The 576716-nt window shown below is 27.3% G+C and overlaps 9 protein-coding genes and 1 long non-coding RNA gene across 12 annotated transcripts; 5 read left to right on the top strand and 5 right to left on the bottom strand.

Annotated features, from left to right (window-relative positions):
• The first annotated feature begins 887 nt into the window (after positions 1-887).
• LOC136985576 (asparagine--tRNA ligase, cytoplasmic-like) lies at positions 888-65564 on the top strand. The gene is made up of 11 exons (XM_067282893.1): positions 888-1047; positions 15414-15496; positions 26331-26396; positions 27052-27234; positions 33355-33433; positions 35884-35954; positions 38453-38539; positions 46011-46097; positions 51920-51976; positions 56681-56836; positions 65439-65564. The coding sequence occupies exons 1-11, from the start codon at positions 1005-1007 to the stop codon at positions 65562-65564; spliced, it is 1038 nt and encodes a 345-aa protein (XP_067138994.1). The 5' UTR covers positions 888-1004.
• A 3742-nt stretch (positions 65565-69306) lies between these two features.
• On the top strand, positions 69307-80147 carry LOC136985558 (asparagine--tRNA ligase, cytoplasmic-like). The gene is made up of 3 exons (XM_067282863.1): positions 69307-69489; positions 70292-70453; positions 80016-80147. The coding sequence occupies exons 1-3, from the start codon at positions 69307-69309 to the stop codon at positions 80145-80147; spliced, it is 477 nt and encodes a 158-aa protein (XP_067138964.1).
• Positions 80148-129245: 49098 nt separating this feature from the next.
• Positions 129246-454241, bottom strand: LOC136985578 (sodium channel protein para-like). The gene is given in 30 exon segments (XM_067282895.1): positions 129246-132560; positions 136707-136977; positions 137065-137168; positions 143193-143388; positions 149487-149750; positions 156832-156954; positions 167413-167586; positions 171775-172052; positions 177674-177878; positions 189420-189523; positions 221901-222090; positions 229259-229420; positions 229565-229739; positions 229813-229988; positions 236968-237141; positions 266658-266911; positions 267914-267979; positions 271547-271643; positions 284371-284714; positions 284717-284735; positions 341681-341881; positions 344312-344500; positions 347327-347471; positions 356579-356639; positions 362680-362877; positions 364772-364863; positions 369458-369586; positions 380955-381157; positions 402154-402515; positions 454001-454241. Coding segments are annotated over 29 exon segments (5937 nt in total). The 5' UTR covers positions 402439-402515; positions 454001-454241; the 3' UTR covers positions 129246-131502.
• On the top strand, positions 284633-294040 carry LOC136985579 (uncharacterized). The gene is made up of 4 exons (XR_010882361.1): positions 284633-284763; positions 286331-286445; positions 293163-293216; positions 293801-294040. It is a non-coding gene; the product is annotated as an uncharacterized lncRNA (long non-coding RNA).
• A 6888-nt stretch (positions 454242-461129) lies between the features above and the next one.
• On the bottom strand, positions 461130-469217 carry LOC136985566 (uncharacterized). The gene is made up of 7 exons (XM_067282877.1): positions 469209-469217; positions 469057-469140; positions 468674-468730; positions 468540-468602; positions 468439-468468; positions 468061-468369; positions 461130-461229 (listed from the first exon to the last, which is right to left on the bottom strand). The coding sequence occupies exons 1-7, from the start codon at positions 469215-469217 to the stop codon at positions 461203-461205; spliced, it is 579 nt and encodes a 192-aa protein (XP_067138978.1). The 3' UTR covers positions 461130-461202.
• Positions 469218-477310: 8093 nt separating this feature from the next.
• LOC136985596 (ADAMTS-like protein 5) lies at positions 477311-527319 on the bottom strand. Of its 2 annotated transcripts, none has more exons than XM_067282921.1 (12): positions 527155-527319; positions 498667-498740; positions 484824-484957; positions 484571-484646; positions 484396-484498; positions 481172-481296; positions 480104-480245; positions 479915-479989; positions 478797-478957; positions 478248-478731; positions 477796-477858; positions 477311-477717 (listed from the first exon to the last, which is right to left on the bottom strand). In XM_067282921.1, the coding sequence occupies exons 2-12, from the start codon at positions 498721-498723 to the stop codon at positions 477398-477400; spliced, it is 1740 nt and encodes a 579-aa protein (XP_067139022.1). In that variant the 5' UTR covers positions 498724-498740; positions 527155-527319; the 3' UTR covers positions 477311-477397. The 2 variants fall into 2 exon arrangements, with proteins under 2 accessions (XP_067139022.1, XP_067139021.1); XM_067282920.1 differs by having other exon boundaries at positions 481172-481299; positions 527155-527318.
• Positions 527320-535190: 7871 nt separating this feature from the next.
• On the bottom strand, positions 535191-535511 carry LOC136985557 (thioredoxin-2-like). Its single transcript, XM_067282862.1, has one exon. It carries the CDS (start codon positions 535509-535511, stop codon positions 535191-535193), a length of 321 nt encoding a protein of 106 aa, XP_067138963.1.
• A 10456-nt stretch (positions 535512-545967) lies between these two features.
• On the top strand, positions 545968-548091 carry LOC136985591 (enteropeptidase-like). Of its 2 annotated transcripts, XM_067282910.1 has the most exons (7): positions 545968-546127; positions 546190-546214; positions 546294-546355; positions 546426-546517; positions 546594-546904; positions 547415-547545; positions 547627-548091. In XM_067282910.1, exons 1-7 carry the CDS (start codon positions 546080-546082, stop codon positions 547795-547797), a joined length of 840 nt encoding a protein of 279 aa, XP_067139011.1. In that variant the 5' UTR covers positions 545968-546079; the 3' UTR covers positions 547798-548091. The 2 variants fall into 2 exon arrangements, with proteins under 2 accessions (XP_067139011.1, XP_067139012.1); XM_067282911.1 differs by lacking the exon at positions 546190-546214 and having other exon boundaries at positions 546009-546131; positions 546273-546355.
• Positions 548092-548383: 292 nt separating this feature from the next.
• LOC136985540 (5'-AMP-activated protein kinase subunit beta-1-like) lies at positions 548384-551243 on the top strand. Its single transcript, XM_067282835.1, has 8 exons — positions 548384-548401; positions 548482-548775; positions 548846-549000; positions 549074-549167; positions 549247-549361; positions 549440-549561; positions 549634-549702; positions 551085-551243. Exons 2-8 carry the CDS (start codon positions 548482-548484, stop codon positions 551166-551168), a joined length of 933 nt encoding a protein of 310 aa, XP_067138936.1. The 5' UTR covers positions 548384-548401; the 3' UTR covers positions 551169-551243.
• Positions 551244-552590: 1347 nt separating this feature from the next.
• On the bottom strand, positions 552591-571075 carry LOC136985556 (interaptin-like). Its single transcript, XM_067282861.1, has 5 exons — positions 570895-571075; positions 570682-570817; positions 560081-563144; positions 553174-553235; positions 552591-552956 (listed from the first exon to the last, which is right to left on the bottom strand). The coding sequence occupies exons 3-4, from the start codon at positions 563104-563106 to the stop codon at positions 553193-553195; spliced, it is 3069 nt and encodes a 1022-aa protein (XP_067138962.1). The 5' UTR covers positions 563107-563144; positions 570682-570817; positions 570895-571075; the 3' UTR covers positions 552591-552956; positions 553174-553192.
• Positions 571076-576716: the final 5641 nt, after the last annotated feature.

The following is a 576716-nucleotide window of genomic DNA, read 5'->3' as shown; positions in this document are numbered from 1 at the left end:
TACCATTTCGACCATCTAGCTATTAAAATTGTTTAATTATATCCAAAAACATTTTTTTAAAATGCAGGGTGGTCACGTGGAGTTTTCCGGGTTTTCTTTACGTCTCTAACGACATCTTGTTTTTTTTTTTTTTTTTTTTTTTTTAAACTCTTTTCGCCCTGTGGGCACTAAGAGGGCCTCTTTTAGAACGCCCATTATGAGTTCGGCCAGGCCCACAATGAGACGACCGGGTGGTGAGGGACGGGGCCCGACATATCCGAACGGACCACCCCCCGAAAAATTCCTGGGGGTTATTCGATCCCTTCGGATTCGATCCCTGGTCCCCCAGAGCGGCAGGCTGCCACCTTGACCGCTCGGCCATCCGGCCCTCTAATGATCATCATAAATGCATACAACTACTCACGATATTACGTCACACTTTACCACGGGGCGATATATCCTACAAGCTCATGCCCAACTATTTGATACGAAACGAGACTCTCTCTCATAAGGCTTTTTTTGAAACTCTTTCCGCCCTGGGGTACTAAGAGGGTCTCTTTTAGTAAGCCCATTATGGGCAGGCCCACAATGGGCAACCAGGTGGTGAAGGAAGGAGCCTAACATATACGGACGGACCACCTCGAAAAATTCCTGGGGATTTTTCGACCCGTCCGGATTCGATCTCGGATCTCCAGAGCGGCTGTCACCTTGACCGCTCGGCCATCCGGCCGTCCTCTCACAGGGCTTGGCAATAAGCACCTTTTTAATAACATTTAATATTAAAAGAAACAAATAAAAAAATTTAAAAATATTGTACAATGCTAGTTACTTTCAAAATTTGAGCAATTTTTAAATTTGTATTGTATTATTAAAACAAATTTTAAAATCTGGCAACATGTAATTTTTAGTTTATAGGATATCTGGCAACTTCATTCGTCTGCAACGTGTGTTACATCAGAAATCCAGTTTTGTTGATTGTTGTTTAAAATTCGATCTGCGAAACCTGCAGTTGATAGACTTGTAAAATGACAAGTGAAATTACGAACAATACCGATTTGTTAAGTTTACGTAAGTTAATTTTTAGGTAAATAATAGAAAGTATGTGATTTAAGACTTGCATCGTAATATTGCCGGCAAGTTGCATCATGCAGAAATTGAATTTAATACTGTTTATTCAATATCATATAACTTTTAATAGAAGTAAAATCCTATTCAGTAAAGTATTTATAAATTTGGATAGGAAATTTTCATTTTAATGAATGTGTTAGTTAAAACACAGTTATTAAAATTAATGCTTTTTTTTCTGGGAAAATCTTTCTCCAAAAATTCTCGAAAACGAAAGTGAAAGTAGCTTCTTGTATTAGAATCACACGTAATCCTTCTATTGACGTATGATTCAGAATATTGAAAACAGAATTCGTTAATTTTTTATGAATTTAAGTCATAGAAAACATGTAGAAAATAACGAATTCGATTTTCCAACATTCTGAACCATACATTAATAGAAGAATTATGTAGGATTCTAATGCAAAAAAATTGTTTGGTTCGGTTCTATCTACTTTCGTCGGTAGATATTCCACTAGGTAGCCCCAATGACGGTTTCGTGTTTAACAACTTAGCCCACACGACTGTGCCAGCTTCGAGTAGCCGACTTCACTGTTTGTGGAGTACTTGATGTTATATAGTTTTGGGGGGGCTCACCCCACCCGTGCACTAAAGTGTGAGCGATAGTGAGCACTGAGCGCACGCCTACATGCAAAGCATAAAGGATAGCCAGTAGACTGATGTGTTAAAAACTGATCTTCGGAGATGAATATCACACGAAGGATCAACAATTGTGGGGGTGGTGTGATTTATGTAAAAAATACCAAATAAAACATTGATTTTGCTAAAAAAGTAGTGAAAACGACCATCGCTTTGATAATGGAGGTGCCATCATTGGGACTACCTAGGTGAACATGTACCCTTTCATCTTAGAGAATTTTTGGAAAAAGACTTTTCCACATAGAAAAAGCATTAAATTTTTAATTTCATCTGCTGAAGATGGTGTGCATAACCAATGAGGTTACAGTCAGCCTTAAGACAATTTACACTCCCTTTGAAAAGCAGATGTTCCCAGAATGAAAATGCAGACTGAAATTATTATTTACTATTACAAATTTGGTCAGATCCATTGAAAGGGGAAACTGGGATTTTTCCTGGGCCTGCAGAAAAGTTACGGTTAATTGTAATTCCTACCCCTATAAAATTAACATTATTTTTACAAACAGGCTGAGAAAGTGGTAAGAGCCACACTCATTGGTATAGCCAGCTTAGGGAAAGGGGAACACATGACCAAAAATTATTAAAAATTAAAGAGACTATTGCAGAAGGAGGTCGAAGTACAGTAAGACACCACTTAATGCAGGGGATGCGTTCATAGACAACAAAGTGCTAAACAAAACAGCATTAAACAAGGTCCGCAAATAGGGAAAGGGGAACACACGACCAAAAATAAACTGATTTTATTTTAATTTTAATGATATAAGAAAAACATTCACATGAAGAGGCATTAAGGAACGTTAAAATAAATGTTTTATTTTCCTGCGAGTGCTTTTGACATATTTATAAACATTGTTTTCAGGCAGAAACATTCTATATATTTCATTTGTCCAAAAAAAAAAAAAATCAAATGGCAAAAGGGCTAATTGGCAAAGAAATCCATTCTACCCTGATCCTACTTGATACAAACTCTTAAAGATCCTGCATTTGGTAACAGTTAATATACAGAGCTATAGTTATTGATCATATATAAATTTTGTAGATAAAGCTTCCAATATATAATATACAAAATAATATAATTTGTTTATAATAAGTTATGAAATGATGCAATTACATTTATGTATTGCTTATGTTACATTTTCTAATGTAACTTGATTATGATTTTTGATATCAGCCATAATCGTAATATGTAAATATGTCAAACTGTTAGATAATCAATTTTAAAATCTGCTATGACTTAAGCTTTTTTCTGATATTTAGATTCCAATGGTTATTGTACTAATAAATTGATTCTGGAAATTTATTTATTTGGATAAAAACATTATAATTATAATTATTTAATTTTAATTATAAAATATAGTTATATTGAAATTAGAAAACATTTGGCATTAACATATTATTATATATCTTGTGACTTTAAAGATTCTATTTGTCCATTCTTTTCTTAGTTAAAAAATAGAAATTTAGAATATAATTCAGATACTTTTTAACAAATTTTTATTTATTTTCTTAATGATTAATGGTTATTGATCATGTCTTCTGTAGATTTTTTGCTTTCCCAGCCAGTTCCAGATTAAGCCTCTAGCAGGTCCTAGACAAAATTAAATTGGGACCCATTTAAATAAGTTGCCTCTAAAGAAATCTTAAATAATGTCACTTAAAATTTTTATTAATAATAGAGAATACAAACACTAATACAATAATATCTGTATAATAAGAGTTTCTAGTGTAACAAAAAATATATACAAAAAGATACATAATTACATCCTTTAAAAAATTTAAATTTTTCGTTTTCAGATTTTTATTTCAGAAAATTGAACAATAGTATCTTTTTCTATACCAAGCATTGCTAAAGACCTTAGCCTTTCTTGTCCTATCGAATTTCTTAAATAATTGTTAACTCATTTTAAAATAAAGATCACTCTCCTGTTACATTACTTACAAGCATAGTTAAGGTAAGTTCTTAACAATATTCTGACATTAGGAAGAGAAGATGCAATGTTGTTATTTTTTATGAACTGGTACATATTGTTTGGGCTTTGCAAATTTTGTTTTCTCTCCATTAAAATAAATTGTCAGCTCATCGTCTAATTCTTTAACATCAATATCATTGAAGTAAACTTTTTATTTCACTTGTATAATTTGATACATTCTTTAAATCTTTAAATTCTGTAAAAAAAATCATTTGAAATATTTTGTTAATTTTTTGATATTTTTGTATTTTATATCAGTTTTACTATAACTTTTGCCACAAATGGCATAGAATGTATTTATTTTAAAATCTGTTTGATCAGTTAAATTGATATCTTCATCTGTTTAGTTTTCATCAAAAAATTGTTTCTGTTTTCTTGAGTATTAGCATCAGATTTGATGTCAGATATTGCTAATGCCTTATTTTCAATTTTGTTATATTTATCCTTTAAATCATGTATGTATTGTGATAAACTTTGTAGCAAACTTATACAGGTCATTAAGTTATTACTAGGATTTTATATGGATTTGCTGGATGCATTCATCCTTGTCAGTATTTATTATTATTTATTTATTTTTTATTTTTTCTGTACTGAAGCTGGACACCTAAAAAGAATTTAATTAATTTGAAGCGTGGCACTGCATAGTGCTTACAATCTTTTTTATATTTGGCTCAAATTTACTTGTAGCAACACGTAAAACTGCTTCCAAACTTTCATTTGCAAGGCGGTTTCGATTTTTTGTTTTATTATTATTTAGTATTGAAAAAGTTTGTTCACATATATAGGTAGAACCAAATAAGCTGGCACATTTCAGAGCGTTTATGCGCAACTTTTCGTACATATTTTTATCAATGCAGCGGTAAAAGTTCAGCAAGTCTCCTTCGTTGAATTTGTTGCGTAAATCTTGATCGTTTTGAATGTCGATAATTTCTAACTGCATTGACTCTGGCGCATTTTCAACTGAAATCGTGAAAGGATTGCTGAATATGTCCAACAGAGGTTTCACTTTTTTAAAATCCGAAAATCTGTCTTGAAAAGATTGAATCAAAATATCTAGCTTTTCTACATAACTGAAATTAATCGCAGTTTTGTTGAATTTTTCAGCCATTTTCTTATAATTCGGAAAATGATTGTAATTTCCAGAATTCAATTGTGATCTGAAAAGTGTCAGCTTGCATTGAAAGGATGATACATGAGCGTAGAGCTGGGATATCAGTTGATTTTTGCCTTGAAGCCGTGTGTTCAAGACATTCAAATGATTTGTAATGTCAACTAAAAAAGCCAAATCACACAACCAATCAGGATTTTTAAGTTCCGGGACATCCCTTTGCTTTTCCGCCAGAAATATTCCAATTTCTTCTATTAAATTTAGAAATCGTTCCAGTGTCAATCCACGGCTTAGCCACCTTACTTCTGTATAATACAGTAAATCTCCGTATTCGCTTTCGATGTCATCAAGGAATTGTTTGAATTGTCTGTGATTGAGTCCTCGTGATTTTATGAAATTTACAGTCGAAACTACCACTTTCAATCGACATTTTGAAATTCAATTTTTTTAGAACAGAGGGTTTCTTGGTGTATAATGCAGTGAAACTGCATGAGATCTTCAGCGTTTATGTTTTTTCCTTGCAGATGCTTTTTCAGCAAAGTAACTAGCCCGGAATTGACACCAATCATCGAAGGAGCACCGTCAGTCGCAACTCCCGATAATTTTGATAAGTCCAAATCAGTTTTTGAACACTCATCCAAAAGTACATTGAGTATATCAACTCCTTTGGTTTGACCTTTCAATGAACACATTCCGAATAACTCTTCTAAGACTTCAAAATCTTGAGTAACACCTCGTATGAATATGAGAAGTTGAGCTGTGGAACTAATATCAGTGGATTCGTCGAGTGCTAATGAAAAAAATTCAATGATCTTAGTTTTTTCAATTAATTGTTCCGCAATATTACCTGACAAAGACATAATTCGTCTTTGGATAGTCATACGATTCAGTTGAATTTTCTCAAACTTTTTTGCTGCTTCTGGACACATTTTCTTAGCGGCAATTTCTATGCATTCTTTTACAAAATCGCCATCATTGAAGGGGCGACTTCGCTTTGCTATCATTCGAGAAATTTCATAACTAACTTCTGTAGCTGTTTCTGAATCTTGAATGGGTTTTGTAAACATAGCTTGCTGACCAATAATCTCCCGTTTTAAAGACAACATTTTTTGCTTTCTTAATTCGCCTGTAAACTTGGTAAAAGAAGGATGCTGCGTTTCATAATGCCTTTTTACATTATATTCCTTTGCAATCGCAACAGAATTCTTGCAAATTAAACAAACGACTTTGTTATGCGACCATACAAAAAAGTATTTCTCAGTCCAAATTTCTTGAAACTGCCGATTTTCATCTTTAACCTTACGTTTTTTACTAGGTCCTGGCTTCTCCATGTTGCGTTCTAATCCTGGCTAGGATTAACACAGCACCTAAAAACAATTACAGTACCTACTTAAATTACCCATTCTTTTTTAAATTATCAAAAATAATTGATTAAATTCCTCAGAAATTTTAAGATTTTTATACAGATTTTATATCTGAAATAATGACGTAATTATTACAGTTAGAGAAATTCTGATAAAAATAGTAATTTCTTTGTTTTATTTTAATATTTGGCCAACATTAAAGCTAAATTTGATTAAAATTGATTAAATAGGTAGGGAAACACTTATTAATAACAGAGTTTTACTTACGATTTCACAACACAATTATACACGGCACTTGACGGGTTAACAGGAAATCTACGTTGAATGTGGATCAAAATATATGACACCGGCTAGTCGAGTTAAAATCTACACTAGAACTATTGCCTCCCCAAAACACTATTAAACTGCACTTATTCTCCTACGCTTCGTGTATCTACTCGTACCTACGCGAGCAATCGGGAATTCGGGACTATTGCTATCTCGCTTGCTCACACCGCGCTAGAAAATTCTTGATTTCTCTACTATTTTGAACTTTATATAAAGTTTTTAGATTTTCTTGGTTTAGTATTTCATCAAAAAATTGTTTCTGTTTTCTTGAGTATTAGCATCAGATTTGATGTCAGATATTGCTAATGCCTTATTTTCAATTTTGTTATATTTATCCTTTAAATCATGTATGTATTGTGATAAACTTTGTAGCAAACTTATACAGGTCATTAAGTTATTACTAGGATTTTATATGGATTTGCTGGATGCATTCATCCTTGTCAGTATTTATTATTATTTATTTATTTTTTATTTTTTCTGTACTGAAGCTGGACACCTGGAAATTATGAACCCTAGACATTTATCTTATTTGTCTATTGGTTAATCCGGCACTGGTCCTGTTCTTATATATAGCAGAGGGAAAATATGGCAATTGGTCAAAAATGATCCCCCAAGATTTTTACATTTTTGGACTTGGGACTTTGAAATGTCAAGAAGTGCAAAACAATTTGGGGGGTAATTTCTGTATGTATAGATGTTTGTGGGTGTGAGGGGCACAATTTTGTTCACCTTCTTTGAAGCTTAATAGCTCCTGTGCTTTTTGTCAAAAGTTTCTGAAGTGTTGCAGGGCAGTTTGTGTATTAGGGGATTAATACTATTAAATTTTGGTAGTTAAAGGTCAAGGGGGTGGAAAGATAAAGGGGGTTGTGTATCATATCTTGGGTAGAGTTGGACTCAATGACAATTTTACTTGTTATTATTAGCCTTTACATTTTTTTTTAAATAAAATTTATTCCTACCCTTAAAATTAAGCTTTTTGCCATTTTATAATAATTAGAATATAAAAAGCTTTTAATAAAATATTATGACAGATGGCACCATATGCAGTTTTAAATGTTACCAGGAAAGTTAAACAACTCAGTGCTGGATTTTTTTTTTTGAACAAATGAAATATGAAGAATACTTCTTTGTTAATAAAAAGCAATCATAAAGATTTTGTTTAATGTTATTAAAAATAAAATTAATTTATTGGAGTAAGAATCACTACAGGTTCCTAAGTTTTTTGCATGTTCTGGAAAACAGTTTATCTACTAAGGCCCAAGAATTTTTGAGCCAGTCAAGCTCATCTTTAGGGGCCATCTTGCTTGCAATCTTCAGTTTTGAATAAATCAATAAGGAATTTGTTTAATAAATATAAAATATAAATACGACTTTACAAAGTTGGAACTTTGTCTTGTCTTTACTTCCGAAGTTCACACTATCACAGTCTCCGAGGGACTGTGAATCCTAAAGGACTGCTGATGGTGTGAATGACAGAAGTAAAGACAAGACAAAGTTCCAACTTTGTAAAGTCGTATTTATATTTTATATTTATTAAATATGAATAATGCCGGCCATGTTCCAGTATTTAATTTTTACTTAAAAGGAATTTGTTATTTACATAAATATCTAAAACCCAATAGTTATATATCTAATAGTTATAGCCAAATGATTGCTGGATTATATTGGGCTTATTACTACTACTATTATTAGTTATTAAAATATTAGTTTAATTATAATTATTAATTTTAGTAAGAGATGGTACTTAATGCTTATCTCTTAAAAAAAAAACTAAAGACCCAATTAGAAATCGGTTGTATATATAATATAAATAGAAGGAAAAGCATAAAAGCAAGCATTTAACAGCAATGAAGAGAACCCTGAACAACAAAATCAAGGAATATTTAGATGACTGTGTAAAAGGCAGAACAACAGACTTGAACAGAAATAGCATTAGATAAGAGACAAGGAATTAATTGGAAGGATGCAAGCTTATTAGAGGAAGTAGGGGAAGGGAAAAATATAGGGACAGCTAAAAATGTATGGATTTGAAAGAAAAGACAAGATTCAGAATTAATTAACATTAGCGATAGTGATAGTGTTGCATTATCAACAGCTTGAAATGGATAATCAGATGAAACAAAAATGAGGAGAAAAAGGAAAAGAAATACTTTGATTAAAAGAGTGGTAGCAAAAGAGGGAATTCTAGAATTTGTCTGCATAATAGTATAGAATAATTTAAACTTTAAGAAGTGAAAAATAGAGCAAAAGGTTATGGAAACAGAATATTGAATTCCTTGGTGACCTCTGTGGCCCCTAAGAGGAGCTTGACTGGCTTGAAAGTATTTGGGCCTGTTTTTCTCAGGTTAGTTCACCAAAAAGTAGTTTCTTAATATAACTTTTAAATATGGAGATAAAGATTATATTCAAATATCAAAGAATATAAAATAAAATGTAGATTCTCAGATCTTGGTTAATTAAAACCAAATATAGCTATAAAAATTGTTAAATTATTCTGACTGTTTTAAATGAGAAAGGAAATTAGGATAATGAAATTTTTAGCTATACACTATATTTTTTTTATCCTGACCAGATCAAACTTAAAAGTAAAACTAAGAATTGTTTCATTAGTGTTAAATATAACAACAGTAAAACAGTTTTTAGTTATAATTTCATAATTTAAATTCAATATAAATAAACTTATTTAATTTTAAACTTATGCTTTTATTTACAGTTATTTGATTTTATTAAAGTAATACAGAATAGTTTTAACAAATTTTAAATTTATAATTAAAATTTCAAATTAATAATTGTTTATATAAATAATCATTCAAACTTATTAATCTTGTATTTTCCTTGCCAATAAGATTGTGTAAAAAAATTATTTAAGCTATTACTATCATCTTAAAAATCTATAGCTTCTATAATACTTCTTTTTTAATCTAATATTTGTTTAATTTTTAATATTTCATTTTTATGTATTGTTAAATATATTATTTGAAATTACAAAATTGTGGAAACTCTGGAAAGAAATCAGAAGTTTCTTATTAATATAGTTCCTGAGAAAGTTTAGACAATGTTGAATATTCCAGAAAAAATATTGTATTTAATACTTTACATAGAAAATTTCTGGTATTGATATTAACATTGATATAATTTTATTCTAATTGAAAGGTTTAACAAAATTACTGAAAAACTATTACATATTACAAATATTTTTGAAGAAGTCAAATTAATAGGCTATACTCAAAAATATTTGTAATTGATGTAAAAATTTATCGAATTTCCTGTTAGGAGTTTAAATTATAAATATTTGTTAACTACTATTGATGAGTATTTCCTTATCAGAATATCCATACAATAAAGTTATAAAAAATAAAGTTTGTTAGATAGGAATTTTACTTCCTGCTATTTACTTGTTTTTGGAAGAGTCTAGTATAATTTTTACTTTGTAGTTAAGAAAAAGGAGTTCTGAATTAGATATATTGTAATAGAATAATAATCAAGTAGACAGTCATTTTCAAAATTATATGTAGATGAATTATTTGTAGATTATGTTAAAAAAATATATTTGTTGTCTGACATATATTACTCCTATACTTAGAAATGGATTTAGTTCCTAAAACATTATCATAATGTTGTATTTGACCTGTTAAATCAAATTTATAATGTAACCTGAACTATCAGTTATTCAGATTTTATCATAGATACATAAACATCTAGTTGATGATTTGTGTTTTACATTATTAGGTTGTTGTCTATTAGCAAAATAATAATCTTTAAAATATACTGGAATCTGTAAAGATTGATGATATATATAATCTTGATATATAATCACAGAATATATGATTTAAATATTTAAATAAATAAAGTTAATGAATTATTTCTATCTTATTTACATATATTTTATTAGCATTAAATCTACATGCAAATGAAAACAAAATAATTTTTGAAAAATTTAAAATGTTTCAGTTAATATTTATTAAAAAACTTTGGTAATTTTAAAATGATCATTATTAGCATTTTTATGATTTGATTTAAAATTTTTTCTCTAACCAAGAAGAAAAGTTCAAGAATCTAGTTTTCTGCTTTTATAAAGAGAGTTACATGTTAAGTAGCAATAATTATTGTAATAATTTTTATAATAATTAAAATCGTTACTTATAGACTCCTAGATACATGAACAACAAACTCTTTGCATTAAAAAGTTTCAATATTTTTTCATCTGTAATATTATCCAATGCAAAGTATGCCTTATTCATTAAACTGATTTTTCAGATTTTGTAAACTCCAAAACGTAGTCTAATAAATGTTTGTTTTTCATCTTAAATTCATAAAAATATTTAATATATTCAAAATTAATTAATTAAATTAATAATTAGCCCCTTCAGCTTCACATAACATTTTAATGTGTACCAGTATAATTATAATTGTTGTTGATTTAACCATTTAGTCGTCACCGACTCTTGGTCACTCCATGGATGAATGAACGCTACATTTTCCTATTTCTAAACATGTTTTTCAGTTGTTCCATGGTCTTGCCAGAGTCTTCTTTGATGTTATCAAGCTGTTAATATTTGTGTCTTGGATGACCTCTTTTTCTTGAACCAGTGACCAGTCCAAGCATGATTGATGTCACGAGTGCATTTGCTGTCATAATGTGGCCGAAATATGAGAGCCTTTGCCTAGTAATCTTTCCTTCTAGTGAGATCTTTGATGTTATGCGGTCCAATACATCCCTATTTGTGACCATGACAATCCATAGAACACGGAGCACTCTTCTCTAGCACCAAAGCTCAAGAGAGTCAATTTTCTGCCTATTTGCTTTTTTCAGGGTTCAAATTTTACAGCCATATGTCATTATAGGGAAAACAATGACATTGATGAAACAGCATTTGATCGGGATGGTGACATCCTTGCTTTTCTAGATCTTTGCCATGCTCATCATAGCACCGTGACCTAACTCTATTCTTTGTTTGATCTTAGGCCCAGACTCGCCCTCCGATTGATTTTGGATCCAAGGAAAATGAAATCTTGGACTGGCGCGATCTCTTTGTTATTGATCTTAATTTTTACTATACCATCACCAGCAGTGGTCATGATTTTTGTTTTCTTGATGTTGAAGTATAGTCCCATTGATTTGCTCTGTTCTTTGACCTACAAGAACAGAGCAAATCAATGGGACTATACCTCAGAGATCAAGTCTTTTCCATTTTCAGTCTTGAGGGTTGTGTCATTAGTGTAGTGGAGATTGTTGATAGTCCAACTGCCGATTTTGACACCAATCCTGACTCTTCCAGGTTGCATTTCCTCAAGACTGTTTTTGCATACAGATTGATCAGAGCAGGCGACAGGATACAACCCTGACGCATGTCTTTCCTGATCCACTTGAACCACTCTGCATTGGGTTCTGACAATGGCCTCCTGATTTTCATAAAGTGAGCGAATGAGCTGTTCTATTTCCATTTCACCTGCTATGCTAAAAGTTTTTGAAATTTATTTATACCATAGAATATACTCAATGCTTTCTTATAAATTAATACCAATTCAGCACTGAGCCCTTACATCATTCCACCACCACCATCAATTTTTTGGAAACTATATCAATAATCCTTCAGATTTTTGAAAAAAAGGCAGTTTGTCTTCATAATTTATATAGATATTAGCCAAGTTTTCGATCCTGTAAATCCCAATCTCCTTCTCTCAATTCTCAGAGATCACTTTGAAATTGATCCTGCTTATCAATCCTGGCTTAATTACTACCTCTGTTGTACCTGTAAAATTAAACTTGGCAATTTTGAATTTTTGGATTTCTCTCCCTTTTGAGGAATTCAGCAAGATTCCACTTTAAGCAGCCTCTATTTTTTCAGCTTATTTAAACAACATAGTTGGTCATATTGCTTTGCCTATATTATCCTATGCTGACGATTTTAAATTGATTAACCATGATTGTCAAGTCCTTCAGTCTAATCTACTCCATCTATCTTTCCTTTTAGAAAAAGTTAACCTAAAAATTAATATACAAAAAACTGTAATTATGTTTTTTTCACTTATTCATAATTCTATATTTACGATAATCTCATAACATGTTAATTCTTATAATGATGTTGGGATCATTTTTGATCTTAAACTTACTTTCAAAGGACATGTTGATAAGATTATTAAATCTCTAGCTATTCATCATGGAATACTTTGGTATTTTTGCAAAAACTATATCCTCAAAAACAGTCTTACAATCCATCTATTTTCCAATATTCAGTCTACTCGATTATTGTCTTCCAATATGGGCTATGGCTGCCTCATCCCATTTACAAAAAATTTTAAAAGAATTAGTTAAAATATTTCTTATTTTAAATAAACTCTCCAACCTTCATTTTACTCCTAATGCTAATGTGGCTAGGTCCAGATTGGGAATTCCCAGCTTTACTGAACATACCAAATACTTTGACCATTTACTTTTATACAAATACTTTCATGGTTCCATTCATTCCAATTGGCTGTACCTAAGAGTTCTTCCATGCATTACTTGTAACTAAACTTGTTTTTTTTTTACCCTATCTTTTAGGCTTTTCTTTCTTTCAGATCCTTTTTTTATTGGTCTATTCAGAATATGGACTTTGTAGAACAATCTCTACTTGAAGATTTTCTACATTTTAAACACATTTGTAAATGGTTACTTTATAATATATAATCTTTTGGTTTTTAGTATATTTTTTTAATCATGTGTATTGATTTTTATTCTTTATTTGTATTTTAATCTTTTGTTATGAGCATTATTTTTGGGGAGGGTATCAATTGTCTTTTGACATTTCCTTTTGTATATGCAATAAATAAATAAATAAATAAACCATATACCCCATTTTGTTTTTGGGAATGTCCACTTAAATTAATTCAAGATGAGAGTCCTTTTTGTGTTCAGAGTCCAATGTTATTGGATTACATATGCATTTGTTGGAAGATCTTTGTTACAGATATTTCACAAATCCATAAGACTGTGACACACTAGGCAATTTTTAAGGGAGACATGTTGCTAGGCGACAGAAAATCCTATCTCTTGAGCAATGGGAGAGCAGTTATTGGGGAGTCAAACCAATTTAACTTTAGGCAACAAAAAGTTTCCCTGTAGCTCACTGTAGTCAATGAGCACACACAGATTTATCACATGAGTACAGCTCTTGTTTAAAAAACACAAATAAAAATGAAGGATAGTTGCTTGTCCACAGTTGACGGGACATGGTGTTTAATTTAATACATGTAATGTGGTTAAGAATCAATTTACAGTATAACCACACTGTTAAAGAATATTATGACAAGGTACTCAAAGATACATGCTTTTGTGCTGTTAGCAGAAATTTATAATTAATGGGTAGAAATGCTGATTTTATGACTCCGGCAACTTGTCTCCTTGTGTGTCCGAATATTGGCAGATGTCAACAGGTTTTTGTCACTTGGAGACATGTCTCCTAGGGAGAAATCACCTGGTGTGTCACAGCCTACTGTGTCTGCAATAAACCAGTCTTACTCTGTAGACCTCTCATATAAAGCCACATTTTACAAAATTCAAACTTTCACTTTTATTTTCAACCAGGAAACAAGGTAAAGTATTTTCCTAGTGGAAGCAATCCACTAGTGCCATATGGTGGCAAGACAAAATATAAGATGAAGGTTTACAAGTAAATACAGTATAATCTCTGAATAGCAAGCGGACACCGTTGGGACTAAGAAGTTTGTCCACTATTCAGAGGTGCATTATGGCAGCTATACTGTATCTTAACCTAGTCATAATATAGTGAAGAATATGATGGATTATGAAAACATCAAATTTGTGTTAGGATTGTGAATATACTGAAAAGTATATGTAGCATATATAATTATTAAAATATATTTTTTCAGCTGTAAAAATCTTGTTTTAATTGAATCTCATTCGAATGTTGCCTAATCAAAATTGATACAGGGATTTGTCTTCTTTGTAGTTATTAAGTAGGTGTAACTTTTCGAACATTTTTGCTTTTTTTCAGTAATTGATTTATTAAAAATTACACTTTAGCCATCACAAAGCTTTAAAAATAGTTACGACAACAGCATTTGTTTTGGTGAAAGTTCAAAGGTCGTGTTATGAAGACAATTTGCCGACCATTTTAAAGTGTGAGAAGATATTCAGTTTTCTCACATTTATGACGTCATTTATGATCAAGTTTTTTTTCATTACTACTATACTATGGTTCTTCTCAAAGGAATGACTAACTTTGGAAAAGTTTATAATTTTTGGTATCATAAGCTTAATTCCAACAATAAGACAAAACTTTAATAACATTAATATGTACAGTATAATGATAAATGGTGATTGACAATTTAACCAGATTAAATTTCTCTAATAGATAAAGAATGTTATTCAACTTCTGATAACCAGCCCTCCTATTTTAAGCCAGTCTTTATTTGATACCTATGGTCAAAATTCATCATCTGAAAGAGTGTTTGAGTTGATTCATTGTTTTCATTTTAAAATATTTTGTACATAATTAATTCTTTCAGAATATTGAAGGGGGATATTGCGTTTTCATAAGGTTGATTATGGACAATGGCGTCTGTCCACTATTTAGAGATAAATATTATCAATGTCCTATTTGAAGGGTCTGGGGATTATAAAAATGTCTGTTAAGTAGAGGTGTCCACTATTTGGAAGTGTCCACTAATGGAGATTTCACTGTATTAAAAAAAATTTTGTTTTTGAGATTCTATTTTAAATACCTTAAATTGATTATGTCAAGATGATGTTTTGTACAATGTGATACTTCTATAAATTGAATGAAGTACCTTTATTTCCAATAGATTTAAAATGAAACTTAAATATGTCTAGATTGAAAGTTTAAATGTTAATTATATTCTTTTATGTTTTTACAAAATTGTATTTTTATCTTTTAGAAGAGCTATATACATCTGAAAAATTTGGCCATGATGAAAAAGGTGATGGATCAGAAAATAATCCGTTTAAAACTGTTCTTCAGGTGGGCATTTTAAGCTATTTGTTTAATAATTAAATTTAAAATTAATTTGTATTATCTAATTTGTAAGATATCATTTTCATGTACTAACTTGTATGTAATCTAATTTACAAATGATAAATGATTCAATAATTATTTTTCATTTGTAAATTATATTAATATGATTCATACAATAATAATTATTAAAATGTTTATTTAAAACTTTATAATTGTTTTACTATATTAATATTTGGTAAAACATCATTTGTATGATGATAATTTTCTTGATGTACATGCATCACAGAATAATCAGTAAAAATTCTGTAATTATGTTCAGATTTTAATTTTAGTAAGTTTAAATTATATAATATATAAAATTAGTTTTAAAAATAGTTACTGATGAATTACTTGATAAAAAAAAAAGTTAAATTATCTTAATAAAGTACATTTTTCCACTATTAAATTTATAATATGGATTATTTTTCCTTTAACATTTTACTGGTTAGTATGGCTAATCCTAGTCTGGATTACTGAAAAGAATATTTAATAAAGATACTTTAATTATGATTATTGAACTACAGTTTGAAAAAAATTGTAAACCTATAAATTCCCACTGTCGTTCATTTGCTAGGCTGTCTGTCCTTTAACCTTGAGAACAGAGAAGCTTAGATAGATGAAAGCTCAGACCTAATATGGAAAGGTTAGGGGCATGAGGTCCCAGTTAACTATATACAAACTTTTTTTCGTGAATACTCAGGATATATTATCTTCGTAATTGAAGTTTTAGAGCTATTTACAAAAAATATAATATTTTTGAGTCTATCTTAATCCTTTTACATCACCACAGAAGTAACAGTTAACATGGTTTTTTTTTTGAAGACAATACTTCTTAAAAACAAAGGTAAAAACAGGTAAAAAATCCACAATGTTAAAAATGATTGAGTGTCAGCCTTTTTCTGTAGGATCTAACACCTTTTACATTAAAACCACGAATTCTTCTCACCATGTTCTCCTTATCGATTCTTAAACTGCTTCTGGCTCTGTAGTGGTAGTGATGTAAAAGGATTAAGATAGACTCTAAAATATTATATTTTTTGTAAATAGTCTAAAACTTCAATTACGTATATACAAACTTCTGATGCAAATCGGAAGTTATGTTATTTCAATTCAAAAATTTCCTTTGAAAGGAGTTAGATATATGACCGGCATGACTTTCAAGGAATGCAAAATTTCTTTATGATGGTTGTGCAGTCTTTAAAAAATTATTTTTAAAAATGTGCCAATCTATTTCAAAAAGATAAACTTTTTAGAATTTTTGACTAACTTTTTCATTATTATTATTATTATGTTGGGTTAAGTGAGATATACTCGATTAACACCGGTGGCTGTGTACCATGCCGGACCAAAGTCAAGGTATAGTAACCAAGACAGAAATTAAAGAAGTGTATCAGTGTGTGTGTCTGTATTCAGGAATTTTCTCACAATATGACATGTATTCAATATAGTAGCCTTCTGTAGTGTGATGTATGTGTTTCTATTCAATTGTAATGTGCCCAGGCTTTTGTGTAGTGTGTGTGATATAACACCTGTCGAGAAGAGAACAACAGATACAATAAGCACCCTATCCATCCTCCACAGATGCCTTATTTCCTGGGCGAGTTCTGTGTACTTGCTGACTTTTTCAGTGCATGTTTTGTACATTGTGAGTGTTTGGAATGGATATGTCTATAATGTATGTGATTTTATTGTGTTTGTCAATGAGTGTGATGTCTGGTCTGTTGTGGTAAATTGTTTTATCTGTGATTATGGCTCTGTCGTAGTACATTTTGTGCATGTTGTTTTCCAATACTGTCTGCGGAATGTATTTGTAGTATGGTTCATGGATGTCTACTAATGTGTGTTTCTTTGCAAGCTCTTGGTGTATTATATTTGCTACTTGATTATGTCTGTGTAAATAATCTGTCTGTGCCAAGAGCTTGCAACCAGAAGTGATGTGTTGTATAGTTTCTGGCATGATGTGACGTTTTCTGCATGAGTCATTTGTGAGTGTTGTATCTTTGAGTATGTGTTATCTGTAGTTTTTAGTACTTATGACCTGACCTGTGTGACAATCATGAATCCTTCCATCTCCCCAAAGAGGCATCCCTGAGCTAACCAGCTGTTTGACGCAGTTTTGTCAACAAAATCCTGGGCCAGATCATAAGGATGCCTGCCATGGAGTGCCTTTCGAGCCCACGATTGCTTAATGGTGTCTATGCTTTTTATATGTTGTGATGTGTCCATATGATGTGAGTGTAAGTTTAATGGTGTGTTATTTGAGTCTGCTAGAGTTACTGCTTTATGTAATTGTGATGTTTCTTGTTTAATGTAGAAAAACTCTCGCAGTGACTGTATTTGTTTGTAGTGAAGGTTAACTATGTCAATCAGGCCACGTCTGCCATCTTTACGTGGAAGGGTTAATCTTTCTGTGGCAGATTTAGGATGATGTTGTGATGCTTAGTAAATGTTGTTCTTGTTTTCCTTTGGAGTTGCTCAAGATCTGTGTGAGTCCAATGTATAACTCCAAAAGAATATGTGAGTACTGGGATGACATATGTGTTTATTGCTTTAACTGTGTGTTTTGCATTTAACTGTGTTCTGAGAATAGCATTTAACCTACTTTGGTATTCTTTAATTAATCTTTGCTTTATTTGTGCATGTTCTGTTAGTTTGGCCTGTTGGAATCCTAAATACTTGTAGAACTCACCCTCTTTCCATGGATTCAATGACATCTCCATTTCCAAATGCAAAATCTTCTTTCTTCAGGATTCCTTTTTCTATGTGAAGTGTTTTGCATTTGTCTAGGCCAAATTCCATTTGTATGGTCCTTGGTGTATGAATGTATGGTTTGTAGGAGTTGATGAAGTTGTTTTTGTGTGGATGCATAAAGTTTTATGTCATCCATGTACATGAGATGTGACAGTGTAAACTGTGTTGTTTTTTCATGTCTGATAATGTAGCCATATTGTGTGTTGTTTAACATGTTGGATAATGGGTTCAGGGCTAGGCAGAACCAGAGAGGACTCAAGGAATCTCCTTGAAAAATTCCTCGCCTAATAAAAATTTGGTTTGTTTGTATGGAAGTGTTATGAACCCTGAGATGTAGTGTTGTTCTCCAGTGCTGCATAGTGTTTTGAAAGAATGCAATGAGTGATGGATGTATTTTGTACATGTGTAGAATATGTAGCAGCCAACTGCGTGGAACGCTGTCGAATGCTTTTCTGTAGTCTATATAAGCCATGTGTATGTTTCTGTGTTGTTTGTGTGCTTGCCGTAGAATGACTGAATCTATGAGTAACTGTTCTTTGCATCCCCTGTGATTTCTACGGCAACCTTTTTGTTGTTCTGTTAGAATGTTGTGTTTTTCAATATGTTTGTATATTTTGTTTGCGATACAGGATGTCAATAATTTGTAGAGTGTTGGAAGACATGTAATTGGTCTGTATTGTGTGGGGTCTGTGGTATTGTTGTTTTTAGGTTTCATGTAGGTGATGCCCTGAGTAAGAAAATTTGGCATGTCTTGTGGATTGATGATAATGTGTGTTAGGTGTTTAGCTAGTTCCTGGTGCAGTGATGTGAACTTTTTGTACCAGAAATTGTGAATGTTGTCTACACCAGGTGTCTTCCAGTTGTGTGTTCTGTTAACAGTGTATTGGAAATCATGTATGTCTATTTCAGCACAGGGCATAGTTGGTATGTTGTGCAAGTTTCTGTTCTCCTCCTCGATCCAGCCTGCATCAGCATTGTGCGTGACAGCACTGGACCAAAGAGAAGACCAATATGTTGTGAGTTCTTCTTCTGTTGGTGTGCCACTGTGCTGTGTATCAGTGTTTGCTTTGTTATTAATTTGTCTGTAAAGAGTTTTTCATTGTTTGTAAATAATTTATTTTGTTGTTTTCGTAGTGTACATGTTTTGTATCGTTTGAGTCTACGTGCTTTGGCAGCAAGTTTTTGTTTTAGTGTATCAATGTATTCTGTAATGCGTGTGTTGTGATGTTCATGTTTTGTATGTGTTTTTATTTTCTTGAAAATGTTTTTGAGCTGTTTCCTTAATTTGGGTGTTATGTTGTTTTTAGTGTATTGTGTCAGCCTGCCTAATTGCTGTCTAATGTCATTTATTTGTATTTCTATTCTTCTCTGCCAGGCAGGCTTGTGATAGTATTGTGTTTTCTGTGTATTTGTCTGTGACTGTACTTTCAGTCCATGGTGTGTCACTACTGTGACTGCCCCAGCATAAACTAATGTATGAATGTCTGCGAGTGTAGAAATTGAATTAATGTAGTGTGGTATTAAGTGAGTGTTTACCAGTGGCGTGCCGTCATTGGAAGCGATGGAAGCGCCGATTCCACCTTCCAATGACCTTCCCTTGAATTTTATAAAATATAAATTTTCATATTTTAAGGTACTTTGAATTAATTAAAATTAATATTTTATTATAACTGCATTATGTATCTTTTACAAATTTCTATACTACATGTGAAAAAAAAACGATAAGATTGCTATTGTATATTCGAATAATTCGGTGGCGGAAGGAATGTCGAAACCGGGTCAGTCTCCAATCAGCCAGATTATATAGGCATTAGCACATGCAGTTTACAGTGCACCAACCTCACCCGGTTTAGCTGGTAGAAGCGACACACTCGTAAAGAGTACAGCTTTATATCCCGGAGTGGTTGTGGGCTGTTATCCGCCTGCCTGTCTACTTCCAAGCAGCCAGATTATAGGCATTGGCGCATGCGCTTTACATAGCACAAACGTCACGGTTTAGCTGGTAGAAGCGACACACGCGTAAAGAGTACGCGACTTTATATCTCGGAGCGGTTGTGGGCTGTTAGCCGCCTGCTAGATATTCGGCCACCCTCGCCCGATTATGTGAATCACGAGCAGACTAGATCAACGGCGGGCAACCCCTGGCCCGCGGGCCAGCTACGGCTCGCGAAAAGTTTCTATCCGGCTCGCGAGATCTTTAATAGATTATTAAATTGGAAAAATAACTAATTAAAAATAACTAATTAATAGTTATTTTTCCAATTCTTTGTAATTTTCGAAAACGATAAGAGAAATAAATGTAGTAATTAACTTTTTATTTATTTATTTCATATTTGCAGACTAAAAAAATTACGAGTCACAAGAAGGCGTCAATTAACTACTACGGCGCGGAAAAAAAACGTAAAATTTATTCTGGCCCATGTTATAAAAAGGGTTGCCCACCCTAGACTAGATTTATAACAACCCAACCGATAGGAGTTTACTGGCACGTTTTTATGATAGTTCTGTATAGTTGACGGGAGTTTAAAAAAACTCCATTAAAATATTTGATATATTTATTCTGCGTTTATTCCGCTCTCCCATCTTATATTACTTACGGATTTCGATGTTAAACCGGTAATATTACGATTTAGTATGTCCCATCTGTAAGGGGATGCAGAAAAAACGTGTACAATTCTAGTACAGTGTTAAAAATTAACTGTTACTTTGGCAGCATCATTTACAACCAAATTTAATGAATGAGACGTACAGTACATACAATGGTACAAAAAAAAAAGCTCTAGAATTTATTTTCCTTAAATTTACGATTTATATATCCGTTGTCATAAAAATTTGTCTTTCCACTGTTTTCCCAAGACTACAGATATTCAGGTACAAAGTAACTGGTTTCGACTTATTTCTACTTAAGAAGTGAGTAAATAATTAAGAGATTAGGGAATGGGGACATAAATAAAACCCTGTTGAAAGAGCCAGAATTTTACTTCAACAAAAGCTTAACAGAACCAATCACTCGCTCAGTACAGTGGGAAACTGATTTCCGTGTACACCTGGTATTAAAACGAATTAGTTAGAAAACGAATGACTATTAAGTTTAACATAGATTTTTACAGCTACGGTGAGAAACGTTTAAAATTTACAACAGCCCTGTGGCGTCCTTTGAGATATACTAGTGATGCGACAAAAGAGGCATTTGACATTGACCGGTATCGGCACCCTCGGGATTTGGCACGCACACACTCACTACACACCTACCTGGACCGGCACTAGTTCCATCCATTAGCTACTCGTATCAAGATATTTGACTAAGTGGATTGTTTTAAGATTTAAAAAGTAAAGACTATTTTATGTTATTTTTATGTACGTTTCTTTACAAAGCTATATTTTAATTATAATTTTCTTTAAAAGTATATTAATACAATTGAACAATACATTGTACCAGGTATGTATATCCATCGCACATTTTATTTCACCGAGTAAGTTTTTATAATTTATTTTTAATTTTAGCCCTTATATCGTGGCTAGCGATTCAGAATGTAATTGTGATATTAAAAATACATTTAGAGAAGTCTACAGTTTTTACTGGCTTATCGAACAAATGAATACGAATGGACCCTAGACCAGTGATTCTTAACAGGGGGCCGCGGCCCCTGGGGGTCCATAAGAAGTTTGCCGGGGGCCGCCAAATTATGCAAAATTTCCTTCAGAATATAATAAAAAGAAAATTGATGTATAATCCGAATATCGTATTGAAAAGTGAAATAAGAAAGATAAAGTTTTCCTATTTAGTTTTTATTTATTTATTTTGTATTTCTTCCTACATACAACTTTGTTAGTACAGAAGAAATAAATGTAAATATGCTACTTACACCGCAGTATTTACTTCTTTTATTCCAAAGCAATTTTAAGAAACTATTAATGCTTGGAATTTTAAAAATAATTAGGAAAAATAGTAGGCTTTGAAAATTTAAATATTTTTGCAAAAGTTATGCAAAATCCTTACCACAAGTGGGCGTTTTAGTTTTAGTTTAGTTTTAGCATCGACATTGGATCGATTTATCGACATGTTTCTTATTTTATTTTCTGTTAAAAATTAATGAGTTTTCATGTTTAATTGTGAAGTTTGAATGTTATTTAAATAGATAATGAAATAATAAAGTTATGATTTACATTTATTATATAAAAAATAAAGCAATAATAAAAAAATCAATTTATTATAGATAAATTATCAAATTATCAAATATAAATTATTATTAAAAAATGGGGGTCACAAAAAATTATGAAATATTTGGTGGGCGGCGAGTATAAAAAGGTTAAGAACCACTGCCCTAGACCATCACTGACGCGCAATTAACTGATTGCCCCTGGAAGTCGGCTTCTTACAGAAACACAGCTTCCCTGTCATCAAATGTCACGGCACGCCACTGGTGTTTACATAATTTAGTGTTTTTCCTACTTCCTTTGACGTGTTGATTTTTGGTATTCGTGGTCGTTGTGTGGATCTGTACTTGTATATTTAGTGAGTGTTTCCTGAAATATAAGTGAGAGCGTATTAACTAAATTCATGTCTATGTTATCAGTGATGGATGAAAGAGTGTCTGTAGTATCATTAGTGGTAATTGTTGTATGTGTTATTATCAATGCTTGTTACTGGATTATCCTGACAGGTTACATGATCTTCATTAATGTTAGATGTTTCTGTCTGTTGATGTATTTGATCAGCAACCTGTTGTTTGATAAGTTCAAGTGTTGTTTGTGGAATAAGGTTGTTGTGTATAATTGTTCTTTTTTGATCAACAACCCTTGGTTTGGTGACAGTGAGGTGAGGATATTGTTGTGTGAATTTATGGTGTAGTTGTTGTCTGTATGCTGTCATGTTTGTTTCGAGTTTTGTGATGGTGTAATAAGTACGGATGATAAACTCGTTCATTTCTACTGTCCATTTCATCCGTTGGCGTGGTTTTCCAGCCTTTGTGGTCTGTGGATGCATTGCCACAGAAACACCAAGGCTGGGTTGGCTCCTCACATCTGTTGAGGGCATTGCAGTAGCCATGCTTGGGCCGGTGCTGCTTTTGCCACCGGTAATCAGGAGAGACTGTGGCCTATTTTTCGAACGTGAGCCTCTGCCTAACCCACGAACGTGGACCTTGTTAACCCGGGCGATGTCCGAGCCGGTATCACACTTTGATCTAGTTATCACCATAATAAATATCTCCACAGAATGTGGGTGTGGTCACTCTTAGCTTCATTTCTCCCCATAGACCTTACTGGCATGGGTGTCCCTACCAGGAGCTTATGCTCCAGCCTGCATTGCCCTATGGATCAGTAAAATTACTGGGCTCTCCCACCACGACCAGGTGGTGACCACGGGAGAGTTATTATTATTATTATTATTATTATTATTATTATATATATACCATATTTACTCAAATATAAGACAATCTCACATATAGGATGAAGTGTGATTTTAAAGATCAAAATAAAGAAAATTAGTTTTATTAATACAGTTCTAATTTTATTTCATTTAATCATAAGTAAAACATCAAATGAATGTAAATGCACACATTGTCCTGCAAAAATTACTAGCATTTTAAAGTTTAAGGAAAAATCTTGTAAAATCGACAACATAATTTGTTCATATAAAGCTGGACAATTGGAAACCTTTTTTGCCACTTGAATCCACTCTCCGTCAAATACACTTGAGTTTTTCTGAATAATCATCTGTTTTCATGTGGGAACAGATAAAACTTATATCCAGCTTCCATGTGATTTTGGAATTCAATTCAAAAGCTTTGCTATTCATCTTTATTCCTGACAATATACAAGAATGATTCAAACAACCCAGATAAAATACTTATGTTTTTAAATACAAGAGGGTAAGCATACAGTAAAAAATGTGAGTACATGGTTTACAAAAATTATTTGCAAAAATGCAAAGAATCTTTTTCTCGCACGTATAGGATGACCTAGGATTTTGAAGCTGCGATAAATGAATTAAAACCTTGTCTTATATGCGAGTAAATACGGTGTATATATATAATAAATATTAATGTTGAAATATATTATGAAAAATAAAGTAAAATAATGTGTATAAAATGATGATAAAACATCTGTTTAGCTATTTATTTAAGACAATTCAGAAAAAATTTTAAATGCAGTTTATTAATTTACAAGTTTTCCTTGTGGGAACAAATGAATATTTTGTTTAAATTTGAGCTGACATGAAGATTCATCCATTAAATAGTTTCAAAAAAATGTGTTTTAAAATAATACTGGATTTTATTTTTCTGTTCTTTTTAATGCTTGATTTTGGTTTTTTTAAAATCAAAACCACGATTCTCATATTCTATAAATATATGGTACAGGTACTCCTCACTTTACGACCTATCTGCTTAACAACCACTCACACTTACGATCAATTGAGTTTCAACCTGTAATTCGGGGAATCCCTTTCTCAGCTTGAGTTTTGGTCAGTGGCGAATGGTGACATGCGCACTAAGCGAACTGTAATAGGCTTGCACATACTATAATAGGCTAATAGCGTACTATAATAGTCTTTTTTATGAATAAATTTGAAGTTTGTTGCGTAATTTGTATAATTTTACAACGATCCTATATTCCCGGTGCAAGCTCCTCACTTATCGACCAATTCACTTAACGACATAGTTGTCGGAACGGAACTCGGTCATAAAGTGAGGAGTACCTGTACATAAAAACTTCTTTTTATTAAAAAAAGTAGTAGCAATCATTATTAAATAAAATTATTGTCAATAAAAATTTAAAGCATTATTCAATTCTTTGCTACTGTTTTGCATATCAAAATGAAGTTATGAAATTAAATGAAGAACATTACTTTCTTAAAATGGTATCTTCTTAAAATTACTATTTATCTGATATTTCTCTCTCTCTCTCTCTCTCTCTCTCTCTCTCTCAGTCTCTCTCTCTCTCTCTCTCTCTCAGTTGTAATTTGGTTAAAATCTTATTTGATTTGAACTAAAATGATTGAGAGCTTAGTTGCCATTTTATAAACATTCTTTAAACTCACTCTCAACAACAGTTAAACCAAATCTATTTCATTGAATTCAAAACTGGTTTTATGCACATGAAACAAATATGAATATACCTAAGGCAATTTTAAATCTTAAACTTGGTTTAAACCTTTAGCTTTAGTAGAACAGATTATTGCTGTTTAGGTTTCAAACTTAGAAATTTTTGCATTGTTTAAATTGCACTGAAAAATTTATTTCAAAATAATGTGATTGTTTTTTGTTTTATTTTCTGACATAAAATGTCTATTCTTATTTGAAGATGAATCATAAGGAATTTGAAAATATTTGTTATGGAAAATAAAACCTGTATTACCAAACAATCTTCCAGATTATTCATTGTGTTATAATACAGCCCAATAAATAATCTAGCAGATCATTTGGTAGTATAAGTGTATTGGGTGATGTTTATGTTCACTTAAAATAAACTTGTTAAAAAAAGCAAATTCTACTTTTTTATTTATTTGCGCTTTATGCTTTATTTACATTACCGTATTTTCCGGCGTATAAGATGACACCCGACGTATAAAACGACCACCAACTTTTGAGAAGATTTTCCTGGGTTAAAAAGTCGTCTTATACACCGGAAAATACGGTAATTAAAACTGTCTATATTGTTTTAACAGTAAAGCATGTGTTAAATTTTGCTGCATTCTAGTCTCTATTCATTTAATTCAGAAATGTTTAAATTATTTCAATATAAAGTTTTTTTTATTAATTTAAGTAGAATTTTAGATTAAGATAAAAAGTTTTTTTTTCATGAAGTTTATGTTAAATTTATAAAATATAGATTACTTTTAACAGAAACTGTATCTAATTCTTAAAAGTCCTTGATTAAAAAATGTAAAAAATAAACATTTTTTTTGGCATGTATTAGAGCAATTGAATAAAATTAAATCAAATATTTATCTTTGAAAAGTTTTCTTTTGTATTTAATAAAAAAATTTAAGATTATCAAGAAACTTTTAATATTGAAATTATTTAACAGAACTTTTTATACTTTATAGGCACTAAGGTATGCAGGAAAAGAACCATTTCCTACCATTTATGTTGATGGTAAAAGTGATGATAAGGTATATTATCTATAAATATAAATAAATTATTAAATTGAATACTTATCTTATAAAATTTGATATCTAAATATAATAATAAACATAAACAAAATCAAATTTGATTTTAATTTCTCAATTTAATTGTGTGTTTGAGAATAAAAATAATATCTTGTTTTATAGAAGTCATTGTGGTATTCAATATTTTGGGAATAAATTTAATTTACGTGCTTATTTATAAATTTAATTCACCTTCAGAAATTTACATCTTAATAACAGTTTTATTTTTATAATGCATTTTTGAAAATTAAATTGAATTAAACTGTAATCTAAGAGAAAGAAGTCTATTATTGTATTTTTATTTTAATAATTCAGTGTAAGGAAGTAAATAAATTGATATAAATATGATTATCCATAATTTATACAGATTTAGGTTTAAAGACTTTATTAAAATTTTAATCAAAAAAATATGACAATGTAATAAAATTTGGTCATAGCAAAAGATGATCATAAAAGCTTATTGAAAGGTTATTACAATTTATTATTGAATATAAATGCTGATGATAATCGATTGGATCTATAGATTTAATTTTTATTCAGAAATTTAAAGTTATAACTACACATATATGTAATAAAAATTTTTATTGCATCATTCTAAAACTAAAAATTTTTTTTAAAGCAGTGGGATGTTGTTTCTCAATCTCAGTTTAAAAAAGTCAGAAAGATATGGATTCGTGAACATCATAAAAATGCAGAAAAGGCAAAAAAAGATGCAGAAGATATTGAAAGAAGAGAAAAGAACTTAGAAGAAGCTAAACAAATAATTATTAAAGAAGATAAGAACCTACCAGAAGCAATTCAAGTAAATATATTTTATAAAAATTAAAAAAATTGTGTTTAAGAATGAATCTCAACAGTAATGCAAAGAAAAAAATCAAACAATAATTTGTTTTTGCCAGAAATGTAGTTGAATGACTAGGTTTAATAAATTACCAAATTCTAGATTTGAAAATTTAATCTTAAACGAATTACATAAATTAATTCATTATTTTTTTTCTTTTTGAAAAAATGTGATTTTATAGAATTAATAAAATTAATAATATAAATGAAAGTTAATAACAACAGTAGTAATTAATTTATTTTTGACTTCATTTTTTTTTCTAGTATTAATATTTTTTCATTTGTTATATAGAACTGTAATTTATTATTAATTATTTGTTAGTTTAATTAATTTCTTATTCAGAATTTGCTTATTGTAATCTCTTTGGAACTCATATATTGATAAGTTATTGTCATCACTGATAACAATAACTGAATGATAACATTAAGTGTCATAAGCAAATAAACCTATAAAATGTTTCTTTATCTGAAAAAAATGATAATTATGACTACATTCTGATTACAATAAACAACAAGGAACTTGCTAATTTTGGTAACATTATTTATGATTGCAGTAAGAAGATTCTACTGTCATTTGTTAGATTAACAAAAACCAAAAGTTTTGAAACTTATTATTATTTGAATTACAAAATTATATATTAATGTGCTCTGCTTAGTTACCAGATACTGTTATGTTTTGCATCTAGTCATAAGTTGTAATTAGATATATGCCTCAAGAAAGCATTGATCTAAATTAGTACAGGTTTACTCAGAGAGAATGCTTTGATTTTATGTGGCCATTGTAGCTAAGTCAGTGGTTGTGGAGAAGTCTAACCTATACCTGTGATAGAGTAACTCTTTAAGTTTTGTTTCAAATAATGTGATATAGTTATTATCATGGTAGTCTGGCAGATGTAGCTATGTGGAAGGTGGCAATTACTGCAGTGCAGAAAGCTCTCTGCTTGTACAATTTTCAAGTTTTGATCATGTATGACAATGTAGTGATATTTTCATTCAAATTTGGGAGTAACTCACTACCTATGTCTTCCATCAGGTAGTGATATTGGCAATATAAAATGAAGGGTTGTATTTACAAGGACAAAAGTCCAAGCTGGTTACTTGTTTCAGTATAGATTGTGGAGAATGTGAGGAAGACCTAAGAGTGCAGGCCTAGAAAACCATGTAGTGAACAAGCAGGAAGCTACAATTATCACAGAGAACCATTTGGAAGTTATGCTGCAGGTTAAGCATGAAACCATACAAACTGCAGTTGCCCCATGCCTTGAAATCTGGTAACCAAGTAATGCAGTTTAACTTTGCATCTGATATGTAACTGAACATGGAAGATCACAGTTTGCTGATCACTTAGTTTTTATCAGTAAGACAATGTTTTATCTTAGTGAAAAGGGGAACATATGCTTACTTATGGGAAACAATGTACTCTCATGAAAAAATTGAATAGTAGACACTGTGAAAAGGTAATGTTTTCTGTATAATAAGAAACAAGGTGCATGAACCTTTTTTTTTTTTTTTTTGAAGAACTATGATTATAAGTGGAACTTTTCTGGATATGTTACAAATTGACTGATTCTGACAACTACTACTCCAATTGCATGGCTGCAGCCAGTGATGTGTCTCTCAAATGACTGTTCATATTGCCAGGCCTTATGGCCTGTGACTGTCACTGGAGGGCTCCATCAAAGATAGTGTACAGTATATCCCTCATTTTCCAACAGGTATACCAGAGCTGAAGACTTGCTACATAAAGCAATTGCTTCTGTCACTATGGATTTTTGCAATGAATATGGGAGGAGTTGGATTATTGGTTAGAAGTGTTCCACATCACCAAAGAGAGAGACATATTGAGTTTGTGTAAAATATGTCTGAAACTTGGACTCTATCATCAAATAAATATTAGACTTCTTCATTGGTATTACTCTTCTTACAGTAGCTGTGTAAAATCAGAGCAATCCTTTTGAATTACTTTGTATTAGTTAGTTCATGAAGTTTGGTCCAAGAGGTCTTTCTTTCAATAAAAGCAATGAAATTAGGCCTAAAGTAATATTGTACGAATAGACTTTGAAACTGTAGTATGAGTTACTGAAACTGAAGAATGTTTTCAGTTATACAACACTTATTAACTTTCAACCCTTTTTTATTATATAATGATTAAGGTCCAGATTTTTGGGTGCAGTTTTAGAATGGATTGGGTGCTTTTAAATGCTGTATTATTAAGACAAAAACCAACAACATGTACTATATTTACAAACTACATAATTGTTTATTGCAATTTAGACATAAAGATGAGCATTGTAATTTACAACAGTAACCATTTCAATGTTCTTAAAAGTGAAGTTTTCTTGTTTGGAGGATAGAATGTCTTTATATAAGGAAAAAGATTTTTTACGTCGACCAAGACTACGGGGACATGTTTTGGTTTTACTCAGAATTCTAGTTCAGTGTAATCCAGAATATTTTTCAAATTGGGATTTTTTGATAAACTAGATTTGAGTTTGTCCAGAGCAAAACCATCCAGTATATCAAGTGCCTAACTTACAACATTCCACTGATCCCGCATTTCAGTTTCACATCTTTCCAGCTTGTTGATTTTATCCACCAAGAGCTTGTATGAATGCACGGAGTAGAGTTCTGTGGTCACTACTGGATCAGCAATCAGTTTCTCAACACTGTCGACGGCTGCAAAATCACCAGGAGGAAGTTCGTTGATAAATGCATTAATTTTCTTGAAGTTCTCTTAGTAGAATACCACATTGTTTATTTAAGACCCCCAACGGATGACCAGATATTAGAGTTCGTTGAGTTCATATTTTCAAGTTGGTAAATTTTGAACAACATTGGTTGTATGTAGTACCTGGTCAGTGGTGCAACAAGAATGTTCAGCACGTACCGTTTTGTGGAATCCGTTGTTTCTTCCAGTATAAACATTACAGGATTGTCTCCAACAACGTCCAGTTGCCCCTATAAATATATGCTCGAAATTCCTCCTTTTTTGTTTGCCTTCTCTATGCTTTTACAAACTTGTGTCGCCTGATTTTCGTTTCTTGGTGTTTCACATCAACCGAAATCACATAATCGCAAATGGAACAGCAAAGAACTTTTCCATCTGTGCATACGCCTTCATGTTTAAACTTATTTATTAAAATGTTCAGTTTAGATGCAGACAATTTTGCCATTTTCTAATATCGCTGACACTGAACAAAGGAAATTGGAACTGTTGTGCTCACAAGTCAGGGTAAGGTGACCTGAATACAGAATTTTCTAGATTATTCTTTTCATAGAAAAGAAAACATGTGTTGAGGATTTTCAGTGAATCTGTTTACATTCTTAAAACAACCCTAAGGCTTAGTTGTTTAGTCCAGAAAATTCCATTTTGCCCCCTTTTCTCTCAACAAAGGAAGAGAGTAAGCTAATTATTGTATTTCTTTTTCCCTCAGCATATGTGGTCTGGTTCAATGAATTTGTTTTTTCCCCCTCAAGTGAATGAATAAAAACCACCAAAAAAAGAGATAATTGGCAACATATTCTTAAAAAATGTAAAAAAGGGGAGAAGCTGAGTGCAAAATATATAGCTTGGGTGCTAGTCACTGTTTTGGGGGCAAGTTTGTGATTTGGGTGTTAAACAATTTGGCAATGAGTGGGCCTACTGCACTAAAACCAACTTAGTTTGTCTTTTTACACTCTGCCCCTTTCAAAACTCGAGTGGGTGTGGCACCCAAATATCCAGACCTTAATAATGATATAATTCCTATAATGTATATAGGAAAAGATTGCAGTACTGATACAAGTTATATATACATTCTTTCAAATAAATACTGGGAATTGTTAAATAAAATACAAAATATTGGTTTAATCATCCAAATTTATTTTGTTGCCTTCAAAATAGGCTCCGTTTGATGCAAAATACTTCTGTCAATGAATAATCCAGTCATAAAACACTTCTTATAAGCACTTTCTGGTATGACCTGCAGTTCTCTGCAAATTTTGTTTTATTTCTTCAATTGACTTAAAACCCCTTCCATGAAGTGGTAATTTGAGTTCAGGGAAGAGGAAGAAGCCACAAGGGGCCATATCTGGTGAATATGGTGTTTGGTCAATGACATTTGTTGAGTTTTTGGTTAAAAATTCAAGTACAAGGGTCGATGTGCGAGATGGTGTGTTATCGTGGTGCAACATCCAAGAACTGTTCTTCCACAAATTTGGCCTTTTACGGCAAACATTCTCTCTCAATTGCCTCATAACGCCCACATAATATTGTTTGTTGACTGTGTCGCTCTGGAAAAAATTCCGAATGGATAACATCATAACAGTCAGAGAAAACAGTCAACATGACTTTGATGTGGTCTTTTTAGTTTCAGCATATTCTCCAAGTGCCATTCTGAAGCTTGTTGGCTGGGTGGTTTGCATATCAAACTCATAAACCCACATCTCATCACCTGTTATGATGCATTTCATGAATGTAGGATCCAAATAGGCTTGTTCAATCATGTCTTCAGCAACCTTTTTCTGATGCTCTTTTTGAAGAAAATTCAGCTCCTTTGGAACAAGTCATGCTGCGACACATCTCATGCCCAAAACATCTACTAAAATGGGGCAGATGGATTCGTGAGACATGTTCAGATTCTGAGCCATCTCTCTGAAGCTTGAATGAAGATTTTCCATCATCATTTCCTTCACTTTGTCAATGTTTTCATCACTTGACGATGTTGAAAGTCAACCAGAATGAGGCAAGTCTTCCACCACTTCTTGGCCATTTTTAAATGCTTTGTACTGTTCATATGCACATCTTTCGGATAAAGCTGACTCATCAAAGGCCTTCTGCAGCGTTTTCAACAACTTAGCACAAGAAATTTTGTTGGCAACACAAAATTTTAGACAAACTTTTTGTTCAATATTTTTGTTCATTTTAAAAATTGCAAAGCACACTTCATGTTCAATGACAAAACCAACAGTTCTAAATAAATCAGTTGACAGATGGTGCTAAAAATTCACATGCTAATTGTGACAATTAAGTACACTAGTACCAACTTACAGCAAAAAGTTTATTTTCATATCTTTTACACAGGCTTTTGAAATGGACAATTTCTGGCATTTATTTGACAGAATGTACATATATTTCTTTTATTGTAGTGTAGATAATGTTTGCATGATACTCCATACAAAATATTTTAAAATTTGCGAGAGAACAGTTTGTTTTAATTTATCCAACTCATTACATACATATTAAATAGATAGCTATGTATAAGGTAAGTGAAGTACAGTAGAGACTCGTTAATCGGAACCCCGGTAATCGGAATCGCCAGTAATTGGCACGATTTTCAATCGGACTGTGTTGTGCTGAATCGAACGTTTTTGATACTAAATTTACTTCTAAAGTATAATTTTCATGTTTTTATATTCTTCAATATATTTATTTTGTTTGTACAAAATGCAGAAATAATTTTTAACGATATGATAGCCTCGATTATTATTATAAAAATTTTCGTTAGGCTTAAAATCGACGAAAAATTCAACACGAAGCGACACGCAACAGAGAAAAATTCAACACGAAGCGACGCGCACCAGAGAAAAATTTGAACATCGGACAGGTTAATATATTTTTTTGTACATAAACCGTAATCGGAACAAATCCCTAATCTGAACAACCCCAGTCCCCAATTGATTCCGATTTTCGGTTCACTACTTTATCAACTAGGGCCTGTAATTTTGCCTATTGTGAGTGGGCCAGGCTACCAATACTATGCAAAATTGTGACCAGTTGAATGGTCTGTGTTGATACCTTGTATAGTATTATCAAGGTATATATAATACTCATACATACATACATACATATACATACATACATACATACATACCTTGATAATACTGTACAAGGTATATGAAGCTATATAATAATACTCATATACATGATATACTGTACAAGGTAATGAACTTTATATATATATGAGCTTCATATACATGATAATAATATATATTACATAGTTAAATATATTTCATAATGTCATAATATGTTGCATATAGCAAATATGATATATATATATATATATATATATGTAGATATTTATTTAGTCAAAATGCATTTCAGGTGAAAATAAGAGATACTGCAAATTTTCGTAATAAAAGAATTAAAGTTTATGGATGGGTTCATCGTTTAAGAAGACAAGGTAATGCTAAAGATAATTATAATTTTTAAATTTCCTTTTTATTTTGTATTTAATGCAATGAAGTTTTCATTTTTTTTTTTAATATTTAATATAAAAAGATTGCTCATTTATAATGTTTAATATTACTTTGACAGTTACTTATCATAAATTTCAAACTATTCACGCAAATCTTATTCTTATAATTTAATAATTTTTGACTCTGGATCTAGAGATATGTGGTTTGTTTTGTTTGAAAGAAAATAGATTCCTCTACATTTATAAATGCTGCAAATTAATCGGATCTTTTTAATTTTTTAAAATAACGCTTTTACTTGATAATTTAACATTAAAAAATTATTTTAAATTTGTATTATGTATTAAATTTAACGATCATAAAGAGTGATATGTTTGTGATAAAAAACAAAAAAAAAAACCAGCTAGCCTGCTTTTAAGTGAGATATTGCAATTTATTAATTTATTAATATTTGTAATGACTAAAAAAAAAGGATTTTGAAAATTGATAGCCACAAGAAAAGGTTAAGGGATAAATATAGAAAATTATAAAAAGAACAAATTGAATGAAAGTGAATGGAGCATTCCAATATTGTTTATATCAATAATTTTTGACTTTGAAAAGTCATAAATATTTGATATAATAGTTTAATATATGAAGAATAACATTTGTTATTTAGTTTGTCAGTTTATTCTTTAAACATTTCAATATGGATTAAATGAATACAACAAAATTTTCCAGGGACTATTCTCTCATCCAGAAGGAGGTCAATAATTACTTTTGATTAAATCAATTTTAACTCCCTGCCTGCAGCAGGCTGTCCTTTCTATCTGACCAGCTGGATGAATAGGAAAATTACTTAATACAACATTATCAGCAAGCACAAAATATGTTTTTATTTTGTTTTTATGGGTTTTCAACCAAAAAAATTTGGTTGTTTTTGTGAAATTTGATTCATTGCCTGATTACCATTTCACATTTGGCTGTGAATTATACATTAGAGTTAACGTTAGGAAAATTTGGTTTTCTTGAATTATCTTTCTCTCTCTCTCTCTCTCTCTCTCTCTCTCTCTCTCTTTTTTTTTTTATCTTACATGAAATCTCATTTCAATTAAACTCATACAGAAAAATATGTTTGATTTAAGATGATATCTTAGTCTCATGCTAAAAATCTTGCAATTTACCTGATTTTGATTTGATTTGTGTGCTTAGTTTATTCAGTTCTATGTCACTGCAATATACAGTAAAACTCCACTTTGTGGCCATTCATGAAATTTACCTGTAAAACTTCATTATAAATCAAACTCCATCTTGGTGGCCACTGACCATCTAATTTTAACTGACCATTTCACTTAAGCTACAAAGATCGGAGTGTCCTAAAGTGACATTTATTCCCATTTATATGGTCACAGAAGTGAGGTTTATTGTAGTATGGAAAGTGCTGGTTGTTGTATTATGCTGTAGATGATCAAACTACATTATTTATTTAATAATGAATTTATCATATTGAATTAGATTGGCACAATTTGCAGTTTTATCATTAAATATATAATTTATTTTTTAAACAAAGACAAAATAAAACTTTATAAAAATTGCATGCATATATAATTAATATAGTAAACTTTTATAATAGATCAATAATTTAGAAAATGATTAGAATTTATTAAAGTTTTGTTTTTTAAATATATCAACAAAAATTTACTTAAATAAATATTTATATAACTTATTTTTTATGTTATAACAGGGTATTCACTCACCTGAAAATTTAGATATTAGCTTGAAATTTTGGGCAGTGGGGAAAAAATCATGTCACTCAGTATAAAAAATGTCCCATTTATTTAAAAAGAAGTATCAGTCATATATGAATTTTGTTTTTATTTTAAATAACTGACACAGCACAGTTGGTTGAATGATGCAAACAGTGCTTTATAAAACAAATAAAAATCACTTACATTATAATTTGTAATCATGTAATTTCCATTTTGAATTAAATATCATATAACAAAATACATTAGATATTTTTTGGCTTTGCACAATTCTACACATGGGTTTTTTGCATTTTGCACAACTTTTGGATGTCTTTATGTGCTTTAGTGCACTTTCAAACATGGTGCTATTTGACCTTAACAATGGAGAAATGGTATGACCATCCAGTACATACAGGATTCTTGCTTGGTTATTAAATTTTTTAGATTTTTTAGGGATTTTTTGGGATTTAACTTTCTGCACATAAAGTGAAAGTTTATTAGTATTTATTGTTCACTGTTTCAAACTTACATAATTCAGATTTAATTAAAACATGACATTTTATTTTAGATATAACATAAGCATTTTATTATTTTTGTTTCAGCCTAATGCTATATATATTTGTTATTTATGTATTTCTTTTAAAAAATAATATAATTTTTCTTTTTATTAAAAAACTTTAACTTTGTTAATTATAATTTATTTTAAACAGGAAAAGTTTTAATGTTTGTCACACTACGGGATGGCACAGGCTTCCTTCAATGTGTTTTGTCAGATCTTTTGGTAATGTTTTATTTATTATATATGATGATGTGATTAATCAATTCAAAACCAAAAATAATTTGGCTTTGAATATATTCTATAGTTTTGCTTTAATAATATTTTGAATTAGTTTTTATTATTAGATTATGAATAATTAATATTAGAATAAATTGTTTTTAGAAAATATTAGATATAAGGATTTTAGAATGCACTTTAATAAATACTATATGTAATGTTTGAAAAAATATCTTTCAAAGTTCTTAATAATTATTGTGATGGTCAGTAACCTCTAATATGGGTTCTAGGAGATTCTAGAAGGACACTGAAACACTGATCATAATTGGTGCACATGCATAATGATGATGAGTTTGGGCAAAGGGATGAGCAAATAGTCAATGTTCTATATGTGGGATGTTATTCTCAATTGGTGACAGGTTGTGCAAATTATGGTTGTTTCCTTACATGGCTATCATCATCTGGTTGTATATGTGATTGCTTTATGATGACAGAGGCTGAGAGAACAGTGAAAGAATTACAATGATCGGATAATATTATGTCTCCACTGCTGAACTAAGTTCTTTCAGAACATTTGAGAGCTGTTTTTCAGGTATATTGGTTTTATTGGAATACAGGTATACCTTGTCTTACGTTGGTAATTGGTTCTAGGAGAGGTAACGTAATCGAAAAATGACGTAAGTCGAATTTACTTGTGTAGTTACGACGTAAGTTGTAGTTTCGACTTACGTCGTAACTAAATGCCAATAATGGAGGAAACGCCAATAATGAGCACTTAAAGACTGCTAAATAAGACGACAACACAGAAACACAGATGTTTTCATGTTTCATTCTCTAGGATTTATGATGATTATATTAACATTTACTGTAAATATACATATTTTAATATGATTTTATGTGCTTTTAATGCTTTGCTAGTCATATTACAACTTCAATATTTGTGGCAGACAGATGTAAAGTCGAATAAAATGACTTAAACTTGACTTTTATTTTTCCATATACTTTTTTGACAAACGACGTAACTCGAGCTATACCTGTATGTTGGGATTTATGGAGAGTTTGGTAGGAAATTACTGTGTCATTGAAAACAGCTTGACCATAATGACACTAACAAGAATATCAGATAGGCTTGTTCAGTCCTTATCAATAACCATACAGAACTTACTGAAGGAAGCCAGTCCTTTGTTTGATGACTTGCTTGAGAACCTCAATGCATTTTGGGTGCTGGGTTTATGAAAATGCACATGAAAAAGATTGCACAAAAGTTTTGCACAGAAAAGCCCAGCTGTCACATATGTGGATAAGAAAAATGCACACATGGAAAATTTTTCACACTGAAACATGTCAGTGTGGAAAATTGCCCATGGAAAAATACACACACAATAATTTTCATATAAAAGTGACGATAAATGCACAATTTCACGTACCATAGATATTTATAATTGTAGATAACTATTTATCTCCCAATTATGAGACTGAATTGGTATTATCTAAATTTTAAATTGTTATTGATGTGATTAAAACATTTCATATGCAACAGTTTCCATTGTTATTCTATTTAGTATAATTAAATAATAGTTTTGCTATGTTATAAGTAGGGTGAGGATTTATATGCACTAAAAACATTGAAATACACATGCAAATATACAGTTAAAAGTGCTGAAATGTGCATTTAAACTGGAGAATTAATGCACTCACTTTTCTCAAAATCAGTCTTTTATTAAAGAAATAAATGTATAAAAGCATTAATTGTATTCTTAATACAAATTTGCATTTGGTTTATGGAATTATGATTGGCAGTATGCTACTAAATAACTGTTTGTTGTTGTTTTCAGACTATTTCCAAAGATTTGTTTGCAAGAGGAAAATGATATTTTAACATTGCTTGTAGTCAATGATACATATTTGTATGCAGCTATTAAATCAGGATTTATAAATTTTGGATTGTGATTTTTTTTCATAGTTATGTTCATTCAAAATTTTTGCAACTTCCATCAAGACATGGAAGTCGGGATTCTTGTTTAAGCAGTCAGTACGATTTTTGCATACTTCTTGCAGCCTCTGCTCCTGATGCATTTTGTAGGCAGGATTTTGCATTCGCTTTCATATTTACTGTTTATATATCTTTTCAAATTCAATTTTTTTTTATACAATTAATATTTTTGAATTATCTTCAACTTTCATATGGAAAGATGAACATGTGTATTTTGTCTGAAGACACACAAACATTTTATAATTTTTATCAAAAATTCTGTATATAAATATTTATAATTTAAATATATATATTTTATCTGTAAAGAAGTTTGTATGTGTGTATGTATATGTATACGTATACATACAAACTTTACAGATGTGAATAGAATAAGTATGACTGTGTAATGTAATGTTCTTTTATTTTTTATTATATTAAAAATGTTTAAAATATTAAATATCACTAATGAAAAATTAATTCTCTCACATATATCAACATATTTTAATTATTTAATATATTTTTTCAAATTTAGTGTCAAACGTATGATGCATTATTACTTTCAACAGAAAGTTCAGTTTGCATGTATGGTACTTTGAAAGAAGTTCCCCCTGGAAAAATGGTAAGTCTTTTTTACTTTTTATTAAGTCATATTTAATTAAACAAAACATATTACAAATATTGCAAATTCTTATTCTAATTATTCAATATAACACTTTTTAAATTGTAGTTGCAAATTTAAAATGCTATTTAGTAGTCTCATCTATTTAGTAGATCTTAGGAGCCATATCATGTATTCCTGAGACTCTTTGTTATAGACTGATATGCAAAATGATTTTTCTTTCAGTAGTTTGCTTATATTGGTATTGCTAACAAAGTAATATATGGGGTATTCCATATAAGGTGTTACAAGTTATTAGCTTGAAAATATGCTTCTAATAAAAAAATTGATAAGAATAAAAATTTAATATTTTTAAGGGCCTTTTAATGCTGTAAAAATAAAATTTCTCTTATCTCCCTTCAAGGTGAGGTGGGGTAACTTTAAAATTTCAAATAAATCCCCAATTTTTTTGTATTTTTGGATTCTCTATTAAAAATAATAATCTTTTATTAAGAATATTTTTAAAAAATTGTAGTTTCAATAGTTATAAGTCTAATAAAAATCAACTTTTTAATGAGCTAATTAATTAAAACAGATTTCAAAATTATTAATGTTTACTATTTGTAAGACTTGGCACTATAGTTAATACCTTTATTTTTCTTTATTCTTCTGGTTGAGGACAGCCAAACTTGTTGAGAATTATTGGCAATGTTTTCAATTCAATTGAGTTAAAATGTTTTTGATAATTCTCAACAAGTTTGACTTCTTAAACTAGTAGAATAAAGGAAAAGAAAAGTATTTGTTAATGGTTAAGTTTTAATCAATTTTTGTTATGGTTTAAAAGCAATACTCATTTTTGAATTAATGTTTAAAGTGAATTTAAATGACATGTTTAGAGAATGATGGATTGGACATGGAGGACCAATTTCATGGCTATCCAGGTTATCAGATCTGACATCAATTGATTATTTCCTGTGGGGTTTCATGAAGGATCAAGTTTTGTTTCAACAACCAACCATGATATGAAGCAAAGAATAAGCAATGCATGTGCTAAAATAACATCAGAAATGTTGCAGTTCATCTTTGGCAAGACTTTGTTACTGAAATGTTTTGATGAAAATGGACATTTCTGAACATTTGCCAAAAAACTGAAAAAGTAAAGAAATAGAAATTATTAGCATAGTTTTAATATGCTAATAATATTTATACTAATATGCTAGAAGTTTCATATTTATTATGCTGTTATCTTTCAAAATGTAAGAATACATATGTTTATAACTTTTGAAATGATCAGCTTTTTGAAAAAAAAACATGTTCTTGAAAAAGTTTACATTTTAATAGAGTATTCAAATATATATATATATATCGCAGGGATATGATAAAAGTGGGGATTTGGTCAAATCCCTAAGGGAGATGATCAATTTACTGAAGTATGTTAAAATTTCGATATTGACATTTCCCTAATTAAATGAAGTGATTTGATCAAATCTCTAAACTGGTTTCGTGAAATGACAAAAAAAATGAATCAACAAAGTAAGAAGTACTTATATGAAAAGATAGAGATAACGCCAAGTTTATTTTTATTGAAACACATTGTAGATTTGTGGCACCTGGAGTTACAGAGGACGTTATTTTTTTTACAGGTACATGTATTTATTTTGCATTGTGCCTTGGATTTTTCACAGGAACATTTCTTAAACCCTTGACCTCTGAATAAAGATAATTTTCCAGCAATTTCTCACAAACTTAGCTTTATTGGTGGGATGGTTTTAGTAAATGTGGTTGTAGCTATTTGAAGAGCGTTTCTAGGAAGCCAATCTTTTATAATGCCAGCTGAAGTACCAATTTGGTATAAACCATTTTTTTTATCTAATACTATCCCCGTAATATTATTTCCATCTAATGGACCTTTATCTACCTTAGGTACATAAACCAAAACTGTGGAATTCACTAACACATCTTTAAATTTCTTCAATGAAAAATATTTCATTTTTTCAGCTGATATTTTTAGGTATTTTGTGGCATGATTTTCTTTTCTTTTTGGCATAAGTATCATAAAATTTTTGATCCATATCCTTCTTCTCCTATGTTATTTCCACATATTGCGTGTACTGGATTTTTACAAATGTCACATGAATGGGCTCCAGTAGATTCTATTCCACAAACAACACAATGTAGTTCTACTTCGTTGTCAACTGCTTCTGTTTTTGATTCTGTTAACAGTACAGATGTTTTAACTGGCTGTACAGGTGTTATTGATTCAGTTGCTAGTAGATCTTCTAAATTTGAAGTTGAAGCATTGTAGTTAATTAATTCAGCTTCTGGATTGACTTCTGAAGTTGAAGCATTATCATTTTTCATTAATTGAGTTGCTGGTAAATTCTTTGATGTCAGAGTGTTGTCACTATGTTGCTGTTTAAGAAGCTGATCCAAGTCCTCTTCAGTAACAAGCTTCTCAAGCAACTCCTTTGAAATATGAGTAGATTGGAGTCCTGTTTTTGGTTCTGTTCCAAATAAGGCTTTGTAAGGTGATATTGAATGTACGATGAAAGGAGGAATTCTTCTGAAACTGAACAAAGTAACAACTTGTAGCCCAATTATTTGTGTCATTGTCAATAAGCCAAGCATGTAACATAGCTTTAACCTCTTGATTCGACCGTTCAACAGATCCTTAGCTTGCTGGATGTCTAGGCCTACCATTTACAATTTTACATGTTGGCCACAAGGATGTCAATTCTTGTATGACAGCAGCCGTAAACTCACAGCTGTTGTCACTTTGCAATATATGAGGACAATCTACTTCCAGAAAGATTTTTAATAGCGCCATTGCTACTTCAGCTGCTCTTTTAAAAGTCAACGGATGCAGAAAGCCAAATTTTGTCACATGATCCTGGTAATGTAATAGCCATTTGTAATTTCTGTCTGGGGTTGACTGCAAGTCAACTAAATCCACTTGGCCACAATGGTTGAAGTCGCAGAACGCAATTGGGCAAACGACGATTCCTTTTCTTGGAAATTTTTTTTTAGACTGACATACTGTGCACAGTTTCAAAAACTCCAGAACAACTGAAGTGGGTATAAAGTATCGCAATTTCAAACTTTTCAGCATTTTATCTCTGACTCCAGTGGCCAGTTGACTGATGAGTTTCCTGAAGTATGTGATAAAATTCTGCAGGCACTATTTTCACAACTGGATCAGAGTCACACTTTCTCTTCAAAATGAAAGATTTTTTAGTACCTACTTCCATTAGATTGTATTTTTTTCCATAGTAATACTGTTTAGTTGTCTGTTGAAACTTAAGTACTGTTGCTAATTTAAATTGGTCAATGGCTGTGATAGCTTCTTCTATTCTTTCGTGAGTCCACAATGGTTTTTCTTTATCATGCCGCTCGCTCAAACACATCCTGATAGTTTCATTGAACTGTTCTTCACACATAAATTCAGTTTGAGTCTGATTTTGTCCTGTATTCAAAGCCATTATTTTGAAAATCATACAAATTACAAGGAAAATAAAGTATAAATACCCATGACTATCGTGACATAATGATTTGTGCAATTGCGTGCACCAGAGTTCACTGGCAGCCTGTTGAAGGGACAAGGGGGGCAGGTAACTAGCGCAAGCAGTGCTATGCAAGTCCTGACTTGTTTATTTTATTTTTTCACTAAAATAGTACAGGGATTTGATCAAATCACTTATTTTTTCAGGGAAATGACTATAGAATTGCCATTTTAACATCTTCAGTAAATTGATTATCTCCCTTAGGGATTTGACCAAATCTCCAGTTTTATCATGTCCCTGCAACATATATATGTATATATATATAAGAATTTGTATTGTTTCCTAACTTGTACTGATATAGACTGTTGTGTACTTTATATAAAAATATTTCTTTTTTACCTCATCATTTCAAATCAAACCCAAGTTTTATATATATAACTTGTATAACTTGGGTTTGATTTGAAATGTTCATGTTTCACCCTGAAGGGAAGATATCAGAGGCTTTCTTTTTACTACAATAAAAAGGTTTCTTTAAAATATTAAACTTTTATTCTTATCCTTGAAATCCACACTGTTATGATAAGTCTTTCAACACTACTTGTTATAGTAAACAACAATTTCATTTACAAAAACGTTTTTTAGCTTCCTTTGAACCATCTGTAGTTTTACAACTTATTCTAATAAACAATTAAAGCAACATAATTTAAATTTTTTAAAAATAAATGCATCAAAAGAATCTAGTGAAAAAACTTTTTTAAAAGTTAGCCAAACTTTTACATTTAGATTGTAGATTATGTGAAAATTAAATTATTTAATGATAATTTAATGTGGTATTGCAAAGAATAATCTAGAGAAAAAATTTATCAGTTTACACTTCAAAAAAAATAAGGTACAAGGATAAAAGCAAGAAGAATTCTATAGTTAAAAGCAAAGAAGTAGCATTTCTAGGAAACCCTTATGTTGAAAAAATGGATTATCAGCTAGGAGTTAACTGTGATAAACATATTACATAATGATAATACCAAATGAGAAACTTCAATATCCGTCATCCATACTATGAAGTTAATCAAAGGTGAGAAAGAAATATTTTTATATAGGGTACACTACACATTACAAATCCATAGCTAAGAGTAGGAAGGTGTAGCACTTTATTAATGAAATGGATGTGAGAGCTTGACATCAAAGTTAACTGGAAAAACCAACTCTAATTAAAGAATATATGAAAGAATTTTTTATGTGTTATTGAAATACTTAAAAATGATCCTTATGTTTCTATATTCAACGGTTGACTCAACGGTGAATTTTTTGTTGAGTCCCTCCGTTGAACGATCTGATGTCATGTTTTGTAGAAAAAACAAGCGTTTCCGTTGAAAGGGCACTTTTTATGATTGCTGACTTAATTAAGGAGAAAGCAATGATTGTGACTGTTTTGCTAAATAATTAAAGTAACTTGCTTAACCATTATTCAAATAAATTCTTTTATTCAAATGAACCCTTATCTATATCATTTTCTTGTATACTGGGTCTTTCTTTAATAATTTGAATTTCTTGAATATTTATATCATTAGGAAGACTTAATGAGGGCCAAATATCGGTCGTAATCAATTTTGGACAAATTTGTGGAGATAGTTTGTTTATGGAAAAAAGCTTAATATTTCAATATTGACCAAATTATCCAACATAATCGTGCAATCACATGTTTTATCATATGCAGATCGTTCATTAATCTGTCCACTATTACAGCATCCACAGCAAGAGTGAATGGATAGTTTTAATAAGCAAAATTTACTTTTTAATGGAAGCTGCCATGTTAGTTTGTTGAATACTCAATGGTCTTTCAGGTCATTGAGATCATTGAGCTCAACAGTGAAACAGCGCTGATGTCACTACAGTAGAGCATCGTTTATCCAAATCAATTGGGGACTGGGGTTGTTTGGAGAACTGATTTTTTTGGATAACCGATTATGTGTGAAAAAAAATATTAACCTATCTGATGTTGAAATTTTTCTCTGTTGCGTGTCGCTTTGTGTTGAATTTTCGTCAATTTTAAGCCTAACAAAAACTTTTATAATAATAATCGAGGCTATTGTATCGTTAAAAATTATTTCTTTATTTTGTACAAACAAAATAAATATATTGAAAAATATAAAAACAAAAAAAATTATACTTTAGAAGTTAATCTAGTATCAAAAAAGTTCGATTCAGCATGACACAGTCTGACTGGAAAGCTTTCGGATAACCGGATTTCGGATAAACGACGCTCTACTGTAGTCTCAACGGAGAACTCAATGGTCCATTTAGAAATGGCGTTTTCTTACCGTTGAGTCAACTGTTGAATATAGAAACATATGGTATAAACATAAGTGATTCTAGGGATAACAATATAAGAACTAACGAACAATTATTTATTGTGACATCGTCACAATGCCGGGCTGCAATTTTTAATTTATTTAATTTAAAATGTATGGTTATCGTCCAACTAAAGCCGAATATTAATAGGGCTAGAAATGGCTATAATATTAATAATTTATAGTTGGACGATAGCTTTAAAATATATTGGGTTTGATGATGATGTTTATTTAAAATATATGCTCTCCACCTCAAATTAGTAGTGTCTTGCCCCTGTACATCATATGTTTCCTGTTAACAACAGAGTCATGCTGGTCATCTATCTAACTCCTTTCAGGGGAAAAATGTTTAAATTGTAATAACATGACTTCTGGAATGCACCAGAAGTTTGTATATAGTCAATCGGGTCCTCCTGCCCTAATATTTCTGTATCTGGTCTTGGCTTTCATCTGTCTAATTCCATTCTTGAGATTAAAGAAGGATAGATGACAATGGGATTTTCTAGATTACAATTTTTTCAAATTGCAGCCCAATAATAACAATTAATATCAATTTTGGAAAAAATCATTAATAAAATAATTAAAGTCACTAGTTAATTATATGTTGATAAAATTTCTCTATAGCTTATTCTTTGTATTATCACATTAAATTATTGACAAATAATTTAATGTTTCATCAATACTTTTGATGCATTTATTTTTAAATAATTTTAAATTCTATTGTTTTGAAGGTTTGTTACAATTATACAACTTATTCTAATAAGAACAGATTATAAAATTGAAGATAAATTAAAAGGAAGTCAAAAACATTTTTGTGAATAAAATAGTTGATTATTATAACAAGTCAGGCTGAAGGACTTTTCTTTTTATTCTTATCAATTTTTTTATTAGAATTACATTTTTCAAGTGGTTGATTTGTAACACCTTACTTGAATACCCTGTGTATTAGCATTTTCATACCTGCTTCATTTAGTGTTGGATACATTTATTGGAAACTGTAAGAATGTAAAAAAAAGAAGGAATGTACTTATTCATTTGCAATTTTTAATTTTCTAATAGTAGCTACTTCATGTATACATCAGGGGTTTCTGGCCTTTTCCTGAAGAAGGGTCATGTGAGGTGTCAAAGACAAATCTGGGGGCCAGGTATAGAAAGTCATTTTTTATTTTTTTATGTCAGCAAACTGCTGACAATAAAAAAAGAATTTAAAAAATTGCATGTGCTTACACTAGTGACTTTATATCTCAAATCAAGTCATGGACTCTTGACTTTTTATTACATTTTTAATTTCCTCGTCTCATATTATGTAAAATGACAAAGTTAAATCAAAATTGACTAATCAAATTTTTTAGAATGAACTCAATTCTGTAAGCCAGATAGAAGATGCTTTGCTAATGCTCCATCTCAAAAATAAATAAATGATAAAATCTGTTCAGGATAAAGAGGGTGCATGAGTGTTTTTCTTCTTTGATGTAATTATTCCAAATGAATATATACAGTAGAATTATTATTATAATGTAAAGTTGGCAGTTTTTAGAAAACGAATTATATAATTATAATCAGAGAATAAAAAATTTTAGTTATAAAATTAATAAATATTAAAAAGGTATAATTTAAAATATGAAAAAAATTTTCTTTTTATAGGCTCCTGGAGATCATGAACTTCAGTGTGATTACTGGGAATTAATTGGCTTGTCTCCAGCTGGAGGAATTGATAATATTTTGAATGAAGTATGGAATAAATAAATGCTTTTATAAAAATAAATAATGTATTAATATGAAAATCAATTTAATTAGATATAAATTTTAAGTTATAAGTATTTAACTTTCTTTTGTAATTTATGTTATATATAGTTAAGATCAGGGGTGAGCAACCTTTTTAATCAACGGGCCAATTTAAATTTTAAAATTTTTTTGCGGGCCGCACATAAAGTAACACTTATTAATAATTTACAAAACTTTATTTATAATAAACATTAGAATAAAAAAATATAAAATTTAAAAAAAGTAAAGATTTCATATACAAATTTTAATGCAAAATAAAAACAAACAAGAAAAGAACAGAAAAACGAATTTACTTGAAATTTTTAATGAGAAATTTGGCACTGTTGTTTTGATACAAGCTGATCAATATCAGCCGGAATTGATGAGGTAGCTACACGTACGCAGCTTTCTAATCGTGCATCACTCAGTCTTGATCGGTGGTCATTTTTGATTAATTTCATGGTTGAAAATAATTGTTCGCAAACATACGTAATTCCGAACAGAGACATCATTTGCTTTGCATTTTTCGTCAAAAGTGGAAATTTCTCAGGGCTCACATAAGATTTTAAAAATTTTTGATGTTTACTGAGAAAAATACATTTTTTAAATCGGTATTTTTCTGCATGTCAATCACTTCCATTTGAAAGTCTTCGGGAACTGTATCCACATCGATATTAAATGGCAAGGAAAACATTTTCATGGAAACCGCTGTCTTCTCAGCTTTGAACATTTGGAATCGTAATTGAAATTCGTTGATTAAAATGTCTATATATTGTGCGTATTTTTGAGTAGTAGTAACGTTTTCTTTTTCTAAATGTGGAAAGTGAGACACATTATTCTGCAAAAGATGTTGTTTCCACAATTTTAATTTGCACTCAAAGCCCTGAATTTTATCATACAAATTGTGAATAAACTGTCCTTTGCCTTGAAGTTCCACATTAAGATCATTGAGATGCTGAGTCATGTCGATAAGAAACCCAAAATCGCACATCCATTCTTTATTACCAAAATGAGGAAAGGCATATCCCTTCATATCCAAGAACAATTGTATTTCGCTTTTTAAGTTGTATACTCTTTTTAGCATTGCACCTCTACTAAGCCAACGTACTTCGGTATTAAAAACCACGTCGCCATATTCAGTTTCTAAATCTTTCAGGAATTCTTTAAATTCACGGTGATTTAACGCGCGCGACTTTATAAAATTGATTAGTTTAATTATTGGTACTGTGACATTTGGCAAACTCAATCTTTTCGCACACAAATTTTCCTGGTGAATGATGCAGTGGTTAACGAATATTTCCCTTCCTGTGACCTTCTTAATGTCTTGAAATAGCCTTCCCGATACTCCTACCTCCATGCTTGACATTGCTCGTGCTCCATCTGTCGATATACCAATAATCTTTTCTAATGAAATTGAAAAATTTTCCAACACAGACTTTAGTTCATCGTACAGGTCTTTGCCGGTTGTAGTCCCTTGCATTGGAATCAGTGAACACAATTCTTCGGTAATATTAAATTTGGTGTCAATACCACGTAAAAATATAGCCAGTTGTGCTGTATCGCTAATATCGCAACTCTCATCAAGTGCCAAAGAACAGTATTCGAATTTTGCAATGCGTTCACGAAGCGTTGTTGCTATGTTCTCGGACAAGTCTTCAATTCTCCTTGCAATGGTGAATCTTGATAAACTAATGTTTGAAATAATATTTATTTTATCAGGAAATGCTATTTCTGCAACAGCAGTCAGACATTCTTTTATCATCTCTCCATCCGCAAAGGGTTTCATTTTTTTTGCCAGTATTTGACTGACAACAAAACTAGCCTTTACTGCCGTATTTGATAAAATAGCTTGATTTTTAAAAATAGCCTGTTGCTTTTCTAAGTTTTTCTCCATTTGATTAAACTTATCTATCCGGAGTTGTCCTGTTTTTATATTGTTGTTCAAGTTTTGTATTGTAATGCCTTTTTATGTTATATTCTTTTAATGTCGACACAGTCTCTGAGCATATTAAGCATACAGCTTTATCTTTGACGAAAGTGAAAAAATAATCAAATTTCCACTTTTCTTGGAAATGAGTGTGCTCATCTGCAACCTTCCATTTTTTTGTTTGCTTTTCCGACATGCTATTATGGATTAAAAATTTAAAAGTTAAAAAAATTTGTAGGAAAACTTAATTTTGAATAAAAAAAAACTCTAATATTACCTTTTTGACAATAATATTGCACTCACGCCTTTCAAGAAACACAAGAATTGCTAAAATTGCTAGTTAACAGCTTACCAGTCTGACTGATTGTGTGACAGAAGCAAACACAAACAAGCACAGACGCGGCGCGTTCGTATTGCATGTTTGAACAAGTCGCCGACAAGTGAGTAACTCGTCACAAAAAATTGTTTCGGTTTAGTATGTACTACCATTTTATTATAATTAATTTTATAACAATATATTGATGGGAGAAAGTTGATAAATAAATTCAATTTTAGAAATGCTTGGCGGGCCGCATAAACATGTTTAACGGGCCGGCCGGTGTTGCTCATCCCCGGTTAAGATTAACATTTATTTCAGTTTTACATTTAGTTGTATTTCAGTTAAATGAATATGTTAGATTTAGCTTTTATATTTAAAATTAAATTTTGATGCTGACATTAAACTTTACACCACTCTAATGTGATACTTCTATTCATTTTATTTTAAATTCTGAGTAAAGTAGACTCATTAAGTAGTGACATGGTATAAGCATATATAAAATGTTCACACAAAATTGATTTATTTCTTGGCCATGTCAATCCTTTAAAAATTATTTAAATAGAAAGAACACTTGTGGAATCATTTTTTTCAAGAACTTTTTAGCTAGTAAATTTCATTCTTTTGTTTTGTGTGCAGTTACTCTTTGTTATGAATACTGTTCTGTAGAGAGACATCTGTTACTAACTATACATCAACAGTATAGTCAGGAGTAGAGTTCCATGTGTACCTTTATTTTTATCCTTTTGTACCTTTTGTAATTCATCCCTGATATTTTGCTCTTTGCATTTTTTAAAATTTATAATAATTGTGAACAATGTTAGATTAATATATTATTCACAATTATTAAATCTCTATATTAAGAATTTCAATAAAAAATAATTGATAGTAACACCAAAAAACATTATAATTTAAGATATAGAGAAAATTAATAATAATAATCATCATGTGAAATATTTTATTTTTCTGGTAACATACTTAAGGCTGGACCCCACGTTACCGGAATCTGCGATGTAATCGTAAAACTTTGGAATGTTCAGTTTTGGAACGTTCAGTTCCAAAACTGAAAGTTTTGTCAGTTTGGCTTTCAGTTTTTACGATTACGTCGCAGATTCCGATAACATTGGACAGAAACAAGACTGGAAGCATTAAAAATTATTTAACTTTTATGTTTTCATTCCACGCTTCTGTAGTACTGCAACCAATAAAAACACAAGGATTTGTGACACATAGTCACGTGCATTAGTCATGTGTAGTTTGATTGTCATAATGGCAGAAAGTGTAGCGAAAAGGTCAAGGAAACAAATAGATTTGGAATTATTCATCGAAGAAGTTAGAAAATACAGATGTCTGTACAACAAAAAATGTAAATAATTCAAAGATTATTAACAATTTCATTGTTAATGAATACAGAGAAAGCATGGCAAAATCTGTAGTATCGTCCATGTTTGTCTCTTTATGACAATTACAGAACTGATCAACAGATGATGCATTTCCACGTAACATTCATTTTGGTGCTAGTATAGTCAAGTTAAAACAAAAACAGAACTGAAACGAAAACTCTGTATGTTTCAGTTCTGTTTCTGAGTTTCTGTTTTCAGGTAATGTGGAGTCCAGGCTTTAATGTCTCGTTTTATTTGTATCATTTTATTTTGTTGGAAAAACTGCTTAAATGCAGACTTTTTATGTAGCAGTCAATATGTGTAAATGGGTGTAATTATATATATATATATATATATAAGTTGATAAAAGTTGAAAGTTGACAGTTATTCTCAAATTATTATAATATATATCTATATATATAAAAATGAATGTATGTCTGGCTGTGTGTTTGTCCTTCATGCATTACCACACCATTTATCCGATTGCCATGAAACTTTGGGAAGTTGTTTAATACACTCTCGCGAAGGTTTGTGGCATATGTGAAGACCACCATTTCCCCCCTTTCAAAAATATATTTATATATGGATTAAGGCTTTTATGTCCAACAGATGGCACTAACTTCTAACGACTTAAGTTTGCTTTTCTGTGAGAATGGACTAAAGCAGATCATTTTCTATCTATCTATATAAATAAAATATAACGTTCGTTTGTTCCTACCGATTCCTTTGAAATTTTGACACAACGTTGCATTCGAATACGCACGTGTTTTTATATAATATACATGTCGAAATTCCCCCACGGGGGGAGATGGACAGGATTAAGGCTTACTGTGAAGAACTCGGCTTCTATTATACTATTTTACGTGCGGTTTTTTGCGTTTTTAATTGCGTTTTAATAGGTTACGTCAACAGAATATACACTAAAAAGGGATTTTTCGATATTCTCCTGCGGGGAGAGGGACAGGATTAAGGCTTACTGTGAAGAACTCTGCTTTTATTATACTATTTTAAACGCGTTTTTGATTGCGTTTTAATAGGGTACGTCAAGAGAATGTACTGTACACTAAGAAGGGATTTTTTGAAATTCACCCCATGGGGGAAATGTTATACATTTATAATAGATACATTTTGAGCCACAACAACACGTGGCCGGGTCAGCTAGTATATTATAATAATTTGAGAATAACTGTCAACTTTTATAACTTTTATAAAGAAGTTAACTGAGTGATTTTTAACATAAACAGGAAATCTCATAATTTGAACTTGGATAGTTTGAAGTCCTCTTAATTTGTAACTGTACTTTTGTCCCAGTTGGGGATATAGAGAATTACACATTAAGGAATTTGGTTAGTTTGAAATATGGCTACTTCAAAATTTGAAGTGAAAATTTTGTACAAACTGTGATATGCATATGTTAACTCATTTGTTTAGATCAAAGTGCTCCACACTGTAAGAGAGCAATAGACTAAGAACAACTCTAAACTGGTTAATATGGCTTTGCTTTTATATTAACACATTTTTGGGTGCCACCCTTTTTTTCTCTTATCTCATAAAAGAGAGCTGGTTTTCGGAATTGCAAGATTGGGCTATGAGTAGTAGATTAAGATATTTGTAGGGCTCTAGGCTACTACATTTGGGTGACTTACTACTTTTTGGGTCTCTTAAAATATAATTTGGGCTTCATTTCAAGGAATTCTACTTTACTTTTTATAAAAACTATCTGGCAACCTGTGAGATTTTCATCGGACACATGCTGTTTATCTTCATATATATATATAAAATATTTATAACATCTAACATTTATATTATCATTATCAATTAACGAAAATAGCTTTCTGTGTACATAACCGCATTCCATTTGCTTAATAAATTACATCAGCTATGTCTCATTTGTCATATTGTACAGATATATGTAAATTTTAGATAATTCTAAGTCATGATTATTTTATCCTTTGAATTTTGAACTAACAAGGATTTCCTATAAAAATAAATCATTAATTGTAATAATAGTTAAAAGTTTAATTTTCTGGAAATTTCTGAAAATAAAACATTGGCATATTTTATCTAAAAATAATTTCATCAAATATTTATAATAATTTTTAAATATATAGAATGTTTTTTTTAAAAAGTCTTTTAATAAAAAAAATTATATTTATCATTTCAGGAATCCCATGTAGATGTACAGTTAGATAATCGCCACATGATGTTACGTGGAGAAACAGTAAAACAAATTTATATCTTTTATTTTTAGTTTACATTATTTTATATACTGCAAGTTTCAATTAATAGAATGAAGAATAAAATTTTAAATGTATTAAAATATGTTACTATAATATTTAGCTGTAATTATTTTAGTTGTAGAAATGTTTTTTAATTCTAATTTAAACATTTTATTTTGTACAAACAATTTATAGAAAATGCTACAAAATGTATAGAATAAAAATCTACACTACATACAAAATTTTTGAATAACTTTTCTTCTAGATGTGATTTTTTTTATTCACATTATATATAATATATATATATATATATATATAATGTATAATACATCTAAAATATGAATAAATCTTTGTCACATGGTGTTACATATTTACTTTCTATTGTTGAAAATAAATTTGTTCTGTTTTCCAATTATCTAGTGTAAATTGTTTTAAAAATGTTAATTTTAATTTATATAATTGATAAATTAAAGACAGGATTAGATTTTTTTCATTTTTGCAAAAAAAAAATTATTTCACGTTTAACTGAGAGCAAGTTATAAATTTTTGAAACTCTAAACTCTAAGCTAAATTTCCAATATTGGGTTGCATTTTGAAAAAAAATGTAGACCTATAAATTCCCACTGTCCTCCATCTGTCTGGCCTTCGTTAATCTCAAGAATGGCTTTAGATAGATGAAAGTTGAGACCAGTTGTGGAAAGCTTAGGGGCATGAGACCTTAATTAGTTATATATAAATATAGTTAATTCAAATATTTTCCCCTGAAAGGAGTTAGATAGCAATAGAGTCATGCCAGTCATCTATCAGGAAAAGTATGATGTACAGGGCAAAACACTACTAATTTGAGATGGTAAGCATTTTAAATTAAATAAATTAAAAATACGATTAAAAATTGCAGCCTGGCATTGTAATGATGTCACAATAATTTATTATATGTTTTTATGTAAAGAGAGAGAGATTGTCTGGCAGTAATTTACTGGCTGTATTGATATATCACTATATTCAAAACTTGACATTGGTTTTATGCTATAAAGGAAATCTCAACAGGCAACTTTAGGTCTTTTTTTAATGCAAGTACTAAATCAAAAACATTATTTTCTATATTCTATGACATGATTCTGTGGATGATCAGAAAAAATTTTACTTTGATCAGAATTAATATTCAGATTCAAATAAAAATTTAAAATTTAATAGAAAACATGATAATGTGAGAATATGGATGAGGGTTAGCCCTCAAGTTGTCAAGTTGCAAGACCTGCTCACTTAATCACTGGATGGCTTAATAGGAAGGTCTTAAAACAATCTAGTGGGGAGATCACAAGGACATCAATAGGGTGTCTGTTATTTCGAGAAAGACAAGTTGACAGGTTGACAAAACAAAAACTTTAATAAAACAATAAAGCAGATATACAAACTAGATACTGTAGAGATACTGTGGTTACAATGATAGGGGTAGTATAAGCGTACATCTAAGATTCGATATCTACTGACTCTATCTTAAATCCAGGTTGCCCAGAGAGTTTACAACAAGTAGTTAAGTATCATACCTCTGTCATATCCAATGATAGAATATCTATTGAGGCTCAGGACGATATTTGCACATAGCATAAAATTATAAGGATGATTCTTTGGGGACTATATGGCAGGACAACTCCCTACAGCCGTTTCCTGATTATGTCCGCTTGGAAGGTTGGATGTGCAACTGTTATATATTCATCTAGCGCGAAAATTTGGTCTCATGACTACCTGTTGGTAGTTGTGACACCTGCAAATGTGTTATCACTGGACAAGGTAGTTTAAACAAATTGATTCATAGGTCTCCTATTTCTTCCTTTTGGTTTTAGATTCTCCTGGTAGACATCGTTAACTAACAACTTTCTCATGATTAACAATAGATTGTTTAATATATTTCTGAACTGTTGTCTGGTCGATGTGAGGGGTAAGGGACTTGTTGTGAAAAACCCCTCTTTAACATGAATATCTTAGTCGATTGTTTACTGTTAAAACAAATACCTGCTCGTTTGTTTTCTAATTACTGTGGGAATGGATGGGTTTCTAAATTAATGCATTTTTTAAAATTTTACAAGAGAATAGCTCTCGGATCCTCATAATAAGATAAAAGAACAAATAATTTTCACTACTTCAAATGAAATATATTTTTAGTAAAAATTCAATAAACCTTTAACTTGAAAAGTTTGAAAAGAATATCTGAGTTTTAAAGTTTCTTTTTAACTAATTTTACAAAATTTGAAAATACAATACAAATTTTAGATTTTTTTTTTTTTAATATGACATTGTACTGTACTTCAACAAAAAATAAGTTTGTCTTATCTTTTTAAAAGTTGATTCAAATTGTATCACTTGTTACATCCAGGACGTTCTATCTCTTAGCAAAGGCATTTCAGGTGGACTGATCCGATTTGAGCCGTAATAGGGGTGAGGAAATCGAGCCGGAGGGACTTAAGCGTGCAGTCAAGCGCTCTGCAGGTTGACAAGACTAATCGCTCATCGCTTGCCTAAAACTGCGTGTGTAGCATCGGCCTTTTTTTCTTTTAAAATTGTAAATTTGCCGCCACTGATCATCAGAAATATGATTTTATCCGTTATCTTTATACTTTTCTTTCTGTATAATGTTTTATTTACGTTTATTTTCCTGTAATTTGAGACGATACAGCTTTAAAATAAACAGATCAGGTCTCACTTGCCAATAGATTATCTCAACTTTCACCGATTGTCGTCGGTTCCTTTGTAATCGGAGAGGAATAGGACCCTGTGTCAATTTTCACTGTTAAGTGTTAATTGTTTTTGCGGTAATCTGAGTAGAGGGGAGAAGTTACTTAATAAACCGCCAAGTGTTTTATTACTGTTTAAACAACTGCTCCCCAGTTGTTATTTTTAGTAATTGGAGAGGGGTAGATTGTGTGTCAAGGTCAGTGAAAGTTTATTACTTTCGCAACAGGGTGTCATCTGAGCTGCCACCCACTCCCCACTTAAATGACAACAACGTGCTAAGTGTTTTATTATTATGTAAACAAAAACTCCTCTCCCTGTCAGAAGTGGGTCAAATGTCAAGGTTACTATGAATAGTTATTGAAACAGAATGTTGTCCTTGATATTTAACTATTAAATAGTAACCTTGACATTTGACCCACTTCTGACAGGGCGAGGAGTTTTTGTTTACATAATAATAAAACACTTAGCACGTTGTTGTCATTTAAGTGGGGAGTGGGTGGCAGCTCAGATGACACCCTGTTGCGAAAGTAATAAACTTTAACTGACCTTGACACACAATCTACCCCTCTCCAATTACTAAAAATAACAACTGGGGAGCAGTTGTTTAAACAGTAATAAAACACTTGGCGGTTTATTAAGTAACTTCTCCCCTCTACTCAGATTACCGCAAAAACAATTAACACTTAACAGTGAAAATTGACACAGGGTCCTATTCCTCTCCGATTACAAAGGAACCGACGACAATCGGTGAAAGTTGAGATAATCTATTGGCAAGTGAGACCTGATCTGTTTATTTTAAAGCTGTATCGTCTCAAATTACAGGAAAATAAACGTAAATAAAACATTATACAGAAAGAAAAGTATAAAGATAACGGATAAAATCATATTTCTGATGATCAGTGGCGGCAAATTTACAATTTTAAAAGAAAAAAGGCCGATGCTACACACGCAGTTTTAGGCAAGCGATGAGCGATTAGTCTTGTCAACCTGCAGAGCGCTTGACTGCACGCTTAAGTCCCTCCGGCTCGATTTCCTCACCCCTATTACGGCTCAAATCGGATCAGTCCACCTGAAACGCCTTTGCTAAGAGATAGAACGTCCTGGTGTAACAAGTGATCAATTTCCAAAATTGCGCAAATACGATACGACTGATAGATATTCATTTTGGTACGATGACATTGTACTGTACTTCAACAAAAAATAAGTTTGTCTTATCTTTTTAAAAGTTGATTCAATTTATTTGTAGATTTTGTTTTGTATTCAGATGAAAAAATATTTCCATAAAAATCATTTTTATTAAGTCTCAATTACAATAAGTGTTGTAGTGACTATATATATACTTCAGCATATGCAATCGTACTTGTATCACAAAAACATTTCATTGAAAACGAATGAATTTCAACCAAAACACAGTAAATTTAAGTACATTTCTAGATTTATGTTATTAGATAATGAAAGTGATAGTTAAATCCATAGATATACAGTATACAATTGATTAGAACATTGGATTTTGAGCACAGATGATAGAAATCATTAATTTTATAATTATTAAATAAGTGTTGAATTTTTTGTATATATATGCTATTTCAGTAATAGATCATGCTATATTCTTTTATCAAATAATTATTAATGGTACAGTATGAAATTCTTGAAAGAACAATTGATTTTATAGCTGTACATGAACATTATTTGTATATAAAATTAGAATTGCTTTTTTGAACAATGACACTAAGTAAGTATTGCTGTTAGGTGAAGTGAATGGATGTGTTCAACTGTGTTTAGTTTTGTTAATTTAAAACTACTACTTTAATTTTAAATTCTAAAATAATTTATTCAGCCAGAAATATATTTTAAAATTTGTTTAGTCTGTTAAGAATTTTTAAAATAATTTTTAATTTTATAAATTTGATTTTTTTTAAATCTTATATGTTACCACAAAAATAATTATTTTCATTTTATATCTTTAATTTTAGCTTTCAAAAATTATGGCATTTCGTTCCACGGTGATTCAGTGTTTCCGTGATCACTACTTTAGTCGAGGCTATCGTGAAGTTACGCCACCTACGCTTGTTCAGGCTCAAGTTGAAGGTGGTTCAACTTTATTTAAATTGGATTATTTTGGACAAGAGGTAATTAAGAAGATTTTACACACACATTTATTATATGAGAATGATGATGAAATGACAATATAGCATTTTTGATCAATCATAAAATATTTTATTCTAGCATTAAGATAAAAATTCAAATATGTTTGACTGATTGTTAAAATATGGATGCATTTTTCATAGTTTTTTGAATTTGTAACTCTTGTCAACTTTATTTTTGTGTGTGAAGCTAAAGTTGTAAGATAGTTAATGGTAGGTAGAGCATTATATGTGATTTGAAATAGTTCTAATGGAACTAATGCAAAAGAAAGCAATAGAAACAGCAAACTTAAAAATTAACAAACAGTTATTTACGTAAATTGTTGATGTAGACAGAAATGATACAGAATTAATATCAGAAGTGCAGGAAAATAAGCAATAAAAAGATAAAAGTTAAATTAAAGTAGTTCATTAATTAAAAGTCAGAATGCAAATAGAAAGAGCATTTATTAATATAGTATTTTTATAAAATAGAATGAAGTACTATAAAACAAAATTATTTGAAGATCTTTAAACACAATTGTGATATTAGGTTTAGAATAAGTTACTGTGAATTATTTGATTTTTGAGTATGTTGTTATAACAATAGATTGTTCTGTTCTTTGAAATAGGGAATAAATAAAAATTTATATCACTGAGTATGTAATGTATATCAAAACATTTCAATTCAATTTTGAATTCTTTGAAGAAAGTTCAGAAAAGTTTGGTCTGACTGTTAATATTTGTATTAACAGTCAGACCAAACTTTTACAGGTATTTGCCAGCATTGAAATTTTATTATTATTTATTCTCATATTAAAGTTTTTTATAGTTATTAATATTGAAAATAATAATTTAATAAGAATCCAAAAGTTTTTATTTAATGCAGAAATTTGCTAATTTATCATTGGTTGCATAAATGAATTAGTGATGAACAACTTTTGTTTCAAATTAAACAATTAATCTTATTGAGCAGAATAAAAAGTTTAAATTCTTAGCCCTAGAACAATTTAATATTAAGAGTAAAACTGAGTTACATGGAGATAATAGCAAGAGAGTTAAATGGACAAATTATGTTGTTTTATCTTTTAGCATATGAAGTAATTAATATTTTTACATTGAGCTTGTAAGTTGGGTTATTTTCAGCTCATGTTTTGCGCGTAATTACTCTTTGGGTTTAACTGGTTTTGTGGGGTGAGTTGCATCTTTCGCTTCGGGTTGTCCTAAGGATCACTTTGGTGTCACTTTTGTGGGGTGGACCAATTCTTTCGGTGGCTACGGGCACTTGGAGACTTGGGCTTCGGGACCGGCAACCGGACCGTCAGACTTGATTATCTGAGGTTTCTACCGGTTCTAAGTCGGGCTTTGGCGGGCTCTATCGGGCCGCTGGTTTTCCATCCGCCAACTAAAGTGGTGTCGTTGGAAAGCAGACGGCTTCAGCAATCTTGGCTGCAAAATTGGCTACTGGAACCATAATACTTTTTAAATTAGGCCAAGTTGGAAACTTTGGCAAATTTGCTGCTTCTTTCCACTTAACGGACATTCGCTCGGCCGTTACAACGGTTCCAACGGTTTTCGTTTAATTAGTCATCGGATTTAAAATTGGTTTTATTATTTGCTCTGAATTATATTATTTACTGGTGGGGTCAAATGGAAGTCCCAGGAGGCATACAGCCTATGGTGGTCTCAACTCCACTGAAGGTAACACATAAGGAATCACACAAGGAAATGCCTAGGCCAAAAGAAATGGGTTCCTCAATCGAAAATCAGATTATCGTAGAAGCAGCATCTCTGCTTGATAGAATTATGAAGTTATGTCCTCCGCTCAAGTCGGGTCCGAACACCCTTCAAAGGGCTGAAATTAGGGAGAGGGTTACGCAGCTACACGGGTGTGTCCACCAGTTAGTTGGAGTCCTTAAAGAAATAAGGGGGAAGACCCAAGTCACTGACACTGGCATGCAGAAAAGCTTCGCCGATGTTGTAAAGGCTAACATAAACCACAGTGTTACCACAAAAAACAATAAGTAAGGCTATTACCGGGAAGATTAATAGGGAGGGCCCAGGAGGGGGAGTGGCACTACTCTTGTACCCCAAACCGGGCGAAGAAGGCGACGGACAAAATTCGCAAGAGATTTCTAAAACTCTGAGGACCAAGATAGAGCCTCAGAAACTGGGAGTGAACATTAAATCAATCAGAAATGTCAGGGGAAATGGAGTTTGTGTAAGGGTTGGCTCGGATAGAGATGGGGCCAAGCTTCTGAAAGCAGTCCAGGAAGTCCCGGAACTTTCAAATAAACTGAACACCAAACTCTCTCAGAGACGGCAACCTAAATTAATTATGCTAAATGTACCTGAATACATTGGAGACAATGAAGTCCTTCCTACTCTCTACAGCCAAAATAAAATATGGGGGAACTTGGCACAGGAAAACTTTCTAGAGCAGTGCAAAATAACATCCTTCCTAAAGAGAGGAAACGTTAAGGAGAAGTGCAGGCATATTATTGTAACGACCACACCAGAAATTAGGAAAATAATGATCAACGAAAAATATGTCGCGTTATCATGGAGCAACATAAGGGTAGATGATTTCGTGTATATATTGAGGTGCTTCAGATGCTGCGGCTACGGCCACTATGCCAGAGAGTGTGACCAGCTGGTGACTTGCAGTCACTGTGGGGAGGAACATAGGTTCCACGAATGCCCTCACAGGGAGGAGGCGCCCAGGTGTATAAACTGCAACGAAGCTAACGACATGGTTAATAAGGGGAAAAAGATTAACACAGCACACAATGCATTTGACCAGAAATGCCCAACACTGCAGAAAATGAAATCAAGGGCCATCATGCAAACCAACTATGGACAATAATATCATTACAACAGCAAGTACAGCTAGCAATCCTATAACTGCAAACACCTGTATCACCCCTCCCCAGCACAATCTTCACATCCTCCAGGCCAATTTACAGAAAAGTAAGGCCGCAACTTCCCAGCTTGCCTTGGATGTCACTACCCTAAATATTGATGTCGCCCTTCTCCAGGAACCCTACACTTTTAAAAACAGGGTTGCCCTCTTGGGTAAATGCAGGGTTTTCGAGGCCATTTCTCAAGGACCTACCTTGGCTGCGGTGGCTGTTTACAACCCCCACTTAATTGTTCAGTTCCATCCGCAATTAAGCGGTACTTACCATGCCACGATTAGTATTCAGCAAAGCAACCTCAACTGCTACATCATCTCAGCATACTTTCCTCCCTCTGTCCCCATCCTCGGACCCCTTCAGGAAGTCCGAGACACTATACGAGCCTTAGGGACTGACCAGATCCTTTTGGCAGGCGATCTCAACTCTAAATCCCCTCTGTGGTTCGCTAAAAAGGAAGACCCACGGGGGACAATCGTCAGGGAATTTCTGGAGGAGAACCACTTCCACTCTCTCAACACCTCCCCCCTTCCTACTTTCTCTTCGGCCCAGGGTGAGAGTTGGATAGATGTCTGCATAGGGAACAATAGGATACTGGGGTCTGTTCACTCCTGCAAGACTCTGGACTACATGGTCCCTAGTGACCACAACTACATCCTCACAATACTTGCCTGCACCATTCCTCCTGCCATCTGCACCATCAGTAAGCACACAAACTGGGACCTCTACGAAGACTTGGTCAAAACTCTCTGGAAGCCTGACCCTCTTATCAACATCCAAACCACTGGGGAGCTGGACCACGCTATTGAAGAATTAACCCATACCTTACACATGGCATATCGGCTAGCCACTAAGGAGAGACTTCATACCACAAAAACAGCCTGGTGGAACTCGCACCTCCAGGATCTGAGGAAGAAAACAAGAAAAGCAAAAAGAGGCTACAGGAAGGCTAACGGAAACAGTAAGGAGGACCTACGTCAGGAATACTTAAAAATCAAAAAAGTGTACAAACAGGCCATAAATGAGGCGAGAACACAATCTTGGAAACAGTTTTGCAACAGGGTGGGTGAGAAAGGGCCATGGACTATACCGTACTATATAGCCTTTAACAAAACAAAAGCTGCACACACTCCCTGCTCGGTCAAAAAGGAAGACGGGAATTATACCAAAAGCATCGAGGAAACTTACAGTTATGTTCTTAATGCTCTCTTTCCTGACGATAACCCCAGCGAAGACACTCAGTACCACGATCACATCAGGACGTGCAGCATGACAGAGGATAAACAAATCACTGACAAAAATTTTTCAATGACAGAAATTGCCACCCTTTTCAGGAAAATAAACAACAGGAAGGCGCCGGGTCCAGACGAAATTACCGGACAAATGGCGAAAGGGGCTCTTAGGGCAATCCCAGCCCACCTCCTGGTAATTTATAACAAATGCCTACAAATGAAACACTTCCCGGACAGGTGGAAGGTGGCAAAAATTAGGCTGATACCGAAATGCGACAAGCCAAACACCCCGAATGACTACCGACCCATTTCGCTTTTATCGATAATGGGGAAAATTTTGGATTCCCTTATGGCTAGGAGGCTCCAACATCATTCAGAACTCAACAACACCCTTCACCCTCTGCAGTATGGGTTTAGAAAAAAGAAAGGTACAAATTTGGCCCTCCAGGAACTAATCAACAGCATAAAGGAGGCTAAGAAGAAAGACCAACATACTCTGGCTGTAGCCATAGACTTTAAGGGGGCATTTAACCATGCCTGGTGGCCGGCCATCATTCTGGCCTTGAAAAACATAAATTGCCCTTCTAACATCCTTGGGCTTTATAGAAGCTTTCTCACGCACCGGCAAGCACAGTTGGGCCCAACTGGCAAGATGGTCATCAAGCAGATTACTAGGGGATGCCCCCAAGGGTCGAGTTCGGGCCCCCTACTTTGGATAATACTATACAATGGTCTTCTTCACATCCAGGATAAGGCTCACTCCAACTTGAAAGCCAAAATCATAGGGTTTGCAGATGATACCCTTATCCTGATGAACCACAGGAATCAAGAAGTTATTCAAAGCGGAATGAATTCCCTGCTGGACAACATCCAGGACTGGACTGTCAAAAACAAATTAATCATCAACACCAATAAGTGTGCTTGTATCGTATTCCCAAGGAAGAAACCGCTCAATAAAAAGCCATCAATAAAAATTCGGAATGAGAGAATCAGGTGTACAGACATAATCAAATATCTTGGAATACAAGTCGACAGCCAATTGACCTGGTCGCCCCACATGGACTATGTAAAGCAAAAAGCGGTGACCATGTCGCACGCTCTTAGGTCCATTAGCAGGAACCTTTGGGGCCTCAGCCACAAAAGTTCTTCTCTTATTTACCATTGTGCGATCGAGCCGGCTGTCTTGTATGGCGCCGAGGTTTGGGGATATGCTACCCGTAGGCAACAAATCAGTAAAAAACTCCAAACAATTCAACGCTGCTGTCTCATTACTGTGTGTCGGGCCTATCGGACGGCCCCGACCAGTGGGCTGCAAGTGATAGCCAACACCATCCCTCTCGACCTCAAGGCGGCTGGTAGATACTGGTTATTCCAACTCAAGCACTTCCCTTCTCACCTGGTCACCTGCAATACTACTCCGCCTCAGATTAAAACCATAGCTGAAAACATTCTCAAAAATGGTATCGATAAATATAATGATTACAGTCTAGTGCACCCCGCCACCGTGCCCCCAGTGGTGGACATTAACTCTGGGATTCGTGAGAAGACTTGCACCACTATCTACACGGATGGGTCGAAAGGCCCAATGGGTGTAGGGGCTGCCTTTGTGCACCTCAACAACAACAGTAGGGTGATCCATCAGGCGTATTTCAAATTAAGTCCATTCTGTACGATCAATCAAGCCGAGAGCCTGGCAATCTCCAACGCATTGAAATACGTCCAGAGGACAGTTAAACAAGGAGCCAAGGAAAAGATAGCCTTGGTTAGCGACAGTAAGGTGGCGCTCCATCAGATCCAGGCACTAAACACAAATCTAAAACTTATTAAGGACATCACGCTTATGACCAACTTGCTGGAAAAGAAAAACATTAACATCTCTTTCCATTGGACCAAGGGACATTCCGGAGTACTAGGAAACGACAAAGCGGACTTCTTAGCAAAGAAGGCCATCTGTAATATAGCGGAACCTACCTTCTCCTTCGTCCCACTCAGCTGGGTCAAAGCTCAGCTCCACGAATTCACTATCAGTAGGTGGCAAGAAAGGTGGGCCACTGGTTCTACGGGAAGGAGCACTTTTGACTTTTTCCCAACCATCGAAGAGAGGAACAAAGCGAACCACTACACTCCTGACTTCCATACAACGCAGTTCATCACTGGGCATGGCGGCTTTAAACACTACCTTAAACGTTTCTTGAACAAAGGCAACGGAATGTGTGATTGCAAGAAGGGGAAAGAAACACCAGAACATATACTGTTCCACTGCCCAGTGTACTCTACCCACCGTGTCCAGCTGAAAAGTGTCATGTACTCCCAAGGGTTCCATTGGCCCTGTCAGAATAAGGACTTTCTCTTCAACAAGAAAACAACAACTGCCTTCAAGACCTTCATCTACAACACAGGGATCACATCTCCGAACTTTCATCCTAGTACTAACCAGCGCTCCAGTAGGCGTCCCTCCTCTGATCCTGCCACATAGATCTACACGCGGCTTTTTGTAATCCTGTGCCGGTTGTAAGTCCGATATGGCACCCAGGACCTTCCCAAGATGGGAACTTGTCAGCAAAGGTTGTCGCGAATGCTTGCTTTTCGTGTATTGTCGTGGTATTGTTCTGTTATGTCGAGCCCTGGGGCTCTCACCGGGTGTTCGTCTTTGCACCCACGTTCGGCTTCTTAAAGGCTATCTCATTGTGTTCGGTTTATCGGGACCGAGTGTTCTGTCGGGCGCCTCTTCACTATCGGGCTCTGTTCTCCCACTTTGGGGATGTTATGTTCTCATCTGGGGAATGTTCATCACGCGACCTTTCTTGTACCCCTGAACCTGTAGTAAGTCCTACATGGTACTCAGGGTCCCCCAAGACAGTGGTTCGTCAGTTTATGTTCATCTGCCACCCGTGCTTTACTCGGAATTCCATGTAACGGCGTTTGCTTCGTGGTGTTTTTCGTCCACTCCGAGTTGGTGTTTGTGTGCTACCTCTCCTTCGAAGGAGCATTTTGTTCTTGTTTTAGTTAAGTGTACTGTAATTGTCGGGTTTCATCTGTCACCTCCAATTTGGAGCACCCACACTGTTCTCTGTGGGCCTAGGCCCACGTTTTGTAAAAGCTTATCTTGGCATTCTTATCTCTGCCCGGTACTTACCGCTCACGGCCCTCTCTTCACACTTTTCTATCATCCTTGCCCCATCTTCCCCCCCCTCTTCCTCTTCTCACTTCTCTTCCAAGGCTAAGCCATAGGTACGGCCTTCTAAACTTTTATAGTAGTAGTAGTAGTAGTAGTTTTAGCACATGAAGTAATTAATATTTTTACATTGTGTTGTAAAGACAGCATGATGATGATTGAACTTCTAATTCTTTGCTAGTTACTTGAAGAATTTGCTTTTCTAAGTGATGTAGTATAGTGTGAATCATATGGATTTTCTGCTTTTTCTGAAGTGAATACACAAATAAGCAAGTGTGTTTCTCTTGATAAAATTTTTTAATATAAGTATCATCTATTAAATTGTGTAAAAAGTTGAACTGATCTTTGTTTATTCTAATGAGTAAGTGAAATCTTTTGTTGTCATCATTCAGTTTTTTAATGCAACCATAGAATGTGTTAAATCATTCTATTAATATTATTTACTCAATATTTGTGTTTTCTTTGTAGTTATCAATAGTAATATATAATTACTATTTATGTTATTAGACAAAAAGTGTTTATCATGATAACTAATAAAAAAATTGCATTTTGTCTCATCTCATATATATTTTGACAATTCTCAAGTTGCTTTCATTAAAATTTTATAAATTATTTAATAAAATGACGTATATTTTCCGTGCCGTTTGGTGTATTCTAAAGATGACTTCTTAGATTATAATATAAATTCATTTCTGCATTTTGAATATAATGTTTCAATTTATATTATACTTTATTTCAAAAAATTGAAAATCAGTGCTTAGTATTTCTTTTCTATTATACTTAATAATATTATTGAAATATTAATATCGTGTATTGCATTAAGTATATCTGTGTTATTAATTTGTAATTTGGTAATTGATAATTCAAATCATATAAAATTTAAGTTTTACGTGCATCATTCGTTTTCATTAGATGTGTGTGGAATCTGTTGCATGTAAATTACCTTAAAAAATAAAATTTTTCTTGATTTTTAAAATAAATTTTCTCATTTTATAATGGTCAAAACTGTTGAAACTTCATTAATTCTAATACTTGATTTATAGTCCTGGAAGTAGTTAGTAGGTAGTGATTGTTAATCCAGTTTAAATTGATAAGTTTAATATAAATTCACATACCTATAAATTGTGTTTTATGAAAAGTGCTTTTAGAATTATATATATTCATATATTTCTTTCATCAAGTTTTAATAGTCTTAATTTAAATTTTTGGAAAATTTAAATTTTAAAAATTTAATATGAAATAATTGTGATTGTAATAATGTATAATTTTTGTTTTGAAATTTTTAGGCATATCTGACTCAGTCTTCCCAATTATATCTTGAAACTGTCATTCCTAGTTTAGGCGATGTCTTTTGCATTGCACAATCGTACAGAGCCGAACAGTCTCGCACTCGAAGACACGTAGCCGAGTAAGTAATGCAATTTGTTTTATTCAATAATTAATGAAGAAATAATTTTAATTTGGATAATTTTAGATTAATTTATAGCTAACTTTGATTATTTTTCTTTTCAATCAATTCTTGTTGGTTTGTCCTTTATATAAATTATTATTCTTAAATCGAACTACACCAAAGTTTGTATGAGTATTACTTAGACCATGAAATAGACACTAAGCTATATATTACCACAAATTATTGTAGTAATGTGTAGATTCTGCATCATTTGCATGTAGCACCATCTGTTGGCAAAAATAATAGATAAATGCTAATTGTTGTTGGTTTGCCTGACAATACTTGCTGAGTAGCTTAATGCCTACCTAAAGGCTAATGTTATTACTGTAGAATCACATTAAAAACTTGTTCCTTTAGATGCGGGTCTGTATAGATGATTAAGAATGATCTTTGTCCCGCAAGACCGAGCAATTTTTTGTTTTTTTACAGTTTCATTATTATAAATACTCAAGTCAATAAATAAATACATGTTTACTAGACCCATTGTTTTTATCACACACTCTCAATTCCACATCCCCTCAAAACCCAAGCAATGCTGGGCACATGTTGCTAGATTCTGATAAAAGAAAAATAACATTTTTGGAGGTCGTATTTAAAAAAAAATCAATCTAGATTTGAAAATAAATGTTTTTTACATTATTGTTTGATTATGTTGTTCTGAAAGATGATATTGTAAAAATTTTGTAAGTTTTAATTGTATTTTAACACTAAAAAGTCAATTTTTATTAGATACATATTAGTTTGTTTTAACATATAAGATGCCACAGATCACCCCTATCCCCTTTTACAATGAAGGGAAGTGTCATCTGAAATTCCAAAAAGTTTTGATATAAGTAAACTGGATAGACTATTGATCTCACTCAATCTATCAACTCTGACATTTGCCAGAAATGGGCTATCTAGGTTGAAAGTCAAGTTTTTTAAGTGGAATATGGCAATTGTTAATCCAGGTTCAGATTAAATGAAAAAAAAATTTTTTTTTTGTTTCAAACTTTTTCTGAGAATGTCTCCATTGACCTTAAAATGATCTTGAAAATATAATGAATTTTTGGTTAATGTGAGCCTAGGGTATACAAAATGGCGGCGTTTCCGGTAACCTCGATGGCAAGTGTTTTTAGAAAAGAAATGTAGATGGCGCTGATAGTAATGATGACTTCGTATGCAAATATCCATAAAAAAATTCCATTCAGGAAACACGAGGAATAATGTGAATTTCGAATTTTGGTTACGATGTAGACGGATTATGCACGTTGTTAATTTTTTAAAAAGTGTCTGTGTTTTTTTAAAGTTTGTACAATTTACTCGAAGTCTAAAGTTATCGAAGAGGAAAGTTTGCGAATGGTAATTAACATGTTAAACGTGTCCTTAATGCAGTGGTTTCCAACCTTTTTGTACCTGCGCCCCCCTTAAAAAAAAATTGTTGCGTTCCCTTAATTTTTCTAACAATCTAATTTCATAAATACTCAACTGATATTATAATTTATTTAATGGGCTACAAAATAATATACAATATTATGTAAAAATATACATAAAAAAATAATTATTTATTATAAGAAATAATAATTTTAAATGTACTAAAAATAATGTACTATTATAACAGTTATGAAATTTACCTCAATATTAATTTAGAAGTTACCAAAGCGAAGTGTTTCATTCTATATATCAACGTGGTTATCGCAAGCACTACTAACGAACTAATTCTGTTCATAGACAACAGAAAAAAAAACAGATGCTTCTGTTTACTGAAGTTTGGTGCGAGTAAGCACGAGAATACCCGGGATGTTCCGAGTGCTTGTCTTTTGTTTCCTCGCCCCGCCGGCGCTCGGCTCCAAACACGAAAGCGAGATGTTTTCGTTCCAGCAAGAGTATGGATGGATGTTTTAGCATTTGTACCCGAAAAATTCGCGGCGAAGATTGTGGATTACGTATACCTATTTTGCTGATTCATTTTTTTGACACCTATTCGACTTTTTTGGTTTGTATTCGAAAATGATATTTTGGAAACAGCTGCATGCCCCCCTTGCAACAGTCTCGCGCCCCCTAGGGGGGCGCCCCACAGGTTGGAAACCACTGCCTTAATGTGTTTAATGTGTGTTAAATGTCATAAAAGTGTATTAAAGGTGCGTTAACATTGTGTAAGTGAGGTAAAAATTTTGTAAAGGGTTTATATGTGGTTCAAATGTGCATTTAAAGTGTGTAAATGTGCTAAATATGTTTGAAAGTGTGCAAATGGGAGTTAAATGTGTTTAAACGTGGTTTAAATGGGCGTTTATAGTGTGTAAATGTGTGTTAAACGTGTTAAATTTGTCATAACCAAGGATATGTAATAGTGATTTCCGACTTGAAAGACAATGTGAACAACACATGGAAGGCTAGGTGGCCGTGGATTGCAGGTGCCACCCTCTATGGAGACGCTGCCTATCGTAGATGAAAAGGCGAGAGAGATGTGAATTGTAAGACTGCAGTTCTTAAAAGGAGTAAAATTTATGTACAATACAGGCAAATTTTGTTCGAACCACTGATGTATAGAATCTCGTAATTCACTTTGTCCATGCATTGATTGAATTTATAGGTAGTATGACGACTTTTTTATTTTTCGTTTCTGGTCCAAGAGTAGGAAAAGTAACCAAAAGCAGGGGAAAAAGTAAGTAGCAAATTTACGTTTTAAAAATGTTTTAGTTTTAAAAAAGTTTAAATATAGGCGCATTTAGGTTATTGTCGATGGTCGCCATTTTGTATACCTAGGCTCACATTAACCGAATTTTTCTAGGCAGGCCTTTTCATTGCAGAAAAAAAATTTTTTTAAACCTTATCACAGGCCATTTCATTGCAATATTTTTCAACTGGCAGAATATTCAGTATCATGAAATTAAAAATTATGCTTGTGTTTACATTTTCAGTTATGCACCTATCAAAGGTGTCAGCGATCTATGTAGCCATGTCCTACGAAATTCTTTGAGCAACAAATTTTTTCTCAAGCAGCGTATATGCTTAGTTTGAACAGCAGTTAAAATTGTTGCTAAATGGTTATGCCAGAGTTTACATAAATAAAAGTACCGTGTAGAAACACTAACAATTTTTGTCAGTTCAGCATCGATTGCATATTGTTGATCTTGGCACAATAATCATACATTAAGAAAAACATTTTGTAATAAGATATTTTCTTATTTTCACAGTATAATTTTTTTCCATGCATTACATTTTCAAGATCATTTTATGGTCAATGCAGGCATTTTCAGGAAAAATAAGTTGAAATTATCTGATGTTTTTTGTATTTAATCTAAATCCAAATTAAAAGGAAGTTAAAAATATCACCATTCAATAGAGTGTATCTAATTTACTTATAAAATTTTTTGGGATTTTTGGTGAAACTCCCTTTCATTTATTTCAAAAAGGATGTATGGTGTATGGTGATTGCTGTCATTCTGTATATCATATATACCTTGTCCATCTTATTATTTATTATTGTTTTTGCTATCTGAAATTTTAAAGTTGTTTAATATGGTACATTTCAAAAGTTAATTTACAATTTATAATTAAATATTTTCCTTTGGGTTTAGCAAAAGAATAAAATTTTCTATAATTAGAATTAAAGTTGTCATTAGAAATATCTTATAAAAAGAGTATAACAAACTGTATTACATCTAAAATTTGGATGTTTAACTTAAGATAAAGTAAAAATATATCTTTTCATTATTGTGATGATGATGTGGGATTGTATATTATGTACAGAGTTTACTTTTATTTCTAGATTCACACACATTGAAGCTGAATGTCCATTTATTACATTTGATGATCTATTAGATAAACTTGAAGATTTAATTGTTGATGTGGTTGAAAGAGTTTTGGCTTCACCAGTTGGACATTTGGTGTACGAATTTAATCCTGTAAGTATATTTAAAATATTCTGTTTTATTCAGATATTTTCAAAATGAGTAACTTAATGAAGAAAAATTATAATATTAGTTTAGTCAGAATAGTTTATTGTATATTTAAATCCATATAATCTATTTCTACCAGACTTTTTATAGTTGATTATTTAAGAGGCTAATTTTTTTTCTGTCCAATTTTATGTTGCATTTATTATGCTTGAGTCAATATAAATTGATAAATGTACAAAATATTTATTTTAAGAATATTAGATATCTTTACATGCTGTATTTTACAGCATATGTTATGCACCCCATTTCAGCACAGAATGAGGGAAGTATTTAGTGTATTTAAGTCATCCTGCATTTTTGGTACTTGATCCCAATTTTATTATTTTTTTTTTACGATATTCTGGTTTAAAAAATAAAATTAGAATGCACACTTTTTAAAAAAGCTCTTGTTTTTTTCCCCTGATAAATAAAAGGTCATTTACCATTAAAATATTCTACATGAATATGTGCAAAAGCACGTTATAATTTCAGTACAATTGAATTATGTTATAATTTTAATAATTTCAAGTCTTATAAAATGCCAAATAAAATATTATTTTTAAAATGAAACAAAATTCAAATTATATTTGGATAAGCAAAGGATTGATAGCAAGAAAAAGGAATTATGAATTATAAATTCGTTTCAACTACTACCACTACTAATAATGAAAATAAAGAACCATGTTTAGCAGAAAAATAGTTTGAAAATTTTTATTATTAAAGATGACAATTTATTTCATCACATATTAATATTTACTTATTTATACAGAACTTTAAAGCACCAAAACGACCCTTCCGAAGAATGAATTACAGTGCTGCGATAGAATACCTTCGTGAGCATAACATCACAAAAGAAGATGGTAGTTATTATGAATTTGGAGAAGACATTCCCGAGATGCCAGAACGCAAAATGACTGATGAAATTAATGAGGTATTTATTAAATTTTATTTTTGTAAAATGTTGTTAAACTTTTTAATATTTAAAAATTAAATGGGAAAACAATTTCCTTTAATATGTGTGTATATGTATTTAAATATAGTTAAGTCTGCCTGTAGTGAAAATGTATGTGATATCGATGCTTCATAACAAATGTTATACATTTATAGTATTTACTGATTTGGAAGTGTATTCTGTACTGAAATTTCTATACTGAAGAAAAATACCACAGTATATTCTATCAATGCTAGAAATTATTGGGAATACTGTACAAGAACAAGATCTATCTTTTTGGAATCATACATTAATTGCTTTTGCTATTTAAATAATACATGTGACATTAATTAATGTATGTGTATCTTATTTTGCATTTTCATTTGCATTAAGCAGTTAATTTCTTTTTAGTATTATACAAATGTTCTTTGACATTCATGTTAAATTTGGACATTTTCTTATCTTACTGTAAAGATTGAAAAATCATCTTTTGATAGCACTTTAAACACTTCCCCTGTCATCTAAGTTATTATCTTATATGTTGATGACATCACGGATTAATAAATTGTAGCTTCTGTTATGCTCAGTCATGACAGCATACAATATAATAATCAGCTGTAATATCAGTAGATACAAATCTCCTTTGTTACAAATGATTGCAGATTTCCTTCTGTTTCCATTCCAGAATCTTTGCTGAATCCTGTGTATTTTCAGACATTCCTTCTTGTCCATGGCTTAATCTCAAACTAGACACTAATGCTATGGGTTGTGCAGTCTTCAAACTTAGAATATGGCGCAAGACCCATTACCTGTCCATTTCTTTAATGAGTTGTTATGTTGGTATGCTGATTGCTGCAATTTAGAAATAAACATCTGGCAGAAACTTAACTTCAACAGATCATTAACTTAACTGTATGTACTATACATTCTATCAATGTCATCTGTCAGTAAAAATATTTTCCTTTCTTTTTGCATTATCTTACTGTCAAATTCTAGTTAGTAATTCTGCAAGACACTTCTGAATCAAGGATAAAACTTTTCATTTCTGTCTAGATACTGTTTTCACCAATGTTGCATCAAAATTCAATTTAGGCAAAGACACTTTTAGTGTCATTGCCTAAATTCTTTCTTCATGAAGAAACAATGTGATATTTAGCAAATACTATAAATAACAATTCAGGACACTTTTTTGTCACTCATTTCTGCTGTAGTAAAATATTTTCAGTAGTGCATCTCAGAAAAAATTGGAAAAAAATCAAAACTGAATTTTAGACTTTAAATCTGTAGTGTATTTTGATTTTGATAATAATTTTGTAAGATATTATTAACAAATAACATTTTTCATATCTTATAAAATTTTGGTAGAAAAGCACTGTAAAACAAAATGTAAATTAACTTCTTCCCAATAACTGGATTAATAACTATGTCAAACAAAACCTTGACAATCCAGTAAATAATTTAATGTAAAATTCAACAAATGTTTTTGATCTTACATAAGATCTACTTCAGGTCAACAACATTCAGTTCTGTGCATTCCAATTTAGAACATTGTTGTCCTGAAGCAGGTCTTGTGTAAGATTGTAAACGTTTGTCAAATTTTACATTAAATTATTTACTGGATTGTCAAGGTTTTGATTGGTATATTTAGAAATGTAAATTATAGTAATACAGTACATTTATACTGAAATCAAATTATGATTTTTGCTTCTTATAAGTAACTATCTTTAGATAGAATCTTTTACACATACCGAATATTCTAAGATGACACCATCAGTTTCCAGTTACCATGTTAATATTGTATTGATGTAACTTATGTATCAAAGGAAATTTTACTTTTGTAAGTAAAATAGTGTGGAAAACATAATGAAAAATTCTATAGATATTGAACATTGTACTCATTCACACGTGTACAATGTTACATCATCTACTCGCATTCATATCCCTTAGTGGTGTGTGTTCTTAAGAGCACTCACTACAGGGGCACGAATGGCAATTAGCTTTCCCTTGCTTTTTTTTTTTCCAACTGTCTGTATATAACTGCCTTTCAACTTTGTATTTTAATTTTTATTTTCTGTCTTCTTTTTAGTCTAAATTCGGTTAGTCCTAATTATAAGTTAGATTAAGGACTCAGCTTAGTTTCCGGTTAGGTTATGATAGGCTGGATTGGGTTAGGGTTTGTTAGCTTTAGTGTCTGGTTAGCTTCGTCCTAGGTTTTGTTAGGTTAGTTTAGTTAGTGAGTAAGTTAACATTTAAAAACAAATTAAATAAATACATAAAAAAAAATATAGAAAATTTGGGGTTTTGCTCATATGTCTCTGTCGGTCCGTTCATCTCATCTAGTTTGTCATTGTGTTTGTTTGGTTTTCATGCTGTCTGTCTAGTTGTTAAGTAGTATTAAAATTTGCGATCGCATTCAGTTTTATTAGTATTAAGTAGATATAAATCTTCTTACTAACAGCCACTTGGCACTAATGTCCACACTAAGCTATTCGTGGTGGCACTCAATTATTGGTGTTCACTACACTTGTGTTTTCTTTTAGACTCTTTGGGAGGCTACAGCCTTGCAGCCTAAAAACTGCATGCCAACATCAAACATAGAGGGCACCTGATATCAAGCCTGTATATCTAATGCCGATAGCTACCGAGACGAATGCACAAGCAGGATTACGAACCATTGCCTCTTTCCTACAATTGTTCATGTCTCGCCTCCTCACTGTCTTCGCCTACATTCCTATCGGCATTCTATTCAGGGCCGGATAAGACACTTGTCGATGTGAATTCTGCTGATACGGATTTGGTATGATATTGTTTTCAATCGTTATTTTATGTGATATTGTGATTATGTATCCAGTAAATTTTTCGCGAGAAATAAACACAGAATTATGTTATATATAAGAAGTTGAATTATTCAATACGAAACAGCAAACAATAATAAACCATACACAATTTATACTAGACTGACTTCGTTCATATTAAAACTATTATTATATTATTAACACAAAATGAAGAATTCATATTGGTTAAGAGCCCATTAGATGCGCACACGAATATTTATTTTACGTTTTGTAGTGCTCTTGTCTGCAATATATATTAAAGGTCACGAAATATCAAACGTCACTGGTACTATTCTTGGTCTGCGGAGAGAGCGGTGAGAGATATATAATTTAACGGAAATATGAACTCACATTTGAGTGATAACTTTATTACGATAACACAGATACGAGTGAGTTTAATCATACTCTATAGGTTAAACGGTAAAAAAAACACGACATCATAAAAACTATTGACATACCATAATTTCTAATAAATTACAAATTTTTATCATGGATTGATTTGAAGGAGACAGAAAGATACGGCGTTCGATTGGTATGTGGCCAGACGTAGCTGGCTACCCGTGCAACACAATATAATGTAGGCCACAGATATATGACAGCAACTTCTGATCCTACAATTATTAACCACAGACTACTCTCACTCAATTATGATAGAACGACAGCTCGTTGTCCGCAAAAGCGCATCGGCACACACAACTGAGAACTATCGTAATAATTGGCATGTTATAGTAGATAGCATCTCGGTAGACTCAGGATACAACGGGCAATTAATATCACACCATAGCATATCCATAATAATTCAATGCATATGATGGGCCAATACAGACAATAGAGGGCGTGATACTTAATTCTCTTAGGTAGCACGTAATGCCCTTATTTGCATTTCGGCGGAGAAGGTTCCTCTCCTCACCTTGGCCAGTAAGACAGATTGCATTACCGAGGGTACACTCAATAACTCCAAATAGAGTGTGCCGTATAGACCATGGGTGAGAGACCCATTAATGATTCTTGATCTGACGATTGCGTGTGGAGTGTAGTGGGTGATATCGGGAAGGATGTACGCATGCCTTTATATTTTTACACAGAAGTCTCAACGGCGAGGTTTCGTCTTATAGTGTGCCTCAGCATGCAGTGGTTGAAAACATCCACTGAAGGTCGAAAGGGCTATATGTGGCTGAATTTATGTTGAGCATACTTTGGTGTAGGAATATTCACAAAAATTTTGAACAAAGAGAACGGTTCGGATATTCATAATGGCGGTTTGTGCAAATAAAACTACGAATTTTCAGGATTTTTGGAATGAACATTTCTGGAGGTGAGATGAGGTGAAGGTGGCGTTTGGGCGGGGCTTTACGTACTCTAGATTTAAAGAAGGAATCATTACTTGGTAAATTATCCCATAGGAAATATGATGGAAAAATATATCATTTCTGATTTATATGGATATAAGATACCCTAATTATCTATCATCGGCTAGATAAGGTGTTCATACTCAAACAAGTAGTTTTGAATGCAATTTCTCCACAAGCACATTAAATTTCAATTTGGTAAAAACACATTGGTAGTGTCACAATGGTTTGGGGGAATTTTCATTTACCTTTTGTTATCAACTCGAGAGTGTTAATAATTCCTGAATTTACTATTGCCAGGATCTCGTGCGGAGGTCTAATAGCGCTCGTATTACATTTGTCGGTCAGTCTTGGTACAGTGTAGAGAGAGTTGAAAACAACGAGAGATGCGAGATTATGAGGAGATCGGAGCTTGAAGGAAGTTCAGTGCAGAGGAGACTGCTACTCACAGTCTAAATACGGACTCGTTTTTCGGCGGCATTTCGCACTTTCTTTTTCCATAGATTTACTGGCAAACTCTGGCCTTTCGCCGGTTTTCAAGAAATACATATTTTTCTTGATCTACTCGTGTTCACTGAGCTATTGACATAACTTATACAACCTAATTTGGCACTTTGAGAGTCAGTAGTACCACATCCGTTCTCGTGATCTTCCCCCTTATATACATCCCTTACTACGCTTCTCCATGCTTACCATATATCAACTTTACTTGCACATATTTCATACCACGCATATCTAGTTGGAGTTAGGATGGTGAGTTCGGGGCTCACGTGACTTGGGAAGGTCGGTTAAATATATCCTGAAGCAGGAGGGAAAGCTGTTATACTGTTGACAGAAGAGCAGTGAGAAGACCTGTATGTAGGCAAATCCTGCGAGGTCCATTAGTAGAGCTATGAGTTCGCGTCTCTGTGACGATGATTTTGGAACGATAAAATATGTCGAATAATTTGATCACACTTTCATTTTTCATATATAATATTGTGTTAACATGTCGGTGACTAACTCCAAGGCTTTACATCTCGTAAAGTAACTTTCCTCCCATAACAGTCTCATTTCATCTTGCCTAATACGCAATGATCTCCACACTATATTCTCAATTTTTGTATTGTTAAATTTTTATTATCTATAAGGTTCATCACTTGAGGTTTTTTTTAATGTAACTTCTTACCAACACATTTTGTGTAATCTAGAGCAAAAAATTTGCAAAGAAGACCACTCAGAATAGGGTTAAGTATTGATTAGATTATCTGATCTTCTCTCTTACACTGGTATATGTTTCAAGAAAATTAATAATCAGATAGAAATCTTTTCATTTAATATATTCTCTAATATGGTAAGTGCTTATTAAATGGCACCTCGTCAAAAAGGCTTGTATTGTAATATGTACATTAGATCTCGTAAAACATTAATCTCTCTCTGCTATATAAAATTTTAACTATATTTGAGTAGGGAATTTGATTTTCATCACACATACTGCAGATCGGTTAAATCATGATTATTTAGTTGAGAGTTATATCTCTCGAATTAGGTGGCTCCAGGGATTCTTGTTCTAATGGTTTTTTTAGCATAGTACAGTTCACTTTCGGGACATAGTTAGGTATAAATTTATTCAAACGCTTTGTTTAGATATAAGTTTATACTTAACTTATTTTTCCTAAACTTGGGGTCGTTCACTACAATTCATATCAATTTAACATTGAATAATTCTAACACCCAGTTTCTAGTTTCGTATATATAATAAACACGACCAAACGATATGCAGAGAATTTTTGGCCTATGTACAACGGCCTATAATTAAAGTATTTTAAAAATTAATTTTGTGAGATTATGACGTCACTCTTTTAGGGAGTTCGTGGGAACTGGGTCATGGCTGGACAAGTTCTGACATGATTTACTTATCTTACTTTCTTTCAAGTGATTAATTTTTTTTTATAGATTATTTGAATCATATTTCTCAACTTGATCAAATAATTTTATATTGGTTTAATACAATAGGTCCTTAGACAATGTGAGGTAATATTATTTTTATAATTAGTATCAGTTTATAAGTACAAATCTTTTGGCAGCATACTGCTCACAACGTCTAATAAAATGCCTCGGATTTATATATTATATTTTATTTAATATTATAATTATTTAAGTTGGCTTTACATAAGAACCGCCAGCAGATATATTCTGATTCACATACGCCGGTGGTATCAGCGCACGCTGGGTATATATAAATATGATTAATCTATAGCATTTGTTTGTCTCTCTAGTTACTGCAATATGGTATTCGAGTAATCGGGTTACATTACACTCTAAATTTAATGGAGAACAAATTTCACTAATTTGTGATATACTCATACACCAGTATCAGTTTTAGCTCTTCAAGATTTTCAGAATTCTACACGTAATGTCTGAGTTAGATTTCACTTGATATTCTCTATTGATTATTTTGATAAGGCTATACTTTTTTTTTTTTTCGATAAACTTATATACCAACTATGAGATATTGGTATTATTATGAGTTTGAGTCTCATATTTTTATTTTTTTTGTGACTTAGGTGAGGTACACAGTCATTATATCTAGTAATATCTGACATTATGGGGGTGTAATTTCAGTGAGTGAAACACATAGTTTTGTGTGTTCCTTTATTATCCTGGCGGAAAATAAAAGAGTTGTTACTATATCGCTAACTAAGTGTGTAAAGAAGATAAACGTCAGGTAACCTATTTCCTCGCAAAAATCTGATATCTGAGAGAATTATGCTCATTGACGATAATAGAATTATTGAATATTTATTCTTCATAGAGTTTTAACATAGAGACATATTATGTCTGTTGTGTAAGTTATATTTAAGCACATTTTAACAAGTATATTCTTAGAGAGAAAAGTAACAGTGTGTTTTCATACCATAACAGAGCGGTAGGATGAGGATAGGTGTAAGTTGTTGTAGGAAGATGGATTCTGATGAGAAATTGTGTAAAATACGGACTGAATTACATGGCTGTGATTACTAGAGAGGGAGCCAAGGGATAGGATCCCAAGAGGGTGTATTAATTAAATTTTGATCGACATTTCAAACAGTATCAGATATTAAATGTAAATATTAATCAAGCAGTCAAGAAGGTAAATAATCAGTTAATTATTAGTATCTCGACATGATAAAAAATGGACTAGGTTATTTTACACTTTTATCTTAGAGGATGATTTTTATAATACAGGGAAGCGTAACTTTGAATAAAATTGAGCTCATAGACCACAAATGGTCAATTATCTAACTTTATTTAAATAGTAATATTATTTTATGGGTAACATTATTTTCAGTAATCTTTAGAGAATCTTCATATTAGTATAATGGGACAACCGAGAAAATTGAAGTATAGTTATCTTTAATTTAGTGGTGTCTAAATATACATAATACATAATTTTGGCTTTCAAGTCTCTGTGATATAATTATCAATATCTGTTCATTTATTTGCTTAATTCTTGTTGTATTTAATTTTGAGTTTGTAGCAAAGAATCTCGTCTATGTATGTGTACTTCACATTATATTATATATACACGATTAAAATATATTATAGTATAAGTAGTAATGATGAATAATTATGTTTCTCACAATCTCTGCAAATATTTGAGTGATTTTGATCCATCATCATATGATAAACAAAACATTTATATTTATTTATTTAGTGTGTAGGCTGTCAATTGCAACTATGTCAATATATAGAAAAACAATCCTAAACTAATTATTGCCTTCAATTTAATCAAACTGTCAAAAAAATATATGAAAGTTTTAATCTAACTTTAATATGCTGATGTTGATTAAAAAGGGAGGGAATGACAGCCCTAATTAAGATACTAGTCTCTTATTAATATAAACAAGTAAAATGGCGAAGCCATTCTTGGGACAAGACTATGTCTTGGAGGCACGAGCAATGCATGCGCAAATCTCACACTAGCACCTGTTTGTAAAAATAATGTCAGCATTTCGTATTTTCTTTTGACCTGGTTCTGGTCCCAACTACCTACAAGCCTGGTTTATTTTATGTGCGCATGATTTGGGCACCAAATATTCTGTGCCAAATTGCAATTCCTGACATGTACTCCCATACCTCTAAGGTGTGCAGCCATTGACAGCACCATGATTTTAGAGATGAGACATAATCTCATCAAAAACATTTAAATATATAAATGAATGTTTTATATATAATGATGGTGATTTACTTGAATCTACTGTAAATAAAAGTTGCAGTAAAGAAAAATAGTAATTATCTGAGACTTGGGGGAAAAAAATTATAAGACTATTAATTTTATTAAGTAAAATACAACTTTAAAATATTCAGTGTGGCCAGAAATTTAAATCTTTTTTCAACTATTTTATTTTTAAAAAAATACAAGTATAATTTTCAATCTGTCCTGGCTCTAGTGGTGATAAACATATTCAAACAACACAGGAATTATTTCAATATAGTTGTATGTGTTTTGCTAAATCTGGAACAGATTTAGAATTAGCCTTGTATTTTTTAAAATCTTTTTAAAAATATTTTAATTTGTATTTTACATTTATGCTAAAAAAATTTTATTACTCTTACAAAATTTCTATAAACATTATTATTTTATTTATAAAAATAATAGGTCTGTATTTGGTCTATTTTTAGGGAATTATGCAAATTAAAAAACACCATTTTATACTCAAAGACCAGTAGAGTCTCTACATTAAACTTTTCTGAGATAATTATTCTTAAAACTTTGAAATTAATCAAACTAAAGGTTAAAAGCATAGAACCTACAAAGACTATTCAAATACTGGATAATCAGATATTTAGAAAAATCTGTTTTTAAAATTAATACATTTTCAAGCCATAGGACAGAGAAATTAGTAAAGTTTTTATTTTATTAATAAATGAAGTTAAAATTGAGATGACAACTTTGTCTCTAATAAATTCATTAATATCAATTTGTGACCAAACTCCTGGTTTTACTGTCTTTGTTTGTTTATACAATTAGTCAATAATAGTCATAATTATGAACCACTTACAATATTTATCTATATATTAGATAAACAACTACAGTTTCTAATGACATATTAATATTGTTCATTCTGTAATACTTAAAAATTTCAATCTAAATTTCCAATATATGACAAATATCAATACATTAAAAAAATGAGTTTTATAAGACTATTTGGCCATGATGAAAAACACAAAAATATGGATTCAATTAAAGCACAAATTCCTCATATTAACACTACTATATCATATTAAATTCCATTTCACATAAAAGTAATAAGATTATATGTATACTAATCATGTTTTATACAAATTATTTACATTTCTACTTTTTATTCTTTAATAAAATAAAATTAGAATAACAACAAACTATTTAAATTTCAGAGAAAATTTGGAAGTTGTCCACATGGTGGATACGGACTTGGACTTGAGCGTTTCATTACTTGGCTGTTGAACCGTTACCATATCAGAGATGCCTGTCTCTATCCTCGTTTTGTTGACCGTTGTGTACCATAATGGATGATCAGAAATATGATTAGCAATCTGAAATTTATTTTTGAGTTTATTTAATAAGGAAATCCCAAGATGAGACCAAAATACTTATTGTTTATTCAGAGTGTGGACCATGCACTTGTTTAGAAATAAATAATATATCTGACAGAAATACATTATGGAATATATTTAAGCATCAACATCTAAAAGCCAAATGATTGCCAGATTATATTGGGTTATATTATTTCTACTATTAACAATTAAATGATAAGAAATTGTTAATTGTAATGAGCCTGATATAATCTGGCAATTGTTTGGCTTTAGAATATATTTAAGGACAATTCAAGTACACAATAATAATTCTATTTTTTGCAGTCTAGGGAATACATGTATTTAATTGTTGAAGAATATCATGCAATGAATGAAGTAAATCTGCTGAAAATACTGTTTTTAATTTGATAATTGGACATTTACATTATTATCTATAAACAGGCACTTCTCAAGTGTTTACAATATTTACACATAAGGCCAGTTACATAGCATAGCACTGGTAGTTTTATAATTTCTCAATTAACAAATTCATTATTATTAAATGTTCAAACAAAAAAAAATATTTTACAGTAATCTATGAATGCTTTGTCATCACAGTTACTGTTGGTTTATTTCTGAAAGTATCTCTCGCCGTTAAATAAATCAAAACTTTCAAATAACATTTTAATTATTTTGTTTGTAAAATATGTTTTAAAAAACACTTCTTGAAATTATTATAGGATCCATGTTGTTTTTTATATTCCATTAAAAGTAAAAGATCAATAAAAATGCACTTTCACATCATAAAAAATATTCATTTCTTTTTTATAATTTTAAAATGCGATTAAATAACTATTGCCAAAAGATAGGGACAATTTTATAGTGGACTTTATAGGTGATTGTTGTTCCAAAGCATGAAAAAAGATGAATATTACGACTTTAGAAATGTGTGTTGTCTTCTGATATTCTAGACCCAGTGTTCTTCATCTTGGGTGTGGACTGATGCTTGAGTTTTGCGTCTGTGGACTGATGCTAGTCTGCAGAAATTTCCTGCCGGTCCATGAAAAATTTCATAGACCCAGCAGGAAATTTTGTAATAATAAAAAATACATAAAAACTGTTTATATTAATTACAACAGTCACATGCATCATCCATGTTTAAGCAGTTTAACTCGTAAGTCTAAGAAAATTTATCTTTAGCCTTCTGCCAATCTGTGAAATATTATTCCTATTTTTGCTCGTTCACAGGTCTGTAAAGGTTGAAGAATTTTGTTCTAGACTATATAACAAGTTAAAAACAAATACACAATTCACTGAAAAATTTTCTCAATTTAAAAAAAATTCATAAAGAACAAATTATCAAAATAGTAAGTTAATTTTGAAATAATTAGTTGTTCTTATTATGGATGAAGTTTTAGTTGCTTTGATGCTCTTACTAATTATAGTTAACAAAACGTAATGCTGAATTAAGATGTTTTTGTTAGTCATTTTTCATAAATGTTGAGAATGAATTCAACAGATAATGTCCAGCTTGCTAATATCATTTATAAAACACTTTTCTGTTTTTGCTCACATTATTTCTTTCACAGAAATTGGAATGAAAGCAAAGTGTAGAATCCAAAAGATTCATTATTTTCAGTTATATTTTTAGATAATGTGGAGCCCAGACCTACTCAGATATATAATATTTAAATTTTTTCCCATAGACAGTAATGCATGATGAAAATTTGAGAGTTCTAAAATTTGCAAAATGACTCAAAAAACAGTCCCTGTTTTTTCTTGTCTTTGAGTCATTTTGCTAACCAAAGGGAATATTAATCCATTCTGTCTTGTCGTTATGATTTTATATAATGAAAGTGAAGGCAACAGTCATATGTAAAACTTTGTACAAATACAGTAGAGCGTCATTTATCCAAATCAATTGGGGACTGGGGTTGTTCGGATAACTGATTTGTTTTGGATAACCGATTATGTACGAAAAAAGTATATTAACCTATCCGATGTTGAATTTTTCTCCATTGCATGTCGCTTCGTGTTGAATTTTTGTCGATTTTAAGCCTAACGAAATATTCTTATAATAATAATTGAGGCTATTCGTATCATTAAAAATTATTTCTTTATTTTGTACAAACAAAACAAATATATTGAAAAATATAAAAACAAAAAAATTATTCTTTAGAAGTTAATCTAGTATCAAAAAAGTTCAATTCAGCATGACACAGTCCGACTGGAAAGCTTTTGGATAAATGATGCTCTACTGTATTTAACTTTAAAATTTTTCATTCAATTCAAATGCCTGGTAGATACAATTCACAAGCAATAATAATGGGATTAAAATATAACTGATTAAACAGTAAATTTTCCATAATATTGTTATTTAATAGTAAACTACATTTATTATTCAGTTAGTATCTTGTGGTATCCCCCTGTTGCACTCATAAATAGTCTGTATCACAAGACAGTGTAAGTCATCTGTGTGACTGCATACCAATCTTTGAAAAAAACCTAACTTCTTTACAGATTAACTTCAGCCATCAATGAATTTGTGCACACATTCTAAAGAGTAAGCAAACCAAGAGAGGATGTCAACATTATGGAGGCACATCTGAGCTGTGTGCAGGTAGATATTATCCTATTCAAAAATACCCAATTGTAGATGTGCTACAAAAGACAACATACATTGAAGAGATCATGCTAACTATATATCCATTACTGCTCAATAATGGATACATTCACAATCAGTCAGTCATTGTAATCACTAGTAATGGAGATCAACTGTTGTAGATGGCTCCCAACATCACATTGCCATCAGCATTAACAGTATAACACTCAAAACAATTTTGATTTCATTCAAATAGTTTAGCACTTGTTTTTTTCAATTATCTTTTCGTTTTATCACCTGATCATCCATTTTTCAATCAGCTTCTTTACACTTATTTTAATTAAAGCATACTCATCTCATTTTTTAAAATAAAGTTACTCCAAGTGTAAACCTTTGGAATGCATAGACATTTTAAAACTTAAGTATGTTTACTACATGGCACGTGCAGTGGTGATATTCGGCGGTTCGCACAGGTTCGCCCGAACCCGTTGTTAAAGTTTTCTGAACGGGTTCGGGCGAACCCGTTGTTAAAATTTTCAGTTTCCCGAACCTTGTTAAACACACGGAACATTTCTCAGTGGGTTTGTTTTTTTTTAAAAAAAATATATTAAAATATGCGTATTATTACTCTGTAATACTACTAAACTAGGCCTTATACCCCGTTTGCACCGAGTATTTCAATCTAGATTGTGAGCAAGGTGAGGGAGTATGTCTTGGTGCGATCTCTCGCGATCGATTCAAGAGTGTTCTTGAAAGTAGATCCAGTCATAAGAGAGATCCCAGAATGCCCACGCGCGCGAGACAATACAAGATGGTGTGGAACACGTGTTGGGCTATGGACAGCAAAAGAGTAAGTATAATGTATCTTGAGAGATGATGACATGTGTGTAGTTTGTAGAAGCGCCATATTGCAGTAAAGAATTTCTCTGCCTTGAGAAAAAAAAAAGGTCGACAGCTGTAAAATACTATTGTTACACCTGGCCTTCTCCCATGGCTCGTTACGTTCTAAAATACGCCACTGATTGTTATATATATGGTTGCAAGAAAAGGTGTTGTATTTATTTCTAGCCAAAACTTCCATTTCGTTTGTCGGTGATTGTCAGGGAGAAATTTTCTGCTAGCGAACCCCTTGTTAAATATTTCGAATATCACCACTGGGCACGTGGACTCAAAATGGTTCACCATCCCCGATATATGATCTCAAAATCTATATTATATAAATTAAACTGTATGTTTAGACCTCTTGAATTGATAGATTCACAATATTAAGTTTGGTTAAAATAAGTTCAGGCATTTTCCCATGATGCAGCAACAAACTGACAAACTGATTGATTGTTAGTTTTATGTATAGAGACTAGACTTGAAAATTAATTGAAATAAACTAGAATTAGTTGTTGTTAATAAAATCTCTTTTGGTATTTTTAGTACATTACAACCTAAATCGTCTTACCCATGTAAATCTGACAATTTTGTACACACAGTCACACGGGCTAAATTCCTTATATCTGACAATGGTATATGAGTAACAAATGTTAATTTTATATGGCTCCAAATCCTCAGAAAAAAATTGGGTTCTTAATTAATATTGTCTTTTCTAAAATTTTTTGTAATTAATATTCATATAGATCAAGAATGGTCGACTAAGCATGCTTTGGATCATACTAATTCTGATTAATAACATCAAGATGTAGCATTGTCATAGCATTGATAGGATCCAGTGATATGAACAAACACTAAGTGTGCTGCTGGGACATCAACTTCTCTTCTGTAACAAAATCTTTATTATATTATTGTTTTTGAGCTCTTCAGAATCTCTAAATATGTTGTTTAAGCTGTATAGCTAATTTTCAAGCTAAATGTAACTCAACTATGCTTTGGTTATCTTTAATATAGATATTGCCATTCAGAATTATAAATGATATTTCAAAATTTTTTACATTAAATTTTTTTCTGATGAAGTAGTAGTAAAATAATTTTATTCACAACAAATTATTTTCTAAATATATATACACACATGGTTCCCTCACCACGAAGTTCAGAAAATATGGAATATTTCCTAGTGAGAACCCATGTATAAAATACAGTAAGACCCCGCTTAACATTGCCTCGATTAACACTGATTCAATATAATGCAGTCTGCTCGAAGTCTAAAGAACACTCAAAATTTACGCCGATTCAAATTAACGCGACATTTCATTGATTCATATATAACACAATTATTCCCAAACACGAACCAATCAGCAAAAGGTGTCAATTGTCGTAGCACTGTACTTTCCTTAAATCTATGTTTGTTTAGTACAATTTTGGAAAAAATATATCATCATAGAAGCCATAGGCAATATCAACTTCGCTTGGCATGAATTAACTGATAGCTGCAATGAACGGAGTTATGGCTGGAGATATCCAAGAATTCTCAACAAGAGCCTATTTCTGTATCATTAGGTTGACCAAATTGTCAACCTAATTGATACAGTGGGACAAGGAGATGTAGATGAGCAGGATATTGAAGAGTTACAGCAGGTTTCTGGTGAGAGCCTTACCAACGACAACTTTCAAGAACTGGCAGAACAAGGAATTTGTGTAGAACTGGAAAATAGAGATTCTGAAGACAAAGAACCCAGAGAATTTCTCTACAGATTTCCTTAGTAAAAAGTTTGGTAATGATAACTGAAATCGTTGATCAAATTGTAGGTAATGATTCAAATTTTAAAAGGAGGGCAAAAGTAACACAAGGTGTTTTGGATGTAATCTTCTGCTACCGACGTTTGCTTAAAGGAAGGAAAAAAAAGTGACAAATAAAACTACACAACTTTATCGCAAAAAACAAAAATTTCAGAAGAGCCAGGACCGTCATCACAAAAGACGAACTTTACATTTCTTTGTGCATATGTTTGTGTGTTATTTAACATATATTATTATGCAAATTAATATAAAAATAACTTAAAATTATAGTACAATTTGCTTATTTTGTTCGCTTGTTCCCCTTTCCCTATTTGTGTTAAAATGACCTTGTTTAACTGTTTCATTTAGCACTTTGTCATCTAGGAACACATCCCCCATGTTAAGCGGGGTCTTACTGTATCATGGATCCAGGATGACACTTCTGGAAATTGATAGAAAACAGATTTCCAAAAAAATGAAAGAAATTTTAAAGTTAAAAATGTGTCAGAATATCTCAACTCCATCTAAACATCATACAACACAAAAATGCTAATCTTTTCAAGGAGTGCTTAGTACAAGTAAGTTCTAATGTGATAAAACATTTTTGAGATTTTGATCACGTCATTTTTGGATCCAATTTAACTATTTCAAAATTTAAACATGTGTTCTAATTAGCATTTCATGACCATTTTCTTTGAAAACATTTGAGCCAGTAATAAAAGATTTTTTTTTAAAGGCACATGCATTGAAAAGAACCTTACGGTAAATATGGATACGGAGAAGTATGCTAATTTTTCTCTTCAAGCTAATTTTTTAAAACTTACTTTAATTTTACATTTATTGTAATTATTTTAAATAAATCTGGATTCAGCAATCTATGTCCATATTGACTGTATATGTTTCATCACCTCTGAAATTGATACTAAATTGAGTGCGGCACTAAGTCAAACAAGAATTAGAGGTTGTGTGTTTATAGACTCGATACAACATACAAGCTTGGGAATGTGATTTGGTGATAACAGTGTTTTCAGGGCAAAAGTATGAATTTAGTAATTCACAGCTATTGAAGGATTCTCCTCTTTATTGGGCCCAATCCAAATTGCAGACCTATAAATTCCTATTAAAAGAAAATGGGGACCCATGACTTTGTTTTTGAGCTATAAGAGCATAGCATGAGTGCGCCCAACAAAGCGATGTGTGATGTTCCACAGTTGTTAGCACGTCTTCTATGGGCTTTGCTATAGAATTGAATTTGTTCTCAAAATTTAATAGGCCAATTTTGATAAAACTTTGCCTTTTTCCATTAACTGAATCCAAAAATGTAATGAGGGTCCATGACTTCATTTTCGATATACAGAGGTATTAAAGTGACAATATGTCTGTGCTCTCTCTTACAACTGAGCACACCTAACAGAATTTAGGCCAAGGGGTCAAAAATAAAATGGAATGGAACAGAACATGTGCACCTAATGGAAGACAGGAGCAAAAAACAAACAAAGCAAGCTGTGGCAATTGCTTTGTTTTTATGTTATGATATGACAAAGTTGCACGATGTCCCAGTTTAAATTAAAAATTAAAAATTGACTAAAAATTGTAGCCCAGCATTATGGCAATGTCACAATAATTTTTGCTTGTTTATAGGGAAGATTTGTTCCAAGTATTCATTGGTGCTATATCCAAGTTTGACTGTGGTTTCATTTAGAAGTTATTCAATAGCACCAGCTCTTCAGTATTTTATTTCAAAGAAATGAACAAAAACTATATTTTATTATAAAATTTAATGAGAAAGAAGTGATCTGTTAAGTAAGGAAACATTTTTTTATTTAAAACTATATTTACATTCAGTTAAGATTCTATTTTTTTTTTTTTTAGAATACAATACAATTAGAGAAATTAAAATTCATAATAATAATAAAATTCAGAATTTTGATTGCTAGAACTTTTTGTTTTTTATTTATTTATTAATATGAACATTATCAGACACAGTTTAATTTATTAAAAAGATTTTTGTTTCGTATGGTATGAAACTTTTCTAAAGGGCTAACACGAAACATGGGTTAAGTTCCAGAAGTTAGTAATGAAAAACAATAGCATAATTTTGCTAAGAGAAATATGTCTATTAAAGCAATTGATAATTTATTTTCCAATTAATAATTAATTAACAATCACAATTAAAAGTACTGTATTACATGTTAATTTTAGCAAAACGAGGACATTTTCTTTTTACAAAGTACAAGGTAGCCCAATAGCTCAATCCTTATTAACTCATGTATAATTAAAATTTAAAAAATTTTTTTAAAGCAGGCAGATTAAAATAAAAGTTAATGAAGTTACTAAAAAATTAAAATCAATTTAAATATGATTATGTTTTGTGTGAAATGATGCTGAAACAATTTCAATAGTTATATTAGAAAAGAAAAAAGCTGCAATTAATTTAAAAAGTCGTAATTAAAGATTCAAAAAATGGCAAAATTAAATAAATAGTAATAAATTAATAACTATTAAAAATAATTATAAAACAAACTAAATTAATACTAAATAAATTAAACCTAAAAATTAATTAAAACTAAAAATAATAACACAATTAAAACTCTGGCCTTTACTCGAAAACCAAAACTGAATTAAAATCAAATCAGTTGAAAATTAAAACATTGTTTAAAAACTTGTTTTGAAATTTTCAAAATGTAAATCAAATTAATTTTTAAATTTACTTTATTTGTGTGTGGTGATGACAGAAAATTTTGCTTTTAATATACACTGTATACAGGTAAAAATTACTGAAAATAATAAAAAAATCTAAATCTGTATATCTGTATATAACTTAAAGGTTATTTCAAAAAACTTCAACAATCAAACTTAAAGAATAGTTACAGAAGCAAACGGATAGCCTTCTCTTCAACTCTGAGTCAAAAGTCTGTGTCTGATTCTGAAGTCTTTTTGTTTCCTATTCCTATACAAATCATAGTTTGAAACTTCTCAAGTAATGTATGTTGCCCCTTTTTTTTATAACTTGTGCTCTCCTTTTTTGTAGTCTTTGGGCACCACTGTCACATATCTATATCAATATTAATTTAGATCTATGTTTATGTTTGATAATAAAACAAAAAATAAAAATACTAATGTCCATATCAAGTACGTATTTTAACAGGCACATGTACATGTACAGGTACATGATAATTAAAAAAATATAAAACTATTAAAATATCGCTTACTTGTTTATTGTATTGACTGAACGTAATTATAAATTCAAACATTTTTAAATTAAAAGAATTTATTAATATGAAATTGTTAGTTCTTAATAAAACCATTAAAAATTGAATAGCGCTTTTATTTTATTTTGTTAAAAACAGTTATTTTCTTATATATGTTGTCATTATTTTTCCATGTATATATACATTTATTTATTTATTTTCAATTACAATAAAATAAGTCTTGCAGCAATACATTTCCTCTCCCTAATTAACAGTATTAAGATATTAATAGTATATTATATTAATAATTATGTAGTATAATTAATAGTTATGTAAACAGACTGCTATGACTTTAGGAAAGGAAGATTGTTTTAATATTGGCAAGCTTTAAACTGTTTTGTAAATTATATGTAAATGTTGTTACAAACTGAAAAATAAAATTTTAAAACGTCATTATTTATACAATGATTTAGAAACTAAATCACTATGACAGACTTTATATCATAAATTCAGAAAAACCTACAGGTGTTCCATTTGAGACAATCAAATGGTAAATCTGAGTTTGTCTTATAAGCAAGTCTGTTTTAATCAGGATTTCAGTTGACAAAAATTTTTATTTGCTATGCATTTCAGGATTAAAGCATCCCCTCTTCAGGCTACAAATACATAAAATATATCTGACACTAGTAGATTTAAAATGAAAAAAAATAAATAAAACAAAATAAAAATTAAAACTACCAACCTGGAAAAATTCCATTTTTTATACAAACACCTCTCAATAACATCACAATATTCAGCTCAAAGCATTTTTTGGAAAATTCAAGAACATAAAAAATAAAATAAAATAATTCAAGCAAATGCAAAAATAAATTAAGAAATAAAATTAAAAACTTTTAAAAAAGTAAATTGATACCTAAAACTGCAAGAAAATACAATTTTGACTACTCATAAATCTTATAATCCTCATGTTGACGATAATGCTAAAGATGTTAAAAAGAACTTCCTATGAGTACAATTAACATTTTTTCAATCACATTTTCTTATAGTCAGGGCCAGTGCTACCTGACATCCAAAATTTTCTACCCTGGGCATATGCCCAGGGTAGCAAATTTTGGATGTCAGGATGCCCAGGATGGCAAATTTCATAAATTTTTGAGTGAAAACTATCATAGTAACCTAAGTGAAATTAAACTATTTTAAATAAAAATAAAAACATTCAAAAATTTCTTCCCACTTCTAATAGGTATGGTATTTTAAAACAATTTTTTTTTTTGTTTTGTTTTATGTAGGGGGATAAGGATTGTCTTGCCCTTTGTGGCATAAACTCTAGCGCTAGCTCTGCTTATTGTTAAGCAGCAGACCTTGCCGAAAGCCATCTACCTCCATACCTTTATTCAAGTTAATCAACTTTGACAAATGTAATACTTCAATGTGTTTCTTAAAATGTCTTTTATGTAAGTCTTTCTCAAAATGTAATATCTTAACATTATTTTTACCTTATTCTTTGCAATGCAAAAACTAAGGAGAATGTCTATAACCTAATCTGATGTCACATGTTCTTTCAATCTCTTGTTTAACTTCTTCGTTCCACCAGTAACTTAGATTATACATCACTCCTGACATTTCTAAAACTTTCTTCTTATATAGTGATGGTTTACTTATTTAATTTTATTTCCCATTTCTGGTATTATTCAAACTTTACATTGTTTTTAACCACATTACAGAAAAACCTTGATTTAACAGACTAATTTGGGCAAGTGGGGGAAGTCCATTAAAGCTGAAAATCCATTATATAATAATAATAAACTTTATTGTACTTATTTTGTACAAGGGGAATGGGAGTATATGTATCTACTTTTGTGTAATTAAAATTATGTATGAAAAGTTTAATTTCATAGAAAAAATTCTCTCTATATATTATTGCTTGTGTAATTTCCAAAGTTCTGAGAGTACTAAACAAGTATATAATCTAAATTAAAATAAACAAACATTTTTTGAAAAGTACACTTTAATTATATTTAACTAAACAAATAATTTTCGTAAAAAGAAAACAAAATTTGAATTTGACAAGAAATTTTTTTGTGTTATTTATTTCTTCCTCTTCGAATGATGATAATATCAAGACTCCCATCGTGACATGGAAGTTAATGAGCAAAATAAATAATTAACAGGTTATTCTTCAAATCCAAGAGTCATCACTCTTATTTGTTTGATTGTCTACTAACTTTTTTTTAAACTAGCAGAATATATAATTAAAAACACTAAATCTATACACCTGGTTTATAGGTTTAGTGTTTTTATTTCTAATTTTACCAGTTTTAAGTGGCAGTTTTTTAAAATGTATAATTTTTGAAAAATAATCAAGCACTCAATTTTTAAGCACTTAAATATCATTTAATTTTTAACTTTATTCCAATTCATTCTGCTAAATTTTGTCTGCCAGCTTAATAGGGGTCATATTTGATGAAGTATTTAAATTTGACTTTGAAATATTTTATATTTATGTAAAATTTAAAAAATTGAAAATAGAATGTTGGTAATGTTATAAATGAAACTTATATTATTGAATTACAGGCAGTATTCATCTTAACAAATAAGAAAGATATTTTTTAATTTTAAAATAATTACATAAATGGAATAAAAACATTAAGATTTTTAAAATTTGATTTTTGGAAATAAATTATTACTGAATTATTTTCAAAAGACTCATGGAACCTGGTTAACTCAAAGAAGACTTTACTTGATGTCATTTTCTTTCCCTGATCATCTAGCATAGGGGTTCACATGTTAAATCAAATTGGTTAATTTAAATTCATTGAACTGTTTAATTCAAATGGGCTTTTGATACAGCATTTTCATAAACCCTCCAGAATTTTAATTTAATTAATAAATAAAATAATTAACATTCATCCATTAAATAAACTAATCAGAAACTTTCTATAAAGTGTGGGAACCACATATGACTAAAAATAATATTAGGTCATGTAATGGTAGGCAAGGAATGGTGTTTCAGTTGTTATGTTATGTATCGGCTATCAGTTCTCCCACAAGGTTTAGAAATTTTTTGTTTTATTTGATTGCTGATGGATGTCTCTGACTAGCTGACATAATAAATACATAAATTTTTGATAAATTACTTTAAAAAAAAAGATTATAATTCAATTCTACATAAAAAGTTTAACCCTTGCGGCAAAATATTAAAAATATAACAATTGTAAAGAGCATTACGCTTATGATAAATAAAAAGCAGATCAATTCTAGGCATGAAATATAATTTAAAAAATCCTTACTAAACACTTAGGAGAAAACAGATCAACAATTCAGGAAAGCATTTCTCAGTAACTTATTTAACCATTTGGTTAAGTGTTTTCGAGTTTCTGGGCAACACTGGACTTATTACTTACACTGACAATTCTAAGTAATAAGATCCAAGGAAATATCATATGGATAACTTATGATGATTCACTAATAAACCAATACATAAAATCTTGATTGTTAGCCGAACCCCATATGGAACTTGAAACTTTTTAACTCAAAGTCCGAATTTTTTTCCCAGACAGATTTGAGTTAACTAGGTTCCATTGCATATTGTAATGCTCTGTTATGCAGAAATATTTCAAAATAATTGAGCTTGCTGGCAATTTTCTAATCTAAAATACCCTAATTCAAATTTGATTCAGTTAAGATATATTAAATTTTTAATTATAAATTAATTAGTCAGACATTATTAAAAATAAATTTGAAAAGAATGAATTATATTGTTAATTATCGATAATTCTCAATGATTTGTATCAAGTATAGGGTAATAGAATAATTATATTTATCATTAGTAAGATTAATTGGTTAATTTTCTGTTTCATTGTAAGGAAAGAAAAGGAAAGAGAAACTGTAAATGGTATGATATAGAATTATCTAAAAAATATCTTTATTTTAAGTAACAAATTTTATTTAGTAATAATATATATGTATATATATTATGTAGACTAGAAAACATCAGATCAATTGTGAAATATTTATCCAGTATTTACAGAATGATCAAGAATATAAGAGAATAATGCAGAAAATTAAAAAAATGTTAAAATCTGTGTCAAATAGATCATATGGTAACAATGTAAAACAAAATGAATTTTATAGAATAAAATTCATAAACAGAATTCATACTTTGCTTTTTCATGGATTTGCATTGTTTCTTCCTTTTTTATCTTATCTACTTCTTTCATGTATGCATGTGCATGCATATATATACAGTAAAACCTGTTTAAACTAATTCACACTATACTGAATATTTTTCCCGTTTGGCAGGTTTCCATTTTGAATAGGTTTTACTCTATATATATATAATATAAATTACTAAATATTATGGCTGTAAAAATTATAGAAAATAATTTTATATAGAATAAAATTCTATTGATTCAATTCTGATAACTATTTTCAAAGAAAAAAAAGTTACATGCTTATCAAATACTTAATGTATAGAATATATATTTCTCAGATATTGTTTGGAAAATATTTTACTGTATTCATTTTTTTTAATTAATCTTCACTAAATACAATGATCATATTTATCTTCCTGTTTTAAGGATTTAAGGACTGAATTTCTATATCTTCTATATCAATTAGTAAAAATTCTTGGTAAAAATTTTATTATTTATAACAGATTTCTTTCTTGTTAATTTAGATTGAAATATTTATCAGAATTATAAAATTATTATTTCTTGACACAATGTCTCTAATATAGTTTTGCAATTTGAATTATTTTTTTATTCAATAGCATTATTTTGGTTTATACATAAGGCAAAACACACATCTCTTGATATGAAATCATTTAAATACATTTAAAGAGAGCATTTTTTTGTGTGCTAAAACAAATTTATTAGATCTAGAAAAACAGATAACTGAAAGTATTCTGAATAAAGAATTATTATTCTTTGAAAGATATTTTTTGTTTGGGTAAATGAACTATGATATAAATAACTTCAAAACCAATATGATAATATGTGCTTACAGCTTTTAAAAAGCTATGTTAAATATTAAATTATTACTTCAATATATATATATATATAATATGGCAATTGTTTTCTGATTACCATACATGTATTTTATATTTACATGTTTTGAAGTTTATAATCAGTTTCTTTAATACAGAAAGAATTTTAATTTTGTTTGTAAAAAATAATATTTACATCAAACCAAATATAAATCTATAGCAAATAAATTTAATAAATCTTTCTATTTTTTAGGATAATTCAATTTTTTCTTCTTTAAATTGAATGTTTTACACCATTTAATGATGATTAATAAAAAACTTTTATTGTCTTTATTGTAACCATACAAAAAGTCTTTATTGTATAAACTTTCTGTGAAATAAAGACTTAATGATTTAATATTTATTTTGGTTTACAATAATTCTGTATACAGTACAAAAATATTTATTCCTTGAAGTCAATAATCAAACTTAAATTGCATAATATATACATAGCAAAATAAATTTTGTTCTTTCCGGTTATGGAGTCAATAGGGTCAAGGAATAATGGGAATAAATTTTAAGTGCAAGAATCTATTGTAATTTTTTTTAATAGAAACTTTAATGTGAATTTATAGAAAATATTTCTGAGTGAATAAAAAACAATAATTTTTTACAACAGAAAAAATTACAGTTCCTTAAAACTGTAAAACCATGAGATAAGTAAGATGCTAACTTAAAAATAATAATAATAAAACTATTATAAAGATTAATTTTTCAAAATTACTTGGGCTCAGTTTCAGATATATAACTTTTATAGAAATCAATTATAGTAGTTACAACCTAAAATCGCTTTAAAAATGATGTTTCAAGATGAAATTCAATTTTAATTAAAATTGTCTTTCTGAAGATGAACCAGGATAGCTTGAAAATATTTAATACAGTTATTATAAATCTTTTATACTTAAAAATAGGAAGGAACAAATCTCTAAAACTGATATCAACTATTTGAATGTTACCATTTTCAAAGAATAAATAGATATCAAAAAAGTACTTCAATAAACTTGCTTTAGCAGACTTCTACAATCATTCGAAATCCTATGACAAAATGTCTTACAAGTTGGCTGCACTATACATTCCTTTAAAAGAAGAGCAATCACATATTCCATGAGAATAGAAGACAGGAACAAAGAATTATAAAACAGAAAAATTGCAAATAATCACGGTTTTCCTGAGAAACAAACTGACATTCTTATCAGGTCAAATTCTATCATTATAACAAAGATCTATGTCATAGGCCTGTGATATAGATCTTTGTTATTAAACTTTACACAAGGAATACAACTTATGAATTAGCAATAAAGAGACTACCATTGGTGATGAAAACATTTTAAGAAATGTCAAAGATGCACACAGAGTCAATAATGAAGCTGGAGTATATGCTATAAAACTTCTTAGGAATCTTGAAGATTTCTATCATGCCAGTCCCTGGCCAAGAGAATATATAAACACCATTCAACCATACACAAAAGTAACAACCTGGATTCATTATCACTTGTACAGTGGACTTTTGACTCCAAGGTTATGATATATTGAAAATTTCCATTATTAATTAAAGAATATAACACAAAATCAATTCTTTGGCTGCAAGAAAAAATCTACATACATGTGTTTTATAAACAAATGTGATCAACCTGCACAATGCTCAACATCTCTACAAACCTTGACTAATGGATTCTATATAGGTTTCGAACATTGTACCAGGATACTAGAACAATTCCTTTTTCTATAGTACAAGGTTTCTGATACCTACTTTAAAAATGTTTATTTTCAGATATAGGTGTTTAATAAAAAGTTTTGTTATTAATTATCATCATCACAAATGTTAAAAACTTTGTACAAAAATCTCATTTATTTATTCAGTTATTTTATTTATTTGTTTATTTTTATATTGTAACATTTTAAAATTCAATCTATCTCTAGAATGGCATGCGACTCTGACATTCAATTCCAAAGTATGTATGAATTAAAGCTGAACTGTAGAATAGTCTGCAATAGGTGAGACACATTTTCAAAGTTTTCGATTGCTTTAATTTTACTTAATATTTATTTCCTAGTAGTCATTATTCTTAACGGAATAAATGTTTGGACTTATAGTAATAAAATTTCAGGTCATTCATAACAAATTCCTTTTGAAACAAATTAATATGTTAACAAAATTTAGATTTTCTCAAGGTTTACATGGTAAACTTTCAGACCTATCCTGTGACACCGCTGTCTTTGGTGTCAAGTCTAGTATAATACAATAAGTCTCTTGATGCATCCTTGAAATTACAGAACACCTTTATCAGACGTGCAAGACTTTATCGAGATCTTTTAGCAAAATAAACTTTTTTCTTCAATTAAATTTTCAAAATTTTCTTCATTTCTTTCATTTGAGAACTGAGTTTTTTGTTTTAAAAAAATTGATATCAGATTTAACAATATAAATATGCATTCTTTCTGTTTTAAATGAATTTTCTTAATTACTTAATTCTGTTCCTAAAGTTAAAATACATATGAAAAAATAAATAATTCTACCTCCTTAAATATTTAACAAATTTTTCTAGTGGTATTAGAGCACATTTTAAAAATTCAAGTGGTGCCTGCAGTGGAAAAGGTTAAGAACCTCTGATCTATACCAGCATTTCTCAAACTATGCAATGAGACCCAATATTGGGTCACATTAAAATTTTAATGGATCAAGTACAAGTATTAAAGTATTTCAGCATAAATACTTGTATTAATGAAATATTCTACAAACTAGAAACAATAGATACATCTGTTAAATAATGAAAACTTTTTCTTAATTTTATTACTAAATGAAAATAATTATAAAATTATAGAATGTGTGTGTATGAAATTTGATTTTTCTTTTTTATTTTGAATACCATCAAAATAGATATTTTATGTAAGGATGTAGTCATAAAGTCATTTAATTTGCACTGGTTTTGAAAATATTTTCTTGGTTTATTCAAACTTTTAGGTTTAGTTCTTAGATAACAATAAATTATAAAAAATAAATGACCAGTGAATTTTGGCACAAATGGATCAATAAATAATTTCTAAAGATTTTTTCATATAGATACAGAATGAAACTGACAAAATCTTACAATCTGAAAAGTACATTTTCAAAAAGGGATCATTAAGTTTATAAAAAAAACTTGGTAATACTTTTCAAAGTAAAATAGACTCCTGAATAATTTTGAAACAGTCTGTTTTATTTACAATCCTGTCTTACATTTTTTTAATTGTTAAATTCTAGTAGTAAAAACTGAAATTGAAGTAAGTTATTTGTTACAAATCAAAATTGGCTTGAACCACTCTTAATAGAAATGTACATAATGTTACATTTCATACATAGAAGTTATTATCAATAATGCATCATTTTATTTCATTTTATAATATACTGTGACTCCAGTTTACCAGCTTTTTAAAAATTTTATTTTATAAAAATTTGGATAATGGAACCATTACAAATAAATATATTGGGTCACGTGAGCAAAAAGTTTGAGAAACGCTGCTATACCTAGGGTGACCAACTATCTCCTATTTCTGGGCACTGTCTTTGATTTTGTCTGTATTTAATATTTGACTGTAGAATCAATCTTTGAATAGAGCAATTTTGTTAATACATCAATACAAAATCACCAGTTTATAGAACAATAAATAAATAAATTTTAAAAATAACCAAAGTTCAATCAGTTTTAGATTCCATTTTCATTGATTCTGAAATGTGTCCATAGTTATATTGTAAATGATATGGTTCACTTATCTATACCATGTATGTTGCTATTAAATTAAAAAATTATATAAAAGAACACATGAAAGTTACACAGGGTGTCCCAGAATAACTTCTACAACTAAATGCAGACTTATGCAAACATTCATGGTCTGCTTAGAACATGTTTGCTAAGTGGGTAAACATAAATGTTATACTTGGGTGCAACAGTGCACTAAATTATGCAAAAACAAACTTGCTTCAAACCTTGTGGAGAATGTAATGTACCAACAACTACAGATGTTATTTTGGACACTTTGATTGTATTAATATATAATATTACAGTAGAATTCCTTTAATCTGGAATTCAGCAACATATATTATCACAAGTAATTTTCTCAGAAAAATAGTATTTATCAATTATTCCCATTTCATAATATAAAAAAAAGTATTTTTTAATTGGCATTAGCTCAACCAAACACTTTATTCTGAAATGGATTATTGTAAATCATTTACAAATTATTTTTTTCAAATGTTTCACTTATTTTGCCAATTGTTTCACATATTTTTTACTTACAATATACAACTAACATACAATTATGATGTAAAAAAATGAAATTTGAAACTGATATTGTTATGTTGTAATATTATATACAAAGTAACAAAATAACAAAGTATTATTATTTAAAATAACAATTTAACAAAATTATTATTTAAATATACTCCAAAACAGTACAAAAATATTTGAATAAATAATTTTAAATTATAAAAAAAGAATTCTATCCATATAAATAAAAAATATATATAAAAATAAGCTAACTGTATAAAAAATTCAAATTATAAAATCAATTACAGCATATCTATTAGCATATGATGTAAATACCCTCTCTGAATAATATACTTTGAATATATAATATGGAAAGTATATTGTTTATAGTTATGTCTAAATATAATACAAAATAATTAAATGAAAACTGAAAATCAGTATAAAGAAGAAATTATAAAATTTGGTAATAATCAATCTATAGTAAATATAAAAAAAATTTAAATCTTTGTATAAAAAAAATCAAAATAAAACAGATGAATGATACATTAAAGCAGTTTTTCTCCATTTTTGTTTAAAAACAGTGAGAATTTAAACAGAAAAATCTATAACAATCAATTATAAAAATAAATTATAATTAGTTATAGTAAACTTCTGTGTGGTTTTAATTTCAAGCAATTTTATATTAATCCATTAATTGAAAAGAACAGTCTTTCTTCAACCTGAAACATAAAAATAAACAAACTTTTCTCTGATTTTAGTAGTAGAAAATTTTACATTTCAATTGTTATTATTCACAAATATTTTATCCTTCCTTTATATACAGATATTTTAGGAAAGTCAGAGATACTGAATTCCTAAATGTGTGTGAAATAATTCTAAAATTTCTCCTTTCAGATTTTCATAAAATTTTCTTTTATTTTTTTCTAGGATCAAAAAATAACAAATTTTTCTCCCTAAATAAAATAATGCAATATTTTGTCAAATGTCTGTCTCAAACAATGTTAAATTCAGACTCATTTTATGAACATTTAGCAGTTTTTAAATAAAGTAAAAGTATACATAGTATTCTAGGGTGCATATATATATATATGCACCCTAGAATACTATGTATACAAATATAATTTTATCTTGTATACTTTCTGCCAACTAACATATAACAGAAGCACTCTGTACCATTTGACAAAGACTGATCTGATCTTACAGATTAATCCATCTGAAATGAAAAGTATGTGTACCCCTAGTACTAACACTGTTGGGACCTTAATAGAGCTGTAGAGCATGTCCATAGGAGAAAAAGTCAAAAGAACCATACCTCTGCATGTGACCCTTTGCAAGATGTAGCCCCCCAAAATCAGCCTACTTCCAATTGCTGTAGGGAGTCACACCACATGCTCCACTAAGTCTATTGCATGTTTAACAGACAGCCCAGAACAGTGGTCAGTCATTCTAATGATATTTATTGGTAAAGAATAAAGAAAAGTCAGACATGCAACCCTTTACCTACAAATATAGAACCCCAATGACATAGTTCTGGTTGCCATCTTGTTTGTGGACATCATGTTTGCAAGCAAATTATGTTTTAGGCATAGCAAACAGTACCTTTAACATAAATAATTAATGCATTAATTTCTACTGACTGAAAACAATTTTAACCTTGAACCTGTACTATTGCCTAGTGCCCATATGCAGTTGAGCCCCCATGCCACCTTAAAACTATATAACATCAAGTACTCCACGAACAGTCAAGCAGGCTACTCAAAGCCAACATAATCATCTGGGTTGAATAGTTACACATGATAGAAAACAATCCTCATATCGGTACATCTAAAATCCAATATAACTTCTTAAGCCTTCTATCTTTTGAATTTCAAAAACATTCTATTTTCATTGCATTCTATTTCAAAACCGTCAAAAAACCTGACGAAGATCTCGGAGGAGAATCGAAAACATTAGTTGGTTGTTAATTTTCGTCTTGGGTACTGGAAACTAAAAAGGCTTAAGAAGTTATATTGGATTAAACATGATAGTCTTAAGAGTTAATGGAATGTGCAGTGTGACTCTCAATTTTGCTCTGGAAGTAAGCTGATTTTGGGGTGGCTATGTCTTGCAAAGGGTCACATGTAGAGGTATGGTTCCTTTGACTTTTTTGCTCCTATGGACATGCTCTACTCTCTGTTAAGGTCCCAACAGTGTCATTCAAATCTGCAATTGTACTGACATTTGAAGTTGGAAAAAGATGTTTAGACAAATTTTTATATCTAATGCAACAAGCTGCAGGAATACAGAATATTTTTAGAACCAAAATTTTCCCCATACAATTTCACTTTTACAATACATGGTTTTCCTCTATTTTGAAATTTCTCAATTAATGTTTATAGAATTACAAGGAGAATATTGCTACATGCAAATCATGTAATAACTTAATATTAATATTTATTTGGTCATTAAACATGTGCTGTTTATCCACCTAAGAGGATATTTTTCTGTAGTCTATATTTCTATTTTTTCATAAGCAAGTAAAACATAGACTATTTGATGAGTGGAGTGAAGAAATAAAGCTGATTAGCAGTGACGTCATTGTATTATGACAAAATGTGATGATATCTTTGAGCCATAAAAGTGTTAGAGAGCATTACTTTTCTATTAAAGTAATGTCACATACAATAAAAGCAAATACAAGGAAAAAGTTAAGAATACAGTACAAAAAAATTAGTGCAGGAAAAATACTCTTAATAACTCATTAGTATCAATAATCACTTCTTTGCATACACCTATATATAAGATACACTGGACGACAAAAAAAATAACGCACAAGGAAGGACTTGTTGGATTTGAACAAAAATTGGTATGTGACATTGTCATAACTAGACAGGTATATGATTGCAACCATAAAGCAAAAACATACTTTATTGTGCAGTAATGTTCAATACAGTGCAGGCACTAATATCCCGTTGGGCTGCCTTTAGTGCGGATATAAGCTGTGATACGCCTCAGCATGGAGGCATAAAGGTTCCATATAATGTTCTATGGCATATCTGTCCTCACGTGATGCAACTGGGACTCAAGATGCATCAGATCCCGTGACTGTCACAGCTGGTGTCCAAGGTAGTCCCATACATGTTCGATTAATGATAAATCTGGAGACCGTGCAGGCCAAGTAAGTGTGGCAATGTTATGTAGGCATGCTTGGGAGACCGCTGCAGTGTGTGGCCAGGCATTATTCTGCTGGAATATGCCTGTCGGAAGCCCTGCCATGAGGGGCAACACATGTGGCTGGAGGTTGTATTGCACATATCATTGGGCTGTGAGGGGAGTACGCATGACAACTAGAGGTGTCCTACTGTTGTATGTTACGGCTCCCCACACCATAACACCAAGGGTTGGGCCCGTGTGCCGCTCCACAGTATAGGCTGGGTTGACACCTTGACCAGCGGGCCACCATACCCTCACACAGCCATCGTGAGCTCCCAAACAAAAGCGGGATTCGTCGCTGAAGACAATATGCTGCCAGTCGGTAGCTGTCCATGATTGTCGTGCAAGACAGCACTGCAGATGGAGGCGTTGGTGGGTGGCTGTTAATGGTAGAACACATACTGGCCGTCAGGAGACCAATCCGCCTTCTACTAAGCGCCTGGAAATGGTGCAGCTGGATACACGGTTTTGTAATGCAGGTGCCACTGCTGCATGAATGGTAGACGACGAAGCTGTAGGCGCTATCCGTGCTTGACGTACAATGAGATGATCCTCTTGCCTGGTAGTCTGTCGATAGCATCTGGAGCCTGTTTGCTATTCATGCGTTCCCCTACATCCCCACTGCTCATAACACATCCTAACAGTTCCATCAGAATGGTTCAGATGGCAGCCAATCCGGCGATACGACCATTCTCCTCCTCTCAATCCAACGATGCGATCTCTCTCAAACTCACTTAACTGAGTGTAAGGCCGTCGAATGTGTCATAGAGGCATGTCTGTCACTCAACAAAGTCACAACCATCAACACAAGCGCAGGACATATGCACAAGTCGTCACAGCATGCACCTTTATACCAGACAGAGGAAGCACTTTTCTACCCTCTGGTGGCGATACAACACAAGAACCTGATCCCAAAAGCTAATCATTTACATATCTAGCTATGATGATGCAACATACCAATTTCTATTCAAATCCAACAAGTCCTTCATGGTGCGTTATTTTTTTTGTCGTCCAGTGTAATTGTAGTAAACAATCCTTTAATTAATCCTTTTTCATAAATAGAAGTTATATATAAAACTTATAGTTGATTCACTGTTAAAAATAACTTCCATCAATTCAAAAATGGAAATAAAAGAAATAGTACATGTTGGAAAAGATACAAGTATGACTAAAAAATTGTGTGTAAATAAACAGGCTGCAATTAAAATAACTTCTGTTACATGTTGTTACTTGAAAAAATTAACTGTACTGTTTTAAAGTATATTAAATATGTCTGTATTTTAAACAATGATAATAATACAATTGTATTTCTTTTTCAATTACAACACACACACACACAAATGCTTATGTATATTTGAATGGATTTGAGTAACAAAAATTGAAATGAAATTCAAACCATACTGATAAATACAAGTACATTGCCTGCAATGAGCCCACTTCATAAAGTGTGATTTTTTAATGATAATGTGCTTTATTTGTGTTTAGAATAAAATTTTTTGTTTTATGCATAGAATATGTTCTATTTATTTTTTTCATGGGAGACAATTATTTTTTTTCACTATCTTTAATCACAAGTTGGTGGGAAAAAACTGAAATCAAGTATTAAAATTCTTGGCTATTAAAGAGGAAAGTTCATTTGTATAAGTAAACAGTACAGAATTTTAAAAATACACACAATTTTTAATTGAAATAAATTCATCTACAAAATTCAAGTTGGTAGAGTTTTATTTATGTGTATTTGTTACAGTATGTTACTAAAAGTTGTAATTGAAATGAATAAGGCAAAGTGATTTAGTGACACAAAGAAAAAACATAGTACTCACTGGCAATCATATGGCTCAATGATACCATTATGTTTTATTGTAATGCAATGATGTCTCTGAGCAGTGACATCATCGAATTATAATATCTTAACTTTGCTCATCAAATAGTTTGTGTTTTACTTTCTTACAAAAAAATAGAAATATTGACCATAGAGAAATATCCTCTTAGGTAGGTAAATGTGTTTACCTACCATATAAAGGTAGTAATAAGTATTACACAACTTGCATGGAGTGATGTTCTCCTTGTTAGCCATTTATTTGCTACTCCATTTTATTGTAATATTTTTTCTACATTAAATTTCTCTGGGACCGCTGTAATTTCCCCAGAATCTTGTTTGTGCAATAAGACCTACTCTACACCTCTGACATTACATTGCCTTACATTATGTTCCCATGGTTTTTATTTTTATCATCCCATCCGGGGTGATGAAATGGGTTGCCTCATAGGCTATTTCACACAAAGGGATTGAGTTCAGGTAGTCACTGGTTGGATAAAGGGATGGTCAGCTGAAGATTCTATGAAATAAAAATTTCTGATCATCTAAACAGCTAGTTTGGTGTAAAGTGGAGAGCATCTGAAAAAATTTTACTGTATTTGAATATTGACACACTTCTAACTCAATATGTTACAATATTTTCCCCCTTTAGAGGTAGGCAGTAAGAATTTAATATACAAAGTTTTCTTTCATGAAGTACATTAATACAATTATTTAATTTCAATACATTATACATATTTCAATAATCATAGGCATAATAAAGATATTAACATTTTTTTTTTTATAAAAGTATGCTAGGACTCAGGGATAATTTACCAACCCTAGTCTATTAGGTTATAGTGTTTCTGCTGGAAGTTGACCAATAATAAACTGGAATCTATTCCAGGTTATAAACTGATTGATAATTAGTTGTATAAACTTAGTATTTACATGTCAAATTAAAACTGGTATTTGCATGTTACTTTGTATAACATTGTATGCAGCTGCTCCATCAGATACCTTCTTTCTGTTTTCAGCAAAGACTAGCCATAAAAACCAAAAGTTCTAGATAAAAATTGGAGAATAACCATATAAGGTTATTTACTCTTTTACAAAAAAGACAGACATATTTCATACCTCTGACAATGTTCAGAAATTTGTGATTGAACATTTTTTTTTACAGTTAACTCTAAAATTATATTGTATGATAATCCATATTTTACTTCTATATCTATTTTTTTTTTGCCCTGAAATATGCTCTTCTACAGGAATCAATACAATTAATTTTGCTAATAGTTTGGTAGGATGGTTATATGTATCTGCAAAAAGCCTAACTTAAAAAACAAGTTGATCATATAGAAAATAACTGAAATAAAAAAATTCATTACTTAGGATGAAGTATTTATATTTATGTCACTTTTATCATATCATATCATGTTATATATATATTGATTGAGTATATATATACTCAATCAGTTTCAATTCAAATTAAAATCAAAAAAATGAAAAAGTAATTACTGTTTGAAAACAGTTACTTTATTGTAAGAAGTATTTATTGTAAAATGATATAAAAACATTTTTTTTTGAAAATAAAACTTATACAAACTAAAAACTTATTGAATATTTTATATAAAATAATGTAGCTAATTAAAAAGAAAAAAAAATGAAATTTTAAATTAAATGAAAAGCAACGATAATTCCAGAAGAGTGTTTTTTTATTTTTTTTAAATAATTTTAACCATTCAAATTTTCACATGTGGAAAGCAATAATTAGAAAAAGAAGTGACAAAGTCCTTTGGCTCATCTGGACATCAATCTCCTTCAACAACTTAATGTAATTAAGCTTTAAATACTTGTCTTGTCTATTACCAGTTATCAGCCCATTTGTGCAAAGAATTTTGCTGGTAGTCCTGGTACAAAGCAAAATGGATCAGACAGATTGCGAAGATTTATGTCTCCAATAGAATTTTGCTTTAAATTTGATACCACATATTGCCAAAAGTGCAGTCAGCAAGATAACATACACTCATTCATCTAATGTGCCGAAGTTGTGCTTCCATCACTTCTGGAATGACAATCACTTTGATTGCCTCAACCCTAGTTCCCCCTTAGGTTTTCACCAGTTTTCTCTAGAAATATACTACTCTTTGAGAGCAATACTTGATAGTACTTTAGTGGAGTTCTGTAAGTTAAAAGTTTCATATATCTCTTTGGGAGTCCATCCTAAGTAAGAGTTGAGTTAAATTGAAGTACAGACTTTTATAATAAGTTGGGCTATTTGGGTCTGGCTTGGAAAACCGATAAAATTTAAAAATCCTGTAACACTGGCTTTGTTTAGAGTTGTTATACATTTTTTTAAGTAATATTAAACTTTGTCTTAGAAATGTAAAAACAGCACCATATTTAAATAAATATTGAATCACTTGTTAAGGAAACCAAAATAAGTATTTATGAACATTTTCAGCTTATTATTTGACCTGTTTCAGCTAACTACATGTAATTAAAGTGAGAAGCACCACTACTGTGGTTGGATCAGATGTCAGTGCTGAGCCAACCTGGAAAATTCTCTGGCCTTTCTGTGAGTTTAAATAATTTTTATTTAAATCTTTTTGGGCTGCAATTTGAAAAAATTGCAGCCCAAAAAGATTCCTACTGTTGTCCATCTGTCTGTCTTTCCTTAATCTCGAGAAAAGAGTTAGGTAACTGAAAGCTGAGACCAGGTACGGAAAGATTAGTGGCAGGTGGCCCTGATTAACTGTATATGAACATCTGGTACAAACTGGAAGTCATGTTATTTCAATTCAAAAATTTTCTCCTGAAAGGAGTTAGATAGAAATTGGCACAACTCTATTGCTAACAAGAAAGTATGATGTACAGGGGCAAGACACTACTAATTTGTGGTGGACACTACTTTTAAATTAACTGTTGGAACAGTTTTTTAATTTGTACTATAGTTCTGGTTCTGAATAATTTAAAGTTGGCATTTAATATCTTGGATTTAAAAAAGAAATTCAATCTGTAGCCTTTGTTCATAAAATATGACATTTTAATGTGCAAAAGTTGTAATGTCTTCTATGAACTGTACATATAAACCAAAACTGGAATGAAGAATTCTATAAATAAACATACCTTTATATTATAGAAAAATTACTCAAATTACTTAGACAAATGTTTTTGACCCTCATTTAGTGGTCTTAAAAGAAATATACAAATCTTCAAGGAAGCATAAATGCATTAACACAAATGTTGCGGGAGGTCTTGCATGTGCATGGAAAATATAGTATTATGAGATACCCTGACCCCATTTCATGATGTTCTGTAATCAGAATGGCCATCTGTCCCAATTTAAAAACAGAAGTCTCTTTTCCTGCTTACTCAGAAATCCTGCCATCCCACAACTTCATATAATTGCCACAAATTACTTTAAAAAAAAAAAAAAAACTATTTAACAACTGATTAATTTATATCAATTTTATATTTTTCTATATTGAGTTCATAGTTTGTATGTTATAAACAATATTTTGTGGAACTACAAGAGGATAGACTGTTAGGGGCAACACTAGTATCTTATCTTGTTTTTGTCAATGGATGGCACTGCATTTTTTAACTAGGTTTAGCTGTTCAGTAACAGAACAGTTAAGAGTTTGACAACAATTATTATTGATATAAGTTTCAGTTCTTGATTTCACTGATTCATTTAACAGAGAATATCAATTAATAAAAATAAGTATGTATATGTATACTAGATGCATTAAATAAAATGGAATATATCATTATAATTTTTTAAAATGTTTTACTTAAAAAAAATTGTTTAATTTTTTATTTCCCCCTCCCTTTCATTCTCTTTTTGTCCCATTTCCCTATTTTCAAAAGATGGCCACCCTGTCTGTAACATATATTAGTGCAAACATCTTTTAAAAATTGTTTCAGAGTGATGGTTATATACTGTACTGTACATAAGTATATTTTTAATGTATTTGTCAGTATTATTATTTTTTATTTTTGTTTGTTTATTTGCATTTGAAATGCCATTTTAAAATTATAATTGTTCTATGTAGAATAAAGTTCTGTAATTTAAATTATGAATCAGTTTTGCCAAAAAACAGTTATATGATAATATCACCATTAAAATCCTCAAGATGCAGTAAACTTTTAATTATTTCTTAATGTTTTTGGTCATCAAAAAGTTGATAAAGATGACTGAAAACATTAGGAAATAGTTAAAATTTTAATGTTTTTTTATGGTTTTAGTGGTGATGTTATAAGTACTGTAAGTGCAATTTATAAAATAGTAATAACAGTTAAAACATGAAAACATTTAACTGTTATTACTATTTTATAAATTATTACTATATGTACTATTGTTGTGTTAGCTTATATATACTGGAGGAGGAGGTCGGACCGAAGGTCTGGGTAGCGTAACTGGTAACGTGTCTGCACAGATAGCAGAAGTTGCGGGTTCGAGTCCCGCTTCAGGCCAATTTCTTTTCCTCCAGTTCCAAATTATTAAAATTATTTAATTAAATTAAATTATAATTATTAAATTTAGTAAGAGATGGTGCCTAACACCAAACTCTAGTACCAAATTGTCTTATTAATTATTTATTTATTATAGCCGACTCTAGCCCAATAATTTGGCTTTGGTGGTTGTATACTATTGTACTATTATTACTAACTGTTATTACTGTTTTCAACCAATAAATGGTGGCTGAAAATGTTTGTCCGAGTTATTAAAGTAATTTTTCTGGAATAAAAAGGTATGTTTTTTACCCTACAGCATTTTTTTGTACTTATGTTCAAATACCTATTTAAAACTAATTAATAATTATTTTTCTGTATAATTTATCATCAAATTTTATTCAAACAATTATTTTTCATTCTGTTTTTATTAGAATAATAAAGAAAATTTATTAGCATAGTAAAGTATAAAGCTATTATATTTCAACTATCTGATAAACTATGATAGAAATTTAAATAATTTTACTTGATTATTCACTTGAACACTACCTATATCAAATTAATCACTCCAAAAATCTGATTTTCCAGAGTTTTTAACTCCAGAAATGCAATCTTTTTGGGTGAACAATTCTAGTTATATTCTAACTTTTCTAATCAGAAAAATCATTAGACCAGGAAACAATATATAAAGAAATTAGTTAAAGCACTCTAGAGCAAATATGTATCTTACCATCTAATATAAGATTTAAGTAACTTGTAATAAATAAATAAATAAACTTTAAAAGTTTATTTATTTATTTACGTATTACAAATTGTTACATGTATCCAACAAAACATGAAAGAGCTGTCCCAATAACAAATCCTAAAATAAAAGAAAGACTGACAATAGACAAACTGAATGCAGACAATAATAAAACATTGAAATAAAATAAGTCCTTAATGTCATTATTTGAGAACACTACATAGGTGAAAAAAGAATACTGCAGGTTAAGATTAGATAACAATTTTTGTAAAGAGGCATAATTTGTTGTGGATGTTTTGACATGGAACACAAAGATCCATCTGACAATAAAAACGTTATTAAAAAATTTGGATATAAAAATATGAGCAAAATATAACATACACAGTTATATAAACTAGATTTTTAAGCTGGGGCACAGCAGAAGTTTTATATATATACAATATGTAGCATCACATATATGGGGCTTCATATTGGCATATAGCAAAAAAGTATCAATAGTTAGTATATACATGGTACTATCCAAAAGTTCGAGGACTGCAGTAATCTATGACAACAAAAGCATGTATTTGAAGTTACAGCGTATGAAATGGATTCTACCAAACCACCTCTACGTGTTCAGGTTAATTTCACCCATGTCATGTGATTAAACTGCAAGCGCTGCTGTTTTTTTCCAGAGATACCTTTGTTCTGAGACATAATAAAAGTGGAGTTTCAAGAACAACCTCCAACATTAAATTTTGTCAGCGTTTAGGTAAAACACCTACGGAGACTTTAAAATTGCTAAGAAAGGTGTACAGTGATTCTACCATGGCGAAGTCGAAATGTTGGAGGTTGTTCTGAAACTCCACTTTTATTACGTCGCAGAACAAATCTCTGGAAAAAACAGCAGCATTCGTGGTTTAATCACATGACATGGATGAAATTAACCTGAACACGTAGAGGTGGTTTGGTAGAATCCATTTCATACACTAACTTCAAATACATGCTTTTGTTGTCATAGATTACTGCAGTCCCCAAACTTTTGGATCGTACCTCGTAGTACTAGTAATTGATCAGTAAGAAAAATTCTATATGTTTAGGCAAGAAGTTTGGTGACTGGCATGATAAAAATGAATGAAATAAACTGGGCTACTCTATTAGCTACAATGAACGCTGTGGGCTGATTGAAGTTGAGGTAAAAAGCAAATGCAGTGCAGCTCTTCCTTTTTGTCTCAGGCCATCTTTTGATGAATGGACATTAATCTCTACTAATTGTTTTTTTCCCATTACATTCTTATTAAGATACAAAGTTTAGAGAAGTGCTAATGATATTTTGAAAGGAAAAGGTAAAAACATGGTTATTAAAATAATACCATTTAGCAATTGACAATAAATCCAAAACAAGAAACAGATAAAAAAAAAAGTGTAGACAGATATACAAAAAATTTGGAAAGTATTACAAATGTTACAATATAAATGTAAATGTGTACATTTTAAAAGAAAAAATAAATAATTAATAGTGTTAAACATTGTTTATTGTTAGATTTTTCGTAAAATAGATCTTATCTTTAGTCACCATATATGTGTATTGGCAGTAACTTTTATATACTGTAAAACTTGTAATAATATAAAACTTTTTGTAATAAACTGATTATTAAGAGAATGCTTTCAACCCACTTAATAGGCCATCCTCAGGCATAGATAGTCCAAAATTGAATCCATTTTAGCATTATTTTAACTTCATCCACTATTAAAGGTATATTAATTAATTCAGCCTAATAATAGTCTGTACATAAACATAATTTTTTAACAAATGGCCTGTAACATTTTTATGTATCATTTACAATACATTTAGATAATTAGTTTTATACATAAAATAAGGAAGTTTACTTTAAAATATATTAATATTTAAATTTTAATACTTTTCATAGACTAGATATACAAAGTAATGAAAATACTAACTGCAGTAAAAATGAAATAGTTTAAAATAACAGAAAATAAATTTTGAAAGATATCAGAAAAAGTAATTAAAAATCAAAGTTGTCTCTGGTAATTGAGATTGAACTAAAAATTATACATCAAATAGGTCAACATGGAGATTTAAAACAGAAATATATATATAAAAGAAATTCAATTTCAATTAATATTTTAGTTTTTTTGGGTAATTATACATTGTGTTTTGAAATCTGATCTGAAGAAAAGTAAACAATCTTTCAAGTAAACTTTTTTATTTCTGAACTATTTCAAATTGCTATTAAACAGGGAATTTTTTGAAAAGTTATTAATCAATTCTGAGAATGTTTATATTTATTTTAATGTATGTAATGAAATTAATGCAAATGAATTTTAAATAGGTTTATAATATGTTAGTGTTGCAACTAGCTTTTCATTTCTCTTGTGCAATGTTTTATTTTTTGGTCCTTAATTTTTGGAGGAAAAATAATGATGAAATAAATGTTTATAAATAATTTTTGTGTATACATGAAGTATACAAGATCATTCACATGTATTTGCAAACAAAATTATTAACAACTAGGACATCACATGACTTTGTCATATGATAGAATTGAGGTGGAGATGGAAAGAAAGAAGTGTTCTTTGCACTTTTTAGGCATAGAAGAAATAATTCATGCATTTGCTAAAACAGAGAAGTGATCCAAGAAAAAGCAGTCAATGGTGATTGCTTTTTCTTGAATTGCCTCTCTGATTGTTTTGTTTGTTTTTTTTTAATGCCTTCTTTCCATTAGGTGCATACAATACTGATTTTTAATTTTTTTCTCCTAAATTCAATTAAGGCACACTTAACACATCAGGGAGTGTGAACACTGACACGTTGACTCCATTGTATATTAAAAATGAAGTCATGGACCCCCATTTTTTTTTTATATAACATTTTTGCATTCCTCATTGTAATTAATGGAAAATGGCATAGTTTTATCAAAATTGATTGATCAAATTTTGAGATCAAACGCAATATTGTAAGCATTATAGTATATATTGTAAGCACATAGATGACTTTGCTAATGTACCATCCCAAATATATTATTATTTGACAATTTTTTGTCAGTTCTGTTTCGAGGTTCCTTTGTCCTGGGCTCTGTGCCTATGCATCTGTGCACTTGCCTAGTTACAGCACTGAACATATGAGTATGCATTATGTTCTACTTATGTCTTTTCAAATTCTCATCATATTAATATGTATTAAATGAATAAGTTTACATTTATAAATGCTAGATTTTTATTGAGCTTCAACTTACAAATAATTTATTTCCTGTAGAGTGATAACTAGTAATTTGAGAATAAAATTTTCTATATAGTTATAATTTGTAACTGAATTTTGTTAAATGTAAGGTTTTTCAAGTTAAGTGAAAAACAGATTATTTTACAAATTATTTTTAGGCTAAATTCAATTATCATAAAATTCAATACTAAAAGTAGGTAGTATTACCATATGGTAAAGAATTTAATTATTAGAATATAATTTAATAGTTTGATTGTAATCACTAAATTCTTTACAAGATGGCAACACGTGTCTAATTATATCGTAATTTAATTGAATTTAATATAAAATAGCCTGTAAGATGAATATATGGCATAGAATATACCAAATCAATAATTTATAATTTATTTGACTTGATACAATAGCAAACATAAACAATATGCTCTTAGCTCCAGCTAAACAAAGAAATCACACTGACTCCTGGATCTTGTCCACTGACCATATGCACCCAGATGTCATCAGTCCAAAAATGCATATTTATTCAATTGAAACAATTTGTTTCTTAGGATTTTTCCCGTTAGGATATTTTCCATTCATAGTTCTGAAGATATTTAGTGGTTGAATGAATCTGTATTTTCTTCTCACCGAGGACTAGATGCTGAGTTGTTATTTGACATTTCTATATCACGCAAATCTGTCATCTCAAATTCAGGAGGATGTGGCTTCTGATTTTCATTTGCTCTTTTGACTTCATTTGAAATTGTCAAGGCTGAATAGAGAAGAAGGGTTGAAAATGTGAGGTTCCAGACACAGTCTGAACCCTTACAGAAAACCCATCCTCAAAACAAAGAATTTTAATTGTAACAATAATTCCTTTTAATAATTTGTCTTCTGTTGGAATTTCAAACCACTGACACTTTGGAATAATAGCTGTTAATGAGAGATAAACACACAACTTGATTTAAACAATGAAGATCTTAAGATTGACAAACATCTCCAGTAGTAGGGTCAGATTCAATTTCTGGTGCTGGCCTTTTCTCTTGGTCTGGTTCAAGCTTCAGTTTTTCCTGGAGACAAGTGTGAAGCCAATTGGATTGTGAGGATGAGGGCTTGAAACAAATCAGGATGATTGACTAAGAGACCTAATCTATAAAACCACATGTCCCAAGGATAAGCATTACCTCCTGTCCAATTTCCTTTATGCAGTGATGTGCTGCACAGGATTATGCCAACTGCTGCCTTTGAAATCATTAAAGTTTGGGACAGTGCATTGACCTAGATATGCATTTCTCTGTTGAAAAATTCCGGAAAGATCATGTCTATGTTCAGACTTGGACTAGCTTTCTACTCATCATGAAACTCTGCATACCCCAAGTGTCTGGACAACAACTTTGGCATTTCTACTTGACTTGCTAAGTGTTCTTGTATATGTTGACAAGGGAATGTAATGTCTTTCTCTCACTCAAATAAATGGGATTCAATAGGCAAATGAATCTTTCCTTTCTCCTGAGCTCTTCATCCACATTTATGACTTTCTTGACCATGTCATCTGGATCCAATTACAGATTTTGATCCTAGCTTAATGCCTCAAGAATAGATGTGATAGAGTCACATGGTCCTCACACAAATAAGTTTGACAAGAAGGCACTTAATTTCTTTTAGATGTTGGGAAGAAACTAGAATTAGGTTTGTAACTGCTTAAGGGTAACTCCTGATAATCTGAAGCCACCATGAAGAAAGATGATTAATCTTATGTTGAATCATTTGAACTTTTTAATATTTTCCATTTCATACATGGGGAAAATAAGTAATGCTGCATATATAATCCATGTTCCAGATTGTTAACCAACAGTATATGCCTCTCCTAGAAAATTTGACTAGAAATTTAACTTTGGTTTTAAAAGACTTACAAGGGGATGATGGCATGATGTTGAAGTCACCAATTTTGATCAAACCTGGTGAGGATATAGTACCTCTCCAATGATTGATATGCCTAGCAGTAAGGCAGCCTACTCAAAATTAAACAAGAAAATCGAAGTTGAAAATTGCACAATTATTAAAACCTTTAGAATTTCTATCATTTATAGAGTGGTTGGTGGCTGTGTCAGTTTCTTAATCAGGAGGTTGGTGTTTCAAATTGTGTTGGTATTAATGTGATTTTTTTAATGAAAACTATAATTTTCATTTTATGTTTGGTATTTTTTAATTTATAATATTTAAAAATTATTTTTGAATATTCATGTACTGTACATATGTGATTCATACTGTACTTAATATTTATTAATAATTTATTTTGGAAGAAGGTAAGGTATAAATGAAATTATTGTTATTCAAGACCAATTTTGTTGGTAAAAAAGACGTTTTTATTAACATTAATCAATCTGTTTGCTCTTTGGTAGCACAACTTTTGTGGATGATAATTGTCCTAGAAGCATGTGAAACAATGAAGTTTTCTGCAGTGTAAGCATTGAATAAATGCAATGTTTTTACAATAACAAGAAGATTTACATAGGTCACTGGAAAAACAAACTTGATTAGCATTTAAAAACACTTCTCTGTCATCAATTAATTTGGTGGAGAACCATGCATACCATATCATACTTGATAATATTAGAGTGCTTAATTGATGATGTATTATAGAATGTAATTTTATTGCATCAAATTATATATCAGTGTTGCTCTATTAATTGTGAACAATTCTGTAGTTGTTTTATAAAGTTTTTTAAAATTAATTTGCTGATAAAAATAAACATTGCATGGCTGACAGATAGGCATACATTTTGGTGGTATAATTTTCAATTACATAAGTGCTCTATGCTGAGATAATGGCAGAAAGTCTTGAATTCTTTGAAAATAAATAGAGGTCCATTATCATTGATTTACAGAGATCAAAGTGTGTGAAGCTAGAAATGTGTGCACCTCAGGAATGATAAAGACTAATCAAGCTCACAAAAGTAGTGACTACAAAATTCCAATCACTATATCACATTTTAAATTTACAGCAAGAACAGTTTTAATATTAAACTAACATTTTCAATAATTTTAACTGACCATCATTAGATGAACCAAATGTATGAGGATGAATGCACATTTACAAACTCAAAAATAAAAACGAACATTCTCTAAGATCATATGGAATAATATAAAATTATAAAGTTTTAAGATTACAAAAATTATTTTAATTTCAGAAAAATATAATGAAACTTTTTTTGACAAGAACTGAACCTAAACCTAATTAACATTAACAAGTATAGACTCTCTAAGTATTCTCCTTCCATTATACCACTTCATACAGTTACCTTCACACATTGAAAATATTCTCAGCATCATAAAAATTAATACACTTGTCTTGCCTAGCCATCTAAAATATTTCTAAAATCTTCAAAGCTTTTAAGTTCTTTACATTGCATACTGGATGTATTATTTCAGCCTGTTTCCACTCTACCATCACTTCCAGACATAATGCAAAAATCACCAAAGCCCAAGGCAGGGTGCTGATGATAAAAGATTCATATATTTGGAATTTGGATATCAGAAGCACTGAATGTGAAGTTGCACCAGTATAAAGTGATTAAGTTTTCTTTGTCTCCTCTAGCTAAAGCCTTAGGGCTTGGACACACAAGCCTACATTCACTGGCTGTTCCTAGGTTATTTGGATTTACTTAAACCCACAATGAAGGAATGCTATTGAGATCAATTTTGGAGAAAAGTTCCATGACTATTTTGTTAGGAGTGTAGACTGCTATGAATCATCTCAGGGAGCTTACCAGAATACCCTCATATGATTTCAGATACAACTCAGTTAGCACATAGAATTAAGCAACCTCATATTGGTGAATGAGGAATATATGACAGTATTGATTGAACTTTGAATGATTATACCACTCAATTATTATAAAATACAGCCATACTTTTGTCATTTGTGTGATTTCTTTCCAATTATGTTAACAACCCATGTATATTCCATATTGGAATTGGCTAATCTGGTGTGTTATGTGTTACTCATTGTTTTTGTTTTCAACAGGACATATCCAAAATTGAGTTGTCCTGATGAGAAGCCTATTTTCTAAGATTTTATGTGAATTAAGTTAGTTTTGAGAAACTTTATTTCGACAGTGCTTCTTCAATTCTAACAGCATATATCATATCATATATATTTGAGATATGTTGATGACATTTTTACAATGTGACACTAGAAACCTGATATTGACTTCACTAACATATTTTTTGAACTTATTAATCACTCTTAAGGAAGGAGGTGGCAACTACAATATACAGAAAGCACCTGTTTTATATACTAGCTATCTTGCATGATCCTTTTAAGTTCAAAATGTCTGCTTCACAGCATTCATTTGGTAAGCATTCAAACATTTCTCTAGCCACATCAATACTTTAAAAGAGCTAAAACACATTGTCATAGTTGTAAATATAACCAAGACCAACACCACATTGGCCAACATGGTGACTGTGGTATAGATGTGTATGTATGCATCTCTCTGTGCTAATAAAGATTTTTGGACTTAGTGTCTTGTCTCTGATGAATATAACATTGTGCAGCTGACAAAACAAGACTAAAGTGAAGAAAGAACTGTCAAAATGTTATGAAGCTAGGAAATAAACTAAAAGAAAAAAAAAGAAGTACAGTAACTTGGGAATGAACAAAAGGTGGTAAGGACAATAAAAACTTTAAGTAAAATTACTCTTCACTCCGACACCGGGGATGAAATACTAAATACCGAACCTGTTACCGGTGTAATTTGCGTGAAAAAATCTTCTTTCCACAAACGTTTTCGAGCTTTCCAAACAGCTCTTCTTCAGGTAGAGAAAAAAGGTTCCGACGAAATACTTTGAAAAAAGACGAAAAAAGAACGTAGACATTTAAATAAAAACGGAATCTAAAAATAGAATGCAGATGTTTAAACAAAAATTACGGAACTCGCATATCAAACGAACATTAAGGTGGACATGCGCATTCGTGCGCCGATGTTGCTATTTATAGATCGTTGTTTATGAGGGCCTGCCACGCTATAGAAAGATTAATCTCATCCTTCCGATTTATACATGTGGTCCGATGGTTAGCCTTACAGATGGATATAGCTTCCCGCCATTTTAGTTGGTCCAGGAGGGGCATAGTGTCGATGATGTCAGCTTTGTCGAACTCCGGTTCTATATCGGGATCAGATGCAAAGGTGGTTAGGGCCGTGGTGTACCGCCCGTGCCGAAGATCCACCTGATGCTCTTGCACTCTGGTATTTAAAGATCGCTTGGTTGAGCCGATATATACAAAGCTCTCGTTACATCTGTTATCTTTCAGCGGGATAGAGTACACGCCAGGAAGCCTGCCACGGACTGGACTGCCTTTTTCATTTCTGAGGATGTCGTAGATTGTCGGGCCTCTTCTATAGGCTATTTGTAGTTGTTGTTTTCCAGCAATCTCAGCGTATATCGCTTTAACATATGGGTTAAAGGTGACTGGGAGGCGTGTACGTTCATCCTGGTCAGTGTTGGTCCTCGTACGCGTAGTGGGTGCGTATTGTGAGCGTTGAAGTCGCTCAATTAGACGGTGTGTCAGACCATGGTAACCGTGCTTGGCTGCTATCCTCTTGATATAATTCAATTCGGTGTTGAGGGCTTGCGTGGTGGACGAGTGGGAAAAGGCCCTTTTAATCAAAGTATTAAATGCTGCAGCCTTGTAGGTGAATGGGTCAGATGAACCTACCGGTATGTATATAGGGTCGGCATAAGGTTTACGGTATACCGACGTGACGATGGCGGATCCTTCTACTTTAATGTTTATATCCAAAAAATGGACCTCAGTATTGCTAGATTGTTCCATTTCCAGCATTAGGCCGTAGGGATTATCGTTAACGGTTTGTACGAAGTTAGAGATGTCAGGTATTGTCCTCCACATGATGAGGATGTCGTCCACATACCTCCTATAGAGTAAGATGTTCGGGACCTTTTTTCAACATACCTTTCGTCCACATACCTTTTTTCTCTACCTGAAGAAGAGCTGTTTGGAAAGCTCGAAAACGTTTGTGGAAAGAAGATTTTTTCACACAAATTACACCGGTAACAGGTTCGGTATTTAGGAAACTTTAAAATTGCCAAAACTGATGTTGTTAGAAGGAGACATTTCCAAAAATTGGAAGGCATGGAAACAGCATTTTGAACTTTTCATGATTGCCACGGGAGTGAATGAGAAGAATGACAAAATGAAAATAACTTTGTTACATGTGCTAGGTGAGGAAGTGATTTTTCTATTGCTTCCTCACCTAGCATGTGTAACTTAACATATTTACCTTGTCTAAAGATGAACACAAAGTATATACTACTGTTTTAGCAGCTTTTGAAAATTATTGTGTACCTAAATCAAACAAAAGTATTGACATACATATTCTTTTCATGGATACAGAAAGGAGAAACATTTCATTTTCTCCTCACCAATCTCAAGAAACTGAATGGATCCTGTGGATTTGGTGAATTAAGAGATAGTTTGATTAAAGACCAAATAATTAGTGGTCCGTTAACTAAAAAGCTGAAAGATAGGCTCTCTTTGAATACTAGCTAAATGTGTCAATATGTGCAAGATTGCTGAGCTAGCAACTGAACAGTTAAAAAAAATTAGAAGACAATTGGCATTACCCAAAAGTCATCAAAAAACAAGGAGTCAGAGAAGATAGAAGACTGGAGAGAAAGTAAAAGAAAACAAGAACATCCTGTAGTGAAAACCAAGAGATGATTAAACAAGATAATTGGCCACATAGAGAATGCCCACGATGTGGAGGACAACATCCTCTATGAAGTTACCCAGCATTTAACGGGAACTGCAATATATGCAAGCATGAAGGACATTATGCTAGAAAGTGTAAGAACAAAATGAAAGTCAATGCGGTGGATCAAACAGATTTCCTAGTAGAGACACAACATTTGTAAGAAAAGTCAACACAACTAAAGTGGACAGAGACTGGTTTGCTGAAATACAGTGGGTGATTAGTTAATGAACATAATCCGTTCCAAGACTTTGTTTGCTATCTGAATTGTTCGTTAACCAATTATCAATTTACCATAGGTTTTTATGGGAATTTGATTAATTCATTCTAGAGACCCCAAAAAATAAAAAATATATACTTTTTTACTGCATTTATTTATATGTAATAATAAAAATACATATATACACAGATTTTAATTTACAGAAAAGTAAGATTGAGGTGAATGAAGTTCATCAGTCATCAATTCTCGGCACTAGGATTAAAACCAGATGAAGAAAAGATGAAAGCAATTATAGAGATAAAAAAGCCTGAAGATAAGAAAGTTTAGAATCTCTTTTAGCAATGATTACATATGTCTCACAATTTTATCCCTAATGTATCAAATGTGAATATTGCTGAGAAAAGAAATAGCCTGGAATTGGAACAACAACCATGACAAAGCCTTAAAACAGTTGAAGAGCATCTTGACAAACAAACCAATATTGCAGTATTTAGACCCATCCAAGGCCATACCCTTATCAGTAGATGCATCCAGAAATAGACTTGGTGCCATTATATTACAAGACAATTTGCCAGTAGCTTATGCTTCAAAAGCTTTAAATTATACCCAACAGGCTTATGCTCAAATTGAGGACAAGGCACTTGCAATATTATTTGGATGTAAAAGATTTCATCAATATATCTACAGGAAAAAATTTGTTGAGGAGAGTGATTATAGAACCTTAGAAGCAATTTTCAAAATCATTATATGAATTCCCAGCACGCCCACAATGTATTAGGACGAAGCTACTACAGTATGAATTAGAGATAAAGTACAAACCTGGAAAGAAACTATTCCTACCAAGTGCTTTATCAGGAGCCACAGCAGACACTGAATTCTTGAGTAAAATTTATAAAAGAAAACCTCTATCACTAGTTTTTTAAGGACTGAATTGGATCATTTTTATCTCTCTCAGGATCTGAAAATTTCTGGAAGTAACTGAGGGACAATAGATTCCCTAAGAAGATTATATTGGATAGAAATATAACAAATGCTTAAACTTGTTTTTTTTTTTTTTTTTGTTTTTGTTTCAGGAACTCCCATAATCTCTAAGTATATTGAAAAATGTTCAAAATGTTTCTCTATTGATTCTTCATCCTAAAACTGGAAGTGAAACTTATAAGGGATTGCAGATTACATATTTTGATTATAAATAAAAGCTATTGCAAAAATAATATTCTGTGAGGCATAAGAGCCATGCACACACTTGTAAGAATGTTGCAATTCTATGAAAGAATCAATTCTACAATTGAAACAAATACCACAAAAAAAGGAATCATTACTGGAATCAATTCCAGAGTAAAAAAGGAAAGAATACAGTCAATTCTATTTAGATTGTTTTTTTCTTTTTAGCAAAGAAAACTTGAGATTACAGTCAATCATAAATCTTACAATAATAATTAAAAAAATACAAACTGAAATATTGAAACAAATTGTAATAAAGTTAAGATCATTTCTTACACTATCACCGAGAAAAAGATTTTCAAATCATATTCCTAGTAATCTATTAATGTCTTTATCAAAGACATTAACTACTTTTGAAAACAGTCTTTCTAGGAATATAAAGGTTGTCATTATGGTTAAATATTTTTGCGCATCCTTGAACAATTCAGGGAAGACTATTTTTAAATCTCAAACCAAATTCCATTGGATTTGAAAACAACACTGCCACTGGATTAGTCATGTGTACACTCAATTCATTACCAGTTACTTTTTTTAATTTCTGTCATGAGCTTCTTCTTTGTAATAGCTCCAAAACTCAAAAGGCCAGCTCCTCAGGTTTACTTCTCATCTGAGTCACTGGATAAAGTATCAGTCTTTTTGGTCCTTCTTAGAATTAAGATGGCTTTGCCAAAACTTTAAGTATAAGTTTTGAATTTAGGATCCAAGTGTGGTGACAAAAACAATGGGGAGACAAGCATTCTACATTACTAAAGTTTAGTAAAACTGCTTATTCATATTATTGAAAAGAATGTCTTTTGGAGAATTATTGTTGTCTATTTTAAAGATGTAACTTTAATTTGTCTTACACAACAAATTCATCATTAGAATAATTTTAGAAATAGCCATATGTTTCACTATTTAGTACTTTGGTCATGTACTCTAAGGCTTTAAAAAGTCAATCATTTCTTTAATTATTTCTATGTCTTATGCTTTTGGGTCATTCAAAGTAATTGGGTACAATAGTTCTTTCATCTTAACTAATCTGTTATAAATAAATACCTTGAAACTTGACATTTACAATACAAATACTCAAAAGGCATCAATTCCAGAACAAACTGGGTGAATTGCAACAACACTATGCACATGTATCCCAGCCTGTGTTTGTGGCAACCACACTGTTTTGTTTTGCTATGTTATATGTCTATATCACTTGAAGCATGCAAAATATTTGAATAAAGTTTAAAATAAAACAACTTGGAGCCATTGTAAATGACATTGCTGAATCCACTGACAATTGTAATCAAGATAAAATACAAATAATATATTTTAACACCCTGAACTAAAGTTAATTATCTTGAACATGGAGCTTATTTCTCATTGCCAGTTGATAAGTTCAAAAAATATGGAGAAAAAAATGTACAGGATAATAATTTATAATTTATTTGACTCAATACAACATGGAAATCAATACATATATATATGTGATATATATTATATATATATGTGATAACACATATATATTATATATATATAGCATGTCCCATGTAAAAGTGGGACATCCAGTATATATGTATACACAAGCTAATAACTCAAAAACAACTTAATTGATGCAAACTATCTTTTTCTTTTTTATAGTTTCAAAAGAGCTTTGTAAAAATAATATTGTATCAGTTCTCACCCTCTTTCATAGCTCCCTATGAAAGGGAAATCGGGGGGGGGCAACTTTCAAATGGAATCCTAGATAAAAGTGTATATTTTTGGATTATATGAAAAAAGACAAGAAAATGCTAATTCCCAGATTATGTGCAAACTTCCCATGATCACACATGACCAAATGTTGTCACTCCTAAAATGCATATTCATTCAATAATTAAAACAAAAGAAATAAGATAAACTGGCTCTTAGCAAGATTATCTTAAGCCTTAGATTTAATATACAGGTATCCCTCATACAACACTACTTCTACAACACAGTTTTGCTCTAACACAGTTCAAAAATTTGGGGATATCCCCATACACAACTTCCTGTTTCACTCTAACACAGTTTTGGAAATCCTCCATACAGAATTTCACAATTTTTAAGTGTAAACTTCGTTATTTGATTTTTTTTTTATTCAAGTAAGCATGCTTTGTCTCAAATTTGCCCACAGATTTCAGAATATTGAAATTTTCAATTTGTTTTGAGCCTTTTGTCAGGTTTACTTTAATGAAAACTGATAGGTTAAGGAAGAAAAAAATTATACTAACTTTCCTATCAAGCAGATCTTTGCTTTCAAACTTTAGCCCTTAAGACTGTCACTGTGTTTTCTTTTTTTAGATTAATCTTTGTATTTATAGTAAAGTTTATTTAAACATTTTTAGATTAAGTGCTATTGAACAATTTTAACTGTAATCATTCATAAAATGATGAACTATGGTGGTGTCTTGGTACTCGACTGAACAAACATGACTTGTTAGAACCAATTTTTGATGATAAAAATAAAAAACATGAAAATCTTTTTTGTTGATCTTTGTAAAAAGAAAATTCTCTCATTTAGCTAAAATTAATATTAACATGTAACACAGTATTTTTAATTGTGATTGTTTGGAAATAATATATCAATTACTTTAATAAACATATTTCTCTTAGTAACAAAAGAGAATAGTATACTTTTGCTATCTTCTGGAATATAACCCTATGTTTTGCATTAGTTTTTTGTTTCAGATAGAATGGATTTGAATAACACAGCACTTTTTTGGAATGTAACTACCATGTTATATGAGGGATACCTATATATAATTTGAGTTCATTATATTGTATTTACATTAAACAGTGAACAGTCAACATTTATAGAATATGTTAGTAAATAATAAATGATAAGTCAGCCAACAAATTGCTTTGTTATTTGATTTTAATTTCTTTATTAAATACTGTATATCTTGATGACTTACAATATACACAGATATATATATAGCATGTCCCATGTAAAAGTGGGAAATCCAGTATATATGTATACACAAGCTAATAACTCAAAAACAACTTAATTGATGCAAACTATCTTTTTCTTTTTTATAGTTTCAAAAGAGGTTTGTAAAAATAATATTGTATCAGTTCTCACCCTCTTTCATAGCTCCCTATGAAAGGGAAATCGGGGGGGGGCAACTTTCAAATGGAATCCTAGATAAAAGTGTATATTTTTGGATTATATGAAAAAAGACAAGAAACTTTCATTTGAACATTAAATAGACACATGTTATAAAAACAAAGTTTCAGACAACTAAAGCTTTGAGTTGATTCAGTTGTTCTCTCTGGTTGTGCAACCAACTATAAAAGATGTACAGCTAAATGTGAAAAGAGAAATATGGTTTAAGCAAGATACATACATGCTATTAATCCAGGTAATTGGTAAAAGATGGATAAATCATGGAAAATCCATTTCATGGTCTCCTCATTCACCTGCTCTCACACATCTCAATTACTTTCTGTGGAGATATATCAAAGAAAAAATTGATACTCTTACCATCTACTATAAAAGGGACATGAAACAGAGAATATGTGAGGTTCGGTTACAGTGACAACCAAAATATTGCATAGAGTTAGACCAAGAGTACTATAGGTGGGAGCAGAGTGGGCAGTTGTCCCCACACTAATCATCATGGAACAAAGTATACATTTTGCTCTAACTCAGTTTGTGAAAATGTATATAGTATATTTTCAGTATACTGTATTATTAATACATAATGAATGTTTATTTACTATGTAATATTTATAAACATTATATATAATGAAACTTATATTTAAAGACTTGTTATTTTCACATTTTAGAAACACAATTAACTAACAGATAAAATTTCAAATTGATTTTATGTTAAACCATAAAGGGTCACATGGGTAAAACTTATAGAATAATAGCATTAAAAATTGGCACATAATTCTTGATCCAGAATTTAATTACACACATTCAAAATTTTGTTCTGAGACCTCCAAATTAGACAGAGTTTTGTAAAAAGAAAAAATATTTAGCAATGAGTAGTCAACAATTTGAAAACAATTAATAAAATAGACAGACAAAATAGTGTAATTATTGCATTCTCATCAGTTATATTTGGTAAAAAGTTTGAATCAACTTAAAGCTTCAACTGTACATACCTTTTAATAAACATGTTATAAAGTACCCAAATAAAAGTTTAGTGTTCCAATTGAAATTTGCCCCTATCACATTATGAAAGAGGGTGAAGGGAGAGACAATTTTATCATTGTTACAAAGCTCCTTTAAAACAAAAAAAAGTAGAAAAAATGATTTACATCAATCAAATTGTTTCAGCTTGTAATTAGCTTGTATTACACTTTACATGGTATATAGAAATATATATATATGTATAATACATACATACATATATAGAAAACCTTGATTATCTGATGTTAGCCCTGGGCACTTGATGAATGAACAAAACAATAGCTAATGGAAATTTCTGGAAAATAATATATATAAAATTATAGAAACACACATTATATATATATTCCAACATAGATACACAATGTAAAAAAAAACAAGTCATATAAAATGTACGTTCCAACACATTCAAGTTTAATTTTTAAAATAGTCAGTGATATATTGTTATTTCAGTGTATTCCTAGCCTTAACATAAGCAATGTTCAGAATTCTATGCAAAATTAGCATTTGTATTACTTTGATTCATCCTGTATGTCAAACCATTAAATACACTTTGATAGTATAATTTTAGTTTCACTGTGACTAATTATAGTTTTGCATCTGTTGTCAAATGTTTTGCCTTCCTCACTTGTGCACTTATTCATAGTTATTACATTTTGCAATAGTTCTTCACCTCTTAAAAGTGATGAAGAACTAGTACAAAATAAGTAGTGCACTAGTGAGAATAATAATATTGTGACCTAATGAGAAATACGCATGTGCTGTTGTTAATAATGTATCTGGTCTCAAGCACTTGATGCACTTCAGTGACATGGTGATTAACAAAGAATGAACATTAGTCAAGTGACAGATAAAATAAGTTGTGTTTGTACATATATATTTTGTTTTATAAGGTATTAAAATTATTGTATTCTAATATCTAACATTTAACAGTTTGTGTGCACACACATGTGCATGCATGCATGCATGCACACACAAACATACATGCATACATATGAATGCATTCACATGAAAAAACATACTGATAAACAAATTATTTGTATATATACATACCATACATGTAAGATAGTTTGATGTTTGAACTCTAGTAGTTTACATAAAATATTTTTCAGTTTTTATTTTAGGATTATTATTTCAACAATTCTTCTTTAATTAACTTCTTAACCCTATTATTAAATGAACATATTTGAAATCAGCACAAATATTTATCAAGGTCCATAGGTTTTAGAACATAGTGTGTATCAATCATTGTTGTGAGATTAGAATAATCTTAGAAATATATCAATAGAGAAAATCAATGAAGTATTATGGACTTGCATAAATGAAATATAAGAAAACAATATAAAGTATTATTTGAAAGAATGTAAATTTACAAATTACAAAAGAAGATACAAAAAATAAGATTGTAGAAGAAAATAGAAATTGATCATAAATTAATGATGGAAGAGGAGATGAACTTGTCATGGAATAAAGGAAAAGAAATAATCAAATAAAGGCAAATAGGAATAAATTTTTCTTTTGGTTGTAAATGTATATCTCATTTTTAATAGGAAAGGCCTAATCATAAAATCCAGATAAATAATTCATCCAAAGGCCAGACAACTGATTAAAAACTAAAGAGATCTTTAAAATTACTTTGTGAATTAATTTATGAATTAATATGTGAATTTAGTGTGGATTAAAATGATACAAAATTTTTAATTAATAAAGAAAAAATTGATAAATATTATTTTTTTATGTAATTTAGTAAATTAATGAAAATAATATAATTAAAATTTTTGATTATTTCCAATTATTGAAATTTTTGTTATTGCTATACAGTAATACCTCGACTTACATGAACCTGGAGTTACGCGATTTTCAAATCTCATCGATTTGTCTTTTGTTTGAGCGCCACACAACTCTTGATTACTCACTCCCCCCACACTATTGTTTAGCTTACATGTTCAGACATGTCACGCAGAATTGATGAATAGCTAAAACTTATTTTGTGTTATTTATTTCTGTTTGTTATATCTACAGAGACTTGAGAGACTCTACTATGTCATCCAAATGAAGTAGAACTGATTCCTCTGCATCAAACAAGAAAAGAAAAACTTTATCTTTGGAATGTAAAGTTAACATTATTAAAGACTTTGATACAAAAATGAAAATTTGTGAATTGGCAAAGAAGTATAAAGCTTTCCAGTCATCCCAGCCTATCAATGCAAAAGATGAAGTAACTTTTTGCAGTAGTGCCTGCCATGCTAGCGATAAAGAGGGGACAGGATAAAGGAAGGGAAACACAAAGAATATGAGGATAACGTAAAGCGTATGAGTAAGAGGAGTTCAGACGCAGTTGGGTATGAATGGTTTGGCACCCTACAGCAAGTTTTTGGGATCATTTTACATTGGCATGGAACTGCTCACGTGATTGTTTTTTAAAAGAATGGTGGAGAAATTTTTTAAAATTTCTAAAATTGGCATCGTATTACATTGGCATAGATCGGCTGACGTGATTGTTTTTTAAAGGAGTGGTGGAGCATTTTTAAGTGTTTCGGTTGAAGTTTTATTCGTTTGGAATTTCTACGGAAGCTATTCGAACGTTTTGAATTTTCGGTTGGCATGTGCATCACAGAAATAGGTGTTCGATAATTCAAAAATCGTTTTAAGAAGAGAAGATAGCTTGAGAAAGGGCACAGTGAGGTGTCCGAAAACATTTGCTGAGGGACTTTGAGCAAACTTTCACCGGTTAAAGGTTTTTGGAGGTGTTAGTGATTCAACCCGGTGCTTTAGGTGATTATTTATTGGCAAAGAAGTTTGATCTACCGGAATTGACGGTCAGAAAAATTATAAAAGGTAAAGAAAAAATTCTCAAAGCTGTGAAAACTTGACAGAAGGCCTCAGTTCAATTCAAAAGGGGTTACAAATTTTATAAAATATAGACTCCAATGAAGAGTGCATTCCTTCTACAAAACGAGAAATAAAAAAATTATTAGCATGCTATGAGGAAATTTTGTGGGAGAAAAAATCTTTGAGCTGTCAGACGAATTTGTTAGATTTTATGAAGCCTTCTACATCAAAATAACTTCGGTTTACGATTTTAATAATATAATTTGTTATACATATGTATTATCTAAAATTTTATTAAACATTTTTTTCTAAATTATTGTTTTCTTTAGTCTCTGGCCCCAATTAAAAATAATTTGTATTTATATGCGAAATTACACCCCAACTTATGTGGTTATTGCTCGGTCCCACCTATCGTGTAAGTTTGGGGTATTACTGTATTTCAAAATGTATATGTAATTTATTTTTAAGACATAACTGAATATTTTGTTTTGATAACTTGAAACCATGTCATGTTTCTATTGTTGTCTCTCACACACAATGCAGTGTAATTTAGCAATCACTTGGCTTCCTTTCATCTTTAGTTGATAATCATCCTTTCATATTTTAGTTGATAATCAACTAAAATAAAGATGAAAGGAAGCCAAGCGATCACTAAATTACACTGCATTGTGTGTGAGAGACATGAATATTTTGTTCATAAACCAAAATAAATTTTACAAAAGTAACTATAGTCCCTATATTTAAATTGATTTAAGATTTTCTTTAAAATAATTTTCATAAAATAAAGAATAGAAGAAAAGATAATTGGATCATGATCATTATTATAGATATTTCCAATAGCAAAATTGAATTGGGAAATACTATACAAAACAGATATTTGTTTTGTATGTCACATTATTACCTTATGAAATGTAAATTATATTGAAATATATTGAAAATATCTTAAAATTTGTTGTTAAATCAATTGTATTAAATTATTTTAAGTTTATGTCTAAAAAACCACAAATAAATTTTAATAAACTCCATTCTATAAATTTTTAAAATTAACTTGTCTGTAAATTCCACTCTAAATCTTTTATTAATTAAAAATTTGACAATGTCAAATTTTTGTAATAAAAATGATTCATTATTTTTAAAATCAAAATTAAATTCATTCAACTTAGATTCAATCCAGGAAGTGACTCTCTTAAAATTCTCAAATAAATTAATATATATAGCCTATTTATGTTATGATTTAACAGTATCACTTATTTATTAAAGTAGTATTTAACATGGAATCTTTTATAGATAAATGAACCATTATGAGCAATTTATTAATGAGCAAATAATACATGAAATAGAAATCTAATGATTAATTTGAATAATTAACTTGGTGGAGCATTTAGCATGAATTCAGAAGATAAAAATTTGATTTCAAGTTAAACTCAAATTTAAGTTTTTTGTTTTGTTTCTTTTTGTCAAGCAGGTATGTAGCATATGTATATCATATATTTATTTAGTGGTTATTATTTATATGATTCCATGTTATTTATGTCATCATTTAAATTATATTTTAATAAAAATATTATAATTTCTTAATAGAAAACTAATTATAATTATATTAAATGTAAAATATAAAAAGTGAAATTTTTATTACTTAGAATAAACAGCTTGAGTACCATTATTGCTGTTTTAATTACTATATTTTCTTTCATATCATTCAGTCATTCATATAGAATAACAGAAGAGGAATATTTAATAACTTAGATTGAAACAATATATACTTGAATAAATTAATATGTAATGGAATTTTGTCTGTCATTAATATTTACATGTATATGTATATATCCAAAATTAGTTTAGCAAAAAACTTGAAATATTATTTATTTACAGTTAAAAAAATAATAATGCATATAACAAATGAATACCAAATTAGCTCTAGAAAATTTACTTACTTTATATCCAATAAATAATGTGTTTTTTTTTTTTTACAAATTTATAAGTAGAATTTTTTGAATTATGTGTTTGTTTATAATCTTGTATTTCAAATTAACCATATAGCCTTTTTTGAATGAAGAACACAAATCTTTCTACATATAAAAGAAAATAATTTAAAATGAATAGTAATAACTAACATTTTAAAATTTATTTATATCAAAATTAAATATTTCCAAAAATAAATGTAATAATTTTTGATTAAAAATGATGAAAATTAAAATTTTTGTAATCTTATTTTGATGTGTGTGTTTTGTAAATTTACAAATTGAAATAATTATGCCAAAGACTGGAAAAAACTTATTCGCTGTTTTGTTGGACCCATAATATTTTTATTGTTTACCATTTTTTTGATATTCTCAAACAATAACATGGGAAAACAATTAGTAAACATGTTAAAGGAGATTATAAATACAAAAATTTCCCATTAAAATGTAGTTTTAGATGTATTTCAGAGAAAATTTGATTTAAAAACAAACTTAAATTTTTATGTTTATGAGATTCATATACAAATCTATTATTTTATGAGTTAGTTGATAAATTTTTAGAATAAAATGACATTTTTTTAAAAATTTTATACATAACTCAATCAAAATATTTTATCTTAAATCTATGATTTTTTGCAATTATAAAATTTTTTCTATATTATTTGGTTCAATATTTATAGCTTTAAACAACAATAAATGCTAATAGTAAACGTGTGATGATTAGTTGCTTCCGAGACGAATTTTCATACCGTCGTCGTGTAAGTTAGCTTTTGTTGAAGTGTAAAGATTAATTTAGTCAAGAAATCACAATGCAGCAGACTTTGGCTTGAGCATTGGTTCGTTGTGATAAATTATCAAAAATTTATTCAATGATGTATTTACAGGCAGTATGGTACAAACTGTGAAACATTTTACAAAGTAAGTACAAGCTGAAAAGGCATAATTGAGAAAATGATTGAAACTGGGTGGTAAGATGGAAATGGCGAGTCAAGGTCTTGAAGCAATCTTCAGCATAGCAGATTCTTCCATTATAAACTTGTCATTCTCAAAGCCATGCTTTGTAGTTAAGAGTTAGAGTTCAGGCTCTTTGAAACATAAGTTTTTCATATATTTTTTAAATTTTTTTTTCACTAGAACAGACAGGATGACAGGAATGTATCACATTCCTCTTCAGTGTTTTATCCTGTGATTGCATTGTTTTCAAAGCTAATAAAACTTTCATGAATGCTAGAGTGCCTATTTCAGTGGCAACTAAGTTACTAGGATTGGAGTTAGGTAATAATTCTATACTAGCTCCTGCTATGTATAACAGGCGATAATTTATGCTAGATTTTTCTGATTTTTTTTTTACATGGAGTGATGATTTTCCCAGAAGAGAAGAAACTAACAAAAACCTTTATATTCTTGACATTTAGAATTAATTATACAACCACCACTTTAGTTGTGTTCAAATAAAATCCAATGCATAGTGTGGTATAGGATATTATAAATTATTTGCAGTCTTGAGCTTTTATATATACTAGCAGTATAGACATCAAGCCAATGGTGAGATCTGCTTCATTTTTTTCTTTTTATGAAATAATGTTGTGCACTTTGAAAAGAAACCATAGTCTTATCTATATGGCTTGAAAAATGTTGGAAAGGATATAAGAAAGCAAGTATTGTTGCGTGGGAAGCTGATTTATGATGCAATGATTATGCTTTCTTGTGACAACAGTAACAACGCAGAAAGGCACATGATAAATAAAATCTCTTAAGATTTTGCAGAGTTTTGATAATCTCTGCTTTTCAAAGTCTGGTGGCCAAAAGTCCAACTTCTGAACTCAGCCAATAACTTTGTAGATTAGTTACTTTTATCACTCTTTCACTTTCTCTGCTCATTTAAAAGCGGCAGGAAAACTGAGCTTTGTAGAGTGTTATACATTTAAAGGTACAGTGCAGAGGTATTAGGACATGAGATAATTAAGCATTGATTTTCCCACCCCTATACCCTCAAAGCTGTATACTCCTTTTATAACAACACTCTTGTAACATAGCTGAAGTTGTTTGCCACCCAATTTCACAGCTTGATGCTGATAACATGAATCTATTCGTAAGTGCAAAATTTTTAATGCCATCAGCTTAGGAAGCAGAAAAACTGAGGAAGATTCTTATAGATACATTATCACTGATAAGGGGAATGATCCCCTTACATTTTTATATTTCTTCTTATAAGAAACCCTGTTCTTAAGCAGAATCTTTCGAATTTAGTTTTTGAAAACAGCTAACTTAACAAGAACCACCTCCAACCCACCTGTGAGTTGTTACTGATACAGAATCATATTTCTATTGGAATCACATTTACATCCTTCACATTCTGTGTAAATGGTGGGCACTGAAGTTTTCTAGTTAAAACATTCATTTCATTTGGCATTGATTAAATGTCCAAAGTGCTAAAAAATAAATAAATTATATTAGGTAACAAAAACTTAAATAATTTGCATCTCTTCCCTTTGAATAAATTTAACATGTTAGAGAAGCAGTACAAATTCTGCTTCCATTTATGTATTATATATAATATATATATATAATTTATATACACAAGTAAAAAACAAACTTTCAGAATAATGATAATAACAATTTAACAATCACTCTCTAGTAATTTCTGACATATTTTTCCTTTAAACTCTGGAAACTTTGTAAATAAAAGCACTTTGTTATGTCATAACATTATATGTAATAAAAAATACATTCTAAAATCCGTAAAATGTCTATAAATCATAATATATATAAAACAAAGTAAAACTTAGATGCCTCCACATTTATCCTATTGTAGCAACAAGAATGGGACCTTTATCCCTTTTTTTTTAGTTTGCATATTTACAAGTAGTGTAAATAGACCATAATTACAACTAATCAGTCATTAGAAAAATAACATGGAAAACATTGGTTTATGTCAACCAAGTACAGGTGTTGCAAGCAGACTGGTACTCAACCCGTGCATAAAGAATATAAAAATATACACTTCATGCAGATATTGTCAGCGATCATTCATCAACCAATTTCTGTGTAGATAATGTTGATGTAGAAAGCCCCCATTCCCTGTTTATAAATATCACACATCTGTGGAACGACTTGTAACACTTGGTGACCTAGAATGAATCACAACTTTGTGACCATTTCTAGTTACATGGCCATCACTTTCAATAACAATTGCAGTCTGTTGCTGACGAGGTTCAGTAGCACTACACCCTTTATAATGACGCCATGCTCTTTGAATAACACGAGCATTATATTCTTCCTGTTGACGGAAACGCGTACTGCTGATTGGTTCATAACCTTCTACATCTTTCCTAGGAGCAACTTCTCCAAGCTCTGCAGATTCTTCTATAGCAGTACCTTTTCTTGCAAAGAAATCCTTGGTCAGTGCATCTAGAATGTCGACACAATACATAAGATCATCTTTACATATTGTGATATCCATGTCAATGATTTTGTACTTATTAGGTTTCTCAATCTGCAGTGGTTCTTCTAGAGCATCAAGGAAGTCACTCAAATCTTCATATTTGATATATTGTGTACCTTCTGGATCATATTTCTGCCATATTTCATAATACATATCATAATCATCTGCTGTCAAGCCTTCCTGTACATCTTCTGTGGCTTGACTGTAGTTTTCAAGAATGACGGCAATATACATATTAATTATAATTAAAAAGCTGACAATTAAATAGGAGATCAAGTAGGCAACGGCCACACCTGGTTTACCACAATTTCCTTCAATACCTTCATCTTCAGAACCTTGTTCACAATCACTGTCGTCCATAATACCTAATAACACACTATCCCAACCTGCTGATGTTGACATTTGAAATAAAAGAATCATTGATTGGCCAAATGTTTCAAAATTAAAATTATCATCAATGCCTGCACGATGTTTTACAGTCATGAAAAAAGACATTCCAAATATGGCATAGATAAACATAACTAGAAAAAGCAGAAGGCAAATATTAAAGAGTGCTGGCAAAGACATGGCAAGAGCAAAAAGCAAGGTTCGAATCCCTTTGGCCCCTTTGACCAACCTGAGGACACGACCAACTTTTACAACACGAACCACACGAAGAAGAGTAGGTGACACAAAATAACTTGCTATCAGATCTTTGATTGCAATGCCTATAAAAAGAAAATAAGAATGTTATGCATCTTTTTACTAAATAAATTATAATGCAATTTAAATAAATTAATAAAATTTAATATATACTTGGTAAACTAAGTCAGCTAATTGAACTATATTTTAAAACTATTTAAGAATGGTTAAAATTAGTTTGGAACAGCTACTTGTTGTTATTCATGATTCCAATTTATTACTTTCTATGAAGTGACTAAATCACAAATAATAACACAAACTTCTGGATCACCTTGTATATAGAACTAAACTGATCTGTACAACATAAATCTGCTTTAGAGAGAAATATTGTATTTAGTCTAATAAACAGTGCACTGTCTATAACTTGTGCAGCTTGCAACTTATATTTAACAACATTCAATGTTATATACATTTTAGAATAATGGCAATTTTTGCAGAATAAATTTCTATTTTAACTTTATTAAATTATTATTAATATATAGTCATTATTTCTATTAAATTATATTTATGATGATGATACTTTTCTCTTTGCAAACAGAATATATATTTAACAATTGAGGGCATGAGTGAGGAATGACAAGATGTTATCATAGAAAATCAAAGTTTTGAGTAAATTGATGTTTAAATTTTTACTATGTAATTTTTTTTTGTAAATATATCAATGAAATAGTGTAATACAGACAGTATTACAATGTTGTTTAATTTCTGAAATCTTTACTGATAGTATGTGAGAGATGAATATATTGCACCTTCATCCATGCTGAACAATCAAGTTTTGAATGATTGTAACATAACACCTTTCATTACATAACACCATTCATGTATTCAATTGTAAATCTGATAGTGAACATAGTAAATAAAATTTGGATTACAATTCTTGACTTTGAACTAATACTGAAAATAAATATGTTAGAAACCATTCATAAAAATTAACATATAAGAAATTCATTAATATGAAAACTGAATGTTTGTACAGTAAAATCTGTTGAAAACATCTTTCACAATTCATATTTAGAATTGTTTCTCCTCCAATGTAAGTGTTTTATGTTTCAAAGACATGTTAAAAATACCAAAATATGCTTATAGTGTACAGAGGATGCAATATCCTTGGACTGTATTTTAATTAAATTTTAATTTAGCTAAGGTTATGCCAAGAAATTCCATTTTATTCATATTATGTTATGCAATTGGTACCCAAACAGTCTTCTGTTTCTACAACAGACATGTTCCCAGTTTGTATTACTATTTTATATAGAAAATCTTTCCATTCTGAGGTTTATGTTTTATTTAGACAGGTTCCTTTGTAGCAGATATGTTTTGAAGAGATTTTACTGTATTTTGTTAGTTTCTATTATGTTGAAATTTTAATTTTGGTTCTTTCATTAAATGAAAATATTCATTTAAATTAAAATTTTAATATTTATTAGGCAGTGTAATCAGTGACATTTTCTTCAGTATGATTCACATAAAGATTCAAATAATAATGGCTTTTAAATATTAATTTTAAAATATAAAAACACTTAAGATTAAAGGCTGTAAATTAAAAGTTTAATATCAGAACTCATTCTTGATATCAATTGCAAAATAAGATTAATTATTTCTATAATACAGTGCTACCTTATACTTTGATTGACTAACTTTGAATGTTTCAAAGTTTAAATACTAAATTTGGGAGAAATTTGATTTTGAACTGTTTGAAAAGTTTTGAACTGTGCATGCTGAGTAAATATTAACTGTTGTGTGCCCAGTTTCTTTTTCATTCTTAATCATAAGAAATAAATATGTTATTAATTATATATTTCAATAAACTTGTATCTTCTCACTTTTAACTTTTCAGAAATAAAATGATTTATATTTTTAATTTAATATTTGTTAATATAAAAAAAAAACTTGATCAATATAGGATTGCACCATTATCAATTGATTTTGTAAGACAAAATTATGTGATCATATCTTATTAATATCAATTTAGAAAATTATAATTCCTAAACTATCTTACAAGTATCTTGGTTTCATCATTCATATCTTTCTACTTTGAACAATATCTAAATAATTTATACATTGAAAACAAACATTGTGATTATCAGAATGTGATGGTTTCTTATAGATTGATCTGAACAGATCCTTGACTGCCCATAAAAATTCTAATATCCAAAAACATTTATTCCCCAACATAATATTTCCATAACATAAGCCATGTTATTCCCTTTTTATTCAATCTACATTACTGAAAATTATGATGCACACAGAGAATGCATCTGATGACTAGCTAAAACTATAATTTCTTAAATTACATAAACTCAAAACCCTGTTTTATGTAGTTTGAGAAATCATCAGAATTTGTTTTATATTAAAGCAGATTATTTTCTCATATAATATTGAATTCTACTTCTACCTACTTCAAAAGCAATAATTTTTGCTAAAATAGGATGGATGTAACAAAATCTCCCATTACCAGCAAATGTTTAAAGAAAATAAGTGCTTTTGAAATAAGATCCTTTAAAAAATGAAAATAAATTTATATATCCCAAATTAGAAAATTTTAGCTGTGATATTCAATTTAATAAAGAATGAAAATAAACAATTAAAATGATGAGGATAAAGCAGAAACATATAGTTCTAATAAAGAAAATGATAGAGCTCTATGAGGAATTTCACAGTTTGTTGATGTGATAGACGAAAATGATATCTTGATTATGATAAAAAAAATTCTGTCATAATCAAGATATATATATTATCCTCTTGACAGTTCATATTCTAAATCTTACATAACTAAGGATCTTATCAAAATATATTGAGCCAAAAACCAATTTAAGGTATATATTTCTAAAACCTGTCAATTTTAATTAAATTCTATTTTTGTTTGATTATAGATTATATCATGTCTCATTAGATAATGTTGATGTCACAATTCAGTTTTATAGATTCTGTATTAAACTGTACAGAACTGATATGTGTTCAATATAATTTGCATAATCCAATATGTCAAAAACTGCATAAAAACAAATCAGATCCCAAATAACAAAAAATTTAATTATAATGAAATTATATTTATATGTATAGTACAGTACACTTAAAGATACAGTTGGGTAAGATTAATGCTGTAATTTTAAACTTGTTTTTAACATACGTGATCCAAAAATGCTATTACAAATGATATAAATACAATCAAACCCTGTTATTATGTTATCAGTTTATGCAAAGTAGATTTGCAGTCCTGTGGATGAAGGAAGCTAAACATTTCAATGTTAATACAAATTTCATTAATACAAAGTGCCAATCAAGACCTTTCAACTTCATATTAATGAAGACTGATAGTAATTGAAAAATTTTTCTAAATCATATGATATATTTGTTTAAAGGTTTATTTCTCCAACAATATTCGAAATAATTATTCATTTAATCATAATTTTTTTATTTTTAAATCATATATAATTTTAACATTTAAATGATATGATATTAATATCTGGTTTTTTTCTATACATCATTACTGATTATAGAAAATTTTTTTTTCTTACTTTATTGTTTAAATTTAAAGTAAAAATAATTTTTGAATTAATATATTATAGATGTGTATATAATCTACAAATAAAATTTAAAAAATATAAAATTTTCAGAATGATTAAATTCTCAATGATTATAAAAATTGATATCATTGAAAAACTCAGGTATGTTCTTTTTTTTTTCAATCTGATAAATGATTGGCTCTTAAAAATTCTATTTATTTATATGATTAATTGTTAAAAAAACACAATATATTGATTTAATTTAATTTATTTCTACTGATTTATATGACTTATAATAAATTCTAAATTTTATACTTTATAATGAAAGTTATATTAAATTACAGATATATTTTACATGTAAAATTTTAAAAATTGCATAATAAAGTTCTTTTTTATCATAAAATAAAGTGCAATTAATATATATTTAAGAAAAGAATAAGAATTTTTGATTTAATTAGAAATGATTTATAATAAATAATATAATATAAAATAATTAATAATGAAAGAAAATGAAAACAACAAAATAAACTTAAAAAGTAATAAAAATAAGCTAAATTAATAATATGTTTAATTTGTAATAAATTAATGTATTTATTGTGTATATTTTGAATTGATTAACAGACAATATTAAAACATTTTAACCATTGCAAAGATAAAATGTCTTACCTAAAATGGACAAAGTTACAACCACACAATCAAATACATTCCATGGCTCTTTGAAATAATACCACCTAAGCGCAAACATTTTTAATACACACTCAGTAGTGAAAATGGCAATAAAGAATATATTTAATCTTTCTAAAATACTGTCAAACGTTTCAGTCTGATGATAATGTTCCATTGCCATCACCAACATATTAAGTCCAATAAATAACATGATTGCCATGTCAAATTTTGTGTTAGTAATTAGATCAAATACAACTGCTTGTAATTTAAACTGAAAAAGAAAATATTAATAAATATTTATTATTTTGATTAATAATATGTATATATAAAAATGTACTGTGGCATAAATTTAAATTACCCTTGGTCGAGGAATAGCTTTTGCAGGTTTCTTCTCTCCCATTTTTTTCATGGCATTATAATATTTCTTTTGGTCCTCTGTCATAAACATCTCCAGGGAACCCCCTAAATAAAAAAAAGTTATTTACAGTGTTAATAATAGTGTAATTCATCATCATCAACATTTTAAATCTATAAATATGAAATAATAACAGATATGTGAAGAAATAATAAAATCCAATATAAAAAATTTCTAAATAACTTTTATTAAAATAAAACTTAAAAATATAAATTTAAAATTTCTAAATGAATAATAAGGGTAATTATTTATTTATTTATTTATGTTAAATAAAATAAATAAATAATAATAATAACAATGTAAATATTTATTTTTGTATATTTTATATTTGAGAAATTTACTGTATAAAGTTATTGTATTTATTTGCCTAAAGATGATAAATTGAACTTGTTGAAATTATCATCATTAAATTATTTTTTGATTTAAATGTTTCATGGTTTCAACAAATTTTGGTAAAATTTAACTGATGTATGCATATTAAACTTGTTATTTTAAAAATCTGATTCTGGAGCATAAAATTTCATAGTAGTGCAGGTGCATTAAGTTAAAAGCAAGATGAAAAATACTGTTTAATGTATAATTGTTGTATATCAAGTTTGTTGAAAATGTAAGACTAAAAAACTGTTCAGAGAAAGCAATTTTTAACTCTAATATAGTGATTCCTTCGCTGTTGTTTATTATAATGTGTGTATTTAAGTTAAAATCAAGTTAAGTTTTTCCCACATTTTTTTATTTTTGTTTAAAATATCATTATTGGTTTGTATATTTTCAATTATACTTTTATATTTTTGAATCAAATCAATAAAAACATTCTTCTTGACATTTGTATAATCTGAAGTTCTTTTTGTTTTGATTTTGGTTCAGACACATACACACATTCAATACAAGATGTTTGACATCAAAGAGTAATGACAAAATTATTACGGAACCAATCATGTTTCCTGTCATGACTCAGAGAGTTATTAGGAAATGGTTCATTGAGTTAAGAACACTGATAAAATGGAACTTTATAATGAAATTAATTCTTTTAATTAACAACTTGTTAGAAATTGGTGGACTTAGGATTATAATGAAGGCTGATAAAACTGGTCCTTATTATATATCATTATTTTAACATCTCAAAATGATGAATATCATATTTATTCTTATAAAGTGAATTAGAATTTAATTTTGCTTAAATTTTCAATTTTTTTAAACAGAAAATTTTTCTATAAATGAATAGTAAAATATTTGCTACATTAAGAGTATTACTATAATGAATATCAATCATATAAAGATTAAGAGTAAAATAAACAAGTAATTTATTGTGACATCATCACAATGCTGGGCTGTAATTTTTAAATATATTTTTAATTTATTTAATTTAAAATATATGCTCTCCCATCCCAAATTAGTACTGTAGTGTCTTGCCCCTGTACCTCATACTTTTCCATTAGCACTGGTCATCCATCTAGCTCAGGGCTTCTTAAACTTTTTTTATTCATGACCCCATTTATGATTGTGATTTTTTTTGCAACCCCCAAAAATATAAAATAAAGATATATAAACATTTTGTGATGATTTATTGATTAGGTAACAATATATATACATTTGAAAAAATATAGTTTTAGAATTTGTTTAAAAACATACAAAAATATAAAATTAAAAACTGCACAAAAAGTTGTAAAATTGTATTTATTATAGTTACAAAAATTATTTTCAATATTTTGCATTAAAATCTTGCGACCCCAAGATTTTGCTAAGCGACCCCAAATGGGGTTGCGACCCATAGTTTAAGAAGTCCTGATCTAGCTCCTTTCGGAAATTTTTGAATTGAAATAATGTAACTTCTGGTTTGCGTCAGAAGTTCATATATAGTTAATCAGGGCCTCCTGCCCCTAAGCTTTCCATATCTGGTCTCAGCTTTCATCTATCTAACTGCTTTCTCGAGATTATGGAAAGACAAACAGACACATGACTGGAAATTTATGGGTCTATAATTTTTTTCAAATTGTAGCCCAACAAAATATATGATAAAAAAACTAATATAATTTTCATCTAGGATATAAAAGATATTATTGCTTTTATTTTATTATTAAAATATATTTCAAATTAGCACTTAAATATAGAATTGATTGTATCAACTAGAAAATGTCATATAAGAAATGTGTAAACTGTGACTTAAATTCTTTAAACATGTATTTAAATAAAAATTGAAAATATAAATGATAATAATCAACATTATTGTAATAAACTAAATGGACTTATTAATATTATGTACTATGAAAATATGAAAATGAGAGTTTATGTGAATATGTTGATCAATTTATAAATTATGTCAATTTCTAAGATGACTGACTTAATAATTTTATTATTTAATAGTTTCTTATTAAGTGAACTTACCTTAAAGGAAACAGCAAAACATGATAATATGTACGTCTTTCTTTAATAATAAAATAATAAACACATTAAATTAAATAAGGCATTACAAACAAATATATTTCATTTTAAATTATTTATTTAAAAATATAAATATAAATTAATAATAATAATATTATTAATATTAATGTATAATAATAATAATAATATTATTATTATACATTCAAAAGTTATATTAATAAATAAAAATACCTTATTCATTAATGAAACAAAGAATTAGTATGAAAAGAGGGGTTAGGTTCCAAAAATTAAAAAACATGCTATTATATTTTCATAATTAAGATAAATATCTTTATTAAAATTTTCTTAAGAAGCGAAACATATTAATATAAATTAAACAACACCAAAAGCAGAAGCGTCGAGATCTGGTAACACTGAAACAAGTTTCAAGAAGGACCATGTGTATCAACAGAAGGCAGAAAAAGAAAACTTACATACTATACTTAAGTACTAATAGTTCACAAAAATTATGCAGGAAATCTGATAGTATGTATGCACTTGAGTGAAAAATGTCAAATGAGGTATCTTTCATACTTAAAAGCTTTATCACATTTATTAAACTGTTGTACGGGGATTTCCCTAATTTCAAATTAGATGAAGTTCACTTTCAATACTTTTAATTACATTTCATGTTGTACGAGGGTTTTACCCAATTCTCAAACCGTGTTAGAGTAAATCCATGCTATAGAAGTGCCGCGTGTTATATGGGGGGGTTACCTGTATGTTGAAAACAATGAAAATTAACAATTTTCAATTATTGTTTGCTAACAAGGAGACCACCAGAGGTGACTTCTTCAATTTTGTTGAGTTTGATATATATCATAATACTGCCCCTCCAGTAAAGCCACTTGATAAAATTTTCAAGTATTTGTGAGAAAAATGAGTAAAATTTTATATCTTCCTTATGTACTGTATTATATGGATAATATGTTAGCAGCATATACAAGTGGATAAGATGTTCAACTACTATACTATATGTTGCAGGACTAAATTTTGCCTTTTTTTAAAAGTTTCTCTCTAATGTGTGTTAAAACAATATTAGTGCAATGTATTTTTTTTTATTTTTTTAAAAAAGAGAAGAAAGATCAAAGAAAAATCAGTATTTTGTAGTTATAACATTCATTCGCTATGCAATACAAAATTTCAAATTATTTTACAGTATTTTTTATGATTTTTACTTCTACAACATTGTATTATATCAGCAATGGATGTCAAGTATATAGAAAGTTTCTTTTTTTTTATCTAGTCTTTAATTATTGGTTTAGTAATATGAACAAGTGAATGTAAAAGTAGATGATGCTATAATCCTAAAAATATTTTAATAATTATAATTAATTGTTACTGGAGAGAAAATAAATATATTATGTGCAGAATATAAAGTGACAACACTATGTTAAACCCCAAGAACAAAGAGTTAAGGAGACAAAAGAAACCTGTTAGAACACCTTTTTCATGTGTGACCAATGTGTAGTTGTGTGTTCATCTCGTCCTGTAGTGTACTGAAGTGTATATAGTCAAGTTAGTCGTAATGTTATAGAATAAAAATATAGAACAAAAGATCAGAGAGTCTCATCATTATTCTCCCAACATTAAATAAATAAATTAATAATTTTCAAATGTTTAAGGGAAAAGACAGTACTGAAGCAGGATTTCATCCTATCATTTTTATCTGATATGCATAATTCTATAATTTTGCATATCAGAAAAAATGCAAAATTATGATTATTACTTCTACAACATTGTATCTGATAATGATAAAATTCTGATAAAATTCTATAATTTTGCATATCAGTTAATATAAAAATTATGTTCATGCTTAATTTGAATTTATTCAACATGCTACTTTTTGTATAGAAGCTTAAACTTATTAATTTTCTATTTTACTATGCAAATAAAACCAGAGTTTAAATATTAATATTAAAACAAATAAGTCATGCATAATTTGAAAAAATTTCCCAAATGTACACTCAAACCTGTTTTTGTGCAATTTTTTATATGTGCAATGTATTTTGTGCAATTATTTTTGTGCAGTATACCAATTTGATTGAAATTCATATACCCCACACAAAAAAATCACACAAAACAAATCGCACAAAAAAAGACTGCACAAAAACAGGTTTGAGTGTAATCATAAAACATATCAATTTCGTCATTTTTTCATTATAAACTGTTGTGTTTCCAGAAAACTAAAAATAAAATACATTTGAAGGTTATCAAAACCATTTATTAATAAATTGATTTTTTTTAAAAACTAATTAATATATTCACTGTGATATGTTTAATAGTAATTTTCAAAAAATTGTTTTTTCTTAAGTTTTTGTTTAAACCTAATTACATTTTTTATTTTAACCTATATGATTTCTTATAATTTTTAAAAGATGCACTTTTTGAGTCATGCAAACATACAATAACTTTATAAAGTTCAGAATTGCTAATGCAGAAGTGTTCTTGAAGTATGTTAATAAAAACCGCTAATGCAGAAGTGTTCTTGAAGTATGTTAATAAAAACCAGATAATTTATAAAATCAACTTAAATATCGTAATATAAAATTGATAGAAAATGACTGTACATATTCTTTTAATATTTAAATAAGATCTAGATAATAAATTAGAATTTTCAAAAGAAGTGAAATTATTGTGAGAATAATGAGTAGTACATTTATATATTTACAAAGTTTTGATATTATTTGAATTAATTATTTTTTCTTATTTAATATATTAATGTCAGACAGTCACGCAGTATAAATTTATAAAACTTTGGAAACACAAATGGTACAAAACACAAGATACTGTGATAAATTTATAGTAGTCTTTCACAAATGTTAATAATTAACAGATCATTTGAATTCATTAACACAACAGACACATGCTCAGCATTGGACTGGCAACAAATTTTGACCCAGGAATATATACTAAACATAGGACCATATAAACATGCACATATATACATTATATATAAATGGTCCACCACTGCATGTGCTTGACTGATATATAATCCTATTAACATGTTGAATTGCTATCAGATCTATCATAGCAAATGTGTTAATAGCAGTTAACTTTTAACTTTCATTTGAAATCAAAATATCGAATAATAAACATAACATACACTTCCATATGTAGGCATTATTAGAGTTTAATTTATATTTCTAAATAGAATATTTTTCAACATTTTCATCAATAAAGGTTCTATAATAGGGATTTTTAAATATCAAAAGAGTGGCTGATATTATTGCTTAGAATGTTATTTCTTATATATGATATTTCTTTTGTTTTTGTTTTCTATATCTTTTTTAGAAATATTATTTAAATTACAGTAAATCTAAAATATAATCTAATATATAAAAAGATACAAGTAAACTAATGTTTATAATTTTTAATAATAATCATAAATTTTAATTTATATCCAAGTAAATTATTGAAACTATAAAAAAAAACTTTATTAATTTAAATTTTGAACATATTTTATTTGGAAGTAATCTAACAATTATTAATGATAAACTAAAAGATAGAGCAATATCAGATACAACTGGCAATAATACATTTATATAATTCATTTTTCAATAAAAATAAGTAATGAAAATTTCATATTATTAATTATTATTTACTTATGAATAAATTTTTTAACTAAAAATATTATAACATATAAAATATACTTATCTTTTTTTTCTGTTCATTAAAATTATCAATGATGACACCAATGAATAAATTCAGAGTAAAGAATGAGCCAAAAATAATGAAAAATACAAAATACAAATACATATAAATATTATCTTCATCTTTAGGCTGTTGGCCAATTCCCCTAGAATCAATTGCATCGTTCATAATGTCTATCCAACCTTTAAATGTTGCCTTGAAAATAAAAATATTTTCTTATCATCTTTGAAAAAAAATGATGATGATGAAAAATTATATGTAACATTACAATTAACTTATATAAAAATTTTCAGTTAATAATAATAATGTTTTTCATAAAATAAAGTATTCTAAATTCTTGATAAGATATGAATAATGATTCCATACAAAATTATTAAATACTAGTTGCTCTGTTTCCAGTTACCTTTGAAGTTTATCTCTGATATTTTACTTTGTTTCAAGATACTCTCCACATTTTTTGTAATTCAAAATAATTTTTGAAAACATTATTAACTTTATATATTTTTTATTATTTAATCTATATTAAATATTTCAACAAAAAAATAATCAATATTAAAAAAGAGTGCAATTTAAAATAATGCAGAACAAATTAAAACCACATGTAACTTTGAAAATATGCAGTTGATACTTAAAAGCAACCTATACTAGAAACATCCAATACACCCTATTGCTGAGAACAACTATTTATTAACTAAAACTAATGTTTTCGGCCCAATTTATGGGCCATCTTCAGGTTACAGTTGTTCAACTCTAATACAAAATCGAACACGTTCAAAATTAAACCAAATTAGAACATACGTTTAAATTAAACGGTTAATGTTACCCTTGGTGCCAAGATGGCGGCTTGTCTCTGATTCCAGCAAGGAAACAGTGGGACGCACGTTCTAACCTAACCTAACCTATTCTAATAATTTGGTTGCTAATAATTATGGTAATTTATTAGAATAGGTTAGGTAAGGTTAGGTTAGGTTAGAATGTGCATCCCACTGTTTCCTTGCTGGAATCAGAGACAAGCCGCCATCTTGGCACCAAGGGTAACATTAACCAATTAAACTAATAGAACAAGCATATCACAAAATAATAATTAACAAAATCAAATAACATGAAAAATGAAAATGAAAATAAAAATAAAAATAAAATACTGTGACTGGTCGTAAATCTTAAGGAACAATTCTTTATGCATTAACTCAGATACCTACTGAGTCACGGCAGACGTATTTTTACGTGTGTTACGTCTTACTATGTATTTCCAGGATGACGGCAACCCCGTCGCATCCTTATAATTTAAACATCTGTCAGCCAAACTCGCTCTGTAGATTTCGCATTTCTCAGTTATGGATGACAGCGTTGGCGAGCGTACTTTTGCAAGAATTTTGGCATCTTCCCATTCAACCACTGAACCATCCACTTGCGCCATTTTGGATAATGCTGTTGCACACCTGTTTTTTGCGACATCGTACCGGTGCTCCTTTATCCTCACTCCAAGGTTTCTATTAGTGACACCTAAGTAGTCCTTATCGATTCCCAACTGGTCATTTTTGTAGGGAATTGCATATTCAGTGGTGCCTTTGTATAACGTACGCCTCGAATAACGGACGCTGCGAACAACGGACTTTCTGTTTGGCCGTTACGTGACTCGAGCAATGGACTGGCTGCGAACAACGGACTTTCCGGCATAATTGGTGACTGCTCCATGGGTGTGTTCTTTAATAGCGGTCGCTCTGCGTCTCCGCTACTATGGGAGTGCGCTGCTGTTTGTAGGCATTTAGGAACGACGGTGAAAGAAAGAAAGATGGCGGCGCCCGCACTATCGATAGTATCGTGATGGAGGAAATCTATAATTCTAAAATATGAGCTTTAAAAGGCAAAAGAAGGGTCCCAATTGTAAAATTTAACCATAAAATGGATTATTTGTTGAAAGAGCATTCAAAATAGCCTCGAAAAAAAAATTCGTAAAGACACTTACATCACTGCGTGCGCTAACTCGCGCTTTCACAATTTTTAATTTCTCATTCATAAAACCACATAATGGGCCCGAAAACGAAACTATCTGAGCCATGGAGGACGCCATGTTGCTTTCCACCGTAAACTACTGCTACAAGCGGCCGTTTTGCCGTTCGACCGCGTGCACTCCCACCGGAATTTAGGAATGCGTTCCGCAGGAATTTTTAAACGGATGTCGCTCGCGCAGAGTTACGCGGAGGAATAAAAGAACGCACCCCATGTTCATTTTTTTAATGCTGCGGAACGAATTAGATGTTTTAACATGTATTTCTATGGGAAAATGCGTTTCGTATAACGGACGTTTCACTTAACGGACGTGCACCTGGAACGGATTAAGTACGTTATATGAGGCACCACTGTACTCCTGCCTGCTCTTTATCATCAATTGTTTCTTTGTCGTTTCTAATCAACCTATACACTGTGGAGGCCCTTTTGCATATTATACTGGTGTTTTTATGTCTCGCTATTTGCTTCATAATCGGGAAGAGACATTATACGTAAACTTCGTGAATTTACCCCCAGCCTCCGGTTTCTTCTTAGAGCTGCTCCTAGTTTTTACGTACGCCGCTACTAAACGCTCTATAGTTCTTGTTCCAAACCCTAACTCCTTTGCTACCTTTTTGATTCTACTCAGCTCATTCGTCGTGTCCATTATATTCGAGCAATACAAAAACGCTCTTCTGATTAGGGCCCTAAATGCGGATAATTTATAAACCGTTGGGTCATTGGAATTTGCCGGAATATACATCGGATCATGTGTGGGCTTGATGTACACCTTCGTGCATAAAGCTCCACTCTTAAATTCAATGCCAACGTCCAAGAAGCGTAGCTCCTTGTTACTAACTTGCTCCAGGTTAAGTTTTAAGCCATGTTGGTTAGAGTTCACTTGGTCTAAGAATCGTTGTATCATTGCGTCATTCTTCCAAATAATTAGAACATCGTCTACATATCTTTTGTAGATAATTATGTATTCATTATAGTTGAAAAGTGTCATGCGTTCCATCTTTCCCACGACCAACTCACAGAGCAGGCCAGACATCGGGCTGCCCATTGGGACCCCTCTTAACTGCTTATAAACTTTACCTTGGAAACTGAAAAATGACTGAAAGCATATTAGATCAACCATTATCTCCAAATCTTTTCTGTGCTCGTATGCTTTTGGGTGCAACCCACATAACAGGTTCACCAACTCCTCAAAACATGAGGTAAGATTTATTGATGGAAACATACTCTCGAAATCCATAACTGTCCCAATCTCATTGTCCATTAACGATATATCATGCAGGTTATTAACCAAACTAAACGGGTCCTTTGCGACAAATTGGTAGTCTTCAATTAGTGGTGTTAAATGCCTATGCATACGTTTTTCCAGAATGTAGGTTGGTCCTTTACATTTCTCTACAACCGGTCTAATCTCTTTACTGCTTTTATGTATTTTTGCGAACCCAAACAACCTAGGTACGCCTGGGCAGGTAATGTGGGCCCCTTTTAGGAAAGGGAATAACGATGCTATGGGTGATTTTTCCAATTTTCTTAGTTTTCTGTCAATTCTCTCAACAATACCTCGGTCTACCTCTTCACACTCCGTTTTTCTTACATAGTCATCCATGGCTTCATTATACCTTTGTTTCTTCATTAAGACCAACTGCTTACTCTTATCCGCCCTAGTGACCACTATATCATTAGCATCCAACATCTTCTAGCCTGGTTAATGCACAATTCTTTACTCTGCTTCCTGAAGCATTTTTCAGTTTTGAACGCCGTTTTCCATCTGTAATAGTCCTTATCCACTTCACACATACCTACAATTCCTCTTTCTACTTCCGCTACTATGCCTCTCCAGTTTTTACTGTTGTCCGGAACATAATTAGGACCTTTCTCCAGAATCTGTTTAACACTTTGCGGGAGTTGAATCTGATCCCATAATATATACGAGGTTGGCTTTAAAATGCTCTTAACCTTGGACGGTTGCTTTTTCGAAATCCACAGCAGTTTTTTCTTGTATTTCCTCCTTAAACTAATGCTTATCTAGTCCGTTAACCCAACTACTCTTAAATTCATACTCGCTAATGTATCCGGGTTCTTTTCAAATAAATTCTCTTCGAGTTCCACTATTTCTTTAATGGTTCTGTACTTTATATTCTTTGCTCGTTTAATTGAATTATTTAAGCATAGCATTCTTACTCTTTCCCGTATCGACATACATTCATCAGGCAACTTAATTCTAAAAATGGACATTGGATAAATTCTTCTTGCCCGACACTCTTTCAAGAATTGTAATCTGGAGTCAAAGTTTACGTATAATAAATGTCTCTTCCTGATTATGAAGCAAATAGCGAGACACAAAAACACCAGTATAATATGCAAAAGGGCTCCCACAGTGTATAGGTTGATTAGAAACGACAAAGAAAGAATTGATGATAAAGAGCAGGCAGGAGTATATGCAATTCCCTACAAAAATGACCAGTTGGGAATCGATAAGGACTACTTAGGTGTCACTAATAGAAACCTTGGAGTGAGGATAAAGGAGCACCGGTACGATGTTGCAAAAAACAGGTGTGCAACAGCATTATCCAAAATGGCGCAAGCGGATGGTTCAGTGGTTGAATGGGAAGATGCCAAAATTCTTGCAAAAGTACGCTCGCCAACGCTGTCATCCATAACTGAGAAATGCGAAATCTACAGAGCGAGTTTGGCTGACAGATGTTTAAATTATAAGGATGCGACGGGGTTGCCGTCATCCTGGAAATACATAGTAAGACGTAACACACGTAAAAATACGTCTGCCGTGACTCAGTAGGTATCTGAGTTAATGCATAAAGAATTGTTCCTTAAGATTTACGACCAGTCACAGTATTTTATTTTTATTTTTATTTTCATTTTCATTTTTCATGTTATTTGATTTTGTTAATTATTATTTTGTGATATGCTTGTTCTATTAGTTTAATTTAAACGTATGTTCTAATTTGGTTTAATTTTGAACGTGTTCGATTTTGTATTAGAGTTGAACAACTGTAACCTGAAGATGGCCCATAAATTGGGCCGAAAACATTAGTTTTAGTTAATAAATAGTTGTTCTCAGCAATAAGGTGTATTGGATGTTTCTAGTATATTCATTAAGAAGCTGAGTCTGAGTAAGTGAGTAAAAGCAACCATTTGAAGGTCATTCTGTTGTTTAACCATTTAGTCCATTATTCATAATACCTGGTCATTATGACTAATAACAAACAAAATTGGGCATTGTAATAAATTTCAGGTGTTTTAACATAATTTATCAAATTGACTGGTCATTATGAATACTGCTATCACCTAGTTGGGTAAAGTGATAATAATACATTGAGGAGTGATCATCCAACATTATGTACAGTGTTGGCCATATAGAAGATGAAAATACTTTATAATGTGCACCTAGCTTCTCCTCAAGATCCTCTCCCAGTGTAATGTTATGAAGACAAGAAGAAGATCAAACCCCAAGTGAAGGTAGTATAATAGATTGATGTGAACTCTCTCTCGTATAGCATTTACACGAGGCATAGAATTAGGTATAGTTAGATATAAGCTTGTTTTAATTGTATCCATTGTATCTTCCAAATGTTATTTTATGTTATTTTTAGAGATACATGTATAGTTGTTTCATTTATTCATTAAATATTGTTTATGTTGTTTATTCGACTTTTCTCATTTGTTGAGCTCGAATTATCTACCATTCACACAATGCTCCATTCACTAAATTTTAGCTTCTCCTTTTAATAATAATTGTTTATGCATGTTAGTCCACGGAATTGACTAACTGGTGTCAGTCCTGACAAGATCTGGATTTCACAATCTTGATCTTCCATACCGCCATTCCTTCAACATAGTGAGCGGAGTGAAAGTTTCGATGGGGTGAATGTGCTCAATTGTTGCGTAAACAAGCCCTGTATTCTCATATTTACATATCTTTGTCAATTTTTATTTTTATCTTAATAAGAAATAATTAAAATAATTTTTTCATTGTTGATTATATCAAAAACAGATTCCATGTCAAATATGGTAAAATATGGTTTTTGAATGAAACTATACAAATATTAAGACATCCTGAAATAATTTATATTTATTTAATACTTAAAATCAATTTATATTATACATTATATTATATTCTGTCTATTAATTAGTTTCATTCTTTGTGCTATTCCTTCACAATTAACTTTTAATAATTAATAAAAAAATACATTTAATATTTCAATAATATATGTTTTTATATATGTTAAATATTATTAAATATAACAAATTAAGTAATTCATACTTACTACTTGAAAAAGTGCTAAGTAAGCATTTAATACATTATCAAAATTGATGAGTGGATTAAACCAAGTATAATTTCTTTGTTCACATGCTTCCCTATTTGGTATAAAGGTCCAATTGAGTTTTTCACCCTCCTCATCCACACATTTATGAAATTTTCCATTAAATAACTGTACACCCATAATTGCAAAAATTAACCAAAAGATGAGGCACACTAATAACACATTAAAGATGGCAGGGATAGCTTGTACAAGTGCATTTACAACAACCTATAAATTTATAGTAATTGAATTTGAATATTAGAATATAGTTATTTTAAAATTTTATTTTAATTAGTACAATTTATGTCATAAAATCAGTTATAAACTACATTTGAACAATTCAAATATATGAAATAATTCATTTGATATATACATATATGCAATAATGAAAAACAACTATTAAAATTCTTGTTAAGAAACATTATTTTGATCAGAAATGTTTTTGAAAATGTCTGATCATTTTCAGCTTACAGAATAAAAGAACAGAATTATTTTAAATTAAAAAGGAGAAATTCAAATTAAGAAAAATAAAAATAAGTGCATACATAAATAAATAAACTTTAAAAAAACACAAACGCATATATATAATAATAATATATAAAAACTTTGTACAGAAATATGACTCATGATACATACATACGTGTGTATATATATATATATCTAAAATAACAATTTCATAAATTTAAATTTGTAGATTTATATATCAACTTTTAATTATCCAGAATAATATGGGCAGATATTAAAATAAAGAGTGTATATTAACAATTAACATGCATAAAAAATTATATTTATCCTCAATAAAATAAATTCACTTTTTATAATACTTATAGTCTGCCATCAGAATTAAAAACATTAATTTTCTATTAAAAGTAATTAATAATTGACTCACTTTTTAAAATAAATTTTGATAGTTTATGTACACTGGATAATTATTATTACTAATTATTAATTAGTAGTAGTATTATATAAAAATCTGGTTAACGTTATCTATGGTAGCGAACATGGTGGCTCATCTCTGAAACAGTGGGGACGCACGTTCTAACCTATTCTAATAATTTGGTTGGCAATAATTATGGTAATTTATTAGAATCAGTTAGGTTAAGTTAGAACGTGCGTCTCCACTGTTTCAGAGACGAGCTGCCATGTTCGCTACCATAGGTAACATTAACCAAAAATCTTAAATGTTTTTATAGAAGTCTGAAAAATTTTGAACTGTTATGATTTAATAAATATTCTCAATAATAATAATAATAATAATAATAACAACAACAACAATATTAATAATAATAATTTAAATATTTTATATTATTAATTTCAAAAGTTAAATATAAAACTGTTGGATATTTTAGTATTTTAATCACATGCATTGAAATTCATTACAATTGAAAATAAATAAGAAGTAACAATATACATGCTTTAAAAATATATTATTTATTATATTTATCATCATTTAACAAACATAATATAAATATAGCAAAATAATTTAATCATCATTAAAGTAAAAAAAAAAAAATGAAATAGCTAAATACATGGTGCCATATCCATTTATAACTACAAGATACATGTTTGTATTAATCATTTTAAATGTATAATTTATCATGTAACTAATTAATTCATTAATTATGGTAATATATAAAAAAAAATAATATGAATCTTCCTCTAACTTTTAGTTTAATTATTGTAGAACTATCACAAATATGTAAAAAAATCACTTAACAATGTATATTTTAATTTTATATCAAAAAAATATAAAAACAGATAAATGTATTATATATAGTATATTTCTTTAACTATATTTTAATAATATGAACATTTTAATTTTTTATACTATTATTTTTATATGGAAAGCTATTGTTGAGAAAACAACAACCAATCTCTGGTTAATATTAATAACAAAAGTCCTACTGTCACTAAATCAATAAACTAACAATTTGGAAAGCAGACATTTTCCAAAGTGAGTGGTTCTTTTGCTGGTTTATTGGTTTAGTGACATAGTAGAACTTTTATTACTATTGTTGAGATTTTGGCTGAAATACATTTTGAAGTATTTTGAGAAATGAATTTCAATAATTCAAAAATGATATCTATATGTATTATTTATACAATTAGGTTTCACTTATCTACTTATTAAAAATATCTGCAACTTTTATATGCATTTGCAAAAGTCTTCATTTTGAGAAATTTATTTTTAAGTATTATATACAAATCCAATTAAATGTTCTCTTCAAATACAATGTTAAAATATTGGATTTGAAAACAACATGTATGATTGTTTTTCATCTATGTGAAATACACTTATCAGTTGTTTTAGTTTCTTTCATGATTTATTTGAAAGTCAAAATAAATAAGTTACTAAAAAAGTTACATCTTTATCTTCAAGAAAGCAGATAACTGTATGTTTAAAAAATAAATTTGAATAGGCTGATAGTGAATTTAGCATAGTGTATTGATGTCTGTGCTCCTCTTGTCTTTGGCTTAAGTTTATTGTAATTATGCATAAATATGTTTATGTTATTCTTTTGTAAGTTGTTTTTTCAAATTTAAAAAGTTTCTTTGTTTCAATTTTGATTCCATGTTTCATTCAACGTTACAGAGGGTTACAATCAATTTGTTGCTGCTGTTCATTCAAAAATATTTCCAAATAAAAAATTTCAAAAGTTGGGTTTCTTTAATGAACAGTAATACATAATACATAAAAATACACTTGGCTTATAAGTATAGAATTTAATTATTAATTGACAGTCCATATAATGTTTACAATGTAATTATGAAGACATATTTATTCAGACTTAAATAGCATGCTAGCTAATGTACTATATATATATCTATGTAAACATATACAATTCACATAGACATTGAAATCTATAAATATTTACAGTACCATATGCTTAAAACAACTAATTAAAAAATTCTAAAAATGTTGTTGCTATGAAAGTGTACACAGCAACCATGTAAATAGCCTTTTTATACACAAAATTTTCTTAAATTTATACTATTTTACAAAATATTTATAACTTTTCTAACATTGAATTTAATAATAAACAAAGTAGCACATGCACAAACAATAACACATCATAAACAATAATAATACTTACATTTTGTGGCCGATAATTGATAATTGACCTTACAAAATAAAATAAAATTACCTACCTTTTAAGTAAGAGAATTTTGCATTTTTCTTTTAGAAATGAATTTAAATTATGTTTAATCTAATACATGCATAATCACATTTCACTAAATTTATAACAGAAATTGTAAATTTACAATAAAGATTTATTGTAATGCATAATTGTATAGCAACTTATTAATGGTATTAAACACCAATGTATCTAATAAAGATTTCATACATTATTTTTAGAGAAAGGTTATTTTCACTAATAATCTCGTGATTTTCTTATTTTAAATCAAAGGGAAAACTTTCTTGATATGTAAAATTATTTTAAAAATTTGTTAATATATTTGAGAAATTATGATATACCATACTTATATCTTTTAATTAACCATAAAAGATATAAGTATGGTATATCATAATTTCTCAAATATATTAACAAATTTTTAGTTGTATGATTTTCCATTAAAAAAAAAAATTTATTTTGGAAATTATCTAATCCTTTATATCATTTCCGATGAAGTGACATTTTTGAACTGAAAATTATTAACCTGCTATCAAATTTTCTTTTAAGAACATTTATTTATCTATATAAGATGTTTTCAAAATCTTTAATAGGAGATTAAAAAAAATAATGGGTTTTGTCACAATCTCTGTTTGCACTCATAACTTATTGTAGTCAGGCATGCTGAAATCATTCCTATATCATCTTAAGGGTTGTATTTGTGACAATTGCTTATTCTTCAAAATCAACTAATATTTTTAGTAATTAATTTAGAAACACTTCTTTTTTTTTGGCATATGATCTCCACATATAAGAAAACTTCAAATTTTGCTAATACACTCAAACCTGTTTTTGTGCGGTCTATTTTTGTGCGATTTTTTATTTGTGCGATTTGTTTTGTGTGATTTTTTGTGTGCGGTATATGAATTTCAATCAAATTGGTATACTGCACAAAAATAATTGCACAAAACACATTGCACGTGTAAAAAATCGTAAAAAAAAGACCGCACAAAAACAGGTTTGAGTGTAATTTTGTTCTTCAGTATTTGATCTCAACTATATCTGGTTGATTTTTTCATCTTGTCAAAATCAAGCTGTTTAGTTTTCCTTTGTTATTAGATAAAAAAATTTTATTTGAATAACAGGAATGATTGATTTTCTATTTATATTATGCATTTCAATATCAAGTTCCTCAAAACAGCCATTATGTACTTAACATGAACTGAACACATATGGAAAAATGCTGTGTTATTTAATACACTTTTAAATATTGAATTAATCTGTCAAACAATAATCTGCATAAATTCTTCACTTAAATATAAATTTTGGAATAGTATGACATATATATGATACAGAAATTCATATAGACCAATTTTTCACAAGAATAAATGATGTGCACAATCAAAAATTTTTGAATAATTACTGTAATGAAATACAGCATTATAAAAATTCACATTGTTTCTCTTATGAATTTGCTTTATATATTTTAATAGCTATCTATTTTACAGACTTTTCATTTTATTCATCATTTCTTCTCATAATTTATTGCGAAATTAAACAATTTCTGATATCAAAATCTTTTCTCTGTTTTGATGTCAATGGTTACAAATTTTTCTTGCAGCACACTTATATTTAATGACGTTATTTATTCTTTATATTTGTATTTTAAAACATATTCTAATCCTATTGCCTATTATCTAATTATCTACATTTATGAATACTGCATAATTACTATTGCAGTTGAGTCCATTTAAGAGAACATCTTTGGAATCACTGCTTCATTCTCCCTTATCTGAAGTAACAAGATCACACAGTATTGTTCATGGTATTTGAATCTCTCCACTCTTCATATCTTAAGAGCTCTATATAACTTATAACACACTTGAAAATATTAAAATTCACTATCATGTAATTTTACTAACTTACATATTGGTTTTCATTTTTAATAGTCAATTTTATCATTTTATTGAATAATCAATAAAAACATAGTGTATTTACTAGACACATTATTTCCATTTCCTCTCAGAAACATAGAAGGAAGCCACTGTCAGATTAGCAACAAATTTTGGCCTGAAAATATATATCAAATATAGGCATACAAATGTATATGTATGTATTATTTGTATATATGTATATATTTATTTATTTAAGGCACTTGCCTATCCTTCTAGGGAATATGGGATAAAATCCAGGAAGTACTGAGCATTAATATAGGCTTCATCATGGTAGTCTACTGCCTATGTTTAGTAAAGAAATGATCACCAAGCAAATAACTAACTGGACAATTTTCAATTTTCTGATGAGCCAGTCTACCACTGTAGGAAGCCTAGTTGAAAAGTGTGAACACAGTTATGTCAAAATTTCTGAATGTTCACTAATGGAATGTACAGTATAAAAACAAACAGCTTCATTCTTGCAGCACTATACTTATTTGTTATCAAATTTTATTACAATAATTCACAGATATGGAATTAACTACATGAGTATCCTAACTACTCACGAAATAAACAACTAAAACAAATTTATTGAAAAAAGTCCATAATTTTCTTTTGAGTATAATTATTCATATTGTTCTTTTCAACCATATCAATCTTGCGAAATGTGTTGTAGTCAGAAAACTTTCTTCTAAATATTTTTTCACCATGCTTAAATGAAACAATTCATCTTTATGAGAAACAGATTTTATTGATTTGTGAACAACTTCCATTTCATCATAGTCTTGTTCAATCTCATCATCATTATTTGTTTTCTTTTAACCATATTGCAATATTTCAACAAATACTGTAGTGCAGAGAGCCCTATCACTATGTTCTGGGCAGTAATGTACTACAAGATTAAAGCTAAACCCATATAAATCTTCCTTATGAGGATTGCTGCTCTAAAAATCCACCAACATGCTGCACATTTAAATAAATTGATCTACTATCTGGTGCTCTGTTAACAGGAAATATGCTAAATGAAAAACATAATGGAGAAAATCTGGAACATAGAAGATTGCTTTCTTGAACAAAGTGCTCCCTAATCCAATGCTCTGTTAAGTGGGCTAAACTGTATATACATTACTTTTGATAAAGTAAATAAGTGACAGCAAAAAGTTTTTTTTACTTATATTTTTAGAAAAATTTGGCTGCATATAAACATAATGCTATAATTAAATAGTTAATTCATAATTATTTCATTTGTGTGGATTTCCTATTTGTTAATTTAAAGGTTTTAAAAAATGTTTGTATGGCAATTTAAAAATATGTTCAAAATTAGCTTACACACAATTCAAGTTGTTGACTTAATGTTTAAATGTCTGTATCCTGATTATGAATTTTAATAATGTGTAAAATATTTAGTTTATCTCAAATGAAAATATCATAGTTTTGGTATTTTTATTATGTTTTTTTCAATGAGAGTTAAATTGTAAGTTATAAAAGACAAATGAATTATTCATATTTATAAATTAAATGACAGATCAATTTTAATAACATGTGCAGATTAATTTCAGTATTTTTTGACTGTATTTCTGTATGTAGAAAACATAAAATTGTTTATTTGATATTAATATGAATTAATTATGTATCAAACATACTTAGATCTTACTTCATGCAAAATACTAAAATATAAATGCTAAGCTAACATGATGCAGATTATTTAATGCAAAAATAAAGAATTATAAATATTTACTATATTCATATATAATTTAGACACTTTTTCCAAAATATTTCAATATTTTTATATTATTATATAGAGAATATAAAACTGTTTTTCTTTTTATTATTAATGAGAATTTTTTTTCATAGAAATTTTCAAAGTAATACATAGAATCATTAAAATTTAATATTCTGATAATATAAAATACAATTTTTATATTAGTATTTTAAAATTTTATTCACGTGGATTTAAATTTTAAGATCATCTTTTGATATTTTATAACAAATTTACAGGAATATTAAATTCTGAATTTTACTAGTTAATGAAAAATCCTACTTAATCATTGATTGTTGAATACATATAAATATCAAGTAATGACATTTATGTATATTTCAAAGAATTTTTGATTTTATAAGGCATACTTCCATGCTTTTATTTAAGAAAAATTTCTTCAGATAATTTTTTCTAAATGTAGAATTGATATTTGTAGTATTTATAAATGATTAAAGGAGTCACAAACCTGATAGTTGACTAATATTTCGTAATTAGCAACTCACCCTCATTCCTTGGAAGCGTGATAGAGCTCTTAAAGGACGAAGAGCACGAAGAGTACGCATTGTCTTGAAGGCTTGAATGTTTCCACCCCCTACTAATGTAGCTGTGAGATTGACCACTGATACCTAGCAGAGTAAGAAGTTATGTTGAATTTTATTGTTTACTTACATATGGGCCATAGGGATGGAGAGGTAGGCATCATAATGGAGCAGGTCAGGTTAGGTTAGATGAGGGAAGGTTGCTGATATGATTCCCCCATTTTTGATTAAACAAATGAATTCTTAAACATCATTGTAAATTACCAAAAATGATTTTCAAATCAGATTAATAAGTAATGATAAAATTTTATATAAAAATTTATACCAAATATAATAAAATATAGGTTAATCTGATTATCCAATTTTGGCAAAATACATTTTCTATTTTCTTCAGTTTCCTTAACTGCTTTTCTTTTTTGCATTTGATGATGTATTTCTGTCTGTACTATACAAACATGAACATGTCACACACACACACATAAACAAACATGTCAACACCATACAAAACCACCTTTGATATTAGTGATATTATAGAAGTTAATGTGTATTTGGGAAGCTTACACTGCAAGCACAATTGCTGAACAACAAGCAACATATAAGCACAAAGCAAAACAGAAATGCTTTTGGCAGTTCTGTATTCCCAGATTACACATACCTCTAAAATAAATTCATCACTAATACCCTTTACTTACTCTCATTCCCTCCAGTCGAGATAATGCACGGAGGGGACGTAAGGCTCTCAGGGTTCGCATAGTTTTAAAGGCAGGTATGTTGCCAAATCCCATAAAACCAACAGCCAGGTTAAACAGGGAAACCTAAGGTAGTATCAGGTCATCAGGGTGAAAATGATGAGGTTGATGGGAGGGGCAAAGCCCAAACACAAGAAGATTGCATGAAGGAAAGAAAAAAATGTGGGTAATTAGTTTAAAACTAATATTATGAGGAATTATACTACAAGGTAGACAGGTAAAAATCAGGATTATATAAAATGGAATTTTATTTGAATATATATATATTTTAAAACTTTGAATATATATATATATATACTTTAAAATAATTTTCTTATATATATATAAGAAAATTATTTCCACCAGAATACAAAATAAGTTATATATTTAATCTAACATACTTAGCTATAATCCCATTATCTGAATAATGATATGAACAGAATATCAAACAAAACTAATAAGTAAATTTATTAGTTTTGTTATTTACTTAATAAATACTTATGAAAATCATATTCTAAATTTATATTTGCTAATCATATATCAGATAGTTCAAAAAATAAAAAATAAAACAAAATAATTATTCATTTATTATATTAAACCTGCTTATTAAATTTCAACAAAAAATTTTTTCCATTGAGAATATACCAGATAGTAACTGTAACATTACAGTTTATATAAACAGCTTAGCAAAAAAAAAAAAAAAAAAACAAAACCATACAGCTTTTGCTAAGCTGTTTCTATAAAAAGCTATCTCAAAGTTTAATAAAAGATATTAACTTTTCTATAATGAATAATATGCATCTAATAATTTTGTATCTGAATTTTAATTCTTAATTTAGCTGAATATTAATATTATGACATCAAACAAATTATGTTATAACAGATCAGTTATATAATTTGTTGGTGTGTCATCTATCCTATCCTAACTCAAGCACATTAATTTAAATTCTCTCTATCAAGAAATTTTGAAACTATTATACTATTATAAACTATTATTTCTATATATATATAAATAAACATACACCTTTTCTGTTGTAGAAACACTTTTACTGCAACTAATGTTTTTAACCTCAATTCTTACACTTTTTTCAGGTTCACAAACCAAAATGAAATATTCTTTTAACAAACATTCAAAGGTATGTATTATAGAATGAATGTACAAATTTTAAAAACTTTTGAATTTCATTTAAATTTATATTCCATGAAAAAAGTGAATAAAATAAAATTACAAATAGAAGTAGTAGATGTGAAGTTTTTTATTTATTTATATTTTTTGTTATTTGTATATTTTTCTTCTATTTGTAATTTTATTTTATTCACTTCCTTTCATGAAATAGAGATTAAATGTAATTTGAAATTTTAAAACTTTGTAGATTTGTTTTAGAATGTACCAGGTGGTTATAAAATAAGTATCTCTATTTGGAACTGTCGGTAGCTCAAAGGAATAACCCAAATGAAGCCAAAATTGGTACACTTACTATTTAAGAAGGGAGAAGAATGGAACAAGAATGAGCAATTATTTATTGTGACATTGTCACAATACCAAGGCTGCAATTTTAATCATATTTTTAATTTATTTAATTTAAAATATATAATCTCCACCTCAAATTACTAGTAGTGTTTTGCCCCTGTACATCATACATTAATAAATATGATTTTTCCTTTAAGATTAGAGATTCTTCCCCCTTAAACATAAGTGTACTTTGGTCTCATTTGGGTTATTCCTTTAATGTACTGACAGATGCAAATGGAGACAGATCCAATACTTATTTTATAAACACCCAATGCAGGTAGGCCTCCTACAACGTGGTACCTTTACAACACGTTTTCGCTCCAATGCGGTTGGAAAAATGTGGAAATTTTCTTACAACACAGCTTTGGGTATTTAGAAACAAATTATCTTTCACATAATAGAAAAATCACAACGGATCACATAAGTGCAGTGGAACTTGATGGAACAAGCTCAGATCTTGAAATAAGGCCAGTCAAACATTCTTGAACAACTATAATAAGTGACGATGAGGACTGAATTTGAGCATAACATTATGTTTCTTTTTGATTTTGACTTGAAATCATAATCTGTTTTAGTTTTTATATGAATTTTATTTAAGCTTTTTATGTACATAAATTTAAAAAATGATGAAAATGTTACACCATAAAAGGCAGTTTTTCTCTTTTTAGAACTGAATCCCAGTTTTTGTATTAAGTTGGTGTCTCCTTTAACGCGATTTCCCACAATGCGGTATTTTCAAGGAACGTATCTACCGCGTTGTAGGAGGCCTACCTGTACTTATATTCAAATGTGTTATAGAAATATTCTATTTTAGTTTGTGAACCTGAAAAGGCATATAAATGAGATCAAAATCATTAATTGCAGTAAAAAAGTGTTGCTGGAAGGAAAAAGATGTTTGTTTATATATACTAAACTTTATATGTGCAAAATCAAAATTCCATGATCCTAGTAAGGTATGCACACTACATATGGTTGTTTTTGATCCAATAGTTCATTTTAAACAGGGCTCTAAATATATGTTTAAATTAATTATAACAATCCTGTATATGTTGTAAATAAAAAAACTAAGTTTTCTTGAATATTTAATAAATATGATAATATATTTAAAAAGGACATTGCATTAATGCTATAAAGTGTGAAAAACACAAACATAAATGTGAATTGAATTGCAAATGAAAAAATCAAAACTTTGCTTGTAAAGTAAAAATGTTTTGATTGACATTGAGATAATCAAACTTCAAACACTTTCAGCCTTTTTAAAAAACCAAAAATACTTGCAGCTAATAAATTTTTAACTGGTTGGTAAAGATTTCATTATATGATTGTTATTTATTTTGTGATTTGATTCAGAATTCCCTCTATATCTTTGAAAAATTATTATCACTAAAATAAAATCTGTTAATAAAATATTTAATAATTGATAACTCTTCTAGACAATTTCTTTTATTGAGTGCTAATGCCTCTCCATTACCATATTTTCTGTAAAAATTTCATAAATTATTTCTGTTATAATGATATAAATATTTTAAATTACAGTTTTCGTATGGATTTAATTTAATCTTCGTATAAGTAATTTTTCTTACCAAATTACCATAATCATAGAAAACAACAAAGTTTATTTCTGTCAAGTAGATAAATATAAAAGCATTCTGAAAACAGGATTCTGATTTATTATTAACTTTTATTACCATATATTTATATTTTCATTATAATAATTTCATCATTTACCTGTTTTCAATATACTGACATTTTTTTATAAATATTTGATACTTAATTCCATTGAAATTCATCAAGCAGATTTGATGTAATGTATAATAAAAAATATTTATTTAATATAAATGAAAATTAAAAGAATTTTTCCACTAATTCACATGGAAATTTCCAATAAAACCAATGAATGAAAACTTAGTAGTCCTGTTAATTCCAAGTTAAAATTATTATATACATATAGAAGTGCAAATTCTGACAAATGCAGCCAATCTTAACCAATCAGAATTTCGATTAACTTATATGGACAAATATACAAACCAAAGCTGAAAATTCATAAATTAAATACATACACAAAATACTGTTGAATTTTTTTTTCAGAATAATAATCTAAAAAAAAAATTCTGTTAGCATTTGGTTTTCATTTTCATGACAAATAAAATTTTCTATTGCTTTTCCATTGTTTTGTTTATTCTAATAAATCTATAAAAACATGCTTTTTCACACTCATCAAGTAAATAATTCTTTAAGTAAACTTTTGTATTGTCAACTGTGTGCCTAAGTGCTTAAGTCATTTCTTAAAAAAATTATCATTCTAATAACACCAATCACAATCTATATTATGATAGTAGCATACAACCAATTTCTTACAGAGTACAATGACCAAACGAAATGAAGTTAATTGAATGTTTCTATGATAAATATTAGATGTATTTAAAAGAATGAAGAAAAATTTGAAAAAATAAATATCTACAGTATAATATAATATAATATAATGTAATCTATAATCTAAATATCTATATAATAATGTATTCAAATATTTTCATTATTATAGTAATAACTCTGAATGAAAGAATGAAATAGAATTGCATAAATAAATAAATGAAATAGAATAAATAACTTTTACATTAATTTATGAAATGCAATATCAGAAGTTTTTTTACAGTAAATTAATATAATTAAAAATAAAATGAATAGTTATATGGTAAATTTTGATTACTTAAATTATGTTTAAAAGAAAGAAACTAAAAATAATTAATGTATATCACATAAGAACATACTATACTATAAACCAGTGGTTCCCAACCGATGTTCCGCGGAACACTGGTGTTCCGTAAGCATCTCCCAAGTGTTCCACAGATTTAGTCGCAAATCGGAAAGTGTACAATCATATTCGAGCCACCGAATATCAAAAAATTAAAATCATAAAATTTTCATAAACTTAAATATATATGTACGACTCGTACTTATGGAGTGTACTACTGTTTCGAATAAGATAAAGGCAATGATAAAAACTGAATGAAATATGTAAAAAACATCAGGCACAAGTTTCCCATTAAAGTTATTTAGGTATATTTTTTCCTGTCTTAGAATTGGCGTTAAAATATGAGTAGAGATTTTGAATTATAACTGATCAATTCTAATAAAATAACTGATGACAAGCTTATGTATTTCATATTAACTTAAGTAAGTGTTCCGCTAAAGAAAATTGCTCACAAAAGTGTTCCGCATCATTGAAAAGGTTGGGAACCACTGCTATAAACTGATACAAAATTTTAAAAAAGTTTATTCAACTTATGGAAGAAATGTATTGATATTAGCATATTTCATAAACTTCTTAAATAAAATAAAATAACATATTAACAAATATAAAAACAAAATGAATTTTAGAGAATAATCCACTTCTTAAAATCTAATATATCGATAAATCTGATTTATACCTAAAAATGTTTTAAACTCATCCAAATTTTGACATGCAGTTAATGTATATAAATTATAGAAAATAAAATGCAATCTGATATTTGAATATTGATAGCCCTAGAAAGATGCCATATACAGAATCTTTAAAAGGATATGGCTTAAAAACAAACTATTTTTTCATAATATAATTTATTAATTTTTACAATATAGGTAGGTACTGTACATAGAGTGACAAAACACTGCAAACTAAAGAGAATGTGAACTGGTATGAAATAAATAAAGTTATATACAATATACTGTTTAATTTTAATTGGGCTGCAATTTAAAAAAAATTGTAGACCTATAAATTACCACTGTCATTTAGCCGTCTTTCCTTAATCTTGAGAACAGAGTTAGATAGATGAAAGCTGAGACCAGATATGGAAAGTAAAGGGGCAGGAGGCCCCCCGATTAATTTTATTTGATTTTTTTATTATTTCCAAACAGGAGGGGTTAAACTCTAAAAACCCTCCATGTGTGCATGTCCTTGTGCTGGTATATCTAATTCTCTGACATTGGTGTGAATAAAAAATATGAAATTGACCATTATGATTATCATGTTTTAAATTTAACTCAAACATTTTTGGAAAAATAAAAATATATTTATGGATCATAATTATGGATTATATTTATTATGAATTGTATTTATCAGTATTTTATTGGGCTGCAAGTTGAAAAAATTGTAGACTTATAAATCCCCACTGTTTCCGTCTGTCTGTTTCTCCTTTCTTAATCTCAAGAACAGAATTAGATCAATGAAAGCTGAGACCAGATATGGATAGATAGCTTAGAGACAGCAGGCTCTGATGAACTATTGATATATACAAACTTCTGATGCAAACTGGAAGTCATGTTATTTCAATTCAAAAATTTCCCTGAAAGGAGTTAGATAGATGAATGGCATGAGTGTATTGTTAATAGGAAATGTATGATGTACAAGGGCAAGGCTACTAATTTGAGGTGGAGAGCATATATTTTAAATAAAATAAATTAAAAATATGATTAAAAATTGCAGCCCAGCACTGAAATGATGTCACAATAAATATTTTGCTTATTACTATTATTTCACTCTACTTTTCTTATACTGAAATTCATAAAAGAAAGTTTAATTAAAACAATAATACATATTAGAAAGTGATTTGTTTCTGTTACCTTTTATCATTTAACCTCAATGTGAGATAAATCGTACATATTAAAATGTAACTATAATAATACACATTTTTATTTTTCTATTGTACATATATCAGCTGTATAATAAATGATGTAAAAATTGTTGTTCTTATATATGAGTAAATTCACTTATTATTCTCAAGAGCTTAAAATTGATATACCATATAAATATTTTATATTTATAATTTTTTAATTTAAAATAATTGTGGTTGTCCATATTATCTGAATTTCTTGTTATCTGAGACACTATCAGTCAACATTACCTTGAATAACTGGGATTCTATTGCATATTTAATTTAAATGTATTCATAATATAAATCTTGGTACTAAGGATTAAAATAAATTAATAAGCAAGCATTTATTCATCTAATCACATTAAGAATTAGGACACCTAATTAAGCGATACACAAAACATAAATAATAATTTAATATATAAACCTTGTTTTAGTAGTATCTGTACATTATACATTTCCTGTTAACAATAGTTATGCCAGTCATATATCTAACCCAGTTTAGGGAAAAATTTTTGAACTGAAATAATGAGACTTGTGGTGCAAACTGGATGTTTGTATATAGTTAATTGGGCCACTTGCCCCTAGTCTTTGGGTCTTCAGATTTTCAAAAGTTGAGTGTGAGAGAAATGAACATCCCCACTTTACATTTAATTATTGATAAATTTATAACATTTTATAGAATATGTGCATACAGTAAAACCTGTCTATGGTGACCACTCATGGTTCCTTCAAAAAGTGGTCTTTTAGACAGGTGGTGCTGTAATACGGTATTTCCATATGTATTTTGCACACTTTTTAGCCATTTCTACTAAGCAAAACTCGAAGTGAGCAAAAATAAGCAAATTTTTTCAACGATAGAGCTATATTGGTATTGTATTTTATTCTTATTGGATAACTTGATTTACAGGAGTCATCATGATTTTATAAGGCAGATTTAATACCAATATTAAGTAGATAAAACCCTTACTCGAAAACCTTTAAACGTGCAGCCAAATTTATTAACCTCAAACGTTTTCGGTCTTGAGAAAGGTCTTTTAACAAGACCGAAAACGTTTGAAGTTAATAAATTTGGCTGCACGTTTAAAGGTTTTCGAGTAAGGGTTTATCTATTAAGTTATATGCAGTCTCGAAAGAAATACCAATATTTTTAAAGATTAATACAATACTTGCATTTTCTCAATTATAATGCACACTTTCTTTTTTTGATTTAATAAATTCAACTTGGTTCTTTTCGTTTGCTCCTCAGTTACATGTATTACGTCATCGATATACAAATGCATTGTATCTCTCCAACACTTTGGTTAGTTTTCATTAGTTTAATCTTATTTTAACTTCAAAAATACTATATTGTTTTAATGTTTAATATTTTCTTAAGTACAATAAGAAAAATTATTAATTAATAATAAGACGATTTTATTATGTTTTCTCATAATACAATTTCATTACATTCTGCAATTGGACAATCACGGAATCAAAAAAAGAAGGTTGCCTGTAAAACTGATTTTGCATTAATGCATTTATTGTTTTTTGAATATTTTGCATGCAAAAATTACTTGGATATTATTTTTCTAAAAATATCGTGGAAATAAGGTAGGGTGATAAGGAACTATTTATTGCACATGTATTGTATATGAGCTTAAAAAAAACGAATAAATAAAATAAATTTTATCAAACGATGAGATCAGCCGATTAATTATATTGTGTACAATATTTTTATATTCCGAAGGAAAATACTGTAGGTCTACGGTAAAATAAATTTTGTTTTTCCACGGTTAAACTTCACTGCTAATTGCAATTGTGATAAACCATTTTCACTTTCTCTGATAACTTTAACACCATCTTCTAATGACAGCACTTTGCATTTTTTTCATTTTTCGGGCAATTTCAAACAATCTGAAATGAATTTCCTTTGTTACTAGACTAATTCATTAACACCTGCACCTAATTTCAAGGGTGGGAGAAGTGCCCGAAATGGGTTCGAACAATAGCTTAGACCAGATATATTCGTGGAAGTGGTCACTTATTACAGTTGTTGTATGTTGTTTCGGACCAAAAATCGATGCCCACAGTCGCATTACACAGGTGGTCGTTTAATATGGGTAACTTATACGAAGACTTATTATAAAATATGTATAAAGTATTCTGTGCCAGAAATTTTTGCCCGTTTTGACAGGTGTCTGTCGAATGCAGGTGGTCGCCTAATCAGTTTTCACTGTATTTACTTTAGGTTCAGTGGAAAAAGTAGCTAAAATGAAGTGTCTCTAAAATTACAGCTTTTGATATTTGTCTCCGCTATCATTTGCATTGATAAAGCATATGCATCAATTGACAAAAGATTTAAATATAATCTGTTAACATTCTAACTTTCTGCTAAAGTTCAAAGTTCTGAGTTCAAAATGAGATCACAAAATGTAATTTAAAATTAGATGTGTCCAACAGCTTTAACATTAAACTCTGGGGGTCTTGACCCAAGAATGCCCATGCATTTTATAATTCATTTTGAAATATCTACAAAAGGATAAATGAAAAAGAAAAGGAACAAATAGAAATTTTAACCTACATTTTAGTAATTGTTATTACTGAAATTATATACTTATTAAAATAACCAGTTATTTTATTCTTTGGTTATGCACAGAAATTCCAAGTCATGCTAACCATTTCAACATTTTTATAAATTTAACTATTATATTTTAAATTATTAAAATAATTAACTTACAGATAATGATACTTTTCAATCTATATTAGTAAAATATACATTTAATTTTATTTCATACAATTAGTGTTGTATGTAACAATTGAGAACAACAGCATACCAATACAGATTAATATTGGTTTCATTCTGATGATAAATCAATAAAAATTTTGGTTCATAGTCCATTGGAATACCATTGGACTATGAATAATACTATATGAAATGAAGTTAACTGCAGTTTTTACTAATAAAGATTAGATTTTATATTTTTATTTATATAAAAATTTTAACTTGTAGTTAAATTAATTGGACTACTAAATTCCCATTCAACAATCCTATTACAAACACTTATTAAGTTTAAATTTCTATACTAGACCAATAGAATATTTTTGAGATCTAACATTGATTTATTCTGCAAAAATAAAACCAGATATGATTGCTATAGAAACATTTATTTTATATGTTTATTTCAAGCTATTACTAAAATGATAATTTTAACATACTATATGTATAATGAATAACAATTGGCCTAGAATTTTATTTATTTTTTTACAAATTACACATTTTTGTTTACTTTATATTCTTTATACAAGTAAAAATCTTAAATAAAATTAATCATAGCAAAGACTTAAAATGAAACTGACAGAGGAATTTTAATATATTCAAATTTTTGATCATGCTAACAACTAAACCATGATTGTTTTAAAACTACAATTATGGTTTAATAGTCAATAAAATAAAAGGTTTAATTTTATTTTATAGATTATATTTAAATACTTTAAAACTATTTAACTAAAGAATAACTTTTTGAAATGAAATTAAAATATTTTTATTCAATGTTTTAACTTCATTATTACTTTTGTGAATTCAAAAGCAATTGTAAAAATAATAATGAGAATAATGAGAATTTGATATCCCAAAATATGTTTTTGAGAAATAAATCAAAAATAAATTTATTATAAATATTAAACTGATTCTTACCAGTACAATAACAAAATCCAGCCAACACCATGCATTAGTAAAATATTGTTTGAAGCCAAACGCTAACCACTTAATTAACATTTCAAAGAAAAATATTACAGTAAAAACTTTATCCATATAAGTCAGTATATCTTTTAGGATTGGTCTGTGTTTCAAATTAACATCTTCTAAAGCCTAAAAATAAAACATTTCACTGTGAATTATCACTTATTAAAAATTTACACTTGTTAAGTATAGAACATTATATTGAAAACTGAATATTTTTATTTAAAACAATATAAATTAACAATATAGATATATTTTATGATGTTAAAATATAAAAGCTTTTTATGAAATTTACCATAAAAAAGTTTTACAATTTTGTAGCTAAATGAATGATAATGCAATCATAAATTACATTTTTCATGAATGTTTTTCAAACTTTTGAAATTAATCTTGAAAAATTAACCTGTTAAATCAAACATACTAAATGAATATCTATTAAAGGAAATATCAAGACATTTTTTTATTCCAGCAAATTATATATTTATTAAACAAGATAATTTTTTTTTGTTAAGATATAAGTGTAAATAGACTTGTGAAATTAAAATATAGAAAAATGAAAAATATAAAAGAAATTGCTTTAAGGAACAACCAAAGAACGATCAATGATATCCTCCAAAGCCAGAAACAGTAGGAAATTGTTTATAAAAAGTTTATTCACTTGGTTGATAGAAAATGGAAGAATAAATAAATAAGGAAAGAGAAAATCTTGCCATTGTTGATAGAAAAATATATAACTCTATTGGAAAGAGAGGTACAAATATTCAGAGGAAAGAAAGTAATGAAAAAACTCATCTTTATGAAATTTCCAATTCCACTCTCCTAGCTATGAGACAAGCAAATGTGGTTTTGACATATGATACATAAAATTCTGTAACAAGAAAATGGATAAAAATGACACAATAAATTGAATGATACTTTGTGTGTTAATGACATTAACATAAAGAACCGTGGTTAACTGTGAACTGAAGAATTATTTATTCATTTATCAAAAACTGTATAAACATTAATTATAGATTACACAACAGTAAACCTTAATGTAACACCAGTAGAGAGTTTAATTTAATTCAAACATTTTCAATGTAATGTTAGATCTACTTCAATTCTGTATGGTTTTGTGACAATTGGCTACCATAAATTATATTTAAATATACCTAATTATATTTAAAGAATGTAAAAAATATACAATATTAGAGACATATATGAAAAAATTTTACAGTGTTCTTAAATATCCTTTCACAATCACTGGGGCACAATCAACATTGATGAAGTCAACCTTCTTTTATAAGCTCTTCCCAACCTATATTAGGTAAATTGGTGTTCCAGTAATTGTGAAAATATGTTTAAGAAGACTGCAAAATTTTTTGGATATGTCTTCAATATTGTATATTTTTTACATTTTTTAAATATATATTTTATCCTGAATTTATAGAATGTTTTATACTTAGTTATAATTAATTGTTTATATATATATATATATATATACAGACAGAATAATATGGGACACATTTATCTTTTTGTGTGTTGAAGTATGAAGGAGGTCATTTTCAACAAGGAGAAGAAAGAGGAAGATTGCCAGAGCCAGGTTGTAACAGTCCCAACAGTATAAAGCTCTAACAAGAAAGAAGAATTACCTGACATATGACTACTTTCATTTTTACAATACCACTGAATACTAAACTGACACGATTGACCATTTTGGGACTAGAAGTATCTCTCTCACATTAACCTCTCTTTATTTCTTCTATCTATTACATTCAATCTAATCTTCAATAATTTTTTAGGATAGCTGTGCACAATTGACATGTTTTCAATGCATTTTAATTCCTCCATTGTGTTTATGATGTTTGTGCAATGAGAGAAAACACCTATTTAGTAAGAGCTCTAAATGCTGCTATTTTGTACATTTATGAACTGTTGGAGGTCATTGGAATAAATATCTGATATCTCAATTTGTAGTATATATCTGTTTCAATGTGGCCATTTTTAAATCAGATGTTCAGTCTAAAAAGTGAGGGCACTTGTTGCTTTAACTGTTCAAACTTTAGGAAGAGCCTATAATGATTGTTGTTTGTGTTCTAAAAAATTGTTAATGTCTGGTTTTGACCTCTAAATGATAAGGATGCTGTTGATGTATCTTCAGCAAAATTTTATTACTGTTCCTTCCAGAGATAGTATCATCTCTAGAAGGAACAGTAGTAAAATTTTCTTCTCCAGAAAGTATAACACCATTTTGCACACCTGATAGAGGGCTGTCTACTGGTACTCCCACTTTTTATAGGTAAATGTTTTTATTGTATTGGAGGCATGAGAAATAGCTGTGAGAGATGATGTGTAATAGCTCTAAAATTGATAGTGATATAGCAGATCTTTAATTGTCTGTAACAATCAATTCCTCAAGGAACAGAAAAAAAGTTATAACGTAATGGATAGATATAAAGATACAAAGTTTAAAACTGTTAACATAGCAAAATAAATTAACTGTCATCATTAGTTAACATATTTTGCTATAGCTCTTCAACTAGCACTCAGGTGTTTTTAACAATAAATTTGTAGTTATTCAAATGTACTACTAGCAGGTAGTATATCCTATTTTCTAACTGGTGAGTGGGGAATCTGGCTTTGTCAACAATAGGCTTCAGCAAAATACCAGGTTTATGTGTTTTAGCAAATGCAGAGAGCTTTGGATTTTCAAATTTATTCTTAAATTTGAAATTTAATAACATTCTTTTGTTTATTACAAAACAGAATGTTAATCTATACAGATGTAAAGCACATGTACTGTACATTAGATCAAAAACGTTTATCTGAATTAAATTAAACTCTATACTTATGTCACATTAAGATTTATTGTTCTGTATGTTTGTTGATTCATCCAGTTTTTGAGTATATTTGAATTCTAAATTTTTTGTTTCATCGATATTGAACTCAACATTACTAACTTAAGTTTCCAGTATTATTCAAATTTTTATATAATAAAAAAATTGTGATGAAAAAACAGCAGCATAAAGTTAGACATACACATAATCCTCAATTTAAATGGCAAGTTAGTTCTATGAAAGTCTCATGTATCAAATCAAGTCAAAATCATATAATCAAAATCATAATCAAAATCAAATCAAATCAAAATCATATAATCATTTTGTAAATCAAGACTAAAAATTATATGGGAAATACAGAACCTATCGTCTTATTTGAGTTACTTTAAATTTATATAATTTCAATTTACACAAAATGTTATGGAACCATTCTATCATGTATAGAATATGAAGGTATTATCTATTGATCATGAAATCAACATAATTGCTATGAAAGGCAGTGATGTTCCTTGATATATGAATTGTTGTTTTTTCTATAAGAAATGAAATTAAAAAATCTTTGCATCAAGATATTTCTTTTCCAGTGGATCTGTTATTAGATGCAAATAATGGTAATACTAGTTTATTTGTTTTTTTAGTTATGGAATGAAAATTAGTCAATCTATCTTAATGATAATGTGAAGATTGCTCAGCTTAATCCTTGAGTATTTTGCATAATATAGTTATATGAAGGAAGCAAAGAGAAGAACTGATATCCATAAAGCAAAAAGGCTTCTGAGATGTTTCCAGTCAATTAAGTGTTATATTTTAATAAGCAATGCTGCTTAATTATACACACTCACTTCGTTTAACCTTAATACTCGGTACTGCTTGATCGTCAAAACAAACGTTTTCGTCCTCTCCGAGGACTGCCTCAGGTTATTCGAACAAAAGAATAAATTAGAGCAGGATTCCAATTTCTTTGAATTAATTTCTCGAGGAACTGGTATTTAAGTCAAGTAGATGTGGTAGCTGCTTAATTATCTTATGTCAAATGACTGATTATAAAACATTAATTTGCAAAAAAAAACAAGTAATATGTTTATTAATAACACAGTAAAGCCTTCAGATTTATTTTATTTTCTGATAAAAGAAAATAAAATAATAATTTTCTTCATGAAATCCATTAATTTTAATTTTAACCACTTTTTATTATATTCAATTAATAATTAAACAAATAAAACAGATAAAATTAAAATAAGAGGATCAAAAATATTTTATTAAAAAATAAATATAATTTGATAGCCTATTAAAAAAATTTTAAAATATTTCATAAAAAAAAGAAATAATTTTTCTTTAATGTAAAAATTACAATTAAATTAACTTTTTCAAATTTCTCATTTTTTGATTTTTTCTTGAAGGTTAATATTCTTTGATTTGATTATAATAAAATATTTATAGAAGAAAAAGATCTACTGTTTGCAATATTTTATGGAAATAATTATTTATATAGAAAACTTACCAAAGCTAAACTGCTGACAAGAATCATTGATATTACAATTGTTTCAAAATATTTGTTTTCAACTAAACGAAAACATTTCGTTCTCGATTCCTTCCAAATTACCCAATATTTATTTTCATCATTGCCTAAACATGCTGGATATCGAACATAACAACAATCAGGACAACAGTCTGGTGGGTATTCAGAAATAATGACATCTGCAGTTGTTGTTTCCATTTTATCCGTATCAATATCTTCAACATCAGGATTTTGTTCATCACTAAAGTTATTTGATAAATCTAAGTTTAAAATAAAGAAAAAAAAAAGCTATCACTCTTATATTTGAAAATGAGAATAAATAAATACCGCAATAAATGAGTTTTAATATAATACAGTAGACTTGTGATTATCTGGTCTAATGTGGCAAATGGCCAATCTGGATAAGGAAAAAGCCAGATAATGTAGAGATTGAAGAAAAAGCATTCCCTGCACAGTCAAGCAGGTCAAGTGCATCTCATACATGGTTTATTTTTAAGTTGTGATTTTTACAGTATATGATAATGTTTTAATACAAAATTTTCAGGAAAAATAATCCAGTAAGATGCTTGCATTTATCATGACACATTATCTGTGAAATAACTATGTTTTATGAAAATGTTTACTATCACATTTTTATACAATATTAATATTTAATAATACTGTACTCTAATAGAAAGTGCAAAATAATTATATTTTTATAATTATTTTGCATGTTTGTTTATGTAAAAAATCTTGACATGGCAGATTGGACTGGATAATTGCAAGGCTACTGTATTACATACACACACACACACGCACACACAGGGTGTCTCAAGAGAAATGGTCAATATTCTAGGAGGTGAAAGAGTAGGTTATTTTAAGCAAAAAAGTTCATATAAACATGTGCTCTATCCTGAAGTTTCTGAGATTAAAAACATTTGAATTTTTTTTTCAAGTAACAAATTTCCAATAATGTAAATTTTCAAAAATTTCACTGTCAGCTTCAATGGACTTTTTATTTTCACGAGAACAAGACATTTTGCTTGTCTGAATGTATTTTTGCATTCCTGTATGTGGGTTAGTGCCCATTAAGCAAGCTACCATTCATCTTGTATATACATCTTTCTTTGATACACTTCACTTTTCATCCAATCCCATAAACAAAAATCTGATGAGGTTGGATCTGGCAATCTTGGTAGCCAGTTAAAGACATTACCACCACCAATTAGGGAAAATGTGGTCATGATATTGTTTACATGTTTGGTAGACTGGTAGCCACAATCTCAAACCATTTGGGATGGAGCACATGTTTATATGAATTTTTTGCTTAAAATAACCTATCCTTTTACCTCTCAGAATATTTATCTTCTATCCTGGGACACCTATATGTGGTTAGATTATTTACTATAATAGTGAGTCTGATAATCAGTCCTACAAGACTAATTTAGATAGAAATAAGATTATTATTATAAAAATGTTTAATTAAACAATGTTTATAGTTTAAAAATTTATAAATTCAAATACATACATTCTTGTTTGAAAAAGAAGCATAATTATCCAATCCATAGATATAGCAAAAATTAAATAAAATGAACAGCTGTGAGATCCTAAAGGTGAAAATATTCAGACACTCACTCTAACACCCTCCCTTAATAATTTTGTAAAATAATGTATATTTTTAATTAAATGGTTCACAATTTATCATGATAACAGAAACATGTTTGTTTGTTCCTGTTGATTTATGAATAACTTCAAACTTAACATCCATAACTGTCAATGAAAAGTAAACACTGTCTGATCTAAAATAATGAGAGTCCTAAGATCAGCAAACATCTCTGATTTGTACTGACTTTTGGCAGCAAATTAATTGTTGGTATCAAACTTGCAATTCAAGAAGGCCTCTAATTTCACCCATAAACAGATGAGGGACCAATCAGGTTATAAGGAAGACCAAACTATAATAGTCTTGTGTGTTTTATCTGCTGCTGATTTCTTTCTACCTTGCTGATGACAATGGTGAGACTCATTAGAGACATATATATGTACTTTTCTGCAGCATGTCATCAATTTCCTTGTTGAACTTTGGTATTCATCACTTCTGATATCTAGAGACTTTCTTCTTTGGAGAAATGAGTGGACTTTCTCTGCTGGGATCAACACAAAACATCCTTGAACCTTTTGTGAATAACTATAATATTCAAATGGACCAAATATTGTAAAAATGACTCTCAAAATGAATGGTGTTTTAAAACAGATTAAACAAATATCAACCATGCTGATTTTTAAAGTTTATTTTATTTTAAAAACGTTTTAGCTTAAACAGTTTTAAACTTGAAAAATAGTTTATATAAAATGGAACAACCAGTTTGTTCTTTTAATTCAAAAGCTGTGTTATTCTATAAAAGCTTAAAGTAAGCTTAAAGTTTAAAACAGTCCTTAACTGAAGATTTTGTAAAATAAGTTGATAACCTTAAAAAGCAGTATGATCAATATTTGTTCTACTCTAAGTTCACCAAGTTTTGTGAATCTTAAAACAGATTAACAAGTCATCCTTCATCCCAAACACTCACCCACATACACAACCTTTTTCCTGATCAAAAAGAGCCATAACTAGACTGCCATCTAGTCATGGCCCCTTTTGATCCAAAAATTAAAATTTTCTAAAAATTATTTTTTCAATACTTAATTAACTGCTTCTTATGGAAACCAAAAGTATTATTTTGATGCAATAATGTTTTCAGCCTAAAAGAGTTGTCTCCAATGTCTATTGCAATTTTTACACAAACTTTTTTACATTCTATCAAAAATCTTCTGTAAAGTTCATTAGCAAATTTTGTTTTGAATTGCTTTTTACAACTCTTTATAGATATTTTCTGATTTAAAAAAATTAAGCTTTATGTAAGAATCTAGAACATGTCCTCAATAGTTAGAATATTTAAAAATTCTAAGAATTCCAAAAATTCTTTGCATTTTGAATCTTGAATTAATTTATTTTAATTAAATTAAATATATTTATTTTATGTATGCTATATACTTATAGTTTGTTATGTATAATAGTTGTTGTTACTCAGCACTTCTAGTCAAGTTGAAATCACATTAAAAGTTTTTTAAATACTCTAAATGACTTTTAAGTGGTTCAAAAGTCAATTACAGTACTTAAAAACTTTAATCTATTATAATAGAATGTTGAATGTGGATAATTTCTATATTTTTCAAAATTAAGCATTATTTAATATTAAGAAATTCAATCTTCATAGCTTTTAAATAACTTATAACAAATTGAATTCCATATACAGTAGATTCCTGATTATCCAAGATAATGTAGATCAATGCTATCTCAAGTAACTGAAAACTTGGATAAAAAGATATCCATGGCCATTTCAAATTAACAATTACAAATATAAAAGATTTACATGATATATCACTTTTAAGCCTGTTTTTAGTAAATTTAATCATACAAGGATCATTCAAAGTTAAACAAGACTTATTTCTACAGACCAAAAGGAATGTCCCAAACATGAATAAATTATGTCACTTTTTCAAAATACTCTCCGTCTGTATGTACACACTGTTTCCAGTGGCAGGGTAGGTCCCTGATACCTTTCTTGTAGAAAAAAGTGGGCTGATGTCATAGCCAGCACAGGACAACTTGCTGTATTTCATTACCTGTCTGCAATTTAATTTCTCCCAGGTGCTCTTTAAGGGGTCCAAACAAATGATAATCGCTGGGAGCTAAGTATGGACAGTAAAAGGGCATGAGGCAACACCTCACAGCCCATTTTGGCCAGAGTTGATATTGTCAAATTGGCACACATCTTGTGGAATAGTAAGTGCTCATGGATGATTTTCTCAACACTACCAACACTGATGGACACTTCGTCTGCAATATGTTTCATGGTTACTTGCCAGTTCTCCAGGATAACTTGCTCAACTCGTGCAATATTCACTGGAATTACTGCAGTCGAATGAACTTGTCCGTATGCTTCATTTGTCACCAGATCTCATCCTTCACCAAACTGTCAACACATTCATATACTCTTGCCCGCAATAGCGTTTGTTCCCCATACTGTGCTCTCAATTTTCTTAAAATTTCAGCAGGTTTAACATTTTTCTTTATGAGAAATTTGATTACAAGCCACTGTTCCATCATTGTGGACCTTCTGTTATGATTACTAAAACTGCTATTCATGTGCAAAATATGTCATGCTTGCTACCGAAATCTTGGGATGGATAATGCTGCTCCCTCTCCAGGTTTTATTGTGCTACAGTTACTCTTCAAAATTATAGGCCTAAAAGTCTTATTTAACCTTGAATGACCCTTGTATATACAAATAATATATTTTACATCATTTATTATACATCTGTTATATATAATAAGAATAAAATACATATTATTGTAGTTATATTTTTATATGAATGATTTGTCTCATATTAAAGTTAAATAATAAAATGTAACAGAAAAGAATTCTTTTGCAATAGATATTTTTGTGTAAAACTTTTTTTTATGAATTTCAGTATAAGAAAATCAGTGTATCCACTTACAAGTTTGCCTTGGGTAATGCAGAACCTTGGTTAATCTAGGCTCTAATCAGGATTCTACTGTACTTTTAATTTTTAAAATGATTAAAAACTAATTATCATCTTAGAACAAGAATTTTTAAACTCAACTTCTTAATAAATGAATGTTTTTGACTGTGTTAAACAGCCATCTTCAGGTTCTAAAAAGTAAAACTATTAATTAACTGCAAAGTTAAATAATAATAAACAAGCACAAGAATATTAAAATAAATGTTCAAAATTCAATCATCAAAGACTATATACTAGTAAGAGCAAATCTCCATTTAGTACAGAGACTCAAGATAATTGAAATGTTCATTCATGAAAAAGTTATTACTAGATTTAGAGGTTCCTTCTGAGTTAAATGAAATTTATCCACTTAATTAGTTCTTTGACTAATTAATAAAAAATATTTTAAAATATTTATCATCAAAATGAATATATTCCTGCTAATAAGCTTACTGTTATGCAGTTTAAGATACTATCTCAAACATTTAAATGTTATTTTTTATTTTACTTCATTATAGATTTAATTACAAAATAAGTGAAATGAAAAAACAAAACAGAGAAAACCTTCTAAACTCTGTTTAAAACTCTACCTAATAACAATTTTCTTAAATCATAGTTTCATTTCAGTTTTTATTTATCACAAAATATTAATAAAATATATAATGACAATAATACAATAAATATTACAGACCCTGAACAAAACATTGATGAATAAAATTAATGTTTTGAAATTTGGTGTTACAAAAGGATAGAAAGAATCAAATAGAGAGACAAAGTTAAAAGTGAACAAGTTCTGGAGAAATTTAAGTTAAAAAAAAATAGAAAAAGTTTTGATGCAAAAAAAAAAAAAAAAAAAAAAAAAACGTTTTGGAGGACACATTACAAGAGGATCTTTGAGAAGTTTAATTAAGACTATGCTTCAAGGCAAGTTGGAAGTAAAGAGGGAAACAAGAAGATTCAAACTTGAATGGGAAGATAACTGCAGCGACTGGACCAAAAGAAGATTGGTAGAGGCCCTCTTGAACAAACTACTGGAGAAAAACTGTCTATCACCTGCAATCCTCTGGATAGAGGTTGCCATGAAAAATGAACAAAATAAATATTAAAGTAAATAAAATTATTTTCAAGATAAACTGTATATCTATGATATATTCAATTTGGAAGCCCCAATTAATTAATGTAATATTAGATTAATTACTTAATTAATACTTAAAACACATATTTTATTAAAGGTTTTAATGTTTAAAAAGTTTTATATTTTGAAATTTTTAATGTCTTTTCTAAATTTATTTAATAAATATTTATTATGTATGATATCAATTTTTATAAAACTTACCACGTTTCATTTCTAAATCTTCTTTGCTGGCATCCTTTTTTTCTTCTTCCGAACTGGCATTAATAGAACCATAGCTATTTTCCTTGGACGGCTGTTCAATGATGGATCCTTTTTCTTTATTATTTTTAATACCATTAATAGACTTATTACTAATTGTGTCCTCTTCTTTTTGAGGATGGATTTTATTGCCAAATATTTCCTTCTCCTGTAATAATGTTTTTTGTAATATTAATAAATAATGAATTTTACATACATTTTATATCAGAAGTCATAACTAATAACATTGTTATTTCAAACACTGTTCTTTCAGAATATGTTATTATTATTCACTGTAAAGATTATGATAGATGATATTGTAACAAATTCTAGATTGCTGAATTTATGGCTGTAAAAATAACAATGTTGGTAATATACAAGAAATTTTTTCAGTAATCCTTAGTGCATTTTTAAAATTTTTTATTTTAAAATTTAAAATTATTATTATTATTTTTTTGTATTGTTATTTTGTATAAGGACAATAAGGAATAATAATGAACTACTTAGAATTCTAGAAGTGATAAAGTCAGAAACTGATTAGAAATGAGTCTAGCATTGAGCTTAACTAGACTTAGCAATAATTCTGCATTACTGAATACTATTAGATATTTGATTGAAATACTTGTGATGCAGATATGATGTTTTCAAACTCTCATTTGAGTCACATATTGTAATTTTATATTTAAATTTGGTTGTGTGTCAATATTTAAATTCACTCAAAAAAATCTATATTACTTGCACTCAGATTTTTAAGCATTGTGTAACAGTTTTATTATTTGTAAATGGAGAAGAAACTATTTCAAAATACAGTTGTGCTGATATTAAAGAAATAAAACAGGGAAAATACAAAAAAAAATAATAATAATTTTTATATACCTGTCCTCATTATACATTTAAACTAAACATGATCAGATTAAATTAGCATTACAGTTAATAAATGAGAAAATCTAAAAAGATGAAAGTAATGGTTTTGAAAATTTAAAATTCCAACATAAAAATTTCTGAATACCAAACTATAAAATATTTAGTATATAATAATATATAACAAAAGGGTAAGAAAATTATATGTTGAAATGAATAATCAAAAATATAAATACTATTTTTCTTTAGATAATAACTGTAGCTACTATTTTCAACTTCATATTTTTTCTGCAGTTACTATTCAAGGATAGTTATTATTTCCTTTGCACATATCCATTTAATGTCTGTTTTTAATAATATATTTAAATATTTATGAAAATTTTGATTTTTAAAACAAATTATACTTGAAATGGTAACTGATACCTTTCTTTATAACAAGATTTATTTTCTTTATACCATTAATACAAAAATAATTAATAAGTATACCTACTGTATATTGTATGTTCTATATACTTCATTTTCTATTAACGTTTGTTTGTTAAATAAATAAATATAGTATCTACCTACCATAGTTTATGATATTTATTAATTTCATATTGTTTCCCTAAGTTTTCAGAAATCCTTGAATATTAGATGCAGATACTATTTCAAGCTTTAAGAACAAGAAGTGGTTACTATTTGTGGGTGGTTATCATTCAAATAAAACCAGTAGATGATAAAAATATAAAATTTATGGACTTTTAAAAAAATTTAAATATTTTGTTTTCTGACATTTTTTTAATGTACTTGTCTAGGTTCATAGTTATATAATTTATGCAGGGATGCACAACCTGCATAAATAGTACAAAATCCAATGGTACAAAATCCCTTCTTTCAAAGTTTCTAAGTACAGTAAGACCCTGCTTAACACTGCCTCACTTAATGCTAATTCAATATAATGCGGTCTGCTTGATGCCTAAAAAATGCTCAAAATTTATACTGATTCAAATTAACATGGTATTTCATTGATTTATATATAATACAATTATTCCCAAACATGAACCAATCAGCAAAAAGTGGCAATTCGTCTGAGCACTGTACTTCCCTTAAATCTATGTTTGTTTTGTGCAATTTTGGAAAAAATATAACATTATGGATGCCATAAGAAATATATCGACTTCGCTTGGCAAGAATTAACTGATAAATGCATGAACGGAGTGTGGAAGAAGTTATGGCTGAAGGTATCCAAGAATTCTCATCGAGAAGAGCCTATCGCTGCACAGTGCCATAACTAGGGCAGTGCCAGCGGTGCCCAGGCACAGGGCATAGATCCTGGGGGGCGCAGAAATGACCTGGACCAAGTTTTGGGTCATAGTTTTGGGGCGTAGTTACAGATGCTTGCACCGGGCACATAAAAGCCTAGTTACGACGCTGTTGCTGCATATTAGGTTGACAAAGTCATCTATATTGGACCAAGAAAATTAATAGCTGGAATAGGTCATACAACTAAAAGGAAGCTGATTGCACTAAAAAGTTTTGGATTTAATAATTATTTCAAACCACGTCAAGTCATAAACTTTCTGTGATTATCAACACTGCCTGCAGTTAAATTAGACTCCTTGTGTCAACAAAGAGGGTTGTAAAATGGTCCGGCCACCTGGTCAGTAAACTTAATCCTAACTTGGCCCTTCTTCAAAAAAGGTTGTGCATCCCTGATTTATGCAACAAATATGAAAATAAATACAATAATATCTATCATATGAAATGAAAAGAATAAAAGAATTTATAAATTAGAGAAAAAGGAAAAGAAATTAATACAATCCTTAACAAAACTCAAACATAATCTATGTTGAAAATATCTGCAAAATATCTTTTCCTAATTAACTTTTTCAAGTTTATTTTAGCATTTGTTGTTATATATTTATAATCGTCAAACAAAAAATAAACTTTCCAAAATCATTTTGCATGAGCAGCTACTCAGCTTTTTTGATAATTAAGATTAGTAATTCAATAATTATAATGCTAGTATGCTGTAAACTCTTCTTCTTTTTATTACTGTTAAGAGATTTTAAAAACTAAAATAATTATATATGTTTAAAACAATATCTCTAGATTGACCATGTAATGTTTCAGTTTTGTTTACACACAACATTTCTTTCCTCCATCTTGCTAATCAAGTTGAAACTAAAATGACATTACTATTTTAATTCATGTTTCAATTTTTACATTGTACATTGTTAAAATGCTAAAGTAATATTCATACATATTTTAAATTATTATTAAAAATCTCTAAATTCAGTGAATTCTGGCACTTTTCTTCAACTATTAGAAATAAAATTGTTTTTTCTGAAAACTAAAATTTAGTTAGTTTACAAGGAACATTTTTTGCCTTTCTTGGACGACATCAGCTCATATATACAAATAGGATAAGCAATATAATTTGTGGTGCATGCCTTAACTTAAAAAGGAAGAAAACTCAGGTTTTTGGTGTTAGATAAGCAATATATTTAATAACTTTTAATAACTCAAGCATTTTTGATATTTCAAAATATCATCTTCAGGAACACTTCAAACAAATCAGAGTAGGTGAATTGAAACAAACATACTTAAAACTTGAAAATTTGTACAAAAATTTTACAATTAGAAAATGTTTTTATAAAAAAATATAAATAAATAAATAAAAAATATTAACATATGTAAAAATTAAAAAATGCACTTGTGTGAATGAAAACAAAACCAATACCATAGTGAGCAGCATGCTGAGAATGGACTAGAAGGTATAGATTAGTCCCCTAAAATCCTTGAAATGCCATCTAAATATTTTAAATACATTTGTATTTGAAACTTTTCAGTTGAAAAATATGTATTTTTTTTTTTTTTTTTTTTTGTGTATTTTTTCCCATCTGGCCTCCCCCTCCTCTATGTTGAGTTCAAGTCTTCCACAAGCCAATCTGAACCCCCTCAGAGCTCCTTTAGTTGACTCGTTGACAAGACCAGCTTGCATACACATGTTCCTATATATTGTTATGTTTTGTGCACATACAGGTGATTCTGTAATAAAAGATTTTTAGTTTCTGGCACTTACTGAAAACAACATTGCATTAGTAATTTTTGTATTTTTATTATCACAAAACATTTTAAAAGTTTTCATCTAAAGCAGTGATTCTCAAACTTTCTCGATCCACCACCCCCTTTGTTCCATAAAGTTATACTCAACGCCCCCTAACTCATTTTCTCTTGTGTGAGAAAGGATTGGAAATATTCTTAGGAAAACTTTTCTACGAATCTCATACTTTGTGCCCTTACCGTACATTGTTCTCAACAACTGGAAACCATTACACGCAATGTTTCCTCTTATCAGTTTAACAGAGGAAAGGGAACTGCTGTCAGTGACCTCAAGTTTTGCCTTTGGTCACCGTTCAGTACCCTGCCTCCAGCACCCCCCCTAGATTTACTCACCGCCCACAAGGGGGCGTTATCGCCCACTTTGAGAAACGCTGATCTAAAGTGTGAATCTACTTAAAAGATGATATATGTGATTAGAAAGCTTTGAATTCACATAGAAGGTGACTTGTTAAAAGAAACAGGTCCCTTGCAGCAAAACATAATGCAGTTTGAATCTGTGAATGATGTGGCTGATCTAGGTGAATCATCACAGCAAAGTGAAGACAATTCACAATATCCCCGTATTCTGAACTGCCTGCTTGAAACATCATCTAGAACCTTAAGTTTCTAAGAAAAAAAATCCAACTGCAGGTTGCTTAACTTTCCCAACAACATTTAAAACTGCATGTAGTGCCATCTGTTATGACATTTTATTTAAAAATTTTTTAATATTTTTAATTATTATAAAATGGCAAAAAGCTAAATTTTGAGTAGGGATGGGTTTTACAAAAAAATTGTAAATGCTAATAATGAGTAAAATTGTCATTAAGTCTGACCCTACTCAAGATATGACACATGATCCCCTTTATCTCCCCATCTTGTCAACCTTTAATCATCAAAATTTAATAGCATTCCTAATACACAAACCTCTCTGCAAATTTCAGAACTTTTTGACAAAAAGCACAGGAGTTATTAAGCTTCAATGAGGGTGAACAAAATCACCCCCATATACACTAATATCTATACACATCAAGAAAAAACCCAAAATTTTTGCATTTCTTGACATTTCAAGATCACTTGAATCCAAAACTGTAAAAATATTGAAGGTTCATTTTTTGACTGATCACCATACTTTCTCTCTATTATATATAACAGAGCTGGAAAAATAAAATTAATGTGCCAATAATGTGCAAATAAAATAAGTTTTTTCTGGGCATTTAAATAATAATTGTTATCAAAGTCCCTTAGTTTGCAAAAACAAGGTGGTAGTTCTATCGACGGAAACAACAATCTGAAGTCTAATTAGACTTCAGATCATTGTTTCCGTTGATAGAAATAATTGTTACAATGTATGAAAAATGGGTTTACTCACATCTGGTCCCTTTTGAAAATTGTCACCACATGCCACTAATCAGTAGCTTGGTGATTACAATATTCAGGTGCATTTACCAGTTTTTATTTTAAAATTAAAGGAGTTTTTCCAAATAAACAAAAGTTTTGGGTTAGTGAGTTTTCAAAAACTACTTTGTTCCACAATAATACATATATCTGTTATCTACAACTATGTTTTTGAGTTCTGTCTCTCCTCCAAAGGCTTCTGCTCTAAAATCCATGCTCATTCATGCTGCATCTCATAACTGTCTAGATGTTCTATTATACAAAAGAGTTACTATTATTAATCAAGATAGAGAAATAGTGTATATGTCTATTTAAGGACAACAGGTGTTTTTCACATTTTGAAGATTGGTATATTTAATAATTATTTATAATTATACCATAAAAATAGCAAGGAAAAAATCACACACTGAAAAATATTAGTATTGTTTTTATTACTATCAATAGAAAGGAGAGAAATGGAATGAAATGATATCAACTTCAGATCAATAAAGAAATGAGAGATTAATATTTAGTAAAATTCTTAGATTAAAATTTCAATTTTTACAATTCTGAAATTTATAAACATAATACATAACTTAAAAAAATGAAATAAATACAGACTTATTACTTACTACCTAGAAGTTTCTATTCAAGAATATCTAAAATCTTAACTTACTATTTATCAATGTTATATTATTTTTATTATTTCAGTACTTTAAAATTTAATTTATCAAATATTAATTATTATTTAAATATATTCAATAAATTATACATTATATTGTAATCATGTTTAGGTTGAAGTACTAATGTGTCCTAGTGGTACTAAGCTATTACTGTTGACAACCCTAAAACTGGTGTGCAGTTCAGGTTGATATGACATCAACCTGAACTGCACACCAGTTTTAGGGTTGAAACAGCTGAGTTCACTCTGATGAACATTGGGCAGGTAGAACATTCCAGGGCACACTAGTGTTCCAACTGAACATGACTTAAATATCTTATAAAAAATTAAATATAAATAAAATTTAAAAATTTGATTTTTATAACTGAATTTAATATTTAAGTTTTATGTCATATTTGTACTGTACATTAAATCCAAATATTCATTTGTTAAAATGAAATACAAATTTTTAATTTTCTAAACTATTTTGAATCTAAAAATCACATTTTATAACGAAAAAAAATTTTTCATCTTTAATTAATTACACTGCTGTATAAAAGATTTAATTTTGTTATTGAAATTAATTTCCAGTATCCATAAATTAAATTATAAAGAATTAAAATTATATGACTTACCTTTATAATTTAAAAGAAAAATTATGACAGTTTATATATAATAGTTTATGTATAATAAAATTATTTCAATTTTCAAAAAGTGCAGAAAATAAATAATGTTCTTAAATAGGAAAATAAAGTTCAAAATAGCCAGACATCAGATTTCAATATATCAACATGTAAGGAAAAAATAATCAGTACTAATATCTAATATGTATTATGCTATCTACAAGAATTTCTAACATTTCATCTATAAGACTATGATTTTATTTTGCAATATTTGCATATATTACAAAAAAGTTATCACAGAAAATTGACACAAAAATTAGAGAAATTGTAAATGTACAAATAAAATTTCTCTATCAAAATTTTACAATTTTGTTTATAGAAATCTCAATCAGCCTATTAATCTAATCTTTCTATAGTGTGAGTTTCCAAATACTCAATTAATGTTCAAGCTAAAAATAACAAAATATTATGTAATTAAATTAAAGATTAGCATCATCAAATAATTATGCATAAACTAAAATTTAGATGGTATTTTATTACTCCAAAACAAAACAGAACAAATCTCAAAAATATATACATTTATAATACTATATTATTTTTTTAATATATCAACCATAACAAGAAATTCATATTATTTTAATACAAATTTCTTATTCTTTATACTGAATATAATAAATATTCAATATAAAGATTAATTTAAAGTAAAACATTAAAAAATAGAAAAATTAATTTGACAATAAACAACAAAAAACTATTTATTCTATTTTGTATTTGTAACACTTTTGGCACTCTTGCATCAATTTTAGAGAAAATTAAATAATAAACATATGCTATTAAAAGCTTAGAATATTTTCATTGTTTTATAATTTCCTATATATGTAATTGTAAATTGCAAAAATAAAAATTAACGAAGTTTATATTTTATATAATGAAAAACTTAGTGATTTTTTTCCACTCATTTGAGAACAGTTATCTAGACAAAACCATGGAGAAAAGAAGGATGAAACCAGTTATGTTAAAAAATAGTGATTTATTGTTTATAAACCTAATTATTTACCTAATAAAGCTAATGGCATTAAGTTTAACACAAAACCAAAATAGAGATTACTAGTTTCATAGCTTTGTTTCACAGTTTGTTATTTTTCCTTTGTTTCACTTTTATTCTATTCTTTTAATTCATGCATCTTCTGGTTATTTCATGTCAATATACTTATTATAACATCCATTGTGCCTGTCAGTTTTTCCATTTGGTTTATAATAAAATAATGGAACTAGCCATAAGGACACACTTGTTTTATTCATTTATGTTTATCCTAATACATAGTAGAACACAATTAGTTACTATCAGTCTGGAATTTTCTTTCCTCCAATCATTATTTTTCTTTTGGATTCTCAATGCTAGCAATAAGTCCATCATCAGAAATCCAAAAATATTGGATGTTTCTAAAAATTTTTGCTTTCAGAAAAGCATTTTGAATTGCATATTCAAATGCAAATCATTTCAGCTATTAAAATATTAGCAATTTTCATCTTACTGTTATTTTAAAATTACAGGATTAAAAAGAAATTTTCTAAAACACAAGTAATATAAATAATTATAAAGAAAATTGTCTAATCAGTTAAATATAAGGGATTATCAAAAAGATTTTACTGACAACACTGCAGTCACATGTATGACATGTACTTTGTCCAGATAGAGTCCAATATGAAGCCAGTGATCTAGCCATGCAATTAGTAAGACATTTGTTGCACCCTGAATTACATGTGGAACATATATGATTTGGACATATATGTGGACACAAAATTATTGTAAATGTAGAATGATTTGATTTGGATGTATTTGGTAAAAATAATACCATCAATATTATAGTGTTAGTGTTGCTAACACAATCAAATGTGTCCAAATCAGATCAATATGCCATTGTCCTATTTTTAGCTGTGAAAGGACATAAATCAGTGGATATACTTTGCAGAATTATGAAGATATATGGAGTTGTATTGAAGAAGATGTATGCCTGCCTGTTCAAGGCCACCAGTGTAAAATGGTGTGTGAAGTTCTCTGAAGATCTTTATAGATGCAATTTTTGTTCATACAATGCACTCCCATGTTGATAATATTGTCAAACAGAAGTTGGACAGTCTTAAATGACAGACTCCTACAGCACCTTCATAAAGTCCAGATCTCTCATTTATGAACTATGAAATTAATTTTATTATGGCATTTTGGTGATTATAAAATTAATTTCATGTCTTTTTATTCTTTTTTTCTTACCTAATCCCAGGCCCATCTTTGGTACGTGCAAGGCCCTGGGCCAAAAAAAGCTTGGAAGCTCCAATTACACCAAATTACTTCAATTACTCCAAAAGCTCCATTACAAAATCCCTTAAGGAATTTGTAATGGAGGGTTAATGTTCATAAATTTTTTCAATTAGCTTTCTCTGTTAAACATATTGTTATATTTATGTTTAATAAAATTTATCAAACATATCTTTTGATTGTTTACTGTTTATAATAATTTTATTACTTGTTGCTCTATTCAATTTTGCATAATTTTGAGGTCTCGAATGTTAGGAGGCCCCTGGGCCTAGGCCTGGTAGGCCCACACCTAAAGACAGGCCTATCTAATCACTTGCTTCTGGACTTTGTTTCTCTACTAATTTACTTTATTGGTTGGCACCAAACCTTTTTTGAAGTACCTTCTAAACAATTCTCTAGTAGCTTATTATTTTGATAACAACTAATGTTTTCAATCCTCAGCTGGACCTTTTTCAGGTTGAACATAAATGTTTCATTTTAAAAAATGTTCCAGTTAAATTAACTGCACGACATCATTGTTATAAAGTGGGATACAAGATATTAAACCCATTTCAAACTGTTATTTCTTTAAACTTTTATGATTGAAAACATTAGTCGTTATCAAAGTAATAAGCTACTGGAGAATTGTTTAGAAGGTAGTTCAAAGAAGATTTAATGCTATATTTCCACTCCAGTATTAATTAGTGTGAATAGAACATTGTTGGTTGGAAACAAAAATGCAACAGATTTTGAGTGGTTGACCTGGTAATTGTCCCTGCATAGTGGACACAATCCAAGTATAAATAATGAGACAAAGAGGATCTTTCAAGCAATCTTGGTGGCTATTAAGGACATTTCTTATATATAGTAGTTATTCCATGTTTGTTTTGGGTTTGCATACTATCAAGAGCTAAGGGGACACATATCACATTATAATGCAATAAGGCTAAAAACAAAATAAGATGAAAAGTAAGATATAAAAAAGTAACAAAGGTTAATATATTCATAGTAATGATAATATTCTGCAAAATTATATTGGAAATTGAAGAAAAAAAGAGACATTAATTTCCTATTCTATTTAATTTTTCACGTTTTTTTTAGTCTTTTATCTTTTTAAAATAGTGCTTTCTAATCCTGTTCTAATTTAAGATGATATAAAATTTTAGCACCAAAATTAATTTGTTGCTAAAATTTAAAATAGCTTTAATGTAGAAAAAAATAAAAGCTGATGATATTTAATGAATTAATGTGAAAAAAAAATTATTAAAGTTTTCCAATACATAAATTTTAAGATTAAAATCATCATTAATTATTTCTTTATTGTTTAAATATATGTAGAACTTCTTTAGTAAAATATTTAAAAATATTATTTATCTTTTTAAGCATTATAATAATGTAATTTAATATTTTTCTTATTATATAATTTTTGCTGAAAACAAAATGACAAATTTTAAAAGTATTAATAACAGTATAAACATTTTATCTTTTGTAAATTTCCTAAATGCTGAATTTAGTTTTTGAAAATACTATCAATGCTAATTTCAACTGTTTGTTCAGGATTTTAAGATAAAAATAAAAATTTTATAGCAAAATTATGAAAATCCTCTAAGATAAAATTAACTGCTGTTGCTGATGTCAGTCTTTCAACTATAAAATGTAAGAAAATAACATTAAAGTTGAAAGAATAATATAAACAATGAGTATATGTTTAATTTCTTAAATTAATAACAAAAATCTACTTTTTGGAGCTCACTTACATTAAGATGAACTTTTATTTAATGTATGCAAGATCCAATAAAACAAATTTTGTTGTGAAAGAATAATGTCTTCAAAAAATTAATATGTTGTTATAGCATCACTATAAATAATATGTGAAGAATAGGAGAGTATACTAAAGAATTATTCTTGATACCAAGTTTAGTATCAGTATTGAAGATTACTTACTTTGCTTTACTTATTTATTCATTTCTTTTTATTTCCTTTTTACTTTAATTCATATTATTTAACTCTGCCAATTATATTTCAATCTTACAACATTCATGGTAACCAGTGCCTTTTTCTAAAAAAATTATAACAGATATATATGTACCATCTGCCAGTGCTTTCAGCCTGAAAAATAGCACTGATGCTAACAATATTTAAGATTGTTTCTAAGAAATTAACAAAAAAATGATATAGATTGTTAATTTTATTTGGAAAAGTTAATTTACCACTTACAAATATGCATTTTCTACATTGTATATTTAAACAGAACATTCTTCAGAACATTCTTTACATAAAACTTTCTTTTTGATAAAAATATGATGGTTTGGATAAATTAGTTTAAAATTATGTTTGAAAGAAACATTTTCTTTCAAATTTAGTCTGAAAAATATCCTACAATAATTACTTGAACCTAATTTAGGTAATGATAGTTTCTTTATATTGATTTTATAATATTTATGTAAAGATTATAAAATTATATATTAATCAGTTAATATCTGGTTAATATATTTATGATCCAACAGTAGTGTAAATATATTCTAAAGTTTTGTTACAGTATATGTAACAAATAAAACTTTCTTCTAAATGTAATGAAAGTGAATACAACACTAAGATCAATATTTTCCAAAATAAAAAAAATTTCTGTCACCAAAAATCATCATCATCAATCACATGATTTATACTTCGTTTAATAAAGGATCATTAAATTCTCTTTTGAGTTATCAAGAATGTAACAGAATTGAATAAACAATTCCTATTATCATTTTATACTTGATAACTGAATTAATATGCTATTTATAAATAAGAGTAATATCTTATTGTTACCTTTTCTTTATTGTCCTTTATTTCTATTTTGTTACTTAGATTCACTGAATTCATCACAGGTTTTGAGTTGTTTTTTAATTTCATCTTCAGTGCTTTACCATCTCCTGTACACAAAAAGTTTGTAACTGAGAAAAGAGAAACAAATGCAAATTTTGTCCAGGTCTATGCAAATTCCATACTGAACAAATATAATAATAAATAAAGAATTAAATATTAAATTGTTTAGTGTAGGATCAAGAATTCCTAACAATATAAAATAATTTTAATTTTCTTATAAGTAATTAACATTTATTTAATAATGTAAATTTTTACTTTAATGCAAAAACTTAAACATTTATACAGTTTATACAGAACATATGTTACAGTAGATAATTGCCACATTAGTTAATTATATAGTGAACTTTAATAAATCATATTTTTAAAAACTTTAGACTTATTAAGAATTTGAGTAACTGAAAACATAAATTTATGAAAAATCCGAATTTTTAAAATTGCATTATTATAACCAGCAACACATTTTATAATTCATCAAATGAATATTTTGATTGAATACAATAATAATCACTGCCAAAATAGGATAAAGATTAATTATAATTTTTTAAGAATGATGAAATCAAACATAAAAAGACATTATTAGCTTTAATTAAATGACATAAGTAATAATGAGTTGAGGAAAAAATACAGAAACATAAGTAAATAAAATGGGATTTATGATTAAATACTATATAAAGGTAAATATTAGAAATTATATTACTCATTAAACAGTAATTTGCTTAAAGAAAATTGAACAAACTCTATTCTCATAAAATTTAAATTAATGATATTTCTAGTATTTATTAATCATCAAGATATTCAAAAGTTGAGAAAATTCACACAATTTTATTACACAATCATGGATTGATACATATAAACTTAAGAATTGATATATATATATATAAACACTAATAGTAAAACTAATCTTAATCTTGTAGTTTTGAGATGATTATTGAAATTTTTTTTCTCTGTTCTCTATTTAAAACAGGAAAGGCACCATAAAAGTGCACAGCCAATACCCTAAGCCAAATTCCTATGAATTTTCAGTGATTTAAAAACAAAAAGGAACTTCTCCTCCTCTTGTAATCTTTACCAAAAGAAATTCAATTCCTTCTTGTCTGTTTCTCATCTATTCACTCCATGCATACCCACAGTCTTCAACATTCACAACTGCCCTATACTCTTTTTTCTTTCTCTTTTACTCCACATGCTAAGAGTCCCATTGCAGACCTCCAGCCATGCCAAACCAGTTGTCATAACCAGACCACATAACTAAGCCACATTGGAGCCAACACAGAATACGATAAAGTGCAGAAGAGGAATATAAAAGGAGGAGAAAGAAAATTTTAAAACTAAATAAAGCTACTTATAAATATAAAGTCACAGTACATCAGGATCAGACACAGGATTAAAACTCAGCCATAACTATAAAACAATGTAAGTAGGCATACACTTAATCTTCCACAGAAGTAATTAAAATATACTGACATAATTCAATGAAAACAATTTATTCAGTACATTTCTTAACATTATTATAATCATTACTTAATAAGTTAGCTCAGTTTTCCTTTATAATGTATCATTATTGATTTATTTGAATTTGTTTCAATTTTAACATCCTAAATACCTTAGCTTTTACTCTAACATGTTTTATCTTTATTAAAATGATTTTTGAAGCAAAGTGTTGTTATAGTGAATTTTATTTCATTTCTTAATTCTGTTCTATTTTAAAGCTTCATTCTATATCAGGAATTCACAATATGTACTTTGCTGAATGTTTCAATATGGCCTGCTGCCAGCATTTGGTAAAAATATTTTAAAGTTAATATGCCTACGTAAATATTCATAAATGCATTAGCATTTTAATTTAGATTCCTATAATTTATTTGAGTTTAATATAATTTCATATTGTTGGATTCGCAGACAAATATTTGTTAATGTCCATATAACTATCACATGTACTGTAGCCTATTTAAAAAGAATTTAACATAGTGTTGTGCAAGGCAACATTTAAGTTGTGCATTTCTATTCATTTTAATGGATTTATAATCATCATTATTTAATGTTTTGGAATTGATAGTGGAGTGATGATCTCTCAAATTAATTGTTAAAAATGATATGTAAAAAATTATTTAACATATAGAACAGATGTAATTAATTATGACTACATTGATTAATCAGTATCAATATTTGAAAAATAATCAATTTCATCTTATTATATGAGATAACAATTTTGATTTTCTCTAAACCAATTACAGTGTGTAGATAACAAAAACAAACATTTTTGAACTTCTTCCAAGTTCTTTGTCAGGTTTTTTAATGATTCCTTGATGTTTCTTTGTTTTGGAATAAAATTCAAACAAGAGTTCGAATATAAGTTTGAAAAATTATTAAAGCCACGTCGCTCCTGCACAAAAAGTCACCTTACCAAGACTCAAGGAACGGCTAAACCGTGCTGTCAATCAACTCTTGTCAGGGCATTGACAAAACCATTTCCTCTTTATAATTTATGCATATAGATGTAAAACTGGACTTAGAAATGTGCACATGGCCCTCTCTACATATGCAACGAATCAGGACATCGTAGCGGACTTTAACCAGGCCAAGATCATCCTCACTACGCCCTCCACGGAACACCTCAGATGGTTGGAGGCTGTGCACATTTTTAAATCCAGTTATACATCTATGTGCATAAATTATAAAGAGGAAATGGTTTTGTCAATGCCCTGACAAGAGTTGATTGACAGCACAGTTTAGCCATTCCTTGAGTCTCAGTAAAGCAACTCTGTGCAGGTGCAATGTGGCTTTAATAATTTTTCAAACTTATATTCAAACTTTTGTTCGAATTCTTTATTCCAAAACGAAAAAAAATCGAGGAATCGTTAAAAACCTGATGAAGAACTCAAAAACAAATGTTTTCAAACTCCTCCTGTTTGTTTTTGTTATCTACACACTGTAATTGGTTCAGAGTACATGATTAACTATATCTCGGTGTGGTGAATGGTTGTTTAATTTTTATTTTCATGTTATAAATGTGTTATATTAAGCTCTTCTCACCAATTTATCATAATTGACAAAAGGAAAATTTTATAGGAGAAAAATTTTTTAAATTTTTTTCTCTTACACATTAGCTGTGAAGTAAATTTTTTGTGTAAAATATGTTTTTAGGACATTTTACCTAATAAAAGCACTTTTACTTATATTTTTAAAGTTTAAAGACATGCTTTGGCAGTTACAATACTTTCACTATCATTACTACAGGCCCAGAAAGACTATAGTGGCACATGCTTTGCACTTATGGTAAAGTTAAGTTGTTTTAAATCGGTTGACTCTGTACATAAAGACTGCAAATGACAAGAACTTTCAGAATTTACATAACTGGAACTACAAAGAAAGGCATCTGTTTGATATGGAAAAGAGTCAGTTAATCTCCAGGACATACTTTGCTATAAATAATCTTCATTGACATTGCCTGTACTGGTTGAGGTGAGTTTACATTGAATTGCTGAAGATTGAAAATTGAAAGCCCTGGTTCTGAAACAGAATTTTCATGATTCTAATCTTCTATTTTATTTTCACATATGATGATTTGATTATCAAGATCCATCAAAGTATACAGTGTTGTTTGAATCACTATTGATGTATGCAACAAGCCTGGCAGATGTAATCTGACTTGGAACAGCTCTTGGTAAATATACATTTAATGAAAGATCTTCACTAATAACTTAGTAGGTTTAAATTTAATAATAAATTATATGATTTAAGTGAGCTAATTACCAAAAAACTCAATTTTGAAAACAAGAAAAGTTACTTATCTATTGGAATTTAAAATATGAATGAACTGAAATGCACAGCACCACCTGGCAAATATTTTTTGTAGGTGATGTTTACAAGAAATTGGGCTAAATTTATCTAGTTTTTTACGTCACTTACAATATGAAATAAATATAAACAAAACTTGTGATAAAATTTGATAAAATTCTCTTCTTCTTAACTTTTTAAGGTTTGTCGCAGTGTTACAAGAATTTTGTGACATGATTTGAAGTGCATAATAACTTGTTTGAAACAAAAACTTAATTTCAGCAAAGTTGTTGGTTACAATAAATTGGCAGGAAGGACTCAATATTTAGTAATAGTCTAAAAACAAAGCTATGTTAATTAAAAATGTTTAATTGAAAATTCTTTAATTAGAAAATATTTTTAAAAGCTTATCATTTCAACAATACACATTATATTGTTTCAACAGCAAAATGTGAATATTAATACCAGCTTACTCTCATTTAGGCATTTTCCTTGCTAGAAAGAATAACTATCAAAGAATACTTTAAATAAGTTATTTGCAGTTTTTAAATAATGTATTTACTCATATAATTCATGAACTTTTTCCAAAAAATTGTGACAAAAAGTCGGAGTGTTTGGCTTATTCAAAACAAATTTGGTGATGCAACCTGTGAAGTTCAGAGTGCTTCCAGATATTAAGCATTTTGCTTATCTGCTAGTGATAAATTTCATATATCAACTGAACGACTTGCTTAATATAATGATCATTTGTGCTCGATATTTATGAGCAATATTATTAAACATTTTGATGCACTAATTTTGTGGAAATAAGGAAAAATAAAGTATATTAAATATATAACTAAAAGTGATAGTAAATAATCTATATATACCTGTATCATATCTTAGTTTTTAAGCTATTAGTCAATTAACAGTTTTCACCTTTGATTTGAATTAAACAACATAAATAAGTCTTACTTTCATTTAATTAGTAAGTTAATTCATTATAAAATACATTACTACAAATTATAGATAATTTATGAACAAATAATTTATTTTTTTTCCATGGTATTTTCATCTTTTAATATCATGCCCACTGAGCACCTCCATATTGAATGCCATAAAACAGCAAAGATTGCTATTGTGTTACAATCATAATTAATAAAATTTGTTAAATATGTAATTAAATTAAATTCATCAATATTTTTTTTTTAAACCACCATCTTTAAAATGGTGGTTTAAAAATGAGTTGTGTGGATTGTTTGAGTAACTACAGTAAAATTCCACAGAAAAACTATTAAAAGATAACAAAGAAATTAAAGAAATGATGATAATACTTTGTTGATGGTATATTCTTATTTAATTACTACAAATACTATAAAGTTTTCATTCAATGCCTTTCTTTTCTATAAAATTCTATTTAAGAAAAAATGTAAATAACAAATATATTCTGTTATTTACATTTTACTAAAATCATTGACATTTTACCAAAAAGCAAATTATAAATTCCATTACATTTCACTCAAAAGCTAATTAAGTTATAAATGATAACCATATAATATACATACTTCTTAACTGAAGTAAAGATAAAAAATAATAAATCATTACATTTACAATGTAATGATTTATTATTTTGGTGGTAAATACATTAATGTTTTCATATAATCAGCCATCTTCAGGCATCCAAAAATTAGTATTCTTAGTTATTATTTTTTATCTTTATTTCATTTACAGGTCAGTTACAATATGGCAATAAAGTTCTCGTTTTTGCCATATTGTAATTTCTACTCTTTAACAGAGTTTGTCAATTGTATTTTCAATTTCTTCTTTTAATCTGTTTTTGATAACTATTAATAGTATCATTTTGTTCTGGAACATTACATAAATTTAAAAGTATTTCTAACAAACATAGATAGATTCAATACAGAAATAATCAAAATATACATGTTACAATGATTAACCCAATATTATTAATATAAGCTAAATGATCTGCTGAAATTTTTTTAGATTGGAATTAAGCTGATCAAAATATATTTATTAGTTATTAAAAAATGCCACTCAATCAATAAAAAAATCAATATTCTTTTTTATTTCAAATGTTCAATTCTAAAGAATTTAACTTTGAAATTAACAAAAACATTTTGCATTTTATAAAAATGATTTCTCTCTCTGTAAAAATTTTTACAGAGAAATTTGTAATACTTAAAAGCGAGACGTTGGAGCCAGAGCTGGAGCTAGTTGGAGTTGCTACTTTTTATGGAGCCATATATTTAAAAATCCAGCAGAGAGTTGTGTAACTTCCCCAGCAAAATACATTTATGTTTAAAAAACACTTAACTCAAAGTCACATTGGCACTGCACACAATTTTAAATTTGAGCTATCTGTTGTGAAATTTTATTAAAAACAACTTTTATATTATTAATTATTATAAAAAAACGACTTAATTTTGAGGTTAGAGATGTTTTAAAAAATTCTACATGACAATAACAAGTAAATTTTCATTAAGTCTGACTCTACTCAAAATATGACAAAATCCTTCTCTATCCCCTACCCTCTTAACCTTTAACCACAAAAATTTAATAGTATCAATGTCCCTTATGTACAAGTTACCAAGCCAAATTTTATTTCTTAATATTTACCCCATCCTGAGATATTAAATGAAACAGATGCAACACAAACACAAACACAAACACAAACACAAACACACACACACACACACACACACACACATTCCCTAACTTTTTTTTGACTTTTTTGGGTTCAGAAGGTCTCAAAAGGTCAAAACTTCAAAAATCTGGAGGATCAAAATGTAACAATTACAATATTATGTAATAACAGCTGGGAAAATAATCTGTGTTATGTTATAACAACCAGGAAAGTAAAAATTTGAAATGATGGTAATACTTTCCTGTGTTATAACAGCCAGGAAAGTAAAAGTTCTTGGCTCCAGCTCCATTTTTTTAGATTTAGGTGTTAATTTCCTCAGTTATTCTCTAAAGTTTTAAGCGTTTTGCTTTGCAAATAATTGAAAAATTTTGTAAATCTAATTAAAAATTTTATAAGAACTTATATTACTGGCATACTATCACAGATAACCTATATTCTTGACATATCCTTTTTATTATTCAAAATTAAACAAAATTTATATCAACTGTAAATAATAATACCATAATATGGTCAATTTTAGCAGCTTTTAAATAATTAAAATATTATAACACTAATTTTGTTTATATATTAAGTATTGTTATAACCCTTTTAATATAAACTGCAATTGTAGAAACAGACAATCACTTTTTGATCGAATGCAAGGGTAATGATTTTGTAAATAACTGGTGATTAATAGTTATTAGTTAATTGCTTATTGGTCTCTCTTCTTTTCTATGATTTTCTCCTTTAAGTGTTGAAAAATGGCTGTCTTCCTTACAACTACTAATTTAAGTTTGGATGACCAGATATGCTAATCTGTCAAAAATAAATTATTATTAGCCCCAATAAACATTTATAAGAGATCTAATATCAAAAAATAAAACTTTGGAGACTGGTTAAATAAAATAATCTTTTCTTCTTTTGTTAAGATAAGATACCATTTATATATTTTATTCTAACTTTTTTTTTTTGGAGTTTGCAATTTGGATTGTGAAGAATGTAGATTTAAATTATATAATAAAGCTTTTATATTGCTAAGGCAGAACTGACTTATATGGATCTATAAAATAAGTTAATGAAAACTATTATATGACTGTATTATTTTTATATAGTAAAATGCACATTTCAATTAACAATTAATTAATTATATGCAGGAATAACAACAAGAATTTCTGATAAAATTTCAATAATTTTATATATGTATCTTAAAAGTTCTCTGCCATCAAATATAGAATCCATTCAATTGGTTGGAATAGTGCACATTTTTACATCAATTTGACATCATTACATTTTTTTTAAATATAAAAAATTTTAAAGAATGACATCAGATTTACATAAAAATATGCACCATCTGAACTAATCAACCAGTCCTGTTGTTCATATCATCTGTAAAATTTTTTATTATAAATTATAAAAAGAGAATTTCTTAAAAAATAAAATTAATCAGTTTTAGAAATATTATTTGCTTTCTTAGCATATTTTATTTCATTATGTTTATTTTTTGTTCTTATATACAGTACTGAAGTTAAAATTATAGAAGAACAAACTATGTATATATTATATAAATATAAAATCTATACAATATATATACGTGGTACGATCCAAAAGTTTGGGGAATGCAGTAATCTACGACAACAAAAGCATGTATTTGAAGTTACAGCATATGAAATGGATTCTACCAAACCATTTCTACGTGTTCAGGTTAATTTCACCCATGTCATGTGATTAAACTGCGAGCACTGCTGTTTTTTTCCGGAGATAGTTACCTTTGTTCCTGCGACGTAATCAAAGTGGAGTTTCAAGAACAATGTCCAACATTTTGACTTCACCATGACCTTTCACCGTAGAATCACCGTACACCTTTCCTAGCAATTTTAAAATCTCCGTAGGTGTTTTACCTAAACGCTGACAAAATTTAATATTGGAGGTTGTTCTTGAAACTCCACTTTGATTACGTCACAGAACAAAGGTAACTATCTCCAGAAAAAACAGCAGCGCTCGCGGTTTAATCACATGACATGGGTGAAATTAACCTGAACACGTAGAAATGGTTTGGTAGAATCCATTTCATATGCTGTAACTTCAAATACATGCTTTTGTTGTCGTAGATTACTGCATACCAAATTTACTACAAATATGTTGTTATAAAATAATGATATTTAATTAATTCTAATATGTTTAAAAGATGCATTATGAGCTAACTAATTCCAGAATTCTATTGTAAAAAATGAAGTGAACAGTTCAGTTTTTACAATAGGATTTCCCCATACACTTGATGCAAAAGTAAGGTTGCATTTCTGGAAGTTTTTAAGGCTACATTTTGTAAAGGAGGTATGTATACAATATTTTGTGATGTAATGCCTAACTGTTGTATAAAATATATATATAACTTGTGTTGATAATGATAAAAAAATTTTTATTTTGAATTGTATGCAGTTTTTCAATCAGAGTGCTTTGCCATTAAGGAATATGTTCATTCTGAAAATTTAGAAACATCATATCATAGAGTTAAAACATAAAATTTAGATCAGTTGTACAGAGATACTATCTATACATTAATTACAGTTTGATATATCTAAGAATAATGCTAAAATTACACATTGTTATATACAAAATTCTGAAATTCCAAATTGGAATGTTTCAAATATTCAATCATTGTTACACATGATGAAAGGATCTATTTTTATGGTTTACATAAAATTTAAATAAAGTCATAGAAACAGATTATAAATAAATTAACAAAATAAAATGATTCAGAAAAAATGTAATGCTCTGTGTTCCATTTTCGTGTGAAGTTTGTTGGTGGAATGTATAGTCTTGAAAAATGTTTAAATCTCAATTGTCTAATTTGCATAAGACAAATAATTTGAATAATAAATGCCTATCTTGAATGACCATCAATTGCACTTAAAAATTAAATGTAAAGCTAGAATTGGAACTGGAGCAGAAGCCATAATCCCTGTTCCAAAGCTCTACTTAAAAAATAATTTACTTTAACCATAAATTCAATACTTTAATTATTATTCATCATATAACATGTGAATTAAAAAAAATATGGATGCTTATTGAATTTTTGAAAGATTTCAATATGTTTTGTTAACATGAGGATAACAGAGCCATTGCAAAATAAATTAGAAAATACACATCATTCTCAACAAAAGTGATTCATAATTTTAAATTTAAAAAATTATTTTTTCTTCTTAATATTTATTAAAAAGAAAAAAAATGCTTCAATATTCTTTTGAATTTTTCAATTACTTCTCTTTTTCTATACCGATATATTTCAGTTAAATTATGATCATCTTAGAGAAAATAATAGCAACTAATTATAAATATTGGTATTAAGTGAAAAAAATAATAACTTTGGTTATAATGAAACCATTTATTTTGGAGAGTTGGATAATAACATTAATGCACTTAGTCGAATTAAGTGAGCTATTTTCAGACTATAATAAAAATGACTGAACTAAGGAATTTGTTTAAAAGGTAAGTGGTTATGCTACCATTTTGTATTAATATTAATAATTAGAAATAAAATCAAATTAGTTTAAAAATTTTTAAATTTCTGATACGACAAGATTAACCCAAGGAGGACTTTGAATCCATAACATTTGATTACTATGCAGATGTGTTATTAGTTATATTAACTGGATCTCCATCCAATTTCCTAGATATTTATAATGTAGTTCTATCATATAATCATATATGTGCTGTATTTAGACCAAATTTATTAGTTTAATCATTCTTATTATAGTCCAAAAATAATTAGGTTAATTAGACTGATTAAATTTAAGTTTTGCTTCTATTATATATAAAAATATTAATAAAAGTTATACTTTTTATTTCTAACATTTCATACTAAATTAAAAAAACATAAATTAAATTTATCACTTACCTTAAATACTTTAATAAAATATCAAACAAGTCAAGTAAACTGGATGAATGAACTAAAATAGTATATAACAATCATTGTAATCAGCAATATTTATTTATAAATAAATATTGTTGGATTACAAGAAATACTATACATTATATATTATTTTGAAATGTATTAAATGTATCACATATTTAAATACTATATACAGATAAAGTGAATATAACCCAATGAAAGAAACATGAATTTTGAAACAACAATGAATTATAATTTTACGAATCCATCATTCCAGTTTCCCACTGATTATTAATTTCAATGAATTATTATTTATCATGACATCATCACAATGTTCTCAATTTTAGTAGTGTCTTGTTCCTGTACATCATACTTTTTCCTGTTAACAATAATCATGCCAGTCATCTAACTAACTCTGTTCAAGAGAAAGTTTTTGAATTGAAATAGCATGACTTCCAGTTTAGACGAAAAGTTTACATATAGTTAATAAGGGCCTCCTGCCACTAAGCTTTCCATATCTAGTCTTGACTTTCATCTATCTCACTCCATCCTCAAGGTTAAGGAAGGATAGACAGATAGGCAGATGCATGCCAGTGGGAATTTATAAATCTACAATTTTTTCAAATTGCAGCCCAATTATGCAAATTTAATTTACACAATAATTTTCAGAAACACGAATAAATGTTAAAATCTAAATAAATTTAAATGTATTAATATCCATTCATATCTATATTAGAATAATTGTGCATGCTTTAATAGATAGTTATAATGAAATTTTGTTTGATTTGGTTTTATTGGTATATCGCAATGCGACACACAGGTGATCTGCTGAGGGAAATGCCTCTGAGAAGGTCTTTTATAGAAAACTGGACCCTATTTAAATGTTACTAATATGAAGAAAACCCAAAAAACTGCATGTGGCCAGAATGGTGATGAGGCACAAACCCACAACCAATTACCAGTGTTTAGTGGTTTTATAAAACTCAGCCACTAGTCAGCTAAAAAATTTTTTTGTTAAACATCAGTACATATTTGAGTATCATTTCATTATTATATAATATCACACAAACTGGATAGTTGTAAATTCACAAGCACAACAAACCACAAAACTCCAGCAAAAAAACTGTTGATCACAAACAACATAGAAAATATTTGTGGTTAATATATACATTTACAAACATCTCAAAACCAATATATATTATTTATTGGGTTGTTCGGAAAGTAATTTCGTTTTTTTTCATAGAAAAATAAACTCAATATTCTTATAATACATAAATATTTTATTGAATTATATATTGACCATTTTGGTCAAATACATTTTGTCATTGTTTCTGGTAGTAGCATGATTTTCACATTCATAAAAATTTTGATCGTTGTTTACAAAAAAACTGATTCAAGGGATTTTTGACATTGTCATTTCAAGTAAATGTTTTACACTTAAAAAAAATTTGTATAGACCGAAACAAGTAATAATCTGAGTGTGCCCGATCTGGCAAATATGGTTGGTGTGATAACACATCCCATCTAAGCTATAACAGTTTCTGACGAGTTACCAAACTTGTGTCAAATTTGGCATTATCATGGTAAAACACTACACTTTGCTTGTTGATCAATTCTGGCCTTTTCTGTTTGATGATATTACTCAATATGTTTACTCGATGGCAGTACACTTTCAAATCAATTGTTAAATTGTCTGGTAAAAGCTCAAAAACAAATTTCTTTAAAATCCCACCATCTCTCAGGAATAACATGTGGAACCCATATGTCGAGCTTTGAAACGAAACCAATTTGTTTTAAGTAATAATAAATGGTTCAATTTAATAGATTTAATCTCTCAGTGATTTCACGTGTCGTTATACGGCAGATTGCTTCAATCAGTACCTTTATTTTGTTTTCATTGGCTTCAAATGGCCATCCAGAATGTGGTGTATCTTCAATATTAAAATTGCCAGAATGCAATTTTGTAAACCAGTTTTGGCACCGTCTTTCTCTCAACACATCTTCTCCAAACATGTACCAAAATTTTTTTCTTGTTTGAATAGCATTTTGATTTTTTAGTTATAAAAAGCAAAATATGCCGAAAATGATGTTTTCGATTTTCCATATTTGGTGGGTCACCGAAAAAAAAAAAAAAAAAAAAACAATTGTACAGAATCAAACAAAATTTTTTACAAATATGCCTTAAAATGTCAGCTGTCGAAGTATATAATGAAAATGTGGTTTAAAATAAAATTGGCTGGTAAAAATACATCTAATTCCTCTAGTAATAAAAAAACGAAATTACTTTCCGAACAACCCAATAATAATAAGCCAAACAACTAACAGATTACATTGGGCTACTTTTCCACAATTATTCTTAATTAATTTCTAAATAATTTGTCACTAGAGAGAGGCATTAGGCACCATCTCTTATTAAATTTAATAATTATGATTACATTAAATAACTTAGAAGATTCTGGAAGAAAAGAATCAGCCCAGAGCAAGGATGACACCATCCAATGGGCCAGGGGGGAAGATGATGTAAACTGATAGAGGATATGAATTGTATGTAGGTAAAATAAAAACAAATCATAAAGTTTTAATCATTTACTATGTACTGGAAAAGAAATATCTTAATTAAAACATTTTTTTTTTTAACTTACAAGAAGCCTAAGAAGATTATTTTAATTAAAACTTAGCATTTAAATAATTATTTTGAATTTCTAGGAAAGGGCAGTTGCCCCTCCTGCCACCCCTGGCAATGCCCTTGACCCAGAAAGGAGCTTGAACCCACAACTGCTGCTTACCATGCAGACATGTTGCCAGTTATGTTAAGCCTCCAGACCAATGTCCTCTTCCAGACATATTTAATTATGATATAGCTTCAGTTACTTATGGTGCTGACTGGAGACGCGTTCAGTGTCCTCATTAGTGATGCCACCAGGCCAGTTTTCACCCAGACAAGCTAGTTTTTAAATTCATGGTCCAGATTAATTATTAATTTGTTTGGTTTTTGTAGAAATTGTGATAAAACAAATTAAATTTATAAAAATATTTGTTGCGAGTATTTTATTTCAATGGTTAAAGACAAACTTCACACCCCTACCCAAAGTTATCTCCATCTTATCTCTAGGCTGAGTGACAGAAAATGTACTTTTTAAAATTCTAACTTGAAAATATATCTGGCAAATATTAGGTTTGTTCCAACACAAGTCCCTAACTGGTTTAAAACTGGCATGCACATTGCTCAGTTCTTGGCTGTAAAATGACATTGTGCATGCCTTGTACAGCAAATTCAAACCAGTCAGAGACTTGTATTAGAACAAACCTATTGTAAAGTGAATGTGACAGTTTCAGTTTACAAGTTTATAATTTCTATTTTAATTATTTAATTATTTAATATGACAAATCAAGAAATTGAAAGCCCTAAAAAAGAGGAAGCAAACTTGTAATTTATTAAAAAGATTGGCTGACACAAACAAATTTCAGAAATGGTTACGACCTGTTCGAGACAGTGTTGCCAATTTTTATAAATTTCTGACCCTGTCCAGATCAGCAATTTTGAAAAGGTGGCAACACTAGTCCTCATCCAATAATCACTCACAATTTTAGTAATTATTGTTAGTCTAAGAAAGAATTTCATACCCATTATATATAGCAGGGGTGGCCAACTTTTGTGCACATAAGATCTACTTTTTATCGTAAAAATGTGTCGCGATCGACTCGTTGTCATAGGCATAGTCTAAGTGGGGAGGGGGAAGTGTGAAATACATACTATGTTTATACACTGTTTTAGTACGAAGTGCACTCACTGCTTGTGAGTCGAGTCATAACTGCATGCACACAGTTGCGTTCGGTTACAAATATAATGCATTAAGTCAAGACATCGCTAGCGATCGACCAAAATTGGCTTGGCGATCAACCGGTCGATCGAGATCGACTTGTTGGCCACCCCTGATATATAGGGTGTTCCATTTTAATTTGTTACCCAAACTATCTTTAAAAATATGCATTTTATGAAAAAATGTTCTACATCAAGAGGGACACAAGATGGTACTATTGGTTTCCTCATTGATGGCATTACTATTGTGAAATGAACATCAACTTTATATATTCGAGTGGAAACCTCCATTTTTTTATTGCATATTCAAATTCTACAGGAAAAAAATAAGTTTTTTATTTGAAACATTTTGGTCAAATGTTGCATCTAGCAAAAGTTATGAGTATTTGCATTTTTAGTTCAGCAGTTATGTGCTCACATGTATATCTGATAGGACATTGTAGCCTCTGTATCTGTGTATTAATAATAACAGCAATAGCAATAGTAATATCTTAATTTTACAAAAAATAATAAATAAATACAAAAGTTTGCATGAATTTTATTTATAATGGCAAGTCAATGCAAGCACTAAGATGAAAAATTCAAAAAATAATACAAAACATTTTAATTGGATTTGCACACTGCAAAAGTTATGAATATTGGAACTTTTGAATTTCACCAAAATTTTCCAAATAAAAATATCTTATTTTTTTCCATACAATTCAAATATGTAATAAAAAGTGGGAGTATTCATTTGAAAATTTGAAAATGATCATTTCAGCAATAGTAACACCACCTATAAGAAAACTGACAGTGTCAACTTGTGTCCCCCTGATGCAAAACATTTTCAGTCGAGAGCATTTTTTCATAGGATACATATTTTTCAAAATATTTTGGATGACTAATTAAAATGGAACACACTATAATTTTTATTTGTATTATAAAATGCATATGAATATAAATATAAATAGGATGTTTTTAAAGTATGTGACATTTTAATGATATCCAAGTCCATGAAAACATTAACTATAGATAGGACAAGAAGCCTATTTGAAAGCCCAACAAACACTTCCAGTAGGCCTGCTAAATAGATGCTTGTAACTCTTGACTGGGCATACTATGGGTCTCTGGGTGATCACAGTCATTCCTCAAATCCTTCTAACATAACAAAATTGAAAAAATAAGAGAAGAAAGCTCTGCATAATTTTTAAAATGGCAAATTGTTGTGGATGCATGTATATCTGTTCTTGTCACTTTTTTGATGGAAATGGGAATCACTATGGATCAAAAGCAATTTTTTGTAAATAGTGACAGTCTACTAGGAGTTTGTGAACTAAAAATTGTTTTGAGGTTCAAGTAAACTGAACTTCAAGTATTTCTTAACATGTTCTTTTCAGATAGCATGCTTTCAATATATTTGAAAGACATAAATTTTATGTCTTTCAAATTGTCTGAATTTATGTCTGAAAGACATATAATTAACATGTTCAGTGTTTTCTATGTTAATTAAGCATTGTGCTTAATGATAGATATTTTTTTATGAATAGCATTAAAGATAAGCAGAATTAGTCTGAATTATTGCTGCCAGGCCATGGGGTCTACAGGCAGGACTTCATTCATCCAAATTATCATTAAGAAAAAAATGGTTATTTTAATATATTTATAAAATAATTGTTTTTCTATTAAATAATTTATATAGATAAGCATTACAGATAAAATTATATTGCACAATTTTCTTATTATTATATTAATTATCTATATATTATGAAATCTGTATTGATAAAATGTATGTAACTAGATGAAATAATAAATAAGAAAATATCCAGCATCAATTTTTATAAACAAAAGCTGATTTTAAAAGTTATTTATTTATTTTTGAAATTTGTATTTAATATATATGTTACTGTGAATGACCGATATCTGGCGAATGTCCACATTCTCCGGTGAATGTCGGCATTCACACAGTTGTTTCGTGTATGAAATATTTACTAAATATCATTATTTTGTACTTACACTGGCAAATGTTGACATTCAGCATGCACTGATGGTGAATGTCAAATAAAAATATTTTTATTATGTTAAGACAAAAATGCAACTTTTTAATATGTCAAAATAGGAGAAAGCTTAAGTAACAGCACATGTAAATAAACTGTTGAAACTAAAACAAACAGTACATTCTAAATCATTAAAGAAACTAATACAATAATAAACTTACACATAAATTATGTGATTAACATTATACAATCTTATTTATTGCAACAACTTAAACTGTTATGGCACTTTGAATTGCACAAGAGTCCCTTGCTTTTACAACTGCATTTATTCGTGGAATACTTCCTTTTGCAATGACAGCATGTATAGCCTTGCCCTTCACTTTTCAAATTAGCTGCAGCTGCTTCTCTCAGCGATATTTCTTGAGAAGAAATTTCATGTATGGAAAGTAACTTTTCTTTACAAATTACAAACTAATTACGGGTATAAAGCTGACAAACCGATCCCCACCTCACGGGATCAAAAGAACAAAAATGCCATCCAGTGACAAAGTGGGCGGTTTCCACCAAACCATTGCCAGAAAAAGAGGTATGACCTTGTCTTACCTCCAGCTACCCACAAAGGATTTGGCAACAGACTGTCGCCTCTCTGTCGACATTGGTTTCTCAGGTATAATTTCAATCCCACCAAAGCTTATCTGTGCTTGTCGATATACACCGGCAATTTTTCGAATGTATAATAATATAACCAAATATTCGGTCTTTCACCAACATACTTTGTATGTGTCAACATTCACCGGAGAATATCGACATTCTCTAATTTTGGTCTTTCACAGTAACATATATATAATGTATATTACATTAAAGCAAAATAAAAAATACAAACTAACATTAAATTTTGTTGAGGAGGAAAAAAGAATGCTGAAATAGCAGCAATTTTGATACACTTTATTCAATTTTCTGCAAATTTTAACTTTATATATCTGATTAAGCAGGCTAGTTTTCTGTATCATAATCAGATTGTTATAAGTTTTTTTATTCTAATTAATAATTTTCATATTTTTATTGATTTTCATATCAAAATATTTTTATTATATAATCTATTATAATGCTATACTGAAGTTTTCAATTTTTGAAAACAACAGTAGCAATAAAACTGGCACAATTCTGTTTGTATTACATAAATTATGTTCATAATTTTCAATTTTGAAGTTTCAATAAATATAATTAGGATAGCAAACATTTTATTTTCAATGCTAATGTTATATCTTTGCATTAAAATGTTTACATTATATTAATTTTATATTTTTCATTTTAAAAGTAAACTTCAATTTAATTTTCTTTTATAACTGCTTATTATATGAAATGTTAAGTTAATACACTCTGTAAATCTATGTTCTGAGCCTAATATGTTAGATTTTCAACAGACAAATCAACCCATATAAATGGATAATTTTTAAAAAATAAAATTCATTCCTGTTAATACAGAAGTTTAATGATTGTATTTTTAGACTAATCCGATAATATGCATGAACAGTGATTATAAAAGTAGATCATAATGTGTAGATCATAAAATGTTTTCTGTAAAATAAAATGAAGCATCATCAAAGCAGAAAGCTCAAAGCACAATTCTGAAACATTTTTTACTTCATTTTTATATTTTCACAGATTTACATATTTCTACATAGTCAAAGTCTTTATTTTAGAGTGTCAATTTCATTCTAAAAGAGATAACTTCCATCATTACTATAAAAAAGATGACAGAAACTTATGTAACTGAATAAAAATCAAACTAAATAAAAATTAAATAAATTTTGATTAAAAATGTTTATTAACATTTGAATCAAATTATTAAAACATTAAAAAATATTCATTTAAATACTAAAAAATTAAAAAATACAAATAATTTAAACAAATTAAAGTAAAAATTTATTATGAACATTGAATAAGATTATTGAATTCCTGTTATATATACAGAAATACTACATAAGACCTAAAATTAAATAGTCCAAACTATCATCTTCATACACAAAAAACATGACTAAAAAATCATTCAATTGAATACAAAAGTTTTTCTATATAAATAGTTCACTTTAATGTTCAAGTCTTCCTAGGTTGACTTAATATAAAATTAAAAATTAATATTTATACAATGTATTTTCCTGTAAAGCATCCCCTAGAGGAAGTTTTTAAACTTTTTTTTTCCAAAATCCTTTTCTGCATCCTTTGCATAGTCTGTATACAAATTTTGGTGTCAATCCACTTATTAGTTACAGCTAAAGAGTGCTCTGAATAAGAAAAGTTTAATTATGGCCACCCTGTACATATTAAGAACTGATGACTTCATGCTATTTGTTATTTCCATATATTTGATAGATTTATTTTCATATTCATCGATTTTATTAGCAGACATTAACAAATATATTTCTACATCATTGAACATGTAAAAACTAAAACAACAACTTAAAGCATTATGCAACTCTTAAATTATTCTTCAAATAATTCTTTATTCTAACTATTATTAACAGATGCAATAGTTTGATCAACTATCTAATAATTTCTGGCATTAGTTAATTTAATTTAATTTTAATACTAATTTTATTTTCTTTTGTGCAATTCAGTTTAGTAAAATAATTATTTCTAAATATGACTTAATAAAAATTATCATAAATTTTCAATTTATTAATTAAATTTTCATTTAAATTACAATGAAACCCTGCAACTGATTTAATAAAAATTAATATAGTATATAATAAAAATAGAATTATTTAACCTTATCATATTATTGTATTTATTACGATATATTTATTTTATTTGCAATTAATAACAAGAATGATAAGGGAGAGAAAGTTAAATTCAGGAACAAAACAAAAAACATTTATTTTTGTCCCTGAATTTAGCACTTTTTTCTTAACATTTTGAACATGGTGTCAAATGCATATATTAATTCTGTTAATTACAAGAATTTTAACACAAGAAAATTATAATTTTATTTTAAATGTAAACAATATTTCTTGTTAATTAGACTGAACTTTTCTCTATTCTTCTCTTAAACTTTAAAAAAATTTATAACTATTGAATTTATTGCCTACATTTTTTAGTGGATAGCCATTACAAATAAACATGTTATAATCATAAGTTTAATAGCAAAAAACATCATAACCTTATCTATTTACTTAATTTGTTCTGTTTTACACTGAAATTTATTTTTTTCTTTTAAGCTAATCATTATGAAGAAAGGATGTATAATATTAACAGTGTGTAAAAAAAATTCAATTATTTAGTTTGTTATATAAATTAGACAAGCTTATTATCTGAAGACTCAATTTCACTTAAATAGAAAATTTTGTTTTACTTAATTTAAAAAAAAATCAAATACCAAAAAATGATCACGTACATATTTAATATTGATTTTACCATAGTATCCTGTAAAATATTGTAAAAAATAAAAATAGATCAATTGTAAATTAAATTATTGCTGTATTGTTAGGTAGAAAAATCCTACACTAAACATTAATTCATTAAAGAAAATTTATAACTATTCTATTTTACAATGTATGACATATTTTAATATTACATAATAAAAATTTAAAATTATGAATAATTGATTAAGAAATATTTTATTTCATATTTAATTAAAATAAATTACTACAAGAAAGAATAAAATAATTCTTAAATTAATTTTAAAATTAATTTTTTCAAAGTTTTCAATGATAATTAATGCTTGATATATAATTTTTCTTGCGGAAATCAGACTTTATTTAAAATGTAATTTATGTGTAAAAATATATATAAATTACAATATTTGAAAATGATCAGTTAAACAATTAAGTACAGTAATACCTCGACTTACGCGAATCCAGAGTTACGTGATTTTCAAATCTCGTCGATTCGTCTTTTGTTTGAGCGCCACGCAACTCTTGATTACTCACTCCCCCCACACTATTGTTTAGCTTACATGTTTGGACATGTTGCACGGAATCAACAAAAAGTTACAATTTATTTTGTGTTATTTATTTCTGTGTTTGTTATATCTACGAAGACTTGAGAGACTCTACTATGTCATCCAAATGAAGTAGAACTGATTCTTCTGCATCAAACAAGAAAAGAAAAACTTTATCTTTGGAATGTAAAGTTAACATTATTAAAGACTTCAATACAAAAATGAAAATTTGTGAATTGGCAAAGAAGTTTGATCTATCGGAATCGACGGTCAGACAGTTATAAAAGATAAAGAAAAAATTCTTGAAGCTGTGAAAACTTGACAGAAGGCCTCAGTTCAATTGAAAAGGGGTTACAAATTTTAGAAATTATAGACTCCAACGAAGAGCAATTTCGTCTAAAAAACAAGAAATAAAAAAATTATTAGCATGCTATGAGGAAATTTTGCAGGAAAAAAAAATCTTTGAGCTACCAGATGAATTTTTTTAGATTTTATGAAGCCTTCTACATCAAAATAACTTCGGTTTATGATTTTAATAGTATAATTTGTTATACATATGTATTATCTAAGATTTTATTAAACATTTTTTTCTAAATTATTGTTTTCTTTGGTTTCCTGCCCCAATTAAAAATAATTTATATGTATTTATATGCAAAATTATACCCCGACTTACACGAATTCGACTTACACAGTTATCGCTCAGTCCCACCTATCGCGTGAGTTCGGGGTATTACTGTACTTATTCTAATTAAATTTTAATTTATTTTTTTATTAGATCAAAAACATGAAGTGTAAAAATTTATGTTATTTTCAGCTTATTAATACATATATATAAAAAATAAAAATAATATCAATAGCTGTAAATGCCAGTTAGTAAAAATAAAACACCGTCCTAACAGAAAAAAAATCATTCATTATTTGTTTTTATTAAATTTTCATGTGCTAGTAAGTGTATTCATTTAGAAACAATGTAGTAACAATTTACCTAGCACTTCAATACCTTGTCTAGCAATTATTTGCCAATAAAAAAAAATTTGGTCCCTTCATTGGCCTTCTTTAGGTATGCAAGCAGAAAAAATAATTTGAAAGAGTTTGTAAAAATTCAATAGAATTTTAACAGTATTGAAGCACTAGGTAAATTATTAGTTATCTCATTTCCAGCTTCTCTGAATGTTTTTGTAGAAATAGTAAACTGAACTCAATCCAAATTTCAAAATTTCAATGAAATTTGAAAAAATTATGACCATCAACCATGCTTTACACATCACAGAGTAATGGTGAAAGACTGTTCCTCCTTCACAGCATAGGGACTTGTGAAATTTTTAGAATAGCAAACTGTACAAGAAAAAACATTTGAATTAATAAACACTGCAAACACCTAATAAACCAGCAACAATATTTTAAACAAAGTGGGAATGTTTTCACCCATGTTGAATGGGCATCATCAGGCAAAAAACTGTTCAGAAAACACAGATGATTGTGTTTTCTTAACAGTTTGCTGCCTGATGATGCAAAAAACATTTGCACTTTGTTTAAAATATTGTTGCTGGTTTATTAAGTGCAGTATTTGCAGTGTTTATTAATTTATATTTTTAACCAGTTGTAAAATAGCAGTTGTTAAAAAACATTTGGCTGATTACATCAAATCTAATGTAAAACTATGTTGAAACAGATTAAACAACAGGTTTTGAAGGTAATTGAAGTGAAAGTGATTTATAAGAAAGAACAGGGAAACAAGGAAAAAAGTCAGATGGCATTAAAAAAAAACTCCTGCATGGCCAGTATATCAGACATATTGAAGGTAAAGTGGATAACATCAAGAACTGGCAGTAACAAAAGAAAGAAACTCTGAAAAAATAAGTAGAAATAATTATATTAGCATCACAAGAGCATGCAACCATAAAAATGCAATCAAACCAAAAATTGACAAAAAATTCAGAAATAATAAATGCCAATTGTGTAAAGTTTCAGAAGTGATAATGGAACATCCTTTCAGTGGCTGTAGCAAAACTTCCAACGGACCATTTTTGTGACTTATTTATTTTTATCTTTATTTTATTTAAATTTTAGTTACTGGTTATAGTAAAAATTTTTGTGATTTTCAAATACAAACTAATAGACAATTAGAGTCTATTAGTTTGTATTTGCACAGCATACATAACTATGACTAAGTGAAATGTCAATACTTGGTAGTAGCCAAGTCATGGAAAATCTGTAGAACAAGATCTTAAGATACAGGAATTTGAAAGTAAAATTGGAATAATTCTGCTAAAAATCAACAGCAGTAATCCCTATAGTAATTGCCATTCTTAGTGATGTCCCAAAAGATTTGTATAAACATCTGACCAGTTGAGTGTAAACTAAATTATCATTGATCAATTGCAGGCAATTTTGCTAAGGCACAGTCCATATTCCATAAAAATATCTTTGAATATCTCACGCTCATGAAACAAGCATCATATTCAAGGAATACCAGAACTGCTCTTTAATGTACTGTACATATAATGTAAGAACTTCAAATATTAGTAATAATAATAAACTGCATTATATCTTACATAGTAAAAATTTGAATTATTGATTGTGTTATTTTTTTGAAATAAACTTTTATAATCATTTATATTGTTAAAATTTACTATTTTTCTAATCAAAATATTACATGATTACTATGAATTAGCTTCATCTATGAAGCAGATGCATCCTCTCTTACTACCACTATCATGTCTGGATTATCTAAACCCATGAAAGCTACACTGATGACGATGCTATTGTTGGTGATCACCAACTTTTGAAGTGATCTCCTAGGTTTTTCAATCTAACCCAGTGGTTCCCAACCGATGTTCCGCGGAACACTGGTGTTCCGTAAGCATCTCGCAAGTGTTCCGCAGATTTAGTCGCAAATCGGAAAGTGTCAATCGTATTCGAGCCGCCGAATATCAAAAAATTAAAATCATAAAATTTTCATAAACTTAAATATATATGTACGACTTGTACTTATGGAGTGTACTACTGTTTCGAATAAGATAAAGGCAATGATAAAAACTGAATGAAATATGTAAAAAAACATCAGGCACAAGTTTCCCATTAAAGTTATTTAGGTGTATTTTTTCCTGTCTTAGAATTGGCGTTAATAATATGAGTAGAGATTCTGAATTATAACTGCTCAATTCTAATAAAATAACTGATGACAAGCTTATGTATTTCATATTAACTTAAGTAAGTGTTCCGCATCCTAGAAAAAGTTGGGAACCACTGATCTAACCCATGCAACTTTTATTGCAAAGATATGTGGGAAAATCTCATTTAAAGATCAAGATTAAATGTAGAAAATATAGAAATGAGTATGCTATTAAATAAAAATTGATTGTCTTATTTATTTTATTCTTTTATTTATAATTTGACATACATATGGTGATTTTGAAGACAATTAGAAGCCACCTCCCATAAAAACACTACAAAGTTCTGATTTCAAAACTTGTAATAATAAAATTTAAAAAGTTCTATTTTAGAATACTTTTATATATACAGGAAATCCTTGTTAATTCAAACTCAGTTGTTCAAAATTCCATTAGTTCATAACTGTATTTTTGTCCCAGCTGGAGATATAGAGATTTACAAGTTAAGGAATTCAGTTAGTTCAAAATACAGCTACTTTGAAATTCAAAGTGAAAATTCTGTCCAAACCGTGATATGCATAAGTTAACTTGTTTCTTTAGATTGAAATGCCTCCATGCTATAAGAGAACAATAGACCAAGAATAATTCTAATCTGGTCAATATGGCTTTGCATTTGAAGCAACACATTTTTGGGTGTCACCTTACCCATAGGTTACTCTTTTTTCCTCTTATCTCATAAAATACAACTGAATTTTGGGATTGCAAGACTGAGCTACAGATAGCAGATTGAAATATTTGTAGGGCTCTAGGCTACTAGATTTGGGCAGCCTACTACTTTTTGGATCACTTTAAAAATAATTTTGGCTACATTTCAAGGAATTTTGCTTTACATTTTATAAAACCTATTCAGCAACCTGTGAGGTTATCAGCAGACATATGATGCTTACCTGCAATTTATTTATATTATTAATTATTCATTAACAAAATAGCATTTTGAATAAACAGCCACATTCCATTTGCTTAATAAATTACATCAGTTATGTAGAATTTGGCACATTGTACATAAATATGTAAATCTTGAATATTTTGAAACTTGATAATTCACTTCAATTTCAAACTAACAAGGATTTTCTGTATACATAAAAGCATTCTAAAATAAAATGTTTAAAAATTTTGTCATTACATATTTTCAAATTACCACATGTTACAAACATACAATGTATATATACCGTATTTTACGGACTATAAGACGCATCTTAATTTTTAAGCAATTTTTTAAAAAAAATACCTATAAGATGCTATGGACTATAAGACACACCTGAATTTTGGAGGCAATTTTTCAAAGAAAAAAGTGCATCTTATAGTCCGTAAAATACGGTATATAATATGTATATGTATATGTTACAGTAAAAACCCATTTTTAGTTAAAACGTGTTTTAACTAGTTGAAACTAGTTTTTACTGGATGACATTGTTAAAACTAGAATTTACTGCTAGTCAAAAATGAATTTGAGTTAAAACTAGTTTTAACTAGACAAAACAGGTTTTAACAAAATGGCTTAGTAAAAACTGTTTTGACCAAGGTCATTCAGCTAACACGTTCCTATAGTGTATGATGAATTTCGTATTGCTTTAACCCTTTTCCCCCGACATCTTGTTTACGTTTATTTTGCAATCCCTCCTAAGGCAATATAGGTCAGTCAGGCGATATTATTTTAAAAGGCCACCAAAAATCAAATTATCATTATATCTATATGAAAAAAATCACTTACATTTATTAATATCTTTAGTTTTAAATACGATATTTTTCAATACATTTTATTAGAAAAATTTATAAGAAAAAAAATAATATATATCAGAACTGACACACAAACTTGATAATTTGTAACATTTTGTGAAAATTAACATTGTCTAGTTACATAACTCTAATCTGGTTCAGATCTAAGCTCTAATCTAAACAACTCTAATCTACCAGATTAGAGTTGTTTGCTGGCACTGAACCAGAAAGACGTAGAATATTGTTTTGTACAATTCGATATAACACTTATGCATGTATGTTTATTCATTGTGAAATTATTGCACATTATATCAAACATTTGTTTGAAATCAAAATTTTATGCTGCTATCAACTAATACATGGTACGATCCAAAAGTTCGGGGAATGCAGTAATCTATGACAACAAAAGCATGTATTTGAAGTTACAGCGTATGAAATGGATTTTACCAAACCACCTCTACATGTTCAGGTTAATTTCACCCATGTTATGTGATTAAACCGCGAGCGCTGCTGTTTTTTTCCGGAGATAGTTACCTTTGTTCTGCGACGTAATCAAAGTGGAGTTTCAAGAGCAACTTCCAACATTTCGACATCACCATACCTTTCACCGTAGAATCACCGTACACCTTTCCTAGCAATTTTAAAATCTCCGTAGGTGTTTTACCTAAACGCTGACAAAATTTAATGTTGGGGGTTGTTCTTGAAACTCCACTTTTATTACATCGCAGAACAAAGGTAACTATCTCCGGAAAAAAACAGCAGCGCTCATGGTTTAATCACATGACATGGGTGAAATTAACCTAAACACGTAGAGGTGGTTTGGTAAAATCCATTTCATATGCTATAACTTCAAATACATGCTTTTGTTGTCATAGATTACTGCATTCCCCGAACTTTTGGATCGTACCATGTATAATGAATTATTATACTTTATTCACTTCATATCGAACGAGATTATATCTGTTGTTAATAAATTTACAAAAATCGATGTTTACCAAAATAACGATGAATCGGTACCCTTGAAGTTTTGCTTAAAAAGCCAGGGTACCGATCAATCGGTGCCTTTGGGGACAAAGGGTTAATTAATGTTAATAACACAGATGTGTGACCAATATTTTCAATAAAAATAAATAATACAAATGTTTTAATCCCAATCATCACTTTATTTATTTCCCCCCAACATACTTATGTAGCTAAAATTAGTTTTAACTAATGTTAAAAGTTAAAACTAGTTTTATTGAAAATCAAAACATGTACAGAAGTAAATTCTAGTTTTAACTAGACAAAACGAGTTTTAAATTAACAATGACATCCAGTAAAAACTAGTTTCAACTAGTTAAAACGTGTTTTAACTAAAAACAGGTTTTTACTGTAACACACACACACACACACACACATATATATATATATATATATAAAGAGGGAAATATATATATATATATTTCCCTCTTTCATTAATCTAACTTTTGCTTCTTGACATTTGCTTGGAATACAAGTATGTTCAAGTGGTATCTTCATGGTGTATAAAAGAAATGTTTTTAAGTAAAATTAGTGCATACATTCACAAAAGCTGGAAATCTGGAAATAAGGTAACTAATAATTTACCTAGCACTTTTCAATACTTTTTCCAATTATTTTTTTTTAAAATAAAAATAAATGTTTTTGGCCTCTTCATCAGCCTCTTCAGGTGTACAAGCAGAAAAAAGTCTGAGTTTCCAAAAATCTGATAGAATCTTAATGTAGCTGATATGGACTGAGTGATTAATAGGGCATTATTCATAATGTCCAGCCATTATGAATAATGACTAAAATGGGTGCACAGTCTGATAAATATTGATTATTTTATTAAATTGAACAGACATTATGAATAAAACTATATTCCCTTTGGGCAATTTGATTTAAAAAACCTCCACTTTTTTCAATTAGAATTATTTAATTTTTGTGAATTATTTCAAAGTATTTTTAAAAAGAACATGTAATCTTTTAAAAGTAATTACTATTAATTGTATTAATTAAACTAATATTAACAAAAAGTATTATTAACAAATTTATACTTTCATCAAAAAATCAACTTACAGGGAACTTCTGGAATTTCATTTTTGGTATAAATTATATAAAAAATTAAAATGTTTTTTAGTTTATTTATTCAAGCAATTAAGATTTTGATGACATTTGGAATTACATAATTTTTTCTTTGTAGCATTTGCATCTATTCGATTTGCAACCAATTTTGCAGCAGAATGAACTATAGCCTTGGCCTCCAAAAATTGATGACATTCTTGCACATTCTCTAGTCAAAATTTCTGCACCCGGTGTATCTCCAACACAAATGAAGTTTTCTTTGCAAACAGTAAATTCGTTTCTGGAATATTATAGATTTAATATGCCATGTTTGGTGCCCAGTTTGTAAAGGTTTTTATCTTTACCACAACAATGACACCTAAAATATTTTTTCCATCATTGCAGGCTCAATCTACATCTGGTACACGAATCCTTACTGTATCACCAACATTAGCTGCTGTGTATTTGAAATTCAATGTATTAATCATTTTTTCTGCTTGCTTTTTAAGATTAGACAAAGCCATTTCCCTTGTTTTAGACACACTTTTTATTTTTTCTTCTACTTTTGGATCAACTGTTTAGATTTTTTCTTCTTCATTCACTAATTCTGTAATACTAATAACATCCTGATTTAGATCTTTTTCATGTAAAGACGATGTAGATCTTTGAACTTCATCAGTATTATTGCTATGTGAGGATGGCATTATCAAATAATCTTTTATAATGTTTTCTTGGACAGTACCTGATCTTTCAGAGTTTTAGCAACTTTGACTTACTTTGTCAATAGTTTTAAAAAGTCTCTCTAGATCCACCTTGGCATTAATGTTGGCCAATGATTTGTTGGGTATAAAATTCTTTAGTCCAACTTTTAACTTTTCTCCAAACATGGACTCATAGGGACTGCAGTTTATACCAGTATGATGTGCTCGATTTTTCATCAATTGTACAAAATGTAATCCTCCAACCGTTTGATAGTGTTGTTAGTCTCCAACCAAGAACTAAGCATATTTTCTACATCTTGATTACATCTTTCTACTGAACCCCGACTTTGTGAGTGCCTGGGCTTTCCATGCACCATTTTTAACTCTGTCCACATATTCTACACATCTTTGATGACATTATTGGCGAATTCTCTGCCATTATCGCTTTTAGAATACTCGGTGCACTGAAAATTGTAAAAATGTATAAAAGAACATATGCTACATCTTCAGTCCTTTTGGTTTTTAATGGCTGTAGTTGAATGAATTTAGTTAGATGGTCTTGATACATGAGTATAAATTTATATTGCTCATCAGCTTGCAATTGCATATCTATAAGATCAACCTGACATCTTGAGTTCATTTCATTACATAAAACTGGTTTAACTACCAAGCCTTTCTTAGGAATATTCTGTCTTTTCTAACAGATTTCACATAAGTTCAAATAAATTATGATCATCTCACTCAATATTTTTTAGTTCGTACTTAATTCTTTTTCCATACAGTTTCTACTGCCATGTCAAATAGCAATATGGGCAACATGCAATATCTGAAATATTTCTTCAGTATGAATGTAATATTTAATCACATTACCTTATTTTACAAACATAATTAATTTTTCTAAATTTCTGATATATACAACCTCATATCTAAGTAAAAGCTGATATTCTTCTGGTAACTTAAAAAAAAATATCTTTCATTTTCAACTCTCACTTTTTGTATCATTACAAATATGCTGATTTTGTAAAAATTTGACTGTTCTGACCGTTTTCTGCTATTAACTTGTTTAATCAATTGTTGAAGTGATTATTCATATCACTTAATGCTCCATGATAGTTACTTTTGTGAAAGAAGAAAGCACTATTTTAAGAGACAAAAGTAAAATTAAAATGTTGCACAAGATTAACTACTGGTTGCATAAATTTAAAATTCAGTACTAAATGCGATATGCATGTGCGACTCAGATACAAGTGCTGATTGGCTAGTATATGTTGGATGATCACTCGTCAATGTATTATCACCACTTTGCCCAACTAGATGACAGTAGTATTCTTAATTATCAGTCAATCTGATAAGTTATGTTAAAACACCTAAAGTTTATTACAGGTCTTGATTTTGTTTGGCATTATCATAATGTCTGTATTAATCAATTAGTCCATAACATAGCTAATGAAGTTGAAGTGTTCTATACATTCAAAAATTTAAATTGGCAGCTATTCAAATTTTGTTGGATATTTTCCAATTTAAATTTCCAAATGAATAGAACACCCCAATGTCATTAGCTACATTAAAATTCTAATGAATTTTTGGAAACTTTTTAAATTTTTTTCCCTGCTTGATATCTGAAGAGAGCCAATAAAAAGACTGAAAATGTTTGTTTTTTTTAAGAAAATAATTGCTGGCAGAAATATTGAAATGCTAGATAAATTATTAATTAGTGCATACTAACTTGTAAGTTCAATTAAGTTGACTTTTTAAATGTAATACTAATGAACAATCAAGTTCAAATATCAACTCTACCACACTTAATAAGAAAGATCAAGATTCTGGTTCTATTTCAAATTGGTTAAGCTCTCTCAACCCTATTGGTAATATTGGTAATAAAAGCAGAACTAATATAAATAAGTCCATTCTGATTTATATTAGTTCTGCTATTTAATATATTAACTGAAGATAAAAATTTTTAAGATATAACAATATTTTTTAAAAATCAAAGTAACTATACTTTTTTCCTTCTTTTTTAAACTGAAAATGTTAGTTTAAAAAAGAAGGAAATTTATATTTTGAAAAAAAAAGAAGAAAAATTTTATAATTTTAAAAAATTTCAAATTTCAACCAATTTACAGTATGACCCCGATTAACGCAGGGGATACATTCCTAGACGACAAAGCACTAAAGGAAACAGCATTAAACAAGATCATTCTAACGCAGATTACATAGGGAAAGGGGAACACACAACCAAAAATAAACAGATTTACTTTAATTTAAGTTACTTTTATATTAATTTGCATAATAATATATGTTAAATAACACACAAACATATGCACACAGAAATGTAAAGTTCATTTTTTGTGATGGTCTTGGCTCTTCTGAAATTCTTGTTTTTTGCATAGTTCCATTTGTTGCTTTTTTTCTTTCCTTAAGCAATGTCAGTAGCAAGAGATCATATCCAAACTGCCTTGTCTTGCTTTTGCACTCCTTTCAAAATCTGGATCAACAATTTCAGTTATCATTACTAAACTTTTACTAAGGAAATCTGTAGAGAAATTCTTTGGGTTCTTCGTTTTAAGAATCACTATATTCCAGTTCTATATGGATTCTTTGTTCTGCCAATTCTTGAAGGTCATCGTTGATATGGCTCTCACCAGATACCTGCAGTAACTCCTCAAGATCCTGCTCGTCTACATCTCCTAGTGCTGCTGTATTGATTAGGTTGACAATTTGATCAACCTAATGATACAGCAATAGGTTCTTCTCGTTGAGAATTCTTGGATACCTTCAGCCATAACTTCTTCCATGCAGTTATCAGTTAATTCTTGCCAAGCAAAGTCAATATTGCCTATGGCATCATGATGTTATATTTTTTCCAAAATTGCACCAAACATAGATTTAAGGAAAGTACAGTGCTATGATGAATTGCAACCATTTGCTGATTGGCTCATATTTGGGAATAGTCATATTATATCTGAATCAATGAAATTCTGTGATAATTTGAATCAATGTAAATTTTGAGCTTATTTTTTAGGCTTTGAGCAGACTGTGTTATATTGAATCAGCGTTAATCGAGGCAACATTAAACGAGGTCTTACTGTAATTAATTGGATATAAATAAAACATAAAAAGCATTAGTATAACTAATTAAAATTACACTGCTTTTAGCATAATATCTTAATCATTTCCTTAGTAATATGCATCATAAATATAACTATCATATTTTCTTGGAAAATTTCTTAGTATTCAATATAAAGTGGTATTTATATTTAGCCTATCAATTAGATTAAATAAAATTTTGAATTTAGTCTTTTTAGAACAGTTTTCAAACCAAGGATGAAGTTTTTTTATACAAGGGCAATTCAACTTCTGTCTGGAATTTCAGTAATGGCAGTGGAAATGTACGTGTTACTTAGTCCCAAGCTATGATTTTTTCTCTATGTACTTGCCTGTATATGCTGACACTTCTCCCATAATTTTGCCAACTATGCCTGCAGAACAGGAGTATTTTGGCTGGTGCTGAAACATAGTGCTGCACATGGTAGAGTTGATTAACAGATTTGGTAGGAAAATTTTGAATCACTTGACCCCATCATTCAAATTATAACTAGATTGCCCTGTGAAGGAAGTTTTGGAAGACAACAATTCACCCAGAACACTGAAGTCAGAGAGTTCATCATGCAGTGGTTCTGCAGAGAGTATCATACATTGACATCAACCAAATGATTTCTACACTGCATGTATAGCATCATTACTAAAGCAATGGAGAAGTATCAGCATATGGACAGAAAGTACCTAGAGAAATAAACATAAATCAGTATTAGTTAACTTTTCTTCCAGAATATTCCAAATTATGAAAATATATTAATTTAATAAGAGACGGCATCTAATGCCTACCTCTAGTACCAAGTTATGTACTTAATTATTAATATTTAATAAGCCAAGCAATTGCCAAAAATCTGGCAATCATTTGGCTTATTAAAAAAATATCTGGCTTTTTAGATATTTATATATACATAATAAGTATACTATTTAACACACACAATTCAATCACCATTATTGAAATTCTGGACAAAAATTAAATCATTTTGGTAGAAATAATAATTGCTATTAAAATAAAGATATTATTAATAATAATCTTCAAAAACAAATTACATTTATGAACCATTATGTGAGATTTGAAATATTTTTGATGTAATTCTTATATAAATACATTTAGACTGACATTTTTTCAGTCTTTTCAATTGCAATGATAAAACATGAATATATATATATAATATATATACTGTATATGTAAATATTAGATAATTAAAAATGATATAAATAAAATTAGCTCATTGTGAAAATCATAACTTTTATGTTTACTGTAAGATTTGACATTAATTAGACTTTATTTTTGTTATGAATATAATATTAAAATACTAGATGAAAGAAACTTTAAAATGCTTGGATCAAAAATATCTCAGAATTAAACATAACAAAATAAAATAATTCTAAAATTTCAACTAAAAATACTGTTTAAAAATAATTATATATGAAATTTTACATTTTTAATTTAATGTTAAAATTCAATGTTTGTAAAGCTTGAAGTCATTAAATTTATTTGATTATTATCAGCTCTAAAAAATTATTTAAAAAAATCATCTATAACAAAACAAAACCAAGATTATTATATATCAAAGCATTAATAATATATTAATTTAAATGAATACATATAAATATAAACTGCTTAGAAAATGAAAAGATTTAATAAAATCAAATACCTTGAAGTGCAATTTCTAGACCATCACTAACAACAACTTCTAATTCTGTCAATTCTTTAGGACTCTTTTTATCTTTCATTGGAACTTGACCATCTACCAAAATTTCAGTCCCAGGTGGTAAATCTTCCATATCTTCTCTAATTTCAGTTGTTTGATCAGCTATTTGATTTCTAGCTTTAGCTCTCACTGCCTAAATAATTTTCTTAAATTAATATATCAGTATGAAAAGAAAGTAAAAAAAAAAAATATATATATATATATATATATATATATATATAAACACATAAATTTATTTATTAATCTTAAAAACTTATTAAATGAAGTATTATGCTCAATCCCATGTAAATGCTAACCATTTCTACAGAAATAAGAACACCTATCCATTTCTTTGGTTGTCTACTACTGACTCTAAGGTTTGTTTAAAAATTCAAATATTCTTAAACAAACCTTAAGTTTACTCCTTTTATTTTTTCAATTAAATTCTAATTTCTTGTCATTCTTTTGTATTAGGAACAACACAGACAGCATAAGATTTTATATTCCTGTTTGTATCTATATGGGTGACTTATGTAGCACAAAGCAGCAAAAATTTGTGTGTGCAGCCAAGCAGCAGCTGAGAGTGCAAGATATGTGAAAATATTTTTTCCTCCACCTCAAAAAGTGGAAGAAAAAATTTTTATTATAATATAATATATAATATCTATACAATTTCTTGGATAGGTATTATAGTTTCAATCATTCTTACCACATATGTATCAGGTGTTCTGGTTTTGTTGTAATGTCAGAGAGGTGTTGTTTCTCTGAGACTATTGCTATAAACTTCTTAACTGAAGAGAGCTTAAATTTGATAAAGCCAAAATGTATTTTGATAATTTATAAAAGAGAATGTTGTTAAATAAAGGCATTTTTTTTATTGTCTACAATTTGTTTTATTTCCCTCAGATAGACAATGGCAATTGATGCATATTATGACAATTTACATATATTTAATATGGAAATCAATAATTTAAAATATTTATTAGCCACCCTGTAAATATAAGGCAACTTTATTATTTGTCTTATTTATTCTATATTACATAATAACTCTTTGAAGCTGTTTACTCTTATCATAAACCCAGTATCCCAAGTATTCAGAAATATTTAAAATACTTTGTATTTGAAATATAATAAGTCAAATAAGAAGAAAAACAAAACTACAGTAGAGAGTCGTTTATCCGAACACCAGTTATCCGAAACGTCGGTTATCTGAATGCTTTCCAGTCAGACTGTCGTGTTGAATCGAACTTTTTTGATACTAGATTTACTTCTAAAGTATAATTTTTAAGTTTTTATATTTTTCAATATATTTATTTTGTCAGTACAAAATAAAGAAATAATTTTTAACGATACAATAGCCTCGATTATTATTATAAAAATTTTTGTTAGGCTTAAAATCGACAAAAATTCAACACAAAGCAACACGCGACAGAGAAAAATTTCAACATTGGACAGGTTAATATATTTTTTCGTACATAATCGGTTATTCGAAAAATCAGTTATCCGAATAACCCCAGTTCCCAATTGATTTGGATAAACAACTCTCTACTGTACTACAATTATAGCAGTCACCATTTTATTAATTGATAAAACATTTTTCAGGACTTCTCCATCCCGGTGTCAGTTGATAAAGTTTGAACAAGAAAATATTTATAAGTTTCCATTGATTATTCTTGAGGAATTTGAATTTTTAAGCAGTTTTTTTAAAAATTTGATACAATGCTTTATTTGAGTTATTTTGGTTTGTTTCATACTCTGTTTGCTTACTCTATATTAATACATTAGTAAATATACTTCTTTTAAGAAATCAAATATCTAAATTAAATACTTTTTAGGATATTTGGCCTCCATTATCAAAATATCAAAAAAGCTGAAAATGTCATTTAAACTTCAAACCAGTCTGGAAGGTATTTCATTTTTTTATGGTCTGTTATTTTTTAATTTCAAAAACACTTCTACAAAGAATTTAGAATTTGATATAACTGCCAGGACTAAAACTGTATATTAATTTTGCAAATTACAGTAAAGTCAACATTTTATTAGAGGTTGCTCATCTGCCTCACTATGCAAAATGTTACAAGACTTTCTTCCAGTGACACACAAATAAAAAATATAATATACATTTGATATAACTGTCCAGACTACAATTGTAAGACTGTTATTTTCTGGAGGTGTGAGAAAGGACATCAAAAGACTCATTATTGTATAGTCTTAAACTTATATATAATGTACATACTGGATAACTATTAATATGAATAAAACACACCTTTAATAATCCAGCAAATAAATATTAGCAACATAAAAACGTTCTATTTACGTTCTATTTTGGTGTTCTATTTTATGTTAATTGAGGAGGATCGTTAAAAACGGTCAAAAACGTTTTTATATTGCTAATATTTATTTGCTGGATTATTAAAAATGTGTTTTATTCAATAGTCTTAAACTGTATAAGAATTTAAAAGTTTTTGAAATTAAAAGAATTAGTTCCAGATTGGTTTGAAGATTATTCAACAATCTTAACTCTGGAATTAATTAATAATTCATTCTGGAATTCTAAAAAAATCAATCACTCTACAAAGTTTATAAAGATTCTTGACTTCTTGAAAAAGACATATTGCTTTTTAAATATTGATTTGCTTCATTTATCTTAAAATTTGTTATCTTAAATTGAATTAAACATTTATATTATTCTGTAGCTATTCTATTATTATTAAAATATTTTTGTGTTATTGTATTACATTACATTTTTTTTTTTTTTTTTTGACTTTTGAATTAACATACAAATTTGAATTTCAAGATTCTGTATCTGTCAGACATTTAAAATATTCTTAAATAAAACTTATACTTGTATATAAAATAAATTAAGAATAACACCCATTAAAAAATGCTTTTATTAATAATTTTTTTCATGATTGGAGGAGTAAAAATAATGGGAGTAGTACTGCCCCCATCTTAGACATCACTACAATGCATTTATACACATGATTAAATTATACATTTGGTTATGTTTATTGTGTTTCAGATGGGCCATCCTCTAAAACATCATTAAAATGCATCATTATCAGATTTAAGTATGTCTTCAATGTTTCAACATTCTATCTTAATTAGAAATGGATAAAATTTGAATACATGATACAAAAGCAAGTTGAATAAATGCATACATAAACTCAAAGCCCAATGTTAACAATCAAAGCCAAAATATTGCTGTAGTGAATCAGGATATTTTTCGACAACTATTAATAATTATTAATATTAATTATTAATAGTAGCTGCCATCTCTTACTAAATTTAATAAGAGATGGTGCCTAATGCCTATATCTAGTACCAAATTACTTAGAATTTAGTTATTAATAGTAGCTGACAAATAGCCTTCATTATGGCAATCATTTGGCTTTGATTAAATAAAAGCATTTAATAAATATGTTTGAAAACTTTTTCTCTTCAGAAGAGTATTTTTTGAAACACAGAAGATCCAAATATTTGAATAGAGTGCTTTTAAAATACTGATATAGAATACATTAAGATTAATTCTGTGTTATCTTCAGTAATGTATTCCATATTTTGAAAAACAAAAAAACTAAATAAATTATACAAATTTTTTCCTTCAACATTATGGAAGTTATTTATGAATTTTTAAATACTTTAATTTTTGAAATGTCTTTTTAATTAATATTTTCTCGTGTATGAAAATAAATCTGAATAAATAATTTTTTAATAAAAAAAAGTAATGTTAAATAACACTATTATTTATTCTTCTTCGAAATGACAATTATAAAATGAGTAATTATTTATTGTGACATTGTCACAATGCCAGGCTGCAATTTTTTGTCTTAATGCATTTAAGTTTAGTAGTGTCTTGCCCCTGTACATCATACTTTTCCTATTAACAATGAAGTTATGCCAGTCATGTAACTACAGGGTTCCTACTCCAATTTTTATTTTGAATTCCATGACTTTCTCTGACCAACTTTGTCCAAATTCCCTGACTCTCACATTTCTTACAGTATGGAATATTGACATAATAAAACAGCATTTTACTTACTGTGAACATTGAGTACATCTATCCCTCTTTTACACAGTTGATATGTTCCAAAGACTGTGCCAAAAAGTATAGTATATACATCCTGTAGAAAAATGTTTGATAGGATCCACAACTTCAATATAATGAAAAAATAAGCAATTTACAAATGAAACATGAGCTTTTTTATTTTATCATCATTTATCATTATTATTTGTATGTAAATCTAGTAAACACAAGGTAGCATAAAATCAACAGTGTTCTCTGATATACAAATAGTATTGTACTGTGCTTAAAATATTTTGGAAAAATTTTAATCAATGTAACATTATCAAGAGTATTGCAGATTCAAATTTACAATAAAACTTTTTAAAATCTCAAAATGTTTAAAATTTAAGAATGCTGATTGATCTGGCAGTATATTATATTAGGGACTGTTTAATTCCTGGAGTTTAGCAATGCTCTTGTCGGTGTTGCATTTTATAATAATTATTCACATAAACAATTAATGTTAGTTTTAAAGGTGACCTGCACTGTCAGTAAAATAAAACCTTTGTATTAACTGTCAAAATGTTAAAACAAAATTTTTAAAAAGTTAAACAATTTGATGTGATTTAAACTTTTGATTTTGAGTGATTTTTAAATATATTCTTACAATACAATACAACAATAAGTAAGACTTATTACATGTATAAAATTAAAATCAATTCATTGTATGTGATTGTGCAAGGTTCAGCACTAAGCACCCTAGAAAAATTTTCAGTGTGTTTGGAAGATGGTTTCAATGATATCAGATAAGGAAAGCAGTTCAGCACATAAGAAAGACACAAAAATTTTATAAAAGATGGATTTTTACATCTAGTGGTGTCCTCTAATACTAAAAATGTTTCGATAGAAAAACAGATTCTGCTATATTCATAATAAAGGTTGCAGTATTACTTCTTGTTGACTGCAGATGGCTACACTTGGTCAGCCATATTCCACAAACGAAATCAACAAGGCAGCTAAGAAGACAAATTCCCTGACTTTTTGACAATTTTCAACAAATTCCTTGACTTTCCAGGTGCATAGGAACCCTGTATCTAACTCTATTCAGGAGAAAAGTTTTGAATTGAAATGACATGACTTCTGGTCCAAAGCAGAAGTTCATATATAGTTAACTGGGCCCTCTTGCCCCTAAGCTTTCCATATCTGGTCTTGACTTTCATCTATCTAATACCATTCTTGAGATTAAGGAAGGACAGATAGATACATTATGACAGTGGAAATTTATAGGTCTACAGTTTTTTAAAATTGCAGCCAAATTAGTTTTATAAATATTTCAATATAATAATAATAACTATTAATAATTATTATTGCCTTATTGTCCTTATTTCAATACTTATTATATTTGTCAACTTGAACATAAATTAATAAGACTGTTAAACTGGTGTAAGTATTATTGCAAAATTGAACAAAAGTTCTCAAAGAAAACAGACTTTCTTTATTGAGCCTCCTGTACACATACTTTTGTTTACAACTGTGTTTTGGGCTATCACGCCTCTCTTCAGCAGGGTTACAATGGCTAGTAGTTTCTTTAATTTGTATTGGGTTGTTAAGAAAGTAATTTCGTTTTTTTCATAGAAAAATAAATGCAATATTCTTATAATACATAAATATTTTATTGAATTATATATTGACCATTTTGGTCAAATACATCTTGTCATTGTTTCTGGTAGTAGCATGATTTCACATTCATAAAAGTTTTGATCGTTGTTTACAAAAAACTGATTCAAGTGATTTTTGACATCGTCATTTCAAGTAAATGTCTTACAGTTAAAAATAATTTGTATAGACTGGAACAAGTAATAATCTGAGTGTACCCGATCTGGCAAATATGGTTGGTGTGATAACACATCCCATCTAAGCTATAACAGTTTCTGACGAGTTACCAAACTTGTGTGAAATTTGGCATTATCATGGTAAAACACTACACTTTGTTTGTTGATCATTTCTGACCTTTTCTGTTTGATGATATTACTCAATTTGTTTACTCGATGGCAGTACACTTTCAAATCAATTGTTAAATTGTCTGGTAAAAGCTCAAAAACAAATTTCTTTAAAATCCCACCATAGAGAGCATCTCTCAGGAATAACATGTGGAACCCATATATCGAGCTTTGAAACGAAACCAATTTGTTTTAAGTAATAATAAATGGTTCAATTTAATAGATTTAATCTCTCAGTGATTTCACGTGTCGTTATACGGCAGATAGCTTCAATCAGTACCTTTATTTTGTTTTCATTGGCTTCAAATGGCCATCCAGAATGTGGTGTATCTTCAATATTAAAATTGCCAGAATGCAATTTTGTAAACCAGTTTTAGCACTGTCTTTCTCTCAACACATCTTCTCCAAACATGTACCACAATTTTTTTCTTGTTTGAACAGCAACTTGATTTTTTAGTTTTAAAAAAGCAAAATATGCCGAAAAAAACAATTGTACAGAATCAAACAAAATTTTTTACAAATATGCCTTAAAATGTCAGCTGTTGAAGTATATAATGAAAATGTGGTTTAAAATAAAATTGGCTGGTAAAAATACATCTAATTCCTCTAGTAATAAAAAAACGAAATTACTTTCTGAACAACCCAATAATTTTTAAACTTAATATTAAAAGTCAGAATTAGATTATTTATCTTCTTTATATCATGCTTTTGTAGGTTTCTGCATATACTTACTGGTAGGCTCAGAGTTGGTAGTCTTATTTGTTCTTTTTTACAAAAAAGAATTTAAAAAAAATAAAAAGTAAAAAAAAAAACAAATAAGACTACAAAAGCATGATATAAAGAAGATAAATAATCTAGTTCTGACTTCTAATATTAAGTTTTAAAATTACAAATTAAAGAAACTACTAGCCATTGTAACCCTGCTGAAGAAGGGCATGATAGCCCAAAACACAGTTGTAAACAAAAGTATGTGTACAGAAGGCTCAATAAAAAAAGTCTGTTTTCTTTGTATGCTAAATTTTGCAATAATACTTACACCAGTTTAACCGTCCTATTAATAATTTATGTCCAAGTTGACAAATATAATAAATAACTATTAATCTTTCTTTTTTTTTATAGAATTATACAAATGTTATTGATGATGTCTGTATAATAAACATTTAAAATTTTATAAAAAATGCCGATTATAGGTTTTTAAACAAACTAATTCAGAGAAAGTTAATAACAATATCCATATTCACAATAAAATCAGAATTTACTAATAAATAATTCAAAATAAATTTAATAATTTAACTTTTAATGCTTAATTGAATTACCTTTACTATAGCCAAAAAGAATCCTTTGATCCAATTAAAAAATCTAGAAAATCGCTCAAATGCTTCAGCTAATTTTTTTGTATCTGCACTGTCTGAAGGAGCTTGGGACAGGTTAGAGGCACCAAATGAAGACAGCAACAAGGCAAGAAAAAGATTCAGCACCTGTTATACAATTCATAATATATAATAAAGAATTAAATTAAAATTTATTTAAATTGTGAGTTGTTTTTTTATTTTTTAAATTAATTTTATTATAATTTTTATTTTAGAAATTTTTATATGAAATAATTGAATTAACTAACATACCACAAGATTGCCAATAACAACAGTGGCCATAAAGAAAGGAATACAGGGCCAGCCTGAAACCCACATGCAATCCCACATTGATTCAATCCATTCACCACAAAGGACACGAAAAACAATCATAAAAGAATGCATGAAATCTTTAAAATTCCACCGAGGCATTTCTCCATCTGGAAACCTAAACAATTTTTAAATTTTCTATAAATTTTATTATTTACAAAACATAATTAATACTTCAAAGTCATTCTTACTTGTGAACTTCTTCAAAATAATTCTTTCCAAACAACTGCATTCCCATAACAGCAAAAATAAATATGATGATACCTAATACAAATGTCAAATTTCCTAATGCACCAACAGTTTTACCCATAATTGAAATTAAAAGATTAAGAGTGGGCCAAGATTTAGCTAATTTGAATACTCGAAGCTACAAAAAAAATTTAAAAATTCTATTATTTTACATAGATTTTATTACATATTTTATGATTACTTATTTATATTTCTAAATATTCAGAATTTAATAGATTTAATTAATGATTACATAAACATCTGAACCACTCAATAATATAGTTTATATGTAATTTATGAAGTTTAAAAATAAATGAAACTTTTATAAGTACACCACTCTTCAACATAAAATTTATAAATAAGAAATAAAAGGAATTTACAGTTTTCAAAATTTTAATCAAATAATTTCGTAAGTTTTTCTTATAATGTCAACAATAAAAATTAAAAATTACAATCATTATCCAATTAATGTTGTTTCATTACAGCATACAGAAATAGCTCTCATTATTTTTTACAATTTATATGATTTTTAATATAAAAATATTTTCATACACCTTATTTGGCTTGGAAAAACTGAACTAAAAGCCCCCCCTTTTTTTTTAACCAAAATTCTCTGTAAAGAAGGAATAAAATTAAGTTAATATTTTATTTATTGGTATCAGTTTATTGTTCATTCTGTTTAAGTCCTATTTGTTGCAAAAAAATAAAAGTTAATGAAAATAGCTTTGTCATTTATTATTTTATTGTTCAAACTATTGTCATAATCAGATTAAAATTAAAATATCACTAATGTTATTGCATATAATATTAATATTATATTGTTGCCATTTATACATTATACTGTATATTACTTACCTAAATACAAATAAGCACATTATTTTCAGATATAATAAAAATTATATCTGAATTATAATGATCAATATTTTATTGAAGCAAATTTTACATTATAATTCACACTTTTTGTCATTTTAAATAAATGACTGAAACAAAATAAAACAAAAAATAAAAATAATTAATAAAAAAAAAATATATATAGATATTGGAGATAATTAAAGACAGAATACATGAATATTAATTAAGAATATTAATTTTTAAAATGGCCAAAATAAAATTATGTTTTGATTAAATTATATGATAATATTAAGCAATTAGAAAGAAATTATATATTTTGTCATCGTTTAAACTCTTGATCTTTATAATAATTTTTACATTATTGAATGCAAAGTTTAAATGATCTACAAACCAAATTCTAAAAATGTGTTATTGCCAAAATAAATTTAAAAATATAGAAAATGTTTACTTAACTGAAGAATCTTTTCAACTAATTAAGTTATTATGAATAAAATACAAAAATATCACATATATATGATAAAGCAAATTGTAATTCCAGACAATACATTTTCAATAAGGCTTTTAATATACCTGTAATATATAAAGTCACCAAACACACACACTTTTCCAGCAAATAATTTTAATTAAGACAAACATTTTGGCCTGATAGATAAACCTTTGTTGAGTTTTTAAATAGAGATTCAATTTTTGGAATAGTAGTAAATTATGGTTTTTAAAAAACCGACAAGATTTTTGATCATTAGAAAATTATGATAGAAATAAAATACATTTATATCAGTAATTATAATTGACTTGTAATTGTGACATCTTTGCTTATATTGTTATCTAATGTCAAATGGTGTATATTTATTATTCTTGGTCTCCCAAGCTGTTAAGTTTCAATGCATTAGAATAATGTTCTCTACCTTTTCTTTTATGTTTTTCATACCAATAACATATTTAAAAATTATCTTTGAGAGTAGTTTTAATCTCCTGTTAAAATTAAAATTCTATTTTCCAAATCAATTAACTAGTTGTACTCTTAAATTTTTAACAAAATTAAAGAGTACAACTTGTTCAGTATATATTTTGGAAATGTTCTCTCTATTCTACCCCTAAGTTTTTTATTCCGATTTTTATAAAATATTTTGAGTTTTCAAAATTTAAACGTTAATGTTATGAATGAAACATTTATTCACTTTTATTTCAAGAAGTCAAAGTTTCTAAACAGAACTGATTAATTGTTTCTTTAATTTAATTTAAAAATTGATGTAAATGATTTAACTTATTAATATAATGAAAAACTTTACATCTCTCTCTCTTTCTGTCTCATTTATTGATCTCCAGTCTCAATAATAGTTAAGTGAAACACCACTAAATTTTAAAACCAGAAACCACTAATACAGGTCTCATTTTTTAAACTGGAATTAGATAGTTACTTATGAATATTGAAAAAAATACCAAATTAAGATATTTTTATTTATAAACAGTTTATTATTAATTCTAATAAAAATTAATTCCTAATAAAAAAATAAATACTGTTATGAATAAAGAAAATTACAAACTATGATAAATTCTCCATAATGCTACTATACAAAATATAAATTTAATAATTTTTATTCTTATAAGAAATTTTTAAAAGTAATTGCTCTGGAAATTGGAGAGAATGCCACAAATAAAATTCACACTGCAAATTAGACTACAGTAAAAGTTTAATGAAACAAAAATATTTTCAACCTAAGTTTATAGATCATCTTCAATTGTATATTTGAAATTAGAACATTTTTGAAATGAACATTCAAAATACAAACAAAATAAATATAAAAATATAAAAAATACAATGAATATGAACATTTAAATACAATGAAAATTAAAAGTAAATGTAATTAACAATAAATAACAAAAATAAGTAATTAATAAACAATTAACAAGAATAGGAAATAAAATTTTATTAATTTCTTATTCTTTTATTATTAATTTAGTGTGATCAACTTTTCAGTTGGAACTTTTGTACACACCTGCAGTCACCTACCCTGTTCCTTACTTGTAAATAGGTCAATACTGGCTCAACATCAGAAAAATTTATAGTTATGTCTGCATTTCCATGTAATTCATTTACATTTTGATTCAGTAAAGTTTTGCTTTCTTACTATTTAATAAGTAACTTTCTTTCTCTGTCCATGAATAAAAAAATAAGTATACAAACCAAAAGAAATTAGTGTGAACTAATACAAAATTAAGTATTTTGATATTCAACAACAAAAATAAAAAAGGAGAAAATATAACAAAAATACTAACTCTTAATTATTTTATCTCGTTATTTGCTTAATTAAACATACATTTCATGCACAGAAATGCTTATTTTGTACAAGATACGCTTCCATTCAACTCTATGCCCTCAATACGATGTAACATCAAAAATGCCAAATTATGCTCATTACTCCAAAACTTTTACAAAGCCATATAAACCCATTTTATATGGCTTTAATTCTGGATTATCAATTCAGGCCAATTCTGGATTTGATAATCCAGAATTGGCCTGAGGAAGAGCCCAGGAGGGGCAGTGAAAACATTCGCCATTTCGAAAAATAGTTCGCACCGGTTATCGGTTTTAGAAGGTATTTAATTTTTTTCTGTTTAAACCCATTTTTTAGACATTACCTAAAGATATAAAGAAATGTTTGGAGAAACATATATTTGCACGAACTTTCAGGCCTTACTTATAACATAGCTGGAAATGTTAAAATTTATCATCAAATCATATTCTAACCTATATATTAGTTTCCACTGTTATATAATCTATTTCATTGTTCTATTGAATAATCAATAAATACAGTATATTTTCCAATCATATTACTTTCACTATTTCCACAAAATTACAGTAAGAGGCCTAGTGAACATCCTTGCTCCAAAATTTCTGAGTGCTCTCTAATGGAACATACAAAATAAAAACAAATAAGTACAGTATTATCTTAAAGTAAGGTAATGTAACTTTTGGAATCTGGTTGTTAATCACTTCTTGCCTTGTCCTCTTGAGATGAGAATGCATATGTGATCTGCACTGTTTGTTCATTGTCATTCTGTAAGAAATCTTTTAACTGTTCATTTATTAGAAAACTGATCCATGGAAGGTTTCACCAAATCTCAAGAAATATTATAATTTAGAGAGTTCTGTCACCAGGCACCCTGGGTAGTGATATACTGTAAAATTAAAGGAGGACCCTTATAAATCTTCCTTAAAATATTGCTTCCTTAAGCAGACTGCTGCTCTAAAGACTGCTGCTGACATAGTGCATTTTTTAAATTAATTGTTATTTAAACAAATTGCTCTACTATCTACTGTTCTTTTAACAAGAGTTCTACTATAGTAAAACATAATAGAGAAAATCTGGTGCATAGAAGAGTGCTCTCTTGAGCAAAGTACTTCCTTATCCAATGCTCTCCTAAGTGAATTCGACCATAATATTTTTAAAGATACAAATTGAATATAGCACTGATAAACAATTACAAACTCTATTATTTCTAATGCTTTGTCTGTGATAGCAGATTTGTACAGAATATTTGTTGAGAGTTAATAAAATTTTACTAAATACTGAACCTGTTACCGGTGTAATTTGCGTGAAAAAAATCTTCTTTCCACAAACGTTTTCGAGCTTTCCAAATAGCTCTTCTTCAGGTAGAGAAAAAATTCCGACGAAACACTTCGAAAAAGGAACGTAGACATTTAAATAAAAAACCGAATCTAAAAATAGAACGCAGATGTTTAAACAAAAATATGGAACTCGCATAACAAACAAACATTAAGGTGGTCATGCGCATTCGTGCGCTGATGTTGGTATTTATAGATCGTTGTTTATGAGGGCCTGCCACGCTATAGAAAGATTAATCTCATCCTTCCGATTTATACATGTGGTCCGGTGGTTAGCCTTACAGATGGATATAGCTTCCCGCCATTTTAGTTGCTCCAGGTGGGGCGTAGTGTCGATGATGTCAGCTTTGTCGAACTCCGGTTCTATATCGGGATCAGATGCAAAGGTGGTTAGGGCCGTGGTGTACCGCCCGTGCCGAAGGTCCGCTTGATGTTCTTGCACTCTGGTATTTAAAGATCGCTTGGTTGAGCCGATATATACAAGGCTCTCGTTACATCTGTTATCTTTCAGCGGGATAGAGTACACGCCAGGAAGCCTGCCACGAACTGGACTGCCTTTACCATTTCTGAGGATGTCGTAGATTGTCGGGCATCTTCTATAGGCTATTTGTAATTGTATATTTGTATATCGCTTTAACATATGGGTTAAAGGTGACTGGGAGGCGTGTACGTTCATCCTGGCCAGTGTTGGTCTTCGTGCGCGTAGTGGGTGCGTATTGTGAGCGTTGAAGTCGCTCAATTAGACGGTGTGTTAGACCATGGTAACCGTGCTTGGCTGCTATCCTCTTGATATAATTCAATTCGGTGTTGAAGGCTTGCGTGGTGGATGAGTGGGTAAAGGGCTACCCATATACCATCGATAACCCAGTTGAGCTCATCCACCTCCTTCGGGCTGTATGTTCGACGCCGCAGTATATTACCGTGCTAGACTTTAAATCTATGTACCCATCGGTGGAGCTCCCTCCAGCTTTTTGCTCCCTTAGGGACCTTTTGCTTAATTTGACTCAAGAACAAGCATTACACCACCAAGTCATTGAATTAGCCCATCTGATCTGTTATAATTCTATCTTTGCGTTCGACGGAGAAGTCTACAAACAAAAAAGAGGAGTCCCCATGGGTAGCCCAGTATCCGGGAACCTATGCGAAATAGTCGTTAGGCAACTGGAACGAAAAATACTTCCGCTGTTTCTCCCGAACATCTTACTCTATAAGAGGTATGTGGACGACATCCTCATCATGTGGAAGACAATACCTGACATCTCAAATTTCGTACAAACCGTTAACGATAATCCCTACGGCCTAACGCTGGAAATGGAACAATCTAGCAATACTGAGGTCCATTTTTTGGATATAAACATTAAAGTAGAAGGATCCGCCATCGTCACGTCGGTATACCGTAAACCTTATGCCGACTCTATATACATACCGGTGGGTTCATCTGACCCATTCACCTACAAGGCTGCAGCATTTAATACTTTGATTAAAAGGGCCTTTTCCCACTCGTCCACCACGCAAGCCCTCAACACCGAATTGAATTATATCAAGAGGATAGCAGCCAAGCACGGTTACCATGGTCTAACACACCGTCTAATTGAGCGACTTCAACGCTCACAATACGCACCCACTACGCGCACGAAGACCAACACTGGCCAGGATGAACGTACACGCCTCCCAGTCACCTTTAACCCATATGTTAAAGCGATATAGCGAGATCGCTGAAAACAACAATTACAAATAGCCTATAGAAGATGCCCGACAATCTACGACATCCTCAGAAATGGAAAAGGCAGTCCAGTTCGTGGCAGGCTTCCTGGCGTGTACTCTATCCCGCTGAAAGATAACAGATGTAACGAGAGCCTTGTATATATCGGCTCAACCAAGCGATCTTTAAATACCAGAGTGCAAGAACATCAAGCGGACCTTCGGCACGGGCGGTACACCACGGCCCTAACCACCTTTGCATCTGATCCCGATATAGAACCGGAGTTCGACAAAGCTGACATCATCGACACTACGCCCCACCTGGAGCAACTAAAATGGCGGGAAGCTATATCCATCTGTAAGGCTAACCACCGGACCACATGTATAAATCGGAAGGATGAGATTAATCTTTCTATAGCGTGGCAGGCCCTCATAAACAACGATCTATAAATACCAACATCAGCGCACGAATGCGCATGACCACCTTAATGTTTGTTTGTTATGCGAGTTCCATATTTTTGTTTAAACATCTGCGTTCTATTTTTAGATTCGGTTTTTTATTTAAATGTCTACGTTCCTTTTTCGAAGTGTTTCGTCGGAATTTTTTCTCTACCTGAAGAAGAGCTATTTGGAAAGCTCGAAAACGTTTGTGGAAAGAAGATTTTTTCACGCAAATTACACCGGTAACAGGTTCAGTATTTAGTATTTCATCCCCGGTGTCAGAGTGAAGTGTAATTTTACTTAATAAAATTTTATATGTTGATATATAAATGATAACACTATTTATCTATAATGTTTTTATGAAAAGATGAAATAATTATAATATATTCACATTATAAACTTTTTGAATTTATATTGAATTAATTTAAGAAATTTATATGAAAATATATTACATATAAAATTTGAAACTTAAAACTATTTAAACATAAATACTCACCAATCGAAATGATCTTAAAACAGATAATCCCTGCACACCTTCTAAACAAAGTTCCAAAAGAGATAATGCTACAATGAAGAAATCAAAAATATTCCATCCTTCCTGAAAGTAGAACTTTGGACTCATGGCCAGAAGTTTCATGCCTGCTTCAATAGCAAATGTTGCTGTAAAGAACTGAAAGAAATATACATTATACCATATTATAAATGTCATCACATTCTGCATGCAGATTTGATGAGAATTCAAGAATTATTTTTGAGCACCATGACAGATGAGATAAAATTTGAAGAACAGAAAAGATGGTTTATTAGCTTTCAGGAAAAATCTGAAAATATCTATTATGTGAAATCTAGTTATCTTTACAGTATTTGCTAGGAAATGATCACTGCCATCCACAGTAGAGAATATCTAAATCTTAATTTTTAAAGCAAAACTTGATTAAATGAAATTTAAAAAATTTATTTTAATAGTGCAAGGAAAAAATAAAAACAGTAAGTAAAAATTAAACAAGCCAGATTTTTTTTAATTCAATTTTTAATTTTTAGAAATTTTTAATATAAATTTCTAAAAATTGATTTGTAATTTATATAAAACAATATTATTTTTATATGAAATAAAATTTTCAAATAGCAAAGTTTTTGTAAAATTTATAAATTTCTCATAAAACTATATAAATAATTTTCCAGGTATTATTTCTAAAATCATAAATTGCACTTACTAAAACACTATATCCTAAATGGTATATATCACAATTAATAGCAGATTCAGAATTCAATGAATAAAAATTATTGAAATTATGATTAAAGCTTGTAAAATTATAAACAAATTATTAATTTTAAAAATCATTTAAAAAACTCACACCTTTAAAATCCAGCAATGAATTTAATAAAACAAGAACATTTTTGATCAGTTTCATTAATCTTTTTCAGTTACAAAGAAACAGAAAAATAAAAAAACATGAATACAAGTATTAATACAAGTATTTAAAAAACATAAGTACAATTGTAAAAGAAAAAGAATTTGAATACAAGGATGTTATTTTAAAATAATAAATAAATAACAGTAATTGCAAGTGAAATAAATAAAATAAAGAAATAAAGAAATAAAATAAAAAGTAAAAATAAATGAATAAATATCCTTTAATAAAATTAAATTTTGTAAACAGTCCACCATGCTGTAGACAAGTTATCCACATCTCTATGGTTGTAACTGATGATGATCAGTGAAACTGATTGAAAATGTTCTCGTTTTATTAAATTCATTGCTCGATTTTAAAGATGCAAGTTTTTGTGATCTATCTCTCCAGTTATTTCAAAACTTAATGGATATTTTTAAAATTATATAAAATTAATGAAACCAAAGCTTCGATTGGAAAAACATTTTTGATCGTAAAATTGAAGACAGTTTGAAAAAATATTTAAAATAATGATGCAAAATATAATTTTCTTACTGTAAAATCTATAATAATTTAAATATTTTTAAAGTAAACAATAATAAAAAATTAAATATCCAATTAATTATACTTTATTATAGCCTTAATTTTTGATGTATACTTTAAGTAAAAAATCAGTTTTACTATGATTTTTTAAGCTTAGATTAAACATATATATTTAAGTTTATTCTTGTTAACTTTAAATTTAATACGAATAACTGTTGCTAAAATATTAAATACATCTTAAAACCAAATTTTTATTTTAAAAGTTTTGAATTCTTGAAAATCTGTATTGTTTTATCTTATTATATAATAAAATAAATTTTTTTAATAAAGTGCTTAATGCTTGAAAAGATCTGCCATAAAATTATTAATTCTATATGTTTGACTAGAATTCTCTCACTACGTATCAAATACTTTTAACAAATAAAAAAATTATTTATAAATAATTTTTTTATTAAAATCATATATAAATGAATTTAGAGTTAAATTTTTGAAGACTATAATCAACTAGAAACTAAAATTCTGTATTCCAATGTAAAAACTTTACAAGCTTTATATTTTTTGACTTAACTTATAAAATTAAATTCTATAAAGGAAAAAAAAATTTATTTAAAAAAGTTTTTCAAAATACAAATAGCAACATTTCAGTTTCCTTATTTATCTAGATTTTAATAATATTAATTACTAATAAATTTAATTTAAATAACTTTTAACCAACTAATAGATATATTTAAACTATTTATGATATTATTTATAATTATAAATATTATAAATCTAATTTTTATTAATTAATAATAATAATAATAATAATAATAATGCAATCTATTAATAACAAGTCTATTCTTTATTACCAGTAAAAAAATTTATTTTAAATACTTAAAAAAAAGTTATATTAATATAGTTATTTTTAAATTTTTAAATTAATAAAATCTGATTAAAATTTTTATTATTTTCCAGTATATCTAGAAACAATTCATACAGTTTTCATATATTATATATTTGATTTAAATCTATGAATACATTTTAAAATGATGTTAAATCCTAATTGTGTACATAAAATAAATTTAGAATGTTATATAATAAAAAATAATTCTGTTTTGCAAACTAAAAAGTTTTATGAAAATAATATAATTTCATTAGCTTACTTCAATTTTGTTTCAGTAATATTGTTAGTACATAAATAAAAGTATTGATATCATAATTCTAAAAACAACCCTAAGATATTAAATAAATGATAGTGTAAATATTCAAATATAACTCTTAGAATTTATACAGTAAATGTATGAACATACTTTCTGAGAAGTACTAATTTTGAATCTCAGAAGTGTTTATATTCTTTTTTATAAATGATTTACATCTTCAAAAAAAAATAATTATTAATTATACATTTTTAATGTTGACAATTGTATCTTATTTATCTTATATAAACATATTTGATTATTGAATTTTTGAAGGATAAATATTTCAAGAGGATATTTCAATATTCATAAATTTTAATTTTCAATACATTGTATCAAAACATTTTCCAATCTATTCTCATATGTTAGTTAACATTTTATTTACTGGAAGTTCTTTAATAAATAAATAATGGTAATTTTAAATTAATTAAACATGTTAGCATTCCCAGCCCCTTGAATTTATTTATATAATTTTTTTGCATTTTTATGAAAATTTCTGAATGAATGTTGAAAGTCATTATTTTCATCATTTGTTTATAATTTATTTAATCTGTATTCAACATAAGTTTTTGACAGTTTATTCTAAGAAACATTTATTAAATACTTGTTTGAATTTTAGTTTAAAATTATAATTTTCCTTTGTTTTGTAGACTTTGAATATAACTGTATAATATATAATAAATTTTCTTCCTTGACTTCTCCCTTGTAACAATATAACTTACAGTTCAAAGTGTCATAATTTCCAATGTATAACCTGCAGGTTGTCTGTGTTTTAAAGTATATCAGAAAGCAGGTATAGACCATGTAGTTTTGCAATTTTGCAGGTTGTTTACAGATGTAGGTTATATAAAGGAAATTACAATATCTGAAACATTATAGAAAAGTAAAATTTTTTTTACAAATTCAATAAACAAGTTAAAAAAATTTATCATTTTTACTAATTATTATAAGTATTAAAAACATTTTTAATGTAATTTTTATTTTCAAAAGAAATAAATGATACAAGTATTTGTAAAACAATAATTTTTACTGATTTTATAATTAAATAAAAATTTGTAAAATAATTTTTTAAACATAAAACAATCAGGTCTTTACTAATAACAGATATTCATTCAATTACATCAATTAATACTGAATTTTCACAAAAACTTAATAAAGTTTTTAATATTTTAATAATTAATAAAATTTTGTTAAAATTAAAAATTGATAGCACTATTAGAATAAATATAACTGTTGGACAATCTATATTGTCAGTGCCAAGAAATTTTGGAAATTGATATAGACATATAAATATACTAATGTAATCAAAAATCCTAAATTTTGAATTTGAATAGTAGATTATAGAAATTGAAAAGTATTTAAAATACTGGAAAGACTCATTAACCAAATCAAATTGTTACCATGATATCAAAAAAGCAAAAGATGACTGTCAAATGATATATTTCAATTGTTTTTTCTTGTGAACTAATTTCTTGACTACTTAAAACAAAATTTGTTTTTTATTTCCTTCCAGCACATGTAAATATAAAATGTTTAGTATGAACTTCCATAAAATATGAAATAATAAAAGGCAATTTTATGAAGAAGACCTATAGAAGTATATAAATGAATTAAGATCTGAGTTATTAGAATGTGTTATCCTTCAAATAAAATTAAAAGAAGTTATTAGAAAACTGAAGATTTATACATTTTTTCACTATTTTTTATTTTTATTAGAAGTATAAAGTAAATTATAAAAGAAAAATAATTGGTTAAAATACTATTAACATAAACTGTGAGATATATGACATTTTAAAATCTAATTCTTCTTAATTAAAATAAATTAATAGCTAACAAAATATAATATATACCTGCTATTAAAATTCAACTCCTCCTCCTCCATCCTACTCTTATTTTATAAAACAGATTGGCTGTACGAACAACATATGATACTTTGTTTTATAAAATAAACTAGAGGCCATTATATAGTTGAAATAATTAAACCATATAAAATATATTTGTGAAATGAAATAACTTTAAAATTAACATAAAAATTAACATAGAAATAATACAAATAGTTTCAGGTTTTCTTCTGCATTTTCTTCTTTTTGGAGGGAAAAGCAGAAATATTTAATGTAGTAACAGTACTTTCACAAATAATTATTTATCAAAATAAAACTTAATTTAGACTTGTAAATATGTAAAATAAAAAAAATAATGACTTATGGAAACAAAATGTATACTATAATTGATCATAAAATAACAATTCAGAGTATAAAATGATTCCATAAATTTATGTAAAAATACCATAAATCACTCAAAAGGTTTTAATTGTAGAATGATTAACATTGATCATTCTACAATTACAGTAAAACCTTTTCTGGCTCCTTAAATGTTCTGAGTGAGTTTTGATATTTTTAGATAATGCAACAAGCTTTATATATGCAGAGCTTCAATTAGCAAGTAGAGGAGAACTTAGTCAAAAGTCTCCTCTATTTGCTAATCAGAAACTACACAAGTATAATAAGTCCTATTAATCAAAGAGATCCAAGTAAATAGGATATACACAAAAATTTATAATAAGGACATAGAGGTAAAAAGAATGAACTATAGTGTTATTATATATTTATATGAAACAATGTTGAAAATATAGTAACACTGAAAACATTTTGAATTGTAAAAATTTTTGAGTAATAAATTATTGTACTATTAAATTATAATTTTTATTGCAATGATACACAGTGATACCTTGAGACTAAAATTCAATTTGTTCTTAGAGAGCATTTAAGTTACAAAGCTAGTTTTCCTATAAAGAATAATGTAAATTAAATTAATCCATTCCCAAACCCCCCCAAAATATCCATTTTAATTCTAAAAAATCATAATTTAAAATAACACAAGTAATGCCCTAATTGATACATAAAATAATGAAAATAATAATAATAATAATATATTAAAAACAATGAAAAAATACATAATGCAATAAAATGCAGTAGATAAACTGTATGCAGATGGGCTCATTCAATGTATGTTCCGAACTTGTACAAATGAATTTAGAAAAATAATAGACTTTTATTTTGTAGCCCTAAAATTATGCTTAATACCCCAAAATAAAAATGAACCAACTATGACAACACTGCCACAAACTCATAGAGATATCATACACTGTACAGTACAGCTGTCTTTGTGTTTGAGTTCCTTGCAGAAATTATTCAGATCCCAAGTTGTTTGACTTCTGGGATATTTGAGTTCCAAGGCACTACTGTATATGTGTGTGAATGAATGCACTGGGTGGTCCAAAAGTCAATCATATAAAACCAAACTGAGTTGGTAAACAATGATCCAATGTCCCAATACCTGATATAGGAGAGGGGGAAACCTATTATACCATGTCATCAATACAATAACACTCTTGAAATCCATCATCTTGAATTCAACTCCAGTTTTTTTAAATGAAAAAGTGGGCATGTGACACATGAAACTGGTGGAAAATTTTATGAGAAAAACAACAATGTGTTTAATTTTAATGTACTTCTGCTCATTTTCAAGGTTCAAATAATTTTCTTTCTTCATAAATGACTTAAATGATGATGGCATTAACACCAGCAGAACAAGCCGAGATCATCCTCACATTAAGTGATTGCAGAAGATTTCAACCAATGCCATTATTATGAAACAGCATATTGTTGATGCTTTTGTTAGTATTTAGATAAATGTATTAGTTAAGGTTCATCAAGAATGAAAAAGCAGGATAATCTTGATTCCAAAATGGCAGCTAACACATAGAACATATCCTGTAAACTTTGTGTGTCAAAATTAACGTTGATAAAATAATTTGAAAGATTTTAGGAACATTATAATTATGCATACAGCATTTTACTTGTTCCACATAAAATCATTTAAAACTTGTAAATGAGTACAATTACATTAAAATTAAGCACACCATTGTTTTTTCTGATAAAATTCTCCATTATGTTGATTATGTTACATGTCCACTTTTTCATTTAAAAACTTGGGAATAAATTCAAGATAGTAGATTTAAGATGGCAGCAATGTAAGTGACATAACCTAACAAGTTTCCCTTCTCCCATATCTTGTATAGGAACATTAACTGCTACACTGTTTGCCAATTCAGTTTTTGTTTTATATGCTTGTTTCCACACTTTCAGACTAGCTTGTATTAATTTTTACATTTATATTTATCTTATAAATTTGAAAATTTTAATATTTTTTAATTTGTCAAAAACAGTTTCTTAAAAACAATAATACATACTTGCAATATATTAAAGATATAAAATAAATAGGGTTAACATATATCTGTATTTGGTACAGTCTGTACTTTATAGGCTTTGTTTGTGTCCATACTGTATTTAAAAAATAAACAAAATGTCCTTACTTTTCAATTGATAGAACAGTTAATAGTTAAATCATAACCACTTAGACTTAAATTTGACAAAAGTGCTAAATTGTTTATAATTATTAGTGTCTGTGTATTCCTATCGCGCTTCAACTTTACATTGTATTTGTTGGCTAGGTGGCAACATTAGTATAAGTAAATGTAACAGCTCTGTTGCTAGAGAACATGCACATTCATTATCACAGTTTATTTAATTCGATAGTACTTGTTGTCTACGTGATAAAATAGTTTCTTTATATTTAAAATTGCATTCTGTGTCTCAAAGAAAAGTGTAAATTGAAACTTTACATTATATGCCTACATTTACTAGATTGAAACATATGAATAAATTCCTTTTATTTTGCCTTCAACTGTTAAGGTAACCCTAAAAATAAAACATTATTATTTCATATAACATATTCTATATATGTACTGTACATACAAATAACAAATATAAATATTTATTAATATAAATAAAATTCCCACATTAGACTAGAGTCTCTGACTTAAGTTGCATCCTTACTGGCATGGAAGAATAAGTACCTGACTCAACTTGTCTTTCAGCCACTTGAGATCTCACTTCTTTTCCTCAGAGGAGCTTCTTTAATGAAATGAATGAGTTCTTTACTCAATTTGTCTCCTTGATTGATTGAGATTCCACCCATCCTGCTAATCTTTTTGCTTCTTCCTCCTTTTATTCAAATCCCTGAACACTGGATAAACAACCTGAGTCCCAGACAGATGATGTCAGATCAAGGAGTTACCATTCTGTGGTTAAAAGCACTGACAACTGCTCTGTTTTATGACTAGAAAAGTTTTCCCAATCATAAAACCAGGTTAAATAAAATATTGGTCTGCCTTTGTTTCACTAAGTCTAACATTGGATAAAATTAGGCCCAGCTATTACACCAAACAAATAGAGCAACCAGACTATGAACTAATACTCATAGTCATGGTCTGATATTTTTAAATACTGTATTTCTGCTCTGCAGATGCTTTAGAACACAATGGATTTGTTCATTATTTTCAAAATCCATTATTATTGAAGTTTATAAAAATCAAGAATCAATATTAGGTTGCTTATGATTTTTTGTAGTATATAGGCAAAACATTAAATAATTAAAAAATACAAAATAAACAACTTTGGTAACTATTTAGGAAAAGAATTTAACTTGTAAACAAAACTGGAAAAAGATGTTAACAAATTTACACCAAAACATCTTTTTACTTTCCAGCAGTATTTAATAAGAAAAATGTTTTTGGCCTCATTAATAGGCTCTCTTCAGTTTCCAACAACAAACAATAGAATGCTCCATATAATGAACATTTTAAGCCAGTATATTTTAAAAATAATTCAAAGATTTAAAAATTTCCAGTAGCATTTATATCAATGTTCCAAATAGAGAAATGAACAAATAACAAAAAAAATATAAAGAAAAAATAAATAAAAATATCAAAAAATTAAAATATGTAATTAATAATATGGATAAATAAAAAAAAATAATTAAAATATCCAGAAACAAGTTACTTAACTTTCCTGGCAACAACATTTCGAACTGTGTGTGATCTTTTATGATATTTTATTTAAAAACTTTTTATATAATTAATTATTATAAAATAGCAATCTTCCTCTGTATCTTCTGGTATGTATTCCATCCCTATAAAAGACCATCATTTCAACAAGAAGTTGATGTATTGGAGCCATCTCACTTAATCTCTCAGATAGAATTAAAGAGCATAAATATGCAATCAATAAAGATCTAAATAACACTGCTCTTTCTGCTTTCACTAACAAAGATAATGTGGAGATTTGTTGGAAAGACACCAAAATTATTAAGCCTACAAATAATTTAAATCAGTGTTCTTCAACCTTGGGTCCATTACAGTATACCGTCAAGTGCTTGAGCACTTGACGGTATACTGTAACTTGGTTAAGACCGGATAAATGCCTGTAGTTAGTTTTTACTCTACTTTACCTCATTGGAAATAATACAGATTTACTACAAATAGAATAGTTATACACCTGTGTTAAAATATAGAAACATAATTTTAAGATGTACCATCATATAATATCACTGAAGAGGGGTTGGGAACATAAGCCAACCCGAAATGCATTTGAATAAAAAACCCTGCAAATAAACCATAAATTTCCTAACCATTGCTGTATGATCATCTACCAGAATCAATTTTTTTGGATTACAAGGACGGTACACACAGAATTAGAATATACAGCAACCATACTTACTACGTTAAAAAAAACTTATTTATGTTTGAGCTTATGAGGCTTCACTCACCTTACAAGCATCACCTAGCAACTACCAAGCATAATGCACCTTTAATTAACAGTGGGTAAAATTTAAAGAATGCTAATGTTTCTAATCTGGTTAGTAGGACATCTACAGGCATGGTTAGTTGAAAATGGAATGCCAGGTGTCAATAAGGGAAGATGGAACAGACTATAAAAATATGCTCTCTAATGATGTCAAAGCTAGATTAAGAATAGGCTAAACTGTCTTTTGGCATTAAAGTTGTTTAGTTCAAAAACTTTTTAATTACAAACAAATTTTTTCAACATTTCAAACTGTCAGCTTCAGGTTGAGCATATATAACATTTGAATTACAGTTTGTAAACATATTTTTAACATCCTTTTTTAAAAATTGTAATTTGAATTAAATACTAAAAAGCAGTAAGATATAACTTAAAACTTTTAAAAACTTCAGTTGGTTATTATGTAAAATATCTAAAAGCTAGGTAGTGTTAAGATTCAAAACTTCTTTACTGACTGTTATCCAAAATCAAACTATTTTTAAAGAGAGACATTAAAAAATAACCAAATAAAAATAAATTTACTTCTCTTCAATATCTTTATTGTGATAAATGCATTTTGATTTAACAATATTCATCATGTGTTAACTGTCGTCTTATGTACCGGGAATTTTAAGGTTGAAGAGACTGTATTGGAATTTATTTGTACCGGTAATCACGGGTGAAGATTGTCTTTAATTAATTGGGCTATTTTATGCTACAAACCCAATTAATAGCCTGATCTTTGGATCTTAACAACTAACTACTTTTTACATACTTTGTAATTCAAATGTTATATATGCTCAACTTAAAAATGACATTTTGAAATGTGGAAGGAAGGTACTCATTTGTAATTAAAAGCTTTTCAAATTAAATAAATTTAACACAAAAAACAGTTTAGTTTATTCTTGATGGGATAGATTCTGTTAGAGAAAACAAGTGAGGGAAATAGACTAAATGGTGGTGGTTGATGCAAGAGACTAAGGAGATATTGCTAGGCAGGAGAGAAAGTCCTTGTCCCTGCTGTTTATACACATGTTGGTAATGGAGTGATTATAAATTTCACAGTTCTTTATAATATTAGCATGAAAGGAGTGAGAGACTATTTTGATAATTTGGTCATCTGTCAATCTACCTCTGCAAAGGAAGATAAAACTCTAGTGGATTAATATCATCTTTATGTTTAAGAGTCAAATACACCTCTTGAAGTGTATTCCAACATTTCCTATTGTTAAGTCCTGAACATGGTCAGAACCCTCACATAAAACATCCCAAAACAAAGAAAAACAAAAAATAAATAAATATATATATATATATATATATATTGTATTTTTTTCTTTGTGGAATACACTTTAAGAGATGTATTTTGACTCTTGAACATAATGATGATGATGATGATATTATACATATATATATATGTATGTATATCATCATCATGTTCAAGAATACATATATATTTCAAGTTTTTACCATTGGAATTTTGAGTAACTAACATCTAAACTGTCAAGGAAGGGTACACAGCTCTTGATTTAAACAATGTAAGTTCTAAAATCAAACATCTCAGGTTGGGATCAGAAGTTCAGAATTTAGTGTTAAAATGAACATCGACATCAACTTTTCCTGTGGCCCAAGTTGATCTCAAATTACCCCTGGAAACAGATAAGAGACCAATCAGGAAGTAAGGACAAGGGAACAAGACCAATCGGGATATACAATTGATGATTATGATTGATCCTATAAAAACCCATATATCAAGGACATGGGGTTCCTTTTCAAACTTTCAATCAGAACTGCCAGGCTCCCTTTGACCCATCTACTCTGCTGGCATGGCAACAATACAGATTAAATATGTATTGCTGCCATGCATCTCATTACTGCTGACTTCTCTTCCAGTCATTAAAGTGTATGTGCCTGTACTCCTCTTTGACAAGAATGACTGTCTTCCTCAACATTGTGGATTCTCTACCTCTCTTCAATGGATGTCTTGACAAGAAAGCTTCATTGAAAGATCAGAGAGTTTCTTCAAACTTGACAAGAGAATCTGAAGAACTTTGTAAGAGTCTTCAATAAACAGTCTTAATAAACAGTCTCAATAAACAGTCTTTTGAACCATCTGAACCTGCCTTCTGCCTACAACATTCCCACATAATTTATGCCATATTTTATGCCGTTCTAGTTAGTCGATACACCTCCTCTAGTGGAGTTTTGGCTGTTGTCGGTGTCTTGACAGCAAACTGTGGCACAAGTTTCATGGTCCTCACACTATGTCAATGCCAATCTCCTCACTTATGGCTGGAATGATATACATTCCACTGCTCTATTTTTTATTTGTGAGGTCTTTATCATTTTTATCATTCTATAGGTGCAATGACAGATTTCCCATTAAACTTACTAGACCCAGGCTTAGTTGTGCAAGAGTTTGGAATGCAAAAATTCAAAAATAATAATAATAATAATAATAATAATAATAATAATAATAATAATAATTTTATGTAGAAATACTTCATAGAGGAATTAGTGGAAATTAAATCAGTTGAGTAGTATTAATATATAAATATATTTTGAATGAACAGAGTGGTAGGACTAATGATGGGTTTCAATACAGTGCCCCTTGCCCTGTCAACATTTAAAAATCTATAAAATACAATTATTACAAAATTAAAATTATTAAAAAAAATTATTCAGTGCAAACATGACATTACTATTTTGGGGAAACTTGCATATTGTTGGTATAAGCGCACCATATTTCTAAATGTGTCACTGCATAGGAGACAATATTAAGTTGAGTTGAATCAGTAAACAATATGCTTATTATTTTTATTAGCAATAAACCTGAAGACAGGTTGAAGAATTTTAGAGTATGTGAATAAGGAGGAGGAGGAGAGGAGGAAAAAAGAAATGCTTACATTCTGATGTATTTTGATCAATGTGTGGAAAGTTCTCAATGAAGTGGAAGATGTTATGCCTCTGGAAGCTATTCTGTAATGCTAGAATGATGATCCTATTTAGGTCTGTATTCTGATGTATGAGCTTTGAGCAGTGAATATACAAGATTAATGCATGAAAGGCTGCAATTTTGTAGATGAAGAGGTTGAAGGAGGAAGTAGGGATACTAAATGATTGGAAGGTTGGCTTTAAGTAAGACTTTTGTGTAAATTTATCAATCTGTGAGCAAAAGACTGATATCAAGAAAGTTAATTTTGTCTCACTTATCTGGTCTATTTGTAGGATTATACCAGTGATTTTCAACCTTTTTCTTGTCATGGTACACTTTTAATAATTTAAAAATTTGGCGGCACACACGGTTACTTCAGTAAGTACTGCAGGTCAACCAGTGACATCATAACAGTGATTTTTAAACCCAGCTGGTTCTTTAGGTTGTTTTCTAAATGCCTTGGTAACTACTGGCAGTTACCGGTAACACCAGTTACAATTTCCAAATGCACCTTAGTAGGTAGAACTGATTGAACTACTTGTCTGACATCACTTATGTATGGGTATTTGAGTAGCGGCACACTTCAAAAATCTCATGGCACAGTGGTTGAGAATCACTGGATTAGTCCTTAGGAATTATTATTCATTAACAGAAGGAAACCATCCAAGTTAGTTTTACACTTCCATAGAATCAAGATACAAAGTACATTCAATAAAAAACTGAAAAAGTTCCATTAAAAGTCAAGAGTATGAGCAATATCACAGTAATTTGACATGAGACACTTTGAGTTAGAGGCAACAGTACATATGACTGGCAACACTGTTGATGTGTGAGAACATAAGACAACAGAGCGATAAAATTGCAATGTCTCTCCAGCAGTGCGTGAAGCAAGAGCAATCTAATGTTGCCCAATTTTTGATAAATATCAATCAACATCCATTGGTACATGCAGGTATAGTATAGAGACAACTGCATGAGTTGCACCCAGGGGTATGAGTAGAATTCTAAGAATCAAAAACAGCCACAGTTCTGTGGAAGATACTCCATAGCATCTATTGCAGTTTCGGCTGCAGAAAATCTTTGACAGAACTGTGGTTATTTTTGGAACCTTAGAACTCTACTCATACACTTGTGTTCAACTCATGTAGTCATCTTCTTACCTGCATGTGCCAATGGGATATCAATTGGTTTTTGTCAAAAAAGGTGCCACCATTTTAATCTGTTGTCTTATGTTCTCACACATCAACAGTGTTTCCAGTCACATTTACTGTTACCTCTGACTTGGAAGTGTTGTGTGTCAAAATTACTATGACATTGCTCATCATCCCAACTTTTAATGGCACTTTTGCAGTTTTCTATTGAACATGCTCATATAATCCACATAACTAATGTTGTAAATGAAAATTTGGAAGAACTATAAACACCTAGTTTCCTAATAATGAGCTCACAAACTGAGCTTGATCAAAGGTGTTCTTGCCATTGAAAGAGGAAAAAAGATCTAATATGCAACTCACCCTTCCTTTTGAACTAATCAAAGTAAAAATTAATATAAAAGAACAGATAATTGGACAATATAGAATAAAGGTTTTTAAAATATTTCTGGAAGAGAATCAAATATTTAAAAATATTGGAGATAGACTTTTGAAGTTTGAAGTTATCCTTTCACTTTTTTGAACTATAAACTGGATTTTTGGTTTGGTGAGTGATATTTATACTTTTCATCCAGCATACCACGTGTTTATTACTTGATAGACTTTTGAAGAAAAAAATTATCATAATCATGAAGTTATGATAGTTTTTTATTAAAGGTATAAAATATTCTAGAACCAGAAGATTATTAAAAGAAGTGAGTGGTTTTTGAAAAAAAAAAAAAAATCTCATTGTTTTTATAAAAAGTTTCTGATTCTTGAATAACTTAAGGATAATTATTTTAAGTACTTTATATTTATTCATTTTATTTCTTTTTCAGTCTATATAGTTGAAATTCTACTTAATATTCAAAATATTTAACTTCTGAAATATTTTAATATAAAGAAAGTACAATTATGACATAATAGATACTGAAATAACATATCATAATATATGAATTTCATGAAAACAAAATAAAATTATTCCAGAACAAAAAAAAGCAAACTAAATGAAATCCAGAAAAAATTTTAAAAAATCAAGGCTTAATAAACAAAAACAAACAAATAGTAAAATATTGATATATATTGGTAATAATAGATAAATTTTATCGAAAACTATATTTGCAAAATATACCCTTACTAAATCAAAAGATTTTGATTTTAAGATTATACAGAACCAAAATTTAGCATATTGATTTAGTCTTTATATAAATAAAATGTATTAGGAAATTCTGTTCAATCTTGAAAGTACCATTCAAAACATTAAAAAAAATTAATTAATAAGGAATAATTTCTTATGTAATATAAAAAAAATTTGAAATTTTCCTAAGGACTGTTATTCATTAATTATACTCATAAATATTGATAATTTGATAAAATATATCATATTTTTATATCTGTTTAATTTCTTACTAATATTCTACTATCATTCCTAATAACTACCACTAACATTCATTTCTTATCAAACATAATTAATTCAAGCAGTTAATTCAATAATTATTAATTAAACCAAGTACTTAACTTATCCACAGAAAAGTAACATTATTATTCTTAACTTATTAGAGAACTATTACTCTTTAGATTTTTTTTTAATTATGTAAAAAAAAAAATATTTAAATACAAATTTTTCACACACTAAGTTCTATAAAGTTTCAGTAATATAATTTAATTAAATAATTCATTTTTAATATAAAATCATAATAATTATGAAAAGTTTCTAGATTTAAAAAAAAAAAACAAAATATTTCTTTCCAAAATCAATTAGACACAAAAAAAAACTATATCCAAACACATTCAAATTCATTGGTGCAACAACAGACAAAATATATCATAAAACTAAAATAATTCAGAGTGAAATTTAACAGTCCAAATAATTCAATAGTAGTGCTCATTAATTTTCATTTTGAAATATTTGTAGTTTTGTAATATTTTTTATCTGAAAAAAACCAATAAATTTTAAACATTTGGACATATGTATTTGTATCATTACATATTGTTTTTAATATTTAAATTGTACAAGTACTCCTAACTTTACGACCGAGTTCCATTCCGACGACTACGTCGTTAAGCAAATTGGTCGATAAGCGAGGAACTTACGCAGGGAATATAGGATCGTTGTAAAATTATACAAATTATGCAACAAACTTCAAATTTATTCATAAAAAGACTATTATAGTACACTTAGTGCACATGTCACCATTTGCCATTGACCAACAGTCAAGCTGAGAAAGGGAATTCCCCGAATTGCAGGTCGAAACTCGATTGGTCGCAAGTGCGAGTGGTCATTAAGCAGATAGGTCGTAAAGTGAGGAGTACCTGTATATTGTTCTAATTCTCTTTACATAAGATCCTTGAATTTATATTTAGTATTAATTTTTAATTGTGAAAGATATGATTTTTATCACTCCAAGGCAAAAGACTACCTCCAAACAAATTGAAAATCAAGTTGTAAACTTGGTATCATAACCTAATCAGTATCTTTTATTGATATCACCCAATATCTAGTATATAAATAGAATGTTTTTCCTTATGGTGATAATCCTGTTATGAAAATTAAATGTTTTGTTTATTTATTCAAATTTTCATTTCTTTAAATTTAATAACTAAAAATGTTGTGGTTTGATATTGATATCTTTTAATATTGGAATTTTTTAATTATGTATAATTGAAACATTAGTCTATTTATATAATTTATAAATTGAGGAATTTGAAAATTACAAAATCATATAACTGAATTTTCATAAGCTTAATGAATTTATATTGTTTTCAATAATAAAAAATTATTTTTAATCATAATTATTCTGTTTATAAACAGATAAATAATTGTTTTTGATGATAAAATAAATGTATACAGGAACTGAAAGTTTAGAATAAATTTCTATTAAATGAAAACTGTATATGTTTCTAAAATACTATAAATCAGACAAAATCAAACACAGTTATCTCAAATGTATAATAAAAAACAAAATTATACTAACTAGATATATACCAGTTTCTTTAAAAACAGAGTAAATATTAAGCAATCATTACATAACTTTGGCGCTATAACAGTTCTTTTGATTTTCGATATACTACTGAGAAAATTTGTGTTTAATTTTTTTCTAATTTATAAATTTTTTGCTTATGATTTACAAGAATTTTTGATTTCATCAATAAAAACATCAGTATTCAAAAAATGTCATAACTCACAATTAAGATTGCAGTAGATAATATGCTCTATCAGGGTCAATTTTTAATTGCACCAACTTGTATTAAGAACTGTATTATGTAAGCAATATTGTATGTAATGGCTGCATTCCAATTTTCTGTTATAAAAATTAGAAAAATAAATTCTTTCTGGATTAATCACACAGTTACTTTGGATAAACTTTACTTATTTTTGAAAATTTTTTAGTAAAAAATAAACATATAATCTAATAAAAATTTTGAATTTTGATATTTATAAAATAAATTGAACTGATTTCAAATCAATGAATTAATTCAATTAAAATACTAATTTTTAAAGAAAATAAACAATATTTTAAAATATTCTTAAAATACATATCCTTCAAGAATTTCTTCTATAATCAAAACTATTCTGACTTAAATAAATTGGATAATTTATTTAAATCAAAAGTCAAAAAATTTTGATATTTACAGTTAATGTCAGAATAATGTTTAAGTTTTTGAAGATATTTAATTCATTTAACATAAAGTCTCAAAACCCAAAAGTTTTCAATCATGATTTCAAATTTATCAATAATAAATGATACAAATTTGCCAGAAAAGTAAAGTTTAATCTTATTTTAATCTCTTTTGTTTAGTCATACTCTAAAATAAGTTATAAACAACAAAAAGTTTCAAATATGTATGTTCTAAATGAAAAACCTGACTTATTCACACTCAATGATTACCTAAATGATTAGTTAAGAAATTTAATATTCAATTAACACTATTCAAACTTTTTCCCCCTAAAATGCCTAAGACTAAAATTTTCTCTTTCTGGTAAAATAATACCATTTACCAAAATATTTTAATTTTGTTAAAGTTTACAAAAGTTGACTAAAATATAAAACACTTAAAAAAATAAAATCATTTATATCTTTACAAGTCTTTTATTTTGCTATTTGCTATTCATATAGGTTTCTTTTAATTTATAAATGCATTAATTGAAAAAATTTAGCTGAATAAATAAAAATCAAAATCACTTAATTAAATAAATTTAGTTTATATTTACATAATGTAAAAAATAGTAAAAACCATATGAATAAACTTTAATAAAAATATGAATTGACATTAAAATAATAAATAAAAATGTTAACTCAGTTTCATTAACAGCCATCACCATCCACCTGTAATACCAGACTTATTATACCAGTAATGGAAAAGTGCTTTAGAACTGGAAATGGTTATAAGTCAGAAATGTAATTTTAATGATTTTAACATTTATTATTACATATTAATAACAATTTCGCAATTTTTTTAGAACATATAAGGTAGTCATCATCAAAGTAGGCAGATGAGGGACAAGATGGTCCAAAATGCATTCTCTGTATAAAAATAAGTGAATAAAAGATGATTTCTTAATCAGGCAATAATTCCATTACAAGTCTGGTATTACAGGCAGATGATGATGGCCATTAATGAAACTGAGAAACAACAACCAGACATGAAACAAATACAAAAAAAATGTTAACTGTTTAAGTAACAATTTAATTTTAAACAAATTTGTAATTTCTATACTACTTTCTAATATAATATGAAATTCATAAACAAACAATTTTTCTGAGATTATTTGAAAAAATTTAATTGTATTATTCTTCAGCTATAATTTCATCTTGAAATAATTAAGATAAATTTATATGAGTTAAATGATAACACAATTAAATGTAATAAATAATCTCATGTTAAAATTTTTTTAATTTAAGAAAGCTTTTTCATATATTAATAAATAATCAATTACTAATTCCTTAAATTATCATTAAAATATAACTAGTAGCAACTATTCAAAATTCTCAGTTCTAAATAATGAAATGAATATATTAATAAAGCATCAGTATTTTTAATTCCATTTCACACAAGTTCTGATTGCATATTAAGTTAAGACATCTTAATATTAAGTTAGTTACTGCTTTCCTTGAAAATTTGACTATATGTAATAATTTTTATTACTATAATTAATAACATAACTTAAAATTTCTCCTTTACAATAATAATGAAATAAAAAACTTATCATTGAAAATTTATTAAGACAAGACTTAAAATAAGTATTTATAAATAAATTAATATATATTATTTTCTTCTATTTTAAGTTATATATTACCTTAACTTTTATTTTCAGATTATTCAAAATTAGACCAATAAATTTTTATTTAAAATATTTTCTTACAGGTGAGAGAAAATATTCAGAGTAAATGTTTCAGAAAATATTTTAAGTTATATTATTATATCAAAAATTAGATACATTGCTTACTTAAGGAAACCAAAATATATTTAATAATAAAATGTATTTAGCCATTATTCTAATCATTCACAGCTTACAAAATGTTCTACACATTGAAATGTGTAGAACAAAAAATTTAAAATGTTCAATGTATTTATAAGCTAAATTAGACTAGAGTAACAGCCTAAAATCTTTCTTACTAAATACTTTTTGACTTCCTTAAATAAGCAGTCTAATTTTTGATTTCACCATTGTACCAAGTTTTATCCATTTTCATGAAGTATTGCAAATTACAGGTAAAATATATTTTTTTTCATATACTGTACTGTTTATATGTTTTTGAACTGTTTTATTAACAACTTTCTTTTGAAAAATACTCATTTTTATTTGATTACCCACACTACACATGAACACAAACAAACTAACTATTCACACACACAGCTTATTGCATCTTTGTAATTAAATTTTCAAATTATTAATAGCTGCATATATTGTTATAATTAATAGTTAATGTAATTTTTAGTATTAAAGCAATCATTTCAATTCTATGGGATATATTGTTCTTGCCTTTGGTACAAATCATAGTTTTCAGTGCATATAATCCACTATGCTATATACCCCAAAAATATTGCTATAATGAAGATAAAAGCTTTGTACAATCCTTGTTGCTATACTCTCTTCCTATGAAAGCAGTCTATTTCTCCATAGGCATAAGTTTCTAACTGCAATTTAAAATTAGCACATAAATCACCCCATCATAAAATACACATCCCTTTCAAAAGTGTATTTCAAACACAGAAAACCCATGGGTTCTATGCAGAAAAATACAGTATTTTAATATGTTTTTTTCATATTTTAAGCCATATTAATATGCTTATCATTAATCAAAATATGCACTTTAAACGTTATTTTTTGATTCTGAAATTATTCCAATAAAACAGCAATTAACAATTTAAATTCTCAATGAGAAGAAAATTCCACATAAGTGTTTTTCATATCCCATCATTCAAAACAACATACAATTAAAAAGGAGCTTTATTTTGTTCACTATATAAAATTATACATTTTGATCATCAGTAATGTCCCTCCTCAGACTATAGCAAATAAAATGAAATATAAATACTTCTGTAATAAAGTAATTTTCTTAAAAAAATGAAAATATATTTACTTAAAAGCCATACAATCTGCCAGATATTGGGCTATGATTAGGCTAAGTTAATTTTAAAATTTAGGCCAATTTAAAATACTGTATATTGAAAACATCATTAATTAAAATAATTTACAATGTAATTTAAAAATTTGTTTAATAAACTAGTATCACTTTACTCACCTAACATATTTTTTATATGGGGTGTTCTACTACATTACATGGGCTTAAGACAAAAATCATTTACATTAAAATATGTTAATTTTTAAGATATCTTCCCATAGTTCATTCATTTTTGTACAATGTATATTTATTCTATTAGACTGAATATTTTCTATTTATATAACTCTACAACTGAATCTGTACATGTAATTCTTAACAAAGAAGTTTCAATTTACTATATGTATTCATTTAAACACAATATAAAAGAAAAAGTAAAACAGTGTGAAATTGTTACATACCTTTAAAAAATTGATCAAGTTTTATTATTTAAATGTCTACTAAGACAGATTGTAGTATTAGGACATTATAATGGTGTCCAAGTCCTGCAAAATGAGGAAACGTATCCAGAAAAAAAGGGTATAATAAGTCCTAATAATACAATCTGTCCTAGTAGACATTTAAATAATAAAATTGTATAATAAGGTCACAAAGGCTTAAGAATTAATGATCAAATTTTGTTTGTATTTTTTTAATGATCTTGTCACATACATGCTGGCAGAGGCGGATCTACATATGGACTAATAGGGCTTAAGCCCTGGGCCCCCAAATGTCAAGGGCCCACAAAAATTGAATTATCATCATAAAGTTTTAATACTTTTTCATTATAATATATTTCAACTCTGATTTTGATGTTATTAAAAATGAATTTTAAACCCCAATTTAAAGATTCTTAATCTAACAAAAAATGGGGTTCCATTGGACTACAATAAGCCCTAGGCCCTGAAAAACCTAGATGCGTCCCTGCACGCTGGTACAATATGTAATATCAGCCTCTTTCTCTTTCCACCAAAACTCCAGTTGTGTGAAAGAATGAACAGTCATTCAAAAGGTTAGCTAATACTAACAGTGAATAGTGAAAATGAATGAGAAACCTGAAAATGATTTTTATATCTTAGCAAAATTGGTTCACATCACAAAACATAAAAATAAAAAATTTTAAATGTGTTGGACTGGAGGACCAATTTGTTAAATAGGAAAATTCATCAAAAACAGCATCACACAGTACATACTGTATTATTTACTCTGCTGTTTGCATTTGCTGGTTATTCACTTCAGGTTACTGATGCTAATACATAATTCACTTTTTCAATGTTTTTAATAACCATTTTATATTTTTCATTTGAAAATAAATAAGAAAGAAAAAAGTGCTGTAGGATACTGAAAAATATAAGATATAAGTGTGCAATCATACAAATGAAAAACATATAACTGAAGTGTTTTACAATGGAAAAGTACTGTGCAGAAAATATTTAATATATAATTGTGAAAAATGTATAACTCAGAAACATAGATGGGGTTTGACTGCATATGGTTTTCTTATTCTCATTGAGAATTTAAATAATGATAATCCATCATCATCATCATCATATTTCAAACAATTTATAAATTTTTTATTCATTTTGTTATTTGATGATGATAATTGTGCAATCATACTATGAAAATTTTTTGTGGTGTAAAACTATTGCTTACATTTAATTAATGAATTAATTAAAAACAAAAAGTTTAAAACATTTACAAACAAAATTATAATATATTAAAAACAACAGAAACAAGAGATAGTTAATATATGATTATCTAGATGAAATTATGAACAGAATCAACCAAGTCAAACAATAACATCACTGATGATGATCTTCTATGCTTGTAGTTTATTTTTAATACATTTATTTCTGAGTCTATTAAGTTTATTAAATAGTATTTCATACTAAATATTTATTCATTGCAACTGATATTACTGTCATTATGTTGCTTGAGTATTTTTTTAAACACAAATCATTCTGAAATATCCAAGTAAATAATTATGCATATTATGAGGTAATTCACAAATTATAAAAATCCTTAAAACTTTTTATTAAATTTTGAATATTTTTTTTATACCTATGATCAGGGCCATTGAGAGGGGGAAAATGGAGATTTTCCCTGGACCCACAGAAAAGTGAAGCCTATAGTGGTACTTACCCTATAAAGTAATGTTGTTTTTACTATCAATAAATCAAATTGTTTAAGACTACTTTTATTAGTAAGGAAACATTCTATGTATTTCATTTGTTCAAAGAAAAGATAGCAAAAGGGGATTAATTTTTCCCTTAATAAATTTCCCAAATTTTACAAAATATTAATAAATTAGAAATGAAAATTGAAAAATGAACAGTAGCTTTTAATTTAAATTAGTTATTATTTTTTTGTCCTTTGTTTTAATTTTTAGACCAGTTTGTTAACACCCACCTTCAAACTGAAAATGTAAATGTGCTTGTGAAGTGCTCAGAAAGAATTAAAATACTTTGAAATAAATTTTATCCCTGTTAGATTACAAGTTCTTCCAAATTTATAATTTTACATAATTAACACAGTATTTTTAAAATTGCAAAATATTTTAAAATTTAAATATGCTGATTAATGCATTATTTTTATGTGAAATCTGAATTTCACATCCACACAGACCTGTAGCTACAAGGGGCTATGAGGTGGCTAAGCCCACTCATCTTAGTCAGCAATATCCATATACAGTAATGTTATATATATGTTTTCACTTTCATCCTGTAAACTTAGGATACTGTTATTTATTTCTACAGTTAAAACTGTAACTAATAGGCCTAATAGTGCTGGCTGGAAAAAAAAAATACCAAAGTTTTTTCAGTTTGTCCCTCTAGCTCCCCAATGATTTATTCCTAACTACGGGACTGCATTCACATAATTCATATAAGTGTAACATGATTAGCATCATTAACTATATCTGTACATATACAAAATCATTAAAAATTTATATAAAACTGTCTTCAGAGTTTATGTATAACCTCTATTACAAAAGATAAATGGATATCATGTTTAATCTTAGCTAAATTTTCTATGCTTTTTACACAAATCAAAATTTCAGAATCTCTATAAATTAAAAAATATTGCTCTTTAAGATTATTATTTACTAGATTAAAGAAATAATATAAAAAAGTTCATACTATTTTCTTAGTTCCCCCTCATTATTCTGTAGACATTCTAATTGACAACAATAACACAGTGAAATATGCATCATTTACCATATGTTAATGCATGTAATTCCTGGCTTATCTGTGTTTGAAATACACATTGAAAGAGTTATGAGTAGGTTGCCAGATTTCTACAACTGGATTATAGAACACTTAAAATGATTAATGCTATTCTCCAACTTTCACTCCACCTTGAGCCACTCCAAAATAGTATAATTAAATGACTTTTTAATTAACATCTAAGCACCAGATGATCAAGCAGTTAAGGTATAAACCTGCCAATCTGAAAAACTTGGGAATGAATCCAGACAAGTCAAAGAACCCCAGGAATTTTTCAGAAAGTGATCCCTTCCAAATATGGCTGCTTCATCTCTCACATCCACCCTATTATGACCTGGCCAAATCTAGGATGGTTTTGATAAAAGGTCATCTTAGTGCCTAAAAGCGGAAGAGTAAAAAAACATTAATAACTAAACATTCTATTTATATTATTTTTTAGATTTTGATTTAAAAGCTACAGTTTTCATATTGACGATAAATATTTATAAATTTGAGTTTCTTATAGTATGCATACAAAGCTTTGTAATTCATAGCTTTCTATGAAGAAGGATATGGATTGATATCAAGTAACCAAATAAATAATGTCATTTTTTGAAATGTGAATAAAAATGCTTGTATTTTTTGTTTAAAATAACTTTAAACAAAAATATCAAAATATTCACCTTCACATTCAATTACACTTTTTCAATGAAAGGGCAATTTGAAAATACCACTTTTAGCATTAAAAATTGAATTACTTCTTCTTTTATAGTTGTGATTTGTAAATTGTTTCCCATGCATATGATTATCCAAAGATAAAAAAATGTGTTGATCTAACAGAATTAAGTCAACACGATAAGAAAGATGAGATAAAAGTTACCATCCCAATTGCATTATTTTGTTTCTTGTAATTTCTGCAATTACGGGTGAGCATTATCTCATAAAAACAAAAACACCTCAACAATCCAATCCATCTAGCAAACAAAGCGATAATTACATCCAAACAATTTACCAAAAATGATTGCTTTAGTCTTAACTTGTCATGCACTCTTTGTCACTGCTCATTGTACAAATCTGCTGTGAGGGTTTGACCAACATTCAAGTACTTGTGAAGAACAATACTGTTCAAAGTCCTCCAAACACAAAGAAAGAAATTTTTCAGCAGTCATTCAAATCATTTATAAAAATGACATTTTCACCTGTTGAGAAAGTGTAATTGAATGTGAAGATGAATATTTTGATGAATAAAATTATTTTAAACAAAAAATACAAGCATTTTTATTCACATTTCAAAAAATGACGTTATTTATTTGGTTACTTGATATAATTATCATGAAGATAGGAATATATTTATATGGAAATCTACCACTGCTTTTATGAAATATAGGCATTGAAAAATGAAAATAAAGGACAGATTGTGTCCTTTCTCATTTCAATAAAGGCATCTGATAATACTAGTTATGGGTTATATGCCAATTTTAAACTGCAATTATGAAATCATGTGTATGAAGGCACAGGATATATAGTGGCATGGGTTAAACAAAGGTTTTATTTTTGCTCTAGTAATTTTCTGCAGATTATACACACTCACAGGTTATACACATGAAAACACTGTAAACAAATTTCAAATAAATTAATTGTGTTTAGATGATGTGCTTTTTACAATGGTGTTATCAGATGTTGGCTTTAATATCTGTAATCATGTTTTGCATTTATGATTTACCTTTTTATATATTAGATAACTAAAACATTTAATAATTAATTTTTAATGGGCTAGTGGGATAATTCTTATTAATTTAATGGGATTAGTGTTTATTGATTGCAAATTCAAAGAGAATTTTTCAGTCTGCAAAAATTATAACCTAAAAATAATATTGATGAAAACATACATTCTAGAATAAACATATTTTTATTGCTAATGCTGAGCAAAGGAATCATTTTTATGTCTATTCTGTAATATGTGATTACTGCTCCAGCTCTAAAAATCAAAAAATTAGTAAGAATTAAAAATAATAATCACAGTGATTACTCTCTATATACATTTATTAGATGTGTTGAATTATATATTAAAAGTAGTCAAATTTTTTATTTTGCAACTAGACTAGATTAGTTTTATTTCATTTTAGTGAATAAATAATATATATTTGTTTTTATCAATTCAAGGTAGAAAATTTAGAAAATCCATTAGTATGAAATATGAAATACATTAACTACACAAACAAAAGAATTGTTGATTATCAAAAACTGGCAGTAAATTGAACTATTAGCTGACAGATCATGCTGCTTGTATTTTAATTTAAAAAAGTCAATCCTTGAAGATTTTAGACACACTTAATATTATTCATCATACAGTTGTAGTAATAAGAATTTATTTTAGTATTTCATAAATATTGATATTTTTAAAATGACAAATCAAAGAATGTAAAACTTCAATTAACATTCATACTTAATGGAAAAAAATAATCTAAATTAAAAATGTAAAATTTTTTCAGAATATCAAACCATTACTGTTTATAAAGTATTTAACATATTTTAAATATTATTAATGTGAATAAGAAGTTACTTAGCAATATCCACTAGCAAGGATACTGTAAATATATTGTAGAAACTATTTTACAAATTAAAATAATTAAATAAAAGTTAATTTTTGTATTCTATGATACATTAATGAATTTATATAATTGTGTATTGCAAGCATTATGAATTGTAAACAAAGAAAAATGACAAGAAGTTATTTCAATTTTTTTGTTTTATAAACTTGTAAATTCTGTCTTATTCAATATATTCTCGAATGGCAGAAATAACATTGGTACAGCAATTCAACTGATTTAAGCTTGGTATTTTGTAGAAAAAAAATTGATAAAGTTTTAATAATAAGTGAAATATTATAAATATTGGAATTTTACTCATTTAATGGGTTTAATTTTTTTTTTGTTTTTTACAAATACTAACTTTAATAGAAATGAAATACAAGTATAAACAAAAAGTTTTTAATACAATTTTTAAACAGATGCTAAAAAAAATTCAGTTTTAATTTGTTTTTTATGTTAATAATGAAAAGTCAATACAGTAGAACTTGATTCTTTTTCAAGGGACCAATTAAAAAACTTCTTAAGTTATATTATTTTCATTTCTGCTTATCATTCAATAATTCTTATTTATTTTAAAATGTTCCATCACATTAAAATGAATTAAGGTTATACAGTATCTACTTATTTATTTGTCTAATAAACAACTCTACTAAAACCTGATACATTATAATAATAAAGCCAACCACAGCCGTATGCCATCGGGCTATATAATAGCTATTGTGCTATTATATACGGCAGTGATTGATGGCATACGGCAGTGATTGACTTTATTATTTGTCTAATGTAGCCCAGCTTCATCCATTTTGTTATGTAAAACAGAAATATGTTTTATGATTCCCATAACAAAACCACAGATCTACTGTACTAACATTCATTAAAGATATATAGCATAACCTACATATTGGTAAAACTTTTCAGAACTTGCTGTTTGTTGCAAATAACTATGTAAGAAAATTGTAAAATCCATGTTCAAAGCAACCCAAAGTCACATGCAAAATAACAGAAAATTTTGTGCATTTTCTAATGTAATTATTTTGATTTGTCTGTATGCAATTAAATGTATAAAAGTTTTGATAAGATACAGTTAAAAAACTTCTTAAGTCCATTTTTACAGTCATGGCCAAAAATTTCTATGTACTTAAGTGAAAAATTTTCTTAAACAAACATTTTATACAGAAAAAATTACACATCCTAATGGGGAAAAATTAGAACTTTTAAAATTAAACTTCTCGCATGAAAAAGCTTTTAAAGTAGAAACTTCTTAACTGAGTTCTACTGTATATATTTTTAAAAAATTATTTTATTTAACAAACTGGTGGAAATTACTTTTTTCTATGCATTCAGTTTAATTCATTCAAATAATAAAATTTGCTATTATATAATTCATTTATAATATTTTTAAGCTATTTCTCTATTTTTTATACTTCAATAAACCATATTTTATATTTATCATTCAAATTAAAATAATGCTACTTTATTGATAAGATATGTTATTCAAAATAATTTTAAATTTTTTCTTTATATTTAAAAGTAACTTTGAATTTCTGTAATTTTAAAATTTGCAACCTTTAAAAATTACTGCTCAAACTTTAACTTTTAAAAGAGATTTATCATCAGAGGTTTATAATTTATTTATTATACACAAATATATTATTTAGAGCATTTTACAATCTGAAACAAGAAAAATTTCATCAGTAATTTTATTGAAAAAGAAAACATTCTAAATTTAAACTTTTGAAAAAATAAATTTAAAATCAATCAAAATTTCATATTTATATCTTTAGATTTTGATTAATTTTAAACTGAATAAGATTAATATATTTAATTTTTATTTCAATATTCTTTAATTTCTTGTTCTACCTTTTTGAGAAATTTTAATACATTCTTTACATAAAATTTAAATTTTATGTAAAAAATATAATTAATTTTTTTCCATAATAATTCATTTCAAACATACAAGGCAAGTTCAATAGAAAACTGAAAAATATTATTAAAAATTCGGTAAAGTGAACAACAATATAGTGATTTTGAAACATGAAACTTCCAAGTCAGAGACGACAATAACTGCATCTTGCAAAACTATTGATGTGCAAGAACATAAGACAACAGATTGATAAAATGTGGCACCACTCAGTATTGCACAAAGGAAGAGCAATGTAATGTTGTCTGATTTTTTTTGACAAAAACCAATCGATATCCCATTGGCTCATGCAGGTAAGGAGAAAACTATATGAGTTGAACATAAGTGAATGGTAGAGTTCTAAGGTTCCAAAAACAACCACAGTTCTGTGGAAGATGTTCCATGGCATTCATTGCAGTCCCAGCTATAGAAAATCTTCCACAGAACTGTGACTGTTTTTAAACCTTAGGACTCTACTTGTACATCTGGGTGCAACTCATGCAGTTGTCTCCTTACTATATCTGAATGTACCAATGGGATGTCAATTGGTTTTTGTCAAAAAATCAGACAACACTACATTGCTCTCTTCTTTACTGCACTGCTGAGAGGTGCCATCATTTTATCGGTCTGTTGTCATATGTTCTCACACATCAACAGTATTGCCAATTGCAGTAACTGTTGCCTCTGACTTGAAGTTTCATGTGTCAAAATTACTATGCTATTGTCCACCCTCCTGATTTTCAATGACACTTTTTCAGAATTCTATTACATCTACCTTATAATATTTAAAAAAAAACTAAAATCTAATGAAAAAATTATTTATGACAAATTTATAACTATAAAATTATTTCTTATTTATTTTCAACTTGCTTAAACTGGAAATAAAGATATGTTTCAATTAATATTTATTGAAAAATATTTAATAAGTTAAAAACTCAAACTGAAAACTTAAATTCCATAAAATGATTTGCCATTATTTTTTAAATGAGATTTTTGAATTAAATTTTCTTTTAATGTTTTAATTTTATAACACTACATATAATATAATGATATTTGTGTAAAACAGTCTAATAAATGAAATCCATTTGACCTTATTAACATCTCAGTATTTTTATCTCCTACTAACAGTTTGCATTTTCACAAATTTATAATTATGATTTACCTATCTGATAAAAAAAAACCATAAAATATTACCTACTGTAACATTCTATACTATATCAGTAACTATATTATTTTACTCTATAATTCTACCTTGCTATATAATTTTTCAGCTTACCTCAGATAAGGAAATTACTTTTTTTTATTAATTTAATCCTATATTTCTGGCTGGTTTATACTGCATTAAACAAAGTAAATATTTTTGCATACCCAAAAAAACAATTATATTTTATGTTGCAAGGCCAAGCTAAATAATGAGCATGTTGAAAATATTTAACTTCAGGTAGTTATTAAATAATATAAAAGTGCATAAGGACAAATGATTAAAAAATTCCAGCAAATTTTGCAGGAGGATAAGAAAAATATGAACTGCATATTTTGCTCACATACAAAGCAAACTGCTTTGCATCAAATAGGTGCCATGCAATGAAAGTATGGATAAATTTGCTAATAAGCTCAATTTTATGGGTGAAATGCTTCCCAATAAAATTAAAAAGCCAAAATGCCACACAGGGAAATGATTTTTTTATACATGCGGTTAATTTCTCCAGTTGTGGACTGGCTAGTTGATCACCAAAGGGGAAGCATTATGTTTTTAAAAATAAACAGCACTAAATAATATATATTTATAAATATATAATTTTTTTAAATTGAAATTTATGATCAGATATCTCAAAGGCACTGTGTTGCTCATTCAGTTATGCAACTCAGTCAAAATTGCATTATTTAGATTTCAAAATATAAATCTTAATTTATATGCATTAAATTGAGTTAAATTAATTTGATTATATTAATATTCATAATAAAAATATATCTAAAAAAGGAGTTGCATCACTGAACTATTGATGTAATTTGCAGCCTTTGCCCTGACTTACATAATTGCCAGTTGTTAAGAATTTTTCAAAATCTGGATGCATATCGTAATGGTCCATGGCCATGAAGAGTGTGTTGACAACAATGCAGAGAGTAATAAACAGTTCCATGAAGGGATCGAAGACGATGAGGGTGATGATTTCTTGAATACGGATCCAGCACTGACAACAGTCCCACAGACAGAAGATATCAATACATTTCAAGCACTGAGCCAAGAATTTTTCTTTGAACTTGGGTTTCTCCTCTTCCTCTCTCTCTGTAGGAAAATAATAGATGGACACTGAATAATGTTTAAGTATGGCCGTTGGGTAGCCTGTGGGCGGGTCTGTCTACTCTACAGTGACACACCACGCACACCACAAACTACAAACTGCCATGCATCACAACAAAGGACAGACTACTGGGTAGTTTATAAAATAGTGCACAAACAACCAAATTCAAAATTATGAAAAACTTATTAATAATTAATTTATTTAAAATATTAATGATAAATTGAATATCTATCTAAAATTATTTATTTTTAAAAATATTTAATATTAATAAAAAGTTTAATGTTTAATTATTTATACATATTAATAACAAAAAATAATAATGGTATATTTGTGCACTGTCAATTGTCTTAAAATTTCTGATAATATCTTTAAGCATTAAGAATAGATGAAGTATACTTTACCACTTCTGAAAGTGATATCTCAGCCAACATGTTTTAATATATTGTTAGCATGATAGAACTACACAGTAATTAACAATATAAAACAAATTTTGCCAAAATTCAACTGATCATCCAACAAGAAGACAGCACTACATGCAACGTTTTATCATGGAAACCTATGTTACACAGCAGATATTATAATAAAAATAAATTAAAAATAAAATCCCTATAGAATATGACACCCATGCCACCCAATGGGAAAAATGTTTCATGCACAAACATGGTGGAAAGCCCTTTGCATCTATCTTGACAACTACCATTTAAAATAAGGGATCTTCCAAGCTGTTCGCATGCTGCATTCAGTTAGCATCATGTTTTTAAATGAAAGTAGCTGCCCTGTTTTGTTCATTGGTTCTGCAACTACCTACTTTGAAAAATATCTTTCTTCGTATGAAATGAAATTCAAGCAAAAAAGAGTCCAGCTATCTACTGTAGAACCAAAACTTCAATGCAGTCCAGGTAGTTGGTAGGGATAGGACTGGCAGACAGGCATCACCATCATCTACAGGGGCAGGACTTGGATCCGTGGATGGACAGGATAGTTACCTCTCTCACTTGCTCTGCTTTGCCTCCCAGCCGCTTGTTCTATAATGTCATTCAGCACCAACACATCTACAGTTATTAAAAATTAAAAGAAAAAAAAACTAATTTTGAAAATATATAAAAAATTTCAGTCATGAATGAAATTTATATATTAGTAATAATTTGATAAATGTAAATAAAATTAAAAAATGAGTTTAATACACCATTAAAAATTAATATTTAGTATTATTTAAAGCATACAAATATACAAACATACAAACACACAAATCATTCATAATTAATTATACACAACATATTTCAATCAATTTACTCTTATTCTAATGAGTTATAATCCTTTCTTTTATAATTTATACAGAAATTCATTTAGAAAACAATATTTTTATTCTATTATTTATAATTAAAAAATTATATATGAATTTCCAACTTTTAAATCATAATTTTCATATTACGCCAAACATCATTTAATTATTAATTTTATTTTGTAAACCTGGAACAATCAATCTCACACCTTCCTTACTCCTTTCAGCAATATCTGATTGAAACAAATGTTTTTGGCTTAGTTTACAGGCTTACTTCAAGTTTTACACATTAGAATTAAACAGTTTATTGAGTGTTCCAAAATCGGAATGTTCCAACCTTTAAACTGACTTTTTAAAAAATGAATTTTTTTAAAAATTGAATAATTTAATGCATCAAATTAAATAAAAATAAAATAAACACATAAATAAATAAAAATAATTATATAACTTTATATATTCACACATCTAATTATTTTTATTTATTTTGTAGTTTGAAGACCATGCATTCTGTTGCGTAACCAGCTTGTAACCAGCCCTTTGGGTGGGCCACAGAGTAAAGAAGGGATGGGCATTCTCGATGATGACCAAAAAACCCGGATCAAGGAGGGAGAGAGGAAGATCATACATGCTCAATGGAGGAAGCAGGACTTTTTGAAAGAAAGAAAGAAGAGAAGTGATCGGAAAGACTAAAATAAACTTTAAGTTCCTTACATTGGAGTCATAGAGTGTGTGATTTATTTTTTTAAAGTTTCTTTTTGTTTTGTTTCTGCACAGGGGATACTCTAAATATTGAGTACTTCCCCACAATTTATTTATTTGTTTTATTTTTATTTAATTTGATGCATTAGATTATTCAATTTTTTTTAAAAAAAAAGTCAGTTTAAAGGGTTAATTTTGAATTTTTACTTAATAAGAGCAGAAAACTTGATGAAAGATACAATAAAAAAGAAATATAGTAGCATTTTTTTTATATATTGAGATGATTTAAATTTTTCAAATATTTATCAAAATTTATTTTTAAATTAATTGATAATGATATAAAAAGTTATTTGTATATATTCGAGTCAGAATTTATCTTTTAGTGAAAAAGAACTGGTAATATTTTAATCATTATAATGGTTTATAAATTAAAATATTTAATCTATAATTATTAAACATGTATTTACTGTAATTTCATGCAGATAACCCATGGGTTATGCAATGAGGTGAGTTATACACTGATTTTAAATTCAAATCACAAGTTAAAACAAAATAACATTAACAGTTTAAACAAATATTAAGATCATTGACTTGCAACAAAATTCTAAAAGTAACTGATGATGTATTAGAAAATTAAAATATTAAAACAAGCAAAACTTATATTTACAAATTACAAATTTTGTATTTGTAAATGTTAGTTTCTATTTATATTAAGTGTTCATTAATCAATTGTTCAACCAATAATCATTATCACTTTTTATTAAGTTTTTAATAAAATGTGTGTTTGTGTATGATATATCACTCACCAAACCATCACCAGTTCATGTCATGAGAAAAGAAAAATTCTTACGAGCATTTTCGTCTGCATGAAATAGGCATCTTCAGGTCTCAATGATATCGAACAAACAGCCAGTAAAATAGAATGTTTTTACTGGACATACCAAACTAGACTCCACCGACAGAAACTCTCATTAAGAATAATATTCAGATATTTTAAAATATTTTACATATTTTGAAATTATATCTCAAACGTTACATAAATTTTGATGTTATGTATTCGAATTATGTAATCAATCCAAACTTTTAAAAAACATTCTATTTTACTGGCTGTTTGTTCGTTATCATTGAGACCTAAAGATGCCTATTTCACATAGACAAAAACATTTGTAAAAATTTTTCTTTTTTTGTGACATAAACTGGTGGTGATGGTTTGATGAGTGATATATTTACAATTACATAATATATCTCAAAAATTGGGTAAGATATATGTGAATTGTGTTTATTATCTTGTAAATATTTATTACTTTATTTCATAGAAAATACCTGAGTATTCTTAATACAGTATATAAAGATATAGCTTTCAACAGGCCTATGATTTAGTATGGTTTCATGATACTTTTGTTGTACTTTTTTTTTTTTTGATATTCATCAAAAAAAAAAAAGGTTTTCAATTTTTTTTTACAAAAAATTAACTTGATTCTGCATGGTTCTAAACATTTTTTAATTGTTTAAAATAGTTTTAAACAACTTGTTTTAAACACTGTTTTGAACAGTTGTTTTAAAACAAACAAACTTGTCAATAATACTCACTTGAAAAAAAATATCATATCTGGTGAAAGATGTGAATGTTTAATGTGTTTGTACAATGAAGTAAGCATTTGGTCAAAGACATCATTATTATGTTACTTTGATCTTTTATATAAATGAACAGATATTCACATTATTTTACATTACACACTATTGACCATAATATATATATTGTATTTATAATGTCAATTATTATAATTAATTGACATTAATAATTATTAATAATAGTAATACTTATTACTATTATTAATAATTTAAAAAATTAAAAAAAATGAAACAAATACATGGTTGAAAATGTTCATTCTGTTAATAAATGTTCTATTTCTTGCTGGATTTAAGGTTTTTTGATATTAATTTTAATTACCGTATATCTTGGCTGATAAGACGTCTTTCAGATAAGACGAGGTATAAATTTTTGTTGAAGTTTTATAGTTTTAGCATATATCTGTCCTATAAGACGACCACCAAACTATCAACGGCCTATGAATTTAGTTTAGATCAGCGATCGTCATCTGGATAACAACACTGTATAGCATATACGGAATTATATCCTATTCATAATTTTTTGAAAGAACATCAAATTTTATTTTCTTGCATCTGGCAGCACTGCCTTGCAATTGTTGCAAACATTCACACTGATTCGGACATTCAGGTAATGACCTTGACTATTCACATAAACGTTGTATGTGCTATTCTATTTGTGGACATGTGCCCTACTCTCTACTAGTAAATAATTACAGTTTGTCCATTTTACTATACAGTAATGGTTTTAATTTATATAAATTTCAATCTAATTTTTTTTGTATCTGTCCTATAAGATAAACCCGGATTTTGGGGGCCTTTTTTATGATTCAACTCTCGTCTTATATGCCGAGATATATGGTAATAATTATTTGATAAAAACATTTTGATTGAGATTAAGCAATATTAAATTATTAGAAGAAAAATAATATATTATTTTTTCTATTTTCATTATTATATTCATTAATAATAAATATAGTTGATATCTAAATTCAATAGCTATAATAATTAATAAAATACAATTACTAACCTCTCATGTCAACAACAGTTTGTTGAGGACCTGGTTCAACAAAAGGATTATCATTTTGCTTTTTTGGTATTATGTATTCATCTGCATCTGGTGTATCCTGCATATGAATCTTAAATTAATTCTCAATCTTCATTTTACAAACACTTTTATATATTGATAATTTTTAATTTAATAAATGCTAAATGTAATTGATTGCATTTTCTTCTTTTATTGACTGCCAGATATTTTTTTGTTTCAAAATTATTTAAGATAAAATATTTTTTAGATACTGTAATTCAGAATTAAGCAAGTTATAAAATTTCTAGAGTATGTAGTTAAAGTCATTAAATATTTAGTTTCATAATTTACAAAACAATTAAAAATGTTGCAAATGAATTTTAATAAGTATGATAATTCTGAAATAATGAAAAAATTATTACAATGATTTTCAATAATTATTCTATAATGACAGCTAATTATGAAATTATATGAATTTAAAATCATCTTTCTTGAACAATTTTGATTCTAATTAAGAGCAGTTCTATTGGAAATGACAAATATGTATAATATTTTTAAATTTAAGTTATGGAATTAATGTGTAGAAAAATGAATGAACTAGCCATTGTTGTTAATCCATTAAATTAATCAATGCTTCTTTAACAGTGGGCAAAGCTGAAGGAATATTAATGTTTTCAATCTGGTAAAGGTCATTTTCAGGTATGAATAGATGAAAGTATAAAGTGTGATTCCACTTTCATTTATCCATGCCTGAAGATGACCCATTATCAGGTTGAATTCCTTTGAATAATATAAATTCCTAATCAAATCTGAACACTGTTTTAAATCAGTATCTTGAAAAATAAGGTAATCATTTTTAAAAAATTGTAATAATTTAAATTTAAAATTATTTGACACTTATGTCAACATTATTCTTATGTAGAACTATTTAAAGATATAGACATAATTATCTATTATTTCTATGATAAATATTAACCAAATATAATTTTTTAACAGAAATTTTGATTTAATTATGAAATATTCTTAATGAGTAAATCATTTTTAATTAATCAAAAGTTTCTGTTTTTTAATTATTTAAAAAATACACACATAATTTATACACAAATTATGTAATTGAAATTGCATCAGAATTAAATAAAAAAATGTATACATTTACTTTAAAAAATGCAATTACATTTATAAAGTTAATTAATATTTAATAAAAACTTTTTAAAATCTGACAGTCATAAAAACTAGAAAATGATGATTAATATATAATGTTTCAAAATATTACTTTGATTACTTATAAAAATATACAAATTATTATTTAATATACTGAAAATTTATATGGGCCATTCATTCAATAATATATTATCAACTCATAATTAAAATTATATTCTGGAATAAATTATTGATATTCATAAATGTGTTTAAAAAATATTTACTTTTGCTGTATATCCTACATAGCAGTCCTATATAGTAAAAATTTATTAATTAATTCTTATAATTTTCAGGGGAATGTAAATGTTATGGCATTTCCCAATTACAATAATAACAATACTGATATTATAGTAAGCTTAAAATTTTGTTAATAAAACATTTGTTAGCTGTATTAAAAATTTTAATAAATTTGAACTTTAAATTTAATGATGATTAAGATGAAAATTATTCAAATTTCTTTTATACATCTATTATTTTATTTCTTTAAAAGTAAAAAAAAAGCTTTAAATCAATATTTATAATTTAAATAATGTTTTATGCTAAGTTTTAGTTAGAAAATTTTTATTAGTCTTAATTCATTAAATAAAAATAGCACTCTAAATTTGGTCTGTTCAAATATTTTTTATGTTTAAGTGCTTATTTTAACATTGATAAATGTAAATATGCTTATGAAATGAATTTAGGCAGTAAATGTATTTAAGTATGCAATCTAAAAAAGTAACAATACATATCTGTAATGTTTTGTTTAGTACTTAATATTCAGTAAAAATTAATAAAAAAAAATCTTTCGATGGTCATCAGAAAGTGTTTCTAGAAAGTTCTTTCTAAAAAATTCTAAAATTTTTTGTCATCAAAAAGAACAGACAATCAATTAAATAATTCATTTGCCTACCCATCATCTTATATCTAATAATCAGAAAAGGGTTAAAGTTCAATCAAGGAGTGTTTAGAGAAAAACTCAAATCAATATTATTTTTTACTACAGAATTTCTTTTTAAAAAATTGTAACAAATATGAAAAAATATATTCTTTTATGAAAATTTTATCTGTAAAAGACGATGAAAATAAATGAGCAAATTAAACCATTTTAAAAGAGATTTATTTTCATGTGCATATAAAAAAACAAAAAAATCAGCTTATGATTAATAATGGTAATTTTATGTAATAATTGTCCCAAAAATTGATAGCAAAAAAAGTACTGCTTTACCTTAATGCTTTCCTATGATATTGGGCATTAAAGTGCCCAATATCATGGGAGAGAACAATTGTCCAGAAAATAGAGGATTTGTGGCTAGGTGATAATGCTCATCCTCTGAATATCCTAGATCTTGCTCAGAAAGATTTTCATTTCTTTTTTACATTGTAATATATCTTTCAAGTATCTTATTACAGAATTTTTTCAAACTTAGTATTAAATTGATACTATAACATTTTCTAACAGATATCAATTGCATAAATTTTCAATTTCAAATGAATTAAAATTTCAAAAGCATAAAATTTATAAAAATTATGACAATTAATAAGTTCACCACTTAGTTTTAGTTTTCTTGTTTCTAACTAATTTTTGTGGATTAAATTCTAATTATTTTTAATTTTTAGATTTTATGTCTAATTTAATTCAACAGAAATTAAGAATTTTATATAAGTGTAACCACCACAAAACATTTTAGCAGCAATTTTCATACTAAACATAGACCTTATGTTTAGTATGAAAATTTTTAATGCTTGAAATGTATTGATTGTGTTCTGTTAATTTAGAAGATAAAATAAAATAGAAATAACTTTTATTATATGTAAAATTTTTAAATGCTAAAATAGTTTTTAAAAAATTGGCTTAAAGAAGCCTTTTAAAAAAAATTGATTTAATTAAAACTTTTTAGTGCAGTCCTGTTTTTTAATAATTTTATGAATTAATTTCTAATATATTTTAATTTTTATAAAAATATTTCTTAACTGTTTAAAAACATTTAACTTGGCTAATTGTAATCTATCAAATCTAATGATATCAAATGATATAATTGAAAAGTGTCTGTACAGCCATACAACAGCACTGTCTTACTGACACTATCACTTGAAAGACAGAAGATAAATGAATCTAGTTAGAAAGATATCAACAATTATGCACAGTTTTAATAGCACAACAAAGTTGCTATCAGATTAATGATGACAAATATATTATCAATAATTAAATATACCGTATTTTACAGACTATAAGATGCTACAGACTATAAGATGCACCTGAATTTTGGAGGCAATTTTTCAAAGAAAAAAGTGCATCTTATAGTCCGTAAAATATGGTATATTGTTCACAGCAGCATAGTTAGAAGAGGGTGAGGAGGGCAGTCTGCTCTGGACAGAACTTTTCATCTTTTGTAAGAAAATGTAATCTTTTGTAAGAAACACGAGGTTTATTTTGCAAATAGTTAATTTATTAATTAATTTGGTGTTTAGAATGATTACTATCATTATTGTTAATGATATTTACAAATTACACAAATTATTATGTAATCAAGTATGCATTTAATTCCTGAACAATTACTGAAATACATTCATCTTAATATCTTCCAAATTTGATTAATTGTAATTCAGAAATTCTTGATATTCTGAGTTACATATAGGGGTGAAATTTTTTTAAGTTATGTAATATAGTCATAATAAACAAATTATTATCAAAGCATAAATATTAAATTTAAAAATAATAAAATAATTTTAGTCTGTTTAGAACAGAATAAATTAGTTGAAATAAAATAATAGCAAATACTTAAAAGTAATTTATCAGTAATTTTGTATTACTTTTTTGTGTATAAGTGTGAAATATAAGTTTTGAGAAAAACTAGCAGCAATTAAGAAAAAACATTTAATTTTATTTATTTAGATATGTATTGCTGATATTTTATAAAATAAAATTTAACTTGTTTAAATTTATTATGGGTTCAATTAATTTGATAAATTTTTTTTCATAAACTTTCAAAAAATCCAATTTAAAATAATTAGAGACATTGTAAAAAAGATCATATATCATCTCAATTTTAGAAATAAATTAATGAATAGAAGTTTATTTCTATATTCAAAGCATTAATAATTTCTTTTTTTGGTATGTATAAATGTCATTTCTGTTATAAACAGCTGTGTTGAAAAATTAGAGACAGCAGCACATGCAATGTTGTTACCTTCTACTCACAGAGAAATGCTTTGAGCTGGAACATTTGCATGTGACTCTATTAGTACAATACTTCTCAGCTATGTGTGAGCTTGGTAGCAATGAACCATGTAAACGATTTATTGCCATTTAATTGTGGACATATTATTTGAGCAAGAAGAATGTCACTCTATCAGCAAGATGGCCAATGCTCTTGGATTTTCTCATTAAACAGTTTCAAGGGTTTACTGGAAATACTTAAATTCTGGATAGACTTCAACAGCACATGCACAGTGTCAGCACCCACAGCAGATGCAAGAATGTGACCTGCTGGCAACTAACCAGGTTAGTAACCATGCAACAAAGGGCAACAGTAAGCCAAATAACATCAGACTTCAACATGGGCTGCTGAAACCATCAGTCAATGCACTGTACAACATACATTGCATTCCTTGGAGTTTGGTAGTTGTTGACCCACTCAGATACCACTACTAACACCCAGAATTCAGACAATGAGTCTCACCTAGGCCAGAGAACATTTAAATTGGACAATCAATGACTGGTGCTGTATTTTCTGGTCAGACGAATCTTGTTTTCAGCTTTTTTGAGCTGATGATTGTGTTTGTGTATAGTGATGACCACACAAAGTCATGAATCCATTGTCCCAGCAAGATGTTGTGCAAGCTGGAGCAGATCTGTTCTGGTTTGGAGTGTGTTCTGTTGGTGTGAATGGAGACCAATGGTGAGACTAGTCAACTTTGACAAGAGTGACGTATACTAATCTTGAAGCAGATGTTTTGCTCTCTTTATGCTTGCTATGTTCCCAGATGGTTATAGTTTGTACCAACAGGATAATGCTACTCTCTACAGGGCATGGGTGACACAACAATGGTTTGTGGAACACTTCAGATTTTCAGCTACTCCTTTGGCCATCTCAGTCACCAGACTTGAACCTCATTGAGCATTTATGGGATATTGTGTAAATGTCACTCAATGCCTTGCAGAAGTATCCAACAAATGCAACTGAATTATGGAGAATCATCAAATGTACATGGATTGTAATACCTGTGCAACAAGTCAGACACTTCGTGGAGTCTGTGTCACTTTGTGTAATGACTGTTATTTGGGCTCAGGAAGGAGCTACACATTATCAGGTAGGTGTGTCTAATTTTTTAGCACTTCAATTTATTTTGAATATTAAATATTGAACAACTAAAAAGTAATTTTAAATTTGTACCTTATAAAAATAACATATTAAATTGCCAATTTGTAATATTTTTCTATAGATTGGACATTAAAACATAATTGGATAAAACTGAACCCATACTCAGCAGAAAGAATAATTACTAAAATCATCATTAAATACCTTTGACTGCTAGGACACATAATAAATGTGTCTCAGCAGCCAAATGTATTTAGTGATGATTAGTAAAAGTACAAGTTTCAGAAGTGGTCAACATCTAGAGAGTTCAACTTGTGTTTCTACAGGACAAATACATACAGAGTTAAACTCTCTAGATCAAGGGTTGCCAAACTTTTTTGATCGTTGACCCCCTACAAGTTTTTGAAACTTCACATTGACCCCCACCAAAAGGTTTTTGTTACAAGCAAAAAAAAAGTTCTTACTATTTTAATACATTTAATTTTGCATTTTTTTCATTTATTGTATATATGTTAATAATAATTTTTGTAACTGACAATCATTGGATAAGTTTGATCCTTAGCTCCTCCTTATCCTCAGCTTAAGCTTGATAATCAACCCCACCAATAATGTTATATCAACCTCTGGGGGTCAATATCGACCACTTTGGCGATTCCTGCTCTAGATGTTGACCACTTCTAAAACTTATATTTTGACCAATCTTGGCCTATTCATGCCATAGAAAATTGCCTCTATATGTTGACCAAATGCATATATTTTTGTTTTTGGAATTGGAACTGTTTTGCAATTGAAAGTTTTAAATTATATAGTAAAAAATTTAGTAGTGCAAAGAATTTTGTAAGTTATTTTTGAATGTTTTCAATTTCAAATATGCTTCCTGTTCTATTTATTATATTCCATTCTAGAACCTGAAGATGGCAATTGTACATGATCAAAAATAATTGTTCCATTAATAAACATTCTAATTTTACTGATTTAAGGTTTTTTGGTATTAGTTTTAAAGAAATTTTTAATTTTTCAATAAAACTTTGTTTATTATATTTTATAATTTAAATTATTCTCTGTTCTGTGTGTTTCAACTTCCTGTCTTTTCCTACTTTGTGACTTTGTTCTGCTTTTATTCTTTGTTTGATGTCTAGGACTTGGAAGTTTCTAAAAGCTAGAAGATTATAGAGTATACTGTATGTACCAATCTGGGAGAAAGAAAAGGAGTCAGACTCTACAGGTCATGAAAAAAAAATTGTGTAGAGGTCACAACCTTTTTACATAATAGCCACCTTATCTGGGTTTCAAGTTTGTATTAAAATATAAATGAAGTATCAATAATTGAAACAATAATTATCTTGGAAAGTAATGTAAAATGTGATTTTTAAACATTGTCTTCCTTATCAAAATTTTCTAAAATGTTTCAAACTAGGAACATTGAATTTATTTTCTGCAGCTGTTAAGAAATGCCAAAAAAATCAGATTGATTCTTTCTTCAATACTACTCTAACTTAAAATATTTAAACACTAACTGCTTACTATGTTTTCCAGTTTCATAATTTTTGAACAGATGTAAACTATGAGATGTAACAAAATATTGTATATTTTGTTATATATGTATTTATATTCTAAGTGTTTTTGATAAAATATTATATATTCAAAGTTTTATATTTAATAAAATGTTTATCTAAGTGTTTAGTATCCCAATGTATCATATTCTGTAATGTTTTCAATTAAATGTATTGATAATACACAGTATTTACAGTATTTTTTATACAGTAATCTCTTATTGAAATGTTGGTTGTATAATATTGCATAATGATCTTCATTTCTATGTGGTGACCAATAGTAGATAATCTAGTAGATGTCAATCCCTTTGGTGGTGTGGCAGTATACCATATTTTGTATATATTTTTATTTTAATTTAGTATAGCTTCCTTTCTTTCTTCTTTGTTTCATTGTTCTGTCCCTTCTATATTGTTCTTTCTTAACTCCTTCCTCTTGGGTGCTGGTGACTAATCCATAGAACAAAAGAAAAGAAGAGGCCCTAGGAGAGCAATGGTCACTTTTTTACTTGGACATCTAAGGGAAAGGACGTGGAAAGGTCATACTCCAGGTTGTGCATTGGCAGTGATTGGAGGCAAAGAGAAGCCCACATGATTCTGAATTCAAGTCTGGTGAAGAGTGAAAATAAAGACTAACAGAGAATACCAGAGAAATTTCTCCAGTAAAAGCAAAAGAGATTATTTTTTGTGTAAGAAACAAGGATCAGGATTGTCGTCACACCCTGAACTACATAGAAGAACCACTTTCCTATAGACTTATCTCTTAATCCTTTCTATCAGGTCAGTCCATAAGTCCGTGCGCATTTTTATGACCTTGAGAAAAATTTTGTTTTGCTGTTAAAAATGTCAGTCTAATGTGATAATTTTTACACCGAAGTGTTAAATTGGATCTCATTCATATAATACTGTTCAGAATTGTGAACATTTCAGTTGTTTATTTTCGTTAAAATGAAAGTAACGGACGAATACAAAAGACATGTTTTATACTTTTTACTTTTAAGTGGTGAGAATGCTACAAATGCAGCCAAAAAAATAAATACTGTACATAATCAAATCGTAATTAGTGCAAGGACTGCGCAGAAGTAGTTTGAAAGATTTAGAAACAATGATTTTAGTGTGGAGGATAAGGCTTGTACTGGAAGATCCATTGACTTTGATGATGATGCTCTCTCTGCACCAGTTGAAGCAGAACCATCTTTAACAGTTGACGAAATTGCGGAACGTTTAAATTCATCCCACGGAACTGTTCATAGACACCTACGACAAATCGGAAAAGTTTCAAAGCTAGGAAAATGGACACCGCACGAACTGTCAATAGCTAACCGACAACAACGTGTAAACATTTGCACGTCTCTTTTATCCCGTATTGCTTTAGAACCTTTTCTTGGTAGGCTGGTTACCGGAGACGAAAAATGGATCCTCTATAATAATGTGACGAGAAAAAAACAATGGATGGATGGCGACAAGCAGCCAAAACAGACTGCAAAAGGTCGCATCCAAAAAAAATTCTTTTGTCTGTTTGGTGGGATATGTCGGGTGTAATTCACTTTGAGCTGTTAGAACCTAATCAAGCAATTACAGCTCAAATGTATTGTGAGCAATTAGAGCGTTTAAATGAAAAATTGAAAAAAAATCGACCGTCGTTACGAAAAATACGCACGAACTTATGGACTGACCTGATACATCTATCACTTCCTTTCTTACTTAGTATTTAATTAGTTATAAGACCCTAAAATTAATCCTTTTTTGTTATTGCAGTCCCGAAGATATCAATCCATATTCTTTGTCACAAACCTAATATAGGTTGTGGTTTATTTTTCTAAATCAAGTTTTGGTGTTAGCATAATCTGTAAACAAACACAAATTCCTGGACTGAAGAGAGTTAGAATTCAAAGAACCTCGTTCATCATGCAATCATGCAAAATAAAGATATTGTTTTTTTGTATATGTATCTTTGTGTGCTCCTTACCACAATGATCATCACAGTGGTAAACATAAAGAAGGGTACCACTGTATTTTTTAAAATGATTTTTATTCTTTTTTTATAATTTTTTATTATCTGTTAGTGTGCACAATTATCTCAACTCTGAGTAACTAGCATGGACTGGGAAAGCATATGTGTGTTTGTCATTATTCATTGCTCCCAGTCAACATCAGTCAGTTACAGAATGTGTGGTTCACTATCTCAGCCAGAGTCAACACCTGTTTATTTGACCAATGTGATTCTAATATTAAAACATAAATTAAATTTTTCAGTAATAATATGTCAAAAGCATTAAGATCGTTATTAAAAGATATTTGAAAAACTCTAATCAAAAAACAAAGCTGTCTGATAAATATGATACATTTATTCATATAAAATTTTTAAAATTATAGTATGTTTTATCAAATTGATTAATATTTGAAAATAAACTATATTAGAATATATATTATACAAAAATAAAATGTTATAATTTGATAATTCTTTAATAAAAATTTAATAATGTTTAAATCAGGGGGGCGTGTTCATCGGTCGAGGCTGCTGGCACTTTTTCTTGTGCTCCTGGTCATCCATACTAAGCCTAAGCAACATTCGTTTTTGTCTTTTTATTGCTGTTAAAAGTTTAAAGTTGTAATTTATTAAGATAAATTATCTCAATAATAACACCTTCAATAAAAATGCAACGTTCTCCACCTAAGCGAGGAAGGCCTCCAACAAATCGTGCCAAACCGGATACCAAGAAGAACCAACCTCTCTCGTCAAATTCCAAGACAATATTGGACTTTAACTTCAATTCTGGAAAAGACCTTCATGAAGAAACTAGTGAAGAAATGAATCTCATCTTAAACTCATTGCAAATAAATGCAAATGGCATTCCAGGTGAGTTAACCAAGTCTGACCATTATCTCTCTATTAAACCAGATAAACTTCCAGACACCTCTACTTCAGTGTTATGGAATAAAATATCGGATTTGATTAATACTGCTAATGACAAACTCTTTAGACAAATGGTTATGATAAAACGAGATTTAGAAACTATTCACGAAAATATCAGTGAAACGAAGAACCACCAGCTAAAAATGGAGAAACAATTAATTAACTTAAAACAACAGGTAGATAAGCTACAAATTAACAAGGATTGTATTCAATTTAAAATGGACTCGTTAATTAATGAACATCGCTATAATAACATTATTATGTATAATTATTCAAACCATAAAACACCTCAAGAGCAGAAATACATAACTTTATTACTTCTCTTTTAAAATTACAAAATATAGCTCAAGAGGATATACTAGAGATAGTCCAACTGTCTAAAACTCCCAATATAATATTAAGAGTTACTCTCAGCAATAATCAAATTAGAGACCGTATTTTTACTACCATTATACGAAAAAAACAACAGAATTCATTAGAAGAATGGAATAAATTACAAATCTCTCTGGATTTGACTAACAATTCAAGAGCTAGGCGGAAATTTTTATTACCAACTTTCTACGAACTACGTAAACAAAATTTGCAGGTTAAACTGCGTAATGATATTTTATTAATCAACCATGAAAAGTTAACCTACAGTTTAACCACTGGAAAACTAGTACAAGTAGATACTTTTCTTCCATCATCAAGAATAGATATAACTAAATGATAAATTAACAAACAAGATAAACTTCAATCTGTAAACTTTTTTTCTATCAATCAATTCCTTATTATTATCAATTGGAAGTGTCAGGGCAATTAAATATCAAAGTTAAACAAGCAATTGACAATTTATTATAACAATGAAAACATCAAATTTGAATATTCAATTTAAACTTTACAATATCATTGTAAATCCTGTCATCTATTACGCAGGCCCAATATGAGGACTGGATTACTCATACAACCTTGAAATTCTGCATATTTACTTCCATTGTAAGTCACTTCATCTTGAAAATACAATACCTGGATATGCCTTCCGTCAAGAGTTAAGTTTTATCTGGGCTTTTTCCCAGATATTAAAACGTATTATAAAACTTTACTACAAACCTAAATACAAAAGTGTTGATAATACCGAATTTGTATATCAAGAAATGATAAAGCAGTGCAATATCGAGAAAAAGCAGGCACTGCCGTTGGCATTATAAATTTTGATGAAATTTAAATACATTTGGTATATCAGAATTACTGTTTATAGACATGATTTAAGACTGGAAACTTGCTCACTTTCTGTCAATTATCCCAATTTGATGACATCTCTATGCTCTACTTACTCCAAAATTGCTAAGTACTAACTAATTTGTGTGAAAAAAATGACATTATAAGAATATGCAATGATGGATTATTTCTTGACTTTAAAATCAACCTAAATTTCATCAGTAGAAAGGATGCCCATAAAATTTGTTACTACTTTGTTAAAATCACTGAAAAAATCTTGGTAACATCTAAATATTTGTTGTTGTATGTTTGGGCAAATCCTTCATAATAATATACCTTAAGGGTATTAACAGTGCCACGCAACAAATTATGTTGTTAATATTCACTACAAAATTATGTAATATGTATCTTTATCATGTATTAATTCTTTAAGTAATATATGTATTTGTACCACCCCCTTATAGGGATACTTTCCCTGGCAAATAAAATTAATTAATAATAATGTTTAAATCAAATTATTTTTTATGAAGAGATATTTTTAATGCAATATAAATAATGTATAATTTACTTAAAATACATTAGTAAATAGATGAATAAAATTCAACATCAAAATGTGTATTGATGTTTTTAAATTAATATTTTAATTAATTAAAAAAATATGAATAATGCCAAATTTATTAAATTTATTCAATAAGAGCATTTTCAGTAAATTTATCTAGAATTAGATGATTTCAGTTAATAAATACATCTTCATGCAAAACTGTTTTTGATGTGTTAATGAAATATTATTATTGCAAAATTATAACTAACTACAAGAATGAATCATAAATATAGAAAATAAAAAATATAATAATAAAAATATAATCTTTACAAGAACATAAATTTTATCAATATTGAAAACATTTTATGTATAATATATAAAATCTGTTTTTGTTTTCTCTGGACTGCAATCAAAAACATTCTCATAAAATAAAATTTTTTATGAATATCATATAATTTCAAAAATTTAAATAATATTAATTTCTTTAAAATTTTTTCAATCATAAATTATTTATTATTAAAATTAATTTCAAATTATTATTGCATAAATTATAAAACAGACAATAAAAAATATACCTTTTAATGATTTAATTCTGGATTATATAGGAATGAAAATTATCATCCCAACAGCTTCAAATTTAGTTGTCCTTCAATATAATTCTGTGCAGTGATAAAGATAGAACATGCAACACAAAAGTAATGTGAAATGTGAAAAAGATTGGAGGGGTGGATATGAATGAATGGCCCAAAACAATAAATATGCCAATGAAATCATACTATAAAATCTTGTGTTGAAAATATATATTTTCATATTTATATTTATTTTAAAATTAATAATAAAAATTAAAACTTTTAACATTTTTCATTATAAATATCATCTTATATATTAATAATTTATAATTTTATTTAATAGGGAATCTGATAATGAAATAACACAATAAAATTGTCTTAACATTATAAATAGGAAAGTTATAAAATAAGTGTTCAAAGTTTCATTTAAAAAAATAATTAACATTTTTTACATATTAATTTAATTTTGAATAATAAAGAAAATTCATACTACAAAGCCAAAATTTTTTATTAAAAAATTGCTATGTTTCATCAAGTAATGAAAATAATAACCTCATGATAAAGACCATGAAGAATTCTTGATCTTGTTCTGAGCTGACTTTCCTTTGTTGGTTCTTTACCATAGATATCCATATGAGAAGTATATGAAATCCGAGATGAATGGGAAGTATAACTTGAATGGTGTGAAGTCAAATTGGTATAAACAGGGATGATTATGGCTCCATTTTCTTCTGACATGGGAGTTACAGCATTACTATCATCTGCATAGGGAAGATGTTCTTGTGCATCCATATAGGTTTGAAGTACCAAGGGTTTCCTATCACCATACCGGCGTCCATTACGCCAATTGACACTGAACTGGCTGCCCCGACTACCCCTCCGGATATTGAAAGGGAGCCAGGAAGACTCAGGCTTGCCTGTAAAGTGAGAAGGTTTTTCCTTAAGGTAAAGACCAATTTCCATTACAGATACAGATATCTATCTCAGAAATTATGAGAAATCACAGTATGAATGAATGATAGTTGCAAGTTATTGTGAATACCAATAATTGACATTTAATTATATTTATTGCAAATTATTGATATTAAGTTATATGAAAATGTCAATGGACATTTTATTTGAGAAATTAAATAAATATACAGGAAAAATCATCGGGCCATTCCATTCAATATCCGCCTGAAAGAAGTATTAAAGGAGATTCTAAAAGAAATCCTTCATTTAACTCAAACAACAAGACTTGAATTTTAAAAACTTATGCTATATTTACAAATTTAATTTTTTTTAAATTATTAAAAAAATTATTTATTTATTAGTAATAGCTAAAATGAAATTTAAATCAAACACATTTAATAAACTTTATTTTAATTGTCAATTCTAATAATTACATTTATAATTTAATTTTAATATTTAGTAATTCTTGTATAAAACATACTATCTAATTATTTTAATATAAAAAATATGTACTGAAATTTGTTTTTACATTAGAATGAAGATTTACTGTTTAATAATAATAATAATAATATAAAGTAATATATATTTACACACAAATATATACATACACACATGCATACATACATACACATACATAGAGTATCCCATAAAGTATGCATCATAAAAAAAGTGAAATTCAGAAGATTAATAATTACATGTTTGAATATAATCTAGATAAAATCCAATGATTATTACAGGAAGAAAACATTTTATGCATAATATTAAATGTCAGTGCTTTTGGAATTTCAAATTATATAAATTTAATATTAATTTTCTGGTACAGAAGAAAATTATAATTGTCAGAAGTATAGAATTTAGCTTATTGTTAAGACATTTTCTTCTTCAGCAGATTTTACTCATGCAGTTCATGTCAAAACCTTACTATGTTAATAATTTTTCAATATTAATTTTTTTAATGATGATGCCTTATGGGACACACTGTATATATGTGGTATATTTATTTTAATTAAAATAAAATGTATTTTATATCAAAAGAGAGCATTTAATTAAAAATTATTTGGTCATGTTGTTTGAGATAGGTTTTGTGCAAAAGATATAGTAATTTGTGCAGTAATTATAAAGCAGTGACTTGAGTGAAACAGTGATTAATGTTGAAAATTTTAAATTTACAATGTGCATATAGTGACTTAATCAGAAATACAATGCACAGATTATTGTTATTATATAAAACTTTTAACTTATTAATACTCAAATGGATATTATTTGGAATAGGCCTCTTCAAAATTTTATAACTTTTTAAATTAAATATTATAATCAAAAAATATTATTATTATTAATTAGGTAATAATAAATATATACATACATATATATCTACTTATGATACTGTATATGAAAAAAGGTAAATTTTTTTATTATGCTACAGTTTTTTAATAACCACAATAAATATATAAAACTGGGCTGTGATATATAATGTTTTTGTAAATATTTAAACTATTCATTTAAGGAATTATTTTTCTTTTTTTTTATAATTTGTTTATATCATTTGTGATAATTTGGAAAGGGATGTAGATTGAAATTTTTCACCGATAAATTTACTTACTGGACTCATGATCACAATTCAGAAGAACAGCAGACGTTACTTGATGACGTAACAACACAGCTGCCAGCTTGTTGAGGTTAGTAATCACACCATACAGCCACCCTCATTCCTTATTGCTTCTTTGCTTCATATAAACAGTACTTCATTTTGCAAATGCAAATTATTTTTCAACTTTTCAGTACATTATATAATTTTACTTATTTACATATACCATATATAGGGACTTCGCAAAAAATTTTAATAAACTATAAAATTATATATTCCATTAAAATGAAATTGATAAATATAAAATAATATAATAATAATAATAATAATAATAATAATAAATTGATGATATAAAATGTTTTATAAAATGTTATAAAACCTATACCATCACTTCATCAACTCCTACAAATCACACATTCATACACCAAGGACATACAAATGGAATTTGGCCTAGATAAATGCAAAACACTTCACATAGAAAAAGGAATCCTGAAGAAAGAAGATTTTGCACTTGGAAATGGAGACGTTATTGAATCCATGGAAGAGGGCGAGTTCTACAAGTATTTAGGATTCCAACAGGCCAAACTAACAGAACATGCACAAATAAAGCAAACATTAATTAAAGAATACCAAAGTAGGTTAAATGCTATTCTCAGAACACAGTTAAATGCAAAACACACAGTTAAAGCAATAAACACATATGTCATCCCAGTACTCACATATTCTTTTGGAGTTATACATTGGACTCACACAGATCTTGAGCAACTCCAAAGGAAAACAAAAACTACACTTACTAAGCATAAACAACATCATCCTAAATCCGCCACAGAAAGATTAACCCTTCCACGTAAAGATGGCGGACGTGGCCTGATTGACATAGTTAACCTTCACTACAAACAAATACAGTCACTGCGAGAGTTTTTCTACATAAAACAAGAAACATCACAATTACATAAAGCAGTAACTCTAGCAGACTCGAATAACACACCATTAAACTTACACTCACATCATATGGACACATCACAACATATAAAAAGCATAGACACCATTAAGCAATCATGGGCTCGAAAGGCACTCCATGGCAGACATCCTTATGATCTGGCCCAGGATTTTGTTGACAAAACTGCGTCAAACAGCTGGTTACCTCGGGGATGCCTCTTTGGAGAGACAGAAGGATTCATGATTGTCACACAGGATCGGGTCATAAGTACTAAAAACTACAGAAAACACACACTCAAAGATGCAACACTCACAAATGACACATGCAGAAAATGTCACATCATGCCAGAAACTATACAACACATCACCTCTGGTTGCAAGCTCTTGGCACAGACAGATTATTTACACAGACATAATCAAGTAGCAAATATAATACACCAAGAGCTTGCAAACAAACACAAATTAGTAGACATCCACGAACCATACTACAAATACATTCCACAGACAGTATTGGAAAACAACACGCACAAAATGTACTACGACAGAGCCATAATCACAGATAAAACAATTTACCACAACAGACCAGACATCACACTCATTGACAAACACAATAAAATCACATACATTATAGACATATCCATTCCAAACACTCACAATATACAAAACGCATGCACTGAAAAAATTAGCAAGTACACAGAACTCGCCCAGGAAATAAAGCATCTGTGGAGGATGGATAGGGTGCTTATTGTACCTGTTGTTCTCTCCTCTACAGGTGTCATACCACACACACTACACAAAAGCCTGGGCACATTACAATTGAATAGAAACACATACATCACACTACAGAAGGCCACTATATTGAATACATGTCATATTGTGAGAAAATTCCTGAATACAGACACACACACTGATACACTTCTTTAATTTCTGTTTTGGTTACTATGCCTTGACTTTGGTCCGGCATAGTACATAGCCACCGGTGTTAACCGAGTATATCTAGCTTAACCCAACATAACAATAATAATAAATTGATGATATAAAATGTTTTATAAAATTTTCAAAATTACATCACTTTATTTTAATTGTATAACAAAAATTTATTTCAAATTTTTTATAGAGTTTAGTTTTTAAAAACATCATAATTTTAAACATATTTCAGAAATTAAAATAAATTTAAGCTACAAATTATTTCTTATAATTTCTGGTTTGTTTAAAATGTATGTTTGTATATATATGCATATACTTATGTATATACATATCAGTTTTATTATTTAAAAAATGCATATAATATAAATGTATGTATATATATTGTTGTACACATTAATGTACAAATTATATTATGATATTACATTTATTTTGTTTGCTAAGTAATTAAAATATTTTCCCAATAATTAAATTTTTTTTTTCAGTTTTATTTTAATTTGAGTAAATTTCAAGTATTTTTTTAAATTCAAATTTCAAGGGAAGACATTAATGAAGTTTTTAATTTTATTTCAATTTTTTTATATGTATATAATGAAGATATTTTATATGATTTAGTTTTATTTGAATAAGAATAACATAAAATAAGCATGTCTTTTTATATTTTGAAATATATTACCAGTAATTTCAGAAGATAAGATCCTCTAGAATTTAAATAGCTGGAACAATACATTTTAGATTTTTTTGTACCGATAATTATGGAAGATATATAAATTGAGATATGCAAATTCAATCTTTTCTAATTTTGATGTTTTATTATTATAAAAATTAAAAGACTGCTTATATATATATAACAATATGCTTTATTATGTTGGGTTAAGTGAGATACACTCGGTTAACACCGGTGGCTGTGTACTATGCCGGACCAAAGTCAAGGCATAGTAACCAAAACAGAAATTAAAGAAGTGTATCAGTGTGTGTGTCTGTATTCAGGAATTTTCTCACAATATGACATGTATTCAATATAGTGGCCTTCTGTAGTGTGATGTATGTGTTTCTATTCAATTGTAATGTGCCTAGGCTTTTGTGTAGTGTGTGTGGTATCACACCCGTAGAGGAGAGAATGACAGGTACAATAAGTACCCTATCCATCCTCCACAGATGCCTTATTTCCTGGGCAAGTTCTGTGTACTTGCTGACTTTTTCAGTGCATGCGTTTTGTACATTGTGAGTGTTTGGATGGATATGTCTATAATGTATGTGATTTTATTGTGTTTGTCAATGCGTGTGATGTCTGGTCTGTTGTGGTAAATTGTTTTATCTGTGATTATGGCTCTGTCGTCGTACATTTTGTGCGTGTTGTTTTCCAATACTGTCTGTGGAAAGTATTTGTAGTATGGTTCGTGAATGTCTACTAATTTGTGTTTCTTTGCAAGCTCTTGGTGTATTATATTTGCTACTTGATTATGTCTGTGTAAATAATCTGTCTGTGCCAAGAGCTTGCAACCAGAAGTGATGTGTTGTATAGTTTCTGGCATGATGTGACATTTTCTGCATGTGTCATTTGTGAGTGTTGCATCTTTGAGTATGTGTTTTCTGTAGTTTTTAGTATTTATGACCTGATCCTGTATGGCAATCAAGAATCCTTCTGTCTCCCCAAAGAGGCATCCCCGAGCTAACCAGCTGTTTGATGCAGTTTTGTCAACAAAATCCTGGGTCAGATCATAAGGATGCCTGCCATGGAGTGCCTTTCGAGCCCATGATTGCTTAATGGTGTCTACGCTTTTTATATGTTGTGTTGTGTCCATATGATGTGAGTGTAAGTTTAATGGTGTGTTATTCGAGTCTGCTAGAGTTACTGCTTTATGTAATTGTGATGTTTCTTGTTTAATGTAGAAAAACTCTCGCAGTGACTGTATTTGTTTGTAGTGAAGGTTAACTATGTCAATCAGGCCACGTCCGCCATCTTTACGTGGAAGGGTTAATCTTTCTGTGGCGGATTTAGGATGATGTTGTTTATGCTTAGTAAGTGTAGTTTTTGTTTTCCTTTGGAGTTGCTCAAGATCTGTGTGAGTCCAATGTATAACTCCAAAAGAATATGTGAGTACTGGGATGACATATGTGTTTATTGCTTTAACTGTGTGTTTTGCATTTAACTGTGTTCTGAGAATAGCATTTAACCTACTTTGGTATTCTTTAATTAATGTTTGCTTTATTTGTGCATGTTCTGTTAGTTTGGCCTGTTGGAGTCCTAAATACTTGTAGAACTCACCCTCTTCCATGGATTCAATGACATCTCCATTTCCAAGTGCAAAATCTTCTTTCTTCAGGATTCCTTTTTCTATGTGAAGTGTTTTGCATTTATCTAGGCCTAATTTCATTTGTATGTCCTTGGTGTATGAGTGTGTGATTTGTAGGAGTTGATGAAGTTGTTTTTGTGTGGATGCATAAAGTTTTATGTCATCCATGTACATGAGATGTGACAGTGTAAACTGTGTTGTTTTTTCATGTCTGATATTGTAACCATATTGCGTGTTGTTTAACATGTTGGATAATGGGTTCAGGGCTGAGCAGAACCAGAGAGGACTCAAGGAATCTCCTTGAAAAATTCCTCACCTAATAAAAATTTGGTTTGTTTGTATGGAAGTGTTATGAACCCTGAGATGTAGTGTTGTTCTCCAGTGCTGCATAGTGTTTTGAAAGAATGCAATGAGTGATGGATGTATTTTGTACATGTGTAGAATATGTAGCAGCCAACTGTGTGGAACACTGTCGAATGCTTTTCTGTAGTCTATATATGCCATGTGTATGTTTCTGTGTTGTTTGTGTGCTTGCCGTAGAATGAACTGAATCTATGAGTAACTGTTCTTTGCATCCCCTGTGGTTTCTACGACAACCTTTTTGTTGTTCTGTTAGAATGTCGTGTTCTTCAACATGTTTGTATATTTTGTTTGCAATACAGGATGTCAATAATTTGTAGAGTGTTGGAAGACATGTAATTGGTCTGTATTGTGTGGGGTCTGTGGTATTGTTGTTTTTAGGTTTCATGTAGGTGATGCCCTGAGTAAGAAAATTTGGCATGTCTTGTGGATTGATGATGATGTGTGTTAGATGTTTAGCTAGTTCCTGGTGCAGTGATGTAAACTTTTTGTACCAGAAATTGTGAATGTTGTCTACACCAGGTGTCTTCCAGTTGTGTGTTCTGTTAACAGTGTATTGGAAATCATGTATGTTTATTTCAACACAGGGCATAGTTGGTATGTTGTGCAAGTTTCTGTTCTCCTCCTCGATCCAGCCTGCATCAGCATTGTGCGTGACAGCACTGGACCAAAGAGAAGACCAATATGTTGTGAGTTCTTCTTCTGTTGGTGTGCCACTGTGCTGTGTATCAGTGTTTGCTTTGTTATTAATTTGTCTGTAAAAGAGTTTTTCATTGTTTGTAAATAATTTATTTTGTTGTTTTCGTAGTGTACATGTTTTGTATCGTTTGAGTCTACGTGCTTTGGCAGCAAGTTTTTGTTTTAGTGTATCAATGTATTCTGTAATGTGTGTGTTGTGACGTTCATGTTTTGTGTGTGTTTTTATTTTCTTGAAAATGTTTTTGAGCTGTTTCCTTAATTTGGGTGTTATGTTGTTTTTAGTGTATTGTATTAGCCTGCCTAATTGCTGTCTAATGTCATTTATTTGTGTTTCTATTCTTCTCTGCCAGGCAGGCTTGTAATAGAATTGTGTTTTCTGTGTATTTGTCTGTGATTGTACTTTCAGTCCATGGTGTGTCACTACTGTGACTGCCCCAGCATAAACTAATGTATGAATGTCTGAGAGTGTAGAAATTGAATGAATGTAGTGTGGTAGTAAGTGAGTGTTTACATAATTTAGTGTTTTTCCTACTTCCTTTGACGTGTTGATTTTTGGTATTCGTGGTCGTTGTGTGGGATCTGTACCTGTATATTTAGTGAGTGTTTCCTGAAATATAAGTGAGAGCGTATTAACTAAATCCAAGTCTATGTTATCAGTGATGGATGTTTTTTGTGGTTTTCCAGCCTTTGTGGTCTGTGGATGCATTGCCACAGAAACACCAAGGCTGGGTTGATTCCTCACATCTGTTGAGGGCATTGCAGTAGCCATGCTTGGACCGGTGCTGCTTTTGCCACCGGTAACCAAGGGAGACTGTGGCCTATTTTTCGAACGTGAACCTCTGCCTAACCCACGAACGCGGACCTTGTTAACCCGGGCGACGTCCGAGCCGGTATCACATTTAGATCTGGTTACTACCATGATATATATCTCCACAGAATGTGGGTGTGTGGTCACTCTTAGCTTCATTTCTCCCCATAGACCTTACTGGCATGGGTGTCCCTACCAGGAGCTTGTGCTCCAGCCTGCATTGTCCTATGGATCAGTAAAATTACTGGGCTCTCCCACCACGACCAGGTGGTGACCACGGGAGAGTTATTATTATTATTATTATTATTATTATTATTTTCCTGTATCTTTTTCAGAAGTAATAGAATTTACAAAACATCAGATAATTGTAAGTCATCATAATAAATTTGCTTATAAAATTTTTTTCATATATTAGTAAAATTGTAAAGTTGTAAGTGATGTATTTTGAAATTAATAATAATCAATTAAATAAAATATATTTCAATAATTTTTCTCAACTTTAAATTTAATATTAAAGCTATTTTTATTATTCACAAAGAATGTTAATATATAATTTTATACTTAAAATAATTTGTTAAAATTTAATTCATTTATATTTTACATTGTATATATAAGCTGTTTTTCCTTGAAAACAGTAAATTCTCTCATTTCATGTTTTACAACCAATATGATGGCAAAATTTTACACATAACAAATAAATTTAATAAACACTATACAATATCTAATGTGAATAAAATACTATTGATTTAATAAAACAATTGAATTTATCTGAATTTTTCAGCAATAAGGAAGAAATTGGGTAGCTGCATGGGGAATTTCTAAGGATTTCTATAAGGTATATTATCTACTAATTATGGTATATCTATTAATTAAACTAAATTGTTTTAAATAATTATATGAACATATTACTAATAGGGTATAATAAAAAACAATATAAAAAGAACATCTTAAAATTAAAGGGATTCTAATAAATAATTATAGCTAAAAACTATTCCTTTCTACAAGGAATCCTACAGAAAAGGTAAATTCTGCTAAGGGAAAGGTTAGACAGAAGTCCTGTTAAAAAGATAAAAAGTATATTAAACCTCACAATTAGGTATAGATAGAAGAAAATTAATTACATAAACCCTAAGAAAAGGATAGAATGATTTCAGTTTATATTAATTTAAAATATATATTTAAAGCAATTTTTAATGTAATAATATTCCTCATTAAAAAATATTTTGTTTTTATTAACTTTATGTTACATTACATCAGTAATTTTATTTTATTTTATTTGTCAATGATTTTCAAATCTTACATATTTGAATTATGATTATATCTATGACTTTTTTATGAATAAAAACACAAAATAATCTAGGAAACTGCTTACCAACAATTAATTACTGATTTCATATTTTAATGTCTGTTATAATTTAGGTTTGGAAAGAATCAGTGTGCATTCAAAAAAAAGTTGAAGAAAATTTTGATTGAAAATTATTTTATTTTATTTTCATCTATTTAGAAATGTATTTAAAGTTGTCTGTTATTTATGAGATCATTTATGTAAAATGTATATATAACAATTATTATATAAAACTGAAAAACTAATTGATGCAATATTTCAATGTTACAAATATGTTGAATTACAATACTTTTTAAGTAAATTAAACTGAATATATGAAATGTATTTTTAAATGAATAAATTTTACTTATTTATTTATAAATGCATTCAAAACCAGATCTTTCTTAATTTTTCTCTCATACACCTGATAATATATATCAGTGATTCTTTCTAAACCCAATCATCAAAAAAAAAAAAAAAAAAAAAATTACAAACCAAGAAACAAATAGATATTTATAATTGATTACTTGCTCATCTTCAATTATTTAATATTTGACTAAAATATGTAAACTTAAAAATTTACAAATGCAAATGGTAGATAATGGTTAATGATTTGTTACCCTGACTAAATTTCAGTTTAAGTACCAATAATCTTCACAGAAAAAGTTTTTTACAATTATTTTTATATATTAAAATATCTAATTCAGAATATCATTTCATCAGTTTTTGAAAATAAAATTGTAAATAATGTCTTCTGTTTATTAATCGAAAAATTCATTGAATTTTTTAGAAATTTACAAGAATAAGATTTAAATTTGCCTTTTAAATTTTTATAAATATTCAATGGCTTAAATAAATCTTGATTATTAAGTCATATTTTTCAATTTGTCTGAAACATTTTATATACAGTAGACCCCCCTTATAACACAGTAGATACGTTCCGTGTTATATAAATTCCATGTTGTACGAGTCACTTAAATACATGAGCCAATCACAGCCCAGCACGTGTGCAGTTAGGGGCTATGGCTGTTTGAAAGGTTTTCTTCCATAAAATTAACCGATTCTAGACTAATTTGACTCAACATTTCCAAATCACATATAATTTTTTGGGAATAATCCATATAAACTATGCTATAAACAAAAAATTGTAGAATTACTTACCAAGTGTGCACCGTTCGACGACGCCATTGCTTAAGCTTGTTTTTGTTGTGGAGTGGCTCATCGAACGGTGGGTGCATGTTTTCTGATAAGTTATTTTTTCTGCGAAAAATTTGCTGAACTTTAGAGACATCATTAATAAAAATATAATTTTTATAGCTGTTAAATAATAAATGGTTTTTTAGTAGGTCCGCTGCTCGTTTAAACTCAACAGTTTGTGCAATGTCCACTATTGGTCCAGATTTGACCAATCCTGTTGCGGCACGAGTCGGTGATGATGTTTTACCGTGTTATACGAGTCTCTTTTAGCATGTTATACGAACGCGGTCGCAATTTTTTCGCCATGTTATATGAACCTGTGTTAAAGGGGGTCTACTGTATATGTGTGTGTGTGTGTGTGTGTGTGTGTGTGTATATATATATATATATATATCACTATTTCATTAATTGTATGATAATTATAAATATCATATAATATATATATTTAAATCTGTTTTAATTAGATTGAAGTTTTCATCCAGTATTTTACATAAGTTTCAGTTTAAAATACTATACAAATAAAATCTCAAATGTTATGTATACATAAATAAATTTTAAATGTATTATTCTATATATTATTCTACATGGAAGAATATTTTAAGTTTGATAATAATTACTATTAAATATATATGAGTTTTGAGTTATGAGTTTTCCTAAAAATATACTTGTTAGTAAGTTATCTGGGACTTATTTTTAAAAATAAATTAAAAGAAAATAGCTAAAATATTGTAACTATTCATTTATATAACATTTTATTTACAATTAACTAATATTTCCTTTTTGAAAAGCAAGTATATATAAAAAATAATTCAAATTTATAACAAAACAAAAAATAAGGTAACAAAATAAAATCAACTCAGGCAATGTTTACTGATATATCATCAGATATTACAAGTAACAAACTAATAATATGCAATAATGATAACTTATCAACTAAAACTGGTTACAATCAGAACAAGATGGTTGTTCTAGTATGATGATTTTATTTCTTTCACATGTTTTATTTTTTTCCTTTCTTCTTTCTTACTGAAATATATTCATTGAATGCATATATTGCATTAGAAGCATAAAAACTAATTATTTATGTATTGGAAATTGAAATTTTTTTCAAAAATAATAAAATGAAATTAAAATATCCCACATGATTATTTTTGATGAAATATGCAATACACAGAATGATATATTAAAACATATTGTTTTAGTGAAAATCTGAATATCATAAAGTAACTTACATGATAATTAATTTTATATGATCATAATTGATGGGTTCAATACATATCTGAGTATTAATTACTGATGAATACTTTTATTTTTATATACAAAAATGTGATTTGATGATAATAGTTTTTATTAAAGTTTAAAGGTTAATAAGCAATAAATTGCTGGTGAGCAGTTTTCTATATATATAGTCATCAAAATAATTTCTTCCATATTAAAAATACAATGTCTATTTCATTTTATATTAGTATTATCTTCAGACATTTAAAAATATTATCAGCTCATCATATTTCTCTTTAGATAAATCAGTACAAATTTAAATATAATTTGATTAGTAGAAGCTTATGTTGAAAAAATGAAAATTATTTAAATGTCCTCAGATTACACTAATTTAAAATGATTTGCAAAAACAGACAATTTTCAACTGTTCACTTATAATATCAGAATAGCAATATTTAAAAGCAAATTATAATTAATTTATAAACAATTGTTTACAAGATTAAGTTATAATTCGTCTGAAAGATGTTTACTAATATTTTATAAAATATAGTGGACACCCAATAATTTGTCTATCGATTAAATCATCAAGTTCTATAATTCATTTACTGTCTTAATGTTATAAATGTTCTAATAATTTGTCTTCAATAGATAGTATATGTTTTATTCAGATAATTCATGATGTATAAAAACAATATTCTAACAATGAAAATTTTAGACATAAATAAAACTAAACTAAAACAAAGCTAAATTGTAAAATTATTTTTTTAAAATTAAGTTGATAATTTTCTTTTAAAATAGTAACAAAAATAATTTGAATTTTGTAACTTATTGTTATTTTTATCATAAAAGTACATTTACTTTCATCTCTTGACTGTGGATACATAAATACTCATAAACAGACTAAACAATATTTTTGTACAATAATAATTCTGTTTCATATTGTCTATATTATATATTGACAAAAGTATACTGTTTTAAAATCTTATGGAACATTACATATTGTGTTTTGGGGACTGATCAATTATAAGGTTTTTAGAAACTATAATATTAAAATAGCTATATCCCTTAAGATTTAATACAGATTGTCATATATTTTAATCAATTCCATAGACAATTGAAAAAAAAACTTATTTTTTAAATTTGAAACATTAGATAATTCATCATGCAGATAAATTAATTGTAATGATGACAGTCCTCTCATTACAATAAATTATTAGGTGTCTACTTCATATTTCTAATTATATAAAAAAGAAATCTAACAATTACATAATAAACTTTTATAGCTTAAATAGTAATTTCTAAAATATATGAATAGATGGAGTTTTATAGACTGAATTTTAAAAAAGCACTACTTTAATACACCAAAGCTTAAAAAGTATAAAAATGTACTAAAATGCATACTTGTAAAAATACACTTTTATTTTATTTTTTAATGTATAATCTAAAAACTTATGTTAAAATGCATTGTAATTTTTTTATAAAATTTTAAAAAAGAATGATATTAATTACAATTATACTCTGATTTGACATAATAATAAGATATATATCATTAAATTATTATTATTATTATCTTTAATCTTATAAATCATTCTTAAAATGAAACATATCAATCAAGTAGTTAAAATTTTAATGCTCTTAAATGTATTTGAGTTTAGTACATATCATCTTTGGCAATATTATAAAAACTTATTAATAAAATAAACTCCATTAATATAGAAAATTTTGTTTTCATATCATCTGCTGTAACATTAATAAACTTTTAATTACTAAAATGAATGTATGGAACAAGACATAGATTTACATGTATACTTTAAATAATAAAACTAGTTTGACTGAAGATAAAAACTAAATTAAAATGATAAAAAAGAATTTTAGTTACAATCTGATATTTCTGATTTTAAATAAATCATTACAAAAATTTTATATCAAAATATAATAATTTCCATTCACATATATTACATAACATTTCTTCAGTTTCATATTAATTTTTCAAGAGTTTTTTCTTTCGCTTTGTATGAATAAAATTTAAACAGATTTAAGATTATTGCTATTTTTTATTTTTAGTAAAATTTATTAAAGCTGCAAAATAGTTTCTTAGATATTACATAAAACAGACGATGAAATGACATTTTATTTGTAGAATAATAAAGTTTATTCTTTCAAAATTAAATTAAATTCTTTAAATATTTTAAGTACTATAGACTATGAGATATAATTCATTTAAGTAGAAATATTAATGCTATCTAACATAAATTTTCAATTAAAAGTAGAATAATACACAAACTCAATTATATAAATTTAATAATGTTTTATTAAAAATTCAAAAAATGTTTTAAATAAAGGATTATTTGACTTTCCTAATTTGAAATTCTATATGATTAAATGTGTGGACTGAATTTAAATTGTATAAGCAAACTTTTTTTTAATGAAGTTTTTAACTAAGATTCTTATTTAAAATTATTTTAAAATGCTTCTCTATTTACATGATTATTTTTTAAAGAATAATTGTTGTTATTTAATTAACCATAGTTTAGAATATCAAAATTTTTTCAGGAAATACAAATGAACAAAGATGCATGCTTTTATCACAATTTTATTTACATTTACAAAGTAAATATTTATTAGTTACTTTTGCAGATAATAAATACCAATAAAAAAAAATTAAGAAATAAAAAATATTTTCTTGTTTTTACTTATCATATTTCTTAAAAATATATATTTTTTAATTTCTTGTATAAAATATATATTCATAATATTGAAAGTTCAATGAGAAATTATTGGAATATTAAAAGATTCCTATAAAAATTTCTTGGAGGAAAAAATCCATCCACTTTTTCTTGCAATAATCATGGATAGAGTAGTTTCTATCAATTTTATTGCAGATAATGTTAAGAAAATTAATTTTAGGAGATAAAACATTTGATTTAAATGTAAATAGAAAAGCAGAATCTAAGAAAAAAAATTATATTAAATTATATAAAAGTATTTTTGAAAGCTTTATATGTTAATATAAATGTCATGATTAAAAATATTAGTATAAATAGAATCAATCATAATTTTATAATAATCATAATTTCAATTAGAATTAAATTAAACTTATTATTATAAAAGCTGTTTCAAAAATTTAAAAATGGAAAGTTTTCTATAAGAATGGAATAATAGGCTAGTTACAAAAGTTGTTTATAATTACTGTATTTAGTAATAAAATCTTTAAAAAAAATAAGCAAAAATAATAAATACATATCTGATTAAGTGTTCTATAAAAACTGTTTTTATGTATTAATAAGGATTCAAATTTTTGAACTATATATTATTTCAATGTAAGAACTTTTTAATAGAAAAAGCAAGATATGAAAACTTTATTTCTATATTTAAATTATTGTTAATTTGACTATGATATTTTTATCATGATCATTGTCTGTTTAATAATAAATCAATAATAAGACTATAAAAATATATATTTAGCATTTTAAAAGATATCAATCTATAAATCTCCATCTTAAAATATTATCCCCAAAAACTTATCACTATACATATCACTAAATTTATAGACTAAATAATTTTAAAATATGAATGCTATAGATGATAATTTTAAATAAAAATTAACAACAGAAATTTGAATTTTCTTAACAATTAAAATAATCTTTTTGTTTATAATTCAAACAAAATTATAAACTTATTATTCTAATAAATAATTAAACCTACAATGTCTGATAATTACTTGAACTATTTTTCAGTACACCCAATAAAATATAATTCAATTAATTTGCAAATACTGATGAAATATAATTATACTGCCTTACAGAAAATATCATGAAATATGAAAATGAATTTGATTTCAATAATTAATAATTGCAATAAAATACATACAAATAATACTTCAAATATATAATTACCTAATGACATGCATGTCATTACCATATACAAATGTAAATAAAGATAAATCATAAAATTGACACTTATAGTATCTAATAAATATACTAAGATAAATTACTATAGATAAATTATATATCCCCCTGTATAAACTTTTTCCAACTTACTCTTTATTATTATTTATTCATTCTATGTATTATTTATGAAATTAACTAATACATACATACACATATATATCTTTTTATCTTAAAAACTATTTATAATATACAGTATAATTAATAATGTTATAATGAACTGTTCTTGATATTAAATATTCAACAATTAATTTTTTTTGAACTGATTAATCTTAAAGTTATTCTGCTTTATTTTCTGATGACATAAACTTTATAAAAAGGAATGATTAATCTGAATATATGTAAAATTAATCAGATATTGTCTCAAGAGATAGTAGAATTTAATATAAGAAAATAAATATATATATTAAATTCTGTTGGATTTATATAATGTTTACGTTAAATACTAGAGAACTGTCTTGAATCAGAAAGATAAGGATCCAAGTTCCATAAAATTAAATTATTGATACAATACAAACTAATGTAAGCATTATATTGTATTTTATCAATAATTTAATTTATTAATACTTTATAGATAGAAGTTACAGAAATTATCATCCTTTATAAACTGTATTAGTTAATTTTTATTAAACAAACATTAATATTCAATGAACTAATAAAAATTTATATATATATATACATTTATCTAATGCTCTGTGGGATGAATCTGATTTAAAATATCATTCTAGCATATATTTATAGATAAAATTTCTGAATAAAGTGATGTGTAGCATTTGTGAAAAATACAATAAAACCATTTACTAGAACAACTAACACATTTAATCATAGAAACTTTATAATGATTCCATTTGGTATGATAAAATTGTTAGAACTAAACAAAAACATTTTGCTAAAAATAATGCAATCATCTTTTTCCTAAGTTACTAAGGTATTAAATGATAAAAAAAAATCCATAAAGAATAAGAAATTTGAAATATATTAAAAATAAATGATTAACAATACAATAAATCAAAAATATATATTGCCTAAACAGTATTTCTTAATCAAATATTGGCAATAAAAATATCAGAGAACAAAGAATTACTCATTTAAAATTTATCTTGTATACTAGTACTTTTTTTATCAATTAACAGGACTTATTATACTGGAATTATGGGTGCAGATATTTAGTCTAAAGCTAAAGTGTATAAGACTAAATATCTGCATTCATAATTCCAGTATAATAAGTCCTGTTAATTGATAAAAAAGTACTAGTACACAAGATAAATTTTAAATTACGATAGAGGACACAAAGTCATAATAATTAAAGAATTACTCAATTTATATCATTATAACTTTATAATTACATTTCTTTTTCTTTTTTTTTTTTGGATTTTTTAAAATACTTGAATATTTTGGCTTTTTTCAGTAACTTATCACACAAGGAACTCTTATTGATATAGGTTTTATCAATGGAAATGCATTTCAAGTCTTACTGTCTACTTTTCAGTCCTTATTTTTTTTGTACAGATCTTTGCAGAAGAAATAATTACATTTTGATATTATAAATTAAAATAGCAATTAGAATTACTATATTGTTCTTATAATTCACAATGAACAATTTAAAGACATTATGTGTATTCAACAATAAAATATTTAAATAATGATTAGGTTATTTTTATCACTTATATTTGAAAAATTTCAAAATTATTAAACCTAAAAATTATTGTTTGAAAATTAAAAATATAGACACTTTTTTTTATCATTTTTTTTCTTAATAATTGAAACTTTAATTGCTAATTTCAAAGTGAAGAACTAAATTGCTTTTTGAATTGTTTGTATTATATTGATCTAACTTTCTTGTTTACAAATTTTTCCTGGCTAAATAATAAAATACTATGAAGGTGTCTCACTGACAGTGAACTGAAGGAATAAGTAATACTGTAATAAAATTTTCTTCTGTGTTATAAACATTTCTAGAATTCATATATAAAATTCATTGCCTATGCACTGTAACATTTTCACATATTCATCTTTACCAGAAATTATATTCAGTTGTATAAAATCATATATTCTAAACTCCTAACATAAACTACATTTTTCAAAAAATTATTTCAGGAAAAGAAAAATAATAAATAAAAATCTCTTTCTATATCAAAATATATTTTTTTGCAACTTTAATATTCAATAATTTTAGTTTATGAATATAACAAATACTTTAATATTTATTAAATATCTTAATATTTGATATCCAAAATATTAACAATTTATCAAAAATAAATATATTGCTTCTTAGCCACAAGTTTTACAAATTTTAAAATATCCATTATTTACAGTCTGTTTTATATGTAACATATAGTACATTTTTTCTAATTTAGTCTTCTATTTTTACTTAATTATGATAATCTCAGTTTATTGAAACAAACAGAAAAACTCCAACCTATTTGTAATTTTTTACTTGTTTTTATTAAATTAATCTTTTTTTATTGTGACAGATGTAAAAACATTATAAAATTGATTTATATTTTTTAATTAAAATTTAATTATTGTTAAGTGGGATTCTGTATTTTTGAACACTTTTACAGCTTTCAAAAATCAGCTACTGAAGCAGGGATTTAGATTCTTACAGAATTTTCTATGTTCTCTGTTTAAAATTCTACATTTAAATTTGTTTAATTTGTAATTACAAAGGGTGGCCAGATATTCAGCTTTTGATCACTTATTGTTGTAAAAGAAAGAGTTGTTGGTAAAGTGTCCAAAGGTATGTTTTTCATGCTCCATTCTTTATTTGGCACACCTTGAGCCAGATGTTAATTTGTCTTCATATTTGAGCCCTGCCAAATTTAATTATATAATATCTCAAAAAATTTTCCTCTTATGAAACTGATAAAAAAAATAAATAATACAATTAAGTCAAAATTTTTAGAGATTAAACTATAAGAAACATACTGGAGGGCAATAGTTTTAGGGCATGATTACCTGTCCAAAAACCTATTTGACACCCATCCATATGACAAGCAGATTTGAGATTTGAAAAAGCTGGTAATTTGTACCACACAGTTATATTGAGTAAGAAATACATTTCTCACTTTATAACATAAAGTTATGTATATTTAGAAATGCTGCAATAGTAAAGTAATCTTATTAAAAATGTAAATATTTATCATTCAATTGAAATTTTATTAATACAATATATGTAAAGAATTTTTTATCTATTAATAAACAATACATACCCTATTTGTTTTTTATTACGTATACAATAAATTATTATATAGTTATATAATAAAAAATTAACAGCTTATACTTAAAAAGTTTCTCAATCTAGATTAATTGTTGAATATGCAAATTAAAGTGTAATATAAATTTAGACATGATTTTAATAGTAAATCTTCTAATAATTCACATTGTATTAAAATGACTAAAAATAAGGAAAAACTTAAAGATTTATTTCAATAATAATATTTGTATTTGGAAAAATTTATTCTACTTTACATATAATATATTATAATTTTCTAAATAAAATGTAATTCAAAATATTTGAGTTATACATGGGGATATGCAGTATTAATGAAACTTTAATATTACAAACTAAAAATATTTCACTACATCAGAATATACTAAATGCAATAACTTATAAAAACTCAATTTAAAGTATAAATTAAAAATACTTATTTACAAATAATTCTAACCACATACAACTGGCAACTGTGTATTAAAATATTTTATTTCTGAAATAATATCTATTTTCATTATTAGCCCAGATATTTTCTGTAGGACAGCATAAAACATTAGATATAATATAAATATTACACATATAATAAATTGTTTTTTAATAATAAAATATGTATATATAAAAATGATTAAATATAAATATATAATAAATGATATATCAATAACAAGGTTCCCACCAAGCATTATCAAGCATAATATCTTTTTGAGCATTCTATTAGTTCGAAAAATAAATTTTGAATTGCCTTTACACAAACATACATTATATTAGCAAAAAATATTCTTACACTATTAAAGTAAATACATTAAAAAATTAAAACTGTTCTATTTATATCTTTTTTTTAAATATAATACATTTTAATTTTAATTCCTTTGTATTTTCTAAATGAAAGTTAATTGCTTAATTTCTCTCAAAGTGACACTAATAATTAATATTGATGATAAAATATTTTGCATAAAATTTTATTTTTAAAAAAATGTATGATTCCTCAATACAGTTTTCTAATAAAATAAAATATATTTAAAATCAAAAGTAAATCATAGATATTTATTTCATTTGTATCTAGAACTATTAGGATCTGATTTATTGCAAGTTGAAATTTCTATATTATTTCTGTTATAAATTATACTTTATTAAAACCTACATTTTGAAAAAATAAGCTATTTTAACAAAATTTGTTTTATTTCAATTAAAATTTGTTTAATGCTTTTTCAAAGAAGTTATTTTGCTCAATATAAGTACTTTTGTTAAAACAGCTTATCTTATTAATATATAAATATAAATTATACATTATTCTAAATAAAATTTACAATATTATAATAAAAATATTCAATTATAAAATATTTTTTATAAAAACCTTTTATTATATAATATATATAATTTATTGGTTTTGCTAACTGGTTTTGCTAGTAAAAAGAAAAATTACATAATATATATATTTATATTTAAATAATTAAAATTAAAATATTAAAATGTATTTTAATAAATAAATATTTTGTAGTATATACTGAATTTTTCAAATTATAAAGATTTGAAAAATTAGATTTTAAGTAAATATTTTTTTATAGCAAAAGTAAAATATATGTATCATTCAATGCATTTTAAGCTTTTCTTAAATCTGATATTATATTTAACTTGTTGAATAAATAAAAGAAAATTCTAGAAAATATGTTATTCTTTTAATAACAACTGTCTGTTATTTCTCACAGCATTTAACATCATTTATCAATTTTTATAATTAATATTTTATTACAAAATGTTTAATTTATATAAAATTTTAAAAAGTTGTATAGATGTTTAAAGCTTAATAGATTACTCTGTTAAAAATATTGAAATGGAAGAAAATAGATATAATTTTTAGCTTTTATCAAAATGTTACAAATCAGAAAGTTTAGCTTTTGTCAGAAGTTTAAAAATGCATATTTTAAAGTTATTATTAAATAGCATATAAAACAAAGCATTAAATAAAATTTTGTACTAATAATCCATATAAATCTATTTTATGATCTTTTTTATGAAACTGAAATTTCTGCTTAAATATATTTGATTACAAAGTCACAGAATATAAACTTGATTTGAGAGCAGTTGAAAAACCCCAATCTAAATTTTACAAAAATTTCATTAGATGAAGTATCAAACTTTATATTTAATAATACCTTTTAAAAACTAGCAAAAACAAATGTAATACAGGCTGCACATATTATAATATACAAAAATATAAATAAGTTTCACTCAAACCTACTAACCAGAGTAAAAAATTGTTCTAATAATGCAAATATTTGCGTATTCTACTAAAACTGTATTCTACTAAAACTTCACGTATTCTACTAAAACTGTTGTAAGCTGGTTCTTCACTTTCGAATTTCTTTCAAAGGCATTCGATTTATGCATTTTAGTAGAATGTCTGAAGAAGAGCCCAGAAGGGGCATTGAAAACATTCACATTATTAGAACAATTCTTTACTCCGGTTAGTAGGTTTGAGTGAGTTATTTCTATAAATAAGTGTTTAAAGATTTTAATTCTGCCTTCATAGCAACCTATCAAACTTGTATTTGACATAATAATTTTTATTTATACTTACTAACATTTTATTTGATACATTTTCAGAATAAAAAAAATTTAACATAGTTATCCAAACAAGAAGCATTTTATACTACAAAAAAATTTAAATTTTACTAGTAATTATATGTATTGAAAAATTTTGTGAATTTAAATAAATTATTTATTCATTTGCTGTTTTTCAAAAATGGAAGTTATTCCCAAATGTCTGTTTTATCCAAATATATAACTCAATTCAGCTCAGAATGAATTTTTATTTGGTTTTGGTATATTTAATCTTAAAATAATCAAGGAATATTGAAATATTTCAAAATAATTGTTTATGACAATTGAGTGAAGTCTATTTAGAGATCTTATATGCATTATGATGCTTTGAACTTGATACATTTATTGATCAATAATATTTCTTCTAATATTAACTATATAAACAATTATTTAAAATTAAAAATTATTATTTTTAGATTAAAGATAAGGAGATATTTTCTCACTAAAAAGTAAAAACAGACACTGTTGGCAAGATAATTGTTAAATTTAAGAAAATATTTTTATAACTGTATAATTAAAAATTTGATACTCTGAAATAGCTAAATTTAATGTAATATCTAAATTTTAAAAGAAAATTTTAACATTAAATATAAATACAATAGTAAAATAATTTGAAATATATTATAAGCTACATTAAATAAAGACTATATAATAATAATAACAATAATTATAATCTTATTTCTATAAAGTAAAAACTTTTCATTAAATTTGCATGGGACATTTCCCTACAAAGTTTAAGCAAATAAACATAATGTACCATTAATTTTTGAATGAATATATCACAGATCAGGTTTTTATTCGTTATTTTTATTTTTTGATAAGTTGAAAATTAATGTTTGATTAATAGGATGATTTTTTAAATTTTTATTTTCTTTTTGAAAGTTTTAATACAAGTGGACAAAAATATTAAAATAGAAATACTCTTTATAAAAATTTTAGTAAATTAAAATATTTATTTTATCTTAAATATATTTTATATTTTGATATTCATATTGTTTTATTTGTAATAAATGAATTTTTATAGTTATCCTTTACTTTGCATCACATTTATGTGTTTTATTTCTATACATTAGTTTAAAATATTTTTTCTTCAATTTTATTTTTAGTTAGTTAGCATACAATAAACTGTCTAAAATTTGGAAATTTATTGAAACAATTTGTAAACATATATGAAATAAAAATATAAATATTTAGCTAAAATTTTCACTTATATTTTGCAAATTATGATGCTTACAAGTTTCATTCTTTATAAAAATTAAAACATATAAATTCTTTTATTTTCATTAAAAAATTAATCACTGATCACATTACAAGACACTTGCTTTATTCCTGTGAAAATACAAATATATTTTGCATTAAAAATTTCAATATATTATTTTAAATTATTTATTTAATATTCATGATAAATAAATTTTGCAAAATTATAATATACTTGGAAAAAAATTATTTAAATATAAATAAAATAAAAACTGAAATAACAATTTTTTTCCAGCTTAATTGTTGTATAAAAGTTCTAAATTATGATTCTTCTATAAATTAGAAAATATTAATATTTATGATTAATGGTATTTTGTTCTTAATATACATACATATTATAATCATACTCTCATACTGATTTCTTTTTAGCATTTTCAATTACAATAATACTTTTTAGAAATTGTAAAAATATCATTTAATTGAACAACTTCAGAGAAATTTATCATCTTTGTAGTATCTTTCAAAAACTTTTCAAATTAAACTGTAAAAAGAAACTAAGCACAAGAAATATAAAATGATTAAGAATTATTATAAAAATAAAATACCTTATAAGCTATTGCCATAAATGCTGTCAAGAGAGTGGCAATAGCTTTATAATTTTTAACATCACAACTTAAAAAAAATCAAATATTTTATGGGACACATCATAAATGTACACCTAGATTTATGATGTATATCATCTTAATTGTGTTATGAGTCTTATTATTGCCTGATGAGTGCCTCGTGTTATATGTCTTTGTCCAATGTTTTGCTTTCTTAATAATTTCTTTTGGTACAGTGTACTTATGACAGTTTCTATCAGTCAGTTTATTGACTGCAATTATTAAAGACAATGTTTTCTGGTTATAATTTAGTTCCTATCTCTGTCTTATTTTTTTTCTATCATACTAAATATCTTTTCCTTTTGCCACACATGCTGTGTGGCAAAATCATCATCAGACTTACTATTTTACAAAATTCCACAAATCTCAAAGAACTATCTCTTTCTTTTCTTGAGAAAGTTCATAAGTGATGAATCGGATGTTTCTTCGTTTTTGGTGGAGAAACTGTAGCACTGCTCAATAATTTGGTCTAACTGTAAAAGTAAATTAAACTTGTTTCCTTCCGCTAATGAATCAATCATAACTGATTTAACTGCCAATGTGATGGCACTAACATTGATAGACTCGAAGATGCAATTTATCATATCTGCCATTTAAAATTATCATATTTAAGCTAAAATTTTCATACATATATAAAAATATCAATCTTGGTTCTTTCCTAATAGAACAAATCTGAGAACATTGTTCTGGTTTGCTTTAGTTCTTCATAATAAAATGCATACAATGTCTTCAGCATATATATTGATATTAGACTTGTTAAATAAAGCGTTTATGTGATAATATCAAATTCTTTAAAAACGCTGAAAAAAAAAGGGGGGAAACCAGCCTGTCTACTGACAAAGCATACTAAACACTGATGGTTGGCAACTATGTATATTTATTATATATTCAGTATTTTTTCTTAAGAATACAGAAACTTCATACACAAAAGACAAAAAAACATACAAGTTTACAATTTAAGCTGTCCAGAACTAATTAAACTTGTATATTATTGACAATATATGTACAGTACATTTAATAGAATAAAAATGATCTGTAAAAACTTAAGTATTAAACAATAATAAAATTAAATCTAAAATAAATAAATAAATAAATAACTTATAAGAAATGTTCAATTAAATGGCATTTTTGATGATTCCAAATATAATATAATCATGATTAAAAGTATTTTAGGATTATTATTAAAATTAAAATACTGGTAATATATAAGGTACTCTCTCTTTTACAATAAAAAAAGTGTGTTCTATTAAAGTATAAATAAAATGAACAGCATACATTCCTAATTGTTTATTTTGAAGATAATTTCTTATTTATAATCAAAAGAACACTAAATACACCGATCAAAACTTTCATAATTCTAGTAAATTAATTAATGTAAATTTGACAAATATTTTCAGTCTTATAGAAGATCTGCTTCAAGTCAACAGCATTCTAAATTGAAATGCACAAAACTTTGTCAAATTTACATTAAATTATTTACTTTGATCAGGGTTTTGATTAGTGTATTTAGTTATAGTTATCAATCCAGTTAACATAAAGAGGTTAATTTTATTCCCAAAAAATAGAATAGCACTAGCTAAATAGTTAACAAGGATTTATAATCATATCTAAACATGATCTATATAGTTTATATTAGTTTATAGTTTATACATAATAGTTTATTTTTTCAAGATAATTAAGAAATTATCTCAAAACATTTAGGCGCACTTATTTTTCATATTATTTTAGCTCAAATAAAAATTTATCTTAGTTATATTAATAATTTCCTTGAAATAAATATATATATATTTACATTTAATCCACCATTAACTACATGCAAACATTAAACAATTGTTATCAAATTTTTTATCTAATTTGTTACAAAATATCTATTATACAGTATTTCATTTTGTTCAGTTATAAATATTTGATTCTAATTATATAATTATATTTTTAAAAACAATTTATAAAAATTATTTATGTATAGCCAATGAATTACTTAAAATTGCTTAGCATTTGAATCAATAATTCAAGTACTAAACAACAGACAAACAACTTACAGTAATTGTAACTTACAAAATTTAAAATTATAAATTTTAATTCTCTTGTAATTTTATTTCAATTTTCTTATCATTGAAAATATATTTTAAAATTTCATTAAAAATGAAAAATCTTTAGACTTTGCTATCTTTACAAATATTTTACTTAAATAATTTAACATAATAAATATATTATCTCTTTAAAAACATTTAAACTTTAAATATAAATGATAAAATCTAACAATAATATTATAACTAAAATTAAAAAAAAAACTTTTACTACAATAAATAAAATCAAATTAATTTTTTTTTCAAACTAAATGTCTAATTTTTCAGTTTGAAACAAAAAATTCTATCATATTTCATTTCAATTATCACCAATGTTTCAAATAATTAGAATCAAGCTGAGTTAATGATTCATCATTAATAATCTGTAATTTTTCAAAATTTCTTTAATCTTAATAAATTAGTTTATTTAAAGTAATGTGGAGAAAATATAATTAAAATATACTGATATAATTAATAATCCTATTAAATTATTCAGTTATAAACAGATAATTTTCACTAAAAATTTTACCTAGTAAATATATAAATAATTGAAACATAATCTAAATATATTTATTAGTCTACATGTCTAATTAAAATCCATTTATTTGTGACTTAATTTAAATCAGAAAAACATTATTAATTATAAATGTATTTAATGCATTAACTAATTAACAGTTTTATTTAAAATTTTAATGAATTTATTTTAGAAAAATTTTAGCTTGCAACAATCATCCTCTCAATGATTTAAATATAAAAGGGTATAATAAATTTTGAGTAAAGTTTATATTATTATTCATTTGTTGTTTTAATTTATTATTGATAAATAAATAATTAATTCTATTTCTATGATTAAAATTACAAAAAATTAAATTCATTAAAAATATATTAGTGTTTTTGATTTATCAATAATTTTTACTATCTTTTCAATAATACAAATATATTTTTATTATTAAAAATTTAAAATTTACATAACATTTCCATTCTTTCAATCTCAGATAATCCAACCATATTAATTAAATTAATTAGCAATTTTCTTTACAATACAATATTAATCTATTATTAATTAGTAAAGTGAAATTTATAAAACAAATATTTAATGGTGCAATATGCAATTAAATATTTAATTTATTTATACATTACTCTGTATTTACTAATTTGTTGTTTCTCAGTACACTTTATACATTTTGTGCAAAAACATTATTCTTTTCAAAAACTTTTATATTTACTTTTTCATTTTTGATTATTTAGAATATATCAGAAAATTTAGGTTCCTAGATACATTTTGAAATCTTTCATTCTATGTTAATATCTGATTTCAAAATTTCATACATGAAACCAAATCTAATCTGTCATTTAAAAACTCTTAAACAAGATCATATTCATTAACAGATTAATAAATGTTTATGTTAATTAGTATATCGGATGATGGAATAATAAGAAATCCAAAAATATTTAACCTTCCAGTATTTGCATTCTTAAAAATCATATAAGTATATATAAGAACTAATAAGATCATATATACTATGTGATCTCATTAGTTATGAAGTTTTTTCTATTCATAAGTTTTTTCTATTTTAAATAACAACATATATCTTGTAAGTTCAGAAAAATATTTACTGTAAAAAAATTTCTCAGTTTACAATCTAGTCATCAGATTAAAAGCAGGAAATATTAACTGACTGCATATTGCATGCTATCCCTTCCCTATGTTTTAGTGCTAGTAAAGTACTATTATAGAAATAAGTTTTGTTCAGCTCTATTTTCTAGTACTTGTGCCCTCTTCTTGTAAACAAAATTTTAGTACTGTAGATTGATGATAAATATGCATTAGTTGAAAATATTTGTCTACAACAAACATTTTGCTACATTTATATGATATTTAATTATGATGTTTCATTTTTATGCATTTATTTAGTTTTTAAACTTATAGTCTTTTCATTTATATATTCGTTAATCTGAACTATTTAGTGCATTTTAAACAATTTTATAAATAACAATTTACATCCTACATGCTAAAAAAATTATATAATGCATAATCTGAAGCAATCAAAATATCATCCATGGTGTATAATAATTGTCATACTCTCTGACTTCTCTGATATATAAATATGAATTTAAACTTTTATATTAAAAAACTGCTTTTTCAGATTCATGCACATAAAAATTATATACTTTTTGATGATAATCTGTTGTACATGACAATTAATTGCCAATTATATAATTCAGAAAAAAATGTCACAGATCTACCTTTTCATCAAATGTCAAAATAGCCCAAAATAGCCATGTAAAAATTTAAGAAAAATTATTTACTCAATACTATAACTAATCAAATAATAAAGCCACATTGCTTATCAAGGTATAACTTCAGGGTATTAAAGTAGGCAATTACATTGCCATCTTGTATTAAATTTAATCATTAGAATCAAACTAACTAATTTAGAATATTTACCATTTGATTAGTATTTGATAATTCAGGTTTAGTTCCTTATATGGATAACATAACTTTGTAAAATTATAATCATCAGCTAATATTAGAAGTACTAATATCATGTTTAAATCATATACTGGTACCTTTTTTCAGACTTATGTCAAACATTAAATAATTAATTGATATTAATCTGTATACCCTTTTATATTTTTCTGTAATTACTATTCAACATAGTCTGTCACCTCCTTTTAACTAGATATCCTTTAATATGATAAAAATTGCTTAATTGATTAAAAATTGTATTTAAAAATCCATTACAAACTTGGCAGCATGATTAAATGAATAACCTTTCATCTGTTAACTGAAGAAACCAAAAAAAATTTTTTTTTATTAAAAAACATTTGCAACTCATTATGAATCATTTTCAGCATTTAAACTTAAAAAACAAACATTGTAACATTTTTTGAATCAAACTTGGCTACACATGCACAATAAGAATTGTAAATGTATGAATATCAATAAGATGAAATAGTATAAAATAAAATGAAATGAAATAAAATAAACTAAAATAAAATAAAAATAAAAGCACTGTATGAAATCAGATGTACTTTGTTTACAAGAATGTTTATGATTTTTGTGGTTTCTACAGGTCTAGCAAAGAGCTATGTGGAGTTAAGAGATATCACATCCTTGCAGTTGATGATGTTAAGAAGTTTGGAAATGAAATAGATATTTGTTCTAATACCCTAATAATGGACCTATTGTAAATATATGAATATCAATAAATTAATATATTTACAATTCTTACTGTGCAAGTGGCTAGTTTAATTTAAAAAAGTTCTAATTTTGTTTTTTAGGTTCAAATGCTGAAGATGATCCATAACGAGTTGCAAATGTTTTGTTAATAAAACATTTTTTGGTTTCCTCAATTAACAGATGTGTGGATTATTTGTTTAAAAATTGAATAGTGCATAATAGAATTGCTTAATATTTAATAATAATTAATTAATCAAATTTTAATCAGAATGTAAGAATGAATAAAGATTATCTTCTAAATTGAGATTACTATGTTTTGCAATTTCATTTAAGAGAAATTTAGTTTTTTTCAGTCTTAGAGTCATACATAAAGTGATTACATTTAAAGAGTAAGTATTCAAGATTTTTTGTAAGAAACAATTATTAGACAAATCTCAATAAAATTTCATATACATACTGTCCTGAGTATGCAGTTTCAATTTTCAAAAAGAAAGTTTTACTTTGAAAATTAGCCACTAAAATAAAATTTAGCACTGCTACTCCCTTATTGTTCATATTACATATGTTCTCTAATGAATTTTGGGTATAAAAGGAGATGTAAAACATTCTTCACAATTGTTTACAATGAACAGTCATGGTGCTCATTATGTCTGTTGTACATTTCTTGTTAAACTCTTCTATCAACAAAACTGTGACTTTTGGTTATGGCACTATCTACAGAGCCTCATTTATCAAGGCAATGTTCCAACCTAGCTGTCTTAAAAGACAAAATTTCACAATATGTGCCACAACTCCATATAGGTCAGTTGTGTTCCACTATTGTGAGTGTTGTTCAGGAAGTACAGTTTTTATAGCATGGAAATGGAGGGTGCACAGAACAATACCTTTGATATAATTTTCAATTCCACATTATGCATCTGTAATTACATCTAGCTGAAATAAAATTATTGCACTATTTGTAAACTTTTGATTGTTAGTAAATGTATGTAATATACACATTAAGGAGACATCAGTGCCAAATTTTTCCTCGTAACTGAATTTTGAAGTAAAATTTTTTCTAAAAATCAAAATCACATACTCAAAACAGGCCAATTTGGTTGAGATTTGCCAAATAGTTCTTTCTACAGAGAGCTCTGAACACCTACTCTTTTTAATTATGATCACACTGTACAATCATATGCAATTGCTGGAAGATTAAAAGTATAAAATTTTTAATGACATCTGTAAAAATTTCTGACATTAAATTTGCTTTCAGAAAAACAGTTTTTGTTTTCAATAGTTTTATACTAAAAATTTCTGTTCTTTTGAAACTAAATACATTGTTGATGTCTAAATCTGAAAAACAGTTAATAATTAAATTTAAACTAATTAAACTTATAGTAAATTTTAATACAGAGATAGATATAACTAAGTCATATATCTTTCTCGCTACTACTTTATTAAAAACAGGTTAAATAATTGAATAGTTTTAATAAATTAATTTTATAAGTTATTGAATCTTTATTAGTATCTGAAAGAATTTATATGTTTCTAACAACTTTTTAATATAATATAATATAATATATATATATTATATTAAAAAGTTGTCTTAGGTACTCATATTTGTACTGACAACAGTATTTTTCACTACAATGAATTCTTACTATATTCTTACAGTTACTAATTAATATTCAATTATTTTGCATACAGCAATAAATTAAAATGATCAATTCTTTAATATTGAATATATGACAAGCATTCAATAAATTTAAGCATTAATTAAAAGTTAATAATTGAATCTTATTATTTATTTATTATTCAATATTAAAAAACAAATAAGCATAAATTATTAAATCTAAAAAATTGTGTTAATTTAGAAAGCACTGTGTTCAAAGATTGAATATGATCATTATTTTTGTTTCAATGATCTAATTCAAAAAACTGAATGAATTTTAAAGATTTTAATGAAATTATTTTTAAAAATCTTCAAAAACTCAAATTTATATTTCAAATACAACAAACCACTCTGTTTTGCTGGAAAACAAAATTTCCTATTTACAACGTATATAAATTATAAACTCTAGTAGATTGAATGTCAAACAAGAACAAGGTTTAGAAGTTTTGAGTTTATATAATTTATTAACATTACAAATTCTTTAAATAAAAATATGATTTCAGTCATGAAAATGATGACCCAATAAAGTTCAAGAGAATCAGAGCTTATAAATTTTGTAAGTAAGAAAAATTCCAATAATGTTTGCTGTTTTTAAAATGACTTAATTTAAACATTTTCATTTCTAAATTCTTATTAAAAATTATTATATTTTTAGTTAATCAATTCTAAAAAAAATTAGAATTTTCAATCTAAAAACACAACTATCTACATCATATATTATTCCATTTTTTCCATCATCTGTTAACTACAAACTAACTTTTCTTACAAAGTAAAAAATTATTTGATTTTCTGCTTATTTGAAAAAAGTATTGCTTAAGTAAATGTTAAAATCTGACAAATGAAACAGCTGAAAAAGTCTATAAAAAATTCTTTCAAAATTTTGAAAAATTTTTTACTAATAGATTTTAACTGTATAGATTTTTTAAAATTTTTAAAAAACTCAACTTTACTAATAAATTATTTTATGCCATTTCTGAATAATAATTTGTTCTATAATAATTCATTAATTTTATTTGAATTTAAAATGATAAAATAAGAAAATTATTTGAATTTGATTTAAAACTTTAAACTAAAATCTGTTTTTCTTTAAATATCTTTGAATGCCTGGTGTTCATCTTTAGATATAAAAACTGTTAAGTTGTGTGTATTAATTTTAATTATTAAATATTCATCTTGTCAAATATTCAAAATAAAATTTAAAAATTGTATAAGTAAACTGATAGCTGCAAAACTTCTGACTTCTGAAATTGAATTCTAAAAAATAAAAAAAGTTTAAAGAAGACAAGTTGTTTAACTTCCAGAAAATATTGAAATAGTTACTTAAAAGATAATTAAATAAATAAATTTCATATAAATATTTTAATCTTTGCTTGAAGTTAACATATAAAAAGAATTTTCATTTTTTATAGAAATTAGACAACTTTGTAATGTGTAAATTTATAAAATTATGCAATTATCTAGTTTTCTGTATTTTTCATAACTTTATAAAAACTATATTTATGCTCCTGCTTTCTATATTAAAGATTGTTTTCCAGAAAAATTGTAAACTCCATATTTTTTACATTCTTACTCTATTAATATGTCGTCAATTCATTAATCTAAAAATTAGTTTTTAATTTGCTTCATATAAATTTCACATTAATTAATTCATAGTTACATTCTTTTCTATTTGCTTTATATTAGCTTTGATATTACAAATCAGTATTTCATAATGCAGACTTCTTATTTTTTTTAAGAATAAAATTTTATTTGTTTCAATGGCATAGATTAAACTATTGTGAAACTTTCATTTCTTATCAATACTCAATATTGTTGAATTTAATAATAATAATAATAATAATATAGACTATAATGATTACATAATCAATTAACTATAAAGTTGTAGTTTCTATAAAATTATCACATATTATTTTTTTTTGTTTTTGTGATTTAGAATATCAATCTTATGCTAAAATAAAATATTTTCTTATTTTCATTGGTTCAATAAGCATTACAATATTTCAAACTTTATTAGAATCTAATATATCTAACTAATGTATAGATCTACCTAATAAATTAAAAGTATAAAGTGATTTTTAATTTGAAATCTTCATATATTTCTAGAATAGAAGAAGAAGAATCCTCTTATTTTAATAAAGAGTGAAATTCTAACATCAAAAATATCTTTATAATTTTTTAAGAAAATAAATAATTATTTACAGAATTCCCAAATTTAATTATAATTATTACTATTAGATTTTATTAAATATTGAATTTGAATATTCAATATTTATAATAGTAGTAGTTTATTTTTCCTTTGTTATTGTTAAGAATTATTTATAATTGTAAATATTTTAAATATTGATACAATAGAATTGTAATAAACAGTGATAAAAATCAAAACCATTAGTTAACACTAAAATAATTTATAAATATATTAGTAAAATCATACTCCAATTTTTGAATAAATTTTGCATATTTGATACTTTTCTAATTAAAGTCTGGGATATGTATTTTTATTCCCTGAAGCAATACAATTCTGTTCATAATTGGTCTTATTTATTCTGATTCTAAGATTCTAACTTAACTCTTGAATCTAATTTAATAATTTTATTTCTTGAATAAGCATTCTATACTTAAAAGCTCCTCTAAAGCTTAAAAATATATTTTTTTTAATGTAATGAAAAAATATTTTGTCTTAAACTAATAAGCATTATATTTCTCCATTGATTAGCATTAGCATATTATAGCATTTAAATTATTGTTAGATTATATTGTATAAGTAAACATTAATTTAAAAATATAGTAATACATCTACTAATTTATTAGCTATATCAAGTTGAATACCAAAACTCTTTTATAATTTCTAAATTATAAAAATAAATCATTTGTACTTTTATAAATAAATAACATTATAAAATTGCATTTAAATCTTATATATAAATCTTAAAATAAGCTTTTATATTATATCAAATATAAATTGATTCTTACTTAAAATAAATTTCATATATATAATTTTTAATTAATATTTATAAGTTTTAATAAGTTATTATTAGGAATGCCAAATTTGAAAATATGGAGCATACATAAAAATATGGTAATAATAATAATAATAATTATTAGTTCAACAAGATTAATAACAGTTTTCTATTTTTATTTTGGAAAAGAATTTATATGCAAATGAATAGTTTGTTTTTGTTTATATAAATCAGGGTTTTAAAAATATAAACTGATCACTAAACTTTGCATAAATGTACATTATCTAATCATTCTGGATGCTGCTCTATTAATAATTGGCTATTCTCAGATAGTACCTGTGTCTAACATGCATACATAATTATAACTATGACTTGAGAAATAGTGTTTTTATGATTTATCTTTGATTTTATATTTGAAAAAAATTTACATGTATTATTGCTAAATTAAATGAAATAAATTTGGTATAACATGTAAAAACTAATTAATTTCTAATTAGTTTTAAACAAAACATTTGTTGAGCTATATATTAATTATTCTAATGCTAAAATTTGTTGTCATTAAAGATGCAAAAATTTAAAGTTGATTTGATTTATTTTCAAAAATCATTGATTTGATTAATTAAAATATAGACTATATTTTATTTATGCTTGAATATAGATTTATTTGATTAATTGAAATGTTTATCAATGGGCAAAACTGAAATTTAAATACATTTTCAGTATATTTTAAGTATTTATCAGAAAATTTTGAGTATCATTGAAGCCAATTCACAATCCTTATAGTAAAAACTTTAAGCATAAGCTTTATGGGTTAGCAACATATTACATGAAATAAATGAACTGTAATACAAAAGACTCTTGTTAATCTGGTCTTCAATTATCCTGCATACTTTCTAGTATAATCACCTAATCACCTATGCAGTTCTGCTTTTATGAAAATGTTAGTCACACATCCTATTTACTCAGATTTCTTTTCTGTGTACAGTATTCAATTTCAGTACACCATATCATTTGTTTGCCTGCCTCCAAAAAGAATCAGTACTGAAGGGCAACAGGTCATGTCATTCATTGCCTTAAGGTAGGCTTCAGATCTATACACTCTCATCAATCCAACATTCTTGTTAATCTGGTATTTCTCTGCAAAGAATGGCTGGATTAGCCAGAGGCTAGTGTATTTTAATTCAAATAATTGGTGTTTTACTCTTACTCTTTGGCATTAGAAATTCACTTATAAATGGGCATAATTTTTAAAATACATATTTGAAATAAAAACAAAGAAATATGTTGCTTGAATAAATATTTAAAAAAACAAAACAGAGGAAGATAAACCTACCATTCAAGCCACAAAATGAAAAAAATTAATGAAATTATCACATGATCAAGATATCTCAATCACATTTTATTTTGGGCTTGTCTTTCTAGTCAACCCTAGCTTTACTTATATCTTATACTATTATTATTATTTACAGTTTTGTATATCTGATTTTTTACTTGTAAAAAAAGAGCAGAACCAATTCAAAATCAATAGCTCAGTCATTTGTCAATTTTGATATGTCACATCAGTAAACATGTCTGGGCTTTATCAGCTGAGCACTAAAGACAGCTTACTTGAGCATTCTATGTTCACAAATAATGAGTTTACAATTGCTAACAACAACTTCATTAATGTATTTGTGCCATCAAGTTCACTATCTCTTCATCATCTTCAAATATAACATCTGGAAATAAGCAGGACTTTGTAAGCTACAACTGTGAGAGATACTGTACTGATAAAAAGTGCAAATGTTATTCAAAAGATATCAACCAAAATTTTAATGGTAGTTCTGGTAGTTCTTGAAAAAATAATTGAACTTGTTTGTTATTCTTAATTATAATACATATTTAATCATATATCCTAAACTCTTTACTACTACAGAATAAACAGGAAACAAACATGCATTGTGATATACTGATAATGCTGGAACATGTGATAATTTTTTAACTGTCCTGATACAAATTTTGCATCATAGCATTGTTTAATATGCCAGAATGTATTGTGGTTCTTTATAACCAGCCAGGATGCAAAATTTCTTGTTGTGGCTGTTTCTGTAAAGCCATAATGTGTCCTGGCCAGTTTGTCACTCAATCTTTGAACCTAATGTATACACTTCTTTCTCAGTAATACCATAACAAACTTTTTGTTGATTTTAAACTTTCAGATGATTCTAAACTGTTTCTCGTGTTCAAGGTTTAAACTTTAATATTTTGGACAGTATCATAAATGCCAAGATCTAGCTAAATAACCTGGGTTATTGAATTGAATTGTTATAGCACTTTAAGTGTAGCCCATGCATTTATTAACAAGAAAATACTAACATCATGTTATTTCTATAATGATAGATTAGTATGTGGATGTGAACATTCAAAGATGGTCTAGTAAAGCTCAATTTTAAACCTATTGAATGTTGGAACAAAGTCAATCATTGAACATATAAGAAATCAAAATAAAAGTTGAATTCATTACTGCTTTTAAGATCAATAATATTAATGATAAAAAGTAAAAAGTTTCTAGTAGAAAATATTCTATAAAAGTTAAAAACTGTGTCAAAAAGTAAAAATTCTAGCACATTACCAGTTCCCTAGTGAATGATGAAAGATGATATATCAGAAATCCAAATTCTAATGGCAGGATAGTACATAATTAAAATTATAAAATTTAATACACACAATCTTAATTTTACAAATATTCATTTAATTCTCATGAAATTAATGCAACTGATAAAATATGATGCTTTCAACTTTTCAATACAAAATTATCTCCTGCTAGAACAATAATATAACAATTTAATCAGTTATCAATTTACTATATACTATATATTATATTCTTGTTGATAATTTTGTATTATAAATAACATAACTTTACAGAAAAATCATCATAGATAGTATTATGCTCAGTAATTTGTTACAGATAAAAACAGACTGTTGGAGTTATTCCGATAAATGTTTATAATGAATTCATATGATACTTGTTTGGTGAGAGAGAGCTCAAATTTCTGTTTTATCTTCCAGGCTATTGTCTGCTCAGTGTAGTGTGTAGTACTTTCATTCTTATCATAGCAACCTAATAAAATGTTTTTATTTAGTAAACATAAACTGTGCATGTATCCTTGGTTAAGAAGCTAACACAGATTATCAATATTAACTTTTTAAAAATGAAACCAAATTTGAAGATAATTTTGCAAAATCAAGTAAAAATTGTATATTGTGATATCTTTCAAATAAAATTAAGAAAAGAATGACCTGAATACTTTCTATGCTTTTTAAACTAGTGATAAACAATTGCTGGATTACATCAAACTATATTAATACTACTAATTAAATGTCACATAATTTGGCCTAGAAGTAGATGGCATTAGGTGTCATCTCTTGATAAATTTAATAATTATAATTAAATTAATATTTAATAATTAATTTAGAAGGTTTTGGAAGAAAAAAAATTGGCCCAATCTTCACTTCCATAACTATTAATTTAGATATAACCATAATGGTTATGCATGGTGCCAACTGGGGATGACTTCAGTGCCCATGGCCTATAATTTTTACCATGGCATTCAGCTGGCTATATGCCAAGGTAGAAGTTACAAGACATAGGTGCTGAAGTTGTCTCCAGTCAGCACATGAATAACCAGTATGGTTATATCTAAATTAATAGTTTTGGAAGCAAAGATCTGACGAGGTCCAGATATTAAAACTAGCAACATGTCTGCATTGCATATGGGAGTTGTGAGTTTGAGTCCTGCTTTGAGCCAATTCTTTTCTTCTAGAACCTTCTAAATTAATCATTAAATATTAATTTAATTGTAATTATTAAATTTATCAAGAGACGGCACCTAACACCTAACTCTAGACCAAATTACTTGACATTTAATTAGTAATTAGTATTAATATAGCCCAGTGTAATCCAGTTTGGCATTAACCTAAGAATCAGATTTATGGATGTTTATACTTTTAAATTAGTTTTTTTGTTTATTTATCTAACACACACAAATTTATTTTTGAATTTTATAATATCTGTTTTTTTTATTTTATGAAAATAGAATCTGTTAGAAATTATAAATTTATTTTTTTTTAAATAAATATCTTTTATTTTTCAATAATTCACAGTATATTAATTATTTAAATTTTATAGAATTATTATTTATTTTTTATCTACTTTAATGATTATTCTTAATAATCATATAATTAGAAATATTCTGACAGAATTTATAAATGTTTTATTATGGCAAATGCAATATCAATGATTGACACATAAAAATAAAAATTTTTAAGAAAATTCAAGAATTGCTCAATAAATTTTTATTTTTATTACTTTATCAATTGTAGGAAGCTGATTTTTTTATTTACAAATCATTAATATAGTTTATATCATCTAATAGAAAATTAAATCATATTTAATAATATATTTAATCCTTTAAAATTATATATTTTTAAGTTTCACTCTTCAGTTTAAATGTCTTGTATGAAATTCATCATGAGTTAATTCATGTGCATATAAATTCAACCTCTTAATATAAAAACTTTCAAAAAATTAAAATAAATAAATTTTTTCTTATTAAACAAATAATTTTTATAAGAGAAATAAATATTAATTTTTCTTACTAAAATAAACTGTATTTAAAGAATTACTAAAATATCTTATATTTATAATTAAAACTTGAAATAGAATTCTTTACAAAATGTTTTATTTTTATTAAAATAAGAAAAATAATGTTATTACAAATAGCTATTTCTGTAAAAAAAAATAATGTCCCATATATTATCAAATGTTTGGCAACCCTATTCTATTTTTACATTTGCAAACTTTGGTCAATTTCTAAAAAGTCTTGTAATATTAAAATTAAGTTCAAAATAATAATAATATAGATTTTTGTATAGTTGAATGAAAATATTTTATTAGTCAAATGATGGCATTATTAATTAGTCTAATCATTTAGTTGGTTTTTGGAGAAATGAACTGAACTTAAACGAAGTTACTATACCTGAAATCCTTCCCATTTATATGAAAATTTAGTTTCTTTCGGAGAATAGCTTTTTCGCCTCTTACAAGTGTCCCTCAGTCTCATATAGTCCTGCAAAAGAACAGGATATCACAAGAAAGTCACATGCTAAGTTGAATCGATTAAAAGACAACTGACAAAAAGGAAACAGATCAATCCTTGATATTCATTATTGTGTAAATATTGCAATATTAGAAAATGTTCCTTCACTTTATTTTACTCAAAGTAATTCTCAAATAATGAAGAGCTCACTAAAAGAACTGATTGAAGTTTTTTTAATTAAAGAAGAGAAATATATCAAGAATTTTGGGAAAATCACAGGTTAAAAAAAATTTAAATAACTCGAATGTATAAAATAAAATTTTGAATAATTTATACAAAAATATAATAAAACTCAACATAAAAATTATAAAGCAATAAATAAAATAATAACTCTTACTAAAACTTTAAAAATCTATTAAAGAGAAATTCCTTCAAGGATTTTTTTGTTATAAGAAAAATTCAATTTAAACATAAGAATCTAACAGTTAAAAAAATATCAATACTTTACTATTGTATCAGTATAAAAATTATAATGGAATATTTTAAACCACAAATAAAACTTAAACTTAAAGTAGTTTTTGACACATGACAAACATGGAAAGATATCAACATCAACATATATAAAATTTAAAAACTCATATGAAAGGATTCCATATTTTACATTGAAATTCAACATTTATTTTCAGAGACTGAGGGTGTAAGACCTATTAAAGGCCAAAGATCTACTCCTTCAAGAAACTAAATACTATAAATACAGTAAAAATGGGAAAGAATTAGAGTAATTTCAGTTATAGTTATTTTTGAATTGATGTTTTAAATTTAATTTTTTTATTTAAGCATTATTCATGTTATTAATGAAATCTAAATTAGTTTTAAATAAATGGAATCCTTTTTAATATGTTTCAAAGATTTTAATGCTTTACAACAAAATATATATAGAATTCATTTCTAAATATTTTTTGACAGAAAATGTAATTTATCAATTATTAATACTTAATTATTTTGAAAATAAAAAGTATTGACTTATTGTATGATAAGTTTCATTTACAATGAGAATAGCACATTTTATAATTCAAGTTATAAAATGTATTATTTTTCTAAATGTTTTATTTATATACTTTTATTGTAAATTTTTTAGGAGAAATATAATATTTACTAATAAGTGTATAAATTTCATTTATTAGATATATCTAAGTCAAACATAAATGAAGAAAAACAATTGAATAAAAAATTATTATTAAGATTTAGTTTAACTTCATTATTGACTATTAAAATTATAATATGTAAATTTTTAATTTTATTGCTTTTAAAAAGGAAATCTCAATCAATCCAAATTAACATTTATAGCTAAACAAATTTTAATAAAACTCTTAAATTTGTCATGAATCAGTATTTGTAATTTTTTTAAAATGAAGTTATACTTGTCACAATAAAACTAAAATGGTCCCAAATTGCTTTACCTGTGATGTTCCCATTTGGAAAATTCAGCATTACAGAACTAAGAAAACTTGCTGCATTTGAAAATCTATTTAATTATTAACATCTTAATGATATATGTAAAAAATTTATGTTATAAAATGCAATTTTTTTAACATTTTTTTTATTACATATATTTTTTACACTATTACAAAGTATATGAACATGTTTTTGGCCTGTATGAAAAAAAATTTGGAGTTAAATATGAAAATATTACACTAACACACTTATTATTGAAAGGTTTATTTCAACAGCAAATATCTCTTCATGTGGATTTTCTTATCCTGCAAAATAATTAAAAGCTTATTTAAAACATTTTGGGACAAAAAGAAATAACCCTTTCCAGATTAATGGTAAATATTAAATTAAATGTAAGAATAAAATATCATATTGGAATAACTCATTATTATGAGCTATCCTTTTATGCTATTATTTTATTCTTATATTTTATTATATGTTATTATTAATATTTTTGTTTTTTTTAATTAAAAATAATTCATAAATCAATAAAGTTTTACATTTTGAAAGAAATTTAAAAATTAATCAGTGTAAAAATTACATTAAAACATGAATAGTCTTAATTTATTCACATGGAACTTATGAATTTAAAAATTTATATATTTGATTTTAAAGTTTGTTTTAAAATAATTATTATTTAAATCATATTAAATTTAAATTTTATTGTTTTATTTGCACTTTTTTAAAAGAATTTTATCAAAAATTATTATTTTTTGAAACTTTTTTCAAGAATTTAAGATAATTCTGATAAAGTATTAAAAAGTTCTGAAAATGTTAATTCATTTTAACTTTGATCAGTAGAATTTAAGGCTATGTTTATGTTATAGTTCAAAGTACAGAAGAATTATTATTATTTATTCAAAATATTTTAGGTTATTAAAAATATTAAACAGATTAAAAGTTGAAGTAAAAATTCTAATATTTTTTAAACACTTAATGCCTCAAATGACAGTAAAAATATCTTCATCAATCTCATGACATTTTACTGTGAATGAGTGAAAAATATGCTTAGAAACTGATCAAATTCTTTTACAAAGTGATACAATATAGATTCAATTTAGAAATTTAAAGATATTAACAGTGAAATTATGAATGGATATATTCTCTCACGACATAAATATACTAGAATAAAAACTAAAAATTTGTGTTTGCAATACTTCATCTGGATTATATTTTAACTAATTTTGAGATAGGGCCTATTTAGTTTAATTTGAAGTTATAACAACATAACCTATAAAAGTATGAATTCAAAATTAATTCTATTGTCAGATAATAGTTTTTATGAATAATCACTGTGAGGCTGTTTTTTTTCAAGCTCCGATGGTCCATAAAAAAAAAAGACAAGTGTAAATAACAAAATGAATTTATTACCAAAAGTTAGGTACAAACATGGTTACTTTTTGACATAATCACTGTGAAGATTAAAGTATTTGTCATATCTGTGGACAAGCTTTTCTATTCCCTTTTCCTAGAACATTGCCACCAATGACTTGAGATGGGCCCTAATGTTGTTTTGAAGATCGTCATTAGTCTTGAACCTCTGCCCTCCTAGCCACTTTCTCTGTTCAGGAAAGAGGTGGAACTCACTTGGTGCTAATACTCTGGGTGTTTAAAGGTCCACCCAACTTAAAACTTTTTAATGTATGAAGACTTCCACCTCTTTCCTGAACTGAAAACGTGGCTAGCAGGGCAGAGGTTTGAGACTAATGATGATCTTCAAAACAAGTCATTAAAGCCCATCTCAATTCACTGGCGGCAACATTCTATCAAGAGGGGATAGAAAAGCTTGTCCACAGATATGACAAATGCCTCAATCTTCACAGTGATTATGTCAAAAAGTAACCATGTTTGTACCTAACTTTTGGTAATAAATTCATTTTGTTATTTATACTTGTCTTTGTTTTATGGACCATCGGAGCTTGGAAAAAACTGCCCTCGTAGTATTATAAATATAAACTGATGTAAATGATTTCATTATAGAAGATCAGTATTTCCAAAAATTATATAAAGCTGAACTGTAAAATGAAAAATTCATATTTCACAAAAAAGTCTAAGAATAATAAATAAAGATTAGAAAATTTGCATGATGTCCATGGCAGATTTAGTTTTCTGATTTTGTTAATACCTCAAGAATATAACTATTTTTATGAAATAATATGGATGATGATGATTATAACAAAACCATTAATCTTTTTTTTAAATCTTTCATAAAATTCTATTTTTTTATGATCTTTTATTGCATTATATTAACTGCTAAAATTATATAAAATATGTGAAACTCATATTCTCTAACATTATTAATAAAAGGAAAATTTATAATATATATATGTCATTAAATGTATTATTAAATATTTTATGAATCTGCCTTATTATTTTATAAAATTATTTGAAAAAATCCTAAAAATTTACAATGAGTAATTATTCAATACTTAACCCTACAATTCAATTCTACAGATCTGATGAATTTTCTACATATATGATTGTATTCCACAAACTGAATTTCTCTATTTCATAACACCGTGCTTTGAATGTAGGTATTATGCAAAGATTTTAGAAATATTTATGTGAAACATATATGCAAATTCCATTAAACTTGGTACCACAAACATCTCAACACTTATGAATTTACTGTTTATTTAAGGAAACCAAAAAATATTTATTCTAGAAATGTTTTTAGTTTTCTTGATGCCTTCCTCAGCTACTGCAATTAAAGCAGTTACATGTTCTAAAGTTGAATACTTTAAAAATCAATCATCAAAGTAATATAGTATTAGTTTAAATATTAAATATAAATGAATTTAAAATATAATATAATGTTACGTAGAATGCCATCTGTAACAACATATTCAAATTTTATTTCATTTAATTAGAAATAAAATACAAATAATGTGATTAGCATGAGAACACTAAATAAAAATGAGTAAATATTCTTATATCAATCATTTGTCTTATGCATTTGCCATAACTTTATGTTTTACATAAAAAATTTTATGTAAAACAAGGATTTATATGAATGGAGATACATAGAGAGACAAAAGCCAAACACGTCGATGTAATTTGACGAATATCCAATGTTTCAATATACCTCGTCCTACATAAAAAAATTTTATTGCTATGCTAAATTCTTCAAAATATTCAAAGTTGTAGAGATAATGTGTATCGATTAACTTGCCATTCAATCTCATACTGGAACCAACTGAAAACAAAATTCAATAAAACATATCTTCCTTTAAATCTGAATTAATTAAATTAATATCAGAATTCAAAATTATTGCACTAATAAAAATTTAAAAACTCATTGTTAAATGTACAATACATTTCAGATGAAACAATTCAAGTTATGTAATGCTGAATGATCCTCTTAAGTACAGTTTCAGGAACATCTAATTTAAAAAGACATTTTCTACAATACATTTATTTTTTATAAAAATATGCTTATAAATAAAATTTATAATCACATTTAAATAATTTGTATTTTTCAATTATATATAAAAATTTACATATTATTAAATATATTATAAACTACTGTCACTCTTTTTTTTCAATTGAAGAAACTTAATTTTGTTAAAATACTTCTGGACTGATGTATCCATTACAATCAAATAATATAATATAAATAATATATCTACTACATTATGATTAAAATCTAATCTAAATAAGTAAAAAACATTTTAACTTCACCCCACCTAACAAGTTTTAGTGAATACCATTATTATTAATTATTAATATTTCATATTAATTAACTATCATTTTTTCAATTTTTCAAAAAATTAATCTTTCTACAATTTACATTTATAATTAAGGCTTACAAATATATTTGATCACATATTATTGAACATTTTTAAGCATTGTTTGCAATTCTTAGAAAGAATATATTGATTTATGATATGTAATGCATAACTTGAATATAATAATTTTGAATATTTTGGTGAAAATCAAATATTTCACAAAAATATATCAATATCTTGAAGTGCGACGTATTAATATTAAGCCAAACAATTGCCGTAATTAATCGGGCTATTATTATGCTGTAATAAATAACTAGAAACTAAGTAATTTGGTAGTAGAGGTAAACGTTATAGCAAGCGTTTGACTTAGTATTTCACAAAAAGTCAAATAGTTCAAAACTTTCACCTTTCTGCCAGGAAACTTCTTATTTTTAATCTTTACAAAACATTTTTGGCCTTATTTATGAGCCCTCTTCAGTGTTTTCTTTTGATTTAGAAAAATTCAATTTTGAATGCTTTTGCAAAAGCATTCAAAATTGGAGGGCTCATAAATAGGCAAAAAAACATTTTGTAAATGTTAAAATTTAGGCATTTCCCAGTGGAAAGGTGAAAGTTTTGAACTATAGTATAAACTGGACAAAAATGAATAAAAGTCAAATATTTTAAATGTTAGAGTATAAAGTTTAGAATGCATCACTAGTACCTTCATTTGGATAGCAGTTGTCAATAAAGCAGTTTTCATGCTAGATTTGCTTCATTTTTGGTACTTTAGCACTTAAATTTTACATTTAGTGTTTATAGTTATTACTCTTTGCCTTATTTAATCAAAAAGTAACATTTAACACTATAAACAAATAAAAATAACTTTCTCTAACAATTTAATGGGTTTTGGGCTTGAATCTATTGCCATTCAAAAATTTCAGTTGGCAACTCTGCCTTGGAAGAATACATTTTCTAGCAAATTGGCAGGAATATATTTGGCTAATGTCAGATGAGACTTTTGACAACAGAAACCAAATCATTATCAATGTATTGGCTGACAATTTGCACTTCAAGTCCATACAATAAAAAATTTTCTAATATACAGTGCACCAATTGGAAAGTAGGATATGATCACTGTTTTGAGAGATTGTACAACTCAATTAACACTTTGTTAATTGAGTTGTACAAAGATAAGATCAAGTATGAAAATATTTTGCTTTTTCTAACAGATGGCATTTCAGTTATGCAAAAAGTTGAAGAATCATTGAAAATGATTTCATTCCAAATTTAATTCATGTTACATGTTTAATCCATGTAATGAACATTGCCACTGAAAAAATTCAGGAATTATTTCCAACTGTAGATCACTTTGTATCAAATATTAAGGAAGTTTTCAAGAAATATACAGAGAGAGTTAGACTATTCAGAGAAATGTATCCTATATCCTTGTCTTGAACCGCCACTTGCTGGTCTTCTACATGATTAATAAGTATGAAATAATGTGAAAAAAATTATGAAAAATTATAAGCATTCTTAAAAACGTCAAGAGCAACAAAAGTGAAGCTATTAGAATTTTAACAAAGCTACTTTCAAAACCTGAAACAAAATCTCTATTAGCATTTGTATCAAGAAACTATGCTTTTATTATCAAAAACAATTAAAATGCTAGAGGTAGATATTTTGTCTTTATCAAAAATAGTAACAGAAATGTCAGATATTAGACAAGAAATAGTCAAAAGTTCTAGAAATTGAAATTAATGTGTATGAAGTTTCAAAAAATTATTTTCAAGAATCCTGGTTTTATAGAACTTAGGAAAATTAATTTATTCCATGAGTTAAAAGAATAAATCAACTCTACTCTTACAATTGATCAGTTGAACTCACGATTATAGTGGTTGAATGCTCTTTTTCTTGACAATGTTTGAAACCAGACTTTGCTAATTGAAAATGACTTCGCTAATTGACAATGTTTAAAATCAGAAAATTTCTCTAAGTACATAGTCATGTACTGCAATGCTCAGCCACCAAATCAGAATAACTTATTTCCCAAAAAAGAGTGCAGAAACCATTGAAACTGAAAACAATGTAAGTAAATAATTCAAAAATATATTAAATTATAGTGAAATTATAGTAGTAGGCTATGTAATGATACTAGTAAATAAAAAATAATTGAATATCTTATTGAATATTTTGTCTTTTGTTTTTTTTGTCAAATATATATTCAAATATTTTGTCTAAAAGAAAAAAAAATCAAATATATTTCTAAGCATATATAACTACTGTTTTATAACTATTATAGTTACATTTAAATATCATAGAAAGATTTTTTAATGATGATAAATATTCTGAAAAATTAAAAGTAAATGACTATTTTTATTAATTATCAAATAATAGTAGTTTAATAATTCACATAAAAACAGAACTAACTTAAATTTTAAAATATATCTTTTTCTCTTTTAATTAAAGACTATGAATTTGTATTGTAATTTTCATAGCTTTTTACCAAAGTGATCAAAAATACATCAAGAAAATTAAATACATTAAAATGGAAACTCAAATAATTTAATAATAATAATAATTTAGAATATAACGATATAAATTAAATACATCTAATATATTAATAAAATTATTTTAATATTTTGTTATCCTCATTTTATCAGCAATTTCTGAAACTCAACTATAACAATGGTTTATTTCAGATTATAATTTTTTAATTTGTTATAATATTAAAGATAAAAATAACTGACTAAATATATATTAATTATCAAAAGTAATTATTTAAATAAATATATTTAAAATAAATAAATTCTCAAAAATTTAAATATCAAAAACTATATTACTCATACTACATACATTCATATTCACTCTATCAACACCCATGCTGCATATGTAAAACATTCTATCCTAATTTTATAAAGCTTTCCACCAAATAACATGCATGCCACTCATTACAAAGTTTTCCTATCAAAAGAATATGAAAAAATATATAAACTTAAAATGAATCTGTCACATTTTGTTTTCTAACAAAATCATCACTTGAAATAATGAACTGAAAATTTTTTGTCATTAGTTTAATAGTTTTACTTCATTCCCTATCATAAATACATTAACCTTGTAAACAGGACCAGCACTAGTGTTTATGCCACCCAGGGCAAAACATGCATTTAACACCCCTTATCCCCCTACATAAAATAAAAAAATTAAAAATTTGTTTTAAAATGCCATATCTATTAGAAATGGTAAGAAATTTTTGAATGTTTTTAAACTTTAATTTTATTTACAATAGTTTAATTTCATTTACATTACTACAACAGTTTCACTGTTTGTTATTATCACTCACAAAAATTTATGAAAATTTGCCATTCTTGTCATTTGTCCATGCAGTAGCACCGGCCCTGATTACACATTTGTTCCATGTTATCACAATTAAATTTACAGATGTTTAGAAAATATTTCTTATATTGAAGTATAATTTTAGTTAAAGCATTATTGCTAATATTTTTCCTTAATATATTAAGCATGTAAAAAAATGTTCATGTTTTTAATACATACAGCATTTTTTGAAGCATTAAACATGCTTCAAAAATAAACAGTTTAAAAATGTCATTTTATTACAGTATAGTAAAATTATTCATTATCTAATATTATCTTATATTATTAAAATAATAGAAAATACAGAATAAATACAAAATATTAGATAATTATTTTAACTGCAGTTTGCAGTACTGTATAGTGTTTGCACAAATATTTTCAAGAATAAAATTCCCAAATAAAGATCATTCATAAATCATATCAATGTTATATAATATGAAAGTTAAATTATAATTAGGTTATTTTTATTATTACTTTATTTTATTTATAATTATCAAATTCTTATTCATCTTAGAAATGTGTGCAAACTTTTTGGTTTATCTTCATCCAGACAAAAAGTTAACAGATAATTTTTTTAAAAAACAATTTACACAATTTTATGAATGATAGATCTCATTTAAGTGAAATTTAATTATATCATAAATTGTCTAATTTTAAAATTTTAATTTAATTCATCCAACACAATTATTATTTTAATTTAATTATTACTATAACATTTTTTCCAAAAGTCACTTTTTGTTTTCCAATGGAACTCATATTTGATTTATGTTAATTGAATTATGAAATTAATTCATTATTTGTTGAATATCAACTTTGTTTAATAATAATTTGAGATTAATTTACATAATGAGAGAAAATACTAAATATAAATTCATTCAAAAGCATTTTTTATATATAAAATCTTTATCATCAAACACTGAAGAATTATACTGATTACTGCCAAAATAGTGATTAAATGGTCACTTTGTAAGTCTTTGTAGAAATTCTAGTAAAACATTTTTATCTCATTTCATAACAACATTTATATGAAATGTTAAGTTTTGGATTTATCTTTGTGATTCTAGCTTTTACTTTAAAGCTACATAATTTTAACACTTAAAAAAATCCAAATATTACAAAATATAACAATACTTATAGAGTCTCTATTGTAATATATAAAGGCATTTTTGTTTGTTATAAATTTTTATATAAGTAAAAATTTTATATTAAACAGAGAGAAGAAAACCCAATGTGGATAGAAATATTGTAATTTTCAAAATGCATCTGGGTAAAATAAAGTTGTTGACTGTTTTGTGATTACAGTGTTTGTGGATGTGAAAATTACTAGAGAATTATAGTATCTTGACCATTCATATATTGATATTGAAGATACAGAATTGAAGCATAGTATAGATTACAGATCATAAATACATATATTTTCAAATTTTAAAATTCCAAATTTTTGATATTACCTTTAAAATCCTAATTATTCAAAGTTTGGGAAAGACCTAATTATTATATAAATTATATAACAAATTGTCAAAAACAGAAAAATAATTGTCAAATGATGGATTTGAAGTATTGATATTTAAGAAATTGATCCAATTCTAAGTTTATATTATTATTAGATATTTCTTTAGAAAAACTAGAAAACTGTGTGATTTCAATGTTGACATTACATAAATGCTTCAAATTCATTTAGAAAATTTTATGATAATTGAATGAGTTGAATGATTAATAGATTAATTTAGCTGATAGAATGTTGAATAGATTCAGAATACCAATAGTTGATAATTTAAAACTATCACTTGACAGTTACCAATTTTCATCTGACATTATGGCTACATAATTTCTAATTTTTCCCCAATTTAAGATTTGAATAATTTAATGACCATCTATTTATGATTTTTAGTTTTTTTTAATGACATTGTATTCTTATAATAAAAGATAAGACAAATTAAAAATATTCTATTGAAGTACAGTGAGGATGCTATTTTTTTTTCCTGAATGCAGTTCTTATCATATAGAAAACAAATATCTTATTACTTTATATTGTATTACACTTAACACTCTTGTTTCATATATGAGTGTAAAACTTGTTGAATTTCATGCAATGTAAAAACAAATAGTCAAATTTAATAGGGTAAGGTGAGGCAAGTGCATGTTGAATAATAGATTAATAAATAATAATAAATAGAATATAGAATAATAAATTATTCAACTGACAATATTTTAAGTTTGTAAACTTAATGTATTAATAGTTTACATTTAACATTGTAAATTAAATAAATATTAATTAATCAGATCAATAGATACTTGCTGAATATTTCTATTAAAAGTACTTATACCTAGTAAAATATCTTAAATGATTAAAGATAAAGTAAAATCAATGAAATTAAATACAAACATCAATTTCTAAAGTAAGACATTTAAAATTGATGCATTAATTATTCGACATTCTGAACAACAGGAAAATTACTAGGCAAGTGTATTAAAAGTTGCATTATTCTATTATTTTAAATAACTTTTATTTGTTTAAATTATTCTTATGAATATTCACCATCAAACAAATGATTTAAAATCATTACCATTATTTAAATATTAGATGATTGTATTTTATCATGCAATTTTTAAAAAATTAATTTTTTAGTATTATTATGAAAATATGATTTAATAAAAAAATTTTATTTTAACTTACTTTTTAGAAAAATAGTAGTGCAAGAAAGAAGTACAAAACGAGTAGTGCATCTATGGATTGAAGAAAATAAAAAGCTGTGGCAAATATAGAGTTAGTGATTTTATTGTTTCTAATGTATTTCATTTATTAAATATTTTTAGGTCAATATTTATCATCTGCAGCATCAACTGAATATTTTAAATGATCTACAATTATCTAATTACTGGAGAAGATAACAAATCAATTGCTATACTACAATATATTTTCTTTTTATTTAATTTTTTTATAATATTTTAAAATTTATTTTGTCAATGTTTTAAATCAGTTCATTTGTATACTTTTTTATATTAAAACAAAATATATAATTTGCTAATGTAATGTATCATCATCATCATCAAAACTAGAAGAAATTTAATTTAAATTAATCAATTAATCAAATTTGTTGAAAGCTACAAAATTAAAAAATACTCAAGTTTAATAAAATATAAAAATAATAACCAAATCATGAATCAAAATAATCAGTCCAATATAAATTAATGTAATTCTAACTAAATTGGAGATCTGACTTTCTAATTTGTTCACATTCTGGAAATAAGTTATTTCCATAAAGTGGAAAGATAATTGGAGACCCTGTATTTTTAATGTTTTGCTGTAAGCTTATTACATAAATCTACACACACCTTGCCAATCTTGCCATTTTAACATTAATTCCTTTAGCAAGTCTCTATAGAAGTTCTACTGTATTGCAAAGTATATAGTCACATCCTTAGTTATTACTTCTTTAATAAGTTTTTTACTAATTCTTCCACTCCTGATGTCCAACTACTACAAGAAATGTCAATTTTATGCTCCAAATCTCTATTGTTCAACTTCTTTTTGTAATACATATATATTCAAAATTCTATTTACTCCTAATAATAATAATAATAATTTTATAGCTTTCACTATTTTCTGTAAAGCCTTTGCCTTTCCTAATGGCAAAAATTTTATAGAAAATAACTTGATTCAGGTGGATAAGAGACTTAGCATTCTTCTATTCTGTTAATTTATTTAATCTTTAATCCATCTAAAGCTGAAACCAAATAGTTCCAGAAAAGTTTATATCTATACATATAAAAACGAATGTATGTCTGTCTGTGTGTCTGTTTGTCCTTCATGCATTACCACACCATTTATCTGATTGCCATGAAACTTCGGGAAGTTGTTTAATACACTCCCGCGAAGGTTTGTGGCACATGTGAAGACCACCATTTCCCCCCTTTCAAAAATATATTTATATATGGATTAAGGCTTTTATGTCCAACAGATGGCGCTAACTTCCGACGACCTAAGTTTGCTTTTCTGTGAGGCATTATGCTTTTCTGTGAAGCATTATGCTTTTCTGTGAGAATGGACTGAAGCAGATCATTTTCTATCTATCTATATAAATAAAATATAACATTCGTTTGTTCCTACCGATTCCTTTGAAATTTTGACACAACGTTGCATTCGAATACGCAGGTGTTTTTATATAATATACATGTCAAAATTCTCCCCACTGGGGGGAGATGGACGGGATTAAGGCTTACCGTGAAGAACTCTGCTTCTATTATACTATTTTACATGTGGTTTTTTGCGTTTTTGATTGCGTTTTAATAGGTTACGTCAACAGAATATACACTAAAAAGGGATTTTTCGATATTTCCTTGCGGGGGAGAGGGACTGTGAAAAACTCTGCTTTTACTATACTATTTTAGACGCGTTTTTGATTGCGTTTTAATAGGGTACGTCAAGAGAATGTACTGTACACTAAGAAGAGATTTTTGAAATTCACCCCATGGGGGAAATGTTATACATTTATAATAGATACATTTTGAGCCACAACAACACGTGGCCGGGTCAGCTAGTTTTCAATAAATTTAGATTTTTAAGTATATGCTGTACTTTATTTATTGTTTTTTTAATATAAATTTGTATCTTATTTTTCTATTTATTATGTGATTATTTAGTAAACAAATCAAACTTATTACTCATTGAATTAATTTGAATAATTAAAAATAAATTCTCACTCTCATGTAAGATTTATGCACTACATTTCAACAAAAATAAAAAAAAAACAAAGTTTCAAATGATTCCAAATATAGTGAATACAGATGCATGTAATATTCATTTTTTTAAAATTGAAACTTTTTATATTTTTATATTTATATTGCAAAGAAGGTATTTAAAAAACACCTTTAAAAAAGCTATATAGCTATATATATAATCTTTAGTAATTGATAAGATAATCATAATATCTCTATGATTCTATATGATATAACTTAGTTTTTATTTGATTAAACAAAATTTTGAAAATATACCAGAAATGCATATTATATTTCAGATATAAGTAAATAAAAAATTTTTTAAACAAAATAAATTTGGGCCACAAAAGATTAAGGAAGTGTTATGAGATATTTTGTAATAAGTATAATATTTAACAATTTTTTCATGTCTCACCTTATAGTATTCAAATTATAGGTGTTTTGGCAAAACAAGAGCAGTAAGCTGATTGGTGAGCAGTAGTAAGCAGGGGCAAACCTTTCTAGTCACTATATAATATTTTCAAATATAAAAATTGTTCATTTTCATATTCATTACAAGACTAATTAGACAATATTAAATTATAGTATTTCAGCTTTCCAAATTAAGAATAATATTAAATAGTATTATTGATATATTAATTTTTATCTTTACATATTAAAATTATATCATCAAAATTATAATAAAATATCTGAATATTGAAATATCTAGTGAATAATCTAAATTAGCTGTGAATATTCTGTTTCTGATATTCTGTTTCAAATAAAATTCAAATAGATATTCAAATTTATATTTTAAAAAATCCTTTTTTCTCTCTTAAATAATATCTAATTGTGAATATGATCTAAGAGATACATATTACAAGATAACTTATTTGTAAAACTATTGATAATAAATTTTTTCAATATAATCTATGTAAAAAATTTTTTTTACTAACTAAAAGTTTTTTCATCATCTCTAGATATTGTTCTATAAATTATTAAAAATAAAACAATTTCTACAGTTACAGTTTATGCAAATCATATAAATCAAAAAGAATATGAACAACTATCTGAATTTCAATTAACATTTTAAACTTTAACACCTACCTGATTAGCAAATTCTGGCTATTCAAAGTATAATGTTTGCACACATTCCCTTTACTTTAATCATGGGAAATAAAATTTCCTCTTCTTTCTTCTAAATTATTGAGTTTACTATTTCTACATTTGTGATAGGTAATAAATTAACAATATACCAGAATTGATAATCTTTATCTTTTTATTTTTTCCTTTAATCATATAGTAGCATCCATATGGCATTTATTTTAAAATTAGTTAATCTAAATTAATGAATTTAAAATATGGAGTAATGTTTTTACATAACCCAAATTTTTGAATAACAAAATCCATTTAAAAAATTGGTTCAAGTTTTTAATAATAATGATAATAGAATTGTAATAAAGATAATGCATGATATATATATATATATATTTGATCTAATTGCATGATATATATTATTTGAAATAATCAAATAAATAAATAAAAAATAAATAATTTGTACCTAAATATAAGAATTAGTTTTATACAAATATTTTATAAAGAATATTCACTATGGAACAGATAAATATAACTTGAATACATTATATATCTATGTTAACAATTAAATTAAATTTGCTCCATAAATTTAGGCTTGATTGAAGCTAGCCAATAAAAATATAAAATTAAAGAGTTTCAAATACTAGAAGCAATCAGATAATTACTGATGATTAACTAAGTTTGTCCACTTAATATAAACCTATTCTGAAGTAGCTTTAACAGTAAGCTTATTCTTAACTAAAAACAATTGAGTCATTTTAAACATTTTTGAAAAACTTATGTATCAAGATAACTATATTTATGAGAAATGCTAACATAATAAGGTGATTCTGAATGGAGAATTATTTTAATAATGTAATTATAAATTTTATCTTTAATCTTCACATAGTGAAATAAAATAAGTATTTAAAAACCTAATAATTCAAAAAGTCTAAAAAGACAATCCAAGTTATTTTATTCATAACAAGCTCCATCAAAAATATATAAAACTAAAGATTGTACATCATATGCATAGCATTCAATTTTGGAATGTACTAATTTGCTTAGTTCCCAAAAATACTGTTAAAACTTGTATATTTTTGATAGAATTTGCTTTGAATCAAGAATTTAGGTTGTTTTTTGACTTTGTGAATTAAAGTAGAAAATCTACACCAATAATAAATTGACTCCATTTACCAATATTCAAACTAAATTTATTTCTAAGTAGATGCAAATATCATAAATTTAGTTTGAATGTCTATTAAATAAATTTAAAATTTCAAAAAATTATTTCTAAATTGGAAATAAATTTTATATATATAAACATCTCTTAAGCCCAATAGTTATATTAAAGCCAAACAATTGCCAGATTAATTACTAATAGTAGCAGTAATATAGTCTGATTTAATCTGGTAATCATTTGGCTTTAAAATAAATTTTAGAAAATTATGTATAAATATTTCAATTACAAACATATAAATTTTAAGCTTAATACATTTCCTAACTTTAAATATGTATTAATTACTAATCTTATTAAAAATTAACTATATCCTAAGCATATTTTATTAACAATTAATTTAATTATATCTTATATAAATTATTGTCTTTTCTCTTCACTTGTTTTATTTCTTATTTATTATTTACTTTTATAATATTCTTTTTGTACAAAATTAGTACAGTATATAACAGAATTCAGTATTTATACTTTTACTGTTCTGTTTTTTGGTGTTCAATACAAATTAAACATAACAGATAATTTTATATTAAATTTATACATTATAGCATTATGTATTAACACCAAAAACTAATTTTGATCTTTTAATCTATTGAACTGTATTTGGTATACACTGCAGAATTCTTAGACAAATCTTTATATACTATTTACTGATTCATGAATATTTAGATTTTACAATATTTATAATTTTGAAATGCTTTTCCTTTGGCTTTGTTTTAATATTTGATAAATTTGAAAAGTTACATTTATAAGGAACAATCATTTCTAAAATTACAGTTCTAAAATTTATCAAAGAATAGTTAAAAACTATAAACTATCTAATAATATTAAGTACTTTCATATAAAATAACTAATATGAAATGATTGTTTTAAAATAAAATTTTTAAATATTTTATAGTAATGAATATTTATTATTTAGATTAAACCGACTTAAAATATTAAAGAATTTGTAAATAATGATACATTTTACCATATACTTCTGTTTGCACTAAAGCACTAAACCTTTTTTCATGTATTGCCCACTTTTAAGAAAAAATTTTTTCTATCAACCCTTCTTATATACATACATACATATATTATTTTTTAATAAATTTTTTGTACTTGGTAAGTTTTGAAAATGGCAGTGAAAATATTTTCAAGAAATTTTTAAATAATTGTATTCATACATATGTAATTTCCTCATCAACCCCTTTTCAAACTTTCATTGACTCCTAAGGGATTAAATACTGGCCCATTGGGAAGTCCTACGCTAAAGATTACTATTCAACTAATATAACTATATTTTATTTATGCATGTTTACAAAATTTTTTTGTTTGTAACACACATTCTATTCATCTTAATAATCTAACAATTATTGAGTTAAGTCAATATACTGAAACACACATACTGGAGCACTAGAACAACAGCAATAGATTACCTTCAAAACGTGACAAAAAACATATAGATTTAAATCTAGTCGTTATATCTTTTATAAAGGTAGCTAATATTACTATTATTTAATTTAATGAAGTCCATAATTAATACATTATGAATTCATATTTTATTATAGAAAATGCAAACATTATAATTAATTTCTTTATGCATGTAAATTTATTAATGTAATTATTTTAAAATTTTCCAGAAAAATTATTTATTTTTTGACATTCAGTCATTTTATTTTTATAAATAATCTTTAATCAAATAGTTAATTCAATATGAATTTATGTATTTCAAATAAATTTAAGAATTACAAATTGAATATACAGATTATAATATAGGAAATATTGCATAAAGAAAACACAAAATAAGTAATAAAAGTATATAAATTATATGCATTTATAATCTTAATGTATATTCTTATTCTCAACAAAGTAAAATCAACAAGCAGAATAATAGTAATTAGAGTCCCAATTAACTGAGACCATTAACCAAGACTCTACATTATCTGAGAAAAAATGAGGAAGCATACTTTGTCAATGAAGACAAGAAAACATACTATGGTATCATCAAATGTTCATTTAACAAATGTTGGCTAAATAATGCATGATACTCAAAAGTCTCTAGAAGTTTAAATAAAATTTACTATGGTGACTTTGCATAGCAATATAAATTTAAAAAAAAAATTTTAAAATTTTAATCTAGATTTACATTTATTTAAATCTAGATTAAATCTATATTTATTTAATAAATATGGTTGTAAATGAAATAAAAATTATTTTATTGTATAATTTAAAAGTCATTATATTCAATAAGTATATTTAACCTAAAAATAAAGTACATTGTACAGTCTTGTTAATGCATCCAAATCAAATTTATTTCATAATTTACCAAATATTCTGTGTTTTGAGTTTATGATTATCTGAGGTACCCTAGTCCATATTACCCTAGATAATCAGGCTTCTACTGTATATTAATTTATATTTTTATTTTATATTTGAGGATGACATTGTATTAATATATCATCTAAATTTTAAATAAATTAAAAACAGATATTATCGATATCTGTTTTTAATTTTGAATTTCAACTTGATTTTTTCTAAAAACTATTAATATAATAATAAAACTAATCAAGCTATTTTAATCAAAACTAAAATAGCTATTTTATATTCAATTATAAAATCTCAAAATAAAATTCAAACTGTTATATAAATTTATATTTATCACATATTATTTAAAATTATCACTTCTGTATTATATCAGTTTCTTAAAAACTAAAAATAATTCTATATTTAAAAAAATCGTATTTTCTGTAAAATATTTATTTATTTTTTCATGAAATATTCCTTTATTTTTGTTATTAGCTTTTTTCATTGACTCAATAGACTTTTTGATAGCTCAATTTATAAAATAAAAACTTCTTCACAAAAAATTTATACAAAGATAAAACTCAGTGGGATCCTTGTTAATAAATTATACTTATATATTATGAATATGTAATTAAAATTATTTTTCATTAATTGTATTTGCATAAATTAAACATTCTCTGAAAAATACAAATCTAAGATTACACTAAATTTAACTTAAAGTATGCTAAATTAAAAATACCATTATAATTCAAATATTATAAAGGTATTTATTATTATTATAAACATTTTCATTATTTTAATTTTGTTTCTATTAATGCCTGTTCTAATATATATCTTTATATAAAATTTATTTTATTAACCCATAAAATATCAAAAATCATTTTATAAAATTTTGAATATCATTTTTAGAACTATGTTAACGTTTATCTTTGACATCTAATTAAAATCTCTTTTTTTATATATAATTTTGAACATAAATAAATGTAATCATGCAGTCCAGCATCTTAATGATATTTTACATCTTCAATGATTACCTGCTAATCATAATGAAAATTTTACATAATCTTAATGAAAATATCAAAACTTAAGAACACGTTAGCTAAAAACACTAAATATTTGCTAAACTTGAACATACCTTTCGAACTTTTCCATTTATTCTTGATTTTTGTTCACACATACTTTCACCATCTGCACTTTTTATACTGGCTTTTTCCTTTGTATCCCTTTCTTCCATTCCCTTCTCTTGACCAACAAATAGTTCATAAGATTTACAAGAAAAATCTGATGGACTTTTGACAACATTTTCTCCACGTTTTGCTGCTTCTGCTTCTTCAGCCTGAATAATTATAAAAAATATTTAAGTTTTCAATAAAGTATTAATCTATTTTTAAGTATAAAATTTCAAACAATTATAATCATATAAATTAAGTGAAATTTAAGATTGATTATAATATAATATAATATATCATATAGTTCATATTTGTTTCAGAGATAGGTATAGTTAGGTTGATTTAAATAATCCAACTATCTAGTTCTAGTGTAAATTGCTTAATATTGGATTAATTAATTAGCCTCATAGTAGCACAATAAGAATCCAGCTTTAAAATTTGATTAGAAAAGATTTTTTTTTTATATTAAATATGTGCAGAGTAATAAAATACTGTATTTATGCATGTATTAGCCGCATGCATGTATAAGCCATACCCTGTTTCTGAAACAACATACAGGTATCCCTTGTATAACATGGTAGTTACATTCCAAAAAAGTGCAGTGTTATGCACTGTGCTATAAGAAACAAAGGACTAATGCAAAACATAGGGTTACATTCCAGAAGTTAGAAAAAGTATACTCTTCTTTCTTGTTACTAAGAGAAATATGTTTATTAAAGCAATCAGTAATTAATTAATTAACAATCACAATTAAAAGTACTGTATTATGTGTTAATATTAATTTCAGTTAAATGGGGGCATTTTCTTCTTACAAAGTATTGTTGTCATCTCAGCTTTTTTTTATTGATTTTGATCAGATATATCAGCAATATTTTCATATTTTTTATTTTTATCATCAAAAATTTTTATGAATGACAAAATAAAAATATGTTATTAATCAAAAATTTGTTTTAGTAGGTTGCATTTGTTCAGTTGAGTACCAAGTGATTTTTTTCAAGAATTTGTGATCGAATACTAAATTGTTCAAGTATTGAGATACTGCTGTATTTTGTTTGTCACTTTTACGAATAAAGTAATCATTCTTAGGTAAGTAAAACCTACAGTTAAAAAAGGTTTAATAACAGTTATTTAAAAATGTTTAAATAAACTTTGCTAAATATGAAAATTAATCTATAAAAAGAAAACACAGTGACAGTCTTAAGGGCTAAAGTCTAAAAGCAATGACAACAACACCTAGTTGATAGGAAAGTTAGTGCAATTTTTTTCTACCTTATCCTATCAATTTTTATCAAAGTAAACCTGACAAAAAGCACAAAATAATATAGCTGTATGCCATATTATATTTTAAGTTTAGTTCATAGTCTTTAGCATATTTCCTTTGTTCTTCATTGTTTCCATTTTCCAGTACCTTCTAATCTTCTTAATTACTCTTTCCCTTTGGAGATGAGGCCCACTTCCTGAAATTGTCAAACAATGAATGTGAAGTTTCCTGAGGGCACACGTGGGGAGAAAGAGTCACTTTTTGGCTGGTCCTTGTAGTGAGAGGACGAAGAGGAGAATAGGGAGAGTTGTTAAGTACCCGAGAGATGGGCGAAGCCTATTTGGAGGAAGAGAAACTCCTGAACTTCTTAAACCAATGTTAGTATTGAAGTCAGTGTCTCAACTTGATAAGTTTTGGGCTCAGATGAACAAACAATGACTTGGACTAGAAATTTATAAAAACTGTCTTGGACTAAGGAAAGGTGAACAGAAGTGTGAATTGTGCCCAAGGAAGTTTTACGTGGCCCCTCATGACAGCAGAAAGACGTTCATACAACCTGAGTTCTTTATTCTATTCTGTCCACTATTTTTGATACTTCTTGCCCCTATCATCTGTTTTCCACTTTCTTTTAGTGTAAGTTAGTTTTAAGAATTAGTTATAATGAAATTTTTAGGTAATACGTAATCATGAGTTCTTTGTACACATCACGATATTTTGTAATTATCCAGCTGATGACGATGTTTTGGGTTACTGCTGGAGTATCTGTCCTAGAGTTGGCATCAGTAACTGATCTTGTACATGATTATATCATACAAAATAAATTGTGTTTTTAACATTTACTGCACATATTTCCTTTTTTTTTTTTTTAGGTGTTTGCCTTAGTAGGCTAGCAAAAACTCTTTCATATCTCATAATAATTTTGAAAATTTCAATATTCTAAAATCCATGGACAAATTTGAGACGACATGCATGCTTACTTAAATAAATAAAAAATATCAAAAACTGAAGGTTACATTTAAAAATTGTAAAATTTTGTACAGAGGATTTCCCAAACCATGTTAGAGCAAAACTGGAAATCATGTTGTATGAGAGGATATCTCCAATTTTCAAACTGTGTTAGAGCAAAACCATGTTGTACAGTACTTTAAACTCTTCTATGACTGTGTTATTTACATGTTGTATAAGTACTGTGTTCTATGAGGGATACCTGTACTTGGAAAAGAAATAAAAATCTCCTATTCCTACAAGGAACTAGAGTAGAGACACAGGTATACAGAAATATTTTAACATTGCAAATTCCAAACAAAGCGAATACTTTAAAAATTTTTTGACAAACCTGTTTTGCAGCTTCTTGTTCTGCAGCTTCTTCAGCAGCCGCTGCTTCTTCTTCTTCCTCTGCTTGTTTTTGTAATTCATCATATGACATTGCAACAATGGCCAATATAAGATTAACAAGATAAAATGAACCCAAAAATATAATTACAACAAAAAAACACATATGCCATGGACCAGCAGTTTTTAAAATCTGAAATATATAAATAATTAAATTATTAAAATAATTTATAACTAAATAAAAATTCTTAATATTGATATTTTAACAATTCATTGCTCATATAATATTAAATTTTTGGATTAAATATCAAAATATCAAGCATTCTTCAAAATACAAAGATTATAAAATCTTTCAGACTAGTTTAATATGTTAATAATTGATATGTTCTTTTTCATTATTATTTAAAGCTGAGTAATACTATAAGATGTTAATGGTATCTACCTTTTCTTTGAGATTTATTTACCATTTTACTACATATTAATATATAAATCTATTTAAAATTTTAAATTTCAAAACATTGTTTAATTCAAAACATCAGATTTTTATAGAATTGATCTTACTGAAATCAAATGAACAGAAACTGAAAATTAAATATAAAATCAATTTGAGCAATTATGCTTCATAACTGAATTTTAAAAAGTTTTGTTTCATACAAAATTTATAAAAAGTCAAAATAAAGAATATAATTAGATATGATTAATAAAATAGAGAAATCAGATTAGATCCAGTGGTGGATTTTCCCCTAGGACCAGGCCTGGGATACAAAAATTCAAAATAGTAAAATAATGAAAAAATTATTTTATTATGTAGAAACAATTCATAAAGGAATTAATACAAATTAAAAAGTAGAAAGTAGGAACAAAATAAGACATTTGAGTTGAGTAGTTTTAATATATGAATATATTTTGCATAAACAAACATAGTACTAATGATGGTTTTTCAAACACACCCAGATGCTTTTACAAACTACTTCCAGCACTGTTGTTTAATAATTGTTAGACAAACAAAAGAAAACAAATATTTTTGGCCTTAGTGGTCCTCCTCAGGTTACAAAAAATTTTTTACACTTTTAAATCAGCTTGTATGTTTGATAAAAAAATTTTCTACCAAAGAACTTTTTCACATAAATTCAAATAAACTTAAACAATTAAAATGTGGAGCATTCTACAGTTCAATAACTTTATGTAAATTAAAATAAAAATTTTAAAAAATGCAAGCTCATTTAAAAGTGAAAAATTTTTTGTAACCTTAGGAGGGCCACTAAAGTGGCCAAAAACGTTTCATTTATCTAACATTTATTAAACATCAGTGCTGAATGTAGTTTGCAAAAGCATCTGGGTGTATTTGTTGAACTGTTCCAGTCTTTGACAGTTATGATAGGTTTTCAATAGCAAAAACCTTTTTCCCTTTCAATATTTAAAAATCTGTAAAAATACAATTATTGTAGAATAAAAATTATAAAATAGAATCATTCAATGTAAATCTAGTACCATTAGTTTGGCAGCATCTGCATATTGTGGGCCTAGTGTAAGTTTAATTCATGTTGCAAAGATATTAGTGCAGTTCTTTATTAATCTTTAATTATTAAAGTTATTGAAATCATCAATAACAGCCAATATCACAAACAATCTATTATTAACATCTACTCCTCTATATCTCATAAAATGACAAAACTCTGTGTTAACAGAAAAATGATTGCCCAAACAAAAACATGAAGATAGAATCCTTTAGTTCTCATCTCACAATTTTTAATCTTGACATAATTATTTTTAGAAAGAAAAGAGAACACAAATTTAGCAAAACAAAACAACAAAAACACACTATTTTCCATGATTATTTTTAAAACTAAATGAAAAAGCATTTAAAATTCAAGAAAAATTCATAATGCTAATATACTGCAAATATGTATTAAAACACTGGATATTTTCCAAAGTTTATGAGAAAACAATTTAATAATATGCCTGAGCAGGATGAGATTAAGAAATCTATCAGGAAAAATAATCTAAAATATTTCTCTGACCATTTGTGTTCTTGTGATAAGATAAGAAAATAAATCAGAAAATCTAGTTATGAAATAATACCATAAATATTTGTTCCATTTACTTGGAATCTATCAATAAAAAAATTGAAGAACTAATTGAATTTAAAATGTAAGAAAGAATGCAGATGTAAATTGAAAACAAAATGAAATGACTGATTTATGGAGGTTTAAAACAACTAAATTACTTTATCCAACATTCAGGTCTGAATGTTGGATTCTGAACGGAAGAAAATTCTAGCCACATTTTTGTTTTGCAATATCTTGTATTGAAAATGTTTTGTCCAGTGAATAAAATGTAAAAAAGGAAAAAAAATTTGACTTATGTTCAACTGAAGGCATTAGAACTAAATTAGCATCAAACTGTAAATTTAAAATTTAGCTAAAAGGTAGAGTACTAGATATAGGAATTCTATTGTATGAAAATAAGTTCTTTTAAATTTTGTTTGAAAGGTAATTAGAAAAATATAAACTATCAAAAATGTTTTTTAGATAATCATTTCTAAGGAAAGGTTAGAAACACTAATATAAAAGAGAAAAACATCAGAAAATAGCAAATAGTTATATTATAATTTAAAATCAGTAGTCACTTCAAATAAATACTTAAAAATGACAAAATAGAAAAATATTTAGCATATAAAGCACTTATTAATATTTCTAATTTATATATGTTTTCACCTAGAATAACTAATTAGAATAATAACTAAAGATTGTTATGATACAATTTGTTGTATCATAACAATCTGTTTGTTTTGTTTGTATAAACAATCTTCTGTTTCATTTATTTTGTTTACAAACTATTTGTAAAAACTAACAGTAAATAGTTTATAATCTTACAAGCTGAAGAGTTTATAAATACATTATTATGAATTCTGATATAGCATTTAAATTCTTTACATAAATATTTCTTCAATGTTACATATTGAAAAAATATATAAATCATTATTTACATTTCATTAAAAAATTTTTAAATCACTTACCAACTGATATAAATTTTCCCAAAAATCTTGTGTCATTAGCCTAAAAGCACCAAGTAGTGCCCAACCAAAATTATCAAAACTTGTGTAACCATAATTGGGATTAGTTCCATACCCCTGAATACAAGTATAGTTTTCACTGCATACTCTAAAATAAAAGAAAAAGATATTTTGAATTACATTATTATTATTATTATTATTATTGTTTAGTTATTAATGACTAATAAAATAATTAAACGTTAAATATCTTAATTCCATTTAATTTTATATCAATATCTTTGTACTTTATCATAAATACTGTAGTTTTCCATATTGCTTTCATGCTTGTTTTTATGTAATAACTGTTTTTTATTGTTAAAATAGTTTTAAAATACATAAATAATTTTAGTAAAAGAAAAAAAAATGAAATAGACTAAATTATCTTACAACAAGTAAATAAAATGAGAATTATTGTAATTTGTTAATATGTATAAGCCATAAATTTTATTTAACAGCAATGTTTGCTAACTCCCAGTTCAACATCAGCTAAACTCTGAAAACAGTTTCTAAATTAAATGAATTAAAATTAAAATTTTAATTAGAATTTAAAATAAAATTTAATTAAAAGTTGTTTTCAGAATGCATCTGATATTGAACCTGGATGTTTGAAAATGTACCTGTTACATTATGACTTCTTTCATTTATTTTATTTATTTGTTTTTTTTTTGAATGAATGAAGTATAATCTCCAAATAAAAACTATTTTAATAAACACAACTTAAATGCATAAAATTACCATATAAAACAGTATTTTAAAGAATAAATATAAAATCATAAAAACAAAATATTAATTAAAAATGAATAATTTCCTTAAAAACATTGAAAACTTATTATTTATCAAGAAAATAAGAATTATTACAAAAAGAAATTATAGTAAATACCATATTTATTTTAATAAACTGCACGCTATCTATAGTTTTTTCATGATTATTATTTGGGAGGGACTATTAATGGAATAAATCAAGTAAGTTTTTTCACTATTATTATTCAAACAATAATACTCTCTGCACTGAGCATTGTTTTTATTAAAATTATTCAGTTTTTGCTGAAGTTTACAAATTTTACAAATATAAACCTGCTTCAGATTTGAAATTATAATTTGGGAGTTTCGAATTGTATAATTTCAAACCTGAAGTATTATAAAATAAACTGAAAACATTTGTTATACAAACTCTTCATGCTGGAAAATTATGTAAAGTGTTGATTTTCTTACCAATTTTTACTGGTTTTGGGTGGCTGTGAGTTTGTTTATTTGCATATTAGGCCAGTATTTCTAGCAGTGGCTTTAATAAAACAGTCATCAAAATAACAGAAAAAAATATTTACAACTTTATTTATCAAGTTTTAATGATATTTTAATTTATTTATATTCATCTTACTTCAATACTAACCAGCATTATCAATTACACTATAAATTTATAAAAATATGGAATTTAACCCATGTAAATATGGAAAATGGAAAAATATAAGTAATTTAACTAATGTTGGAAAAACTACAGTAATCTTTTTCTTCATTATTATTGGGAAATGAGATACTTAAATTCAATAACACACTGAATACATTTGTTTGCTCTTTGCACCATCCTATAGCACATTTTCATGGCCATTGTAGCCAATGTGTTAGGCAATCTTCTAAGAAATTCTACATTGGCATAAAAAGAAAATGTGCATAGAAGCATGATTTCATAGAGAGATTAAATTTGAAAAAATGTATAAATAATTGATCTCTTTAAACACTTCATTTTATCTATCTTAATATAGTAATTTTGATAATCGAGTGAATAGGACACTAGTAACAAAAATTATACAATGTAGATTCAAGCCATTGCAACTTTAGTTTGTGATTTAGTTTAATCATGATTTTCACCTTGAAACATTAAAAATATATTAAAATACACAATATTCAAATTTTACAAAAACTGGAAAAATATTTTAGCATAGAAATCTATAATTATGATTTCTTAAAGAATATAAATAAAACTCATGTTAAATAAATAAATAAAATAAAAAATATTTAGCATTGAAGAACTAAATTTCTTATTTGAAGACTGATTTTGTGTGATTATATTACTTAATTTAAAAATAACAAATTCACATGCAAAAATATTGCTAATTTTTGTAAAATTTGAAAACTGTATACTTTAAAATATTTTTTTTTATAATTTCAAACTATGTAATCAAGCTAGTATTTTCTCTTATATATACTTCATTTTTTATTATTAATTTATGTAGTTTTGTATTTTTTTGCTTTTAATCATTTTGTGTTTAGCATTTATATATATCATTAATCTTGTTACATGAAAAAAATTTTATGTCAGCTTTCAAATGTTCTAATTTTCAACTTTATTGTAATTCTATTTCTTTTGTATTTATAAAGATGTTATATAATTATAATGTATTAGAAATATTTGTTGTTTAATATTTATTTTCATCTCTATTTTAACATTAACAGATGGTAATCTGAAATGGTTTTTGTTTTTTTGTACTGTATAATATCTTCTTTCTGTCAATCAGTAAAATGAAAGCAACACATTTGAAAAATTATCCTAATTATTATAAGTAATCCATAGCAATCTAATTATAAAAAAACAGAACTGTATACCAAACACAAATATTTATGGCCAGTTTATTCCCAACTGCATCGCACAATTTTGATTTTAAAATATCTGAAATTCTTGCTTTATTAATATCTAATTAATTATATTACATAATTAAAAAGCAGCACCATCCATCATAAAAAATACAATTAAGCTCTTGCCCAGAAAATGTATCTGCAACTTTGCTCTTAAAAAATGGCAAAAAACTGCTTCCTACTTACACAGTATACATCATTACAAAACAAACACTAAATTATCAAGATTATGTCAGAATGATTTTACCATTAAAAAATGGTTTAGAAAAAAACCCACTTGTTTTTGAATTATAAGGAAAATAATGTTTGTGGTTGTGGAAAAATGTTGTATCTGTAAGTGTTACTTAAAATGTTTTTCCACAAACAGCATAGAGAAAAATTTAGAAGTAAGTAAATTTGCTTTTTCTATAAATCTTTTCTTATTTTTACCTTCATAGCATACATTGAGATAAACTGCTTGAAACATTTTGATATGCTCTGGATTGAAAATTTCAAAGAGTGAGGTTTTTTGGGAAATAACATTACTAGAAAAACATTGTATCTGACTTTAGGTATTATTTATTTTATTTCAAGAATAAAAAATACAGTATTTTAGTTTAAACACAAACAGTAGCTTTTATTTTCTAAACTATCTACAGTACTAAGAACTGCCTATGATGGTTTCTTCCTCAAACTGCAGGGCCCTGTAGAACTCAGCATGTTCTTCTTTTAAAAATCTTGTCATGTTCATGAGATCTCATTTCTTTGCTGTTCTTATAAGCAATGGGCCAACATATAGTAGAGACAAAGAAATATCTGTTAAATTTTGAAATCTGGACAGTACCTCTGCACAAAGTGCACCTCTTCTCTGTTGAAGTAAGAGTTTGTAACTCCCACAATTCATCATCATGATTCTTGCACATACTGATCACAGTAAAATCATATGAAAATATTTGAAACCACATAACAGAGATTATTTTTAGACCTCGACGCACATTTTTATCACAGTTCTAATTTTTCCCCCCTCAGTCATTTTACTACAACATGAAATTAGATACAATGTTTTTCCATGCAATAAATATCTAAACTCACATTTAAAAAAAAAATCTGAATATAGATTTTTTCTTCAAATGATGCCAAAAGATATACACTTACTTAAGGAATGCATTTTTGTATCAAACTCAATTTCACTAATTTCTTGGATATGCTTTCCTGTGCAAGAACAACTTACAAACACCTGATATAAATTTACATCCAGATAAAACTAATAGTATAACAATGCAGTACAATTTGAATGTTAACTATATCAACAGCAATAACTCATACATTTCTCATTTTGCATCCTTAATAAAAACACAAAATAACCTTCTTCACTATCTCCTTCCCCATGTTTTCATTTTCATAACTACCATATTCTGTTTCATTTGAATTATTAATATGAACAATACAAATATTTGAAATATATATTGAGCCTTTGTATAAATCAAAGAAAGTAAAAGTAAAAGATGGAAATTAAAACAATATCATCTATATTAAAAATCTAAATACAAGTTTGTAAAATTATGTAATTACATAATCTGATTATCAAAATTTAAAAAAAAATAATTTCCAACAAAACACTTCTGTACTAATTATAATACTGTACTACTTAACAAAAAATTAATAATAATAAGTGGTTTAATCACTGTTATCAAAGACCATTATACTTACAATTTATTACTAACTTTAATTCATGTTTATATTTCTACTTTGATTATTTAAATTGTCAAAATCACCTTATAGTTTAAAATTTTATTCAAATTTAAAATAATTTATTTTAAATTTGAATAAAATTTTATTTTAAAAGATTTTCATTACTTGATATATTTATTAATTTTTTTTGTCTAATATCAGACTTACAATTATAAATAAATAAACAATTTTATTTATTTATAATTCTATGTAAACTGCTGAGGAGGTGGGGATAATCACACTTACAACTTATCAAACATAATTTTAGTTTCAATGCATTTTTAAATATTTTTCTTAAAATAATATTCTACTGAAAACAAAATTTTCAAACCATTATTTAATCCATCTTCAAAATACAATAAATTTTAAAAAATAAAATTGAATGTTTCACATAAAAATCAAATAGGTCATGATGATCAATTGATTTGAATTTCATTAATTTGTAAATTCTTAAAAATTATTTAGAAATGATATAAAAAACTGATTTTAAAACTGCAAATTAATTAAAAATTTATAAATAAGTTTTATTTTTTAACTTCATAAAAATGAAAAATAGAATCTTTAAAGAATAGAAAAATAGCTTGAAAAATACTTTATTTATATTTTACTCTGAAATTGTTAAGACAATTTAGATTATATTTTGTTAATGTAATTGTTCTCAAAATCAGAGTTTAGAATTTTCCTAGTTTCAAAATATTCCTTTTATTCTATTTATTTTTTATGTAAACTATAAATTATTCAATTTATAATTTTTAAAATATATTGTAGTCAAAAACAGCTCAACAATAATCCACAAATATTTGATGACAAATAATAGATGCATGATTTTCATTTCAAGCAAATAATATACTTTAAAATGGCAATTTTAAATATAACACTTGCAATTCTTTTCTAACTTTGACTTTTAACATTTTTATTGTATGTATTTTCTACACAATTATACAGGAGTTTTAAAATAAAATAATAAAAATTATTTAATACACTGAAGTATACAGTATGTTGGTCTCCTTGTAAAAATAAACAGAACTAATAATAATAGGCTCAAAGTTGTATTTAATATTCATATTTTGTTGTTTTTTAGATTACATTTTTAATTCAAATTATAATTGTAAAGATTATAATTTGAATTTGTTTTCTAAAGTCATTGATTGTTCTCTTTATAACTAACATAAACACAACAAAAATAAGAAATAATTATGTATTACATAAATTTGGCAAAATTCTCAATACTACAAACCCTAGCAGGGAAAAAAATGCCAGAATTTATAGTAATATACATTTATTTGAATTACTTTATTCACATAAATATATATAATACTAAGCAACAAGAGACCACCTTTCTCAATTTTTCTATCAAATTTCTATTTCAACATAAACATTTTCAGCCTCCTTTAGTGGCTTGCCTTAGATTATTGAAAGAAAAACTAAAAGAGTTTAGTTTTTCTTTCAATATGTTTATGTTGAAATAAAAATTTGATAAACAAAGTGAGAAAGTTTTGTCTATCAAATTTTTCTTTCAACATAAACATATTTGCTTGTAGCTTAGTATAAAAATTTCAGCTTTTGGAGGAATCTGCACTATGTATAAAACCCAAAATATAACAGAATTTCAAATATTTCTGAAATTTATCTTTTTTCAATACTGCATTTTAAAAATTTTTGCAAATAAACTGATGATTTTCAGCTTTTACATTATGAAAATTTGTGAGAGACTTGATTATTTATGACACTATTCTACCTCTATTTAATTATAATAAATTTAAGTCGGATTCTAAAAAAAGCTACTAAATTTTTTCTGCTTAACATTTTAAATCCAAATTAAATTTATCAAATGTTTAATTTGGCCCAAGTAAAAAATAGTAATAGAGAATGTGTGATACTATTTAAAGCAGTCTTCAGTAAAATTTGAATTAAAAAGTGTTACCTTTTATTACTTGTATCTACTGAAGGTATGTAAGCAAAAAATTCAACATAAACATTACTTGAAAATGATAAGAAGATATAATTTATGTACATTGTAATTTTATCTTCACATTTTCATCATCATTTAGATAATCAAATGTTAGAATTTCAGTATTCTAAATTTTTTTATATCTTATTTATTATATTTATTTCTTTTCATAGATTATATAATGTTATTGCACATCATTTTAAATTAAGGAAAACAAACTTGTTCTTATGATCACAATAATTATTGTACTATTTATTTTATAATTCTTCCTAACCCAAAAAAGTTTAGTTAACTTACTCTTGAAAAACAAAGAAAATAATAATAACAAGTTAATACAAATATATCTGGTTACAGCAATAATCTACACACAACAAAATTATAAAGAAATATTTATTTTAAAAAATTTCTGAAACAACACATCAAGTAATAATATGTATTTTTTTTTTTTTTTTCATTTTAGACAAAACTGTTGATAAATGTAATGTCTGGAGAGTCTGTTTCTCTTATTCTTCCCAACTGTCTGATTTCAGATTTATCATCTGTAAATAAAACAAAATAACTTTTAAAATTTCTACTTCTAGCTATATTATTTTATGAGATACTGAGCAACATTACTTACATTGAACTACCCTGATTATTTCAATCTATCTTGACACTCAATTTTGTTGTTGATAGTTTCTTCATTAAGGAGATAGTTCATCATATTATCATAATTTTTTCCTCACTGAATGATCAAATTTGATTATGTTGTGGCTACACGCCATGCTTAAGGTGTATATTTTTTATGTAATTGTATCATTTTTATATTTTATACTTTCTTTATTTCCTTTATTCCTCTCTTTCTAACCTCTTTGTCCATTCTTCCTGGAACGTATCTATTGTTCTTACCCTTCCTTAGTGAGTTCGATGACTCACCCCTGAAAACAAAAGAGGGAGTGCAGCCCTGAGGGAAGAAAGGGGAACACGTGTGTCATTCTGAGGCGAGAACTCGAGTAGGAAGGAAGGATAGTGGAGTCTCCCGAGTATACCTAGTATCAAGAGAAGATAGAGAGAAGATCGATTTGAACGGCATTATTTTGGAGAAAATAAAAAGGAGTGAAAGTGTTCGCCGATCCCCGTTCTCACCGTAATACTTCGGCCGGTAGTTTCGTCATCACCATCTAGTCGTGGGTACCCGCTTTCCTGTATATTCTTGACATCCTCTTTCTTTTATTTCTTTATCTTATATACTAGTTTTAGTTCATAACTTAAGCGATCTTGTCGGGAAATTTTATTGTATATTATAATTAAGGTTTATATTTTAAGATAATATTGTCAGGAAATTTTATTGTATATTATAATTAAGGTTTATATTTTAAGGTAATATTGTCGGGAAATTTTATTGTAATAGTTTCGGTATTTGCTCTCGGATATTGTTGGTGGGAAAGGTACTTGTTGGTATCCACTGTATCCTGTTTGTTTACGAGCAAGGAAATAAAACTCATTGTGTTTTGTTCCTCTCATTTCGTCTCTTTGTCTTCGTACTGCTCGTAACTATCACAATGTAAATTATCTTCATTTTCAGAAGCTCAGTAAAATTGAAATTCTTTATTAAAGTGAGAAACTTTTATGAAACTAGCACTGTATTTAAAAATAGCAACTGATTTAAAATATTAAAAATAAATACATAAACTTTTAAAGTCTAGTGCATCTATTAGCCATCATCAGATTGGAATCTATATTCAATCCTGATGATGGATACTAATGTAGCTGAAAATGTTTGTTTATTAAAAAATGTATCCTGGATTTTAAAGATTTATGCATTTATTTTTATTTTTTCACCCAGTTACATATATTTTATTAAAATTTCATTTACGATTAATGTCAGAAAAATGTTCTTATATTAAATTAAATATAATAATGAAATCAGTGAGTAATTTTACATACCATTATGTTAAGTGTAAATTGCTGTAATTCAGTAAATCTTTATAGAATTTGATTTAATAATATGCAATGATTGTTATTAATATTATTATTATTTATGACTGGATATATTCATCACTGTTGCATAAAACTGTAACAATTGTTATTAAAAGATAAACTTGATACTTGATTTCCATTTTGTATATCCTATTCTGACTCAGACAAATTATAAAATAACAATACTGCATTAAATGCATAGTTGAGGAAAACTTTAAAAATGTAATTATTGATAAATGTTTTTGCTTTAAAAGCAAGAATAATCATAAAACATTTTAAATTTTATGCTTTAAATATTAAAGCAAAAGTATTTTTATAGCATTTAGAATAATTATGTATTTAAAGTCTTCTTCACAGAAATATTTAACAATGCATTATTATTTTATAATTATTATTATATATTATACTAAAATGATAGTAAACTTCACCAAAAACATTTAACAAATGTTGAGTAAAAAACACTGTAAAATCATTCAGACCTAATATTCTCAAAACATTTGCACAATATAGGCAAATTAAATATTAAATAAAACAAAAGCAAAAATGCCATTGCAGTATATTTTAATTTAACTTAAATATTATAACTCTTTCTCCCAAATATTAATGAGAAATATACCATACCTTAAAAGTTAATGAAAATATAATATTTTAACATTTTTAGGACTACATTGATTTAAAGGAGTTTAAAATTAGTGTTTAAAGCAACAAACAATAGAACAAAATATATTTAAAAATTGGAACAAATCACATTTATTCACATTTATTGGCAATTTAAATGGATAATTATATGTTAAATATACTCTTCATAAAATTGATGTTTAAATTTATTAATATTTAAAATTTTTAAATATTGATAAATTTGATAAATAAAAATAAATTTTAATTATTTATTTTTAGTTATATTTTAGAACAAACTATAACTAATAATAAAAAATTTAAAAATAAAATATGGCAGTAATTATTACCTTGCCCCTGAAGAATTCCCGCATAATCTAATACCATCTATTTCATCTCTTTCCCAATTAGCTGTAAGCAATAATAAAAAATTTCATATCTGGAAATTGAAGAATCTTTCATATATTAGATAAACATAAATTTAATTTAATTATCCAATTTCTTAAATTGTAAATAGTTCTACAAAATATATAAAAGTTTCAGTTTTTTTTCTATGAAATGAGGATGAAGTTTGCAGACATTTTAAACAAAGTTTTATAATTTAAATTTGAGGCTACAATTTTCATATTTGTACATTTCAGATGTATAACTTTCAATAATTTGTTTTTGACAAATACTGTGTAAACAAATGTTCTGTTATCGTAAGTGATAACATTCTAAAGCCCGATTTACACAAAGCATATGCAGCCAATATCTGTCATGTGAAACTGTCACTAGGAACTAAAATGCTTCACTCTACTTTGTCTAAACAATAGTGCTTCCGTCTAGCAGCACACATTTGTGTATGCATTACCATGTCACAGAGAATCAGAAAAATTGAATTTTTATGTCTGCAAAAGTAGGAAGAACCAATAAGTTTAAAGAAATATTTAAAGTGATACAACTAAAGACACAACCAATGATGTATGCATTTTAAAATATGATGGTTGCATGATCAACAAACTATTTGATGTAAACTTATCAATCAATAAGTTTATATGAAAAATATGAAATTCTGAAATTGTAAATGCACAAATTTTTATGAAAAAATTAACAGAGGGGTTCTTATAAATATTCAGACAATTAGTAAATTACTTTAAAAATAACAAAAATGTCTAAATGAAAATTATCAGTATGCTTCAATTACATTAAACATTCTTTTTTTGTTTAAAGTTAAGATTAAAGTATCTCAGAGTGTTTTCTTTATTTTTTACAACTCACTAAATATATAAGATTTTCTCAAATGCACATGCTTGCAAGCTCTGGTGGTTACTTTCAGACAGTGGACAGATGTTCAAATCTGCTTGAATATGCTTAGTATAAATGGTTAAGCCAACAACAACATGGATATATGTACAACATGTTGTCAGCTGCTCAATTTACATAAAGTGTAAATTGGGTTTAACAGTTATACCAATATATAATATATTAAATGAAACAATATTGTCAGAATGGTACAGCAAAAGCATCTAACTTTCTCAATATAATACATAAAGAAGTGCCAAAATTTGACAGAAATTTATTGATGATGAAATAGCAAAACTGTATCTTTTTCATTTCATTAAAAGTAAAAGTTTATAGATAAAAATTTTTGAAAGGAATAGATGTTCCATGGAATGACTAATACATTTCTATTTATATAGCAGTTTTTATAATAAATTATTTTTTCAATTTTATTACAAATAAGTATAAAATTTTTATTGGAATACATTACTTTCAGTCTATCTTCCTTAATGAAATTTAACTCAATTGCTACTTTCTCTTGATAATATTCAAGAAATTAGCAACAAGTTTGTTAAAATTTTGTAAATTTCTAGTTGTGTATAAAGCAGATAGTACAAACCAGAATGATTAGTTAGCATGCTTCAAATCTATAGAAGAGTGATAACTGGATATTGAATCTGATGAGAAAGATCTAAAAATACTTATTTTTGTTCTATAATAAAATTATTAATGTTGTATAATAAAACTAATTTTTAGAATCTTTTTAAGATATTTCAAAATTCAAAAAAATGACCATTCACTCATTGTTTTAAATTCTGAAAGAACCTAAAATAACCATAGTTAAATACACCAGAGTAAAAATTGTGGATTTTATTTATCTATTGTGTTGTAAACATTAAACAAAAATTCTATCATCCAAAAATAGAGATTTATACTATTACAGTAAAACCTCTAAATCTTGAATTTGAAGAGATCAAAAATATGACCAGTTTGAGTTATGGAATATTCTACATAGAGAGGTATACAAAAAATAAAAACATTTTTATTCAGACACAAAGTTTAAAGCAGTAGAATAAGAGATGTAATTCTGTGATATATTTAAGATCATGATATTTATTTGAATCATTATTACAATATGTAAGGTTATAATAATGATTTAAATAAATATCATGAAGTTAGGTATATCACAAAATTACCTCTGTATGCTACATTAAATTTATCCAAAATCAATTTCATATAATCATACTAGATTTGGTGGGTTTTCCATTAAACTGTTAACCTACTCATGAACAAAGGGTACATTTTCTGGTAAGATGGTTTTAACACAGCTGGATAATAAAAGTCCATTTCATTTCCAGAACTTAATAGGTCGGTCAGTACCTGCTGTGTTTAGACTTAAGGAGGACCAATGTTGCAATACATAAAATTTTGTTTGATTTTAGGAGTAGAAAAATCTGACAATCCAGTTTGGCTTAAGAAGGGATTTGAGATTAGAAGTTTTACTGTATACAGTTATACTTATAGAAAAAACTTAATTATTAATTATAATTTGTACTTTTATTCTAAAACAAAATATAACTCCACTATGATGTAAATAAGTAAATATTGTTTTTAATGGAGTAATAAATGCAAAACATTAAAAAATGTTCAAGTATTTTTGAACTTAACAATTCATCTTCAGAAACACAAAAAATCTATTAAAGTCAAACAATTGCCAAACTATATCGAGCTACATTACTTCTACAAAGTCTGTTCAAAAAAGACTGGACTTTTGTCATACAAAATTTATTCAATATTATACATGTTTATACTTTCCAAAGTACTCCCCTGCTTAGAACACACCATTTCCATCATTTTTGCTGCTGTTGGAATGTTCCCTGGAACTTGTTTTGTGGGATGATGTGTATCTGTTGCTGCAAATTCTGTTGAATCTCATTTACACTTTGAAAATTACATCCTTTTAGAGTGGTTTTCAATTTTGAAAACAGGAAAATGTCTGAAGGGGTCAAGTCCGGAGTCACACATCTTCCCTCAAATGCCTTAAAACTTCTATGTAGAACTCTTTCTTAACAGTTTGACCTTATGGCACAAATTCGTGATGGTCTACTCCTCAATAATAATAAAAAATCAACATTGACTTCAAGTTTGACCGACTCGTGTGCTTTTTTTGGTTGATGCAACATTTGCCTAATCCATTCTGATGATTGCACCTTAATTTCTACATCATAACCATAAACTCAAGTTTCATCTGCTGTTATGATGGTTTTCATGAAATTTTTGTTGATATAGGCACAATGAAGCATCTCCTGGCTGATCGTAACATGGTTCTCTTTCTGGTTGTTGATCAACAGATGTGGCATGAGTTTTGCAGAGATGTGATGCATGCCAAATTTTTCAGTCAAAATTTTGTGGTATAACCCAATGCTGATGCCAACTTTTTCAGCAACATCTTGCACAGTCAAACAATGATTTGCACGAATCATAGAACAAATAGCATCAATGTTTCTATCATTTGTTGACATCAAAAGTCATCATAATCTTGAATCTTCCTCAACTAATGTTATGCCCAATTTAAAACACTTAAACTACTCGTGACACTGCAAACAGCTCACACAGTCCTCCTCATAGGCCTGCTGAAGCAAAGCTCATGTTTCAGTAAAAGTTTTGCTAGTCCTAAAGCAAAATTTCACACACACATTGCTCCTTAAAGTCTTTCATCTTCACTTCACAGAATGGTGACTGCATGTATTTACTTTGACAGCTCTAGATTGCCAACTAATCATAGTGTATGACTCACCAAGTGGCACTGTGTTACTGAAGTTTGTTGCTAGGTGGCACCACTTGCTGGAGCTCAATTGGTTTGCATGCTATGACAAAAGTCCAGTCTTTTTTTTTTTTTTTTTTAACAGACTTTATACTATTATTAATTAAATGCTAAGTAATTTGGCATTAGAGGTAGACATTAGGTGTCATCTCTTCCTAAATTTAATAATTGTAATTAAATTAATATTTTAATAATTAATTTAGAGAGTTCTGGAAGAAAAAAATCAAGCCAAAGCAGGATTCAAACCCACAACTTCTGCATACTGTATAGTTGCTTTGCCAGTTATACTACCTGGACCTTCATCCAATTCTTGTTTCCAGAATTTATTAATTTAGATATAACTATATTCAGTTACTTACAGTGCCAGCTGGGACTGTCTATGGCCTATAACTCCCATTATGGCACTCAGCTGCCCATTGCACCTACCTATCTTATAATATAATCGAGATTGGTTGATGATGATGATGATAATAATAATAATAATAATAATGATAATAATAAGCACATAGCCCAAATGGTTGGGAGTTGAAAGTTGAAATTTGGTACACAGTTAGGGTATGTCATGAGAATGTACACTAAGAAGGAATTTTTCAAAATTCCCCCTTCCCACTGGGAAAAGGGAAAAATTAAAGGATTACTCTGAAGAACTCAGCTTCTACTATACTATTTTAGATGCAGATTTTTGTGTTTTTGCAGAATATCGAACATAGTTTTAGACTCATCTAAAAATTCTCTAATTAGTCTTGGAAGAGGAGGGACCTAATTCTTGCACCCGGTGAAAATGGATAAGATTGGCTATAATCTAATAATCTTAATCTTCTCTTGTTACTTTTTGCCTGAGCAATGCTAGGCTCATCTGCTAGTTTATATATTATACATTATAAACATCCAAACCTGATGGTTATATATTAAAGCCAAACAACTGCCAAATTAGATTGGGTTATACAGTAGAGAGTCGTTAATTGGAACCCTGGTAATCGGAACCCCGGTAATCGGAATCACCGGTAATCGGAACGATTTTCAGTCAGACTGTGTCGTGCTGAATCAAACGTTTTTAATACTAGATTTACTTCTAAAGTATAATTTTTATGTTTTTATATTCTTTAATATATTTATTTTATTTGTACAAAATAAAGAAATAATTTTTAACGATACAATAGCCTCGATTATTATTATAAAAATTTTCGTTAGGCTTAAAATCGACGAAAATTCAACACGAAGCGACACGAAACAGAGAAAAATTTGAACATCGGACAGGTTAATATATTTTTTTGTACATAATCAGTTATCGGAACAAATCACTAATCCAAACAACCCCAGTCCCCAATTGATTCTGATTTTCAACTCTCTACTGTATTACTACTACTATTATTAATTAAATGCTAAGTAACGTGGCACTAGAGGCAGGCATTATGTGCCATGTCTTCCTAAATTTATTAATTAAATTAATATTTCAATAATTAATTTAGGTTTTGTACAGTTTAATATATAATTATCAAGTTTGGATGTTTATACAGGTATACCTCGAGTTACGTCGTTTCAAGTTACGTCGTTCTCAATTATACATCGTTTGTCAAAAAAGTATATGGAAAAATAAAAATAAAGTTTAAGTCATTTTATTTGACTTTACATCCGTTTGCTACAAATACTGAAGTCATAATATCACTAGAAAAGCATTAAAAGCACATAAAATCATATTAAAATATGTACATTTACAGTAAATGTTAATATAATCATCATAAATCCTAGAGAACGAAACATGAAAACATCTGTGTTTCTGTGTTGTCGTCTTAGATTAGATTACTTTTTTCTGTACTATATTAAAATCTAAAATTTATTTGTTTGTAAGCTTAAAATGGATTCTTATTAACCATATATATTATTAAAAATGCATCTATAAATAAAATACAGAGCTGGGAATGGTAATTTGTGGTTTAGCCTAGTGACAAGTAAATTTGTAGACAAGTAAATTTGACTTACATCATTTTTCAACTTATGTCGCAACTCCTGGAACCAATTACCAATGTAAGGTGAGGTATACCTGTATTTGAATGTGTCCATTGTTATGAAAGGGCAAGCTTAATCACTGTAGCAACAATTTTTCACTTGAAAAAACTGCTCATATAAAAATCAAACTTGTACTTCTATATCAATGGAACATTTTTTGTATTTCTGACGATGAATTGTTAAGCTCAAAAATGCTTGATTATTTTTTAATGTTGTGCATTTATTACTCCATTAAAAGCAATACATGCTCATGTACTTCCATTTCATTCTAATTTAGAATTTTTAAATTTAAACAATAAATTAATGCTAAGTTAACAATCAAAATATTTATTAAAAGCAGATTAATAAAAATCTTACTTTCGTTACTTCTAAATAGCTCTATTTCTTCTGCAGTAAAATTGGCAGGTGGATTTCTAATGCATTTCTGGGTAAGAACACCCATGTATATTTGCAAACCCACTAAGGCAAAGATAGACAGTGAAAAACAAGTCAGAATTATTACATCCTTCAAGTTTCGCACAGATTCTATAACTGCTCCAACTATAGTTTTTAAACCTATAATAATAAATTTTAATAATAATTTCACATATTAATTCTTCATGTGGAATAAATTGATTATGTCTTAAAATATAAATATAACAGTTCATTTATAACTGAAATCTATTAAGTAATTTCTAGATTTAATATTATATATATAATCAATGAGAAAATTTTATTTATAATATTATAACACATCAGAAAATGGAATGTACTTTTAGATAATTTATATAATGTTTTTTCTTCTATGATATAATCTTATTTTAATTTAATTTATTTATTATTCAGTCTCATTGTAATGTATCTTATAATAGAAATAATGGAAATGAAATAAAAATCATTAGTAAATACAGGGTGTCCTCAATATACATTTAGTTATGTTTCTAAAAAGCACAACTTATAACAAAGTGACACACATAAGATATTGAATTTTCACTGAGCTAATGTAATATACAGGATATATGTTCCAAAGCAACTAAAAAATTCAAATTGTATGGAAGTGTATAGACATTTTCCATTGTACAAAATCAGTGGATACAGTGTAATTTATTGTAATTACTAAATAACAGTTTAAAAAATACACTATAAAATTTTAAAAAAATTGAAATTGAAAGTAATTAAAATTGACACTATGAAATTATTAATAAAATGTAAAAAAATTATTTATTATTATTATTTATAATTATTTTTTACAAATCTAATAAATAAAAGAAAAATTTTGTAAATTGTTTGTTTGTGACATCATTCTATCTATGTAAAGTCTTTGTAGAAATGTTTGTGTTCAGACTAGCAATGTTGTCTTCTCTCTCGATGTTTTTGGAAAATTTATTTTTCTTTTTATTTATGTACTTTCTTATGAACTTGTGTCATCATACCTTTAAAGTATGAAACAAGTTTATAAAAAAGTTCATAAATTCATAAAAGCCCACAACAGCAACTTTGTGATAACTCTGAAGGATATACAACCACAAACTTCTTTCAAATGATCATAAAAGTTCTAAAATGAACTTTTTATAGTCACTTGAAAGAAGTTTGTGGGCTTTCATGAATTATTTTAGTTTCTCATAAAAACAAATTATTAATATTTGTGGATCACTAGGCATAAATATTTTGTAACTATTTACTTAAAAAAAATCTTATTCATATATTTCCATCCACATTCAAACTTTGTTTAAAATGTAATTATTGTCTCTTGAAATATATTATTTGAATTTGTTTTGTTGCTAATTGCTCAACTAATAATTACTTTCTTCATCATTTGAGAGAAATATTTTAACCTATGTGAATATTTCTGTAAAATATAATAAAATGAGTCTACCCAAGGATATGTAAATAAAACAAAATTTATTTTACTAAGAAAAGATTGAAAGAAAAATGACAAAATTCCTAACACTGTGGCAGAAGCATTTATTTAATATATGTAGTCACCCCATGTATCAATGTTTAACAAAACCACATAATTTTCAAACCTATTCAATGTTTTCTTAAGATAATTTGAGCATCACTGGGTATATTAGCTAATATCAAGTAATAACAATAATAAAAATTTTAAGGGAAATATACATATATATTCTTGTTCAAATTAAGTAAATATAAATATATTAATGTACATTGAGTTTACTATCCCTAATATTGTATGCAAAATGACATATATCGAGGATCCCGGTATATGAATTACATATATTGAACAGCGCAGATCATGAGTGATTACTTGGTATCAGTCATATTTGATCTCTACAAAATGTATATCATAATGTAAATTTTAAAAAAATACAAAATTTAAATCATAATTCTAAAATAAATTATATAGAAGATATTAATATGATGCTACTAATATATTTAAATATCATATGATTATTTTTAATATTTAACTGTATACAAAAACTCATTAAACTGAAAAAAATTAACTTACCTGGAATTATAGCTACAGTTTTTAAGGCCCTCAGCACCCGAAATGTTCGCAATGCGCTCAGATTCCCCAAATTCACCCCCATTGTTATATAGCTATTATAAAAAAATTAATTAAAATTAAAAATTTCATACAGTAAAAATAAAAAATTAAATTATAATATAAATATACTGTATAATTTTTAATGAAAAAAGAAAAACATAAGAACTAATAAAATTTAAAAATTTGTTATTAACAGAACAATATGCATGATTTATTTTTTATATAAAACATATCATTTTATATATTATACTACAGTAGAACATCGATTATCCGACTCAATTGGGGACTGGGGTTGGTCGGATAACTGAAAAGTCGGATAACCGAAAAGTATGAAAAAATACATTATTAGTATAGTGTATTAGGCCTGGTTTAAATACTAGCCTCCCTTTCATGGTCGAGCCAGTGCTGCCAGCTAAAACATGCAAAAATTTGACAAAAATAATATTAAAGTAGCCGAGACATAACCAAATATTGTAGCGCCACATCACTAGCGGACATTTGAATTTGCCGACTAGAACGCGGTCGGTTAACCGATAAGTCAGTTAATCGGGGGTCGGATAATCGATGCTCTACTGTATTTTCATATAATACTTTTTTTATATTTTTTTTTATTTTCTTTTTTTTTATTTCTATAATACGTGAGATTCAAACTTTGTGCAACATACAAAACTCTGATAATCAGTAAACAATGAAGGAACTAAATTTCTAAATAACTGAATGAAATAAAACTAATGAATTCAATCTGAAAGAGAGAGAGAAAGAGAACTTTGCCAAGATTATCAATCTCTTCAAAATCAACAAATTTATCTAAAATGTTGAAACTGAAATAATAAGAATAATTTCTGTAGTTATGTCTTAACTTTGGTCTAGCATAACACAAGGCACTTGTATATGTTGCAGGGATATGTCAAAAGTGGGGATTTGACCAAATCCCTAAGAGAGATATTATTCAATTTATTGAAGATGTTAAAATAAAGGTTTGATATTGACATTTCCCAATTAAATGAAGTGATTTGATCAAATCTCTAAACTGGTTTCGTGAAATGACAAAAAAACAAATCAACAAATAAGAAGTACTTATATGAAAAGATAGAGATAACGCCAAGTTTATTTTTATTGAAACACGTTGTAGATTTGTGGCACCTGGAGTTACAGAGGACGTTATTTTTTTTAAAGGCACATCTATTTGTTTTGCATTGTACCTTGGATTTTTCACAGAAACATTTCTTAAACCCTTGACCTCCAAATAAAGATAATTTTCCAGCAATTTCTTGCAAACTTAGCTTTATTGGTAGGATGGTTTCAGTAAATGTGGTTGTAGCTATTTGAAGAGCGTTTCTAGGATGCCAATCTTTTATAATGCCAGCTGAAATACCAATTTGGTATAAACTATTTTTTTTATCTAATACTATCCCCGTAATATTTTTTCCATCTAATGGACCTCTATCTACCTTAGGTACAACAACCAAAACTGTAGAATTCACTAACACATCCTTAAATTTCTTCAATGAGAAATCTTCCATTTTTTCAGCTGATACTTTTAAGTATTTTGTGGCATGTTCCCTTTGATTTATAATTTTTTTGGCATAAGTAGCATAAAACTTTCAATCCATATCCTTCTTCTTTTACACTATTTCCACATATTGCATGTTTATTTTATCTTTTCACTAAAATAGTACAGGTATTTGATCAAATCACTTATTTTTTTAGAGAAATGACTATAGAATTGTCATTTTAACATCTTCAGTAAATTGATCATCTCCCTTAGGGATTTGACCAAATCCCCACTTTTATGATATCCCTGTGACATATATATATCATATAGGATACATTATAGTGACATTGCATAATAATAATCATCTCATCGAAGGAGGATATAATCCCAAAGGAGGGGAAACAAACTCCACACTCAAAGTAGTGAGTAACCTTGTTGAGATGGTGGGGCTTCTGTGCTCCATAATTTATAGAGCTAGGCTGGAGGGCTATCCAAGCCAGATAGGCCTTTAATGAGAGGCTGAACCAAATATGTCTGAAACCCAATAACTTTGGTGCGAATATGCAAAACAAATTTTATATTGGATTGGTCATTGTCTGGGACAATAAGGGACCATGTTAACTGTTAGAGTAATGGGTACAGGACTTAGGATCTTAAACTGAGCAACAAAGGATGAAGACTGCAGAACTACTGAAAGGACTAACAAAATATCAAAAATACATAATTGCTAAGAATAGGGAAATTATGGTTTATTATTACAAATCAAACCATTCTAAACATGGATAACTGAAATGAATGTACCAAAATTTGGAAAGATATCCACCCAGATTTAGGTATCCGAGAATAAGATTTGAAGATCAATGAAGATTTATAGAAAGAATTAATTTTTATTGAATTAGAGTTAAACAAAATACAATATCTATTGATCAGGATCATGAAGAAGTATTCAAGCAAATTCAGAACAAATGATGACAAATATCCTAGCAGAAGAAACTGAAATAGCAGATGAAGATGAAGAACAAAATATAGAAACATAGACAGAACAAGAGGAGGAGATACCAACTACTATTCCATTACTAATGGTTTATCTGAAGATTACCAACTGACTGAAAGACAGGAAGAACTGAAAGAGAAAATCATTGCACATATGAATAAAGGACAAGATCAGAAAAGATTATCACCAATGAAACTTGTAGTAAAAAAACGATTTGACACAGGCCCTTAATGACTTGATCAAAGCTGTTGGAAAAATTATGACAGCATCATTTCATGATGTGAATCAGTTCAGGTGTCATGCTGCAGCAGTAATAGCTATAAAATTGGAATATGAAATAAATAAATCTGTAAAAAAGAAAACATCATAGTAGTCCATTAAAGGAAAATCAAGGAAAGTCAGATGCTAGCTGAAAGACATGAAAGATAAATTAAAAAATGAACAAATTTAAAAAAGACATAATAAAAAGATGCAATCTTGATAACAGAAAAATCAAACAAACTCTGGAGATAACCAGACAGCAAACCATAGCAGTTTCAGGTAAGATTACTAGATACGAAGCAAGGATTGTACAGTTTAGACAAAATCATCTTTTCATGAAAAACCAAAAATGCTTTTATGAAAACATTAATGGAGGGATAAATAGAAAAATAAGAGAATCAAATAAAGAAGACATTGTACAGTTCTGGAAAAATATACAAGATAATCCAAAAGATTACAATAACAAACTGAATAAAGAATGTGAAAAATGACCTCAAAGGAAATAAAATGAGAGGTTTAGTAATAATAAATGAATCAGTAGAAAAACGGGTAAGAAAGATAAAGTATTGGACAGCACCAGAAATAGATGAATTACATGGGTTCTGAATCAAACCATTGAGTAGTTTGCACAAAATAATTGACAAACAATTGAATGAAATCTTCACAGCAAACAAATAGAGAAATAGATGACAACTGGAAAAACATATATCTCATTCTGAAAGATCTTAAAAAGGATACAATACCAAGCAACTATCATCTAATCACATGTTTACCAACCATCTTTAAGCTCTCAACAGGAATACTTTCAGATGCTATACAAGATTATCTAAAACAAAATAACTTGCTATCATTTGAAAAGAAAGGAAACAGATGAAAGAGTAGAGAGACAAAGAATGAACTACTCATAGACAAGATCATACTCAAAAAAATTTACATATAGCCTGAATAAATTATAGGAAAGCCTTTGATTCAATGCTTGGAAATGACTGGAATTAGCCACAGCATCAAATAATTGGTCAAAAATACAATGCAAATTTGGAAAAGAAGTTAGCCAAAATCAACATAAGCAGAGGAATATTTCAAGGGCTTTTACTTTTGTTGTTTATAATAACAATGATTCCACTATCAATAATTTTTAAGAAAACTGGGCAAGGCTACCAGACTTTGTGAACTTTAACAAAGTTGTCCTATCTTTTATACATAGATGATTTGAAACATTTTGGAAAATCAGCTAAAATCAAGTCTCTACTGTCAGGATCTTTAGTAACAACATTGCAATGGATTTTCTAGAAAATCAATTTATAAAATGTGATACTCAGACTTCTTATAAACAGTCTTGTTAACTTCTAACTTTAAAAAAAAAGTATTCCAAACAATCATCCAAATTTCTAAGTTATCTTACAACATCAGCTGCTACTTTTGAATAAAATCAAGCAATTAATGATTTTCTCTAATGTCAATTTTCTCAACAGATTAGTGGAATTTTTAACTCAGATAAGCTGTATTCCTTATTTAGAGATTCTTCAGTTTCAGTATCAGTTAAAATTAATGAGGAAAAAAAATTCAAGAAAAAATAAAATTTTTCATAAGGTAGTTATAAAATTCACTGTTATCAATAAGTATTTTCAGAAAACTATAATTTAGGTTAATAAAAGTTGTTGTTTTGTATAACAAATGTCAAAAATCTGATTTACAATAGACTCAATTAAAATAAATAATTTGAGTCTATTGTAAATCAGATTTTTGACAGAATTATAAATTATAAATTTTTATAATTAATAGATTTAAAATGAAAATAAACTGAAACTTAACATTATAAAATAAGTGACATAGGAAACAAAAGACTTTTATTTTTATTCATAAAACAGTTAAAATAGTTTTCATTCAGTTTACTTACGCTAGGGAGATAACTATGAAATCCAGCCAATTCCATGGATCTCGGAGATATGTGAATGACTCAAGGATGAAACCTCTGGCTAACATTTTAACGACGGACTCAAAAGTATATATTGCAGTGAAAATTACTCTGTAAATAAAAAAATTAATTTAATTATAAAATGCATAATTGATAAAATATCAGAAAATAATAACTTTAAATAAATTTGAATATAACAAAGACAATGAGTATTTTTGATAACAATAAAAATATTTAAATTTATAATATAAGTAAACAGACATCATAAATTCATTTACATATTATTTATTAAGTAATCACATATTTTAATCTGCTAGAAAATAACTATTTGTTATAAATAAAGAATATTTTTAGCACATTCTCTTTGCAATTTGTTAACATGTTAGAAAATATTTTATCATTAAACATAGTTGAAATGAAACATAAATCATTAAAGTGCATTAAAACACAAAATAAATTCATTTTGACAATTTCTGACACTCAAGCAGATATATTAAATGAAATTAAAATTATCATTCCTTGATGACTTTCATATATCAGCCATAAAATTTATTATAATCTACATTAGCGCATGCAATACTGAACCAAAATTCAATACCAGTATTTTAGTGCTATTTTTAAATACCACCAGTATTGAAAATTTATGAAAAAAATGAGTAAAAAGTTGAGAAAAAAAACGTTAATAAAAAAAATTACTTATTTATTACAAATCACCATATAAAATATTGCAGAAAATATTCATTATATTAATAAAAAATAGCTAAAAAGGCTTTCTGTTAAAATAATTAAATGTGTTAATAATTAATGTTAGAGTTAAGTGTAATCTGTCTATTTTTAAACTTGTTCATTACTATTAACCAGATGCACTGATAATACTTGTTGTAATTTTAAAGATTTGATCAATTTCAAATACCTTCAGCATATTATGATTTAAAATTTTATTAATCTGTATATATTGTGGAAATACTTAGATATATTTGTATAAATATTGTATATACTAATTTTGTTTCTATTTATTGATGTTTAAGACAATAATAATAATAATAATAATCCTATCCTATCAATTAGAAATCACTATCCAATCAGATATTTTAACAATATTCATTCATTAAACTAAATGTTCCCACTATAGTCCTAATAAATACATACGTGGTACGATCTCCAAAAGTTCAGGGAATGCAGTAATCTATGACAACAAAAGCATGTATTTGAAGTTACAGCGTATGAAATGGATTCTACCAAACCACCTCTACGTGTTCAGGTTAATTTCACCCATGTCATGTGATTAAACCACAAGCGCTGCTGTTTTTTTTCCAGAGATAGTTACCTCTGTTCTGCGACGTAATCAAAGTGGAGTTTCAAGAACAACCTCCAACATTAAATTTTGTCAGCGTTTAGGTAAAACACCTACGGAGATTTTAAAATTGCTAAGAAAGGTGTATGGTGATTCTACGGTGAAAGGTCACGATGAAGTCAAAATGTTGGAGGTTGTTCTTGAAACTCCACTTTGATTACGTCGCAGAACAAAGGTAACTATCTCCGGAAAAAAACAGTAGCGCTCGCGGTTTAATCACATGACATGGGTGAAATTAACCTGAACACGTAGAGGTGGTAAGGTAGAATCCATTTCATACGCTGTAACTTCAAATACATGCTTTTGTTGTCATAGATTACTGCATTCCCCAAACTTTTGGATCGTACTATGTATAAGTAAGTTATAAGCAATACAAAATTTACACTAATCAGAAAATTTTCTTAATAAATTAATAATGTTAATTATTCTTGATATTTCTATAGCTTAGAATTGTAACAAAATTAGTATCATCCCCACTGAATATATTCCAAAAATAATAATTTCTTTCATCATATTAATGAAAAATATTGTTTCCTTTTTTATTATTGTAGCATATATACTAGTTGAAATGAAACAATATTTTAATAATTTTCTTTCATATTGATCTTGTATTTCTTTCTGCTAAAATACTTTCTTACTCTTACAAATTTCTCAAAATTATTAAATTTGCAAAGTTGGAATAAATATATATATATATATATATACAGTCGACTCCACATAAGTTGACACCCGGATAACTCGACACTCGTTGGTTACGTACTCAGTTTTTTGTGGTCCCAGCCGACTTACATAGGCATTAATGTACCTTAAAAAACTCGGTTTACTCAACATTGTTTAAACTCATCACCACTGGATAAATCAACATGCTTTTTCTGTTTCACACTTTTTAGAATTCTGATAAGCCGACTCCCCCCCTGAAAAATGAGTTCCCACCACACAGCTTATAGTACGGTGTGAACTCATTTTTCAGGAGGGAAGTCAGCTTATCAGACATTTAAAAAGTGTGAAACAGAAAAAGTATACTGATTTATCCAGTAGTGACGAGTTAAACGATGTCGAGTAAACTGAGTTTTTTAACGTTAATAACATTATTGCGTATGTAAGTCGGCCGGGACCACAGAAAACTGACTAATTAACCTACGGTGTCGAGTTATCTGGGTGTCGACTTATGCAGAGTCGACTGTACATATATATATTTATATTTTACCAACTTTCTGTATTCTACTGAAAAGATAGTTTTGCTTTTTATATCAATACTGATATAGAGGTATTTAAAATTGAAATAATGCCAGTAATTTTAAAATTCTGCATAACAATACTGTATTCATTATCTTCATATTGCAAGTCAATCAACACTTGATGAAACATTCTTTGTATACTTAATATTAGCTGTCTTAACTGAAAAATATCTTTGAAGCATTAATCAAAATAAAGATGTTATTTAAATATACATTCTAAATTTTACAATCTGAACACTTCAAAAAAAAGACTATTATTAATAATATTCAAAATGCTTACGCAACCAAAAATCTAGCTCGTAAAACACAATGTTGGAGGAAAACAAACGTTTTCAATTGCTTTAAACGATCATTTTCAACTTAAAGAACTTATTTGGATATGTATATTAGAATAGAATGTATGATGGAATATAATAATTTAAAATATAAAACAAATGCCTGATTGACCATCAGATGTCATGTGTTTTTATCGAGATGTAATTATCTAGATGTAAAAGTAATATTAGATATCCAATAATGCCCTCCAAGTTGGGGATAATGTATTGTTGTCCTTGTAGCTGATAGCCATGTTATTTCTATTGGCCTTGTAAATTTCCAGCATTTTCAAGTACTTAATTAGAGGAGGCTCCTGTGTGTAGTGAATTATCCAGTATTTAGTGCATTTATTATCATTAATAATAACGGAACAATTTAAAATTTAAAAATTCTAAATCAAATTATCTAGCCAAATGATTAAAAATGGAAAAATTGCATCTGTTATTTAAGTTTTAAATTATAAGCATTTTAAAAATCAGCTCAATACCTCAATAATCAATTTGACATAATAACCACTAAAAAATTTATAGTATTCAACTTATAGCTTTCTATGTTATTTCTTAGTAACCTCTGATAAGGATTTAATATAAATCTTAACAGTTCAATTTTCAATAATTTAAAAAATAGGAAAGAAATATGATATGATATGATATGAAACTGATATGAATTTCATAAATATTAGTTCTGAAACTTGTTGGACTATGTAACTTTCATAAATTAATTTCTAATTTATGAAACTTATTTCATAATTTATTTGTTGTGAATTATAAATTTCATACATTAGTTATGTAATTTTTCAGTTTTCAAAATGTTCTTTTTCCATGTTTGAAATGCTAGGCTTTTTTCAAGCAGTTTACTAAAAATTTTTTATTTTAATTTTTCATTATTGGATATTTCCACATAATAATACTGAAAATTGTGTATTTTTAATGCTGCTATCACATAAATATTTTAAATTTATTGCCAACTATTATAATAGACTTGATTCAGCTGGAAGAGTATGGAGCTGATTTTCCATGAGTTTATGACTTGAATCTGCCAACTGTTGATTTTATATCTTTGATAAGTTGTATAAATATTTAACAATTTAAATAAATAATCTACATGAGAGTAATAGTTTCCCCATTTTTTGAAATTCTAGACTTCTTATATACCATCATTAAAAATTTGAAATTATAAAAATTTGCTTAGACTGTAATCATAAAAACTTTGTTTATTTCTGAAGAGAAAAGGTAAAAATTAATTCTAAATGTTTTAGTATAGTAAATAGTAAACTGGCTTCATTAAAAGATTTAAATTATTCAATCATTATTCAATGATTCATATGAATCTATTTTTGTATATTCTTAAAAAGTATTAAAAATTAATTGAAAAAATGAAATCATATTTACATATTACTGTTTATATTAAATATAAAAATACATTGAAGATAAAAATCAACATATTCAGAAATTCTTTTGAAAATTTAATAGATAACGGAAAATGGAAAACTTTATATGAAATAAAGAATAAGTATAAATAAAACAACAAAACCAAAAATTTGATTAAAAATATTCAGACAATGTAAAACAAATATATTGAGAAAGTGTTTCAATGAAACTTTAAGCTTATAAATAATACTAGAAACAAATGAAAATATTTGGGCATAGACATTTAGAAGTGAAAATTTAATACCTGGTGCAAAAACTAAAATACAAAAAAAAATGTTAACAGTGATAAAATAATTCAAAATTGATAAATTATAAAACAGTGATCATCAACCTTTCTGACTTCATAGACTAATAAACTCAAAATTTTGAATCCTATGGACCATGGTCATGAATTTTTTAAACAATAGAATAATAATATTAAAAGTTCCATTTTTTTATTTTTTTATTTTACTGTATTAATATGAAATTAACTTGTTTAATTATAAAAAAAATTAGTGTGAAGTTTGCTGCTGCTTGTTTGAAATAAGTTTATGGATTCTTGGCTCTTTTCAATTTCACACACATTATTTATTGTTGATTATTTATTGATTTATTGCAATTATTATTTATTGATAAGTCATTTTGTGTTTGGGTTGAGATTCAAATAATAAACTCCAATGAGTGAGAAAAAGCAACCAAGCATTTTGCATTTCTTTTGTAATACTTAGCATAAACTTGAGTTGATCAATGTCCAAATTTCTCCATGAACCACCAACATTTTCTCATAGGATCATCAGTGGTCCATGGACCACCAGTTGGTGACTGCTGTTATAAAACAGTATGATAAAAAACCATTTAGAAATCTTAACAAAAAGATACTCCAACAAATTATTGCTTTTGCAATACATTAACTATTGAGACAATTAAACAATCGCCTAAATAATCAGGCTATAACTCTGCTAATTTAATGATTAATATTAAGTACCATATTTTACGGACTATAAGACGCACCTTAATTTTTAAGCAATTTTTTAAAAAAATACCTATAAGACGCTACGGACTATAAGACGCACCTGAATTTTGGAGGCAATTTTTCGAAGAAAAAGTGCGTCTTATAGTCCATAAAATACGGTAATTAGCTACTAGAGGTAGACATTAGGCACCATCTCTTTTAACTAAATTAATAATTATAATAAGTTATAACTTGATTATTTAAGCAATCATTTGGTTATGTTTCTATATACATATCGGGTTTTGCAATGTTTGATATAACTATTGAGATATCTTAGAAACTATTCTAACAAAGAACTGAGCAAAACAAGCAATCTGCTCATATATAAACATATCAGTATTCAGATACTCATGAAACCTTTAAAAACAGCAAAAAAAATTTAGTTAAGAACGTTTTCAGTCTTTAATTAAAAATGTCCAAAACCATTCATAATTAAATTTTTTTTGTTGCTTTTAAAGCACAAGTTAGCAAAAATTATCCCAGAGTAAATATTGTTTAGATTTTCATGCACTTTTCCCAATGGCATCATCTTTGATCATACATTCCATTGGACTTTGGTGAGAAATTCCCCATAGATTCAATAATCCAGGATCTCTGACACATACATTCACCAACTTTTGGGCATGCATAGATCCTTTGCACTTGTTTAGCCATATTTAGTGGAATCCTTCCAAAATAGTCTGTAATCATGTAATTAAAGCTCATACAATTCATTAAGAAACTTAAACTATACAACAACAGACAGAGTGATACATCATCTGGAATATTACTGATTATTTGTCACATCAAATGGTAATGTTTCCTTGAAATTTGGACAATGCTAGGGCATTCCCCACAGGAAATTCATGCCATCCACACCCAGTGACACAAGTAATATACAAGGGCTATCTGCCTGTGGACAAGGCATGCCAACAAAGCAAGTTGGCCTACAAATTGTAACCATCAACATTGGCACAATGTCTGGTCAAAGCCAAGAACTAGTCAAAATGCTGCAGGCCCACTACATTGATATCATCTGCATCCAAGAAACAAAACAGAGGGAAGTGAAGGCCAGAGATATTGGTGAAGAGTACAAACTTTACTACAATGGTGAAAAGTTTTCAGAATGGCATTGGAATAATGATGGGAAATCCTGTCCCATCATTATTCCAATGCCATTCTGGTGATGGAACAGAATGTCTTTCAGCCAAAAAAAAGACAAATTTTGGGAGAAACTGGATACTTACTTACAATCCATCAACCCTGAACACCTGATATAGGAGGTGTCCTCAACAGTTATGCTGGATCATAAAGAGATGGACAACCAGTACCACAGAGGAAATGGGTTTGGAATTCATAATGATAATGGAAATGATATCTTGGATCACACCAAAGAACACGAACTTGTAGTGACCAATACCTTTTTTCATGAAAAGACCAACTCACTTCATCTCCTATGTCAGCAGTGATCACACTATCCAAATCAACCATCTGCTCATCAGAAGACAAGACCTGAAGCTGGTGCAAGATATAAAAGTGATTCCTTCATAAACAATCATTCCCAACATTGGTCTCTCATCATAGACTTCAAACTGGACATTCAGGGCCCAAAGCAGCTCTGATTCACCAGAGCAAAACGAATAAAACAGTGGGGCTTACCAGATTGTAATACCCAGTTCATAGATGCCCTTACTCCTATACAAGTGGATATGGATCAACCAGTATCAGCAATTTGAGATGATTTGGTTGGACAGGTCGACACTGTAGCAACTACTATCCTTGGGAAGACTATGCCGAGGAAATGGGCCATTGACAAGCAAATCTGGTAATAAATATAAATGGCTGTAAAGGAAAAAAAGAGAACACTGAAACAGTGGTTCTAGACAAAGGCAGATGATGATCTTAAACACTACATGGTTCTAAAAATCATCAGCCAATTGCACAGTAGCAACAACTACAGCTGTACAGTAGCAACATACTATGACTATATATACAAAGAATTGGACATGCTTGTGGGAGGAAAGAAAATTTACTGTGTGGCCGATGCACAACATCAAACCACCCAAGACATTGGCCAGGTCAGGCATGTGAAAGATGAACACCACCAGCTCCTGTGAGATCCACATGCTATCCTTTGTTGCTGGAGTACTACTTTTCCAAAAGTGGCAATGATGAATTTAACCACTCACTAATTCAGAGTGCTGACCCAGTCTCTGGATCGATGCCCCTTATCACCATTCAGAGGTTGAGGAGGGGGTGGGAAAGATGAAAAATGGCAACACAACTGGCCCTGATTATTTCCTGATGGAAGTGTGGAAGGCCCTCAGCCACTGGGATATCAAAATCCTCACTGACCTCTTCAACCAGATCATTAATGAAGGAGTTGCACTGTCTGCTTAGACAACCAGTACCACAGTACCAATCTGGAAGAGTAAGGGAGATGTAACTGAATGCATGAACTACTGACCAATCCATCTCCTGTGTCATGCCATGAAAATATTTGAAAAAATTATTGACTCCAGGTTGCACAGGATTGTCACCATCTCCCCAAATCAACGTGGTTTTTTTAAAGGGATTGGAACAATGGATACCATACATGCTGCCCTGCTACTTTTGGAGAAGCATTGTGAGACGGTCAGGCCTATTCACATGGCATTCCTCAATCTGGAAAAGACCTTTGACAGAACTCATCTGGCACGTTTAAAGATCTCAAAGCATTCCAGAGAACTATGTCCAATGGATCCAACTGCTTTATCACAATGTCACTAGGTGGTCTGCAGTGGAAACATCACCTCCCTTTGCCACCAATGTTGGAGTACATCAAGTCTCAGTCCTTTCATCACTTTTGTTCATCCTATGTATGGACACTGTGACAGCTAATCTTCAGGTGCCCCATTCTTGGACACTGCTGTATGCTGGTGACATCTTTCTGGTGAATGGACAGTGTCATGAACTCCAAGAACAAATGGAAAAATAATTATTAACTAACTAGTATGAAAGAGTATTCAAGAACAAGTTGATTAATATGTGGATAATTATAGAGATTGAAGATAATAATAAATTAGAGTAATAAAACTCCATGAGAAACCAGATCACAGAATAACTCGGTCTCTATATATCCAACAACAGAACAAGACATTAGCTTTGGTACTCAAATATGGCAACAATGTTGTCTATTGTTATGTGAGCTTATAAGGATCACATCCAAAAAATACTTGAATATCTAGCACAAGTTTTTGGAAACAGTGAGAATTTTTTGCAATCAAATAATTCTCAATTCTTGTATTTGAACACTCTCATCTTAAAATCATTTTGGATTAAACCTAGTAATAAAATTTTCTTACATTTATAATAAAATTGATTTTACTATAAAAATAAACATAACTGTGTGGCTAAAATAATAATATAATATATTGTTTTTAAAATGTAATAATTTTTTAAACATTTTTTAAAAAATTTTAATAATTTTTTAAAAAATTTTAATAATTTTTTAAAAAATTTTAATAATTTTTAAAAAAATGCCAGATGGAACTTTTTAACATTTTTTATGTTGAGGTAGGGAATAGGGTAAAGGGCCTAAAACCACAAAAAAAAAAAAAAAAAAAAAAAAAAAAGAGTAGGCGAATAGTAGCCTCAAAAGAAAGATCATCTCCACTAGTGAAATTATTTCCTGACGGTGTTCAAAGAGACAACAAAAGAAACAAAAGAGGACACTTATACAGTTAGTCCAAGAAGAAATTCATTTGTGAATTTTTTAAAGTTTATAACTGTGTGGTATTTATCTGGTATAGTTTAAAACAAATAAAAAATACTAAAACATATTCAAAATAAATGCCTAAAAACCTGCCTAAATGGAAAAATTAATTTGGTACCTTGCAATTCCTGTTTACACAAGTTTTACTGTATATAGGCTTATGTGAAGTCTTTGGACCCTTTAATCTTTTATCTCAGGGGTTGCCAAAGTGGTCGATATAACATTATTGGGGGGTCGATGGAAAAAATTATAACTAAAACTCACAAATATAACTACCCATATTATGTTTTTGAATATTGTTTCAATGAATTTAATAGTACAGCATATTGCAGATTTAGAAAATATTGATATCCTAGAATGGATTGTGGTGCCATTTTCCACTCAAATCGAAAACATCGACATTAACTTGCAAAATGAACTTATTGAATTATTAGCTGACCTTAAAGCAAAATTGCTTTTTAAAAATTTAAATTTGTGCAATTTCTGGACAAATATAAATATAATACAAAAATACACAAAACTTTGCAATATGGTAACTCCTTTTATGCTGGCATTTCCAAGTTTGTATATGGTTGAAGCTGGTTTCGGCCATGATAATTCCATCTTAACCAAACAGAGAAATAAGTTGAATGTGGAACTCCAGGTGAGTTAGATCTAAAACTTACAAATTTTGAACCAAATATTGCTAATCTTGCTAAGGATCATCAAGCTCATCGGTCTCACTGATTGTCAGTTACAAAAATTATTATTAGCATAATATATACAATAAATGTAAAATTAGAAAAAATGTTTTAAAATAGAGCTGTTATTTTTTTTTTTGCTTGTAACACACTTTTTGGTGGGGGTTGATGTGAGGTTTCGAAAAATTATAGGGGGTCGATGATCAAAAATGTTTGATGACCTCTGCTTTATCTACATTACAATTATTTTTCATATTCAACTTATGATCAATTTGATATATAATGGGTATTCCAGAATGTAACTTGGTCATAATGTGGGGACTACCTATGTATGTATGTGTGTGTATGGACGAGTGTATATATGAAATATGTATACATATTGTATGTATTGTATTAATATTTACAGTAGTTAATTATAGTGTAAATTTAATGTGATAACATTTGCAATCATATTAAATTTTTATCAATGTATTGAATAGATTCAATTTACAAAAATTATACTTTATTTAAAACATAATATGACTTTTCTTACATATTTAAAAGTTTGGTTATATATTTTACTTAAAATAACAAATATACAGATATATTTCACACAGTTATAGAGATTGAAGATAATAATAACAGCCACACAGACCAACTCACTTCATCTCCTATGTCAGCAGTGATCACACTATCCAAATCAACCATCTGCTCATCAGAAGACAAGACCTGAAGCTGGTGCAAGATATAAAAGTGATTCCTTCATAAACAATCATTCCCAACATTGGTCTCTCATCATAGACTTCAAACTGGACATTCAGGGCCCAAAGCAGCTCTGATTCACCAGAGCAAAACGAATAAAACAGTGGGGCCAAATCAATGTAATATAATTTGGGTATAAGGGTGTATCAGAATGGCGTTTTAAAAATTTGGGGGAGTGTAGAGGATGAAATTTTGAATGTTTTGATATAAGGAACCCATAGCCAGAAATGTGATATAAAGTTTCTACAGTGATAGGAAGTGCTTGACCGCCCTTCACTTTGGTAGCTACCCTTCCGTCATGTTATTGTTCTTGACTTCTTCCTCTGGAGTTATGTAATGTCCTTGTGTATGCAACACCTGTAGGAACAGTTTATGAGCTTACAGAGTGCATCTTTACAGCATTTAATACCATCAGAGGGGAGCATGGCATCTTACAGAGAGTCGGACAAAACATGGTTCATCGTTGCACATGATATAACGAAGTTGGTGGTCGTCACATTGAACATTTACTCTAAAGTAGTGCAGCCACTAATTTGATGTACTGTACAGTTTGATTGTACTCTACTGTTTTGTCAATAAAACTTGTCATAAATACTGTATTCTGCTGTTTCATTCAGCATATCGACTGCAAAGTGCAAAGTGCTGTAGAAACTTTATATCACATTTCCGGCTATGGGTTCCTTATATTAAAATATTCAAAATTTCATCCTCTACAATACCCCAAATTTTTAAAACGTCATTCTGATACACCCTGTATATTTACTTCAATTAAATTACATACAACAAATACAGCATCTAATTTTATTATATGGAGAATTTATGTTTATATTAAGAGAAATAATTTTTCCGATACTTATTTAGATCCTACCTATATAAATATTTATAATTAAAATACAATAATTTTTACAGTTTTTACATACAGCAAAAAAAATTTTAATAATCTTAACTTTTTTATAATTAAAATAATTTTTATAGTTTTATATATAATTTATCTTACTCGGTTTGATCTTCACCGCGGTTGGCATCTGTCATCAGGACACAATTAACAAGAATAGTGACGATGACAATAAAGCTGAAGACAGGATGGACCAAAATGTAGATGGCTAAGCGACGGAGTGGGTTGAATGGGCTAAGAATCCAAAGGGCATTAGTTGCACTAAACCGGAAGATATCTTTACCTTTACTAACTACTACGAAGGTCTGAAAAGATGTTCAAGAATATTATTTAATGTAAGTTAAAAATTATTTATTATAATTGTTGATTTTATTGAAATATTATCAATAATATCTATTATCATGTTATTTATCTATTGATAATAATTACATTATAAAATCAAATGGTAAAATTAACATTTATATGAAATAATCAATGAAAAGACATTATATATATATAATGTAAACATGCATCAGTAACCAGAACTGCTATCAATATCAGATAATTACTGTTCAAATTTTAATTATCATCCAATTAGCAAATAGAAAATGTAATAAACTAAGATAAAATGAATATGAAATAGAAAAATTTATGTTATTTCTAATATTTTTCATTAATTTATAATGAAGTTTAAGTAAATGTAATAAAACATTAAAATTTATGAATTAAAATTTAAAAATTATGTGTAACCAATGATATAAAAATGCATGCAGAGAGACTGTATCAATTCTGTTATTTAATATTTACTGAAAGTAGTTTAAAACAATATTCTTGTGCTTTGTTTGGTTTAAAGTTTATTGCTAGTATATCATGTGGATTAATTTGCAATGCATTCATAAAGACTGCCTTTTTATTATTATATAAACACTTCAATTCAATATTTCATTTGTTAAAAAAAATTGGCAGAAGGGACCCACTAAGGAACAAAAGGGTATGCTCTACTCTTGGACCTTGCACAAACTCTCAATGGTATATAATTTTAGTTATTAGTATAATGGAAAGTAAGCAGCAAAACAAATGAAAACTGTTTGATCATTTGACTAATATGCAACCTTACAGAGGTTAAGGAAACATGGCATCTAATTAACAAATCTGTACACAGATGATTGTTATTTTTTGTAAGATGGTAAATATTTATTTTGTTCTACATTTGAAGTACCAAATTTTGTTCAATTTATATGTACACTGAAAAGATAGTCCAAACTGAAGTCAAAACAATTTCATAATACTTTACATAAACTTTGCAAATAGTTCAATACAAATAATAGACACATCAGGCTAAGTTAGCCTGATGTGTCTATTATTTGTATTGAACTATTTGCCTATTATTTTAGTTAGCCTGACAATATCTATTAAACATGGATGAAAATGTTTGCTTTTTTGTAGTTTCTTTTTGCTGGATATGTTATATTTGCAGTGTCTATTAATGTATACCCAGTTTCGAGTAGTTAAATTAACACTTCAATATGTACAGTATAAATTTGTAAATTTAAAATTTATAAAATATTTATAAAAGTGTAAAGAAGTGTATTTTCAATTTGTACATTATAAACATCATCAGTCTATCTTTGAAAATCAAAACATGATATTTTAATTTTCATTTTATTCAAAAAACTACTGAAAATGCTTATAATGTATAATAAACAAAAGTACTTTTCTTTCAATAAACATTATGATGTGGTTTCATTAAATCTGTATTTCAACTTAATTGTCACTTTTTAAATTTCTATATAACGAGTAATCATATTGATTGTTCTTTAGACAGATTTCACTAACAGCTATATATTAAGGCAAGTGAAAACCATCACAAAGTTCAAATTACAATTTACCATTCATTCAGAATTTTGTTCTTGTTCTAAACCAGCAATTCTCAACCTTCTTAGCTCAGTGACCCCCCAAATAGTAAATATAAATAAAATTAATATTTCACGACCCCCCTACCCAAAGGAGCTAAAAACTCAGTTGACAGAGTATTTCCCAGAAGATAAAAATGACTTCTCGAAGAGATGGATACTGAATCTGTTTAGTGAAAATGTTGTTGCCACTGCTAAGTTACCAGTTGAAATTCATGACCAGCTCATCAAAATGTCTGCTAACAAAACGCTACAACTGCAATTTACATCTGAAGATTTAAATATGTTTTGGCCCACTCGTCAACAATATGGAAATTTAGTCACAGAAGCATTGAAAATATTAATCCCTTTTGCCACGTCTTATCTCTATGAAAAGGGTTTTTCATCTATGGTTGCATTAAAAACCTAATACAGGGATTGTCTTTTATCACTCAAAAACAATTTGCTTTTGTGTGTTTCTAATGTAGATCCACGTATAGAGAAAATTTTAAATGAAAAACAAATGCAACCATCACATTAATTTCTTTTCTTTACATGTGTACTTATTGTAAGTAAAATGTTTATAAGTTTATAATAAATGATTTTTTCTCAAAATGATTTCATTATTGTTTTGCGATCCCCCTTTAATATCACCACAACCCCAGGTTGAGAAACACTGTTCTAAACAGGCTAATGATGGACAGTAAAAAAAGGCTGATAATGTTTACTTGAAATAAAAATCTTTGTTGGTATTAAAGGTTTGTTGTGGATGTGTTGATGCTTAACCAATTTGAGTAAGAGTATTAAAGTGAAAAACCTCTGAATGTACTTATGACCTTTTAAGGTCATCATTTAATACCTTTTCATTTTCTTAAATATTTCATATAACACCACTTTACTCTTATATCATTATGACATAAGAGTAAAGCATCTTTTCTTCTTTGGAGATGCATTACATTTCTGGTTTATATCTTTGATAAATAAATGAATAAAATTGCTTTCTTTTAGAAACAAAATAAATTATTTCGTGGGTTATCTGATGAACAATCTTCGACCAAAAACAAAAAATTAAACAAGAAATACTGTGAGAATACAAAATCTTAGCAATTTCTATTGAATATAAAATGAGTATTCTGCAAATAAATGGATTTCTATAACCATGTGACTTTCTGTCTCTTCCCTCTCTTTCAATGCTATAAATAACAACAAACAATTTTTGGAGATACATTACTTAGATTATATCTCCATAGACTTTTTTCCCAAAAAGACAGTTTATAATTGTTATAAAAACGACTAAACACAATGAAATAAGACATCTTTCTTCTTGTATTGCTGTAAACTAGTTAGTTCAATTATTCATCGATAGATGGCGGAAGTATCGTAGTATGATTTAAACTCTAGAAGTGATAAAATTATATCTGTCAAACTTTAATAGATCGTAAAATTTGGAAAATTTGAGCTTAGTACAATATCTAAATTTAGACAAATAGTTGTTCTTAAAATTAATAATTTTCCAAGATCCAATGCATTTAGGATGGATCCAATCAGTCAAACAGTGCTTTTGTACCATATGGCGAACACTGTTAGTGATTGCCCCATATTGACCACTACTTTCATTACAAAAACATTATTTCAAAATGTAGTACAAATATTATAATTTAATTTACGTATCAACACTAGTCATGTCTTAGGCTGATACCAAAGAGTAAAAATAAAATTATGAAAATTTGTTAGCGCGACAAAAGGTTCTTACAACGACAGTCTTAAAAAAGCACAAAATGTCGACTCACCACTACAGTGTAAATCCAAATGGCACCAAAACATTTCGCATTCTTTACAACAACCTAACCTTTTTTTTCGTGAAAGACGGACGGCCGAGTGGTCAAGGTGGCAGTCTACCACTCTGGAGGAGCCGGGATCGAATCTGTACGGATCGAAAAAGCCTCAGAGCCGAGATCGAATCTGTACAGATCGAAAAAGCCTCAGAAATTTATCGGGTGATGATCCGTTCGGATATGTTGGGTCTCGTCCTGTCCCTCACCACCCGGCCGCTCCATTGTGGGTCTGGCCAAAGCCGTAATGGGCTTTCTAAAAGAGGGCCTCTTAATGTCCATAGGACAGAAAGAGTTTTTAAAAAAGTCACTTACTAGACTCTATTCGACCACGCGATAAATTCAAAACGCCCTGTTCGGCATTACCTCAGTGTTCTCCGTTTTCCCTGTTCATCTAATTGTAATTTGAAGCAATTAAATTCATTTAACAGTTTTTATCAGTCTAAAAACATTTTAGCTTCAATGAAATTAATCTCTGTAGCAAAGTTTTTAAATAACGATAAAATATATGTTTTGTTAAAAAAAAATTAACATTTCTTACGGAAAGAATTCCCTCAAAATATTTTTTTGAATCTATATTGTAAAACTTTAATATTGATATATTATAAAAATATTAATTGAGTATTTCTTTACATCTTTGCGGCAATTAGTATAGTATATTAACTTCTTCAAACTTAGAAACCAGAATTCAAGAACAATTATTTCATATTGTAATTGATGGCCAAATAATAAAATAGTTTAAAATTAGCGCGCAGACATATAAATACACCATACATATGTAAATTGTACATATATATATATATATATATATATATATATATATATATATATATATTGTAAGTAATATAGATATCAAGACAAATAATTTTATGGTTCATTTGATGTCTCTAGCAAAACTTCAAACGTATCAGAGAGATGCTAGCAAGAGAGCCAGCATATAGGCCTACGATTTAGATCAATTAACTAACTAATTGATTCACTAAAACTGTGTTCTTTCAATAGATTTGTTCTATTGATATATGTGATACATATACTATCTTCATATATTGCCATGAACATAAATAATAAATATGTATAAAAAAGAAAACAATTCTAATTATCCTTTAAAAAAATGTAGTCTTCCAAATAATACAGTTCCAATCAAGCAAGATTTTGAAACAAAATTAATATTTAAACATCTTATAAGATGTAAAATATACAAAGAGAAAATGTTATGAGGAAACAGATGCAAGAAAAATTTTTCATACATGGTATTGTTGAGTAATTAAAATGGTAAAAGAATAGAACAAATATTGATAAAGTTGTTCAAATATTTACTAAAAGAATTAATTAACGCAGATTTAACGGAATATGAAGTAAGAATAAGTGCATAAAACGAATAGGAAGGTTATTTAAACATATTAATATAAAGAATAAGAATCTAGTAGCGTAAAAAAATATACGGAAATATATATTCTTAATTGTCAGATTAGCCTTATATATGCTTTAGAAAAATGACGTAACCGAAATAAGAAACTTTAACAAAGTTATAGAATGAAAGTAAGTAAAATAGTAAAATAGTAAAATTTATACAATTTGTAAAATACAGTCAGGGATGATAAATACAGTGTAGAAAACTTAGCAAAGTGAAATAAATATGTATATATAGAACAGAAAATTAAACTGATAGAAACTTGGAAACTGAATTCAAAAAGAAATGTACGTTTTATAGTTGTTCTAGACATAATTATATTATTTTATATGCTATCTGTGATAATTTATTATGTCCCTTATAACTTGAAGCATTTAATTAATAAAAGTTATTTTCGTGTGAATTTTTTTACATTATTAAAATGAATCAGAACATAATATAACTAAAATGTTCTCAGATACAAAATATATGCAATATTTTCCTGTATTCATACGTGAAATAGAAAAAGTCAATGGAGATTTGTTTTGCGTAACGATTACCTAAAGCAGCGCTGTTCAACTTATCATAGCCCGCGGGCCATATTTTCTTCACCAAACATTTCGGGGGCCAAGAAGGTTGATAAATGAAAAGTCAGTTTATGTTAATTAAAGAAATATTTTATTTATACTAAAAAGAAAACTTTAAAATATTCGTAATATATTAATGAGAACATTGTGGCCGTAATTTTCACATAGTAAAATAATTTTAATATTAATAATAATAATTTAGTAACAAGTTTATTCATAGTAAAATGTACTCGCGGGCCGTAAAAATAATTTGGTGGGCCGTATACGTCCCGCGGGCCGCCAGTTGGACAGCCCTGACCTAAAGTATAAGCCGTAAAATATTTTTTAAAATAGCCTATCTTAAAGTATACATTTTACATTAAATAATCACTACAGCACCTTATTCGTTTAAATGGAGTTTTCTATTTTACCAAAAAATAATCATTTCAAAATATTCAGAATTATAAAACAAAATATAAAATGTTGCAACAAATTAGCGTATTATCCTAGAAAATAAAACAGCTAAATGGAGGCTAATTTTGGATGTTACTACATCATTAGAAACAGTAGCCTACTTATTTTTAAGTTCTTTTTAAGTGTCAATTCCTTATAGATATTGAAAATCTTTTTTAAACAAAATCTATATTATTTTTAACGATCGAGTCTCAATCTATAATGGTAAAACTGAACAATATTTTAAAATTCGAAAAAAATTCTGTATAGTTTTTATATTATTTATATAATAATCAATTCATAAAATTAATTATTCGAATTTTATACCGAATTGAAAGGTGTGATAACAATAGAAATAGTCGAAGCCTATCAACATAAACATTTATTCGATGATTTTACATTGCTTATATCAATATAATATTGGCTAATCATTAGTTCGAGGCGAGGGAATCATTAGTTAAAGGGAGTGAAACAGCATCTACATCTGCCACCATAACAAATCAGAAAAAGCAAACTCCCATTTCTCATAGTTTTTCAATTCGTAATAAAATTATTTGAAAAATGTCTATTCGATTAATTTAAAAGTTCAATTTAAAAAGTCTTCTAGCACTCTAATAAAGTGTTTAGACAAGAGACTACCATCTTGATTATTTCAACGACTCTTTTACGAGATAAAAACCTATGTTTCAGAAAGTTTTAACATAAGATGTTAATATTTATTACATGATAATTATTTTTGTGAGTACTTGTAGTTAAATAAACATATATTAATTAATTAATACAAATTATTACTGTATATGTATTATTGAAATTTTTTCTTTCTACAAAAAAATTTTATTTCAACTGCAAGAATATTCAAATGAGACAGTCTGATGCACAGTGATATGAAACCAAACACTGGTGGATCTGTTTTTCCATTATTATTTAACTAGCAGATAAGCCCAGCGATTCCCGGGAAAAAAATAACAACAAACATTAAGATTATTAGATTATTTCGTACTTCTAACCCTTCTATTATATTATATTATAGTATTTGATTTATATAACTACAGAGGTTATCTTTCGTAAGGATTTATTGCACCAAGTAACCGATATAACACATTTTAAAAATTCTTTAAATTGTGTACAGTAAAGGAATAAAAAATTTTAAAAATGTGTTATATTAGTAACTCAGTGTGATAAACCCTTACGTAAGATAACCTTTGTAGTAATATAAATCAAATACTATAATATAACAAATATTAAAACAAGAACCATATAAAGAGTTTGGTTATTTTAGTCTACCATTGTCATGTTTATTGCGATACTCGGATGGTACGAAATGACACACTTTCAATGGTCAAGTAGATAGGAATTGAAAATATATCTTAAATTTTTTCTAATGTTAACTCTAAGAAATTTTACCATATCAAACGGTAATCTGTCAATGAATCAAATTTCCCAAAAAACGGACTAAATATTTAAACTCGGCACCCTCGGAAACCACTTAAAACATATTTTGTACTTGCAGGTAACCTTGTATTACATAATTTTTGTAATTCGAGTGCCACCATACCGATAAAAAGAAAGCATGTTGCGGGAGGAGTTTGAAATAATTGGATCGAAAGTAATCGTTGACATCCACCTGGAAGAGAGGACGATCAACGACTCCTAATTAATACTGGTGTACTATTAATATTTGAAAAGTGATCCGTGTTAGATAGGTTGTAGTGGCCTCGCATGTGATCGAAGTTGCTAACCTTAACGTCCGAAAGACTTCGTAGGACTTATTTAAATAAAAATATCTTGTAAAAATGCGAGAATAATTTCTTTTATGTGATAATAGTGTTTATATTTTTGCAACAGAATATACAAACTACGTGGGAAGTATATCCTCGTAATTATCGCATGTATAAAAAAATTATTAAGAATTATTTTGGTTTATTCGGTTACGGCAACGCGATCGCCAGCGATCTGTCGAGGGGATGCATCTCAGGAAGGCTTTAATGTGAAGCTGGTCCCTATTTAGGTGTTACTAACGAGAAGAAAACCGAAAACTCCATGTTGGCATGCCCGAACCTACGACCGATTATTGGTGTTCGGTGATTTTATCCACTCGACTACTAGAAGGCACTTATTATAATTAAGAAAGTATCATTCAAAACTTAAAAAAAAAAACTGTTAGATGTGGAAAATTAAATACTTATAGACTTTTCACAGGTAAATCTTTCGGTTCCACTCAGGCAAGTGCTATGTGCTACCCTTCGCAATAATGATATAGCGCGTCTATTTCGCGCTATATCATTTTCGCAGTAATTAAGTACATATAATGTATATTTTTAAAAAATTATATCCAGTTTAAGAATTATATTTAGTTTGTTTTCTTAATTTTTTTTACCAATAAATGGCGCTACGTGTAAACCCTGCAAATTTAATTTAGACAAAAATTAATTGATATAAAGAAATTCAATCAATATTTTGAGGTAATTTTTATGACATTATCTAAGTTAGAAGTATGTTAACGTAACTGCCAAATTCCGTAGCAATTGGTCGAACGGCCTAGGTATGCATTGTGAACAAACAAACATCCTCACATTTATATATATAGATCCACATGAAATTTTTATTTTTTTTTAATGTCAAATGAATAGGATTCACAAGAGGAAGAAACCGATATTATAAACCTGGGCTGGTATCTATAAAGTAAAATTTTAATCATAAAAATCTAAAAATTTATGTAATTTAAAGTACGCAAAGAGGAGAAAATGGAATATAATAAACTAAGAGCGTCGAGTCAGAAGGGATAGACGGGCTTAGAAGTCTCTGGAGAGCTACATTTCATTAACCCATGGGATACCCGAAACCTCGCCTTAGGGACCTCATCTAACTGTTCATTGATAATATTTGATTCCACATTTGCATCTTTATAATGAAATTGGGCCGGGACCCTTAAAAGTGTTTAAAACGAATGAGTTCTCTTGAATTAACTTGAGCTAACGATCAGAAATACTATATGTGAACATTATTTATGTATAATTTCGATTTAAATAGTTGCATTGATAATATACTTCGATTCAAAAATCTAAATACGTGTGAACTGGTTGGTTGGTTAGTTGGTGTTTTATGGCACAAGAGCCATATAGGCCAAGCTGCGCCAAGGCAAACATATGAACTATTTTGTCATGTATTATCTTTGTTCATTCGTATCCTCCCAAGTCAGGTTTACGTAGATGACAAAATTTATGACAAGGCAACATCAATCCCTTAGGAATGTGTTTCCAGAATTTTTCTTTTTAAGCAATACTATACGTTCATATTATTAGTTAATCATTATGTTATGTATACAGTAAATTAAAATATATCTACTACATAACATTTATAGAAAATTATCCATTATAACTATCCACTACATAAATATCTGATATCTATTATACCGGATATTTGCAAATTTCTCAGATATAAAGAAATGTAAAATTATTCTATATATTTGATAAATATACGGTAATCTCTTTTCATTTGGTCATTATGAAATGATTCAAAGATTAAAACGTTTGCAGCATATGAAAAAGACACTTTACATCTAGAAAAGGGCTTGCCATAAGCAAATTACATTCATGTTGTTATTTGTTCATCGATTTATAATATTGTATATGCTTATTTAATATTTTAATGTTGTTTAATTACTTAGTAAATACAATCATCTAAAAATTCTTTAAATATTTCTACTATAATTTTCAAAACTTTCCAAATATAAAACATTTATTAAAAAATAATATAATGCATATTTATTTAAAAGGTCGACGAAAAAAAATTCTTAAAAGAGATCTATCTGTAGATGAAAAAGGTTGGAAACTCCTGATGTAGAAGAAAGTTAACTATTATATATACGACCTTCCGCTCTGGACCAGAAGTTCGTATATAGTTAATCGGTGTCTAAAGCGCCTAAGTTTTCCATATCTGGTCTCCATTTTCATCTATTTAAGTCCGTTCTTGAGGTTAATGAAAGGCAGACAGAGAAACGGACGACAGTGAGAATTTATAGGTCTGTAATTTGAAAAATACAGCCCAATAAATAGTTCAGGCGTTATGAAATATGACGATTTACTTCAAATTATCAACAGTTTTTCTTCTACTGCTATAATCATTTAGAAGACGTGATCCGAATATTAATAAACTAGTTACACAATTCCATTTTGGTGACACTAATAGTAATAGTTAATCTAAATTCAACAACAGCCTCTTCAAATGTAATATATATATATATATATATATATATATATATATATATATGCGATATATTGAATTCTGTAACATGATTTTAATTAAATTGAAGTTTGTATCTTTCCTTTTTTTTATTATAAAAAAAATTCCTATCAGTTTTTAAATTAAATTAATAAAAATAAATATGTTCAAAAATCTAATAAAGATAGAATTCTTTAAATAATTACGAACACTAATTTACAGATAGTTATATAATTTTAACGAAAGAAGAATAAATTAACTTAAGTTTAATTAAAGTCAGACAATATTAACGTAATGTAATAAATCAACACGATCTAATATTTTGATAATGCTTCTAACATAAATAGCATGAAAGGATTTGTTCCTTTAATATATAATAAGTGTATGAATAAATAAGCGAGAATAATATCTAAGTTTATTCTTTGGAGGAAAAAAAAAATGGTAAATTGCAAATTCTTATTCGCAATGGACGAAAACAGCATCTATGTGTAATAAATGGATAAGCGAAAATGAGAATAAATTTAAATAAAGATGAAATAATGTTAAAAGTGAATGATGTCAAAAATTCATGCTACATTTTCAAAATATGATATAAAATCACGGCAAGCCATCTTTTTATCTTAAAATGATGGTAACATAAAAATTCAAAAGAAATATTTCTAACTACTTGTATAAATTTAAATTTAAAATGACACGAGAAAAATTGAAATGAACAAAATGTAATCCATATTCATTTGATCATCTATAATTATCATATATATGTATACATATGAATCGATCTTGTATCTGTAAGTTATAAATTATCAATTTACTGATAATACGTATACAGTAGATAGAAACATATTGCATTTTCTTTTTAGTCTTTAGGAACTAAGAGGGCCTTTTTAATAGTTTTTTTTTATTATTATGGTTAGGCTAGGCCCACAATGGGTGCAGCCGGATGTAAAGAACGAATCCCGACATATCAGGACAGTGTTTCTATATTTTCTACACTGTTTTGATCGTTGAGTATGTTGTTATTATTACAAAATCTTTGCTATTATTCAAGAATATAGTTCAACCCTCATAATATGTCAGAGGACTACTGAAGGATATCTAATGAGTATTAACTAAGAACATTTGCTAGATTATTTAGATATAGATTTAAATTACCGTGTTTTGATTTCAAATAATAATAATTTGTAGATATAGTATAATAAGATAACTACCAAGATATTGAAAATAAGCCATATTAAAAACTAGACCATAATAAGACTATGGTCTTATTATGGTCTAGTTTTCAATCAAATTAAATAAACAATGTCATCTGTACTTTCCTGAAATCAAACTTAGTTGATTAAAACTTTTTGTTTTGATTTTTTATACCTTCTGTGCGTAGTTACTTTTCGGCAGTTCAGCTAATTGGCTACCTTATTTTAAGCGGTAAATCAAATCATTCGAGTTTAGTTAATTATATCTGTTAACGTTTTGATTTTGTGTTTGATAAGTAGATTAACTATTGTAGTTTATGTTAGTACAGTTTTTTTAAATTTGCGTTTTATTTTATTATCGTGGAATTTTTATGGAAATAAAGTTAGTTAAGAGTTTTTATTATAGCCTAGCCAGACTATATTAGGGTCCAAGTAGGTTATAACAGGAACCGCATTTACCAGATTGTGTTTTATGCAATAAATAAATTACAACCAATTTAATTTGGATAATGGAAAAGTAAAGCAGAAAATAATGGAGAAGATGGACTAAATTTTAATTTTCTATTGTTTCTGATCTGAGTTGTTTTTGTTTATTCTATTTTTCTTTCTTTTTTTTAAGAGAGTATTAAATGTTTTTAGGAATGACAACAGTTTAGTTTTTTATTCTCGAGATATAAATGTTTATTTTAACCATAATTTTTGTATTAATTACAATATTTTATGTGTAAGCCATCTCAAAATATGGCCTAATGTACACTTTTTCGAAAATATTTTACTTTTTTGGCAACTTTAAATACAGTAGACAAGTGTTGATTTTTTCAGCGACATAGGCTATTAATAGTTGTTCTAATGAATGGTACAGAAAAATTTCTTTTTCGTAACTTCAATTTGTTAAAAAAAAAAAAAAAATGTCAAAACTCAGCTAGGCCATAATAGGATCGTGGACCTCACAGTTAAAAGTCATCTATTTAAATTAGTGTTATCATAATCGAATAATATATATATATATATATATATAAAACCCTTTAAAAATTTAAGATTAAATAAGTAATACTATATAAAAACACTAAATCTTTAAAAGTTTTAAAATAAAATAAACACAGAAATGTACCATTTCCATTTTCATCTTTTTAAAAAATCTTATTCAATATATATTTATAAAAATCATCCCGGAAAAATTTCACTTTCAAAAGGAGAATTAGTCCGGAGAAAAGTAATCTTATATAAATCTTATGAAAAGGAATTTAATATACTGCATAAAAAGGATAGTTTTTAAATTTGCTAATAGCATAAATATTTTAAATAATTTATATATATATATATATATATATATAATATATATTATATATATAATATATAATATATAAAATTTAAAAAAAAAAAATATTAATTCCAAAATCCGAAACGTCTTAGCAATATTTAGCCTAATACGTAAAAATTAATATTAATAATAATGAACAATTCGATCGATTAAAAATAAATAAATTATTCTGAAACATTTAAAATAATATCACGAAAGAATAAAAGATTATTATGCTTCTGCTTAGTAGAAGCATATTACGATAAAAAAAAAATACAATGGAAATATTCGAAATTTGGTTATTGTGGGGAAATGATCTGATGCATCCATTAATGTTGTCGTAAATTCCGTACAATAATCCAGAAGTAGTTCAGAACATATTGTAAAGTCAATTGTTGATTTCCCCAAATGAGTTAAACAAGTATATTCCGCAGGATAATCGGGCTTAATACGACCATTCAATATATAGAGTTTATTTTCTTTTATGAAGTTTAGCAGCTTTTTCCCCAAATTATTAACCTGTTTATCCTTTGATACTCGATTATTATTAATTAAATAATTTGGTCCCTTATATCTGGAATCTATTTCCTCACCAATTCGAGAATTGAAATCACCCAATATAATAATATATAGAGTTATATAGAGCCATGATTCTATAACTTTAAAGATTTCGTTTAGAGTATTTACATCCCCGGGAGGAATATAAGTTAATAATATCATCATTATTTGATTGTTCTTATTTAATTCTTTATTTCCAATTATTGTGATGAGAAGTAATATATAGTTTCTTGATTTATTAACTTGAATTATTTTGCAGTATTCCCTTTCCATCAATAAACACAAGCCACCGCTTGGTCTTCCGGGGCCAACTGGTTTACTTGCAAGTGAAGATTCAATCAAAAATTTTTTCGAGAAATTTGTAGTATAAAATTTTTCCATTGTTATCCAAGTTTCCGTTATTCCAATAATAGCCGGATTATATCTAATATGCAAAGAATTAATAACTGAAGTTTTATTTTTTAGACCTTGACAATTCCAATTTAGTATATCAAAAGAACAATTATTATTAGGTTTATTCAAACTTTGGGTTTGCTTTTGATTTGTGTTATATCAACTTCCCGAAACTGTCGTTTTATGGTAAGGTAAAAAAGTATCAACATATACCAGACTTTTCCGATTGATGTTATAAGTAATTTTCTCGGGTCCTGATATTAAAATATCATTATGCAGTTTAGCTTGTGCATTCTGTTTCCGTATTTCGTGTAACACTGGAAGTAGATTTTTTCGTCTTGTTCTTGTATTTTTATTAAGATCTGGGGCTATTTGAGAATCTCTCCAATCTTCTAACTGATTTTGCATTTTTTTCCGAATAAAAGCAGAAAAGATTCGATTACGAAGTTGAATATTTTTAAAAGTTACTTTAGTAGTAATTTTTGGTGGTTTTGTTAACTGAATCACATCTAAAATGTCCTCTTGAATTATATCACAAATTTCCAAAAAGGAGATAATGAAGTTATTAATTCCTTCTTTAGAAACAGGTTTCGAATTAGGATAGTTATATATTATAATATTACTACGATTATTGTCATTAACTAAAGAATCTAGTCTATAATTTGTAAAGGTCCTTCTCATTTTGCATAATATTTATTTGTTGTCGTAAATTCGTAATTTGTTCCTCCAGTTCTGCTTGTTTTTCCTTAGCTTCGTTTAAATTTTCATAAATTAAGTTTAATTCCTCCTTAAAGTCTTTTATTTGCTTAAATAGCTTATCATTAGATGTTTTTATTAGATTAGATATCTTATTCCATAAAATGGCAGATGAAGTGTCCAATAACTCATCCGGGTTATTTAGTAAAGAATCAATTACATTTGGCTCGCCTGAATCGTCTTGAGTATTACGTTGGTCTGATATTTCTTTAGTTTTCTTAGCCTCCATATTAGTGTCTTGTAAATTTTTATCCGGTTGTAATTTGTAGTCAGTAATTAATCGGGAACTTGTTGCAATATCGTCATTACGTTTACCTGCTGATTTGGTTCTGGTGAGCGGTGGTCTTCCACGTTTAACTGGAGAACGTTGCATTGCCATTAGTACTAAACTTATTATTAAGCTTATAGTCCTATAATTATTAGTTCCTTTTCAAAGTCAAATTTGATTAAATCAATTATTTAATTCAAAAAAATTTATCACAGATGAAGTGGGAAAAAATTTTCACCAGCAGCGTCAAGAGACAGGTACGCCCCTCCCCCATACAATGGAAATATTTAAATAAATAATAATAAAATAAATAAACTTTGTTTTAGAAAAATTTATTATTATTTTTTGCCTGAAAACAAATATTAGTTCGCTTGACGATATTTAATAAAGTAAATCAATTAAAATTACATTTTAATTAAAAGTAAAATAAATAAGGAATTTCCCTGTAAACTTTTTGATCCGGGCATGAAAAATGAGAGAAAAACCACATTCAAATTCTATTGTAAAAATTATTAATTCCATGTTGATTCGCACTTGCAATCTTAAATTTGCATTACAAAAATTTTATCGATTATATCATTATATATTTGTGTTTACACATAAAATTAATAAAGTTAATGTGCAAACTTCCATAACTTTGTAACATAACTTTTACAACTTTATAACAAACGAAATTAGACCATAAATAATAAATTCTATCACCATTAGAACGATTTGCATAATAGCAAAATATTTTATGTAGATACAAAGTCTTAATTTTAATTTAAGTGTTACGTATTAAAGAAGAATCAATAATAATTATTTATTTTTATAAATAAGATAAACAGGCAAGCAATCTTTTGGTACTGATTATAATTCGTTAGGATTATTAAAAATGTTAGGAGATAATTTCCAAGATCAAAAACCAGAAGAACATAATTAAATAAATTACTTTTAATTATTAGAAATTTTGTGGTAATATTTATTAAAATAATTATAATCTCTCATAAAAATTTACTATTTAAATATTGTGCTGCAAATTTTATAGTATCTACTAGTTAATCTTTCTTATTCCTGTAAAATCTGTTTTTTTAAGTGATATATTTCTCTAGTTCTTGATCCTCGATTTATATTATTGAAATGATTTATTTTTTTTTATTTTTATAAAAATCATTCCGGAAAATTTTCATTTTTAAAAGGAGGATTAGTCCGGAGAAAAAGGACACATAGTAATCTTATATAAATCTTATAAAAGGGAATTTAATATACTGCATAAAAGAATACTTTATAATTTTTCTGTGGATCTTTCGAATAAGATTAATAGTTTCTGGAATTTGTACATTGATTTTATTTATAGTTTCATCATTAATAAAAGAATTTCACATAATGGTATCTGTAAATGAAAAAAGAAATAATGTAATACACTTGCAAATATTATATGATTTTTTAAATCAAGGAATAAATTATTTTAGCAAAAATTTACTGAAAGACAACTATTAACAGGGAAATTTATAAAGTTCGGTATTAAAAATGTTTATTTTTCATGATAAATATTTAGTATATATTCACATAAACAAATATACAATTATTACCAGAATACCAGGTACAGTACAAACTTGAAAGTTATAATTTTATTATTGTAATATTGTTTAAAGATTGCAATTTATTGCAGAAAATAGAAGGCAATATTATTTTAAATAGAGTTTTAAAATATAGATACATTTTAAAAACGAATTTATAAAGTTTGAATTAAGATTTAAAATTAAGGAATTTGCCTATTCTTATTCATAAAATTTTTATTGGCGACCAGATTAAACGTTTTAAAGATGCTAGTTTTTTGAATGGGGATTATTTAAATTAAATTTATGCAAATCTTAGAAATTGAACTAAAAGAGCCAGAAAATAAACAAATTTCAATTCTATTATTGAAAAGAAAAAGTCGACTTTTTTACATTTTTTTGGTGATAACTGCTATTATGAAAATAAATCTGACAACTTTTCAAGTACTCAAGTTGATGCTGAATACGTAAATTCGAGTAAATCATGAAATATAAGTACTTATGATTTAAAAATTCTGATATGAATGTGGAAAAATTCCATTGTTGGCTTAACCTGCTCGTAAACACTCGAGCATTCCAGCAATATCTTTATCATGCGAATTTGTGTTTAGACTACAAATTACGTTCTAGGCAAATGACAATTACTTTTGAGTAGTGATATAGTCCTAATTTTTAAAAATTTTTCTGCATAAAAATATAATTTCGAAGAAGAAATTAAAATTAAAATTAAATTTATAATTACGAATTGCATTCCGAAAACAAAAACAAAATTTCGTGATGATGATGACGATGATGATGAAATCAGTGAAAAATCTGAAGTTGATGAAATTTCATTGCTATTACTATTTTGAACAATGCTGCAATTCATCTGATTTTGATCAATGTTGCTCTATTATATTTTAATTTTTGCTTTAATAAAATCTTATTTTGCTATATTTTGAGTTTATTTTTTTGCTGTAGTTTTCGTAGTCAATAAAAGAATTATTCTCAATTTTCAAAGCAATTTTTAATGTCATTTCATCTAAAATGCGTTATAATATTTAGGGTATTTTGTATTATTTTTGTATCTAAATGGGTTAAAAATACGATAAATAAAAGCACTTTTGTATCTTTTGTGTAGTTTTATTTTTATTACTGGATATTTTATAATATTTTTGCAATAAGAATTAAGTATTATAAAGCATTTTTAAATTTTATTCAAATATTTTAAATTTTTACGAATATCAAATTCAAGAATTATTACAATTGTAAGTTTTTGCGAGATATCAGAGCAGTATGCGTTTTATGCTAGATTTAGTCTAAATTTTTTTTTTTATAAATGTGCATGATCTACAATGAAATCGAACAACAAAGATAAAGAACAAAGATACTCGTATGACCCAAATAATGAAAATCATCAGGATCTTGATTGGATCAGAATTCAAACCCGTCTTTATAATAGAAGACATTTGAATCACATCAGCATCAGGAATTGTTTTATTACTTACATACATATTCTTTGATATCACTTCTAAAAATAAAATTACTAATCAGATTTGATATTTGATTACTAATCGATAAACTTGTTTTTCCATATCTCTTTTCCATTCGAAATATTTCTACAAAATACGCTGGGTTATTTAAAAAAATAATTAATAATTATTTCAATTTTTAGTTTTGAAGAGAAAATTTGTACCTCGTTATTCTCTTACATTTAAAATATATTAAAACATTAAATTCGTTTTTGTTGATTTTATGAGAGGCAGACTGCAGAGAAGCATTACAAGACTGATTTGTAATGTCTGTTTTACCATCTTTGTTCACCATTTTCTGATCATCTGACACTGTAAACATTCGTGCCAACCTTTATATGCACATTTTAGTCTTTATTAGATATAAACTGCAGAAATTATCTCTTTAATGATGAATTCAGTCACTGCATATTCTCGAAACCATGTTGCCTTCTATTTTCACAAACCACATTGTTACAACTGAATGCAAGGAGTGTCATTTCATATTGCAGAGTAATAGATCTATGTCTGGTAGGTTTTTCACTTTGTGTTGTGTTGTGTTGTGCTGCTGTTGTATTGTTATTTTACGAGGTCCTACAGGGGACTAATAGGGCCATTTCGCCAGGACCTCAAATCTATTTGTTACAAATTATCTATCCAATTAAATTTCATGTGTATCAAAAATTCTTTTCATATTTTATTATTTCACATATAATGTAAATTTTAATGCTATTTTGATATTTTTTCCCCTTTTAAATATATTAGAGGCGTCTTAAAGATAAATATTCTTAGAATCTCATGGCATACTTAAATTTAGGTATCTCTCAAATTGTCTAATTTATTTATTTTTAGTTAATTTCACATTTTCATTAGAAATTAATAATGTTTTCTTTGTATTGAATCATTTAATATACATTAAAATAGCTAAAATTTAAAATCATATAAGACAAATCAATGGTCGGTCCCGTATGTTCTACACGACTTTAAATCTAAAACTTCGTTAAAATAATTTTATTAAGAAAAATTTGAAGAAATTAGTATCGAGTTTAAAAGTAAAGTACATTCTAATAACTGACAAATAATTTAGCCTAAACTGTTTCTGCATATTAATTAACTACTGATTAATTTCAACTATCTCCATCTTAAATGATATTAGATATTATAGAATATTTAATTCTTAACGTAAATTGAATTATATTCTTAAACTAGCAGTTTCCTGTTAGTTTAAGCATATAATTAACAGAAATAAACACAAAAAATAAAAACAAATGAACTTAATATATTTTAGAGTTTAAATCATATTGCTAAATTTTTCTCAAACGGATAAACATATTTAAAAAGCTTTATAAATTACTGCTTAAGTTAACTTTTACTTCTATTTTAATCTCATTAATTCCTTCTTTAAATATATTGTAAGAGAAAAAAATCGTTCTAAGTATCATGTTTTACAAAAGGTATTTACAGGAAATTTTATTAAAATAGATCTTTCTATACATATATTAATTTATTTCTCGCATAGATTTTCTTTATTTTGATTCTAAACATTATTCCATTAATTATTTAATAATTTATGTAATATTAAAATAACTTATTTATAGCATTATAGTGTGGTTCCTATTTGGAGAAGCACAATGTATGCTTTCAGCATCATTATTCTCTGCTTAATTTGTGTTTATTTAATCAATAATTCATTCCCTCAAAAATACATACTGACCAGCACATAGCTCATCAGAATTTAATTAAATACTTAAAAATATATATATTAAAAAATAAATATAAATTTTATCAAATATTTTAAGTAAATTAAATATTTAAAATAAATTTTGTATGCTTAAGAGTTTTATTTAATCTGGAATGTTTGATGAGAATTTTAATTAAGTGAAAAATTTCAACTTTCAATTAAATTAAATAAGTAAATTTCATGAATGGCAGATACAAATGTCAAAATTGATATCACGTATTTATTTCATTTTCTCTTTAAAAACATTGTTCAGTTAAGCGAAATATGTTCTTAACATTCAAAAGCAAAATATATAAAAGATTAATTAAAATCATTTATAGTCTTTTTAATTTATAAGAACTTATTTACATTGACAACAGTAACTGATCCAGAGGGGCTACTCAAAAATTTAAAATATTTGAATAATTAATAAATACCTTTTCATTAAATGTTCATGAAGATTATATTGCGGATGGTCCATATTTGCGATCATATTTTTATAAACAACGTTTGAAGTTCAAACAAATAAATTAATTTTTTTTTTACTTTTGTCAATGGGGAGTGCTTAAGCCCCAGTAGCTCTCCCCTGTATCCATCACTGATTGACAACATATAAATTCAAATTTCATGAGATTTCGTCCAATTAAATTCATTTTTCTATAAGCTAACTGATGAATACCTTGTTTAAAAAATACAGAAAATAATAAGTTATAGGTCTACTAGTTTATACAGGGGTGAGTCAAAAATAATCCGCACTTTGGCTGTAAGATTTATTGTAATCAACTTTATTTATTTATAGTTAAAAAATATATTTAAAACTTTTAATTATTTTTTGGAAATCTATTTCTATTTTTTATTTCAATTCTCCTAAATATGTAATATAAATTTATACCACCATTTATTAGAGATAATTTAAGTAATAAATTCAAATCTAATAATAATAATATTATTATTATTTTTGAATCTGAAATAAATTTATTTTATATATATAATAGCTCTACCTATTATAAATTTTCACTTATGAAGCTGCTAAATGACTTCTCAATTTATTTTAAATTATAAATGAAATAATCTTGTATTTACAGAAGTTTTGATATTTTATTAATGAATACTCTGATAATGGATTCATTAATAATTCAAGCGATTATAACTTCTATCATTTCCAGATCATAAAAGTACTTATTTATGTAATAACTAATTTTAGCTACTTAACTATTCTGTTTGAAAATATAATAAATTTTTTGTTGCTCCAGCAAACTACTTTCGTGTCTTGTAAATAAAGAAAATGTGTTTCGATTCCTTCGTGAAATATAATACGAGCTATTAGGTATAAACATGACTTTAGAACTTTCATAAAAAATAAATTTGCGCCATTTTGTCTGTATCAATACTTCTACAACATAAAAGTAAGTATTAAATTTCGAATTTGTTCCAATACTCTACGAAATCTGTTTCCATATCGATGCACTTTGAATTTTAAAAACTTCAAGAGGTAAATTCAGGTAAAGTTTTTGAGTACGTGAGGCAAACAATTTATTTTCGTTTTTTAAAATCATTATTGAATTACATAAGAAAGAATATAACTTTTAAAATATTCAAAGAAAACGATTTGAGGCTTTCTTTAGCAATTTATTCTCTGCTATGATTTTTTATAGCTTTAAATGTTTTTTTTTACTTATTTAATGTAAAACATGCAATTTTGTATAGTGTAAACATAAGCTGTAATAATAAGAATTATAATTATAATAAACTTACCCTTTTATTTTCATAAAATTTATCCAAGTCTTCAATGGGCGTAGCTGTGAGCTCCGGAGGAAGTTCCATTAATAATTTTTTGGGCAGAGGCATTCCGGCCTCTAAATTTGGGTCGGGTTCTAACGGCTCTATATGCAACTGCTCATCACTTTCTTCGCCCTTTTGGGCCATTTCTTTCTTTCTCGCTTCCTCCTCTGCTATTCGTGCTTCAATCGCCGCAAGGGACTCCCTGGTGAAGGGACGGAATGTAGGGGTTACTTCCTCGGAACACTCATCGGCTGACATGGCGGCTTCTTCACTCTGTTGAGGCGATTTGGCGCGCACTCGACTATTTTAGAAGGGATAGGGATAAGAGAAATATCCTGGAAAAAAATAATAATTAAAATTATATTTTATTCATATATTTTACAACAGATCTTTATTTTTAATTCTATATTATGCCCATACTCCACAATTCAAATTTACTAAATCAAAAACTCTCTCAACTATCAGAAAAATATTTGATGTAGGCCTATGGTAAGTTTTTTTTAAAAAAATCTAGAACTATGTTTATTATAAAATAAGCAAAATATTATTCCCCGAATAAAAAAAAATGAAATAATCTCAATATAAACGAATACTCTTCATAAGCTTATAATCAATTCATATAAAAAGTTTTAATAAAATAGCTGTTCACTACAGAAACATTATAAAATATGTTAGAAAATAATTAATTTAGATTATTATTACTACTATATATTCTTGATATATTGATGTTTAAAATTCTTCAATAATTATCAATATGTACAAGAAAAATTATATATAATAAAAAATAATAATAAATAATAATTGTATATAATAAATATATGGGGAAATAAAAGAAGTAATCTTGTTCTGAATGATGAAAAAACTAAATTTAAATACTGTATTTTTGAATTTAAATATACACAACCTTTCCTGTTTGTAAGATAAATAAAAGATGATGATATGTAGGCCTGTGTATATATGAATATATTGCACCGATTTTTATGTATATTAAATGATATGTTGATATTAAAACTGATGTTTCATCATATGTTTTCAGAAAACAAAGACCTCAAAACTAAACCGAAGTTAAAGAAGCATTTTAGTGAAGAATCTCTAAGTTATTCTCTAAGTCAAGATAAAAATAAATTAAAATAATATAAAATGATTGTAAATATTATTATTTATATATAAATTTCTATAAAATTATTTATCGCCTAATTTATAATTGATATTTACACATTTATTTTGCATCATCTTAAAGTATTCTATCAAAAAAGTTGCGATATTTTCTAATGTGCCTCTGAAAATTTTCAATGAACTGTTTTTTGGTATTTGCTAATTAATGTAAGGTTATTTTTAATTAAGTTATTTAACTTTATAATTATTCATTAGTTTTAAATTTTATCCTTTTATTAGTCGGATTATAGCGTGACGCAGTGATTAATAACATCATTAATAAGCTATTGTTAATGATTTTATACATATAAAAAATATTTAAATATCATAAGTTTAAACAAATATGAATTAGACATAACTATAATATTTTTAATTGAAATTTTAATCAAAAATTAAACAGATTTATACATTTTAAAAGAAATATACGCTTCAGATATTCTCCTTATTTAATAATTTATAATTAATAAAAAAAATAAATATTTAAAAAATATGTGTAATCGTATATTTTTAGATACAATAAATAGTATATGAAAGAAAAATTTTATATAAAATGTATAAAGTTAAGAAAAATGATAATAATCATTAAAAACTTTAACATTCTGCTGCATTACGTAATAATAACGTTAAATTATTATAAAGTTATTTCTTTATTACTTCATTCGAAAATTCTATTGCTGATACATTAAAATTATCTTCGAAAGATTTCAGTTAATAAATAATTAATGTTTGAAGAATAACATCACATGTCAACTTATACAAATAAAAATGTAAAAACATGTTCTTGGAAAAATTTAATAAATGCAATTCCTTTAATTCAGTTTCTGAAACCTCTAAAAATAATATCGATTAATATATTTACTCTTGTTTAATTATTCTGTCCATTCCCCTTTTTTTCCTTATATATTTAACTAAAAATTTATTTTTAGATGAAATAAAAAATTAGAAACCTTATATATTAAAAAATTCATACACAGCTTAAACCTTCGTTTAAATCCTACTAGAAGAGGAAAATCAAAAAATATATAGAGAGAGTTCCAAATTGTTTACTTTAAAAAAAATCAGAAAGCATTAGAATTTTATTCAAAATAAATTAGACACAACTGTGTACAAGAACCGTGATTGAATATTTAAATATCAATCATGTTATTACTTTTTATTATTGCAAATTAAAAATAGTTATATTACTTAAATATATAGTTTTGTATAATTGAAACCTATACATAAAATATGATAATATTCAATTACTCGAAGATAAAAATAAATTGCTTCAAATTTCAAATAATTCTTCTTAATTGGAATGTTTTATCAAGTAAAATTTAAAAAAAAATGCGCTAAATCCATCAAGGATATAAATTCTTAAAATAGTTGTAAGGCATTATTTTTTACATTCTAAATGATACGAAAATATTTTTAAAATGCATCTTCTAGTGATTCCGGAAGTGATGCGAAGGAGCAACAACTTCTCCATCACGTCGATTTTGTGAAGTAAAGAAAATACACAAAAGTAATCAGTCAATATACGTTTGTGTGTTTTTTTTTTAAATATCATTATCATATTTAAAAGAATGTAAAGGTATCGTTATGGTATGCATGGAAGTCACGGAACGATTGTACAAATCGCCACCTGCAAGCAAACCTGTCTTCAGACTTCTCATTCGCTAACTGCACACTGCAACATCCGACCAGTTTTACTGCGGAGTAGTGGAACGCATGCGTTAACCATAATCGTTAGAAAACATCTCTGTATTAGTTTGACTGCAGTATGTCCTTGGTGATTTTGCTATCTGGTGCTCGCTGTCCTTAAAGAAATTCGTATCATACATATATATTAATATTTAAAAAGAGAGAGAGAAAGAGAGAGAATTCGTTTTTGGATTCGAAAATAAAATAACTCATGTACAAATTTTCTATTAACTAAGACAAGTTCGAGATATCATCTCTATTGTTGGGAGTATGATCATATGGCTAATGCGAGTATGTAATTTGATAAGATTGTCTGTCTTGCCTCTGTAATGCTTGGTTGCCCCTGCATTAAGCATTGCAGTTCTATATTATTCGGACTTACATTCATTTATCAGGTGATGAACAATGGAATGATTTATTAATTGCAGTCGCTACTCTTATTATGTCTATAAATTGAACATTAGATATTACCTGAAAGCTAATTATAAATTAAAATGTAATTATATTGCGGATTTAATAACGTGTGCTTTTAATTTATTTTTTTTTAAATGCCAGCTCAAAATATAAAATTTACATTTATTAAGTATATAAAATTTAGCTTTTTTAATGTGTTTCTAAACCTTAAATTTAAAAAAAAGAAAAGAAATAAGGCTTTTAAAAAGAAAAAATTTATATTAATCTCAGAATTATTAAATATTCAATTTATAAATAAAAACTATTTAAAAAGAGATAATTAAAACTGTTTATGTTTAATAATAATTACTACTAACAGATGGCGATAAAATCGGTTTTGAGGCCATTCCAAATTCAAAATTATTTGACGCGTGTTTAAATAACAATTCAATTTCTTAAAAACATTTTGTTATTACAACGAACAAAATGAAGACAATAAAAAAAATTAAATTTTTGAAATAACCATATTTAATTAAATTAACGATCGAGAAAATATTTTCAATTAAAGAAAGTAATTAATCGTATCATTTGAAACGTAATAATATTGATGATGTTATTATTGCTTGGAAATAACGTCATAAAAATCTGAACTCTGTTCCTGTCAATAGTACGTTTTCTACAGGAAGATAGAAAGAGAATTAATGTTCGAATCTGCAGTATGATCATCCATCTTCTGGAGATACTGTATACCAGCCAAATCGTATTTTTAGACGGTTAGTTTCCTCTTTATATAGATATTACAAAAAAAATCTCTTACAATATCTTTAAGATGTTCCTAATTTCCGATGACCTTTTAAATGTTTCCTTTAAAAAAACATTTAACACGAAAAAGATTTTCAAAAAGGAAGAGCAAAAGGCTTTTCTTTTATAAAAGGAAGGAAGATTTTCTAAGGACACGAAGTAAGAGCAATGATTTTCTATAACAAAATCAATACCTTAATATAACAAAAATAATGATTTACTGAAACAAGAGCAATGATTTTTTTTATCAAAAAAATTAATCACTTTCTAGAACAAAAAAGCAATGGCTTTTAAATATAATCTATGATTTCTTATGGTAAAAATAATATTTTTTCTCTAACTAAATCGATAAATTTTTAAAAGAGGAATAATACAAAGCCTATTTTGTTAGCAAAATTAATAGATTTTAAAATATAAACAAGTTTGTCTACTTTAAAGAAAGTAACAATTTTCTAATATAATTTAATAATTGACTGCAGCGAAATTAAATTATACTTTAATAACTTTTTATATAACCAAAATCTTCTTCGATCTTAAGCTGAAATGTATCCTTGACAAAAGTAACAATTTTCTAATAAAGTTTAATCATTTTCTACAATAAAATTAAATTTTAATAATGTTTTTCGCAACTAAACTCAATTTTTTCTAAAATAAATCGCTTTTTTCAATAAAAAAACGTCGTTTATATACAATAAAACCAATGTTTTCTATAACATAAATAATACTTTTGTCTAAGAAGTAAAAATATTTCTTCGAAAAAATGAAGATTTTTGTAAAGAATAAGAAATATTTTGTGTTATAAAAGTAATAATTTTTTTTAAACACAAGCAATGGAAACTCTGTAACAAACATAATTATTATTTTTTTCTTTTAAATTGCAATTTTTTTTGTATAAGAAAACTAATGATATTTAGAGAAAAACAATTATTCTCTCTCTAATATAAGTTGAGAAGCATTAATAAAAGTAATTGTATTTCACTTACAAGAAAGTAATCTTTTATAAAAATGAACTATCAAATTTCCCAGTTGATTTCTCCTACATAAATTATTATACTTCTTCTATTAAACTAAAAATAACAATAATAATAAATTTTATTGTAGTCGTTCAAACTGCTTTGAATTCCCATCATAGTCAGATTTATAACCTAGATTCTTTCTGTCATAAGAACTGTCGGGGGTACTTATATCTTCTAAATAAAAAGTACAGAAAGATTGAGTTGGGGTTATATCAATATCGAAAGGTGCTATTTTATAATTTATAGTTAAATATTATATATGCTTCTTCCAGTAGAAATTATTTTTTAAAATTTATAAAATGCTTACTTATAGTTTAATATGATGATATTCGCCTTTAAATTGTAAACTTTTTACTTTATACAAATTTAATTTTGAATCATTTTAAATCTCTTTATAAATGAAATACTTTATCAAAGAATATCGATTTTTCTTAATGCAGTTAAGAACTGATAAAAATTCCATTTTAGATATTTATTAAATTGATTATAATTTTATATTTTTAACCAAACTTTTTTTTTACTGACTTCTATAACAACTCTTAATAATAATAAACATCCTGTATCGCAAACAAAATATACAAACATGTTGAAGAACACGACATTCTTACGGAACAACAAAAAGGTTGCCGTAGAAATCACAGGGGATGCAAAGAACAGTTACTCATAGATTCAGTCATTCTACGGCAAGCACACAAACAACACAGAAACATACACATGGCATATATAGACTACAGAAAAGCATTCGACAGCGTTCCGCACAGTTGGCTGCTACATATTCTACACATGTACAAAATACATCCATCACTCATTGCATTCTTCCAAAACACTATGCAGCACTAATAACACTACATCTCAGGGTTAGTAACACTTCCATACAAACAAACCAAATATTCATTAAGCGAGGAATTTTTTAATGAGATTTCTCGAGTCCTCTCTGGTTCTGCTTAGCCCTGAACCCTTTATCCAATATGTTAAACAACACGCAATATGGTTACAATATCAGACATGAAAAACAACACAGTTTACACTGTCACATCTCATGTACATGGATGACATAAAACTTTATGTATCCACACAAAAACAACTTTATCAACTCCTACAAACTATACATTCATACACCAAGGACCATACAAATGGAATTTGGCCTAGATAAATGCAAAACACTTCACATAGAAAAAAAAATCCTGAAGAAAAAAGATTTTGCACTTGGAAATAGAGACATTATTGAATCCATGGAAGAGAGCAAGTTCTACAAGTATTTAGGATTCCAACAGGCCAAACTAACAGAACATGCACGAATAAAGCAAAGATTAATAAAAGAATATCAAAGTAGGTTAAATGCTATTCTCAGAACAGAGTTAAATGCAAAACACACAGTTAAAGCAATAAACACGTATGTCATCCCAGTACTCACATATTCTTTTGGAGTTATACATTGGACTCACACAGATCTTGAGCAACTCCACAGGAAAACAAGAACTACACTTACTAAGCATAAACAACATCATCCTAAATCCACCACAGAAAGATTAACCCTTCCACGTAAAAATGGCGGACGTGGCCTGATTGACATAGTTAACCTTCACTACAAACAAATACAGTCACTGCGAGAGTTTTTCTACAAAAAACAAGAAACATCACAATTACATAAAGCAGTAACTCTAGCAGACTCGAATAACACACCATTAAACTTACACTCACATCATATGGACACAACACAACATATAAAAAGCATAGACACCATTAAGCAATCATGGGCTCGAAAGGCACTCCATGGCAGACATCCTTATGATCTGGCCCATGATTTTGTTGACAAAACTGCGTCAAACAGCTGGTTAGCTCGGGGATGCCTCTTTGGAGAGACGGAAGGATTCATGATTGTCACACAGGATCGGGTCATAAGTACTAAAAACTACAGAAAACACACACTCAATGATACAACACTCACAAATGACTCATGCAGAAAATGTCATATCATGCCAGAAACTATACAACACATCACTTTCGGTTGCAAGCTCTTGTCACAGACAGATTATTTACATAGACATAATCAAGTAGCAAATATAATACATCAAAAGCTTGCGAAGAAACACAAATTAGTAGACATCCACGAACCATACTACAAATACATTCCACAGACAGTATTGGAAAACAACACGCACAAAATGTACTACAACAGAGCCATAATCACAGATAAAACAATTTACCACAACAGACCAGACATCACACTCATTGACAAACACAATAAAATCACATACATTATAGACATATCCATTCCTAACACTCACAATGTACAAAACACATGCACTGAAAAATTAGCAAGTACACAGAACTCGCACAGGAAATAAGGCATCTGTGGAGGATGGATAGGGTGCTTATTGTACAGTACCTGTTCTCTCCTCTACAGGTGTCATACCATACACACTACACAAAAGCCTGGGAACATTACAACTGAATAGAAATACATACATCACACTACAGAAGGCCGCTATATTGAATACATGTCATATTGTGAGAAAATTCCTGAATACAGACACACACACTGATACACTTCTTTAATTTCTGTTTTGGTTACTATGCCTTGACTTCGGTCCGGCATAGTACACAGCAACCGCTATTAACCGAGTATAACCCACTAAACCCAACATAATAATAATAATAATTTAATTTTTCCTTTGTGGTTAATTATTTTAAAAAAATATTACTATTTCATTAATTTAATTAATGGTTTATAACGGGGAGGTAAATCTAAAATCTCAACCAAGCTAATGGACTTTTTTTATCGATAAGAGAATTAATATACTTATTTTTATTATTGGCACATGAAATCAATAAAAATTTGTTGACTTATTTGACAGAAATTTAAAATTTTGCACTTTTTATAAAGTAAAATATCTTCAAAAAAGTATTAAAACCTTCGACAATATCACAACCTTTATCGATAAGAAACTAATTCTATCTTCATCGTTGATAATTTTGTAGATAGTAATGTGATCTTTGTCAAAGAAGTCGTGATACAGAATGAAGTGCATCTAGGAAGAAAAAAGTTCTATATAAATAAACCTCGGAAACTTTTTTAGAAAACAGTAAGAACAACAATAAAAATGTATATTTAAAACAATTATATATAATAACCATAACTAAAGTAAATTTAATATTGTCTACTCAAATTTTACATGTATTATTTAGATTAAAATAGAACGAAGTAATTTGTTTTCTTAAGCAAATGATTTATCATTCACTATTTTATAACCTTACATTCTTAATGAATATACCGGACAGGATCAGAATTCTTTTAAAAGAGATTTTAAATAATTTTCAGGAATGTTATAATGTGTTAGAATTTAATATTACCTGCAGTTCGTACTTTGCTGCAGGTAACGATGATGGACAACGATGTTAACCTTTTCGATCATCATCGTGTCAAAGTACTAAAGACATTGTGTGTTTTATATTAATATATCACTATCGATCATTTATGAACATCCTGTTAGAAAAAAAAATTATACATTGAAAACAATTCCCGTTTCTCGTACAGAGATTTCATACGCAAAATAACTTTCTTGTTTATCGATATCCATGGCTTTTATCATAAAGATCTCTAATATACAAATAATAGGACTAGTGTCAGTTATGAGTTTATATTGAACTGAATGTTAGGATCTACATGAATCCTATCGGGCACTTACATCAACTCGAATTTTCAGTTAAACTTTCAATCTATTAACCTTTTCAGGGTTTTTATCTCGTAATTACTATTATAAATTCGAGTTTTTCAAAATTTTGAATTATCCGTCAGAAAAATAATTTTCTTTATTCCTAAAACAATTTTTGTGCTTGATATCGTACAGTGGCGGATCCAAGCAGAAGACTACAGAGGCTTGAGCCTCCACTGACACATAAAAAAAACAAATTAAAAATTATATGTTCAAACTTATAAAACATGACAGTAAACATGCTTTATCGGACCATCCTCAATATAATCATCGTGTCATTGTAATAAAAGATACTTATTAATTCTTCGATAACAGATTGATTCATTTCTGTTTCTGAAGTGTTGCATACCGACCTGTACAGTTTATGTCACTACTTTGTTATATATGTAATTAATAAAATAATGTAACGTTCTGTATCCCGTGCTGTGTATTATTCCTCAGTACAATTAAGGGGATTATGCATTACGTAATTTTCGGAATGGGTGGATATATGCGATTGCGTTACGGAACGTTATAAGGGTGGGATGGTAGTTGAAAAGCATAAAAATAGTGTTGCATAAATTATGGACGATCCTTTTCGACAAATCAAAACATTTTGAAAATCTGTTTTCCGAAACTAATTTGTTAATTCTTGATTGAATAGGAATACAAAAAGCAAAATAGTTTGTTTTATTCTTGAGCGGTTAATTAATTTATTCTTGAAGTGATTGGAGAAGTAGTCTAAAAATAATTCGTTAAAAAAAAAATGTCTAAAACTCTTGAGAAAAGTAGCGATGAAATTCCATTTTCTTATTACTTCTTTTCAATGGAATCAACAACTAATCTATTTTTAAAATTATAAGAGTATTTTTGAATTAAATATATTTGTACACTGTCGAATAAATCAAGAGATGGATTTTATAATTTCATAAAATTTGCAACATCGAACATTCAATGAATTAGAATTTACAAATTTGTTCGGAAATATTTTGCATTTATCTCAGTTAAGAGAATATATCTAATAAACATCAAACTGTACTAGACATTCGAATGACATAAATCATGATTATAATAATTCAGTTTTACAAACTTCGCAACACATTTTTACATAGAGAATATAATTTTAAATATTGTAAATTATAAAAATATAAATAAAGTCAGATTTATTAAGCTATAACTTGGCTAATTAAATATATAGATATTACATAATTTGGCTAAAGATAGTCAATTAAGTCGTCATCTATTATTAATTTAGTAAATAATTATAAAAATATGATTTAAAAAAGAAATTAATGTATAAATAATATATTTTTTCCACAGAATTATATAATATTTATTTTTTAAAAATAAATAGAACGGAAAAATCTAGAAATAAACATGAAGAATGTAATGTTATTCTGTAAAGAATGTAACGATATTCAACAATAATAATAACCGAACAAGAGAAGTGATTGTGCGCCATCTGGGAGGAATTTTTGTAATCTGAAAGCGAAAATAAGCAACCGAATTATTCGCAGTTCTGTTCTTTGATTCGAATTTATTTTTGTATATAAATTAATATATTATAGAAAATGAACGTTTTTATTTATACTATAACAAAAACAATGATAATAATTAAACGTCATAATAAGATAACAGTATAAAATTAATTATAAATGTATTCAAAATGAAAAAAAATTTCAGCAAACAAAAATCGAATTAATAGATCACGCATATATTAATGAAATTTTAAAAATTTTATAAGAAAATATTTAATAAATACGACGTTTAATAATTAAGTAAACGTCGGCTTTAATTTATTTTGTTTTTAACCATTATAAAATTCATTTTCCCGATAACCTAGCGCGATAAAGATTAAGTTTTGATAACAAATAAATATCGAACTGTCTAATTTAATTGTTTTTAATTAAAATTATTAAATTCTACGTAAGAATTTATTTTTATAAATATTTCTTCCATATTTTTTTAACCTATGCCTATTACAGTGTGCCGCTGTAAAATTCCAGTCATCTATAACTATTGAAATTTTTTCATGAAGTGACATACCAGGTTTTATATGAGATTTAACAGTCTTCATACATCCGCTTCAATCAATATTACACTTTAAACAAGTTTTTTAAAATGTCTACGGGGTGTAATAAATGCAATTTCCAGACTAACTTTTTCCATTTTTATCTTTTAAGCATTTAACAAATATAGTAAACGAATTTCTACAAAGTTTTATGCGAATCATCTGATAACTATCGACACAAATTGCCAATAATATCCCACGAATTAAATTCTATTCCCTATTCTCTACACAATCTGATCAATTAATTGAAAAATAAAATGTACTTAATCTTTGCTCTGAATCGATTTTTATAAATAAATGAATTAAATATTTATTATTATGTTATTGAAACAGAAGGACAGAAAAAAGTAAACAGATATTATAGCATTCTTTGCTTATAAAAACTGGAATATAAATTTATAAAGTATGAAATATTCAAGAAGGATTTTTTTAATATAGAAAGCAAGATTAAATAGTATAATTTAATATTCATAGAGAGCAGTTTAGTTTTTATAAGAGATTATTTCAAATCTTAAAAGGTAAGTTATTTTTCTAAATTATTCATTTATTTTTTATGATTTTTCAGAATATTAACTTCTTCTATTTTATATAAAAAAATTATAAAAATATTTTATTAAATATCTTTTATTATAATTTAACATACATTATTGATATTTATTTATTTTGAATTTTATATAAAGTAATCAAAATTAAAACTTTAGTTTAGGAATTAGGTTTTTTATAATTGTAATATAATTAAGCTTTATTTGAATAAATCAATGTAATTTTAATTAATTTTTAAGAAATTAAAATTCTTTATAAAGTTTCTTTGTAATAATATTATTTAATTTTAAAGACTGTAGAAAATTTCTATTTTAGTTTTTATTTATTATAAATATATTAAAGCATAAAGTAAGTAACTTAGAAATTTCGCAATTGTTTCCATTGTAAAGAGGGAAATTATTTTAAAAAATTCTCTCTTTGTTTATTCATGAGTGATCTAATTAAATATTCTAACTAGAAGAAAACTTGTAAAGTTAAAAATACATAAAAATGTAACGAGAATCTCTTTACTGGTTTAAAAGCTTTTATAGTGATAAAACACTCTTGTTAGAGATACTTAAGGATTTTTAAATTCTCTCATGGAGAAGTGATCGATGAGACTGTAAGCGCTTAGATTTTTTTTTTTTTTTTCTCATTTCAAATGGAAAATATTGAGTTCTACGTATATATTATTGAAAGAAATATTCATTTATACAATTTCTGACTCTTCTAAATAATGTCATATTAAGTAATTCTTGGTTAAAGAAGTGATATTAAAACTGTATAAAACATAATGTCAAAGAAATGTATTCATATTTATCATAAGAAATTCTATATTTTATATATTTAATTGAAGATGTCTTCCATAGCCTCAATTTTCTATAAGTTATATATATAATATTAATAACAAGTTTCCTTTTATAAGCAAACCTGCGTAATAAAGAATTTGTTATGAAGAAAAAATAGATTCATAATGAAGAAAAATTCCTTTATTATGAATTCTATTTTATAAATGGAAGAAGCTAATATCATTAAATATATTACTATCATTTTCCTCATAACTAATAACAATTTCAATCGTTTAGTCTACAGAAGAACGAAGAAATACTGTAGCTAAACATAATTTATTTAAGATAATTTAAATATTAAATACGCGAGAAGTTAAAGCAATTTTCAATAATTTTAATATAAAAACGTACTCGTAAGTATTTCTCATAAGAACTTGTACGTTTTCATTTAGACTTAGAAATTCCAAGGATCCTCCTCAACACTGGTATTGCGGGCAACTCATACTAAGCAAATATTTAAGTATCATTAAAACGTTTTAAATTTCTCCATTATTGATTACAGCAGATATTGGAAATTAATTACCGTATAATAATCTAGAATTTATAAACAAGATTAAGAAATGATTGAAAGGAATCAGTAATTTAAAACTTTGCTTTTGGCTCTCGATTTCGTGTTTTAGAAGGGATCGTGTCTGCACTCAAACGACATTTAACTTCGGCCTTACATTAAGTAAAGCGAAAGAAAAGAGAAAAGGTTGCTTAAATGTGTAGGTTTTCCTTTAACTGGGGTACATAATTCGCTGTACGGATTCTAATCGTAATCGTAATCGTCAATAGAGAATGACAACACGAACAATAATCGCAGTAATTATAATAATAAATATCAAAGCCTATAGAAAATTAACAAATTCATATTGATTAAAAATATTTTATATTCGAATAAAAACAGTAAATTTTATATAAAATTATAACAAATAAATTAATATCATCTCGCGTAGGCTGTAAAAATTTTATGACGCTTTTTATTGTTGTTATATGTTTTGGGGTTTTTGATGAATGTTTAGTTCTCACACTAAGCGTGTTACGACATTATTAATTTAGTCGAACCCCGTTTATACGTTTTTCAAGGGAACTGAAAAAAACGTACAAGTGCGAAAAGCGTACAAGTGAAATTACTTTTGAATTGCTTAAGCAAAAGTACAGCGCGGCATAATTCAGTTCTACAGTGTTAATACACTGTACAACTGAATTTTAAGTGTAATTCTTAGCAAAAAGTTTCAATTTACTGAATATATAATACATTTCAACCATATGTAAAAAGGAAAACTGTAAAATTAAGTCATATACTTTTAAAAATTAATCAAGTTTTGTTTGTTTGCTGTTTTTCGTTGGACTTGTCACATATTATACCATTGTGTGACATCAGTTGTCTCCTTCCGCCGAAAATTCCAGTGACGTGAAAGAACGAAGAGTCCATTCTAAAGGTTAGCACAGGCCGATAGAGAATAGCGAAAACGAATGAGAAATCGGAAAGCGATTTTTATTCGCTTAGAGAAATTGATTCACTTTAGAAAACATAAAAAGTGGAAATTTTCAACATGTTGGACTGGAGGACCGATTTGCTAAACGGAAAAATTCGTCAGAAACTGTGTCACGTTACGTATTATTCTTACTTGTTTACTATGTAACGCTTTTTTAATTTGATGGCAATTCAATGTCAGTATAGAATAACATCAAACAAACACAATTTTTTTTTCACTGTTCACCGCTTTAATTTTTTCCATTTTAAAGTAAATAACGCATAAGTGAGGGGAGAAATGTGCTGTAGAGTGTCGAAAAATGAGGTATAAGCTCGAAATCGTATAAATGAGAAATTGAAGTGATTGGAGTAATGGAAAAATTTTTAACGTATAATTGCCAAAAACGTACGATCGAGAAACGTATAAACGGGGTTCGAATGCGTGTGCAAATATGATCGTTTTCCATTTCAATTAAAGAAAATTCGATACGAATATTTAGAGAGAATGAGCTCGAAAAACATTTTAGATGGAATTGATCCGGTTCCATCGATTTTAACATAAAATATTTCCAAAAAAAATTCAAAAAATTTTTAAAGTAAGTTTTTTTTGTTTTCTAAAAGATTGATTTTTATACATTTTTATATAATTTTTCCAATATTTTTCCAATAATAACATTTTTTAAAACTATTTTTTTATATTTTGTAATGAAACTTTTGTAAAGAAATCTTAAAGATCATTTCCAAAATTTAATTAGTGTTTATAAAAAAATAAATTCTCTTAAAAGTTTCTACAGTTTAAAACACGTGTTATCTATTAATAAAAATGTTAATATATTTGAATACAATTTAATAAATATTTTTAATATAATTAAATAATTATTAAAAATATTTAATAATATATTATTTCAAAGCTAGACTTGTTATAAATTACTTTATAAACTTAAAAGAAAGACTCAAAAATAGGGTTTTATGGAAGATTTTTAAATCAATTAAAAAATAATCTTTTAAAGAGTTATTTGTTGGGAAATTTTTAAAAATATCTGAGTTAAAATCAATTTTTTTAAAAAAAGGTTTAATAAATATTATCTTCTATAAAAATTATAGTCGATTAATTTTGATCGAATATAGTTCTTAAATTTATGTATTACTTGCTTAAACTTGAAATAATATTGTGTAGAACATAAATATTTCGAAAATTAATGGAGGAGATAAGGATAGAATTTCGAAAGGAAAAGATTAATAACGTAGGAAAATGAAATTTGAGAAGTTGGAAACGAATGGATAGAGTCAAATGGAGAAAGCACCATTTGAAAGCTAACTCATAAAAGAACTAGAAAGAAGTTGTGATGGAGAAAACCGATATAGAAAAAGGAAAAAAAAATCGGATAAAATAGGATAAAAACGACAGAATTTTTAGAAAATACTAAAGAATGAAACTTTTAATATGAAACCATACGCGTTTCTTTCCCGTAGAATGTAAGGGAAAACTTTAAAGTATATATATATATATATATATATTTTTTTTTTCTTTTCTATAATATATTACAAATAAACTTTGAAAAAATATATTAAAATAAAACATAACTTTAAATTTCATAAACAGCAAGAAGTGAAAAGTAGAAAAAACAATTTAAACCAAGTAAAATTATTAAGAAAAAATGCTTATTCTGTCTGATTTTCTTATTATTAGTAATTATTATATATGTAATATAATATTGCATAATATTGTGCTGTTTTATATTACTTTTTTGAATGTAGTAAGGGATTTAAAAAGGTAAAAGGTCCAGGCCTCTCCCGATATCTGAAAAACACTAGGTAACTTTCCATGTTTAGTACGGAGAATATGAAAAATTTAAATTGTGTGTATAAACAATTTTGTAAGGTAAACGAGAAACAGATGAAAGAATTGAAAAGTAAAAGAATTAATTGGAATTGAAGAATAGTTATTGCACAAATGCATTATTCTCCAAATTGCAATAAAACCATTAAAGTTCGAAGGAAGGAAGAGAAAAGAGTAATGTGTTTTTTTTTAACAAAGGTTGTTATCTAGAAGTGATGTGAAGGTATTACATGAACAGAGGAAAAAAATTGATGAACAAATGGGATACGAAGTTTTGGCAAAGGAAATACGAGAATAATAGACTATAAAAAATTAGCTGAAATAGCATTTGGTTTGAAGGTAGATAAAAGGTAACCGTTTAGAGAAAGAGAGATGGATTGATGACTGAGAAAAATGTCAGAAGAAAGTAATTAGATAGATAACATTAAAGAGTGTATGATAAAAAAATAATAATAATAACAATAAGCTTATTACAGTTAGCATCATTCTACAAAGTTTTCAATGAAAATTATTCTAAGATTTATGCTCATTGTTTTTTATGAAACTTATGCGTAATCTATTGCATTAAAATTACTAACAAAACCAATTATTAAATTAATAATTATTATATTACATATATTCAGAATTCTATTAACGATTTTAAGAATCAGAAAAATAATTTTTACTGTTTAAAATTAAAAAAAAAATAAAATAAAATAAAATAGATATTTCTAGGTATAAAATAAGCTTAAAAATAATGTAACATTGATATTTAAATAGTAAACTTTTAAATTTTGAATTTTTTTAGATATTATCACAATAAGAAAAAGGCATTCTATAGATTAAACCACAAATCAATATTTTTATCATTTGATTGATCTTTGTAAGAGATGAGAATGAGCTTTTATTATTTTTATGAAATTCGTGCGAAGAAGAAACATTTAAATATTTAACATCTTATAAATAATTAACCTAATATAAAATGTTTACATTAAGTATTTTAAAAAAACATAATATATTGTATATTTTTATTCGTCTAAATCTACAGATTAAATAAAAACTAATATTAAGAAAACTAAAAATATGGCTACAGATTACAAGATAGCTTTTTAAAGAACTATTAAAAACTATAAATGAATTATAAAAAAAAACTTATATAAAAAAAAACATTATTAAAAATTAAGTTACCAAATGATAAAACTAATTATATTAAAATAAACTTAACGATAAAAATTTATTATTTTAAATTGTTTCTTTTTTTAATAATCAAATTAACTTTGTTCTTTTATAAAAGTAATTACTTTTTATTGTTTAATAAATTAAAAATCTTCTATATAATTTTTTTATATATTTATTTCTTTAATTTAAGATTAATTACTTTGCTTTTCCGACTTGCACTTATTATTATTATTTTTTCTTTTTATCTGAATTAAAAATTATTGGTTTACTAAATTTGAATTTAAAAAGAATTTTATACAAAAGTTTTGTAAAGTTTCGTTACTGTTTTATTATAAAAAAGCCATAAAATTAATTAATTTTAATATTTCTACTCAATTCTACAATAAAATATGAATTTCGTCGTCTCTCTGAGAAGAACTATATAAACACATAGGCCTTAAAGGCTTACTATGAAACTAGGGCCTCGAGCTCTTAAATTCGTTATAATTTAATAATGGAGAGGGCCTTATATATATCATAGCTTAGGGTTTCGACGAGTATAGATCCATCTTTACTTTCTCCAAACATTAAAGAAAGAGATTAAAAGATAGATTACAACAAGAATAAACAATAAAACTGAATAGTGTTTTACTTAATAAGCTCATAAATAAATCTAAATTAATAAAAATATTCAACGTTAATTTTACTTTAATCGAGAGCTTAAATTTTCTAATTTTTTTCGCTTCGGTACACTTAACAACTTTTAAAATTCATACAACGTAAACAATAAAATTAGCAGATAATAATAATCAAATAGATTATAAAATCAATTATTATTTCTTTATTTTAATTATAGAACTTTGTGTAGATTTGTTGAAACAACAGTACTGCGGACCGTGATTGATTCGTGATTTCGTACTCACGCATAAATGATATCAAGTATCCACCCACCCCGCTAATCTACGCAGTTTCCATGGTGATGGCCTACTTTTATCATCCAGTAATTTCTCCAATTGATACAAATTCTTTTACAGCTTTTGATCGTCTTTATCAATTCATATTTCGATAATTAGATATGGGATGATGATGGCGATAAGCTAAAGTTAATTTTCCATGGTTTGACATTAAGTTTAAAATAATTATAAATTCTAGTTTAATTAACATCATTCACGAATTTGAATTTTACAACCACTTTGTGTCGTTCGGTTTTAATTAAATAACTGAAAATTAGATAAATTAAACATCCGGATTTAGTCGAGGGAATTATTTTCTATGAATTATTCACCAGTCTTATATTTTCTTTCAATTATTCCATTTTAAAACAGCAAGAGCATTCAATCGTTATAATTTTTAGAATATTTTTTTAAAATAAAAATATTTATAAATAAGTAAAAAAAAATTCTAAATTTTATCTTTTTTATTTAACAATTTAGCCTATAATTATCCTGAATTTTTTACATTTTTTTACTCTGTTTAATTAAATAAAACTACGTATCCATCAATTCTAATGGGAGATTTTTAGCATAAAAATGTTATAGTTTATAAATTTGAATGCGTAGAATTTTTTTACATTTGCTTCATTTATCATTAAAAAGACCCTTTTACAAAGTTATTTGGAGCGAATGACCGGTTTAGGAGCTCGTAATTTTTTTTTAAAGTACACAGAACTTAGAATAAAGATTTTAAAAAGAGAAGAAGCTATATTTTGTTTTCTGAATCGTCTTTGTAGTTATTCCAAGTCTCTTTTGACTTCTGGAAGAATTATGGAGGTTACTGACTCCTCTGTGTCACTAAAGATGAAAAATAATGTTATGTAGAAACTAAATGAAAACCCCGAAACTTCGAGATGATAAAATAGCGGAAGGGATACTTTTGAAAATATATATATAATATTCCAGTCCTACAAATTTTGTCTGTGATATTAAAATGCTGATATATGAAAGCTGATTTTTAAAATTTCAAACTTGTTTTTAGTATTTTTCCCAGTTAAAAGTCGATATAAATAAATTTATAGATGTAAAACGAAAGGAAAAAATAATAATAATATATAAAGATAGTATAAAGATAAATAAATCAAAATATAGAAAAAATAAATAAATTATTATAAAACAAATACGAGAGCAAGAAAAGATTCTTGAAGGACAACAGATAATATGTCATTGGTTTTTTAAAAGTTATCTGATGGAAGAAATCTTATAGAAGGAGGGGGAAAAACTGATAGAAGATTGGAAACGAAGATAACATATTTAAAAAAATATAATATGTCAAAAACATAATAGAAAGTCGAAGATAATAATGATAGAAGAGTTTTTCTTAATAAAACCTTTTCGGTTTAACTTTATTTCTGTATAAATTACTTATAAAATAGTTCATTCTTCTAAACGTGTTGAGTAATGCTGTTTTAACGAAGCTAAAAGTTAATTTATAATTAATTTTAATATATTTTTAACATTTAAAAATTTCTTCTAACATTTTATTAAATTTTTAAAATTATTTCACTTCAATTTTTATTTTATTTTATGTATAAAAAACTTCGATTTATCGATAGGAATATTTTTCAACTTAAAAGTAGTGAGAAGAAAATATAATACGATTAAATTCACTAAATTCTTTTTCTGTTTTTTCTTCATAAAAAAATACATTGCTAACATTTTTATCCGTATAAAGTTTATTACTTTTTTAAAAAATTATTTTTAAAATTAAATTCTATTCATGCTGAATAATCGGATCATTATCAATGTAATTCTTTCCAGAATTTATATATATAAATTTGCTATCGAAAATATTTTCAGCAATCTTACAAGACTGAAAAATGTAGTAGTAGACACGTTAATCTACTAAAAAAAATAAGGCTGTGTATTTAGTAACTATCATAACATAATTCGAAATCATCTATTAATTAAATCATAAATATATTCGTAAAATTATTTTATTTAAATAACTGTATTTTGTTTTATTTAACGCGATAATTATGTTAATCATCTCAGTTGTGATTTCTCTGCGATCATCTACATCACAATAAAATTATATCTAGATTTATATAAAATTGTCGATTAAATTTACGAAATAAATATGAATATAACACTGTATTAATTCGAATTTAAGAAGCATTTTTTCACATTTTCGTCTTAAATTCGAAATATTCCTTGTCTATTCTTCAAGAGTCTGTATGTAAGGAAAATTTTAAATATATTATCAAAAATTCTACTTATAAATCCTTCTAAATGTGTTTACTATTAATTAGCATTTGATTTTTAACCTGAAAATATCTGTTTAAAAGTTAAGAATGCGACTTAAGTGTGAAGATTCAATTCATCATTTCTTAAAAATGAGAGAATATTTTCTAAACAACATTTTAAATAATGTGCAATTTTAATTAATAAAATTATTTTAATTATACATTATTAATCGTGGAAAACGTTTTAAGACATTAGGTGTTCCCACCAGTAGCCTGATGGATAAAATCATCGAAACACTGGTAGTTAATAGGTGGTTCAAGCGTGACCAACGAGATGGTCGCGTGAAGTTTCCCGGGTTTTCTTCACGTGCCTAACACCAAAATAGGGGGCCAGTTTTCCATAAAAAATACCTCCTGGGAGGCATCCTCCTTTCCCTTGCAGATCGTCTGTGTTGCGTGCCTTATCCCATCAATTCAATCCTTATCAGAAAATATATATATATATATATATATATATATATATATATGCATATATATTTATAAAAATTGTTTTTAATAAATAATAAATAAATAAAATCATTTACGGATTAAATAAAAAATGCAAATGATTCTTAAATTCAATTAGAAAAATGGAAAGATTACAAGAGACTACAAGAAGAGACTAACGATTTGCAAATCAAATAATACTTTTCCTTTAGGGACGATATTTTATTTAAAATTAACTTGTTTTTGACACAATAATTGCAATTTTATTATTTTATTGTGATAAAAAGTCGATTGGAAGAAGAAAAACAGTTTAAAAAAAGAAATTATTTTGTTACTTTTACTCAATATTTCATACGTAAACGACGAACATTTTGTTCAATTATTTACATAATTTTAGCATTTAATATAATTTTCAAATTACTATTAACATCTAAAAATATATATTTTAAAAAAACTATTTATAATAAAAGATTTTTAACTCTGAAAAATTTGTAATTTTGCCTGATTTAGCTATGATTTTTCTTTTTCAGATAAATTAATAATTAAAGAGTAAATGCATATATCATGCAAAAAATCAATACTTATGGTTAATGCATGTTTGCGTGCGAATTTGCTTAAATGTTCGCGACTTTTATAATGAATGTATCATTAAAATACTTGGGATTTAACCAAAAAAAAAAATTTCTAAAAATTTATAGCGATAATACTATGATTGATTAATAATGATTATAATTAGAAATTAAATAATAAAGTACACTACATGCCGGTAATAGGATTTATAAGAAGGAAAATAAATTCATCAGAAAATCATTTAAGATTAATGAAAGTTATTGAGTTAATTGAATTAATTAAAAGTTAATAATAATTTATGATAAAATTAATATACTTTTACTACTTTTAAAAAGTATAATTTATGATAACTGACTTAAGTCATGTTTTTAGCTATTGTTAATTGGATTAATTGTCATTATTATTATTATATTATTTAATTAAAAATGCTTTAAGTTTTTACTTTAACTTCTCGTTTTTATGGAAAATAAAACGTTTCAAACAAGACATCGATCAATAAACAAGAATAATTAGTTTATGGTAGATGCATAATAAGAACGTAACGCTTGGTTGCATAGGAGGACTATTAATTTTTTTTCCTTTTTATTTGAAGTATATAACTTATTATTCTACACATAATGCGTTTATCCTATTCAGAATCTCAATGGATAGTAACTTATGTATTATTCTTTGATCCATGTATCATATTTAGAGATCTTTCTTAAATATTTTCTTTGTAAACTTAGCTATTTAAGAAGAATTATTAGTATTAAGACATGTATTACATTATTTACTATCATTTGTAGTATCAATCAATTTTTATGAGTTTTAAACGAAGCGTGAAAAAGTTTATTATGTAATTAATGATATATTGCAAGTTATATAAGTTAAATAATGTAAGAGTGTTGATATATTCATGTATTTTTTAACAGTTTATTCTGACTTTAGCGGGAAGTAACGTTAAAGATTTAATGCTTGAAATTTTTACTCAAGAAATAATGCAAAATTAATAATTCTAACAAATTAGTGAGTCAAAAAGTGCAGTAAATTAATTAATATTAAAGATTTACTACAATTTTATATCACAATTTTTAATTTATGTTATGAAGTTTTATGTAAAAATTGGAATTTTTTTCAAAATTGCTATCACCCTGATTGATGCTTCTCCACAATACTTAAGATAATGCAGTGAAACCTGATTTGTAGGGTGCTTTGCGTTTTCATTGCTTAAGCGAAGTTATTTTCTTTAAAAAAACATGGTAAAATAGTACAATAAAAAAGTTTTAGAAAACGAATTTACAAGTACAAATAAAGTTTAAATGTTTATTTATATAAAATGATATAAAAGATCTATTTAAATAATTATACGGACCTGAAATCTTCAGACCAAATTCAAATTATGTTTGAAGTAGCATACAACAGAATCGTGATTTACAAATAGGTAAAATTTACGACACTTTAACACGAAAATGTCACAAAATGGCAAAGGCATAAATTCATGGAATGAAAATTAAGTCGTGTAAAGAAACCATAAAGTGAAAAACACTCGAAAAATAAAAGTACATCCGCAAAAATACATTGAATGAATTACCATGCAAGTTTAATTATTATTATTTTTTTAAATATGTTTTTGGAGAATTAATCATCTTTATGCCTCGAAAATTAAGTTTCTCTGGTGAAATTTATTTAGTATATGAAATGTAATAAGAAACTTATGAAATATACAGAAAAGTTCTTTAGTTATACCTTAATTCAATTCTTTAATGAAGTGCACGCGTAAACCTTTCGAAAAACTTACAACAAATGTTAAGTTAATACTTTTAAAAACCTATCTAAAATTAATACAATTATTTATATTAAAAAATCTAAACGAATACGATGGAAAAATCTAACCGGCATTTCACAGTTTCATCCTGAATGATGGACGTTTACTATAGTAGTAATGATTTGATACTTTCATTCAACAAAAATCGATCAGAGAAAAGATTCTACAGAACATTGATTAGATTAAATCTAACAAGTATAAAGAATATCGCTATAAAAACTATGATCTTTATTTAGAAGCAGACAGTAAATTTTTAAATGTCAAAATTTCAACATTAACAAATTATTTTTCATTCGTTTTATTTTAAATATATATATATATATTCTTACGTAGAAAGGATTAAAAAACACTAAATGTTATGCGATTAAACACGAATAGTTTATCGATAATAAATGATATAAATAAGTACACGTATTTTTGAATTGAATAAAATTTGCCTGTATTAAATTCATGATATATACCGTTTAATTTACATAGCAATTGTTATGTTTAGCGAATGACATCTGCAATTAAAATATATAAATAATTGAAATATTATAAATCTATTATAACAAAGACGTATTCATCAACGTTGATGTTTAAAATTATAATTAGAATAATAACTAGATAACAACTATTTTACGCATTAAAGCGATCGTTTGTACATAAATAAACAAAAAACCTAATAAAAATTCATCTTTACAATTTATCGAATTAAATTTTTAAGAATCAAAACGTTTGAAAAGATTTTTTCCCCTCTCTCATTTTGTAATGTTTTGATTGAAGTGAGTCATTTTATAAATTTACAATAATATTGCTGCAGCTTTTAGTTTCAGTCGAATGCTACAGATCGATTGAGCCTGACCTTAGTTCGTAATATTTCTGCCCTACATTTCGACGATGTCTGCAGGTGCAACGATGCAGCGGAAATCCTTTTTCATTACCCGACATTCTCTAACTACCTATAATCTTCTATAACTTGCATAGAAATCTGCAATTTTCAAAATATTTATTAAGACTTAAACGGTTAAAAATTCTCTTTTAAATTTAAAAATATCGAATAGATAAAACCTCAGCAAACATCTCTTTAATTTGTTTTATTTTTTTATTTACTATCAAATATAAAACACATGCAACAATAGAGTAAAAAGTTTTCCTATAAAAAGTAATTAGCGTATTGCATTAATTTTATGGGAACGTATATATGATATTAATTTATCATTTTGCTGAATAGTAAATTTAGGAATGAACATAAATTATTTAGTAATTAACGCAATAGACGCAGTCGAGACAAACTCGTTCGAATCGAGGCTGTAACCCAGATCTTCAAAAACTAGGTCACCGATGCAGCCAGCCTTCGTGACATGCAACTTTGCAATAGTTTGACAGGAAAAATTTTTATGATTTTTTTATTTTATCTTCTGGCTCAATACACTCTTTTTATTCTTTCGAGAATTTACTATTGTCAGATGATTTGTAACACAGAAGAAATACTTCGATTACCATCGAAAAACCATAATTATTTTAAAGGAAATTCCTGCTCTGTGATGCTGGAATAAACCCCGTTTTATCGTATTTAATTCACGATATAAATTATTTATTTTCTTTTAGATTCCATTATGCTATTCGATCATCTTCCATAATCGAAGAGGAAGAGATTTATACGATTTTCTGCAATAAAAGAAAAATTTTTGCCACTGACCGCCATCATTTTTACTTTATTTGCAATATATAAATATATAATTTACTCCGTTTAACACATTACTGCACCGTAATTTACAGCTTAAGTAGCATTAAATGATTATCCTACCAATAATAATCCTAACTAATTATTATTATTATATATATATATATACAAAACTAATGTAGAGGTATATAAATCCGCTATATATAAAAATAATAATTGGAAAAAAATCTATTAAATTTAGTTAATAAAATAGGAAAAAAAATCGATAAAATTTATTCTTAAAATTAAAATATATATAAACTTAATTGCTCTTATATAAAATGTTTTCATCTAATTTTAATATTTTTGTCTTTAATTGACATCAAAATTTAATATTAAATAAGTTTTCAGTACTTATTTTTAATATAAATAATCGTAAATAATTATATCTTATTTAAAAAATATAAATATATATATATATATATATACAAAGTTCTTAAACTAATTTTAAAAGTAATTTAAATAATTCAAACTTTACTTAAAATAAATAATAATTAAAAATTTAATCGATTTATATATATATATATTTATATTTCTAAATTTGAAACGAGATGGCGCTACTGTGCAATAATTTCGAAATAAATTTTTAGGAGAAAGTAAACAATTATTTTCTATAATTTCTCTCCGAAAAAACGAAAAATATAAAGCGTAAATTCTTCTCGTATTACATTTTAAAACAATAACCTAATTGCTCGTAATTATTACTTTAAAATCGGCATAAAAAAAGAAAAGAAAACTTTCCTACCGTATAAATAAATAAATTAATAATATATTTTTTTTACAGAATTTACGATAAATTTTACAACATTCGAAAATACAATTAATTTCTAGTTCGCTCTGTAGTGATTGTAACTTGTTAATGTCTGTATAAATGCGTAGTATAAAATATCTAAACAAAATGGCAGAAAATGTCTTTCTATTCATAAATAATGCATACCTATATATATATATATATATATATATATATATAAATTTTATTACGAAGAACAGACTGACTGATTAACCTTGAAACGAACGTGACGAACGACGACGACGACTTCGAGGTTCGTTTCCTTCTTTCCTTTTCCATAAATAACGTGTCAAAAATAGATATCACAATCGATTATCAATACAACTTTTACCAGGATCAATGTTTCTTTTTATCCACAACTCATTTATTACATAAAAATCTCTCTCTGTTGCGCCATAGGAGAGTATGGAGACATTCTTCCCCCCCTTTTTTTTCCTTTCTCCTCTTCCATATATTTGTAAACCCACGCGTATAACGTATCTAACGTATCATACGAATGTTGATAGGCCATTTTCGGCAGGACCCTATATATATATATATATATATGAAACGTATCACCAATACATTCCTTATACGATTATCCATTCGTTTCTTTCTTCGCCTTGCTTAAATTACATTGCTGTACATTATACTCGCTTACTATCATAAAAATGTAGAATAAAAACGAATAAGTAATAATAATAATATATAACAATAAAATTAAAGTTTATGAGATTATAGCCGAATTAGATACTGTTAGAATTCCGACTAAACTCGTTCTAGCTGTTTTATATTGACTTCCTTTAAAGGTAAGGCTCTTAAAATTGGAAAATTTATTTTATATTATTATTATTATATATATATATATATATATATATACACCTTTTTTTAATTTTCCTAGAAGAGTTGAATTTCATTATAAGAATATTTTTCTATAGCGTGATTGATTCTAATATCGACCAATGAGTAAAAGTGCGTAGGTGTTGGAGTGCTTCCATACTGACCAGAAGTTGACCACGATACTGCGTATTATATCTCGGTTTTTATTGCGAAAGATAATTGCCTGCAAAATTAGAGATAAGTATTTCCATCCACCGAATAGAAAAGACAGCTTTTTATTATCCTTATTACATTAGCAATTCTATCTATCCAAGTAAATATAACTGGACTAAAGAACTAAAGATTTAATTATCAGTTTTTCACGTGCCTATTTTTATTATTGAATTTATCATAGAAAATAAGATCATTATTTGAAAATTAATTTTATATTGTATTTTTTTGACAAATTTAATTTACGAATTTTATCTTATAGTAGATTTTATAATAAAATTACTTTTTTATATTTCTCAAAAGAATTAAAGTAAAAAAAATGTTTTAATATTTTATCTACTATTTTTAATAGTTTATATTTTATTATTTATATAATTTAAGTTCAATTGTACCTAATAAATGTCAATTTTTTTTTACTTTTCTAGTATTAAATATAACTAATAATTAAAATTCGTACATTTTTAACGTGTAAACTTATGTTAGAACTTTCAAAACATATAATAATTACTGAGTATTATTTCTAACTTAATAATAAGAAGTGTTTAGCTGTATTGATTAATCAAAAAGTTTAAAATTAACATTAAATTTGGAAAAATATTAAATGGAAAATAATGAATACGAACAAAATATTTTCTAATTTATATTACTTTTCAGTTATTTCTAATTAATTATAGAATGATCGAGTGTTACTGAATAGGCCTACATGAAAATATGTCGATATAAGATTGGAAAGAAAACTATTACTGTTATATATATACACGTACAAGTTAGTTAAAAATGATTAATAATATTACATCCCCTGCAAATGACAAAAAAGCAATTGTTAAATGGAAAATAAATCTGTTTAAAAACGTATGAGGTAAATGAAGAAGAAGGAAATTTTATTAGGCCTATCTATCCTTTAAAATCATAGTTAATAGATCCATCGAAACTTCGTGGAAATTTTAATACGCCACGAATGCGAAAATTTGGCGTTTTTAACCGACGAACCTTATTTGTTATCCCATACACTTATTTACACATTACATACGTGTTAATTTTGATACATCTATGATTTGTGTGAAAGTTAATGATAGAAAATTAAACCATCTTACCTCTCGACTGTACAGTATATATTACTTGCTATCTCCGAATGGTCAAATCTACTGCAAACATCATAAAGTCAAGCGTAATGTTTCAAAATAGTATCCTAAATAACAATGAATAGCCATCCCACTATGTTCTTTAGTAATTCATGCACTGCACCAACTTGCCGGAGGATGACGTCACACAACGTCGTTTGACTGGTGGCACGCGCCATTTTCCTAATCCCATTGTAATCGCAGGTGACAGTTGTGATAATTATTAGTTCACTCGCTTACTACAAAACCTTGTTTTACGTGCGGCTATATCGTACGATTCTTCATACAGATATATGACCCAAGTTACATCCGGGACTTACACAGTAGGCACCATCGACGCAGATACCAATTCCAGGATCTCTAGTAAAAACTACAGTAATACAAACACTGTATTTAGACAGCGAAGATTAACGAACCGAGCAATATATTGTAATTGTAGATTGTTGAGTTCTACGACCAAACAGAAAAAAAAAGAGAGAGAAACTACATAATCTTAAAGTATAGTTAGGAGAATGGTGCAGAACGAGTTGAGATGACACTTGTTAAGAAGCTAGACGGGTAAAAATTATAAGACATTATCCACATATATTCTACGAACACCATAAACGAAGATATTTTCACAGTTAGGTTGCCTTGTGACATCGAGAAACAATTACCATAAGTCCTCCTGTATTGGGCAGTACACTCCCTGTCCACAGTCCTAGCCGTACTGCAGCATCTCGGCACAGGCGAGCACACACCAACCGAATATCGATCCTTACTCTCGACATCATACAATCTCGTGTGATCGCTCTTTCCAGAAAACTTTCTCTCCGAGCACTTTTCTCTTGGGTAGCGCTTGATGAAAATGCTTTACAACTTCATATTCTTTCCTATAGAACTTTCTCTCTCTTTCTTTAATACTCGACACAGTTTAAACTCGTTTGAAACATAAGAATAAAATCGATAGAAACATACTTTCTAAAGAAATGTCATCTCTACCAGATTTGCCTTAATTAAAATGCAAGTAGCACCAATATATACCATAGATGTATTGAGGTGAAGTCTAACTTTATTAATTATTAACAAATGAAAACGATTATACGCAATTTCTTTTTTCTAAAACTAAAACAATTGATTATAAAACCGATTATAGAAATGGCGTCATATGTTCTTAGAAAGTATAAATGCCGTAATGTAATTATTATATACTGTAATTTAGATTTTTCTTAGAACGTGTGACTTATTTCTCTTTCAATTTTCAATGACTTCTAATAACGACTCAAATGCATCAAGAATAATTTTTCTAAAAAAATGGATCAATTTTAAACGTCTGCTTCTTAAACTAAATTGGAAATTCATTATAAAGTTATTAAAAAAAACTTAAATTAAACTCCTTTTATAGTTATTTTTATTGTTATTTTATATTCCTTTGTAAGAAAACATATCCTATAATAATAGTTTTACCATAAATTCGATCCTTCATTGTAATCAATTAAAAATTTTAATATAAAATTCCCTTTCTGTAATTATTTAAAAATTTTAATATAAAATATTCTTAGTATAAAGTACTATATTACAGAACTAGAAAATAATAATAAATTAAATGTTTATATAGTTTAAAAAACTGCACGCAAAGATAAAACGATATCAAAACAATAAATAATATATAACTGTAACTTTATATAATAAAATTTCTAATATGTTATAAATATTTGAGATAAAGATAGAAGAATAAATTATATTTGTACCTAAATCGCATACTACGTCATCAGCCGATTTGCCATTTTTGTATTTATAATATAATACTTTGTGTAGTTTAAATTAAATGAGGATAAAAAAAAGGGATAATTGGATTCAGCTGTCCAAAAAATGTCATCTACTTGATATGAATTATTTATAGAAAAATTTCGAATCGAAACTTCTAAACTAAATCTATGACAAGGTTATTTTTTTATTAATTAAATTAGGAAAGCAAACATAATGGCGATGTTAAATAATTTTGAATTTTCTAGAGATGTTGCGGCATAGAAGATCCTTCTATCGTTGATTTTCGTAGAAAAGATGACGTTTTGAAGTTTTTCAAAGATTCTCCACGATTACATAAAAGATTTATAAAGATTAAAGCGATTTTTTTCAATTTAAACTTTGTAAAGTTTTTTAGAAACAACTTTCAAAATAATTTAAATATATATATATAAGATTCTAATTTGAGAGATAATAAAATATATTACTCTTTTATTTTTTTAAAGAAAAAATATATATATAAGATAAGAACATATTCAATTTAATCTTTTTCCTATTTTCAAATTGTTTTCACGAGATTTTTAATTAAGTTTTTATATTTATTAAGATAATATAGTAATAAAAAATTCGACCTAACGTCTATAAATTTATCAAAAATATATATATATATATATATATATAATATATATATATAATTAAATAGCATTAGCAATATCTTTAAGAACTTATATGAATTATCGTATTTCGAACGATCGTCAAATTTATCACATCGATAACATTTTTGCAGTTGTTTGTCTCTAAATCAATAACTGTTATCGATCATTACATTCCATTTGGAATACTTTCGACTTTTGTTACTTTATTAATATATAATATAATTCTTAATTTTTTTCTTACATATTTTTCACTATTTATACTTATTTTTTACCGAGAAACTATAGAATAAATGACAGGTTGACATTATGACATCAAACAAATCTTCGATTTCTTTAAGTCCTATTTCTTTAAAGAATATCCTGATGTTTTTTTACTTTTTATCTAGTTTACGACCTACTCTTCATGACCTAAATAAATTATATTAAAAAAAATATATATATATATATATTTTCTTTATAAGTTTGAATAAGTTATAGTGTGTACCTATATATATAATATAAATCTTCTATGCTTCGACACTTCTAGTTTTTGAATTCTATTTTGATTTATGTTTGTTTAAACGTATATGATTCTATAAATTTTATATATATATGATATATATATGGTCGAAAACTTCATATAATTCCATTCTTTGACTAGTGTTTTACTTGCCAACTTATCGTAGACGTTATCAATAATAATTTATTCGATCTAAAGTATTATTCGACTATTTTACTTTTACAGGAAAGTTTTAAACATTTAACTCACCTAACAGCTTCGAGATGGCGCCACAATTGAAATATTATATACAAAAATTATTTTTATAATTTATAAAAATAGGCCGTTACTTTTAAAAATGTGATTTTTTATAAAGAAAATGAATACGGAAAAAAATAAATTTTTTAATAGTGATAAAATTAAAATTTTTTATAAACATGTAAATTTATCCTTGATTTAACGGTTAATAAAATAACAGTAAAAAGTTGTTTTACTGTAGTAAATTCAAGATTATAATATTGTATAGAATCTTTAATGCATCTTTATCCTCTTCCGTAAAAGCTATTAACTTTTCGAGTCTTAATATATCTTTGGTTGAAGGAATTCTTTTTTTTATACCTTTTTGGTTTTTGGTAACATTTGTAATTAAGTTATAATTAGAATTTCTTTGGAATTCCGATCATTTTTCTATAGCCGTGGGCGGAATTTAGATATATTAAAGGGGGAAATTAGCTGTAATTTTACGAATATCCTATCGAAATTAACAAAGACAATAATGAAATATTTTGGAATTCAAAATGGCGCCGAAATACTCAATTACGATCATCTTTAATTCGATTTTTTAACGTAAAATTCTGCAATAAATTATTGTAGAAAACAAAGCTTTACAATAGAAAATTAAATAATAATAAAAGAAAGAGGGAGGGTGGAAAAACATTCGAAATTTTATAATGTCAAAATTTCTTTTTAAGTATGTTCATTAGTTGGCGTGATTTATTTAATAACATTTAGCAATTTCCAGAAATTAATTAAGTTAGTTAGTATCTTACAACATTGATTTTAATATACTTTTTTTTTTAATAAATAAAAATCTTTCGCGTGTTGTTGATCCCAATTCATAATTTATTGACGAAAGGCGAAATTTTTTGGCAGTAAAAATGGGAGTGAACCGATGTCAAAACAAAATTCTACTCCTTTATTGAGTAAAACTGTAATAAATTATCAAGAATATGTTTAAAAATTTAAAATAGTTATAAAATTCTAACTTTAAAATTAAAGAAAAATAATTTAAAATATTATCATCTTCTTGATGGACATCAATTTTAACAATTAATGAATTTATATATAATATTTTTTTAAATAGTAATTAAATATGGTTAAAATGATTCTATATTAACGTTATTTCGAGTAGATAAATTTTTATGAAAATTCAAGATGGCCTCGCCGGGTTCAAAATCAATAAAGCTTTACTGTATTCGTTTATGGATGCGTTTTATCCGATAAATACAATTTAAAAAAAATGGCGGATTTTTAATTTACTTAAATATTAGTAAACACGTACATAATCACTTGGAAACTGGGGTTTGTTTTGAGGTAGAAAAGTAACTGCGTGTGGAACTTGAAAGATGCAATCGACCAGGCCAGAGACGCCAATGATATGTAGGTCAACCCTACATCTACACAACTATGTGAATCAATCTAAAGAGTAGGAAGTAGTTTCTATACAGAAAAATCATCTGGTGGATATAACTTTCTAAAGAAAAATGAATTATTTGCATCGTTAATTACACGCGTAATCACAGGAAAATCAATCCCGTGTAATTTTTGTGTTTTAATAACAAATCTTTTGTGTTACACTTATACGATTGTCTCGTAGTTACTACGTAACAAGGTATTGTTGACTTGATTTCACGCTTATTAATCGTATTAATCTGTTAAAATCGCATCATATTTATAATTATTAAAATTAAGAGAAATGTCGGTTTAATCTCTTATAATTCGTAAGTGTTGATAATTGTGTTAATTATCAATTTTTGCATGCAATAAACAAGAGAATTTTTTTTAAATTAAATTAAAAAAAGGCAAGGTTGCTTTGTCTGCATTGCCTGCGTGATATGCAACGGTTACTAAGGAGACTGCAAATACAGTACAAAGCAACATTTAAAAACATACTTTTTTTCTAAATATCATCCCCAGTTTTAATTATAACCGTAGAAAGATTGATAAACGAAGAAGGTGGCAATCTTCTATTAAGATACTTCGATGGGAAGATTAAAGAAGTATCAAGAAATTGATGCTCGGTTGCTTCCTGTTGTGTATTCATGCCCTGGGGATTTATCTGAAAGTATCTGCAGGGAAAATAACTTCGATCGAAATATTTGGTCGGCTGTGTGATCGTATTCACGAGACAGGTGTGGTCATATAGCAACTTCTCGCTTAAAACGTTGTACTTGATACTGTATTGATTGCTTAACCTAATTGCAGCAGTTTTAGATTTAATGCGTTGCGGAGAGCGAATGATTTCGGTGGAGAATAATTGAAAAGAATTCTACCAATGCAGAAAACAAGTTGTTTATTTGAATTGTTATCATTTTTGAATTCACCTACAGCATCTTTTATACACCGAAAAGGCGATTCGAGATTAGAAAATAATGGAGATTGATTCGTTCCTTACGTTTCTCATTCTTTTGTCGCCATAATATTAGCTTTCATTTATTTTAAATGTAATTTTATCCTTCTGGCTACTTCTTTATTCTCGAATTTATAATAAGCTTTAATACTTATAAATTACGTACAGAAATATTATTCGATTTTTGAATTACTATTCGTTAAAAAATATGAGATTCAATTATACAATTACATTAGAAATTGATTTTGTAATAAAAGTAAATTATTAAAAATTAAAATAATAATATTTTTGTATAAAAATGATAAAAAATTTCATAAATTTTCAATAGTTCAGTTGCTTGTAATCACTATTTTTTCGAAAATTATACTTGTAGCAAGATTTACATCTGAAAATATCGAATTTAAGATAAATTATGTCATTAAAAGTTACATTTTTTTTCGTTTAATTCTATTTATATTGCATACATTTTATATAAGCTAGTTGGAGGTATTGAAAGATTATTTAGAATCCGTCGAAAGCACTTTATTTCTAAACAAAAACAAATGATCTTGTTTAGAAATATAAAAAAGGGACAGTAAATCTAAATCTACTGCATTTACTCTTGAGATATTGCTTTCAGTAAATGGCAATGAGACTGTAATAAAAAATATAGTTTTGAAGGAATATTTTTACTGAATTTTTTTAGTAAGCAGTTTGAAGTATCTTACTAGTGGTTTTTGCTCTACAAGAGTGTTTTTCTCAAGAAATATAAATCTCTATTGAGAAAAATAGGCAAGAAAAAATAAAAATACTCATTAGTAATATCTAAAACAAACTTTTATATATTTTTATACAGAAACGAGCAATTGTTTATTGTAACATTGTCAAAATTCTCTCAATTTTAGTAGCATCTTGTCCCTGTACATCATACTTTTCCTGTTAACAATGCCGGTGATCTAGCTAACTCCGTTCTGGAGAAAATTTTTGAAATAACGTCACTTCCGATTCAAACCGGATGTTCGTATACAGTTAATCGGGCCGTCTACCCCTAAGATTTTCAGATCTGGTCCCGATTTTCATCTACGTAACGCTGTTTTCGAGATTAGGGAAGGACGGACCAACAGACAATAGACTGCCAGAATGCCAGTGGGAATTTTAGAAGTCTGCGATTTACTGGGCTATTTTAATAAATTTTAGTAACGAATATTAAAAAGTAATTAAAATTTTTATAATTATATTTAATACTAAATCGAATTTTATAGCAATAAACTATAATAAAATAAACAATGTTTCTCGTAAGGTAAATGTACCATAGTCACATAATAAAAAAGTAATTTTTATATACAAATTTATTAATATTGATAGAGATAAAGTTATTATAGTTTAGAAAGGAAAAATCTCAATGTTCAATTTATCTTAAGTAAACATTAATCAATCAAATTGACAACAAATATTGCCAGTTAGTAACCATTAGTAACCACTTGTAATAAGATCTTACTATAAAATAATTCAGAAAAATAGAGTTAAATGTAAATAAAAGCACCGCGTTGATAAGATAAGGTAGAAAAACACATTAAAATAGTAAATAAACGAAAAATATTACATAAAAAAAATCAGTAAAATAATTCACATTAATTAACACAATTTACACGTTGTTTACTGTTAAATTTTAATTTAAGAGATTTTATAAAACCATTTTAATTGTATTTAAACGCGATTTTCTTAATCCGTTGAAAGAAAAAACAATTAAAAATTTATTTAATCTTTTAATTATTATCTTGCTAAACAATCCTATTTTTATAATTCGTACCATATTAAATTAATTATGCGCAATTTTTTTTTCTTTTTTTTCAAAACATAAACCCGAAATGCAAGTACTAACAACTTGTAACTTACAGCAGATGGTAAAAACACTAACAGTGATAGAAACGACGTTCATATACCAGTTTTTTTATGTTAAAAAATTAAACAAAGCTTTTGTAAATTGGAAATAATAGCTTACATTCTCACGTATTTATTCTAAAAATAAGCATTAGAAAGGATAAATTATACCATAAAAACGATACGTGTACATTATTATTTTTTTTTTTTCCTGGTATATTTTGTTACCTTTTCTTGCTAAATTGAAGTATTAAGCTACCGGGAAAATATCCCTTATATATAATTAATAATCTTCTACTGTATATTTTCACCTTTGACATATAATAAATATAACTATCACGGATGAAGATTAGCAAGGAAAATGTATAGATTTGCATATATATTTTGTACATTTTATACAATTTACTTCTTTTACAAGGTATATTTTTTGAATTTTACTGTATTGTTTGTCTGTATTTTCATAGGGAATTTGGAGCAGTAATCATTTGTCCTTATGGACTTTACCGTAGTGAAGAATAAAGAATGTAAATTAAAAATTAATAAAGTTAATAATGTTTAAGGAATAAAAATAATTTTCTAAACGTTATATAATACAGTATATACTTGAAAATTGACTCAATATTCTACTGTTATTTGAGTTCTTTTTAAAATTCTTTTATTTTATCGTAAAAATATTCGCATTTATTAAAGTATTTTAAGCATCTTTATTCGTTTTATTATGTATAAGTACGATTATACTGTTCAGCACGTCCATTGCATTATGTATAAGTACGATTACATTTCTTCTTATCTTATCCAATACATGTGTGTTTTTTTTAATTATAATCCAAATATTGTTAATAAATTCAGCTTAAATTATTTTTAAAAAATTAATTTATTTGTTGTTGTTGTTGACCAGCTGTCGATTAAGACAAAATTGGTATTTTTGTTGTTATTTAGTAAATCACCTGTCGTTTCGGAGTGGTAAATAGAATTATTCATTAATATTTGATGGAAAATAAAACAAATTCGTTTATTTTTTAAAATTTTTTATGTAGTTATATCACAAATTCAATTTAAATATCAACTCTTTACGCTTAAATTACTATTATTGTTATTATTATTATTATACTGACGAACAATGTTTGTAATTACCAATTTATACGTTTACGCAATTATAATTTTTTTTCAAATTTTATAACCAAATATCGGCTTTTAAATCTCCATTTTTTTAAATTAAAAATAAATAAAAATGAATTTTATTCAACGACATTTTAAAGTTGTTTATTTAGCAAAATTTATAACATTTTGATTTAATTTTTTGTGTATGTGTGTGTATATTAAAATAATGAAAAAAATGGCTTAATTATTACATATAATACGCAAACTATATGATAAAAGTACAGAAAATTATGATTTTTATATTATAATCTTTAGATATTACTTTCAAATCGTTGTATATTTTTTAATTAATCGTAATCTGGTTCTATAAATAATTAGTTTATGTATAAAACATTAAAAATTATTTATTCCTAGCATAAAAGTAGTATTGATATACTTGAATTAACGCAAAGAAAACGAGTGTTTTTATATAAATTTACTTTTTATTTACTTAAAACATCAACTGAAACGATATTAATTTGAAAACTAAAACTTGTTTTTTTTCAAAAATCTGCAAAAATTAACGTGTTTTATACCTATAATAACTCAATTAATACAATCATTACGTTGCTATTAGTTTAAATAATAAATAATGCTACATCCTAAATAACAAAATAATTAATTATTAATAAATTACGAGTCTATACAATAAATTAATTGAATTTCTTCCGACAAAACAATTGTACAGTATAAAAATAAATAGATAAATCTCTGCAGTTACGTTTTTGATTTTAAGTCTGTTGGAACCAATAATTTACACCCTTTTTCCTTGAAAAATTAACTTATTTACTGGAATTTGTTGCCAGTTACATACACTAAGGCATGATTTATATTGTTAAATAGAATTGTTAATCAATGATTTGTCTCAAAACGATGAAACAGAATAGTTTATTATTAATAGGCCATATTTGATAGAAAATGATGAAATAGAATGGTTTCTAGTTAAATTAACGTAATTATTGTTCAACGAAATGTAAACTCCTATCCTTCATTACATTAATTAATGATGCATTAAGGAACGGAAACTCGCAGTTTGAAAATATATATAAAAAAAAGTATATATATGTATATATAATAAAATTATATTACGTTCTACGATTAAAATTTTTTAAAAATATAACAAAATAGTAACTAAATTAACACTTATAAGTAAATTTCTTGAAGAGAGAAAGAGAAAAAAGACGTAACATCAAACCAAAAAAAGAAGATTAATTCGTGATTTATCTATAGAATGCGACTAAATAAAGATTTGTAAAGAGTGATTATGTGAGATATCTTTAAATTCAATACTGTTTGATAATATTGGACGGTAATTAATTCTAAAGATTTTAATTAATTGCAAATGCAATCAGACAGTACATGGTACATGGTATTGGCTCCAACAGCTGTTTGTTCAATAATTGTTGTTTGCTTCAGAAGAATCTCAATATGGCATCAATGTAACGAGAAATAAATTAATATAAATTTCTTCTTTATTATATGCACCATGTGTAAGCTAAAAATTTAAAATATTCGTGTATAATTATCATTTCGTTCGATGTATTTAATGAAAAAAAAAACCTTTCGTATGGATCTGATACGAACCTATTTGTAGGGGTAAATAGTTGTATATCAGATAAAAATTTATTCCTTCCGTAAAATATATATAGAAATATCCAGCTTTATACTAAAGAACTTAATCCATACTTTTTTTTTAATCGAAATGATGTAACCGTTTTAAGTTTTTAATCTATAAAATCGATTAGATTGAAGATTGATATGTAGTTGAAACAGTATAAAAATAAGTAATGATCGTTAATTCGTATAAGAATAAATTTATTCGATTTACTTTAAATATTATAATAATAAAAGAAAGATATAACACGAAATTTTATATTAAGAATAAATAAAATGTTCATTTATTTCTGCTTTTTGCGACGTTAAAAGTTTTAGAGAATAATTTCCGAAGTGTAATTACGAAGAAAATTATAATAAATTAAAACTCTTGGAATAACAATTATGTTTTAATTTTACGCGCTAACGAATTAAAATTCTATTCATCAAGAAAACTCTTCTCGTTATTTTTTTCTTTTTTAAATTGACATTTTTTTAAAATAATTCATTAAAAAATGATATATTTTATTTATAATTTTATTCTATTTCTAAATAATGCATAAATATTGAATACAGATATCAGCAGTGGATCCAGCTATCATCATAAGGAAAGGCATGAGAATAGGCTTGTATATAAATTTTACTTGTAGATAAGTCCAAAAAAACACTCATACATATACATGTAAAAATATATTCCAGCAAGAAAAGATATATTTGTTGCTTTTCTAATATTTTATTTCTTTATTCCTTTTTAATTTTTGTTTAATGAGAGGTCCTTCTGTCCTTTCTTGAATGTTCTTATGATTAGAGTAGCTATATACTGCGCAAAGGGGGAAAGTTTTTAAGAGTGAAAAATGGATATAAAAATGGATAAATAGATTATTTTTTAAAATAAATTATTTATATATCGACGTATAAATTGGTTATTTTGCATTAGAAGACCTATGAAATGATTCTATTTAAAATTTTATTCTTAAAAGAGGAAAAATCCGGGACTGTCACCCCTACTTATGCTGGATATTTATCTGTCGTTTATGATAAAAATGGGAAATTTACTTATACAATTTTATTCTGTATCAAGAATGAAAATGAATTTAATACTTTGATCTACTTATTAGAGATTTTCGGATAAAACTCTAATACTCTAAAGATCTCTAATACACTAAACTGTAAAAGATTACATTTATACTTGTTGCTTCATTGTTCGCCTGAAGTAAACCGAATTTTAAATGTGTTTCTACTAATCTATCTAACTTACATAAGCAACGAAACAATTTTATTAACGAATTCTTATCCGTAAAATAATTCGGTCCATTATAAGCTGAAATCAAATTCCCTTTCTAACAAGAAATTTAACTGATTTATTATAGAAGCGCGTACTAAACAATATTTATCATTTATTAATGAAAATTATATTCATATATCTAGCAAAGGAAGGAATTTTTATGAAACATTCATATTTATTTCATGAACCGCTCTATTTATATTAAAATTTTTCGAAAAATAAATATTATTAGAGCCTTTTATGGCTCGAAAATTCTTTAAATCGATATTATAATATTTTTTAAATGAGATATTTTGATTCTTAGTAGTTTCGGTAATTAATAAAACAAGATTTCGATCAGTTGAATAAATATAATAATTTTAAAACAAATTATTTTGTTTAGTGTAGATATTTTTTAATAAAAGATTTTAAAGTTTTCTTCGATCAAAAAATAAAGATGGAATCGATACAAGAATGAAACATAAATTTGGGTATGAAGAACAATCGATAAGATCCCCTGAAGGACATTACTTATTGCATTACACAAACACAATTTCCCTTTATTATATGCCTAATATTTCGAAATAATAGTTATAATTATCTGTTATAAATTAATTTATCAATTGAAAAATAGTTCAAGCATAGATATTAAGTAAAAAATAAAATAAAATTTGAGTTAAAGCTAATTAATTTACGTCATTATAAATATATATAAATTTTGACAGACAACTAGAATATATGATAATATTTTTTATAATATAATTTACATCGTCTAAATCTATTTAAAGTTTAAAGAAAAGCATAAAATACATCAAACAACAGATAAGAGAGACTAACATTGTTAGAGACTGAATGATTAATTCACAATATATTAAAGACTGCTAAAATTCTAAAAAATCGAACATATATTAATAGATTAATTACAATTATCGGCTTCTATATTGCGCTTGATAATAAATTATTATTGATTTAATTCCAGAACAATAAGGCGCTAAATATGATTGGTAGCTTTTAATATGTTACAGATCTGATTAATATTTTATTTTTTAAATTTATATCCGTTTGTAATTTATACCCATGCAATTTTTATAGAATTTACACATGTACAAGTATGTTAAATCGTATACAGTCAAACCTATGAACAATGGCCGCTGAAGAGAATATAAAAATGGGGTTCGACTGTATAGATTTGTATAACAAGTCTGATCAGTAAATGTCTTCTACATTTAATTTAACCTTAATCTTTATCTTTATCGTATTATATAATCTTTTTACGTTATATTATTGTTATGATTTAGTAAAAAATTATATTATAAAATTTCAGTCAAGCAATATAAAAGCATCGGAAACGGAGAAATAATAAAGTTAAATATGTAAACTTAATTAAAATTTTCTATACAGTTCTTTATATTAAAAATGACTAAGCTTATATCAAGTTTAAAATGCTATTTCGATCCATTTTAATGATTTACATTATCTAAAATCTGTCCACAGTTTACAAATATCGAACGAAGAATTAAATGTTTTATAAATCATTACTTCTAATTAATGCTTATTGTTATAATTGATTGATTTAGTAATAATCGCGCTAAGTATGGATTTTTATTTAAGAAACATTCTAAAGCAGCTTATTATCTAAGAATTTAGCGAGGAAAGATCATAAATCACATCGCATGTTTGATTAACCTATTCAAATATTTGTAACCAATCAGCATTGCGTCGGTTTATCTTCCATAATTTTATTGGTTGAATAATTTTCAAAATTTATCAAAATTCAAATATAATTTTGGCAGAAAATAAGGAATAAATGTAAGCTTTTCTAATAAAATCTATTACATTTCTAAGGGAAAAAAATTATGCTATACTTTGATAGAATTATAAAAATCAATGGGTAATTTTGCTCACAAAAATAATTTTTTGAGCATTAATTGGTTCTAGTTTAAAATAAATATATTCTATATAAGGTTTATTATCTGAAATACATTTTAATTTAATATCTATCATCACCTAACCTCGAATATTCTATTATAAATAAATTATTCTGTAAAGTATTTATATTACACACCGAGCAATTTGAATTATTTTTCTATTGTTCAATTTTTATGGTCAAAGAAACTTGTTAAATAATAAATTTTTCGAGAAATTTTATGAAATGTTTAGTAACACTTAAATATATAATAATTATGCATAGTTTCCCTTTCCAAATAATGATAAAAATGGCGGAGAAAACATTTATTTAAGCTTCTGTTATAAAAAAAAAAATAACTTCTTTGTTATCGATAAAATTACAAATTTTTGTTTGAGAATGCAATTTTACACAGTTTACAGATACAATTTTGAAAAGATTTCATAGAAAATGAAATGTTTCTTTACATTTTTAATGAAAAGATACAATAAAGACATGCTATTCACTTCTGATTTAATTATTTACAGTACTCTGCAGTGGCAATTTAAATTATATAGAATTAGAGTATTTATTCAATAGAAATGAATATTCAATTAGTTTAATGATACACAAATACAGTGAAGTTAATTCACATATATTGTACACAGTTTAACACTCATTTGTGTACCGCTTGTGTACCATTATCGATGATTTGTGTACCATTATATATAGTTTAATAAAACACCTTTATGTGTCATACATTAATGCTGAATATTCAATCTAAAATTGAATTGAGAACATATAGCTAAACAAAACTATAAAATTAATTAAGTTCGTCTTTTAATTGGCTTAATATAAGCAAAAATCATTATATTTTCGCTTGTTTAATTAAAAAAATTAACCTGCTTATCATCATCATCTCCATGCTGATGTTAATACGAAGATAATGATAGACAGGTTTATATCAATGAATTCAGACTAACAAGTAAGTTAGAACTTTTGTAATCGTCATACATATTAATAATACACAACTAAATATGTTTTTTAATACTATATAAATATTAAAATCATACTTACATATTTATAAATGACACAAATGTAATAATAATTTTAATTTGAAATGCCGAAAGTAATGAAAACTTTTAAATCATAAAATCAATATTAATATTTAAAATTTAAAAAAACAAAATAAGATTCGAATTTAATTAAAATTATACACTAAGAGGAAGATCTATAATGAAGTGGAGAGTAAAAATTCTAACTGAATTCAGGTTAATTTATAGTAAGAATGTGATCAAATATACTTAAAAAAGTCGAACAATTCTTATTAAATTTAATAATGGTCATTAAGTAAGTTAGCGTTATATACAGTTACAGATGTGTAATTAATTGATCATCGTTAAACACATCAGTTACTATAATATTCTTAATTGAGTTACCCGCATCTGTTATCTTCAGGAAAGTTTTTTATCCCTTCCTTTTTTTTTTACTCAAGAGTACTGATTATCTTTAACTGTTTATCCTATATTTTATCCTATTTTATCAGAAATTTAGGATTGTTTAATTAAACTTAACTGCATCTAAAGTGAAGAAGAGTGGTAAAACAGCCAGTGTGTGCAGTTAAATGTCATAAATGCTTTGACCAAATGAAAAAATTAAGTGATAAACAACTAAGTAAACATATTATGTATATATATATATGTATATTTATTTATATACTGATAGGACTATTCATTGATTAGACTGCGACTACGCCATACTGGAAACAAACCAACAATTTAAGAAAAACTGGAGGATCAATAACAAAATTTAGTTCAGATTCGGTGTATAATATAGATACCAAGCTGTGATAATGATAATTTAATCTTATTTAAATTAATTACGAATTAAAAATCGATCGTAGGTGATGACGTATTAAAAATATTCGAGATAACAAAAAATGTTTTCGCGTCATAAACGAAGTACGCAATGTGAGTTATAATGTATTTTTTTAAACAAATTATTGAGAAAGGACGATAGAAATCTGTGGTTTTATTATCAATGGTTTGGATTTAATACATCATTAATAAAATCTACGTAACGTCGATGTAATAATACACAATTCTGCTCGTTAATTTTTACTCGATAGAAGTAAGATGATCAATCAAAATATATAGATAATCGAAGGGTAATTAGTTTAACATATATATTCTTAATTAAGTCATCTTGCAATTTTTTCCGATATTATACTACCTGATTTAAAAAGTAGTAAAGTTTTTATGTTTGTAAGTAATTAAACATATGCATGTTATTTTGATTTTATTTATTAAAAGTGAGTAAAAAACATTATTGCTTTACCTGAATAAAATTAATTTCTAATGTAACATATTTAATATTACACTATAAGCATTCTTCCATGTTGTAATAATTGTAATTTTTGGTTTGACTTGAATTTTTCCAAGTAAAATCATTGCTAAGTTATGAATCGTGCGGTTCAAAAATTCTTATGAATCATTTGCATGATAAACGTAGCAAGTCGTACATATATAATAGAAAAATGTTGTAAATGCCAAAGGCAGAAAGTATCGTAAAGCCTTCATATTTATGTTATTCGTACTTCCAGATTGAAATATTTCGCTATATCAGCGTACAAAGTTTTATAATGCTTCATTAATACCAATTTTCATTTTGATTTATAATCAAGGTTTAAGTTTCTATCCAATTTAATTAATTTATTACGGTTTAAAAACGAGTTTAAAATTGAAATTATTTTTAACTCTAGTCGAAATCATTTGAAGCGAGATAAATTTCAACACTAGACAATTGTGAAGAAGTATAATATAAATTTAATTCATTTAAATCGAGGGTTTCATCGACTAAATACATTTTGTTACAGTTGTTGGTGCAGAAATAATCGTTACTCCCAAACATAGCAACAGTGCCAAACGGTCCTGTATTGTCTGGTAGCTATGGTGACATTTTAGTTTAGTAGGATTGTTGGCTCCACTTTTGCGTGTTTGGGGAATACAAGTGCAGGATCGTCAAAAGAGCTGTTGTCCCCGCATACAGGATCTTCATTTTTTTTATATTTTTAAATCGAAAATTGCACGATAATAAAAATCCCAAATAAAAATGTTTGTTTCAAATGAGTAGACGTTTGTTAAATACATCTATATTAATCTGTTTTTTGATGGTGTCAATTCGATCGAAAAGTAGGGAAAGTACTGCAGTTTCGAGTCATAAATTTTTGTGAGTTCAATCGATCTATTTAGAGTAATTTTTGTAGTTTAAAATAAAATATAATTTAAATAAAATTCTCCTAAAATCTCAAGATTTCGAGTACTAAATTAATGTTATTATGGTTGCAAAAAATCAGTACGTTGCAAAATTTCCACGCTATTAAACTAACTAGCAACTTTTTAAAAATGCAACGTGTTAATTTAATTTAATTAAAAAATAATTTGTGTGTTTTTTGAGTAAATTTATTCATTGTTTTAGAAATTTTCATTATCGCAAAATTTAAGAACTAGAATTAATTCAAATCTATTGACGTGGAAAATAATAAAATTAGCCGAAAGTAATCTTAATATACAAATAATCTTAGGTATTAAATCTATAGTAATTAATGATACGAAATTAGATATAAAATTTGAAAAATTTCATTAAATTTAAAAGTTGTTATCACTCTTTAATTTGAATTTGAATCCAGTATAAAAATTATACACAGCCTATTTACGGGGATTTTCATATAGGCTACTACTATAACATTTCTTCTTGCGAAGTAAACAATTTCAGGAGTAAATAATTAAGTGACTGAACTAATTAGTAAAAAATTAGCCAACACAGGTTACATTAAAAGTATCAAATATATAAATTTATTTATTAATGAAATATCTACAAACTCTAAAACTTAAATGTATGCAATTTACCGTTACTTCGACGGCTTCTAGTTTACTATTTAAATAACTATAATAAATTATATCCGTATTAAATTAAAATTAAACTATGAAATTGGTAAACTAAATTATTTTAAAAGAGAAAATAATTAAGTTATTTATTAATCCACATTAACACATATGATATGATTCTTTACCTTACCGAATTATTTTCATACAATTATTCATAAAAGAGAATCGGATTGAGTTTAATTAGAAAACTAAACACTTTTAAAATATAAAATTAGCATTTTGACCGATTGGTAATGTTGTCAATCGATTTGATTCGCTCAATTTATCATGTGCTTATTATTCTGTAACAATCAGTCGAAGCATGAATAAGTAAGAGATCAATCTACTCTGCAAATGTTCTCGTCACATAGGCCTATATTTATTAACACACAAGCACACAGGCCTATATTAAAAAGAAACACTAAAAATAAATCTATGAATTGATAAAATAATGATTAGAAAAACAAATTCTGAAACCTGAAGGTGTTTAGGGCTTTCAAAGATTAATAAAATACATGTAAATGGTTGATTGCTTCACTCTTAACTCGTAACTTCTACCTTCAAATTGGTGAACTTTAGAAGGAATTTCTGAATGCTTTAAGTTATTCATATAATTTTTAGAGTAAGGTAATATAAAGTACAGTACATTATTATAGAAATTTATATGAGACACTTCGGATTGCATCAATTTATTCTCTTTTCAGAAGTAGATTGTTACATGTAATAACTTAATGCAATCATCTACACAAGTCCATTATATAACATGAAACTTATTATATTGTTTATAATAGTGTATACACAACATAAATACAATAAATTAAAAATAAATTCTGTACTAATTATATTATTACTTTTACAAATATTTAGGCAAATTAATATCGATTTTTGAAGAATATAATTTGGCCATTATATCTACGAATTTTATAACAATTTATTTTTTTAATTCTCTAAATTTTTCTATCTTTCATTATTAAATGATAATTTTTTTCAATAAAAAAATTTAAAATATTTCTTAATTTCACAAGCGAAAATATAATTTCAATTTTATTGACTGACATATTAAGCAATATATTAATATATAAAGTAGAGACTATATAAAATCATTAAAATATTTAAAATTATTCTATTAATCCGGAACATAAATCTGAATAATAGAATAAGTAAGCCATTAGATATTCAGTTGGAGCAATTCAGTTGAAATTCATGTCTGGGGTAATTTGTTACATTATATATACCGAATTACCCCAGACATATGGTAACAACTGCCCTATTAACAATTTCTAATTTTCAAAACCAAGCCAAAACCACTTTTTTTTTAATATTCTGCTGCTTCTTCACAAGCTACGTGTGACCTATTAGGGATTTTAACAATTTTAGTTATTAAAATACGAGTAATTATATATATATTTATTTATTTTAAATCATTTTAACTAAATCAATAATGCTTATCAGAAACTATAAAATTAAAATTGTATTTATTTATTCACTTTTCTTTACTATAAATGTTCGATTTTTGTCCAGAAATCTCCAAGGATACTGGGGCATTTGGGTAAATGTCTTATATAGTTTACCAATTTAGTGATTCTTTTTAATAATCAATATTATAATTTGCTCTTAAAACAATCAAAATCTTTGCTCCCGTTAAAAGTAAGCCAATACAAATTTCGAAAATCGATATTATCGACAATTACACTGGAGTAAATTAAAGTTTAAGATTCGTTTGTTGTAATTTTCTACACGGTATCGATTGCGCATCAAGCCTATGTCTAAGGAATTTCATTTAAAGGAAGCTGCAGCTTGTGATGTTTTCGGGTGAAGCTACAGAATAACAAAATTGATTCCACTACATCAATCCCTAGCGACGATATTACGGCAAATTGTCATATTTTCCGAGTTTCCATAATGCGTGATGCCTGCAAAGTATATAGAAAATTTTTTCATGTAGTTTTAAAACTGAATTTTTAAAAATATATAACGAATGGCGGATGAATTCATTTTTATTATGCTTTTCAGCTTTTCAACTGCATTATATATATATTCTCTTCATTAAATGCATAATTTATATAATAAAGTATTTACGCGATAGGTACTGTAATTAACTTATAAAATGCTTTTTTTCAACAAAAATCGGCTTAATAATTTGGTTTTTGAAATATAAATTTTTCATTTTCATCAAATAAATATATCCTTTGTTTATTTTCTTTGCAGTTAAGTACTGTAAAAGGAGTAAATTAAACATTTTCGTGTATTCTCATGTGTTTCGGATAGATAATTGGAAAAATGCGAATAAAGTTAAGTAATTTAATTTCTTATCTTTTATATTAAATGTAACTAAAAAGTAAGAAATATTCTAAATATTTCTACTAAAGATAAACTAAAAAAAATTAAGAAATTCTATTTTTTTTCTTATGATAATTGAAAACGGATTTACATTTTTTGAAAGTTATTCTCTTTAAAAAAAGTATTAAAATATATGATAAAATATACGCATCTCTATGCAAGCCTACAAATATAATCATCGTCACATATTTTAATTTTGTTTATTTATTCTATTTTCATATCATTTTCACATACACATAAACATATCCTGATAAAGAAAAAATATGTATATATTTATACAGAAATAGGGAAAATAGTATCATATAATAGAAGAAAGAAATATATAAAAAGAAAATATACACATTTCTATTCAAAATGTATATATATTTCTTTTAAACTTTGGCTAGAAAATGTGCATTGTCTGCTTTTTTTCCTCTACTTTGGATGGTGAACGTTGCTTTCTTCTTCCAAAGGGAGTTGAAAATTTGCATGTGTTTTTTGCATCCTTCTAAAACCTATACTTAGAAATTTGTGTACTTTTTGTATAATTTAAAAAAGTATAAAGCATGTGTATTTGGAAGTATACATGTTTACAATTTTTCTAACTAGAAAAATAAAAATCTTTTACAAATCATTTATTATTGTACAGAATCACTAAGAAAAATAAAAGAAAATTTTATTTAATTTATTTTAATATAGTATGATTTAGGATATTCTCTAAATCTATAATAAACAAATGGTGTTTTTAATATAAAAACATATGTTAATATTACATTACTCGCACTTACGACATACATAATGTAGGACCTAATAGTGAGACTTACGATACATGCGGGATATACAGTATTTTCATGATATCTGTGGGTCTATTTAATTAGATATCAAAATAATAAAATCAGTTTGTTTTTAGAATATTGGTCATTTTAATTTACAAAGTGTTAACGAAGAGCATTGAATATTAATTACATATTTTTTTCTTTACTTGAAAGCTGTCTAGCATGAAAAAATCTTATAATAGTTTTAGGAAAGTCACAAGATTTTATATAACACTTCTCAAATTCTGAAGCCATTATAAATTAATATTACTTATAATTTTAGTATCTTAAATAACATATAAAAGTAATTATTGGATAAAATGTTTAAGGTAAAATATATAATTAAAAAATAAAAAGATAAATTATCCTATCTACTTCATATTACTTGTAATTAAACTATCGATACGAAGTAAGCTATCTTTAATAATAAAAAAACAATGAGATATAACCATACTTCTTACAGACAGATTTTTAGACTTTATATCTGTAATGAAGACTAAAGTAAGCAAACTAAAGAAAACAAAGTAATGAAAACTAAATAATTTATTATTATTTATTTAAAAATAAGTCTTTATTCGATAAAAATTCTTACCAAATTATTATAAAAGAAATTCTCTTACCTTATTCTTTCATGATATCCTAGTTACAAACATTGAAAAAAATTTAAATGATAGGCCTACATATACAGATCTTTAATACATTATTTTTTTACAAATATATAAGAATGAGGCCTAATGTAGCAGTTATAATATAATTATCACTATAATAACTCTATACAATTCTAAACTTTGAAAATATAAGCACTAGATTCTTCTCAATAACAAAGAATCTAGTGCTTATATTTTTCTAAGCCCTAGAATTGTATAGTCGAAGTATCTAGATTTTTTATGAAATAAAAATTAGGTTATTTCGTTAATAAATGTTTTAAATAAAATAAATAAACTATAGATTTTATTTTTATCCGGTAAAAATAATTATTTCGGTAAATGCTTTAAAATGTGTACAAGCAACATCAATTTTCTGAAAATGAGATAATTTATTCTATTTTAATTTATACTGGCGAAAGATCCATTCATTTTAATTGATTTATACCAATATATATTTGTTTAGGATTAATTAGTAATAATCCGGAATCTATTTTGTTCTCTAAATCAGGCATTTCGCAATATAAATTGCTATAGATAAATCATTGAAATATATATCAATACATGGTAAATGATATTTTAAAAAACATGATTTTTCATGTAATATTGTTAAACAAACTTCAAAAACTTCCCTTTGTGTTTATCAAAAAATTCGTTGTTTGAATTATAATTTAGAAAAATATTTACGAGAATATGAAAGAGATAACGACGATAAATTTCAATAGTATTCCCCAGCGATAAATATATATTTCTGACGTTTCGAATACAATTTAAACAAATCTGACTGTAAACTGCATAGAAGAAACAGAAAGAAAAAGAACTGAGATAAATATACATGTATATAAATATCATAAAATCATTTATTTAATTTAAATTTTTAATAAATTGACTCCGAGTTATTAAACTATTCGAACATTCATAAAGTCGAATGAAGATAATTATTCTTTTTAATTACTTATAAAGTTTAATATCGAAAAATTAATTGCTGTTATTAAGGAAGGAACAAGCATGAAAAGTACGAAATTGAGAATATTAAAAATGTAAAAAAAAAGATATTCAAAACCTTCGGCAAGTATATGGTAATAATTAAGAGTTCGTTGTATAAAGAAGACTTTCAAAGAAAGATTGCAGAGTTATCAGATAAAAATTTCTTTCTAAGATATGAAGTCGTCATAATCTCCTTCCAGTAAATGTCCATTACGTACGTGTAAATAGTCGACTGGAGATTGTAAAGAGATGATTTGAAAGATGTCTAGGAAATCTTTGCAAGAATTAATGACACGAAACGTGTGTATATATATATATATTCTTAAAAGATTTCTGCAATGACTTTATCCTTTAGAAATATTGAAATAAAGCTTGCCTGATGCTTCTGATGATTTCAGATGATTGTTTAAATCAATCGAGAATACAACTAAGTTACCTTCTAGATTGGTTATAGTACTAAATGATATACTTTATAAGTGTTTATCACGTATCATTAAATTTCCAATTGTGGCGTTTAAAAGTAATGTATGCGTTTAACAGTACAAATTTAAAACCGGATCGAATTTAGCCCATTTGCAGCTTTTCTCGTGAGCCCAACCAATTAATATTAAGTAGATTTGCGGGAAAAAGTATTAAAAAAAGAGAGAAAAACGTTTATTCTTGCTGCTGATTTCTATTATTTTATAAAGTAGCAAAATGTTCGATTTTATATAAAATTTATTTTGCTATTAATTTACATTATTTAGCAATTTAAATTTACATTATGTTTAAATTTTAAATATACTGATAACGAAGACGTATAATATAAAAACTATTAAATTATTTTAATATAGAGTTAACTTATAATTTAATCTGTATGACCCTACTAACACGTTTAAAAAACAAAAATAATATTTATTCAAAACCGAACTTCTATGGAGTATTAAACAAAACTGGGTCAGTATTTTTTTTATTTGTGTGTATGTATACCAAATCGATAGGAGTTTTTCAGAAAAGCATTATTTTAAACTATATAAAAAAGACCCCCTAGCAATTTTATACCGCAAAAAATCCCATTTTAATATTTTAAAAATATACCCGTAAGCAAAGTATAAATATTAATACAAAGAAAAACTACATACGTATATGTATGTATGTATATATATATATTTATAGTAATAACAACATTTGTGTATTGTTAAAGCTAGCATTTCAAGTGAAAAAATATCGATTTATCAATAAATTAACCGCGCGGGTTTACTTTAAATTCGTTTCTTTTGCTATAAAAATTTAATTCCCGTGCAGAAACTGGCGTAACATATTCGTGTCCAATCTCATCTGTTCACTTGTCATCCTTTAAACAGGTGTTATATTTATCAAAAGAAGAATTCAAAGAGATGAATCGGGTCAATATATCGATAAACTGACCAATAAACTCGTTTGAGATGTGTACTGTTCCGGTTATAAAGCATACATTAAGCATCTCATAGTGATAGTGCACGCCATATTCTTTCTCTACAGCGACATACTTGGTATATATATCGAAAAACGGAACATAAAAATCGTTCTATCTTAATGTCCTTCATCCTTAAACGGTGCACAAGATAGCGAACCATCTTGCGAACTGGAGGAAAAAGAAAGTTCAACTCATCCTCAATAGAAAGTCCAAGAGTTTATCTTACTATAACCACTTACTAGGTTAAAAGAAATTTAATTGATCATCAATGGCGTTCGGAAACCCACTATGTCAATGCGAAAAAAAATTATATATATATATATGTAATATATGAAGTATTCTGGGCTTCTTCCTTTTATTTTTTTTTAATCGAATCGATTTTTTATTTATTGTAATTTTTACATTGTTCAAAATTTCTAAGCAACAAATTCGGTTTTCGGCTTTAGAAACAGACGATGTAGTGGTAGAACCACTGCAGTAGAGATGGCTGGTAAGTCACCGAATATAAAAACGTGTATCGAATTTTCGGTAACATCGATACCGGCCACGAAGCTACTGAGTCCAATACCTAAATTCCGGTCTCTTAGTCTCTAAACAGAGAAGATTTTTTGGTGGGAAAGAGAACGACTTTTAATTTTCATTCAGTTTTCAATGCTTCTAATTTAATATTTAACTCATTATCAGTTTACTGCTTTATATATTTTCGAGGCAATTCGTATGCAGTTTACCCTTATCTAAATGATTACGGAAAATTCGATATATAAAATCTCGTACGGGGACGAATTTTAGACGATTAAAGACTTTAACTGAAACTTTTTTCCTCTCTTACTTATACATGATTTATAATTCGAATAGTATCTGCGCGTATGTAGGCCTCATACATATACATGTAAAAATGGATTGATAATTGGAAATTCTTTTAATTTTCATCGCTATTAACACTCTTAAAGCTTAACAAAATAAATTATCGAGTTATAATTAAGCGATAGAATATAAATTTCAAGCAACTTTTACGAAAAATAAAAGTTTTGTACTGCATTCGAATTAATTCCGTAACAACTTCCCGGACAATTTTTTTGCGGGAAATATTTCGATTAAAAAATTGTCTTACGATTTAATTAAATTATTTAAATTTTTTAAAGAAAAATATTATCTACTCACCTTAATAGATCCATGCCTTTGATCGTACGAAAGGTGACCATTCGTTCATTCTTCTTACAATTGCTCCACTCAACGGAAATCGGCCATGTTGAAGGAAGGACTGCGTCAGCGAGTCAAACAGAGGCTATCCCTGCGTAGAAAGGGGTACCCTGGTTGCCAGCCGTTGTCATGACAACACCGAAAACACCGTACATTACTGCAGTAAAATGTCAGTTAGTATAATCACGGATAGACATTGTCGGAAAGGGTGGCACCTAGCGGCGATTTTTCTCTACCCAGTTTTACTCTATTTTAATTTTTCTATGGGATAACTCTACGTCGACTCGTCCTATTCTCCACGCTTGATTTTTTTTATTTTGTTTTTCGTGGAATTTTCTTCCACTTCGTCCCTCACGTGACTGCTTGGCGGGAAGTGTCGATTTTGTTTGCGAATTTCTCCTCTGAGGATAAATGTTATTTAAGGGCGATCAACTAACAGATATATTGTTTGTTTCCTGATACCGATCGATTGCATTATTCAATGCAACTCTCGTCAGAGGAAGTTATGTTTTTATGTATCACTAGGTCCCAGAAAATAATAGTTTTGTGTTTGTTTTTTATTTCTTCTGTCTTCTCTCATAAATGAATAATCATAAGAATTTCTCCTACTGTTTTGAAAAGAAAAGAAAGATCTATTTTTAAAATATTGTTTTTTTCTTAGATGCTGGAGTTCTGTTAATAATTGACGACGACCTAGATTTTTATAGGACAATCGAAAAGTAAGATTTTAAGCATAGAAATGCTACTTCTATGAGTTTAATTGAAGTTTATCGCTTACGAGTACCTATTAAATAATATTGAAAGTGATTAAGTATAGAAATGAGTCAACAATGTTTCTATAGAAAAGCCGATTGACACTCGAAAGTCTTCTTATATTGTAAGAGGATATTGTTTAGCTTGGAAAATCGTGAATAGAACTTTCTATTCCCTTCGCGATCTCCTTAAGAACTTCGTAAGAAGAATTTTTCTCGTCTAAACGGTTGTAAAATCTTTATTTAAACTCGAATGATATTGACAAAATGCTTTATCTATATTTTAAAGCAGGGAGCTATTTTAGTGATAATCAAAAAGGAAATTAACTACAAAAAAGAATAGTTTTCTCTCGTTCTATCATCTTCACTGAACTTATCTTGTTTGTATGTCAGTCGAACATGTTTTATTTTCTGTTTTTATCTTGTAGTTGCATTCGTCTTGTTATCTAAACTGTTACCATTCCATGTCGAACAGTTCGAGTTTGATTTGTCCTTTAACCCTTGCTCCAGAGCTTCCTCTTCCGCGTTAACTTGCAACTTTCTTAATTTCTAACTAACTAAATATCATTATCTTTGCTTAATCTCGTTCGTATGACCAGTAAAATCAATTTATGAGGAATATACAAGCGCATATATAATCTTAAGCGTTATTTTAATGTAGATGATAATCCATATAATGAAATTTTGGATTAAATCCGTTAAAGAAATGAATTAATTAATAAGAACTTTAAGCTTTAAAAATTCGATGGTTTTGCTAAAAGTTAAAGCATATAATGAAAGTTTTAAAAACTAAAATAATAATAATAATAATAATAATAAATGAGAGTGTATAAAATTTTTACACGATTTTTCGAATTTATTTTTAGAAATTTAACTTTACTTCCAATAATACGATTCTAAAAATATATTAAAATTCAAAAAAACCTGTAAAAGTAAAATATCGATATCATTGGATCATATAAAAAATAAAAAATATATATTATAATTTATAAAATGAAATTATTATTGTTATTTTTTGAATTTATTTTTACAGTTACAACTTTTTCGAATGATCAAAATTTTCTAGAATTTGTTAGAAATGTCTAAAATTGGAAATACGTACGAAGAGAGAAGATGAAAGTCTTTAAAATAGGATGATAAATTATCGTATTTTAAATTTATCGAGAAAATTCAGAATACAAATTTCACATTTTCGAATAGATATTGTCTTTAAGTCTTTATAAAAAAATATAAAAAAATTCCAATTCTATTTTTATTATCCACATATTACTCTCATTTCATCTTTCGCATTATTTAAACAGTGTCTAATGTTACTGTAACAGTATATTTGTTACAGTTGTAGCAATTATAGATTTAAAAATTTTATTTTATTTTTAAGAAAATACTCGAATAATATAAATATTTATAAATAATTATTTTACAAAGTATAAATGTCTAACTATAAATGTGTAAAATTTAAAATAAATAATTCTTGATTTTAGAATGTATTAGTGTGTAATTATGAAGCACAGATTTAAAATTGTGTAAAATATATTTTTAAAATAACTTTTAAAATATATTTTTAATTAACGAAAGCTTAAGAAATTTATTGCATAAGATATCCCATAACATTTTCGCAATTTGAATAAAAAGACAATAATAAATCAAATAAAATTAATGAATAGAAACATAAATTATCAGAGAAACAAACAAATATTTCTTCTTTACAGAAGCCAAAGTTAATCTATAGATCAATCAATTTTTCCCATTAATTACCATTAAAAGCCTGCAATATGTTCTCACCAAGCGTAACACAATTAATGTAAAGGGAAAAGGAAAAAAAAAAAACAAATACTAAATTGAAAAATGGAAATTTTTCTTTACTGATTCGTATTTTCCGTGTCAAACTGATATTCTGCTTTTATTTAAATACTCAGATCAGAATTATAAATGTATAATTATTAAAAATACATTCATATATAAATATAAAAGATATATCGAAGACATATTGAATCAATTTTTTACGTAGTTGATTACGCAAATGGAATAACGTCATCAAATTGCTGCAAGTTAAAGGGTTTCGATTTGCTGCTGGTAATTTTATATTTAGTAAGAATTATCGAATATTTTCTTTAGATAGAGAGATAAAATGACGCGAATATCAATAAAGTTCGGAAGTTTCGCTCATTCGAATTCGAGTTATTTTATATATATATATAAAGAAAGGAATTAAAATTATTAATAAAATAAAACTTTATTAATGATTGTGTCGGCTCTGAAGAATGTCAATATACTTTTTTTTATTTACTATTTAATAAAATATTTGATTTATAACGTATAAAAAGGAAATAACGATAAAAAATTGCAAATTTGAATTACTTTACGTAAAAATATTAATTATTTTCGTGTGCGTTAAATGTAAGCGATATCAATTATCATTTTTTAATACTTTTATTTATGTATTTTTTTATACAATTGCAAATCTTTTCTTTGAAGCCACGAATTGTACAAATTGCTGTATACATTTTGCAGACAAAGTAATATCGCATCTATATGCTATTCGTATAATCTAACAACATTATTTGTGTCTGTAGCAAGAGTTGAATCACCTTTCAATATTAAAAAAATTCAATTAGTAGTTGAAGCTGAAAATTATTTCTCCTCAATATCATTAATGCAATTGTTAAGAGAAGAAAATTATCGTAAAATATTTTTCGCCGGTTGTAATGGTTATCCATGTACTGTATATTATAATAAATAATGTTTACTTTTAGATTGTTATATAAAATATTTTCTTTTTTTAACAGTTTTTCTCAATAATATAGTAACTTTTTATATTGATTCTAAGATTATAAATCCTGTAGCAAAGTAGAACTGAAAATTGAAAAAGCAAAATAACTTGCCTGTGACTCAATAACTATTGATAAAAGAATTCTGTGGTAAAAATTTTAATTTTGGAAAATCATTTAAAACATTGTAATCAAATAATTACCATATCATTAATTATGTTGAAATGAAAACATTTCGTAAAGTTTTATCATCATCAATAATATTTTAACTTTATTTTATCTGCGTTTAATTATATTATTTAAAACATTTATTAATTTAATTATTAAGACATAATATTTAAAATTAATCTCTTATTATATTATGTTAATTTACATAATTAACATAACAAACATTAACATAAACGTATGAAAATGTAAATTAAATTATGTTAGTGTGCAGAGTACTGAATATTAATATTAATTTATAACACATAGATGTGGTTTTATTTTAAAGTTTAAAATAAATTTTTAGAGAGTTATTAAATATAATTCTTTTTCTCTTATTTTATCCACTTTTTTTGTGGTATCATTTTTAAGTGAACCTTCTCCACTCTTCTTCCAATAATAATATAGTTTTTAATTTAAAAAAATTTTTAGCCTGAAAATTATATACAAGCTGGTAGAAATTTGTAGATATATTTTAAGAAGCACACAGCAATATTTTACAAGAAACATGCGGTTCTGAAAGAACCTAACTGAAGTGCCTAAAGCAACACATCAATTCTTACTCTTCAAAATAATCGAAGCTGAAGCTGCACCTATACCATAAACTATAAAATTCAACCAATATTAAAAATTGCTAAGCCTATAGGAAATAATCAGTTATTTTTTTCCGAATATTTTTCATCATAAATTATTTATCTTTCGATTAATGAAGATAAAATAGAATTTCTAATACTTTAATCTCATTTTTTAGAAAAACCACACAATTATGATAATAGATAAGAAGCAGTAGAGAAAAATGCATGAAAACTTCATTTATGAACTATTTATTGTTTTTCTTTTGTATAAATTTGAATTTATTTTTTAAATAATTGTATTATAACTTAAAAATGATGTTATCTATAATGTTTTATTCACATTTTAAAAAATAAAAATTTGAAATTATTGTTATTAATTTTGATTAATGATGATTTGTATCATAAAATGATATTTATTTTTTTTAAAAAAAAGGATCCAATTTGCGTGACAATCATTTCCTTTCATAGAAATTAAAATAAAGAACAACATCGAATTAATGCCAAAAAGTATTTAATATATTAACTTAAAAGTTTATTGCTTGAGTATTAATAGGTTTAAATTAGTGTTTCTTATCTTTTCTGCTGCTCGCGCCTTTAAATTTTATAAAAATGTTTTCTAATTCCAAGAAAAATTTAAGTGTTTTTTTAATTATTTAAGGTAGGGTCGTCTCATATTCTTACATTCATTTAAATATAGCTTAACCAGAAAATTGATCTGTGCCCATTTATTAATATAAAAACATTTAGGTCTAGGTTAGGTATTTATAACAGAAAGAAATACATAATTATATATTTAAATTTTAAATTATAACATTTTTATTAAAATATTATTTTAAAAAAGACTTATTTCTTAATGAAAAAAGTAACAAACAAATAAACAAAAAAATTATCCCTCAGAAAAGTTATCTTGCATCCTCCAGGGGTTCGTGTACCCCAAGTTAAAAAACAGGTTTAAATAAAATATACAAACTACATCTATACAGAATTTATATGCATCACATAAATATTCGTATTGTATCACATATTCGTAAGTTTAATTGCCAATATAAACTTCATGTTAAAAGAATATATATATATATATTTTAGAATAATAAAATATACAGTACATTTTAAAATTAACAAGAAATAATACATGTAAGAAGTAAGCACGAATCGAACGAACTTGGATATTCCTCAGTGGCCAATATATTCTGAATTTAACTTAATTATACAATACACATTTTTGAGTACATCTAACGTATTTTTTAAATTTTAAAATTTATATCTTATGGGAATATTATATCTCAAGAATAATTGCTTAAAAACAATATGGTTTAAATTATGTGTTTACATTTTATTTCGTAAAAATAAGCCTACTAATCAACTGTTTATTTCTTAATGTTTTAAATAATTAACATTTTTTTAAAATATTTTTTCACAAATTATTTTATAATAAAGTTATATATATATATATATATATATATATATATATATATATATATTTTATTTCTGTCAATTTTAATATTCTTTTCTTCATTGGTTTTTAAATCCCTGATAATGTCTCTTCACTGCAATGTTTCGGATTAACAAGAGGAAGTTGGCTACTGTTCGAGTAAAATAATTAAATTTTTCAATAAATGTATTAAATCTAATTAATTGAAAACAATTAAGCGTAATTACAAAAAATTTTAATTACTCTGAAATGATTTCTTTTATTTTCCAAAAAATTTAAATTATATAAGCTACAAAAATTCAATACATTTTTCATTGTTTGGATTAAATTCAGAAGAACTTTTCTACAAACATTCTTCATTTAAAATTTCATAATTTGATTAAATGATTCAGGTATAAGAAAATTTATCTGTAATATTTTATATGAAGAGTTATAGAGAATTTCTGAAGCTGGAACAATCAAAATAGATTTTATCTTCTATGAACTTTGACAAGAATCCTTTAAAAGATATTAAGAAATATATATATATATATATTTATTATATATATATTTATAGATCAAATCCATACATGATATTTCATTTTATCTTATAAATGAAATCTTTCCATTTATTTAAACAAAGATAGAGAAATCTAAATTAGAAAAATAAGATTTATTTATTAGATAAACTTGATAAAAATCCATTTATAACATAAAAAATAATTAATAAACCAGTTTATGTCTAGTTACATTAAAAACATTTTATTGCTATGATATTTTACAACATTGATCGGGAATTTAAAAAAATTGTACAGAAGTTCTGTAATGATGAAAATATATTAGATAACATTTCAAACAATTTTTCTTACTTAAGATAGAGAAATCTGAAGACCATCGTGATTAAAATGATGTAATTTCATGCATCATGCATTTCTCAATGTGTTCTAACTTTTAACTCGATACATTTATTTTATCATTAAAATCAGATATAATTATATATTTTTAAAACGTAATTAAAGTTAAGAATAATTAAAATCAGCATAATTTAAATAATAATAATAATAATAACCGATACAGTAATTATAATTTTTAACATGAATTAAAGATAAAAAAATAACTATATACATATTACATTCAATGTGATTTTAGTTATAAATGTTTCATAAGTTTAAGGTTATTTTATAATTTATTAAAGACATTTTTAAAGAATAAATATTAATGGACGAATAGGAGTTATAAATTATTTACTGATATATTAAACTAGTTAGAATTTTTCATTTTGAAACAAAAATATCTACATTTTTCAATGGTAATTATATTATTTAATTATACATATTTGATAGGAGTAATTAAGGAAAAATAAATACAAACAAGAGAAAAGGGTTGAATGCAGTGATTACTCGCTCTAGAGATCAATTTCAGTTGAAAAATTTTGGGTGTGTCCTCTCCTGCTTTAACTCAAGCAGACATTTTCTGCCATCTGTTAGGAAAAATTATAAGATTTTTTCATTTTTTATCGTAAAATTCTTAACCGAAAATCGGACATTAAATATCCTACAGTTTTATAAATAACTAATTTTAAACAAATTTAAATATAAAATAACTTAATGTATAAAATAATAAACTTGAGTTTTTTATTTTAAAATTAATCACTGAAGTTCTGTAAATAGAAGTAGCGCTAGTACTCGACAGACTAAATAAAACACTTAATTTTTTAAACTAACAAATAGATTAAACAAGATAAATTTGATTTAAATCGAAAGTAAATATCTTAAAGATGTCAATTTTCGATTTCTAGATAGAAAGATATTTAATATTCAGTTTTAAAAAAGTGGTTAAATATAAACAAATTGCAATTTACTGACAATTTATCCATTAAACAGATTGAATTTGTTTGGAGTGATGCTGTAAATGTTTAAACAATTTTTAAAATTATTCTAACTGAATAATTATTTAAATTTGACCAAACATTTTAGTAATTTATTAAACTGAAAACTAACTCGTAAACACGAAATAAAATAACTATTTATTTCGAACAATTACTTTAAAATGTATAAAATTTAATTCCTTAAATATATCACTTGATAGTTTATTGTATGGTAAATGATAATTTATTTTATTTAACTGTATCAATTATTAAATTTTAGTTAGATTTAAAATGTGATAAAATAGTTTTTCATAAATTATATATTAATTCTAGAATTTTTTTTCATGAAAAGACAAGGAATTATTTCTAATCTTTCCTTTATTCTCACCATGGAAATTATTTTTCTCTTTGTATTCTCTTTAATTATTCATATTGCATTTGGGAAATTGATTAAGTACTCTTAAATCCTTCAGATAATATCTCAATTTCATGTCAAAAAATTATTTTAAATATATCTTTATAATGAGTTAAGTTCACAAAAAAATGAAATTTATAAAATTAAATTATTGTATTATAAAAATTCTGAAAGCATATAAAATATTATATACATCGTGTGATGATAAATCAAATTCATTGTGTAATTATGAGGGGAATTTTATGTGTAAATTTATGTATGCAAATATATAAATTTTTGTATAAATTGCTACAATTAATATACGTAATTCATGTATAGTACATCTAACACAATATATACATAATTCATGTACAATACAATATATTTATGTGCATAATTTAATACTTTTTGTGTAATTTTTACACTAGATTTTAAAAAAATTATCTAAAATGAAAGTTACTAAATATTCATACGCATATAAAATAATATAAAATTCTTATAATTAACAAATATTTTTAGATAAATAATTTACGTGTATATTTACGATTAATGGCAAATACTAATGAAGGCAACAGTAATCTAATCATAATTAAAGTAACTAACTTGTAAGTAGAACTTTATAAACTGCAATTGAAAGTCGGAATGAAATACTTAATTCATTTTTAGATATTTTTTAAATGGAAATTTATTTTTATTTCATAAATAATTTTAATAAGTAAACTTTTTATTTTTATTTAAAGAATAATTAAAGTATTTACTAATTTTAATTTTATTAAATGTGTTTCAAATTATATTTTTTCAGTTACTAAATTAATACAGTCACTATATATAATGCTTATGTATAACCTAATTTTTAACATATATATATATAGCATTATTATTAGCATAATTAAAAATGTATTAAATTTTACGTAAATAAAAATATTATAAAATTAGTCACCGTTGTATCTATAATTATGAGCAGTGGCGCGTTATCCTATGGGCAAAATGGGATATTGCCTGGGGCCCTCACATTTAGGGGACCCCAAACCAACCTTTTATAAGAAAATATTTCCTCCCGAAACATTCTCCTCGAAGAAAAATGTCTGAAGCCAACACTGTACGTGAAGGCTCCCTAATTCATATATGCCTGGGCCCCACAAAGCTATAACCCGCCACTAATTACGGAAATTTAATAAACTCTAAAAGACATTCCTATAATTAAGAATGTAACGAAGATCAATTTTACAATTTATTCCTATTTATAAATTTTTTTTTAAAAATTAAGTAAATGTAATTTTGATGAAAGTTTAGTTGCAAAAAGGATTAAACAGGGTCTCAACGAGAAAAAGTGTAATGCAAATAGATGCATTTTTCGTCAATTTTTTAACTTTCTTGTCAAAATATAAAATTGTTTCTTAAAATATATTAAATTTTTATATATTTTCATTTTAATACTATAAATCATGAAGCGAAACATACGTTTTACAAACTCGATTAAAATATGAAAAGAGTTAAAGCACATTTATTTATTTATTCTTTTTCTTCTGCACTTAATCAATTTTATGATTTCTTTCGGAACATCCGTATTGCTATTTTGCTCTTGTTTCTATGAATATATTGACTAAAATATATATATTTTACCTCAATCGTTTATAAGAAAGTGTTGAAAGTATATACGCTGTATGTATTTTTCAATAATATTTTAGTTCACACTTTTATGTTTAAGAAACCGAAAATAAAATGCAAGGAATTCAAATTTAAAAGCATTTTTGATGAGAACTGTTTTGAAATATTGCATCGAAAGAATAAAATTTGAATATTTCTTTCTTTCTTTTCTTTTTGTAGTAATTCGGAAAAAATACTTTATCCATTTGTATCTATTTTTTTCTATTATTTAAATAATTAATTTTTTACTAATTGCAATTTCTGAAAAAGTTTTGACTTGATAATTAATTATTTCACAAATTTTAATTTTATTTACACTGATATACTTATATATCAAACATTCATTTAAGGCAAAAGGATTTACAAAACTTTAATAGATAGCAATTATGAGGTTTGGTATAAGACGGTTAACTAACTGCTTTAAAATTTAAGTAAATGTCACATAAAAATTATAATTATAAAATACTTAAATAATCTATTTTAAATAGTAAAAAGTAGCTAAAATTTATTTATTTGTGTGTAACGAAATATCTGAAATATTCATACAAAAATTATAAAACTTTATCATTTTTGTATGAATGTTTTAAAATTGTCGCCTGTTTAATTTTATTTTTTTAAATTTTCACAAAAGATATGCTGTTATACACATACTTATAGTTGTAATATATATACAGATACGTACTGTACACTTATAGCTGTAAGTCTGTGTTCAGATGGAACCAAACTATAAAGATGGTAACATCATCCAAACAATATAATTTATCTACACAGGGAATTCCCAGCCTTTTGCATATATCGACCCCATTTATGAAATTTTTTTTTATCGATTCCATTCAATATTATATTATATTTATATACAATATAATATAGGCCTATATATAGGTTGCATATAGACCTATATTTTTTAATATAGGTCTATATGCAACAGCCTCTTACATAATTTTTAAAGGCATCTTCCTATATTTGAGAGGAAAAAAAATGTGTAAAATTTTTAATAATTAAAGATAAATTTAAATATTATTTTCTTAAAAATCGGCTTTGTTAATACTAGTAAAAACTTTTTAAAAAATAGTTCATTAATATAATAATTTGTATAGACTGGTTTAGATCAATAATTTTTAAATTCTTGATATCTGAGAATTTTTTCTTGATTAAATTTTCAAGAAACCGGAGGAAAAAAGAAAGTAGAATATATATATATATAAAAAGAAAATATCAAATTTTCTCTTCTTATTGCTTTTGGCAACTTTTGTGGAATGAAATAAATTCTCGAAGTAAAACTGTAAAATTAAAATTATGTCAAAATTTCTTATTTTATGTCCTTTTAATTTGTGTCAATTAGTTAAGGATAGATACAAAACAATAGAGAAGTTATTTATTTCGATAAATATAAATCACATTTTCAGAAAACAATCAATCTGCATGATTTCAAAGATTTTTCTTTTAAATTCCAGTTTATAATTTATGGGATAAATTAATTATAAAAAAGCTTTAAAAAATAGATAAATTTGATAATTTTGATACCTAGAAAACATGGAAAATAACTAAATGCTTTTCCTCTTCTACCAAATGCAATAGTTAAACTGATTTAATTTAAATATTTTTAAAAATATTAATAAAAGTACTATAAAAGTTATTTTATTTCATTTTTCAATTAAATTTTCCATAAAATTCTGAAATTAATATTATATTCCATGTATGAAGTTGCGAAAAATACGTATGCTAAATGTTGTTAATTACGAAAATTATTCTTGATTTAAAAATAAAAATAATAATAATAATAATTAATATAACTTTTAAAATATTTTTAATTTTCTAATATAAAAGTTGAATTTGGCATATTTTATAACATATTTTAGAACGATTGTTTCTTCGAATGTTAATAGATGGAAGCACATTACGGGGCCAAAAGGAAAATCGAATATTTGTCTTAATTTAAATTACGTGAAACAGAATCTAATTTAAACTATCGATAATAATTACAATAAAATCTGTAATTATATTTATATTACATAGATATAAAATTAATTAAAAATTATTAAAACAAAAAAAACTGGTTTATCAAGAGTTAAACTTAAGAATTATTATATATTTGAAGATTAAAATAATTTCTTAAATAATTTTACATTTATTTCAATAATATATATATGAATATTAATTCAATGTTTATATCAGTTTCTTATGTCAAATATTAGTTCTGAGTACTTTGTAATATTGAAATTCTTAAAATATTATGAATCTGAAGGTTAAATACACAATACTCATGTATATTATACATAGAATTAACGGGTTATGCATTAAAATTAAATGAATATTTACAGGGTTTAGAGCTAAATGACATCATTTATCAACATCGCACTTTATTCTCATATTCTACATTATCCTTCATTTTTAATAAAATGGAAGATAAACTAATTAAGAATATGATTTCTACCCGTCTTTTGAGATCAGTCTCATCAACATTGAACCAATGGTTTGGATTTATCCCTAATGACATTATATTATTGTTTTGAAATGCGTGTTATATGCAAATTAGGGAACTTTAGTATACCCAAGTAAATTTTTCTTGCAGATCTTGCAAGGGGATTCCAACAAAAAGGGGTCAAAATTGGATCACTGGGTCCTGAATAGTCAGCAAAAATTTCAAATTCAAAAGTACGGTGGGTAAAGATCAAGCATATTAAAGTGCAATGCAACCGCACTTACTGGGTACTGAAAATAGGAATTTCAGTACCCGGTAATATTTATAAAATGCAAATTTTGTATATTTGCAGGAGTTAATGTCAAAATACCGAGCATCGCGACTTTAGCACTCGTGAGTTTAAAAAAATTTTCTTAATCAGTACGCAAATTATTGAAATTCACAGGAACATACTTTCACTGGAATGTTACTAAATAACAGAAATGTCCCAATTTCAGTCTAATTTTGTCATTAATCACATTTTCAAATTATATCAACGTTGAAAAAATATATACAGTAGTTAGATTGTTTCAACACTAAAAGTGGAATGTAATCGGGTGCTATTCAGTTTTCTATGATTTATCTGATTTAAGGACATGGAGAACTATTAATTACAGTGTGATGACAGTGAATTTTTTCTGAGTTTGTTGCATAAGATTTCTTTCTTACTCATACTATTATGACAGTTGAGACAGTTAAAGATAAACTCATACTTTGTTACAGTTCAATGGTGAATCGAACAGAATTAGTTATACCTTAGAGAAGTTAAAGTCGCATCTACGTTATTTGACAATGCTCCTCCTTACGATAATTTCTGTATTTCATAATTATAACGCGCCCATTCTGTCTATACGTCCAAGTGTCTATCAGCCTACCGCTCTGGGGATCTGGAATCGAATCCGAGCAGTGGAACCTCGTGAATATTTTATAGATGGTAAGTCTTGGATATCTTCTCGTGCTCCGTCCCTCGCTACCAATTGTAAGCCTGGCCGATCCGTGATGGGTATAAAAATATTACCTTGTAAGGGCCAATGCAAAAAAAGGCAAAAGCGAAAAATACTCGCATTTCTTCATTATTTTTATATAATTATACAATTATATTATGTAAACACCACCACCACCACCTTGTGGCTTTTTGTTTTCCGTTTTCTAGTTTGTATTGAACGAACCAAAAAAAAAAAAGAAAAAACCGTTCAATTCTAGTTGATGATAATGTAGCTGGATAACGAGGATACAGTTTCTGGATTCAAGAGGAACCACCAGTTCAGAGGCTTGATGGGCATAGTAAAAATTTTCCAAAGAAGTAATTTTTGAAAAACCCTGCTCTTGCTTGATAATGATATATCGAGTATGGATTGTAAATGAAAACTACTGATGTTTTCCGTGGCTTCATCAATCTTTTCGCTGGATAGTTTATTGTTGGTGAACCGTGAATCGACAGATTTGCTTCATTTTTACGTCCAAGTGATTTCCACTTTTGTAGGAATTTTCGCCAGATAATCTTACAGGATGAAATTTATATGTGGTTTTTCATCCATTGAACCAATTGAATTCTGCTTTGCAGATTCATCGTCTAACTCACTAAGTTTACGTTTTATCGGGAGGAAATATAGTAAAATGTGTCCCTGATAGTCCTTATTTTGATTGTTTTGAATCGACAATGAAAATCGTAAGAATCTCGATTTAAAATTTAAAACTGAAAAGTAGCAAAAATTAGTTTCCAATTTTGACTTTGAAAATTATTAAAAATAAACTGTAAATAACATTCTTAATACACGAAAACAATTTTACTGTAGAGGCGATTCGTAAATATAAAATAAAACAAAAATTCTATTTCGAAATCGTAAATTTTTATACTTATAATTTTTAAGCGAAACGAATGGTAATTTTCTAGTCCCTATACAAACTAACGATTTTTATCGCGGACGTCATATATTTTTACGTTAAGATCAGAAGGTTTCTTCGTCGGCTGTCTGGAAGGATTAGACTTAGTGTTTCTTCCATCTCTTCCGAGAGCAACTTGATGTCTAACGTTATATCTTTGATCTCTGTATCCGGAATTACTGTTCCCTTCTGATGTTTCGTCGAAAATTCTTCGAAAAGCTTCAGAATAATCACCATCGTCGTCGTCGTCATCAGAATCTGTTAATTCTATTTTATACCGTATAAAATCGGGTTTTTCTGGTTCTGGCTCGGGAATATATTGTTTTTTCTTAGGACGATGCGCTCTGGGATAGTATACGTGTTGTTCCTTCAATAATAATAATATCTAAATACATACTATTATACTTTTAATAAAATAAAACAAATATTAACTTACATTATCACTTTCGTCTCTATCGTATTGTCCCTGTTAATTTTCCAATATTAATATAAAAATTTGAAACATTTTATGTTACTTAAATCGAGAATTAACTTTACCGCAGGAGAATCGTCTATATTAATTGTTGTTTTTATGGATAATTGTGAAGAAGTATGATGAGGCTAAATAAAAATAAAATTATTTAATTCTGTATATTTAATATAGGCATATAACATATATTAAATTTTCGTACTGCATTATCTTCGTAATCTGATTCAGTCATAGGCTCGAATTTAACTTGTGGCTTCGACTGTGAAAGGAAGAAAAATAATGAAACAGTTGAAACATTTTCCCTATCAGCAATATGATTTACATTATAATTTGTTTCTAGTTTAGATCACGAAATTAATGACATTAATTTAACATTTTTATCTTCAATTTAACATGTTTAATGCGTTTACTGTGTTAATTTTTAAAATAATTAAATTAAATATGTGTACATATTTATTTTTTACTATATTTTGATATATATATTTATAGTTCAAATGTTTTATGCTTAATATGACATTAATTTTCTATATTAATGCGTTTATATTTAAATATAATGAAAAAATTTCTATAATAAATTATACAAACTGCTGAATGTTTGATAACTATTGTTGTATCGTCGTCGTTATTCGAAGGAGGAGAATAAGCACGATACTTTCTATTATCAGAAGACTGAAACAAGAGATAATCATCAGTTTTTCAATTAGTTTTAAAAGTAATTAATTTAATATAAAATTTACTTTGGACATTTTGGCATTAATATGAAAACTAATGAGACTTGAAATGAATAAAACCTGTTCTGAAAGAATAATGTCAATTCTTTATAATATGAATGCCATTTAGATTCTTTGAAATTCTTTATTTTTGGAATCTTTTTACTTTTATAACTTACTTAAAAATGGAACAATTTAGGATCTTTTCATTTTATTAAAAGATATACAATAAAATTTATTGTTTTTCAAATATTCATTGTTGCTACGCTGATCTTATCTACGATTATTACTTAACTAAATAATCACAAATGTAATACTTGTTAACGAATTTAAAATTCTATTGCAAATTTAATAAATTTGGTGCTTTCTCGACGATTATCTATAGAAAACTAACCCTCCCAAAAATACAGAATATTGTTAAGATCAGTAATTAGTGCAATAACCTAATTCTCGAATTCATCTATATCTATATATATAATCGAGACGAATTGATAATAATAATAATAATAATCAGCGCAGAGCCCAAACGGTTAAGAGTTGATAGTTGAAATTTGGTACACAGTTAGGATACGTCACGAGAACGCACACTAAGAAGGGATTTTTCGAAATTCCTCCCCACGGGGGAGAGGGACACGATTAAGGCTTAACACTTCCATCAACAATGGAAGTGTCAAGTAACAATGAGAGTGTCAAGTAACGATGGAAGTGTTAAGTAACAATGGAAATGTCAACAATGGAAGTGTTACATAACAATGGAACTGTTAAGAGAAAGCGACGTGAAAGACGCAGATGCAGTTTTTTTCGTTTTTGCGGGAAATCGAACATATTTTTAGACCCATCTAAAAATTCTCTAATTAGTCCGGAAACAGGAAGGACCCAATTCTTGCATTCTGTGAAAACGAGTAAAGTTGACTGTAACGTAATAATCTTAATTTTCGCTAAAACGGTTAGGAGTTGAAAGCTGTAACTTGGTACAGAGTTAGGGTACCAAATTTAAGTACCAAAGTGTTAAGTAACAATGATAGTGTTAAGTAGCAATGGAAGTGTTAAGTAACAATGGAGAACAAGAGAAAGCGACGTGCAAGATTTACGGGCTCTGGAAAAAAAAAAGAAAAAAGAAAAAGAGTAATATGTTAGAACACATTCGATGTTCAAATTTAAACAGATTAGTTCAATTTTTCTCGACTTTTCTTCTTTAGAACATTCGATAAAAATCGAACGATAAAATCAGTACACGTTGTGAAAATCGAACGATAAAATCAGAACACGTTGTGAAAATCGAACAATATTAGAACATTCGATTTTCAAATTCGACCTATCTTTAGAAATACTTAGTTCGTTGATGAAATTACTTTTTTTCTTTTGTGACTATAACGTAATAATCTTAATGTTAGCTATCGTTACTTTTGCCCGAGCAACGTCGGGCCTACCTGCTAGTATATATATAATCAAGACGAGTTGATAATAATAATAATAATAATCAGCGCAGAGCCCAAACGGTTAGGAGTTGAAAGTTGAAATTTGGTACACCGTTAGGGTACGTCACGAGGACGCACATTAAGAAGGGAGTTTTCGAAATTCCTCCCCACGGGGAAGAGGGATAGGAATAAGTCTTAACAGTTCCATCAACAATGGAAGTGTTACGTAACAATGGAAGTGTTAAGTAACAATGGAATTGTCAACAATAAAAGTGTTAAGTAACAATGGAATTGTCAACAATAAAAGTGTTACGTAACAATGGAATTGTCAACAATAAAAGTGTTACGTAACAATGGAATTGCTAAGAGAAAGCGACGTGCAAGACGCAGATGCAGTTTTTTTCGTTTTTGCGGGAAATCGAACATATTTTTAGACCCATCTAAAAATTCTTTAATTCTGTCTGGAAACAGGGGATCCCAATTCTTGCATTCTGTGAAAACGGGTAAGGTTGACTATAATGTAATAATCTTAATCTTCACTATCGTTAATTTTGCCCGAGCAACGCCGGGCCCACCCGCTAGTATTTATATATTTTTCATATTTAAAATGGTATTTAATAAGTCCGTGCTTTTGAATACAAATGTACGCAATTGCATATTTTTATTATTGATTTAGTTTAACTTCCAAAATATTTAAAGGGAAAAGAATGAGGTGGAAAAAGTATTTATTCCTAAAACCTAGGGATCCGGGTTTTAGTCTCGTTGATTGGCTCAATTTTTGCGAATGGATTGACCAAAATATGTCGATGGCCGAAAGCTGGGACTGTTAAGGCATCATCCCACTGCTCTGAGTAACCTAGAGTCAAATCCGAGCAAACAGCAAGAAATTTTCATAGGTTTTCTCTCCCGAGTCCCATCTCTCAGCACCCGACAACCCAACTGTGAGCCTAGCAGAATTACAATGCGTTTAAAATAGGTTCTCTTGGTCCCTGCAGGCCAAAAAACGTAAAAAAGTGACTAAAATAGTTTATTCACATTACGTTACATTATTACGTTAATTAAACATTTCTTTGTCGTAAACTAGAGTTTTTTCGTATGTGTACAAGTAGTTACCTGAACTACTCGTATTTCATTTAACTGAAATCCTATCGAAATTAATTCGGATAATATACGTTTCACTCGATTTCGTGCATTCAAAACGTCCATTCCATATTGGATTCTCGGCAGAGTCCATAATGGCAAAACGAAAAGGAATGGGAGTGCCGTCTATATGTGATTTTTAGGTCTACTGTACGTTTTGGACTTTGTTTAAGGTTTGGATGTTTTTACGACTCATTTGGACGTGAATGCGTAATTAAGTCAACAATTCTTAAAAGAACAAGGAAGTTTCATAACGCATTGAAAATCATTTCATCACAGAAGCCAATGTTCTTTGCCAATAGTTGTCATCTTTACAGGAAAGTACAGCTTGTAAAATAGCTTTGCTAATCTAATATAATAAAAGCGTGTTGTTTCAAGAATTCCTGATAACAACAGAGTCATGCCAGTCATCTAAGTAACCCCATTCACGGGAAATTCTACACAACTTTCGATCTAGATCGGAAGTTCGTATATTTTTAATCGGGGCTTCCTGCTCCTAAGCTTTCCAGTCCTATCAGGTCTTGACTTTCATTTATATGACACCATTCTAGAGATTAAGGAAGGACAGATAAATAGACGGGTGACAATAGAAATTTATACGTCTACATTTTTTTCAAATTGCAGACCAATTTTCGAAACAAATTTCCTCGAACGTTTACCACGAAAATCACGTTTACGCCGGAATTTTCGAGATATATTTAACACTTATTCTCGTAATTTTTGGAAGTGGTCTTATCTTCATCATAAAAAAAGTTTTATACATCCGTACAGGTTTTATACAGTCCAGTGATATCGATACAGATACTTCCTTATGTGCGTGAACTTAATCAATAAATCAAAACCTAAAAATTTTTCTAAATTGCAACAATCTAAATAAAATTACTTGAACAGTTCAAAAAATATTAATGTAATGACCACATTTCGATTATAATTAAAATTAATTTTGTAAGTTCTGCCAAGTTTTTCTTAAAGAATCTCACTGTGTAGCAAGCATCGACTAAGCAAAGCACTAGACGATGCTAAGTGCTGTACAGTACATTCATACAAATTATAACTAAGGATAGGATTTTCGGGTGCTAAAAAGTTTTAAAATGGGGTGAAGAGCGTTAAAAATAACATAAATAATGCAAATACATCTCAAGATAGTTCTTCCATTGGTAACAATACTTTCTTCAGCGTATCCTGCAGCTAGTTTTCTTAAACCTTCCCTTCTGCTTACTACTATCGGCATTTCTTAAAAATTATATATTTTACAATTAAATCAATCAACTTGTGAGATATTTCTTAACGAATTTCATTTGTAATTTGTGCAAGCTTGAAAAAGGCTACAATGATGTTAATTGAAGGAAATGATAAGGACGAAAATGGTGCAAAATGGGGAATTACAATTCGATTTAAATGGATCAATAGATCATTTCTTGATGGTTATTGAATAGTTATGGTTTCCTCCCAAAATAAGACATTATAGGTAGTGCAGCATCAGATTCCTAAGCTTAGTTATAGCTATTAATTTAATTAAAAGTTAAAGTAATTGTTTCTACCTGTCATTTCTTATGGTGTGAAGTTGCCGCTCCACAAAGTGAATGTATTGTACATTTGCATACTCTTTTTTTAATTAAGAAAATATAAGAAACATTGGAGAACGTTCGGTTTGTTTTATGTACAAAAGTTCCATCTGACGGATATATTTTTCAAATGGCAAGAAACCGCCGAATATTTTAAATTCATCTTGTAAAATGTTTATAAAAACTATGAATGTGAAATAATTGCGTAAAGAAAATAATTTTTGTGGAAAATTTAGAGTTATTACATTGGAGATCTTTGCCAAACTTTGCAAGTTTAATGAAATTCTTTTCACTTGACTGCCAAATAATTACTTTTATAAACTGTTCTGAGAACGGCGTTTAGATATGGCGGTTAACTCAAACTCCATCTCAATAAAGCGAAAAGTTTAATCAATTTTTGAGAGAAGAAAGAGGAGTAAAGTAAATGGTTGTAAAGGCGATTTAGCGGTTTACCTGTATTATAAAATATTTTATAATAAAATGAGTTTAAAATCATGTTTGATATTAGTCAGTCTCCTCATTTATGAAAAAAATACCGTAATTTCAACTTTTATCCAAATATCCCAAAATTCAGGACGTTTCGTGTTAAGGGGTGTCCTGGTCCTGTGAACCCCTCTTGATAGGTCCTGGCAGCCCTGAGAGATGCAGAATAGTAACAAAAGTAAAAATAGTTATTATAACTAGGATATATTGTAGCATGGTAGCCATGTTGAATTTAACAGTTTTGAAATATTATTTAAAATAAATACTATTTTAATTAAAATAATCCTGCGAAATTAATTTCTGAAACAATTTTTACTTTCCCCGGCTTTGTTATGTATATGTAACAGAGGGAAAGTACAACGATCGGTCGAAAAAGGATCCCCTCCAAAGATTTTTACATTTTTGGACTCGGGATCTTAAAACGTCCAGAAATGCAAATAAATTTGAGGGTTTTTTTCTTTATGTATGGATGTTAGTGTGTATGTGGATTTCGCCGGTAGGTTGGTAACGAAAGGACACAGATTATTATGCAAAATCAAATATAAACGCGAAACATGCAGCGGCAGACATTGTCATATCAATAATAAATAGATCTGTGTGCCGTGTGCTCGACTTTGCGCAGAAATTAAAATCTCTAGAGAAAAGCGGGAGGATTTAAATTTACTAATATTCAGTTAAGACAACGATCTAGACAAGAACAAGACGTATTTTGGCAGACGGCACAACGGAATTTTTTCCCAACTCCCAAATGACTTGTCCATCACAGAGTAGCACGTTAAAAGTATACATTTATGCATAGTGTAGACTTTCCTAAACAAAGACAAAAAAGGCCCGTACAAGTGTATATTCATGTAAGTTGTCAAAATTTTTACTTTAATATGTAAAAAGCTTTTTAAAGGGACCCCAGAAATTTAAAGCTTCATGCGTAGAGCCACTCCTGATTAGATACTATGCTTTTGTGGCTACAGCACTGTTGAAAGTTAAACTAAATTAAACTGAAAATTATATTGTATTGTTCTATTTTGAATTGTTACAACTGGATGTCTTCGTGTGTGTTTATAAAACAAAAAAGAGCTTATGTTAATTATATTTAAAGAGAGTTGAATAGTTAATAAGTTTGTTGTTAACAGACTACGAGATTTCAACTATTCAATAATATATGTAACGATTACTAAAGAGCCTATTTATTCTCCATTTCGTAGAAAATCTTGTAATTGTTAGAAAAATACTGCATATATAAATTAGAAGTATCAGTTAAACTGTCAAGACATATATTAATATATCATTTCTCTCTTCTCAGCCAGTTTATGCAAGAAAATTTATCTAGAATAATTCTAGCAGAAAATCGTTACTTTTCTTAACATAAATGCACTACACTTCTGTGTAACTTACTTGATCAGTTTCTGAGGGCATAAGTAGTCATATTTACGGAACGAAACGCTTCATCGAGAGAATAAATAACTGGAAATTAATGGTTTGTATAGTTTTGCTAGTTTTCATCGACTGTCTAACACTCCTTGTGCAAAATGCTCCATTCCTTCCCGAGGGAAGCTCGCTGCTATGGGGAAGCAAGATAAATTACCTGGGTAACCATTACTTCTTACCTGCATAGTGCTGAAAAAATTGATGAAGAAATTATAAAACGTGTTAATTGTAAAATGTAGTTTAGTTTATGGATTGTGATTATTTTCCTTTATAATTTAAAAAAGCAGCAAATATATTTTTCTGGTAAATCACATCTATTCATAAAATCAAACATTCTAATGACAAAGTGTAAATTTTATTTAACAGATTCCACATTCAATCCTAATTACAGTATTGTTGATATTTAGATACACTAGTAAATTTTACAGCCTGCTATAAAACGTGATATGTAGAGTGAATGCTATAAGATTCTAAAGAAATATTTTGTAAAATATCTTAAAATTTTAAGCTGTGTTTTAAGATTTTTATACAATTACTTCGTGATTAATTTTTATATATGATAACATTGGAAATTTTTGTATATAGCAGGTTTCAATACTAGCGTATCTCTATTGTATTCCTAACGTACAGCTATAATTTATTTCCCACGATTGAACGAAGAGTGGTAATGTGCATTGGCGAGTTATCTTGCGGGCAATTGCCTGGGGTTCTCACTAATAGGAGACCACAAACCAGTCTTTTATAAAATTATTATTGTAGTAAGAGCATCGAAATTTAAATTTGGCGTCATATCTGGGGACACTATTGCCGGTGTGGGGCAGGCGCATATGGGGGCCTAGGCAAATTCAAATTTGCCAAGCCCCAGAAAACTATAACGCGCCACTGGTAATGTGACTCGAATAAGATTTGAGAAAGAGATTCAGGGAAATAAGATTCAGAGCGATAAGGAAACACCCTAATCGTCGGGCCCCCGTTCCTAGTCACTCGAGTATGGATCGACCCTGTCATGGGTATGATTTAAAAGGCCCTGTTACTGCTTACAGGTCAAAGATTTTTTTTAAAAAATTAGTAAATAAACATTTTGAATACTAAATTTATATTTCGTCTTGATTTTTTTATAGTAAAATGGTTGGATGTTGAAGTGCCACACAAGGGAATATTTTTCTATAAAAATTTTATTGAACGTTTATTAATCTGAAGAAATTCTAAGTCCATTTCGTGTTTGTTGGTCTATTATTCCATAGCTGCCAAATTTCATTAAATTTTGAATTTATTCACTGATCATTCGGTAGAAGTTTAGGGGGAAAACTTCAAATTTGATATTTTTCTTTAAATTTAATAGAGTCAGAATTCCATTCCAGTAAAAAGAGGAATCAATCAATTTTATTATGAAATTCAAGACAGTTTTCCCTGCCCTTGTGAAACTTTAATCAAATTTTACCATATATATGGACTTTTGTATAACTTCAAGTAAGATTATATATTCATAAGATACTGTGGATTTTAATCCTAATTCTGTATATCAGTTATTATTCTTCAAAATCAAGCAAATACAAAACATTTGATTAAGTAAATTTGATTTTAGAGAAGGAATAAATTTAAAATTATTCAGTATCCAGAATGAGAACAAAGTTATGGAAATTTTTATCTTTTATACAATAGTATTAAGAAATTCAACTTACACGAGCAACAAAATGACAAGGAAAAAAATAAGGCAATCACGTTACAGACAATTTTTGTTTTAACATTTTTAAACTCTAAAACAGAAATAACAAAACGATCATCGTCATCATCATCATCACCACTTTACATCTATGCGAAATTTAAACGATTCAAAAGTCAATATAAAACGGTTTTACAGATACAAGCTCGAAAAAAAATTATTATTTGCACAGTTCTTCAGGAGGTAGCAAAAGCTTCAACCCATGAACACAATAATTTGGTTCAGATACGACTGAAACCATTTGAACAAAATATTCGTCAGATATAAATAAAGATTGGAGGCAGGCTATACGAAATGTTTAAATATAATTTCATTTTGTTTGGCCGTTCACAATATACTATAGACTTCACATGGATTAGTCTTCGATGGCAGTCATTTTTAATTAATGGACGTGGTCAAAGCTGCTTTGAAGCAACTCCCTGCTTGATTGTTTAAAATATACACTAATGCCTATTGTTTAGATTACGAAAATTTCTTGCACTTTTTATGTTGATTTTTCCTCACTTTCAATATTCTTCTCTCGAATTTGTCATTGAAACGTCTGCTAAAGCTGTTTCCGTCTAAAATAAGCCTACTTTCGTTTTTTCTGTAATTCGAATCCGATTTGCCAATTATTAAATATTCCTGTCCAATTTTCATGCGGGGACATCGACATCTGCTCGGTGTCCATATATATTCTCGAGGTGCTAGGTCCACCTTATTCTTGTACGACTGAAGAATATTAGCTTCGTAACGTGTTTCTCCTTGAACAATATCATATCCAAGAATATGCACTTTGAGCACTAAAATTTAAGAATGGTTAGATTTTATTAATGTATAATAAATGTACAATATATAAATTTGAGAGTAGAAAAACTTACCGAAATCATCCGTACAAAAATGCCTCACCAAATCTTTCGATTTTATGCAAGGTTGACAATTACCTATTTAAAAAATGGTAGCCTTCAATTAGTATAAAATATTAAATAATCTAAATTTAAAAATAAAAAAAAAAATCTCTAAAAATTGAAAATAGCATTTGAAACAATACAAAATATGAAGTCGAATAATTTTCTACTATAATTAAGTTTGAGTAATTAATATTTAATAATCCTTTTAGAGTAATTAGATTTCCTCATTCACCGCAAATTGTCACGCTAATTATTCAAAATAAATCAAAATGACATTTTCAAGGAACAGAAATCAATAAACGATTCTCACAGAAATTTCAATTCAACATTCTGTTTTCCTAGTTTGACATTTATTGATTTAAGTAGGGAAATCCCCACGAGTCGTCATAGACGGTAACTAAATTAAGGAATAATTTACTTACTGTAGTAGTTCCTTCCATTAGTGATGACACGCGTGCGGTTATTTTTCCCCTCAGGAACCGATACTATCGATATAGAAATGGGCTTTTTAGGAGTGGGTTTAAATTTTCCATTCATTCTATTTATCTGGTTATCAGTCAAGTAATGTGGGTACTTCAAAGCATTATTTTTGTGTATTTCGTTTTTCTCAGCATCTGGAATCGGCTTTGGATGATTCCGTTCTCTTTTGTTTTCATGATTATCTGCTTGATGATGGTGGTGGTGATTATTTTTGTGATGATTACTTTTATGGTGATTTCCCGTTCGTTTAATATATACTTCCGATGGATTTTTTGTTGTTATATGCTGATATTTTGTGTGAGGTGAATTGTATGTACTGGGTGTACGAGTAGTCACAAAATTATCAACTTTGTGAAGCGAAGCCCGTTTTTCCTTTGGTAACCAATATTCGTAATATACACCAGGATTCTTCTCCCTGAATAGCATCTAAAACAATTTCAATGAGAATTGACTGAGAAATGAAAAATGATTGCAAAGAAACGAGTACTCACCATCAGATGAATATCTTTGTTTGTAGGACCGGGGGCCATTAAGGTCTCGTTATGATCCCACGATCTGGTATAGCGAACATTAGTGCCGGCAATTCTATATTCTCCTGGCCAGTTAATTGCCATGTTCCCATTTAAATTGTAAGATTTTTCATCTCGTAATGCTTAAAAGAAAGATAATTTTAGTTAGAAGTTCATGTTAAAGATATTAACAACATTCCTTTTATTTCATTTGTAATTCATCTTAAATTAATATAAAAGTTTTATTAATTTTATAGCTTTAAAATACACATATTAAAGTTCAAATCGAGAGCTTATCTTTCAAAACATTTATATAATTTCAGAATTTGAATTACGGCACAATTGTGTACACATTTGATGATCTTAGATTAAAAAAGACCTTGAAATCAATTTATAGTACGTCAAACCAAGTTAAGAAAGGTTCAAAACCTATCGCTTATCAGCGACAAAATGTCACAAATCAGAATTGACATTTTTTCAGGAAAAACGATTAAAGGAAAAAAAATGAAATGCCAATTGAAAGGGGAAAAAATGATAAATTGCTGTCTTGTGGTCAAGTTTCGTAAAAATAAACAAAGAAAAAAAAAAGGATGAAAATTCCTTTGAACACCATTGTAACCATTTAAAAATTGTAACCATTTAAAAATTTAGTTTCATAATGAATTTAACATTTTAGTGAAATTTTATATCTAAAGACCGAGTCAAAAATAGTTAAAATATTTTTAAAAATTTACTAAACAAAATGACCATTTCAGCCTTCTATCTCATATTCATGAGAAGTTACACATTGAAGTATTGTATAATTCTAATTACAGTACTATGATTTTCAACTACAAAGTTTATTAAAAATTGTATATGAATTATAAGAACTAAAAAAGTTATATAATTAAAAATAAACTAAGAGGAATAGAAGAAAATGTAACGTCAGAGTACAAAATTTGGTTGAGTTTGGATCGTTACACGTCCTTTCAGACAATATTTTATGATTACCCTGCATTTTAGAAACTTATGCAATTATAAATTAATATAATTTCATAAAATTAATTTATCCAATTCCAAAATTATATACCATAAAATGATCTAGAATTCATATATCATACCGAGATAATTTCTACTGGTATCGTGAACTTCGATGTGAGTAGCTCCAGCTGGAATGACTGCAATTTCTTGGTATCCTAAAAGAGCAAAACATTAAGTAATTATTCTTTAAATAAATAAAAAGTTTTTCATTTGAGATAAATATATGAAGTTTTTTAAATACATTGATGACGGGCCAAAAAAGAAATTACCTTCCTTCTTGCTTTCAGGTTTACGATGAAATTGTTCCAAATAAATGTCTTTGTAATGAATGCAGGTGGAGTTATTACCTCCGCAAACTCCACATTTGTCGTAATTTGTATCCGAACCAACTTTTTTATCGCATCCAACTGGCTACATAAAAAGCGAACAAAAAATAAAATCTTAATTTACGGTTTTAATATTTTACTCATAAACCCGATATGGAACCATAAATTTTTAAATTCATACTAGAAATAAGTATTTTCAAAATTAAAAACCCAATAAATTTCAGTATATATTTTTAGATCGTAACTTAAGAAAATTAAACAAATAAAAACGATACCGTATACTGTAATTAAAAGTATAAAAATAATTTGAAAAATATCTAATAGATGGCAGCATCGAGCAGTGATAAAACCGCAATACTTTTTATTAAAAATTAATAAAATAAATAAATATTTGTTAATAAACGTTATTCTAAATTATTACAATATTATTTTATTTAGTATTTATTTATTTATTATTATTTAAGTCAATATTATTAAATTACTTTTCCGATGATGCATTTTCCTCTCTCCAGAGGACACTCGTAACAGCTTATTTATGTAATAATTAAAAATTTAGGTTCAGATTGACGTTGCAATACATCTTAATATAGAGAAAATCAGTTTAAAAATGGCGACTTGTCGTTGTTACGATTTTTTATTTTAAAAAATGGCTCTTGGAATTCCGTAAGCGTGGGTTATAAAGTTTCATAATTGAATAGAATCTAAAATTTTTTTCATTTAGGAGAGTGGCAAATATATATTTTATGCGGCGCATAAAATACTTGTTAAGTCTAGATATACGAAAATCGTCTACATTATTTGTTTTAAAGTATTCGAAGGTGGACAAAATTGAGTGCAGCCTTTATACGTGATCGCATTTAGAATTTATGAAGCATAAGTGACCGATAAGGTGGATCCTAAATCAAAATTTTTGATTTAAAAAAGATAGTTTGGAGTGATGAATTTTCAGTCAGAGAGGATTATGTCTCGCGGATTCTTCGCAAGAAGAACTGTTAGAATGAATAGACCTACCAGACATCTTCCATTAACGCAGAGTTCTTCACCTCCCGGAAAACAGCGGGTTCCATCTATCACTTTACCGAAACTATAGGTAAGACTACGATCTTTTGCTTGACATCTCAATTCACAGGGATTTTCTCCTAGGACAAAACCACATATACTGATAATACTAATATTACTATGTGAATAGAATTCTAATTATTTAAATTCTAAACAAAAAAATTGATAATTATTTTCATTATAGTTAGAAATTGTATTTATTATTATGTTGATTTTGCTTAAATTTTTATCGTATTTATTAAAAGTTATATAGTTTTTTAAAATTTAATATTAATTTAGCAGACAATTAGGAAACATTCAAGCAAGTAAATGCATATACGTGAAGCATGCATATTCAAACACACAAAGATTATATATACACAAATATAGTAAGGATATTTGATGTCATGAATATATATATATATATATATAGTTTGTATAATATTTATAAAGCTGTCTTTATAGAAACGTTCTCCCAAGAATAAATTATTCTTAGACAAAACAATATACAAGTACGGTATAAGTGTATATGATTCTTAATTCTGCGATATTTTCAGTGAACGTCAGATGAAAGCGCATTCATTATTCTTATTGCGAAAGACTAAATTTTTGCATACATCAGCGATCGTAAATTAATTATGTATTTTCCACCATTTAGTCGATATGCCTGCTTTATGTAATTTTACTTTCCCGCCTGTTATATATATATATACACTGTATATATTATATAACAGCCGAGAAAGTAAGGCAATTGGTCAAAAAAAGACCAGATTTTTTTATCTCAGGAGACTTTAAAACGTCGAAAAATGTAAAAAAAACGTTTCCCCTGTATGTATGCATACATGCTAATGTGTGGGGAGCACGATTTTGTTCACTCACTTCGAAGCTTAGCTCCTGTGCCTTTTGCCGAAAATTTCTGAAATTTTGCAAAGAGGTTTGTGCATTAGGGACATTGGTGCTATTAAATTTTAATGGTTAAATACCAACGAGGTAGAGAGATAAAGTGGTCATGTGTCATATCTCGAGTGGGGGTCGGACTAAGGTTTTATTCGTTATTAGCATTTACAGTTTTTCCCCCCTTATAAAGCTCGTCTCTACCCTCAACATTAAGCTTTTTGCCATTTTATAATTATTAATGATTAATATAAAAAGTTTTGAATAAAATATAATAAATGGTTCCACACACAATTTTAACTTTTTTGCCGGGAAAGTTGCTGGATTTTTATATATAAAGCAAGCATTAATTTTATATTTGCATTGTCACCTTTGAGGCATAAATTTAGAAACCAATAAAAATTTTTACGTAAACATATCTTTAAAAAAGTTTAAAAGTTTAAAAGTTTTTATATAACGTGTTACATAAAAACTATGTACACATTTTTATCATATCTAGATGTATTTCTAGTCTCATCCGGATATTAAAAAAAAAGATTATTAAATGGGTCCATTTAAGCGACAGAATTTCTTACGTTATCTTAATTACGTCACCCAACACTCCAAAATTGTTAAATATTCAATATCAAGTATAAAATTTAGTCGTATATTTCAATTTTTTCCAGTATAATTTAATCCTCCCGTTTTTAATTTTTGAGATAATTTATTACGTTACATCAGCACTTTTTCATTACTACCAAACTCAAATGAATGAACAAAGACATGAAAATTTTGGTTATTAACATTTGATTATACTGAATTCTAACTGAGATTACGTATATACTTTATTTTTGAAAATTGACTGCACTTTCAATTTCACAGAATTTCGGTTTGATAGGAATGAAGAAGGGAACAATTAATTGAAAACATGAGTGGATGAAGGCGTTATGTTACAGTTGTTCTGCATAGATGAAGGTTCAATATATTCATCTCTCACATACCACCAATAAAGATCTCAGAAATTAAATATTTCGTGGATATGCTGTGTTTACACCGAAATAAATAATAAAAACTTAATCAATTCACTGAAAACTTTGATTTTGTTACATAACACTTTCATCCACTCATGTCTTCAATTAATAGTTTAAAGTTCTGAATTATCATTCGCTTGTAAAATTACCGAAGTGTATCCAGATGAAAATATTAAACTTTTGCAAAAATTTTCCAAGAAATTAGTATTGATTTTTGATTATTTGCTTAATAAAAGTTTAGTTTTATTATTCTTGTTACTAAAATTTTGTAATAATGGGATTATACATAAGAAATTTTCGAAAATAAATAAAAACCCAAAGAATAGGAATTGAATTGAAGATAATAAAATGAGATAAACTAATAATAATAGAAAATCATTTAACATAATTATAAATAGCTAATTAAATTGCAATTAAAGATCTATACATTTTACAAATTACTGAAATCAAATTTGAGAGATTTAATAATATATTCTTTAATAACGAAGCGAAATTTAATATACATTTACGAATTTCCCATAGAGAAATGATTACCGTAAATAGATGTAGCTAGATGATGCTTATCCGCTGGCGTTTTACTTTGACAAAGGAACCGCTTTGCTTGATAAAAAGGATCAGAAACGTAGGAATTCCCTCTGGAAACTTAGAGGGATAAAGCAGTCTTTGAACAAAATTAAGAGGAGGACCGACTATAATTCTCTAATATTATCCAAAGTTAATAAGATCTGACTTACTGTTAGAGCATTAAATAATATTAAACACGGATCTTCTATAAGATCTATTTAAACTTAATTATCTAACGTTATCGCAGTACCGAATGGCGGCTTTTATTAATTGAATCAGGAAGAATTTGAAGACCTGTAACCTATAACATCTTAATCTTATAAAAAGATAAAATATTGCATCTACATATTGACGAATACATATTGTCAAATAATAGAGGATATAATTTATAAAGTAGAACGAGTATCCAAATAGCGATGAAATTATATATTTTTTAAAGATATTACTTTCTTGTATTAAATTGACGAGAAAAACGAAAATATTCAAGTGTCATTACATCTTCCTCCACATTCTTTCAGAGTCTGTATGTTTGCCTTGATTTTTGTTTTTGAGCCTTAAGATAAAAGCTGCTTATATAAATGAATTAAAGAATTTGCTTTAAAAACCATCCTAAGATGTGATATATTACGAGAGATTCAATATAAAAAGAAATTTGTATAATATTAGTGTGTTTCCTCTTTCACAGTTTACCAGCAACACAGGAGTATTCTACGGTAATTCAATATTTACCTCCATACTGTGGTACCCATTGTATCATTTGGTCTGATATTCTTCGCTTGTTGTAAAGAGAACATTGAAATTCCCTAAAGTCTGCCGTTCCGGAAGGACAGTCCTAAATAGATAAATGTTCTACTGAATGAGACGAAAATAGCTTTAAAATGAATTATAAATAAAATTTCCTTACCTGAGAATTACAGATAATATATTCAATAGTATCTCCGAGGCAAATTAGAGGCAAAGGTCGGTTGTAGCTTCCGAAACTTTGTTTAAAAATATCTTAATAAATATTTTGTAATTTAATTTCTAACGTTAAACATAATGACTAATTTAGTATAAGTTAATTTTAAACTCGCGAGGAACTTTTCACGACTCGAAAGTTTTGACCTTATGAAAATATTTACATGAAGTAGGAAAATTTATAGCTACGGCTTATTTACCTTCTTGAGCATATTCTGCTGCGTTGTCTCACTCCACCTCCGCAGGTTCTGGTGCACAAAGACCATTCGGACCAGTTTGACCAATGGCTGTATACTCGTCGGTTGGTGTCACGTGATTTAATCGAATGCTTTGTCTGGATCAAAATATGAAAGTTTTCATCGTAATTAAGAGTTTTCTTAAATTTCAAAAATATATATAATTCTGTTTGAGAAGTATTAAACGTTTTACAAAGTAATTTAAAAGATTCGCAATCCGAAAAGAAATTTCCACTGTAAAATATGTCTTGAGATTTAAAAATCACCACTATCGGAAAAATCTTATCTAAAATGTAATTTTTCCCCGATAGATTTTTCCAGTAGATAGGTAAACTTAAAATCAATTATAGGCTATAGATAAAATTCAATCTCGTCTTTTATTCCCATTACATTTTTTAAACAGAAAATGATAAAGATTCTTTAAGAGAGATTGGATTTAGTAATATATTTTAAAAAAAAATTAAGATCAATACATTTGTCTTGTCGATATAATGACAAGTCCATTGAGTTAATCCAAATCAAGACAGCAAGGCGATCAATTTTGTTCCAACCTACTCCATGTTGTCATAGGGATTATTGAGCACCGCTAATTACTTTTTCTTGGGCGTTGAAATAACTACACCCTATATATACTGTAAACACAGCCTGATTTTTCGGTCATGAAATAAGTTGAAGGTCAAAATGATAACGATCTTGGGTCATAAAGCCACTACAACATGTAATGCTTTGTTTATTTAGTAAAAAGAAAAAAAGTTCTTTCTCGAATTTAAATGTATTTAATTTATTTATATTCTAAACATTGGAAACAACGCAATGTTTTATTGTAATTACAAGGATAATGCATTCTTAATACTATTAACAAACATTGAAAGTTGCGCTTTTTTTGTGTAAACATAGTTTTAGTTGAATATCGACCGCAGTTTCTTGAAATCTCTGGAGACACTGATCTTTATTGAACAAAGTTAATAGAGTCTTTTGTAGAATCTCTATAGGATTCTTTCACTTAACGTTATAAAATTTGATAGTAAAATTCGCACAAGTTCAAAAGACACTTGCATATCTAAAAGGTGTAATCTTAAATGATTATTCGCATACTCGATCTTCTAAATAATACGATTCCTAAGTACTCTCCATGATAATAACATCATTTTGATGTTATTATCATGGAGATGATAATACATCATTATAAATTAAATTTAAGAATAACTTACTTTAGAATGATTTTAAAAACGATCTAGATCTATCACAATAAAATTTTTAATTCAAGTTATTATAAAATCTTAGATTTTATTAGGGAATTGTTCCTTTCTACTGTTTTGTCGATGGTGTACGCGATATTTGCCTTATATATATTTCAAAAATAAAATGCTTAGTGAATTAAACTGGTCGTTCGCATTTTATTTTTAAAACAAAATTCATTTTTCGTTAATTTAGAAATGAATAACCGGAAAATCTTACGGATAAAAAGATATTTTAAACTAAAAATTAATATTGGTATTTACTTAGAAAGTTTTTAATATTTACAATTCTTGAATTGTAATTGCGGAATTTATGTCGGGGGGAAGGTACGAATTATTATTCTTTCCGAATCAAAATTTGTTCATCGAAAATAAACATTTTAATTAATTTTTCAATTAAGAACAATGACAAACGTTACTTCAGGCAGTTAACAAACATAATATTAATGTCCTTTAGAAGAATATTATTAAATTTCTTTTAAAATATTGGTAATAAGTAATTAAATTTTAAACTATTTTTTCTTCTTCTAGAATACGAAATACGAATAAATTTCTAATTGAAATTAATAGAATTAAAAATTAACTTTAAATATATTTAGTTTCTGGGTAAAATTAATTAATACACAAAAATATTCAGTGTTACTTATTTTAATTAATAATAATAATTAAAAATTAAGATTATTATTTTTATAAATATTGAAGGTTATTAAATTTTAGTTTTAAGAAAAATAAGCACGGGAAAAATATTTTTAAACGTTAATTTCTTATTAAAAAATAATTAATAATCTGTTAGAAATTAACTTCAGTACAGATTATTTTTAGAATAGCATTCATAAAAGACAAAATATAAATGTTAATTATCTAAAATGTATTGCTTTTAAATAATTCATCGCTCAATTAATCAACTGGATATATAATTAAATTTGTGATAGTCAGGTCGCATTGACAATTATCGGAAGTTAATTTGAATAATTAATTAGAAACCATATTGTGGGGTACCAATGATGAAACTAAATTAATCATTCTGGAGAAGTTTTCGAAAACCTCATTAAAAAAAAATATTGTTTAACAATAATTTATAATAAATTGCAATTTAATTTCGATAACAGCAAAATATTAAAATTAATTAATGCGAAGATAATTTTGCTTGTTAATTAATAAACTTTGTTGTGTTAATTTCTAATTAATATCGTTTCAATATTAATAATATTTTTCTGTTTTTGTAAAGGAGTTTATGCATAATTATCCTACGTACAGTAGGATTTAAGGCAATAGAAACTTATCGTTTCTTACCTATAAAGAATTTTCATCCGCGATTTCTCAGTTTACGCGCCGTGACTATAAATCGTAATCAGAAATTCTCTCGAAGATATTGTTCTTACAGAAGACGGAAACATAATGATGTTTGAATAAGGAAAAAAGAAAAGGGAATTTAAAATTAACAGAAACTAAGATAGCATCGCGTCGTTGAGGATATGGCACGACTCGTCGAGTTAAAATAAATTGGATAGCTACTATTTTCTCCCCTTTTGCCTAAGGTTGTTTTTCTTTTTATTTTACATTCTATGTGTATTTTTAAGCTTTTATTCCGTTCAAATAAGAAAAAAATATATATATATTGAAGATGTTTATTTGGAATTCTGTCTTTTAGATATTTACATTCGAACTAATTACGCAGAAATAGCAATAAAAAAACTTTTATAACGAAGGATTTTTTTTCTATTACCTCTTAATACAGCTTTTCCAATAAATAGAGTAAAACCTGTGTAAACCGGACTCGTACGATACAGAATATTCTTTCCGGTTTGGGCAGATATTACTGTACGTAAAAACAATTGTTTCTTTTTTTTTAAATTTAGAATTATATAAAATGCATGAAAGTTAACTTACAGTAGATAAATTGCCGCAAATTAAGTAAATCAAAGATAAATATCTAAGAATTTCAACAGAAGAATTTCATAAATTTAATTTTTAAATGAACTAATTAAGGATTGGGTTAAACGACCACAAAAACATTTTAGAAAGTATGTTATCTGCAGAAGGGTTCTAACATTTCAGAAATCTTGCTATCTCTCTCTCTCTCTCTCTCCTCTTCAGCAGCATTCTATTGTCTAGACAAGTGTGGAGTGATTAGCTGAAATCCCATTATCTGACAAGGTCATTTAATAATTGTTTCGACGGAGTATACCGTAGTAACACCTTTTCTATTAAGAGATTAACCTTGGAGGGAAAAAAACTAGTTTCATAAAATTAAAAATTTAGCACAAAAATTTGACATTTAGAAGAATAAATATTAATCTTTTTTTCTTTTTCTAGACATGTGTAGAAAATCTGTAAATCCCAATAAATAATAAGTTATCCGTGTGATTTTGTATTTAATTTGTACACAAAATAAATCGATAATTTGAAAATTCAGACAGATTTCCGCTAATCTAGAATTTTTTAAAAATTTATACAAATGTCATTTCTTAATAAATTTTCTATCTTGAATATGTCCAAATCACGGAAAAGTAGGAATATTTGATATTACAACAACCATAAACCTTTCCAATTTCAAATTAGAACTGTACGATGCTATTAGGACAATAATTGTAGCACATTTACCGCACAAATTATGGTAATTGTAGCAAAATATTAGAATTCTTCCGATGTTTGCTACTATTATTATTAAAAAGAATCATTATGATACTTAAATTTTATGTTTTCCTATAAATGGACGGGAAGTCGATTTATATTACTGCAACTGGAGCAATAAAAAGGTAAGAATTTCAATCAAGAATTATAACATAATGGAAATGAATATCAGAAAAAAATTAAAATATTTTTAATTTTCTACAAAAAATTATTCTATTCATGTTTTTATTATTATATTTTTTAATAAATAATGATAATAATAATAAAGATAACTAATTAAATTAGAAATGAAAATTGTAGTTAATATTTATATGAGGTAAAATAGGTTATTCGTTTACAGTGTGTATGAGGCTTCAAAGCTTTAATGGAGACATTTAATTTGCAAATTCCATTATGGGTTTGTTAACATTTCCTGATGAGAAATTCTAAAGACATGGAATTGATTGAAAATACATTTTAATTAAGTCTATCTACTTGCCAATTTGATGAAATTTCATTTAATTGTAATAGTCAGTTGTAATTGTAATGGTGAACAAATCCATGGAGGTTTATAAATTATCAGTGGCATTCTGACTAACAAGTAAGCTAAGTTTATATTGTAGAGAATTTATATTTTAATAATAATATACAAGTAATTTAAACTTTTTATTCTATAGTAAGCTGACTAAATCTTACTAGATATAAACAATATATCCAATGTTCGAAACTTTTCTGATCGAAGTATTTTATAGAATTATCTAAGCTTAGAGGCGTAAAATGTCTTACGTGCAGTGGTCAATTTTAAAATATTTGAAGGTTTTAGTTATGTAGTTAAAGTGTGGTTTGTAACGAGGTAAAACACTTCACGTAGTAGAATTCTCTTAAGACCGGATTCATTCCCACTGGCTTTATGGCTGTTGAGAATGATCTCAGTTTGGAGAATGATGCCTCACTCTTTCTTCGAGTGTGAATGGCATCGGATCGAACATCTACTCAACTGCTAGACCCATCAGAAAAGTTTGAAAAGCTCAAATTTCCTGAAAAGGCTAAAAGCATCGTTCGAGGAAGAACTATGTGGGAATTGCGAAAGTCAGAGTGAGAAAAGTATTTTATCTTCTAAAAGTCGTCTTCAGAGTCGTAGACTTAAATGATCCGAATAGTGTAGATAATTCTATTTTGACCCGAAGAGCCTGCGATAAAAATATTTTATCTGTGCGCTATTGACAAAACAACAACTATTCGCTTTAAAAGAAAAAATAATAAACTTTTAATTATCCGCATTTTTAATGAAAGTTTTAAAGCTTGACATTTCATTAATATTCAGCAGAGAATAAAATATACATCATAGAAAATGCAAGATTCAGAACTGATTATAATCTTCGATAATATTATTTCACTCGTCTGATTAAAACTAATTGTTAAGCTTTCCTTCACATTAGGAAGAATTTATTTTTTACTGTTAATATGATTAACAGGTCTTAATTTATTATTGATAATGCGCTATATTTAGCCTGTGCAAAAACACTTTCCAACATTACTCGAAACGTAGAAGCTGTTCTTTCGTTTAGCTCGAAGATAAATCATTTGTCTTTCATCATTTTTCAAATCAAAAAATATCAAAAATATTCTTTATCTTACTTAAAACAAAATTATAGCTTAAAATGTCAAGAAAATTTTTTTTTAGTTAAGAAACTTTAGATGACTTATTCGAATATCATTCTGACTAAAATTTCAAAAATATAATATTAAAAAAATAAATAAATAAAAATTTCAAACAAAATGTCGAAAATGAAGGAGAAATTCAATCCTTCGTGTTTCGAGATTCTACTATCGATTGCAAAGAGATCGCAACTTTACGAAATGAGTATGCCCTAGGATATACGAAAATCTTGAATTTAGGATCATTATGGGATCTTGCTGTATGACTTGTGCTTTGTTAATGTCCTTAAGCAATTCCGTCGACAACAAGTTGATACCGGAAGAGAAAATTTTAAGAGCTGAAGAGATGAATTCTGACACTTCACTATATTTCGAATGAAGATTTGTTTGAAAACAATAAGCACTGTAATCTTTAATACTAGAATATATCAATAAAAAAGAATAATAATGATTTTTACAATGATTATACAGAAACATATTTAAAATTATAATTTTTCAATAGCTCCCCAATTATATATGAAATTTATGCTTCGGCTAATGCTGTCTTGGCAATAAACAAGAATTTCTCAAGTATTTTGCTTGATGATTTTTTACGTATTAACTATTCATCTGTGTAGTCGTATACAGCATTTATTAATCCATTAGCTAGCAACGTAAACTGTTAAAATGCTACTGATTGAATAAACTCTACAACCTAGATTCTTATTAATTGGATAAAACTTTGACTTAGCTCCAAAGTCAGGTGAGATCCATAAATATTTTCAGGAATTTAATATAGGAATGAATTCTTTATTGTTGAGAAACAGGTTATGTTTCCTTGGAAGATTTCGTGAAAGACGAACGAAATTCCATTTAAATTCATTAATATTTTATTGAAATCAAATCTAAAAACATGATGCGTAGCCTGAATTTGTTTGAAAAGATAATGATATAAATTGAATCTATCAAATGTCTACTGCTATTATTACAGCAAACGATACGTGTTTCACTGTCAAGAATAATAGACACTAGAAAAAGATCATAGAGTAATTCAATGAGAAGCTATTTTTGATTTTTAATCAATAAAACGTCATAAAATTTTTGTAAAATTAATGATTTTCAATTTTATAGTATTTGAAGTCTAAATATTACTTCGTGATATGACAGATCTTCGATACACTCTTCTTAAAATTGGGGCCGATGCAGGCTGGTACGTCAGATTGGGGAGATTACGTTTATCACCTAAGCTATAAATCGATCGAATCGTAAAACGAATAATCTCTTGGATCCGACGTATACCAATACCGATTGCACAAAATTCACCTTGACAGATATTCCTATCAGGAAACTACTTTTCACGTTGTGACAGTATGAACCGTAGGGGACGGATGCAACTCTGAATTCTTCGATCTTCATCGAATCAGTCCAGCTTTGACCTCAGTTGAATTCACATATCTGTCGAATTCTGACGACTTTGTGAAGATTTAACTTAAAAGCCTCAAAAAGCATTAAAATCGCACAAAATTGATAGGTAAGCTACCGTGTTGTGTTCCTGTCCTCCGGTGGTTTTAACTGATATTTAGTGAGAACTTCCCTCGAGGGCTGTTTACCCCCACTTTAATTAATATCTACCGAATTATCTAAGTTCTGGGCTTTAATTATCGTCCACAGCTCAGAAATTGTTTATTGAATGATGTAATTACACGTATTTTATTAAAAGAATTGCCTCTGCGCTACCCGGAACGTTTTAAAAATTAAACTGTGTTGTAAGTAAAGGATGTAAATAAGTTTCTTTTAAAAATAAATTGAGACAATCTCTTACTACTGAAGAAAATCATTAATTATTAATAATTATTATTGAGTAAGCATTAAATATCTTTACACAACTTTTCAAGACAGATTTTTTTTAAATAAGGTTTAAAATAGGTTAAAAAGCTTTCCTCGACATTATATAAATGATTTAATTTTCTATAATAATTCAGCTAAACTTTAAGTAGCATTAATAGTTCTAGATAAGTACGAGCTACTCTAAAATTACAGCAATATATCAAAGAATTAATTGGCTAATAAGTCAATCCGTGATTTGTTTCGATGGTGGCACGTTATAGTTATATATTAGCTGTTGAAAATTTGATATAAAGGTCAAACTAATACAGCAGAAACTACTTTACATACTGCAAACTTCGATTAAGTCTTTATTAATTTTTATCCAATCTTTATTCTATTGAGATTAATATTTTCTAAGCAAATTTCGTTCAACTAGAAATTAAAAAAGAAGAAAAACTTGATCTATGTTGATGTAATTATTGATTTTTATGTTAAGAAATGAAGTTTAGTCTCTAATCTGTTCATTTCAAAAGATGACGTCAGCTAAAATGACTTCAGCCTTTCATTCCTTTCAAAAATGAAATTCTGCAAAATGTTATTCGAATAAGCTTAAAAACTGAATTTACTACATTATCTTTTATTATTAAAAAATATATATATCCACATTCGTCAATTTACTCCATCTGTTTAGATAGTTTTAGTTCATCAATTTTTTAATTTAATTTCTTATATAAAACTTGATAAAAAAAAAGTTTATTGTATTTTGAAAACATTTATATGTATATAAAATGGGAAGACATTTTAAGCAATTTTAGCAAAGAAATTATTTTTTTAATGTAACTATTTAAATTTAAACTGCCTCAATTTTTGATTTTAAGACATTTCTAAAAATACATTTCGGCGATAAACCCTGAAAACTATTAAAATTAATTACTCGAGATGCTATAAATGTTAAGAAAAGGACAGATGAAGTAGATGTTGATCGATGCTATATTTTCATCTACGACCTGAAGGAAGATCATTTATATATCAAATATTTACTGTCTTTTGCTTTTCACTACTCTTCAAATATTGTCATTACCTCACAATTTAACAACTAAAATTTTCTGTTGTCAGCATCTAAAGAAATAATTACGAAAGAAGAAATGACAACTTCAGACAATTATCAAGAAGAAAAAAAAAGATAATACAGTAGTTCTGTGTACAGAAATTAAGTAGACGTCAATATGAATTATTATATAAAATTTATAAATAAACTCCACAAGAGAGGAAAGTATCGGCAGCAATTACATTAATCTAGCTTTTAAAAATAATATTTCATATTTTTGGCATTTTTTAAAACATTTATAAACGAAATAAAAAATAAATCTAACAGCTAGTAACCATTTAAGTCAAAATATGAATTGAATAATAGATGATTTTTTAGTTAAATCATATAAAAGTCTGAAAGTTTTATCATCATCGCTTGAATATCTCCTTGGTTCGACAATATTTTCAAATATATCAGACATTTTATTCAAGAAAAATATTGAATTTATAATAATAATTTTAACTTAAGCTTTACATAAATAAAACCTGTATGAATTTATATTATAAGGAAACGAGCTCATACGAGTAATGTTATTTGCCGCATTATTCATATATAGGAAAATTCTGATGACCTCTTATAGTAATTGTTTACTGTTCAATAAAAACTAAGCTTTGACCGCCCCCAAAAAATTATATTTTCCAACTCCTAATTGAACTACACTCTAATTGAATACGAATATAATAAGCTTCCTTTCTGGAAATGTAATCAATCCGAAGACATCATTATCTTCGAGAACCGACAACTTTGCTGATTGATATTCTTTGCTTATCAGACAAAATGAGCTTTATTATATATAGCTTCATATATAAATCTCACCTGGCATGCCTTAAAATTATATATATATATATAAACAAATTATCGATAAGAACTGATATAGTTGGCATAGGCAAAACATTCTCTTATCAACACAATTTCCGATGAGTAAATTTTAATTGAATTTCCGTTAATTTTCAAATATCGGTTTAAATTATATGAAATGCGCTTTGGGTCATTCAAAAAAAATGATATTTCTCTTTAATATTCCGATAATTACACGACATACGTAAAAATTTATCTCTGAAAATGATCTACATATTGATTTGTGGATTAGAATCGTTTCCTCGGAAAATTCAATGCTCCAGTGAATATCGGTAATGACTGTTTTGTGATATCTTCCTTCCAAATTTGTACATTTTCCCCTCTACAATTTAATTTGTAAAGTTTATCGGAAAAACATCAAAGTTAGTTTTGAAAACTATTATTTTAATGAAGTTTTCCTGTGTGCAGTATCTAATTTATAAACTAGATAGACCCTAAAATGTATTCTTCGTTACATTAACTTTAAAAAAAAAAGAATTTTACTTTTCGATAATTTTACCACGTAAGTAGGAAGGGAAGACTGCAATATTATACCTTTCTAGAGAAAATTGCTTACACGGTTATTTGAGGAACATCTTTATATATATAAAGATCAGTTGTCATTGAGTATCGTTTCTCGCTGAATCTTGTAACATTCAATTCGTTTTGTCGCTTACTTTTAGCTCAATTCCTACTAAAAGAGTAGATAATTTAAATCTTAAATATTCGATAAATTTAAGGAATATATTTTTAAAAAATTATGGCAGATCATCAGTCTTTGCAGTTCCTAAGTAAACTGTAGTTTGCAGCTTAGTTAAAATGACTCTCAACATGAAAAATTTGATTAAATTCTCCTCTTTAAGGTTAGAAAAATTCATAAAGTAAAAACAATTTTAAAAACTTGGTCCTATCGCCCTATTATATATTAAGTTATATTTGCCTTTATCATTATCTAAAAATCGTTAACTATTGGCTTAATGTAAACTTGAATATGCAAGAATTCACGTAATATATAAATTAGTTTTTAAAATATTTCAATTATTTTTTAGCTTATCCAACGTCTTATATAGTTCTCTACCACAGTTAATTACGTTTAAAAGCTAATTTTTACATTAACTATAATGTGTTTTAAAGTTAATTAAGAAGAAGATTAACTGTATTAATAATGATGTAGAACCTAGTAAGCTTATGAAGACGAATAATCATTAACTTTCTAATTAAGAATTTATAGATGGGAAATGGGAGACTAATATAAAAAAATAATTATGATATAGAAATTAGAGCATTAGTAAATTTGTGTATTTTTCTTTTTGTACACACAAAAATACATCAGCCGAGGATAATTTAATTAAAATTTTATATTTAAAAAACAGAGAATTGTATTGATAAGGACGATCATCAACGCCATTGATAGTGTTTTAAAGAACTGTTTAAATTTCGAAGAGAGTTTTAAAAAACCGAAGGACGTTAACTATCAAATGTAAAGTTAGACAAGACGATCAATAAAATAAGAGAACGTCCAAGAAAATCGTAAAGGTCGGGGGAGTGGAAGCTAACAATGAAGACGATCGAGTTTTATTACAGTCTCCGCACCCGAATGACATGCCGCCCACACGTTAGCCAAGTATTACTTCTATGTTAAGGTGGCCGCTTCTTTGTACAGAAAAGCATTAATGGGACGAATTGATAAACAGAAGAGAACAGGTTGCCACCGCCCCGGGCCAACGATTCTCGCTGGTGGTTGTTCCCGTTAGCGAGAATAATCTTGTACCGATCGAAATTACATATCTACATCTGTGGTGAAGAGGCGTTGTTTATAGTGAAGTGTAGACGGAGCTGCCAGGGAAGACAAGAGACATTGTTTATTCTTCCGAATTGCTTTCAAACCCCTAAAGTAAACTGGCGAAGAGCCAAAAAGACGTTGATTGAAATAATACGAGCAAAAATAATTCAAAAACGCGAAGAAGAAAATATTTAAAAAAATTTTATATAACACTAGGCAAGCCTTGGTTGTTTTTATGATGGGTACACTTAATTATCATCTATACAAACTAGAAGATAGCAGATGGAAAATGCTTTTTTCAAAAGTACAAACGTTTTCTTTTTTTTTAAAAAAAAAACATTCTGATCATGTTAAAAGCTTCGATAACGTTATGATTATCAAGTTATGTTAATTTGTTTGTCGAAGATGGTTTTATTTAATGCTGGTTTTTTCTTCTTTAGAAATTAGATAAAAGAATTTGTACGCTTTAATAACTTTTCTTTTTAATTTAAGAATTGTAAGTTTAAGTAAAAGAAATGATAAAGCAAAAAAGTTTTCCTTGGATTAAATGCAGAATATACAAATAAAAAACCAAAAGTAATAACTTATGTATTCATACAACTTCCTAATAACGTAAGCCCACGAGGCATTACGTTTCTATTCGTAGATGAAATTTCGTCGCAAATGTTTACTAGTTATGAATATTTTATAACGATAAAATAAAAATATAAAAAAGAAATTATATATAAAGCAAATAAAAGTCTCAAAATGGGTTGACTTAAACTTATCTCAATACAAAACGATTTTGATACGGATGATGATAAAAATGTATTAGTATTGTGTTACAGAAATCAAACCGATGACAAAACATACAACATTTTTATTTTTTGAATTACCCCAGATTATTAAATAAGATAACTTTCTGAGAAAGAAGACCGATACTTAATCGTCGAGATAATATGACCAAACACACCCTATATTAAATACAACTAATAAGCGTGATGCACGATTGTATAACAGGAAAAATAACAACAAGAATAATCGTCTGAAGCTACCGGTACTACGTTCTAACATCGAAATATTGCAAAAACAAGAAAAAAAAAACCAGGCCAGATTGCTTGTTGGGAATACATCCTTGCATGGAAATGAGTGTTGCAGGTCATACGAACCACTCCCGTTTATACGGAACTAGTTTATCATTAATCTGACACGAACAACAGTTTAACTAATCTCTTGTATCAGTTTAAATGATGTTCGTGTTAAACACAAACAATAATGTTTGATATTATAGAGTACATTACAATAAAATCGACCATTAACTTTTCTATTTGTAGTTTGATTTATGGAATCTTCCACGTTACGATTCTACTCGGGTCGTTTATTATAAATGATAACTTTCTGAAACTAATAAATTTGTTCTCGAGCATAGTTATTATATACTATCTGAAGATTATTGTTACGTGAGAGAAGAGATTAATTTTTTTTAATCTATCAAGCTTTAATTCTCAGTAAGATTGCCATTTAAATATTGTATCCTTTTTCTGATATGTTATATCTGTGCATAACGATCATTATTATATTGATTTATGATATTGTATAATACCTGCTTTACTATAATTTAATGATTTTGAGATTAATTTAAGCTGATATAATGTTTTTTCATTATTAAATTCCAGTTATATAAATAAATTATTATTGATTTTATAATATGTCTTAAAATAAATATAATATATATAAACAATCACTATCAACACCTGTATAAATTTATATAATATTCATACTAAAATTTTAGTGTATAAATCATTATATAACTTTTATATAAATTTATTTTAGTTATAAGATCAAAATTACATGAATCTTCATGGATGTTAAATGGACAATAGTAAAAATATTATCAAAATGGATTGAAATAATTTAACTAATTCTATAATTTTACTTCAAAATCAACCATTTGTATATCAAATTTAATATTTATGTAATATCGAAAAGTATTTCAAATACTAACGACCGAAACTAGAACATTTTTGTGTAAGCGAATTAAAAATAATATTTAAAAAAAATGAATATAAAAATCCATTGAGAATAAAAAACAAAAAGTATCAAGCTATAACTTAGAGAAAATGCCATTACTTAAAAAATTCTTGCAAAAATCTTTTGGGGAATATTGATGCCATCATGTTGAAGAAATGACAACCATTATCTTTTCTCGACTCCACTACCAAACGGAATTCGATAAATTTCTATTAAATTCGAATTATCTATGCCATAGATAACTGTCACCATTCTTTGATCTGACTTGATTTACAGGGTTTTGGCATCATCTCTATTTTTCCCTTGGACAAATCCCGGTAATGATTTTTTCCAACAAACCAGTGGCTTTTGAAAGTTTGCTGAATTGGAAGTGATGTTCCCCTATCTAGAAAATGGGAATACATGCTATGGGGAAATACGAATAATATTTCATTGAAAATTGGATCTACTCCTTTCTAAAAAGATAAGAAAAAAAATTAAAAAAAAGAACCAAAATAAAAATTACTTTTTTAAACTTTAATTTACCGAATTTAATGATTGCTATCATAATAATAATGCTAATAATTGATCGATAAATAATTCATTTTTTGAGCTAATATATTGAATTGCCATCATTAATTAGCGGCTATTTCCTTCTAAATTATCTCTTGACATGATTTACTCGTTTATCTTTCTTTGCCTAATTACTGCAAAAGGCAAATTTCGACCATTTTTTATCCATATTTAATTAGGTAAAAGGTGGTACATCATTAGTTAAGAAAATTTTCTTACCTCCGAATCCTGAACCTGATAGAAAATTAGCGCAGTAACGATGAAGAATGTCTTCATTCTGTTACTTGGGAATTCTGGAAACAAAAAAAATATATAAAATATATATTTTAAAAATACTAAAATTTAATTTTAAACTTTCAAATTATATTAATAATTAATTATTTTATAAATATGTCGAGAGAGATTTTAAATTGTTTTTTGTACAGAAAAACAATGAAAAAGAATTATTAATTTTAAAAATATTTTCCTATTGCTGAAAAGATTAACTTAATGTGATTGGAAAGAGGATACCATACAAAATATCAACTTTCATAAATGAATTTATGATTATGTGAATAGCTTTGATGATTCAAAACACGAATTTAATTTGTAAGGTATCTTACTTTTCAAAAATTTTAATAAAAATTTATAACATCAATATGTTATTACATTTGGATTTTAGATATAGAAAAAAAAATTAAATTTTTCTCTCCTTTTTTCCACCTTATTTTAATCTTGGACCGTACAGTTTTCTATTTCGTGGTTATATTGACTCTTCTGTAAATTTTTTCATGTAATTTTGTTATGTTTTTCCCCCTATTTTGACTTTTATCAGATTAGATTTTTTTGTTCCATTTTATATTTTTACAAAGGGGGAAAAATAAATAAATGTATTTTTGCTCTGCAATTACATTCCTTTTTGTATTGCTTTTTATATTATAATTTTACAACTTTTCCTATTTTACTTTTATTAATATATATATAATTATTTTTTTTTTAAATCTATGAGTAACACTTTATTTTAACTAGAAAATTTTAAATTAAAAATACCTTTACATAAAATGCAAATTTTATAATATTATTTACTTTAATACTTACTTCTTAAAATATTTTTATTGTAATAAAAAAATTACATGGTTTTTTTAAAAAGCTTGAACTTAAAGAAATAAAAATAAATTTATTTCATATTAAAAAAAGAAAAACATTTGATTAAATTTTATTATCTAAAAATATAATTAAGTAACAAACTGAACCTAGTTTTAAAAATGCTTGTTAGGAAAATTCCAAGAAGGATTTATAAGTTTCTTTCTAAAAATATGCATAAATACGAGTCGGAAAACGAAGTAAAGATAATAAATTTTATTGAAGTAAGTTAAATTTTCTTCTTTGCCTTAAAGATAACAGCGCACACTTTTATAACTTTATATGAATGTTATCTTTGTGGTTGTGTAGTTTTATAAAGAAAACCGATTAAACAGATAAGCACACAGAACTGATTTAAAAGTTGGTAGTTTGAAAACAAAAAAATAAAAAAAGAGGAGGAAGGAAGGAGAGAGAAAAAAAATCAAGAATAATTATTATGTAACAAAGTATTTTGACGGTTAGAAATAGAAAATATAATTGCATTTTCTAACTCGTATACGCACTTTTAGCAAGATCAACAGGAATATCGATTAAAAAAAAAGTGAAGAAAAACATCTTAAAAACGTAAGCCAGTTAAAAATTTAATTTAAAAAATAAATTGTATAATAACATAAATATAAGTCGTAAAAAATCTCTTAATTTATTTTAATATTTTTAAAAAAATCGATTTTATTTTCTTGGTTTTAGATTCGATTTTGGTGTGTATTTCTTACAGATATATTATTAAAAATACGAAAAGTTATCATTAAAATATTGAATTAATGATAATTTTTTTAACGAAAAGTTAATTTTGTAATCAGGTTTTGATAAAATTGTCGATAAAAGTGTTAACAGGATAAGGATTGATCATGTTTATGAAGTAGTTTATTGTAGGCTCATAAAAACATGTTCCGTAATTAGTATATAAAATACTAAGTAAATTTTATTCATTACGTCTTTTATAGACATAGTTTAGATACTAACTGAAAAAAAAATTAAATCTTTTTAGCCCCGAAATTGATTTTTATCGTGTTTAAAACTCTGAACAAACCGGTAAAATATATATATATATATATATATATATTCGTATTGTGTTAGTTAAAAGCGTGGTCGTCCTAAACATATCGAATCTAAGAATCTGGTTAGTTTTTTCCTTCAAAGCAGTTTTGATAAATCATTCATGCATCGTTATTTCAGAAGGAGATTAAGTTTTGAAACTTCGATAATTATCTTTTTTTTAAAAAAAAATTGAAACTACAAAAAAAATTTTCATTCCTAAGTAAAAAAAGTACTTTATTTTTTGATGATTAAAAAGAAATAAATAAAAAAGATTATTCCTTTATACGCACTTTCGTTACGAGTTACATAATTATTGGAGTGAATAGGATCGGATGTTCTAAATATGTCTAGAAAGAAGTAGGAAAGTACTGTACATAGTACCGAGATTGTTAATGCAAATGTAATGACAGTCTTTGGCAGAGTGGTGCGGTCCATTAATGTTCTTGTTTCAGTAACAATGTCAAAGCGCGACTGGCGTTTGTTGACCCCAACTATTCAGATAAGAAACTTCGAGGAAAGTTATTAGATCTCTATCCAGATAGCACTCCAATGGTTTATTTAATACATCTTCTGACCACACGCTTTTTTTCATAAGCAAAAATTTAATACTCAAACGCTCTCTCCCCCCCTATAAATATTTAATCCGCTCCGGGAACCAATTTGCAGAAATCTATTAATACGAAGCTGAGATAACTAAATATTGAATTTTGATAAGAGTAGGAAGAAAATTTATCATCATCGAATCTTTTGATAGATTGCCTCATCTAGTATTTACGTCCTTCGACGCGTTAGAAAACTTAATTATCTACAGTTTATACTTGTCCGTGCTAATTGATGAATATGGCGTCTCGACACTAAGTTATCTGTTAAAGTTGTTTTACTCGTTTAAAACTTATTAAAGCGTGCCGTAATCAATTTTAATATCGTGAAAACATTCTGCGTGACGTAGATTAAAACTTTTAGCATTTAAAATAGCAACTAGACTATATTATTAATCCTTCGTTTTATGTGACAAACCTAAAGATAGGAAAGAGTCATTTTTGTCATGGGACACACGTGAAACTGCTATCAGACTGGCGCCATTTAAAATATCTTCATTATATCTTAGACGTTGTCAGTTGCTTTCGATGTTCGATAGTGTGCAGGATAGAGGAAGTTTAACATACAACTTTTGTCATACATTAGTGTCAGATCGTGTCATTAATTTGACAGAAATCAAGCAACATCCACGCCTTTCCTAGACTCACATTTGTTACTCCGCCCATTAATGGGAATAACAGAAGCTTGATGATCGTATAAAACAGAGCTTGGCATCCACAGAGTCAGAATGATGGAGAAACGTAGCTAACCTTTCATTACTTATGTCTTCTAGACAGAAAAAAAAATTTTATATATATATCTAACGTTAGAAGAGGATAAAAATAAATTTGTGCTATTTTAAACCGAATATAACTCAAATTAGATGGGTGTGATTCATTAAATTCCTTCACGAATTTATTAGTTGTAGCGAGTAAATCCTCGACTAACAAGGCTCTCGAGAATGAGAATAAATTAAACATACGAGTCGGAACTAAAACAGCTCGACCTTAATCAGCAGAAAACCAATGTAAACATAGATGGGAGTTTGAGAACTTCATCCACCGCCGGGTCCTCTCGTAATCGATACTTTGGCTAATTAACGAATTTCCATTAAGTGCTATTGTTGATGATCCAATCGACGAGTTTAAACGATCCTCGGAGACGATCCTTTCTGTGATTATCTCAATATATACATATTTTCGAGCTTTTGCTTACAGAAATATTCTCATTTTTCATAGAGAAGTTTTCATATCCATGGCCAAAAATAATATAGTCTAAACGGGGGTATACACATCTGCCTAATGAAAGTCTACTTAGTAACATTAGAAGATCCTGCATGTATACTTAGATATATAGCCTTATTTAATAAGAAGCAACCAAGAAAAATCGATTTCTATTCTTATTCTTACGGCACTTATTCAATATAATTGATGTTCAGTACTGAAATTAATACATGCAATTTCGTTTATTATTAATATTTTTACTTTTTTTTTGTACAGATTGGCAGAGAGCATTGCTCTTTGTTCTTTGTAAGATTTCAGATATTTATTCTAAGCCTTTTTCTTAAAAATAAAATAGAAAAAAATTTAGCTTTTAAAGGGTAAAGGGGGGAAAAAGCTTTCAGAATGTTTATCTCTACAGAAAAAGAAAAAAAATATATAACAGGAAAAAGCAAGCAAGCGTATAATCTTCGCATCTTTTTTATCTGACATTCGCATTTTCTAAAATGCATCACTCTAATTTAGAAAATTAACGGTTTAGATTCATTCAAACGAATGACATTTAGACAAAATTCTAATTAACAAATGTAAATTGGAGCAATGGCAGACGGTTTCGTGTATCATTTTGATATTTACATTCCAATAGGAGCGGGATGGCAAAAATAATTAATACACGCGAGAACAATTCCCATTCACTATACCATTAATCAAGAGCCGGTGCATTAGGCGCAACAAGGTAGAACGTAGAAGAGGTGCATAATTTTCTAAAACTCTAACGGACCGCAGAAATGACACGAGTGGAGAAGATCCTACTACATCATTTATGCTTAGTTTCCGCCAGATGTAGTTTATCGCTTAAGTTTGAAATACTAGACGCATCAACACAATCCGAGAACAGATAATTATTAATCTACTTAGTTGTTTAGAAGCAGTTAAACTAATTGTATACTAAGTAACGTATATATAATTGAAGTAGAATCAAGAGTCGAGAAAGTTAAGTTCGTTAACCCCTTTGCAGCCAGGTAAAATACCAAGAAAGGATATTTTAACTGTCGTTGATAAGGACAACTTCTCTTTTGGTTAAAGAACGTTCTTATCGAGTACTAGAGCAAAGGCGTGTGTCTCTAGCTAATGCAGAACACGTGAGTTTTGTATGTTTACTTTACTCAGATCATAGAAGGCGATCTCCATCCAGGAAGGATGGAGGGAGAAAGAAGGAAAAAAAACGAAAACATATTGATTTTGTCTAGTTTCTCGAATGAAATTCTTACTGCGGGCAAATTAATTATATATTATTACATTAAATTATCGCTGAATATCAACATTTAATATAGTTTTGATAAAATCTGCGATGATAATCTACACATCAAACAAAAAAAAACACTTGCTTTTTCATGATTATAAACACTGATAATTTAAAATATCTAAGTTTTGTTAGAAGAAAACGTGTGGAGAAATCCAAAAAGCATTAGTTTGATTATATTAAAGCATAATTTCAACTAATCTTATCAAAACAAACCGATGTCTTCGAAACGTCAAAAAAAACTGCCATTATTTTTAAAAGATAACGACATTTTCTAGTATTTTGGATTTGAAAATACTTCTTTAATATACGAGGGTGTTCGTTATAATCAGATTAAGATGTCAAATAGGTTTCGATAGTGTATCACCACTTAATTCGCTAGAGTTATCGTACTTCAATAATTAACTACTCTTAAAGGATCACTTGGCAAGTTCTAGTGATTTGTCTTCTCTTAACGTGTTTTATGCAGCCGTTTCCATAGAATAATCTCTAGTCTAGTAGTAATAAGTCTTCTTATCAACAGCTGGACTTATTTCTGCAGTAGTATTACTTGATTAATTCGTTACGTAAGTAAAAATTAATCGTCGGGATTAAAATCTCTTAGTTCGAGAGAGATTTATGCGCGTAAGATTTGTGTTACTTTACTAGGAAAACAATTTTTAAAAAAACCTTCGATTTGAAAATTTTAAAAATCAGAGCTCAGAAAATATCATTGATATTAGAAAAAGAAAGAGGAATTTGTTCTTTCAGCAACAAGCAATACAATTGGCGAAAAAAAGACAACTTCTAAGATATTAGTTTGGAAACAGAAAATAACGTCAATGGAATATATAGAAATGTTTGTGACATCTGTCATAGAAGAATTGACAGCTTAGGGAATTCTAGATACGATTTCCTAAAACCTGTCAGCAGAGATTGCACATAAAGCGGCAAAAGTGGCGTTTACTTATCAGAAACGTGCAATTAATGAAGTACAGAAAAGGAAATAAACTCGACCGACTAACCTTTAATTGACTAAATTAAACGTGTACGCATAGTCTGATTGAATGTGTCAAAATAAGATTTATGAGGAAAATTATTCGACGACGTTTAAAATTAATTATATAATTTTATAAATGAGATGCATATTCATGCTTAAAATATACGAAAATTTGCATGAGAAATGCCTTAATTATCTCTCTCTCTCGTTTTAAAAACGTACGCTAGCTGAATTTTTAGAGATAAGATCAGGAAGAAAGAAGTGTTTACGATGTAAAGATGCAGTTGTGGGAGTTATATATGAGCTTATATCCTATAAGGAACGTGTAGAACAAATGGAAAAACAATGATTGATCAAGTGGAGCCGTGCAGGGTGTCGATGATAAATGATGATAAACTGTTGAGCCTTTGTTGTTGAGAAATGCCACACACCATTCCTTTCTCGTACCGTTTCACATCAAAAGAGGAGAAAAAAATATTGAATTTTAAATATATTTTATCAAAATTATAAGTATTATTTACAAATTAAGACGTGATTAATCATCGCTTAGTGTCTATTTGAATATTTTAAAGTGACAAAATGTTTATTTTTCGCGAAAGAGATAGAGGATTATATTTAATTAGGAGTGGCGGAATAATGAAAAATTATAAAAGATTGCATTTTTAACGATTAGTAAGGAACATTTCTATCTTCTTAATTAAATTTATCAGACATTAGAAGGGAGGTTGGAGATAGCTTTTACAAGTAGTGTTATTTCTCCTATTGATCTGTTCGGTTTTTTCTCCCTCTCTTCCTTTCGGTTTTATGAGGACTTATACGCTTTGAAACAGAAGAATCGAAACAGAAGAAAAACAACGTCTTGAACTGTATTTAAGTCTGAAGTATGGTCTAAAGTTTTATAGTTTCTAAATTAAGGGTGTTGTATCAAAAATAAAAAGAAAAGCTGATCCGAAAGAGGGATTTTATAAAAGAGTATTAAAAAAAATTAAACTCTTTTCTGCGGAATAAAAATAAGAAATAGTAAACATTTTATTCAAGTTTTTTCGTTCGGAATTTCACTTTTTCAGTAGAGAAGTTGTTTTTTTTAAATAAAAAGTTAAATCGAATTTTAAAAATCGAGCTTTAGAATCAAAGTAGGAATAAACGATAGTTAAAAAAAAGATTAAAATGTTTCTAAGACGAAGACAGTAAGTTTTGAACAGTTTTAAATTCAATAATATAAAATTCTTTTTTAAAAAAAAAAATGAAGTTAAATCTTCCATAGATTTATTAGAAAGAATAAAAAAAAGAAAACTTTAAATACTTAAATAGTAGTCGAAGCTTGTATTATAATACGTGTAAGTCGCAATAAAATTATTTTAAAATTTAAATTCTGATATAAAAATCTAATAAAAAATTAGTTTTATTTGTTTAAAATAGTTTTTTTTAAAAAAAAAGAAAAGACTTAAAAAATATTTTTAAAGTAGGATATTTTTAGTTAAAAATGTTTTCGTGTTTAGATCTGTAGCAAGCAAGAGTAAAAAGTAAACAAGGTGTACAGTATAAAACTATATAGTTTTTATAATTTAAGAATATCGGAAAGAATATTTAAAATATAGAGTTAAAAGTCGATAGTAGAAAGGAGTTTTTGAAAAGGTAGATACACTACATTTTTTAATGAATTATTGATGAGCTCTGACTTGCTCTTATATTTAAAACACATTGGATGAGAGAAAGCACTCAGGTAGGCTTTTTTCTGATAGATTTTTATATGTAGAATGTTCGTAAAGATATCAAACATGTCCATCAATAAACTATTCAATTATTAAAATATTTAAATCGCCCTCCAAATAAAAAAAAATATGCTGACTCGTTTTTTTAATAGTTTGATTTTTGGGTATTGAAGTAAAAATTTTATAATTTAAAAAGAGAACAGTATTTTATTATTAAAAACAGGTAGATAATAATTAGAAAATGGAGTGGAATAATTCAATTTGTTTCATTAAACGAGAAGAGAGTAGAAGGAAAAACGTGATAATCTTTTTTTTTATAGTTTAATTTGTAAGCATTAACATAAATTAAATGGAATTAATGTTGCAGTAATTAAAGTAATTGTGTTATTAAAATGAAGATTTCTTTTAAGTGTTTTGCTGATGCAGAAACGAGTCACTTTTTTTCATAGTTTGAAAGATGATTACTGTTTTATCTGGTTCTGTCTAATTTAGTGTGAAAATTTTATTCATTTTTTTTCTTTTTTATCAATTTTTAACCATGTATAAATCATTTTTAACGATTTAACACGCATGCAGATTGGATACGCGCTAGAAAAAATGCTCTCGAGAACAGCGAGCTACGTGACTAACATGAATGTAGTTTGTTAGAATTTTGAAGGTAATAAGAAAAAAAAAAAAAAAAAAACCAAGAGTAATCATGTGTTGCACACTTGTTATTCGAAATGCACAGCAAATTGGACGGTTGCGGATCATCTGTTAAACATCAACTCAGTTAACTACAAGATGTTATAGTATTAAGAGCACTTTATCAAAATGCATCTGCGGATGGATTAAGTTGGATGCAGCTGGATGAAACGAGCCAGAACACTCATTTGAGAGCATTCTTATGTCTAATAACTGTTATATTAATTCGAATTAGAATTCTGATTTATTATATTTAATTTGAAAACGGAATTGGATTAGATTATTATTATTATTAAAATTCATCGAGCAGAATTTCGACGAAGCATCATCCTACCATATACTTCTCTTCTTGTAAGATGGTCAAAAATTTGATTTTAATATTTATTTTTTTAAATAAAATATGGGAAATTCTCTAGGCATTTCGAGCCTAATTGGAATTAAAACGTTTTTCTCCTCTCATCGTCGCTATTTTTGAGATATGAAAAAAAACTCGTCCAAGAGGAAAATTAGATAATTATTTAATCGTTTTGAGTAAATTGCTGACATACCCCGTTGTTTTTGAGTAGCAGATGGACATATTTTTAACATTTAAAAAGAAATAGGCTCGTTATAAATAACGTTTCGGTTCAAATCGACTTGAAAAATAAGGAAATTCAATAAGACAAGTTATAAAAGTTATGCTCTAAAGAAGAAAAAAAAATTTTTTTAAATGGTCATGAATACATTTGTGTAGGATGAGGAAACGTCTTCAGATTCTTAATTTTTTCCCTCTTCCCTCATCATACCGATTTTAATTTCGGCTTTAAAATTAAATATAAATTAAAGAAGTTTAACTTCTATACAATAAGATAAGCAATTCACGTGGAATTATAAAATTTGTATGTTTACTGATTCTCTTATAGAGACAAACCAAATTTAAACAAATAAAAAGTTACAGAAACGTTTAAACTTGTATCTGTTTTCTATCAAGTGAAAGCAATGCAAAACGACCACACGCAGAAGTTTGATCTTCAGAACTCACACTTTTTTCTCCCTGAGCTCTTGAGAATATTGTATCAGTATAGAATTCTTATCATAACAAATTACGTTTAAATTTTATACTATGAAATTAACTTTTTATCTTATAACGGTAAAAAAAATGGATGATTTAGCTCTATTCCGTCTAACATTTTTTCCCCCTCCTCATTGATTTTTCCATCTTAAGTTTAGTAAAAAAAGATACTAACTGTAGGGTACACAATTAGGCTATCGAATACCACCCCGATATCTAATCCAAGTATACTTGTATCATTAATAGAAAGGAACAATTTCACATCGAAACGAGTATAACAAACCAAAATCAATTTAATTGGTAGCAGTGTGCTTTACGTGCTTTTTTTTAAAAAGACGATTCAACGACCACCCCCAGTCACCATCCACTATTACATTATTTACTGCGATATTCACGAAATTGTGTCATTCAGGTCCATAATTCATCCAAATTATGCAATTTCAGAAGGCAATTTTAACTTTTTTAGATTTTATCCCCCCATAGGAAAATAATTCAAAATTTCAAATATCACGTTACTCTTAACTCATAATGAGAATTTTTTAAAACTCTTACACGCACTTAAAACTACAATATTCATCGAATAAATTTTAAAGTAAGGCATAATAAAAATTTTCATAGCAGAGATTTTATAAAAATTGTACTTTTAAATAACGTTTTTCATTCGATTGCCTCATTCGTTAAAATTTAATCTTCAAAGAGCTGTAGTTTAAAAATAAGCCATTTTTTTAAAAATGTTAAATTATTAGTGAAGTTTAAAAGTTTAAGTATGCACAAACTAATTTATATATAAATTTAAAAATTTTATATATATAAAAGATGATGGCACGTAGATAAAAAGGGAGGAAGAGAAGACCATAAAGGAAAAGACAGGATTCTTGAAGTGATTTTAAACTTAGATAACCACGTTGATAAAATCCAATTAAAATTTTCTACCGAATGAATATAATATTTTTACAAGAAAAACAAAATTCCCTACAAGATTTTTAAGGGTTTTTAAAAAGTAATAATAATGGGTTCACTATTTTAAAAATATTTTAATTGCCTATCAACTCGAAAAATCTACTTCAAGGAGTTATTTTTATTCTCAATTTCGAAACTCAATATATTTGTTTATTTTAAATCGCACATTTTTAGTCTACGATAAAATAATAAATTTAAAAATATATATACAAGTTTTTAATAATTTCCGTATTTGTTTGGAGGTTTAGTGGATATTAAAAGGTCAAAGAAATTATTAGTATTAAATGTTATTGTAGTAGTATACAGTTCCAATTTACTGGAAAGTAGATACGATTCTGCAGCTGTTATCTGCCCACACTCTGTATACAAAGCTTATATGCTGTATAAGAGAATTAAATGCGCTTATTTTCGAATGTTTTCATACTAAAATTACTTTCTTAATTACGAAACAGATCGAGACTTTTCGCAGGACGTGATTAAAAACAGATGTCGTCCGACTTGTGCCTAGATTAACGTGGGGAATTTGCCTTTTTAATATTAAAAGTCACTATTTAAACAATGGGAAAGAGGATCAGTCTTAATTATATTTAATTTGTGTTTTTCTCGCATGGCTAGTAAGCTGCAATTAAATGAGGGATAGAATAACAGATTCGTACTTTGCATGAAAATTAAGTCCATTTTTGGAGAGTTGATTGACATATAACGAAATTTAACCAGTGAAAAATTACCTTCTCTATCCTTTTTTTTAAAAAAAAGAAAAGAAAAAATTACTTACATCATCTTTCCTCTTGTTTTTTCTAATTGACGTAACAAATTGTTAATATGATCTTTGAATTTATTGTTAATTTCTTTTCGAATTAATTTTCATAAGTAATCTTAATTTTTTTCCAGTGTGCTATTTTTAAAATAATTTTTAAAACTTATTAATTATGAATTACAAATAAAAATTTTAATATATTTACTTTGTAGAAAATTTCTTAAATTATAAGAGTATTATTAAAAATATATATATATTAAGAAAAAAAAAGCTATAAGCTGCTTTTCTGTAAATCCCACAAGCTTATCTTCGTTATTTCTTTTGTTCAACTTAGTCTTGGACTAAGCTGGCAAAACTTTGCCTTAAATGCAATCTATGATCCTTTTTTTCTTCATTTATACCCTTTTTACAGCTATCTCTTTCCATCAAATTAATTATTAATATTTAATAAGTAGATATTTTCTACTTTCAATAAATTCGCATTATCCTTAGATATTAAATAAATTTCTTTTTAAAAATGTATTTTCTTATTTTGAAATGTTTTCATGAATTTTAAATATTCTAATACATTTATAAATATTAAAATCTTAAGCTTGTGTTGAACAAAAATACACACGACGAATCTATAAAAAATTTAATGAATTTTTACGTTTAAAAATCAGGTAATTATAGTCTGCAAGTACTAAAATTAACATAAAAGGCCCTTTACCAAGTATAAAATTGCAAGGCCTTAAGCTGTAGCCTCTTAGCGAGAGGCCTTACACTATAGTTTATTTAATTGGTGTGTAAATTCGGGCCCTGGTCACTTGAACGAGCGCATTGTATACGAATTTTAATAGTGTAAATTATGGAATATATGCAATAATATAATTTAGAAATTGTACGAAAATAGTTCACAAAACTCTAAGGTTAAAGCAGCAATATATTAATATAACACGAAAAAACTCCTTTGTAGGAAACATAAAAACTGATGAAACTACTTCGCTTCGTAAATTTTATTAATATTAATAAAGGGACGTCTTAAAAATATCAATACATAAATTAATAAAAAGATGCAACTACATAAATTCTAGAAAGTGCAACAGCTGCGTGTTCGATATATTTTGAACGATTCAAGGATAACTTCTTTAACCTTCGAAGAGTAAGAATGAGCACTTAATAGCGCCTCCATATGTGGTTAGCTTTGAGTAAGTTGACAAGGTCAAAAAAAATTTTCATGATTAACTTTAAACTCTATCGAGATTGCCATTAAAAATACACGAAGATTAAAAGTTTAAGAACTAAAAAAAAATTCTTTTCTACGTAATTTAAGAAAAACAGGACCTATTTTAATCACTAATTGACTGTGTCCATGAACGTTAAGGATGTTTCAGATGCATCTTCGACATTTTTGATTGTTTCTTTTCCTCCCAAAATCATTTTTGTTGGGAATTTACGAAAGAAAAATAATATTTGGAATGTCATTAACCAGTCCATTTGCCGCTTTAAAGTAATTTTGCGAAAAAAATGAATTTAAAATATTTAAAAAAAACTATTAGATAAGTATAAAACTAATTTAAAAATGTAATTTTTTAAAAAATATTTCTTAACAATAGATTCGTATTTTAATGTTCTTTTAATATCTAAAAAGAAATCTTTGTTTTCTATGTTTAAAAGGGGATTTATCTAGTCTCTTAGCTAAACGCTTTCAAAATAATATATTCAACTGTAGCTTATGTTATAAAGGTTACATGCTATTATCCAAGCGAGCTATCTGATTTAGTTAGAGATAAACCAAACAGCGTTTTATATATTTATAATAGCACGCCTTTTTCTTCGATATAAAGGAAATTCGATCCACATACACGTGATTATTTAACTGGTTAGTTAGTATAATTGTCCCTAGATGGCGGAATAAATATTTTTTCACACAGTAAAATTAAGTATCGTGTACACACTACGTCATAAAATAGTCTGATGTACTGTACACTTCTATTAATTTGCGTTATTTAATCCATGGTTTAAAATCAAAACTGAGAGTGTAGATTAATCAAAAGGATAATCATTGTTAATGATAAACTATAGCGAGAATGAAGATTATCTTACAAATTTTTTTTATATCAGTACATAAATATAGGCATATACATGATATGTATCGTGTAAGTTACGTAAGTGCTTTAAGTTTTTTGTGTGTCATATATCAAATTAATGTGTTGAATCTACGGAAAAAAGAACTAAAATTTTCTTAATTTAAATAAATTCCTAACGATGTATATAATGAGAAAAATGTTATGAAATTTTAGAGCTGCATATTAATTCTAGTTTAACTTTGGTAAACAATGCTAATTAATTCCAAAAATTAACTAAATTGAATTTGATTTTAAACAGAAAAAAGGAGTATTCATTTATTAAGGCAAGGCTATTTCATTACATTTCTTTTAATTAGATTATAAATATGCAGAGTTAAAATTTTATTCGCTTCGTTTTGAGAAAAATCTTTTGATTAATTTCACTAAAAAAAAAGAGGGAAAAATGTTAAAAAGCGGAGAGATATTTAATTATTAATATCTTTTCAAACTGAATTGCTTTAAAAAGTTCAAAAAACTTCTCCATATGACAGCCTAGCATTTCTGAAGATGGTTCTGCTGCATTCTTATATAATCTTCTTTCAACTTAGAGAGACTTTCCTGGATTTGTACATCTCCAACTTTAGGGATTTTCAACTGCGATTATTTGCAGACTGAAAGAACTCTCTAGCAGTGGTTGCCACGAGAAAGAATAGCAATGTCGTCCCCCATTTTCTTCCCACCCTTAGTGCCAGAAAGTAATACGCCTCTGAAAAGAACTCTTGATCTTTTATCTCTAAGAAATCGGCAGACGTTTGTAAGGAATTCTACAAGGCTCTTTGGTCACAGAGTAAAGGAACTAGATTCTCTTATTGTATACAACATCATCGCTTCTTGCTCCGGAGCACTAGTCCCTCAGACTTCAGATGTTATCAATCGTTGACCATTACTTCTTCGCTTTTCTATCTACAAAAGTCAATGATTTACTATCGTCTCGTTGTTTCCTTAAGCAACTCCCAAATGTGTCTAGTGTGTGTGTGGTTAAATGTTTAGTCAGTCTCTTACACACCGTCTACACTTCGACATGTAGTGAAGAAATCTTAATCAAATGCTGCAGGCTGTGCAGAAACTGTCTTCTCATACCACTAAATTTATTAATGCTTCTTAGAAAAGTTATAAACCAAACAACCGGCATTTACACTCCCAAAAAAAGTAGTAAATTATATATATAATATTTTCTCTACTCTTTTTTACTTACCAACATAAAAATGATTTAAAAATTCAGACATAATTTAAGACTTAATAGCTTATTATAAGTTGCGATCGCGTGTATAATTTCAACACCAATTAGTCAATGAATTACTTTCATCGGGAATTCAGTCTTTGTTTAAAAAACACGTGTATTAAAAAATTAGTATTTGTCATTTAATACGCTTATTTAGTAAGCATCAATTAGTGCTGATTTAACAACTAGAAAAATTGCTTAACTTCATTAACAGAAGAGGGGGAAAAAACGTAAGCATGTTGTATATAAGCGTGAAGAGATCATTTAATAGAAACACTATCATTGGTATTTAACCTGGAGCTGAAAAAGTAATTAGAACCAATTACAAACATGAATTTTTTTCATTGGTTTGAGTGAATTTCAATAACTTAAGTGATTGAAAATTCTCATAAGAGCTTAAAAAATAGCTTACTTTTAACATAATGATTTCAACAAGTTAATTAAATTATTAAAAATTGATAAATTTCAATAGCGTAACTAATTTAAAAATTTTCGACTTTAATTATATTAAAATTGCTTAAAAAACGTTTAAATTATTAAAATTCCTTAATTAAAATAATTAAATTGTCTTGTAAAATGATTAAAAATTTATTAGTAAAATTGATCAATAATTCCAATGAGATTTTATTAAAATTTTTACTTAAATTTTTCTCTCTTTAAATTACTGAAATTTTTTTTAATTTGAAAAATTTTATCGAACTTAAGAAAAAAAACTGACAGATTTCATTTATTTAATTAAGTGATTGAAATTTATTTCATTAAAAGTTGTAAACGAGAATGTAAAATGTGTGACATTGAAGAGAGAAAGTTTATCATCATCAAGTGAAGTTGTTGCATCCTTGAGAAGTGTCACGGGGTAGATACGACATTCGATATGTTTAAAGTGGAGAGAAGACTCAGCTTTGACTCTAAAACGCTCTGGGAGAACGACCAACAATAATTGCTACATGGCATCCAATTTAATAAGTACTAAATGACTTGAATGGAAATTCTCCGAGTTGTTGGAAGACAAATGGCTTTAACTGGTCGAAGCAAAAATGAAAAGAACCCTTGCAGTTATAAATGACACCAACGGAGTAATTATCACTTCTTTCTTCGGATCCAATAAAACACGAATTAAAAAAATATAGTCTTGTAATCGACTGAACAATTTCTTACAAGTCAGTAATTGAAAGTTCATCTAACAGATATCTTTTTTTTTCTAATTTTATTTAACAGAACAGAACATTTCCTTTAAAAGAAAAATATATTTTTTGGAAAAATATATTTCTTCCAGTTTAAATCCGATTTTGAAGAAAAGTTTAGTGAGAAAAATAGGATTTCTTTCTATTTTATTTGCCTTAGAGATGAGAAAAGAATATTTTTCTGCTACGTTATTTTTTCATACACAAATTTATTTAAATTAAAAAAAAAGCAGATAAACTTTCTAAACTTTTATCGGAGTGAAATTCAATATAGATCAACCTAGTCTCTCGTCTCGTCTTTTAATATTTAATCAGATAAATCACGTAAATTTACATTTAAACTCGAATTTATATTTATTTAATTTTCTACGTAGAAATAAATTGTTTAATAAACACGAATCTGTGTATGAAAGTCAAAATAGTACATTTTAATGCTCGAGAAAATTTTTGAATTCGCATTTTAAATAATTTATTTCGTTATTTAGTATACCATAAAAAATCTATTTTACTCATTAAATCGATAAAATTGCCATTCTAGGCTTGGTACAAAGATAAAAATAAAGCATTGATCTAAACAGAACCACTTAAAAATACCCTGTAATGTGTATCAGTCACGTTATTTACATATTGGAATTGATAATTAGTAGAATTTAATAATTTAAAAGCTAAATATCTGATAAATTTAGTCTCTTTTGTAAATTTTTTTTCTATATAAAAACTTGTTTAATGTATCTTTTCAAAATTAAATTCCAGTACATTTATACTAATTAATAAATATCGAACTAGCTGAAGTGAAAAAAAGGAGGAAAAAATTCTGAAGTGATGGAACCAGGCTTTCCATTGATTTGTTTGGAAGAGAAGAGCCTTGAGTTATTTATTGAAGAATAACAGCTTTTTCTACTTACGTCTTTCCAACTATTCATAGGTTTTGAAGATAAAAATTAGATTTATATATATTTTTTCACTTTGAAAATTTTACAAAATTTCTCTCGCCATTTTCCAAAAAGATAGAAAATTTCCTTAATGAGAATGCTAATCATTAATGCATAAATCTCGATTATCTTCCGTAATGTAATTATGTGGGTTAATATATAACTAATAAGTATAAATTTGGCAAATATCCGGAACGGAATTTAATTCGGAATTTAGTCGAGTATGCAAACTTAACCAATTGCATAAAATGGTTAGAATTATTAAATTGTAACCGTTGTAATTATTATTAGTTAATAAACTGTCGAAAAAGTTATCGATTTTTCATACTTCGTTATTAGAAACTGCTTGATTTTAGTATTAAAGAGGGATTACCGATTATTATTGTCATTTACAAGAGTAATTACTAAAACTGTAATAATATAGAGTACATATTTATGTGCCGGATGCATTAAATCCTCCGAACGAGGAATATAATAACAATTCGTTATATCAAAAGTTAATCCTAAACAAATAATAAATTTTAAGAACTATCTAAATGGCAGGGTTTCATACAAATTGTATCTCAGCATCCTTTAAATTAGCAGCGAATATTTGACGCTTCAAATTTAATATTAACGACGATTACAGTTTGCAATTTGACACGTTAATTCATTACAGAATTGGCAGAAATGTTAGGAAAAATTGTTATTTAAACATTTTGCTAATAACCTTTTGGATAATGAAACAATTTCTTTCTTTATTTTTTTTATTCTGATTAAAATCAGCGTTAGAAACGATTTTTTAAATAAATGCTAACGTTCTATTAATTTTGCAATTATTATTTTAAAGCAGGTAGCAAGTTGTTTAGCTTAAAAATAAAATTTAAAAAAAAGTGGAATGAATTTACCCGGAAGAGCAAACGAAATTCGACTGATTGTTTTTGTTAGATCGAACTTCAAACGACTTTGATTAGATAAGATAATCCATTAAAAGGACGAGGAACAAGGATAGGACGAGAAAAAAATTATATATGTTTCTTCTCGAAACAGAAATAAAAAAAAAAAAAGATGGATTTAACGATGTGTTAAAAGATTCCTTCAAACAAGAAAATGAGTGGTAGATATTCCCAAAAGGGAATTTTTTCAGTTTGATATGCGGAATGGCAAACTATCCATTAGTGCTGATATCAGAGTATTCAGATGAATTCAAACGAAGTTAAAGCACAAACTCGCTTTACTCTGTAAGAAAGACCGAATTAAAACTGATAGAATACAAGCAATTCTTTCGGTTAATTCGTGATAGAGAAGCTTTTGATGTAGATGGATGGTACTACTACTACTCCATCTTCCAACTTTACAGGATAGCGGGGAGTATTCTGTAATCTATCCATCCATTAAAAAACCATTTTCGGTTATAAAATAAATTATTCTAGAAAGTTCACGAAGAAAATTAAAAGCAGAAAAAAAAATTTTATTTTTATCCAAGAAAATTTTTAAATGTTTAGATAAAAGATAAATGTACTAATGGCTTACACAATCCTCTCAGAGAACACGGATTAACTCTTGAGGATTTGTCCAAGAGAACGTCTAAAGAATGCTATTTATAACTAGAAAATTAAGTAAACTAGTAATTCACTTTTAAAAAATTTGAAATTAATTTTATTCGGTTTAAAATAGAAACTAAAAGCAGTTGCATTCATTTAAAATGACAATTTTCTTTTATTTTTCGAATGAATATTACTTATCAATATTTTAAGAAGTTTGTTGTTTGAGAAATCTGATAGCTATTATAAATATGAGATATAAACAAGAAACAATGTGGCATCTATAAATGCTTTCAATGCATGTTACTTGTACAATGAATCAATAGCGAAAGAATTCGGTAGCCTTACAAAAGGGAGTATTTAGGTTGATAACAAGCTTATTATTTATAAATTGAGCATTAAATCAGCCGAGATAATAGCACTTTCATGAACTAAGACTTGAAAAGTTGAAGTATAAAAAGGCATTGCTGGGGAGTTTTGATGTGCCTTTTGCTATTTAGCTAAAGCCTTAGGCAATATAGTTGCACACTTAATTACATCCCTATTGTTAGTGGAAAGAAGGTAAAGTTGGTGCCTTTCAAAATATTCTGAGACACAGTGAAAAGAAGCAATTAATAGGATTGTTGATTGGCTGAACACTTCCTAGAACTAAGTTTTTGTTGACCAAACTATCCGTGTTTTGATTAGCAGCTTACATTTACTATCGCCCCCCACGTGGCATGAGCAATAAATTTGATTATAACCTTCTATCCATTAAAATAATGACTATAAATACGCCTAATTTTGTAGAGATTAGGCGAATTATCTCTCAAAATTTGCAGCAACACCAAAGAGTAGGTCAATTCGATCGTCTTACATTTATGAATGTCAGAGAACTATCCTTGAAAAACGTTGAATTATAGATTTTAGAATTGCATACCGATTTTTTCATCGTTTGTAACTGCTGAGAAGGTTTTTCTTCCGCCTTTGATAAGATTATATTTATGGCAGCCTGGTTAGATCGTGGCGTTTGCTGGCTGGATGCAGCACCCACGGTACTTAACCCGTTTCTTAGTCTCGTTTGTTGCAGAATATATTATAAAAAATTATCATAACGACAATTTAAACGAGGTAAACTCTCATCTTTCCAGCACTAACGTCTTTCGAAACGTAAAATTGAAAACTTTCCATAAATAATAGCGTGAATAAAATTCAAACTGACACCATTAAAACTAGTTTCTTTGTATGCAAATACACGAGAGCAGATTTAAAATCGGTTTCCCTATCGAGCACAACAAATCTGCTTTTGTTACGGGACGTGTTATTATTTAACCATAACTTATATTACACCACGACAACCCGAATTTCGACTTTGGCCGCATTATTCAAACGACCTGAATAGCACGGTGTTTCAGCACGGTCTCATTTACTGTTTTGTTTAAAAGGAGAACCGTACACACAAGTCATTTCAACATGATCTCCTCCTAGAACAGGATTTCCAGGTATTTACGACCGGTCCTGTATTATCTAAATGTTGATTAAATGAGTCAAGCACCTGTGTGAAAGGTCAAAACGTGAAATCGTCTTTGCTCGACCTCGACTTTTGTACCGTTAAGTCCTTAGATAATAAGTAGCGATGAAAGAATCGTTTCTTTACTAACGATTAATCCTCTCATACATAAAAAGTAGCATCCTATTTTGACTCAGGTGATCTGATAAATATATTTTTACTTATGCACCTAACCAAATTTCGGTCCCTTTGTCATCAAACGAAAATTTAAGAGGATTTCCTAGTGCTACGCACCTTAATTTCATTAGACAAACGAGCGAAAGTAATAAAACTTTTGTTTCGGAGATTGTTTAGATATGCAAATCACCCTTTTGTATTGTAATTAAACAATTAATATGCAAAATAAACACAAATCACTAAATAACTGTTTTAAATTCTGTTTTAAAAAAAGAAAATCAAATTTGATCGAATGTTCTGTACATATTGTATTTTGCAACAGTTAAATTATCCTCTGTATTTTAAATAGCTTAAAAAGTTGTTTATATTATTCCTGTTGATAAATCTGAATTTATTTTTTTTACTAAAGCGACGATGGAAGAAAATTGGCAAGTAAGAATAAATCGTGATATGAAACGATGGTATGCGGCCTTTACAAACTGATTGATCTGTATACTTTGATATAGAAATACAACGTGTAGGCCTACATCTATAGGAACCATAGTATATATAGGATATGGAACTAGATGAAAAATGTATTTTTGAAATCTCGAATCCAATATTTCATTCGTACATGCTATGATATATATTTTTCTGGTTTAGATACAGCTCTATAAAAACAAGACTAAAAGATGTTTTATAAAAGAAAATTCGAGTTATAAATAATGTATAGAAACATTTCGGCAATCTTTTGTATATTTTAAAGTCTGAAATTGGAATTAATTTATATTTTTTCATAAAAAATGTAAATATTTTTTATAAAATTAACTTACATGGAAACAGTTACTTTGACACGTAATGAGAGCGTAAAATTAAATTATTATGTACAAAATATTAAAATTATCTGTTCAAATATTTGTATTCCGAGGAAAAATCGTCACAGCAAGAGGTGCCTCCTCCATACTTCCTTTAGAGAAGTCCTTATAAATCAAGATGGTTTTCTCGTCTTTTAGATGTATTTATATAATAATATCCTTGTACTTTTTTATCGCTAAAAGTTACGACTATTTATGATGATTAATAAATACACGGAAAAAAAATTTAAATTTAAAAGATAACTTTAAAGCAAATTCATGAAGACCAAAAAAATCCAAATCAATACTTTTGTTATCCGACACTTTCCAGTTAAAGTTTACTTTAAAAAGGGCAAATAAAACTATATAAAAATCATGTTTTTAGCTGCTGAAGTAAGTATAGAAGCAAACTGAACGAATTAAATTAGAAAGGAGCTCAAGCGAAAGAAAAACTCGAAGTAAAAGCATAATTACTGTTCAAGTTGACATTTCTGAATAATTCTATACTCGCTAATACTCACCGGTGTCAAATTTAATTGGAGTGTTTTTTCGCTCTAAAATGTTTACTGAAAGAAATCTCTCAGCAACGATCATAAATTGCATAAAAAAAACTTTCTACACTATTTAAATATACTTAAAAAAAATCTCATTACTTGCCATATTTTCTTCCAGCGAAAGTATAAATTCGCTAGCTTTCAGAAAGACAAAACACACGAAGAAGGGGTGAACAGTGCTAAAGAAAAGTGTGAAGAAACTTCATGGCAGGCTTAAATTTGTCACGGTAGCTACTATTTCCGTGAAAGACAACCCGCATCCTGAACTCACATCGAGATCAGAATATAAAGTAACAGGTTAAAAGACGAGGAGAGGCATTTTCTAATTACTCGAACACAAGATCGTGCCTTGCATGGCAGACTTTCAATGGCTTCTTATGTATAGTTTAATGCTAAACAGCATTTAATCTGAATCACCTAAATAGGATGGAAGTTTATTTATTATGGAAAAGCTTTTTTCTTTACTACGCAATTATTGCCTTTATTCTTCGATGCGGATCAGCGAGATGGTCTAGAAGTGTATAAATGCCGATTTTTAAAAAGTTTAAGAGGTTATATCTTGAAGTAGTTCTGTAACGTACGCTCCGAAAGGGCAGTTTAATAGACAAATAGATTCTTATGCTGGATCTTGATTATATTTACCAAAAATAACTGTCAAAAGTAGTCCTACTTAAGTTTTGATTTAATGTTGTTGTTTTGATTCTATGGTGACAGTTATGTGATCGCAGTTGTTCTGGGTGGCCTGGTTAGCGCTAGTAACGGTCAAGTTTATCTTCCTAGTTCCTCCTGCAGTCATCCGATCTTATCGGCATCCCAACTTGAAATATTAATAGAGTTCATTCAAGGATTAAATTAACGGATGGATGCGAGCTAAATACTAATTTTATAACTAAGATTCGATTTCTCTGCTTAATAGTTTTAATTAAGAAAGAACGGCAAAGTCGTCGAATTGAGAAAGATGAGACAGATTTAGAGAGAAAAATCGAAGCTAAAAGTTGAAGTATTATAAGAGCTTAGATGATGATAGTCTTGTTACTTATTGATTGAACTTTACATGACAAACTTTAAATTGAGTAATGTCACTAATATTGATTTTATTATCCGTGATTAAATTGGAGATATTCTAAAGAATTTTCGACCGGAAAAAGTCGATTTCTTTTTTGTACTTTTACATTCATCAATCTATATTTAGTAACCTTAATGTGATGGCCTATCTTTTAGATAACTTCTCTGAAGGGAAAAAAATTAAGAAATATTAAAAACATGCAAACTTTATGTACAGCAACAGAACCTTCCTATATTTTATAACGACTTCATAATTCATTTTAAAAAAAAGAATTACAGTGCAAAAATTACAACTTGGAGTAGGAAATTTCTACATTAAAGGCGTGTCTTTAATCCTTAAGAGCGGTAGCCTAGAAGCCATTCCTGATATAGATATTCAAGTCAGAATTTTCCTGAACTCTTCACTTTTATAATTACAAGGTAGGATTAGATAAATATATATAAATTTTATCACCACCAAAAACAAAGAGTCAACGCCATTTGACAAACAGGTGAAGCTTTTCCTCGAGGCATCGACTCCACCCTTCAATAACTCTTATAGCAGGTGTTCCTATCGCCTTTACTACTAAACACTGTTACAGTCAATACTGTCGAATAATTATCTTTTAATTACTTTTTCGTATAGAAGTATCTACTCTTTTTGTTTATTAAACTCGAGATTTAGGCCAAGAGATTTTGAATAGACGTCTATCGTTCTTCTACACTTCAATCTATCTTCGATTGTAATTCAATACTTGTACTTATGTTTTCAAGCGTGTGCAGAGGACAATAATCGCATTAGCAATCTAATTACTAAAACTGAATTTGGCTACAATTAAATTTATCTTTTATTATTAAAAATTCGAGAATTTTTCTTTTATAATTTATAAGTTTTTTATGACGAAGTTTATAACGTCTATGGCTATTAATCTTTGAAACATAACACCTGCCCGAATATAAAAAAATATTATATTATACATATATATATATTTCAGGCTTTATCTAGAAAGGAACACAAACATTGTCCTACAACGATATAAACGAGGGATGGAGGACGTAAATTAATATTTGTCAGATTTTTAGTATGGGGTTAAATGCGATACTCTTTGTGGATTATCTCTGCTAGTAAGGATTTTTTATGCGGAAAAGATAATGTGAATTATTTTTTCTCTCCGTCCTCTTTTTTAGCCAGCGCATCGCTCGAAAATTATTTTTATTTTTCCTATATAGAACTTTCGCTAATGTTTTAAATGAACTGAAATCTGTTAGGAATTTATGTTTTGCTATATATGTATAAAAAAACCGAACTTCTAGCTTGCTATTTATATCTAGAGAGTTATAACGTTCTGCAATACACGAGTAGTTCGTTCCAAAAATTTTATTTTCAAACGTTATGAGGTTAAAAGATGATTTTAAGACAGCGTTTTTTTAAATTTAAATGGGTTAAATGTTGAATTTTTTAGGATTGAATAAAGTGTAAAAAAAACTATAAAAGTCGAGTTGAAATGCTTTGTTTCTCCCTTTTATATATATATTTTTATATAAATATTTATCTGAGTAAGCATCTTTTTTCTCGTTTATCGCTGTATATCTACCAGAATAGCAACATCTAGAGAGAACCAAAAAATCAATTTTCCCGTTGTGCGAAAATATCGATTAATTTTGCTATCAACTATCTGCTAAATCAATGCCATAAATATCGACTTAAGAGGGGTGGAGGAGAGTTCAACCTGTAGATATTTCGATGCCCATTACGCAACTATAACACCTCTCGTTACGTGTTTCTTTGCCATTCAACACACAAACTTGTCCTTAATCTTTATAAAATAACAAGGTTTTGTTAAAGCACTTTTATATATTTAAAAACAACAAATTTAGAGCTGTATCTGCAACAGATGTTTAAACAGTTGCAAAGCCTGTAACTTTCGTTAAGTTAATAAAAAAAGGCATTTAAAAATATCTTTAAGGTCGATTATAAAAGATAATCTATTTTTGATTTATATTCAAACTTTTCGTGGTTATATATATAATATATATATATATATATATATATATATATGTACACACATATATGCCTATTTATTTTTAACAAAGTCGGGGGGGCAATCCGGATAATTGGAGTTTCGCTGTACTTCATTAACAAGCAGTTCATCCTTGTTAATTATTAATAAAAAAAAAATATATATATATATATATATATATGTACACACAGACATGTACTGTTTATGCATGAAAAGTATTTTTTAAATGTAGAAAATAAACTACGTTCATTCATAGGTACATTTCCACATTTAATATTTAATTTGCATATAATTATACACGTTATTTTATTTGCATATAGCACGTACTGTACATAAACGAAGTGTTTGGGTAGGAAAAATTACTATTTTAAGCAAAAATCCGATTATCTGGATGGCCCAAGCACAATTAATTCGGAGTTATATAGGCTAAATATAGGCCTATAAGTAGTTATTTTTATAAGAAATGAAATATTAAAATTAGCAAGTTGAAATTTATAAAAAGCCGAGCTATAAAGTGATTAAATAAATGGTAAAAATTGTGCGCGACATTAAAAAAATAAGAGATAAGTTTGATAAAATCCAGATACTTTACAGATCATAAATATTCTAAGCTTTCATGTTTAAAAGCAATCGATGCGCGACACGAAAACTATAATTTTGACACTAAGTTTAAAGAATAAGAATTAACTTTTTGATAACTGCATAATTAATAATCAGGAAATCATTTTTAAAAAAAAGAAGAAAAGAAAAAAGCAGAACAGAGCTTTCGATTCAGTAAAATTTTATTTTAAATTATCAGTTTATATCTTTTATATTATACATAGCCTATAGAAGATTAAATTATGTTTACTTTACGGTTAAGCGATGAAGGGGGGAAAATATATAACTCAAAAATATATCTTTTTTTTTAAATTAACTTTAATTTTTCATAAAATTAAAGCGGAGTTTCTATACAAAAATGTTATGAAATTTTCCTAAAAGGAGATTTATCTTACTGGAAAGATAATTTTTCAAAAATGTCAAGAAGCTTGTTCGCCATAAGAACAGTTTTTTGTATTTTTCTTTTCTTTTTTCTTCTTTTAGATGCGTTTTCGTACGGTTGCCAAATCGTCTACCTAAACGACAACTTCTAAAATTGCAAGTTCTGAATGGGATTTTTCAACTAAATGGAAGAATCTGAGTTAAACTAAACGATTAGATATGCGTTATAGTCAATAGCTACGTCAGAGCTCTTGCCATTAGCCTATTGCTTGCTTTCCATCTAGCTTGTGATAAAACGATTCCATTACCAAAATGAATGGCAAATAGTCCATTCTGAGGATAATTAATCTATCATAATTTATCGGCGACCACCTCGGAGTAGTTTATTCCCAGATATAAATCTGTACGGATACAGAAATCGACATTTTTGCATCCCTTTTCTATCATGATTAAAGTAAAACTAAACCCTTTGACTTCTAATTATAAGTAATTATCTATAAATTGTCATTAAATGTAAATTTAGGAACCTTTAATAACTATTTAATGATCGTTTAGTAGATTCGTGTGGCATGTCAAACCAGAATAAAGCATTGGGTTGAGGAAAAGAAAATGTTCTACTGGTTAGCCGACTTACAGATTATCTTGGCTCAAAACTTTAATTATTGTAAAATGATTATGTGTTTTAAGATAAGATGTTGAAAAATTAAACATTTGAAAACCAAGTAAGAAAAAATCCGAAAAGAATTGGACGCTCCAAGGTATGATACGAACTAATTTCATGCTATTGATTATATTTTACAAGCATTATTTACTTAAAAGACAAAAAAAGCATTTTAATTAGCATGCTGAAACTTAAAAAAATAATAATTAATGAAATATTTTATGGAGGAAAATTACAATTTAATTTTTTGTGATGATCAAACACAGATAGGAAATTTAGTATTCCCCACAACCTTTCTTTTTTTAAATTTTGTAATTATATATATAATCAATAAAACTAAAATCTTTATTAAAAATTAGTTTTTTTACACTAAAATATAAGCTGCCTAGCATTCTATTCACTTAAGATTATTATGTTACTGCCGTTGAAGCGGGCGATTATATAATAAATTATGGACGAAACGTATTAACTAATAAACACACAACTGAATAGTTTATAAATCTAGTTAAATTTAACTAATTATGGCATTTCTAAGTTAATATATATTAGAATCAATATATCAAAATATAAAGTTCTGATTATACCTAAATCGAATTTTAGTGCTATGCCATTAACAAAAACGAAATATTATGAAAGCTTTTTTCAAGTTTTTCGAGTAGTAATACAAGATTAAGTTAATCAATTATATACAAAAGCACGGCTTCCTTCGAATAAACATCATACTAATTTTGATCGAATGGTTAAAATGAACGGTTTTCGACCTTAAAGTGATATAAAAATAAACCACTTCGCTAAAATATTGCTGAAAAAATAGCTTATACTGCAAAAATACCACGTAAGAGCTCCTTTTCATTAAAAAAACAAACAATCTTTTCTATTAAAAGAAAATGTGTCATATACAAGTTCATTAACTATAAAATCGAAACATAAAAATTAAGCTAGAACCAAAGCATTAGTTTTATTATCAGATTTTTTTACGAGTCGATAAATAACTAACTTCATCACTGAAGGACTAAAGAGAGAGAGAGAGAGAGAGAGAGAGAGAGAGAGAAAAAAAAATGCAACCGATGACATTAAAAATATGTGAGAAACACAACAAATGTTATTCATCTGGAAGGGGAAAACCAACCAATGATATATATTTTATTGGAATGATATAGAAAATGATGCAATTTTGATATATAATACAGATTGTTACCGATATTTTACGCTTATTATTGGAAATTCGACCAGTCCTTTGCTGAGAGACATTAGTTCGAAACCTACAACTAAAGCCGGTGGGGAGGGAAGAGAATCATTTTCTGGGACTAGAAAAGAATAAGGGTACAGATCGAACAGTTCGATTCGTTCAAAGTCAACCTAGATATCACTGTCATTGTCCTACCGTCACGAAATTACTTCTACTTTACTACACGACTATTTGTTTATCTCTATTCCGTCCACTCTCGTGGGAGACGTTACCTTTCTAGACTCCAAATGGTCAAAGATCAAATACTTCACTCCATTGAGTGTAGCCTAAGAATAGAGAAAAGCAGAGCAATCGATCACCCTTGCTTATATTTTTGTGTTTTTTTTTTTTTTTTTTTACGTTCGGTATCGAGTTTTGTTTATGTAAAATGACAATCTCAGAGCTTCCTTCCCCCTGTTCTTATATTCAACTAATAGTTTTAACGTATCGAAAATCTGTTTATCATACTTTCCTCAACCGTGATTTCGGTTCACGCTTGATAAACATAATAGAAAGATATTTACATAAGAGAGAATCGAATTCGCCAACTGTTTGTGATTATTCATCGAGCGAACTTTGAAAGAGAATTTAAACCATTCAAACTTCATTTAATAATACACTTTAAATCCAGTAAATTATTCGCGCAAACAAATCTATTAATCGTCAGAAATATCCTTAACAATACTCTTACAATGTTAACAACCTTTACGCATTGTGCAGAATATTGTTAATAATGCGGATAGGTTGGATAAAGGAAACTATGCCGAGGACATGTCAGAAGGTTAAAGCTAAAATAATGGAAAGGAAAGGGGAAAAGCAAGATTCAAAAAAAATAAAATAAAATAAAAAAGTATATATAGGCAGATGAAGGGCAACAGTCGTTCGCTTATGTCTTATGAAAATTGAATACTCGAACTAAACACGACTTCAATACATCCATTGAGGCTGAACAAACATAAGTACAAAAGATTCAGACGAAACCACTTCAGCCTTACGCTCTCCACTTGCAGATAAATTACTCGTCGCTTCAAGGACTAGCAACTTGGATAAATAACCCCTAAGAAATTCATAATTTTTTTACGTAGAAAGTTTTATGAAAAGGAAAAAAACTTTTCTTTTAATAATAATTAATCTAGCGAAAAAAATGGATTAAAAGTAAAGCGTATAAACATCAAAAATTTTAATTGACTTCAAGGTTAATTTTAGGAACTAGTTTACGGGTTACGAATGTGTTTATAAATTATATTACGTCACAGAATTCTGTTATAAACCGTAAATAAATAATCGTTTACGAAATTTTCTGTCTAATATCATCGGATGGGTTAAATTGAGAGATTCGTCTTACCTTTACGACACTTTTAGAGGTTGAGAGTTATCTAATCCCCGTGGAGTGTTCTCATAACCGAACCCGACGTCGAATCATATCTTAATGGTGAATAAATACATGCTGTTGTAATAAATGATGCATTCAGCTGATCGTCTGGTCTTCACGTGCATGCAAACGACCCCCGACTCGTCTTTATAAAGCGGGGTGTTTCGGTCGATGGTGGCGCGCTCTGGTGGCAAGGCAGAGAAACATGTCCGATAATGCTGACCGAGGGATTGATAATGCACTTGACAATCCTTCGCCATTCTGCATATTTATACGATTTTATATTATTTTTCTTTCAATATCCCAGATGCAGAAGACGTTCATCGATCAGAAAGTGACAAGATATAGAAAAAGACAAGATAGGAAAGTTAGGAGGGAGAGAGGAAAGAAGGAGGTAAAGGAGGAGGAGAGAGAGGAAAAAAATTCTATAAAATATATAAAACATCCCATTAAATATTGGAAAATTTAACATGTTAAATTTTTAATGCTTACGAAAATATTCATTATCAACTCACATTTCTTGCTAAAAATACTTTTATATGAATAATTTTTTCCAATTTATTATCTCTTCATTCCCGTATTACCAGATAATAAAATATTCTTTTAAATAAAGACGTAACACTACTTGGAAATTTATATTAATAATTATTTCATGCTATAAAAATATATATTTATTTACAATTATAAATATATATTATTTTTCTTTAAAAAATGAATTCGGTGGTTTTTATCTTTTCTAATATCTTAATGGGATAATAAATTTAAATGGAATAATAGGATAATAAATTTTAAAATATCTTCTTTCTCTTCTGGTTTAGTTTCAAAGATAAGGTAGGAAAAAAACAACAAAAATATGTATTGTGAATGTTAAGTTAGTAAATATCTGTTATCAAGATGTTTTTCTCATTATTATCACAATTGTTACTACTATAATTTGTGTTAAAAATTATTTTAAAAAATAATAATAATATTAAAAATTAAAAAAAGAAAATAAATATATTCAAAGAACGGGGAGGAGAAAAATAACTTAAGTAGCTTCATTTCATGGAAGATCAATATGAAACTATCTAGTTTTATCCCAACTTGTCCCACTCTTCCCGGTTGTCACTCCATCCTGTACATTCCTAGTCCCAGAGGATTTAAAGCTGCAGCTCCTTCCAATCGGTCCTCTACTCCAAACTTGATCCAACTGTCTCTCTCGGTTGTACAACGTCACGTGACTGATTAAGGTGACATTTTTTGACAGCCAATAGTTGCTTCAATAATATCGAATGCCTCACTTTCTACGTAAAAGAGCACGAGAAAGGGGAGGGGGGAAAGGACAAAGAAGAATAAAAGAAAAAATAAAAGTTACATCTACTAAAAAATTCATACGGATCGAAAATTTTTATCTTATTTATTTTTATCTTTTTATTCCTTTATTCTATTGATTTTTCTTGTAGAAAATCGGTCATTTGGGTAATAAGCTTTTTACTCTGAATATTTTTTTAATGTTAATAAATGTATTAAATCAGCAATGATTTATTAAAATATGATTTATTCCATAAATATAAGATAATCGATTATATATTATGTATATAAATACATATATATATATATATATATATATATACGCATGAATATTTTTAAATAATATAAATATTATTATTATTAGAATAGATGTTATATATTTAATCATATTTTTTGTTATTTTTAAAATATTTTATTATTTATTTAATATGTATAATCCAACTATAATTATCTATAATTATAAATAACCTAATAAACAAAACGTTTAAATTAAATTAAAAATTAAAAAAATACGAGTTCAATAAATTTGAGACTTTCGAAAATATTAATTAAATTAATTAAAATTTTAATAATTTATTAAATTATTTAAAAATTTATATTTTATAAATAATTTTAATCTAACATAACATATCATTTAATTTATGAAAATTTAATATTAATTTTTTTTTCAATTTCGATAAATATTTATGTAATTAAAATGGACGAAAATTTCTTAATTTTTAATGAAGCAATATTCATCAGCTAATTACCAAAACATTTTAAAAATTAAAATATAATTATTTTAGATTTAAAAACAAAAAAAAAGAAAAACTTTTAAAAATTTCCTAAAACTAAATGCAGATCTCATTAATGAATAATAAACGATCATTAGCCAAAACTTCTTACTTTTATTACGAATTTTTCATTAAATTATACGAAAATTTCATTTCTAGTTAATTATCTCGACTAACAAACTCATTTTTCTTTCATATATTCAAATCTCTGTGTGTGTGTATATATATATATATATATTTCTGAAATTAAAAATATTATCAAAACTTTAATTTTTATATTTTAAAAGATCATAAATTATCTTAGAAAGTAACTTATAATAAATTACAGAAAAATTTAAAAATTTGTGGACAGATATATAACGTTTCTTAGCAGAAATCCACTCTAGAAGAGGAGAATTTACAGCACTCTACTGATAAATAAACATGACACTATTTTTAGAAAATTTACATCCCAAATGAACGAATCCATTGATATTCACTTAACTTTCATTCACATCTTTCTATATTCTAGCAACACTTAATTGTTCATAAAGATGGACAGAGCAAAGCATTTGCTTGCTTCAGAATCTGACGGTAGAAAATAAATAATAATAATAATAATAAATTTCGACACATCTGGCATTACTTGATGTTTGCTCCCCCCATTTACGTCACTCTAAAATGAATTTTATTAGATTTTTTTAATCCTTAATCATAAAAAGTCATTACAAAAATACCATTCATTAATAAACATAACTCACATCTTATCAAACACATTCCCATAAATGATAATGCAGTTAGACAGAAAATGATACAAGGAATTTATTTAAGAATGCTTAGAAAATGTTATAACTTTGTTACTAAAAAAAAAAAATGGATTTATTTTTCTTTACATTCTGCATGTATAATAGATGAGAATTTTCGAGGATCTAGCTTCATCTTAACCATGTATTTTGTATAATCCGTTTTGGAACCAAATGTACTTGTACCACTTCAAATGCAGGACGAAATCTTGGAAAAGAAAAAAAAAAGTCCTCCTCTTCACTCGAATCCAAGCTACTTTGCTATCTTCATCACTTGAAAATCGATGACATAAGCAGATTTTACCTTACATGTCGAAACATAACAGTCAATAGAGGCCTGGTATGGGTTATAAAGAAGATAATGTAATTTTAAAATCCATATTCTTTTGTATAAAACCAAAATGTCTTAGTGCTAAAAATAAAAATCGGATTTATTTCTTTATTCGATATAGGATTTATAAAGCTGAGATTCTTATAAATTAGACTCCATTACCATTTTAATTAAATTCCCCGATAATACGTTTGATTATAAAAGTATTTCCTAGCCAAAACAAAAAAATATACAAGGGAAAAAATACAGATTCGTTATTCCTTTTTGTTACTGATCGGGTTACATTTAAATTGAGCAAGAAGAAAATAGTAATGATGGATCAATTTCTGACCATAATACCGTAATTGAGATACTTAAACTCTTCATTGTCATTAAGGAATCGGTCATTAAATATTATTTCTGTACATATTATTATTTGATGATAAAATAAAAATTGAATTTTCTCTCGGTATATTCCGTTATTTTATTCATTTAATTTAAAATAATTATAGAGCAATTTAAATCAAAACTTAAAAATTATTTTATCCTGTTTATTTTTCTATATAAATTTAATTAAAAAATAGTGAAAATTTTATTATTTTTATTACTTAATTGATGTCACTTTATCGAAAATATCTGCTTTCAATTTAAATTTTTTAATGGCGCTTAAAATAATCTTTTAATTATCTGGATTAAATTTTACGATAGTTTGATTATAATTGATGTTTAACAGAAGAAACAACGTAGAAGCTGATAACATATTTAAAAAATTAAATTTAATTTTTATATAAAAAAAGCACTTAATGAAGATTAAGTGCTTTTTAAAAGATGCTCAGCCTTATATTCATTAATCGATTTAATGCCAATACATCAATATATAATATTGATTTTATAAGGATCAAAATTTAATTTATTTAAATTTAATTTTATAACATTTTTTTAAAGAATATCCCGCAGAAATACAAATAAATCCGAAAATTAATTTATTTAAAAATGATATATTCTTCTACGAGAGTGGGGGGGAATGCTTGAAAGGAAAATTAGATTTTTCTTTCAATAAGACTTAAATAAATGTTATATATTTAAAATTTTAATAAAGATTTTAATAAAAATAATAAAAATTTAATAAAAACTATTTAAGAAAATTAAAGATTAATTTTCTTTAATAATTTTTATTAAAAATAAATAAATCTGTATTATTATATATGGACTATTTATCTACTTGAAGTGTTATATGTAATCACATTAATTAGTTTTACGCCTTACTTTTTTATTGGAATTATAAATTAATTCTAATTAATAGTCATCAAACAATGACATAAATTTACATTAGATTTTAAATTGAATATCGTTTACTTTAATAATCAGAATAAATATTTAATAATCATTAAAGAATTTAACTTGTTAATCTTGTTAATAAATGATTTTAATTTCTTTTTTTTTTAATTTTTAAGATTTAATGAATGTTAAATAAATGACATTAAATAAATCTCTTACGTACTTTTTTATTATTTCATTTTTAATGAAACTAAAATCAAAATTATCATTAGAAAAATTATTTGATAGAAAATTGGGGGAAAAAATTAATTATGTTAAAGCTAACGTTTCAATTTTTTTTTTTTTTTTTGCAATAAAAAAGAAACTATTTTTAACTTTCAAGCAATATCGAAAAATAATTATAAAGTTCTTCGATATCATTTTCGAGATTTTCTAATTTAAATACCGTTAAAGTCATAAAAGTAAATGAATTTTTCTTTTTTTTATCTTCGAAATTTAATGCTATTTTGTGTTTACTGTATTTGTTAAAGAAGATACTCGTTAAGGGACTTTCTGTAACTGGAAGAACTCAATACAATACAGCTTTCTGTAATGTAGAACGGAGATACGTGAAGAAATAGTGCACCCATAGGCATTTAAGTAATTTCATCTTGACTCTATTGCTACTATTCTTTAATAAGACTTTGACTTTCCATTGGGACCTATTTCGATTACCATAAAATGATACGATCAATCTTACGTTATTCAAAACAGCACAAAGTAAATTTCACCAGTGCATAAAAAACGATTGTTTTTTGGTATGGCAAATGAAAAATTGTTTAATATTAATTTGGGGGTTTTTTTTATTATATTTCTCTAAATTTTAGATAATTTCTTATTACATCTATCTGCTTTTGACGCTTTTATTTAAATTGCTTTGTATCGTGTCCTCAAATTTTGCAACCCAAATTAATTCACTTCTAATTAAGATAGAAGGCTGAAACTTTCAGGACATACCTAAATCCGCTAACAATGAATTTTAATGATGTTTTAGAGGGGTGGACCCATCCCCAGCATCCTCAAACACGATAAACATAACCCATTATAGAATTTAATCATGATGTGTATGTAAATACAATGTTGTGATGTATATGGTGGGAATGGGGTTACCTCATCATCCCCCATCCCAATCTCGAAAACAAATTATTTTATTTAGAACATATCGATTATTCGTTCCTCTATTTATTCTATATTTACACTGTTAATGAACTCTACTATGTTAATAATAATTCTATCACTTTGAATAACTTGATTATGTTTCATGCTGTTTTTATATGAATATAATGTCTATATTTGTGCAGATCATATCCCTTAGTAGTAACAGTATAAAATAAGTGAGTAAATTAAATTATGTTTATTTATTTAATACTCATACTATTGAGGATTGTAAGGAAATATATATATCGTTACATATTTAGATATACTTTTATAGAGACAATAAAATAATCAAATTATTCAAAATGATAGAATTCTTATAAATATTCTTAGAGATTTATTTAATTCAATTAAAATATATTTGTTTAAAAACAATTACACGTATAATTATTATAGCGTATTTTATTTAAAAAATTATTCATAGAGATTTGGTTATTATTTTCTTTTTTAAATTTGTTCTGCATAAGATTACAACGTCCACATTTTTTCCAAGAACCACCGACAAAAAAGTATATATTGATTATCTTCCTTCACAAAAAAGTACTCAAAGCAAAAATACGATTATCTTCCTCTACCATAAAGTAAACTATTCACACCAAAAATATTGATTGTCTTTCTTTAGAAAAAAAAAAAAAATGTACAGTAGAGGATATTTATATTTATTTCATGTCAAATTTCAGTTCACTCTCAATATTTATAAATATATAATTTCCACTTTTTCTTTATTTCAGTTTTTGTACATAGAAATTGTTAATTTTTTTACAAAATAAAAAAGAAAATATAATAATTTCTTTAGAAAATGACAGGATAAACGTCCTTCTTACTCCAGCATTTATCTTTTCATAATAAAAAGGTCACATTAATTACTACAAAAATGCTATTCTGGTTGTTTGCTAATATTTTATGATTGCTCTTCAGCAAAATAATATCGTTAATGTTTATTATTGTGCATAGTTTTGGTAATGAAACAAATAACTTACATTTTTTCATCCTGAAGCAATAGAAAATGACGTATTTCACTATTAACTCTATAAAATTAATTGAAATAATTTATACATAATAATTATAATGTTTTAAAATGATTAAATTTCGTGCTTGTTAAGCATTATTTTCGTTTTTTTTTTAAATAGCATGTAACAACTTTAATATTGTTAACATATTTAATTAATATTTTTATTCAAAGCAACGTTTCACAATATGAAAAATCTTCAACTACATGCAAATTTAATAAAATTTCACTGGAAAAAAGTCGAAAAAAATCAATAATTCGAGTATAATTGCTTACAAGAATTTTTTTCATTCTTTTTGTATTTAATTAATGAAAGAAGTATGAAGAATATCTTTAACAAGATGTAAAAATCATTAATAAAAGTATAATTGAGTTCTACTTTCTTTCGGAAATAATTTAAATCGTTTAAAAAAATAGATAAAAATTTAATTAATAGCTATTTTTAATAGAAAATAATTGATTTCTTTTTAAAAGATTTATCTTTCAAACTATTAATTATTTTTTTTCAAATGAAAATCACTTTTAAAAAAATTAATATATTAAATAGAAAAGGAAAGGGAAGACACATAAAGACGTCGGTATCTTCCTTCAATTTTTAATATAGAATACCGGATCTTATATTAATTAAATGATAAAAACTTATTAAGGAGGGAAAAAAATATCACGAATAGCAATTGTTTATATCCAACATCATGCCAACTTCCAGGAATAATAACGATTTGTGTAGGTTGAAAAAAATGCGAATAAATTAATTTCTAATGCTAAAGATAAATTTTTTAAAAACTTCTTATAAAAAAACATTAAAAAATGTAAACTTTAATATATTAATATTTCATAAATCAATAATAAAATCCGGTTTTCAAAGTTATTTGCAGAAAAATGTAATTTTAATTTATGAAAGATTTTTTCTTTTTGCATACTGTAAATATATTTACTTTTACATTATCATTCAAGCATAGAATAACATGCAATTTTGATTGATTTATAACATAATCAATCAAGACTCAAGTTGCTTATTTTTTTCTTATACGCGCGTATAATTGTAAAACCGAATAAAGTATGTTTAAATTTTACTTATTATACTAAAAACAAGCAACTTCGTGACTATACATGTTTTACCTGTCACGGATTCTTAGTATTTGTCCAAGTTTCCTGTTAGACAGGTGAAGCAAAAGAGCACCTGTCTATCTAGTTTGGTCATCTTTCCTAATTCTTAAATTTCATTTACTTCGTTAAATATTCAAAAAAATACGCTACGTTTATTAATTAAATTTATTATTTTCCACTCGAGATGTCCCGAATTTTTATTAATGTCATCTTGCTCCGTGAAGTTCTGATAATATATTTACATGTAGATTGAATTTTACATAATTTTATGTATGTCTATTAACCATATCTTTTAATCTATCTGGATACGCTCCTACGAGTTCATCTAATTTGCTTTTATTCTTGACGAAGATAAAAGTTGGATAACCCGTTATATTGTATTCGCGTGCAATGTCTTCCAGTTCATCCGTATCCACCTTTAAGAATAGCACTTTATCTTCGTATTTATCTGATAATCTGTTAACAACGGGAGACATGATTCTGCAAGGTCCACACCACGTGTACATGAAAAAAATAACTATCAGTTTCTTATCTGCTTGATCCATCTGAGAATCGAAGTCCAATCGATTTATTACTAAGTGAATCATGATGTTAAAATGGATTTTTCATCAGCTTTTATAACTTGTTCAAACAATCACGTACTTAATTATTATGAAATAAACGCATGTTTATTATTAAATACAGTATATATCAACTCATGGCTGAAGAAATCCATGAAAAAGCTACTTCAACATTCAGTTATACAGTCATCTTGACTAAGATCTGGCTCCAGAAACTCTTTAATTTGTTTTTTTCTCCTGTATTCAACCCTAAAACAGTAATAAATTACAGGATTAGCACACTAAAAATATATTAATCACATGCTAATCTCAATTTTGCGTGTTACTTAAAGGAATTTGCGTGTTAGATGTCGCATCCGTTGTTTGAATTAAACTGATTACATGAACGCCGTAATTAGGATGACTTTAGTACTAAAATTTTTCTTTTCGTAAATCGAAAATATTCTCTTCTGGATATGAACCATGACAAAATAATAAATGATTAAGAATGGAGTTCAGAAAATTTTAAGTTCTGTTTTATAGGACTAAATGCAATTATCTTTTTTTACAAGTATCATAGAAATGTTTATAGTCCAGAAAATTTTAAGTAATCCAAAATTGTTCGTTGTTAAATTACGTTATTTCTTATAAAAAAAAAAATTCTGTGTAATCTAAATTTAGTTTGGAATAGTGAAAATATTTTCTTAGAGGTTTTTTTAAAATTTAACTGAGGTTTTTTTATGAAGAATTTCCCTTGATAGTATTTTACATCTTTCTTGACAAGATTCTCTGGAGACGTTACGCTTCATCAACTAGATGACTGCATTATCCATTTCAGAAAACAGCAGCTCCTGCTTTGTTTCTTCTTTACTACACACTTCTGTATGATAATTCCTTTTGTATTATTTGCAACACGTTTAAAATTACATCATCCGTAATAAAATCCCCGCGATTCAGATTTAAATGTTTTTTAAAGTCGTCCTTATTTCCAGTTATTCGATAAATGCTGAATGCGGAAGATCGATAATTAAAGTCAATAAGATACATCCTAAGAAACACCGTTCTGATCTTAACGACTTGCAAATATATAGTTCCGCCTCATCAAGCACTCTCCAACGTCTCATCATCAAGTTCTACTCAGTTTTTCCTTTTCTTTATCGTCGTAAACCATAGCAGATATAAGCAGATATTTTATAAATTAAAGAGGTTTCGAGCAACTACAATTGTTATTATTATTATTTTATTTTTTAATCGAAAGAATTCTTACTTTTTCGAAAAAAAAAAAAAATATTTTCACAAACCTTCTCAATTTGGTAACGATCCCTTCCATTCTTTTGATTCTTTCCAGTTCCATTAACCTCTGTTACAACTCCTCCATTGATGCCGAAAAGTTTAAGATCGTTTCTACACCTTTCAAATGACTTTAAGATCCATTAGAAGATTTGATACTAGACACACTCTTTTACCAACTTGTGGTCAGCTTGAACGATTACAAGTAATGCTACTTCCATAGACTATGAAAAGAACATTTTTTATATAACCTATCTATTGATGTAACCAGAAAGAAATGATAATATATCTTGCTGACCTTTAAAGACATCAATACTCTTCTTAATCTCATTAAATGCGCGCTTTTTTAAACAATTAGTCGTTATCAATGATGAATGATTGCATAGATAACCTATTAAGTTCTATATACCCCCACTTGAATTTTATCTACATTTCATTTCCTTAATCATATTTTAATTTTTCTTTTTAAGCTTTACGTTTTTTAAAAAAATTTCTAAAATTCTAATTTAATAAATTTTTCAGTTGGAAGTTCCAATATAGTTTAAACGACAATTTTAATGGTTAATATTTTATGTGCTTTATATGTTATCACCGTTTGGAGGGCTTGTTGTTTTTTTTACCAATTTTATCTACCGTTATCGATTTAGAAATCGATCCTAACTCAACTTGCATTGAACTTCTGCAAGTTCTCTTCCTACAATTATTCAATTTATTTACATCCGCAACTGAACTTTCTGTTAATCTTTCTTCTCTTATGCAACCAAATTTAGCAACTTTTGTTTCCTTCTCTTCTTTCCTAATGAATTAAATTCTTTAGTTTTTTTCCTCAAACAATATTTACAATTTAAATTAATTATCATCCGATTATATCTGAATTAATTTTCGAGATATTCACAGAAAATCCTTTTCATTAATAGCCTGTAACCGCTATTTCCTTTCTATGGGCGGAATAGTTCGTCACGTAATTAGTAATATCATCTGCATGATAAAATTTCCTGTTTTCTACAAAGTTGGAATTACAATACATACTTTTAGTATTTTAAGTAATTTTATCACGTTCCGATATTGGACTTTCGGAATTTAACTTTTATATATCGGACATAACTGAAGTTTTATATCCTTTTCCAATTGATTCTAGGAAGTTTTACGGTTGCACGGATTATCAATAATGCAGAAAATTTTAAGAATTGTCGTGTTTATCTGTTTTAAATTCTTAACAATTGTAAACGTATTTAAACAGTTTTCCAATACTAACCGTGTTACAACATCTGAGATCCATTCTCAAATATGTTGGATTAACTTATCAGTCTGTTTATTGGATTTCGCTTTTATTATTATTATCGTTATTAATGAAAGTTTTAATTGCAGAGTAAATAAATAAAAATAAATGATACTAATTCGTAAATGTTGTGAATATATTATATTGAAATTTTCGAAATTTTACTTAGAAAATTGCTACTTTCATTCTTTGCAATTATAAATCTTTCAGTAAAGTTTAATAATAAAATATTAAAAAAGAAATATTTAAAATTCAATAATAAAATTTTACCCAATATAATGCCATATAAACTATAATTAACCAATAAACTGTATTATAATAATAGTTATATGATATAGTTCAGACACATAAACTATATATAGTTACATAGTTAACTCATACTTAACTCATAGGCCCCTATAACTATAATTTAAATTATATACCTATATATATAGTTAACTATAGTTATAACTATATAGTTTTATAGTTATAACTATAGTTTTATAGTTAATTAACTAAGTCTATAAATATTTTATAGACATTATTTAAGTAATTTTAATGCTTCTATATAATTTTAAATTTAATCGATAAGATATATTAAATATATAACGTGAATGTGTACATATATATATTGAAAATACATTTTCGTTTCGTATATTGTATTGTTAAGTAAATATAATATATCCTACCTGATATTAAAGTAAGATATTGAAAAGATGGAAAATAGCAATTTTAATAAAATATCAGTTAACTATTACCATAAAAATTCATTTTTTTAAATAATAAAAGCTCCAGTAATATTTAATTTTGTTGCAAAACTATGTAATACATCTTATATAAAATGTATTTAAATGCATTTAAAGTTTATATAAAATTAGGTTTTATTTAAATCAGAACAGATACTGTTAGTTACGACTTTTAATTATAATCGTGAATATTCAAACTTTTAAACATTTGAAATTATAATTTAATTTTCAATACTTAAAACTTAATTTGCAATTATGATATTAACATAATTGCAAATTACATAAATTCATATTTTTAGCTTCAATCTTTGCTTAATATAACGTTTAAAGTATGTAGACTTGAATTTTGATTTAAAAATATAAAGAGAGAGAGAGAGAGAGAGAGAGAAGATAAATATAAAAGATAGAGAAGAAAATTGATGAGTGCTTGATAAAAGATATGCTAGACACAAGTTATAAATACCCAACATTATCAGACGGAGAAAAACTTTTATTTAATCTTAAATAACTTAAGTTTGAAGCTCTTAAAGTAAGTGCTGACATGTTTATAATACTATTAAATGATCAATTTTAAAATATCCAGAATTGGTTTTGTATCGAATTTCATTTTAAAAAAATACAAAATTAATCGTTTGTAAATGTATGGAAGAAAATTTAACATATTTAATATTATAGATATATTGGAGGAAATTTATAATAGAGGAAACAAAATTGGAGGAAATTTATAGAAAATTAATATTGAATTCTAACTCTTCAGAGAGAAAAACAATTTTAACATTTTTAGACAACATTCTTTAACCGTTAACGAGTGTATTGAAGGTATTAAATATATGAAAAGCCATCCAACAATGAGTAATGTAGTGAAAGTACGTTAATGGTGTGATGAATAAGGAAGATACATTCCATTGTTTATTCGGTCTTTGAGGACACTCCATTATGCATTCGATGGCATCTATAGTAATCAAGTTTGTCACCTGCACAATGTCGAGCATAACAAACTAATTTTAAACAACCCGAACTACTCGCATTTCGCGATTATATTCGCTAGATAATATAATTATAATGAATTTCAAATTGCAAGTATTATAAGACTTCAAATAATGTTATTTAATTAATTGTAAGAATGTGGACGATGTTTAATAAAATAAATAACTTTAAATATTATTATTATTATCTTTTTTGTGTTTTTGATAATTTATGCTAAACAAACAAAAATTTCTCTCTGAATTTATATACGTTATATATAATTCCATTTATAAAAACTGAGTTAATGCGATTGAATAATAAATTAAAATATAATTAAATTATTCAAATATATAAGTTTAATTTAATTTAATTTTTATTTTCAATGCATAAATAAATCTTTAAAAAAATAATTTATTGTGAATGAAGTTATTTTAAATGCATTTCTTTCATCTTAACGTACATCGCCATCTGTTAGTAAGTTCATGAATTATTAAATTAATTTTGACAATTTTAAAACTTTATATAGATTTTGGTTATGTTGATAGTAGATAAATAATTAAATTAAAAATTAAAAAATAATACTGTATGGGGCCCGGGTAGAGCCGGGCCCTTTTTATTTCTTAAACAAATAAAATATGTAGAACGTTCATTGTTAATAAAAAGCAGTCTTAAATACTTTATTATTGTTTATTATTTATTTATTATTTTTTTACAGTATTAATTTATAGTGGTAGGAACCATTCCGAAACCGAGAAAAATCCCTCTTTAAACGGCCCTGCAAATTAAGTTACATTAAAGTGAATTCGTGTTTATTTTTATTTATTTTTTATTTTTTAAACACAATTGTTCCCAAAATACATTTCGCATGGCATTTTACGGACAGATTCAAGAAACACAATAAGAAGTATTTCTTGAATTTATGAATAAATTTATAAAACGCAATTCCATCTGTTTATTAAACAAAAATAACATTCATTTTAAAGAATGCACGACGAGACATGGAGGCGCATTCTTTAAACGATCACTTATTATTTCTTTAATGGCGAACAAGAAAGAAAACAAATTGTTCATCGAGCAGGAATAAAAATCCCGTCAGAACAATTTCTCCAGAAAATAATCCTTGAAATATTCTATATATATATATATATTTTTTTTTCTTTTTTTCATGCTTCGACTTTATCTTTAATTTATTAGAAAATGTAATAAGATTCTTCTTACTTTTTTTTCTTTTTCGTGTGTATAAAATATACATAAACAAGTAGTAGTAGTTTGACTGAGTTTTATACAAATACAATGAATAAAACTGTTGATATAGAAGACAATAACAATATAAATGATTGATCAGTATATTTACTTCCGTGAATAAATCCTATGTTATGTTCTGTTAACTTAATGTCGATTGATGTGGTATGGCAGAAATCTTATGTTTATACGTTAATGTGTTAGTTTATATTCGTAAAAATTATTGAAGATAAATTTAAGCTTTAATGACTTAATTAATTTTTAAAGTTGAAAAGTTTATAAATTATTCTCTTTAATATTGTATTTTCATTTTAAATACGAGATATTTAAAGCAATCGATTTATGTTCTTGTACTTACTCTCGATTGATTTCATATAAATTTACAATTTAAGGGAATTCTCGTAACATTTTAAATCTCCGCCATTTTGAAATAAAACGACAATTATTCAAATTACTTCCAAAGATGACTCCATTTTACTTTATTTTTACTGTAAGTTTCAGTTATTGCTTAATTTTATACATCTTAAATAGCATTTTTATAATTTAATTTTTTAAATCCGGTTTTTATAATTTTTTATTTTGAATATTAACTATGCTGTATTAAAGAAAAAAACGTAATTCATATTTTAGCAACAATCTTGCTACATTGGTCAAATTAGTATAAAAATTAAAAAGTTAAAAAATATATGAAAATTGAAAAACAATACACAAATCTTTAATGTTAAAAAAATAATTATTGAATTTTGAATAGAACAATCAGAAACTATAGATAAATTGATATTTAATAATCTAGAAATCATCCATCAAACCATTTTGATTGAAGTACAAAGTTATGGCTACAGATAAAATCATGAGCACTAGTACTAGTACTAGGTCGCGGGTTCGCGCCTAATCCCGCTGGACATGTGGAGTTTTACAGACTTTCTTCACTTGTCTAATACTTAAGCAAGGACCAAATTTCCATAAAAGTCCGTCTGGAAGACATAACATATCCCATTTTTCCGTATGTTGTATTGCCTTATACCATTAATCCAATCCAAAATGTGTTCAAGAAATATTCAAAGGTTTTGAAAGATATTTGTAATAAATTTTATTTTTATTATTTTCCTAAAATATAAAAAAATGATGTCTGAACTGTATCTTATCTAACTATAAGAAGCAGTATTAATTAAATTGAATTGACAAATATGACATTTGTCAATTCAATTTAATTAATACTGCTTCTTATAGAATAACATTGAAGAATTTTTACACGTTATTTATTTCTTCAAATCTTCATTGCTTAAGTCTTAGGGTCCACAAAAATAATACTCAGACATGACAATTCCGTCGTTAAAAGTTCGAAGACCAATACAGTCGTTGTAACCAATGCAATGGGCGCTTTACCAGGTAACGCTCTCAATGTTTTCATATTTTAAAATAGAGAAAAATATAGAAATATATACATACATATTATTTTAAAATATTAATTATATATGTAATTAATATTTTATATTATATTGTATATAAGTTATATAGCAGATATAACTGCACAATAGAGAATATTTATACGATATTAATAGTTATTAATATTATTTATATAATTTCCCGATGTTGTTTTATTTAATATTTAATTATAATAATAATTAATCACGATTTAATAAATTAGTTTAAATGTTTTTATATAAATAATAATTTTTTTCATTTTTATCACTGGTATAACAAGGGAGATAAGAAGCTAACTCCCCAAATAAATGAGTAATTTTGATTAAAAAAAATAATAATTAAAGTTGAATTTATTTTTTTTAAATCAATTTTAGTTTAAATCAAATACTGATTTAATTTTTTTTTATTTTGAAGGTTAAATCTCAAATTTCTTTTACTTTTGACGTTTGCAATAATAAAGTATAAGATTATATATGACTGCTATAATTTGAGATTATTTGTACGTCTCCACTAAAGTAAATTCCTGATTATGCCACTGGTCTTTATTATTTATAAATTTATAAAGTTTGAGGTTGTTGGTATATTCAGTTTTCCTAATTATTATAAACAGAATAAAATAAAAATCGAGAAATAATTTTAATTAAATTAACAACAAAACAAAGTGGTAAAAATAAGAATTAAATTTCTGAATTAATCATATCACAAATGATTTTCCACCATTTTATTATTATTATTTTCTTTATACAAAATTGTATATTTTTTAAAATTTTGATGGAAAATGTACTAGACTGACATCTATTATCAGAACTAATAATTAAACTGTCATATGATTTTCACTTCTTTGTAGCATAATTTACATACAAGAATGTCAAATTTATAATAAAAGTAACAAAAATATTTGAATGTAAAATAAAATCGATATTAATTAAAAGTATGTGCAAATTATTCAAAATTATGCGTATTTTATTAAGATTTTTTAAAATATATACATACTGTAAGAGTAGTGACTGGCGCACACCAGAAACTGTATACGAATTGTAAAAAATAAAAATAAATAAACACTTGAGCTAATGTTACCGAAAAATATAGGCTCAGTGTTCTTTTTAACAATTCGTTCAGTACATATATCATAGACATAGTATAGAGCAGAAGAAACATAGGCCTATCCCTGCCTTAACAAAAAGTTAAACATTAATAAATGAAATTTAACAAAAACAAAACTACCTTTACTTTTTGAAATGTATTTTTACATGTGTAATAACAAATATTCCTGCGATTGCGCTGGCGAAAAGAAATAAGGACAAACATTAAAATTAAAACCACGTTTAAAGTCCAGTTATGTTAGGACAAATCAAATCAACAGAATTATTTCGACGAAGCTTTCAAATCTAGAAGACCCTACATTCTGAAATCATCACTAAGAATATGACTCACGGAACGTATGGCGCTTTCGTTAATTATTACTCAATGCTTACTTACATAATACATTAAATTTAAATTATCACAAGGGGAGGAAATCGAGGAGAGCCTATATTTTCCGCAGAATCCAGAGACTAACTATGAAAAATATGTTCCTGATCAGTCAAAGATTTTAGAAATGTATAGGAAACAGACAGCACCAGACGTTCTATTTTATATAAAGAGATTTACATGTCAAAGTCTTTCTAGCTTAATCTGCAAAACAAAAGTTTATGCAGAAATCTATTTTATACCCTCCCTTAAGATAAAACGTGATCAGGCCACTATAGTAAAATGAAAAGTTAACAAAATCTTATAAAATTATACAAAATATGAGAAAAAATAAAAAATAAAAATTTAATTTATGATCAAAATTGTTTTAGTTAATTTTAGGAGAAGTATATTAATAACATAATAAATATTCATTTACATACAAGTAGTAATATATATATATATATGGGTGGAATATCCTTATTTGCAAATTAAAACAGCTTAAATTGCTATTTTATGAAATAAATGATGTTGTTATTATTTTTTAAAATCTCAAATTAAATATGTATTTTCGACATTTATAGCACCAAAAATATGATACAGATCTTCAAAATATATTTAAATTGCAATATAATGATGATCTATGCAACAATATTGCCATCTATAATAAACAAATCCATAATTTATACAATAAAAAATAGGATATATATTTTTTTATATAAAGAAAATATTTTATTTTATTTTCATATCGAAAAGTTTACGTGTCTGTATTTTATTAAAATTTTAAAAAATATATATATTTTGAGTGACAAATTCCATTATCGATTCTGAACATCTTATAGATATATATATAAAAGTGTGAGAAAAAAACTGAGTTCCGTGTTTAAATTTTCCGTATAGTTTAAAGCCATAATTTTTCTTCTTTGTATAAATTTCCTGTATATTTGTGTTTTAGAAAGATTTTCTTACATATTTATAAACAAAAATTCGTTCACTATTATTTAACAGGAAGGTCAAAACATAATATTTCGCAATTTGTAGCAGACACAACAAATTCAAATGTCATTGTACGCTCCACAAATATTTAAGAGTTCATATTTAATGAAAGAAAACGAATATAGTTTAAAATATATTATTTTTTTTCAAAAAATATTTGATTTGTTTTTTACATAATTAAGAAAATTAGACAAATATATATATTTTTATATTTGTATGAAGATTTTCTGATATCCCTTAAAAGTGATAACAGGAAGCCACTCAATTTGGATTGTAATTCGAATACTTGTTCTTTAGAGTAGTGAATGATATAATCAAAACAATACTATATTTATTGGTTAATAATTCGGACAAAGATATATGAAACTTGTCTGTTTAATAAAATAACAATGGTCGTCTCTTATTGAAACTGATTGCAAAGGTTCGTTTTTCTTTTTCTTGAAATAAATTTATGTGTGCTGCATATAAAATATGCTCTAGGTCAGAGATAAATATGAACGAAGTAGAAAAATATTAATATATATATATATAATATATGTATGTATGTAAAATCTAATATAAATTTTATATAGACCTATGCATTAAGGGGATATACATGTACTTTGCCGGAATTTGTTGGAATTTATTCGAGAAACAATGAGATTTTTACAAGACGAAAGTTTATCACGAAAAGCAGTTTTATAAGAATGATTAAAATTCTTCAAAATCCTAAGAATTCGAATAAACTTTGAGAAGAAAAATTAATTTAATTATTTTTTTTTAATGAAATGGCTTGGTTTTACATGTTTATTCATTAAAATTAATTATATTAAAATATTTTTTGAATAAAATTTTGTTTAAAAGATTCTTAATAAACAATTAATTCGAAACATTTTCAGTATTAAACAAGAATCACGACTGAATTTTTGAAATTAGACGGTTAAAGAAAGTTAAGTAGAAAAAAAAAGACAAGAGATACAGACAGAAACATTGTAACAAATTTAATAAGGACGATGAATTAAAACCAATTATCCTATTAAAATTTTTTAACAAGCTATAATAATTTTAGCGTAGTGGAACATATTTTTCTAATAGCAGTAACTGAATGATAAAAGGTTACACGTGACAACCATTATAAGTCGTTATTTGCTGTAAACCGAAGCCTGATAAGGTTGCACAGTCTCACCTTGTAAAAGTAAACATTCTCAGTTATAAATACGGAGTTACCTTGCAATAAAATTCAATATTTCACGTGGAGAGTCAAGATGATCTTGTTTATCTTTGCCATTTTGACAATCCTAATTACATTACAGGTAAGTTAAACTATAATGCTGGTATGATAAGCAATTCAGTCTTATTAGATTTTATATTACAGGTTAGCCAGACTTCCGTTATACCTGGTAAAGTTTTATTTAATTTTCTAAATATCAATATTATTATTTTATTACTTTATATAAGTCTAAAAATTAATTTTTGCAGATCAACAAAATCCTCAAGAGTTACATCTAAAGAATGCAACCATTAAAGAATTTCCAAGTTCTGTAAGTTGTTAGTTTTCTTAATTATTATATTCCCAATATAATAACTATATGTTTTAAATTTTCTTTCCAGATGGCTCTATTTTATAATAATACTTTCAGATGTTCTGCAACTTTGATAACACGAAAAACTGCTATAACTACTGCTACTTGTTGCATTGTATTGTACGTGCTTATGATCATTTCTTTATATATATTTATAATAAAATGACTAATATAATTTTTAACTTTTAATATTTAGTGGAATCGTTTTAGACAGAATAAATAATTATGGAATTTTAGGTGAAATAAACAGCGAATCGGAAAATGCAGTCAAAGTGATGTTTGATAAGATTATCGTACATCCAGGCATCGATATCAGCTACAACGATTCTATAGGTGATTATAAAATTATATATATGCCCACCGAAGAAGAAAGAACTGATTTATGTTTAATGATACTCGATAAAGAAGTCACCGTAACCGATTATGTGAAACCCATAGCCTTACCCACTGCTGATGTGTCTTATTCTCATAAAGCAATCGCTAACGGTTGGCAATTAGAAAAGTCTAGTGAGTATATTTGCTATTTTTCTATGGTTTTAAATTAAAAATTCATTATTAAATTATTTTTAAAATACAAAATAATCTTAAATTATCATATACTAAATTTAAGATAATTTTTTTTTTTTTATGTTTTAAGGAACAAAATGGCGCGCATCAAAATTACTTAAAACATGCAATTTATCATAATTTAAAGAACTGAAATTTTAATTTAAAATTTACAATCAACTTCGTTGAAGAATCTACATATTAATGCTGCAAACTTTACAGTTTTGAAGTGCATTCATTAATACAGTTCATTTGATAATTAATGATCTTTCCATTTAGAAATAACTTTTAAATCTTTAAGAATAAAGTTGAATCGTTAAAACTATATTTAACTTTTAAGTGAAAATTGATGGTAGAAGTATATTTTTAAAAAATTAAATATTTTCTGTTTATTTAATACATGCTAGTATAATAAGCTAAATCGCTGTAGTTTACACTTTTATATATAAATTATATAATTATTTTTAATAGCTTCACGTTATATCCTTAAGAAAATGAATGCAGAAATAACAAAGAAACAATATTGTGAGAACCATTTAACATTTTATAAATTAGAATATAAAGAAATGTGTGGAAAAACATCGCATCCTACTTCGTGTCTCGTAAGTCGTGTTCTTTTTCTTAATTCTATTGCTTTTTCGAAATTTTTTTTTTTTCATTATTTAAAATATTCTAACTTTTAGGAAGAAAGTGGAGGAAGCTTGATAATTAATGAAAACAATGAAGATAAATTAGTTGGCATACTTCGAACTTCTTACGGATGCAGATGCGCCGATGATGGATGTCCATTAATATACATAGAAGTAAAGAAGTTACTTCAATGGATTTTACAGTTTGCTATTAACGACGACTAAACGCTTAGAAATTCGGGGGAAAAACAGAGAAATTTGTATTTTAAATAAATTTGTACTGAACGAAAAATTCGTTTTTTTAAAAAACGTTTTTAAATATAAACTTTTGTAGAATAGTGATTGCATGTTAAAAGTTGATTCATCATTAAATAAAACGATGAATTCATTTATAAACCATCATTTTATTTTATATTTTTATAATAGAAAATGCTCATTATCATTCGTGTAGGAAAAAAAAAAGACTGAAAATATATTTTATATTGTAGTTCATTAAAATAAATAAAAACATGATTTTATTGTTTTACTTTTATTTTCTTTTATTTCTACATTTTTCATAAAGTAAAATTTTTAAAACATTATTTTAATGAGAATATTAATAATTTAGAAAAACATTTTAAATATTCACTACAGATTATTTTATTAATCTTTATAATAAAAGAATTATTAAATAATTAAGAAAAGTCATTTTAATTACTCACAAAAAAATAATAATAAATAAATAATTTAACGAAGACGTTCGAATATGCAAATTAGATCGTCGCTTAGTATTAATTCTTGATTGAAAGATTAATGATTTCGAAACAAAAAATTTCCTAAAAATTCCAATGTAAGTTAATTAGTTTTAATTATAATTTAATATAATTTAATTATTAAGGCTAAATTATATTTTGATTGATATATTTTTAGATGGGAAACGGCCAAAGCCATACAAACAAATGCCTGTTTAATTCTAAACGTTCGGGAAATTCTAGAAAAATTAATATAAAAAGGAATACGGTTAAAACCGAGCCTATTCATATACCTTGTGCATTAACAACCAAAAATGAATTTTCGCCTTGCAGTAGTTCCTCTAAAGAATCTCCATTTTCCGAAGAGAATTATACTTGTAGTCCTGTTAGATATAAAACCGCCTCGCAAAGGCTTCTACAACGTTTTGTACGGTTTAGTCCATCAAAATTCGAAGAAGATAAGATAAATAAAGTAAATATTGTTGTTGAGAGTGGTATATAATAGATTAACTTGGTTATCTGAATAATTTTATCTTGTTTAGGAAGAAAACTTAAGACATCGATGCTGCACTTTAACACCGTGTGTGACTATCAGTGAATCATCGCTGCCCATTGTATTCAGATGGTGCCAAGGAGGAAACAGAGTATTTGTTGCTTGTTCTTTTAATGAATGGAAACTTGTAGAAATGGCGAAAAGGTATTTCAAACCCCTATTAAAATATTTTAATTTCATCGAGGTCAATTTTTTTTTTTTTTTTTTTTTGTTTTAGTGATGGATGTTTTATGACCATATTGAACATGCCCGAAGGAGAATATAGATATAGATTTTTAGTTGATGGAATTTGGAAATATGACGATAAACAAGTATAAGAAATCATTTAATTTTTAGATTTTTTCTATTATTTCAAATAATAATATATATATTTTCTTTTTCAATTACAAGCCTTTGACCGTTAAAGAAAATTTTAACTGCAATGTTCTTACCGTAAAATATGACGATTTCGAAATATTCGATGCCTTGAACGTGCATAATCAGGTTGTAGGAAGTCCTTTAAAATGTAAAATCATCGTCGTAAAATTTTAAATTTATCAATAAATTATTTTTAGTCGTATGTATCAACAGTTAAATTTTGCAGATAGCCCTCCATCTCCCTCTGAATATTTTAGCCAAGAGATACCGAGAGAGAGAATATCGTCGGGACCACCAGCTTTACCGCCTCATTTATCTCAAATTATCTTAAATGTCGATGCAGAACAGGTGATGTGTGACTTATTCTTAATATATCTTTAATTACAATTAAACGTTTATTAATTTTCTTTTGATTTTTAGAAAGAAACTTCGATCCTTCCACAACCGAGTCATTTTATGTTAAATCATTTGTACACATTATCAATACAGGTAAATTAATAATTTTTTAAACTTTTAATTGAAATAAAAAAACCCGAAAAATTTAAAAAAAATCAATTTAATTCGGTAAGTTTTAGAAAGTTTAGTTGCTAATTTTAGAGTGAAAATTAAATTGCAGCACGGACAGTAAACTTCAGTTGAAATTAGACACTCGTAGCAACGTAGAAATGTACGGGTTATGTTTATATTTGGGCCATTTAGTCTGTTTTACTAGTTATTATTATTGTTATGGCCATTTATAGCAATACACAAACCATAATATTTGGACGATGTTATATAAATTACATAGAGAAATTTCTGTTTCGTAAACTATAAGCCGTGTGAAAAATTTAGTATCACATAATTATATGTAATAAACTGTCTTTTTAATTATAAATAATGAGATGTTTTGTTTTATATGTAAGAAAATTAATAGGCTATTCTTGATACGCGATGACTGCGTAAGTAAATGTTCGTTAATTTTTAAACTTAATTTTTTATATCGCGATAATTAAGCTTATGTACGCTACTATAATTTTTTTTAAAGTTTAGATACGTGTAAGAATGGAAATATATATCTAAAATTAAATAAATGTTCTTAATTATTTAATCAATAATAATTTTTCATGAATTTTTTCTCTATATATTTATTATTAATTTAATCTCTTAGATCTACTTTCATGTTTGTTTATTAAAATCTGTGTAGGAAGTCGAGAAGAGTCCGTGCCACTTACCTTTCGAGGCCTCCCAGTATATTAAAAAAAGGAGATAAAATTCAAAAATTGATATTTTTCAATAATAAAATTTACAAAAATTTCAAGCAACTTTTAATATTCAAGAAATGCAGCAGAATAAATAATCCGTAACAAATGCCTTTTGACCCTTCCGTAAATGCGAGGTCCGAGCCCAAAGTTTGCGCTGGCCCCAAGTGATAGAGCCTAATTTATATTTTGTAAATTAGAGCAACATTTTTAAAGTGCTAATTTAATTAAGTAATTTTCTGTTATTTCTTATATCATTTTTGAAGTTAAATTTAACTTCAAAAATTTTAATAATAATTTCTATTTTAAAGAAAGTACTTAGGAAAATTATTTATCGTCTTAAATTAAATCTAAAATTTATTTCGAAAGTACAATAAAATTGTCTCACGTATATGAAATTTATGTTTTTAACTAACAATTCTTATTCTCTTAGTTTCAGTAAGATACTTTGTTATAACGAAATTACAGCTTGATTTATGCACAAAAAATTCTTTCAATAAATTATGTTTTCTAATCTAAAAATTTCGAATAACTTATGCTACATTACATAATTTATTCTATAATTTAAAAATATAATTTAATAGATTTATTTCTCGTTAATACTAATGATAGCTAATTATTATTATTTTTTAGGAAGACATCATTGTTCTCGGTGTGATTCAAAGATTTCGAACGAAATATGTCACAACCATCTTTTACACTCCATTTAATGATTAAATAATTAATAATTTTAAATTTTTTATGTTTGTTATAATATTTAATAGGTTAATTTTGAATACGTATTATCAAACTAATGCTTTATTTTGATTACGTTAACCAAGTATTGTGACGTGTTCCTCAAATATATATGTTAGAATACTTTAAAAGGCAGTCGTTACGTTAATATTTCAAATTATTAATATATATAAAAATTATTGTTTAATTATTGTGAATTTTGAAGAAAATAAAGTTATTTGAAATATATTTTACGGTGAATTTTTATTCTCTAAAACAGTAACTTTTCTAATTTTAATTAATATAATAATAGTTATTTTAAATTAAAGCACGAAGTAATTACAATTCTGATTTCAAAATAGCGTAAAAATACGCGAAAGTATTATATGAAAAATTATTACTGTATTATTATAACTAAATAACTATATTCACTTTATATTCAGATGAAATATCTAATAAACTTAAGTATCAAATTAAATACTTCAAAAGTCAACTCCCGTTGACTTAACTGCTTTTCAGTGTCTGTCTGCACGTTAAATTTATAAATGTCAAATGAGTTAAGTGAGAAACTTTTCGAATTTACTTTATAAAATTAAATTTTTTCGTGTTTAGACGAAATAAAGGTTATTTAGATGTCTATATATGTCATTAACCAAATTTTCTATAGAATAACTAATTTTTAAGAAAGGAAACATCAAAAATTAGAGGCATTGAGGCTCTCGAGCTAATTTATATATATAATGCATGTTTTTAACAGAATGCATTGCTAAAATATCTTTTCAAAAATTTATTTTTTTTTTCAATATTGCTAAAATAATTAACTTCTCGTTGCCAATTTTTAAAAATTATTTACTGTCAGTAATGAGAAAAGGTGTTGTAAACTTTCCTTTAGAGCCCGGAGGTATATACTTTATCTGTCTTTTCTTCGCTCTGGCCTTGATCAAAGATAAAATTTAGTGCATTATATCGCTAAAAATTTGTGAAAAAATATCTGAGACCAGGGTATATGAAAACCCCGTTGGTTACAAACATCTTTTTGAGAGAAAAAATAATTATAAAACCCATACAAAATTATGGAATATGTATGCTAAATACGAAAATAAAAATCTTACTAGATTCTAAAGTTATTTTATCACTAGGTCACTGGGGCTTAGTGATGATATTTATGCACTTATGCATTTAGTACTTTTGCACTAGAACCTGTGACATACTTGCTTTTCAACTGCTGCGAGTGATAATGTGCACAGGAAATAAATAAATACGAATGCACAGTTTTATATACATTTAATATCATTGAATACATTTTAATTTTGTATTTTTAAAATCACAAAATTCTATTAATTAAACATCGTCTCAAAATATATTAGAATATTATAAAATTAATATATTAAATTTCATTTGTATATATAGTAAGTAGTGATGTCCTTGTTTTATAAAAATAAAACTACATTTAACCAACATATTACACGTTTAGGAACCTAAATAATTGGCCAATTTTGTCTATGGAAAAAAATATATATTTAACAATTAGGTGTACATTTTCTTGACGTAATACTGTACATAAGTTTTGTATAATGATGTCGATTGTTCCAAATTAAAATATTAAGTTTAGTAAAACATTAGTGCTGAATCCAAATACCTTCCATGTATATTATTCTAGAATTACATATATTAATACCTGAGATAAATTACAAGTAATCGAAAAATATTGAGCAATATAACAATATTCTCCATTAAATAAACAGTAAAATGGCAACTTGTATTCTTTTAATAACTTGACTATATTCAAAGCTGTAAAATAAGAAAAGGATTACTTATAATAGGATTCATTTCAGAATTATAATAATGGGATTTATTATGATTATTCTTAAATATAATAGGATTTAAAGATTAGTAAACCATTAAGAAGTAAGCTTATTATACTCATTTTAATAGGATTTATTTATAAATACCAAAGAATTTTCATAGTTTTCTTATTTGTTATTTAAAAAATAACAATAAAAATTACTTGATTTGCAGCTGTTATGTCATATCAACTGATAAACCTCGTTTCTTTGGCAGTATCTATCTCTGAAAAACAGAAAAAAAAATTATATTGATCAATGTTTCAAATGCAGACTAAGCTGAAATTGTCCTTTAGTAATATATTAAACATTAATATAAAGAAGATAATTAACTAAAATTGATTTATTATCACAATTATTAAATAAATTATTAGAAATTTCTTAGTTAAAAAACATTATACCTCATAAATTTTTAGTATGAATTAGGCCATTAGTTCGTTCATCATTACTGTTTTAACAACGTGATAAAATTAAGAAATTCTTCGATTAAATTTATAGCTAAATTACACATTAGACTTTGTTTTCTATATTTATTTAGAAATTAAATCGTGCTGTATAATGTAAAAGAAGAGAAAAAAGGTGATTTGGCAACAGTTGATAGTTAACGGTTGCTGTGGTAACTGTCGTGACAAGGAACAGCCCTTTCTCTCGCTTGTTAGGTGATAATTGCTTAAGTGACTAGGTGTTGCAAAATGTTGTTATCCATTGAAATAAAAAGAAACGTGCCCAAAAGTAGAGAAGGGTTAACGTCATCGAAGAATTTCTCAGCAAGAAATCACTTTTCTGGACTTGAAGTTTGCTGTGGTTTTAAGAAAAATACGTATACAAATTTACAATCATAATTAATAGCGTGTATAGTTTGATACTTCACATCAGAATATTATTTTTTTAAAACTTTAAATTAATGTATAGTCCATTACATGTTTTCCTCTTCGCAATAAATTTATTGATGGAAACATGTTGATTTTTTAAAGTATCGTAGACATAATCAATAAAAATCTAATTTTAGTGCTATTAAAGCTGTCTTCGATGAAAAATAACTTCACTTTGTCATAAATATATCATAAATACGTAAATTAAATTAACGTAAGCTTTATATTTATATAAAGAAAATTGTTAAAATTCGAAATTCTTTCTAACATTCAAGCGAAAAATAATGAAAATTATCGGAAAAATTAAGATAAAATTCCTTTAATTTAAGGTAATATTTACAACGTATCATATTTTGAAATTAAACTATGTAAATTAATGTTGAAAATTTTTTATTTTAAAATAAAATAAAATTTTAATTTAAAATAATTACATAAAAATGAGAATTATTTTTGATTACTTTTCATACGTCATTTATGTAAAGTATTATTTAAACTCTGTTTTTATGCATTAAACTATTCATTTAAAGTAATTTTTATATATTTTTCGAATTTTATAGATATAATTAATTATTATTGTATAAAAGCAATGAAACTGTAAACGTATAAATAAATCTATTTTATTAATGTAGCGAAAATCATATCGCCATCTAGTGACGAAAAATTAAACTATTCAAGATATTACCTAGAATATTTTTAAATAATTGAGTAAATAATGAATTTATTTGCTAAATTGCAAATAAATCTTATATGCTAAGGTAATGAATTTAGTAAAAATGAAATGCATAAATAATAATTTATTTATGTAAAACAAAATGAGGCATGTTTTGTTATGTACTGAAGAAATTTCAAAATTCAGGATTATTGTATTTTATTTACTGTACTTACACACAGGAATCGTTATGATCTATTTATAAAAATCTAATGTAAGCTCAGTTTTAAATATTAATTTATATTTAAATTTCGATTTAAGTAGTACAATATAAGCCTATATAGAACTTATATATACAGTAACCTATTATTAAGCCACACAGCAAAGGTCTCTTTTATCGCCTGAAAGATCCAAGTACGAATTCAAAAAGAATTTTTTGATTTTTCATGCGAATTTTGAAATAATCTTTCTTCTATATTCAAGACTAAATTTGCGCATAAGATAAATAAGCCGCAGCTTACGCGTTATGAGTCTATAGTTTAGGACCTCATTGGAGAGAAAGGGCCTGTTGCATGTTATAGTTTAGGACCACGACTCTTACGTCCAGTCCGTCTATACCCCCCTTTTTTTTAATAAAACAGTAGTCTTTCTATAAAAATCCTAACTTATTCATCTAATTTAATAACGATATCCTTACGCTCTTGTTTATTTTATAACATTCATTATGTTAATAAATAAGCTCTATTTATTATATTATGCTTTACTTGAACATAGATTTATACGATCATTTATATTAGAATAAATCTTTTATCTTCGTGGTCCAATTGTTTTCAATAGATTTAAATCGATTGATTCTATACTTTTATATAGCATTGTCTGTAATAAAATTGGCAATTTTCAAAATTGATCTATTTATTTAAGGTAAATTACAGTTACCTTATTTCTGTAAATTGTGCTTCTTCTAATCATTAATTCTCTGTTTAAATTTGGAAACTTTGGCATGATTTTTTTAAACTAAAATATATACAAATAAAATTATTATAAATATGAATATATCAATAAAATCTTCATTTCTTTGTCTTTCATTCCAATGGGCTTCTTGTGCCCATTGAGATGGAAATAAACTGAGAAAACTTTATTATACTTTACTTTGCATAAGAATTTTTCTTTTATATTATATTTACCAGTTTTTAATATAGTATTTTATTTTAAAGAAACAATTTTTAAGGAAAATATAAATAATTAACAATTAAATAATTTATTAATTCAGGATTTGAAAGAAGTTAAAAATATAATTTCTACTTTCTATACAAAGAAACTTTATTGTGATTATTTGAGTAATTTATTTAGGACATTTATTTTTTCTAGATCAATGATAGTTGTCGAGAACGTATAACAATTTTTCTGAAATATTTTCTTTTTTTTTTCTGCGAACCTATAGTTTTTGACATAGATTATTTACAAATGTAAGAGAGTTTCAGTTTTCCTGTTTAACGCTGAATGGTTTTATAGATTTTTTGACTTTTTATTCTCGGTCAATCAAACCTAAACATGCCATGTATTTTATTCCTTGTTGTCAATTTATCTTAAATTTGTAGTTTCTAAAAGCCGAGAAGCGGTATCTTGAGAAGATAATATTAAAATTTAGAATAGGATAAGTTATTACTACTTTATTTACATGTTTATATACATGTAAAACACCCGAACAATCTTGATTAATATCCAGAATTTAAATTTTATTATTGTCAAGAGCATAAGAAATTTACTAAAAATAATATTAGTTAGTACGATTTATTGTACATCTGTACTATTTGGTGTCAGTGATATGTGTTAGAGAGATTAGAGACGTAACAAACAGAATTGGAGCTGGCTAGATAAATGGAGACAGGCATGTGTGTGTTGTGTGTGACAAGCGAGTACTGATAATACTAAATAGCAGATTCTGCAAACCAGCGTTGAGAAAAGCAATGCTGAATAGTGCAGAATGTTAGGCAATAAAAACACCAGGAACGGAATATTGTAGCAGAAATTCAAATACTTAGAGAATGCAAGTTTTAATTTAATGTGGGAAGATAAAAATAAACACGTTAGAGAGAATGTGAAAGTGAATTATGATTGTTAAGAAAATAGAAAAGTACACTTAAATATGCTGAATTTATAAAATGATAGCAAGGCATTGAAGAGAATAAAACAATTGGAAGTCGTAAAAAGAGGATTATCAGAAAAATTTGGGGAGTGGCATTAAAAAATCTCAGGGAGAAAATAACGTCCCTAAAACTGATGATAAGAAATAAATGATGATAGAAGTAACTTAAAATTAAGATGAATGGAGAAAGAAACTCGGAAATCCGACCAAATAAATGGAATAGACTAGGATGATGATGATGAATAGGTCGAACCGAGAAGATAGCCTAAAGAGTTTATCTGTCTATTAAATCTATGTTACAGCATAAAATGATGAATACAAGTCATTTCCTGACTATTAAATAACTTAAGCATTATCTAAACTAATCCTGAACAAGATTCGACAAATAATAATACAGGATATTCTTGACAAATAGCCTAAAAATATATTTGTCGGGATAAAGAAATTAAATAACATTTTTAAATATGTCTAATAAATCTAATGAATAAAATATCAATAAGTAGCAAGTTTTAATATTTATTTTTGAATTTGAAACATACAGAAACATATTTAGGCTATAGTATGTTTAATATATAGTAGCCTATTTCAAATAAAGGTTTATAGGAAAGTTAAATCAGATAAATTATCCTATAACTGTGAAATGAAACTAGATTGCTTCTTTATGAATCTAAGATTCTAATAAATGAAATATAGTTTTTAATATTGTTAGTTGATGTGGTGTCCGCATGACATTATGCTTCATTGATTAAAGATACGCAACTTCTAAGATTGATTGATATGCAACTTCTAAGATCAGTAGCAGATTCTGAAAAGAGGATTTGTCTTGATTTCACAACTCAGCAAATCTTACAAAACCTGCATCAACAAAATGTAGTCGAATGGCTGAACAGTTAAAGTGCAGCCTACCGTCTAGGGGACCCATAAACAAACCGGGAGTGGTATGTCCCAAAATGTCGAGTCCCATCCCTCACCACTGATTGTGGGCCTGGCCGAACGATGGATCTGCTAAAATGGCTCTCTTATTGTCCACATGGCATAAAGGTATAAAAAAAATAAGCAAGTTCGAGCTAAAGAATAATAGATTTTAAAAAATGAATACAGAATAAAAAATTGTCAACATATAATGTAACTAAACAATATTTTATTTAAAATTTCCTGCTTTAATTTCAACTAGAACTAGAAAAATAAAAATAAGTTTCATTTAATGATTAGAATAATATTTATTATTTTTACTGGATACTTTATTATAGATTTTTTGAAAGATAGTTAATAATTTTGATAGTTATAATATCAAATGCACTTAAAAAATAAAGAAAAATAGATTACATTTACATCTAACTTTTATAATCTGTTAACTAATGAGACTTTGAAAGAAAAAGAATAAATAAATAAGAAAAATAAAAGATTACAATAAAAATAATTATAATAAATGATGAAAAAAGATCAAGAAAAATGATTACTTGAAATAAATGAGATAAACTGAATTTATGATTAAAAAAGAAAAAAAAAAACAAGAGAAACAAGTTTATTGAATTGCAAAAATTTAATATTTTTTTTTCTGTTCTGTAGAAATGAAATGTAAATTTTTAATAAATAAAATTTTATAAATTTTATTTGAAAAATAATAAGTAAAAATTAAATTAAAAAGGAGAATATGAAAGCTAAAAATTGATTTTTTTTAATATAAATAATTAAATAAAACTCGTTTTTAAATTAGAATTTTAGAAATGGAAAAATTATTTTTCTTGCCGTTCTTCATACTTAAATTATTAAATTATATGATAATTTATTATGATTTTCCTATAGAAAAAAAGAGGTTACACAGTTTAAAGCATGAAAGGCAATGATACATGTGTCACGCACATAGATTTATTTAGTATGAAAAATATATAAATCACGCATAAAAAAATAAGCTAATTTTAGAATGTTTTTACATATGCAGAAATCGTTTTTCTATAAAGCAAAAATAGAAAGATAAAAATGCATATTTAAAATATTTTTAATTGTTTATAGAAAAAAACAAGCAAAGTTTAAATTTATTTTGCGTCATCTTTATAAAAAGATAAACCGAGCATAAGTTTATATTTGCATATTAAAGGATTGTAAAATGTTTTTATTAAAGTTTGTTGATCTACTCTTATAAACTTTCCAATGGAATTTTAATGCGATATATATATATATAAGAACTTCTCACGTTTCTATCTTTAAAGATGAATTCGAAAATAGTTGGTTGCTGAGATACAGAATCTGATGAAATATGCGATCGGAATTCTTTACAAGATTAATGAAAAGGAGAGTAAAGTTAAAAATATCTTCACAGCAGGCAACTCTTATATTGATAATGCATCACTCTTTTCTTAATCGTAAAAAAAATCAGGTTCTATAGATATCGAAATAGCCTAAAAACCATCCGTATCTAGATTAAATATTTGTAAAAATTCCATAAATGCATCACTGAAGGAAAAATATAGAGAAGTAAGTTAAAATATATATATATATATATATCTTTACAAAAAAGAAGAAAAATATTACATTTTTAAGAAAAATTTAATAGCGAATTTAGAAATGATTTTTTATTTAAACCTAATTAAAATGTATTAATATACATTTGTAAAGATTCACTAATGCTTTATTCAAATACTTAAATATTTAATCATAGTTTTATCCATTTTTTTTTAAGAAAAAAAAAGTTATTCTAAATTCAGTTTATGATTCATACTCATAAGTATACTTGGAACACGCAAAATAAAACAGGCTTATATTCAGGTTTTTTTTAATTATTATAAAAAATATGATAAATTACAATAGCATTTATCAACGACAAATTTATTATTATTAATTAAAAATTTAGAAAATAATAAATTTAAAATGTCGCATTTTTTGTGTACTTCTTCATTTATAAAATTTAAAAGTGGGATTTTTTTAAATAAATTAATGAATTATGATATAAATAATAAATGAAATGTAGAACAAAATTTGTTTTGATAAGAAGTAAAGTAATTAGAGTGTTTCATAAATTAGGACAATTAGAAAAACTATCCTATTTATGTAAATTTTTGTTTTTATTTCGTTGCTTTCTTGATAATAAGAGAGATATATCTGACTAAAAAATTATTTCTATCATAAATAAAAGAATTACTAGTCTTAAACGAAACTCGTCAGTAAGAAATTTTTTACATGCATACTCCATATTTTTATTTTTTTAATGACAAGCTTCAACGCGTGGTTTAGTTTTAATTTTACACAGAATTTCGACGTCAAACTTGACATTTAGATGTGCTTGACTACAAAGATATAGTAATTAGGTCAAGTTCATTGTAGTTTTTAGTCTAATTCTCTATTGATAAAACTTTTAAAAATGATTATTTATAATTTAAAATTATTTTTAATAATATATATCTTACCTTTTCTTATTGTATCCACTTATCTCGGGAGGGCAACGATTATTCGAAACAAAACTCCGATCTCCCATTGAAATTTTATTGTTTCGGTTCGTCCCACTTCCTTGATTTTTAATTCTAGCATTGTTTCTTAACGGATGATTACGACAAAACCCTATAGGAGAATCTGTTGTATGTTCTAAAGTTTCCGAATCGTTCCATCTTTCGTTCCTTTTTCTATTATCGCACACAATTTGTTCTTCTTCGCTTGAACTTTCAGAGTCATCTAAAGAAGATTTCTTTTTTCTAGAATGGACCTCAAACTTTTTAATTTTTTTCCTCACATTCATATTTGGTTGTGATGGTAAATTTAGTCTAGATTTATTTTTTATTGAATCTAATGTTTGCATTTTGGCATCCTTTATGTCTTCGTACAGTTCTTCGTGGCTTTCTATCATGTAATACGAATGGGATTGAAAAGTTCTACCACTGCCTGTTCTTCGAATTTCTGTGTGAATTCCATATTGCTCTTTTACTAAATCGTCAGTATCTATAAACCTATCGTTGTTGGGTTCTATATTGGAATGTTGGCGTTCTGAATGAAAATTTAACTCTGTATGTCTACTTTCTTCACCTGAAGATCGTCCTCCTTCGGGTTCTGGCCTTATGTCTATCCTCTGCGTACTCCGACGAAGCCATTTACCCATACCAGTTTGATGCTTCCATCTATTATGATTATTTTGGCAATGTTTATCTTCTCTGAATTCACTGAATAATATCTTTTTCTGTTTATCTCTTTCTCGTTGTTTTTTAAATTCTTCTTCGACTTTCTTCATCCATTCTTTTTCTTTTTCTCGCATCATTTCCTTTTCTAATATCTCTTTAGATAATTTTTGTTCCAACATTTTTCTTTCAACTTTTCTAATTGTACAATTATAAGCAAATTTTTGCTTGTCGTTAAGCGATTTTTTATCTTGATCTTTATTTTTAACGTCTGTAGTGTCGTATTCGGGGAGGTACATAACATGCCCTCTTCTAGAATAGTCTAACATATTTTCTCTACTATTATCATCCTGTTTGTGGTCCTGTTTGGCAACAAAAGAAGTCGAGTTGTTCCTCCAAATTTTTTCTTCTTTCATAGATCGTTGACTTTTTGGAGAATCTTTGCTGTTGTCGGCAATCTGTAAACCATTTACAAAATCAGGTAAACTTCTACTGAGTGACCAGTTGGCATCCAATCCATTTTGATTTCCAGAAGATTTTGCTCGAAATCCTAAAACTTTCTTAAAATTTCTTAAACTATTAAAGTGATCAGATTTGTTTTCTTTTTTCTTTCTATGCCTAACTTTATCACTCTCTCTACTACTACTCTCCTGATCCTTATATTTCTGCCCTGTAAACATGTTGTTTGGTAAAGTGAATTTAGGTTGCATGTTTACAATCTGTGGCAGTCTTTTCTTGCAGGGAGCATCTTCTCCTTCAGAATCGTCTAACAGATCATGCTGAGGGACCCAAGCAGAATTTACATTTTCTTCAATAGGAAAGCTCCATTCTAACTTTCCACCTGATCTTTCGCGATGCAATAAGGGACTATCATCATCGGGAGATATTCCAGAGTCTTCGCATCTATCAGATATTTGGCGTTTGGGTGCAATTGGTTTATTTATTCTTTGGATTTTATCTTCAAGTATCTCTCCTTCATCACTACTTGGATCTAATGCCATATTAGATTTTGGGTCTATAACAATGGACTTCCATACTTCTGTTGGAGAGAATCTAGATACATCAGAAAGTCTTTTAGGTAAGGTTGGTTTTAGTTGAAGATCGATATCTATGTCTTCTTCTTCTGACCAACTTAGAGCTGATGATGATTCCAATCTCTCTTCTGGTTCCTCATTACTATATTTATAAAACCTTTGTTTATCATTTAATTTTTGTTTAGTTTTACATTTTTCCGCAGATAACGACGGTTGTAAATCTTTTTTCGTATATTTTACGACCTTGGTTATGGGAGATAATTGATCGGAAGCTAAGTATGTATTAGAAACTATGGCTTTAGTATGTCTTGGAGAATCTGATCTACTGACATACGATTTCGATTTCGAATCTGTTTGTTCTTTTCTTTCTACATTCGGTTTAAGACATTCTACATCAGCGAAATAATACTTTTTTAAATTTTCCCAAGGGCGTTCTTCTTTTTTATTTGTTTTCTGAGCTTCAGAAATTTTTTTATCTGTTCTTTCTTTTCTTTTCGAAGAAAGTCTCTCTATGGCTTCTTTTAACTCTTTAGATTGACCGTTTTCTTTTAAAACTAAAGAACTTCGATCCTCTTCAGACATTTTAGAATTTTCATCCATTTTATCGAAAGATTTATTAATTAGTTTTTCGTCTCTAGCGTTTTTGCTTAGTCTCCACTTATCTAAAGAACGTCTATTCTTTTCGTAGTTTGAAATATTTTTTGTCTTTTCGTCGTCTTTATTATTGTAATCGGGAGGCGGAGGTGGAGGAGGAATGGAAGGAAGATAACAATCGCTATTCTTTCTTTCATAAATACCGTTATAAGCGTCATTTTTTAATGAAAATCTATTCAAGTCTCTAGGTAAAGAACTAGATAACGGAGGTTCAGGAGCACGAATTTTCTTTCTTGATTTAATCTTGGCTTTACTCGGACTAATGGCTATGATACTTTTCCTATTGTTTTGATTATCAATTTCTTGATCTCCCATATCGGAAGAAGCCATCATTCTTCGAATGATATCCGGATCACTATGTGATTTTCGATGCCCATAAATTGGCTTTGAGTCACATTTTCTGCTAGTTGCTTTGACTAAATCCGTTTCTGAAATATTAAGTTTATTCTTTCTTCCGCTGATTGTGCCTCCATTATGTAATATCGAACCGTTATCAGTGCTCCTTAACCGTTGTCCTGATATGGGCGGTGGAAGAACTTTGTTTTCTGGACTAGCATATCTTTTATTCTTTGTTTCTTCTGTGCACAGAGATAATCTAGTTTGTGCCAACTGTACGGAATGAGAACTCGAATTACCCATTTGATCAACTTTGGCACGAGTATAACTCCGTCGAACACCTAAAAATAAAATTAAACTTATTCTTTAAAAATTTATTCACGAGATAGAAAATTATAGATATAAAAAAATGTATTTAAAAAAATAGAACACAGTTAAAATTTAGTTCATCGACCTCTAGCCACCTGTGAAAAGTCAAAGTTCGTAATTATAAGGTTAAATTGACAATGAGGAAGTGTCAGAATTTATGTAAAGAAGGCCAGGTCAAGTTTATATACAACAGTTCTAAACCTAAAATGAAATTAAAATTATAAATTTAACAATAAGTAATCTTAACTTTTAATATTTTACAATATTGGACCAGATTATATGTAATATTTAAAAAGATATATTGAAAGATTTATTCACTTATATACACATTAAATATCACTAATAAGATGTTTAATTTAAGGAATTATGAAATGTATATACAGTATACACATGTATTTATATTAGAAACCGCCAAAACTTTCACTCTTAATAAGATAAGTAAATATATATTTCTATTTATCTCTTAAAGAAAAGAAAAAAAGGGGGTATTTTTCTTGTAATAGAAACAATAAATGTATGAGTTAAAAAAAAAAAAAAGATATCTGAAAGCCACAAGGATCTTAATAATGCACAATTAATCAACTCACATAATAAGTTTTGTCTTATTAAAGCGTTAAAAAAAGGAAGACATTATCTGAACATAAAAAGCTATCGAAAAGATACAATGACAATGAGATGTTTAAAACTGTATTGTTTATAAAGGCGTTTGGAAAAAGTAATTATGTTTAGTTCTAATTCACACATATGACAATTGTCTAACTGATAAATAATTTAAGGTTAACAACTAAAGCAATTTTAAAAATTAAATTATTGTTCAACAAACTATTAAATTAAATTATTGTTCAACTTTAAAATTCTGTTTCATTCAGTTTTGTTCAATATCTTTTTACGTACAAAATAATTCTACGTAAAAATAATTTTAATTGTTGTTTTATGAAACTAAAATAATATAAATAATTACTTAATTAAAATTGTTACAAAAATATATTAAATTTAAAACAAGTTTCTACTTAAATGCACGCTACTTTTCTGTTTATATTTTTTATGACCACTTTAAATTTCCTTTTCTATCTGTAATAAAAATAGCAATTTCCTCTAAATTAATTTTTTATTTAGAATTTCTTTTATTATAACAAACTAAAATATCTCACATTCGTCCATTAAAATAGATTCTTTAAAAAATTTAAATGAGTTGCTCGTAAAATATTATAACCAGAAAACAATATTTCAATAACATAAAAATAGATTTGTAAAACTTCTTTTCATTGCAGAATAAAGAAATTATAAGAAAAATTCGATTGAACGTATGGGCTATTCTTTACAAAGAAAACTTCTTTTACTTTTATTATTTATAGTTGTTTGAAATTATCTTATAAACAAAAAGATATTTATAGGCTTATTGTTGATACATGGAAGCATTTAAATATATTCCAGTCATAATCAAACTAGGCATGATATATTGTCTATTGTAATTTTTAATAATGAAAAAAAGAGAATGGGACGATCTTGTATGCGGTAAAATCGCACAATATTATTATTATTCAAAATTTCGCGTTATGCTGCAACGATTTACTTAAAATAGATTACTTATTTTTATAATTTCTAGTAGTTTAATGAACTTAAAAGAGTTGTCGTAGAAAATACAGTGTTTGGAGTAGAAAATACAGAATATAATGATGAATAAGGCTTGAAAATTTAAGGATCTATTCTCTTAAAAAATCTAGAAAAGTAAATTTAAATAAACGAAATTAATAAAATTTAAAAAAATAACTGATAAGGATATCGCAGAATTTGTATTATTATGTAAAATATAAGAACGGGCTATATTTCTGACTCTAATAAGGCAAACATACTGAATTATGCTTCTTGTAATGGGCAACGTAGCATGAATGAAAATGAAAACGAAATTATAATCTAAGTAATCGTGAAAAAGCAAGAAGATACGGATCTGATCGGATCCTACATCCCTCTCAGTAGTCTAACGATATAAATTGCCATAAAATAAAAAAAATTATAGTAGAAAATTTATTAGTTTCTCAAGTAAAGCTTAATTAATGTGACCTTTCAGATATATAAATTCAATATAAACGAATATAAACTAAAATTATTTCAACTAGTATAAAGTTTCAAAGTTTATAATATATGCTTTAATAAAATTTTGAAAGTATAAAAATTTATTTTTAAAAATAATAAACGTGGTTTAAGTAATTAATATCTTATATAATAATAGATGAATGGTAGAAAGGAAAAAAAATACTTTTAAGTAATAATGGAAGATGTTAGAATTCCTTAAACAAATTTTGTTTCTTAATTTTATTAGATTTAAAAGTGATTTTTGCTTTCAGTCCAGGATCTTTCTATAAAAACTGACGTTCGTCCATTTCAAGTACGACTTCCGCATTACTGAAGGTCACCTGAATGCTACCTTCTCGTTATTTCCTGCATAAGTCATATCTAGAATCAAACAAGTTCCTTTCTTCCTTGTGTACCGTGCCTTTAGGTAATATTATTTACAAAATGTTCCGAATTCTACACAGCTTCTTTTTATCAGAAATTATTTTTTATCGTACGGATCACTAAGCATTTACAAGAGAAGATTCGAAAATAAATTATTTTAATTAGGTAATTTGTAAGATTATTACCTTTTTTTCAATAAATACTCGACCTAAAACTTATTAAATATGCTCACACCATAAATTATCTACGCCTTTGCATTTCTAATGATTAGAATAAGTTACAGAGCACAAAATGCTCATTTTGGAATAATAATAATAACAAATGTATACTTTCTCATGGGAACAAGAGTCAGGTGATCGTCTTTTTATTTGATTTCTTTTTCTACTTCTATAGTTAAATTTAATTATTATAATTAAAAACTATTACATTAATAATTTTAGATATTACATGAAATACACAAGTCCTTTATAAATGATAATTTCTTTTATGGTTGTGATGTGAATTTGATTTGTCCACACTTTTTACTTGATGTTACGGAGAGTGAATGTTCTATATTAATTTCGGGAAGAAACTAGAACTTCAAAATAATTTTTTCTGCTTTATTAGAGTTTTTAATTATCTTTATGGTTTTTTTAATAGAGGATCTTGGCGAGAAATATAGAATTTGTGTTATACCATAATGTTTCTCTCTGAAGGAAGTGATTCACTTGAATGACATCAAGAAATGATTGACACATCACCGAACATAATGTCAATGTCCTTAACTTATTTTGGATTTTTATGCAATATACTTCTTTCGGTTTCAGTCGTCTCTATTATTCTATAATTCTTCAATTATATTTTTAATTAAAGTTATGGTGTAGTAATATATACTTTTCTGGTTATTATTATTTTAAAATTCTTATCTGTTATTCTCTGTTGCGAATTTTACATGAAAGAGTAAATTTAAAAATTCATTAAACCCGTCAAAAAAAGAAAAAGAAATAAAACAATCGTCATGATAATAAGAATCGTATGCAGTTCTCACCCTAAATTCTTTTATGGAACATAAACAAAATATAATTTGCTCTTATAATGCTTTTGACCTAGCATACTCCTCTTCCTGTGTCCTCGAGGGCTTATATTAAAAATAGCAACATATTTGAGAAACGATTTAAAATGCAATGAAACACGATTAAGTTAGCAATTTATTGCATTTTTACGTTCTACATATTGCATAAAAACTACACTTTAGCAAATCTCTCCTTTTCAAAATCATGGTTTTTTTTATAAATTAAAATCTAAAAACTATTAAATGATGTAATTAATGCATGTACAGCTATTGTTTGTCTGTGATATTTTCAATATAAATTCAATTATGTACTCGAACATCTTTTTAAGTTGTACTAACAATGAGAAGCGATCGTAATTATCATTCTCATAAAGCTAACTAGAAGAGGATCTTGTAACTGATTTTAATTTAATACAGTCCACACACCAATGATTATGATTCATTCTGCTTTAAAAATTGTGACACATAAAAAATGTATATTTAATTTCGTTAAACATTAGAAGAATAAATTAGTCTTGAGTAAATTTGGTTATACAAAGAATACACAGATTTAGTCAAGTATTATTCAATCTGTCAAAATATTGTTGAAATACAAACAAATTTTTATTTATTTTCTTATGTTAATTTATAAAAGATGAATCATACTATTTTGTTTTATTATTATTATTTTATCGTATACACAAATCATACTAAAAATATTTTAATCATATTTAAATCTATTCAAAACGTTTGAATATATTTAAATATTTTGAATAGATTTAAATACATTTCAAGAAAATTTGAGTTTCTTTTGTTTCTTCCATACTTTATATGTGAATATAAGTTATGTACTAAACAAAATTTCATTCAGTTTCGTGTACCGCTCTAAAATTTATAATCACAAGATTTTTTTATTTATGTACGTGGTTTCAAGTACAATTTTAGCAATATCTCCGGTAACATAAACATATTGTGAAAAGTTGAAACTCATTTCCGCAATCAATTTAAAGACAAAGTCCTTACAGATTACAAGTAGACAATTTGATGAACGATGTAGACAAAATTAACATGCACAATGGTTTAAAACTTTTTTTTATTGTTAAATTGTAAAACTCACACAGCGATTATAAAAAAAAAAAAAAAAAAATATTATTTCAGAATCATTTATTTTCAAATAAAAATGTTTCACTCTCTCTTGAGGCTATTCCTGGTTATTCTAAATTCTAATTTTGAGTGTAATAACTAGAAACAGCCTCGAGAGGTTTTAAGTTCTGATGTTATTTTAGTGTTTAAAAAGTTTTCTTCTTATTATCTTTAACAGCCTTAATTAATAATTTAAAAATCAATCTTGTGTCATTCATTCTGTAACATAATATCTTACGACTTCGATACTTATATATATATATATATATTAATATCATAATTTCTTCTATTATTTTTTTTATACTTAGCGATAATCACTGCCATACCTGTTTGTTATATACTTTTATTTTATATAGGAAGTGTATTAAGCTATGATATTAATCATTTGTGTAACTTATTGCTTGATATATTGATATATGAGTCTGTATCATAAGAATGACGATAGTCCTGCACTATTTACAATATCTTAAATAATCTGTGTTGGACCTACTTTTAAATCTATATAAGTAGATTAGGAAATCATTTTCCAATTTTAATGATTTATCTAGATGTATAATGAAAAGACACGCGCTAATGCGCCCATTTTGTTTTATTAATTTAATAATTTATGTTTAAAAGTCACAGTTTAGATTAGTGCAAAAAAACTTCCTATAAAATAAATTTTTAAAAATACATAGTTTTTGCCTTAAAATAGAGGGGAAAAACTGGTTAAGAATCAGTTTTTATAAGTTTTAAGTTGGATGTTTGACGTTGCAGATATTTACAGTTGAATTCTTAAAGAAGATATTATAGTTTAAGGCTTTAAGCCATCATCAATTATAAAAATAATAAAAAAAAATCTATAATTCAACTGAGTTTTTACTCTAGTTGTTTCGAATGATTTAACAGAATGATAGATGCTTACTCAGTTCTACCACTGTAACTATAATAAAGCCTGTGCAATTGTTAAATTTGCCAAAAATAAGCAAAGTGGTCTATTGTTTAGTAAAATCATCTTCGTAACAGCAAACAATGCTAAAAAATTTTTCGATTTTAAAAAAATCAAAAGGGCATCTATAGGAATAATAAATTCATCCATCAAATCTCCTTACAAATAATATTTATCTCCGAATTTTTTTTAAAAAAACTTCAAAATTTGGTTGTGTAATGGCTGTTTTTATTTGTTCCAAATACTGGAACAGAAAGTTTATATTAGATTTTCTTGGTGCTCTGATACCGAAACTAGTTTGTGACATTGAAATGCTTTCTTCAGTTGGTAGAGATATCCGAAATGCCACACTTTTCTTATGAGATATAGAACGGAACGGAGATAAAAGGCCTAGTCTAGGCAAGTTTTGATTGACCTGACATCGATAATTAAGAAAGCCGCCACTAATGAACAATTCTCCGGTGAATGTAATGAACAAATGGTCAAAGGGAACACACAATAGAGCTTTTTTTTTCTAATTATAAATTTCATTGCTTCCGTTAGATCATGTGTTACAACTTAATCCTTCTCTTTTTATTAAACAAACCGTTGTAACAACGATTATGTTTAATGAAAACGTATTAATTTCTTTTGAAAATTTTTTAAAAAGTATATATTTTTAGACGAGAATTGAGGTTTTTATTAAAATTAAAGATATAATAATGATAATAATGTGCTAATAATATGATTTAATAATGTCACTACTGATTGATATCTGAATAGATAAGGAATTTTTTATATTTTTATATCTTATACTACTTAAGATATAAAAATCTTAAGTAGTATAAGAAATATAGATATTCAGTTAAATAATAATACTTTAACGTTATTACATCTACTTTTTATATGAATTTAAATAATATAATAATGAAATTTGTATGTTTTTATTATAAAAATTATGAATATATTTATTTTAATGATATTACAATATGACTGTGATTCATCCGTAAATTCATTATTGTATAATGTTTAAACCACAAACCCATGGTAAAGGATCACATTCTTGCTTCATTGTTACTAAATGGTCTATTTACTACAGGAAATTACAAAACATACAAAAACTAAGTAGGCCTAACTACAGTATTTAGAATTTTACATTATTTTCTTTTTATGTATGATAAATTACGTCGGGAGAGAGAGAGAGAAACATTCTAGGCATTCACCGGCTCGTTTACAATTGTTTTTTGTTTATTCATTATAATTTTTTTCCTCTATAGTTTGTATGTATAAATGATACATTTGTAAGGAATATTTTTTCTATATTCGAAAATGGGCTGTGTGAAATGGTAGATTAAAACGCATGATCCATACTACCTCTAGGCTAATCTATAATAATCCAGGTCAGAAATGTTTAAAAGCGTAGAGAATCAGACGAATACACTTTAGTTTGGGTCCTACGGACGATGTAAATATGTAATTAGGTCACGCTTTTCTATTAGTTTCTAAGCGCGTAATTATTAACATAAAAGTTTTTATACTGATACGTTTATTATATATCGAAATTGTTTATGTAACAAAGCTCTACTTCCGGGGAACAACGTATAATTTCTATACGACTTAAAGATTTACAGATATTTAATATATATATATAAATCTAGATATTACTCTACATCTTTCTAGGGTTAGCCCAATATTTCCATATACGTGGACCGGTTTAGTGATGCCTAAAGTCAAAACTCAACATGGATCAGTCGTGTCAATGGCCGAGAGTAGCCCTTCAGTTGTGGAGGTGATGATGAAGCCTTACAGTCAACTAGCATCACCGGATTTTACTCGCGATAGAAGAAAATAAAGAATATTCTATTACAAAAACTTGACTAATTAAAATATATATATTTTTCTATGTCTGCAAATCATCATTACATTTAATAAAAACTGAAAATTTATATTAAAATTTAAAATTCCTACTCACTTTTGCAACCAGAGCATCATATCTACTCGAAGTTCTATCTTATCATTAATTCTTCCGAAACGAAGAGCACAAACAGGAAGATGTATTTATTACTCCTCCTATCTATCATCCATCCATTTATCTTGCAATAACGAGACTGTCGAAGAGGATATATAGTAAAATATCCAATTTACTATAGACGATATGAAGAATAGGTTTTATAATACAGCTAACTTGTAAGCTCGGAACTAGAGGCAAAGTACGTATCTGTCTGGCTAGACTTTCCGGTAATTATGTGGGCGAATGCACTACTGCTTAGATTCTGGTGAAACCGGGAAGGCAGTCAGGTAGAAAAATTGTCATTACGGATCGTGCCTTCAGATTCAAATCAGCGAATCCACTAAGAGAAGCCTCATTGGTTACCTGGAGGTAAAAGTAAATAGTGTCAAACAAACGTTTTGCTTTGGGAGGTGATTTGCTAGTGATTGGTTAATAACTGGATTTGTGCATTTTATTAACTCACCTTTCACTGTAGGGTGCTTCAGACCTCCCAGAACTTGACCCGATATATCAAAAGTCGCTAGACTTCCTAGAGGTTTGTAATTGGAATAAATGACACGTGTTTCTCCTTTTACGCTAACAAAAAACTAGTTTATTCCAGTGCTTCAATGATTTTATGGTGTAAATTTAAATTTATTTTTTCTTAAGGATGAAAACAATGTATCATAATTGGAGCCATCTCATAGGAACAATTAAGAATACGGTTAGATACACTTCATTAATTATCACAATTTTTCATTTCTGCGTTGAAAATTTTTATAGATGAGTAATTATTTTTAATAAAGAAATTATAAACTGACAGAAAATATGATGACATACATGATAATCTCTTCATTATATATTTTAAAATTGGTCGGATTGCTTAAACGATGTTAATTCTATTTTCTTTTCTCGAAATATTGTAACAGTTAATGAGCTAATTTAATAATGTTTCATTTGCATATTTAGTAAATATTAATTTAGCTTTTATTTATAGTTGTACCTCCTTCAGTTATATTTATTTATACATTTATTTGTTTGTTTGTATGTCGATTTTAATCATATACAATGTCAATGCAATCGGACGAATGATTGGATCATAATTGTATTACAATTACAATTCTATTACTCTCTTATTTTCATAAAAAGTGTACTTGTGTACTTTTTAAGGAAATATTAAAATAGAAAAACCATTCAATTGCGATGTTGTATAGGAAACACGAATATTAATGCTGAAACTTTAAGAGTTACAATAAGATTAAATCTGACCTAGAAAATGTAAAAATATATACTCTGTAATAATAATTTTAACCAAGTTTTCAGTTTATGTTGATACTCTTATATTGGATAAATATATTTGGTGTTTTCAAAAGTGTACCTCAAAAAACGCTTTCTCTACTTTACAATACTAAATTACATTTACTACTTGCAAATATAAATAATAATAATTTAATATATAAATAAATACAAGCCATGTTATTTTAGCTAATTAATAATAATCTTTATTGTGTTAATCAGCCAGTTCCTTATGTATAAAGAAGAAAAAAAAGCTATTTTTGGGTGCATTGTTAAAATATTTATACAGATTTTTATATGGTTGCAGTTAATAATACACAAAATTCCGTATTATAGAAATAAATGAAAATTTTTAAAAGTTGTTTTCAGATAAAATTAATTTTAAAAAATTAATTAAGTATACAATTACGAAATCTATAAAATTTAAATAAGCCATATACTGTACATGATTATGTATTTAAAACTAGGTCCTAATTTTAATTTTAATCGCTAATAATAGTACAAGATTTTCGTTCTATTTACAGAAAATTTATAGTAAACATATATAGAATATTAATGCAAAGCTTAAAATTATGATATACGCTGTATTAAATTTAGCAGTAATCTGAAATTATAGGACAACTTGATATCCTCTTTTAGATGTTCATAGAAAGATCATAAAAATTAAGTATTAAAGATGAGTACATTCTCAGGATAAGTGTTTACATAATCGTTCTTTGAACTAATATTGAACTTGTAAGTAATTAATAATATACTAACTTTTAACCTAAAAAGTTAAATATACTTGAATTCTTAATACAGTCAAACTCTGAACAGCGGCCAGTGACGGAAACAAAAAAATGGCCGTTCTTCAGAGGTGGTCGTTGTTTGAAAGTTATTTTGTACGCATTTCATAAAGAAACATTCCTGAAAAAATGGCCGCTATTGAAGATTCGACTGTATTTGTAATACAAGAAATCTTTATTTTTAAAGGTTTTATAAATTATTCTTCTGATAAAAATTCTCCATTTTATAACATAAAAGATCTTTTTCCTTAATTAATATATTTCTTAATGTATCTGATCTATAATATTTTCATAATATATCTTTTTTTTTCCTTAATTCACTTTATATATTTTACCCTTCTTAATTTAATCATTCATAAATCAAAATTAGAATTTGTGTAAAATTGCATGCGTGTTATTTCACTTCTGAAATTATTTTTAAGCGTAAAATTTAGCAAAAATTATAGATTTTGTAGAATAATCACTAAATTAAGCTAATTAAATATTCTTAGGATATATCAAGTCATCAATCAAATATATATATATATATATTTTTTTTAATTTTTAGGATTTTCGTTTGATTATAATTTATTGTAAACAATAACCTTGTGTGACGCGCAGACAAGCATAATCAAATATAAATATTAATGAATGTATACATTTAATTGATTATATTAATTTAATTACATCCTATACAAAAATAAGTAATTAAGTATATTAATAGCCAGGCATTCAGGCATTCTACAAATAGGCAAATAAGTTAGTAAAGCAAACAAGCATCTATATTAATTAACATAAATGAAAATTTATATACAGAGGATACTTACAATTCTTTATAATACTTAGATTAATAGAAAAGTATAAGGAATGTTTTCTAATATAGGCCTAATGTATATCGTTATATTTATCAAATTCCGTAAATATCGTAGCCATTATGTTCAAAAGACAAGCTTGTCGCTAAAAAGAAATTCCTGATGGCAAAATATACCAAGCAGCTATTTTATTTAATAACCCAGCAGCACTGTTTCTGTAGCGTTTAACTCTGTTTCTTTATTAATTGTCAAACAAAATAATTAGTAGTGGGCAACCAGCTGTCTAACCTATAGGAAAAAATAATGATGACCTAGTAACAATCACTTCTCCAAATAAATCAAAACACGACACTTCATTACAAAGTATTCATAATAAAAATATTAAAATTTAAATTTCTAATATTAAATTTGTTGCATATATAATTTATAATTATTTTAATTTTAAAATTATATGCTATATATATATTTCTGAGAGTAGCCACAGAATACTTGTTGAAAATACTGATCTAGATCAGTGGTTCACAACCTTTTTGAGATAATGGCACACTCACGTTTTGCATCCCCATGCAAACGAGCCAATATCGCATCAAAAATGCCCTTATATGTGTAAGTGAAACACGACATTAAAGATTTAGCATTTTTATATAAAAATATATATAAATAATAATAAAATTAGACAAAAAAATTAATATTTTTTGATAAATTTTGTGGTGTCCTATAAGAAATTAAAAGTGCTTCTTAACTGGTGTACCACGACACACCGATTGAGAACCACTGATCTAGATTATGTTTACGTTTTTCAGTATTTACGTCCATTATTGCAAAATATCTGTTTATTATGCATAGGAGAAAGCATGAAAAAAGTGTGCTGTATGTAAATATTAAAATTCGTGGAAGAAAAAATAATAATTAAGAAATGTTAAAATATGGTTAACTGACACCTTTATCACAAGAATATTAGAAAAATTCGATAAAAATGATTGATGAAATAAAAACAAACATTCTCACTTGACATAAATTTTTGCATGATATTAATAAAAATTTAGCTCATATTAAAGTTATGATCTACATTTAATTTTAAATTATTTACATTATTATCAAGAAAAAGCTATTAAATTCGACGAATTAGACTTTTTAGTGTTTCAAATTTAACATAATAAAAAATCAAATCAAAATTTAAGCAATTAAATGTAAAATTATTGAAAAATGTCATAATTTAATTAGTCCTTTCCATTGATATTATCATATATTAATTATTCTTTGTATATCATTTAATTTCATACATAAATAATGACAAATATAGGATATAATCGCTCTTAGGTATAATTATATATCAAATATTAACAATATATATGCATTTATACAGAATTGTATTACATATACGCAAGATATTTTTACATTGATAAGATATAGTATATATTAAATTGTATAAAATATACAAAAGCTTAATTACTATTTTGTAATTTCGTTAATTATTGTAGTAGTATTTATAAAATTAAACCTAATAATAATATATATATCTGTATATTTTGTGTTTATTAAAATTAATTCCAATGTAATAAGAAAGTCGCTCAAAAATCATATAAAGAATAACAAGTTAATAATATTTTAATTTATAAATTAAAGTTTGTAAGTTTTTGATAAGAATGTAACATATGAACATAGTGTTTTTTTTGTCTTTATAAAAAAATTATTACTTCTTTATAAAACAGATAAAATTTACATTTTTTTTAAAATAGAAAAGTGTAAGATTTCCTGTTACAACTCTTTTATCTGAATTATTTATAATAAATAATAGTAATTTTTCATATAAAGTGGAATAATGTCTCCTAGGAGGGCAGAGGCGGCTGATATAACTTATGGTGATTCTAAAACTTCCGGTACACTGTGGGTGGTGGACTAGTTACTTAGTCGTAGGTTTTCTTATATTTTATTAATATTTAGGCCGCTTTTCTATAATTCTTCGGGAGTATAAAGGACGAGATTAACATTATATACAGCAAGGTTTTAATTCAAATCTTTTTTTTTTTTTTTTAGTATTAATTGTAACGCGAAAATTTAATTTTAGAAAGATATAAATTTATGATTTTCCATTTCTGTAATTTCAGAATTGATATTTATTCTAATTTCTTGAATTAATATTCATTCAAGTTTTTTAAACTTTTAGAAATAGTGTCGCCTGTACTTATGCTCAATTTTTAAAATTATTTTATATGGAATTGTCCAGGTACTAGACCTACATTAACTGCATTGGCATTCTATCAGCAATTCAGAATGCAAACAAGCACAGTAATCGATAAGATAAAGAATTACTATGCAATTAATCTGATGAATTATTGTATGATAATTTTATAATATTTTAATTATTAATACATTTTTAAAGTTTTTTAAATTTTATTTTTTGTATTTTGGCTTATAATTTAATTTTTAATTCATTTTTCTTAATATTATTTGAATTTATAATAATCATTAAAAGAAATTTATGATCTTTTAAAGATTTCTTATAAAATTTTAATAACTATTTTCTTCATAGGTCATCTTTCTTTCATCTCTTAAACAAATATTTAAAAAATTGCATGGCTTGACATCTATCATACAATAGTTCATACGTCTAATGTAGCTATATAATGCATAAAATTTACATTGTGGCTAAGTATTTGCATTCATTAGAAAGGTAGCAGTAAATTTTTCAACTTTCATTCTCATACTGTCAAATTAAAGCTGTTGTTTTAAAAAACAGATTATCTTCGAGTAGGCATGAAAATGGTAATGAATTGATAGGATAAGGCAACGCAACATATGGGAGATTTGTCAAGAGAGGAGTACCTCCCGGGAGGTCTTTCGATGGAAAATTGGCCTGTATTTAGGTATTAGACACATTAATAAAACCCGAAAAACCCCATCTACCCAACCCGTTAGTGAGGCATCAACCCACGAGTATTCAGTGTTCAGTAGTTTTATTCACTCGGCCACTGGTGGGCGAAAACGATAATGGAAAACAATTTTAAAAAATTCTGCACGTAACCAGTTATTTGTGTCTTTTCATCTTTTAAATCCACAATTTATATACTTGAATGAATTATTTTTTACTCTTTTCTCCCGTGGGCACTAGTGGGCCCTTTTATCAAACCCATCGTGGGTTCGG

The sequence above is a fragment of the Centruroides vittatus genome, unplaced genomic scaffold (genome assembly GCF_030686945.1).
Source record: "Centruroides vittatus isolate TY-2023 unplaced genomic scaffold, ASM3068694v2 contig_971, whole genome shotgun sequence".
Taxonomy (NCBI): Eukaryota; Metazoa; Arthropoda; class Arachnida; order Scorpiones; family Buthidae; genus Centruroides; species Centruroides vittatus.
Note: the sequence above shows the minus strand (reverse complement) of the source record. Positions and strands in the feature narration are given on the sequence as shown.

Coding starts and splice junctions, on each gene's coding strand:
- LOC136985576 (XM_067282893.1), top strand. CDS start 1,005: ATGACAAGTGAAATTACGAACAATACCGATTTGTTAAGTTTAC. Junction 15,497..26,330: donor CGTTTAAAACTGTTCTTCAG/GTGGGCATTTTA, acceptor TATACTTTATAG/GCACTAAGGTATGCAGGAAA. Junction 38,540..46,010: donor AAGTTCCCCCTGGAAAAATG/GTAAGTCTTTTT, acceptor TTCTTTTTATAG/GCTCCTGGAGATCATGAACT.
- LOC136985558 (XM_067282863.1), top strand. CDS start 69,307: ATGATGTGGGATTGTATATTATGTACAGAGTTTACTTTTATTTCTAGA. Junction 69,490..70,291: donor TGGTGTACGAATTTAATCCT/GTAAGTATATTT, acceptor TTATTTATACAG/AACTTTAAAGCACCAAAACG. Junction 70,454..80,015: donor TGACTGATGAAATTAATGAG/GTATTTATTAAA, acceptor TTTAAATTTCAG/AGAAAATTTGGAAGTTGTCC.
- LOC136985566 (XM_067282877.1), bottom strand. Junction 468,603..468,673: donor CAGATTACGAAGATAATGCA/GTACGAAAATTT, acceptor ATTTTTATTTAG/CCTCATCATACTTCTTCACA. Junction 461,230..468,060: donor AGAAACCTTCTGATCTTAAC/GTAAAAATATAT, acceptor TTTTCCTAACAG/ATGGCAGAAAATGTCTGCTT.
- LOC136985596 (XM_067282920.1), bottom strand. CDS start 498,723: ATGAAGACATTCTTCATCGTTACTGCGCTAATTTTCTATCAGGTTCAG. Junction 481,300..484,395: donor ATGGGTACCACAGTATGGAG/GTAAATATTGAA, acceptor GTTTTGTCCTAG/GAGAAAATCCCTGTGAATTG. Junction 479,990..480,103: donor ACCTGAAAGCAAGAAGGAAG/GTAATTTCTTTT, acceptor TTGCTCTTTTAG/GATACCAAGAAATTGCAGTC.
- LOC136985557 (XM_067282862.1), bottom strand. CDS start 535,511: ATGATTCACTTAGTAATAAATCGATTGGACTTCGATTCTCAGATGGAT.
- LOC136985591 (XM_067282910.1), top strand. CDS start 546,080: ATGATCTTGTTTATCTTTGCCATTTTGACAATCCTAATTACATTACAG. Junction 546,518..546,593: donor GCTACTTGTTGCATTGTATT/GTACGTGCTTAT, acceptor TTTAATATTTAG/TGGAATCGTTTTAGACAGAA. Junction 546,905..547,414: donor TTGGCAATTAGAAAAGTCTA/GTGAGTATATTT, acceptor TATTTTTAATAG/CTTCACGTTATATCCTTAAG.
- LOC136985540 (XM_067282835.1), top strand. CDS start 548,482: ATGGGAAACGGCCAAAGCCATACAAACAAATGCCTGTTTAATTCTAAA. Junction 549,001..549,073: donor CTTGTAGAAATGGCGAAAAG/GTATTTCAAACC, acceptor TTTTTGTTTTAG/TGATGGATGTTTTATGACCA. Junction 549,362..549,439: donor TGTAGGAAGTCCTTTAAAAT/GTAAAATCATCG, acceptor TAAATTTTGCAG/ATAGCCCTCCATCTCCCTCT.
- LOC136985556 (XM_067282861.1), bottom strand. CDS start 563,106: ATGGGTAATTCGAGTTCTCATTCCGTACAGTTGGCACAAACTAGATTA. Junction 553,236..560,080: donor AGTGGATACAATAAGAAAAG/GTAAGATATATA, acceptor TCTGTTTTTCAG/AGATAGATACTGCCAAAGAA.